The sequence below is a fragment of the Grampus griseus genome, assembly GCF_964374135.1.
Source record: "Grampus griseus genome assembly, chromosome: 4".
NCBI classification, from domain to species: Eukaryota; Metazoa; Chordata; class Mammalia; order Artiodactyla; family Delphinidae; genus Grampus; species Grampus griseus.
The window spans coordinates 107,422,785-107,999,500 of record NC_138997.1 but is presented as its reverse complement, the minus strand read 5'-3'; the positions used below and the strand labels follow the sequence as shown (position 1 = coordinate 107,999,500).

At 44.4% G+C, this 576,716-nt stretch overlaps 4 protein-coding genes across 8 annotated transcripts in view; 2 read left to right on the top strand and 2 right to left on the bottom strand.

The window, feature by feature from the left end:
• Window positions 1-6,810, bottom strand: part of EVC (EvC ciliary complex subunit 1) — an 86,270-nt gene extending 79,460 nt beyond the window's left edge. For all 3 annotated transcript variants that reach the window (XM_082653542.1, XM_082653543.1, XM_082653544.1), the window contains exon 1: window positions 6,527-6,810. In XM_082653542.1, the coding sequence (XP_082509668.1) occupies window positions 6,527-6,706 (180 nt within the window). In that variant the 5' untranslated portion in view covers window positions 6,707-6,810. The remainder of the gene's footprint in view (window positions 1-6,526) is intronic.
• Window positions 6,811-9,389: 2,579 nt separating this feature from the next.
• EVC2 (EvC ciliary complex subunit 2) lies at window positions 9,390-149,193 on the top strand (the record flags this gene model as incomplete). The annotated part of the gene is made up of 22 exons (XM_082653556.1): window positions 9,390-9,590; window positions 16,615-16,669; window positions 19,792-19,958; window positions 23,021-23,089; window positions 25,068-25,254; window positions 30,746-30,855; window positions 35,478-35,531; window positions 50,065-50,199; window positions 53,022-53,161; window positions 82,828-83,152; window positions 89,522-89,761; window positions 91,974-92,149; window positions 94,890-95,049; window positions 100,176-100,630; window positions 105,800-106,004; window positions 109,579-109,701; window positions 123,930-124,157; window positions 132,815-133,032; window positions 135,754-135,841; window positions 143,651-143,847; window positions 146,560-146,661; window positions 148,926-149,193. The coding sequence occupies 22 exons, from the start codon at window positions 9,390-9,392 to the stop codon at window positions 149,191-149,193; spliced, it is 3,903 nt and encodes a 1,300-aa protein (XP_082509682.1).
• A 40,819-nt stretch (window positions 149,194-190,012) lies between these two features.
• On the bottom strand, window positions 190,013-533,727 carry STK32B (serine/threonine kinase 32B; the record flags this gene model as incomplete). Of its 3 annotated transcripts, XM_082653127.1 has the most annotated exons (12): window positions 533,605-533,727; window positions 439,359-439,414; window positions 413,092-413,243; window positions 312,576-312,749; window positions 258,471-258,508; window positions 241,492-241,581; window positions 223,900-224,003; window positions 214,524-214,640; window positions 212,291-212,416; window positions 209,659-209,790; window positions 207,540-207,604; window positions 190,013-190,151 (listed from the first exon to the last, which is right to left on the bottom strand). In XM_082653127.1, the coding sequence occupies exons 1-12, from the start codon at window positions 533,654-533,656 to the stop codon at window positions 190,013-190,015; spliced, it is 1,245 nt and encodes a 414-aa protein (XP_082509253.1). In that variant the 5' UTR covers window positions 533,657-533,727. The 3 variants fall into 3 exon arrangements, with proteins under 3 accessions (XP_082509253.1, XP_082509254.1, XP_082509255.1); XM_082653128.1 differs by lacking the exon at window positions 241,492-241,581; XM_082653129.1 differs by lacking the exons at window positions 190,013-190,151; window positions 207,540-207,604; window positions 209,659-209,790; ... (1 more) ...; window positions 214,524-214,640; window positions 223,900-224,003 and adding an exon at window positions 238,920-239,023.
• Window positions 533,728-565,257: 31,530 nt separating this feature from the next.
• Window positions 565,258-569,395, top strand: CYTL1 (cytokine like 1). Its single transcript, XM_082652894.1, has 4 exons — window positions 565,258-565,411; window positions 567,236-567,280; window positions 567,421-567,549; window positions 568,742-569,395. The coding sequence occupies exons 1-4, from the start codon at window positions 565,262-565,264 to the stop codon at window positions 568,823-568,825; spliced, it is 408 nt and encodes a 135-aa protein (XP_082509020.1). The 5' UTR covers window positions 565,258-565,261; the 3' UTR covers window positions 568,826-569,395.
• Window positions 569,396-576,716: the final 7,321 nt, after the last annotated feature.

The following is a 576,716-nucleotide window of genomic DNA, read 5'->3' as shown; positions in this document are numbered from 1 at the left end:
TTTGAAGTTTCATTAGGTCCCATTTGTTTATTTTTGTTTTTATTTCCATTACTCTAGGAGGTGGGTCAGAAAGGATCTTGCTGTGATTTATGTCATAGAGTGTTCTGCCTATGTTTTCCTCTAAGAGTTTGGCATTCCTATATACTAATGATGAAAAATCTGAAAGTGAAATCAAGAAAACACTCCCATTTACCATTGCAACAAAAAGAATAAAATACCTAGGAATAAACCTACCTAAGGAGACAAAAGACCTGTATGCAGAAAATTATAAGACACTGATGAAAGAAATTAAAGATGATATAAATAGATGGAGAGATATACCATGTTCTTGGATTGGAAGAATCGACATTGTGAAAATGACTCTACTACCCAAAGCAATCTATAGATTCAATGCAATCCCTATCAAACTACCACTGGCATTTTTCACAGAACTAGAACAAAAAATTTCACAATTTGTATGGAAACACAAAAGACCCCGAATAGCCAAAGCAATCTTGAGAACGAAAGAAGGAACTGGAGGAATCAGGCTCCCTGACTTCAGACTATACTACAAAGCTACAGTCATCAAGACGGTATGGTACTGGCACAAAAACAGAAAGATAGATCAATGGAACAGGATAGAAAGCCCAGAGATAAACCCATGCACATATGCACACCTTATCTTTGATAAAGGTGGCAGTAATGTACAATGGAGAAAGGACAGCCTCTTCAATAAGTGGTGCTGGGAAAACTGGACAGGTACATGTAAAAGTATGAGATTAGATCACTCCCTAACACCATACACAAAAATAAGCTCAAAATGGATTAAAGACCTAAATGTAAGGCCAGAAACTATCAAACCCTTAGTGATTGGATAATTTTTAAGACAATATCTTAGGTAACCTTAAACTACAGAATGGTTTCTGTTGTGAGCTACAGTTTATGCTCATTATTTGTGGATTCTGTATTTGCAAATTTGCCTACTTGGTAAATTTATTTGTAATCCCCCAAACCGACACTTGGGGCGCATTTGCGGTCCTTCCTGGACACGAGCAGAAATGTGAAAAATGTGAATTGCCCGATGTGCGGTTTCCAAATGAGATTGAACAAGGCCACACTCTACTTTCTGTCTGAGCTCATACTGCAAACAAGTGTCCTTTCTATGTTCTATTTAGTACCGTTCTTTTTTAGCATTTTTGTTGGTGATTTTGTTGAAAATGACCCCTAAGTGCTGTCTAGTGTTTCTAAGGACAAGAAGACTGTGATGTGCCTTATGGAGAAAATGTATGTATGAGATTCCCTTTGTTCAGGCATGAGTTATAGTGCTATCGGCTGTGAGTTCAAGGTTAATGAATCAGCCATGTTAAATGAGGCATCTTTAAACAGAAACACACATAAACACACGTATTGATTGGTTAATGAAAATATTGTGACCAGGATCTTGTAGAAACAAAATCCTGCATCTCCCCTGGGAGCAATGCTTCAGTATTTGCTAATCCTACGTTTGCACTGATTTTATAGAACATAATTATCTACTGTATTGAAAATCCTATTATGCCAGAGACACTTATCAAGCCTCTCTTTGACCACTGGCTGCTCATAGATATAATCTTGAACCGAGGATATATCACCAGTTTGTCATTGAGTTAGTAACCAACTATTATAGAGCATCTACTCAGTGACAAGCCTTAATCTAGTCACTGGGGATAGAGTAATGAACAAAACAAACAAAGCTGCTGCCTTCATGGAGTTTACATTCTAGTGACAAAAGAGAGACATAAGCAAACAAAGAAATAAATATATAGTGTGTTGGAGGCGTAAGTGCTATAGGGAAAATCAATGGAGGATGGGGGAATGGTGAGTGATGGGAGGGGAAGGCCTCTTGGACAAAGTGGCATTTGAAAAGAAACTTGATGGAAGTGAGAGAGCAAGCCATTCAGATATCACAGGGACAAGCATTTCAGGGTAAGGGCACAGCAAGTGCAAAGGCCCTGAGGCACAAGCGTGCTCAGCATGCCCAGGGAAGCCCATGTGTCTGGAGCAGTTGGGGGTGGGGTAGGCAAGGTTAGATGAAGCCAGAGATTTGGGGGTTGTTTGTTTAGCAGCCATAGCTGACCAGCACAAGGCTTCTGCAGGGAAGAACCCGGTCCAATCACTGTACAGTAAAGACTCCAGGAGAAAAACCTCAGTCACCCAAGAAAGAGTATCAGATTTTTTGCTCCCCAATTAAAAATGGCCTGGGGATCAAGGGTCACCAGCCATTTCAGGACAGATTCTAATATGAAAGACAAACCCCAAAACAAACAAAAGGAAAAAGCAGGCAGGAAATAGACACTGCATGGGGAAAAGAAAACTAAAAACAAACACTTATAATATCCTCAGAGAGATAAGAGAAGATTTTACAGTCACAAAATAAGAACAGGCTAGTAAAAACATAGAATATTCTGAGGACAAAAAGAACTCTTGAAAACTAAGAATATGAAAAACTCAGTACAAGTATAAAGTTGAGAAAAGTCTCCCAAAAAACAGCATAAAGAGATCAAAAATAGGAGAGAAGGAAGATAATTAGAGGCCCGATTTAATCAAAAACTGATAGGAGTTCCTGAAAGAAGCAACAGAACATAGAGGAAGAAAAGAGTCATTAAAGACATCAAGAAAATGAGTTTCTAGATTGAAAGGGCCTTCTGAAAGCACAGCACAATAAGTAGCATTCGATTTCCACCAAGACCCATCCTGGTGCATTTCACATACTGGGAGTAAAGAAAAGATCCTTTAAGATTCTATTGAGGAACAGAAGGAAAAAGAGAGATACCATGCAAAATATCAAGGATCAGAATACAACCTGATTTCTCAACATCACCAATGGAAATTGAAAGACAAATGGAGAAAATGCCTTCAAAATTCTGGGGGAAAATTATTTCCAAGCTGGAATTCTATCACTTAACTACTCTAACCAAATTAAGTATAAAGATAGAAAAAAGATATTTTCAGACATAGAAATTCTCAAAAGAACTTCCACCTATCCTTTTCTCAGAAAGTTACTGGAAGATGTGCTCCACCCAAATGAGGAAATTAGCCAATAAAGACAGTGCAGGAGATCCTGAAAGAGGGTCCAACCCAGGAGAGAGGTGAAGAAGTTCCAGCATGATGGCCCCAAGAGGTGCCAATGGTGACAGCAAAAGCCTACAGCAGATGTTTCTCGAACTTTCAGAATAAAGAGACCATGGGAGGGCTTGTTAAACACAGCTTGCTGGACCCACCTCCAGAGATTCTCATCGGTGAATCTGGGGTGGGGCCCAAGAACTGGCATTTCTAACAAGCTCCCAGGTGACGCTGATGAGATTGCTCTGGTTCACTATGAGAGCAGCAACGGTCTAGAGGCAACCGGCTCATATTGGAGAGTTCAGAAGCTTTCTGGGAGAGAAGTTTTCCTAGAAGATAAAACTGATCAAATACCTAATGTATTCAAATGTCTTAAAAGAAAATGTAGACAAATGGGGGAAAGTTTACTGTTAAACAGATGATAAGTACACAGAGTCTAAGCAAATGAAAAAAACGGGTAATTATTCATTTCAGGGAAAACAAAGTATTGTGCAAAAAAGGAAAGTAATCCTAAGTACAGCGGATCCTTGGTTGACAGTGAATTATGTTTACAGAATTGTAATAGCGAAAACACCAAATACTGATTTCACCAAAATTACCCCATAACCACATAGGGAGGTGGTGACGGTGGATGGGGAGGGTGGAAATAGGAAGGAGGGGAGAAGAGAGTTAAATCACTGCGCACTTCCTAGTGGGAAGTCGAGCAGCCATGTCAGCAGGTTATTTAGAAGTAAATGACCAAGATGGCCAGCTGAACAAGAGTCGAATATGATGGCTTCTGAAAAGTGGGAAATGGTTGCAAACGAACATTTTAAATTATGTGAATGTGTAACTTTGATGCAAAAAAAAAAGTTTTAATGATGAAATAAATAAAACTAATAAACAAAATAAAACAGAAACCACAAAGGGAAAGGGGTGCAAGACAGAATTATGAGCTGGGTGACCTGGACCACAGGAGAAGAACAGAGTAGCCGGGACCCAAGAGGGAGGAAGTGTCTGATCCAGCCTGAGGTTGGGAACACTTCCCTACATGGTTTTCTTTCTGGGTCCTGAAGGATGGGTGGGACAAGAGGCAAGGAACAGATGTGCAGAAGTGCAGCGACATCTGGGAATCAAGGGGATTCTGGGTGGCTGGATGCATGGGCGCCCATGTCCCAGGGAAGGTCAGTCACCTTATATACCATGCGAGGAAACTGGACGTGATCTTGTTCAGGTAACCAGGAGCCACTGGAGGTTTTTAACTAGGACAGTCATATTGCTTCTATTTTAGAAATAGAAACTAGAGGCGGGAGACGGAGGAAAGGAGGACACTTAGAAAGGAGTGCTACAAAGGTCACATCCAAACCATCAGAAAATCCAATCAGCCCTACCCTTGAGCCAGAGCCCCCTCCATAGCTACAAACCTGGTCTGAGCCACGACCACCCTCAACTGGACTAGTGCAGCTGTGACCGACCAGCTGTGGAAACCCAGACAGCTTGGTGAGTCTCTGTCAGCCTCGGCTTACTCAGCTGCGAAATGGGCTGCTCTATGGTCTGAATGCTTGTGTCCCTTTCCCTCTCAGTTAATGTGTTGAAATTCTAACCCCCAAGGTGATGGTATTTGGAGGTGGGGCCTTTGGGAGGTAATTAGGTCATGAGGGTGGAGCCCCCCCGAATGGGATTAGTGCCCTGATAAAAGAGGCCCCAGCAGCTCCCCTGTCCCTTCTGCTCTATGAGGACACAGCGAGAAGTCAGTCATCTGCAACCTGGAAGAGGACCTTAGCCAGAACCCAACCATGCTGGCACCCTGATCTTGGACTCTCGGCCTCCAGAACTGTGAGAAATAAGTTTGTGTTGTTTATCAGCTACCCAGCTGATGGTATTTATGTTATAGCAGCCCAGACTAAGACAGATACCAACTGCCACCTTACCAGGTAGCAGATGACTAAACACTCTGACTTAGGGGTTCAGACAGACTGCAGTTGAAGTCCAGCCACTGTTTATTCATCATGTGACCCTAGACAGAGAACAACCTTGCAGAGCCTAGATGTCCTCACCTGGAAAGTGAGGCTGACAGTCCCCCCCCACTCAAAGGCTTGGAGTGAGAATATAGAAACAAATGCCCGCAAACTCCTGGCAAGGGGCCCGGCACCCAGGAAAGGCTCTGACGTGTTATTTCCCTCTTCACACAAGGAGCCAGTGTCTCTTAATCACCAGCGGGATGTGACAATCTCAAACTTACCTACGAGCATCTTGCACTATGTTAATTTCAACTTTTATCACCACTTTGCAGCACGACACGCCCCTGAATTGCCCTGCCATGTGAGATGCTTACATCTGCTGGATGCATCCCCTTCTTGTGTGGGCCAGGAATGGGGGAACAAAACCACACCACCTTATCTCAGATCCCACCAGATTTCATCCCTCAAAGAGGTCAAAGCTGCAGGAACCTAAGACAGCGATCATACCACCAGTGATGGAATCCCTGCTGCATGCCCGATACCTCCACACAACATCCGTAACATCCATAACAACTGCCATATGAAGCATCCGTGAATCCCTTTCAGGCAGCCACCTGTGACCAATCCCATCCACCTCCTATACAGTGGCTTTGGGGTTAGACACACACGCCTGTCATTTGGCAAGTTATTTTAACCCTCTGTGCCTCGGTTTTCTCATCTGCAAAATGGGGCCATTAATGGAACAAGCTCACAAGCTGTTTTGCAGAGTCAATGAGATCATTTTCAGGTAGAAAGTGTAGCTCAACACCCAGCATACAGCCAGAATTCAATAAATCCTAGCATTTTCATTCCTCCATCACACAACTCATTGATGAGGCTGTGTTATAATCAAGTGTTTACTTGTAATCTGTCCATCCAGAGGCTGTGAACCTCCAGGGGCAGGATCAGGGTTTATCCTGTACATTGATGTGGTCTCTAAGCCCCTAGGCCATGCTTGGCAGTAGAAGGTGCTCAGCAAACTCTTGCTGTGTGATCGAATGTTGAATGCATGCTGATGTAGCAGCTGGGACTCAAGAGGAGTTAACTGGGTAATGCACACAGCAAGGAAGCAGAACGGACATCCAGGGGCGGGGAAATCCCCTGCCCTCCTGTCCACCACGCTGAGCTCCGCCCATAAGTCCAAACGCTTAGTGCTACAGATGAGGAGACTGAGGCCTGCAGGCCTTCATCAGCTAAGGTCACACAGCGTTGTCAGATGGAGCAGACACTTCGGGGCAACTCCAAGCCAGAGCCCTTCTGTCACTTGGCCGGCTCCCCCTGAAATCACTGTCTCCAGCCGCCTCCCGCAGCTGAAGGGGAATCCCCCAGGGCAAGACCTTTTGCAAGCGATGCCCAAGATCACGCTCAAATGGGCTCAGAGAAGGGGGATGGAAACCCGTACCACAGAGCCGAGGAAGACCGCGTCCCCGCGCCCCACACCCCGGTTGCACGCTCGGCCGACCCACCTGGTGCGGCGGACGCGGGCGGGCGGCGCGGCAGCCGAGCCAGAGGCCAAGGCCGAGGCCGAGGCCGAGCGCGGTGCCCAGCAGCACGGCGGGGACCAGCAGCGCGGGCGCCGGCCGCACCGCGTCCCGGCCCAGCTGCAGCCGCGCGTCGCTCCCGCAGGTCGCCGCGCCACGGGCCATCGGGGGTGCTCAGGCGGCCGGCCCGCCGCATCCCACCCGCTGCCGCGCGCTGCCCACTCCCGCCGCTCGGAGCTCCATCTCCGCCGGGTCCTCCGTGGACCTGGTCCCCGGCGGGCCAGGGGCGCGGCGCGCTCCGCCGACTCCTCCGGCCTGTGCAGCCTCCTTCCTCCAGCTCCCCTTCCAGCTTCCCGGCGCTGCCCAGCCAGAGGGAGGAGCCTGGACCCTCCGCCCAAAACTTTGAACCACCCCCGCCTCCAGCCCTGCCTTTGCACTGAGCATGCCCGGCCAGAGGCGTGCTTCTCAGCCAGGAGGACCTTTTGAGAGGAGTCTTGTTTTGCACGGGCCTCTTGACTTCCAGAGGGGGAGGGGACCACAGCCAGGGAGGAGGGTGTTGCTCGGTTGTTTACTGAGTGCTTAGAATTTGTTAAGCATTTAGCCTGATGATCCGAGTAACTTTCTTAACAACCTTCGGAGATGGGCACTATTTTTTTTTTTAATTTTTAACATCTTTATTGGAGTATGATTGCTTTACAATGGTGTGTTAGTTTCTGGAGATGAGCACTATTAACGCGTCCTTCCTCCTGAGAGGCTCAGGGTCAGCACCAAATGATACATTGCGAGTCTGACTCAGCCTTGCTCCTGACCTCTACCAATTGGCCCCCTTTGGACCGCACAGTCCGGCCTTGCCTCTGAACTTGTTTGCCTGCAGACTCCTGTTTTAATACTATCTTCTTCCAGGATGGTCAATGCTTTCCTCTAAGACTACGTGTAGGGAGATGGTTACCCTCAGCCCCTGCTAGCCAGGAGATGCTGCGTGGTCATTCATTCACTCAGCATTTCCAGAGACCCTGCTGTTTGAACCAGCACCAGGGCAGCCACCAACCAGACAAGGTCCACCAGTGAGGATTTCACAGCTATGTGGGGAGATAGGCAGAAGAATTCAGCAACTGTTTTCTTTAAGCAACATTTACTGATGCTAGCTCTCTTTCTGGGTGCTGGGGTACACACACACACACACACACACACACACACACACACACACGTGCATGCGCGCACGAATGCACTCACACCCCTACCCTTTGGAGCTTAATTCCCTGTGAGGGCCAGAGCAGGGGTACCATGGGGATCTCTGGGGATCCAGAGAGGGGTTTTTTGTCCTTGACCTGGACGTCCAGCTCAAGTTTCTGGCTTTTTAACTCATTTCCTCTTCACTCCTTCCAAGTTGTCAAGATGGGAACTATTACCTAGATTTACTTTTTATAGATGAATAAACTGACAGCCAGACAGGAGAAGTGGCTCATTCAAGGTCTTGCGATAGGAAACTGGGCACATATGTTCACACCCGTGTCTGTCTGGTTTCAGGACTCACACTCTCTGCCATGCGGTGCTTCTTAAATGTTTGCTTAGGAGCAGCTCCAAGGCTCCTGGGAACATGGATGAGGGCAACCAGAAGTTCTTGCTTTATGCTGGCTATTCCCTTGGAAACTCAGGCTTTCATTTCTTAAAATGTAGTGTTCTTTGCATGTTTACTATAAAATTGGTTGCATATCGAAATCATCCTTTACATTTCTCACTAATAGAATGAATGCTCCAGCAATATGCTAGCATTTAGTCTTTGGCCTTGTCTCACTCCTGGACACGCTGCGTACCCCCCAAGGACAGTGTACCCTGTGTGGAAAGCTAGGCTAATAAACTCTCAGATTCCCAAACCCCACTGTCTTGTCCCTGTCAAGTCAGGAAAGGACGGTCCTCGGAGGGGCAGGGTAAGAAGGAGCACAGGTGCCAGGTTTCCTGGCCTGAGGCTGCAGACAGCATGACAGGCTGCCCTGCAGGAAGGCTGCAGGAGGGTGAAGAGGTGTAAGCTGTCGCTGGGGGCCCAGGGTAGTAACAGCCCTCCTGCCATGGAGAGTTCTGGGAGTTTGCTCAGCTGCTGCCTCCTGGCTCCAGACACCAGCTCCCCTATTTTTGGTTCCCCAGAGAGGTCCCTCAGTGGCTGTCCTGACCACCTGCCCACCCCTGCCTCCTGGGGGAATGTGAGGGTGGCTTCTTGGACATGTTCAAGGGCTCATCCACAGCAAGGGTTCACACAGTGGGAGCCTCACTGGGTTGAACAGAACCCAACAGGACATGAACAGCGGCCTTCCTCTCTAGCCTCTGAGCTGCCTTTTCCCTCCCAGCCCCACTCCTTGCTGTCCTGTGTCCCCATGACCCTGCCTCTCCAAAAGTCTCACAGTTCTCTAATAGGGGGCTGGTGGGCCTGGGCAGACTCCAGATTCAGCGCGGTGTGTGTGTGTCAGGGAAGCCTTGCTGGAGCAGGTGAGTCTGAGCTGAGACTTAGAGAACGGAGGAGGCATTAATGGAGGGGCACTTGGAACCCCTGAAATCTTTGGAAGCAGGGGTCACCCAATCTGATTTTGGTAGAGACCCCGTCTGGGGCGCGATTAAACTCAAGTGTGGCCGCCCAGCGCTCGCCGCGCCAGCCTGGCTCCCTCCCTCCCTCGCCAGTCTTGGTCCTCAGCCTCCTCCGGTCCCGCCAAGCCCCAGATGCCTGTGTCTGTTCCAGGAAACTTTCCGCGGAGGCTCTCACTGAGCATGCTCGGCGGCGGGGCGGGCCTGGGGTCCGGAAGCTGCTCCAACTCGGCCTTCCCCAGCCACGTCTGGGGTCTCGCGTCCCTGGCTGGCGATGGGCTCGGCGGGCGCCCGGGGGCGCGCCACGTGGGTGCTGGCCGGGGGCCTCCTGGCTGCCGCCCTGGCGCTGCCTGCGGGGTCCGGAGACCGAGGCCGGCTCCCCGCGGACCCGGGGCCCCTCCGGCGCCCCCTCGGTGCCCAGCCTCCCCAGGATCCCCGCTCCGCTCCCGGGGTGGGGCCCGAGCAGACCGCGGAGGTAAGGAGGGCCCGCCTCCAGTCTCGGGACTGAGTTGGGAAGTTTGGCTTCACTCTATACCCGCGGCAGGGAGGCCCCTTCGGGTTAGGGAAATTACCCTAAAGGGAGGGCGGGATCTGAGTAGGATGCAACCCGTGTTCCTTAACGCTTGTGGCCAGAAAACTCCCTGGAAAGGTGGAGACAGAGGTGTGGCTGGTGGCTGTGGGTTTGGACCTTGCCAGAGGCCGGGTCGACCCCCCTCAGCAACCTAAGAGCTCTGTGACCTAGGGCAGGTAGCTTCCCTTCTCGTGCCTCGGTCTCCTGATCTGTAACTGTTGCAGGGTCCACCCCAGAGGGTCGATGTGAGAGTTTAGATGAGCTCAGGAATGCAGGTAGCGCATCTCACACAGGTGAGCGCTTCGGGAGAGTGTAGCAGTTGATAAAAAGCACTATTGTTGGGGTTTCCTGTGACTGCAAATTTAGCTATTTTCTACTTGACCCTGCCCCTTCCTGTGTGGTCCCTAACTTGGGAGGGCACAGAGCTCTGGCTGTCACCTTAGATTTCCCCTCTCCCTCCGCCAAATCTGGTCACCAGTCCCCCTGCCTTTTCCTCCTAATCAGTTCTGATGTCTACTCCCCACTCCCTTGCTCACCCGGCTGCATCCACTAGGTTCAGTCCCCACCCGTCAGCCTCTGGCCTTTGATGGTTGTTTCCTCTGGGTCACCCTCACCCCCTAATTTCCCGTCCATTCCTCCCCCCACCTCTAGGTGACCTGTCCATGGTTAGACACCTGACCACTCTGCCCCGCCCCCCACTCACCACTTATATCCCCTTTCCACCCTGACCCCTGTTGCAAATCCAGGCTTCTGTTCCCAGGAATGTCTGTCCAGTGGTCTGGCCCATCGCTGCCCTGTGGTCCTCCCAGCCCTCCCCCAGGGCCCGGCTCCTCTTGTCCTTTTGAGTTTTCTCCCTGTAGACCCCAGGGCGCCTGCTACACTTGCTACAGAGTTTTAGGTCCCTTAAATGAGATTCCCTTCACTGTCTATGATTAGTTCTTAGGTTTTCACTAGAGAAGACAAAGTAATAATGCTGTGTCAATTTACTGAGCTTTTATAAAGCTCATGATGAACATTTTCACAAGGTCCTTTCACTTGCTCCTGTCTGGTGTGGTGGGAAGTATCTGGCCCATTTTGCTGATGAGAAAACCAAGGCCCAGGGAGCCAAACCCCCAGGCCTGTCCTGTGCTCTCACAATGGCTCTCCCGTTCAGAGCTCACTCACCTGTCCTCACCTGATCTTTCCTTTGGGAAGCCAATGCCAGAACATTTACATGGATGCTAGGCTCTGCAAAAGAGTGCTTTGAAAACTGGAACCCAAATGCTCACATTAACTTATTGTCTCTCCCCTCCTGCAAAGGGCAAGCTAACAGCCAGTTTACAACTGTTTCCCAGTTGTTCTAAAACTGCTGTGCCCAGTACATTGGCTCCGGCCACACTGTGGCTGTTTGAATTTAAACGTTTCAGGTGCCCGATGGCTCCATGTGCTAGTGGCTCCCATATCGGACAGCCCAGACCATAGAGCATTTCCATCATCCCAGAAAGTGCTATTGGAAGTTTGTCAGAAGGAGAGAAACAGTGAAGGCTTGAGTGGACAAGAGGCTTCTGAGTGTTTATGGAAGGGCCTTTAGGTGCCAGACTGTTCTGGGTGCCTGAGATACAAGGGGACAAGACAGTCTCTGCTCTTAGACCTGCATTCTTGGGGCAGGAGAAAGACACTAAATGGTGTTAATCTATAGTGTGGCAGTTGGTGGTCAGGCTGTAGAGAGAACAACAGTGGGCAAAGTGGACTGGCAGAGATGACCTTGAGAGCCGTGGTCAGGGTGGAAGGCCCTTTTAGGAGATGACAGTTGAGCAGAGCCTTGGATGGAATGAGGGAGGGGCATGGGTGCTTCTGGAGAAAAACTTTCCAGAGTGAGATCATAGTGAGGACAAAGACCAGAGGTGGGAAGTGCTTAGTGTGGCCCAGGACCAGTAAGGAGGCTGGTGTGGCCTGAGTAGGGGTCGGGGGAGAAGGGAGGAGGGGGACGAGGTGAAGCTAGAGAGTGAGGAGGGGCCAGATCAGGAAAGGCCGTGTGGCCCATGGTTAAGACTGGCTGTTATTTTGAGTTAGATGGAAGCCATGGGTGAGTTTTGAGCAGAAAAGTGGCTTGCTCTGACTCGTCCTTTTTTTTTTTTATGAGGTACGCGGGCCTCTCACTGTTGTGGCCTCTCCCGCTGCGGAGCACAGGCTCCGGACGCGCAGGCTCAGCGGCCATGGCTCACGGGCCCAGCTGCTCCGCGGCACGTGGGATCTTCCCGGACAGGGGCACGAACCCGCGTCCCCTGCATCGGCAGGCGGACTCTCAACCACTGCGCCACCAGGGAAGCCCTGACTCGTCTTTTTAAAGCATCCCCATGGCAGGTGTGGGAGTAGAGGATAGAGGGCAGAGGTGGAAAGAAAAACCAAGAGAGGAGGCATGTGGGAGACCAGGCAGACGATGGAGGTGAAATGGACCAGGGAGGTTAGTGGAGGGCTGCTGAGAAGTTGTGGATTGGGGATATACTTTGAAAGTAGAGCCAGGGGATTTGCTGGGATTGGATGTGTGTTGAGAGAGAGGAAGAGGAGTCAAGGATGAAACCAAGGACTTGGGCCTGAGCAGATGAGAGACTAGAGATACCATTAGCTAATATGCAGAAACCTTGGAGGCAGTCAGGAATTCTGATTTGGTCTTGTTGAGTTTGACGTACCTATGAGGCATCCAGGTGGAGATGTACAGGAGAGTGGGGGATGGGTGAGTCTTGATCTGGGGGAGAAATCTGAGCTGGAGATCTATATCAAGGAGTGGACAGTGTACACAGGCCTTTAACCCCACAGGGCCTGGCTGAGTTCCCCTTGGGAGTAAGTATGGTTTGGTTTGAGAAGAGTGAGGCCTTAGGGCAGAGGCCTGGAGCAACACCAGGGTCAGGCATCCAGCAAAGGAGATAAGACCAAGACTGTGACCCACAGGTCAAGGGAGGAAAGTATTTCAGAGGGAGAGAGGGCTCCCCAAAGATGTTCACATACTGGTCCCTGGAACCTGTGAGCGTATTACATCACATGGCCAAGGGAGATTAACATTGCAGGTGGTGTTCAGGTCGCTAATCAGCTGACCTTATAAAGGGAGGTTATCTTGGAACATCCCGGTGGTCCCAGGGTAATCCCAAGGGTCCTTAAAAATGGAAGAGGGAGGCAGGAGAGAGTCAGAAGATGTAACATTGGAAGGTCAGAGGGATGCACTGGGAGGCCTCAACCCACCGCTGCTGGCTTTGAAGATGGAGGAAGGGGCCGTGAGCTAAGGAGTGTGGGCTGCCTCTAGAGGCTGGAAGAGGCTTACCCAGAGCCTCCAGAAAAGAATGCAGCCCTGCAGACACTTTGATTTTAGCTCAGTGAGACCCGTGTCAGATTCCTAACCTACAGAACTGTACAGTAATAAGCATGTGTTTGTTTTAAGCCACTCAGTTCGTGATGATTTGTTACATAGGATGCTAATACACTCACATACCAAATGTGATGACTTGTTACAGCAGCCATAGGATGCTAATACACTCACATACCAAATGCTGCTGGTGAGTTGTGTGCAATAAGGATGGAGAGCTGGCTGTGAGCTGAGGCCTTGTAGAGGTCCTGGTGACCTTGTCAGGAGCTGTGTCATCTCGGAGAAGGGGATCACCAGGGAGGGGAAGGCTGGATATTGAAGGTGGGTATCGACTGGCAGTTGGTGTGGTGTCTGTGAGAGCAGGCTGCTCACGGTGGCCAAGGAACCCCCAGAGAGTCACCCCTAGGCTAGTGAGACCCAGGATCCGGCGAGACCTCAGGGAGCCACAGCCAAGGATCCCCAAGGGTCCCTGGCACTTGAGGGCTTCCTGAGTCATTTGCTACCTGGGATCCTGCCCCTCCCCCTCAAGCGGAAGCATCTGTTGGGAAGGGGACCTCTGTCCGTCGGTGAGGTCAGGGACCTGCCACAGAGCCTGCCGAGTGGCAAAGGCTGGGTGAAAGAATGGATGGAAAGTTCCAGGGGCAGGGGTCGTATAGGCAGTCGTGTCGGAGTTGGGTGCCCCGTAGCACCACTGTTTGCCCCAGAGACCTCACGAATGAATTCTAGTCTTCTCTGGTTAACAGACTTTAGTTTTTAGAACAGTTTTTGATTTTAGAAAAATTGTACACATGGTAAAGAAAATTCATATATATCCCGCCAATACACAGTTTCCCCCACTATTAGTGTCTTACATTAGTAAGATACATTTATTACAGTTAATGGTCTAACCTTGCTATGCTATTGTAAAAGTCCATAGTTTATTCGGATTTCCTTAGCTTTTGTGCCCAATGTCCTTTTCTGTCCCAGGACACCACTTTACGTGTAGCTGTCACTTTCCTTGTCTTGAGGACCTCAGCAGTTTAGAGAGGACTGGGCAGGTACTTTGCAGGGTGCCCTCTGTTGGGATTCATCTTGGCGCATCTAGTAACATGATTTATTGCTATTGGCGTTTTTTTTTTTTTTCATTTGTTTGTTTTCAGATTTCACTATAGTTTATAACAGTGAAAAAACACCCACATGGTCCTAAGGGCATATTCAATTTATGAGCATCAAAGGAAGACAGACTTAGATACATTAAACTGTTGTTTCTATGTTTATAATGATATGCAGCCACATAAAAAATAATGTACAGAACACCTTGTCCTACAAAACAGCTTTGGGGAATTTTCTCTGACTAGAAATTATCCCAGTTTGGGAACATTAGATTAGACATGAACATAAATTCAAGATATTATTAATTGATTTGACAGAGTTGAACATTTAAGAAGGCTGTTTCTACCAGTGGAAACAAAGATGGAAAACTGTCAAATAATTGTGAGTTGCTTGGAATTCTTCCTGGCTTCCAGGAATTAAATTGGGAAAAGACATCTGCTCACACAGTAAAAATGATCATATTAGTAAATGTTTCCTTAAATGAAACACACAATGACAAAAATGATTCTTTAGTGGATTCCCAGTCAAAGGGAAAGAAATATTAAATAAGTTGGAAACTATGCCATGGTCTTCAATTTCAGAAGTAGAGATTAGCCATTAAGAGGAAGTTTTCTGGGATGTTTCGCTGTCGGTGTTGACCTTGAACTCCCGGCTGGACCAGCGCTGGCCAGGTTGCTCCACTGTGATATTACCCCCTCCCCCTGCACCGTACTTGTTAGAAGGAGGTCACTATGCGCAGGCTGGATATGCTCTTAGGAGATTTTTTTTTCCTGCCAGATGGCAGCAAAGACTTATTCCATCCACATCAGTGTCTGGCACACGGCATTCTTCTTCTGAGGAACTGGCATCTCTTTCCACCTTGTGGAAGGCACGTTATGGATTAGTGGTTGTCCTGGCCACACACACCTGTCCGAGGGGGTGGGGGGCCTGGAAGACCCTGAAGGAACAGGCGTAGTTCCCATCACTCAGTCTATGTTCTCCTTATTGCTGTTGTTGCAATGACACATGGGCACACGCTCCTCTTACAAGAAATGAAACAATATAGGTGGCGTGGAAACAAGGGATTCTCCCCTCTACTGTGCACAGACTTGGTCCCCAAGACCCAAAGTCTAAGATTTCAGCATACTCCTTTCTAGGCTTTTAAAAATAATGCGTGGTTATGATATTATATATTGTTAAAACGTGTAATTATATATTAAATGTATAAATAATTCGTATTAAGTATATCGTTAAATATCTACATATATATAGATATACTTTCAAGTTATTAAATATGTAAGTAAATATGTAAATATATACTAGTAAACTAACGGTAATTTATATAAAACTAAAGATAATATAAATACATAAATGTAATTATTAAATATATAGTAATGTCTTAAGCATACAAAAATGCCATTTTTATTAAATGAAACCATATTATTCATAATTTTATGATCTAGGGATCTTACTTGATATATATTAGAGTTCTTTCTAGGTGATCACAGATCTGCTTTATTTATTTCTTTGTTTATATTTGTAATTGTTGCACGAGACACATAACGAAATTTACCCTCTTAACAGTTCAGCGATGTTAAATACATTCACACTCTTGTGCTTCCATCTCCAGAACTCTTTTCATCTTGTGAAACCGAAATTCTGTCCCCATTAATCAACAACCCCCCCATTCTTTTGTCCCCCAGCCCCTGGCCACCACCATTCTACTTTCTGTCTATGAATTTGACATACCTCCTATAAGTAGAATTGTATGCATGGACCACTTTTACTTATCCATCCATCAGTGGACACTGGGTTGCTTCCACCTTTTGGCTACTGTGAATAATGCTGCTGCGAACAGACTGGGCTTGGCCCACTTCAATGGCTGTAGCCAGGGCACTATAATAACAGTAATTATTATCATTATTTTATAGTGGTGGGGTCTGGGCCTTTCCAAGACTCAGTATTTTACAAAAGTAGAGTGGAGGGGTTGGCTGGGCCCCATTTAGACAAATTTTCATCACTGAACGAGGTGAAGCAAGCTGGAAGGATGCTTTGAGGTCCACAGTTTTCAGAGGAGGAATCTGAGGCTCAGAGAGGCTGAGAGACTTGGCCAAGGACACACAGCGAGTAAATGGTCCAGTTCGAATCCAGTTCTCCGGACTCCCGGGCTAGTGTTTTATGTGCCACTCTGTGAAAACTGGCAGGATCTTGGGAGTTCAGAGATTTGAGGCTCTCCCAGCGTCACGGGGTTTGTGAAAAGCAGAGATGGGATTTGAACCCAGGTCTGTCCAACTATATAAAATTTCCCCTACACTCTGCTGTCTCCCTAGACAGCTCCCAGAACTGCAGTTACATCATCCTATATTCAAAAGCTGGTGGGATGATCGACTTAGAAAGATTTACATCAGACTTCTGGATAAAAGTGCAGCTCCTCTCCACATGAGCCATTTACAAAAATGGCTTTCAGCCACTCCTAGTATGTCCTTCGTTAATGTCTTTGTGCCTTTTGACTCTTTTTAGGACTTGCCCCATGGGATTTGGCCCAGTGTGGAAAACTCTCACTTTCTGACTGCAGGTAAGTTTTTCTTTTGGTTGATTTTTTATTGATTTGACCACGAGAGAGAACCAGACCCTAAAGCCATAGCCCTCCTACTTCTGCTCCCTTCCCCCTGCTCACCAGCGTGCCTTACAGAGCAAGGCAGTGTGTCACCTGCTACAGCAGCACGTTGGAGTTTGGGTGCACAGCCCAGAATTCAGGGTGAGGTGGTCTGTCTTCATTCCCCCCGAAGGCATCTGATAAAGAAAATGCAGAATGTTTGTATTAGCCAAGTGTATGAGTTTCTTTTTGCTGCTGTAACAAGTTATTACACATTTAGTGGTGAAAACAGCACAAAGATATTCCCTTATGGTTCTGGAGGGCAGAAGTCCAAAATCAGTCTAACTGGTCTGAGTCAAGGTGTCAGCAGGGCCTCACGCCCTCTGAGGCCCTAGGAAGAAGGCCTTTCCTTCTCCAGGATCTGGAGCTGTATTCCTTGCATTCTGCAGGTCATGGCCCCTTCCTCCAGCCTCCAGGCCAGCAGACTAGCATCTTGCCTCAGCGGGCATATGGCCTTCTCTTCTGCCTCTCAGATCTCTCTCTACCTCCCTCTTTAAGGACACCTGGGATTACATTTATGGGCCCCTGGGTAATCCAGGTTACTTCCCCATCACAAGGCCCATAATTTAATCACATCTGCAGAGTCCCTGTTGCCATATAAGGTAACATATTCACAGGTTCCTGGGATTAGGACCTGGGTATCTTTGGGGACTGTCATTCAGCCTACCACACTGGGTGACGGAAATTCAACTGAAACTAACTTAAGCAAAGAGGAATTTGTTGGTCCCTATAACTGGGCCTCGCAGGCCCTCGGCACTGCTGGACGCGGGAGTGGTGTTCTCAGGACTCTGCCTTTCTCTCTCTCTCTCTCTTTTTTTTTTTTTAATTGGGGTATAGTTGCTTTACAATGTTGTGTTAGTTTCTGCTGTACAATGAAGTGAATCAGCTGTATGTATGCATATATCCCCTCCCTCTTGGACCTCCCTCCCACCTGCCCCCCATCCCACCCATCTAGGTCATCACAGAGCGCCAAGCTGAGCTCCCTGAGCATACAGCAGGTTCCCACTAGCTATCTGTTTCACACATGGTAGTGTATATATGTCAGGGCTCTGCCTTTCTCTTTTCATCACGGCCCCTGCTTTCCTCTGGTGAGTGTGATTTTCAGGAACATTCTTTCCACGTGGTGGGAAAGACAACCACTGGCAGCCCTGGACTTCCAGGAGTCTGACTGCTGCCACTTGCAGAAAGGAAGAGACTTCCCAGTAGCTCAGCAAAAGTTCAGGAAAGACCAGTGAGTGCAGCCTGGGTCCCATGCCAGTCCCTGACTCTGTCACTGGGGCTTGTGGGGAGAGTGTTCTGGGTTCTGTGCCTAATTCTGGCCTCCTGGGGACCAGGATGGGCTGGGATCCAGGTTTTTCTATATAGACTAAGAATCTTACTGACCAGTGTGTGTGTGTGTGGGGGGGGCTACCATGAAGGCAGGGGTACTGGGCAGGCAGAATAGTTTTTTTGTCCAGAATCTTCTCGGCACAGATTATGAATACACCTCTTTGTTTTATACCAGGGATAAACATATTTCATTTCCTGGGGGAGTTAAAAGTACTTTTTATATCTTTTATTACTCTCTGCAGTCTTTACATTTTACAAAATCCAATGTTTTCATTTGCATAAAATAGGTTGAGGTGATATCACAGAAATCACAGAGACCTTTTAGCCACTGATTAAGCAGACTTGTCTGTCAAAGGGAGTGCAGTGCACTAAGGACTGTGGTTGTAGTGAGAGCAGGGGGTGGAGGACTAAGGCCACTGGGAGGGCTTCAGGGAGGGCTTCCTGGAGGAGGTGCTGCTCAACTGAATCCTGAGGAGTGGTAGTTAGCAGGACAAGGGGATGGAGGGAGAGGCTTCCAGGCCTGTGGCAGCTCAGAGGCGAGGGAGTAAGGGTGCATCCAAACACCTGCACAAATAGTACAGGTGACCCACGTGACAGTGGCACTAGTGGGGAGGCTCTGGGCAATGATGCAGTGGGTGGTGATGGTCACTTCGGAGCTTGACTTCCTTCTATACTGTCTGTGGACAGTAGCAGTGGCTGCCTCATTCAGGTCCTCATCAGAGCCTGCGGCTGGGCCTTCTGAAGGCCTGGAGGAGCAGGGGGCACCTGCAGGATGCCTGCACCAGAGATAAAGCCCAGAGTGGCCTTAGGATTTTACATCCAGCAAGTCTCCTGGGAAAGCATTTGTTCTTAGCCCGAGGGGCTGGGCTGCGGTCCAGAGGTGGGTGTCCTGTCCCACTTGTGTGATTGGCTCAAACAATCCCGACTGAGCAGCCAGCCTGGGAGAGCTCCTGCCTCTTTCCGTGTGAGGGCTGTCAATTCCCCGATGCTCACCTTCGTTGCCATTCCAGCATCATGAACTGAATCAACCACAGATACTATTCTAGAAAAAAAGATATTGATTTTATCTAGGATTCCAGTTCCACGTCCTTTTTTTTTTAATTTTAATTTTTCCTACATATATTTAGAAATTCTATTAAAAAAGCGTTCAAAAGCACTTCTAAAGACCTTGCTATCAATACTCTGTGTAAGAAAGACTGAATAACAGGACTCGTTCTCAGTCAGTATAAGTTTATATCTGGATAGAAGATAAATGTTGAAAAGGCACAACTCCACAATTCAGGTCACTTCAAAATATAAATTTACACAGTGGTCAGATGAGTTTCCCAAGGACACAGCTGGTGAGTGACAGAGCCAGGATTCGAACACAGGGCGTGTCTGATGCCGGGTGTGTAAGAATCACCTATGGCTCCTCCCTTGCCTAGTGGTTCTGACTCAGTAGGTCTGGGGCAGGGCCCAGGAATGTACATTTCAGCCTACAGCCCAGGTAAGGAGCACAGACTTCGAGAAACACTGTCCTTAAGCTCTGTGCCTCCCAATGAGAATGCCTCATCTTCTTGGCAAAGAGATGGTAAGCCATTCATTCATTCACTCATTTATTCACTTACTCAGCAAAGATTTTCCAAGTGCCTTCACGTACCACGTGGTTTGCCTCTGGAGTTTAACCGCTACCTTTCTGTATCATGTAATGCATGTGCGTTGTTATTTTGCAGTAGAAGCACCATTTAGAATGAAATTCAGTAAGAAAACGGAAGCCTTTAACCCACCCCCGACTTCTGCAGCCTCTAGTGGGCCATGGATTCATTCCATATTTGCTTTTATACCCTCGTGGCCCAAGAAGACCTTGTTTAAAAGAGAGTCTGCTGTAACACACCACTTGGTAAGTAACATGTTCAGTTCTTTAAAAGACATATCAGAAGTTGTAAAGAAGCCAATTTTGGACCATATGTGTAGAAAATATCACAGGCTTTTGTTCCTCCAAAAAACCTATTCTTCCTCTTTCACTGAATATAGTTATCATTAGGAAGCAAATCCCTCTTACTTTCCAGAGAGCTGCTGCTTCCGTACAATATACAGTATTTAGATGAACAGGATGTGTGAATCTGAGCATTGGGCCCCCGCGTCAGCTGGTTCTAAAGCGGGGGAGGGGGTCCTGTTTTAACCAGACTGATTCACTTGCCCCTGTTATAAAAATGCTGCTACCGACAATAGGGCTAGGTGTTTAACAAATATTTTCTATTTGCCAGGCATGAGGCTTAGCACTGTCTATGCATAATCTCACTGGGGCCTCATTACGAGTTTCTTAAATAGGTACTGTTTTAATTCCCATTTTACAGAGAGGAAATGAGGATTGGAGAGATTAAGAGGCTTGTTCAGGGTCCCACAGGCCGAAGTGGCAGAGCCAGGATTTGGAGCCCCTGCTCTTAACCACTGCCCCTGCCCTGCTGTCCTTCATATTCTGTGTAATGTGTTGGCTTCACATAGCGCTGACTTTCACCTAAGCTTTCATGACTTAAAATGCCTTGAGGACCACTGCGTTCGGCCAACAGGCTACCATGACCACAAGCCCCTTCTTGGCCCCCGGCTACATGTTTGTATTAGTTTCCTAGACTGTGTAACAAATTTCCACCAACGTGGTGGCTTAAAACAATGACATTTATTCTCTCCCTATTCTGGAGGTGGGAAGTCAAGGTGTCAGCAGAGGCGTGCTGTCCCTGGGGGCTTGTAGGAGAAGACCCATCCTTGTTTCTTCCAGCTTCTGATAGCTTTCCTTGGTTTGTGGCTGCCTCACTCCAATCTCTATATTAGGATTCCCTGGAGAAACAAAACTGGTAGAAACAAAACAGGTAGGACACATGTGAGCGAGAGAGGGGGGGGGATTTATTTTAAGGAATTGCTCATGTGATTGTGGGAACTGGCAAGTCCACACTCTGCAGGGCAGGCTGGAGACCCAGGGAAGAGCTGGTGCTCAAGTTGGAAAGGTGTCTGCCACAGAATTCCCTTTTCCTTAGGGAAAACCTCAGTCTTTTCCATGAAGGCCTCACCTGATTGGGCGAGGCCCACCCACCTCATGGAGGGTCAGCGGCTTTATTCAGAGTCCATTGACCTAAACATTACTCTCATCTAAAATACCTTCACAGTGACATCTGGACGTGTTTGACTAAATATCTGGGTACCATGGCTGGGTACCATGGCCCAGCAGTTGACGTGTAACCTTTACTGTCACTCTGTTTCCACCTTCTTGTGGCCTCTTCTCTGTGGGTGTGTATTCTCCTTTTCTGTCACTGATAAGGACACTTGTCATTGGATTTAGGGCCTAGCTAAATCCAATCCACCTAAATCCAGAATGATCTCATCCTGAGAGCCTTGGCTCAATTACATCTTCAAAGACCCCTTTTCCAAATAGCGTGACATTCCCAGCTTCTGGGCTTTAGGACGTGGAGCCACATTCAACCCACCATGCTGGTCATCGTCTTTCCAACCCTCTCCAGTGACAGGTGACTCAGCCCCTCTTTCGGCAGCACCTCCATCCCCCCTCCTGTGTGTCTTTGCCCAACAAGCTATGTTTGTTCAATTGTCGTTTGCAAGATGCTGTGTGGGGATCAGAAGAGTAGAAAGCCAGGCGTCTGCCCTCAAGGACTCACTGTGGGCTGGCACATCAGAGCACGAGGGTGGGGTCGTGGACAGAGACTCAACTGGAATCGGAGGCCTGGTCAGCTTATGCTGCTGCATGTGGTCAGCGTGTTCTCAGGAACATCACTTCCCCTTTCTGTGTCTTTGTTCGCTTCTGTACAATGAGAGGGTCACGCTCTGGAGAGGGGTGTGTGGTGTGGGAGGATCATAGGATACAGAGCACACAGCCTGGGGTGGAGTCCAAGCTTCCTGCCTATACAGCCTTGGGCAAGTGCGTTAACCCTCGTGAGGCTTAGTTTCCTCCTCTGTAAAATGGGAGTAATAGAATTCATGTGTGTACAGTGATGGGCATATGCCTGGCACTTGGGAAAGAGTAGCCATTGTTATGATCGTTGGTATCACTGAGAGCTGCCGTGGTCTGTGATTGAGAGTATGGCCCCACCCACTGCAGATGGAGGGGGGCAGGGCAGACAGCGGGGAGGCATGGCCTGGGGTCACGGGGCATTTAGCAAGGGCGGAAATGAGCAGGGACCGGTTGTGATTACCAGGGGCAGCGGGGCTGGCATCTGGTGGGCGAGCTCTGGCTTTCCACTGGTGTCCTTCCAGGGGAGCCATCGTGGGGCTGGAGGAGCCCAATCCCGGGTTGATTCTCTCCCTGTTGATGATGCATCCAGCTCATGGGAGGTGCCCCACCATGCTGTGGTCCACGTTCACTCAGTCCCTGCTGTGTGGCTGGTGTACCCCACACAGGACATGCGTGCAGTCCTTAAAGGACTTTTCCATAGCTCTTCTCACATTCCTCCTGCTGAAGTGTCAACCCTGGTTTGCTGAGTCCCTGTGATAATGGTGTCATTGACACGCACCCCAGACCAGGACATAGCCCCATGTGATCCACGTCCACGTTCTTCTTCCCTCATAGGTTTTAAGTTCCAGTCCTGTAATACTCCTTTTAAAAAAATCTTCAGGATTGATGGGAGTTACTACACCAGCAGAAGTAACCCCTCTGCCTGGCCCTTTTAAAAGTTCATCTTGGGCTTCCCTGGTGGCGCAGTGGTTGGGAGTCTGCCTGCCGATGCAGGGGACGCGGGTTCGTGCCCCGGTCCGGGAAGATCCCACGTGCCGCGGAGCGGCTGGGCTCGTGAGCCATGGCCGCTGAGCCTGCGCATCCGGAGCCTGTGCTCCACAACAGTGAGAGGCCCACGTACAGCAAAAAAAAAAAAAAAAAAAAAAGTTCATCTTGTACTTTTACTTGACAAATGTAGCACGAAATATTTTTCATTTTCTAATGATTTCTATATTTTATTGTAGTATGGAGACATTTCAAGAGACATTCAAGGAACTTCTGAGAATGGAGTAATTTTTCAGAAATGTGCAGTGGTGAGTATTCATAGGTAGTTTATACTTAAAGAGAAAATAATTGAATTTGCCCAAATCGTATATTAGCAGAGTTATGAATTTAAAGAACTGGCAAATCACGTGGTTATCTACCCACGTCTGGACACCGGTGATGATGCGACCCACAGGGATCTTATATTTTATATGGCAGCACCAGGACTAAGATTTTTTGGTAACAATAAAATTATTGGCAGTGAAAATCCTCTGTGATCATTTAAAATGAGAAAGTATATATTTTCTCTCAGATTTTAACATTGATATGATGCCCGACAGTTTAAAAACTCACTTAATGTCTTTTAGGTCTTTGACCCTTACTAATCTCATGAGATGGCTTTCACATGATCCTGTGTTGAGGGTCCCCGAGACCACCCTCAGGTTCAACGCTTCCCTAGAAGGACTCACAGAACTCAGAAAATCGGTTCTACACACAGTTACAGTTTATAGCAGCAAAATGATATAGATTATAGTCAGCAAAGCAAAAGGCACATAGGACAGAGTTCTGGGGAGACCAGGCCCAAGACAGCCAGTCTTCTCCTGGTGGAGTTGAAGGAATGGCGTTTAATTTGCCCAGCGATGATGTGTGGCAGCAACCAGGGATGCTCACCCAAGCCATGGAATCCAGGACTTTTATTAAGGATCCACCACGTAGGCATGGAGCACCCATGTCGCTGACCTCCGTTATTCAGGTCACCTGAGCATAGCTTGGCCCAAGGCCCTCACCGTGAACCACATTGTTTGCAGAGACTACCTGGGGCGGCCCAAAGCCGTAGGATATAAAGACACTCTTATCAGGCAGGATATGCCAAGGGCTTTAGAGGTTAGTCTCCCAGGAGCTGGTCCTCTCTTTGGGATGTGCAAGGTTTGGACAATCCAAGCCTGCTGAGCTGACCATGTACTGCACAGCCCTCATTTCAGCCCAGGCCCTCAGCTGTCTAGCTCCCCTTCCTGGATAAAATTGGTACTACCAGTTTCTCCTGTGTCCTTCTAAAGATGTTTCCTGCCACATGCACTCAGTTATGAGTGTGTGTGTGTGTCTGTGCGTATGCACGTAGGTACATACACACACCTTCCTTCTTCCCCTTTTTACGTTGGTGCCAGTATTCCATACCCGAAGTTTTACAACTTGCTTTTTTCATTTATTATGTTCCAGAGCTCACTCTTCTTGGGACATACATGGCTGCCCTCTCTTTTCTCAGCTCCTGTGTCTCTTTCAGCAGAGCTGGGATGAAGGAAGGGCAGGAGTGGTGGGAGATAGGGTTCGAGAGAGGGAGCAGGGCAACGTCGCAGAGGCCAGGTGGGGAGCCAGGCTGCTGGTGGGCCATTGGCTTTGAATAGCTGAGCTATTCATTTAACTTTTTTTTTTTCTGGCCTCACCACATGGCTTGGGGGATCTCAGTTCCCGGGCTAGGAATTGAACCTAGGCCACAGCAGTGAAAGCCTGGAATCCTAACCACTAGGCCACCAGGGAACTCCCTAGCCCTGAGCTATTCAAACACATGGGCAGGCAGAACCCTGAAGGGGGCGACTGGCCAGGAGACAGGAGACCAGCTTGGGGCAAACCTGGAGATCAGATGGCAGTCAGAGGCCCTGGACTGGCTGGGGCTGAATCTTCAAACTAGTAGAGAAGGAAAGAGCCACTGTTTGCTTTTCCTGGGGACACCAGTTGTCACAATCTCCCCAGCCTGACTGTGGTCCTGTGCGTGGCTGTTTTTCTTCTAAGTTTCTCTGTGGGCATCACTTCACTGCATTTCAGGGTCCCGGTTTCTTTGAAATGATCTCTGAGCAACAACTTGGCAAGCGGGAGTCAAAATTCTCCTGGGGCCTTTGAAATCAAACCTGATAAATTCTAGAACTTCTGTGAGACCTTAATCCCCTCCCACGGGCACAGGTTGAGCTGGGGCCTCGTTTTGGGAAGTCGGGTTTGCCAGCAAGCCCATCCTCACTTTGCCTCCTGTCCTAGGTGTCCGTGCAGAGCGAGTGGCCGACAGCTCACGTGCGACTGTCTGTGAACAACACCAGGACGCCTGCGGCTGCCAACCTCTCTGACCTGCTTTTACTGGACAACATCACAGGCCTCACCGTTAGGGAGTCGGCTGGAAACCAGACCTCCAGAGGGTTCCAGGCTTTCAGGAAGAAGTTTCTGCAAGGTAATAGCCATGTGTATGAAGTCAGGGGTGGAAAATGATGAAAATACGTACAGATACTCACAGAGCACGGGATGTGCAGCAGGCATCTTCTTAGACACGTGACATGTGTTCCTGCAGCTGGTCCTCACAACAGATTGTACTATCAGGGCATCAGAGGAGGAGGCCACTGCTCAGTATCTGCAGCCAGGTAGCTGGCTTGTCACTTAGGTTGAGAGAGGTGGGATTTGGGGAAAGAGTTTTTGAAATATATATATATTCAACATTTATTATGAAAAATTTCAAACATGCACAGAGATTAGAGTGAACCCCAGTATATCCATCACCCAGATGACCAAAATGACCATCACTCAGTAAAATGAAGAGCTTGTTTTGGGGAGTGCTGGACAGACATGGGCGTGGTCTGACATCAGCCCTGGAGGCATGCTCTTGACATGTTCAAGCGTGTTCAGGCGTGTTCACGGGAGTAACTCCGCTACTGATTGGTCAAGGTATGACACCGTCACTCATTGGCTTTCAGAGATGTGTTTCCTGAGGCGAGTTGTCATTGGTTAATTAAGGAGATTTAAAACCAATTCTGGATGCAGTTGTTACTATGACTTCAGAATTGTCAGTTTTCCTAGGAAGGTGAGATTTCTTTTATTCTGAGTACGTGCTCTGTCTTCAGATAAAGAGACTAAGGTGGTTAGGAACTTGCCCAAGGCCATAGGACTGGCACTCAAGGCTGAGATTCAAACTCAGAAAGTCTGGATTCCTCCATCCACCCCGTACCCAGGATGCTCTAGTGCCTCTCACACGCCTGGGACTCTTACCAACCTCTCCACTTCCATACACATGGCCCACGTTGCTCATCAATCCACCACTCTTTCTCTCTGAGTCTAGATGAAGCCTCAGAATCCTTCTTAACACCATATTATTGACAGAAGCCACCAGTGGAGTTGGCCCACAAGTAATGACCTCTTTGCTGGCTCTGGTTTAAGCAGTGTCATAAAAACTGTATGATACATCCCAGCTAAGTGCCTTTCTTCAATGATGTAAAAATAAATCCCCCCAATTCTTAAACTGGTGCTCAGAGAAAAGAACGTGGGGCTGTAAGCAGAGCACAGACTCGGTCTCAGACGGACCTAGCTTGACTCCTAACTTAGCCATTTTGGAGCTGTGTGGCCCCTGTAAATCACCGTCTCTGAACTCCAGATGTGGCATGCGGATAACAGCCTCGTAGAGCTGTTGCAGAGGCGAGACGAGGTGATGTGGCCTGGCGCTCTGCCTGCTCCAGTGTGGCTTGCCTCTCTTGTCTTGTTGCTCCAGTGGTATTTTGTAGTCCATGCTCCTGCGGACCGAACTTGTCACTTTTCTCCCATGGCTCGGCATCAGCTCCTGCTCTTGTGTCCGTCTGGAGGGTCCTTCTCTCCTTCCCTGCATCTCATTCACCTGCCCCTCCTGCATTTCACCTGCTTGGAGCCTGGACCACCCAGGCACTTCATGCATGAACTCACTGACTTCCACCCCAGCACATGAGCTCTGCACACCCTTGAACCTCAGCCTCTGCTCCTGTGAACTGTGGGTGCTGGTGACACACTTCAGGGAGTCCTTCTAAGGAGAAGCTAGTTCGTTCATGAAAAGCAACACAGCCTGGCCCGTGGGAAGTGCTCCCAAGTCCATGGCTATTTTGTTGTGATTATCTTTATTTTTTATTTTTGTGTTTGGTAAAAAACACATAAGATCTGCCCCCTTAACAAGCTTTTAAGTGTACAGTACAGTACTGTTAACTGTTGTACAGCGGATCTGTAGAACATTTTCATCCTGCATGACTGAAACTCTATCCCCATTGAATAGCATCTCCATTGCCCCCCACCTCCCAGCCGCTGCCAACTATGTTTACTCTTGTGACTGTATATTATTGTATGTATGCCCTCGCCTTACCTCTGCCTACTAGAATCTACATGCCCTGAGAGTAATATCCAAATTATGTTTGTCTGTAACTTACCGCAATCTCAAGGGATATGACATTGGTTTTCAACTTAGTGGCATGAAACTTTTTTCCCAAAGAATAAGTATAGAACTACAGAATCAAATGACCCATCCGACCCCAGCTCATTGATGCTCTGACAATATCAATATCATTTTCATCATCATCATTTGCTGCTCTAAAAGAGCTACAAGTCCAAGAGGGAGGGGTGGCTTCCTACTTATTAACTGGGTGACCCTAAACGAGTCACTTCATCTCCGTCAGTCTCAGTTTTCTCTTCTGTCTGCAACAGGAAGTATTGTACTTTCCATCTGTCTCAGGACACCATTTGGGGATCAACTGGTTGATGTCCTGCAGACATTTTGAGGGTGATAAAATCACTGCCAGGTCTGATTATAATGACCTTCACCGGTATTATCATTTTAATTAGCAATTTAATCTTTATCACCTTATCTTTATGATCTAACTTTTATCATTATACACAAATAAAGTAAAAATGTTGAAGATTTTTAAAACAAAAATCCTAGGGATTCCACAGGCTCAGTGCTAATTTCTCCTCTTTTCTTTACATCTTTTTGAGGTCTCAGTACATTGAGAGATGAAGCACATTATAGCGTATTAGGGATAAAATATCACCCCTGATACAGGTACAGACAGAGTCAGAGGACAAGTGTAGGTGAGATCAGGTGGGCTGGCTGGCTGACCAGCAGAGTTGGACAGGCTTTGTCACCCACTGGACATGTTGGGATGGCTCCCCCATCCTGACAAACAAGCAAGCTGAGTCTTGCTTTCTGCCAGTAGCCCACTCCCACGAGTAAGATAGGCTGACTGGCAATGCATACGCAAACTTTCCATCGGATGGTGTGCATTGCTCAGTGAGAGAGGGGCAGGGAGAGGCCAGCCCTGTTTCAGGTGGGGCACCCATGCTCAGGGACAGAAACCTCAAGGGTGATGGGTATGTGCTTCCCTTGCCGATCTCCGTCGTTTTGTTCTCCAAACCCAGTGGGCTTCTGGTTAATCTGAGGATTGCCAGGGATGTGACTAGTGCCCTGGGGAAGGAGAACAGCTGTTGGTCGGGACTCAGGACAGCCCTGCTCCCCCAAACCCCCATTCGTTGCCCCTGTGTGTGTCCCTCTGGGACTGCTGGTTGGTGGAAGAAATCTTTTTTCCTGCCCCATGAAGGTTTTGGAAATGACTCGAGTGTTACATTATTGAAATAAACTCAAAGGATACTCCAGGCCCAAGGCGGGAAATTCTCCCTAATTCTAAAACCCATTCAGATCACATCCTGCTACGCTATTAAACAAAGTATGTCAGGGGGTTTGCAGTGTGATTCAAGGACAACCCTGAGTTCATTCTCATCAAGATCCTCCAACAGTGACCTGCCAGCACCTCCCTTTTGCAAATTCTCCCGGAGAAATGAAAAGTTCAGGAATGAATCCCTGACGGATAGAAATCCAAATATATTCAAGTCCAAAAGGAATTAAAATCTGAGATCAAAATTTTTGCCCTTGTAAGTTTTGAAGTCCACAGTCAAAATTCTTAAATTAAGCTTCCCCAGACCATCTTCCCATTGTTTTATTCTGTCCAGACTCCCCCTGATGGTTGTTGCTGCTGGGAGGAGTTGGGGTTCCTTCAGCAGAAGGGTGCAGCTCCTTGACTCAGAAGCTGAAATTCATTGAACCCCAATTTTTTCATATGTTTCACTTTTAAAAATTTCCATGGAGGTAAGGGACATGAGAGTATCATATAAACAAAATGTGGTCTATCCATACGGTGGGATATTACTCAGCAATAGAAAGGAATGAAGTATTGGTGCACGCTACGACATGCATGAACCTCAAGAAAAAGAGGTTTGCTCGGGGAAAGAAACCTGACACAAAGAACACAGCTTGTATGATTTCATTTCTATGAGATGTCCAAAAAGGCCAATTAGTCCCCAAAAAGTAGATCAGTGGTTGCCTAGGGCTGGGGGTGGCAATGGAGAGTAACTGCCATTGGGCACCAGGCTACTTTTTAGGGTGATAAGGATGTTCTGAAATCAGACTGTGGTGATGGCTGTACAACTCTGTAAGTATACAAAATTCTCTAAATCTCACGCTTAGAACAGGTGAATTGGGTGATGTATAAATTTTATCTCAAAGCTGTTTTTTTTTTATTAAAAAAGTATCACAATCTCGGGCTTCCCTGGTGGCGCAGTGGTTGAGAGTCCGCCTGCCGATGCGGGGGACACGGGTTCGTGCCCCGGTCCGGGAAGATCCCACGTGCCGCAGAGCGGCTGGGCCCGTGAGCCACGGCCGCTGAACCTGCGCGTCCGGAGCCTGTGCTCCGCAACGGGAGAGGCCACAGCAGTGAGAGGGCCGCGTACCGGAAAAAAAAAAAAAAAAAAGTATCACAATCTCATTTCCACATCCACCCTATTCAGACAACCAGCCGCCAGTCTGAGCCTCTGGACAGACACGGCCGTGTCCCCAAAGCAGCACTCAGCATCCTCCCCAGGCCATGGCTGGGGCTCAGAGGCATCCGTCAGAAAGAGCAAGGACAGAGATGTTGCTTTAGTTCACAGGTGCCTTCGGTTTCTGCTGGATATCTGGAGCCCACCTGAGAACGTCAGCTCAGTGGGAGAACTCCGCCTTTAGTAGTTACGGTGGGCACAGTCTATTTCCAACATCAGACAGAAGGGTCCCCAGGGCACGCCGGCTCTACCTCCAGAAGATGGGGCTGAGACATCCCTGCCTCCTACAAAACTGGAAACCTGCAGTGGTGGCCACCCTGTCACCCGCTTTCTTTTGGGGTCCCTCTTCTTCCACCCATGCTTCCAGAGCCTGCTTGTTCACCTGGGGGTGTGACTGAGTGTGGCCCCTCCCGATAGCAGAGCCATCTTCTTCTAACCAGTCCTGGCTTCTGACTAAGGGGAGCTTTGAGTCAGAAACCCCGTCTCCTAGGAAGCTTCTCTGTGTAACTAAGCCGTCGAAGGCCAGCCAGAGACCATGAGGTTGGAGGAGACCCTACGTGAGCCTGAGTAACCTTCTCCACTGCCCCCTCCCGGGCCCAGTCTGGCACTGCTTCCCTGTGCTGTGTTCTGGGCTTTCAGAACCAGCTGGAGGTGTCAAAGCGGCAGCTAGTGTCACCCAAAAGTCCTATAAAAACTCTGTCCCATCATTGTGTGGATGGGATCATTGGGAACAAATAGGTCCCTACCTGGATTCAGAACAAAACAAAAAGGTCCTGGATTTCCTAAGTGTATGACATCCTGAATTAGGAGGACTGGCTGCCCAGCCCCAGGATGGAGTGGAAGCCAGGTAAAGCTCCTTGTAAGGGTGCTGACAGCCCTTCCAAGTGAAAAAAGAGGGGGTCCAAGAGCATACCTGCCCAGTTTCTTCTCCCTGATAAAAAGTACGTGAGATCAAAGGGGCTCTTGCTGCCGCTGTCAGCTGTGATGCCAGCCACCTCTAGATGCTTGGCTGTGTCTGGGGTGTGGCAGGGGCCCCGTTCTTAACCCACATGTGCCTTCTCTCTGAGCAGTTGGAGACTCCTTCTCCGTCAGCTACACAGCATCGCTCGAGGCCAGAGACGTTGGGAGTGGAGAGGTCCTGATGCTTCCTGCCCAGCTCTCCTTCCAGAGTTCATCACCGGTATTGTCTTTGTTACTTTGATTTCTTTCTTGTCACTGTTGTTTTAGAAACCCTGGACACAACATCTGTTAGTTCATTCTTTTCTTCGTTCCATCCTTCATTTGTTCAGTGATACCCAATTCTGGATGAATGCGCAGGCCCTGGAATCTCACGCACTTGACCATGAATCAGGCTCCCTCGAAGCTCCTTGTGACCTTAATTACTTTAACTTCTGTGGACCTGATTATCAAGATATGTAAACGATAGATGTTAATTTCTCATCGCTGTGTCTTGGGCGTAGTAAGCACTCAACCAAATATCTCCCATTTGTATTGGTTTGCTAGAGCTGCTGTGAAAAAGTACCACAGACCAGATGGCTCAAAAACAACAGAAATTTGTTTGTTCACAGTCCTGGAGGCTGGAAGTCCAGAAGCTGGAAGGTGTGGGCAGGGTTGGTTCCTTTTGAGGCCTCTGTCCTTGGCTTGTAGATGGCTGTCTTCTCCCTGTGTTCTCACATGGTCGCGCCTCTCTGTGTGTCTGTGTCCTAGTGTCCTCTTCTTTTAAGGACACTTTTCAGGTGAGATCAGAGTTCACCTTGGTGGTCTCATTTTACCTTAATCACGTCTGTAAAGGTTGTCTCCAAATACAGACACATTCTGAAATACTGGGGATTAGGGCTTCAACATATGGGTTTTGGGGGGACGTGATTTAACCTGTAAGCCCATTACTATTAGCACCTTCATTTTCCATTCACTTTTTTGTTAATCCACGTAGGCAGTGAATGTGGTTGGTTGCATGACCCGTGGTACATGCTGTACACTCATGGGAATACAGAGGAGGAGATCTGTGCTCTGCTCGAGGCCAGAGATATTGGGAGTGGAGAGGTTCCGATGCTTCCTGCCCAGCTCTCCTTCCAGAGTTCATCACCGGTATTGTCTGTGTTGTCAAGACAGTATTATCAAGATCTCCGGCCTCGAGATCAAGGAGCTCGTGCTCTAGTTACTCTGGTCATTTTGTTCTGATTTCAGTCCCTGGAGAAAGTACCTTTTATAATAGACTTAGAAAATGAGGCTCCAAGGGTGACTGCCCCAGGTCACGTGGCAGAATCAATATCGGACCCCACAGCTGCCGGATCCTTCCATCCAAGGCTGGGGAGCCTGTGTGCAGTGTTTCTACTGCAATAAGAAAAATAGTCCTGGATAAAATTAAATAAAATGAAAGATTCCCAAAAGGTAAAGACCAGATATGAGAAAACTGTATAAAACTGTCAGAAAAGACAGATGTCTCCAAACACAATTAAGTGCAAAGTCAAGAACAGAGGACAAAGGATACAAAAATGGAGATAAAATGGCCCAGAAGAAATACCATCCGAATTTCAAAGGAGAGGAAACTAAATATGTTAAAATCAAAATTTAAGATAAGGCAACAGTCAGAAACCAACAGTGAGAAACTCAGGAACCCAGTGAAATTGGAATCCTCCCCCTCCTCGTGTAGGGAAGGGACGTTAGGCCAGGGTGGCTTCACCTCCCAGAAGAGCCTGGGGAGGCTGGTGGGGCAGCAGGAGGCATGAGGTCTGGGGCCTCTCACCCCAGGGCGACCTCCTTGGCTGTCACCCCCTGACGGGTCCTGTCCATTGCTTTGCTTGGTGCCTGTCTGTGTCATGTCAACCCCATCCCCCCAGTAAACCCCCATCCGCCACTAGGATGTCACTCCATGAGACCAGGGACCCCATTGGCCCTATTCCCAGGTGTGTTCTCAGTGCCAAAAATAGAGCCCCACCCACACTAGTTGCTCAGTAAATATTTGTTGAGTGAACGAATGAATAGATCAGTGAACTAATGGTTCTTGGGCAGGTGTGGTTGTTTTCTTTTTTAACTTCTCTGAGCCTCTAGTTTCTCATCAGTAAAAGGGAGATTGTTCTATAGTCTCCAGTCTCTTGTGTGGATAAAAGAGGTGATTTTATATTTGCACGTGGCCTGCAGTTTCTTTCCGTCCCCTTCCAAGCCTTCAGGTGCTCTCTGGGCAGTTCTGTAGACAGAGCGGAGAGCCCCCCTGCCCACCTGGAGATTCCATGTGTTGTAGGTTTCTGCCTGCGTTAGACTGTCAGCATCACCCTTCCTGGCCCTGCCTTAGAAAAGGCCCGTGGAAGGCCGGCATTTGCTGAGTGGATGAGTGTTGATAATGGTGAGCGACTCCTATGCCTTGTTCTCCAATCGGTTCACCCATTTGGACTTCACAGTTTCTTTGGGTGACTCCTGGGCCTTCCTGCGGGATGGCAAGAAGGTCCAGTGTATTTGGGGCTGAACATGATCAAAGTTTGAGTGAGACTCACGACAACTCCCCAAGAGAACATTGATCTACTCTGCTTGTCAGCCATAAAGAGGCTGGCACTACAAATGGGAGAATAAAGGAGTTATTAAAAAATGCAGGTGCCCGACTTGAAATGCTTCAAGTTAGTGTGGAGCCAGTGTCTGGTATTTCAGAGGTGGGAACGCTGTCCTCGCTGTGTTTTCAGAACAGTTCGGTGTCTCTGAGTTTCAGTTTTCCTACCTGAGAAATGAGAGGGGTAGGAAGACTCCCCGCAATCTCTTCTAGTTCTGACATTTTCACATGGTATGAGAGCAGTGGAGAGGGTAATAAAAATAGTTACCACTTACTAATCCTCACAGCATGAGGTAGGTACTCTCAGAAATGCATTATGTTTAGATCTGGAAACTACTTTCTCAAACACGCACACACACAGATGTGCACACATAATGCACATGGATACACACACACATGCACGTGGATATGCACACATGCACACGGATGCACACATGTGCATGTGGATATATGCACATGGACGCACATGTGCACACGTGCACATGAAAATGCACACATACATGCACGTGGACACACATGCATACATGTGCATGTGGATGTGCCCACATACACGCATGCACATGGATACACACATGCATGTGGATATGCACACATACACACATGCACCTCAAATTCATACAAGGGTAGATGAGACAGGACCTAGATGAAGGGAGGTCAAAGGGGAAAATCTAGAACCTTCATCTCCAGTTCCTTACCATTTATTGTATAAACATGCTGCCCACCTTATAAAACCATCACTGGATCTCACGTGGTCCATGTTTCCTGACTTCAGGCTGTGATCTAAAACATGTTTCTCAAGCCTTGAAGTTTATGTAGGCGCGGGGCTGAGGATTCATGTTTTGCAAAGAGATGCAGTACACTTTCAGCCCCTTTCTGCTGAGACTTTGAGTGTCAGGAAACACAGGGAAGAGGGACCCAGAGGGAGTGAAGACAGAGGAAACTGGCCTTTGAACCCACTAGTTCAGGAGACCCTGAAACTCACAGGGCACCATGAATATTCCAAAGCACAGACAACTCAGGAACAGAAAGGGCCAAGTTATTGCTTCATAGGTGTCTCTTCTTTAAAGACTTGTTTGTTTATTTGTTTGTTTCTTAAAATTTCCATTTCCCTCCTGAAAAGGAAAGCTTGTGGCATTTCGACTTCCCTTGGAAGCCTCCATCAGCTTGTCCTGCTGGCCCATGATGCATTTGGGTTGCCCCAGTGCTCCCAGTGTGGCTGCTGTAACAACTGTAGGGCATGGATCAGGAGGTTTCCTACCTCAGGTGGACCATCACTCAGGTCAAGGGAAAATGCCTCCAAGTGGCCGTGATAGGATTACACAGGGGTTGCCTAGCTCACTGGACTTCGGGCTCCAAGTCTCTAGGCCAGGTTACCTACATTGATACAACCACCCATCACCACCTGCTACACCCAAGAGCAGTAATACTTTCACAGCACTCCTCCCTATGTGCCAGGCACTCTTCTAATTAATCCTCACGGCAACCCTCCGAGTTGAATATAATTCCCATTGTACAGATGAGGAAACTGAGGCACAGAGAGGTCAATAACTTGTCCAACACCAGAGTGCTGGAGAGTGATAGAGCCAGGCATGAACTGGGGTAGTCTGGTTCCCTCCAGACTACCCTGCACTGCCTTTCAGTTGCAAGATATTCTGACTCTACCCTCAGGGAGAAGTATGATCTCATGTTGAGTCTCCTCAGATACTACATGGCTGGACAGATAGCAGTCATAACGCTCACCCTTCATTTTTCCATTTCCTGTGTTTTCTAAGCAGAGGAGTATTAGAAGGTATTGGGAGGAGACACATAGGGAGTTGGGGTTTAGGGGTGTTGGGGGCATTGGAAAGAGAGCTGACAATTGGAGCAATGCCATCAGAGCCTGTGATTCTCTCCCCCTTCCTGAAGGGTACAGACTAGATCCCAGAGGGCGAAAGCGGCTGCTCCAGGTCACAGGGTCATCCCTCACCCCAGCCCGACCTGACCGTAACCCCAAGTGTTTCACCACCAGGGCACACTGCCTGGGTTTCCCTGGCAATTAGGGAAACTGGTGTTTGGATTTCATACACGCCTCTAGGAGAGAAGGAGGCATCACGGTTTCATAGACCTTTCCCCCAAAGGGACTTGAAGACCTCCACAAGCCTCTACCCACAAAGTCAAGGGCCCAGGCGCGGTGGGTCGGTGGGTCAGAAACACGAAATGTTACCCCGTGTCTCAGATGTCAAAATCTATTTACTGAAGTGCTTTCTTTTTCCTTTTTCTAGAACAGAGCCCAGCTAAAAGCCCTTTTCACCGTAACAACAGAAGAAAAGATCACGGTAGGAGAAAATCTTTGACCTGGACACCCGCTTTATGCCCCCAGTGTGTCTTTTTATGTCTTTGGTGTGTGGTCTCTTGCTGTCCTCAGAGCCAAGGGTAGGAGCCTACCGCTGGCCTTAGCCTCCCAGACACGAGCCAAGGCTGGGGACTCTGTGCAGTCTGGGGTCCCCCAGTGTGGCCCGAGGCTGTCTGGCTAGTTTCCCGGATGACCCTTTCATCTGGGCAAGACGGATCGGTCACTGCCTGGACAGGCTGGGGCCTCACCCACCCATCAGCCGGCTGGTACCCGCCCTGCAGTGTTCACCCCACGGCTAGTGGGTGGTCATGTTTTGTCTTCCCAGAGCTGCCCAGGGCCCTGCAGGCCAGCTTCTGCTGTTCACCATTAACATTTCTCCATTTTTGTTCATTATTCAATCACCCACAGCTCATGCATTCACTCATTCACATGTTCATCAAGTGTTTATTCACTATATAACCACGCTCCACATTTCTTAAGCACCTACTAGGTGCCAGGCATCCTAAGCAGTCTTCATTTGCTGAATTGTGACATCTTCACCATAATCTGAGGGAAGAGATTGTATTTTAAATCACCTCCATTTCATAGATGGAGAAACTGAGGCACACTTAGGTCAAGTCATTTGCCCAACGTCACATGGCTAGGGTATCAGTGTTCCCAAGACCACTCCCAGGTGCAGTGATTCCCTAGGAGGGCTCACAGGACCGCACACATAGTCTTACTCAGGCTGATTTATGACAGAGAAAGGGTGCAAAGCAGAATCAGCAAAGGGAACAGGGACTCAGGGCGAGGTCTGGAGGACACCAGGTGCAGGCTTCCGGGGTCCTCTCCCAGTGGAGACCCGTAGGACATGCTTAATGCCTCTGCATCAGGTTGTGACAGCACATGTGAAGTGCTGTCTACCAAGGAAGCTCATTAGAGACCCAGTGCCAGGGTTTGTACTGGGAGCTGGGCACGGGGCACCCTCTGCCTGGTACCTCCCAGGAGGACAGCATGTATTCAGTGTACACCACATCCTTTGCCCAACAGTTTAGGCCCTGTGAGCCCCTCCTATCAGGAGATGGTGGGAACCCTCTGAAACCTGAGTTCCCAGACACCAGCCAAGGCCCAGCACCTTAAGCAGGCCTCCCAGAGGATGGAAGTCTCAGACCTGCTGTGTGAACGCCATTCCGCACAGGTAGTGTTAGAATAAGATATGAACCGAGGCCCTTTGGCTCCAGAGCCCTGCTGCTGGGCAGTGGGCCACACTGCCTCCTAGTGAGCCGAATGGCTGCACAGATGAGGCCGGCACAAAACCCAAGTCAGGCACACAGGTGCAGACAGTTCTCTGGGCGGCACCATGTCTGATTCCTTCCTGCATCCCGCACGGTGCCTTACATTGTGGGTGGCACTCAACAGGTAAATATCCCGTGACTGAGCTGATTGCTGTCAATGCTGCGTGATTGCAATAAAGGTCAGAGGACATTCATTTAATCAGTATTTATGAGCCCTTTCTCCGTGGCCCAGACCTCCTCACATAGATGGAGACGAGCCATACCCAGGTCTTTAGGGCTGTCTCCAGCTCATTGCCTTCAGGAGAAACAGGCATAGGTGGCCCCCCTGGGCTGCAGTCCCATGGGTGCAAGGCTTGGCAGTGGAGCAATGGGTTGGATTTCAGCCCCACTGGCCCCTGGGCCAGGTGACCTCTGCCTGTGGATCATGTTCAAGGAGGTCATTATCGAGTGGGGAGATGAGACATATGCAGGTGATGGCCCTAGAGTGTTGTGGGAACAACGGGCCCTGCACCAGAGGCCGGGACTTGCATCCCTGTTTTTCCACAGATTGTATGTGACCTTGGGAACATTACTTACCTCCCTGGACCTCAGTATCCTGGTTGTAAAATGAGAATAATAATAGTACCCGCTTCATAGGGTGGTCGTCAAAGTAAACGGATTGATGCAGGCAAAGCGCTCGGCACAGTGCCTTGCATCCTGTAAGCGCTCAATAAACATCATCAGTATCATTACACATGGAAATAACGCTGCTGTGCAAGTGTTCTGTGTTAATTGCGAAAAGAATGTTATGTATCAGGGTCTCAAGCTTAAATTCCCACGAGGGCCGCGCCGGTGCTGTAAGTGTGTGAGTCAGGCCCACGCAAGATTCTAGGGCGCAGAGGAGTCTGAGGCAGCCTGGAGATTCCGATCGACCATCACCCACCATCCCTTCCCCACACTGAGGCATTAAACAAGGGCAAAAAGCCAAACAAACCACGTACATCAGCTGTGACTGAACTTGTGAGGTTGTGACCCAACGTACAGATCATAGGTGCTGGGGGTACTGACAAGGGAGAAAGGGTGGGCTGGGCGGGCTGGGTGGATGGCAGGCCTCTTGGAGGAGGTAAGAATTCACTTGGATCTTGAAGGAGTTAATTAAGGGTGGAGGAGAGGTTTCTAAAATATGTATCTGAAGATCTGACGTCAAGGTTAAGCCTGTTTGACTGTCGCTTGGACGTGAACCAAGGTTTACTGGGCTCGAGCACAGGGCCTGGCACCTTTTAGGTATACGTAAGGAGGAGGCTCAGCCCTTGCCAGCTGCAGCGTGTGTTCTAGCATGGTTGACTTGGGCACCTGCAGAGATAACGTCGTTTTACTAGGAAAGTGTGACAGTGATGAACAGGAGGAACTCAGCAGTGAGGTATAAGCTCCTCTGACATTTTTATCAAGCAGTTAAAAACTACAAAGCAAAGACATTGAGTAACCCATTGTGTAAATTGGGAACTGCAACACTTGGAAGAGACACCATCACCTCCTTAATTTCTTATTAATTTCCTGAGGGTGAAACTGATAGATGTCAACTAAGACCCCAAGAAGTCTTCTTACCCTTTCTGCCTCCTGGATGAATAGAGAGGAAAAGAATCCCTCCACCCTGTGCCGGACATTGAGTGCAGGTGTTCTTTTTTTAAAAAATTGTATTGAAGTATAGTTGATTTACAGTTTACAATGTTGTGTTAATTTCTGCTGTACAGCGGAGTAACTCAGTTATACATATACTTTTTCGTATTCTTTTCCATTGTAGTTTATCACAGGATACTGAGTATAGTTTCCAGTGCTATACAGTAGGACCTTGTTTATCCTATGTATAGTAGTTGAGTGGAGGTGTTCTGATTGAGCTGGACTTCACGCCAGCTTCTTGTAATTTGGGGGGCAACTGACAGGCTCTTTTGGAAGAAAAATGAAGATGAATTCCCTCAACAGATTTAAATCTAAATGGATAAAACAATTTTTAAAGAGTAAATATCGGTTAATATGCTATGAAAAAAACCATGGGGCAAAACCATGGGTCTGAGTACACAAAATAGTTGAAAACTTTACATTTAAAAACAGTATTAAAAAAGGTCAGGGGTAAACTTGGGAAAGTATTTGCAGCATACATTAAAAAGGATTAATGTCTTTATAATATATTATAAAGAGCTCCTATTCATTAATGAGGTAAAGAATGCCTCAGTAGATAGCTATGTACGATATGAGAATTTCTCAAACACAAAGATTTACAGTGTGTGCCCTTGAGCACAGTGGAGGGAACGTGTAACTCCACTGGCAAAACCATTTGGCTTTGGGTTTAACTCAGAGGGCTGGAAGCATGCAGTCGCATATCATCACGTCTGCCTTCTCTGGATCACTTCTTTGGATGACTTACCAGCCTTCTGCCTGTTCAGTCCTGCTCCCCTCCAGCCCATCATCCTGAAACACAAGCCTGCTCACTTTCTATTCTGGAGGGGCTCCCCATTGCCTGCTGGATAAAGCCCAATTCCCTTAAGTTAGGATTCAGGCTCCATCAGGAAAGGTGACCTCTGCTAGCTCCCTGTGCCGTGGGGTTCCTGTGTTTTCCACATCGCTCCGGTTTTACACATGCTGATCCTTTCCTTCCTGTCCTCTGGCAGCTCATAAACATCCTGCAGGACCCTGACCAACTTTCTCCACCTCTGTGATTCCTTCACATCCCCCAAGCAGGCTGGTGGTACCCCTTGCTGGGATCTAGTGGCATTGGGACATCTGATAAACCTTGTCACTCTGTGACATTGAGACTATTCCCCTGGTTGGCACTTAATACATTTTTGTTGACATCGGAATAGAATTTTTGCCCAGGGGGAGACTTTAAAGATTATCTAGTTTTACTTCCTCATTTAAGAGTGAAAAAAACTCAGGTCCTGAGCGGCTTTGGGAACTGGCCAAGGTCCTGAAGCTTGATACAACATTGAGGAATGGAATCGTGCTGTGCAGTTTCTTCTGTAGTCCAAGCCTTATTCACTGGATTGTAACAGAGTTTCTGCCCTCAGAGCTGCCCCTCAAGGGCTGTGGGACAAGGACCAGCAAGTCACTGACTCCTCTGCTTCTTCAAGCAGTTGAAGGATTTCAACTAAATTACTCCTAAAATGTCTTTCAGAGAAATCACTCTGTATGCTCTCCCCTTCAAACTTTTCCTGGTTTGGGGAGGGGGTGGGATTTAATATATGTCTATTATGGACACTTTAAACAAAAAACCCTTCCACACACACAGACACACACACACACACACACACACACACACACACACACACACACACACACACACAGACAGACACAAGGAGAAAGTTAGAAGAATAAGATAACATTTCTTCATATCCCCGCCACCAGAGATAACCATTGCTAGCATGGTAGTTTCTTGCCTTCTGCAAGTCTATAAATATATTTATTACATAATTGAAGTCAAATTGTATAAACAATCTTTCCTCATGCTCTTGTAACTTGTTATCGGATTTTAAGCATTTAAAGCATTTCTTTTGAAAATCTTTTTTTGTCTGGCATTGCTCTTCATAAATGCAGTGGTGGAACGCATCAAAGGAATCTGCTACCAGCTAATGTGTGATTAAAGTGGTGATAATAACGGATCCTTTTCCAGAGACAAGAAGGAAAGTTAGTGCGGGCTCTGGGGGTGAGACAGCTGGGATCACTGAGCCACCTCTTTTTCTTTATTCTTAGATAATGAAGTTTAAGGTAGATAGGCTCTTTGAAATTCTGTACTTACAATGATTATCAGTGGAATTTTTCTGCAAGATTTTTGCCCTCATTTTACAGATGGGGAAACTGCAGCTCAGGGAGGGAAAGGCTCAGGGTCCCACAGTGTGGTAGGGGAGGAGCTGAGAGTTGAGCCCGCAATGAGGGCCCAAGTCCATGGTCTTTACGAGTATGTTCTGCTGCTTCCCATAGCAGTTCGTGGTTTCTCCATTGGCTGTGTCATCCAGGTTCACCCTCCTCCAGGCCTTCTCTTTCTAAAATACTGATATGACCATGTTACTTTCTGGCTTAAAACCCTGCAGGGAGCCCCCTAAGCCTGTAGGATGATGTCACAAATCCCTAACCTTCTCTTGAAGGCCCTCTGGGACCTGGGCTGTGTCTCTTGCCATCTGCAAGTCCTGCCCATGTTGTTCCCTCTGCCTGGCTCACCCTCCTCCTGGCATGGTTCATTGTCCTCTCCCCACGGGTCACCTCTTGGAAGGTCTTCTTTGTCCTTTGAGCTGGGTTAGGGACTGCCCCTCTTCTCTCCTTGCCCTAGTCACACATGTTGCCCCAGCCTGTGTGCCTGGCCATTCCTCTATAGGATGCTGAGCTCCTCGGAGCAGGGCCTGGGTCTCTTTCCTCCTTGTCTTTCCTTGTCAAGAAAGGTTACCACCACATCTAAACATTGAGTCAAATCTGGCAGTAATTGTGATGTAGCCACTTAATAGAAATTTTCAGGGAAATGGAATTATAGCAAAGCTTGGTTTTTGCAGCCATGAAGTGTGAATTCTGTATTTAAAGCATTGTTCTAAAGATTTCAAAGGAATTACTTGGCCTCTGATGAAAGTTCAATAAAGATATTGATAGTTAAGTGTAGTTTTGAAGGGATGGCTTTTAGCCAGAGACTCAGGAATTCTAAAATTCTGCCCTGCTAGTCACTTACTGCAAAAGGGTGAGCTGTATACTCAGAGGGAGTCAAAGTGTTCACAGCGGCACAAGCCCCTGATGACTCAATGCAGGGCTCCTGGTAAAAGGCCAGGCTGGAGCCTGAGTCCTGGAGAGGCAGCTGCGGTCTGAAGACTACTGCCTAGACCATGGGGTGTGAATCCTGGGTCTGTTACTTGTTAGCTCTGTGACCTTGGGCCATTTATTTAACTTATTTATACTTTGGCATTGTAATCTGTAAAATATGGATTAAAATAGTGCCCACTTTATACTATTGCCATGGGGAGTGAATGGATAAAACATGTAAAGCACTTGGAACTATCCTTGGCACTCAGTATCTGCTCAATAGGTATTAGCTATAATGATGGTGGTGATGATGGTGATAATGATGGTATTGATGGTGATATTATGGTAAGGATGATGATGGTGATGGTGGTGATGGTGTTGTTGATGGTGATGATGATGGTGGTGGTGATGGTGATGGTGATGGTGATGATGATGATGATGACGATGATGGTGATATGAGCGATTATGGGGATTTTCCTTCCCATAAAGCTAAATCTTGAGATTCAGTCTTCTTTGGCCATTTATATGGAGGAGGGAAGTTGAAGACTAGAGGTGTTGTGGACAGGTCAGGGGATCAGGACCTAGCTTAAGTTAGTAACAGAGGTAAATGAAGAAGGTTGAAAAGAAGAAAGTGGGACTTGTGAGTGGGCTTGCCCCAAGTAGGCAGTCTTTACCTAGGTTTGCTTATCACCTGGTATTGGAAAGTAGGAATTGCAAGATCTCAACGTGGAGATTCAGAGAAGGTGGAGGTGGGAAGAGGAGGAGTGAGGTGGCTTGTCTTGGCTGTTCTACTTCCTAAAGCAGGAAAGGGAGGAAGGGAGGGAGACTTTGAGAGAATAAGTTAGTTTTGTTCCTGATTTTTTTAGTACGTGGACACTGCCTGCCTGTAATTCTGTCCCAATATCTGTTTCTGGTTCTCATCCATCAGACAAGTAACTTCTACCACGGTGTGGGAGGTTGAGACTAAAAATGTGTTTAGAAAACCACACAGCCCCCTGGACGGCAAGTAGTGTAATGTACCGGGGAGAACACAGACTTTGGAATTAAGCAGAGCTGGTCTGTCCCTCTTTAACTATGGACTTTGATTAACTACCTGATCTCTTTGCATCTCCATTTATCTCTCAGTGGAATGGGAATAATACATCCCCTGCAGGATTGCTGAAGATTGAGTGAGATAAAGCAATACCACACTTTTTCAGTTTCCTAGGGCTGACATAACAAATTATCACAAAGCTTAGAACAACAGAAATTTATTCTCTCACCGTTCTGGAGGTTCGAAGACTGAAATCAAGGTGTCGGCAGGGTCACGCTCCCTTTGAAGACTCTAGGGAAGAATCCTTCCTTGCTTCTTCCCGGCTTCAAGTGGCTCCTGGAAATGCTTCCTTGGTTGTAGCTACATCACTCCAATCTCTGCCTCCATGGTCACGTAGTCTTTTCTCTGTGTGTGTCTGTCTCCAAATCTCCCTCTCCTTATAAGGATACAGTCACTGGATTTAGGACCCACCCTAATCCAGTATGACCTCATCTTAACTTGACTATGTGTGCAAAGACCTCATTTCCAAATGAGGTCACACGCATAGGTACTGAGGGTTAAGATTTCAGCATAGCTTTTTGGAGGACACAGTTCAACCCCCTACATGCATCTAGCCCAGGGAGTGGCATATTGTAGGTGATCAAATGTCATTCATTCCCTTACCTCTCCATTCTTCTCCCTAAGGCTGTAAAATTAGAAGTGTTTGCCTTCTGTCAGTAGCGAACTTTGAAGACAAATCGCTGATCTATAGCCTTTTGTTCTCTTTAGACACAGATGTTTTGTCTCCTTTCCATCAGTATTTTAATGTAACCTGTTTGCACTGCTTTTCATAGTTACCCAGTTTATTGATTTTCTTCTTATCTGATAGGTTCACAAATCAGAGCTTAGAAGGCTATTTCCAGTGCAAATGGAGAACTTGTGTTTCAATTAGGTGCTAATGAAAATGTAAGATTTAGAATCAGGATGTTTGAGTCTGAAAACAGAATTGGCTTCCTGACCACCTCTGATAACAGCCTCTATGGACAGAGGCTGATTCATCATAGGTGAGTCATATGTGGCAACACACTTTGATTCAGGTTCCAGTAATTGTCTGGACCGAAGCTCCTGTTCCCAACCTAACTTGGCTTTGACTGTTTGGAAGGTCAGGTTGGCTTTGTTGGTCTGTCAGAAAAATTTAACCTTAACTACAGTGTGCATTGTGACCACAGTAATGAGGAATGGGTTAGTTGTCTTCCAGCTCCTACGTAATGCATTAAATGTTCCCGTAATCTGCAGCCACTTTTTTACTGAAGTATAGTTGATTTACAATGTTGCGTAAGTTTCAGGTGTACAGAAAAGTGATTCAGTTATACGTATATATATTCTTATTCATATTCTTTTCCTTTGTAAGTTATTAAAAAATATTGAGTATGGTTCCCTGTGCTATACAGTAAGATCTTGTTGGTTATTTTAAATATAGTAGTGTATATATGTTAATCCCAAACTCTTAATTTATCCCTCCTCCCAACCTGTCCCCTTTGGTAACCATGAGTTTGTTTCCTATGTCTGTGGGTTTATTTCTATTTTGTATATAAGTTCATTTATATCATATTTTTAGATTCCACATATAAGTGATATCTTAGGATATTTGTCTTTCTGTCTGGTTTAATTCACTTAGTATGATCATCTCTAGGTCCATCCATGTTGCTGCAAATGGTATTATTTCATTCTTTTTTATGGCTGAGTAATATTCCATTGTATATAGGTACCACGTCTTCTTCATCCACTCATCTGTTGATGGATATTTAGGTTGCTTCCATGTCTTGACTATTATAAATAGTGCTGCAATGAACATTGGGGCCTGCAACCATTTTGAATTAAACTTGTCACAGGTTGGCTTCTCTGGAAGCAGATGCCAAGACAGAGTTGGGGTATAACATGGTAACCAGTGTGCAGAAAAGTTGACATAGCTGGCCTGAGACTGCTATCCTTAGAAAGCCCTACTTACAAGGTTAGCCCTTGGCTGGCATCTGGGAACTTGGATTTCAGGATGATTCTCACCATTTACTGAATTATGGGTGGCTCACCCACCTAAACTGTTTTTATAAAGAATATATTTTATGTTGAACACCTCATTTCCGTCTGGAGTCTGGGATTTTGGTACATGCCAGGCAGAGGGTGCCTAAGTGACTAGTCCTGAATAAAAACCCTGGATACCGAGTCTCAAATGAGCTTCACTGGTGGACAGCGTTTATGCTCATTGCTGCAGGAATTAAGTGTGCCCTTTGTAGCTCCACTGAGAGAGGACCTTAGAAGCTTGCTCCTGGTTTCCCCGGACTTTGCCCCACATGCCTTTTCCTTTTGCTGAGTTTTCTTTGTATCCTTTCACTGTAATCATAGCTGTGAGAATGATTATATGCTGAGTACTTTGTGATTATATATGAGTCTTAGTGAATCATCTAACCTGGGGGTGGTCGTGGGGCTCCCCCAACACAATCAGATCACCTGCGAAGGGGAGGAGGAGGAAGCAGGTTTGGGCAGAGAAAGAAGTCAAGTGTGATCCAGGCTGACAAAGCTTCACCTTGCAGAGAGCTGTGGGGCAAGTGTTGTCACCTGTCTGAGCGTACCTCATCAGGCTAAATGGCTGGCCATTATGCCTCTGCCTTGTTCTGTTACCAGATGTCGGCATGACCTAGGTGAGGTGGCTCTCTGCAGCTGATCTAGACCATGAAGTGGGAGGTCTACTGACCACACTGCCCATAGCTGGACACCTAGTCCTTCCCTGAAGGGAGATCTGGGTGGTGCATCTCCTTGTCTACCAAACTTACCTTTAGAACTCATTATTATCATTTTTTTGTCTCCTGATTATACAAGTAATACATGCCCATTATAGAAAACACAGAAACATAAAGAGAAAATTCATCAAGTAATTACGCTCAACAAAATCCTGGAATATTTTCTTCAAAGGTTCCATATGTATATGGGTGTATATGTATTATTTTAATGTAATTGGAATTTTTATGTATATACAGCTTTGTGTCTTCTTTTAAAATATTATGCTAGCATATAGACATTTTTTATATTACTAAAAATTCAGCACGCAGAAGTCAGTTGCTTTTATATACATACACAATGAACAATCCAAAAAGGAAATTAAGAAAACAATTTAATTTACAGTAGCATCAAAAAGAATAAAACACTTAGGAATAAGCTTAACCAAGAGGTAAAAGACTTGTACACTGAAAGCTACAAAACACTGCCAAGAGAAAATTAAAGACCAGTAAGTGGAAAATCATCCCTTGTCCATAGACTGGAAGACTTCATATTGCTGTGATCTACAGATGCAGTGCAATCTCTGTCAAAATTCCAATGACATTTTTTTTGTAGAAATAGAAAGAAAACCCATCCTAACATTCATATGAAATCTCAAAGGAACCCAAATAGCCAAGACAATCTTGAAAAAGAACAAAGTTAGAAGTCTCACGCTTCCTGATTTCAAAACTTATTACAGAGCTGCAATAATCAAAGCAGTGTGGTAATGTCATGAAGACAGACATAAAGACCAATGAAAAGAATAGAGAGCCCAGGAAAAAAAAAACCCTCACATCTATAATAAAATGATTTTCAACAAGAGTGCCAAGACTATTCTGTGGGGAAAGGATAGTCATTTCAGTAAATGATGTTGGGGAAACTGGATATCCAAAATAAAGTTGGGGTCCAAAATAAAGTTGGACCCCTACCTTATACCATGTACAAAAATTAACTCATTAATTTTTGTTAATTTTGTTAATTTTAATCAAAGACTTAAATGTAAGACCTAAAACTATAAAGCTCTTAGAAGCAAACATGTGGGAAAGCTTCATAACATTGCATTTGGCACTGATTTATTGGATATGACCCAAGAGCACAGGTAACAAAAGAAAAAAAAAAAAACAGATAAATTGGACTACACCAAAATTAATAACTTCTGTGCACCAAAGGACACAATCAACAGAGTGAAGGGCAGCTCACAGAATGGGGGGAAGTATTTGCAAATCATTTATATGATAAAAGGTTAATATCTATACCACATAAAGAAATCCTATGTCTTAGTCTGGGCCGCTATAACAAAGTGTCATAGACTGAATGGCTTATACAACCCACATTTATTTCTCACAGTTCTTTAGGCTGGGAAGTTCAAGGTCAAAGTAGATACGCCAGTAGATATGGTATCTGCTGAGAACCCATTTCCTGGTTTGTAGATGGCCATCTTCTCATTGAATCCGCCTTTGGCAGAGAGCAGAAAGAGCTCTGGTCCATTTGTCTCTTTATAAGGACACCATTTACCTCCCAAAGGCCCCATCTCCTAATACCATCACAAGGGCGGTTAGAATTTCAACATATGAATTTTGGGAATACACACAAACATTCAGTCCCTAATGTCCTACAATTCAATAACAATAATAACCAAACAACCAGATTAAAAAATTGGTAACAGACTTGAATAGGCATTTCTCCAAAGAAGATATACAAACTGTTTCATTTTTTTAAAGTTAGACAAAGGTAGCTAACTGAATATAACCATTGAAATTGGGAGAAAGTGTAGGGAGGGTTATTTGTAGGTAACAATCCTTCAAAATTTGGGGGTAAAAATTCGTGAGCTAAAATCCACATCTGTCATAGCAGGAATTCATAAGTAATGTTGACATATCAAGGAATAAAGATGTCTGCATAATTTTTAGAGTATTTAAGTTAACTAACCATTCTGGTTCACTAAACCATAGAAACTGAAACCAGTATCTCTTTAAGATAGTTGCCTCTGGGAAGTGGGGTTAGAAGAGGATGCAGAAGGACACACAGGATATTTGCTTCTCTTTTTAAACCCTTGGTTTCTGTTAAACACCTTTTTTTTTCCCTAGCAGGCATGCATTATTCTGCTTCTCAAAACTTGTAAAATGACTGCATGATTGGCCGTTATGGATAGAATAACTCATAGAAGCTTAAAATATTTAACCCTTCTTTGTGTTGTGCAGCATTTAGGATACGTCCCATTTGTGTTATTTTATATGATGTTCTTAAAAGCAGCCTTATATATAAATAAATCTTCATGCATATTTCTGGATCAAACCAACCTGTGTATAAGCTTTTATGCCTATTTTTATATTATCTCCTGAGGAGTGAATCCTGGATATGAAATCACTAGGTTAAAGGGGTGAACATTTTAAAGCCCCTTGTTATGGACACAGACATTTTTTCCCTTTCATTTTTGAGTATAGACATTTTGGTGAGAGCACTCCAAAGGATGGAAGTATCATAAAAATCTTAGTCTCTTTTTGTCCAGGCCTGTTTTCGAGGTCACGTTCTGAAGAAATGACTGGGTAACGGTCACCACGTAGCATCTCCCTTTCTATACCAGTAGAGTGGCCTTGGGTCACCCAACCCACAAAGGAAGGCAGGGCCAGAATCACTTACATTTAGTCAGTGAGTGCCATGGGTTAGGCCCTCTTCTAGTGACTTCATTGGACTCTGTTCATGTCTCATGTTTAATCCTCAGTACAACCTTTGGAAGGCTCTTGTCTCTGTCTTACAAGGGAAGAGCAAAGGCAAGGAGAGATGAAGTTACTTGCCCCAATGCCACACGGCCAGTAAGTAGCAGAGATGGGTCCCACACCCAGGGGTCTGAGTCTAGAGCCCAAACTTCACTCTCTGTGCTGTTACAGGCCCTTATCTGTGAGAAGCAAGTAGGCTGGGTCAGCCCCGGTCAGTGTCCACAGGAAGAGTGTAATCACACGAGGGGAGAACGCATCAGCATCTTCTTAGTTTCTAGCATATTGCCTGGTACACAGGGGACACCCAGTACCTATTTGTCGACTAAATAGATAAGCCAGACTTTACACCAAACTCCTCTACATTATTATTTTGTTTAATCTTCATGCTGTGAGGTATTTTTATCCCCATGTTACAGATGAGAGAACTGAGGTTTCCAGAGGTCAAGTCACTTGCCCAAAGTATAGAGCTGTTTCGATAGAGGAGGCATTGTAATTCAGGCCTGTAGGATTTTTTTTTTTTTTTTTTTTTTGGCTCTGTTGGGTCTTCATTGCTGCACGTGGGCTTTCTCTAGTTGCAGCGAGCGGAGGCTACTCTTGGTTGCGGTGTGCAGGTTTCTCGTTGCGGTGGCTTCTCTCTTGTTGCAGAGCACGGGCGCTAGGCTGCTGGCTAGAGTAGTTGTGGCACGTGGGCGCAGTCGTTGTGGCTTGCGGGCTCTAGAGCGCAGGCTCAGTAGTTGTGGCGCACGGGCTTAGTTGCTCCACGGCATGTGGGATCTTCCCGGACCGGGGCTCAAACCCGTGTCCCCTGCATTGGCAGGCAGATTCCTATCCACTGCGCCACCAGGGATGCCCCAGGCCTGTAGGATTTGAAACCAGAGCTGTTTTTATTTTGCTCAGAGTGTCTTTGGGAGAATTCAAGAAGTTAATTCTTGTGAAACCCTTAGCCTAGGGGTTCTCAAAGGGTGGGAGCTTCCCCTGGGAGCTTGCTAGAAATGCCTCTTCTCGGTTCCTGCCCAGGTCTAGTGACTCAGAATCCCCGAGGGAGGGGCCCAGCAATTTGTTTGCACAGACCCTGCAGGTGATTCTGATGTGAGCTCCGACGTAGGAGCACAGCCTTAGCCCCAAGCCTGCCCCATGCTGAGTGCAGCAGCAGCTGCTGCTGTCTTTGGCATCACGTTCTAGATCCCAAAGAAATGGTGGAGGGAGGGGAGGAATGTGGGGTGTCTAGAACTTACTGCTTTTCACAGTTGTTACTTGGTGCCAGCCCCTTCTGGCCCATCAGTGGACTCACACTGGTCCCAGGATGTCGCTGACTGGAGCCCGGAGGAAGCCTTTGAGGAGGGAGAAGTACGCTGAGCACATTAAGTGAAGCTCACGTGAACTCTCGAGCTCCCCCTGGCGGGTCATTTACTGGATTGCCTGGCAGCTGGTCTGCCTCCCGCTGTGTGATGCCTCCCCAGCCACGTGCATCCTCCAGGGTGATCCTGAAGTCCAGAGTGGGCTGCACCCCTAATGGGACGTGTTCCCAGGGCGGGGAGAGCGGACAGCTTTGAGGGAAGTTGAGGGCACCCTGGATTCTTCCTCTGCCCTCTGCAAAATTCTGCCCGACTCAAAACATTTCACAGATCCTTACTGCTGCCTTAGGTTTGTTACATATTTGATTTGAGAATTTAACATTCCTGAGCACTGTGATGTGCCAGGCTTGGGGTGGTTGGTCCTACTGTGTGCAAGCCTCCATGCTCAGCTCCTTGAAGTGCTTGCCCCGTTTAACTTGGGCCCGGAGAGGTCCAGCAATGGTCTCAAGGCAACCAGCTAATAGGTGGCAGAGCTTGGTCTAAACCCAGGTCGGTTTCACTAACTCTGCGCTTGTTCTGCTTTAACGCAGTTGTAACTTGACTTGAAAAATGTAAAGTGTGGCCACAAACAAATCTCTCTCTCTTATCCCCATAGGTTCTACCAAACCACGGCCTCCACGCAGCAGGGTTCTTCGTGGCCTTCATCCTCTCCCTGGTGCTGACCTGGGCTGTGCTTTTCTTCATGGTTCGATATCAGTGTCTGAAGGGAAGCATGCTTACCAGACATCAGGTGGGAGTCCACGTGCATCCTCTCCCTGGAGGGTAGTTGGTTGGTGGTAGATGTGAGGTTGAAGTTGATCCTTCAGTTCAGTCAGTCTCAACTCTGTATCGATGTCAGGACCCCCAGGGAACCGTGAGGCATGCTCATACCCAGGCCCTCCTGCACAGACTCTGACTGCTTTGTCCCGGGAGCCATGCCCAATCATTAGTGGTTTTTAAAAGCTCCCTGGATGATTCTAACAAACGACCAGGATTGGGAACCCCTGCAGTCTGACTGAATAACTGAGCGCCCACCTGTATGGCCAGCTGTGCACTCATGCCACACCCTGACTCAGGTCCTGATCTACACTTCCCTCTGAAAAGTCTTTGAAGACTTACTTTGTTTGACCTCAGGGTGAAGCTCGGATGCCTTAGCATGGCTTATAAAGAAAGTCCCCTGTGGTCCAGCTTCACACCTCAACTTCCGGCTCTACCCAGTGACTGCTGAGCTCTCCACACTCACCTGGATGCCTTTATAATCTCTCTCCGCTCTTCAATGAGCAGAACTCTGACGCATCCTTTAAGACTCATCTCGGGCCTTGCCTCTCCTTGGAAGTCATCCCTGGCCACTTCCTGGCTAAGTTGGGGACTCTCTCTCTGGGTTCCTGCACTAGCTTTTGGACCCCACCCAGCATTTATCCCCACCTGTGAACTCCTCAATCTCTGTTTTCCTGTCTTGGTCTGGGTTCCCACAGAAGCACATCCTGAGACTAGGACCCAAATGCAAACAGTTTATATGGGAAGTGATCCCAGGAAGTAATGGTAGGAGGTGGGGAAGTGAGGCGGGAAGGGAAGGCAGTCAGTCAAGCTTCCACTGTGGGCACCTGGGGCTTTATCCCACCCAGGATAAAGCCTGAGGGGAGAAGGAGCCAGGGTATTTAGCCATCAAATCCCATTGGTCATTGGTTGACGACAAGGGGGTGAGGGGGCAGGACAAAGGGTAACGTTATTTCCCTGGCATAGGCTCTGAAAGCCAGCAGGAGCCTTCAGGGGAGGAAGCAGCATAGGTGTTGGCCGGTGGACCTTGGGCTAAAAGGCACTGAACGGCAAGGGCGAGGGGACATGCATGAAGCATGGATGCTGGCTGCTGTAATCCCCATTGCCTTGTACAGAGCCTGGCGCTTAGAAGGCACTCAGTAAACGTGTGAAGGAATGAATGAGCCCCCAGCCAGAGGATGGGCAGACAGAGGAAGGAAAGCAGGGCACAGTCCTAGGGTGAGAAGGCACTGCTGGGACTGAGCACCCTGGTAGGTTGTTTGTTCCTTCAGGGCCATGGAGGCTGCAGCTGCTGTGACTCTGTCACCCAGAGGTCCAGCAGCTTGAAAGGAACATCGATCATCTTTCTCCCTCACCGTACAGTGAGGAAACTGAGGCCCGTGAAGCTCAACAACCTGCTTCACGTGGCCGAGTGTAGGCTGGACCTGGCTTCCGAGGACCACCCTGCCGCCCTCTCTGGAGGCTGGCAGTCCTGTGCCATTGTTCATTTTGTTTCTGCTTCCTGGAGAAGAGAGTTGTTATTTCAAAGTGAGGTCAGCCCACAGTCTCCTTGGCAGGCAGAAGTGAGGAAAAGAAAAATGGCCCATCTAAAAAGACATTCCACTTACTCTCCAAAAAAGACATTCCACTTACTCTCCCAAAGCTGTTATCAATCACAGAACAGAACTCACCCTGCTACTTCGATGAAGGAGCAGGATTCATTTCTTGGAGATTAAAGCCTGATTGTTACAACCGTGGGAGGAAAGCACAGTGTGAATTTGACTTAAGATCTGAAGCCTCTTATAGAATTTTTTTTTTCCCGGCATCACAAAACGATCTCTCTTCACGTTAAAAAAATTTTTTTCCATCGTGGTAGTAACCAAGGAGACAACATGCTGTAAACAGACGGCAGCCTTTAGAGTTAGATAGACTTTGGGTCAAAAACCAAGCAGGCTCTTTATGAGCTGTGTGAACTCAGATAATGTCATTTCATCTCTCTGAGCTGCAGTTCCATATACGTGAAGTGGGGGCATCAACACTCACTTGGTGTGACGGTTTCATGGTATGACACATACAGGCACAGGGACAGGAATTCTTAAATGTTATAATTATCATGCATTTCTACAGAAATAATGATAGTGAGCAAAACAGATATATCATCTACCCAATCGGAGGGTGAGCTTAATTATCTCTGATGTCACTTCCATGTGACAACTCTATAGTATGATTAGAAACCAGCCAGATCCATGATGTTGACGTCCATCTGCCAACTGTAATTTTCCTCTGCATGATGGTGATGATGATGGTGATGGTGATGATGTTGGTGATAATGGTGATGATGATGATGGGGATGGTGATGATGATGGTGATGGTGATGATGTTGGTGGTGATGATGATGGTGATGGTGATGATGTTGGTGATAATGGTGATGATGATGGTGATGGTGATGATGATGGGGATGGTGACGATGTTGGTGATAATGGTGATGATGATGATGGGGATGGTGATGATGATGGTGGTGATGATGATGGTGAAGTATTTTTATTACATCTTTATAGTTATAAAGGTCTTTCCATCCATTGCTCTGCTTTATCCACACAACAAGCCTGTGCAGGGCTACCAGAATTATTATCCCACTTCTTTGATGAGAAAATGAGGCTCAAGGAAGTGCAATGTCTTGCCTGAGTCTTACCAGCTCACAAGTGGGTGGGGCCAGCTAGGTTCTCTGACTGCAGATCCCCACCTACCCTCATGACTTTTCCAGCTTGTGACGTTCACAAGGCCTCCTCAATTGTGGTTTCTGAAATTCTCCTGAAGGTTCAGCATCACGAGAGCAAGCTGGAGCGCTCCCAGTTCACCTCAGCTGATGGTATGAATGAAGATCTCATGCTAAATGACCAAATGATAGACATTCTGTCTTCAGAGGACCCCGGGAGCATGCTTCAAGCCTTAGAAGAGTAAGAATTCTAAGTCACATTATACTTCCATGGATATGATGAATGTTTTACCTATAGCAGCATGAGAGCAAACACTGAGTGTATTTCATTCATTAATTCATCCTATTAATCATTAATTTGTCATTCAGTAGTCATAATTGAACAACTGCCATGCCCTGAACACTGTGCTTGGTATTTGAGAAAAGAGATAAGACATAGGTTGAGCTGTGAGGCAGTCTGACCTAGTGGGAAGACAAACACAGAAACAGAAGTGACCATAAAAGTTTGATGAGTACCATGCTAAGATCGGGGCTAGCTGAGCCCAGGAGAAAAAGTAATTACCTCTGAGCAGGCCATGGAGATGCTTCCCAGAGGAAGAGATATTTTAACTAATTTTTGAAGCACGGGCAGAAGTTTTTCAAGTAGATGAAGGGAGGAGAGGCTTTTCAGGCAGAGGAAAGACAGGACAGATGCCAAGATAGGAAGTGACCAAGATGTGTACATTTGGTGAAGTGTAAGGAGCTCAGTATGATTGATGTGTGGACTGGAGTATTGAGCAGTGTATTGAAGGAGAGGAAGTAACACCTTGAGAGAGAGGCCAGACCAGGTGATGTGATTGTTAGCTAAACTGAATTCAGTTCTTTTTATTTTTTATTTTATTTAAAATTTTTGTCTATTTATCTATCTATAATTTACTTTTAAGGACAGGACCTGAGTATCTTTATTTTATTTTATTACTTATTGAGGTAACGTTGGTTTATAACATTATATATTTCACGTGTACAACATTAAATATTTCTACTTCTGTATACCCTGCAGTATGTTCACCACCAAAAATTTAGTCTTCATCCATCACCATACAGTTGATCCCCTTTACCCATTTTGCCCTCCCCCACCATTCCTCTGTGGTAACCACTGTTCTGATCTCTGTATATACATGTTTGATTTTGTTCATTTATTTTGTGTTTTTGTTTGTTTATTTTCTATATTCCACATATGACTGAAATCATATGATATTTTCTTTCTCCACCTGACTTATTTCACTTACATAATACCCTCAAGGTCCATCTATGTTGTTGCAAATGGCAAGATTTCATCTTTTTATGGCTGAGTAATATTCCACACACATATCACATCTTTATCCATTCATCTGTTAATGGGCACTTAGGTTGCTTCCATATTTTGGCAGTTGTAGTGATGCAGTGAGCATAGGAGTGAATGTATTTTTTTCAAATTAATGTTTTCATATTCTTTGGATAAATACCCAGAAGTGGGATAGCTGGATTATATAGTGGTTCTGTTCTTATTTTTTTTGAGGAATCTCGATACTGTTTTCCATAATGGCTGCACCAATTTACATTCCCACCAACACTTGTTATTTCTTGCCTTTTTGATAATAGTCATTCCAACAGGTGTGAGGTGATATCGCATTGTGGTTTTAATTTGCATTTCCCTAATAATTCGTGCTATTGTTTTCATGTGCCTGTTGGCCATCTGTATGTCTTCTTTGAAAAAATGTCTATTCAGCTCCACCCATTTTTCAATTGGGTTGTTTTGTTGTTGAGTTGTATCTGTTCTTCATATATTTTGGATATTACTACTTATCAGATATATTGTTTACAAATATCTTCTCCCATCCGGTAGGTTGTCTTTTGGTTTTGCTGATAGTTTCGTTTCCTTTGCTGTGCAGAATCTTTTTAGTTTGATGTAGTCCCATTTGTTTATTTTTGCTTTAGATTCCTTTGCCTGAGGAGACATATCTGGAAAGATATTGTTAAGACCCATGACCAAGATCATACCACCTATGTTTTCTTCTAGGAGTTTTATGGTTTCAGGTTTTACATTTAAGTCTTCAATCCATTTTGAATTGACTTTGGTGTATGATATGGGATAGTGATCTAGTTTCATTTTTTTTTTGCATGTGGTTGTCCAGCTTTCCCAACACCATTTATTGAAGAGACTGTCCTTCATCCATTGTATGTTCTTTGCTTCTTTGTTGTAAATTAATTGTCCATATATGCATGGGTTTATTTCTGGGCTGTCAATTCTGTTCCATTGATCTATGTATCTGTTTTTGTGCCAGTACCACACCATTTTGATTACTATGGCTTTGTAATATAGTTTGAAATCAGGGCGTGTGATACCTCCAACTTTGTTCTTTTTTCTCAGGATTGCTTTGGCTATTCAGGGCCTTTTGTGGTTCCACATAGATTTTAGAATTTTTGTTCTATTTCCGTGTAAAATGTCCTTGAGATTTTGACAGAGATTGCATTGAATCTGTGGATTACTTTAGGTAATATGGATGCTTTAACAATGTCATTCTTCCAATCCACTAGCATGGAATATCTTTCCATTTATCTGTGCCTCCTTCAGTTTCTTTCAACAGTGTTTTATAAGTTTCAGTGTACATATTTTCAGTTCTTTGGTTAAATTTATTCTTAGTTATTTTATATTTTTTGCTGTGATTGTAAATGGGATTTTTTTTCTTAATTTCTCTTTCTGGTAGCTCATTGTTAGCATATAGAAATGCAACAGATTTTTGTATGTTGATTTTGTACCCTGAAATTTTATGTGTTTGTTTATTATTTCTTTTAGTTTTTTGGTGGAGTCTTTAGGGTTTTCTATGTATAAAATTAGGTCATCTGCAAATAGTGACAGCTTTACTTCTTTCTTTCCAATTTGGATAACTTTAGTTTTTTTCTTCCCTAATTATTCTGGCTAGGACTTCCAATACTGTGTGAAATAATTTCTCCCTTTAGGTCTGTTAATAATTTTTATATATTTTGGTGCTCCTATGTTAGGTGCATATACATTAATAACTGTTATGTCTTCTTAGTGAATTTTCCCCTTTATAATTATATACTGTTCATTTTTGTCTCTTGTTACCTTTTGGGCTTGAAGTCTATTTTGTCTGATATGAGTATGGCTACACCCCCTTTTTTGGCTGTCATTTGCTTGAAGTATCATCTTCCATCCCTTCACTTTGAACATGTGTTTGTCTTTAGAGCTGAGATGGGTCTCCTGGAGGTAGCATGTAGTTGGGTCTTGTCTTTTAATCCATCCAACCACTCCATGTCTTTTGATGGGTGAATTCAGACCATTTACATTTAAGGTTATTATTGATAGATGAGGACTTAGTACTGCCATTTTACCTTTTGTTTCTGGTTGCTCTGTCTCTCCACTGTTTTCTTTCCCCCTATGTTTCTGTCTGCCATTTTGATTTGGTGGTTTTCTCTGATGTTTTTCTCAGTTTCCTCTTTTTATTTTCCATGTCTCTGCCCTAGATTTATGTTTTGTGGTTTGTGTAATACTTTTCATAGATAAAATAGTCCTTTTTATGCTGATGGCATCTTATCTTCGTTCAACTCTATGGGTTCCATCTTTTTCCTCTTCCCCTTTTATGTTTTTGTTTTCTCAAATTATCCATTTTTATGTTGTGAGTTACCAAACTGAAGTAGTTATCATTATTTTTTCTGCTTTTTCCCCCTCCTTTAACCTTTATGCTATGATAAAATACTGTAAAACCTATTCTGGGAAAGAGTAACAATTTTCTGATTCTGTTTATCACCTTACTCAAACCTTGGGGTACTTTGCCTTTTTGTTTCTGATCAAAGGGCTCCTTTCAACATTTCTTGTAAGACAGGTCTAGTGGTGATGAACTCCCTCAGCTGTTGTTGTCTGGGAAAACCTTTATTTCTCCTTCATATCTGAATGATAACTTTGCTGGATAGAATATTATTGGGTGACAGTTTTTATCTTTCAGTATTTTGAGAATGTCATTCTGCTCCCTCCTGGCCCATAAAGCTTCTGTGGAGAAATCTGGTGATAGCCTAATGGTGATTCCTTTGTAGGAACCTTTTTCTCTGGCTGCCTTTAAAATTCTTTCCTTGTCATTGACTTTTGACAATTTTAGTATAGTGTGTCTTGGAGAGGGTCTTTTTGCCTTGAGGTAATTAGGTGTTCTCTTAGCTTCACAGACTTGTTTATCCAGTTCCTTTCCCAACTTTGTGAATTCTCAGTTATCATTTCTTTAAATAAACTCTGTTCTTTTCTCCCTCTCTTCCCTGGAATACTCATTACCTTAATGTTACCCTTCCTAAATGAGTTGAATAGCTCTCATAGAATTTCCCTGTTTTTTTAACATCTGATTTCTCTTTCCTCTTCTACTTGTATCTTTCTAGATTTCTATTTTTGAGCTCACTAATTCTCTCCTCCATATGGGCTGCTCTATTTCCAAAACATTCTAATGCATTATTTACCTTGTTTATGAGTTCTTCAGCTCTAGAATTTCTGTTTGATTCTTGTTTTGAGTTTCAATTTCTTTGGTAAAGCATTCCTTCTATTCATTCATTTTATTTCTCAGCCCATTGAGCTGCTTTTCTGAGTTTTCTTATAGCTCACTGAGTTTCTTCATGACAGCTATTTTGACTTCTTTATATGTTAGATCCCGGTATTCCGTGACTTTAAGTTTGTTTTCTGGAGATTGTCATTTTCTTTTTGTGGTGCAGTGTTACTGTGGTTCTTCATGGTGCTTGATGAGTTGTTCCCCTGCCAGTGCATCTGAAGTAGCAAACACCTTTGTGCTTGATTCTGAGCTGCCTCTAGTTAGATCTGAGAGTTGGCACTTTTCATCCTCCACTGCCTCTGTCAGAGGTGTGGCTCCATGTCTTCCTTATCATTTCTTGTGTCTCCGGGTTTGTGGGTGCCTTGCTGTTGCCACGGTCACTGGCATTGCTACCTGGGGCACCAGGAGGAAAGGCTTTTCTGCTGCGTCTGGGAATCCTTGAGTTGCAGGCTCTGCCACCACAAGGGGTAGTGGAGGGGAGCTGGATTCATACAGGCACTTCTGCCTTGTCCAGTGTTGCACAGTTCATGAGCTCTGCTGCTGGGGGCTAGGGGGTTGAGGGGTCAGAGTCATGGGTGCCTCAGTGGCTGGAGGGACGGGGTCCCAGACCCCACTGCCACTGCTGCCCACTTACCTATGGCCATGGGCGCTGCTGCGGCCAGGATGTCAGTCTTGTGTGCTTCTTCCCCCTGCTGCTACTGGGATCTCTGGGGCTGTGGGTTCATCTGCCATGGCTTGGGGGGCCAGGACTGCAGGCACCAGTCCTGCTGTTCCCCCAGTTCTGCCCGCTCTGTGTGTTCCAGTCTGCTCACCTTTAGATGTACAAATGTGTGGAATTCTCTGGCATCCTGTCGGGCAGAGGCACCTTTGTTGCATTGTGGGTGCTTTACTGGTTACTGATTGAAGGGGAGACAAAGAGAGTGTCTCACTCCACCATGATGCTGATGTCCTCCAGTCCACCCATTTATTTTTATTTATTTAACAAATACTTATAATGTTCTATGTATGAGTAATAGAACGTAGAGCCAGACTTGGTTCTAAGAACTTTGCAAATACGTATAATCCTCTCAACAACCCTAGGAAGCAGGCATTGATGTTTTTACCATCTTACAGGTGAGGACTTAAGGTTAAAAACTTGCCCTAGGGCACACACTAGTAAATGAGAGGGGCAGGTTTCAAACCCACTTGCTGTGGCTCCAAGGTACATGCCCTTAATCAGGGTGCTGCACTGACCACGATTTCTCCTGGCCAGGCAATGGACACAGTCTGCTGGCTGACTGTAACTCAGTAAGTTTCATCAATTTGGCCTTTCCTTTTTTTACTTCACAGATATTGGCAGGTGACTTCTTTATATGTTCCCTTTTTTCAGTTGTTGCTAAGATTCTCAGTCTTATCTTTTATTTCCTGAAGATATTAAGTATAATTATTAAGTCTCTGTCTGAAAACTTCATTATCTTTACCCCTGTCCTGTGTCTATTACCTCTTGTTCCTCTTAGTTTATGATCCTATTTTCCTGTCTCCTTGTATGCCTAGGTAGTTTTGATTGTGTGCCAGACATTGTAAATGAAAATGGAGAAGACAGTTTGAGGACTAGGATGATGTTATCTTCCTCCAGGCAACTAAGGGTTTTATTATGGATTACCTCAATCTCATCAGAAATTGAGTTCATTCGAAGCTGGGCTTCATTTCCTCCAAGGGCTGATCTGTTTCAGGTGTCCTTTACTACTAAGGTATGAATACTAAACAAAAGCCTAAGGGATTTTATCATGGTGACATCTCCTCAGCAGTCTTTGGACTCCAGTTTTCATCATCAGAAATTCTGCTCAGCTTTTCAGCCCCTGGGCTGCCTCTTCTAGAACCACAAGATGCTCTTAGGAACACAGTGACCCCAAATATGGGACTGCCATCTCTGAGCTTCCTTATTCTCCTAGATCTTAGCCTCATATTTACTCACTGCCTTGTTAGCTCTCAGATGCTTTCAAACAGATTTTGTTTTTGTCCAACTTTTCTAACTGTTTTCAGTGGGATACTTTGTCAAAATTACCTAGACCACCGTTAATAGGAACAGAATCCTTCTTTGTGTAAATCATACTCTCCACAATGAACCAGATACAGTCCCTGTTATCAGTGGCAGCCTAGGAGGGAGATTGGTGTGGAAACAGACAAGGCTCAAAATAGCATAGAGCAATAGGACTATTGAGTGCATCGGTTAAGACCATGGTCCCTGGAGGTAGGTCAGGTTTAAATCTGGGCTGTATCCCCATATGGCCTTGGTTTACTTGCTTAAGTGATGGCTTAGGATGGAGAAGAGGAGCTGGGTCACAGAGATCTCTGGATGTCAGGGCTCCAGAGTAGGCATTGGAGACCCAGGCAATGGTTTATTAACACGGGTAGATTTTGTTTTAAAAGACTACTCTGAATGCAGATGGCCAATGGCTTAGAGGGGAGAGTGAAGGACTTTGCAGGAGATGTTGAGGTGTGATGTTGGGTGGGAACGGTAGACTTGAGGAGGAGAGGGTCAAGTGAGAAGAGGCTACAGAACTGGGTAACTCGTTGTTACCTTACTGTGTGTGTATGCACAGGGTGGGTGCAGTTTGGACATTGAAGGGGAGGGAACATTTTTGGATGACTCCCCAGGGTTCTGGGTTTTGTTTGTTAGTTTATTTATGTATTTGTGTTTGAGGCGGGGGGGACCACCCAACGGTTCCAGCTGCTCAGTAGATCCAGAGGCTGCAGAAGTGTCCAGGAGGTTGGAGGAAGGAGAGGGGTTCACTTTCAGGACAGTAGTTAGATGCTGAATCTGGGGCAGAGGTCTTTGGAAGATCTATGTATGCCAAATATACCATCTGAAGAGATTGGATTCTCATTTGGTTTTATCAGCTTTTTATTTTTTCTTTCTTTGCTTTCTTGTTCATTTTTGACTGCTGATTATTAATACTGGGACCATGTGGGAACTCTTCAAACTGGATTCCATGTACAGCAACCTTTTTCTGAGTCTAGAGTCAAGAGGCATAGCTTCATCTGCCCATTTTCCACTGGGGAGTAATTTCGATGAATTTTGAGTCATTACCATACTGATAAGTTATAATGCCTTATATTCTTGTATAATAACTCATATTTGGGTAGTGTATAAACATGTACAGTCTCTCTCCCAGGCCTTAGTTAATTTGGTCCTCATCCTGATGCTCTTTAGGGCATCTTATTTTTAGTAGTTGATAGTTGAAGAACCTGATGCATGGCTAAGTAAAGAGGTTTATCCATAGTCACACATCTAGTAAGTGACAGAACAGGTCTCGAGCTCTCTCAGAATTTAATATTGAGCACATGATACTTTACAAATATTCCCTGAGCCTCAGTTTCCTCATCTGTCATCTGGAGAAACCATAACCTGCTGCCCTGGGATACTGTGAAGTGTACTGATATGAAAGATACATGATGGTAGAGTTTTCACTGCGATGTTGCCTCTAAGCCTGGATCTCAGTTCAAGGGAGATTAGCAGATGCTGAAGAGAAATGTTCAAGATGATCAGCACTTTCTTGAGTCTTTCTCAAGAACATTGCAGATAGAACCAAAAATGGAAGAGCTTGTCACCAAACCAAACTGGGGTCCACTCCCCTGTTTGCAGTAAAGCCAATCTGCTGACACCTGCTTGTGGTGAAGGAAAGTACAGCTTGATTGCAGGGCGCCAAGCAAGGAGTTCAGGGCAGCTGGAGCTTAAAACCCCGAACTCCCGGGTATGTTTCATCAAAGAATTCTTTAAATTTTATTTTATTGAAGTATAGTTGATTTACAGTGTTGTGTTAATTTCTACCGTACATCAGAGTGATTCAGTTATACATATATACATTCTTTTCCATATTCTTTTTCATTATGGTTTATCGCTAGATACTGAATATAGTTCCCTGTGCTATACAGTAGGACCTTGTTGTTCATCCATTCTATATATAATAGTTTTCAGCAAAGCATTTTAAAAAAATTTTTATTGGAGTATAGTTGCTTCACAATGTTGTATTAGTTTCTGCTGTACAGCAATGTGAATCAGTTATACATATATATATATATCCATTCTTATTTAGATTTCCTTCCCCCTTAGGTCACCACAGGGCACTGAGTCCATCAGCAAGGCATTTTTAAAGGCCAGGTGAGAGAGGAGTGTCCCAGGGTATGTGATCAGCTCCTGCACTGTTCTCTGATTGGTTGATGGTGAGGTAACAGGGTGGAGTCACAAGAGTTAACGTTATCAGTCCTCAGGCACCAGTAGGTGGGGGGGGGGGGCTACATGCTCAAGTAGTTTATTTCTTCCATTTGGTAGGCGTTTTAGCATCTGTAAAACAGCTCAAGAAATGTGCATCCGATACTGTTATCTAGGTCCTTCGGAGAGGAGCTACAGCAGAGGATATGGGGGAGGGGTCTGTCCCAGGAAGGCCCCATAGGGTCCTGCTCTGTTACAAGCTCAGAGGCAAAACTGAGCATCTGTGTGATCCTCTCTCCATGGAACCTGATGGTGAATAGACATGGACCCAAGATAGAATCAGAAACAGAGAGTGTGGCCTCCTCGTCTATAGAGGGACTGCTTATCGGCCCGAGAGGAGAACTCTGTTGCGTCTGACTCACAGCACTTTGTGGGCTGAGGGTATTCTAAGCAGAGAGGGGCTTTCCTCCTGCTTGAAAGGCAGCTCCTTCCCAGCTGAGTGAGTGCCTCGGTGCAGGGCCAGGCCATCAGCTTCGTGAGTGCTGGGCTGACCTGGCACCCAGCTGGGAATTGGGCCTGTTAATCCATTGCTGGGTGTCATGGTCGTGCAGCCATTCAGTTGTGAGCCTTCATTTTAGCTGAATTCCCTCATCAGAATGCCAAGGGCGACAAATTAAAATCCTCCACACTGTCTGAGAGAGCGGAGGGAGGACAGGCAGTGGGGAGAAGGAGGGTGGTTATGGCAGTGATTCGTAAATATCTCTAATTATATTAAGTGGTACGAGCAGGTGATTATCAATGTATTTTGTAACTAAAAGTCTGTTTTCTTCCAAAACTTGAAAATGAGTAGAGTAAAATGATTTGGCTTGTGTGATCAGCACTTAGATGTTTCATTTTGCGAGTAGATCAGACTCTGTCACCTTCTGACCTAATTAATGAAGCCAAATCCAGTTTTTGTACGCTGACACCAAATTAAATCTTGGAGACAGAGTTGTGGGTGAAGTAGAAAAGAATAGCTTTATTTCTTTGCCAGGCAAAGGGGGCCACAGTGGGATATTGCCCTCAAAACTGTGTGTGCCAACCTGGAGCGGGTAGGGAGAAGTTTTATAGTAATAGTTCAAACAGGGCGTGATCAGCTCATGGACATTCTTCTGATTGGTTGGTGGTGAGGTAAGCGGGAGTCAGCATCACCAACCTTCTGGTTCCAACCGGCCTGGGGTCTACGGGCTTGTGGGCAGCACACAGTTAATTTCTCCCACCTGGTGGGGGTCTCAGTATCTGCAGAACTGTTATGTGTATCCCTTGAGGGGGAACCGGCACCCTGCCCCAAGGCTGCACTATTTCTTGACTGTTCCTCCCTTGTTTAGTATCCTCTCCTTTCCCTAATTAACATCTGTTTGAACCTGCCCTTTGGTACCCAGGGAAGGTCATAGAGGCTGAATGAAACCTATTTCCTGTGATCAAGAAATGGGGGACACAGAAAGGCTTTTTGCCCAGGAGCACCATAGGGTCTTGCTCGGTGTCATTAGTACTATAAAATAGGAAAGTATTGATCATGTCGGTTTTGTTTTAGATTCAAGAAGTGTTAGCCTATGAAAAGCTAACACTAAATATAGGGATAAAGTCTTCCTTTATCCCTATATTTTATGAGATTATTCTCAGCTGCTGCAATTTGCTGATCCTGGTGTGTGAATGCAATAGGGATATTGGGGTTCACCAAGATTTTATTCTTGTAAATTACTTAGTAGCTCTGGACTTTTATATTTATTTCTCCTTGGGAACTGATCTTATTTTGTCTGAGGAGTGTTTAACATTGATTATCAAGCATGACCTGAAAATCCTCACCTAGAGAACTAAATTTTCTCCTCGCTTCCTCTCCCATCTCTCTGCCCTCCCTCCCCATCCTGACACTCAATATTTACTGCATGCCAGGTCTGTTTAAAGCACTGTGATTGGACGCTCATTTTGGGACCTGGTGATTATTTTAAAAATCGTAACATTGCCAATTACTTTTAATCTTTCCATCTTGATTTATGTCAGGCTTAGAAACTCCCAGAAAGAAATATGTCACTCAGAATGTCAGGGGATTAATATGCATGGGAATCTGTGATAGTCTCCCCACTAAAAATAGAGTTTTTCTCCAGCAAATCATTTATCCCATTTGTAATTCTTACCTGAGGTTTAGCTGGGATTCTAAATAGGCCTGTGATTTGATTGCCACCTCATTTCCGAGACCCATCAGAGCCATAACTTTGCCCTATATTGCTGATTTATTTTTGACAAAGAGCATTTCCTTGGTTTGCTTGGTTGTTTATCTTTTACATTGTTTATTCATAGGCTGCCTCTTACACAGAGCATTTGAGGAAGGAATATTTCCTTTGATATTAATCAGGCTCCCCAGCTATGGTTATAATGGAGGTGGCTCAGCCCCAGTCATGCTGGGACAGGAGAAAGGAGGAAATGACCACGACTTGCTGGTCCTGGAAGCTTCTGGAAGCATAGTGTGCCCACAGGGTTTTAGCTCCAGCCTTGCTCTGGCTCTGACCACCACCAAGCATCTCACACCCATGCCCTTACTTCATCCTCATAGCAACTCTAACAAAGGAAACTGACGTTCGGGAAGGTTTATTGGTTTTGCCTGAGGTCACACAAGTGGTGATAGATTTTGTCCAGGCCTGAGTGCTTTCAAATCCACCGTTCTATTGACAGAAGAGCTTTTTAAAGACTGAGCTTAGGTTTTTCTAGAGAGGCAAAGAAAAATAGGAGTAGCTAGTAAGTCCAGGTCTGTGTTTATTTCCTTTGTTATTAAAAGGAAGCTTACTGTTATCTTTCGATGCTACCGACATTACCTTCTAAACTGCCTCAGAATCATGTTTTGTACTGAAATCGAGCAAGACCCTGTGGGGCTCCTGGCACAGAAGTCTTTATGTCCCATTTCTTGACTCTAACCTCCATGACCTTCCCTGAGCTCCAAAGGGCAGATTCGAACAGTTGCTAATCCACAAAGGGAAGGGATGCGAAGACAAGGGAGGGGCAGCCAAGAAACAGTAGTGCAGCCTTGGGGCAGGGTCCTGGTTCCAACTCAAGGGATACACATAGCAGTGCCTTTAAGCTCTTTAAGATGTCCACGTTCTTCATAGGAGAAGGACCACCTGAGGCTACATTAAAGGAACCAGAGAAGCTCATCGAGAAGATTACCTGAGACCAGATTAGAGGTGCAAGCCAAGCATACATCCTAATCTTATCAGCAACCCCACCCTTGAACCGTTGCTATAAAACTCCCCATCAAATCCTCTTGGGTTGGGACACATAGTTTTCAAGGTCAGGGACCTGCAAATCCTCCTGGGTTGGGACACATAGTTTTCAAGGTCAGGGACCTGCAGTGTTCCCCTTTGCCTGGCAAAACAATAAAGCTATTCTTTTCTACTTCACCCAAAACTCTGTTTCCAAGACTTGATTCGACACCTGTGCTGAGGGGCTGAGCTTTTGGCATCAGTACCAAGTGGGTGTTCAGAGTATTTGTAAAACTGAGGCCTTTAAACATGTGTCTAGGCATACCTGGGAGATACTGCAGGTTCTGTTCCAGGCCACCGCAGTAAAGCGAGTTCCATGAATTTTTTGGTTTCCCAGTGCGTGTAAAAGTTATGTTCACATTATACTGTAGTCTATTAAATGTACAATAGCATTATGTCTAAGAAAACAATGCACATACCTTAATTTAAAAATACTTTATTGCCAAAAAATGCTTTTGATTTAAAGTGAGAGATGTGTAACTTCCTTTCACTTGAACTCTTAGAGGCCATTGTGGGGCTGTTACGGAGTCCAAGCTCGCTCTGCTCGCTGTACAACAGGTCAATAAATTGGAGACGAGGTGTTGAGGCAAGGAGCATGACTGTATTCGGAAAACCGGCAGACCGAGATGATGGTGGACTAGGGTCCCCCAAAAAACCATTTCGTAGGGGTCTGGATGCCAGTTTCTTTTATAGAATCAAAGAGGGAGGTAAAGTAAAAGGGCAGAATAGAGAGGGAGAGGTGGAGAGGAAGTAAAGTAAAAAGGGCCATCAGTCTTGCAAAATGTCTCCTGGAATGGCCAGCCTAGGGGAGGGGGGAGGGGATGTGTTAATTTCTTTCTTGCAGCCATCCACGGGTGGGTAGGGTTCCCTGAAGCAGGCCATTATGTATGATTATAATAACAAAAGCAACAAAAAGCAAAGGCTAAAGTCAAAGAAAAGGATCCAACGTGGAGTCAAAATTGGCTCTTCCCTGTTACAGGTTATTAATTGGCCTCATTTCAATATTGTTGTGTCTCAGGGAATAAGGAGGACCGAAGAGAGAGAGATTAGGGAATGGCCAGTCTGTGGAGCAGTCAGAACACACACGGTATTGGTTAAGTTTGCCATCTTGTATGGGCGCCGTTCGTGGCGCCCCAAAACAATTACAATAGTATCATCAGAGATCACTGATCACAGGTCACCTTAACAAGCATAATAATGATGAAAAAATCGGACATATTGTGAGAATGCCAAAATGCGACACAGAGACAGGAAGTGAGCAAATGATGTTAGAAAAATAGCACCGATAGACTTGCTCAGCACAGGGTTGCCACAAACCTTCAATTTGTAAAAAGTACTGTAGCTGTGAAGTTCAGTAAAGCAGAGCCCAATAAAACAAGGTCTGCCGGCACTGAGTAGTTTTTTATGTACCAACCATATGATGCTTTTTACAATCACTGTTGGTTAATTTGATGGCAAAGGTTAGAAGGTGCAAGGCTACTCAAACTAGAACCCCTAGGATGTAGGTCTGTCCGATGTCCATCCTACAGGTTCCATATATACTCGTGGAATTGAGGAATGGTGAGGGAGACTCAGCAGGACCTGATGATGGATTGAGGATGGGGTTTGAGGGAGAAAGAGCCATCAAGGATGATGCCGAAGTTTCAGGCTGACAAACTGGGAGAATGTGGTGCTACTTCCTAAGATGAGGAAGGAGAGGGCAGGATTGCATTTTGAGGAAAAGATTGGAAGTCAGTTTTGGACATGGTGACTGAAAGATGCCTTTGAGACACCCAGATGGAGGCGTCAGGTGGGCAGTCAGCTGTGTAGGTCTGTTATTGGCTGAAAGTCTGGATGGAGGTGCTAGGTAGAGATGGGGGTTGATGGGGGAACTTATGGGAGAGGACAGGGAAGGAAGGGAACCAGGACGATCCCCTAAGGAATGCCAGCATTTAGAAGTGAGAAAAGTAAGAGGAACCCAGGAGAACAAGGAGGTCTGGAAAGTCAAGAGAAAAGGGGTCCTAGAAAAAAGGGGTGACTGACCATGTCTGATATTGCCTGGAGTTCAGTCAAGTGTCTTGCTTTCAGCTACTGGGATACCATTGAAGATCAGAGCAGCTCTCGGGGAGAGGCAGGGGCAGAAAACCAGAATAGAGTGAGTAGAATGCTGACAAGAAGTATGGGCAGCTCCTTCAAGGTGCTTTGCTATGAAGGGGAGCAGAGAAACGGAGCCGAAGCTTAAGGAGAACATGGGCCCATGAGAGGGAAATGCTTAAAGCACTCTGGGTGGATGCAGAGACAGCTGGAGGTTGGTTGTAGAGCCCAGGGTTTAGGAACTCAGGCTGAGAAACCAGGCCTCCTGGTTGGGGTCCGAGTTCTGCCACTTGCCGTTGTGTGACTCTGGTTGCCTTTTCTATAAAATGGGGATAACTGTGCCTGCCTCAGAGAGTGCTAGGACAGTGGCTGGTCCCCTGCTCTGCACAGAAAGGGCTTTTCCAGGTGAGCAGGAGAGGGACGAGGGGAGTGTGGTATTCTCCTGTGGCTGCTTTAACAAAGCACTATAAACGATGGCTTCAAGCAGCAGAAACTTCTTGTCCCACAGTTCTGGAGACCGGAAGTCGAAGGTCGGTTTCACCGGGCTGAAGTCAAGGTGTTGAAGGGTTGCATTCCCTGCAGATATTCCTGGGGAGAGTCCTTCCTGCCTCTTCCAGCATCAGGGGGCAGCCAGCAGTCCTTCACTTGTGGCCGTATCACTCCAATCTCTCCCCCTCGTGACCTCCTCCTCTTCTGTATGTATCCAATCCCTCTGCCTCTTCCTAGGAAGACACTCGTGATTGGATTGAGTGCTCATCAGATAATCCAGGATGGTCTCCCCAGTCGTGATTATTCACTTACATCTGCAAAGATCCTTTTTTCAAATAAGGCCACATTTACAGATTCCAGGGATTAGGACCCGATATCTTTGGGTGGCCATTATTCCAGCAAATGATCATGAAATCTCAAAAGAATGAGGACGGGAGTGGAGACTTGAGGGGTCTCATGAAGAAGTGAGAGGAGGGGGTCTGTGGGTTGGGGGTTTCAACATTGTTTCTGGAATGTTCCTGAGGGTTCTCTTCAGACAAGCATTGTTGGAAACGGTCTTCTCTCTATTAAGAAGTAGTTGGTCCAGGGCTCAAATGTGACTCTTCGGACACCAAGGCTGGGTACCCTCTAGTGCTTCCTATTGTCTACAAAGCATTTGATGGAGTCTTCTCAAAATAAGCAAAAGGAGACTTCCCAGGAGGCAAAAGGGTCCTGATCCAGGTGGGGGCAGCCTTCCCCCTCATGGTACAGCTTCCCCACTTCCCTCAGTGGGATTGGGATAGAAGTGGCAGCTTGCAGGTGGCAGGGGTTCAGAAAATACTTATGGCCTTGAAGAATCGCACCTCGTCGCCTGGGGCCGGATGTCCCACTGGAGACTAGTGGGGTCGTGGTGGGTTTTAGGAGGCCAGTAAATAACTCCCTCCTCTTTTCTTCCCAAATTCTAAATGACTTTGAGGATACCTCTTTCCCTTCCCTCTCCTCCCCTCCCCCCTCCCTTCCTCTCCTTCCCCCCTCCCTTCCTTCTTTCCTTTTTCTTCCTTCATTTTTTTTTTCTTCGTGTATTGATTAAGCATCTAGTATGTGTCAGATACCGTGCCACATGGTGGGGACACAAACAAGAGTCACCCGTGCTCCCACCCCTGGGCCCCCGTCTGGCCCTCACCACATGGTTTTGTGATGCCCAGATTGTGTGTCTGTTTCCACATTAGACCCTGAGCCCTCGGAGGGAACCAGTCTGGTGGTACTAGGTAAGCATCAGCCATCGTCTTGTGAATGAATGAGTGGGTGAAATTCGCACTGGATGTTGAAGGGTCATTGAGACATTGTCAGGAAGTGAATGGGCTCTTAAGAAAATAACCCAAGCCTAGGCCGTTCCTGGCTTTCTGGAAGGAGCAAGTTCACCTAGAGCATCAAATGGCCAAGCATCTTGCTACACAGGCCGACTGAGGCAGAAAGCAGCCCTGTCTTCACACCTGTGCCTTGCCCGGGTCCCACCAGTGCCCGACCAGCCAGAGGGGGATTTTCATGGGGACATAATGAGACTGCTGCTGAGCAGAGCAGCAGCAGTGCCACTCTGGTTTCCATGGTGACCCTCACTCGTCTTTGCAGCCAAGTGTTTGTCGGAGAAGTTCTGTGTCCCATAGACACCTTCTTTCGGCAAGTGTTTACCGAGGTCCCGCTGAGTGCTTGGCGCAGAGCTGGGTGAGGTGCTGGAGAGGAAGCCAGACCAAGTGAGGACCCAACATGCAGCCGTCTACGGGGAGAATCAACCCAGACGACTAAATGCAGTGCAGGGAGATGCGGTGCAGGCTGGGATGATCGTCGACTAGCACCCTCACCCCCACTGCAGCCCCTCCGCTGTGTGCCAAGGAGTTACAAATGGTCCATTTAACAACTGCAGGCTGTGATGGGTGTGCTGTCTGACTCAGCATCTCCCCTTCCTCACAACACCCCTTCCAAATCACAAGGTTCGTGCATCCTCTTAGGAGTTTCTTAGACATAACAGGAATCATCTCAACAGTTGGGCGTGTCTGAGGGGTCAGTAAACAGCTCCCATCTCCCACCGCCTTGAGTTCTGAGCCAATTGGGAGATGAGACATACATCAGGCATGTTGTCCAGTCCAGCCAGAAAAATCACCCATCACTTTTATTGCTTAGAAGAGCTAGGCTGGAGGATGCGGCTTTTATCTGGAAGCATAGCCAGCCCCACTGCAGGCCTCTCCCTAAAACTGACTGCAGGGGATTCCTGCTTCGGTCCTCCGTCACTTCCACTCCCAGATCTTCTCCACGTGGAAGGGCCGTAAGCAGGGGGAAAAGGCACATGGCCCCTCCCCAGCACAGGCCATCAGTCAGCTGCAGTGATGGACACTAGTTCATGGAAGTTTGTGTGTGCTGGCAGGTAGGGCTGGGTGCTCTGGGTGTGGTGGTGCTTCTAGCCGACTTCTGAGGCCCTGGCCTGGGCCACCATCTTGACATCACTACCCACATTGGTCTGGCACCAGCCACAGAGAGCGGCCAGAAGAGAGGTTGTCAGAAGCGACCCAGAAATTCATTCTGTCCTGCAGGGACATGTAGTCCCTGACTCTGATAACACCCATGTTTGCTTTTTTTCTGTTTCTGTACTCAGTTTTTTGAATAGTAACTAATGAACATGGCCAAGAACTAGAATGACAGAAGAGGCCATACTGTAAAAACCAAATTGTCTTCTCATCACCTGCACTCTGGTTGTCATCCCTAGAGGCAAAGGCAGTCTATTACCCATGTCATGTACCCTTTGGAGATCATTGATGACTATATGTATATTTACACATATACTCCTTTATTAAAATACAAAATAATCACATACTTTACCCACTGTTTTGCTCCCTTTTCTCCCACTTTGCAGCAGTCTTGGAGATCTATACCTACACAGCGACCTTGCTCTTTTAAGTGGCTGCATAATATTCCAATAACAGTAATCATAACTGAATTTTTGGAGAATTTAATACGAATGAGACACTGATCTGGTTTTTTTATTGACATTGACATTAACATATTTACCCTTCAGAGCAGCCTCTGAGCTAAGTACTGTTTACAGATGAGGAAACTAAAGCCCAGAGAGTTTAAGTCACTTTCCAGAGGTCACAAGGCAAGTAGGAGGTGTGGTCAGGACATGCGTCCGGTACGCGGGCCTATCACTGCTGTGGCCTCTCCCATTGCGGAGCACGGGCTCTGGACACGCAGGCTCAGCGGCCATGGCTCATGGGCCCAGCCGCTCCGCGGCATGTGGGATCCTCCCGGACCGGGGCACGAACCCGTGTCCCCTGCATCGGCAGGCGGACTCTCAACCACTGCGCCACCAGGGAAGCCCCCAGAGCCTACCATCTTAACCACACCCTCCCACAGTGCTGCGGTGCCTGTCCGGCACAGACGTCTTGATGCACGTGTGCAAGGTCATCTGTAGCATGAATTCTTCAAAGTCAAGTTGCTGCATTAGTGTGTATTTTTAAAAATAGGTATTGCCCACCATAGAGACCAGACCCGTTTGCCACCCCCAGTGTTTGAGATCCTCTCTTTCCCACACCCTAGTCATAGGGGCAGCTGATCTTTCTACCTGTGTCGGTCTGATAGGAAACCATTGCACCTCCCTGGAGCTCTAATTTTTCACTTTTCTTATAATGTGTGAGGTTGGACAACTTTTCATACGTTGAAGGTGTAGTTGTGTTTTCTTGTCTGGTTAGCAGAGGAGGTCGCCTGGGCTTAGCGCAGGACTGCTTGAGTTGCAAGGTTCTTCCCCACTCCTGGCTCCGCCATTTAATCATTTAATGACCTTGACCACAACCCATAACCTTCCTGTGTGTCAGTGTCCTCATCTGAACACGGGGATGGTGAAGGTTTAATGAGCTCCCACACACCCAGACCTGAGCGTGGCGATGCCTGGCTCACAGTAAGTGATTCACCTGTTTCCAGTCATTTTAGCTCTTGGCTCTATTCTGCCCACTGAACCCCATGGTTTCTTTCTATGGCTCAGTTTCATGGATTTTGCAAAAATGGCCAGCATTTCCTCGGTGACTCCTGACTCCTTATTCCACTGCCCACGCATGAGTCGTTCAGTCTACAGTAGGTGGCAAGGGGCTGGAAATGCAAGGGTGAGCTCAACAGGCAGGGTCCTGGCCCTCGGGGCTTATAGTCTACTGAGGGAGACAGACAATCAGCAGAGGACCACATGGAAAAATATATGATTCCACACCGTGCTGGGCACCGGGAAGCTTTATCTCCTTGTCCTTAGCACGTGTCTGCCCTGTAATCAGCACCAGTCCCGAGAAGTGGACAAGTCACCCCGAGTGCTCAGTAAATGCTGGTGAACGAGTGAACAAGAATAGGATTAATGCTGTGATCGTGTCCAGTGCACGTAAAGTGAAAAATCGTTAACTCTGTGCAAGTGCGACAATAAAAAGCCCAGAAATTCGTTCACCTCCTGAAACAGTGGTGGCTGAGCTCATGAGGGGCTGCCAGGATGGCACACCTTGGAGGTGGTTGTCATGATATGTTGGGATGTGGTGAAGGTTAAATGAGCAACAAAGGGCACATTTTATATGTATGCATCAGTGAGTGGGAAAATAAGCTTTTCTTGGTTATGTAAGAGTACACCCTTATAAACTAGTGAAAGGATAGATGTGGTATGAAAACCATTTTCACAAATTGCTGATCATCTGTTAGCTAACATCAAATATAAAGTGATTTTTACTTTCCTGGGAGGATAGAGTCTTAGAGTTTTGATGCTGCAAAGGATCTTAGAGGCCATCTGGTCTAAATTCTTGGCCAGGGAAAAAGTATTCTTGTTACCAAAAGTTAGGTTGGCTACTCGCTGCTTGAAAGCCAATACTCGAGAGGCAAGGTTGGTGGAAAGGAAAGTTTCGTTTATTTTGGAGGCCAGCAACTGGGGGAGAAGGCAGACTCGTGTCCAAAGGCCAACTCTCCCCTGATAATCAGTGGACAAGAGCTTTTGAAGGGAATTTTCAGGGGTGTGTAGGTGGAGGGAGGGGGCTACGTGCAGAAGCAGCACAGTCAGCTCTGACAGTCATCTGGAAATTGGTCATGCAGTGGTCTGATCAGCGTCATCTTGATTGTTTTAAGTACAGTTAATCTTCAGTTTCTGGGTCAGTTTGTTCCCATTTCTTTGAGGCTAGTTCTCAGAATTGTGGCGGCTTATGTCATGGCTACAGTCTGATTACCATGTAGTTAACTTCTTCCACCTGGCGGGGGTTTCAGTATCTACAGAACAGCTCAGAGGATATGGCCATGGCTCAGAATATTATCTATAGCCCTTGAAGAAGAACTAAAAGTCCTTGACTTTGCTTAATGACTGAACTATTGTTATTTGGTCGTGTTTGACTGTTTTCCTTTGCTTCTGCATTTTCTCACTCTCTGATTAATTTTTGTTTGTTTGTTTGTTTGTTTTTGCGGTACGCGGGCCACTCACTGTCGTGGCCTCTCCTGTTGTGGAGCACAGGCTCTGGACGCGCAGGCTCAGCGGCCATGACTCACGGGCCCAGCCACTCCGCGGCACATGGGATCTTCCCGTACTGGGGCACGAACCCGTGTCCCCTGCATCGGCAGGCGGACTCTCAATCACTGTGCCACCAGGGAAGCCCTCTCTGATTAATTTTATTCTTTGGCTAAACTTTTTCTATAGCCAAGAGGCAGGTAGAGGGCAAGGACCATGGGGTCCTTCTCCATTCCATTGTCTCTAGTACACCCAACAGATGGTCAACCCATTTCTACTTGGATATCTCATTGACAGTGAGGGGCTTCCATTCTTGGGAGGCTGCTGTTAGAGCTTGAATTGTGTCCTTGCAAAAAGATATATTGAAGTCCTAAACCCCAGCACCAGTGAATATGACTTTATTTGGAAATAGAATCTTTACAGATACAATTAAGATGCCAGTATGACTGGTGTCCTTATAAGAGGGAAATTTGGACACAGAAACAGAAAGGAGGAACATCATGTGAAGACAGAGGTAAAGACTAGTGATGTCTCTACAAGCCAAGAAATGCCAAAGATTGCTGGCAACACCAGAAGCTGGGAGAGAGGTATGGGGCAGATTCTCCTTCATGGTCCTCAGAAGCAACCAACCCCGTGGACACCTTGCCTTTAGTCTCTGGCCTCCAGAAGTGGGAGAGAATACATTTCTGTTCTTTGAAGCCACCTGGTTTGTGGTACTTTGTTAATGAGGCAGTCCTAGGAAACCAATACAGCACCTTAATCCATTTGTTCGGAATCAGAATCTGAGAGTAGTGCTGGGAATCTGCATCTTAACATGACTTGAAGTCATTCTGGTCCTTCTGATGCCTAATAGTTCGAGAGCTTCTGCTGGAGACCCGTGTGCCCAAACTGTGCATCCTCTAGTTGGTTCTAGAGTCCCAAGGTTCCCCGTGTAAAACTGCAAACCCTCCAGCCCTCTGTCTCTCTTACCCTGGACCATTCATCTGCAACTCCGAGCCCTCACTGCCTGAAGGATGCTCCTGAGGGTCTTAACCCCCCTGCATGGCTTCCCACCTCTTGATCCAGACTTCTTCTGTGACACAAGGCGTTTCTGTTGTCCTGAGCCACCTGGTTTGTGAGACTCTGTTACAACAGCTCCAGGGAACCAATAAGTCGTCCATCTCAGTGTAGGCAGCTTGTAGTCCTTGAAAGGCCCTCCTCATCTTTAACCAGGAGTCCCCATTCAAGGTTCCACGTGAGCAAGCAAACAGCCTGGTGAACTGTGGGCGTCATCCCGACACGGTCTCTCCTTGGGGCCCCTCACCTCTCTCTCCCAGACCTCTCCCCTCTTTCCGTCTCACCTTCACCACCCGATTCCTGGTCATTGCCATGCCTTCACCGGCCACCTGCACTCACCTCACGTCCATCCCGGACCCTCAATCCATTCTTTTCAGTGACCCTGGCTTTGCCAGCCTCCTGTTGCTCTTGGTAAACCCGTGTCGTCTGCCCCAACTGGAAGTAGTGTACACGTGGTCACCATTGCCAGATACCTCTGAAATCATCAAGAAGATGGTGGAACCTGGAACAACAATAGACATTTTGGGGAGGTGGCTTCTAGTGGATTACAAAGAAGACCATTCTGACTGTCTGAGCTCTCCCACGATGGAAAGCCCGCCCGGAGAGGCAGTTAGCACCCCTCACCATGCGTGTGCAGAGTGGTGGCTGGGGGACTTCTGCAGGAAAGATAATGAGGACACCTGGGCGTTGGTTGGAAAGATGACTTAGCTGATGTCCAAGGTTGATCTCATTTCTAAAGCCGTCTTTAAATGTTCCACCTTATATTTTCTTTCCCATCACTGTCATCTAATCTCCAGGTAGAGCAAGATCCAGCTATACAAATAAGAATTTCAAATGTAATCTATTTATGTAACATTCATCTCTCCACTTCTCCATCCATCTATCCATCTGTTTATGTTCCCTTCAAATTTTCTTTTCTTTGCCATAAAGAATGACACCAAGGAAGACTCTGATGGCCATAACCACAGCAACAACAGTGTGAAGTAACATTTTCCAGCATCTGTTTTGTGCCGGGCACCAGCTAAGTGCTTTGTGCGTGTCAGTGTGAGGCAGTGGGGCAGAGTATAGAGCCAGGACTCTGGAGACATGTCATGCCTTCAAATCCCAGTTCTGCCACCTAATAGCATTGTGACTTTCAACAAGGTAATTTTTCTGTGTCTCAGTTTCTTCACCTACCTTATAAGATCATCATGGGGATTAAATGGCTTGATATCCATCAAGCTATTAAAACAAAGCCTGTGCATAAAAGGCACTATTAATCCTCTCAATGACCTTCATTTTAAAAAAAATGTATTTTATTGAAGTATAGTTGATTTACAATGTTAATTTCTGCTGTACAGCAAAGTGATTCAGTTATACATAAATATCTTCTTTTTCATATTCTTTTCCATTATGATTTATTACAGGATATCGACTATAGTTCCCAGGGCTATACAGTAGAACCTTGTTGTTTATCTATCCTATATATAATAATTTGCATCTGCTAATCCCAAACTCCCAATCCTCCCCTCCCCCAACCCCCTTGCCCTTGGCAACCACAGGTCTGGTCTCTACGTCTGTGAGTCTGTTTCTGTTTTGTAGATAAGTTCATGTGCATCTCAGTGGCCTTCATTTGACATGGGTGATAATATTCTTACTAACCAACTAGGGATCTAGGATCAGAGACACCAAATAACTCACCTGAGTCACCCGGCGCCTAAGAGGGGGAGCTGAGATTGGAAGCTAAGTTGGCGTGACTCCCGAGCTCATGATGTTTTCAGACGTAGTGAAACACCATCTCTTGGGAAACGGCCAAGTGGAGAGAGGAACTCTCCCTTACATTTTTCGCCTGTTCCAGAGCTGTCCCGTCAGGTCTGGCCACCGAGGGGTTGGGGAGTGAGCAGTGATGTGGAAACGCCAGGATAGAAGGAGTTAACGAGCCTCTGCTTCAAGCTTGGAGAGGGAGGGCCCAAGCTGACTTCTAAACCAAGAGATCTTTAAGAGGAAAAAGTCAAAGACAAGGATGCTGACCCTGGATCTGACAATCTATTTGAGTTTATACCAAACTAAAAAATTTAGGGTTTATCATAACTTCAACCAGTGTTTCACTCACACACAGTAGTTAGTCTTACTCTGATTTAACCTGCCATTACAGTTTTGACAGTGAGGATACCCAGGAGATATTTTCCCCTGAATTCTTATTGTCCAGGCCCTCAAATCGATTGGATATAAATATGATTTATGGTCTCTACATGGAATCTTGCTGCAGTGAGATGCCATGGAAATTGGCTCCTATGAGGAAAATTTTGGTTTCACTAATACTCAGTTGTTTTTTGTGGGTCTGTTGTGGTTACATCAGCCAACGTGGAGATTTGTATTATAAAAGTGGCCATGGCCATTTCATTTTCACTCTGAATGAGTTACCCTCCACGTTAATGAGCCCTCTTTCTCATTCAGGAGAACACCTACTGCCTTCTGTAGCAAATCCTACTGTAGTTTCTTTCTGACACCTTGCTTGCCATTTGGTGAGAAGTTGATTCATTTTTATACAAAATAAATAAGGAAAAAGACACCTATGTCTTTGTTTCTTTTGTATCGTCCGTAGCTATGCAAAGTATTAATCAGTTCTGGGATAAGTTAAGCTGTACCATTTCTTTTGCAAAGATGTTGTCATGGGAAAAAGCCACTAATACATCTTAATGGCTTATATTTATGAAGCGCTCCCTCTGTGCTGGTCATTGTTCTAACTCCCATGGGAAATCACTCATTTATAAGAGGGCTGTTGCTTGTACAGGATGTATATGCAGCAAACCTGGCCAGAGTAAGTACATTCCTCTCTAAAGTACAGTGACAAAAGCTGACACTTCTGTGACCTGAAAAAATTAGATGTTCTCTAGGAAAGAAGCGTTTGAATCTTGCTAACTTTGCCAACTTGTTGAAGTAGTAAAGAAGATGAAGAATCCCAGTCCAGCCTGTGCAACTCAAAATGTCTTTGTTTCATGGAGGCATTAGGGACTTTTGGAGGGGGCGGGGAGTGGGAAAATATGTGTATTTCATTGTTGTCTAAATAATTAAAAGTACCATAGGGGGTGATGAGAATTGTACCAGTGGAGACAATCCTGTATGCAAACTATGCATTCTTAATATGCATTTAGTTCTTCTGTGGCTGGTTGGGAAATTAACAGATGACACCTTCATTAATTGCATGCTATTTTAATTGGTTTAAAGGGACATTTTTCTTTCTTTTGTGGCTTTGGAACACCCTGACAGTTTTATTGTTACTTCTGAGAGTATATCCATGGTGATTAACATTAATACTATTAAAACAGAAAGTGTCTGTGAGCTTGTGTTCCCAGGGGATCGGGAAGGGTGAGCTGTGAGGACCGACTCTCTCCTGCCACCAATTTCCTGGGAGAGAGAATAGAAAAGAATAAGGAAACTACTGTATTTAGAAACAACAAAATGCCGGACTCCGCACCATGTATTTTCTATAGCTTATCTCTTTTAGCCCTGAACAACGACCTATGAGGATGGTCCCCATTGTGCGGTGGGGAAGCCAAGTCCTTTACCCAGCTCGCTTAAGCTAGGAAGCGATTTAACAGCAGAGAACTTATGGAAATGTCCTCCTGTTCATTTCAATCCCCATGTACCTGGCAAAGCACTTGCAGTTTACCCGATAGGCAGCCACCCATTTTCTAATACAAGTTAATAAATGAATGAATGAATGGATGATGGATGGAGTGAGTCAGATAAGGTGTATGAGTTTCATATGCCGCTGTAACAAGTGACCACAAACTTGGTGGCTTCAAACAACACAAATGTATTATCTTACAGTTCTGGACATCGAAGTCCAACATGGGCCTCGCTAGGAAAACTCAAGATGTCAACTGTAGGGGAGAATCCATTTCGTTGCCTTATCCATCCTCTTGAAGCTGCCTACATTCCGAGGCTCGTGACCCCTTCCTCCATCTTCAAAGCTGATGATTCCATCACTCCTACCCCCCTACCCCCGCTTCCTTCATCGAATCTCCCTCTGATTCCCATTCCTCTTCTACCTCCCTCTTCCACTTTTAAAGACCTTGTTATCAATCTCTGATTAGCAGCCTTAGTTCCATCTGCAACCTTATTTCTCCTTCACCGTGTCACCTAACAGATTCACAGCCTCTGGGGATTAGGACATGAACATCTTTGCCGGGGGCATTATTTTGTCTACCACAAAAAGCTTCATTAAACGTGTGAAATCTATTTTGTCTGTCTCAGTAGAGAAGTAATTCTTTTCTGAGACTGTGGAACATGGTTTGTTTGGTTCCTTGGATATTTAACCATGCACGCACCACCTGGAAGCATCTCTTTGCTTTTTCCTTGCTTTGTAACCTGCAAACTCTCTCCGCACATGCCAGGTTCAGTAAGTACCCGTTGAGGAAATGAAAGAATGAAATGAATGAGCTGTTGTTTAAAACTATATTAATTTGGTCTAAAGGACACGGGAGACATTTTGATCTAAGATGGTAAAATTTGAGCATTAAAAAGAATAATGGCTGTAGTCGATTGAAACCCACCAAATATATACAATTTCATAGTGATTCTACGCAGAGGCATGGGGTCTTCCTAGATTCAGCTCAACATTTGCACTCTTCAGACTCCCATAGGCCACACTTGACCCCTTCTATGTAACTCGAGGGCAGGAACACAGTGTACGTGTCCACTGTGAGGGCAGCATTAGACAGTCTTCTGTGGGTGCCCTTGCCTCAGGTCACACTGCAACCTATAGCTGTCCAGGAGGTATTTTCTCCCCAAGTCACACAGCTCTAGTGCAAGGAGGTTCAGTCTACATCAGGCAGCTATGGGAGCCTTCCTGGCTTAAACGCTTCATACCCCAGAGTTGCCAGCATCTTTTGTAATAACTCGCGGGCATGGCTTCCAGCGTTTCCACAAGGGACATGCCCAGGTCCAAGAATGACCTCACTCGGGAAAGTTCAAAGCACAGTGTCTGCTTCCCTGTTAGGGATTTATGGTTCATTTACAGGTCCTCCCATCCAGATGTAATTTACCAATCAGGTTTCATTTTTTATGACATTTGATGTTCTTGTCCTTCTGAGGTTTTCAGGTAAAAGCCAAAGCTCAGATTCTCAGGAATTTGGAAAAAGTTTTATTAACCTTTTGCTCTCACACCTAAACAAGCAAATAAACCAACGAACAAACAGACCCCAACTCATTTGTCACCATGGGAGGTTGCGATGACACCAGCTCTTTAACTAGCAAAGAATCAAACATCTATCATAATTATAAGCTTTATGTCAGAGTAACTGCATTATTGAGGAGAGAAAGTTCTTTGTGAAGAATTCCAGCTTAAAAAAGTACAGAAGAAATGATAGAATTAGAAAGTGTGATTTTTCAACCCCTGGTGATATCATGGATCTAGGTAACAATTACAGTGTATACTAAAACCATTAGGTGAAAGGTAGATAGGGAATTTCATAATATAGGGATCATGCTGGAACCACTTGAACTTGTGATCCATCTTAGTATTTACCCATTGTATGATCCTACAGGAAGCACACGGTATTACTTATGGTACATTTAAAAAAAACAAATTTAATCTGACTCTAATCAAGACCTTAGATCTAACTAGTGGTTTGTGGAAATACAAGGGATAGAGGAACAATGACACCCTTTGGAAGCAATCAGCCAAGTCCAGAATGTGGGACGTTCTGCAGGATGAACGACCATGTTTCCCCAGCAAATCATGGAAGGGAAAATGGAAGGGCAGAGGGCTTCCCTGGTGGCGCAGTGGTTGAGAGTCCGCCTGCCGATGCAGGGGACATGGGTTCGTGCCCCGGTCTGGGAGGATCCCACATGCCGTGGAGTGGCTAGGCCCGTGAGCCATGACCAATGAGCCTGCGCGTCCGGAGCCTGTGCTCCGCAACGGGAGAGGCCACAACAGGGTGAGGCCCGCGTACCGCAAAAAAAAAAAAAAAAAAGGAAGGGCAGAATGATATAGAATAAAGTGGACTTAGTCAACATTGTGGGATTTTGTTTGGTTCTTGAATTAAAGTTTCAACTGTAAAAATTATTTTGGGACACTTGAGGTAGTTTGAATAATGACTGATATTAATTATTGGAATTATTGTTTGACACTTTAAATATGATACAGTTAAATGGTATTGAATATGATAATGACATCAAGGTTAGGCAAAACTGATATACATAAACACATATATACACATATATAGACATACATATGCACGTGTGTGTGTGTGTGTGTGTGTGTGTGTGTGTGTGTATATATATATACAGTTGACAGTTAATGATGCATACTGAGGAAATTAAAGGTAAAATGAAAAATCTGGGGTTTGCTTTAAAATGCTAAGCAAACTTTTTTTTTTTTTTTTTGCGGTACACGGATCTCTCACTGTTGTGGCCTCTCCCGTTGCGGAGCACAGGCTCCGGACGCGCAGGATCAGCGGCCATGGCTCACAGGCCCAGCCGCTCCGCGGCATGTGGGATCTTCCCAGACCAGGGCACGAACCCGTGTCCCCTGCATCGGCAGGCGGACTCTCAACCACTGCGCCACCAGGGAAGCCCAGCTAAGCAAACTTTGAAGGGAGTAACTAAAACAAGATTGGCAAATATTGACAGTTTTCCAAGTTGAGTAATGATTACATTGGGAGTCTGATTATTCTACCTACTTTAAGTGCCTGAAAATTTCCATAATAAAGTTTTCTTTTTTTTTCTTATAAGTTTTTAAATTTTTATTTATTTATTTTTGGCTGCATTGGGTCTTTGTTGCTGTGCATGAGCTTTCTCTAGTTGCAGTGAGCAGGGGCTACTCTTTGTTGCAGTGCGCAGGCTTCTCATTGCAGTGGCTTCTCTTGTTGCAGAGCATGGGCTCTAGGTGCACGGGCTTCAGTAGTTGTGGCACACGGGCTCAGTAGTTGTGGCTCACGTGCTCTAGAGCGCAGGCTAAGTAGTTGTGGCCTATGGGCTTAGTTGCTCCATGGCATGTGGGATCTTCCTGGACCAGGGCTTGAACACATGTCCCCTGCATTGGCAGGCGGATTCTTAACCACTGTGCCACCAGGGAAGCCCCATAATAAGGTTTTCTTAAAACCCTTATATTTTTACAGTCAGATGCCATTTTCTCCTATCAAATTATTAAATATATTTAAACATTTTACAGGGAGGGGTGAAATAAGGATCCTACTGCATTGCTGGGGAACTTCTGGAAAGCAGTTTGGCAGGATGCCCTAAGAGACTTAAAATATTGCTAGCATTTGACCCAGTGATTCCCTTTGTAGAAATCATACTGAAAAATTCATTGTGAATATCAAAAACTCTTTACAAAGATGTTCACTTCAGGTTATCTTAGACTTTGAATTTTGCAAGTAACCCAAATGTGCACCACTAGACGAATGGTTAATTGAATCATGGTACACCACATCATGACGTATTTTGCAGCCATCATAAAGGAAACTTTTACAGTGTTTAAATACAACTGGAAGATGCCTGTTACAACATTAATTGAAAACAGGACAAAACTATACTTGCATCTATGTAAACAATATACATCCATGGGGAAAATATGTGTAGACAAAAAAAAAAACTGGAGGGCTTCCCTGGTGGCGCAGTGGTTGAGAGTCCGCCTGCCGATGCAGCGGACACGGGTTCGTGCCCCGGACCGGGAAGATCCCACATGCCGCGCAGCGGCTGGGCCCGTGAGCCATGGCCGCTGAGCCTGCGCGTCCGGAGCCTGTGCTCCGCAACAGGAGGGGCCACAACAGTGAGAGGCCCGCGTACCACAAAAAAAAAAAAAAAAAAAAAAAAAAAAAACTGGAAGCAAATACAACAAATACCTCCATTGGTTCTGACTGGGTGATAGGCCTACTGTGAATGAAGTCTTTTTCTGTGTTTATTTTCCAGATTTTTCTATCATAGACATAGTTTTGTCCTGTGCATCTTGCAGTAGTTTTATAAAGGTATAACAAGCAAACCATAAAATTCACCCACATTAAGAGTACAGTCTGATATATATGTGTAAGTATATATAGCTGTACAACCACCATTACAACATTACAATCAAGTTTTAGAACCTGTGACTCTGTGAAGTATCTCACAAATATTTCTTGAGTAGACTTCATTTTTAGAGCAGTTTTAGATTTACAGAACAATTGAGAAGATAGTACAGAGAGTTCCTACATACCCTGTACATAGTTTCCCCTGTTATTAAAATCTTCTATTGCTGTGGTATATTTGTTAAAATTAATGACCCAATACTGATACATTATTATTAACTAAAGTCCATACTCATTCAGATTTCCCTAGTTTTTACTTAATGTCCTTTTTCTGTTCCAGGATTCAATCCAGGGTATTACATTACATTTACTTGACATATCTATAAATTAATTTTCAATTGGAAAAAAGTAAAATGAACCTAATTTTTCAAATCCTCCAAATATTTAACCATTTTTCTCCTGGTCTTCTTGTTTTTGTTGACTTGTTGCTTGTTGACAAAGACCATGTCTTATATTAATTATATTCCTTGTAGTTTCCAACATGGTACCCTGCAAATTTACTAAATAATATTCTGCTAATTTAGTCACTGTCCTTCAATAACTGGATGGAGCAGAAGAGAGGGAGAAAAGGAAGAGAAGGAAGGAAAAGGAAAAAAGAAAGACCTTACTTTACAAATAAGTTGAAACCTCAGAGCTCTGAGGGACCTTTGGTTTCTGCTGTGATTTTATGTAATGGAATTCTCTTGACCTTTGTGTTTCCCAGGCTGGAAATTGCAACCCTGAATCGGGCAGACTCAGATCTGGAAGCTTGTCGAACCCAAATCAGCAAAGATATCATTGCTCTTCTACTGAAAAATCTGACCAGCAGTGGCCATCTCTCCCCTCAGGTAGAGAGGAGGATGGGTGCTGTTTTCAAAAAGCAGTTTCTGTTGCTGGAGAAAGAAATTCAAGATGAGTATGATCGGAAGATGGTGGCCTTGACAGCTGAGTGTGACCTAGAAACCAGAAAGAAGACAGAAAGCCAGTACCAGAGGGAGATGGCAGCAATGGAGGAAGCAGAAGAGATGCTGAAACGTGTTAGTGAGAGGGTAAGGCAACTTTGAAAGGAAGGCTTTCATTTGCCTCCCTCCTTCATCATTTATCCATCCATCCATCCATACATACATCTACCTGCCCATTCATCCATCCACCCACCCATCCATCCATTCTCCCCACCTACCACCCTTCCATCTATCTGTCCGTGTACTCATCCATCCATCCATTTATTCACTCACCACCCATCCATGCATCCATTCATCCAAACTCCAACCCATCCATCCATCCGCCTACCACCCTTCTATCCACCTGCCCATCTACACTTCCATCCATCCATCCAGAATTCATTTAGAAAGCATTTACTGATCACTACTGTCTAGGCAGTGAAGGTACAGAGAGCACTGAGACATGGTTCTTGCATTTGAGAAGTTCACAGTCTAATGAAGGATTCTCGCATATAACACATGTGAATTCATTCAGCCGTGTTTTAATAGAGGTACGTTCACAGTGCTGTGGGGTGTCATGGGACAGGTAGAATGGCTTCATTCACAGAAAAGCATGTCCACAAGAGCACAGCTCAGGGGAGTTGTGGTGTCAGTGCACACGTGTGTCCGTCTGGACTGCACCACACTAAGTTCTCTCCAGCACGGGCTCTGGAGTCAGACAAACCTGGACTCATATTCTAGTACACTCCAGCTCAGCTCCGGAAGGCCTTAACTAGCCTCTGTAAGTCTGTGAGTCAAGGCCGAGCGCGCCCCCCTCTCAGAGCGGCTGGAAGAAGTAATGCAGGAAAGGAGCCCCGGGTGTGGGCTGCAGTAGGCTCTCGTGCCCAGTGCCCAGTTCTGGGAGTTCTGACCTCTCGGCCTTCCCAGGGCTGGTCTCTGTTGATCGGAGATCAGCTCTCATTTTCCTAAGAGAGTGTCAGTTTCCGTCTTGAAAGGAATCACGCCAGAGTTTTTTCCCGGGCGCACCAAATCCAGTCTGATTTCTACCTTCCTCCATGGAAGAGATGGCTGGTTCCCTCTGGTGACTTGAGCCCACATAACCTGTTCTGAAAATTTATCAACCTAGGGAGGTCTAACATCTTAGGAACGAGCTTCTGAACTCCTAACCTCCATTCTGCAGACTGGCAGCCGTGCACAGAAATCCTCTGGGAGAGAGTAGAGAGCTCTCAGGGTGACAGCGCCTGGCTCTCAGATGGTCTGTCACCTGTGGTCAGACTACGGGCTGGGCACTTAAGCAGAGAGGTGCGATTCACGCTGTCTCACCCCCAGCCACTCCTCTGCAGCTGGGGTCCCCTCGCCTCAACACACATCTCATTTTAGGGTGTGGCTTATTTTCTGTTTGGCTCCTGTATGGATTTCCTGTAGCTGCTGTAACAAATGACCACAGACTTCGTGGCTTAAAACAACAGAAATTTATTCTCTCACAGTTCTGGAGGCCAGAAGTCCAAAATCAAGGTGTCAGCCAGGCATGGCCCTTCTGAAATCTCTTGGGGAGAATCCTTCCTTGCCTCTGCCAGCTTCTGGTGGCTCCAAGCATTCCTTAGCTTGTGGCTGCATCCCTCCAATCTTTTTTTTTTTTTCAGTACGCGGGCTTCTCACTGTTGTGGCCTCTCCCGTTGCGGAGCACAGGCTCCGGACGCACAGGCTCAGCGGCCATGGCTCACAGGCCCAGCCGCTCCGCGGCATGTGGGATCTTCCCGGACCGGGGCACGAACCCGCGTCCCCTGCATCGGCAGGCGGACTCTCAACCACTGCGCCACCAGGGATGCCCCATCCCTCCAATCTTGACCTTGGTCTTCACATGGCCCCATGACCCTGTCACATCCACTTCTGTCTCTTTTAAGGACACTCATCTTTTGATTTAGGACCTAGCTAAATGATCCTGTATTATTATCTGCAAAGACCCTTATTCCGAATAAGGTCATGTTCATAGGTTCTGGGATTACGCTGTGGATGTATCTTTTTGGAGAGGGGGCAGCGTTCAGCCCACCACTGTTCCCCTGGCTGACCGTGCTCTCTGATCTCCATCCATGATTGCACAGGTCGGCACTGTGTTTCCGTGAGTCCAGCACTTTAAAAGAATGTGTTAAACACACTGTTCACTGCTTCAGCCCCAAACAGTCTCATTCTCTCTCTCTCTCTTATTTCCTCAATTTGTTATATATTTTTTTCTGATAAAAATAATACGCATTCAATGAGGGAGACTTGGAAGGTACTTAGAAGCAGAGGTCAGCAAACTGGGACCCATGAGTCCAATCCTGCCCAGCCTGTTTTTTCTGGCCCTTGAGTTGAGAATGGTTTTTACATTTTTAAAGGATTGTAAAAAGTAAAAACAAAAAAAGAATATGTGACAGAACCCTGATGTGTCCTGGAAAGCCTAAAATATTTATCTGGCCTTTACTGAAAGTCTGCCAACTCCAGCTCCAAAGCATAAAAGGAAAAACCCAGAAAAAAATTGAAACACATTCCACCAGTCAACAGTAGACAAACATTCGTTCAGCCTGTTTGTTGAGTTCCTGCTGTGTGTCTGAGCCTGGAGACACCACTATGCTAAGGGGACCCCACTCCTGTCCTCGAATTTCAGCACAAACCTTTTGCTTTATTTTACATTTTTTTTTTTTACAGAGTAAGGTTTATGCGGTTCATTGAACCTTCTGTCATGGTTGTTTCCACTTACCATCACAGATGTCATTAAACGCTCTCACACTTAGCATATCACCTGGCCTTCACTGAAGGCCAGGAGTTTTTCAGAGCACATCACCTGGACCTTCTCTTCAAATATTCACACCCACTCGGTGAAGTGGGAATTGATAGGCTCCCACGTTTACAGGTGAGGAAACAGATAGGAGAAGGTCACCTGCCTGAGGACACGTGGGTGGACCAAGACACACACCCAGGCAGCTCTCCCCGAGCATCAAGGCTCACAGCCACCCTCACGCAACAGTGCATCGTAATCCTGGTGGGCTTCTGCCTTTGCAATGCTTTTGTTGCAAAGACTGCCCGTGGCAGCGCAGTTTTAAGTGTTTGCTCATTGTTTCCACTGGTTGTTGGGGGCACGGAGAAGGGGTGACACACAGTGTTCTCCTGCTCGCTCTGTGCAGGGCTCAGGGTGGGCGGCACCATCACTATGGATCCCCCAGGCCACCCTGTCCAGAGACAAGTCTCCTTATTTGAGCAAATCCACTTCCAAAAATAGCATAAAACTGCAAAAGTTAATAGAGCTATTTCCCTCCCAGTCTGTGCAAGTCATTCCATCTTAGAATGACTTTGTCATCTATTCATTTATTGTAGTATTCTTTAAATAAAATGCATGAAAATATTTTGGCCATATTATTCCTCCAAGAATTAGTTTTTTGTTTTGTTTTTTTAAAAAAAAGCTAAATGAGTATCAGTTTTTTTGAGTAAAGTTTAGGAATTCCAGTAATTAGTATAGCGATGAAATCTGTTCACATTTAAACATCTATATGATCCCTTACAGTCTGTAAAGCGTTTCTGCATGGAGAAGCTCTTAAGGGTAGTGGCAAATATAGACTCTGAAGGCAGGTGGCTTCGGTTTAGATCTCACTTTCTTCCTCCAGAAGGTGCCTTGTTCAGGCTCCTTGGGTCTCGGTTTCCCCATCCTTAAACTGGGGAGAATAATGATGCCTGTCATATAGGACTGTCAATACTTGTGTAGTCCTTAGACCGATGCTTGGCAGTGTCAGCCCTGTTCTATCCAGTTTCATTATTTAGTGTAATCTTTAAAGAAGCCCATGACATGAAACAGTCAGGATGTGAAATCTTTCCAGTTCAAGTTGGAGAAACAGAAGCCCAGAGGGGAAGTGTCTTGCCCAGCTTCCTGCAAGCAGCCACTGGCCGTTCAGCGTGTGTACTTTGTAGGGGGACCCTCTTCCAGGTCCACGTGCTTCCCAGCTACTTGGAGAAGAGGCAGCAGCAGCGCATCCTGCCCTGAGCTGCCGGAGGTTTCCTAACTCCTTTGAGTGTGTCTTAAAGGAAAAGATGCCTTAAGGGCAAGAACTCTTAACACTGGAACCATCTCTGGGGGTTTTATTTCTATAAAACATTTTCACAATTTGTCCAGCTTGCTAAATTGAGTACAGGGAGTGTCATTCAGTACAGTCATAATTTCCTGACGCGATTTCACATTTTTGATGGCCTAGAGTCAGCGCAAAGAGCAGTTGTCAGAACAGCCTGGCACAGGCCTGCGATTCTCGAGCCAGGATCGAAGTACCCTATCCTGATCCAGGCCTCCCAATCTCTCCATGCAACTTGCTTTTTTAGGCCTTTTAAGCCGAAGGATAAACATGCCTCATTTCTCTGAGAAGTCTATTTTAGTGGAAAGTTCAATAGGGAGTTGGGGGTGAGTGACCATTGTTTTAATGTACCTTTAAAAAGGCACATTTGTTGCCAATATTTAAAATATAAAATTTTGGATAGAAAATCCAGACTTTCAGCTTCTCTTAAAAAAAAATGGAAAGATATGGCCACACCAGGTGCACAGTCCTGCAGCGCCCCCTTTGGTGGGCTGAGCAGTGGCTGACCCCGTAAGCAGGGCTTGCTCTCTCTACTTTACCCCAGTCCCCGATGCCCCCTAGTACAGTGCTTCCCAGGCTACCTCACATGACCTCCCCTGCTTGGCAGGCCTCCGTGGTGTCCCCTGTTTTAGGATTTAGTCTTCTCCTCTGTGCCACAGAAGGATTGAATTAGAGCAGGGGATGAACACATTTCTGTGGGTCTCTGGACCCCCTTAGGAGGGCAGTATACATGGAAATGGGGGGGACTCCCACCAAAAGTTATTTTAAGGAGCATTTCACTATGACACAAACACATTTCCTCATGCCTTATTCTTCAGAAATACTATTCTAAGCAAGGACAGATAATTACGTTTTAGGATTTGCACGCGCGCACTCAAGCACGTGTGTATGCGTGTGTGTGTGTGCGCGTGCACGTGTGCTGTGTGCTTGCTTTTTGTCCTGGCTGTGAGGAGTTAAATGGATTTCACCCCTGTTTCATTCCTATTAATTAAAATAAATTGAGGTTTGGAGCTTGTCAAATTGCATACTGTCAAAATAGAAGGTCACTTTCATGGATGAATGGACCTACCTGGGCACCAGCTACTCCCCTGGTAGCAGAGCATCCCTGTGCTGCCCAGAGCCAGGGGCCCAACACCCTCATTGTGGGTGACTTGCTTTCTGTAATTTAGATCAAGTCAGCTGTGAATAACTACTTCTCTCCAGAAGAGAAGACCCCTTCAGCTTTGCCACATAATAATCTGACCATTGGAGTGACAGTCCCATCATATTCAAAGTTTATGTCCACACTCAGAGGGAGGGGATTTCTGTGACGTCTTACACCGGGGGCCAGGAATCTTGGGGGCTTCTTAGAATTCCGCCTCTGCACGTGGAATGACTAAGACACCCTCCTGCGGCATGAGTCTTTTGAGGTAATGGGAGTGCAGATGCATCAGGAACTTAGTGAAGGCGTGTCACCCCCCTGCTGCCCTCCTTCTGGACCACATAAAGTGGAGGCATCCCAGGAGCCACTTCCTACCTCCCCTTTGCCTCCCTTTTAACACAAATGTTATCAGCTTGGGCCTGATTGCTCGTATTTTTTTCTTCATCTAAGTTAAGGATGAAAGATGATGGAAATAAGCTTGAGAGCCTAACAGCACAGTCCATTGATGTTTCCATTTTGCGGGTTATTTTCAGGCAGTTTGATTTGAAAATTTCCACTCTTGTGAATTTTTTTCTTTGAGATGGTTCTGGAAAACGTTAAGATAACAGGGAGGACAGGTTACAACAGCATTTCCCAGAGTTTAGCAGCTTCCTCATGGCAAATTTGGGATTCAGTGTGTGTGTATGCCTGTGTGTATACATGTGTGTGTTCCATGTGGGTGTGCACACACATGCTTGTGTGTGCATGTGCACATGCATGCACTGTATTTGTATTGCTGTGTGTGCCTGTATCTTTGTGCATGTGTGCGCACTGTTTGTTGCTGTGCGCGTTTATATGCACTGTGCATGTGTATGTGTGCACATGTGTGTTGGTGCATGTCTGTGTGCTGAGCGTATGTGTATGTGCCTGTACACGTGCATGCATGTGTGTGTGTATGTGCATTACTGCTGTGTGCATTGATATGCACTGTGCGTGTGTGTATGTCGATGGTGCATGTATGTGTCCCCTGTACATGTGTGTTTGCATGTGCACATGCATGTACGTGTGCCTGTATGTGCATTGTTGCTGGGTGCATTTATATGCACTGTGCACATGTGTGTTGGTGCATGCATGTGTGCTGTGTGTGCGTGCATGTATGAACATGTGCACGTGCATGCATGTGTGTGCTCACATGTTGTACACATGTGTCTGTGCATGCCTGACCAGTGTGTCACCTCCCACGTGCCCCGCTCTTTTCCACAGTCCGCTATCGAATGCAGCAGCCTCCTGCGGACCCTCCATGGCCTAGAACAGGAGCACCTGAGGAGGTCCCTTGCTCTGCAGCAGGAGGAAGACTTTGCCAAGGCCCACAGGCAGCTGGCCATTTTCCAGAGGAATGAACTGCACAGTATCTTTTTTACCCAGATAAAAAGTGCTATTTTCAAAGGGGAACTGAAGCCAGAGGCAGCGAAAATGCTGCTGCAAGATTACTCTAAAATACAGGTAATGCCTCAAATGAGGCTCTCTCTGATGGAGGAGTCATTTTCCTGAACTGTTTCAGTAAATTTCTCCTCTTTCTGAGCTAAGTCCTGTCTCTTTTGTGCTGGGTTCCAGTGAACTAATGCTGTCTTCCTTCGACCTCTTGATGCGGCGGCTGAGTTTCCAATAAGCAGGGCAAATGGGGGCTTGAAGCACAGGCCTTAGACTCAAGCTCACCTGGACTTGCAGTCCAGTTCCACTACCCATCAGCTCTGTGAATTTAAGCAAATTGCCTAACTTCTCTGAGACTCAGTTGCCTCACCTGTAAAATGAGGGTAATAGAGTCCCCACACTAAAAGGGGCATGATGGAGAGTTCATGATCTAATTCATGGAAAGCCAGTGCTTGGCACAATATATGTTTAATATATATAGTGGTTAAAAATATACATATATATGTGCATACACGTATGTATGGCGATGTATGCCTAGGGTTTATGTTCTCTGTCTCGATATTCTTGGGTGAATTTGTGGGTGTTTTTGCATGTAAGCTTGAGTGTCAGTGTCATTAACCCAGACTGAATAAATTCTCAGATGACTGTGAAAATAGCTTATGAGACTGTCACTATTTTTATGAGGCCTGCCTGAGGCATTTTACCTGTGCCTGTCCACACAGTGCATCACTGGTGTGCAATAATGCACCAGATTTCTGGTCCTGGCACAGGCCTCGTGAGTGAGAGCTGCAACAGATCAGGGCTGTCCCACGAGGAGACCAGGCGGCTCTCATGAGCCTTTTGGAAAGAGAAGACCACTGTCAGAAAGCACTGGGCATCTTGGCGTGAAGAGAGCCGGCCAGCCTCTCCGTTTTGCTCTTGGTTTTTCCCAGTAAAACTTTAGGAGAGTAAATAAAGTCCTGGGTAGGTATTCAGACCCCACAGCATCACTTAGGGATTAACAGATTTTGCTGTCGTTTTGCCCGCTCCTCGTGATAAGCTGTGGCTGACTCTCCATGTTGGAAAGAACACGTGTTATTGTTAATAATACCGGGGACAAAAAAGTAACAGCCCTGGTGACAGTCCCAAGGCACAGACAGATTAGGATTTGAGGATCCCGACTCTGAGCTTCCCGACGGCAAGGGCTCAGGTCAGCTGACTCACGTGATCCAGCTCCGTAGAGGGTAGAAATGTCACCACAGTGTTCCTGCTGTATTGATTCTGCTGCCAGGAGCTCTCAGAGAGAAGCTGGCATTTGGCCACATCCCACCGACCATTCTGCTTTTCACTGTCAGGAGAATGCAAATCCTCAGGTGTTGGACCTGGAGAGGTTATAGCTTTTGTGTGGAAAGAAAAACATCATATGTTTCTTATTGAACAAAATGTTGAACTTTCCGGTAACCCACTGCATGGACAGTATTTCCCCAGATGGAAAAAAGACAGCAGAGCCAGTCAGTGGGATAGTACACTGAGGCTGATGTTTTAATTACCGTGGGTTTAATTACTGCTGGTCTGATTATTATGCTACTGGTTGAAGCTGGATTTGGGAGACAGCCTATTATGAAGTTAAAACACAGGCCCTGGAATTAGATGGCTGAGTTCAAATCCCTGCTCAGTCATTTACCAGCTGTGTGATATGGACTCAGTTTCCTCATCTGTGAAATGGGAATAATAGTATCCTGTCCCTAAATTAAGTTACAAAAGATGAGAAATGCTCTGGGTCCAATGCCAGGCCCAGCAAAAACACCCAGTATATGCAAGGCTATTATTACTCTCTTGTGTTGCTTGGGTTCTTATGCATTTTGTACATTATAAGAACTTTGTGCTACTCCGTGACCAGGCTCATCTCATGTCCTCCATGAGAGTGGGAGTTCTGGGGTCAGAGCCGGTGGCTAATTTATCCCAGAACTTCAGCACCTGTCCTGGTGCTGTGTTTGGGGAGCGCCACAGGTGTGACTGTGCGCTTGGGTGAAGGATGCCTGAGAGAAATTTATATTCCATTTCTAAGGAAGCAAAGTTAGTTGTTTTGATAACTCTTTACCATCTGGGTCTCAAATGCACTTTTCAAAGCCCTCATTTCTTCTGAGCCTTTGTTCGAGGCAGGGACGTTTAAGGTGTTAATCCCAGGGCTTCTATCGCCGTGTATTTTCTTCAGAAAGGAAATGTAATATTTTAACTGACTAGAAAGAATTTTCTTTAAATTTTATTTAAGCATGCTTTCTTGATTTTTTTTTTTTTTAAACAGGACAATGTAGAAGAGCTAATGGACTTTTTCCAGGCTAGTAAGAGATACCATCTCAGTAAAAGATTTGGCCACAGGGAGTATCTGGTCCAGAACATACAGTCATCAGAGACCCGTGTGCAGGGCCTGCTTAGCACTGCTTCTGCTCAGCTGACCCTCCTTATCCAGAAACACGAGAGGTAAAACCCCCAAACCACCCAAAATGATGCAGACAAACAGCCTTGCCCCAACGTTCCTCATCAAAGACCATCTACTTCTGTTCATTCAGCGCATGCACTGGCTGCTCCTGACTTATTTCTTAAGAATTCTCTAGTTGGAAGAATCCTTTGCATTACAGAATTTTTAAAACATACCCCATAGTCGAGACAACCATACAGTGGGCCGACGTGTGCCCATCATCAGCTTCAGTAGGTACCAGCTTGTGGGCAATCTTGATGTAGCTATACATCCCTGCCCTGAGTTATTTTAAAGCAAATCCCCAACATTTCATAGAGAAATCAGTGGTGGAGGCTTTCATGAACTGTGTGATGGGATAGCCCACTTCTCCTTGAGCTCTAGGACACCGCTGGCTCTTGCATTCACCTTTGTTTGTCTTTTTTTGGGGGGGTGGAGTTTGTTTTTATTTTTGTATTTTTTTTAATTGAAGTATAGTTGACTTAGTTTCAGGTGTACAGCACAGTGATTCAGTTATACATACATATATATATCTACTCTTTATCACATTCTTTTCCCTTATAAGTTATTACAAAATATTCAGTATAGTTCCCTGTGCTATACAGTAGGTCCTGGTTGGTTATCTATTTTATATATAGTAGTGTATATCTGCTAATCCCAAATTCCTAATTTATCCCACCATGCCTTTCCCCTTTGGCAACCGTAAGTTTGTTTTCTACGTCTGTGAGTCTGTTTTGTAAATAAGTTCATTTGTATCATATTTTAGCTTCCACATATAAGTGACATCATATGGTATTTGTCTTTCTCTGTCTGACTTACTTCACTTAGTATGATAATCTCTAGGTCCATCCATGTTGCTGCAAATGGCATTATTTCATTCCTTTTTATGGCTGAGTAATATTCCATTACATATATGTGTATATATATATATATATATATATACGCCACATCTTCTTCATTCATTCATCTGTCAATGGACATTTAGGTTGCCTCCATGTCTTGGCCTTTGGAATTAAGTATAAATACACAGATGCTTATCTTGGACTCTGAGTATCTTTTCTCAGCAGCACTGGGGTACCATGCAGCCAGGTAAATGGTGCTGTTCGCTGCAGCCTCTAGCCCTTCGGCAGCGTTCCTTCTCAGCTAGTCTGTGAGACGCATAATTGTCAACAATGAAATTTATTCTTTGTAGGTTACAAGCTTTAAAATGAGTAGGGCCATGACGATAAGGTTGGCTTTCTTAGGACAAGCCGTGCTTTTATGAATTGATTCTACTACCTGAGTAATTGTACTAGAACTTGGCAGCTCTCTTGCCCTCTTTATTTATTTTTTATTTTTTATTTTTATTTTTTGCGGTACGCGGGCCTCTCACTGTTGTGGCCTCTCCCGTTGTGGAGCACAGACTCCGGACGCGCAGGCTCAGCGGCCGTGGCTCACTGGCCCAGCCGCTCCGCGGCATGTGGGACCCTCCCGGACCAGGGCACGAACCCGTGTCCCCTGCATCGGCAGGCGGACTCTCAACCACTGAGCCACCAGGGAAGCCGTCTCTTGTCCTCTTTAATGAGGATTCAGTAAGGTGCAAGTTATGTGAACACTTCCCACCCAAAGATGCTAATGAATTTGTCCCTGCAGTCAACTTGACATTCCTGATTCATTTGCACTCGAGTGAAAGAAACAGCTCCTTGCCTTGAATGGAAGCACCCAACAGCTGGGTATACCATGGGCAGCAGTTACCAGGGAAGTGATCTGTACCTCTGATTTTTAAATCCTATTTTAATAGGTTGGCACAGACTTATATTTCTGAAATGCATATCTGCCATTTGCTCAGTCACCTATTCATTCCTTCAGGAAGCTTCCATGGGGAATCTACGGTATGCCAAGCAGGGGGCCCAGCCCAAGGATGCAGACAGACTGGGAATGGTAGTGGTGATAGTGGCAGCAACAGAAAAACAGAACCAGTAAGATATGTATGAGGAATTGTGTCGTGTGACTGTGGAGGCTGAGAAGACCCAAAATCTGCCGTCTGCAAGCTGGAGGCCCAGGAAAGCCAGTGGTGTAATTCAGTCCAGAGGCCTGAGAACCAGGGGAATCCCAGCCCTAGAGCAGGAGAGGATGAGATGAAATGTCCCAGCTCAACAGTGAGGCAGGAAAAAAAAAGTGAATTCCTTACTCCTCCACCTTTTATTCTGTTCAGGCCCTCAGTGGACTGGGTGCCCACCCACATTGGGGAGGGTCCTCTGCTTTACTGAGCCCACCCATTCAAATGTTAGTCTCACCTGGAAACCCCTGCACAGACACACTCAGAAGTGATCTTTAGTCTGGGCACCCTGGCCAGTCAAGTTGATAAACAGAATTAACCCTCACAGCAAGTTTTCCCTGCATTTTACCTCTTGGACTTTACTTGTGCCATTCCTGTCACTAGGACTTCCTTATCTACCATCTCCTCTTGGAAGATTCTATCTGTTCCACAGTGGTCCCCTTGAATGTTGCTGCCTCCAAGAACTCTTGCCCAATTGTAATTTCTCTCGGGATGTGAGCTTTCTCTGCACGTCTCTGAAAAAGCTGACCTTACCCTTCCTGCATTTTCGTAACGTCTTAGCTGCCTGTTCTCCTGCTCCTTCTGATGGTAGAGATTTCTCTGATTCAAACCGAACTAATATGGAGATAAACATTCAGCGACAGCACAGCCAAGCTGCAGGTGAGTTTGGATAGTGTGTTAACTAACCCTGCATCTTTTTCATCTAGAGCAGGCTACTTGGATGAAGATCAGATGCGGGTGCTCTTGGAGCGGGCTCAGACAGAAGTCTTTTCTATAAAACAGAAGTTGGACAATGACTTAAAGCAGGAAAAGAAAAAACTCCACCAAAAATTAATAATTAAGAGAAGACGAGAGATGCTGCAAAAGGTATATAAGGAATTATGCTCTTGATTCTTTACATAACCATTGTGAACCCCCACCAAGTGCCGGGTTCCATGCCAGGCACTGCCATCAGAGGGCTAGGATCCGAAGGGCAGCTGGGCAGGCATCCTGATGTGCCATCTACAGTTGATTGGTAGTGACTTTTTGGAATGCTGCGTCAAGATCTCTACAGGTCCTAGCAAAGCTGAGGGTTGCGGTAGGTTAGTAATGTCTGCCAGGGCAAGGCAATAGGAGTGCTGGTTCCAGTGAATAATGACTGATGGGTGCTACAACATTTATGGAGTGTTTAATTGGCACTGTGCTAAGTGTATTATGTATTTTATTTAATCCTTACATTAACCCTATGAGGTAGATGCTACTGTTTTCTGTTTTTGTTTTTTTTTTTTTTTGTGGTACGCGGGGCTCTCACTGTTGTGGCCTCTCCCGTTGCGGAGCACAGGCTCCGGACGCGCAGGCTCAGTGGCCATGGCTCACGGGCCCAGCCGCTCCGCGGCATGTGGGAGCTTCCCGGACCGGGACACGAACCCGTGTCCCCTGCATCGGCAGGCGGACTCTCAACCACTGCGCCAGCAGGGATGCCCTGTTTTCTCTTTTTTTAATGAAGACTTTGAGGCTGACAGGGCTTAAGTATTGTGGTCTATTTGCGTTGCTATAACGAAGTACCAGACTGGGTGGCTTATAAGGAACCACAATTTATATCTCACGGTTCTGGAGGCTGGGAGTCCAAGGTCAGGGTGCCGGCAAGGTCGGGTTCTGGTGAAGGCCCTCTTCTGGCTGCAGACAGCTGACTTCTTGCTGGTAGAAGAAGTCAGAAGGGTGGAAAGGGGGAGGAAGCTTGGTGGGTGAGTGTGGGGCCTCTTTTATAAGGGCACTAATCCCATTCAGGGGGCTCCACCCTCATGACCTAAGCACCTCCCCAAGGCCCCCTCTCCTAACACCACCATGTCCCATGTTAGGTTTCAACATATGGATGTTGGGGGAACACAAGCATTCAGATCACAGTATTAAGTAATGAGGTCAAGGTCACATGTTTAGTGAGTGGCAGATGTGGAATTGAGCCCAGGCCTGTCTGACTTAGAGCCTCAGTCTTGTCCTTGATACTGACCTGCTCGGCTGTTTGTGAACCTCGAGAAGGGAGAGACCAACCGGCAACCACAGAAAGGCATCATGTGCTCCCTACATGCTCTGGTAGCACAGAGAGGAAGTCACCGTCTCCTGGGGTACCCGAGTTCTGGGGGACAGATGAGCATCTGATGCGAGCAAGGCAGGAAGGACACTGCAGGGGATGGGGAGGCGTCTTGTTCAAAGGTGAAGCACTCAGGCGAGGGTGCCCCGCTGTGCGTGGAGCTCCGAGAACTTGAGAGCTGGGAGGGCAGAGGGCGGGGGCTGGAGGAGGCACTCCCAGGAAGCAGCACCTCGTCAATGAGGGCAGTGTGCCGGGCTGGCAGTGTTAGACCTGCGCGGTCTCCTAGGAGTTTCGACTCGCCCAGGAAACAACAAGAGTCGGAAGCCGATGCAAAACGCAAGAGGTTTATTGAAGGCCGGTGCACCGGGGTTCCTTGGTCCTCACGTAGGAGGTCGAAGCAGGAACCCTTTTGGGCGCGAATAGGTCAGTTTTATAGGTTCCCACTTCCCCGTATGTAAATTATAGATTTGGTTGTGTTCTCCTGCTGATTGGTCCCGGCTTAGGCTCGGACCAGAGAGGGAACTTGTCCCCAGCTGCCTGATTGGTCTTTGACAGACACCTTTTTTACATTTTGTTATCTCCCTCCTTCTCCCCAGCTGCCTGATTGGTCTTTGACAGACACCTTTTTTACATTTTGTTATCTCCCTCCTTCTCGGAAGGGGGCCGGACATCCTGGAAATTCACCCATTGTCTAAGAAGCCCCTATTGTCTGGAGAGTTCTTAATCATTAGCTGGAACAATGTCCCTCGAGTCCCACAGCAGCTGACCTTCATTCGAGGACAGTGGGGAACACTGAAGGGTTTTCAGGAGAAGTGATGCCAAAATCTCGGCCTCTGTGCACCAGTGCTGAATCAAATCTTGGAGACAGAGTTTTGGGTGAAGTAGAAAAGAACAGCTTTATTGCTTTGTCAGGCAAAGAAGGACGCAGTGGGCTCGTGCCCTGAAAAACTGTGTGTCCCAACCGGGGAGGATTTGGTGATGAGTTTTGTAGCAGTGGTTCAAGGGCGGAGTTGCTGCTAAGGGTCAGGGTGTGTGCAGTGCCCGCAGTTCCTTAATCTGGCCTCAGGTGGTCTCCTGAAGGTCATTACCTTCTCTGGAATGAAGAATGCTAATATCTTCCATTTGTCGGGGGTTTTAGTTCTGTAAAAGAGCTCAAAGATACTGTTATGTGTATCCCTTGAGGCGGAACCGGGACCCCGCCCCAAGGCTGCACTATTGTTTCTTGGCTGCCCCTCCCTTGTCTCTGCCTCCCCTCCCTTCCCTGATTAGCAGCTGTTCAAAAGGCTCCCATGCCCAGGAGCCCCACAGGTCCTGCTCAGTTTCAGAAGGAAGATCAGATTTGGGATTTAGGAAGCTCCTGAGAGCAGCCTGCGATAGAGTTGGAGGAGCCCCAGGCTGTAGACCTTGAGCAGGTCTACAATGGGACCAATGGGAGGCTGTAGACCTTGACCAGGTCAAAACGGATGAGAGCATGTCCTGAGCACGGGAAAAAGGACAGATTCAGAGGAGATACTAGATACATGGGATAACACAGGGGGTGGTCTGATGCCATTCGGGAGGGAAAGGGAAACAATAACTTAATTTGGTTGATAAAAACTCTGCTTTTATTATCAAGTGTTGGGCCCAGCATTCTCACCTGGACCGTTGAACTCCACCCCATCTTTAGCATCACCTCATCCATCTCCATTGGCTCAAGGATCAAAGCAATGAGGCCCAAGAACACACTTCTCTGATGGTCTGGCCTGGTTCCAGGCTAGGGTCTGGAAGGGTGGAAGACCTGCAGATACTGCAGCAGTTTTCCATGAGTACTGTTTCTTACAGCTGCTTTTGATAAATCTTGTGAGTGGTACAGAGTGAGAACATAGCTCCACAAAGGCAAAGGTTTGTGTCATATCCTCAGCTCTGAGGACACATTGTAGGTGCTCAACCGATATTGTAGAAGGAAGGAATTGACACTCTCTGGTCACCCGGACCCATGAACAAGACATATTTGCACAAAATAGAACCCGGACTGTCCACAGATGCACTATTGTTAATAACACCGTGATGTACATCTCTATGCGTGTCAGCTTTTTCCCAGCACAGGGCCTTTATGCCTACTGCTCTTTCTCCCAGGAATATCCTTTCTCCCATCTTAACCCAGCTGAGATATGACCTCATCCCTCAGGTCTCCCTTGGGTCTCCTTCTTTTTTTTTTTTTTTTTTTTAAAGAAGAAGATGTTGGGGGTAGGAGTTTATTAATTAATTTATTTATTTTTGCTGTGTTGGGTCTTCGTTTCTGTGCGAGGGCTTTCTCTAGTTGTGGCAAGCGGGGGCCACTCTTCATCACGGTGCGCGGGCCTCTCACTATCGCGGCCTCTCTTGTTGCGGAGCACAGGCTCCAGACGCGCAGCCTCAGTAGTTGTGGCCCACGGGCCCAGTCGCTCCGCGACATGTGGGATCCTCCCAGACCAGGGCTCGAACCCGTGTCCCCAGCATTAGCAGGCAGACTCCCAACCACTGTGCCACCAGGGAAGCCTGTGTCTCCTTCTTTATTTTTTTAACTTTTTAAAATTAGTAGTAGCATATTATTACTGTAATTACTCTTGGTGGTGATTAGCCTTTGTTGTCTGTTTTTCTTTTTCCATTATGTTTTACTACAGGATATTGAATATAGTTCCCCGTGCTGTACAATAGGACCTTGTTGTTTATCCATTTGGGTCTCCTTCTTTAAAAGGCCTTCTGTGACCTCCTCATTTAAATTGTCTCTCACGGATCTCAGGGGGGGTTTTCTCTTAGGGTATCTCAATTTTCAGTTCCTATGTGCCTGGGACTTGGTAATAATAATAGCAGACATTCATTGATGCCAATTCTGCACCAGGCCCTCCTCTAAGAGTTACACATGTCTTCAGCAACTCATTGCATCCTCACAACTACTCTGTGAAGTAGATCCTATTATTATCCCCATTTTACAGATTAGGCAGTAGAGGCCCAGACAGGGCCAGACACTCGTTTTGGGTGGCTCAGCTTGTAAGTGGAGAAGCCAGGATAGGAGCCCAGGTGGTCTGCCTCTTGGGTTTTACTACTCAATAGATACGTGTTCAATAAATGTTGAACAAATGAAGTTTTCACTACATGTTGGCTTATTTTCTAAAGAATAATTTTGTTTTTTTGGGAGGGGGGAACAACGATCAACTTTATTGATTCATTTAAAAACGATGCAACCTCAGACAAAGGAGGTACTGCTAAAAGCTCAGTTGGGTGAGGCAGCTTAAGCCTTTTGCTTAAATCTTCACCCTAAATCTTTGAATTATGAAATTTGCCACCCCTTGCCTCTGGAATACTGTGATTAACATAGACAGAGGCAGGTTTTGTCTAGTCCAGAAGAAGAGAGCAAGATAGAGAGAATAGAGAGAATATTATATCTGAGTGAAGGAAGAGAAAAAAAGATGTCCTGGATCCTTCTTTGAAACAAATGAGTAAAAGGTGGTCACATTTTGCTAAAAATCAACCAGGTTATGCACTCTTCTCCTTTGGGGAGGATGTGTTAAGAAGGTAAAAACCTTAATAGAAATTTCCTCTCTTGTTGTCTAAGACTTGACTATGGGGAGAAATCAAGAGTCCTTCCAGTTCTGAACACGCTCGTGCAGTATTTCTGTCCTATTAGCCTACTTGCATAAAAATCTTAGTAGGTTTTAGAAGAGCAAAGCATTTATTCAAAGTTTCCATTTCGTGGCTCAATTCTCCTCTGCTGCTACTTTGGCAATCTCCATTGGTCTTTCTATTATGTTACTTTTTTTGTTTTCAAGAATAATTTGCTGAATGTGAGGTGATTGGGGAAAGAGATGTTGACATTCGGTGCTTCCTGCAACCAGAGTGTTTTCCCCAAGAGCTGTACAACCGAGTCCCGCCCCCTGTTAATTGTCTGTTCTGGAACTCCTGCCAGCACAAGGAGCAGCGGAGGGAGCGGCTGTCCATCGCTGAAGCCTTCGGGGCGGCCGAGGATGCTCGCCAGTACATGGGCCAGTGGCGGAGCCTGGTGGCTGAGCACAGCGCCACCCTGGAGGAGCTGCAGGAGCGCCTGGACCAGGCTGCCCTGGACGAGCTCAGGGCCCTGACCCTCTCACTGTCCGAGAAAGCCACAGAGCAGCTGCGGCGGCTGCAGAACTCGGTGATGACCCAGGAGCTGCTCAAGCGCGGGGTCCCCTGGCTCTTCCTGCAGCAGATCCTGGAGGAGCACAGCAGGGACCTGGCCGCCCGGGCCGAGCGGCTCGAGGGCGAGGAGAGGGACAGAGGCCAGGAGGGCATTCAGAGCGTGAGGCAGAGACTGAAGGACGATGCTCTGGAGGCCTCCACGGAGGAGCAGGCGGAGCTGAGACACTGGGAGCACTTGATCTTCACGTGAGTTTTAATCCCTGTGTGTTTTCATCACCTCCTCTCCTCCCACTAGTGGGGGAGGGATTCCACCGCCTGGTTACGGGGATGGCCAGACACGTGCCATCTGACGCTGGACAGCAGTGTATTAGTTACTTATACCCACAGCCCAGGGAAGACGGGCAGTGCATGTCACCCCCCAGGCCACTCAGGGGTTGCAGAGCAAACAACCAGGGCTCGTGGGAGGCAGGTTTTGTATTTGGGTTGGCCAAAAAGTTCCGGTTTTTCATGTGAGCGGGGAAACAAACAAATTTTTTGGCCAACGCAAGAGCAACAGGAGGGTGAGGTGCCCCCTGGTTCCCGTGGGAGGATGTGATGGGCTTGTTTGGACAATTACAGGCTGGCAGGGCACTGAAACCCACTGCTCATGAGTAAGCAGGAATTGCACCTGGTCCCCTTGATGAGAAGTGTTGTGTGAAGAGGGGAGCTTGTCCACAGGAGCAGGATGGGGAGGGGAACTTATAGTTAAGCCACATGAGGCCCTCCCTGTGTCAGCAGATGTCAGGGAGCACATGGTAGTGGGCCTTCATTCCAGGCCTTACGGCCCGCTGCACCATCTCTTTATGGGTCCCCTTCATTCATTGAATTCAAGAACCATGGAATGACATCCACTTCTGACTAGGATGCTGTAAGCCATTGCCCGCCAGCAATCCTGGTGTAATAATTATAAAATAATGGATAATTTGCACCACTCATGTTTTCAAAGCCACTGGAGAGCTATGGAAGCAATGAGAACAAGTTAAAATCAAATTCCAGAGGGACCACTGTTGACAGTCCTTCACTTCCCTGCAGCATTCGCCAGCTCTTTGTGCAGACTGAGATTTGACGTGGCCCAGAAGGGGCCATCAGCTGTGTGATAGACACAGCTATCTGGCAACTGTTTAGGGCTGGCACGCAGATTGGAAACTGGAGGAGCCTCGAACACGGCCCACATGGGGCTACAGAGAGGAATGAAAGGTGGGCAGTGTAGACCAAAAACCTGGGTTTAAATCCCAGCACTGCCACCAACTGTCTGAGTGTAGGCAAGTTACTTAACTTCTCTGAGCCTCATCTTTCTTGCCTGTAGAATGGGATGACAATGATAAATCATTTACGGTGCTTTCAGCAGCACATGATACTATTGGGTTGTTAGAAGGTGAAGAAAGCATTTTATAAGAAGTCGGGGAGTAAATTTTCTAGTTTTGATTCCATGACCCAATGATACTATCAAGGATCCAGCCCTCAACATCCTTCTGCTCCACTATACTCAGTGTGCTGCTTTGGTCTTTGGGCTCAGCCCCACATGGTTTCAGGATGGCTGCTGCAGCTCCAGGTGTCACATACATCATCTCTTTTTTTTTTTTTGCGGTACACGGGGCTCTCACTGTTGTGGCCTCTCCCGTTGCGGAGCACAGGCTCCGGACGCGCAGGCTCAGCGGCCATGGCTCACGGGCCCAGCCGCTCCGCGGCATGTGGGATCTTCCCGGACCAGGGCGCGAAACCGTGTCCCCTGTATCGGCAGGCGGACTCTCAACCACTGCGCCACCAGGGAAGCCCTATGTCAGTCTTTTAACACAACCCTTGGTCTGCAATAAGTGGATGATAAGAGGTAGCTGCTATCATCACCACCATCATTCCTGTGCTGGAAGAACTCAGATTATCAGGAGGAAAACAGACACATAAATAGATGATTGTGGTACACAAAGCAGGAGTAATTAACCAGGTACCAAGCTCTGAAGAAGGTACATGTTGGGCGCCGGCCACTGACCTGGTACTGGGAGCCGGAGACAAGGGGACACTGCCCACTGTTGCCTTGCTGAGGCGGGGCAAGACCAGGCGGTGGAACAGCTGGGTGGGTCCTTATCTGGGTGTGAAGAGGGGAGACCAGTCTCACCGCATGAAAGACAGAATCAAACCCCCCAGCAACAGCAGCGCAGTGAAGATAAACAGTAACCACCACCTTCCCAGTCTGTTTATTTAGAGTAGTGTAGACTGTTTACACATAGGGCGTAACGGTGCCCGTTTGGCTATAACATAGCGCTTTTGTCCTTTTAACCAACGGACCCACCCATCAATGTTCCTTAAAGGAACCAACCAACCCAGAAAACACTATTGAAGCGAATAAACAAAACCAAAGCCCTTTGACTATTCTTTCCTCGGTATGGCCACTCCACAGTTCAGTTTGGATCTTAGCCACAATTTCAATTCTGAATTGAATTGAAGCCCTTTTGATTAGAAAAGGTTGCATCAACATAGGATTGTGGATTGTGGAGGGGGTGTTGGGGGTGGGCGTTGGGGGAGGGTAGGGGAAGGCGCCCTTCTCAGTCTGTCTGCTCGGTCCCTCTGTCCCCCTCCTCTACTGATCCTGCATGCTGCTCGCTGGACGTCGGTGGTCCTCCCCATCTGCACCGAGGCCTGAGCTCTCCTTGAACCCTTTTAGGGATACCAAATAGCAGAGCATCGTTCTGCAGTGCCCATCCTTCCTCGGTGGCAGTGACATTCCATGGAACAAGGTCTTCCTGGCCTCAAGGATGCAGTGTCTCCTCCTTAAGTGCTCATTCCCAGGGACTGAACTTGCTGCCAGGGAGGAGAGGTCCCAGGTGTTTGCAGAGGGTGAGATTGTCTTGGTTTAGATGAAGTGACCTCTCCCCTCCTTCTCATCTCTCTTTCTTTATGGTTCTGTCCTTGTTTAGTTCGCCATCTCTGTTCGTTTTTGTTTTCTTGAACAAACAAGATGCTGTCTTCTCCAAGCCCATACACGTCAGATGCTTCAATGCCACTTCTTATTCCCACCAATTGTTCTCAGCAGTAATTATTCAGCTCAATCTACATTCGACCAAAGTCTCTTTGCTCCATCCAGCCTGCTTTGGGCTCTTCAAAGTGTGTGATTGGACGTGACATTCCCATTATTGGATGGTCATCTTCTTTGATTCATGTGGTTCCATTTTGCAGGGAGTATTATTAAAGCGGCCGCCGATTGAGTCGTTCAACAGGAAAAGAGAGATCTCACTTTGGTATCAGAAAACTCTTTATGATTTTCCTAAGGGTTAAAGGGGGTCAACTAACAATACACACAATCTGAGTCTGCTTATATACTTTGCTTATTTAAGACCCTAAAAGGTTGTAGCCTTTATTTCTGAGGCATTAAGTAGAAATGGCTTTGCACAATAGTTTTGAAACATATTTTTATAAGCTTCTCAATTTCAAGCAAGAGAGAGTTGCTGTCAACCTGGTCCTATAAAATAAGAATTAATAAGGATGCATGTTTTGCCAGGGAAAGTGTCTTTGAGAGCTTTTTGCTAAACTCCTGCCTGGATTTTAAATTCCTTCAGGGCAAAGACCCTATCTCCTATATTTCTGTATTATCTTAGTGCCTACCTAGTGGAGGATTAAAGCCAGACCACCCTGGGCCAATCTGGTTTGAAGATGGGCAAGAATAAAAACTCAGATTCATTTCAGAGTTGCTCTCACCTTGGAGTCCACGTAAGCAGCAAACACGTGGGGCAAAGATTCTCCACGAGGGAAAGTACAAAGGAACAGCTGCAGTTTCCTAAAGTACTTCAGAAAAATTGGTGAGTCCCAGGGAACCCAAGACATGGGCTTGGGGCCTTCAGACTGCTTCTGTCTGGAGGCCCAAGTCAGCCCTTTCCGTCTTATTCTGCTTCCACGAGAGAACTTTCTAGGTGAGCTGAAGTCCCACAGGCCCACATGAAGATTTTTTGAGTGATCAATGAACAGACACACGTTGCCCAAAGCAGGACAGAAGAGATGGCCTCCCCCCAGATGCTGTCTCCTGGGTCAGGGAGGACGTTCTGTCCAGAAGTCCCAGCCGACCTCCTCTTCCATCTCGTTGGCCAGACTGGATCCCCAGAGGTGGGAAAGAGAGCCTGTGGCCATTCTCCCCTGTAGAGTGGCTGTAGGCCTTGCCTGGGAGGAAGAGGGGGACATTCCTTAATTTCCTCATTTGTGGGCTTCCCTGGTGGCGCAGTGGTTGAGAGTCCGCCTGCTGATGCAGGGGACACGGGTTCATGTCCCGGTCCGGGAAGATCCCACATGCCGCGGAGCGGCTGGGCCCGTGAGCCATGGCCGCTGAGCCTGCACGTCCAGAGCCTGTGCTCCGCAACGGGAGAGGCCACAACAGTGAGAGGCCCGCGTACCAAAAAAAAAAAAAAATTTCCTTATTTGTAAATTGAGGATTGAGTTGCCAAAGGATCGGTGAGGATGCAGGTAAATGTTTCCTGGGGCTGGCATAATAAAGCACCACAGACCAGGGGCTTTAAAACAACAAAAATGTATTGGCTCCCAGTTCTAGAGGCCAGAAGTCCAAATCCAGGTGTTGGCAGGGTCATGCTCTGTCTGAAGGTTCCAGGGAGAATCTGATCCCCGCCTTTCTCTTAGCTTCTGCTGTTGCTACAATCCTCAGCACTTGTTGGCTCGTAGACCCTCATCGCATGGCCTTCTTGTGTGTGTGTCTTCTCTTCTTTGAAGGACACCAGTCATATTGGATTAAGGGTCCACCCTATTGCAACATGACCCCATCTTAACTTACTTCTAAACTGCCTCTGCAAAGACCCTGTTTCCAAATATCACATTCAGAGGTACCAGGGGTTGGGACTTGAACATATCTTTTGGGAGGACACAGTCAGCCCCTAATGGTAAATCACCCTGCATGGTTTCCAGCATGGAATAGGTTTTCCCTAAATGAGAGCTGTCACTCATCATCCTAGAAAGACCCAGCACAAGGCCCCCCCTTCCCCATGACCTGCCGAGTTGGGCATCTCTCCTCCGGGCTGCTGGTCCCTACTTACAGTCTGCTGCTGGCCAGGCTCGGTGGACAGTTCTTTGTCTTCATGTCTGTTCTAAACAGAGACAGGTTCTCTTCAAGGTCGTGAGTGCCGGGACACCTGTTGTCTGCTCACAGGCTTGTCTCATTCAACTCTGAATTCCTAGCCCCGATATGATGTTGTGTCCATCATGACACACATTAGATGCTCAAGAAATCCTTGTGGAATGAATGCCCGATTAAGCAGATGGCGTTTTTTTTTCCAGACGTGGATTTGACTAGTGGAGTTTGAGCCTTGAATTTACACTTTCCCCCCAGCACAACCCGCACTGTCTTCTCTCCACTAAAACATATCACTGTTCTTGCTTTTCCAGAAAGCTCTGGTCCTCTGCCTTCTCCCTGTCCGAAGAGGAGCTGCTCGGGATGAGGCAGGAAGTTCACGGCTGCTTCGCTCAGATGGACAGGAGCTTGGCCCTTCCCAAAATCCGGGCCCGAGTCCTGCTGCAGCAATTTCAAACCGCATGGCGAGAAGCAGAGTTCCTGAAATTGGACCAGGCGCTGGCCGCCCCTGAGCTGCAGGTAGGATGGGCATCTCGGGGCCTCGTGGGTGCAGAAGCGGGGCCTCCTCCGGCGGTTGATACTGTAGGATCTCGCTCTGCCACCCACCCTCAGCTCATCTCCCACCCTCTCCTCTCTGGCCCTGTTGGCGTCAGCTGTTCCTGGAAGCACCTTAAGTTCTGTAGTGGACACACTGGTACCTGGACTTTGCACTGTCCACCAGTGGCCCTGAGTCTCTGCCACTCACGGCTCACAGCTGCGCCCCTCTCCTGAGCTTTCCCCTCAGTGATGGGAGCCACCTGCCCTGAAAGGTGACTCTTCCTCCTGCCCCCTCCCTTGGCCACAGCCAGTGACCCACTCAGAGTACTTCTGTAAGTGGCACAAGGAGGATGCTCAGCTCAGGTGGAAAAGGGCATCTTTCACCCTGGGCCTCGGAGGGTGATGATTGACAGATGCCTGTGGTGAGCACGTGTTATGGGCCACAGACGAGGCAACTCTTGGGTGCAGGGTTTACTCTGGAGCCCCTTATGGACCAGTCAAGGCCAGATGCTACCTGAGACCTCCACCGTGCGTGGCCCTTTCCCCCTCCTGTCCTGGTTCCCTCACCCCCTACGCCTTGCTCAGAGGTCCTCTCTCCGGAAACTGCGTGCACCCCAGTCCCTGTCTCTGGCTCTGCCTCTGGGGAATCCCACCAGAGACAAAGCCTTTGAATTTGCTGTTTCCTTTGCCGAGAACATCACAGGGCCAGCTCTTTATGGTCTCTTCACATCTCAGTTCAAATGTGTCACCTGCACAGTGGTCTTCCCTGCCCACTATCCAAGATCACCACTTTCCCAGCCATCCTTTATCCCATGCTGCGTTCCCACGTCTTCAGAGAATTGATTGCTATCTGCAATGTCCTGGTTTCTCGACTTAACTCACGGTCTGTGCTCCCACTGCCAACAAGCTCCCTGTTTGTAGTTCCAGTTCACCACTCCATCCCAGCACCTAGAAGGTGCCTGGTGCATAACAGGTGTGCAATAAACTTTATTGACTCAACCAACCAACCACCGGATGTGGGCGGAATGCGGGGACTTCCCTTGAGTTGATATTATGTTGAGATTGAAAACATTTCGAATCACTTACACTTCCAGTCGCTCATCTGTGGTTCACAGCAGGGCCAGGAGGTAGATATTTTGTCCCCATTCTACAAATGAAAGCACCAACCAGCAGAGGTAAAGTGATTGACCGACGTAGGAGGAAGTAGAAGGACTCATCTTGGAGCTGGTGCTTTCTGACTTTAAACCTACTGCTTCTCCTTGAGGAGAAAACAGAATTCAGGCACATCCTTGGTGCTCTCTGCCCAGCTATAAGTTCTACCATGATCTCAAGACCCCCTGTGGTCTGACCCCTGATCAGTCACGCGCTGGTAAACTGACTCTCATTGGGGGTTCAGAGTTCCTGACTTGTAGCATTTGCCTATTTCCCTGGTGTAAATACTCCTTCCAAGGCCAATTTCAGGCTACCGACTTGACATCACTGTGCGTGGGGCTGGGAGGGATGCACACGGTCTGCCCCACCCCCGCCCCACTCTGGCTTCCCCCGCTTCCAGTGCCAGTCCTTGCTCTGGGCTTCAGGGTCTTACCCACCAGCCTAGCTCTGTTCCTAAGAGGGGTTGACCCCCAATTTCCTCTTTTTGGTATTATCACCATTAGATCAGGAGATAAAAACTATAGTTCACTCATGGGATTAGCTGAGCCCAGCCCGAGTTTTTAAAGGCATTGGGTGCAGGAGTCAGGAAGCTCACCGTCTAGTTCTTAGGGCTCCCATGATGTGGCTGAGGCCACCGATTCTGTTCTGGCCTCAGTCTCCTCCTCTGTCACATGGGGGTCTCTGAACTCAGTGAATTGCTGTGTACGTGCTTGCTTCCTCTGAGTGCGCTGGGGCCGGCCCTGAGGACATGGGGGTCTTCTCTTGCATTAACACCACGGCCATAGGCGCCGGGTCAGAGTCTGGTGGGCAGGCCTGAGTCCAGGTCCAGAGCAGGCTCTGGGAGATCGTGCCAGTGAAAGAGTAGAGGAAGGGTGGGTATGTGAGCCGGGAAGGGAGGAGGACTGGCCCTCATGGGGAGTGACCAGCGGCCACGTACTGCACCAAGCATCTTAGATGTGGTGCGTGTTGTGTTGGTCATGCTACATTATGCCCTACTGCATGCTGTTTTGTTTTGCTATGTGATGTCATGTCCTATTGTTATATTCTCATTTAGGCTACATTCTAAGCATGTTGTTATGTTCTATCGTGTTGTGTTACAGTATGCTGTGTTGTTATATTTTTCTGTTTATTATGTTAGATTATGTTCCATTTATGTTCCATTGTGTTATGTTCTTGCGGTAATCCTATGAGGTAGGTATCATTAGCTCCATTTTACAGGTCTGGAAACTGAGGCTCAGAGAGGGTAGCATCTTCTACACTCATTCATTCATTCGCTGAATATCAATTTACTGAGCACCCACAACCTCTTCTCTTTTTAAATTATTTATTTTATTTATTTCTTTGCTTTCTTTTTTTTTTCCTCTGGCTGTGTTGGGTCTTCGTTATGGAAGCGCGGGCTTCTCTTTGTGGTGTGCGGGCTCCGGGCAGGCTCCAGAGCGCGTACGTGGGCTCTGTAGTTTTTGCGGTACATGAACTCTCTCATTGAGGCGTGCAAGCTCAGTAGTTGTGTTACGCAGGCTTCGTTGCCCCGCCACGTGTGGGATCTTAGTTCCCTGACCAGGGATCGAATCTAGGTCCCCTGCGTTGGAAGGCAGATTCTTTACCACTGGACCACCAGGGAAGTCCCACACAACCTCTTCTTCGACCCCTCTCACCCTTGCTCTGGGCTTCAGGTCTTCAGGGTCTGGAACCTTCTATTCCCACATTTTCACACTCCTGACACCTTGTCATGCGGGGCCCAGCTGCAATGTCACTTCTTTACATTTGTGAGAAGCTGGTATGTGTGTGTAGGTTGTGCAGCTGTTATTCTAGGAGGATGGTATGTGTGAAAGCCCACGCATAATGCCTCCTTGAATGCATGCATACGGATGTCCTCAGCAGCCGTTCACCTCTGCAGACGTGTCCCCGTCCGCCTAATGTAAGATAATACCCAGAGAATATCTGTCTCCTTGTCTTCATGGCACTCACCAACCCTCTGAGAGTGTCTTGGTCGGTTATTTGTTTTCACGTGTACTGATTTTTTCCTCCGCTCTTCTGTAAGCTTCCCAAGGACAAGCACCTCTTCCGTCCTGTGCCTGCTCACAGAGGCTGACGGGTTGAGGTCCCCCACTGGAGAGGAGGTGGACGCAGGTGGGGCCGCTATCTGTCTGACTGCAAAGCTCCGGCTCTGCCCATGAGCATCCCTCTCCTCCCTTTGGCGGGACAAGCTCCCAAAGTATGCCAAGACCGAAGGCCCATGAACGGAGTTCATTCCAGGAGAGTGTTCATCTCTCCTCCCCTCTCTGGCTAAGACAGCTGTGCGGTGCCAAGAGCTGCAGGAGCCTCTCTGGGCTTGGGGAGACCAGGGGCTGCACCAACCTACTGGTGATCACTTTCTCGCCCATGTTTTCTCCCCTCTCTCCAGCCACAGTCCAAGGCAAGGAAGCCACGCTCCAAGAGCAAAAGCAAGACAGACCTTTTGAAGAAGTGCACTGAAGATAAAATTCAGCTCTTTGAGGAACAGGCCCCCGAAGACCTGGTTGAAAAGGTCAGTGTTCGATCTGTCACTCCTCATAGCACATGGCAGGGCTGGCAGCCGCCCAGTTTAAGGGCACACAGAGCCCTTGGGGGCTGTGACTGTCCATCTCCACCCAGCACCTGTTTTTTTCTTTTTCCATCTTTATTGGAGTATAATTGCTTTACGATGGTGTGTTAGTTTCTGCTGTATAACAAAGTGAATCAGTTATACATATACATATGTCTCCATATCCCCTCCCTCTTGCGTCTCCCTCCCACCCTCCCTATCCCACCCCTCTAGGTGGTCACAGAGCACGGAGCTGATCTCCTTGTGCTATGCGGCTGCTTCCCACTAGCTATCTATTTTGCATTTGGTAGTGTATGTATGTCCATGCCACTCTCTCACTTCGCCCCAGCTTACCCTTCCCCCTCCCCGCAGCACCTGGTTTTTACCTTGTGTTCCTGCAGGTGGGACCCACCCCACCCCCACCCCCGCCCCTTTTCACCTGGTCCTTCTGCCTGGAACCCTCTTCCTCCACTTCTCCCCCAGGAGGTCTCTCTCTGGTCCATTCTTCTGGCCTCATCTCTGGTGCTGCCTCCGTGGCCTGTGGTTGCCACCATCCTTGTGCCTGGCTCTGTGCTGAGGGGTTCACTTGTGCTGCTTCACTTCTATCTCTGCATTTATCTTGCACACCCTCCTCTGTGCGCCACAAGCAGCCCAGCCTCCCTCACCAGCCCCCTTTTGTTACACTTCTGTTTCTGCGTGTACTGCGTATGACCACGTGCTGCTTACCCGTGCCCTTCCCTCTTCTTGGATTTACCTTTCCACCTCTTTTTACCTAACAAGTGGACTTTGTCCTCAGCTGTCCTAAGGCACAACTCTGTCCTCAGGTGCCCCCTCTTCCAAGAAGCCTTCCCGGAACACCCAGTTCTCCCACTTACCCCTCCCCCTGCCAACTTCCTTTCCTGTCCTAGCATATCTCACGCTGTTCCTTCATTCCTCTGGGATGCTGAGGAGGCAGCAATGTCCCAGGCATCGTGTTCACGAGCGCTGGGGTGGTCCCAGCTCTCAGAAATGCACATTCTAGACAAAGAGCACTTAAAATGATAGATCATGATCAGTGCCGATAAAGAAATGAACAAGACGGTATGATAGTGACGGGGTGGGGGGATGGCGAGGGGGAAGTGGGATCCACTGTAGGTGGGAGAGTCAGGTGAGATGTCTCTGAGGAGGTGACATTTAAGAGTCGACACCGTGTTGTCACTGCCGGGGGCCCGCTGCCTTCCCCAGCAAAGGGCAGACTCCCAGAGGACTGTCAGTGAGTGGATGCACAGACCATATTCTAGAGCTGCTCGTCTTGTTCCTACCTTCTGTCCCTCGGGTCCTTTACCTAGTTATTTTAAATTTTTTTTTTTAATGTAAGTGTATTTCTCAGAACACAAATGCGTAATCCAGCAAAGAACCATAGAACCTGCTCCAGGCAAGGTCATGGCTCCTTCCAGGTGTGTACAGGTTGTTGATGTCTTAAGGGACACAGAAGTAGCACCCTATTCCCACTTGTGTTCTATATAAAATTGAGACACAAGACAAAGACTAAGGCAGGTACAGGTGGAAATATCATCTGTCTTACAGTTAAAGGCTAATTCAGAAGATAGAAATTAGTATGAGAGCCAGATGGGCTTGCTAAACATCCCAGAATTAGACAGACTCAGTCACACGATCACAGGTGTCCCTGGGGGGGTCCTGGCAGCAGCCTACCTGGAGGAGCAGAAGTGGGGCTCCCAGAGCAGAGCTGAGCCAAGCCTGCCCAGTGGGGTGGATTCCCGGTTCACCCAGGAGGGGACGAGGAGAGGGGTGGAGTGAGGCAGGGACTACATGGAGGAACTAGCCGCATGGGGGGTGGGGCAGGGCATTTCCTCCAGTGCACGCTGGTTTGTGACCCATTGTCACACTTAAGGTAGATATTGTCAGAGAAGGAAAAGTGAGGATTTGATTTGGTGGAAGGAATGGGTGGCCTGAGCCGTGGCCAAGGACACAATGCAGGTTCAGGGGAGCCCAGAGTCTGCAGCCCCGTGAAAAGGCTGCTTTGCTGGGGTGCTGGGTCTCCCGAGGGGATGGGGGAACAGACCTGGGGTGGAGGGTCTCAAGTGCCTGTCTGGGAAGATGGGCCGAGTCTCACCAGCGCTGTAGAAGGAGGAGAGGGACAGGATGAAGGATGGGTTGAGAAGGTCCCGAGGTTTCCTGAGCCGAACTCAGCAGCCCAGCCACCGTGAGTTCACCTGACCGCACATGCTTCCCGCATTCTAGCCTGTCTCTTTCATTCCATTACGTGCTGTACCCCTCCCGACTTCCTTAAGAAGTAGGAACGGTCCATATTCCTATACAGATGTGGAAACTGAGTCTCCACAGTGAGTTCATCCAGGTTTCTGCAGCCAGGCGGTGGTGGATCCAGCACTTCAAACTAAAACTCTATCTCTTCTTCATCTTTGACAGGGAATATTCTCACGGAACATGGTTATTTCCCACGGTTGTGTAATGTGAGATGAACGTGCCTTGGCTCCCACATCCGTAAAATCAGGATTGAGACAATGATAACCCACTAGTCACTGGATTTGTGAGGAACAAATGGATTGGAAGGTGCTTTTTAACTTTGGAGTGGGCTCCAGTGCCCATTTCCCCAATAATGGAGCAACTCATAGGCTACCTAATTCCGGCCTCATGGAGAAAGGCAGCCAAGAGTCATTTGTCAGCCGTGACCTTTTCATGACAGGCCATCTTCACAAATGGCTATCTCACTGTGGCAAGTGCCAATACAATAGGCACTCCCCAGTCAGCGGCTTTGATGTTCCTCCTGAAGTCGGTCGACTGCATCTCTTAGCATCCGAGTAGCAATTGTTCAGATTTTTTATTTGCAGGGTAATTGCACAGAAATGACAGCCCTTGGGGGGATGCCAGCAGCACTGGGAACCCCTTCCAAGCTCATGTAGCTATCAAGATGGAGCAGGGACCTAATGGCCACTGTCCCAAGACCCACTGTCAAGCCACTGCCTGGCTGGCAGCATGCTGTCCCCAAAGGGACTGTGGCTTCACAGCTGGGGTTTGCAGAGCATGCTGGAAGCACCTGCCAGGTGCCCCCTTTCTTTACTAGAATCTGCAACCCTCAGCCCCAGGTTGATATGTCCCTGGTCTGGACTCTGCCATCTGGAGAGGTCGGCAGAATTGCCCAAGGTCACGCCATCAGTGAGTGGTTGAGCTGGGGCTCCCACAAGGCACGTCTGCTTCCATCATCCATGCCCTTTCCATCATGGTGCTGGGTCCGCAGTGACAGCGAGAAGGCTTCAGCCTCCCAGCAGGGCTGTTTGTCCTCTTCCCCACGTCCCCTCCCTTTCTTCCACCTCTTTCCTTTTCCTTGCCGTGCTCAGCTTTCCCCTTTCCCTCATTCTCCTTCACTTCCTCCTTTAGAACATTTTGTAGCCTGTTCTCTGGGCCGGGCACTCTTGCAGGATCCTGCACTTGAGATGTTCACGGTTTTAGATGAGCAACAAGTTTGTACATCGACCGTTTATAAGTTTGCCTCCTGCTTTCACATAGAAGCCACCTGACTATGCTGAGCTCCGCCTTGAATGAGTGGTACGTGACTCATTCAGAAAGACTTGTACGACTGATTCAGGGAGGAAAAGAGAGACAGGCAGAGGGATGAAAGTGGACTTCCTGCCTGCCCACCTTTTCTGTCCAGCTGATGGGTTACCAGCTCCGGTCAGAGGCAGCCATCCTGAGTGGCTGTTGTGCACCTGTGACACTCCACAGACATCCCAGTCCTTCTGATAGGCTCCTTACAAATGCACAGATGCATGATTTTCAACCTGGAGGACTCTGGAGGGCAGGTACATTTGAGAATAAGTTAATCAAGTTCCAAGATAAATTTCTGTTGGATTGAACTAAAATTACAGGTTAATTTGAGAATTGTCTTCCCCTCCAAAAAGGTGGAATGTTTCTTATTTTATGTGGATCTTCTTTTAAGATCTTTAATAGATTTTATATTTGCTTCCATTAAGTCGATATGCTTGGGACAGTCCCAGTCTCCCCTGTCATCCCCACGTCCCTTCCTGTTAGCTCTTCCTTTTACTCTCAACTTGGGCGAGAAATCATAGGGTCACCTTATGGGTAAGCTATACATATACATAAGGTCTTGTGTATTCTTTTTGATGATTCCCAGATACATGATAGGTTTAGTTGCAATTGTGAGTTATTACCTATTTTCAGTTATGTTTTGGGCTTATTTGATACTGATGTAAAGAAATGTTACTAATTTTTATAAGTCTTTCCAGACTCCCTTATTCTATCTCTGGAGCCAGACTGCTGGGTCCAAAGTCCCTATCTCTGTCACTTATAGCCCTGTGACCTTGAGCAAGTCACTTAACCACTCTATGCCCTAGCGTACTCATCTTTCAAGTGTGCGTGATAGGTACACCTACCTCTTAAGATTCTTGTGAGAATGTGTCTGTTGATTTTTTGCATTTGGTCATAATGTCTACAAATAATCACAGCTTCGTAGCCTCCTTTCTGATTCTTACGCCTCATTTCTTTTTCTTAGCAGTGTGTCAACGTCCTTGTCTGCTTATTCCATCATCTCTCTCATTTCCATTCGTTGAATTTTCCCTGGATTATGGATAGTTTCCTTCTTCTTTGCATGCATGGTAATTTTTGATTGGATGGTAGGCATTGTAGATTTTACATGTTGGGTACTGGATTTTGTATTTTCTTTAATAGTGGAGTTTTGACATGTAGGTATGTTCTTTTGGATTCATTTTATCCTTTCAAGATTTGCTTTTTTTTTAAACATCTTTATTGGGGTATAATTGCTTTACAATGGTGTGTTAGTTTCTGCTTTATAACAAAGTGAATCAGTTATACATACACATATGTTCCCATATCTCTTCCCTCTTGCATCTCCCTGCCTCCCACCCTCCCTATCCCACTCCTCCAGGTGGTCGCAAAGCACCGAGCTCATCTCCCTGTGTTATGCGGCTGCTTCCCACTAGCTATCTATTTTACATTTGGCAGTGTATATATGTCCATGTCTCTCTCTCGCTTTGTCACAGCTCACCTCAAGGGTTGCTTTTAAGCTTTGTTAGGTTGGGTCAAGAGCTGCCTTTAGTCGAGGACTAACGTATCCCCGCTGCTGAGGCTACACACTTCTGAGGACTCTACCTGATACCTTGTGTGTCGTGGGATCTTTTCACTCTGGGTCGTGGGAACACAAGCTCTTCCCAGCTCTCTCTCTCTCTCTCTCTCTCTCTCTCTCTCTCTCTCTCTCTCTCTCTCTCTCCCTCTCTCAGCAGCTCCCTCCTCTTTAGGACTCTGCCCCACAAATTCTAGGCACAGTACTGAGCCTGCTGGTCTCTCCCTGGGTTCCCCAACACATCCTTTTGTGTACTAGGAACTGCATTCAGGCTGTAAGCTGGGGCAACCGTGGGGCTCACCTTGTCTATTTCCCTTCTCTCAAGTATCCCAGTTCTGTGCTGCCTGTTGTCCAGTGTCTGAAAACCATTGCATCATGTGATTTGTCTAGTTTTCTAGCTGTGAGAAAGCAAATCTGGTTACAGAGTAAATTTGTTCCCTGTTCCTGTATCATGGCCAGAAGCAGAACTTTCTAACCTATCCCTTTTTGATTGATTTTTACTTCTAACAGATCCTTAAAAAGAAAAAAAAACCTATCCTTCTGTTATTGATTTCTACTTTTAGTATGTTTTAGATAGAGAACAAAGTGTATATGATAGCAAGTCTTTGGAATTTATTGAGGCTTACCTTGTGGCTTTATTTGTCCTCAAAAAGGCTGAGTATTTTCTGTTAGATATGGAGACAGGAGCAGTAGAGGCAGGGAGGACCCAGGTCATGAGAGTCCTGACAGCTACACTGAGAAGCTCAGACCTTTTGAGGGAACATTGACAAGATTTAGGCACTTCGTAGAGAGTATCTCTCAGGATATATTCATTAGTAGTTCTAGAAGTCAGTCTCTGTTGGCCAGTCCTCCTCTCCTGACCTCTGTTCTCGTTGGTTCTAGGGGTTGGGGGCCGTGTCTTAGTCTGACCTGTTCTCTTCCTTCTACTTGTCAGTGTGAGATGGAGGTTAAGGTTGCAATCCCAGCCCCCATCAAGAGCTGGACTGGTTTCTGGGGAGTGAGGGGCCCTGACGCCAGACACTTCAGCAAGGATAAGGTTCCAGTCTCTTGATGCCCACCTCTGTGTTCTGTTAGCAGAATTTTAATTGATGGATCCAGAAACGAAGGCAATACTTCAGTTCATCTTTGGTGCGTTCTCTTGCTGGTTTTGCACAAAGTATATATAAATTTCTCATAAATTTTCTCTAGGAGCACTTCAATATAAATGAAAGTGACATGACCGTATTTTCTGCTCACCCACGATTTCTGGTACTATTTTAATGATGTTGCTTCCATCTGGGTGGTGTGTCTACCACATAACCGTTCACCCATCCATTATTCACTCACTATTTCTGGGTTTCACGAGATGCCATGCTTGCATACTTCATTAGCAACCCCTCCATCAGGAGTGGGACTCTTGCAGTGCAATCAGCCACGCATCCTAGTGTGTTTCTGCAGCAGCCTCGGCAATTATGCAGAGGTGGCTGGCGCTTCTGTCAGGAACAGCTCTTCACACACCTGTCATTTCAGAAGTGGCTAGAGCTTAAGCATGAGAATAATGTGCTCATTTTCAGATGACATGACAAGAGAGAAAACTGATGGTACAGGTCTTTATAAAGCTTAGAAAAGAAGGCATATTGGAAGGGAATGCATTTTAGGAAGAGGCGAGAAAATCCCTTCATCCACCTACCAAGCCTCCAGACGGTTCTCTTCATGTCTACTCTTGCCCCTGTTTTATCCCTTGAGGCAGACTCTGTCAAAGTCATCTCCCTGAAACACCATTTTAAGGAAAGTTTCTTCCTTTTTTTTAAATTTTTATCTAATATTGGAGCATAGTTGATTAACAATGTTGTGTTAGTTTCAGGTGTACAGCAAAGTGATTCAGTTATACATATACATATCTATTCTTTTTCGAATTCTTTTCCCATTTAGGTTATTACAGAATATTGAGCAGAGTTCCTAAGGGAAGCTTCATAGTTTCCCACTGCTCCCAAAGCAGCCCACTGACATTTTTCATTTCTAATTTTTCAAGAGTTTTTTCTCTCTGAATGCTCTCTACGAAATAACATTGTCTTGTTGCTTTAAGGCTACAATAACTCTTGTATCTCTCTGAGAACATAAAGTTTTTCAAAAAATTCCTGCATATTTATTATTGCCTCTACATTCATTAGAGGCTTTCCCAGGTATGTGGCCATCCTTGGCGGTCTGCTCATATTTAAGAGTGGAGTACTTGGGCTTCCCTGGTGGCACAGTGGTTGAGAGTCCGCCTGCCGATGCAGGGGACACGGGTTCGTGCCCCGGTCCGGGAAGATCCCACATGCCGCGGAGCGGCTGGGCCCGTGAGCCATGGCCGCTGAGCCTGTGCGTCCGGAGCCTGTGCTCCACAACGGGAGAGGCCACACAGTGAGAGGCCCGCGTACCCCCCCCCCAAAAAAAAAAAAAAGAGTCGAGTACTTAAAAGTTACTTGGAGGCTCTGACCTGTAAGTAGGGCTTGCAGACTGTGACCTTCACGCTGCTGTGACTAGACTGGACCACTCACTTGGTGAATTCCCAATGTCTGTAACTTTAGAGCTTTCTTGAAATCTGGTCAGAGTGCCCAGAGAAGACCAGTCTCCTGCCTGAATGGTAAAGGCCTTGCTGCCCATATGTCAGGAGCCAAATGAGGGAATGTAGAGTTTTACTTGAGTCCTTCTGCCTTAAAGAGAGCAGTAGATGCATTTTATAAATCTACTGTCTTTCTCCAGGAATCTCAGTTGTTAATATTTTTCTACATTGTGCATGTTTTTTTATAATTAGAAATGAAAAAACTTTTTAAAGGAGGAAAAAAAACTCTCAATATTATAAACTAGTGTTTTATCTTTTTCCTGCAACCCAAAGGAGGCTCTATTTAACTAATTATAGTAATGATACCAAAATAATACTAGTGGTAAGAATACAGCAGCTACTATTTATTAGGGGCTCATTAGGTACCACAGACTGTACAGGCATTGTTCCCTGTCATTTTATTGTTTGCTTTTCAGAGATAAAACTGAGACTCAGAGAGGTTAAGCAGCTTGTCCAGGTCACACAGCTAGTTAGGTGGTAAGTTTTTACGTAGGAGATAACAGATCAGCCATAAACACAAGAAATAAAACTATGCTGACTAGTTTAAGGCAGTGCTCTTACTTTGTTTGAGATTTTTGCACTTTAATTATGCAGATGATGGGTTGAGTGGCAATGTCTTTCCAGGCATAGAAATCAAGTTTTCTATCTTAAATTTAAGCACTAATGATGTTTATTTAGCCGGGTGTTATTTCATTCAATAAACATTAACCCAACACACCTTTACTGAGTCCACTCCCCTCCTGATGCAAGATAAAGGAGAGAGTCTTAAATTTTGAACCCATCCTGCAAAGCATGGTTTAAACTGACCTGCTTTTTGAGAGGGCCAGCCACTAGAATACAAGTACATTCTAATATTTAAATAGTGTTTCATCAGCATCTCCTCCCAGCATTTGGATGTGAGATTCCTAATGTGACTCCTTTCTGACCCCTCTCTTTCCACATGGAGGGACTTTGCTAGTGACATCCTGGCCTCTCTGCATTCCTTGCCCACTTCTCTCCAAGGAGAGTGTTACCTGATTGGCGAGATTAAAGTAGGAACTGAGCATGCTCAGTGCAACTCCCTCCTCTCTTTGGAAGCCAGCCTGCCTTCAGGAAGCCCCCATTTTCTGACTACAATGTGATGAGCTAGGGGGGAGGCCTGCTGTTTGGAGGACTGTCCACTCCTTTGCAAACACATCTGAGCCGCATTCTCCAGTCTAGTTTCCATCAATATTAGAGCTGACATTTGGTGTCTGTCTGGCTCACCCATGCAGCCAGTTGTATATGTTTCCAAACTTGTGCAAGGAGGAGGGGTGTGAGGTCTTGAACTTCTTAGAACCTCAGTAATTCTCTGATGATTGACAGGTTGATTTTATTTTGTGTTTAAAGGACATCCCAATGAATAGAAGAAACTGCTCCTTCAAAACTGCACGTTCTACCAGGGAAACCAGTTAGGAAGTTGTTTGAACTTCACATCTAAAATAAGAGTATTTAGCAGCATATTGTTTTGCAAATGAATTTTTATTAATTTAGGTAGCTTGAATATTTAATTAAGCCTGTCATTAATACCTCATAGAAATGCAAATCTGTATCTTTTCCCAGGAGTTCTTTTAAACAAGGATGAAAGCCCTCTTCAGAGACGTATTCTCATAGGGCTAGAATTAAGAAATTAAGCTTTCCGAAGAAGAAAGAGGATGTTAGAGAAGCTTTCTTTTGTTAATTTCACTGTGCAAGTTGTTCTCGAAGTACATGCAAAAGGCTTTACGCTTATCCCACATTTTAGGAATGACTTTGCATAAGTAAAATGAGATATCCCTCATGGCCACCTTGCTCTGCCCTGCATCTCTGCAGGGGACTAGGCCTTACAGGGTATTTGGGCCACTACCTGTCCAGTGGTGGGGAAGATTGAAACCACATGGAGGAAATGTGGAAATATGAGCTCATGCAGGTGTGTAAGGAGGGGACCTCTCATCCATTTCTTGTTCACCTGCCTGTCACTCATGTTTTTCCTTTTTAGTAACTTTAACAGGCTTGCCAAAGCCCTTTCTGTTGCCTCTGGAGAAAGGCTACCTACCTCCCCTTAGCAGTGACGGTCTCTGTAATGTGGTTTCTGTCTGACCTCTAGGTCCTTATCTTCCACTTTTCCTTTCAGCTTTGGTCTAATTCACCCTCTCACTAACCCCATAGAGACCCCATTCACTCCTGCCTCAGTGCCTTTGGTTGTGCTGTTCCCTCTTCCTTAATGCCTGGATCCTTCAATATCCAGTTCAAAAGCTGATATCTTCACAACCTTCCCTGACCCCTCCCCCTCTTCCATCCTCTAAAATATCATAGTGCTATATATGGACCTCCTTTATGCCACCAACCATGTTCTACCTTTAATAATAAAATTGATACTAACAATAAACAGGGCTTCCCTGGTGGTGCAGTGGTTGAGAGTCCGCCTGCCGATGCAGGGGACACAGGTTTGTGCCCTGGTCCGGGAAGATCCCACATGCCGCGGAGCGGCTGGGCCCGTGAGCCATGGCCGCTGAGCCTGTGCTTCCGGAGCCTGTGCTCCGCAACCAGAGAGGCCACAACAGTGAGAGGCCCGCGTACTGCCAAAAAAAAAAAAAACAATAAACAACAACAGCTAGCCATCATTCAACACTTCAGTGTGTCAGGCACTGTTACAGTCAATGAAAAGTAGTAGATTATTTATTTATTTATTTTCTTTCAAGTATTTGTTTTTGGGTTTTTTTTTGTTTTTTAACATCTTTATTGGGGTATAATTGCTTTACAATGGTGTGTCAGTTTCTGCTTTATAACAAAGTGAATCAGTTATACATATACGTATGTTCCCGTATCTCTTCCCTGTTGCACCTCCCTCCCTCCCACCCTCCCTATCCCACCCCTCTAGGTGGTCACAAAGCACCGAGCTGATCTCCCTGTGCTATGCGGCTGCTTCCCACTAGCTATCTATTTTACGTTTGGTAGTGTATATATGTCCATGCCACTCTCTCACTTTGTCCCAGCTTACCCTTCCCCCTCCCCATATCCTCAAGTCCATTCTCTAGTAGGTCTGTGTCTTTATTCCTGTCTTGCCCCTAGGTTCTTCATGACCTTTTTTTTTTTTTTAGTTTCCATGTATATGTATTAGCATATGGTATTTGTTTTTCTCTCTCTGACTTACTTCACTCTGTATGACAGACTCTAGGTCCATCCACCTCACTACAAATAACTCAATTTTGTTTCTTTTCATGGCCGAGTAGTATTCCATTGTATATATGTGCCACATCTTCTTTATCCATTCATCTGTCGATGGGCACTTAGGTTGCTTCCACGTCCTGCCTATTGTAAATAGAGCTGCAGTGAACATTTTGGTACATGACTCTTTTTGAATTATGGTTTTCTCAAAGTAGTAGATTATTTAATAATCAAAATAACCTTACTGGGGACTTATTTTGCTTCTGGCCATAACGGAATTGAAGCATCAGATTATCCCCTCACCTAAAACGAAACAAAACAAAACAAAAACAATGAACATAATGTATGAAATAATGTGTTTTTTAAAACACTGGACAACAGTCAAAAGTGATCCCTGAGAAACAGGGAGCAAATGAGTTGAGCCCTGTGACTGTCCTGGGTACGGCCCTGAAAGAGCTTCCAGGCCATGGCGCAGGGGAAGGAAACCAGGCAGAACCTGGTGGACTCCTCGAGTGAAGAAGACAAAGCTAGGAATTCAGAGAAGCTAAGTCATGTGCATGACTAAATAAACATAACCCCCGGCTAAATAAACATCATTAGTGCTTAAATTTAAGATAGAAAAATTGATTTCTATGCCTGGAAAGACATTGCCACCCACCGCATCATCTAGATAATTAAAGTGCAAAAATATCAAACAAATTTAGAGTACTGGCTCTGGAGCCTGTGCCTTTCACCATGGTGCCTACTTCCCTCCTCAATTCTGAGCTCTTTCAGGATTAGATACGTGTCTGGTGACGCACCCGTCCCCATTCCCTGGGTGCGTCACACATTCCTTTATATTATACATATTTGGTGCTCATTAAATTTTTTTGGATGAATGCACAAAGATGTAAATATATTTTCTGATTGTGAACTTACTGTGAAAAAAATAACGGTGGGAAAAAAGTTTGCTGGAAGACTGTTAGGATCTGTAAAGCACTTCAGAGACTCAGTTTCCAAGTGTCCCCATGAGGAAGTAATCAGACAGCGCTCTTGGGGCCCCATTCTCACAGGGCATCGCCCAGTCTTGCAAGGACATTGGACCACCTCCACGAGCTGTGCAGGCTCCTCCGCACAAGCTGAGTATAGCTGCTGGCCCTCGAAGAAAGCCCACCTGGAAGGCGCAGAACAGTGATCCGTAATTACCGTGGAAACAGATCACCGGACTGTCACAAGCGGCTGTCACCTGGTGCTCCAAACTAGGGAAAGACTGGGGTCTGGTAGCATCCTTTTGATAACAAGACTTCATGTTTCCTTTCAAGCAGGGAAATGAAGTGTCTTCTTCCAGAGAAGCTGTTTTCATGCCGTAGTTCTGTGTGTTATTGCCTCTGATCCCTGTTGCTAGTGGGCTGCTGTGATCCAAATATGCAGGTCCCCACAGCGTGTCTTTGAAGAACTAGTTTCACTTGTTGTCTTCCTTCTCCATGGCCTGTGGTAAGCACCACCTCTCCAAGAAGCCTTTGCAGGTCCCCCAGCAGAGTTTTCTTTTCCAGCCAATAATACCCAAAGGGGGCTATTTGCTTCTTTGGGGCACGTTTTCCTCCTTCCTGCAGCAGAGTTTTTCCTGAAGGACAGATCACACAGGTGAAATCTGATCTCTTTAAACTGGGATTTGCCTTCCTCTGAAGGACACACAATGGGCACAGGAAAATTGCACAGCCCTGGGAGAACCCGGGCCACCATCTTCTGCCAGCCTCTGTGCCGTGTAAATATTTTCCCTTGGGCCAGCTACTTTATAGCCTCTGAATATAAACATACAAATCTTAAAAATAGGTTATGTAGAAGCAAACAAAATTCCATTTTTTTTATTGTGGTAAAATACACATAACATGAAATGTACCACCTTAACCATTTTTTCAGGATCCAGTTCAGTGGCATTAAGTACATTCATGTTGTATGCAGCTGTCACCACCATCCATCTCCAGAACTTTTAATCTTCCCAAACTGACACCCTGTCCCCATGAAGCACTAACTCCCACCCCCTCCTCTCCCCAGCCCTTGGCAACCACCATCCTACTTTCTGGCTCTATGAATTTGACTACTGTAGGAAACTCATATAAGTGGAATCATACGGGATTTGTCCTTTTGTGACTGGTTGATTTCTCTCGGCATAATGTCATCCATGTTGTAGCATGTGCTAGAATTTCCTTCCTTTTTAAGGCTGCATAATATTCCACTGTATAGATAGACCCCATTTTGTTTATCTGTACATCTGTTGAGGGGGTCCTTGGGTTGCTTTGACTTTGGCTACTGTGAATATATTCCACAAACCTTTAAAGATGAAGTGAAAGGCTTCATCGAGATACGATGCTTGTGTAGGCTACTTTTGGGGTTGTACTTTAGCTTCCTGTGCAGGGGAGAGGCATGCACTTACAGGGACCTGCTTTTAGGGGCTCGGGTGGTGAAATCAGAGAAGCAGTAGACTATGTTGTTCCCTGTAACAAGTTTCCTAGAGAAAGTGTAAGAGGTAGTGATAGCAGAGAAAAAATGTAGAGAAGCTGGAATGAACTACTTAGTTGAGTGAATGAGTATAATGAATGGATTCTCTCATCTAGAGGCTGCTGGGCCCCTTGGGTGTTGGGCCCTCCCCTGCAAGAGCTCTGTCCTGGTGGGGTAAACAGTGTGGTACCAGCTGGGGAGAGGAGCTTGAGAGACGAAAGAAACACAAGGAGGGCGACAGATGTGCAGAGTGAGGATGCTTCAGAGTGGCTCCTTGGGAACCAGAGACGCAAAGGCCAAGTAGGAGGATTTTCAGGAGGACAAAGATGAGGGATGTTTGAATCATAGCGAAGAGCTCGGATGATAGACACAAAGAGCATGGTGTGCAAGGCCCTGAACTGTCAGGAGCAATGGAAGTCCCACGTATGTGGGTGGGGGTGGCAGAACAGACCAGACCTTTCCAGCTGTACCTTCGCTGGGATCGGGGAGGGGAGGGCCTTAGGGGCTGTGTTAGGAAGACTGAATTTTCATCCTTTAAGATGGGAGGCTTGAAGGAATTTGCCCTGGAAGCAACACAGTTCGATTTACCTCCGAGAGTGATACATGTGGAATGAACAGCTGGACTCTGAAAGCCCCGCAGCATCTTTATAAGCAGAGAGGCCCTTGCTGTCTTAAACTGCGCACTGAGATTCCAACGCTGCTGCCTTGAGACCTTCTTCAGAATCCCGAATCGATGACCGGCTGCCTGCCTGCACGAATATAAATACACCGGCTTTTGTCAGCCGCGTGCTCTGTCCTCCGCCGTCCCTCCACTTACCGTTCTCTGGTTCTCTGGCCGGCCCCTCCCAGGTCCGAGGAGAGTTGCTTCGCGAGAGGGTGCAGCAGCTGGAGGCCCAGGAGGGACGCTTTGCCGAGTCCCTCGTCTCCCTGCAGTTCCAGAAGGCGGCCAGGATGGCCAAGACCCTGTGGGCGTACACTGCGCTCCTGACCATCCAGGACCTGCTCCTGGAGGAGCTGAGCGCGTCAGAGACCCTGACCAAGGCAGCCTGCACGCAGATCCTGGAGTCGCACAGCCCGGTGAGTGACAGACCTGGGAAGGAAGGCGCAGGGGGGCCGCACCACATACTTTGGTGTTTCGTTCTGGTGGCCACCTCCACTTCTCCCACCATTAGGTGGGTGGTCCACTGTCCTGTGCCCACTGCAGCGTCCTGGAGAGGGTTGAGTGAGGAAACTCCCATGGGAGCGTGGTGCACCCTTGCAGCCCAAGGCTGCTCTATTTCATTACCTCCAAGGAAGCAAACCTTTTGAATTTTAACGTTTTTAAAATCTGGGAAACTGGGATGCCTCTTGCAGCCAACAGCGGTATTGTATCTTTCATACTACTATGAAAAATAGCTGTGTCGCTTTCAATGAATGGCGCCTTAGATGCTGTGAAATAACGGATTATTTTTTATTTTCAAAATTCTAATTATTCCTACATGCTGCATTTTTTCCAAGGCGTGGGAGATATACTCGTAAAACAAAAGCTACCGACGTAATGGTTTTGAGGACTAATTTTAGTCCCTGTATGTATAATTTTAGAATTTCATGTATTATTATAATAGTTACAGTGAGGAAAGGGAACTCACATTTATCGCGTGTCACGTGTGTGGCAGGCAAGCACTAATGGGCTGTGAAATGGGTGTACTCTCATTTAAGCATTAACAATTCATTACTTAATTGTGCGTCTTAAGATGATCATTTAAGCATGATTATTAATAAGTTGCGATTTTATGCCGCTTTGCAGTTACGCGCTTTGTCAGGCATTATGCCAATTAATCATCGAGCCATGCCATGAAGTCGGTACCTTTTCTGTGCTCAGTTCTCAAGTAAAGAAATGAGATTCGGGCAGGTGGCAGGTCAAGTTCTTTCCGAGGTCCACAGAGCTACTGAGTGACAGGAGCCAGAAATGTATCCCTTTCTCACTTCAGACCCCTGGGTCATGTTCATGGACTAGTTGATCTTGCTAATGGGGGTTCCCGTCATTTCTTTACAGAAGTCATAAATAACATGAGACCCTGAAGAGGCCAAGCTATTTTTCCAGCAAACATAGTGCACCCTGCACTGTGACGCCTGTTTGTAGGGATAGGAAAGAAGGGGAAGCTTTGCTGATATCCCAGCACAAAACATCCAAACGCTGGGTAAATAAAAATAAACATACTTTTTAATACTTTGTGACTTTGCAAGAGAATGAGGAAAATCCCCAAGGGCTAAGGATAGCCTGGAGAAGCTGAACTCATAGAGGGAGATAGAAGCAAATCCAGAGGCTGAAATCTAGGGGCAAAGGGTGAAACGCAGAACGCCCAGGGATAGGGGATTAATGTGAAGGACTAGGAGATGGGGCTGTGGGATGTCCTGAGGAGACAGAATGCCCAGTGAGGCGGGAGGAGAAAGCCACCTGTGGTCAAAGCAGCCACCAGGGTAACCTGTCCATCTTCAGCCCTGCTGGTGGCAGGGGGTGAGGGGGGCAGGGTGTGAGTCTCCTCTGAATTTGTCACCAAAGGCTTCTTCTAATGTGACGAAGGAATCCAAAAATACTTTAGCCATTCAGTCGGGAAATCTCCAAGGTGATAAATTAAATTTAAATAGGTCCAGGTGGGATGCCTGCCCTGGTGCATGGCTAAAGCTAAGGCAGATCCTGTCCATAGGAAAATATTCTCAATCCGGGCACCTCAGGATTTCTATGAGTTCTCAATTAAAATTTAAAGAGTAACTGAACACATAAAGATGCAAGACAAGAGGACCTGTGGATAAGAAAAACAAAACACCAGCGGATTAAAATCCCCAACGACTGTAGATGTCTGAATTATCAGTATAGAGTATAAAAGAATGATTTATGAAATTATTTAAAAAGTTAAAGATAATTCCAAAATGATTTAAAAGTGTCATTCACCCAGAGAGCAGAGAGATTCTCAACTTGCATGTATGTGGTAAAAGACCCAAAACAACAAAAAGAAAAATCGACCAAACAGGGAGAAATTGAGAGATCTCTCATCATGGTGGGAACTTTCAGCACAGCTCCTTCTGTGGTTGAACATTGATCAGATGAAACACCAGTGAAGATACAGATGGACTGAATCACACATTTAACAACCTGTATTTAATGCACACATGCAAAATCTCACAGCTAACGGTTAACGAACATACGTTTTTCTTCAGCACATATTAGGACAGTTAAAAAGTAATTGACCACGCATTACCCTGTTGACCACCTTTTTGAAAAAGGACAATTAAGTTTAAATCCGTTTTTTTAAGAGATTAAAACTTCCATACTTTGGAAGTATTAAACATACTTCTTAATAATTCATGGATCAAAGAAATCAAATTTTCAAAGAAATGGAAATTTTCAAATCAAAAGAATGGAAATTTTCAAATCAAAGAAATGGAAATTTTAAAATTCAAAGAACAGAAAAATAATGTAGATACGACGTTTCTAACTGCTTTTTTTTCTCTCTAAAAAAGCAGTTGTTAGAGAGAAATTTATGCCCTTAACTTATATTGAAAAAGAAGAAAGGCTCACAATTGAAATCATATAAAAAGTTAGTGGGGGGCTTCCCTGGTGGCGCAGTCGTTGAGAGTCCGCCTGCCGATGCAGGGGACACGGGTTCGTGCCCTGGTCCGGGAAGATCCCACATGCCGCAGAGCGGCTGGGCCTGTGAGCCATGGCCGCTGAGCCTGCGCGTCCAGAGCCTGTGCTCCGCGGCAGGAGAGGCCAGAACAGTGAGAGGCCCATGTACCGCAAAAAAACCCCCAAAAAACAAAACAAAACAAAAAGTTAGGGGGATAACAACCACAAATGAACCTGTAGAAAGTAGAGGGAAGGAAGAGAGAATAAATAAAATTAAAAACAAAACTACAGTAGAGAGAATCGATAAAGTGAAATGTTGAATTTTTTGAGAAAAGTCTAATAAATATACAAATATCCAGAAAGACTGACCATTTAAAAAAGAGATAAGGGACAAGTAATATCAGAAGTACAAAAATCAACATAACAATAGATGCCCTAGAGTTTTAAAAAATAAGAGAATTCTGTGAACAATAATTTTATGTAGATGACTTTAGACATTGCAAAGAAAGAAAATTTTCTAAAAAATTATAGATCACCAAGATTGGTTCAACTAGAAAAAAAATCTGTATAGTTCCATTACCACGAAAGAAATTGATTCAGTAGTTTTGAAATCTTCTGACACACATGCAAAGATATCTTACCTTGATAGTTTTACAGGTGAGCTCCACCAAACCTTAAGGTAGCAAGTTTTTCCAATCTCATATAAGGATTATTTCTGATGTTAAAAAAAATAGGGACTATTCCTCATTTCATGAAGCTCAGATAACCCTGACACCGAAAGCAGACATGAATAGTACGAGAAAGAACAATTACAGTTGTCTTACTTTGAGCATAGATGTACAATTCATAAACAAAATATTGACCTAATCCAGCCGTCTGTAAAAAGGATTTAATACAGCATGACCGGACTGAGTTTTTCTCAGGAATGTAGGGTTGGTTTAACATTAAAACATTCATGTACAAAATTCATTAGATTAACAGATTAAAGAAATGACTCCTATGATCATTTCAGTATATACAGAACAAGTATTTTATTGAATTCAGCACCCATTCAACTTAAGACTCCTTAGCAAATTAATAATAGGAGGAAATACCTGTAGGATGTTTACCCAAAACCCACAGTAAGTATCGCTGCCGTGTGATTGGCATGGAGGTGGACATTGCCAGGAATTATAGGTGAAGCAGGTGAGGCCTTCAGAGGAAGGGCAGGTCCAAGGTCATGTATCAAACAAATTAGGAACAAAATAAGACACTAGGAACCTCTGGCTTTCAGTTCCCGGTTCATCTCTTCATCATAAATGCTCTGAGAAGCACCTCAGTTAAGCCCTAAGACACTGCACGGCCCTTTCCACTTGCAACGACCCTTATTCCCATTAGTAACTGGGCAGCACAACACTTACATTTTCAATTTTATCTTAAAGCCCTTTTGAGTAACATCAAAGCTTTCTTATTCTCAAGCGTGTTTAGAATAGAAGAGTTAATGTGTCCTGAATTGGAAGCAACTGATGATAAATCAGAGGATGCTGCATGATTAAATTCCTGGTACAGCGATGGATACGATGCCGGGGTTTTTTGCAGCGAAGATTTGCATTTGGAGGGAAGACAAACCTGTCATTTTGCTCCTGGTATTAGACTTTCATTCTGCAATCTGATCATTCTGGGAAAACCACTTTCCCATTGGGAACGGGCTTTTAAGCTGTTTCACATTCAGGAGAATTTAAAAAAGCATGAAATGAAATGCTTTGGAAGCAATGACTCCTAAGAAAACTATATCAAGTTCCCCTCACTTGATGAAAGATTTAGACTCATTTTGTGAAATTGGGACATAGGCAAAGGCATAACTGAATCATGGGCAAATTTAAATGGGATGGACTTACTCATACAGATAATGTGACCCCAGACTAACTGTACCCACTGTATTTGCATTTCAATTTCAGTGGCTGCATATCCACTTTTCCAAGCCTGGACTGGACATCTTTCTCTTCTCCCCTCTGCCTTACTGCCCACTTGCTGCCAGTCACCCAGTCTGTCGATCCTGCTGGAATTTTCTCACTTCTGACCTTTGCCGCCCAGCTTCACTCTTCAGACAAATCTGAAAACCAAAAATCGCACCAAGAGTAGCTTGCACTCGTTGAGCTCTCTCGTTAAGCCCAAGGCATCGTGTTAAGTGTGTAAACTTTCTGTCAACCCCAGGATGATTTTACTCCCATTCTACAGATGGAGTCGAGGCTTAGGACAGTTAACGCATTTCACCACGGTCCCACAGCTGGAAAGCAGAGCACACCTCCTGCCTGCAAAGCCTGGCTCCTGTCCTGACATTGATTTCCACCCGCCTTCCTCCTTCCCTCTGCAGTCTCCTCCACACTGCAGCCAGAGGAGCCTTTCTGAAAAATAAAAATGATCAGTGACAGCCCCATTCCCAGCTCCATATTTTAATATTTATCCTCTACCCCTCCCTCCCTCGGACTCTGAGTTTTAGCCCCTGCAGCTTCCTGAACACTTGAGACACATTCAGGCCTCCATTCCTTGGAAGGACCTCTGCCTAGAATGCTTCTGCTGCCCACGTACAAACTCCTCTCCATATTCTTAGACAAGCCAAATGTTGCCTCCTCTGTGAAGCCATCCGTGATTCCCTTGGACAGAGTTGGTTTTTCCCAGCTCTGTACTCAAATAACTCTCCATCGCGATTCCCAGAGACGGGCTGTTACCTGTCACTGTTACTGTGTTTGAACAACTGTCTCCCACGCTAAACCGTGAGTTTCCAGAGTCTAGGGGCCATGTCTCATTCACCCCAGCATCCCTTGTGCCCAATAAAAGGCCTGGAACTGTCTCTCTATCTGCCTGTCTGTCTGTCTTCATCATCATCATTTGTCCATCTGTCCAACCATCCATTCATTCAAAAGATGCCTACATAATGCTTTCCAGAGACAATAGAAGCGAGAGATGGGGCCCAGAGTCAGAGAAATTAAAATCACTCCGCTTGGGTTCTTGGGACTTTAGGAAATTTCCTTACGCTGTCTGCGCCTGAGCTACCTTATCGATAAAATGGGACTACCTTGTGCTGTTTTGTGAAGATTAAATAAATTAATTCATGTAAAGATAGCGTGAATCAAATCTAGCGCAAGGTGGGCATTCGGTATGTGCTAATTGCTGTTATTATTACTATTAGTAAGATGTTGCTGGTTACTGTGACTCCTTCCACAAGCCAGGTGCCTGCTTCCTGCTGGGGAGAAGGATGAACAAGACAGTCCCAGAGCCCCTACCTGAGCATCTAAACTCTAGTGAAGAGAGCAGGCATTAAGGAAGACAGTTCTAGAACCGAATCTTGGATTCCAGTTGTGCTAAGTGGCAGGGGTTTGGAGGAGAACTGACCTCTGGGAGAACCTCCCATCAGCATCTTAGAACCTGCAGGATACCAGGTTCCCACCTTGTTTCCTGTTCCTAACCAGGGCTAACCCGGTCTCGGAAAACCAAAGTGTGACTCGCCAGCTCTCTGTGCTCTGCCTGTTTTGGGGACACTGGCAGGCGTGGGTCTGTCCTTTCCTTCCCCACACTGTGGGCTGGGGGCTGCCTCAGTGGAAGCCTGGTCCGTGACCAGGCTCCGGGCATGCTGACAGAACACGCTGAGGGAAACTCATTAGTGCTGTTGGAAATGCTGTGTTTGGTTATGTTTCCAATTTGGGACGCAGCAACGAGAAGGATGGTCATAACTGGAAATCTCAGTGTGATGGTAGCCCACGCTCAGAGCATTCCAAAGCTTCCACGGCCCTGACGGCACAACCCGGCACTCTCCACACTACGACTTCAGTTTACCTCTCTGGCCATTTTCTCTTCTGCCTTGGTTTCTGAGCCTCTGGGGGCCTTTGAGACCCTTCTGAGCGCTTGATGCAAGCTTTGGCCCCTCTGCAGACAGGCAGACGGTTTTGCACAAAATTTAGGAGGACCAAGGGCCACCATCTCCTGATGACACCTAACCGAGACCTCTTACGATTGAGCCCCATCCTCACTCCACCCCACATAGAACACTGGCCAGTTGGTGAATAATAGGTTCGGTGTGTGTGCATTTTACAAGGCTTGGGACCTTCCTGCCCGCCCTCTCTTACCCATCTAAGCAGGCTGTGGACAGTCTCTTGTACCCAGATTCTCTGACTCTGGTGGCCTCAGAATGCAGATTTCTTCTGTCTGGCCAGTGAGAGACAGTATAGCCTGGGGGTTAAGGACACAAACCCTGGAGCCGGCTGGCCTGGCCCCGTATTCTGGTTCTGCCACTTAAGAATTGCATGGCCTGGAAAATTACTTTGTCTCCCTGCCTCAGTTGCATCATTTGTAACAGGGAAAATAAGTATATATTCCTTACAGTTGTTATAAGGATTCAATGAGATGAATAAACACAGAGCACTTAGAGTGGGTCAGGCTTGACCTGTGTACTGTCAGTGTTAGGTGTTATCCATGGTTGCTGGTCCAGCACAGCTTTCGCCACGTAGGTTACGTGCTGATAACCCATGTGTTTTAACTTTTTTTTTTTTTTTGCGGTACGCGGGCCTCTCACTGCTGTGGCCTCTCCCGTTGCGGAGCACAGGCTCTGGACGCGCAGGCGCAGCGGCCATGGCCCACCCGGACCGAGGCACGAACCCGCGTCCCCCGCATCGGCAGGCGGACTCCCAACCACTGCGCCACCAGGGAAGCCCAACCCATGTGTTTTAGAAACAGGTGGGAGCTGCCAGGGAGCTGCTATGTGCTGCAGGTTGGGGGATGGAAATGCAGCCCTGCCCCCCAGGAGCTCACACTCTAGCAGAAAGTGGAGCATTGTCCTAATCTGCTCGTGCTGCTGTATCCAAATACCATAGACTGCAGGGCTTAGATAACAAACATTTATTTTCTCACAGTTTTGGAGACTGGGAAGTCTAAGATCAAAGTGCTGGCTGATTCTGTTTCTGTTGCGAAGAATCCTTCCTGGCTTGCAGACGGCTGCCTTCTCACTGTGTCCTCACATGGCAGAGAGAGGGAGCTCTGGTCTCTTCCTCGTTCTATAAGGGGACTAATCCCATCTTGGGGGCCCCATCCTTGTAACTTTATCTAAACCTAATTACCCCCAAAGGCCACACCTCCAAGCCCCATCCCGCTGGGGATTAGGGATCCAGCATGTGGATTTTGAGGGACCACAAATATTCATTCAGTCTGTGATGGGAAAATACGAAGGATGGTGAGTGGACAGTGGAGGAGGGGGAGTCTGCATCTCCCAGGGGACTTAGGGAGCCGTTAGTAAGTGCCTGACAATTAGCTTTTTTGCTTGTAATATAAGTGCCTGACATTCAGCTTTTGATTGTCGAGGCATCCGTTTCAAAGACATCGTCTGAAAATAAACAGGTTGCCAACTAAACAACTAGATAAAAGTCAGGCTGCCCCACCCGTGAATTTCCCTTTTTTTGAAAGCTCTGGTTGACCTACATACCTGACCTCTTGAGTGACCCTGCTTTGCCCTCCCTGCGCCTCAATTCCTGCTCTTATGATTTAAGTTCACCAACAAAGAGTGAACCAGTGAAACACTAGGCACCCCATCCTTGACCATCCAAGGGCCATGCTGTCTCTCTCTTTGCGACCCTGCTGTGTGGCCTGGGTGTGCCGTGTACCCTCCAGGGCCTGTGAGGAATAAACCTTGTTTTTTCAAGGTCCCTGATGGTTGTTGCTGAGGTTGAGTCTTGCAATCATAAGAACCACAAGGGCCAGTTCAACCTTGACATCAGCCCATCAGGAAAATGCCTGTGGGCGCTGCCCCAGGGAGTGTGGACCCCCAGGCATCTCCAGCTAGTACTGTCACAGTCCACAGGCTGAGACCAACACAGAACAGAGCTCTTTCCTGAGGAGGTTCTTCTGAAGCCAGTCCTTGAAAGAAGACTCAGAGTTGGCCAGGCAAACGGGGAAAGGCCCTGCAGGTGGGTGTACAGTGTGTGCAAAGGCACGGAGGGGTGAGAGACCCAGATGCAGTCTCTTCATGCTGTTTGGCACGGCCAGATCCGGGAGGCAGCAAAAGGAGGTGGTGCTAGGCTTGCAGCGCCGTGCCAAGCGGGGCGGATTTTATCCTGCGGTCCACCTGCCTTGGGCTCATCACCTGCCCCTCTGTGTGCAGGAGCTCCAGGAACTGGAGAGGAAGCTGGAGGACCAGCTGGCGCACCAAGAGGCGGCCCAGCTGCAGCGGGCCCTGGAGAGTCGGCAGCAGTGGGCAGGTGAGGGGCCTGGGCTTCTGCACGAGCCGGAGGAGGAGACAGATTCTGAAAGGCAGGTTTCGGCTGTCCTGCGACGGGCCCTGAGCAAGGGTCAGAAGTTACTGGAGCATCACCAGCAGAGGTGAGCCAAGGGCCCAAGGGCAGTGTGTAGGCTCAGTCCCCGCAGGCCAGGGGGGCACCTGGCCTCTCAGACTCAGCGGGATAAGGCCCACCTGGGCTGTCGTGCTGCCGTCTGAGAGGTCCTCCCAGCACTCAGGCACGAGCTGTTAACTTTGTAACAGGCTTCTTCCCTGACATCTTTTTATACTTCATTTTTTGAGTCTTTTAATATTTAATTTCTGTTGAATATTTAATATTGAGGTTTTACTGAAGGTAATATTTTTCAGCTTTTTATTTTGAAATAATTATAGACTCACAAGAAGTTGAAAAAAATAGTGCAGAGGTTCCATGGCCCATCACCCAGCTTCCCCCAATGGCAACATCTCACAGGATAACAACACATTATCCAGACCAGGAATTGACATTTGCACGATGCAGTGAATACAGGCCTTACTCAGGCCTCACCATAAACATAATATTTATATCCTGCTTTTGTAAAATTATAAAACAGACAGAACCCCCTGATCTTCTTTTTTGTTGTTGTTTTTTGCATTCTTTTTCAATTAATTAGACAATTAGCCTTTGCCCATGGCATTAAGAACTGTTGAAAAAAATACTTTTTCCCTTACAGAGTCTAGGTATTTTATTTTATTTTTGAGTTACAATTAACATACAAGATTATATTAGTTTCAGGTGTACAACATAGTGATTCAATATTTTTATACATTATGAAATGATCACTGCAGTAAAACCAGTTACCATCCATCACCATACAAAGTTGTTACAGTATTACTGACTATATCCCCTATGTGTATATTACATCCCCATAACTTATTTATTTTATAGTTGGAAGTTTGTATCTCTTAATCCCCTTCACCTATTTTGACTTTCCTCCCACCCCCTTCCCCTCAACCCAACCCAGCAACCACCAGTTTGTTCTCTGTATCCATGAGTCTGTTTCTGTCTTGTTTGTTCATTTGTTTTGTTTTTTACATTCCATATATGTAAGTGAAACCATACGGTATTTGTTTGTCTCTGTCTGACTTATTTCACCTAGCATAATACCCTCCAGGTCTATCCATGTTGCTCCAAACGCAAGATTTCATCCGTTTTTTACAGCTGAATAATATTCCACTGTGTATATATACCACATCTTCTCTGTCCATTCATCTATGGATGGACACTTAGGTTGCTTCCATATCTTAGCTATTGTAAATAGTGTTGCAGTGAACATAGAGCTACATATATCTTCTGGAAAACATAATTTTTAACAGCTTCATAATTTTCCATTGTGAATATAATGTTGACATGTGAAGGACAGGGTAAAAACTATATATACAGCATGATTTCATTTTTGAAAACATACACACAAATTAACTGAAGCAAATAGGCCAAATTGTAATAGATGTGATTTCTGTGTGGTGAGATTACAGGTTATTTTAATGTATTTGATTACGCTTTTCTGTGTAAACACAACATCAAAGTGCAGTTCTGTTTTCCATTGAAATAATTGCATAAAAGACTGAATCTGTTTGATCAGAGGAAAATGCTCAGAGATGTTGACTTTATTTAGACTTGATTTAGGATTTTAGTAACGTATTCCATGCTTCATGGTGGAAAATGCTGATGATCGAGCTTTTGGTATGAAGTGTACCTGCAGATTGGGTTTGGATTGTATTAACCAGCAGGAATGCAGGATGGATAACCCAAAATGCCAACTTTGATTGGCTGAGGGATAGGCTGGGGGGACCTCCTTGTGGGGAAGTCAAGACGCCTGATAGAGACCTTGTGTGATAAGGTGCCACCCAGCCTCTGTGGTCAGAGTCAGGTCCATCCTTGGGAGATGGTTCTGGGCCCGCTTCAACACAAGGTCACATGGTAATTGAAGACTCCAGATCTTGGTGTTCTTGAGCACAAGCATGACAACTAATACTGAGAGTTTTCAACTTAGGATCACGGTTGGAGGTCAGAGGGAACGAAAAGTGCCCACCGAACTGAGCAGGCATCTGGAGACCGAAAAACAAGGCAGGCAGCTCCACATAACCAATGGATCTGTTTATCTAGGGTAACATCCTCACAAGGTGGGGTCAAGCAGACAATAATCCAGAAGCCTTCACAGCTGCATTCCGCACCACCAAGGGGCCATTGGGACAATTTGATAGTTAACCTAAGGTATGGGGATAGCTTGGAACTAGGACGTGCATTCCTAAGTGAAGATTTATGAACGGGTACCTAGTCTCGTGGGTGCCAGGAATACTTCAGGGAAGGTTTTCATCCTTGTCTGGGGACGAACAAAGCATAGAGGCTACCTGGTCCTAATGGTTATTAAACAATATCTATTAACTACAAAGCCCTGATGACAGAGAAGTGATTCACTGCACAGTCCTAGGTGGGTCAGCAGAAGGACAGGAGAGACTGTAAGGGCCCAAGATGGCATCAGTTACGCTAATAGCCATGCAGATCACAGATTACCCTGCAAAGCCACAGAAAAGTCTCCATATGGCTCCCACAAAACTTCTTGCTTCGAGGAGCTCTCCCTCCTGGTGAGCCCTCCCTGGTACATTATTTGCAAGGTAATCTAGCTAAAAACCAGCAAGCTTCTTCTGGCCACTTCTTTGGATGGATTTTTTTTTTTTAAATCATGTTGATTAGATTTGTGATCCCTTGTTGTTTAAATAACTAGGATTTAAATAACTAGCTTTATAACAAAACTGGACTCATATAGATTTTGTTTTCACTCTAGTTTGAGAGAAGAGCAAGAGAACAGTGTCATGCTTGAAGATTTGCTGGAGAATATGGAGACGGACACCTTTGTGACCCTGTACAGCCAGGTGAGAACAAGTTTGCCATGTCCTGGGTCCATCCCTTGCCAGGTCGTCACTTCACCCTTTTCTCAGTGTCCACGATTCCTCACCCTCAAGATGGGGATGATAACTCGAACCTTGGGAGCTGCCAAGCAGATCTGTGAAAACCCCTGGCCCAGGGCCAGCACATAGAGGACATTTGATCGGGGGTCACGGCAGCAGCAATGACAATAGTAATCATTGCCCTGGTCAGTTTCTGTAATTAGACAGGCACCCAAACCTTCTTCTTCTCAGTCTTAAGTAAGTTTAATATATACATTTAATATATCCATTTTTCAAATAGAGGAACCATGCCCAGATTTTGTGGCGTGAGGGCTCCAGGGCTCACTGCCGCTCCTTGGAGCTCAGGATTCAGCCTGGGGTAGGTGACTACACGGTGTGCTCTTTCTGCTCAGTTTCCCTGCAGAGCACATGATGCCCCTGGCCTGGGTCTCTGGGGGAACTGAGCCATCTCCACACTCACTCTGATTGCCCGCCCACCCCCTTTCTTCTTTGTAACTAAGAGAATTGACAGACGGCCAAAGTGTCACATGTGGAATTTCATCCAGATTCATTTCTGATTTGTTGGCTCTTTTAAACTGTGAACTCTGCTAAAGAATTGGCCCTATAGTCAGGGCGTGGTTTTTCTCTGCCCCCAACCCTGTGCCTTGTAGAGTCCCCTCAGCAAAGTCTACTCAACTGATTTGTTTCTTTTCCAGGCCCTGTGTATTAGTGAGGATTTTTCAGAGAAACAGAACCACAAAGACTTGGGGTGGGGGGAGAGAAGGAGAGAGAGACTTACTTTATGGAATTAGCTCATGTGATTATGGAGACTGGCAAGTCCAAGTAGGCTGGCAGGATAGACCACCAGGCTAGAGACCCAGGGAAGAGCTGATGTTAACAGTTCAAGTCCAAAGTCCCACTACTGGCAGAATTCACTGTGGCTCAGAGGTCAGTCTTTTTTCTGTTTGGGCCTTCACCTGCTTAGATGGGGCCCACCCACATCAAAGCAATCTGCTTTAAGTCCACTGACTTAAATGTTAATCTCATCCAAAAGCTCCTTCAAAGAAATATCCAGAATGATGTTTGTCCAAATATCTTGACACTGTGGCCCAGACAAGATGACCTGTAAAGTTAACCATCACTCCCTGTTTAGTGGCCTCCTGTATTTCACCTGTTTCTTCTCTGTACCAGGCAAGATGATAACGAAGGAGGCCCAGGTCTCCCTCCCTGTCTCCCTGTTCTTCCTCCTACTCTACTCCTCCTCCCCTCCTCCTCTTCCTCCTTCTCCTCCTTTTTCTTCTTCTTTCTCTTGTGATCTCTCTGTCTCTGTCTCTCTCTCTCTCTTCTGTTTTCTTTCCTCATGGTTACACTGCCTTAGGGACAGCATAGTTTGAATTCCCAAATTTGCATGAAGGATAGTTTCCATAAGAGCACCCATGTTTTCATGTTTATGCAACTTTGCCAACTCCTCCTTTTTTGCATGTTTATGACAATATCAAAATAATACTCTCGAATGCCTGCTCTGTGCTAGACACATCACACATCATCCCAGTTCATGCTCACCATTGCTCTGGGGACACTGGCAGTGGGAAGAGCCTCCCCAGGGCACTGCTGCAAATCCATCAGCCCTTCTGTGATGGTGATGATACAAACAGCAGCTGATATCAGCCCAGCGTTGAGGAGAGGCATGGAGAGGATCATCACCTGACAGATGAAGAAACTGAGGGTCAGAGAGGTGACGTGACTTAGCCGGGGTCCCATAGCCAGTCAGTGGGGGCTGGTTTAAAATCAGGGTTTTTATCCCTTTAAAGGCTCTACTCATTCCATTTCATGCTACTGCACAATTCCCTTTAAAGCAAAGTATTTCTTAATTGCTTCATGAATAAAACAGGAAGGGGGTGCTCATTTAAAAATGAATGGTACTAACCTCACAAGGCAGGAAGTTTCCCTGTGCTGTGGGGAGAGGCTGGGACCTCATCTGTGGTCCTCACTGAATTCGCCTCCTTTCTCCCCTGGGGCTCCAGCATGACTGCAACCACTGTAGACAACAGAGTGGCATTCTTTTCTAACCACATAAAGGATGACTTAGATTCAGCTTAAGATCTTCTAAACGGGCTTTGTCCTTGAATAATATTGACTGTGCTCCTAGTAAGTGGCAAGTGCTATCCTAGGCACTGGGATTTTAGCAGCAAACAAAACAGATAGGGCTTCCCTGGTGGCACAGTGGTTGAGAGTCCGCCTGCCGATGCAGGGGACGCAGGTTCGTGCCCCGGTCCGGGAGGATCCCACATGCCGCGGAGCGGCTGGGCCCGTGAGCCATGGCCGCTGAGCCTGCACGTCCGGAGCCTGCGCTCCGCAACAGGAGAGGCCACAGCAGTGAGAGGCCCGCGTACTGCAAAAAAAAAAAAAAAAAACAGTTAAAGCCCATGCTCTCAGGAGCTGATATTCTGGTGGGGAAAGCAGGCAATTAACAAAATAAATACATGAACCAAATAGTATTTTATGTGGATTATGATCTCATTTTTATAGTCATGTCCATCCATGCATCTGGCCGTCACTCCATCTGTCTATCCATCCATCCATTCACTTGTCCATTTGTCTACCCGTCCATCCATCCACCCATCTATCCATCAGTCCATCCATCCATCCCCCCACCCACCATCCATCCATCCATCTATCCATCTGTCCATTTGGCCACTCGTCCATCTAGCCACCGAGCCACCCAGCCATCCAACCACCCACTATCCATCATCCATCTATCCATTCACCCATCTGTCCATCCGTATACCCACCCATCCATCCATCCATCTATCCATCTGTCCATTTGGCCACTCGTCCATCTAGCCACCGAGCCACCCAGCCATCCAACCACCCACTATCCATCATCCATCTATCCATTCACCCATCTGTCCATCCGTATACCCACCCATCCATCCATCCATCTATCCATCTGTCCATTTGGCCACTCGTCCATCTAGCCACCGAGCCACCCAGCCATCCAACCACCCACTATCCATCCTCCATCTATCCATTCACCCATCTGTCCATCCGTATACCCACCCATCCATCCATCCATCTATCCATCTGTCCATTTGGCCACTCGTCCATCTAGCCACCGAGCCACCCAGCCATCCAACCACCCACTATCCATCCTCCATCTATCCATTCACCCATCTGTCCATCCGTATACCCACCCATCCATCCATCCATCTATCCATCTGTCCATTTGGCCACTCGTCCATCTAGCCACCGAGCCACCCAGCCATCCAACCACCCACTATCCATCCTCCATCTATCCATTCACCCATCTGTCCATCCGTATACCCACCCATCCATCCATCCATCTATCCATCTGTCCATTTGGCCACTCGTCCATCTAGCCACCGAGCCACCCAGCCATCCAACCACCCACTATCCATCCTCCATCTATCCATTCACCCATCTGTCCATCCGTATACCCACCCATCCATCCATCCCTCCATTCATCTACTTATGTATATGCCTAAAAATATTCCTGGAACGTGGTTTGCCTAATGGTACTGATAACTATTTCTGGATAGTGGCATTTGGAATAATTACTTTAACATTTTTATGCTTTTCTACATTGTTTGATTCCTTTAAATTAGCAGTATTTCTTAAAGATCAAGGCAAGGATGAAATATGCCAAGATACACCCAAACAATGGAAATCCGCGCCAGGTCCAGTGGCGGTGAAGCAGAACAGGAGAGAGGGACAGGCAGGGCCTGCTGTTAAGCCTGGTCTTTCTGCCGCCGTCTTCTGCATGAACAGCTGGTCCCCACATTGCTTTGTGATTCATTTCAGTCTCTAGAAGTGACCCACACAGATGCTTTTTGTGTCACCACCTTCAGGAAGACTCGACCCAGTTAATTGACCTTTGTTAAGGATTATTTTATTGATCAGAAAGCTTCAGAGCTGGGAGAGCCATGGCAGTGGGCCGGTGGGTCCCCATATTCACCAGTGGGGATCCCGGTGATGAAGGGTTACTCCTCTGCCTCAGGAAGAAGTGAGTCTACAGGGTGTTGATGGAGTTTATCCTTCATTTATTCGACCCACGTCTGTTGATGTTTTTCTCTGTGCTGGGAACCGGGTTAAATGCTGGAGGTAGAGACGCATATGATGCTGACCCCATCCTAAAACCTCCCTGCAGAGACACATGAGAAATTGGACAACTGAATTTTATACAAGAATTGGACAGAAGAGAGTTCATTAACACCAGAGAAAAGCAGAGGAGAGGCATCTGTCCCAGAATGTGGGGTCAGGAAAGGCTTCCAGGAGCCCCACACGGGTGTAGAAACCAAAAGAATGAGTTGAGGAGAGCCAGACAGAGAGCACGTTGGGGAAGAGAGTACTACAGGCAGAAGGAAGCATACGGGTTGCAAGGAAAGAGCTTGGTATTTATAATAACACTTTTCCCCATCACTGCACTGAAAGCATTGGTCAGAGTAGTAAGCAGCCCCATGTTTCCAAATCCAGTGGTCAAGTCCATGTCTTCGTCCTTCTTGACCTCTCTGTGGCACTTGATCCACTGCCCTTTTCTTGAATATGTTCCCTCCTTGGCTTCCAAACCCTGGACACCTGGTTCTCTCCCAGCCCTCTGGCTACCTGTGGTCAAGCCCCTGTGTTGGATGCATCGTGGCCTTTGGACGTTGGGAGCCTGAGGACTCGGTCGTTGGACCTCATTCCCTCTCATCTACATTCACTCCCTTGCTGATGTCATCACCACACTGATTACCATCTAATCTTAGCTCCAGACCCCTGCCCTGAACTTGAGACTTGACATCGCCATTAGTGACTTAACCTGTCCAAACAGAACTCCGAGTGACTGACAGTCCCCTGTCCCAGGCTTGCTCCACACTGGGTAACACCAGTTACCCAGCAGCCCAAGTGAAAGATGGTGGAGTCATCCTTTATTCTTGTCTTTCAACGAACCTTGTTGGCTCTACCATCAAAGAGTCTCCCGCGTCCCACCACTTCTCACCACCTCCCCTCCACCACTCTGGCTCACACAGCTACCATCTCTTGCCTGAGATGCCGCCCCTCTGCTACCTCACTTGTTGCAGATGGTTCATGGCCCCTGTGTCATCCAAAGTCATCTTTAAAAAATGAGAATCAGCTCATGCCATTCCCACTGCTTAAATTCCTGCAGTGACTCCCCAGCTCACCATGAAGACAAGTCAAAATTCTCCCTACGATGAAAAGGTCCGTATGAGCTGATCCCCCGCCATTTGTCCCAACTTAACTGTTGTCACTCTCCTTCTCACACGGTCCATGCCAGCCACACTGGCCTCCTTCGCTCTCCATGAAACGTGCCAAGGATATCCCCACCTCAGGGTCTTTGCCCTTGCCTTCCCTCTGCCTGGAAAGCTCTTCCCTTCCATGTGCCCGTGGTTCACTTCCGCACTTCATTCAGGTCCCTGCTCAGACGTCACCTCCTCGGAGAAGCCTTCCCTGACTACCTGTCTCATATATCAGCCACCCCCGCCCCTCACCCTCTGTCTCTTTATCCTGCCTTGTTTTGCATCCTGGCACCTACACTGCCTGATACGGTGTTTCTTTGTAGGCTTACCATCTGTCTCTTTGACTGACTGTGAGCCTCATGAAGGCAGAGACTTTGTCTGTGCTACTTACTGCTCTGCCTCCAGTGCCTGGAACAGGGTCTGGCGCCCAGTAGGACTCCATCGTGGTGTTGGTTGAATGAATAAGTGTACTAATAATCTGGCACAATGGCCCACCAAACATGTCTAAGTCCTAATTCCCAGAACCTGTGAATATGACCTTCTATGGCAAAGGGGATTTTACAGATGTGATTAAGGATTTTAAGATGGGGGTGTTATCCTCGATTATCCCAGTGGGCCCTAAATGTAATCACAAGTGTCCTTACAAGCTTGAAGAGAAGGCCATGTGAGAATGACAGAAGCAGGGATTGGAGGATGAACTTTGAAGGTGGAGGAAGGGGCCATACGCCAAAGAATGCAGGCAGCAGCTGACACTAGGGAAGGCCAGGGAAGGGATTCTCCCGGGAGCCTCCAGAAGGAGCCAGCCTGGGTGACCTTGACTTTAGCCCAGTGACACTGATTTCAGACTTCTGGCCTCCAGAACCGTAAGAGAATAAATGTGTGTTGTTTTAAGCCCAAGTTTGGGGTGATCTGTTACAGCTGCAATAGGAAACTCATACAAATACTGTAACAACAGCAACGACCAACACTCACTGAATGACCTTGATTTGTCAAGCACGGCACTTAGATGTCTTGTAAAGTCAGAGTTCTTTTTAGGTGAAGGTAACAGAAATTCATTTCAAACTAGTTTGAGTGTAAACGAAATGTATTAATACCCTGACTGTCCCCTCCAAGAGCAGAGCTGAGCTCTGGGGCCTCAATTGGCAAAGGACTCTTTGTGGTTCTCTCTCCTTCTCTGTCTCTCTCCCCTGTTTCTTTGTGTCCACTAATAAGCTTATTCCACACAGGAAGGGACATGAAAGCTGACAGCCCTGAGCTGATGGCCTTTCAGCATCCAGCTCTCCTGGTTTTGCTGTATAAAGTGCTTTTTTTCTCCTGGGTTTGCTGTGTAAAATCCCAGGGAAGGTTTCTGGTTGGCCAGGTGGCCAGGCATGCCCATGCTGTTGCTAGGAAAGGGAGTTTGCCTTCTTAACACAGACCAGTTTTACACATCACAGCTCATTTTGTCCTCACAAAGCCTTTTGACATAGGTATTACTGTTAACTCATTTTACAGTATGAGGGAGCTGGGGCCCGAAGAGAAATAAAGACACTTCCCAAGGACACACAGTTCTGTGCAGTGGGGCTGGAAGCCAACACAGGTTTGGGGGAGTGCAGAGCCTGCCTGTACTCTCTCTTTCTCCTTTTCAAACCTTTTCTGAAATACTTTTAGGTTCACAAGACGTTGCAAAGCTAGTATGGAGAGTTCCAGTGCCCTGACCCCTGTTTCACGGTTCCCCCCCCATGGTTGCATCTTACAGGACCCTAGGACAATATCAAAAGCAGAAAGTTGACATGCATATACAATGCATGTGTAGTTCTGTGTCATTTTACCACATGTAGTTTAGCATGACACCGCATTTAAGATGTCGAACTGTTTGGTCACCACGAAGACCTGTTTGTGCTATGCTTTCATAGTTATATCCACTTCCCCTCCACACCCCCAACCCCGGCCGCTAAGCTCTGTTCCCCATCTCTAAACTTTGTCACCTCTGGAATGTTATTCACGTGGAAGTACAGCGGGGCCTGGCTCTTTTTTTTTTTTTTTTTTTTTAACATCTTTATTGGGGTATAATTGCTTTACAGGGGCCTGGCTCTTTTTACGCAGCGAAACGCCCTAGGGATCCATCCAGTTCTTTCCTTTCCCTGCAGACTGGTATTCCGTGGCACGGCCATAGCACAGTTTCTTTAACCGTCCACGGATTTAGGCACATTTCAGTCGTTTCCAGTCTGTGCTGTTCCCTCTGAGCCCTATCGCCTCATCGAACATGAGCAGAAGGAGAAATGACTCATGGGCCCAGGCTGCAGCTGTGAAGAGTGAGTGGCGAGAAGTTGGAAGGGATGGATGAAGGCTTGGGGAATGTCATGGCAAGCCAAGGCTGCTGACCAAATAGATTTTTCTTGACAGCTCTGTGACTTTGGGAACACGGTTTCAAGACTGAGGTACTAAAATATTTATCTCCCTGGGACAAAAAGTCCTGAGACTGTGATCCGTTAAAACGTGCTGCTCGTCAAGGTTAGAGCCGTGAGGCCCTGAGTCCCTGCGTTCACTCCTCTAGGAGCTGAGACTGGCGTCCTACCTGTCGAAGCTGGCGATGCTGCCGGGGAGCACGCTGCGTTGGCTCCTGAGCGTGGCTGCGCCTGCAGCCTTGCAGCCCGAGCTGCTCTCCGTGCTGGATCCCGTGGGCCAGAGGCATCAGTCCCACACGGCGGAGAGTGACGGCGGCGGGGTGCAGACTGACCTGGGCAGGAGGGGGTGAGTACAGGGTGGGAAAACGAGGTCCCTGTAGAGAGAACGGATGGGAGAGGGGAGCGGGACCACGGGGCACAAGCACACCCGCCTTCCCAGGGGAATTTCTTTGCTCAAGAAACAGACAGAATCCCGGAGAGTCGCTATGCATCCTCTGTGTAAGTCACGGCAGACCCAAGTATTTTGTCCACAGCTTCTCTTTTCATCACCAATTCATTTCCCCAGTAGGATCTTAAGAGAATAAGTTGCCTTGGGCTGTAAATATGCCATATATGCATATTTACAGCCCAAGGAATAAATAATAAAGGAAATAAATAAATACATAAAGAAAAAGAAGAAAAATATATCCATGGTTCTATCAGCTGGAGAAAATGGCTGTTAGCGTTTTGCTACCATTCTTCCTCCAGAACATGTTTCCTCTGCTGGGTTTTATGAGTGTGTGTGTGTGTGTGTGTGTATAGGAATCCCAGTATATACAACCTTGTGTCGTGCTTTTCAGAACCTTATATCAGAGGCAAGTTTGCTTATTACCTTTTGACTCTTGTCCACGTGCAGACGGCTTTCTAATCATCACACTATTTTGACGCTATTTCTGCTGTTTTTATTAACAAATTAAAATTCATACTCTTCCCAGTGATTGAAACATCTCCATAGATACTATTTTTAACAGCTGCCTGTTGTTCCACTGCGGTGTGTAGCATAGGGTATGTAACTGTTATCCTCTTACTGGACATTTAGTTTGTGTCCATTTCTCCTCAATTATGGGTAATGCTGCAGAGCTACTTTTTTAGGGTCAAGTTCAGGTGTGCATTTGATCAGTTAAGGGTCTTTATAAGTCAAGACATGAAGTGTGGCTGTGGATAGGGTGGGTTTGGGGCAGCCAGTGGTGCCACCTGAGAGCAGAATTTGCTGGGGGTGAGGCTGCAAGGAAAGCCGCGAGCAGACCTGAAGGTGTTGAAGGCCAGGCAGTGAAGCCGAGGTCCTCAACCAGGACCCACAGGAGGCTGGGGACGGGTGTCTCGGAGCCCATGAGTCTTCCAAAATGGCATGATTGTGTGGAAAGGTGTGTATGTACATTATTTTTCCTGACGCGTAAAGGGGGTCCCTGACTCAGCTGAGGGCTGAGTAGGGTTAGGGTGAAAGGAAGGATAGGAGCCTGAGAACAACAGCTGTTGAGCAGGGGTGGGAGTCCACAGGGGCTGGGACGAGCCTTCCTAGAGTTGGTGGGGCCCACCACGAGGGCTGGATGTGAGTGTGGTCACAGGAGCTGGGGTGTGGGTGGGGTCAGGGCTGGTGTGGGCGTGGTCAGAGAGCTGGGTGCGGTCAGAGAGTTGCATGTCTCAGCCTGGTTTCTCTCAGTGCCCAGTCAGGCAAGAGCATGAAGGTGGCAGATGTCGGTGGTGACGCTGGAGCAGGAATGTGCAGGGTCACAGCGATGTCACCTCTGCCTGAGTGCTGCCCACGAGGACCTTATTTACGGGCTCCCCTTCGGCCAGTTTAGTTTGGGAGGCTGGTAAGCCGGCATGGGCAGGTGGATGTGGGACAAAGCAGGAGCGCCCAGGTGGCTTGGCACCAGGAGTGTGGAGCATGTGCATGCCCTTGTGTAGCCCGACCTCATGGCCAAGTAGACTGGATGACGTCTGGAGTCAAAAGCCACTCACCATAGCCTCTGAGGGCAGGGCAGTCACTACTCCTGTGTCCCAAGCGACTGGTACCTGGGCACACCGTCAGTTCAGAGTCTTGGGTTTCAAGCAGCAGAAACTGACTGATGAATCTAAGCAAGAAAGGGTGTGTGAGGGACCTGTCAGAATCCAGGAAGAGCTGTACGCCGGGTCCCTGTATGGGCAGGACAAGGAGAGCACGGAGACCATCCTCTCTGGGTGCTCCCTTCAGAGGACCAGCCTTCTCTGCCCAAGAGCTAGACTCCTGGGACAGAGAGCCTGGCCCGGCGTGGGCAAGGGTCCTTCACCCCACCAGCTGGGCAGTGTGAACCAGCTGAGGCAGAGTATGAACTTGGCCAGAGGCAGGCATAGACAGGACTCTCTGCTACACTGATCTTTACTGACTTGACTTGAGCCCAAGCCTGCGAACACCTCCCCACCCTCTATTCCTTATACACTGTCCCTTCTTCGGTCGAGAATCACACTCCTTCACGTGGCATGAGGACTCCCTGCCTCACCCACCTTCCAAGCTTCCACTGTGCCTTCTCGACCTTCTTATTCATATATTCATGAACACTCACTGAGATCCTATATGTCGACTGTCTTAGGCACTGGTGCACGTGGGAGAGTAAGGGGCAGTCCTGCTGCATGGGGTGTCAGCTCCAGTGGGGGAGGTGGACTGCACACAGGCCAAGGCAGAGAGCCCATTCCTTCTCGAATGTACCATGCGTTCCCTGCTGGGCTACCAAGATCCATCTCAAGTGTCCCGCATCTCGGCAGCCTTCCTTTATCTGACCGATGTCACCTGGGACCTGTCTGTGACCCGTGGATTGGGGACCCCTTGCGGCAGAGACCGTGTCTTGACTCGGCCAGAAAAGATCCTTGATCGGTGTTCACAGAGTGAGTGAGAGAACAAACGTGAAAACTCTCAGGGTTTCTCATGTCAGCCAAAGGTCACGCTGAGGGAAGGAGTCCCCATAGTGCTTTTTAAGATTTTGCATCGCTTGAAGATTCTGTTCTTTTTGAAACTATAAGAACGCTCCCTTCTTGCCCTCAGGAAACATCAGGGCTGGTGGCAAGCCTTTGAGAGCAAACTTCGAGGAGAACTGATAAGCAGAGGATTAGAAAAGATGCTCTGGGCTCACAAGAGGAAGGAGAGGTAATGAGGGCATCTGCTCAGGTGGGCTGAGGAGGGCAGCCAGGCTGCCTGTGAGCTGGGAAGGGGAGGCGGAGGGGACCACAAAGGGAGGGTTACTGCAAACATGTCAACATTCCTTCCCTAAAGACCGCAGTCTTTATTCAAAGTGGGCTTAGTTTGAAGTGAAGTAAGCAGAGAAAGACAGATATCATATGATACCACTTATATGTGGAATTTTAAAAGTCATACAGATGAACTTATTTACGAAACAGAAATAGACTCACAGACATAGAATACCAACTTACGGTTACCAAAGGGGATAGCGGGGGCAGGGTGGGGAGGGATAAATTAGGAGTATGGGATTAACAGATACAAACTACTAGATATAAAATAGATAAGCAACAAGGATTTACTGTATAGCACGGGGAACTATATTCAATAGCTTGTAATAACCTAAAATGGAAAAGGTGCGCTTTGCTGTACACCTGACACGAACACAATATTGTAAATCAACTATACTTCAATTGAAAAAAATATGCAAAGTGCACTTAGTTATGAGCTGAAGATAGCCACCAGCTATCAGTTGGGAGAATGTTGTCACTTATTAGCATTTTAATTGCAGTATTTATTTTAACTAATGGCTCTTTTTAAATGGAATCTCATTAGAAGGAGAATAAGTCCTTATAAATGTTCAGACTTTATAGTTTACAAAGCCCTCTCTCGCCTTGCTGCACTGAGCCTCCCCACTTTCTGGAAAGTGAGGGAAATGCCACGGCCACGCCTCACCAGCTCAGGGAGGTCAGAGGAAGAGATCCCATGCCTCCAGCTGTTAAAAGTGACCGTGGGATTTAGGGTCCCTTTATTTCCCTGAACTTCCGGGCCAGCGCTCTTCTCACTCTTGAGTGCCTTCTCTTTCAGCTGTGGTGATTGCACACCTGGAGAGCAGAGGCAAGTTAGAGGCAGCGCGGTTTTAGGGTGCTACAAACAACAGACCAAGGGTCTCGCGTGTTTCCCACTAGAAATTCGGAAAAAGGGTAACATGAGTCACAAGAGTTACATTAGACCGTTTAACATAAAAGGTTAAAATGTGATAACCAAAGTGTGCTCTGGAAACAGAGGATGTCCAAGAGAAGTGTCCTGCCCCTTCCATAATTTCTCAGGGCTCCGGTGAAGCCGCAGAGACAAGCTTCCCAAATAGTCCATGAATAAAACTCTGGGAGCCATTGATAATGGGCCAGGTATCAGAATTTAGTCCCAGAGAAATTAGAACCGGATACTGAGCCCAAACCAAGAAAATTAAATTCAAGCTGTATACTGTGAAGCGCTCCACAAAGGAACGGAAGTCCGTTGTCCTAGATTAGCATGGGGATGGGGCCGCTGAATGCCTTCCTGGGCTGCACTGACACAGGTGGGCGAGTACAGATCAGGAGAACCCTGGCGCCACTGTCTCGGATCACTGTACTCGCCTTTTTGCCTTGAGATGCTGTGTACGATGGTGGGAGGAGGAGAGACTGTGAATCAGTCCGAGTTGCCTTTGAGTCCTTGCTCAGATCATGCAGCTGCCAGGGCAGGAGTTCGTGCTGAGGGGGATGGAGCCTCATTGGCCATGCCTGTTCAGGAAGGGCCCACGAGCCTACCAGTGGCCTCCAGTAGGTCTACCCCCAGTGACATGGCCTCGTCCTGCACCGCTTGGGCACAGGACCCTGTGGCTTTCAGGTTGTAGAGCGCTCTCAGGAGGAGTCAGAACCATTATCAAGAGACTGGACTGCTTATGGGCAGGATTCCAGCCGTCCTTTTACAGGATATTCTCAAAGTGTGTTGCTCTGTCCTATTTCAAACACATTTTACCTAACTTCTAACTGTTGCTTTATAATCAGGTTTTATCAGCCTGCTTTTAGTGTGAAGCCCACAGGCAGGGGTGTCCTAGGAAATGTCTCACAATTGTTCCGGGGGGAGATGGGAGCTCTGATTTGTAGCACTTAGTTTCCGTGGTGTGAAACACTCCCACCATGGCTGATTCCGTGCTGACAATATGATGACCACAGGCTCACAAAACTCCACAAAAGTGAACAGTCATGAGTTGGTGAGAGCTGTCTGCAGCCACCGCTGCCACAGGCTTCAGCTAATCTCAGGGGCAACCTGGCAACCACAGGGAAAAACCTTTCTTTAAAAGACACTTGATTGGGGCCCTAGGGACAAAAGGGGGTTTTCCTAGAGAACTCTTTCAGGACACGGGAGAGTCAGTTGCCAAAAACGTCGTATCTGATCTTCTGTTCTTTCTTTAGCATATTAAAGAAGACGTGTCCCCCTCTCAGAGAGAGGGTGATATTCTCTGGAAAAGGAAGTTGGCCACACCTGTCACTGGAGTCCATTGGTGAACTGGCCCCGGTGCCCATTGTAGGGGCAGAAACCATTGATTTATTAAACACTGGCGAAAAGCTCTTTATCTTCAGAAATCCAAAGGAGCCGGAGATCTCACTGCACCTTCCTCCCAGGAAAAAGAAGAACTTTCTGAACGCCAAAAAGGCCACTTGGGCCTTGGGCATGAACTAGCCCAAAGGAAAGCTCCAGGGAGTCTGAAGACAGAAAGATTTGTTTTCTCCTGCCCACATGAGTGTGTGTATGTGTTTATAATGTACAACTTGCAGGTGTTAATTGCACTTGCAGAGGACAGATACATCCACTCTCCCTCCCTCACCACGACTTTCATGGGCTCAGTTTAATCTGGTCCCATGAATTCCCAGATGGCCCATTTCCCTTCAGCATCGCAAAGGACATGAAGAGACGGGGGACCAGCCCGTGAACCCTCGTTGCTTTCAGTCCCACCTTGCTGAAGGTCTGGAGCTGGGACCCTAATTCACATCCCCGCAACACCTGGCTGAAGAGTGGGCTGTATGTTGAAGGCAAGGCTCTCTCTTCTCTCACATTGTGTGTTTGTTACATATGCTATTTTTATCAAGGGAGCTTTTGAAAGAAGAGCATTTTCCCTAAAGCTCTTCTCAAGGGAACTCGTCTTTGCTTTCTGTAGGAACATTTATTTTTAATCCCTTCTTGGGTTTTGGCCGTCGTGATGTTCAATGGAAATTTGCCCTCCATCTTTCCAGGGGCCAGAAGATGCGCCAGCCACTGGGCGATACCATATCCAACTCAAATCAGGAAACTCAGGCTTAAGAAGGTGAGGGGATTTAGGCAAGATGATAAAGCCACTAAGTAACCAAGTCAGGACTCACTGAACTCTTTACGGCCCCAAACCCCTGTCCCTTCTCCTGGACTTGGTAAATGGACACATACCTGCCCTCAGGTGTTTGCCAGCAAACTGACTGCGCACAGGTCCTCGTGTTGCACAAAGTGCTTTCCTGTGCCCTGACCCTCTCCATCCTCACAGTGTGGTTGGATCATTATATGAGCTTTTCTGAGAACCAGGCAAAGAATACAATTATAATGGGTCTTTCCTAAGCGTGGGAAATGATTAGGCAGGGAATCCTGTCACCAACGAGAAGAAAAGGGATTCTGATGAAGCATCTCTTACATGAGAGTTGCTTCTAGACCCTTACAGCTACTTGAACCCACTTTTTTTTATGTATACAGCAGGTTCTTATTAGTTATCTATTTTATACATATTAGTGTACATACGTCAATCCCAATCTCCCAATTCATCACACCACCACCACCGCCGCCACTTTCCCCCCTTGGTGTCCATACGTTTGTTCTCTACATCTGTGTCTCAATTTCTGCCCTGCAAACCAATTCATCTGTACCATGTTTCTAGGTTCCACATATATGTGTTAATATACGATATTTGTTTTTCTCATTCTGACTTACTTCACTCTGTATGACAGACTCTAGATCCATCCACGTCTCTACAAATGACCCAACTTCGTTCCTTTTTATTGAACCCACTTCTTAATCCTTGACAATACCCAGCAGATGAGGATCACTACTCCCGTTTTACAGCCAAGGAAACTGAGACTCAGAAAGTTTAAGTAACTCGCCTGTGATCACACCATGTGTAAGGGAGGAATCCTCACTTTGAACCCAAGTCTCCTAGCTTTCAAACCCTTACCTGCCATGAGACATCGCATTGCCTTTGGCAACCTGAAGGTCAAGTCTTATTTGCAGTTTCCCATCAGCATGCGTGCAGCGTGGTGATCAGGGATCTTTGCCTGGAGTTGCACTTCTTCCGGGGGCAGCTGTGTACCATCATAGTGGCTGCCAGTTGGCCATATCTCTGCATTAGCAGATATGCACAAGTAAGCAGTTAAAATGCAGGAGAGAAGAGTGGATGGGGTCAGTTTTCCCATCAGAAGCTCAAGTGAGAAGAGAGAGGAGAGAAAGAACAGTGATTTTCACACAGGATAGTGGAGTGGAAAATGCATGGTCTTTGATGTAAGCTTACTTAAGTTCAGATCCTGCTCTGCTGCTCGTGAGCTGTGTGTCCTGTGGAACTCACCTGACCTTTCAGAGCCTCATATTCTTCATCAACAAAAGGATGATGAGAATCCCTTGTTATGAGGATTAGATGAAACTGGATCAGTAAAGTGTTTGGTGGTGGTGTGCACCTGCCACATCTATGTCCTTCTGTATTCCTTGAAGGTGACCCATCTGCCTTTCTAATAATTTCCTGATTCTAGGACTCTGCTAGAATTATGCATGGTTGAAAATAGATTGCACATAAGGATTCGAAAAAATAGGTCAAAATTATGGGCTGAAGGCTGATTGAATATATTATTAGCAACAACAGGAGGTGCTCAAACTATTCAAAATACAGCATTTGAACCTAATAATAACTCGTTATGTTAATAGACAAAGACTAGCTATTGATTTAATTTCTCTAAACTCACTGCATGAGAAACACGAAGATGTGATAGGGAAATCTTGTGCTCCTGGAATCTGGTAGCTCAGGTTTAAATCCTGGCTCTACAACTTTTAAGCAAGTCACTTTACCACTCTGAACCTTAGTCTCCTCATCTGTGAAACAGGGGTCCTAATACCTACCTTAGGGTAGGGATGTCACAAAGAGTGAAGATATTGGATATTATATAAAATGTTGGTGTTCAATAAAATGTTGATATGCAATAAATGTAGCTTATTTATTATGTTTTTACATACAACATTGAGCTTTGCGGTTCCTTTCATTCCTGTTTTCACCCAACATGAAGACAGTGACCCTTCTAGAAGGGCTGTACCTGCCACAATACATGGAAGCCTATTCATAAGAGAGAAGCTCCAGGGAACTTGAATTGAGAGGACTTGATTTCAAGATGGGGCTCCATTACTTACAAGTTGGGAGAATTTGAGAAAATTGCTAACCTCTCTGAGGCTCAGTGTCCCATGGATCATGTCTTCTAAGAGTTCAGTCTAGTTAAGTTGACAGACACAAAAATCAATCATCATTAAGCGCAAGGGATAAAACAGAGTTCTGAAAACCATGCTGTGGGAGTTTGGGAGTGAGATGCAGCCTGACTGGGGATATTTGAGAACAGCTTTAAGCTTTTGACCCCAAATCTTTATCTCCAGACTGGACTTCCTCTTGGGCTCCAGACACATTTGTCACAGATGCCTGTCCAGCCCTGAACCCATTGGCTTCCTATAAAACCTGTTCCACTATGGGATGTCCCATCTCTGAGTAGATGGTACCAAGTCAGAAACCTACAGGTCATCCTAGACATCTTCCTGTTTTCAACCCCCAAATATGATGACTACGTCTTGCTGATTGGACTACTGCATTAACCTTCACATTGATGCCCTCTTCCTCCCCTCCACTCCTTCCCAGGCCATGTCTCTCCTGGATGGTGCCAGCAGCGTCCATTCTCTCTAGGTTGGCTCAAGCCAATTTGGTCTATGGTAGCCATATCTGAGTCACTCCCTTGCTGAAAGACCTCCAAAAACTTTTCAATGCCTACAAGACCTCCATGAATTGTCCGCTAATAACCTTCCTACCCGCGTCTCTAGGGGAAGCCTCTACTTTCCACGGAGCCATTGATTGACAATGAGACACAAAGAAGAAGGTGGATCTGGGTTTGCCTCCTGGATCTGCCATTTACTCTGTGGCCCTAGAGAAGCTACCTAATTTCTGTGAACCTCTGTTTCCCTCACCTGTTTTATAGGATTAATGAAGTGATACTGTAATGTGTCTGCTACAGGGAACACACAATAAATGCTAGCTATTATTGTTGTCTTAGAAAGTTTGTAAACAGAGGAGTGACATGATATGATTTGTTTTAGAAAGGAACTCTAAAGGTCTTATGGAGGATGGTCCAGGAGTAGAAGCAGTTACTTGGGCTTTTTATTGGCTTCTGTCTTCCAATACACAGCTACAGGTAGGGAGTGCGGAGATAATTCTGTTTCTGCTTTGTATGCATCCTTGCTTGTCTGGCCTTTGTTTGCCAAGATTACCAGCAACCACTCCACCACCAACAACAACACTAACACCATTACTCGTGAGTTTGCTTTCTCTGGATCAGGCACATCACTTGAAGATTTATCTAAATTTTTCCTAATCCTCAAGGAGACCAGGTAGAGGAGATGTTACTAATCTTATTTGACAGATAACCTACTATGAAATGACCTTACTCATCATTAATGTATATGGGAACGACCATTTCTCACCCACCTGAGAGTACTTCCTCCCTGATTTTACTGCACCCCTACTTCATTTGTGTGGTAACATGTTCAGAGGAAGGGGATTCCTCCGCCAGCCCCAGGAGATGAACCATCACTGACTCCCAGAGTTTCCTTACAGGCTGTGGGGGTGATGCTAAAGATCTCTGCCTTTTATTTAACGGGGGTGTTTAGACCATTATATTTAATGTATTTGTTGATATTTGTTGTGTTTGCATTTTAATCTACCAAATTGCTCTTTCGTTTTCTATTCTTTGATATGTTATTTGTTCTCTTTTCCCTCCATTCCTGCCTTTTTGGTATTGAGTATCTTTTATGATGCAGTTTTATTTTCTCTGTTGGATTATTATCATACTTCTTTTTTTAACTTTATTTATTTATTTTTGGCTGCTTGGGTCTTCACTGCTGCACGTGTGCTTTCTCTAGTTGCTGTGAGTGGGGGCTACTCTTCGTTGCGGTGCATGGGTTTCTCATTGCAGTGGCTTCTCTTGTTGCAGAGTGGGGGCTCTAGGCACATGGGCTTCAGTAGTTGTGGCGCACGGGCTTAGTTGCTCTGCAGCATGTGGAATCTTCCCAGACCAGGGCTTGAACCCATGTTCCCTGCATTAGCAGGTGGATTCTTAACCACTGCACCACCAGGGAAATCCTATCATATCTTTTTTTTAGAGGCTGTCCTAGGTTTTACAATATACGTTTTTTACTTATATTCCATCTTCAAATAGTATTATGTACCTTCACATATAGTGTAAGAATCTTGCGACAATACACTTCCATTTCCCTGCTCTATCCTCTCTGCTATTGTTAACCACATTTTTGCTTCTATCTGTGTTAAACTCCCATGTACGTTGATGATATTCTACTTTTTACATGCAGTTATCTTTTAAAGACTTAAAATTAGAAGAATATGTTTTTACAAATATTTGCACCTTCTGGTGCTCATTTTTCTTTTATGTAGATCCATATTTCCATCTTGTATCACTTACCTTCTTCATAAAAAATGTCCCATAATATTTCTTCTAGTGCAAGTTTTCTGGTGATGAGTCTTCTCACACTTTGTGTCAAAAATCTCTCTATTGCCTTCATTCTCAAAAGCTGTTTTTACTGAGTGTAGAGTTCTAGGTTTCCAGTGTTTAAATTTTTTTCTTTCACTACTTTAAAGATGTCACTCTTATTGGATTTGATTTGCTAATGTTTTGTTGAGGATTTTTGCATCTGCATTTATGAAAGATATTGGTTTGTTGTTTTCCTTTCTTATAATATCTTTATCTGATATTAAGGTAGTGCTGGTCCCATAGAATGATTTAGGAAGTGTTTCCTCTGCTTCTACTATCTGGGAGAGATTGTAGAGAATTGGTATCACTTCTTCCTTGAATAATAATAATTATCATATGGAATAGTTTCACCAGTGAATCCATCTGGGCCTAGTGCTTTCTGTTTTGGAAGGGTATTAATTATTGATTCAGTTACCTTAATAGATATAAGCCTATTTAGATTGTCTGTTACTTCTTGTGTGAGTTTTGGTAGCATGTGTCTCTTGAGAAATTGGTCTATTTCATATAAGTTATCAAATGTGCAAGCATAAAGTTTTGGAAAATATTCCTTTGTTTTCCTTTTAACGTCCAAGAGAATAGTTGTGATGACCACTCTTCCATTTCCAATATGTAATGAGCTTATTCTCTTTTTCTCTCCCTTGATTAACATGGCTACACGTATATTGATTTTATTGATCTTTTCCAAGAACTGGTTTTATGTTTTCTTGATTTGTTTCTATTGTCCTATTTTCAGTTTCTTTGACTTGTGATACAACAAATTTTAGTATTTCTTTTTTTCTATTTAAGATTAAAGTACAGTCTCTTACAGCCCCCTGTAGTCCCCTGACCACTACTCCTTACCTTTAATTTCTTCTTTTCCAGGAGCAACTAATTTCAACTGTTTAGCTGTTTCTTGTGGCATCAAGATTTATACTATTAGGAACATAGTGCAACTTCTCAGTGCTGTATCATTCATAACATATATTGACCTTCTATTACAGCAGATGAGAATTTAGCTTTCTTATACACATGTAAACACACACACCCTTCCTCTCCAGTTATCTAATGCAATTAAAGTACAATTTTCACTAAATATTCAGCATTTATGTTATTATAACTAATAAAATTTTATTTGAAGCTGATCCATGTAGTGCATTTTAATTACATTTCCTTTTTGGTGTAACTTTTCATTTTCCCTAGAGTTAACAATTGGCTAGGAATAATTGATAGTTATGGTAAAAAAAAAAAAAGACTCATCTTTTGGAGAAACATACTGAAATATTTATGGGCGAAATTATATGTTGTTAGAGATTCACTTCAACATAACATGAAAGGACATCTGGCCATGATAGAGTAACACAGACTGAATTTAAACTTCCAACTTAAACAACTAGAGAACTAGCCAAAATACAGGAAAGAACTATTTTCAGACATTGAGCAATAGGCAGCATGGGACCGTGATATCTAAAAAAAGGGAAATAAATGAAGGGAGCCCTATGACTGCCCTAGCTTAGTTCCTGGAGGCAGTTTTAAGGCTGCAGATCAGGGAGGGAAAACCCAAACAGAGCCCAGCAGTCTCCCTGAGTTGAGGAGACAGAGAGCGGAATTCAGGGAGGCTGAGGCAACTGGGATTTACGAGGCAGAATATAGAGGAGAGACACAGAGAGGGAGAGAGAAAGAGAAAGAGGGAGGGCACATTCGTATCAATAAAAGGACCCCCTTGAGTCTTTGTCTGAATACTGAGCCATGTGTACATGAGGGTGAACTGTCAGCGGGGAGAAAGAACCACCAGAAAGACGTAGTTTCCAAACAATTCCCAAAGCTCACCAAGGACTGGGAATATTTCCCATTCCCACCAGCCAGCGTGTGATGCATCAGCTGGTCTTCTGGTGGATCTTGCCTTGGTAATGGGAATAAATTCACAGTTCTGGATTCACCATAGCAAAGCTTAAAAGCAAGTCTCAACAAATCTATAAAGACAGAAAGTAGTTGCCTGGAATCATGAGGGTTGGGCAGGAGCATGGGGATTGTGGAGAGTGATGGCTGATGGGTACATTTTGAGGTAACGCAAATTTTATAAAATTAGATTATAGCTATGATTGCACAACTCTGTAAATATACAAAAAACACAGGGAACTGTACACTTCAAGTGGGTGAACTTTATGGTATGTAAATTCTATCTTGATAAAACCATTAAAAAAAAAAAAAAAGAAGAAAACAAGACTCAATTTAAACTGATCTCAAGTGACTTCACAGCATGCCAAAACAAAGTCCGAAGCCACTTACAGGAATACAAGATAATCCAGTGCCCCCGAAACATAAAATCACCTATGCCTGGAGCCAATCCAAACTTACCAGGCAAATAAAAAAGACCAAAATAATGCCACTTGCAGCAACATGGATGGACCTAGAGATTGTCATACTGAGTGAAGTAAGTCAGACATAGAAAGACAAATATATGATATCACTTACATATGGAATCTAAAAAAAATGGTACAAATGAACCTATTTACAAAACAGAAATTGAGTCACAGATGTAGAAAACAAACTTATGGTTACCAAGAGGGGGAGATAAATTGGGAGATTGAGATTGATATATACACACTACTATAACTAAAAGATAACTAATAAAAACCTACTGTATAGCACAGGGAACTCTATTCGGTGCTCTGTAATGACTTATATGGGAATGGAGTCTAGAAGAGAGGATACATGTATATACATGGCTGATTCACTTTCTGTACAGCAGAAACTAACACAACATTGTAAATCAACTATACTCCAATAAAAAATTTTAAAATTACCAGGCAAGCAAAGAAGCAAGAATATAAGATTCATAAGTATGAAAAAAAAACACCTGGTCACAAAACTGACTTAGAAATGACAGATATGAAAATATTAACATATGTTCACATTAAATCAGCTATTATACATTCCCCATATGTTCAAAATGAAGGAGAAAACATAAACATGATGGGAGAAACAGAAGATATAAAAAGAGTTCACACCACTTCTGGTTTCAGCTCTGACATGTTCAGCTTAGAAGTCAGAACTTCTGTCTTTCCAACAAGAAGAAAAGCTGAAAAAACTGAAAACCAATGTCTTTTCTGGATCCTATCAGAGAACTGAAGTCACAGGGCAAACTTCCCCCCTAAAATCTGGAGGGATGGGCCAATCAGGAGAGTCACAGCCAAGACCCAAGACTCAGACAGATTCTATGTAAAGGGATGGAGACAGACATTCCATGCATACCAACACTAACCAAAAAGAGAAAGAAAAGTCTGGATTTATACAGTGAGGCAAATCAGACTTCAGAACAAAGGGAATTATCATGGATAAAGAAGACATTACCTATTAATAAATGAGTCAGTTCTCCAGGAAGACATAGCAATTCTAAATATGTTTGCACCTAACAATTGTGTATCAAAATACATGAGGCAAAAACTGATAGAACTACAAGGAGAAATACTCCATCTAACAGCAGGTAAATATGCATTCTTCTCAAGTTCACACACAAAATTCGCAAAGATAAACCACATTCTGGGCCATAAAACACAACTAAAAAAAATCTAAAAGAATAGAACTTATGCAAAGTATGTTATCAGATCACAGTGTAATTAAACTAGAAATCAAAAACAGAGAGATAGCTGGAAAATCACACAAGCATTTGGTATTAAACAACACACGTCCAAAGAACATATGGATCCTCCAAAAGTAGTCTCGAGAAAATTTTAAAAAAATTTTTGAGTTGAAGGAAAATGAAAATACAACCTAACAAAATGTATGGATGCAGCCAAAGAAGTATGTATGGGGAAATGTATACCATCAGATGCGTGTAGTAGAAAAGACAAAAGATCTAAAATCAATAATCTAAGTTTCTGCATTATGAAGCTGGAGAAAGAAGAACATTGCATGAGACAGACCCAAACTTGAGGCTCTGTTTTGCCCCCTGACGAGCCGTGGGACTCTGGAAGAGTTTCTCAACCTCTATACTAATTTTATTCACCTGTACAGTGAGGATATGAAATAGTACCCATCTTATGGTTGTTGAGAGGATGAAAAGAAAAAGCAAACTCCCAATGCCCAGCACATATTAAGGGCTTAACAAATGTTGGCTGATTGTGTTGTTATGGATTTTTTATGGTAGTATAACATAATATAAATATTCTATATTTTATTCAGTTTTATTGTTGCTATTCAGTTGTTTAGTGGTGTTCATGAATATTTAATGATATAGGAGAGCTTTAACAAATACAAATAAGTAAAAAAAAGCAGACTTATGAGAGATAACAATGTTTAGCATTTAATCAATGTCTGTTCAGTAAATGAATTAATAAAACAGGAAAGGAGGGAGGGAGGGAGGAAGAAAAGAAGAGAGGAAGGAAGGAAGGAAGGAAGGGAGGGAGGAAGGAAAGAAGGAACCTTGTTTTTCAAGTGATTATGTAGAATAAAAAAAGAACTTGAAGAAAGTAGAGTAAAATGTTAACATTACTTGCCCCTGGAGAATTGATTACAGATGATTTTCTTTTACTTTTCCTTTGTGCTTCTAAGTAGCTTCTAAATTTGTTAAAATGAATCTCTATTGCCTTTGTAATCAGATAAGAGCACAAAATGGTATCTAAAATCAGAAATTTGGTATAAAGAAAATAATTTTCATAATTTACCTTCTAATCATATTCCTCGTTTAGGAGTATCTAAAACCTACTTCACATAACAATAATAAAACTTAAAATCAACTTTTCTTACCAGTTTTTCTATTGTGCTATGATTGGGTAGATTTGTGTGATCAGCAGACACTCGTAGTTTCAGTTACAGATTGAGTTCTGCTGCATGTAACAGAAAAAAAAAGTAATAGTGATGTAAATAAGATAGGAGTTTAATTTTCTCTCACATGACACACAATCTAGAAGTGACATCCAGGCTGGGACAGAAGTTCCACAATGTCACCAGTGCCATCTTTCTGCTCAGCCATCCTAGGTGCATGGCTTCCATCCTCCCGGTTATCTCATGGTCCCAAGATGGCTGCTGCAACTCCAATCATAACATCTTCATTCTAGGCTGAGGGCAAGAGGAAGGAGAAGAGCAAAATATACCAGATGTGGCAATCCCCTTTAAAGAGCTTTACTAGAAACCCCACTTCATAAGGTCTGCTTGCAAATTATTGGCCGGAACTAAATCACATGACAACCCCAAGTGCAAGGGAGGATGCGAAACGTCATTTGGAAATGGCATCGCCCAAACTGGGGTTCTCTAGTAAAATAGAAGTGGAATAAAGGGTACGGGTGGGCAACTCAAAATCTCTGCTGAATTCTCATGTGGCCAGTGGGAGACCGGAAATGGTTGAGACTTTTTTATTAGGGGAAGAGGAAGCTAGGGCTTCTGTGTGCTGTTTCTTCTGTGGACATTCTCATTTACTCCTCAGAACTCTTTTTTTTTTTTTGCGGTACGCGGGCCTCTCACTGCTGTGGCCTCTCCCGTTGCGCAGCACAGGCTCCAGACGCGCAGGCTCAGCGGCCATGGCTCACGGGTCCAGCCGTTCCGCGGCATGTGGGACCTTCGCGGACCGGGGCACGAACCCGCATCCCCTGCATCGGCAGGCGGACTCTCAACCACTGCGCCACCCGGGAAGCCCAACTCCTCAGAACTCTTTAGACTCAGAAGTGGATATTACTATTCCCATTTACCTCTGGAAAGTGGGCTTCAGATAGAGTAAATATCTCCCTAAGAGCCACCAGCTTTGCAAATTCCAGAGCTGGGTTTCTAACTCAGGTCTGTCTGACTCCAAAGCCCATCTCTTTCTACTGCACCGTCCTGACGCCCCTGGTCTGCAAATGCAGGCATCATTTACTTTTTCTTTCAGCCATTGATAAGTGCATTGTGGATTGGCAGGTAGTAGATACTTAGTGAATATTGGTCCAATGAATGAATGAATGAATGAGTGACTAAATGCCTGCCTTGTGGGGAGGAGCTCACTGTCTTCCTGGTGAGGGACATCAATCAGGGCCACACAGCGCCATCTACAGGATGCTGTGACCCCCTATTTCTGAGGAGCACCCAGGAAAATGTCACCAAGGATACTGGGTGCGCACCTGAGCCGGGAGGACCGAGCAGGGTGTGCAGACAGGAAGGGAACTCGGGCTTGAAGGGATCACAGTGCAGGTGGGAAGATGAGGTGAGGATGTTCCAGAGCAGGAGGGTCGGGGTGAAACAGGGCAGGTCCTGGAGACCAAGGGCTGGACTCTATCTCAAAGGCTCAAATGCCCTGTGTCCCTGGGGCGGAACAGGCCATGGAGCTCAGTCTGGGCATCTGTTGGTGGCCCCTTTTGTCTTTACCAGTGTTTGTAGCCCCTCACCTCCACTCTTCTTGTTTCCTTCTCAGCAGCTAAGTTTTGGGAATTTACGAAGTGAGCACCCAGCGTGATGGGCAGGAGACTCTGGTGGTGTGTCCTGAAGCTCCAATTTCAGTTTTCGAATTATGTGAGTTGACTCTTCCCTGTTGGTGAAAAGGGGGGATTCAGTGGCCAAGGGCTTTCTGTGGACTCACCCTCAGGTCTCCAGCTCCTGGGACAGAGTCGGCTGTGCTTGTTTTCAAGGTTAATGTACTTTCCCTAGAGTTGCACCTCTTGAAACTAAGAAGGCGGGCGTGTATGGCGGGGTGGGTAGGAATGATGGATGGTAGGATTGCGTTCTTTCCAGAGGAAATAAATATAAATCTCAGGTGGCTCCGTGAAAGCAAGGGTTAATCTCATTCCTCCTCCAGTGGGTCGAACACTTGACAACTTAGAGACATAGGCTGCAAACATATAGGCTGCAAACAGAGAGTTTTCTCTTTTACTGTAATGACTTAATTTCCATTTCTAGCCAGCATTTTCTGCTGTAGAAAAACTTGACCAAGTCACGGCCAGGTAAGCCCCAGCAAAATCAGTGATTTCTTAGTTTTAGTTTAAACTCAGATGATTTCAGCGTTTCTCCCTCCCCGCTTCTCCCACCGCTGCCATTTTGGTTTCCAGGAGAGGGAGGCACCCATGGTTCTGGTCCAGAGTTCCCCCTGATGAGCATCTTGAGGTGTATATGACCAGCCTGCTGAGGTCTTGTTGTCAGTTTCCACCTCAGCTTGTGGCCAGGACACCCACACTGTCACCTGTGGTTGTGTCCCCTCATCACAGCCCTGCAGGCTCCAGGTCCCCTCACTCAGCTAGGACCTGCACCCTTTTCTTGTCTCCCTGTGCCATGCAGGCATGGAGGTGAATTCCCTGAAGCCGCCCTCCAGTCTACCACCTGGACCCCACTCTTCCAACCCGACTCCAGCACCATGATGGCAATGCACCTTTTCCTTGAGTGTTGTTGCCCTCCTGGAGCCCCAGAAAGGAAGCAGGTGCAAGTTCCCTGCAGACACTCCTCATGTAACTGAGGTTTCTAACATTCTTCTCACCCCACCTCCAGGGTTGCAACCCGGAGAAGGGGGAATAGTGTGGAATTCCTTCTAAAAGACACTCTCTCAGCCTCTTCCCCTCTTTTCTTCTCTCTCCCTCCTTCCCTCATAGCCTCACCTCCTGTTGGGTTAGAAAACTTGTTTTTATTCTTAACATATTTCTTGCCATCTCTACTGTGTGTGATCCAATCTTTAGACCAGAATCCTCCCAACTCCCAGATTTGGGAAACACTTCTGAGTCTCTCAAAGCTTGCCTCTTGCTGTTGAAAATCTGGGTTTCAAACCTGTGTCTTCTATGATTTTCAAGAGATTATTTTGGAAGTCAACAGCTTCCACTGTAATCTGATTTCTGCCAGGTCATTCCAAGGAGAGGACCATGTGTGTTGACTGTCGCTGCTTGTTTGGGGTGGATGGGAAATGGGTACAAGGAAATGGGTGGTGATGGTGGGGGGAACCTTGGTTAGCCCAGAATTTTCTCTTGCTCCACGTCCAGGTATCTGGTAGGGACCTCACAGATGTTTGTTAAGTGGGTGGATTTATGAAATGTAAGAAGCACATTTCTACATGATTTTAGACTAAGCATTCCAATCATCAGAACCTCCGTTCCTGTAATTATAAGTTGGTTAAATAAGGAATTCTTGCCTATCTGCCTCACTTAAGCAATGTGGTCAGGGGGAGTGGAGGAACTGTTTCCACGGCAGGGCAGAGAAAACCATTCATTGCTGATACTGTTGAGGTTGGGAGTGGACCCAGGAAAACCAAGGAAGGGACTGGGACAGCTGTTGTGGTTCCCATGAGCAGGCTATGCATGAACTTTCCCTGCCATGATGAGTGGTCCTTTTGTCCAGAAGGACTTGGAGGGGCCAATCATGAGAGCTTGCTGTGTGACCAACGACTAGCCCCTCATGTACAATAACACGCTTATGTCTCACAACAACTCTGCAAGATAAATACTAATATAATACCCATTTTACAGATAGGAAAACTGGGGTGCAACAGTTAATGCACACAGAAGCAGAAACTTGTAGGTGAGGGAGCCAGGATTAGAACCTAGGCAGTCTACGTCTGGAGCCTACATCACCATCAGATGACAAGGATGAGTGGTGGCCCCAGAGGGGTAAAGGTGTTGGTTCTTTTAGGAGGTCCCCATAAAAGCTGTGGGCATTGGAAAATGAGGGCTCCTTACAGGAAGCTGAGATACACATCATGGGTATAAATATTGGGGATTTCCCAGGCACAGGTCACTTTCGCATGGCATGTCCAAGCCAGATCCACCCAGAAGCTGGTCTCCTGTAGGAATCGGTCAGCTTTTGTTGAACTGATTGAAAACAAGGTGTTATTAATATCACTTCTCCCAGGGCTTGTTTTCTCATCTGGAAAATGCACACAAGAATCTCTACTGTCAAACCTGCGTGTGTGTAGGTTAAATGCAATAACAGAACCTGAGATTACTAGAGGGGTGACGGGACAGTGACAGTGTCCTGCACCCTGATGGTGGCTCAGAGCTCTAGGAAGGAAAGACAGGAAGTCCCATGTATCGTGCATCTAAGGGAGGGAGCATCTTCTTCTCAGGCGGTCGCATTTGACTCTGTGACCTTGTGAGATGAACATTCTGCTCCATCAACGCTGATCCTGGCTTTCCCCTCAATTCCTTGAAAAGCATCAGCGTCTGTGCTGCCTCAGGGTTCTTTACACCTGATCTGTTCCTGCTTCCTGGTATGTTTCCCTTCCTTGCAACACACACATGTGTACAGGCGCGCACACACACACACACACGCACACACACACACATACTATCCTTCTTCTTCTGCCTGGCTAACTTCTTTAGGTCTCATTTAAATTCCTTTTTGGGAAGCGTTCTCTGATGTCCAGACCTAGCCTGGTCCTCTCTTTATGCCCCGTGGCCCCTACATGTCTTGCTGGAATTGTGCATCACCCTGGGTCTTTGCACGCGTCAGCATGCCTGGCTGGATACAGACCCGTGAAGGCTGTGACTTTGTCTTACCCACCAGCAACCTCAGCACCCGGCACTGGGCCGGGCACTTACTAACTGCTCGATTCACATTTGTTGGGTGAGTGCACAAATTATTTATCTTCTCCATTTTCACACGAGGAGACAAGGGCTCAGAGATATGCAGTGACCTGCTCAGGGTCACCCAGCTGGTGAGAAGGACTCTTGCCAGGCCTGGGACTCTGAGCTCACAATAAAACATCAACAGGCCTTGAAAAGACTTCAGAGCTCTGGGGAAAGGTGCAGAGGCTGAGAAGAAAGGGCATGAAATCCCTCTGGCACTCCAAACATGTACAAATGGGGAAGAAAAGTAAACTCATGCTGGAAAAGGAGCTTGTTTTCAACCCTTCCAAATCATCGTATCCCAACACGTTCTCTCTCTCCAGGTGTTACCTTTCACGGTGACCCACCTGACCCCTCTCTTTCAAATGACAACTCCCTCCGAGCTCCTCTCTTCCCCATCTCTGCACCTATTTTTCTCCATACACCGCCTGACACATACCTATGTATCTGACGGGTTGTGTATGGTCTGCATGGCGGCACTGGTGTGTCAGTTCTGTGGGAGTAGGGATGCTGTCAGGTTTGTTCACAGCTATATCTCCAGTGCCTAAAACAGTGCCTGACACCTAGTAGGCATTCAATTAAAAGTTGTAGAAATTTATAAAAAAGGAAGAAATGAGTAAGTGAAAAAAAATTGCATCTCACTCATATGCTGATTCCTCTCTTAAGAATCTATATTCTCACCGAGCAATCTTACTACGACAGTTGACTGAAACTCCGCTGTTTGGAAAGGTCAGAGACAGCTGGAATAGCAAAAATTAGATTTTAAAAATTCATTAGCATGGATGAGTGTGTAGTGATGGGGAACATTCAGACAATGAGGGTGGGAGTGGAAATTGAATGAGCTTCTCTCAGAAACCTGCTTCCCTACAACCTTGCTAGCAGTATATGTTGTCCAAATGTTAGAATTTTGCCAATTTGATAGGGGAGAAACTGCATATTAAGGTAGTTTAAAAAAAACTGTACTGAGGTATAACTGACGTGTAATAAATTTCACATGTTTAAAATGCACAAGTTGACGCATTTTGAAGTTTGGATACAGCTGTTACACCATCACCAAAATCAAGATAAAAAACATATCCGTCCCCCATGAAAGTTTCCTTGTGCTCCTTTGTAAACCCCACTCTAAAGGCACCTCCCACGTCATCCCCAGGCAACCACTGACCTGCTCAGACCTTATAAATTGGTTTGAATTTTAAAGCATTTTGTATAAATGGAACCAAACAGCCTGTATCCTTCTTTGATTTCTTTCACTCAGCATAATGATTTCGGTTCATCCATGTCATTGCAGTGTACCAAATTTATTCTTTTTATCGCATAGCAGTACTCAGTTGTACAGATATACCACAAAGTGTCTATTCACTTACCTTTTTTTTCCTTTTCTTTTTCTTATTTTTTTGCGGTACGCGGGCCTCTCACTGCTGTGGCCTCTCCCGTTGCGGAGCACAGGCTCCGGATGCGCAGGCTCAGCGGCCATGGCTCACGGGCCCAGCCGCTCCGCGGCATGTGGGATCTTCCCGGACCGGGGCACGAACCCGTGTCCCCTGCATCGGCAGGCGGACTCTCAACCATTGCGCCACCAGGGAAGCCCTTCACTCACTGTTTGATGGACATATGAGTTGTTCCCGGCTTTGGCTATTACATATAAAGCTCTGTTAGTGGGCTTTCATGTCTCTTAGATACATATCTATGAGCGAATGGCTAGATCTTAGGATAAGCATATGTTTTTTGTTGTTGTGGTTGTTGTTTTTACATCTTTATTGGAGTATAATTGCTTTACAATGGTGTGCTAGTTTCTGCTTTATAACAAAGTGAATCAGTTATACATATACATATGTTCCCATATCTCTTCCCTCTTGCGTCTCCCTGCCTCCCACCCTCCCTATCCCACCCCTCCAGGTGGTCACAAAGCACTGAGCTGATCTCCCTGTGCTATGCGGCTGCTTCCCACTAGCTATCTACCTTACGTTTGGTAGTGTATATATGTCCATGCCTCTCTCTCGCTTTGTCACAGCTTACCCTTCCCCCTCCCCATATCCTCAAGTCCATTCTCTAGTAGGACTGTGTCTTTATTCCTGTCTTACCCCAAGGTTCTTCATGACATTCTTTTTTCTTAAATTCCATATATATGTGTTGGCATACCGTATTTGTCTTTCTCTTTCTGACTTACCAACTTAAGTGTCCATCATCGGATGAATGGATAAAGAAGATGTGGCACATATATACAATGGACTATTACTCAGCCATAAAAATAAACGAAATCGAGCTATTTGTAATGAGGTGGATGGACCTAGAGTGAAGGATAAGCATATGTTAAACTTTGTAAGAATCTGTCAAGCTGTTTTCCACAGTGGTTGTTCCGCTTTACATTCCCACTGAGAATTCCAGGCGCCTCCACGCCCTCACCTAAATGCGTACGGCCATTCTTTTTACTTTAGCCATTCGAATAGGTGAGTAGTGATTTCTCACTGCAGTTTTAAGTAGGATTTTATATGTTTACTTGCCAACCGCATATCTTCTTTGGTGAAGCATCTGGTTAAATCTTCTACCCATTTTCAATTAGGTGGCTTGTTTCATTTTCGGGGGTATAAAGAGCTTATTTATATTCTGGAGACAAATTCCTTATCAAATGTATGGTTTGCAAACATCTTCTCTCTTATCTTTTCATTCTTTTACCAGCATCTTTCAAAGAGCTGAAATCATTAATTTTGAAGTCCAAATTGTCAATTTTTTCTTATATGGATTGTGCTTTTGTTATCTAAGAAATAAATATTTGCTCAACCCAAGGTCATGAAGGGTTTTTCCTATATTTTTTCCTAGAAGTTTTATATACGTATATTATATATGTATGTAATATATACTATATATGTATATATGGACATACACATGTGTATGCATGTACTATATATGTACACATATACAACAATATGGATACATGTATATACATACATGTATACATATATAGTTTCATCGCTTTACATGTACATCTATGATCCATTCTGAAGCTTTTTGGTATATAGGGCAAGCTATGGATCGAAGTTTGGTTTTTTTTTGCACATGCATATCCAATTGTTGTTACAGCATCATTTTTTTTGAAAAGGCTCTCCTTTCTCCACTGAATTGCCTTTACAGCTTTGTCAGTTATGCACAATGAGTCAGTCTGTTTCTGTATTCTTTATTCTTGTCCACTAATCACTTTGTTTATTTTGACCCCAATAGCACAGTTTCTTAATTACTATATCTTTATTGTCTTAGATCAGGTAGTATTAGATAAATAATTTGTTGTCCTTTTAAAAGGTCGTTTTGGCTATAAGAGGTTCTTTGTATTTCCGTACAAATTTCAGAATTATTTGGTTTTTAAAAAAATATTTATTTGTTTATTAATTAGTTATTAATTAATTAATCAATTAATTAATTATGGCTGCGCCGGGTCTTAGTTGCAGCACATGGGATCTTCGTTGCGGCATGTGGACTCTTAGTTGCAGCATGCATGCATGTGGGATCTAGTTCCCTAACCAGGGATGGACCCCAGGCCCCCTGCATTGGGAGCGTGGAGTCTTACCCACTGGACCACCAGGGAAGTCCACAGAATTACTTGTTAATTTCTACCAAGAATCCTGATTTTGATTCAGATTGTTTTGAATCTACAGATCAGTTTAAGCAGGATTTACATCTTAAAAAGACTGAGCCTTCTGACCCACAAATATAGTAATGAATTATTTTTAATACTATTGTAAATCATATTGCTTTTTAAACTTTTCAATTTTTGGCTTTTTTTGAGTCTTCTGCCCATCATTATTACTTTATTGAGTGACAGTCATTGTAACTTGTTAGGGGCTAGATATTTTTGTATTCCTATAAATATCCTTGAGCTTTGTTCTGGGATGCAGTTAAGCACTTGGAGGTGTTTTGATCTTTTGAGTCTAGTTTTTAAGATTTATTAGGTGGGACCAGGGCAGTGTTTAGTCTATGGCTAATTATTCCCCACTATTGAGATATGCTTTTTCTGAGTACTCTACAGAATGGTCCCAGAATCAAAAGATCGTCAGGTCTGGGAAGAGCACTGTTCCCAGCCCTGTGTGAGCCCTGAATACTATTCCCTCTAATCCTTTTCTGTGTTTCTTTCCCTGGTCTCAAGTAGTTTTCTCACATGCATGTTCTGACTGTACTCCGCTGAATAGTTGAGGGTGACCCTTTGAAGTTCTCTGAAGTTCTCTCCTCTCTAGTACTCTGCCCAGAATCTCTGGCCACCTTGAACTCTCTGGACTTGAGCTCTGCCTCCTTAACTCAAGGAGCCCTTGGACTCCACCTGAGTCCCCTTCCCTGCAGGGATGCCTAGAATGTCTTTCAAGGCAGAAAGTGGGGCCATCATAGGGCTCAGTTCATTTATTTCCTGTCTCTCAGGGTGACTGTCCTTCATTGCCTGATGTCCGATATCTTGAAAACTATTGTTTTGTATCTTAGTCTATGAAAAACCTTTTTTTGTCTAGTGGAAGGATAAATCTGGTCCTTGTTACTACATCTTGGTCACAGGCTCTAGACTAACGTAGCTTTAGTTATTTTTTCTCATATCAGTTATGCATCTTTTCATACACCTTAGATTCTTATCCTGTAAATTGTCTATTTGTTTCTTGGCTCATTTTTCACCGGGGTTTTTCTTCCTCCTATAATTTTGGAAAACTCTATAGAGATTTATATATTAGGGATACTGATACTTTGTTGTTCTTGTGATTTAAATTCCAAATATTTTCCTAGAATAATATTTGTCATTTTAATTTTTATATTTTTGTCATGCAAATGCTTTTAATTTTTATATAAAAGTATTTTCCCTTATTGCTTCAAAATTATTAAATGGGGCTTCCCTGGTGGCGCAGTGGTTGACAGTCCGCCTGCTGATGCAGAGGACATGGGTTCGTGCCCCGGTCCGGGAAGATCCCACATGCCGCAGAGCGGCTGGGCCCGTGAGCCATGGCCGCTGAGCCTGCACGTCCGGAGCCTGTGCTCCGCAACGGGAGAGGCCACAACAGTGAGAGGCCCGCGTACCGGAAAAAATATGTATATATATTAAATGTATTTCTTAAAAACAAGCAATATAAGTAAGCACATTAGGGGGAAAAAAGCATTCAGATAAACTCTTTAAACATCCCTTGGGTGAGGGACACTAAGGTTCTGATGTAACAGCTAGACTGTCAGTATCCAGATTTTTTTTAGAGAATAATGTCTTTGAAATATGTTTGTGTTGAATATTTGCATGAACCTGTGCTACGAATCTGTTGCTAAAGTTGTATGAGGTAAACCTCTGAATATTGAATTCAGTTGTTCTTCCTTTCAAAGCTCTGGTTATAGGGAAAGGATCCCTGGGAAGAAATTCCAAGCACAGGAACCCAAGCAGGAAGACTCACATTTAGGGATGGGCAGAGTCTAAACAGGGAAGCACGGCTAGGGAAAAGCAGTACCATCATTCACTGAGCATATACCATGTGGTGACCCTGTAGAAGAAGATAGTTGTATAAGAGAAAGGCTGCAGTGGGTGTAGTCCTGTTTGTGGCTGCCTAGTCTGTGGAATACCCTTCCTAACTTTGGAAACTTATCCTCCTTATGATGCCTGCATCCCTGAAGCAGAAATCAGTAACTCACTTTCCCAGCCTCTCTTGCAATTCAGGGCAGGCATGTGACTCAGTCTTCACCAATCAGATGCGCTGACCTGAGACTTTGATTTGCAAAAGAGAAATGATTGGATGAGGCAAGTGCCTCTGGAAATGCACTTTCTCGGGAGAATTACGGCAGAGGTTACTCCAGAGAGGGACAGGCAGGACTGGATTTCTGGGGTCCAGCCTCCCAGGCAGCCTAGTAAGATAAGATGTCCAAGCTCCATGGGAGTGCCAGTGACTGAACTTCACTGGAGGTGACAAGCAGGGAGATTTGGACATCGTTCCTGGATATTGTAGCCATCAAACCTGATCCTCAGACCCTTCGGTAGGGGTGTCTGGGAGGTCCCTCACATCTTTAAACTGGTGCTGGGGAAACCTCTGGCTATTGCCCAGTATTTAAGTCTTGTCAGTAAAAAGTTGCATTTGAAACTTGCAGCTTCTTCCCAAATAACGGGTAAAAAAGAGGGAGACAAATAAGAAAAAAATTCTCCCTGTTTTCTTTAGAAATTAGAGATGAAAGTAAAACCATTGCATTATCGCCACCAACGATTCTCTTTGTTCATTTGAAAAAGAGTCTAGCATTTTCTATATACCAGATGCTGTGCCGGAAAATAATTCTGCACAGGCTGCGCAGTGTGAGATGTTTGAAGTTACTGAACATGAAGCCCAGACATGTTAATTTGAGAAATTAGCGGGAGGTTATTCCACCCCCCTTCCCAAGAATATCATAGGAAATTTGTTAGCACAGAATGACAATACTCCAAGGAAGAAAAATCCCCAGAATTGTTCATTAAGCCTTTAGTTCCCGTTGCTATAAGTTAGGTTCTCTTGAGAAAGCCTTTAAACTCTTCCAAATTTATTTTATTGAAGTATAGTTGATTTACAATGTTGTATTGATTTCTACTGTACAGCAAAGTGATACAATTAAACACATATATATATATTTTTTAATATTCTCTTCCATTATGGTTTATCCCAGGATATTGAATATAGTTCCCTGTGCTACACAATAAGACCCTGTTGTTTATCCATCCTATATATAATAGTTTGCATCTACGAACCCCAAATCCCAATCCATCCCTCACGCCCCTTCCCCCTTGGCAACCACGAGTCTGTTCTCTATGTCTGTGAGTCTGTTTCTGTTTCATGTGGATAAGTTCATCTGTGTTATATTTTAGATTCCACATATAACTGATACTATATGGCATTTGTCTTTCTCTTTCTGATTTACTTCACTTAATATGATAATCTGTATGTCCATCCATGTTGCTGCAAATGGCATTATTGCCTTATTTTTTTATGGCTGACTAATATTCCATTGTATACATGTACCACATCTTCTTTATCCATTCATCTGTTAGTGGACATTTAGGTTGTTTCCATGTCTTGGGAAAACCTTAAACTTTGATGATCAATGCAAAACCCCCAGCCTCTCACCTTTATGTCGTGCTTCACAATTTTCAAAGCATATTCCTTCCTTCCTTCCTTCCTTCCTTTCTTCATTTATTCAACCAGTAATTAACGGAGGATCTACCATATGCCAGGCACTGTTCTAGAATGAGCGCACAGCAGTGAACACTACTTGCAAATTCCTCCCCTCCGTGGAATTAACACCCTAACTTTGGAAACTTATCCAAACCATTCTTATAGAATCGTATCCACCCCTTCTCCCATAGCACGGTGAACAGCTCTCTTGGATTAGGATCACTTTCCATATGGAAACCTGAGATTCAGATTATGCAGCCTGTAAGCCCCTCCCCAGTCTGTTTTCCATGGAGCAGCCAGACTGATCTTTTAAAACAATGCAAATCACTCCCTGCTGAAAATCCTCCAGTGGTTCGTCATCACTCATAAGAAGGAAATCCAAATTCCTTACCATGGCCTGCAAGGCTTTGAGGGATCTGGTCTGCTTTGATCTCATCTTGCACCTCTCTCTCCCTTGCTCACTGTAATTGAGCCACATTTGTCTTCTCTCTATCCTTCCAATACACCAAGCTGCATCCCGCCTCAGGGCCTTTGCACCATCTATTCCTGAACATGCTACTCTCCATGTATTTCCCTGCTACCATTCAGGTTTTGGTTCAAGTATCATCTCTTCAGGGAGGCCTTCCAAGACTTGTCTACCTTACCTAAATTATCACACACTCACCCATCTTCCCCCAACACCTGTCGTATTTTTCACATAATGCTATCAGTCAGCTTTCTTAGTCACGAGAACTGGAAAGGGACTCCGGCTGATGTAGTGATGGTGAAAGGGAATAACAGCCTTCACACTTTGACACACTGGCCTGTCCTTCTATCCCGTACCAGCTGTGTGGTCTGAGACAAGATTCTTAATGTCTTTGATCCTATAAAGATGGTAAGTCAAGCCATACGCTTCCTTTGCACAAAGCCTTCTAAGGGTTTCCGTCTCAGACAGAGAAAAGGTCAGGCTCTTTTCTCAGCCCTGTAAGGCCCAACCTACTGGACCATTACGTGCCTGACCTCTTCACCCGCTCCTTCCCCTCTCGCTCTGCTCCAGCCACTTTGGTCCTTGCTATACCTCGAGCAGCTAGACATGCTGCTCCCTCAGGGCCTTTGCACTTGCTGATTGCTCTCTCCGCAGTACTCTTCTCTCACCATCCACAGGGCTTGCTTCTTCACTTCTTTTCAGCTTTCATTCAGACGTTGCCCTCTCAGTGAGACCTTCCCTGGTTGAAAGCTGCAGCCCCGTCTCTCCCTCCCCACGCCTCTCCCCCTCCCCTCATTTCCTGCTCTGTTTTCCTCCATAGCACTCATCAGCTTGTAACACACTGTGTCGTTCACTTGTTTATATTCTGTCTCCCTTCACTGCAGTGACCGCTCCATGAGAAAGGATGCTTCCAAGCACTAAGAATCCAAGCACATCGTAGGCAGATCTGCTGAGCAAATGAATGAACCAGATCAGCTTCCTTTCCTCCTCACCTGTGCAGTGGGTGGTTAGAATCCCTCCTGACATGAGGGTGGTGAGGACAAAATGAGGTTACGTCCTTAGAGTGTCTGGTGTGCTGCCCGCAGGTACAAATCTCAGGTCCCCTCCTGTCCAGCTTGCAGGCCCGGCTTCTCACCCAACACAAACAGTCCAGGGCACAGATCTGATTAACACCCTTCACCTCAAGCACCCTGAGTGCCATGTTTGAAGAAGGCACGTAAATAACTGTCAGCAGCTAAACTCCTGTCTGCCAGAGGTTCAGCCCAGAGGTGGCCACACTCAGGTGGTCACTGGGGAGAGGGGACAAGGATGCTCAGCTTTAGAAGGAATCAGGACACCATCGATCCTGCAGATGGGGTGGTAGCAGGGGACGCTCAGTATGCGCTATCAGCCTGAAGGACGCACGGTCTAGCTGGGTTCACTCACGTATCTCATGGTATAGACAACGGAATGCAAGTAAGTAATGAGCTGCTACAGAGATTCACAGGTGGGAAGGGAAGATACCTTTAAAAAGGTGACAATTCAATCGAATTATATTGCGAGGAATTTGTGGGTATCTTGGAGGCAAAATAACACCCAACTTTGAACCAATTAAGACCAGGAGCACAACAGGTGGAGACGAGAATACCATCTTTAAAGGTTGAACTGGAAGATGGTTCTTTGGGACACGAATCTACCACCTTTTTGATCTGCTGGCTTTCAGAAGAAAAGGCTGGACTGGTCCCTGTACCTGAGCTGAGTGGCCACATGGATTTCCTTCTACTTTACCACTACCTCATGCGTTAGGTAGGTTTTCTCCCCACCATCACAGTGGTTCATACATACAAGATGAGTTCAGATTTAACCCAGACCCAGTCAATGGTGCTGTCCAGTGGTGCACAGCAGGCAGCTCTCTGAGAAGGGGTTCTGAGACGACCATGCCCAACTCAGTGATGAGACAGAGAGAAACTCAGACTCTCCCTCCTGGAGAGTGGGATGCAAATACTCTTGCCTTTATGGAAATACCAGGAGTAGGGAAGAAATTTCTCCTTGCAAAGCTGGCCAATCATGGCCGGCTGAAGTTTAGGTTGATTTGGAAAACTAACAGAAGCAATGAATTCAGGCAGGTATATTAACACGGCCCTCATCATCAACAGGTCAACAACAACAACAATAATAGTAACAGCAGCATCTCAGCAACAGCAACGGCAGCACTGCCCCCTCTTGTGCTAGGGAGTAGCACAGTGTGTTTACTTAACATGTATCATCTCATTTAACCCTCACAGGATTTGCCTGAAAAGGTGAAATGGGGAGAGACTGTGGATGAAATTGTACCCCTAAGATATCTGTCATCCAGTGAAAAAGAACTCAGTTTTGGAGGTAGACCAGTCTGGGTTCTAACCCAGCTTCATTTGTTACGTGAACAACCTCAAGCAAGTTCCACAACCTTCCTGAATTTCAGTTTTTAATCTCTCACGGGGAGCTTAAAAAATGAATTCTAGCTTTGCTGTGAGGACTGAGTAAGGTAATGTGTGAGGTGCAGAGCACCCTCCCAGTGGGGTCACCTGGAAGGCGTCTTGTCAAATCAGATTCGAAGAGAAACAACTCGGGGTTGAGGTCTCCCTCCTACCCACCCTCTCTCTTCTCTGGGGTCCTTTATCTTTCATCATTTAGCGTCCTATCAGCTGGGAGCTGTCAGAAAATCTCAGACGGGTGGGAGAAGACACCTTGGATCCCCTACGCTTGTCATCTTCAGCTTCTCACTGATGCTCAGTTCTGTTTTCTCAGGAAACATTAAAAGAAAAACCCTTCACAAACAGAAAAACACCCAAAACAGCCCTACTTCTTCAAGGCAGACTCTCCGAAGACAGAGAGAATTGAACCTCTATCCATCGGAGGACCTTGTTTGCGTTCTGCATGTCTGTTCCTAAGAGAATTGGCACAAAGGCCAGGATGCTCAGGGGACCCTGGGCTTCCACTGAACAACAACACATTTTCTTCAAGCCCCACATCTGAAGGCAGCACGGTGAAGCACATGTGCTCTGAGAAGCGGGGGTGGGAATGGTCCATGCAGAATGTGCATCTGCGGAAGAGGGCTGAAGCAGTCCCCACCTTCGGCCAACAGAATTCATCCCTGACTATAGGCACTCACGCTCCTTGGCCTGCCGTGGTCAGCACCCACCGACAAAGCTATCATTCTTCTTCGCCATTGGCTTCCTGAGCTCAGGGGCTGCGCTGTTCTGTTTGCCACTCTCTTCCTCATGACTATTTTCCCCCCTTGGGTCAGATTCTGATCTCCGGCAGAACTCCAGCCTCAGCCCCAGGGTGAGCGGTGCCGCTGAAGCAGAGATTACATCTCAGAATTTGTCCTGCCCCAGGCGAAGGTGCAGGCTTTTGTATTCCCATACTGGCCATCATTGGCTATGGGGTGGGGGGATGGGAAGGACCCTGGGAGAGTTCTTCTAGCAATCTGTACCAGCAAAGAAGGCTCCAGTGCCCAGGGGCAAGCCTGGGAAGGTTGCAGGGGCACACCCTTGGCAGCAAAGCACACAGGGCCCAGGGGTGGAGGCATAGAGCTGGTGAGAGGTTTCTAAGGAGGTCTGGGTTGGGCCTGCTGTGCTTTCCTTCAACCAAAGGTTTGGGGAATAGATCAGTGTATATACAATGGAATATCACTCAGCCATAAAAAGAAACGAAATTGAGTTATTTGTAGTAACTAGGTGGATGGACCTAGAATCTGTTACACAGAGTGAAGTAAGTCAGAAGGAGAAAAACAAATACCGTATGCTAACACATATAATATGGAATCTAAAAAAAAAAATGGTTATGAAGAACCCAGGGGCAGGACAGGAATAAAGATGCAGACGTAGAGAATGGACTTGAGGACACGGGGAGGGGGAAGGGAAAGCTGGGATGAAGTGAGAGAGTGGCATGGACATATATACACTACCAAATGTAAAATAGATAGCTAGTGGGAAGCAGCCTCATAGCACAGGGAGATCAGCTCGGTGCTTTGTGACCACCTAGAGGGATGGGATAGGAAGGGTGGGAGGGAGACAAGAGAGGGAGGGGATATGGGGATATATGTATACGTATAGCTGATTCACTTTGTTATACAGCAGAAACTAACACACCATTGTAAAGCAATTATACTCCAATAAAGATGTTAAAAAAAAGGGTAGGCCTGCTTGGTGTTGCTCACACGGTCCCCATGATGTGGGTAGAAGGAGACCTTCACTGCCACAGTCAGATATGGTCATCCTGGGGTTTGAGGCCGTAACCCCCGCTGGCAGCAGAATGTCTCCTGCATGGCCCTCCCCACCTGTTCAGAATTCCCACGTGTGCAGGTGGCCATGAGGGAGGGGCCTGGTGTGCCCAGGGCTCTGGCACAAGGCTCCTGTATAATTATAAAAGCAGTCTATTAAAATGAAAACAGAATACAAGCGTCCTGAATGGGTACCCCACCTCCAGATGAGTCCTGCTACAGAAATAATGTTTAAACTTTTCTGCTTTTATTTTTTCTGATTGTGTATCCCCCAATTTTATGTGCACGTATGTACGTTTTTGTGGTTTTTTATGTTATAGGTAGTATTTATTGAGTCACTAAGATAATCACGTTTCAAGCATTATGCCACTTAATATTGAAAACAATTTCAGGAGGCAGATCCTGTTTTCAGTTTTATTTTACAAATAAAGAAATAAATTCTTGAAGGTTGATGAACCTACCAAAATATATACATAAAGAATCCAGAAGTTTGAACCCAGATCTTTCGTATGATAAATGCATGTTCTTTATCACTAAATTTAATGTTTTTTTAAATTGAAGTATGTGTGTGTGTTTATAATTACACATAATCAAATTTTTTGAGATTATATATTCTTTACATTGAATAATAAGGAATCTAGTGTATTTGCTCTATTATCCACTTCCTCTTCCCTCCCTCTACATGTTCTAAGTTTTCTTGAAGTTTGGTGTCATCTGTCGATTAGAGGTAGAATGACTGTAAATTTTAGATAGTTTAAGCTTTGGGTGCCTCAGTTTCTCAGGTTCCTTCCAAAGCCTTGGATCTAATTTTGAATTTGAAAGATTGTGTTCATTTTCTTTTTTTTTTTTTTTTTTTTTTTTACTTTTTGCCGTACGCGGGCCTCTCACTGCTGTGGCCTCTCCCGTTGCGGAGCACAGGCCCCGGACGCGCAGGCTCAGCGGCCATGGCTCACGGGTCCAGCCGCTCCGCGGCATGTGGGATCTTCCCGGACCGGGGCACGAACCCGTGTCCCCTGCATCGGCAGGTGGACTCTCAACCACTGCGCCACCAGGGAAGCCCTGTGCTCATTTTCTTAAGGAAAGTCCACAAATTGCACAAGCTTCAGACCCTCAAAATCCGGATCTACTCCGTTAACTTTATAATGTCAAAGTTGTCACATATGTATGCAGTATAGGTATATAATATATAACTCTACTAGCATGCTGTAATCACCATGCTATAATGAGGATGATAATAAGCTCTATTTCTTATTTCATCAATTGAAATTGTGCCTGTGGACTCCCATCGTGAAAAAATGAGTTGCTTAGCACCTGGAGGATTCTCTCCATCTCTTCACCCCTCCATCTTCTGACTTCTATCAGCTAAATCACAGTCACATTCCCTTTATTAAATATAAGGAAAACATCTTTGCTCGGTCCATGGTTTGATTCTACAATTTTACACCAGCAGAAGCATTTGCAATACTATGTTATGTTTCCTTGGATATAAATTTCTACCAAGCCAAGGGGTTTGCTTAGTTCTAAGAAGACGCAGCCACCATGCAAGAAGCAGAGGAGGAAAGAGATTCAGGCCTGGATTTGGGGACTGGCTCTTTCCTTCGCTAAATGTGTGACTTTCACAAGTCATTCCTCATCGCTGGGCCTTGGTTTCCTCATCTGTGAAATCGAGATCCTAACTGAGTTGATCTCATCGGGCTGTGAAAGTTCCGTGTATGTGCATGCAAGGTAGACAGCTTAGCATGTAGTAAGCACTCAGTATACCTTCGTGTTATTATTACAAATACTGATCTCATGTGTCTCAACCTCTCCATCAGATTTCATGGATGGAATATTCTCTTTACTCATATTCTCTTTACTCTCAGTTCTATGACATTTCTTCCCCTTGCTTCTCCAGCCCTTTTATTGCATTTTTTATTGGGGCCATAATTTTTAATTTCCAGGAACTCTTTCATATTCTTCCCTTTTTTTCAGAACAGCTTGTTCTGTTATTTTATGGCTGCAATATCTTCTCAAATCTCTCTGAGGATATGAATTCAATCTTTCAGAGTTCTCTTCTCTTCCCTGATTCGACTATTTCCTTTGGGGAGAGCTGTTCTGTGTTTATCCTGGCTTCCTTCTCCTGTGATCTGCTGTTCCCCAAGGTCTGCTTATCCTGGCCTGTTCTTATGGTTTGTCAATAAAGGACCAAGCTGATGGTCAAGGTGGCTCCATGGGTTTCTGCCAGGCCTGTGTGACCATGTTTGATCCCTCGACTTCCCCATGAAGGAAGGTTGACGTGGGCTTTCCCCGTGGGTGGGGTCTGTCAGAGCGTGGCTTGACTTCAGTCTGTAGGGCTGGTACAGACAGACAGACAGAGTGCCCCTCCTCCAAGCATAAGCTCTACCCTGAGCACTAGGACCTGCAATTAGGTTAGCCCTCCTCAGGGACCTTTCCGATTCTTTGGAAAGTAAGACTCCAATTTCAGTCTTGGAAAAAATGAAGTTTTGCTGGGGTGTGGGTGGAGGAAACAGTGTTGGGAGGGCTGATGGCCAGCTCTTTTGCAGACATATTTTTTAAAAATCTTTTTTAAGATACATGCACCCCAATGTTCATAGCAGCATTATTTATAATTGCCAAGGTGTGGAAGCAGCCTGTGTGTCCACCAATAGATTAATGGATAAAGAAGATGTGGTATAGATATACAATGGAATACTACTCAGCCATAAAAAAGAAGGAAAATTTGCCAGTTGTAGCAACATGGATGGACTTGGAGGGCATTATGCTAAGTGAAATAAGTCAGGCAGAGAAAGACAAACACTGTATGATATCACTTATATGTGGAATTTAAAAACTACAACAAACCAGTGAATAAAAAGAAACAGACTCACAGATATAGAGAACAAACCTAGTGGCTACCAGAGGGGAGAGGGAAGGCGGAGGGGGGAGTATAGGGATAGGGGATTTAAAAAAAAGGTTATTATAGGATTACATGAAATCATGTGTGTGAAACTTTTGAAAATTGTAAAATACTATAGAATTTAAAAAAATAAAAAGAGAATCAAAAAACGTTTTTATTTTATAATAATTTAGATTTACAGAAGAGCTTCAAAGACAGCATGATTTACCTCTCCCAGTGTCGACATCTCACATACCCACAGTACATGTGTCAAAGTTAAGAAATGAACATTGGTACGTTACCATTAACCAAATTCTGGACTTCTTTGGGATCTCACCAGTTATTCCACTAATGCCCTCTCTCTGCTCCACAAGGCCATCAGGCTACCTCATTCATTTAATTGTCTTATCTCCTTAGTCCCTTATAATTTGTGATATTATTCAGTCTTCCTTGTCTTTCATGGTTCTGATACTTTGGTGAGTGGTGGTCAGGAATTTTCAGTTGAGGTTTGTCTGATGTTTTCTCATGAATCCACTGGGGTTATGGATTTTGGGGGAGCACACCGCAGAGATGAAGTGCCCTTCTCATCAAATCTAACTCGGGGTACATGATATCAATGTGACTTTTTCCTGGTGATGTTATCTTCGATCACCTGGGTTACGTGGTGTCTGTCAGTTTTCTCCACTATAACATACTTTCCTCCTCTTTCCATATGGTATCTGTTAGAAGCGAGTCAGTAAGCCCTGCCCACAGGTCCCAGGATAACTGCCATGCTCTCCCATGACCCGCCTCCCTTGCCACTCTTGAGAGCGAGATATGGGAATGTACTGTTTCTTCTCCTTCCCCTGAATGTGCCTCTATCTGGATAGGATGTGCACGACGGAGGCCACCATTTAATGACCAAGAGGGTCAACATCCTGAAGACAATACAGACACATCAGGGATATCAGTGCAGAAGGATGAACAGAACACGGGCTCCTGGTGATGCTGTCGATCTGTGAACAAATATTTAATGAACAAATGAACATAATTGGAAGAGCTCTCTATTTATTGCCCAGCTATTTCACAAAGGTTTTGGGGTGGCTCATAAGGAAGAAACCTAATAAGATTCTGTGCCAGGGATTTTCCCTCCCATGGACTTGCTGTTAAGTGGGATAATACATTTTCTCGTATAAGATGGTTAGAGTTGGGTTTCTTCTTGCTTATAGCAGAAAGAAAACGGATACAGTACACTTTTAGAAAAATCCTCCTGCAAACAAGCAACGTTTTTGAAATACCTCTCTGGAGACTCTTACAGAGATGTCCTTTAAACACGGCTGATGTTTTTATCTGAGAGAGAAAGTGTGTGTGTATTTGTGTGTAAAGGGAGCAGGACATAGAGTGTTGAGCAGAGGAGCAACCAGCTAAGAGAAGCAGGCGGGAGAAAGAGCTCAACTGAAGGCATCGGGTGCCTACTGTTCCCACAAGAGGGATAAAGGAGAGGAGAGGACAGTTTTCACTCAGTGTGTATTGCATGTCAGGCAATAGGAGCTCTAAATACATGATTTTATTGACTCCCCATGATGGGCTTAGAGATTTAAAGTGGCTTAAAATCTGACTCCAAAGTCCTGCCACTTTCCTTTACCACCCCAATCCAATCCTTAGACAAGTCCTCTGGAAATGTCCCCAGTCCATCCACTTTTCTCCATCTCCGGCGTTACCACCCTGATCCAAGCCCCATCATCCCTTTCCCGGTGTGCGGCATCTCCCATCTAACTGGTGTCTCAACTGCCACCCTCACCCTTACTGCCTATTGTCTGTTGTCTGCTCTGTCTATTGGTCGCTCCTCTTTCCAGAATGATTCAAGGACATCTCAGTGTGCAAATCCAAACTCTTTCCTGTGGTCCCTTCGGATCTCCATGATCTGGTCCTGCTTGTCTCTGCAGCCTCATCTTGTCCATTTTTCACTCCACTCCCCAAGCTCCAGCTTCCTTGGCTTCCTTACTGTTCTTCCAGGTAATTCCTAACTTAGGGCCTTTGCCCATTTGTCCTCTTTGCCTGGGATGCAACATCATCCACCATTTCTTTGCATGGCTGATGGTTTTCAACCTGCAGGTCCTGACACAGGAGGCTTTCATTGAGCACACCAGGGTAGCTCCTCTCTGTGTGTCACCCAGGGTACTCCCTTTATTACCTTCATCTCAACTTGAGTTATTTTTATTTCTCAGTTACTCTCCTTGACTGACTCCCCTGTTTAGAATATTGGCTCCATGAAGGCTAGGACCTTCTCACCACTGAGCCTCCAGCACTCAGAACAATGTTTAGCACATGGTAGGTGCCCAGATTTCTTTTTTATCTTCGGGACTTTGCAAAATATGGTCTTACCCTCCTCCTAATCTTCATCCCCTAATTAACTCCTTCTTTCTTTCACTTTTCCTTATGGACTGAGGGACTGTCACCTTTCCCAGGAAGTCTACTCTGATCCTTTAAAGCTGGGCTAGGATCCCTGCTCTGTGTTCCTATAACTCCCCCTCCCCCTTGCAATGTCGTCTACCTGAATGATAGATGTTTACGGTTCAAATTGTCAGGTGGATATCCTGACAGTGTAAAAACCTTAGTAATACCCAGAGTCTTACAAGATATGGGACTAATTCTTTCAGAGGCATAGATGTGAAATGTAATACAAAAGAGCATGTCTATCATGCTCTTTTGCTGTGACTTCAAAGAGTGGCGGATAGGTGAGGGTGGAGAAACTCTATGGAAGGAGATGTAGAGGAGGCAAGTAAATAAATCCTGGGCTTATTCGATTTTGGTTTCTCTGATAGACAAGGACTCTCCTACAGCTTCATAGTTAAGAGAAAAGGGGAATTTTCACACATTTTGCTTTGCCAGGCATGTCTGTGATCAATCCTTCCCCATTTCTCTCAAAATAAAGGAGGAATTTGATCTCATTATTTAGAGCCTAACTGATAGTAGCCATTGATGGGCCACTATTACTAATGGGTGGAACTGCCATGCCTGGCACCCTTGAGGTTGCTGGATCCTAGGTCAGATTTTGAGAAGAGTAGGGGGCCTTGCTAAAGCTTTGATCCTGGGCTTCTTACTTCAACTTGAACTTCCCACAGGGCTGGCTCGGCATTGGGGTTTCAACATTGAGAAGGTCAGTTGTTCGCTGATTCCTATTATGTTCTTGTATGCTGAGCTCCCTTGAGAACCTGTTGTGAGGGGAGCCGGGGAGCTGGGGAGGGGCTGATCAGCAAAACAGGATTCAGGTTTTTCTCATCCTGGCCAGAACACCATCCAGGACACCCCCATTCTCACCCTTAATTGTTAAGTTGACTAAACATGACATGTGAAATGAATTCCTATTTAGAAGATGCCATTGAATTGAGCATAGAAGGTGGTTGTACAAATAGATTCTTAGAATGAAGACAAGGCCAGGATGCAGTCTCTACGCTTGCAAAGGGTCTGAGTGTAACTTGCCATCCTCCCTGCAGAGAGGAAATAATTAGCAAGTGTGTGTTTGGGGGGGGATGGAGAATAAACATGAAGTGCAGAGACACTGATTAATGTATTTGAGGGGGAAATACATTAATCATGTTTGTCTGTGATTACCCAGGAAGAAGCACCTGCTTGTTCCTTGTGACAGTTAGTAATTAAACATGAGAGAGGCCTAGCCGTGATTTCATGTTTGAGATCAGAAGAGGAAATGGGACAGACAGTGAATGGTGAGAGGCACAGTGTGTGAGCTGAATCGTCCAAGTGATAGGCATTTGCTAAATGTGGCCCAAGCTCGGTGCCAAGGTGGGAGTGTCTGCACTTCTTTCATGTCCTTTGAGAGATGGCTTTAAGGCAGCTCTGTGCTGGGGGGCCAACTATACACAATCTGTGAACCCTGATGGAGTTCACAGCCTGGAGTGGGGTGTGTGGGACACATAACCATCATTGTGTTATACCAAACTCAGGTTCAGCTGCTCACTGCTCAAAAGCCAATAATTCGAGAGGCAAGTGCCAGTAGAAAGGAAGGTGCTTTAATCAGAAAAGCCGGCAACCTGGGGAGAAGGCGGACTCACGTCCAGAGACAAACTCTGAAGATTCTGCTCAGCCATGACAGTTTTTTAAGGGGAAGAATCTCAGTGAATCATTGAGGCAGGAGGTTGGGTTCTGCATCATTCTTCATTGAATGCAGACTGGCTGACCCGCTCTCTTCAGATGTTACCTTGCCCGTGTGATCTGCCTGCAGGATTCCTTAGGGGGTTGTTGGGGCGTAGAGAGCTAATCATTCCTTAACTACTGGATTCTTTATTCTTCTTTTTATCTAGGAAAAGGATCAACAGGTTAGACAAGGCGTGGTGTGCATTCAGGAAAGCATAATTCAGGAGTTAGTTTCAATTGCTTAGTGATCTCATTCCTTTAATTTGGTTTTTAAAGTTAGAGGGGGACAGAAATGGGTAAACAGGAAAGGGGCAAAAGAGCTACTTTCAATTGGTGCAGTGTGGTAATTGCTGCCAAAATTAAACTGCAGGGCTTCCCTGGTGGCGCAGTGGTTGAGAGTCCGCCTGCCGATGCGGGGGGTGCGGGTTCGTGCCCCGGTCCGCGAAGATCCCACATGCCACGGAGCGGCTGGGCCCGTGAGCCATGGCCGCTGAGCCTGTGCGTCCGGAGCCTGTGCTCCGCAACGGGAGAGGCCACAACAATGAGAGGCCCACGTACCGCAAAAAAAAATAAACTGCAAAAGGAGAGACGCTACACAGAGGGCTGCTGGCGGGACTTGCTGGCACGGGGAGGAAGAAGAGAGAAAGAGAGTGACTTTCAATACTCAACTGGGAAGGGTGTCACTGACAAGCGTCCACAGTTGGGAAAAGGCCCAACAGTCAACCCATGAAGACAAAATGGACTGTGGATTTCTCTGCAAATTCTTCGCCATGGGGAACTTGTGGAGCTGAATTGCCGGTGAGCAAGCCAAAAGTGCATTCTCAATCTGCCCATCTAATGTCCCAGATGTGCCTCCTGGACCAGAGGTCAGCAAACTTTTTCCCTAAAGGGCCAGATGATAAATATTTTCAGCCTTGCAGGCCATCTGATCCCTGTTGTAATCAATTCTGCAGTTGTAGTCTGAATGCAGCTGTAGACACATGGAAGAAAATGGGTGCGGCCAGGTTGGCCTGAGGACAGAAGGGACTAGATCTTTGTTACTCCAAGTGTGGTCCCTGGTCCATTATCATCAGCATGCTCTGAAAGCTTGTTAGAAATACAGAATCTCAGGCCCCACTTGGGGCCCATTGAATTAGAATCTGCTGCTCATAAGGATGGTTCCTGAGGCCTCCACATACGTCACTACCATATATAGTGCTTGCACTTTTGTCACCTGTAAAATGGAGATGATTCCTGTACCCCGCAGGCGGGGTGGTGTGAGAATCCTAACTGTTCAGTTTGACAACGCTGGGAGACAACTCTCCATGGATATCTTGTGTCAGTGTATGTCTTATAAGTGAGACTGATGGCCTTTCTGCTCTAGAAGATCTTCTCAGGGATGTCTGTGCAGCAGACAAACCTGGCTGATGGAGACTGTGTCTCCCTGGGAGCAAAGGGCTAGTGTGCTCACTGCCTGTTATAAAACATCCGGGTTCCCTGAGCTCAGGGTGCCTTTTGTGTAATGCATCCCACGGCATGTGCATATCTGCTGGCCTGCTCCACAGCATCTTGAGGGAAATGGGGCCCAAAAGGCAGCACAAGCACTTGCTGATGCTATGATACTGCTGTTGTTATTAGTAATAAAGCCCTCTGATGACTTAGGAGTCTCTTGGCACACCTCCCTTCCCTGAAGAGAAGGAAGTTTCCTGGATGGCTCAAAGTCAAGGAACCTGTCAAGGTAAAGGGTTCCAGGCAACTTCTCCCAGCAACTCCTTGTGCTTTTAATTCCACAAGAAAGGAAGAAGGGGTAGTATTTACCTTTCCTTGGACTCCATGCTTGGCTGGTCCCTGGGAAGCTTCTGTAGGATGCTCGAGGTCAGAAGTGCTAGGACCGGGTCCTGATTCAGAGATTCCATCCCCTGACCACCCTCCTTCTCCCTCCTAGAGCAAGGGGCCACAAACAACCCATGTACTGGGAAGCGTTTTAAACCTGGTTCACAGCAGCGTGGAAATGGTAAGGAGCATCACATCAGAGCTGGAAGCTGGGTGCTGTCCCCCCTGAGAAGGTTCTCTTCCAAATGTGGTTCCTGGTAGAGGACAGAGTCTCCTTGTAGTGACAAGTGGCAGGGTGGCTCCAGGATCTCTATAGAGCAGGGACTCAGGGCACCATTCTGGAGGGATGGGGGAGGATTTGCCTTAGGACCGCTTTTGTTTAGCATGCACCTTGTGCTTAGCTAAAGAGCACCTTTATGGGGTGGCTTTGTGATACTAAGAGAGATTGGGAAGGGCACCCCCAAGCCAACCCTGTGGGGTCTCCACAATGTAATAGAAAGTTCGTGAAGTTTGGATACTGGCAGACAGTTCAAATCTTGACTTTACCACCAAGTAGCTGGGTGGCCTCAGACAAATTATAGGTCCTCTGAAGAGTTTGTTTTGTTCATCTCTAAAATGCACATACTCCATAGAATTAAAATCATGTGAAGTTCCTGGCAGAGAATGGGCATGGAATAAGGGTGTATTCCCACCTCTTGATCCTTCTAAGCTCTGGCCTCTCTTGGGACTCCTGGGGGAGGAACAGGCTGGGGCACTGCCTACTGGGCTCCCTTCATGCCTGGTCTTTGTAGTGGCTTCTGGGAAGGTCAGTGGTAGCTATTTGACCCGAAGCCTGAAGTAGGCTGCATGGGAAGGGACAGAGATGGAGGGCTTACGAAGGGGGTGGGTGGTGGAGACCGCTGTCTGCAGAGATCAACTTGGACAATGTGTGGGAAGAGCTTCATGAAGTGGGAAGCGATGCCCTGCATGGTGAGGACTTCAGCTTTACACGGCACTCCACGAGTTAACACGTGCGCCCGCTTAGAGCCCTGAAGTTGACCTTCATAACTGCTGTATGAAGAAGGCAGAGCAGGGGCTTCCCTGGTGGCGCAGTGGTTGAGAGTCCGCCTGCCGATGCAGGGGACACGGGTTCGTGCCCCAGTCCAGGAGGATCCCGCGTGTCGCAGAGCGGCTGTGCCCATGAGCCATGGCCACTGAGCCTGCGTGTCCGGAGCCTGTGCTCCACAATGGGAGAGGCCACAACAGTGAGAGGCCCGCGTACCGCAAAAAAAAAAAAAAAAAAAAAAAAAAAGGCAGAGCAGGAATTACCAGGCCCTGCTCATGGGTGCAGAATCTGACACTCAGAGATGTGTCTGAGAGCCTCCCAGTGGGGCCACACAGTGAATGGTGGAGCCACGATTTGAAGCCAAATCTCCCACTGCAGAGCCAGCTCTCGCTGGGCCAGTATCAGACTGGGTGGGCTCATGCCCACCCCAGAGAGGACCAGTGTGTCCAGTGGGGAGCAGCCTCCCAGCCATCGCTGGAGACTTCAGCACATGGAAGCTGCTGCCTGCCTCAAGACCTGATTTCTGTGTGGGCCGAGGACCTCGGAAAGGGAAGCGGACCAACCCTTGACGGGAGCGGAGATGAGTCTGATGGACAGGGGTCCCTGAAGAAAGCTGAGAGATAAGCCCTGGCAAGGGGGCCAGGGAGCACCCGGAGGCAGGGACCCCAGGGTCAGTGTGTCCCTGCACAGGACCGTCCCAGGACCAGCCACATCATGTATTCTGAGAAGGTGAGGGGAGGAGGCATAAAGGCAAGCACTGAGTTGCCTACAGCTAAAGAGCTTTGCGTTGGAACCAGCATTAGAAGAGCTGATTTTAAGAAGTCCAGGCTGTGTCTCTAGAGGCTGGAGAGAAAGAAAAGGGATGCAGCTGGTGTTCTGGCAGAAGCCTGTAGGTGAGGGTCACGGCTCATGGTGGCCAGGAACCAGGATGGTCCACACAGCAGAATGACAACAGCCGTAGGCACTGAGGATTCATAGGGGATCCCCTTTTCCCCAGTGGTGGGGAGGGGGCCCTTCTGGCTAACAGGAAATTATGCTGTGGTCACTCAGGCAAATTTGGGGAGGATTTCGGACAATATACTGTACTTTCTGCCAGTAAGTGGGAAGGGACTCAGAGCATGCAGCTTGGCGTTACTATTACTATAAACGTGACCTATTTTTACTTACTGTCACGAGAAGCCCAAGTTATATCTCAGTGGAGGTGGGAAAGCCCTGTCAGTGTTACCAATTTACAGCTTGTCCCTCTGTGCCTGAATCCCAAATCATAAGGTGATTCCTAATGCGAATTCTTGCTTGGATACATGTTTCTCTGATCGGACTGCTTTCCCAACAACTGGCATGGGGCTCTGTACTCTGGGAATGGGGGTTTGGATGAGGGAGAAGGGAAAACTCATTTGGAACTTGAGACTGAGGAGATATGCTCTTAGGGGGATTGGGGGTGGGGACTGGGTACCTCATTGGTGGTTCAGGGGGAGGCAGCCTCTGGGAAACCACTGGGACCAAGAGAGAAAAAAAAAGCAGGGGAGGTGGCAGTGGGACCAGACAGGAGGCTGCCAAAAAGCAAGCTTCACCCACTTGGAGAGTTTGTGTTGGGCTTGCATTTATCGCATTCATTCCAAATTATTGATTACCTCCCGTGAAACAGGCGCTGTTAGGACCGGAAGATGGAGGGTGAGAGGAGATAGGCACAAGAATCAGACCTCTCATAGGAGCTTGAGGATGAGCCATGGGTGAAAGTAACCCTGTTGTGCAGCTGGCAGCAATCAGAGCTGCGAGAAAGTCACAGAAAATGCGTGAGAGGGTGTGTGGAGGAGATTACACCTGGCTTGGGTTAGGGTTGCCATGAGACCCAGAAGGCATCATGGGAAAGGTGGAATTGGCCCATGAGAGGCACGTATTTTAACACGTAGAGATGGGAGTTGAAAGGCATCCTGGGTAGGGAAGGCAGGGTGGGCAAAAGCAGGGAGGCGGCAAGTTAAGTTAGAATCTGTACAGTAGAGCAGTTACTGTTCATTTGCATCCATGTGTGTGCTATATAAAGGTTCGAGCAGTAATTTGAGGAGATTTTAAGAGTGTTTTTCTTTAGGTGGAGAATCTTCTGTATTTTTTTAAATAATGATAAGGACGGCAATGATGATGGTGATGAGGATGATGGTGATGATGGTGATGATGATGGTTATGATGATGATGGTGATGAGGATGATGGTGATGATGATGATGCTGATGATGATGGTGATGCTGATGATGATGGTGATGATGGTGATGATGATGGTGATGGTGATAATGATGATGGTGATGATTATGGTGATGATGATGGTTATAATGATGATGGTGATGATGATGATGGTGATGATGGTGATGATGATGGTGATGATGATGATGGTGATGATGATGGTGATGATGATGATGCTGATGATGATGGTGATGATGATGCTGATGATGATGGTGATGATGATGGTGATGGTGATGATGATGATGGTGATGATGGTGATGATGGTGATGATGCTGCTGCTGCTGCTGATGGTGATGATGATAACATGAATTGTAATCAAGTTGGTTGAGCCTTGAATTGCCAAGTTTGGTTTTATTCTGTGAGCAAAGTAAACACATCACTGACTTGAAATCCTTCCCACCTCCCCACCCCCAGTCTCTATGTTCCTCATTAAACTTGTCTTTGAGGGGACATTGCCCATCCAACCCAACCCTGAATAAGAACAAAGTTGTAGGAAGGAATGGCCAAGAAATAGTTTATTCTGAACAACGAACAAGGCTAACTTGAACAGAGCCAGGAAATCCAGCATCTTGAGCTACTGCCAGCTCCCGCCCCTAATTCATGAACTCAACCCAGTGAGGGGCCCTAAGTGCTGCCAGGGTCACAGTGAAGAGAGAAGCAGCCCCGTTATTTCCTGGAGGGGACAGGATGGTGCCAACGGGAATCAACGAATGAAAAGTGTGCAAGACAAGTGGACACGTGGGCAACATCATCTAGAAATAGCCTGGGTTTGAAGGAGGAAAACAATAATCATTTCTTTCCTTTTTTCAAATAAAAATATAAAACCACATAATACATTAAAATGTCTCTTAAGAAATCTAAGAGGTGGCATTGACAGTCCCAAGGATTGATTTATGAGGTAAAAAGTTAAAGTTGGATGCAAAATAAAAACACAATTGAACTTTCAGAGGAATGTACAGATATCAGAGACTCCAGGATGAAAAGTTCAAAGGATCTTAAACACCAGGCTTGTTTCTACAGAGAACTGACTGCCAAATGAATGAAACAGGAAAGTTTCTTTAAGTGATGCAGATGAGAATGCAGACCCAAACCAGCTACCATTCACAGAGTACTGTGTGCTGGGTATATCACACACAGGATCTTTATTTAACCCGAGGGTTAGTTTTATTATCCTCGTTTTAAAACGAGGAAACTGACACTCAAGGGATTACGCGATTTGCCTGAGGTCTTCCGGTTAGTAAACAGCAGGGCTGGATTCTGGACACAGTCCTGGTTCCAAGTCCAAGCTGTATCCCCTATCCTACAGCATCTCCCACTTCAAAGACAAAATGCTCCCGGAACAGATCATAAAGTAGTTTGCTCTTTGTGTGAGCCCACCGTCCTCCTACACTTTCTGACCACCTGTGCTTCCTAATTTATCAGTGTGGAGCAGCCTCCTGGATGGCAGTTGGAGACCCTCTTTAAGACAACGCCGATGAGATGACATAACCCCTTTTCAGGAAAGAAAACTTGGAAGGGGACGGACACTCAGAGTTCTGCTGTGAGACTGGGTTTTGGGAGGAACTCTGCTGATACTCTATAGGAGAGACTGACGGTCAGTGACTTGACCTTCTGAATGGGCATCTACGGGCGGGCCATCCCAGCACCAGGGGTGGGGTGGGAGTGGAGCCCTACTGAAATTAAAGGTGGAGATGGTGGAGAGCCATCTTAGAAGGTCAGAAAGACTGGCCTGACAGAGAAGGCAAAAGAAGACACTTCTGGCTTAGCTCCAGGATTCGGGAATGGTGTTTCCATAGGCTGGGCTAACACATCAGATGTTTGAGGGCTGCATTTTTGAAGGTACTGTCTTAAGAGTCAGGATGGACCGAATTGCAAAGTTGTGTTCGTCTAATTGCTTTGGGGGAGGGGAGTGCACTTCAAATATTAAGGTTTTATTTTGCCCATGTGAACAACTTTATAAAGGTTTTGCATGTCCGCTACCCAATTGGATTCTTTGAATAACCTTGTAATTAGAGGTGGGGCAGAGAGCTGTTTAACCCCTTTGGCAGATGTGGAAAACTGAGGCACAGAAAGGGCAAGGTTTGTCCACAGTCAAGCAGGTATCAGCCGGGCAGCTGGGACCAGAACCCAGGCTCCCCAGCTCCGAGCCCAGGGTTCCTTCTCTGCATCTGATGTTATTAGAGGTGAGGCAGGGACCATCGTGGCACAGAGAGGGGCTTTTGGTGGGCAGGGCAGAGGTGTGTGCAGTCCCGCTGGAAGCCACAGGTGGTGGCTTAGCTGCTGCAGCCATGGGAACAGGCGTGAGCCAGAATGTTGTTGTTACACCCGTCCTGGAGCTTGCTCTGGGCCTGGCTCCCGGCTCGGCCTTCTGTGTCCAAGAGCTGGCCGCTCTGCCCTTGCTGCTTCCTCAGCCTGCAGACAAGCACAGCAGAGACCCAAGTTAGTGATGTGGAGCGGGGGATGTCCAGGGACACGGCTGGGGAAGCAGGGCGACCGAGGAGCCTGCATGTCGCGCTGGCCTGGGGAAGCACAACCCCTGAGGGGGCGAGAATGCTGTGTCTGGAGCCTGGCAGGCTGGGATCCACACCCAGCTCATGTGTGGATCTGAAGAGTTACTCAACACCCAGAACCTCGGTTTCTCTATCTGTAAAATGGAGATAGTAATACCTACATCACGGCTCCTTGTGAAGTCCACAGGAGATCATGTGCCTAAGTTCACACAGTAGGTAAAGGGGCGTGTCCCACACATTATTCACGCATGTATGTGTAGTGAATGCCCACTGATGGACCAGTCACCATGCCAGGGAGCAGAGGAAACCCTGGCGAGCAAAGCAGTCAGGTTCTCTGTCCTCATCTAGCTTATCACCTGATGGGGAAGAGGGACAGTGATCAAATTGTCCCACAAAGAAATATCTGAACAGATGAGCACCCAGACTTACAAACCACCCTATGACAAACTGTGTTAAGGGAGCACAATTTTTTTTTTATGCTAACACATATATATAGAATTTAAGGGAAAAAAATGTCATGAAGAACCTAGGGGTAAGACAGGAATAAAGACACAGACCTACTAGAGAATGGACTTGAGGATATGGGGGGGGGAAGGGTAAGCTGTGACAAAGTGAGAGAGTGGCATGGACATATATACACTACCAAACGTAAAATAGATAGCTAGTGGGAAGCAGCCGCATAGCACAGGGAGATCAGCTCGGTGCTTTGTGACCACCTGGAGGGGTGGGATAGGGAGGGTGGGAGGGAGGGAGACGCAAGAGGGAAGACATATGGGAACATATGTATATGTATAACTGATTCATTTTGTTGTAAAGCAGAAACTAACACACCATTGTAAAGCAATTATACTCCAATAAAGATGTTAAAAAAATTTTTTTTCTTGAAGTATAGTTGACTTACAATGTTGTGTTAGTTTCAGGTGTACAGCAGTGACTCAGCTATATGTCTATATGTATCTCTATCTATCTACCTATCTACTCTTTACATATTCTTTTCCATTATGGTTTATTACAGGATATGGAATATAGTTCCCTGTGCTATACAGTAGGACCTTGTTGTTTATTTTATTTATAGTAGTTTACAACTGCTAATCCCAAACTCCTAGTTTATTCCTCCTCCCTCCCTTCACCCTTTGGTAACCATAAATTTGTCTTCTATGTCTGTGGGCCTGTCTCTGTTTTGTAAATTAGTTCATTTGTATCATATATTTTTTAAAAATTTATTTATTTAATTAATTTATTTTTGGCTGCGTTGGGTCTTCGTTGCTGTGCGCGGGCTTTCTCTAGTTGCGGCGAGTGGGGGCTACTCTTCATTGCGGTGCATGGACTTCTCATTGCGGTGGCTTCTCTCGTTGCGGAGCATGGGCTCTAGGCGCACGGGCTTCAGTAGTTGTGGCTCGCGGGCTCTAGAGCGCAGGCTCAGTAGTTGCGGTGCACGGGCTTAGTTGCTCCGTGGCATGTGGCATCTTCCCGGACCAGGGCTTGAACCTGCATCTCCTGCATTGGCAGGTGGACTCCCAACCACTACACCACCAGGGAAGCCCCTGTATCATATTGTAGATTTTGCATATAAGTGATATCGTATGGTATTTGTCTTTCTCTGACTTACTTCACTAAGTATGATAATCTCTAGGTTCATCCATGTTGTTGCAAATGGCATTATTTCATTCTCTTTTATAGCTGAGTAATATTCCATTGTATATATATGTACCACACCTTCTTTATCCATTCATCTGTTGATGGACATTTAGGTTGCTTCCATGTCTTGGCTATTGTTAATAGTGCTGCACAAACATGGGGGTGCGTGTATCTTTTCGAATTAGAGTTTTCCCCAGATATATGCCCAGGAGTGGGATTGCTGTATCACATAGCAACACCATTTTTAGTTTTCTTTTTTTTGCGGTACGCAGGCCTCTCACTGTTCTGGCCTCTCCCGTTGCAGAGCACAGGCTCCGGACGCACAGGCTCAGCGGCCATGGCCCACGGGCCCAGCCGCTCCGCGGGATGTGGGATCTTCCCGGACTGGGGCACAAACCCGTGTCCCCTGCATCGGCAGGCGGGCTCTCAACCACTGCGCCACCAGGGAAGCCCCCATTTTTAGGTTTTTAAGGAACCTCCATACTGTTTTCCATAATGGCTACACCAATTTACATTGAGGAAGCAGGACTATGTACACTGCATCTCCTAACAGCTGGTCATCTGGTCACCTTCCACATGATTGAAGACGTCAACACACTTCTCGTTCTGATCTTCAATTGCAGGTTCATGCACTACCCCACATCTGTCACTCCATGTGGACCGTGCAGGCAAAAAATGAAACCAAGACATTTAAGGAAGCAATGAGAAGTTTGAGAATAGGGAAGAACTCAGCTCAAACCCTGGATCTCAACATCAGCCACTTGGATCAAAGGGTCAAGCTGCTTATCTTCTGAGCCTCAGTTTTCCTATCACTGGGGACTATATCACTCCCTTGGCAGGTGGCTAAGGGGAACCAGAGAGAATGTGTGTGAAATATCTAGTACAGGGCTGGAAATAATATAACTACAGTTCTACCTTGTTCGGAAAGACACAGGTTTCAGCTGAAATGTACCTTGTACATTAGTATGTTCTGTCAAACAGAGTGCAGACCTATTGCCTGATTTAAATGAAAGAGTTGTTTCACCCAACAAACATCTGTACATACTTGTCAGGTGCAGGGCACTGTGGGTGATCCTCGGATGAATACAACACAGCCGTGGCCTCGGATGGATCACAGCTGTGTGTGTGTGTATGGTGGGGACGTCATGTGTGCGTATGTGTGTTGTGTGTGTGCACAAGGTAGGGATGCCTTGTATATGTGTGTGCATGGTGGGAATGCTGTGTGTGTGTGTGTGGTGGGGATGCCTTCTGTGTGTGTGTGTGTTCGGCAGAGATGCCTAGTGTTTGGAACCATGCCAGTATTTGAGCAAGTCCTTCAGGCAATGTGAAATACCAGCAGCAACAAAGTCGTTTATAAGACAGTGAACTTGGAGCTACTGCCTCCTGTCCTTTTTTTTTTTTTTTTTTTTCGGTACGCGGGCCTCTTGCTGTTGTGGCCTCTCCCGTTGCGGAGCACAGGCTCCGGATGTGCAGGCTCAGCGGCCATGGCTCATGGGCCCAGCCGCTCTGCGGCATGTGGGATCTTCCCGGACCGGGGCACGAACCCGTGTCCCCTGCATCGGCAGGCGGACTCTCAACCACTGCGCCACCAGGGAAGCCCAACCTCCTGTCCTTTGTCTACTTGCAGGGACTAGGACCAGGTGCCCAGTGCCTCTGTCTCTGAGGCTTGCAGCCCTCCAGATAGGACAACTGGGAAAGGTAGTCAGGATAAAATACATCATCCTAGTGGAGGAGGGCTCAGGGCCCAGAGGCCCAGAGGCACTGTATCTAGAGGCCAAAGTGAGCAGGGAGGGGAGAGCCTAGGATGAGGAAGGGAGGTGGTCAGACTTCCTCAGCAACGCTGGGATTGCCTGGCAATCTTGCTCCCCTGGCCCTTTATTCCCTCTCCTACATTCAGAGACTCTCAGACACCTCTGGAGAGAAAATCAGATCGGAACTAGGGAACACTCAAGTGACTAAGAAATCTATGAGAGTGAAAGGGAAATGCTTTTACTCCAAAGTAGGACATTGCTGTTTGGTTCACAATCTGTGAAGCCCCACAATTCTCTGGGTAAATTGCAAGATAAAGATGAATGCCATTAAGATTTTCTTTTAAATGCCTAAACATAGCATAGAAAGCATTACTATCTCTAGATTTCTGAATTTCCCTTATTATAACGCAAAATAAAGCTTCAAAGACTGCATAATAAAGAGTGGAGCAAAGGGATGAGACAGCCCTGATGAGGGAGAGATGGATTCTGAAATCTTGTGTAGATCAAGGAAGGCTTCCTGCAGGAGGCAGCCTTTGAGCTGGGCTTTAAGGATTGGTCTGGAATGTGTGAAGCTGGAGGGAGGGAGGGAGGAGATTTGAAATGAAGGGACACCAGTGAGGTAAGTCACGGAAAGTAAAAACAATACTGCATGGTGGACCAGAGTCCTTTCTGGAGCTGGATAGTTTCAGCCACTTCATCTCCTCCTTCTGGCCAGAGCTATTTCAAAGAGTAGAACCAGGGATTCTACCAGAGTAGAATCCACCTGCCAATGCAGGAGACACGGGTTCAAACTCTAGTCCGGGAAGATCCCACATGCCGTGGAGCAACTAAGCCCATGAGCCACAACTACTGAAGCCTGTGCACCTACAGCCCGTGCTCTGCAACAAGAGAAGCCACCACAGTAAGAACCCCGCGCACCACAATGAAGAGTAGCCCCCGCTCACACCGCAACTAGAGAAAGCCTGCGCACAGCTACGAAGACCCAACACGGCCAAAATAAAGGAATAAAATATTTTTTTAAAAAAAGAGTAGAACCAGCTGTTTCAAGTCTCCCCTCCTCTATGGAGGGTCATAAGTGTTCATAAGAATACTATGACCATGGGTACTGGAGGCTTAGAGTGGCGTCTAAATGAGGTGTGAGTCATGTGCCTCGCAACTTACCACCAGGTGCAGTGTGAGACGAGAAGGCAGAATCCAGAAGGATGGACCCCTCTCTAGACATCCACCCATCCATCCACGGGCTTACACAACTGGATTCGAATCTAGTTTTGGGAGGCTCCAAAGCCTGCATTCTTCCCACTACATCTGCATTCCCACCTACTACCAACCATTTAGCATCCAGCCACCATCCACCCACCCATTCACTTTCTATCCACCCATTCACTTTCTATCCACCCATTCACTTTCTATCCACCCATTCACTTTCTATCCACCCATTCACTTTCTATCCACCCATTCACTTTCTATCCACCCATTCACTTTCTATCCACCCATTCACTTTCTATCCACCCATTCACTTTCTATCCACCCATTCACTTTCTATCCACCCATTCACTTTCTATCCACCCATTCACTTTCTATCCACCCATTCACTTTCTATCCACCCATTCACTTTCTATCCACCCATTCACTTTCTATCCACCTATTATCCATATATTCGTTCATTTGCTTACCCTATTCATCTACCCCATCCATCCAACCATCATCCGTCCATATGTCCACCCCATCCCCACCTGTCCACCCCTACTCACCTAACTGACCTCCCCTTACTCACTTACTTATTCACCTACCCACCCATGTACCTCTATACAGATACCTATTTACCTCAACCATTCATTATCCATCCATCCATCAATACATCCCTCCATCTACCCTTCTACTCATCATCCAAGTATCCACTTACCATCCATTTCACCTATTCACTATCCAGCCATCCATTGATTCCCCCCATAGACCCCCTATTTACCCATCCACCCACACAGCTACCTCACATCACCTGTTCATCTGGTATCCATCCACCCGTCTATCCATCCATCCACCACCCTTCTGCCCATCCAGTCATCCATCTACTCCCATATTTCCATTCATCACTGCCACCCTCCCATCTGCTCAATGCCCACCCACCCATTCACTCCCCTATCCTTCCACTCATCCTTTTTACCAGCACTATCCGTGTGCCAGGTTCTATGTTCCAGGCTCACAGTTGAAGGGGCTGGGGAGCAGGACAGAGAGCAAACAGTGAACATTCACTGTGATGAAGTCTTTGCTGGAAGGAAGCAGTATGGCTTGGCATTCAAGGCCTGGGTTTGGAGCCAGGCTGTCTGGTTCTATCCCTGGGTCTGCCACTTACTAGCCGTGTAACTTTGGGAGGCTAGATTCAAACCCAGGGCTGTCTGTCTCCAAGACCCCTGCCCTTTCCACTGACTCTTATGCCTTTCGATCTGGATATGGAAGGAAGGTAGCATGGAATGATTTTTCCACACTCTGAAGGAATTAGAAAGTCTCAGTTTGCTCAAGTAGGAACCCACGAACCAAGGCAATGATATAAAACCATATGGTTGGCCCCGAGAGCTCACTTCCGTGACTAGCCCTGAGCCTAGTTATCTATAATTCAGGAGGAAACGAAAAAGGATTTTACATATCTTACTAGACATAGCCCAAGTCTACGGACGCAGATTGACTAGTTATCTCCATGATGGCAGGAACATTTCATTTTCTCAGCCACTTTATCAAATTAACTGTCAGCTTTGTGACCAGAAGTCTGAGTGATGGATGCGAATGCTCTCAACGTTCCAAACTCAAGCATTAGATTCCAGAAGGAAGTGCTCTGTGGCGGAGACCCTTGATTAACAAGAACAGAACACATTAAAATTTGTAATAATTTGGGCTGGAGGCATTTTTCAAAGGCAAAGCACTACATAGGACTAAAATAAAACAGTTAGCAATCAAACAATTTCAAATCAAGCTATTTCACACCCTGAGGATGGAGTCAGTTTCGTACCAACATTGATCTGCAGCATCAAACCCTAGGCCTCCCGTTCCAGGGTGATGACCAGCTTTCCTTTGTGCTGTGTGCTTTAAAAATGGGAAATCTTTCAAGCGCCGTCACACCTATTCACGTCATTTCACTGGTTATATGTCTCCTGGACTGTGTGGAATCGTGGAGTGGCAGTGTGGCACGGTGGGAGAGGCAGGATTTGGAGCTGTACAGAATTGGATCAGGATCCCACCTTTGCCGTGACTGGCTGAGGGGCCTGGGGGAACTTACCCAGCTTCCTGAAGCCCCTGTTTCCTTACCTGTGATATGGCCACAGCACCACCTCTTTAAAGGAGAAGATGAACTAACGCGTAGTATCCGTCTGCCCTGTAACAGGCACTTTAAAAAGGGCAGCGATTTTTATGATGATGATGGCAGTGTGGGGACACCCCCATTTTACAGATGGAGAAACTGAGGATCAGTAAGTAAAGCTTAACTTCCTGCCACAGTTCTGATGAATGTCTCCCAGCAAGGAGGCCCCCACAGATGGTTCTGCAGGCCTCGTTCTGGGGGATCAAGGCTGAAGACCTGGAGAACAGGAGGGTACTGGAAGGGGGTACACACACAGTGGCTGAGAGTCAGGACCCAGAAATGGGTGAAACAGGACAATAGGCTCATGGGGAGGGAATCCAGCCCCACAAGTCATGGTGGGGTCCAGAGGGGCCTATAAACCAGGGAAGGCTGGGCATGGAAATGGCAACCGGAACTGGGTCTCCGGCCTGGTTACTGGTCTCCCCTCCTCTGGGCAAGGGACACCGAAAGCCATCTGTGGCTGCACGGCAGCCGGCACAGCGACCAGCCTGGGGCTGGTGCACAGTCAATGTGTGTTGGAAGGCCGGGCGGGTGAATGCAGGGATAAATGCCCAGCCAGGTTGCCACCCCTCATCAGCAGCCTGTTTGCACAGGTTGGCAGGCTCTGTCTCAACACACCGAGGGGGGAAGGATGCCAGTCCCAATTAAATGGAGTAAAAGGATGTCTTAGCTGGACAAAAATTGGATGACCATTAGAACTGGCGAGCTCACAGCCCTCGTGGACAACAATTTGCATGAGTCAGCATGCATGGAGCTGTTTCTCTTGTGGCCAAGGGAGTTGATAGGTTGTTATTTTGTGTGTATGCGTAAGAGTTCGTTAAAGAATTAAGGCAAAATGATGTTTGACATGGCACTTAATTGATACAGTACTGTATTGGTCTGATAATTCTGTGCAAAATTAATATTACTAGCAAACACTTGGGCAGTGCTGACTGATTGTGTAGGGGGGCTGTTAAGTGCTTAACATCTGTTAACTCACTGGTCTTTAAAACAATCCTTCATATGGAGTAGGTTTTAATACCCCATCTTACAGATGAGGAAACTGAGGCAGTAGTGTGAGGCCCAAGGTCACAAAGCTAGCATGGATCAGGATTCAAAACCAGGCAGTCTGATTCCAGAGGCTGTGCTTGTAGCTGTTATGTACACTGCTTCTCTATGGTTAATAAAAACCAGAGTCGAAGTTACCAGAAAGTTCTGAAAGGGAACACTCCAAATTGAAGAATGGTTGTCTGTTTGGGGACAGGGGGTGGATACTGAAGAGAAGAAAGCAAACAGTCACCTGGTCTAATTGTTTGTACACTGCAAGAATCCTGCCTCTAGCATCCCTAGCAGAGAGCCAGCCAGTCTTAACCCAAACCCCACTGCCCACCTCTCAAGATAGGCCATTTCATGTGGGAACTGCTTAAATCCTTAGAAACTTTTCCTTCATATAGAATTTCAACTGAGAAATCTGCTGCCTGAGAGCTCCTCCCTGTTGGCCTTTGTTGTGCTTCCCGGAATTATTCAGCTGATTCTAATTTCTCGCTCATGGGACACTCCTTCAATTCTTAGAGGCCCCCTGGACCTCCATCATCCATCTTCCATCGTACCCCAGGTCCACCCTGCCCCACTCCCCGCCTGCTCTCCAGCTTGGGAGTCCGACTTGTAGGAATTGTATCAAAAGCCCCCAAGCTCTTTGGGCTTCCAGCTGGGATTGGCCCATGGGGAGCCCCGGCAGAAATCAGGAGTAAGGGCAGTCAAGTTTGGGCATCAGGTCCCCAGCCCCTTTCCTGCACTGTCACCTGGGGCTGCTGGGAACATTGGAAGGTCGCTGCTCCAATCAAGGTAGCCTTCTCCCTGGACGACCTCCCTCTCCTCCTCTCTGTCACCCACCGGGTGGGAACACCTTGCCTTCTCCGAAGCCCCAGTTCACTGCACAAGCTTCTATGACGCCCTTACAGCCACACCTTTGTAAAGTGTCCTTTGAAAATAAATTATCCTTGGAGTGTTTCCTCTGCAACTCTGACTGATACATGTTTCTGCTCTCCCATGAGGTGTCTCTTCCTTAAGTAAAAACTCAGTATAACTGGCTGTTCCGCTTTCAAACCTCATCGCTTATTGGGAAGACCACCTTGTATACAATACTTATCTCACAAATTCAGTAACAGCCTTTGGCCAGAAGCATTACAATTCTGTCTATTTTATCGGCTTTGCCTGAAGCAAAACCTATTTGAGGGAGCCTTAGGATGGCGTCAGCTGTGGCATGGGTGTGATATAGCAAATTGTAGGGGATTATTTTACTGAGCATCCTCTCTATATACCCCTTTGCAAATGGATGAGCTCTAGGAAAATTGAAGGGATGGCAGCCCTGGTTTCTGAGTGATAGGGGTTGAGATTTGATGAGTTCATCCTCACTCAGCACCTCCTCATTTAATACCTACACCCACCCTTCCAGATAAGAATTAACAGCACCCATTCTGAGGGTGAGAAAAGGATGAGAGAGGATGAGGAACTGGTGGTAGGGCACACAGCTTTTCAGAGGGGAGCCCCGGCTCCTTCCCAGCTAAGTGCTCCTCCCTATGCACTGGCACTAGTACATTTCTCTCTAGATTTAGAGGTGGGGCTGACCTTTTACGTCTGAGCTGGCTTAAGGATGAGACTTGCTGGGTCCTCACTTCTGTGGGTTGGGGGCCTGATGGACAGGTAGCCACTAACGGTGTTCACCAAACATTCTGATTTGCCCTTCTCGGCACGTAGCAAGATTGCACCTCCTGGCTCCTCTGGGGCTGGGTTCGGCCATGTGACCAGTTCTGGCCCATGAGTGTGAGTAGAAACGCTACCATCAGGCTGGAGCATTGCCGATGCAAGACCCTCCCGAAGTCTCTTTCCCTCTGTCAGTCTCACGGCCATGTTCCAGAGATGCTCCTTCAGTCTGCGTCCTGGAATGCTGGCGATGGTGACATGGCAGCAGCACCCCCCAGCTAACCTGCCATGAACAGGAAACAGACCTTTGCTGTTGTAGGGAGTTTGGTCTCTTTAGGTTCAGAGAGGGGTTCTGGAGATTCAGACACTGGTCTGTGGGTGAATAATGGCCTCAGTCCAATTCTGGGCCAGAGAGTAACCATGGGAAAACCCTGGGGCTGCAGATTGAGATGAACTCTTTGACGGCCAAGGGACCTGAAATGGTGTCCACTTTGGGGCTGGTACTTCCATGCCTGGGCAGCCAGCTCTCCCTGTCCCCTATTCCCCCGTCCTATCCATGTACAGTTACCACGTTCTACCTGCCCAGAGGAAGGGAGGAGGTCAGACAGAAAGCCAAGAGGGACCACCTGCCATTTCTTTATTAACCTTCCCCAGACCTCAACGTCTGTCACTCCCTATTCTTTCCTCTCCTGGGCTCCATTTACCCTACGCTATCGTCCTTACTTTCCAAGTGGAGTGGACCACCATCATTTTGCCTTTCTAGTGACTTTATAAATCTTACCTCCCTCTCACAGCTATTGATTGGCCTAAGGGCAGACACATGACCCAATCAGCACCAGTCAGAGTTCTCCAATGGCCAGATTTGATTGGTCCAGGGACTAGCACCTGACCAATCAGAGTCATTCCCTGGGGTACTCGAATTTGAGATCAGGAAAGCATTCTCCTTCTTGACTTTCCTCAACTCCCTGTTTTATCTACTTTCTTGAGTTTGGTGGCAGAGCTGGGAGACTCTGGAGCTCAGTGTGTAGAAAGAACTGGTTTACAGTAAAAGAAAATGACTTTGATGTGCAGAGAAAAACAAATCACTGGAAGAAGGAAGGAGTGAGTTCAGGCAAGGTTCCTGGCCCCCGTCCCAGTTACTTTGGGATCACATTGCATTCCAGCACTTCCTGTGGCTACATGAGTCCTGCAGTAAGTTTCCATTTCACTGAAGCTGTTTTCTTTTTGTTTTCATCCCTTGTAGCCATGGTAGTCTCAGAGAATTCACCATTTATGCTGGTATCTTCCTCTCTAGACTCCTAGAGCCACGATTTGTGTAGGTTAAGCCATGGGACTTAGGTATGTGTTTTTTAATATATATATACACACACATATAAACATATATACACATACATATATATATACATACACAAACACACACATATATATACACATCCCAATAAACCCCTTTTAAGTCGAAAATATCCTAAAAGTCAAAAATGCATTTAACATACCTAACCTACCGAACATCATCTTCCTACCTTAAACGTGCTCAGAGCTCAACATCATTAATCATTAGAGAAATGCAAATCAAAACTACAATGAGATGTCATCTCATACCGGTCAGAATGGACATCATCAAAAAATCTACAAACAACAAATGCTGGAGAGGGTGTGGAGAAAAGGTAGCCCTCTTACACTGTTGGTGGGAATGTCACCACCACCACCACCACCACCACCACCACCACCACCACCATCATTTATTCTAAAACAGAACATTAGGTCCTATTTATAATTTTCAAGTTTACACACAGTCTCATTTCACGTAAGGCCGATAAATATTCACATAACAAATTAGGGCACCTTTATATTAACAGCCTTTAATAAAGCCATTTAAAATTTGAAAAAAAAGAAAAATTAGGGTACCTCTTTTTTACTAGAGAAAACCGATTGAAGGGAAAGTAAAGATGGGTCTTTAAATGAGCTAAGTCTGAGCAGACCAGTAAGAGCACGTGCTTTACTGCTCAGGGCAACGGGCTTGTATACACTCGGGGCGATCTGTCAGGGTCTGCGTGTCTCCCTTGGCTGACTGAAAACCAACGCTCCTATCTTTTATTGGTTGAGACTGATATGTCAGTATCCGTCACCCTTTTCCACCTGGCTGAAATTTCCTTTGATGGAGAACCAAGTGAAATGGACAGAGGGCCCTGATTCCCGTGGGATTGCTTGATTTCGAGTTTTCATGAAATTTGAGTTTTCGAAAGAGCCCAGAATCCAGTGGATGGAAGAAGAGAGTTCAAGTCCTTCATCTTCCAATTAAGAGCTGCAAGAGCTTGGGAATAATAATAATAATAATAATAATAATAATAAGTACCTCAGGAAAATGTGATGAGCAAGGATTAGAGCAATGGTTCTCCACTGGGGGTGATCTGTTTGCCAGGGAACATGTGGCAATGCCCGGGGTCATTTCTGGCGTCACAGCTATGGAGGTGCTACTGATATCTAATGAATAAAGGTCACAGATTCTGCTAAACATACTACAATGCACAGGACTGTCCCCACATCAAAGAATTGAGGTCAATAGTCATCAAGTGTCAACAGAGCTGAGGTTGAGAAGCCCTGGATTAAAGGAACAGGATCTAAAATCATAAAATCATGTACAGTTACTGTTAATAATATTATTAAACATAACATGTGCAGTGTTCGATGTTTAAAATGTAATGTTTTCAAGGGCTCCAAAGGTAGCTTAAATGTGCTGTTAAATGTTTTTATTTCTTTAAGAGAGGAAGCAGATAGAAAATTCACCTCCTCAAACTCCTTTCGCACCAGGGGCTTTTTATCCTGCAAAACTTTGTCAAATGCTATTGAAAAGACCTTTTGGAAAAATCACCCCTGCTCGGATCTTTGGCCAAAATAGGACAAGCCCCACAGTGCACTTCTCAAACTAATGGAAGCTCAGCTGCCCAGGCCCTGGAAGCCCCGACCAGTCCCTGGAAGCAGATGCTCCACCTGGCTCAGTGGCCTTTTGCCAGCTGAGACCATTAACCAATAATAGCTGCATTTCCAGAAAATTAGGCAGTGCTAATTTTAATCTTGTTCTCTGTTTAGAAACTGAAGTCCAGAGAGGTCAGACCTAGGGCATCTCCTCCACGTTTTCACAGCGGCCTAAGAATGTCTGCATCCCGCCATCTCCCCTGCAGGCTTCAAGCATCCTGAGGACATGGTCCTGCTAGATCCACTTCCATGACCCCAAGTCTCAGGTCAGGATTATAATATATCTGTCAAAGGGCTGAATGAGAACCTTCTATGGGAGCTGCCACAGCAGATGCCCGGCCCGTGTCCCCTTGGCACTTCATGCCTATGACAGCTTCCTCATCCCACGGAGGGAGGGGAGCTTTTTCTCTGTCCAAGAGTTTTTTCTAGTTGAGGAAGCATACTTGGCCCATGCAAGAGGTAGGTAGTTATGCTGGGGCGGTTAGAGCCTTCAGCAGTATTCTTCCACCCACGAGGGCTCGAAGTTGCAGGTGAATGATCCAGCGCAAAGGAGAAAGAGGGCTGGAAGGTTTGCAGTGTGTTTGGCTGTTAGCATAACTGACGCCATCTTGGGCCTGTTCATTTCCCCCTGTCCTTCCACTGACCCTACCTAGGACTGTACTGTGTAGTAAATCTCTTCTCTGTCGTCAGTGGATTTGTAATTAATAGATATTGTTTAATGACCATGAGGTCCAGGTAGTCTCCAAATAATGATAAAGACCTTCGCTGACATATTCCTGGCACCCACCCATCATAAATCAGATAAGGCCTTGACTTGGAATGCAATCCCCGTCTCCAGGCACTTACCCCCATACCCTAGGTTAACTATAAAATGGTGATGGTCCCTCGGACGTGCGGAGTGCAGCTGCCGATGCCTCCAGACTGCCATACGCCCCATCCAATCCGCACGTAAGTTACCCGCAATAAACGTCACAACTGTACTTTATGGAGCTGACTGCCTCGTTGTTTGGTCTCAAGATACCTTCTCAGTTCATTGGGCACTTTTCATTCCCTCTGTCCTCGGAGACAGTTTTAGATGGGGAATTCTCATGACTCAGTCCAGAACCAACTGGAGGATGCACGGCGTGGGCACTCTGGTCTCCTGCAGAAATTCTCATCAGAACGACTGGAAGAACATGGTACAGTGCAGATCCCCAGGCCCATTCTCTCAGCTTCTGATTCAGAAGTATGCCGTGTTGGTTTCCCGGGCGCGGGGCTGGGGAGCTGTAACACGGTACCTCCAGCTGGGTGGCTTATAGTAACAGAAATGTACTATCTCACAGTCTGGAGGCCAGAAATCTGAAACTAAGGTGTTGGCAGGGTTTGTTCCTTCTGGAGGCTTTGAGGGAGAATCTGTTCCAGGCCCCTCTCCTGGCTTCTGTTGGCTGTGGGCCACCCTTGGCTTTCCTAGGTTTGCACATGGGTCACTCCAGTCCCTGACGCCATTTTCACAGTCTTCTCCCTGAGTCTGTGTCTCTTTTCTTATTAGGACACCAGTCATATTAGGACACCAGGCAAGGGTCCCCTGCCCCAGTATGACCTCATCTCAACTAATTATATCTGCAACAACACTATTTCCAAATAAGGTCGCCTTCTAAGGTCCTGGTGGCTGGAACTTCAGCATATCTATTTTGGTGGGGGGAGACACAGTTCAACCTGTAACAGATGCAGCAATTCTAAACGCTAACAACCGCCCGGGAGATTCCGACATGACCCCCTGTGACTGTGGCACTTCCGTCTGGTTCTTCTTTACAGAGCCTTCTGCAGAGACAAGGCCTGTAACAACGGTACATGGAGCAGGACCGGTCTGTTGCACTTTGACAGCCGGGCGTGCAGAGAATGAAAGGAAACAGAACTGCTGGAGGGAGGCAGCGAGGGGCAGCATGGTCCCAGCGGAGCATGAAGGGAAGCCTGGCTCGGCGTCTTGGCGTCCCCTACTGTCACCCCACTGGCCACATGTCTGAGGTCGGAAAGAAGGTACTTGACTTAATTTTCCAGCTACTCAAACGCCAACACAGCGGGTGCTTCAAAAACAGGATTGCAGAAAGAAGTGCAGGATGAATAGCGCCGACTTTTTTTCTTGGTTTAAAAGGAAATCTCTTGCTTTGGGGCAGATCATGCCTCATGAATTGACTTCTCACAGGCACTTTTGTAGATGAGAAACCGCAGCAGAGAGGGTTATGGGTAGATGCAGTGTGGCTCCCTTCCCACGTACTTTGTGGAGCAGGGATGGGGTCTGACATGGACGGGTCGACGTGATGCTCAGACAGCATCCAGACACCAAGCCGTCCACCTGGATAGTTTTATATGGTGGGTGGGGAGAGGCTGGGGGAAAGGCACTGCTCCCAGCACACCTGCTCTGACAGGTAGCCTATAGCCTCAGAGCCACGGGGGAGCACCTGAGGTGAACAGAGAGGCAGGGATGAAAGAGCAGGAACCTCGGTGAAACCCATGCACATCTCCCCTTACGGGCCATCTTCTTTCCTGCCTCCTGCTTTTGCATATGCTGGTCCTTGACCCCGCAGCCTCCATTGGAAAATGACTTCCACCCTCCCTCTGTTAACGGTGCCAGCCTCACTTCAAATCCATGACCACAACTCTCAAAGGGGTTCTCAGCACGGCTGGGCGATCCTACTACATTTCCCTATCCATTCACTCTTTTTTTTTTTTTTTTGCGGTACGCGGGCCTCTCACTGTTGTGGCCTCTCCCATTGCAGAGCACAGGCTCCGGATGCGCAGGCTCAGCGGCCATGGCTCACGGGCCCAGCTGCTCCGCGGCATGTGGGATCTTCCCGGACCGGGGCACGAACCCGCGTCCCCTGCATCGGCAGGTGGACGGTCAACCACTGCGCCACCAGGGAAGCCCTATCCATTCACTTTTCCGTGTGAGAAAGAGCACCTAATTGGTCGAAGCCACTAAATAGTTAGCTTTCTGCTAAAGGCAGCCAGAGGCAACCCCTAACAACACAAGGACGGATATCTCATGTTCATCTTCTTTTAAAGGGAAACAACTTGGATTCTTCGGATTCTAGATTGAAGCATCTTCTGGCACGCGGCACAATACGCAATGTGATTGCTCTCCGCTCGGGTCCGTCACCCCTCTGCCTTTTCACAGGCTCACATTTGCCATCCAGGCACTCTCTCTCTGAGGACCCTTCAGACATGCCTGAACTGATAAAGGACCCGAGGCAAGGTTGCCTGGAGCCCACCATCACTTTGGCCCAAAGTGCCCAAGCTGGTTTGAGCGGAAGTTCCCAGGACTGGGTGTCTACCGCTGGGAGGGACCATGAGCCTCAGAGCAGGCAGGACCACAGGGAAATTGTGATGAGCTCTGAAACCGCTCACCACGTCAGCACCGCCCCCCCGCCCCGCCCCGTCCCAAGTCTGACGCGCTGTGTTGCAGAGGCACTTCCCGTTCTGCTGGGACCAAGGACGTAGTCCCGCAGTGGGTGAGACTTGCTGCCCAGCTTGGTGTGTGTGTCTGGGCTAACCTGGGCATCCACCAGCCCTAGAGCTTTAGCTGACCAGGATAAATGACAGGCTGCAGTCTCCTTCACCTCCCCCAGTGCCCACTGGGAATGGGGCCCCGCCCTGCCCCCGACCCAAACAACTCTGCCCCGGGGCCCTCACCTCGTGCTGCTCCACCCTCCGTGCACGCTTAGGGAATACAAACTTCTTCAACAGCCGCTGGTCCCTGTGTCTGCCAGGCCGTCTCGTTCTCTGGGCACTGTCCTGACTCCTGGAACTCCACGCCTTGCCCTCCTCGCCCGTGAGGACTCAGCCGGGCATGCTGGCTCCAGAAGCTTCCCTGACACCCAGGCTGAGCCCGGCACCTGCTGTCGGAGCCACGCCTGGGCTGCCGTTTTCCATATCATGCATCCCCAGTGCTGCTGTCACCTGCTATAAGCTGAAAATGGTGGAACGCTGGTGAACGCCTAAGGGCCAGCCTGGCATGTGTCCATCTGGCCCTCCTGGAGGTAGGGAAGCGCATCCCATCATCTCCGCAAGCCCAAGGCCTAGTTGAGTGTTGGCCAAATGGGGCTGATGTGCTGTCAGTCTTGCCTACAGGGCTTCAGCTCCTGCTGCATGAGCCCACGGCTGCCCAAGCCTCTGCTCTGACTCATCAGGCACAGGTGGATGAACCCCCAGATAGTAACGTCAGCTGGGACCAAGCCTGAGCCTCTGCTTCCTTGACTGCTGTAAGGGCAGTCATGCGGCCAGGTCCGACCCCAGCTTCGCCCCTCCCAACTCAGCATCATCCTATCTCCTGCCAGCCAATGATGCTGGGGTCCTAGCACAGTCCACACCACCTCACCCCATCAAATAATAACAAGAACAATGACAATAACAACAACAACAATAATAGTAATCCTTTTCATGAGGGCTCCTACCATGCCAGGTATTGTAGGAACAGCCTCATTTAACCTTGCAACAAACACACTGCAAGGGAGTGATTTCCACTTTGTCACTGCTGAAAATGAGGCTCAGTGACGTTAAGTGACTTGCCTTAGGTCACTCTGGCAGCGGAAGAGCCAGGACTTGATCCCGGGCAAGTTTGCTCCAGAGCTTGGGCACGTAACCATCTGTAGGCCTGCCCCTCTGCGCCAGCATCCTGTGTGCCGGCTTGGTCCTCCTGTGGCCACCCCACTTCATATGAACACCCTGAGGCCCAGAGAGGTGAAGTTAGTGCCTTGCTCAGGCCACATGGCAGAGGCAGGATTAGAACAACGGCGTCCACCTGCTGCTTCCCTTCCAGTGTCGTGGCTGGCTTCATGGGGGGCCAGGGACCCCGATTCCCCCAGGGAGACTTTCTGCCCTTGGAAGGGCTCTGCCCAGCAGATGCTGGTGGTGGACTTACTTCTCTCTGTTGAATATGATGAATTCTTTCCGCACTGTCTCCAGGCACTGCTGGAGGTGTCCATTCTGTCAAAGAGCACAGAGAGGGGACTGTAAGTGATGAAGCATCATCCGGGGAGTGAGGATGAGCAGAGACTGATCTAAATGGGGCCACGGATGCTTGGGGCTGGGGACAATCAAAGCGGCTGGAGCAGTCCTGATTGTAGCGGCCGCTGTGCCACCGGGGGTGGGGAGGGGGGCTGGCAGACAGAGATGCTTTTCTCCATTTGAAGCCATTAAATCCAATTTAAAAGCCATGTTAAACCGGAATAGGAATTGAAAATCATGACCTTGGTTTCCTGATCACTTGAATGTTCGTTAGTCCTAATTAAGAAGCGTGGTGGGGAGAGGGAGAGATTTAAGGCCATCGTGCAAAGGTGCTCAGTCTCTTCAGGAACAGGTGCCCAGGACCACCCGTCCCACGGATGCTCTGTAATACACGTGTCAGAGGCTGCCTGGATGCAGAATGTACACTGCATGCCTGTGCAGGAACCCCACACCCTTGTGTGCCCTTACGTACACACACCCAGCCCTTCCCAGGCCAACTTCTGCATTAGGCTCTGCAGGCACTGGCCTAGGCTCCGCGATACTCTTAGGGGCTACAAAGATGTTTTAATTTCTTTTCAAATAAGCTGAAAAAAATGAATTTTTAAATTTGAAAGTTACATTCATCTTCCTACCAATGTAATCATGCACTACAATTTTTAATATATTTTGATGGAGGAAGGGGCCGTTGTGGGTTGAATTGTGTCCTCCAAAAAGGTATGTTGTGGAATGGATAAAGAAGATTTGTATATATACAATGAAATACTACTCAGCCATGAAAAAGAACGAAATAATGCCATCTGCAGCAACATGGATGGACCTGGAGATTATCATACTAAGTGAAGTAAGTCAGAAAGAGAAAGACAAATACTGTATGTTATCACTTACATGTGGAATCTAAAAGATGACACAAATGAACCTATCTACAAAGCTGGAATAGACTCACAGGCATAGAGAACAGACTTGTGGTTGCCAAGGGGGAGGAGGGGGTGGGGAAGGGAAGGAGTGGGAGTTTGGGATTAGCAGATGCAAACTATTATATATAGAATGGATAAGCAACAAGGTCCTACTGTATAGCACAGGGAAATATATTCAATATCCTGTGATAAACCATAATGGAAAAGAATATGAAAAAGAATGTATATATGCGTATAACTGAATCACTTTGCTGTACAGCAGAAATTAACACAACATTGTAAATCAACCATACTTCAATAAAAAATAAAAAATAATATTTAAAAAGATATGTTGAAGTCCTAACCCCCTAGACTGGTGAATGTGAGCTTATTTGGAAACAGGGTCTTTGTAGATGGAACTGGTTAGGCTGAAGTCACCCTGGAGCGGGGTGGGCTCTACATTTAACAACGGGTGTCCCTAAAAGAGGGCCGTGTGAAGACACAGAGAGGAAAACGCCACGTGAAGACGGAGGGAGAGATGGAAGTGATGGAGCCGCGAGCCAAGGGATGTGAAGGGCTGCTGGCCACCGCCAGAAGCTGCAAGAGGCAAGGAGGGACCCTCCCCATAGCCTTTGGAGAGAGCAAAGCTCTGTCGATACCTGGTTTTGAACTTCTGGCCTCTAGAATTGTGTGAACACATTTCAGTTGTTTTAAGACACCAAGTGTGTGATACTTTGTGTTGGCAACCTAGAAAATGAATGCAGTGGCCCACAGAGTGTGGCCCTGGGTGCCTCCACAGTATAAAACCTCTGCGGAGGGTGCTGGGGGCTACTCGGAACAGCGCTGGTGTCGCTCAACATCATTTCTTCTGCTCTTGCTAACAGATACGGAGGTTCCTGCGCTAGGAACAGTGCTAATGTGAATGACGAGAGCACGGATATGTCCCTCTACAGGGATGATTTCACAGGGTCCTGCTATGAAAGACCACTCGTTCGATGGAGGCATTTTATTGACTGCAAATGAACGTATTTGGTGGGGCAAAGTGACAAGCCCCCCATCTGGCTAAGAAGCAGCTCAACCATATTCACTGGAGTATAGGATTCCTCTCTGCCTGGGGTCTGCTCCTGAGACGGCACTCACCAGAGGACAGCTGTCCTTCGTGCCATCTTTGGACCTGTTCTTTGCCAACCTCTTCTTCTTTTTGTGAAGTGGTTTGGATTCAAGAATCATTTCTTCAAGTTCAAATGTGGGATCACAGTTCAGTCTCCCTTTCTGAAAGGAAATGGAAAAGAAAACACGGTTTGTCTTTGTTCCGTGCCATTGAATTGTATTTTCATTCATCCATTCATTCAATCAATCATTCATTCATTCAACAAGGAACAATGAACTACTCCTATGGGATACATCAGCTACACTTTCTTCCTGACAATGAACAGTGACACACCCTCGCTGCACACGTCATTCATTTATCCCCATAATCCCGCCCACCTTGCACACCCCACTTATTAACATCCACAGGTTCCCTTGATCTTACGTATGTTCATTTCGTGAGATTGAGTTCAGTTTTCCAATCTGTTCTTTTCACTTATTTTCTCATACTCTCCTTCTCATGTCCTTACTACCTTTTCTATAAATATCATTTTTAACAATTCCATTTAAAAATACCTTTTCTGGCCAAAATCTACCCAGTTCCCCATCCTGGCTCCCTGTTCTCCTGCAGCTAGAGCCAGCTGACCCTCAGGCCTGGCTCTGCCCTAGGCTGGGCTCCTGCCACTTTGGTCAGGAGCAATATTGGTCTCCCTGACTTATCCCAGGTGGCTCTTTTCCATCCTGAGACCCAGCCCAGGATGCTGGCCCTCTCAGGCAGCACAGGCTGGTGGTTATAACATCAATGGCTCTGAAGGTGCTCAGAAAAAACAACAACCCAGTTCTGCTGCTTTCTGACCTTGAACTTCTTTGGGACTCAGTTCATTATCTGTAAAGTCTGGATAAGCATTCCTCCCTCATGCAAGATTAAACAAGTTAATAAAGTTCTTCATGTAGGGCCAAGTGAGAAGTGAGTCCTTGAGTAGGTGTCCCTGTTCCTGATTGGATGGGGGCCAGGGAGGGGAGGGACCATGCACAATGGGGCAGGGGCTGCCAGCCTTGCCACTGAGTCGTACAGCCTCACCTTTCACCTGCGTGTCTTTGAGGGAGACATATAACCTCTCTCTGCCTCAGTTTCCTCATCTGTGTAAAATGCAGCAGGCTCATGGGTTGATGAGGATTAACTGAGATAGTGCTTGCAAATCTTCTAGAATGGGTCCTTCCTGATCCATGGCAGGCCTGCAGTGACTGACCACTCCCTCTGCTGCCCTGCAGTCCCAGCCGCCTCCCATGGGAGCCCTGGCCTTAAACCCCAACTTATAAGCGAGGGTCTTGCTACCTGCCATCAAACTTGCCTTGGCCAGGCTGCCTCACCCCTCAATGTCAGCCAGTGCCCTGCCATGGCCAGGGCAGGAGGAGGAACCAGGGCTTTGCAGATAGAACTGGGGCAAGGCCTGGCTTTTCCACTCATTAGCAAGTCCCTCAACCTCTCTGGCCCTGTTTCCATAACTGTAAAATGAGGGTAAGTGCTCCGAACTTGTGAGGCTGGGGAGCAGTACTACGTTCTTTTCCCTTTCCCTTCTCCATCCTGGAGAGAGGTCCCAGTGGAACAGTCCCCGCTGGGATTGTCTGTACTGACAGCTCTCCCCCACCTGCCCCTGCCAGGATCCTCACGCCGCCAACTGCTACGGCTCCACTAATAGTCCCCCTTCCCTTGGTGGTACATCTGTCCCCCACCACTCTCCCTCTCCCAGTGAGCAGGTCAGATTCCAGGCCCAAGTCTTTCCTGGCCTGATCTATCTTCCCTCCCTCCCTCCCTCCCTCCCTTCCTTCCTTCAATGGAGGCTCTGGATCCAGACTGCCTGAGGTCAAGTCCTGGCTTTGCCAATTTCTCACTGAGTAGTTGTGGGCAGTTTGCTTAACCTGAGACTATTCACTTAAGCTGAGACTACTAACAGGGCCGCCTTCCCTGTTGTGAAGCTTACGTGACATAATGTACGTGAAGCTTTAGAACACGCTTAACCCTATTGGCTGTTATCGTTAACCGATTCATACTCATGTGACAAGCACATATCGAGGTCTTCTAGCAGCTTCTGGGGTCACCCATTGCTCTGGGATCTCTCTCAGGCGAAGGTCAGCCAACCCACCCTCTGAAGCTCTCGGGCAATGGCGGATGCATGCGACAGAACGTTATTGACCGCTAACGCAGACCTAGGCACCTGTCCAGTGGGGAACCTGGGAGGGTGAGATCCACTCCAGGTAAGGGGATGGAGAGGCTGGCTGGGAAAACGTCCCAGAGGAGGCAATGACTGAGTTTCCTCCTTATCCAGAAGGCAGTTACCAAGACCCTCCAGTGGACCACTTGCTGCATTTTACGCTGAGTCTGGAGGGAGGGGGAGGAGATTTCCAAGCTGACAAGAAAGGCACTCCTGGAAGAGGAAGCAGTGTGTTCACAGGTATGGAGCTAAGGAACAGTGTGGCCAGAGGGGACAACTGCAGGCATCTGCGTGTGGACCTCGGAAAACAGGTACAAATCCACCCTGAATCTCAGTGAAACGTGATTCCTCTGGTGCTCAGGTGACCGTGGCCAGCAGGGCCCCCACTGGACAGCTTCTGGCGTCTTCCTGCCCGCCCAGGTGGGGGACCCTGCACAGGGCGGAATGCCGTCGAACAGGACCTCACTCACATTGGGTACGAAGCCGGGCATCAGGGCCTTCTCCCACACCGCGTCCCAGTTCATGTCGGCCAAGTAGGGTGCGCTCTGGACGTCACCGAGGCTGGACAGGCGGCTCTTGGGGTCCTTGGTCAGGAGCTGCAGGCAAAGGGCAAACGTGCTCGCTTGGGCAGTGCACCCCACCGAGGTTTGTGGGGGAATCCGAAGGCGGAGTCTTGGGAAAAGGAAGGTGCCCCGCTTTCTGCGTTCCATGAGTGTCCTGCCCTGTTTGGGCTGCTGTGTTGGAAGCATCACCTACACTCATCTCTTTATAGCCAGGGAGGAACTGAGGGGTCAGGCTGCTGGAAGGTCATCCAGCAATGGGCTCTTTGGACAGCGACTAGATTTTCGCCCGCCCTGCTCCCCTTGGGAACTCGCACCCTGTGACATGCCACCTCTCAATGAGGTCTGCAGAGGCTTCCAATTAAAAATAAAAAGAATTAGCCACCTTGTTTTAGGACTTTCAGCTTGGTAATGGGATGCACAAAAGCATAATAAAATTTCTCCCTGGACAGCTATGAGGTGACCTCTGCAGTCTGATGGAATGGCCTCATTTGTAGCCAAGGGGTCAACTTTTAGCTTCCCTTCAAATGGAGTTTCTGCTAATAAGGGGTGATGCAGTAAAAGAAAAAAAATAGCCGTGCATTACCTTGCATCCAGAGGGGTTTTCAGCTTTCAAAACACTAGCTTATCTGGTGCAAGGACACTGAGGCTAAAAATGAAAGACGGGGCCCAGCCCTGGGAGGGCCACTCGGTAGCAGCGTGGCCCCGGCTGAGCTGCTGACTGTGCTGTGCATGTTTCCTCCTCCGAAAGTAGGAAGGATAATGGTAACTCTTCCACTTCTGGCTCATGATTCAGATGAGACCCATAGGGGATGGATGAGGACCTGGGACACACCAAGGCAGGATGCCACCCCCAGCTGCTGGCAGGTGGGAGCTGGAATCAGGACGCCCCGCCAGTCGGCTCCCACCTGCCACTGCAGCGAGTGGGCTACAGTCACACCATGGGAGGGGCACCTGGCAGGGTCTCACCTGCTGATCACGGTGGCCTCTCTCTAGGAACTGTCCCCAGAATGACGGGTACAGATTTAAACAGAGATGCTGCTTCAATGCCCGGGGCATTGGAAGGGGGTGGTCACCGTTTAGAGCAGCAGTTAGTTCTCTGACTCCATGGGTGGGTGGGAGGTGGAGGTGTTGGCAGGTGGGTAGAGCTTCCAGGTGATTCCAATCAGCAGTTGGTTAAGGACCACTGATGTCTAAAACCCAGGGGGTGAATCTCCCCTAAAGCAATTTAACTAATGAGTAATTCCCTAAGTCATCTACAGAGTTTGGAGGGATTAAGAGCTGACATCTGGAGTTCAGAGAACTTGGATTTAAATCCTCCTCTGCCTCTAACAGCCCTGTGGCAGTGAGCGAATGATCTGCTTTCCCGAGCCTCAGTTTTCCCATCTCTACTATGGGGGCACTAACACGACTCCTCTCACAGGGCATGTAAGGACTAAATGAGCAGAGCCCCCATATAACATTCCCCCAACCAGTGCTGGCTGCCGTCATCATAATTCCTTCATTAAAGGTGACTGGCGCTGACCACATGCAAGGCTCGACTCTGTGTCTCGGAGGATTCCGAGTGAGTTTAGCTGAATGCCAGCCTCAGAAGGAGGGCGCCACGACCCACTGCCCATGCTGAACTCGAGCTTATCAGAACACAAACAACAGGGCCTGCCCCTCCATTTCTGATTCAGCAGGTCTGCGGGTGGAGCCTGAGAATCCGCATTTCCAACAAGTTCCCGGGGGATGCTGGTCCAGGAACCACCTTGGAGAACCACTGCTTTATTCTACTAGCTCCCAGGAAAAGTCAGGAGACGCCCAATGTCTTAAAGGTCAGTGAGTTAAAAGATGATTCGTAAAATTTTTAAAGAGCTATATGCATTAAATATTTCTAATTACTAGAAGCTTGTTGTGGAGTGAAAAGAGCCTGTGGGCTTTGTTGTCACAGACGTGACTAAAAGCCACCCTGTCCAGCGGCTTTGTGATCTTGCTGAAGGATGGTGAGAGTGTTTACGATGAGGCATTAGAGCACCGCTGACTTTACTATTTCCACCACTGTCCCGCCATTCGTTTTCTCATTCCTTAATCTGCTGGTCTGCCTGTTACTGCACTGAGTGCCCAGCTCCCTGGCCAGGTGGGCTGGCGGCTGCCCCCTTACCTTCTTCAGCAGGGCGACCATGCCCTTGCACCACGTGGAGGAGTAGTGGACACGCTCCACCTTGAAGATGTTGAGGATCTCATCGATGGGGGTGGCCGAGTGGATTTCATATGGCCTCTGCAACCAAAGGACAACAGGTGGCATCAGAGAGAGAGACCCCACGTGGTTAAAACAGACATAGAGAACACACTTGTGGTTGCCAAGAGGGAGGGGGAGGGGGAGGGATGGAGTGGGAGTTTGGGGGTGGTGGGATGAATTAGGAGATTGGGATTGACATATATACATTATTGATACCATGTATTAAATAGATAACTAATGAGAACCTACTGTACAACACAGGGAACTCTACTCAGTGCTCTGTGGTGACCTAAATGGGAAGGAAATCCAAAAAAGAGGGGATATATATGTATGTATAGCTGATTCACTTTGCTGTACAGTAGAAACTAGCACAACATTGTAACGCAATTATACTCCAATAAATATTTTTAAAAAATAATAAAATAAAGTCAGCTCTGTGCCTTTAAGCTCCAGGCTTAGCCTTAATCTGTTTGTGTGGTTGTGGAGAAACCCAGGTCCTTCGACAAGAATACTGGCACATATTAAGATCCGTATTCCATCTGCGTCAGGTAAAGAGTTCTACTGATGCTCGGTTCTCACTCACTGGCCTTAGGATGTCTTGACTCAGAAAACCAAGTGGTCTTTATAAGGTAAAGTAATTAGATGTTCTGCTGGTGAAAGTGATTTTGGCAGCAGGGCACTGGATATACTCATTATAGAGTGGAGGTGCATCTCTATTCCAGGAAACTCAGTTTACAAAGATGGCCAATGTACCGAGAAATGGAAGAAACAGGAAAAGAACTGTGGTAGACCTGTTATTTTATTTTAAAAAATTTTTTATGTCTTTATTGGAGTATAATTGCTTTACAATGGTGTGTTAGTTTCTGTTTATAACAAAGTGAATCAGTTATACATATGTTCCCATATCTCCTCCCTCTTGCGTCTCCCTCTCTCCCACCCTCCCTATCCCACCCATCCAGGTGGTCACAAAGCACCGAGCTGATCTCCCTGTGCTATGCGGCTGCTTCCCACTAGCTATCTATTTTACGTTTGGTAGTGTATATATGTCCATGTCACTCTCTCACTTTGTCACAGCTTACCCTTCCCCCTCCCCGTATCCTCAAGTCCATTTTCTAGTAGGTCTATGTTTTCATTCCTGTCTTACCCCTAGGTTCTTCATGACATTTATTTTTCTTAGATTCCATATATATGTGTTACCATATGGTATTTGTCTTTATCTTTCACTCTGTATGACAGACTCTAGGTCCATCCACCTCACTACAAATAACTCAATTTTGTTTCTTTTTATGGCTGAGTAATATTCCTTGTATATATGTGGTACAGCTTCTTTATCCATTCATCCAATGATGGACACTTAGGTTGTTTCCATCTCCTGGCTATTGTAAATAGAGCTGCAATGAACATTTTGGTACATGACTCTTTTTGAATTATGGTTTTCTCAGGGTATATGCCCAGTAGTGGGATTGCTGGGTCATATGGTAGTTCTTTTTGTAGTTTTTTAAGGAACCTCCATACTGTTCTCCACAGTGGCTGTACCAATTCACATTCCGACCAGCAGTGCAAGAGTGTTCCCTTTTCTCCACACCCTCTCCAGCATTTATTGTTTCTAGATTTTTTGATGATGGCCATTCTGACCGGTGTGAGATGATATCTGATTGTAGTTTTGATTTGCATTTCTCTAATGATTAATGATGTTGAGCATTCTTTCATGTGTTTGTTGGCAATCTGTATATCTTCTTTGGAGAAATGTCTATTTAGGTCTTCTGCCCATTTTTGGATTGAGTTGTTTGTTTTTTTGTTATTGAGCTGCATGAGCTGCTTGTACATTTTGGAGATTAATCTTTTGTCAGCTGCTTCATTTGAAAATATTTTCTCCCATCCTGAGGGTTGTCTTTTGGTCTTGTTTATGGTTTCCTTTGCTGTGCAAAAGCTTTGAAGTTTCATTAGGTGCCATTTGTTTATTTTTGTTTTTATTTCCATTTCTCTAGGAGGTGGGTCAAAAAGGATCTTGCTGTGATTTATGTCATAGAGTGTTCTGCCTATGTTTTCCTCTAAGAGTTTGATAGCTTCTGGCCTTATATTTAGGTCTTTAGTCCATTTTGAGATTAATTTTGTGTATGGTGTTAGGGAGTGATCTAATCTCATACTTTTACATGTACTTGTCCAGTTTTCCCAGCACCACTTATTGAATAGGCTGTCCTTTCTCCACTGTACATTCCTGCCTCCTTTATCAAAGATAAGGTGACCATATGTGCATGGGTTTATCTCTGGGCTTTCTATCCTGTTCCATTGATCTATATTTCTGCTTTTGTGCCAGTACCATACTGTCTTGATTACTGTAGCTTTGTAGTATAGTCTGAAGTCAGGGAGCCTCATTCTTCCAGCTCCGTTTTTCGTTCTCAAGATTGCTTTGGCTATTCGGGGTCTTTTGTGTTTCCATACAAATTGTGAAATTTTTTGTTCTAGTTCTGTGAAAAATGCCAGTGGTAGTTTGATCGGGATTGCATTGAATCTGTAAATTGCTTTGGGTAGTAGAGTCATTTTCACAATGTTGATTCTTCCAATCCAAGAACATGGTATATCTCTCCATCTATTTGTATCATCTTTAATTTCATTCATCAGTGTCTTATAATTTTCTGCATACAGGTCTTTTGTCTCCTTAGGTAGGTTTATTCCTAGGTATTTTATTCTTTTTGTTGCAATGGTAAATGGGAGTGTTTTCTTGATTTCACTTTCAGATTTTTTTATCATTAGTGTATAGGAATGCCAGAGATCTCTGCTTTAATTTTGTATCCTGCTACTTTACCAAATACATTGAGTAGCTCTAGTAGTTTTCTGGTAGCATCTTTAGGATTCTCTATGTATAGTATCATGTCACCTGCAAACAGTGACAGCTTTACTTCTTCTTTTCCGATTTGGATTCCTTTTATTTCCTTTTCCTCTCGGATTGCTGTGGCTAAAACTTCCAAAACTATGTTGAATAAGAGTGGTGAGAGTGGGCAACCTTGTCTTGTTCCTGATCTTAGTGGAAATGCTTTCTGTTTTTCACCATTGAGGATGATGTTGGCTGTGGGTTTGTCATATATGGCCTTTATTATGTTGAGGAAAGTTCCCTCTATGCCTACTTTCTGCAGGGTTTTTACCATAAATTGGTGTTGAATTTTGTCAAAAGCTTTCTCTGCATCTATTGAGATGATCATATGGGTTTTCTCCTTCAATTTGTTAATATGGTGTATCACGATGATTGATTTCCGTATATTGAAGAATCCTTGCATTCCTGGAATAAACCCCACTTGATCATGGTGTATGATCCTTTTAATGTGCTGTTGGATTCTGTTTGCTCATATTTTGTTGAGGATTTTTGCATCTATGTTCATCAGTGATATTGGCCTGTAGTATTCTTTCTTTGTGACATCTTTGTCTGGTTTTGCTATCAGGGTGATGGTGGCCTCGTAGAATGAGTTTGGGAATGTTCCTCCCTCTGCTATATTTTGGAAGAGTTTGAGAAGGATAGGTGTTAGCTCTTCTCTAAATGTTTGATAGAATTTGCCTGTGAAGCCATCTGGTCCTGGGCTTTTGTTTGTTGGAAGATTTTTTTTTTTTTTTTTTTTTTGCGGTACGCAGGCCTCTCACTGTTGTGGCCTCTCCCGTTGCAGAGCACAGGCTCTGGACGCAGAGGCCCAGCGGCCGTGGCTCACGGGCCTAGCCGCTCTGCGGCATGTGGGATCCTCCCGGACCAGGGCACGAACCCATGTCCCCTGCATCAGCAGGCGGACTCTCAACCACTGCGCCACCAGGGAAGCCCTTGTTGGAAGATTTTTAATCACAGTTTCAATTTCAGTGCTTGTGATTGGTTTGTTCATATTTTCTATTTCTTCCTGATTCAGTCTTGGCAGGTTGTGCGTTTCTAAGAATTTGTCCATTTCTTCCAGGTTTTCTATTTAATTGGCATAGAGTTGCTTGTAGTACTCTCTCATGATCTTTTGTATTTCTGCAGTGTCAGTTGTTACTTCTCCTTTTTCATTTCTAATTCTATTGATTTGAGTCTTCTCCCTTTTTTCTTGATGAGTCTGGCTAATGGTTTATCAATTTTGTTTATCTTCTCAAAGAACTAGCTTTTAGTTTTATTGATCTTTGCTATCGTTTCCTTCATTTCTTTTTCATTTATTTCTGATCTGATCTTTATGATTTCTTTCCTTCTGCTAACTTTGGGGTTTTTTTGTTCTTCTTTCTCTAATTGCTTTAGGTGCAAGGTTAGGTTGTTTATTCGAGATGTTTCCTGTTTAAGGTAGGATTGTATTGCTATAAACTTCCCTCTTAGAACTGCTTTTGCTGCATCCCATAGGTTTTGGGTTGTCGTGTCTCCACTGTAATTTGTTTCTAGGTATTTTTTGATTTCCTCTTTGATTTCTTCAGTAATCACTTCGTCATTAAGTAGTGTATTGTTTAGCCTCCATGTGTTTGTATTTTTTTACAGATCTTTTCCTGTAATTGATATCTAGTCTCATAGTGTGGTCGGAAAAGATACTTGATACAATTTCAATTTTCTTAAATTACCAAGGCTTGATTTGTGACCCAAGATATGATCTATCCTTGAGAATGTTCCATGAGCACTTGAGAAAAATGTGTATTCTGTTGTTTTTGGATGGAATGTCCTATAAATATCAATTAAGTCTATCTTGTTTAATGTATCATTTAAAGCTTGTGTTTATTTATTTCCATTTTGGATGATCTGTCGATTGGTGAAAGTGGTGTGTTAAAGTCCCCTACTATGAATGTGTTACTGTCGATTTCCCCTTTTATGGCTGTTAGTATTTGCCTTATGTATTGAGGTGCTCCTATGTTGGGTGCATAAATATTTACAATTGTTATATATTCTTGGATTGATCCCTTGATCATTATGTAGTGTCCTTCTTTGTCTCTTCTAATAGTGTTTATTTTAAAGTCTATTTTGTCTGATATGAGAATTGCTACTCCAGCTTTCTTTTGATTTCCATTTGCATGGAATATCTTTTTCCATCCCCTCACTTTCAGTCAGTATGTGTCCCTAGGTCTGAAGTGGGTCTCTTGTAGACAGCATATATATGGGTCTTGTTTTTGTATCCATTCAGCCAGTCTGTGTCTTTTGGTGGGAGCATTTAATCCATTTACATTTAAGGTAATTATCGATATGTATGTTCCTATTCCCATTTTCTTAATTGTTTTGGGTTTGTTATTGTAGGTCTTTTCCTTCTCTTGTGTTTCTTGCCTAGAGAAGTTCCTTTAGCATTTGTTGTAAAGCTGGTTTGGTGGTGCTGAACTCTCTCAGCTTTTGCTTGTCTGTAAAGGTTTTAATTTCTCCATCAAATCTGAATGAGATCCTTGCTGGGTAGAGTAATCTTGGTTGTAGGTTTTTCTCCTTCATCACTTTAAATATGTCCTGCCAGTCCCTTCTGGCTTTAAGAGTTTCTGTTGAAAGATCAGCTGTTAACCTTATGGGGATTCTCTTGTGTGTTATTTGTTGTTTTTCCCTTGCTGCTTTTAATATGTTTTCTTTGTATTTAATTTTTTACAGTTTTATTAATATGCGTCTTGGCATGTTTCTCCTTGGCTTTATCCTGTATGGGACTCTCTGTGCTTCCTGGGCTTGATTAACTATTTCCTTTCCCATATTAGAGAAGTTTTCAACTATAATCTCGTCAAATATTTTTTCAGTCCCTTTCTTTTTCCTTCTTCTTCTGGGACCCCTATAATTCGAATGTTAGACAGCCCCCAGACTGTCTTTCTGACTGCTGGTCAGTCTAAGATGTTTGCTGTGTCAGCCTCAGCTGCCCTTCCCGGTCTCTGCTCACACGGTTTCCCAAGCAACTCATATATGATCCCCCTTAACGCTTCCTCCCTCAGAAATTCTTCCCTGCTCCCCTAAGAGCAGTCATCAGCATTGTCTCTGCAGCTACCTGTCTCAGAATCATCACCGCGTGCACATTTATGTAGCAGTCAGCATCCCTCCTGTGTGCTGGACGCCGCGTGTGCTCCGCCTACATTTGCTCCTGGAATCCCCATGGTGACCCCGCAGGCCGGCCTCATCATCCCCATTTCATGAAGGAGGAAGCCAGGGCTCAGATGAGTTAAGTGACTAAGGCAGAATCATAGCATCAAGGCACACGGGGTGTGGATGGGAGCCCGGACCTCTGCCCACCGGGCCAGGGACCTCCCCACTAACCGTCAGCAGCCACATGTGACTCAGCTCCTCTCCCAGGGCCTGTCTCCACCTTGAGAGGTGCTAAGTTGGAAAGGATGCAGACCTGCCAGCAGGCCCCCCGCATGGGAATCAGAGAGACCAGGGGAGGGGAGCTGACATTGACCGAGTGCCGACCCTTTATCGGTCACAGAGCTGGGTAATTTGCATCGTCAGAATCACTTAATATTCACAGCCACCCTGTTGGGTAGGTGTTACTATTATTATTATTTTTTCAGTTAACAGATGAGGATTCTGAGCATTTGGTCTGTCTATTGGCCTTGGTTAAGATCACAGACAAGGTGCCTGGTAGAGCCAGGGTTTGAACCTGTGAATTCTTCTAAGATCCTCTTTCTGTGTTACGAGGAGGCAGCTTTCAGTTGAGTAAGAGGAAAATCTTTCTAGCCATTAGGGCTTTTAAAAAAATGAAACACGTTCTTTCTGGATATAAGAGCCCTGTGCATGCGGAGGAAAACCAGTGGCCAGGTGGGTGACACCGCCAGGGAAACCACCAAGGAGCCTGGTAGGTGGGGAAACAGGCGCTGGTCTAAGACCTTTAAGTCCCTTCTCTGGGTCAGTGGATGAGAAACCTCCCTCTCCTCTCTGTTCCCATGGGGTTCTCTCCAGGGGGTGTGGTCACAGTCCCTGAGACAACTGTGCTCAAAAGGGAACTCTCCAGGTGGTGCTTTCTTTCTTTCTTTTTTTTTTTTACATCTTTATTGGAGTATAATTGCTTTACAATGGTGTGCTACTTTCTGCTTTATAACAAAGTGAATCAGTTATACATATACATATGTTCCCATCTCTCTTCCCTCTTGCGTCTCCTTCCCTCCCACCCTCCCTATCCCACCCCTCTAGGTGGTCACAAAGCACCGAGCTGATCTCCCTGTGCTATGCAGCTGCGTGGTGCTTCTTGAGTCTTTTTTTTTTTTTTACTTAGCAGGTCTCAGGGTGAGAACTGAGATTCTTGTTTGGGCTCATAGGAAAGTTGGGTACAAGTTACTCCCCTCGTCTGGGCTACAGGATCCAAGCAGGCTCACAGAATTCTCTGCATTGAAATTTCAAGCCCACTGATGACACTCCACTCCTCTGCTCTCCTGATAGAGCATTTCGGGAGAGATGTCTCTTTCTGCTCTAAGACTAGAGCATGCCTGGGTCCCTGGCTAACATACCATATTAATACCTTCAATCTCCCACCTTTCATTTCTAACGCTTTCCAACTCTATGATCTTACAATATGTGTTAGAAAATTCCCATCATGACTTTCATCTTTTGGAGGTAAGGAGGCCCCTGGATCCTGAGGGAATCAAGGAACAGGGGGGTGATCACCTATCAGGGATGCTGTCACTGACATGATGGAGGAATTTCAATGAGGAAGGATAACTTCTAAATTCACACAGTCCATGGAAAAATATGAGTGTTTTTCAGTATAGCTTTTGGACTAAATGTGATCGTTTCCAGGATTAAAAAAACAGAATCAACTATTTGCATAAACCCATTGTGTTTCAAGTCAAAGATGAACAGACCAAGATATCTGGGAGACAGTCACACCAACCCATAACAGGCATTCTTGTTCACTCTGTCCCCACACCAAAGCCCCGATCCCACCATGGGACCCTCCCTCTTCTATTAAAAGTGGCATTTGGATCCCTAAGCAGAAAACTCAGATACACTGAAAATGAAACGTTTTATTTTGAAGCCCTTGGGGCTTTCTGCCAAGTCATCATCTCTGACTGTTCTGACTTGTGTTCCGGCAGAGAATGCACTTTCTGCTGGCAAACGACAAATCATGCTTAGGTCAACTGCTTGCCAAGGTCATTCGTATGATTGATTCCGTGATAAACATCATCTGGTGATGTCTGTGTTCTCTGGTTCATACAAATATCATGGGGACCCTCATGTCCCCTCCTGGAGCATGTATATTAAAGAACCAGTACACGACAAAGGAACCAACCAGGGAGGTGGGGAGGGATGAATTGTTTTCATTCAGTGCCCGAGAAAACTCACAAGTTCATATATATATTTTTTGCTTTCTAACAACATCATGTACTGTAGTATGTTTTTGAGGAATTCAGGGGAAATCACTGAGATCAAGAGAGACCCCAGTTGCTTGAACCACACGGTGATAACTAATGACACTCACATAGCTTGTATGGTTTTCACACAGCTGCCATCATTCATTCCCACCAGTTATCACTGTGCACTGGGGGCTCCTGCCCTCAAGGGGCACCGTCTACCCGCCTTAATATGCATATATGCAGATGACCGTGAGACACTGTTAAAGCAGCATCCAGTGGGAGGAACTGACTCTCTACGCTGTGTGCTGGGTGCTGGAGCTATAAGGTGGGTAATACGCAAACTGAGTGTCCCAGTCTAGGGGTGCATCGATCCCAGGATAACTTCAGCACCACAGAATAGACTAAAAGGATGTTCCTATCCCCATTGTATGAAGGGGAAACCATGGTCCTGAGAGGTTAAATGGCGTCATTTTCAAATGATACTTGTGTAAAAAAAAAAGCCTCGAAATTCGTTTGTCATAATTCTTTCTGCTAAAATAAAACTGAGTTATTAGTTGCCAAATAGCTCCATTAGCCATCTTCAGCTTTTAAATTTAAAAGAAATAAAACAAAAATACGTACTGAATGCCCCATTTTTATAGGACACTGAGCTAAGTATTCGGGGAAGGTTGGAACTAAAATAACAACAACAAAAAACCAAGCTGGAAAGCTGGGCACGGGCGTATCATGTTGTGGGTTGAAAGACGACAGCGTTTGAAATCATGACACCAAGATGCTTTGGGTGTTTGAGCTGCCACGGATCAGCTGCTGAGCTTCACACAAGACCCTGCCCCTCTGGACATCCCTGTCCCCATGAGTAGAATGAGGGGCTGGACCAGAAGCTTGTTAAGAGCTTTCTAATGCTCAGGACCTTGGAGTTGGCACACGGGCAATCAGGACTGACACCCAGGACCGGCATGGTGCACATCCAGCGGCAGGGCCATTCCACCCCACCCAAGCCTGGTAGAAGCTGAGCCCCCCACTTCCACAGCCCTCGCGTTCACCACACAGGCGCACATCTTACCCAGCCCCGCAGCAGCTCGTAGGCCGTGACACCCAGGGACCACCAGTCAACGGGGTAGGAGTACCCAGGGCCTCCGTCCACATACACCTGGAACACTTCCGGGGCTGCCAAAGACAGGACAAAAGAACATTACTGCGCATCTCACTTTACACTCATTGCCTCTTACAGAGAGGACACGGGGCCAGGAACCCAGCTTTTTGGATGGCAAAGCCAGTACTCCATCTGCTATGCCACGTGGTTTCTGCACTCCGTAAGTCACGAGGTGGCTAGAGAACAAGGTGCAGGCATCACAGGAAACACCGGTGTGACACCTGGGACAGAATACAAATGGGGCAACCCAAGTGCGCTGTGGAGGGCGGTCTGTCGCGGAGGGTCAGGGAAAGTCTGGGGAGGAGGAGGGTTTGCTGGAGCATGAATCACGGTCACAGCCCGGGGATTAAAGTCTGAGTTAAGAAGAAGAAACTGCACCCCAAGGGGCTAAGAACCTTGCTAAATGTCATTCCGCTCTGGCCCCAACACCAGGTCAGGTGTCCCAGTAACTAGGATGCTCAGAGCCCCTTGTGCCTGGTGCCTGTCTCAGGTACGGTTTTATTTTAGCGTAGGTGGGATCGCATATGAAATATCCAGGATAAGTAAATGCACAGGGACAGAAGACAGATTGTGCGTTGCCAGGGGCCGGGAGGGGGGATGGGGAGAAACTGCTCACTGGGTTTCCTCTGCGGTGATGAATGTTCTGGAACTAGACAGAGGTGGTGGTTACACAGCATTGTGAATGTACTAAATGCCACTGTTTGAAAACAGTTCATTTTACGTTATGTGAATTTCACCTCAATAAATAAACAAGTGGAGGGTGGAGGCCCGCGGGTGATGGATCCTCACTCCTCAGGGAGCTGCAGCTGTTCCAGGGTCCCCCGGCCCTGCTGCTTCCTAAGCTAATGGGCGGTGGGTTCATCATTGCCTCACCCCCAACTCATCAGGCCAGGAGTTGCATCTCCAGCTCTAATTGTTCATATTGGCTTCCAGGAAAGTCTTGGGAAATGTGGATCATTTCTAGCAAATTAATTTGTAGATATAATTCCATTTTACAGGTGTCAGAGCAGCCAAACTCTCTCGCAGGGAACCAGGACATGCTGTGTTTAAAGACATCTCGACTCAATTTTCAGACTGGCATTCAGACGGCGTGGGATTGGGGAGGGCCAGATGAGGCAGATGAGGGCAGACATGGACGCTCGAATCTGGGCTCTGGATCGGCAGCTGGACCACTGAACCTGACCAGCGGGCAGATCTCAGCTGCCCTCTAGAGACCCTCTCCATTTACTTTGTATTTTCTAGCACTTTCACCCGAGGATTCTCCTTTCCTCTTCACAACAACCCTCAGGGCCGTGTTATCATTTGACACATTTTACCGAAGAGGTTCAGAGAGGGACAGCGGTGCACAGGAAGTTACACAGCAGGGAGGTTCAGAGCTGAGGTGCGCCTTATACACTGGTCGAATCCCAGTTTGAAATAAGGTTCGTATCAACATTTGAGTACAGAAACATACCCAGTCTACGTTGGGGAAGATGTGATTGGGAGTTTGAGGAAATGTCCCTTTGGGTAATTTGAGCTTCCCAAAGGAAGCAACATGGTGTAATGGGAAACAGGAAGAAGGTCAGTGGGGCTGGAGCTGAATTAACAAGTTCTATTTGCCTCAGTTTTGTAAAACATGAACAAGAATCAACAGTGTGTTCATAGGGTTCTTATGAGGATTAAGGAACAACGCAGGCTGAGAGCTAAGCCGGATGCCTGGCTGGTCTATTGTGAGTGTTCTGGGAATCTTGGGCATGGTTTTTATTACTAGAATTGTCATTCAAACCTCCTCTTCTGACCGTGCTCAGCCTCGCCACGGTCCACGCAGTCAGCCTGGGAGGCGTGCTAAACTTCATCGTCCTCAGCCTCATGACTACCAGTCTACAGACCCGCTGAGTTTGGCATTTCCAGTATCTTTCTGTCTGCCCCTTCCTATCGATCCTAGATCAACCTGAATGCAAAGGTGGCAATCATACCTGTTCATTAAACATCTAGTGAGAAAATATTTGATTTCCTAGCAGCTCCAGGCACTGAGCTGTGCTATTCTGCATCCCACTGGGAGCCTGAGGCTGAGCTCCAACCCAGAGGGGCTTCCTTCCCTGCACCCCAGTCTGTGTACTTGTCCTTCTTCCCTCCGTGCTGAGGGTTCCAGGACAGAAGGAGCCACATCATGCTGGTCTGTGCATGTGTAGATGTAATTCTACAGAACCAGGGCCTCGACAGCTGCTGGCCCAGCCCATGTGCTCAGTGAGGGAGGCAGGGACACGCCCAGGAGTGCAGGCGAGGCTGCGTGCCCAGGTGTCCCCATAAATCCTTGTGGTGCCTGGCAGCCCCATGCCCATCTGGAATTCAGGGTAGAAGCAGCAGCTGACCAATTCTGTCCTGGCTGTTGTGACCAACCAAGTGACAAACGTCTGCAGCCTGTGACCCCACTCCCAGAGAAGGTGACAGTCTCTCCTCCCTTGCACAGCTGGGGCTGAGAGAACATAAACAACCTTTATGTCACAATCCATATGCCACCAGAACGGCTGCTTTAGTGGGCTGGATCAGTGCTTAGAGGCGAGGGCATCATATAGGATTAGAGCTTGAAGGACAGGTACAAGACACAGACCTGTCACCATCATTTCATCATGAATGAATGAGTATGGAAACTAGTTTGCCAGGTGCTTTGTTAAGGATTTTACACGTACTCCTTCTCTTCATCCTCCCAACCGCCCAATAAAACAAGCCTACAATGATCTCCACGTTCCAGATGAAGAGGCAGAGACATGAAGGGGTGTAGTTGGGTGAAGTGTCCCCAAAAGATATGTCCACGTACCTGTGAACGGGGCCTTATTTGGAAATAGGGACTTTGCAGATGTCATTAATACAGACGTCAGGATAAAGCCATCCCGGATTCAGGGTGGACCCTTCCTAGATTCAATGGCTGATGCCTTTCTAAGAGAAAGAAGAGGTGGATTTGAGAGAAAGAGAGAAAGCCGTGGGAGGAGGCAGAGCCTGGAGGGATGCGGCCACAAGCCAAGGAAGCCCTGGAGCCCCCGGAAGCTGGAAGAGCCTCTCCTACACCTCCGAGGGAGCACGGCTCTGCAGACACCTTGATATTGAACTACTGGCTTCCAGAACTGTGAGTGAATGAACTTCTGTTGCTCCAAGCCACCACATTTGTGGGACTTTGTTGTGCAGCCCTAGGAAACTAGTAAGAGGGGCTGGGAACTTGCTCCAGGTCAGCCAGCTGGGATGGCAGAGCTGGGATTAGCCTCTCTCAGTATCTGATTCCAAAGTCCTTTCTCCTATACTGAGGTGGCTTCCAGGGGTGATGGACTTACCTGAGGATGGGTCCTGATGAAAGCTGCTACCTTCCTTCCCTCTGTCCCAGAGCCTGGCACTCAGCCAAGTACATGGTAGGCACTTAATCAATGCATGTCAATTTCACCCTAGGGCCATACAGCTGGTCCAGCACATTGCTTGCCTGCTTCAGAAGTAGAGACAGCTCACAGCCTAGGACCGTCAGCACAGCAGAGGTGCAGGGTCCCTTGGAAACCGTCTTGTCATCGTCCCCTCTGTGTTAGAATTGGCCACCGGGCTTGAGAGGCGAGAGTGGCTTGCCTCGGCCACAACTCACCAACTCAGGGCTCAAGTCAGAACTCCTGGTCCTGACTTCCAGGTTCAGGGAGTTCCCATTATTGGAACAGTTAAATTCAGCCATCAATGCCGGATGACTCTCCCTCCTCAGCTCCTGTATCCCCTTCCTCCTCTCCGCCAACACATGGCCCTTGTTCAGATCCCCATTCCTTCCTCCTGGTCTCCTGCACTAGCTTCTCCACCCGTCCTCTGGCTTCCAGAGTCTCCTTCTCCAGTCCGTCCTTGCTTCTGGGGGAGTTAGCTTTCTGATATGCAACTCAGACCACGGCAGTACCCTGCCTCAAGGTCTTCCTATCACGATGGCTGTTTCACAATCTGTATTCCCAGGAATGCCACCAGCCATGTTAGGCTCATAGATTTTGGAGGAGAAATGATTCTGAGGTCAAACATGTCTGGGAAATGACGAGGTTCAATTGCGTTCTTTCTTGTAGACTTCTTAGCGCCTTTAATGACTCAATAGCAAGCATGGTTTGGAAATTTATTAGACTTGATCCTGGAATCTTTTTGATTTTTCAGTGGAACAGTACAAAGTACTAGGGCTGGAAACCCATGTGGCCTAGAGGGTGGTTTAAATTCTGTAGCCCCTCAGCTCCTACCTGTAGATCTTCTAAGCTGTATTATGGCCCAAGAGTTGCCCATGGCCACCTTGGGCTCCAGCTGCACACGCTGCTTGCCGTTCCTAGAACACCCTGTCTGTCTATCTGTCTCTTTTCCTCTCCCCTAATCCACCAGGTTCTCTCACAAAGGGTGCAGCTTCAGAGTTACCACTTCTAGGAACCGAATACGTACCATTCTGCAGGCTTCTTTACATCTGTCATGTATTCCTCAAAATACATCTCTGCTATTATCATTTTCTTATCATTCCCCTCCCTCCAGACTAGATTACAGCTTCCTCTTTATCCTCACCTCCCCCAGGCATCTCTTGATCTTTACATTCCGGCTGCATTTTTGCTTATTTGTTTGCTTCTTGCTAGACTTTAAGCTCCCTGAGGGCAGGGACGGTCATGTTCTCCCTGGCTCCCCAAGTCTTGCCTGGCATGAAGAAGACATGTGGGCAAGGTTTGTTGACTGACTAAATAAATGAATGATCGTATAAAAAAAAAAGCAAACAACACCAGTACAGCCCTCGCTATGTGTCAAGCCCTGTTCTAAGTTCTTGACACACTGCTAATAAAAATAGCTCATCTCTCTGGAGCATCTGTCATGCACCAAACTTTGTTTTAAGAGTTTAGCATTAAACTCATTTAATTTATTTAATCTAATTTAATTTAGTTAATTTACTAATTTAATTTACTTATTTAATTTACTAATTTATTTACTAATATAATTTAGTAATAAATTATAGTAGTAAAATAAATTTACTAATTTATTTAATTTACTAATTTAATTTAGTTTAGCATTTAACTCATTTAATCTTCACAATGACGTGCCATTTGGCTAGCTGCAGCTGAGTCTCACTGAGGAAAGGACCAGGAGGTTCTGGGCTGATGCTGGCAAGGCCAGGACTGGGGGTTCCCTGGAGCAGAGTGAGTGATGAAGGAACCCTGAAGGGGGAGCCCAGGACAGCAAACGACAAACCAAGCAGATAGCTGAAGTTGGCTATGGCCTCGCCCAGAAAGGATGTCCAGGGTTCAAGGTCTGGGTACACCTGCAGGGGTGATGGATAAATGAAATTTCCCAAGGTCTTCCAGAAAGAAAAACAACTAAAACTTCTTGCAATGCCCTGGTGGGGTAAGGGCCAACCCCGAATCTATTTTGAGCCATTGAAAATGCTCACTGTAACCATCATCGTCACGCACAAAACAGTCACGCAGAGCTTTCTCGGGCACAAAGGTTCCTTCATAATTACCCACACCCGTGCACAAAGCACCCTAAGCCCCAGATGAAGAAACAGATGCACAGAGAGGTAAAGGGGCGAGTTCAGGGCCGTGGAGACAGTAAGTGGAAGAGCGTGGACTGGAAAGCTGCTCTTACCACTTTCAAGGGGCGCTCAATACAGCTGTTCCATTATTATCACGAGCAGTGGTTTTCTTTACAACACCAAGAGCTGCATTATTAATGGGGCCATTTGTTGAGCATCTACCATGTGCTAGAAGCTCTTCAAGTTTCTTTACATATGTTATTTACTCCTCAGGAAAGCTAACATTTATGGAACACTTTCTATAGTTTCACATGCATTATCTCATTTTATCCTCAGAAGGAACTTGAGAGGCGAGTACGATCATGATCTCCATCTGAGAAAGCCAGGCTTGGAGAGGTGACACAGCTACCGTGGCTCTGAGCCTCATTTGAACCCAGGCCTCCCCCATTCTCTGGGGTCATCCAGAATGACGACCAGACCTTGCCCTGTCTCCTTCACACTCCAGACATTACACCATCTTTATGTATATGCTGAAAATGAAAATGATGTATCATAAAACAGATATACATATACACACAATATATATACTCTATATGTTCTATACGCCAAACTCTCCATGGTCAATGCATTAAATCTGTGAATTCAATTGGAACGAAAATCAAGAGTATTTACGAAGGTCCGGGTATTCTAAAATTAGGAAATTAAGGTTTCAACATAGTCCAAAAGAAAAAAAAAAACATGTGGTTCGCCATTAACATGCACATTAATAAAAGCGGCTGTTGAATCGCATTCCCCAGCAACACCTGTTTCCTTCTCGCTACATCCCCAGGATCTTTCACGGTGTGCATGCATGTTGCACGGTCCATGGATAGCTGTGAGCCCACGAATGAATACACTGGGGGGAAATCGGGCTGCACGGAAGCTGCTTCCCCAGCACGGCCCAGTGGCATGGATAGATCAGCCCCACTTCCCACTAACCTTTTCTACCAGTAGCCGAGCAATTCTGTCAGTGCAGGTTTTAAATGGAAAGTGAGTCTGGATTCACAGAGAATTGGCCTTCCAGAAAAGCAAGAACAGGGGGTGTCGTCTGAAAGAGATCACCCCGAGGCAATGTAAATATGCATGTGGTGGGCTTCGCCCCCTATCCTCACCACACAGAGTTTACTTCCTCATTAGACTAAAAATATGGAGAAAAACCACAGAAACCACCTAAGTTATAATTATTGGTCTGATGCGTTAGCGCTATGAATATTCCTGAAGGCTCTGATTGCTGCAGCGGAGTGTGACAATGCTATTCAATGTCTAGCTTACAAGCTGACTGGCTTCCAGGATCGGTTTCTACAGGTAATTGCATCCTTCTGGACTGGGAACATAGAATTACCGCATTTCAGCCTAGAGGGGACCTTCAAGGTAATTTCCTTCCTCCCCTACCTTTTGTAGGTGAGGAAGCCGAAGCTTATTGGAGGAGTTCCATGGCTTCCAGCCCAGCTGGGACCAGAGTCCAGTTCTCCTGTCCACTGAGCCTTTCTGTGGCTCACACATCCCGGCTGGCAGGATGTGCCAGATCTGGACACCTCTACCTAGAAGCCCCACAGGCATGGCACATTCAATCTGTCCAAGCCAAACTCTCCCTCTCCAACTGCCCCTTCTCCTGCATTCTCAGTCTCTGTTGATGGGCTGCTCAGTTGTGCAAGTCAGAAACGTGGGAGTCTCATGGACCCTGCCCCTCGTCCAGCCTATGTTTTGGATCATGTGATTAATTCTCAAGACTCATCATTTTTCCCTTCCAGAATCTTCCTCTCTTCTCTGGTCCTTTTTCACTTCTGCTTGGACTCATGACAGCTCCTCCCCTACCCCAGCCTGGGGCCCTGTAATCCCACTACACTTACTCCTCAAACACCTTTCTAAGTCAGTAGAATCAGTGGAACGGAGAGACGGAAGGTGTGAGTGTAGTGATTATTCAACCTGAACCTGAACCCCAGCTCCCAGGCTTACTGCCACAGTGGCCTCAGGCAAAATGCCTAACGTCTTATTTGTATCTTGGTTTTCCTCATCTGTAAAAAGGAATAATGATGTCTGCTACATCAAGTTATTGAGAAGAGAAAAGGAAGTTCTGTATGTATTTATTGAGCACAAAGTAAGTGCTCAATAAATGCAATCTAACATTGTTGTCATTGTATTATCATTCACATGTTCAAATCACTTAATTAAAATCTTTCCAAATTTTTCTATTTACTGTAGAATAATGGTCAAACTCCTTAGCATGAAAAATTCCTAAAAATAGGTTCCAACCTCCTCATATTTTGGCCACTATCTTTATTATACCCATTGGGCCAATTTCAAAGAATAGGACACACTTTATGTTTAATCTTCTATGACTTGCCTGGTAATCTTTACCCTATTTTTTATACTCATGAACTCCTACTCATACTTCAAAACCCAGACCAAATTTTACACCTTCTGTGGAGTGTTCTTCAAGTCCCTTCCTGTTTCTCAGTTCCCTTCTTTTCCCCTCTCTTGGCCAAGTACATCAGTGTTCTGGATTCTCACCAAACCCTTGTTGGTTCCTCCCTTGCAGCACTGATCATGCCGTACTGCAATTAAGGATATACATGTCCACCGTTCTCACTGGACTGTGAGCTCTTTGAATAGGGGTATGACTAAGTCAGGGCCAAAACGTCAGGGATTAGCACAAAGCTATATGTGAGTCATTTAGAACAAGGACTGACACAAAGCAAGTTCCAAATAGATGTGAGCTAGTTATTATTATATCAATTCATTATTGAATGGGAAATGAAATGCACACATAAATGAAAGACCAACTCACAAATGTACATGTTGTACATGTTCCCCAAATGATTCAAGAGCTCCATCATCATTCTTTGATTAGAGTGTGTGGAAAAGCTTTGGAAAGCAGAGATGAGCAGGGTGCCTGGCCTCTGTCTGGATCCCTTGGGGGCAATTCATGTTTCTTTGGCTTTTTATCTTGGCAAATGAACTCAGATATTAATTTGAGATGAAATGAATCTGCTGCATCAGTCTGATAATTTCTTTCTATCTGGTGATGCTAGTAGTGTTAATAGTAACAGAAGAGTCGTTTCATTAAGGTATGTAAGACGCTGCTCAGGTGTGGACCAGTAGGACCTCACCTGTCTGCATGAGAAAAGGAACAGCAGGGAAAGTTTAACTGGCTGAGAAGCTCTGATGAGGTACAGAAATTCATGACGCACCAGTACCAGAAAACTACTTCATGTTAAATGTGTCAGATTAAATTAGTAAATTAAAAAAAGAAGACCCTTGGAAAGTTTTCAGAGAGAATGATGGAAAGTGCTAACTGAAAGCACAGGGTTCTAACCCTGTGCATTTTACACAGTTAATATGTGAAATGGGTGATAAACATCTAAACAGCATGTTAGGCTGATGGAAAAGTTCATTTAGATAGTGCTACTCTCTTAAAGGATTCCAAGATCTCTGTTTATCTAAGGCCCATAATGTTCATTAAAATTTCCCACTGTCAAAAGCTTTGGTGGGTACACAAGTACCACGTGATCTGGCCCCGCCATGTCTCCAGGCTCACTCTCCTTGCCTACTTTGTTCAGGTCAATCTAGCTTCCTTATGGTTCTTTTGATGTGACAAGCTCCCTTTTGCCTCAGGGTCTAGGCAAAAAGTTGCTGTCTCCTGCAGTGCTTTGCCACCTGTTGTGCTGAACAACACCTACTCGTCCTTTAGAACCTAGCTGAAAAGTCACTTCCTCAGCAAAGTTATCCTGACCCCTCCAATCTAATCATCTATCCCATCAGCATCTCTCTTTTTCCACCATAATCCTTACAAAGACCTCAAACAATTCTACTCTGTTTAAAATATAGGAGTTGGAAAAAGTGTCACTCCCAGCCTAACAGTGAGAAAAAGCTAGATCATCTATGAAACCATAACTTTTCTTGAACTCAACTAGTCTGAAATTTAAGGAAAGACGGGTACCTTCAAGAAGGTTTGGGATGTGAATACTGGCTTACCTTGGGAAGAGCATGGGAAGAAAACAGGGCTGCCATAGAAGAGAGTAAGGAGACTTAAATTAAGATGCCTAATTTAACTGAATTGCTGAAGGTTGTATAAGAACTTAAGTGAGAGAATAGAACTATTGTTTGTCCAGATACAAGAGGAATTTGCATTACTCACAGACTCCTCTCTACATACCCTCACTGGGTACTCATGGCAAAGACTGGGCACAAAGCCTTTTCCTTATATGAAAAGGCAAAGGATAGAAAAGCCAAAATAATTTTGAAAAGAAGAAAAAAGTTGAAGGATTCTCACTACCTGATCTGAGTATTATTATGAAGTGAAAGCAAAAGTATGAGATTAGTCAAAGCATAAACAAGTAGATCAATGGAACAGAATAGAATCCAGAAACAGACCCATGCATTTATGGTCAACTGAGTTTTGATGAAGTTGCAAAGCCAGTGCAATAGAGAAAGAATCGTCTTTTCGACAAATGCTGGATGTAACAATTGGACAGCCCTTGTAAATCAATGAAAATTCACAACACATTCCAAAGTGAACTCAAAATGGCCTATAGTTCTAAATGTAAAACCCAAAAGTATAAAACTTCTACAAGAAAACAAGCAGAAAATCTTTGTGACCTCATGTGAGGGAGGAAAAGGTGTTTAGAATGACACCCCGTACATGATCAATAAATGAAAAATAAAAAATTGGACTTCATTTGAATTTAAAACATCTGCTTTTAAAAAGATGCTATTAAGGCAACAGAAAGACAAGCCACTGACTGGTGAAAATATTTGCAAATATATCTGGCAAAAGACTTATAACCAGAATATATAAAGAATTATGAGAACTTAATAATAAAAAAACAGATGACCCAATAAATTAATGGGCAATGATTTGAACAGATACTTCACAGAGAAGGTATGTGGATGGCAAATAAGCCAATGAAACTATATTCAAGAGTTTGTCAGTTTCTTAAAAAGTTAAACGTACATTTACATATGACCCAACAATCCCACTTCTATGTAATTATTCTAGAGAAGTAGAAACTTAAGTTTATATATAAACCTGTACGCAAATAGTTTATTTACAATTGTGTAAAACTGGAAACAACTCAAATGCCGTACAACTGGTGAATGGATAAACCAAACGTGTATATCCATCCAAAGGATTTCTACTCAGAAATCAAAAGGAAAGCTACTGATCCACACAACATGGCAAAACCTCAAATGCATTATTCTAAGTAAAAAAAGCCAGATTCAAAAGTTTGTAGAAATATGACTCTGTTTTTGTGACTTTCTGGAATAGTCAAAACGATAGGGATAGAAAACTGATCACTGGTTGCCAGGAACTGGGATGAGGGAATCTTGGAGGTGATGGAACTGTTTCTCCGTCTTCATTATGGTGGATTAATTTACTGGATTACATTAAAAGATTGCATTTTACCGCATGAAAGTTGTTCCTCAAAAATAAGCATCTCGAACTATATATTTATCAGTTCGATGATTTGCAAAGTGATTGTCTCCCTCACAAACAGCCCAACTGATGAGGGCAGGAATATTGCCTATTTGTTCACAGACGTGTTTTCAGCCCATAGAACACTGTCTGGCAGGTGGAAGGTGCTCAATAAATCTCTGCTGGATGGATGAATAGATGGATGGATGGATGGATGGATGGATGGATGGATGGATGGATTGCCAGGTTCTCAGGAAAGATATTGGGCCCTGGAGCCTCACTGGCCTGGGTCTGAATGCTGGCTCTGTCACTTTCTCTGGCACAGGGGTAGCAAACTTTACTTCCCTTAGCCTCCATCATTTCTACAAGGAAAGTACAAGCATGGCCATGGTGCCTCCACAGCCACCTGTGTTTGCTCACTGGGGAAAGGAACTCACATATGGTGAGTACTGACAGGGCACCGGCCCAATGATCTCCCAGGGCACCCACCCCCCCCCCAGCCGACCCAGCTCCTATCATGAATTAGGATTTGGTTGGGGTCTCTTTCCCCGATTAGACGGCAAACTCCATAAGGCAAGGGAATGTCAGATTTGGGTCTGGGCTCCCAGGACTTAACATATACTAAATAGTCTGAATAATGATAACAGCAACAATAATAGTATCAGTTACCAGTCTGATGCATCTACACTTGACTTTACGTTATGTACTTTCCATAGTTACATCATGAAATCCTCACAAACAATCTACTAAGGCAGATTGCATAACCATTAATCCCATTTCTCAGATGAGGACGCTGTCGGGTCCCGTGGTTTGACCTTCACCATGCTGGGCAGTTTAAGTGTATTACGTTGGCTAATGGGATTTGCCTAAGTTCACCCAGCCTCTAAGTGGAAGACACCCAAATCACCCCACGCTGAAGCCCACACTTCATCGAGACCCATTTCTGGCAAGCCCGATTGCCCATTTTCTTCTCCAAGGCCACCCATGAGGCCAATCCCGTGAGTCTCCAGCATTGGCCTTTCCACTGGTTCCGTGGCCCTTATCATGGCATTCAAGACCCTGGTACTTTGGCTTGTTTCGTCTCTCCCTCTCACCTCCTCTTGTTCTACAAGCTATAAAAAAATGGGAGTGCTAGGGTCTCCCAGCCCACCATGCTGCGTCACTCCTCTATGCCTTTGCTCGGACTGAAATGACCTTTCCTTATCCTCGCCTGGCAGGTGAGCTCTGAGCACACTCTGAGATTTTGACTCCTCAGATGGTCCCATTCTGGGGAATCCATCTTGACAGGGACCTGCTTAAATCCAGGCCTGCACAGCTCTCTGCCCCACAGATGTTGAGCCCCTTTGGCTCCGGAGAGCATGACTCACCCCTGTGCCCCAGTGCCTAACTCTGAGCCTCACACCTCTGAAACACTGTATTTGCTGAAAGAACACTCAGCTCTTCATTTCACCTCAGATGAATAAACTCTGAAGCCCCGGGAGGCTGCTGGAACATTTCTGACTTCTAATTTGGCACGTTTCAGAGAGTTTTTTTTTTCCCTCTGTTGGTGAATTCCATCTGCTCTTTTAATGAATGAAAATTCAGTACTATGCAAATATTTCTTCTGGGATCATCCTTCGTGAGCAACCTTTGGGAGCTTACTCATCAGCCCATTCCCTGAATCCATGTTTGGAACATTCTGGGAACTTGTTATTGGGCCTTTGAACTGAACAGCTCAAGTGAACGAAATCAACAAACCTGCCACTTGATAGCAGGAATTTATAGCCCTGGGAACTGCAGGATGTGACCTGAATGAGAGAGTTTCCCTCTCACCCCCATTTTCTCCACCAACCTCCCACTGCTTTGCACTGCCAACCCCTACAGTCTCTGAAAATATATCCATTTGGTCAATCAGCTGTGCTCTCTAAATCCCATAAAAATCTCTCCTGTGCATTCGTTCACTAATTCAGGACTGAAGCTCCTTTAATTAGAAGGACACCAGAAGCCCTGAATCCTAGGTACAGCTGGGACAATACACTTTTTTCTTGTCTGAGAAATGTGACTTTCTGATACAAGAACTCAGTGTCAAAAAGGCAGCTTGGTACAGTGGCAAAAGCATGGACTTCAAAAGCAATGTAAGTGCCCATCAACAGATGAATGGATAAAGAAGATGTGGTACATATACATGATGGAATACTATTCAGCCATGAAAACAAATGAAATAATGCCATTTGCAGCAACATGGATGGACCTAGAGATTGTCATACTGAGTGAAGTTAGCCAGACAAATATCACATGATATCACTTATACATGAAATCTAAAAAAATGATACAAATGAAGTTATTCACAAAACAGAAGTAGACTCACAGACATAGAAAACAAACTATGGTTACCAAAGGGGAGGGGGGGAAGGGATAAGTTAGGAGTTTGGGATTAAGATATACACGCTACTACATATAAAATAGATAACCAACAAGGACCTATTATATAGTACAGGGAACTCTCCTCAATATCTTGTAATAACCTATAATGGAAGAGAATGTAAAAGAAGAATATATATATTTATACATATATATACATACACATATACACACGTATATATAAAATGAATCACTTTGCTGTACACCTGAAACTAACCCAATGACAGTAAATCAACTCTATTTCAAGAAAAATTTTTTTAAAAAGCATGGACTTCGGACCCAAATAGACATGGCTTCAAATTCTGGCTCCATCACTTGCTAGCTGTGTGACTCTGGGCAGGTTAGCTAACCTCTATGGGCCTCAGGTTACTCATATATAAAATGAAAGAGATGCAGAATTCTCATGTGGATCTTCTGGGGATTAAATGTAATGACAGACATCTGGTAGGGTCAAAATACATGTTGGTTTTCTTCTCCTTTTTGACAGTGGGGCCTCTGGGTCAACCTTGGTCTGCTTTCCCAGAGGCTGAGAGCCAGGACAGAGCTGCGTCAGAGATGAGTGGGAAGCCAGGGCATGAGGCTGAGGTAGCCCAGGAAAGTCTGCTATGAACAGTGGCAAAGCAGGGGCAGAAAGGTCAGGGTTGGGAGAACATTGTCTTGAATTTCTCCAGTGGTCCAGAATCTACTTTCCTAGAGATCAATTTGCTTTTTGGAAATAGCCTCAAGGCAGTGGGAACTAATTCATAGGATTACAGAGGTGGCTCCAACTGGGAGATTCTTCTCTTATGTCACCTCTCTCCTCCATCCTCCCTCTGGAGATGATGACTCCTCTGGCCTCTACCTGCCCCTTCTGGCAAAATGCTCCTGGGCTTAGAATTGGTGTTCTTCTCTCCCGTGTCCTCCCTGGGGGATCCTGTCACTGCCGTGGCTTTGCTGCATCTCCGTGACGGTAACTCTCCATGCACAGATGGAGTTCACATCACTCTCCAGTTGCTTGGAGTACATCTGAATGTCTTGAAGTACATCTGAATGTCTTGAAGTTCCTACAGACCTCACTTTCAAATTCATCCTTCCCACCGTCCCCCACACCTGCTCCTCCTGCGGTGTTCCCTGCACAGTGATCATCACTGTAATCCCCTCTACTGCTTGATTCGGAGGCCTGGAGGCAGCCTTATCCTCTCCTTCACTGCCATTCTCCATCTCCATGTCTGATCTCTGTTGAATCTTAAAGCAAGGACCTCCTTGGATAGAACTGCCCCAGCTCTGGATCCTTCTGGAATGGGATTTCAGAAAGGTCGTCAACAGTGAAAGCCTTATTAAGGTCTGTATTCAGCATCCCAAGGGGATTCTGTGAAATGGACAGACCCACTCATTGTATACCCTCTGGTGTTCACACTGACTTGGGTCTGCTCTCACCACCAAGGTCAACTTGGGTAGGTCCCCCGACCTCTCTCAGCCCATTTCCTCAACTCTAAAATGGGAATAAATAATTGCACCTACTTCATGTTTGTGAGGATTAAATAAGGTTATGGATGGAATGCCTGGCACATACATAGTAAATACTAAAAAGTATTGTTTTTACCATTATTTATTGCCAAACTTCATTTATGTAATCTATTTAGTAAGTTAAAGATGAAGGACACAAGGAGTCCATTCTGGGGAGACGATGACATAGTTTTTGAATCTCCACAATCCACCTATAAACAATGGCAGAGCAGATAAATAGCTAAACCAAAAACCATGGGCAATATTTACTACAAAGCTAAGTTGTCCCCCCAGACCCCAAACTATAAGCAGGTGGGAACAAACCAGCAACAGTGACAAGCCCTCCATGGCAGTGATTTCTGTACAGAAGGAAACAAAGAAAATAATAACACGGCCTATGATGGACCAGAGCACAGGGGACTTCAAAATAGTGAGCAGACATTGACTGGGAGGCACAGCTGACCAGTCTGAGAATAGCAGATGAAACTGGGAGGGACTTGTCCAGACCCATCTCAGGTGAGTGAAAAGGGCCCTTGGTAAGTTTTGCAGGAGCTGGAGAGTCTGGGACACAAAATCGCTTTAATCAATCCAGCCAGAGCTCCCATCTAGGAAAGATCCCAGGGAGAAACTGTTGGGAATGAAATCAAAACTGAGCAGGAAGGGGGCCCCTCAGACCAAAGAAAGAGGAGGTCCAGATAGAAGTGGGCAAGTGGCAGTGGGCAAGGAAATCCCAGGTAGCAAGCTGCCTTGGGATGTGACATGTCACTTAAACAACAGAAGAGGCAAGTCTGTTAGAAAAGCTACCCTGAGCCACACCATATAAACACCACACCATATAAAGGTTCAGGAAAACTAATATTACGTGAAAATGAGCAACAGAAAAGTATCAAAGTCAAATTCCATGTCAAGTTATAAGAGAAAGGACAATAAAGAGCAGAACAACATTGTACAAGGAAAGCACCTCAGAAAAGACAGTGTGGTGGATTGTTTCATAAATGGCTCCCCAATGAATCAGGCTGCCTGGTATCCATGACCAGTGCAGTTCCCTCCCATGTGGTCCCTGGTCTTCATCACGTGACTTGCTTCGCCCAGTTGGACACCAGGAAATGTGAAGCAAGCAGAGCCTTGATAGGCACGTGGGAGTTGGGTTCTCCTTCTTGAAACCACTGCCACCACGTGAGCAAGCTCTCTCTAGTCCCCTTGATATGAAAGACCACCCAGAGAGAGGGGCCCATTTATCTCAGCTGTCCTGGCTGACCCAGCAGCTGAATGAGTGACCACAAGAAAAAACAGCAGAAGAACCACTCAATCAAGTGGCAGATAAAAAGGAACAAAACTGAGTTATTTGTAGTGAGGTGGATGGACCTAGAGTCTGTCATACAGAGTGAAGTAAGTCAGAAAGAGAAGAACAAATACTGTATGCTAACACATATATATGGAATCTAAAAAAAAAAATGGTTCTGATGAACCTAGGGGCAAGATGGAAATAAAGATGGAGATCTACTAGAGAATGGACTTGCAGATACAGGGAGGGGGAAGGGTAAGATGGGACAAAGTGAGAGATTGGCATGGACATATATACACTACCAAAAGTAAAATAGATAGCTAGTGAGAGGCAGCCGCAAAGCACAGGGAGATCAGCTCGGTGCTTTGTGACCACCTAGAGGGGTGGGATAGGGAGGGTGGGAGGGAGGGAGATGCAAGAGGGAAGAGATATGGGGACATATGTATATGTGTGACTGATTCACCTTGTTATAAAGCAGAGGCTGACACACCATTGTAAAGCAATTATACTCCAATAAAGATGTTAAAAAAAAATCAAGTGGCAGAATTGTAATAATACAATTGTTATCGTTCTAAGCCACTAGGTTTTGACATGGTTTGTCATATAACAATTGACAACTAATATAGACATTAAGGATTAATAACTAATATGGACATTTAAAAATTATGCAAGACATGAAAGAACACATAAATTATAATTTAAATACTCAGAAATCTGGCAAAAGAACTCAGGAAAAAAAATAGAAACAAAGGGAAATTATTTCAGAAATAAATACTTCACTAGAAAGTACACAAAGCAAATAAACACAACAGAGAATGCTTTAAAGTAAAGAGAAAGAAAAAAATGAGAAAAAATTTAAACATAGGATGAAAGAGATAAGAAAGGTTTGAAAATGGCAAATATTGAAGACTGACAAAGAAGACCCAACATTCAGATAATAGGCATCCTTAACAAAGAAAAAGTAAAGGAAAAGAATGTGTACTAAAAAAATGACATTTCCATGAAAAGTCCTAAAGAAAAACCAACCTGAAACCACAATGCAAGAGCACTGTGTACCTGAGAATATAGATCCAAAATGACCAACACCAAAATTGTATTCTGGCAACACTACTGGACTTTAAGGAAAAAGAAGAAGGGTTTGTTGTTTACTTGTTTGTTTGTTTTTCCCTAAGCTGAAGCCAACCTTTCTGGCTGAGTAGGAGTTCTCTAGAAAACACAGGAGGAGATGGTCTTCCTGGCAGGGGAGACAGCTTAGGTAAGGGACAAAGGTGTGACAGAGCACGGCACATACTGGGCATGGTTTGGGGTCTGGTGAGGGGATGGGAGGTGGGTGAGGGAGGGGTGAGATGAAGCAGGAGAGGAATGCTGAGGCCTGCGGGGATCTGGAATACTCACCCATGTAGGGTTTGGTCCCGGCCATGGAGGAAGCCTTTTCTGTGCCTTTCACAACCGTCGCTATGTTGAAGTCTGTGATGTGAACATGTCCTGGAGATAGAGAATCAGAAACCACAGTTAGCAAGAGCTGCAGGCAGCTGGGTTATTTCCTTGTCTGATTTAAAGTTGTGGTTTGCAAAGCGGTGGGTGGGGCAGGAAGAAAATATTAGAACTTTTATTTACATTAGTATTTTAACTGATACTTTAGAAGTGCCTATTTTGGGCAGTATCATTTACAGTAGCCAAGCTATGGAAACAACCAAAGTGTCCATCAGCAGTCAAATGGATCAAGGTGTGGTATGTGTATACAGTGGAATTTATTCAGCCCTGAGAAAGAAGGACATCCTGCCATTTGGGACAATAAGGATGGATCTTGAGGGCATTATGTTAATTGAGAAGTCAGACAGAGAAGGACAAATACTGCATGATCTCACTTGTATGTGGAATCTAAAAAAAAAAGTCAAACTCATAGAAACAAAGAGTAGAAAAGTGGTTGCTAGGGGTTTGGGGGGGGAATAGGGAAAGGCTGGTAAAAGGATACAACCTTCAGCTCTAAGAAGAATAAGGTTTGAGGATAATGCAAAACATGGTGACTATAGTTGATAACACTGTATTGTATGATTAAGATTTGCTAAGATAGTAGAACTCAAATATGCTCATCCTCCAAAAAACAGATACATATACATATATAAATATGTGAGGTGAAAAAAAAGTCTATTTTATACGCAGGTTTTATAATGTGAATTTTGGTGGTACATGCATATTATTTATAAATAAACAAATATGTTGAAGACATAATGAAATTTTTATGGATTAAAGTTTAGCAGCACTGGTCCAGAGAGTGAAAGCTCCTGATAAATAAATGAGACAGGAGAGTCCAGACTCTCTCTCTCAGGAAAACAGTGGGTTGGGAGAGGGTGCATGGAGAGAGGATTCTCATGCCCTGAAGACACCCTTGTTCTGCTGTCTGTCTGCTCTGGTCAGCAGGGGTCTTAGTACTGTACCTGATGAATTGAGTAGGGAGGGGGCTTGGGGGTTGAGACCAACCTTCCATCCAGCCTAAAGTAACGACAGCAGATGGGACGTGGGTGTTGAAGAACCCTGAGAGGGAAGGAAGAGGGACAGAAAAGGAAGGAGACAAGGAGATGTGGGGATAAAGGGGAAAAGAAAGAAAGTGACAGAAAGAGGGTGAGAGGTGAGAAGGAGGAAAATCCAAAATAGTGAGTACTGGCTCTCTGGGGATTTAGAACATAAAATAAAACTAGCTCTGTCCATCAATGGATGAAAGGATAGAGAAGAGGTACAATGGGTGTAGATATACAATGGGATAGTACTCAGCCATAAAAAAGAATGAAATTTTGCCATTTGCAGCAACATGGATGGACTTGGAGGGCATTATGCTAAATGAAGTAAGTCAGACAGAGAAAGACAAAAACGTTATGATATCACTAATATGTGGGACCTAAAAAATACAACAAGCTAGTGAACAAAACAAAAAAGCAGCCGACTCACAGATGTAGAGAATAAACTAGTGGTCACCAGCGGGGAGAGGGAAGGGGTAGGGGATTAAAAAAAGGGTTATTATGGGATTATAGGAAATCATGTGTGTGAAACTTTTGAAAACTGTAAAGCACTACAGAATTTTAAAAACACATAAAATAAAATAAAACCAGCTCTGAGACCCTTGAATACCTGATATAAATGCAATCACATTTCTTTCTGTTTGTCATCACATCATTTTGTGAAAATGGTTGGATTTTCACCAAATCTGAGAGCTGCGTTTGGGATGGTGGGGCTTAAATACATAGGTGGGTGGCATACAAAAAACTGGGACATTGGGAGAGCCTGGAGGGCACCTCCAAGAGATGGACAGACCCCCCGACTACAGCAGGTGCAAAGAGGCCTGCTGAGAGGTTCATGAGAGAGGCGTGCCTGATGTGATCAGCCTCGGTGGACGGAAGAAGCACCAGTGGTGTCACATGCAAATCCCAAATCTCAGGCTCAACAGCCAGCACCGATGTGTGACTAAGCTGCTCTGCCAGGCGCTCTGTCCAGTGCCCCCGGGTGAGATGCAGCAGGAGGTACTCAGTGATGATCTGTAGTACCCTTCAGCTGCTTGTGGATGAAGCTTAGGTCACCCAGCCAGGCCTTTGCTGGGAACCCTTTCTGGCCAGACACACAGTGTCCCCACCCAGGTAGCATCTCTAGAACATATCCAGTCTGCTCCAGCCTCTGGGGCTCGGATGAGCATCCCTCCCATTCAGCTATCCATGGTCCTATCTGCAGAGTAGTTGGGTGGACAGACTCTGAGACAGGCTGCCTTGGTTTGGGTCTCAGCTTTGTTGTGACCAGCTGTGTGACCTTGGGCAAATAATCTCCCTGAGCCTTGGTTTTCTCATCTGTAAGATGCGGATGATGATAACAAAATATCCATCTCAGAGGGCTGTTGGGAGAAGTCAGGGAGTTAATACATATGAAATGGTTAGAGCATACTGACACACATGAAGTAGGGAATTTCGTATAAGCATTTACTCTTAGCAGTACTGCATGCCAAGGCGTGGCTCCAATCCCCTCTCCAGCTAGGGCCAGTCCACTCCTGCATCCTCTATTGCCTCAATTCTAATACTAACAAACAAGTAAATTCACAGTCCTGTTTTCCACTGTGAGGTATGTGAAAGTAGGTGGACGTCTGAGTCATTTCTGCACCCCACACCTGAACAGTTCCAAGCACAGTAGCACTGCTGGGAGGGAATTCTGGAATCTTCAAATATAGTTTTTATTTGGTTTTCTTTCATTTCTCCTCCTCTTAAAATTTTTTAATATTTTCATTATGAAAGTAAAGCCAGCTCATTATAATAAATCACAGAATACAAACATGTGTTTGAATCTCTCCTTTCCCTGCCATATAACCACCCTGATTCATACAGCTCCTCCATTATTTCTCCCTTCACTTATGCAGATGTATATCCACATACATTAGGACTTTGGCTTTGTTCTTACAATAAAGAGCTCAATACTCCATGTGTCATTCTAAGAGTCACTTTTGCATTTAACCATGTATTGTGGACATATTTCCAAATCAATATATGTAGGTCTACCTATGAGATCCACAGTCCCTACCTCCATTCGAAATCCATTGTTTTGTTTTGTTTTGTTGTTTTTAAATTCATTTAGTGATAAAATCTGACCTGGAAGTCGTCTTCATAGTTTTTTAAATTTATTTTTAAAAATAAATTATTTTATTTTATTTTATTTATTTTTGCTGCGTTGGGTCTTCATTGCTGTGCGTGGGCTTTCTCTAGTTGTGGCGAGCGGTGGCTTCTCTTGTTGTGGAGCACGGGCTCTAGGCACGTGGGCTTCAGTAGTTGCAGCGGGTAGGCGCAGTAGTTGTGGCACGCGGGATCTAGAGTGCAGGCTCAGTAGTTGTGGTGCATGGGCTTAGTTGCTCCACGGCATGTGGGATCTTCCTGGACGAGGGCTCGAACCTGTGTCCCCTGCATCAGCAGGCAGATTCTTAACAACTGCGCCACCAGGGAAGCCCTTCATAGTTTTATTTATTCTACTTAGGGTGAAAAGTTATGTTTTGCTACAGAAATATTTATATATTTGATTACGAGCTGCTCTCCAAGCCTTGCTACATAGTATACAGTACTATGTATATAACATAATATATAGCATATATTTTAAAATATTATTATATGTTATGTTAGACACTATTTTCATATTATTATATATATTATTTAATACAAGTATATATTTAAGTCTGAAAATATCTGAGTTATGAAACCATGTCTGGCTCCAATAATTTCAGATAAGAAATTGTGGACCTGTATTTGCAGAGTATTCCATATATGGTTATACCATATTTTATTCAACAGTTCTCCTATTATGGCACTCAGGTTGTTTCCAGTTTTGTTTGCTTAATTGTTTGTCTTGTTCTTATAAAATATGCAGCAGTAGTATTCTTGAACTTATCTTTACATATTGCTGCTTTTATTTTGACTGGATAAATTCCCAGAAGTGGAAGCGTGTAGTTAAAGGGTATGCATTTTATGTTCCCAAAACTTACAATTTATGGTACTATAAACAGAATATGAGTGTGTATTTCTCTGCACTTTTACTAGCACTCACTGTTATCAATAATTTTACTTATTGGCTATTATCAGATGATGAGAAATGTTATTTCAGTGCTGATGCGGCTGCATAGTTTTCATGTGACCAGTATCCCTGCGAACTGCCCATCTAGAATATTGGTCAATTTTCAGTCAGAGCTCCTTGACTATTCAATACATTTACCCTCTTCTCTGGTCCATCAACTGCAAATATCTTCTTCTAGATTATTGCTTTTTTTTGACTTTATAGTATCTCTTCCATATGAAAGTTTAAAGAATTCAAACAATATATTATTTTTATAGTTTCTGAGTATTATTTTTCTTATAACTTTCCAGTTTCCAGAAACCTATTCTACCCCCAAGATTTTACATATTCCTCAATATTTTCTTATAAGACACATATATATAATTTAAATTTTGTATCAATATTTAAATCTCCCAACCATATGGATTATATTTTTCTATATGGTATGATATAGTTTCTGATTTTATTTCTTCCAAATAGATAGCTATTTGTTTCAACATTTCTTGAAAATTTCATCCTTTCCCAGTAACTTGTAATGTGACCTTCATTTTACATCAAGTCACACATATATGTGGATTTGCATATGGATTCTCTCTTCTGTTGTACTGACCTATTGTTTATTGCTGGACCAGAACTATACTCATTTCATTACAATAGATTTGTAGCCCATTGTAAAATTAGATGAGAGTGGTCACCCTCATGATTGTTTCTTTTCCATGTTTTCTTGGAAACATAGAAAAGAATATTTATTCTCAAATGTTTATTTTTGGAGATGAATTAGGAGATACTCCCATTAAGATTTTGATAGGAATTACACTAAGTTATGCATTCATGTGAGAAGTGTGGACATGTAATCCACCCAAGGTCATGCTCTGTCTTTCATTCAGCTTTATTCCTTCAGTGTATGTTTAGTGTTCTCTTCATTTAGACCTTGTAACTCCCTGGATAAATTTATTCCTAGATATTATATAGTTTTGGTCACTATTCTGAATGAAAATATTTTCCTTTTCTTTTTATACTTAGTTGTTTTTAGTACAATAAAAAGCTCTTAAGTTTTGCTTATTTATCTCCTATTTGGCTACTCTATTAATCATCCATAGTATAAGATATTATCTGCCAATATCCCATCTCCCCTTCTAGGTAGTAATAGAATTTTTAACTGAGTTCATGCTCACCCAGTTAAAGACTATATTTCCCAGACTCCCTTGCAGCTGGCTGTGGTCATGTGACAAGGTTCTGACCAATGGGATATGAACAGAATGATATTTGCAACTTTCAGGATAGTTCCTTAAAGGGAATGAGAATTCCCTCCTTCCCTCCACTACCCCCCAATTCTGTCACCTGTTATGTGGACTTGGGGGGTTATTTTGGGCCACACAGATGAGGAGCAACAAAGTAGAAGCAGCTGGGGTCACAGTAAACATCACTGGAGGAGAGATTAGACTTTTACCAAAGAGAAAACTACTTCTGTTTCGTTAAAAAATTTTTGTGAGTCTTTGAAAAGCAATTATGTCTCTCTTAAATTTCACAACCCGCTATTAATTTTGATAATTTTTCTAGTGAGCCTTTTGGTGTTTCTAGGCATAGAAGCACATCATCTGCATACAATGATGGTGTCCTTTCCCTGGTTGAAGGGCTTAGAGCACTGTGGTTAAGAACACAGTCTTTGGAGTCAGACTGCTCAAGAACAAACAGCTGTGCTCCTGTGTGGGACATCTGCTGTTTGTGGCCACTCACATCCCCTTATCTCAGCAATTACTCATCCCTGCACATCTGGCTGTGGAATGGGGCATGTGGCTCCAGCTGCAGCCAGCCAGGCTAACCTCACCCTTTGGCTCTAACAGTCGGCTCAGGGTTGGGCATATGAACCAATTGGGGCCAATGAAAACTGGGGAGATGATTTTCTAGGGATTCAGGAAATGAAGAGTTTTCTTTCTTTTTTTTCAGGAGCTACCTAAAGAGATATTCTCTGCCTTTGGCCAGTGTGATGTGGGGATATAACCACCCCCCTGACCCCCCAGGAACTGTAGAAGCCATTGGCTTCCACAAAGAAAGACAAGCTAAAGATGAAGCCTATCCTTGGAGAAGGTAGAGCTGCAAGAGTGGCAGAGAAATGGTGCCAAAGCCTGAGCGAATCCTGCCTGAAGCCACATTCCACTGGGCTTCAGTTATACAAGCTAAAAAAACCCCTTTATTGTTTAGGACTATTTGAGTTGGGCTTCCTGTTCTTTGCCACACACTGCTGGTGTCCTAATTGATGCAGACACTTACCATGAGATTTGGGCAGGTTATTCCACTCTATAAGCCTCTGATTCTTCTAATACTAATAAGTACCTTGTAGGGTAGTTGTAAGCATTAAACAGGGTGGATAGGGACTGAGAATGTGACCTTTGAGCAAAGACCCAAAGAAGAGAGGCAGCAAGCCATTGGACTTCTGGGGGAGGAGTGTGATGGCAGAGGGAATGGGCAGCACAAAGGCCCTGCAAGGGACCAGCGAGGGGGCCAGAGAGAGAAAGTGGGAAAGGGGCTCAGATGGCTTTTACTCCAAGTGAGAGGGTTTTGAGAAAGAGAGATACAATCCAACTCACTTTAGAATCACTTTGGCTTGTGTATGGATTGTAGGGGCAATAGTCAAAGCAGGGAAACTGATAAAGAGGGAGAAAAACAAGGTATCCCCCATCTATTTAAGCTGCTGTCGTTTAGGGTTGCATAACTGGTACATAATTGGTGCTGAAGCGCATTTAATCCTTAAGTACTCTTAACAGGGGGGTATGGCTACCCTGTTTTTTACAGAAGAGTAGCCTGAAGCTCCAGAGACCAGTGACTCATCCACGGTCAGCAGCTGATACGTGGGAAGCTGTTGTCTCCAGCCTCTTCCGGGGCGGGCATTTCCCTCCGCCCCACGCTGCCCCCTTCAGAGCTGAGTCTCACAGCCCAGCCCTTACTTCCTTCCGGCCCTCTGGGGTGGAGGATCTGGGGCAGCTCTGAAGCCGACCAGTCTACAGGGAATTCACGTCCAACAGGAGCGCCAGACAGCAGAATTCCACTTCTGGTTTCTGTACCGCGTGAGTTGATGAGCTGTAACTTCCCGGTGTGTCTCCTTTAACAGTTGAGTCAAGATGTGGGAAAGTGAAAATTAGTGCCATATGAGGTCTCCGAGTTCCTTCTAAGGAGGATGGAAATTTACTACAAAATGTGCAAATATGAACTGACTTTTCAGCTATTTGTTTTCTGTAAATTAAAAACATTCAAAATTCAGGGAGAGAAGGAGCCCAGGATACTGTGTGAGATCTGTTAGTACAAGTTTTAATGAGAGAATCAATAATCAATAATCATCCTCCCAGCCCTGTTTATGAATCCTGAACTCTAGCCCTGCTTCTCTCCTTTCTCTGAACTCATGGAAATTCATCACACCTCCAAGACTCTGACACCATTTGGAATGCTTTTTCCTCCCCTCTGCCTCGCAGATTTCCATTCATTCTTCAAAACCTGGCTGGAGAGTTATATTACTGCTGGATGCACATCTAGCCTTTGCTTGCTTGCTTCCACTAACAGGAGACTCACTACCATGAGGGGTGTGTGTGTCTTAGTTGGCTTGGGCTGCTAAAACAGATTACCACAGACTGAGTGGTGTAAACAGCAAGCATTTATTCTTCACAGTCCTGGAAGCCGGAAGTCCAAGATCAGGGTGCCAGCATGGTAGGGTTCTTGGTGAAGGTCTTCTTCCTAGTTTACATGACAGCTTTCTTGCTGTATCCTCACATGGTGGAGAGAGAGAGAGCTCTGGTCCCTTCATCCCCTTATAGGGCGCAAATCCCATCATGGGGGCTCCAACCCTATGACTTCTTCCAAACCCAATTACTTCCTAAAGGCCTCAACTCCAAGTACCATCACACTGGGGGTTAAGGCTTCAACATGAATTTTGGTGGAGACACATTTAATCCATGGCAGACTGACTAGTTTAGGCTTCTCCTCTGGGCCCCGACCTGTACCTCCACAGTCCCCTCCATTGTCACTCCCATGCTAGCATTCACCATGTTGTATCTGTCACTTTGTCCATCTCCTTGAGGCCAGGAATCCTCCCTCATTCATTTCTATGTCCCCAGTACCTTAGCACTGGCCTGACCTGGAAAATGTACTTATCAAATGTTTGTTGACTGGCTGATCGACTGACCAAACAAAAGACTGAATGAAGGAAATGTGGTAGGCAATCCTATCACCTTTCTTCATTCTTTACTTCTTAAGGCTATCATGGTATTTACAGGAGTTGACAACACTCCATTTCAATTTTTGACTTTTAAAACTGTAGCAACGTCACTTTTTCAGCTGGACCTCAGCTGATGGGACTCAGCCACCCTCTCCACGGTTTTTGTAATCACTGGTGCCAGTGTCAGGATTGGCACCACGAGGACCTGTAACTTGGGCTATTTTCCGAGTACAAAAATACTTGACATCCATGTGACTTGGAAAAATTCTCACTCATTTCTTCATTCACTTAGCAATCATTTAATGAGCACCTCCTACTTGTGCATATGGGTGGTGGGGGCTTGGAACTGCAGACACTAAGGATGTGCCAGTTACCTGTGTCATGGAACTGGGGGATGGGATGATGGAGATTACACGGGGCTAAAGTCCCATCCACAGTCCCCTCATTGCGGTATAACTGGCAATGCAGAGAATCTTCTCAGTATTACCAGTAACAGGGACTCCTACTTCGAAGACTGATTCCTGCATCTTCCCTGTATATTCCAGGAGAAAACATCCAAAGCCTTCCTGAATTTTGCTGACTTTTCATCTGTTTCGTCTGCAGCTACATTGCACAAGTGTCTATTCCTGCTCCACCATGCCACCCCCCTTCCCTTCTCCCCTCTCAGCCCCTGTAATGAAGTAACCCCAAACTCGCGTGGGTATTTACCAAATGAGTGAGGGCAGTGCAGTGCTCTCACTGGGACCGACAAGGCCACAATCCAGGAAAAGATGGGGTCTGCTTGGGAGGGGATAGTCAACCGAACGTCAGGCTTTGTTTACTGCAGAGTGAGTTCTCTCTAGATCTATCCTCAGGAAGCCAAGATTGGATTCGTGGCTGTGAATTCCTGGGAGTGAGTGCTAAGGTAGTGCCCACCAGAGGGCACTAGATTGGGAGCTAGGCTGACAGGGGGTCCATATGTAAGAGATGATCTCCTCTCACATTATTTTCTGCCTTGTTTCCCTGGAATTTGGAGTAAAGCCTCGTGGGAACATCTATCCCCACCTTAGCTGGTTTACAGGGTCTACATCATGCCTAAGCCAGAGGTCACAGTGGTGCTGCTGAAAAGACACAGCTGGATGCCCAAGAGGATGAGAACCTTGCTGTAGACTCAACTGCCCTGCCCATGACAGGCTCACATGCTCACTGCTAATAATATCTATACCTCCAAGATGTCAGTGTGATGCTACCCTGGCTGTGATACTTCCCTCAGGATCACACATCCTGGGCACTGTTTCCTGTTGCCTTCATGGAGATGACAGTGAATGTACTGCAGGACAGTGGCAGAAAGAGAGAGGGGGTGAGGAGAGGGAAAAGGAAGGAAGGAAGGAAGAAGAAAAGAAAGAAAGAAAGAAACCAAATCAAATTCCAAGGCACCAGCTTATCCAGTCTTCATTTGGCTTTACCTCAACCAAAGATTGACTCTGTTTCGGGGCACACCTTTGCCTGACGTAGAATGAATGACCCTCTGATTTTCTTCTGTTCTATTTGATTTGACCTCCTCCCCTATCTTGGACATGGGATGGGAAAGAAGGACTTTCAAAACAATCTGTGTGGGACTTCCCTGGTTGTCCAGTGTCCCCCTTCCAATGCAGGGGATGCTGGTTCGATCCCTGATCAGGGAACTAAGATCCTACAGGCCGCAGGGCAACTAAGCCCGCGTGCGCCTCAACTACTGAACTCGCGGGCCTCAACTAGAGAGCCCGTGTGCTGCAAACCACAGGGCCCACGTGCTCTGGACCCCGCGCACCACAGCTACAGAGCCCACACACCCTGGAGCCTGTGCACCACAACTAGAGAAGAGAAAACCCGCATGCCACAACCAGAGAGAAGCCCGCGCACCACAATGAAGATCCTGCGTGCCGCAACTAAGACCGATGCAGCCAAAACTAAATAAAATAAGTAAATAATAAATAAATAAATCTTCAAAAAACCAAAAAAATCTGTGTGCTCCCTGCTCCCCCTGTGCGGGGGTGAACAAGCAATAGCAGGGTACAAGAAATGCAACACGTGTGGGATTTCTTGAGCTCCTAGGCTGAGATTCGGGGGAACTCCCACCCAAGACGAGTTTCAACGCCTTCCCCCCGGATATATTGTGATCTCGTAAAACCCGCCCAGCCTTCACACCCTATTTTATATGATGCTGCTTGGAAACCGTCTCCCCCAAGGCTTTTGAGAGGGCTCAACAGTTCTGAGTTTCTTTCCCCTTTTCTCTACTTCTGTGGCTTTTAAGGTTAAGTCACGAGATTTTGGGTTTATTAGTTACTGCAGCATAGCCATGGCTCCCTGATCAATCATTTCCCTTCCACGTCTCTGTGTTGGCATGTAATTTTATGCAATCATACTAATCACAGTGAATTAGGTTGACAGGGAGGTTTTTATAAACTTTCTCAGCCATGATCTGCTCTTTGCAATGACTGAGAGGCACGGGGTTAGAGACTATATTTTGATACCTAGCATCCTTTTCCACTCCATTCTTTCCTGCCTCCTGTATTATAAGGACCAGAAAGAGAGAAAAACCACATGTCCTGACCCTCTTGCAGCTAGGGTTCTGGACAAGATTGAGCTTCTGCCTTTCAAATGCACTCAGGCAAGGTTTGGAAGCAGAAAGGAAGCAGAAGGAGAATGCCATTTGAAGTCTGGAGTTACACGGTCTCAAGTCAAAGAAGTATGCGTGTCTCCAAACCAGAGCTGGCAGACAGACATGACACACACCCTTCCCTGTCACCTTCAGAGGGAGCACAGCCCTGCGGACACCTTGACCTCGGGTTCCTAGTCTCCAGGACTGAGAGACAATACATCTCTGCTGTTTATTGCCTCTCAATCTGTGGGACTTTGTTCCAGCACCCCTAGGAAACTAATACAGGGGGCTATTTATTGGGGGTCCTCAGAGATTCCTGCTCTGGGTCTTCAGGACTTTAAGACATCACACTGTGCTAGACACTTCCATTCCCAGCAGTCTTCAGAAAGAATCTCATTACCAACCTCCCAAGGACTCCAGGCTAGCTTTAAGCCACATTCCTAAGCTCTATCCTTAAACTCGTCTAGAATAATGACACGCACTGTTGGCCCCTCTGACTTAGCAGAAACACCTCTGCCCACCCCCCCAATTTGCCTGGGTGGCTTTTCCCACTTCCATCTCAGCTGCTCCAATCCCTGCATCTGAGGCTTCAGAATCAACACGCGCCTGATTTGTTAATTTCCTGGAGTCTCGTGAGGGGGATGTCACAGCACATACAGTGTTTTGACAAGTGATAAGGGGGTGTTGCTGCTGGCCACTGCCGTTTTGGGGAACACTTGCCGACAAATATGTCAGCAACAGATGGAGAGGAAATTCTTTGAAATAAGTCCAGTGAATGAGTGCTCTGAAATAGAGCCTGTTAATAGAAAATTAGAAGTGAAGTCCGCAGATTAGGAGACAATTGCCATTGAAAAGATAGTTTGTTATTCACAGTTCCTAAGAGGACGGGTCACATCACACCATGTGGGTCCCCCCAGGGAAGTACTAGCGTTAGTCATGAGACAGAGGGAGAAGGGAGGAAATGTGGCCAAGAGCCTTTCTGGTGGTTTCTGTGGGAAGGAACAGGCAAGGCAGGGCAAGCAGGCTTAGGACTGGCTAGGCTGAATGATTTCAGGGGTTCTGGGGCACAGGAGCTGTCCCTGGCTGTCTGGATCCTGGCACTGGGGTGTTTAGGGATACAATGAGGAAACAGATTCATTCTGCTGGCATGGCTGCTGTGTCACCTGTTACTAAACATCCAGGTGAGGTTTCTGATCCCCAAGCGCCCATCCCGAGGTCCCTGAGAAAAGAATGAGTTCTACGCCTCACAGCCTGCTGTCCTCTGGCCAGTGGAGCTTTCTCCTTTGCCCTCTGGAATGCTCTGCTCCCAAATGCTCTGGTGCCCACACTCTGGAGGGAGGATCCAGAAAGCCCTCCCTCCCCCTCCCCCTCCCCCAGCTTCACTGCCCTTCTGCTCCGGCACAGCCTCACCCCTGCCCCTCCCAGCACTGACCCTGCTGGGTCAGAATCACCTGTTTACTTTTCTGTCCCTCCCTCAGCCCTGGCTACACCTTAAAGCTACCACCTGGTAGCTTTAACCCCACGTTCACCCCCCCCCCACACACGCCGCCCAGCACTTTCTCCTGCGAGATGAGTCAAGTGAGTGCCTCTGCGGGTGGGACCTTGGCATCGGCACCTTTTACGGTTCCTGGGTGACGTGCAGCCGTGGCTGAGAAGCGCCACCCTAGACCACGATGTCCTCGGCCACAGGGGGTCTGTGTGCTTGGGTCGCCTGTCACAACACCTGGCTTATGGCAGGTCTGCAAAAGTGAAGGAATTACTTTCTTGCATACAGAAGAGGACAGAGCTACAGTTGTCCCTCAGTACCTGCAGGGGATTGGTTCCAGGACCCCCATTGATACCCAAATCTTTGGATGCTCAAGTCCCACATATAAAATGGTGTACAATTTACATATAACCTGGGCACACCCTTCCATATACTTTTTTTTTTTTTTTACTTATCAATACCTCGTACAATGTAAATGCTATGTAAATAGTTGTAAGTACAATGCGTATGTTATGTAAATAGTTGTCAGCTAGCAGCAAATTCAAGTTTTGCTTTTTGGAACTTTCCGGAGTTGTTTTCCTGAATGTTTGCCATCTGAGGTTGGTTCAATTCGAGAATGTGAAACCTCAGATAAGAAAGCTGACAGTATATGGTCAGTACATTTTGACCAAGGGTCCTCAGTAGACACTCAGGGCAAAACGCAGGCACTGCCCTTCTGTCTCTGACTCCCGGCTCTTTGCTCATTTGGGGGAAAGTCAAGCTCCCACGTGTTAAAGACCAGCCCCCCACCTGCCCATCTGCTGGATGACTGCATTAATCTCCGCAGTTCCTCCTCCTCCGTATCCTTCCTTTCGCCATGTCATTTGGCAGTGCTCAACCCGGACCCGGTTGGGTCTTGTGAGTTGCTTTGCCCACTGGGATGGCAGCAAATGTGATGCAGGTGGTGGCTTAAGTGACTGGGCTTTCCCTGCCTCTGTTTCTGCTATGGCCACGCGAGGTCACACAGGGCTGGCCTGCCAGAAGGTGAGCCATGAGGAGCTGGGCCGAGTTGCCCAGTCAATGAGCCAAGGTCACGGTGTGCCAGCTGGCAGCCAGGCGACCCCCAGACATGGGAGTGAGCACAGCCAACGTCACCGTAGCTGCCTGGCTGACCCTGCAGGACCTCAGTCTTAGGAGCAAGCCCTGTCTACAAGAGCGTAACCCCACAGGCCTGTGAGCTAACTGGATGCTTCTTGTTTATGCCATTAAATTCATGTGGTTATTCATCACCCAGCATTATTGTACCAACAGAAAATGAATGCAATCCCTTCCTCTTCCCTCTACAGTTTTAAATTCCCCATTTCCTAGAGCACTTTGCCCTCAGCCCTAAAGCACTCTCAACTCTTCCTCTCACACTGTGCTATGATGCTGCATCCTCCTTCAACTTCATTTTACCTCCAGGTACGGTCTCCCTCTGCTTTTGCTGCTAGCCAAGAGACCCCAAATCTCGGAGTAGAATTAGTGCCCATTCTAGGAGATAAAACCAGCCTGCAAGATCAGGAAGCAGAGCAGACACCGGGGGAGCAGAGACGCTTCTGTGAGAGCCTTGGATTTTGTATAACCAGCAGATCTTGAACATTTTGAATAAAATATGAATGCATTTATTTAATTATGCTTATGACTCACTGTAAACACAGCAACCAACTTGTTCTCTGAGAAAACACTTAATGAGATCAATCAGCAAACTCTTTAAATAGAAATAGTTATCTGTTTTGTAAGCTGTTTTTTTTTTTAAAATGCATTTAACAACAGGGTAAGGAGATCTAATGTACAGCATGGTGACAGTAGTTAATAATACTGTGGTGTGTGGTTGAAATTTGCTAAGAGGGTAGATCTTAAATGTTCTCACCACTCACACAATAAGAACGGAACCTTAAGAGGTGCTGGATACGTTCATTACCTTGTGTTGTTAATTTCACAATGTATATGTGTATTAAATCATCATGTTGTACACCTTTAAAAAATCACATTGTACAACCTAAACATATACAGTTTTTATTTGCCAATCACACCTCAATAAAGCTGGAGGGGGAAAAAAGGCAACAATGACTAAGTAAGAAAAAAAGAAAGAAAAGCTGATGAGCATCTATCTCCTGTCATAAATCAGGGGAAGGAAAAACAGCCACAGTCTCCTCTCTTGCCCTTCTCTCCTAGGGGAGAAGATTTGTGTTTTTTGAGAATCCTCTGCTCCTGATTTTCCTTCTGCACTGCCCAAAAAGGCACTCACTGGATGCTAAAGCTGATGGAGGGGAGGGCATCAGCCATTCACATCTTAGTACGAAATAGTGTTCAGTGCTCTGTCTCGACAGCAAGCTTGATGAAAAAGGAGCTTAGAGAAGAGACAGGAGGGTTCGAATCCTTGGGGAGTGTGTGGGATGCTGCAAAGCCAGAGGGCAGGGTCAGGACACTGTGTAAGGCATGCGGGAGGTGGGGAAGGATGGGGAGATCTGGGAGGAAAGTGGGAAAGGGCTGAGGCGGAGAGGTGAGGACGAGCACAGAAGGGGAGGTAGGAAGGGATGGACGGAGATCCAGGAGCCCAGGAACGAGGGAACCCGGAGAAGGCTGTGTGAGCTCTGACCCGAGGCTGTAGCATCGGGCAGGAACTACGGCGTCAGGCAGGTCCTGGTTAACCCTACAGGTTTGCTGAGTCTCATTTCATCCTAGAGGAACAGCTGAATTATTCCTACTGCTTGGCGTTCCTGCCTTGATTTTGCTTCTGGAAAGCTGCCCAGGGCCTGAAAGGTCTTTGTCCAAAAGTCTCTCTCAAGTCTCTAGGCTGGAGCCGTGAGGATCCCAGCCAGAACCCTGCCCTCCACACCCCTGGTTTCCAGGACAGCCCTGCCAGGGGTCCTGCGTCACCCAGCCTGTGCCTCTTCTCCTTCCACCTCACCTGCTTCTGTGATCTGAGCAGAGAAGGGACAGGAGAGGCTGAGAGCTATAAGCTAATACAAGCCCTCCCGAGCACCTTTATGTCCTGGTGCTGGGACAGTGGCTCATCCTCCCCATCTTGTCTTAGACCTCTGCCACCCTGCAAGGCGGTATTACTTGTTTTGCAACTTGCCTGAAGACACACAGCTAGTTGGGGGACCAGCTGAGACCCAGGTCTGGGGTTCCTGCCTTTTAGATACAAACTGGGGACCTTGATTTGCAGCCTCAGCTCTGCTCAGTTTCCCCCTGGCAACCTAAGGTCATCCTTGACCTTCCATTCGGGAGCACAGGGATTTCACCTCTCTGCCCCAAAGCACTTGGGCTGGTTTCAGCCTCTGGCAGGAGACTGGAGCCCAGATGGTCCCATCCACCACTCCCACTCTGTCTCCCAGTACCAAGGGGCTTATACAACGAGGCAGGATTCCCTGAGACACACTGGTGACACACACAAGTCCTAGAGGGGCTTCGGGCTGGAGACACAGCCTCAGCCTGCGGGAGGGAGTGGGGGAGGTAGGTCAGAGGAGCCATGTAGATGAGGCGGCAGACTCGTCCCTGAAAGATTCGGCAGCACAGCAGAAAAATCCCCGTCTGCTCACTCCAGCTCACAGCCCCGAAAGCCCTCGGGAGATGAGTTTCTGAAGCAACATCGGGGAATTTAGTCTCCAAGACTGCCATGATGGTTGGCTGCAAAGCTGCCTTTGGCGTGGACTGCAGTAGACTGTCAGTCATTGCTGGGCTGTGCCCTGGACTTGTCCTGACTTGACTGGGCACCACATCCCTGGGACTGACTCAGAACACAGAGGCCCAGGCTCTCTAAACAGGACTGGGTCTGGCCTCTGATGCTTACCAAATCCCCCAGGGGATTCCGATAAGACCAGAGTTGGAGAGCCGCTGACATGGAGCCTTCTCCATGGACCTGCAGTGTCAGCCTCAACTGGGAGCTGTTATAAATGCAGAATCCCAGGTCCACCTCACTCCACTGAATCAGTTTAAGAAGATGCGCACACTCCGTACACACATAAAAGCTTGAGAAGCCTGGATGAGGGAAGGCTTAGAGGATTACTGATTACTGATTCCTAGCTTGCCAAGCACACCCTATCACATTTGATCCCCATGACAATCTGGAAGGTGGGTATCATTTTCCCCATTTTACTGAAGATGACATTGAGGCTTAGAGAGGTGAGTGACATTTCTGAAGCCCCGGGTTCACAGGTCGGAGAGCAGGGCTGGGAGGCTCAGAGCTTTCCAACCTTGTATCCCATTCCCATTTCTGCTCTGTTGTCCTCACACCAGGATGTGAATGGTGATGTCTTTAGATATGAAACCATCAAATACATTGGACTTAACTCACCGCAGCAGGACACAGACCAGAAATTTACACAGCTGTTCATTCACCAGGATTGAAACAAAAGAAGGCTTTCTAGTCAACCCTAAAATCCAACTCACCAGGACCAGGACCAAATTCCCAGAGCCTCAAAGTTCCCACTGAAATAGTCTCTAGAAAGCGTTCATAACAGGCTTACCGTGTTCATCCAGCAGTATGTTGTCTGGCTTGATGTCTCTGTAAGAGAAAACAAAGAAGCTGAAAATGTGATTTCTGGAGCCTACGGAGGAGCACGTGACAAACACGACAACTGGGGATAGATGCCTGACAACACCTAGAGTGCTTGTCTCTCCCCGGCATGAGGGCTCAGACAGGGAGCAGAAGAGTGATTGTTATGATAGTGGAGCCCCGTGTTCTCGCTTCCTTCCCTTTTCTTTTCCTGGAACTGCAAGTGGATTATTGTGTGAATATTTTTCTCCTCAATATTCTTAACCATTTCTGGCCTCTTGAGGCCCAGGAATGACTGCTCACTGAGCACAGGGTCTCTACTGGTGAGTACAGACACTTACCCTTCCTGATGGAATTTAGCCCTCCCACCTTGCTAGGTACTAAACCTCCCAGGTGTAATGGTCTCTGCTCTATAGACCTGGGAACTGAGGCTCTGGGAGGTTCAGTAACTTGTCCTCGTCATCCTCGTCCACAGCCTATGCCAGTTTTTGTACAATCTCAGAAGATTTGACATTTATTATAAAGAAGTGAATGGGGCTTGAATTTCTAAAATCTGTGATTTTTACATGGAGCTCTGGAAAGTGTATGCACGTTCATGATGACTAAATCAGGGTTGAAGATGTCAATTCAGTTTCTTAAAAGATCACACCCAGCAATCAGCTGGTTTTTGTATAGTCTGTGAGCTAAGAAGGGCTTTTATACTTTTAAAAGATTGTAAAAAACAAAACAAGACACACACACACACATGCACAAAGCAAAAATGAAAAGAAATGTACAACACAGACTGATGTGACCCTCAAAGCCTAAAATATTTATTATCTGGTCCTTCAGAAGTTTGCTGATCCCTTTTGCACACAGCGGGCCATGTGCAGCGAAATCTCGGCTGGGGAGTTTCTGGAAAATTCTGCTCTATGTCATCATTATAGCAAAGGGCTCCCAACTCCAAGCTGTGCATTTCAAAGGCAGGGGTTTTTCTTTCTTCACTTCTGCACCCCTAGCATGGCGTCTGTCACCAGCAGACACAGTCAAAGAAAAACCAGGACAGTAGTTAAAGCAGTAAAGACAGATTTTATTCAGTTGCAATCACCAAAGGGGAAAAGACACCTCAGCATAGAACTGGGCTCAATTCTGAACACAAGGGGGACAAGTGGGGATTTGTAGCCGAGGAGCAGGTGGGGATCGGCGGATGGAAAGTTACTAAGAGGAGACATCAGAGGTGAGAGGGGTTCAGGATTCCTGCTGATGGCAGGCCAGGGGGATCAAACCACCCGGGGGATGAGCAACCTGATCAGAAGATGATCAGGTCGGGAGGATGGGGGATTCTGGCTAAACCAACTTAGCAGGTCCTTGCTAAGACCGGACGATGCAGAGACAACGCAGAAGTACAAAAGACAAGGTTGGGTTTCAGAAGAACTCATCAGAAGACCCTGAGTGGAGTTTTAGGGGGAAAAGAACCTTTGTCAACACACAGGAAACACGGAAGAATGAATGTGAGAGAAACACAGCCTTGGAGAAACTCAGTGGACAGCTTCAGCTCTGATTTACCCATCATTAACATGCATACACTTTCCAAAGCTTTGTATTAAAGCCATGGGTTTTAGAAATGCAAGCCCCACTCACTCATTTAGAGTAAATGTCAAATCTTTTGAGACTAATGACAGCTTTCTTCGAAATAAAAAGCAATTGCCCCTGAGTTTATCAAATAGCAATTCTACCTGAAAACACACCATGGTTATTTGTAACAATATGAGGTAATGCCTACGGCTTTGGGGGAGAAAGATACACTCATACCATAGCTTTAAATTTTCATTTGCATTGTGACTTGTGAATACTGATGAGCATTAAGCCAATGGAACCCCAGCTGCCAAGTTCACAGCCACAGGTCCCTGGTGAACAGAGATTGGTCGTTAGGGCAGTCCCCAGGGGGAGGATGAACTAGAGAGCTCACACAATTAAAACAAAAGACGGAAGACCTGGAGTCAAGTGTTTGTGGCTCAAATCAGCAAACACTTGGCCCCTGTCTAGGGCCTCTCCCAGGAGGGTTTCTCCAGAAAAGGTGAGAGAAGGGAAAATAAATACTTGTCAAGAATGAAAACACAGCAGCAAATATTCAAGAGCATTTCTTTCCTGTTGCGGAGCACAGGCTCCGGGCGCGCAGGCTCAGCGGCCATGGCTCACAGGCCCAGCCACTCCGCGGCATGTGGGATCCTCCCGGACCGGGGCACGAACCCGCGTCCCCTGCATCAGCAGGTGGACTCTCAACCACTGCGCCACCAGGGAAGCCCAAGAGCATCCTTTCTTTAAGGTGTCACTAGAACTGCGATGACCTTGTTTGGGGTGTGCGGATTTCAGAGGAGCTGGCCGTGGACCAAGACCATGAGCCCCAAAGGCCTGCAAGGTCCTTGGCCTGAGCTGCCGCCTCCGCTGATGCTGAAATTGCCCTGTTTTGGGGTTTTCTGCCCACCCCGCTCCTTTTCTTCCTCCTTCATCCCTCACTCCCTCCTCTGACTTCTTCCTTTTCCTTCCAGGGCATTCCTGGGATAGCCCTCAAATGCTTCCTCCTGGCAGGTCTGGGCAGAGAGCTGGGGACACAGTCCCTCCCCTCTGGAAGCTCAGAATCAGCGGGAGAGGGAGACACGCAGGTGGGGTGGCACAGAAGCCACGGTGCAGGGAGACTGCTCTGGAGCCTGGGGGAGATGGAACTGGGGCAGCTGGAGAGGGAACGGCCGGCCAGGAAATCACACGGACCAGTGGGGACCAGGGTGTCAGAGCCAAGAAAAGATGGGGCAGTGGTGGCCGACCTAAGGAGAGGTGACCTTGTGTAGTAGGGTGAAGAGTGTCCCCCCAGAATTCACGTCTACTTAGGACCCCAGAAAGTGATATTATTTTGAAACAGGGCTTTTGCAGGTTCAAGGAAAGATGAAATCATCCTGGGTTTGGGGGGGGTCCTAATGCCTGCCATCTTAGAAAAGAGATGGAGGTTTGGACACAGACACAAAGCAGAGAAGAGGCCATGTCAAGACAGGGGCAGAGACCACAAGCCAAGGAGAACCAGGACCCCCAGAAGCTGAAAGAGGAAGGAAAGGACTCTCCCCCGGAGCCTCTGGAGAAGGCTGACCCCACTGGCACCTTAATTTCAGTCCTGGCCAGAACCGTGAGGTCACGAATTTGCGTTTTTTTTAAGCCACCAATTCTGTGATAATTTGCTGTAGCAGCCCACAGGAGGCTACACATCTGGCAGAGAAGAAAGAGAGCTAATGAAGGAGGTGGGTACATGTCAAGTGGCAGCCGGCTTCCCCCACTGACCACGGTGTGACCTTGGATAGGCCCACCATCCATCAGAGCCCACATTCTGAAAGGCCTCCATTCATGGTCTCTCATATCATGAGGACCAAACAGGGGCACAGATATCAGTGGCTTGGTAAACTAGACCCCATGGCTCCAAGGAAAGAGGGTGTCCTGCCCAGGCGAATCCTGCTTGGGAGCAGACTGTCTGACACCCCGGCGCCTCTCCTGCTATTGGGGTGACCTCCCTGTGCCTCGGCTTCTTAAATGTCTGACACATGCCTCTGTGTCAGCTCTTAGCACGGAGGGGAGTCAATGGTCCTCAAGCATCTTGGGGGCATCCCTTCCATGGTCACTGGGGCTGCAACAGTGAACAAGGCAGACCCAGCAAATGGAACTCGCTTCTAGGAGGCTGACAGGGGTGAATAAGTGACACGACCCCAAGTTGAGACAAGTGCTCTGAAGAGAACAAATCAGGGTCTAGAAAAGAGACCTGCTTTTGGTAGGTGGCCAGGGAAGGACTTTCAGAAGACGTGACGTTAGGTTGACATGTGAATGACAAGAAACAGTCAGTTAGACACTACCTGGGAGCAAGCTCTCATCTTGCGGATGAGTCCACGGAAAGCTGGGAGGTTGAATGGTTTAACCTGTGACATCTGTCCAGCCTAGGGAACAGGACAAAGGTGGTGGGGTCATTCCCATGATTACAGGCTATCAGACTGAGTCCTGGCGGCCTGGAGTGGGAGTGGCCACATGGCAGGGACCTGCGGGCACCTCTAGGAGCTGAGCGCCAGCAAGGAAACAGGGGGACTTCATTCCTGTAGCCACAAGGGACTGAATTCTGCCAACAACCAGGAGAGCCTGGGAAAGATCCAGAAAGATCCAGAAAGGAGTGTAGCCCAGTGGACACCGGGGTCGAAGCTTTGTGACACCCTGAGCAGAAGAGCCAGCTAAGCTGTGGCCAGACTCCTGACCTGTGGAAACTCTGAGAAAATAACATAGATACAAGTTTGTGTTTGTTTTAAGCCGCTCATTTAGTGGAAATCTGTTCCGCAGCGACAGAAAACTGGTATGATAGCTGTATGGTCTTGGGCAACGTACTCTGAGCCACACTCTCCTCATCTGGAAAATGGGAATGACGGTCCCTATCTGACAGTTGCTGGGCGTATACACGGAGGTGCTATCACACAAGGCTTAGCAGGGCTCCCAGTGCGTAAGAAGTGCTGAAATAAATAACGATGAGGGTCCTATCTCTGCTCTTTAAAAGGAGCTAGGGAGCCCTCAGGGGTGGATTCTTGAACTTTTAGCAAAGTGAATTAGATCTCTTTCAGAAGAGACTCACCAGGCAGACTCCTGAAAAGCGTCACGTAGGAGACGGGAGCCTGATTCATTCGGGATTTAATAAGAATAACATTTTATGGGCAAAGCATCTTATCAGAGCCTCTAGGTTAGTGGGTTCCAGGACCATTTCCTCTGGTTCCACTTTTCACATTGATCATATCTCAGCCCAAGCACGTCATCCTGCTGAAAATGGGCCTGTGTGTTCAGAAAGGGCATTAGAAGCATTGCGAGGACGGGCAAGTCTGCGACAATGTTTTCCGAGGACAGGTCCATAATTTCAGAGCTGGGCAAAATGATACTTTGATAGAAAGTGTGCATGCGAGGCTATAAAACCTGGTTCTGCTTTTGAATTATCCCCTGATCCCCAAATAAAGCATAAAATGTCAGTTGGGCTATTTAAAAAAAAAAAAAGGGAGGGGGCTTCCCTGGTGGTGCAGTGGTTGAGAGTCCACCTGCCGATGCAGGGGTCGTGGGTTCGTGCCCCGGTCCGGGAAGATCGCACATGCCGTGGAGCGGCTGTGCCCGTGAGCCATAGCCGCTGAGCCTGCGCGTTCGGAGCCTGTGCTCCGCAGCGGGAGAGGCCACAACAGTGAGAGGCCCGCGTACCGCAAAAATAAATAAATAAAGCACAGAAATGGCTCTGATCCAGACTGCAAAAATGGGCCGTGGGGCCATTTCTGCACATGTGCCTTTGCTGGGGGTCTCTGAGTGTTATATGTCCATGATCTTATGCAGCAATAAAGACAAATAAAAACCTGGTGGAAAAAGAGTCGCATCTGTGAAATGAAATTCTGTGGGTATTTTACCCCTAGAGAAAGAAGATGCTGTTGGCATCACAGAAGTGATGCGGGAGGAGGTGGACACACAGCGGTCCCATTCCAGTCCCGACTTTGCTGGCCCTGAGGTCCTGGCACAATGCCCAGGGCGAGCCTCAGTTTCCTCAGCTGTAAACTGGAAAACAACACATACTCCACGTGCTTACGGTGAGGATTTGTTTGTTTTAGTCGTTCTTTTTGCCCATTGTTAAAGCACCTAAACCTACATCCTATCTAGTACAGGAGCTTATCTTTATCGTGTTCTGAAATGCAAATTCGATAGTTTCAGTCGTGTCATCCAGAAACTTCTGTAGTTCCTCACTGCTGTCCAAGGAGTTACATGTAAGGCATTACAGGCAGGACTGGGGACAGGAGGAAGGATGGCCAGCTCTGAGGCTGGAGAAGACTGGTCGTGCCGGAGTGGTGGGTTAGAGGTTGGTGGGTAGAGGGAGATGGGTTTAGACAGGTGGGTTGAGGCCACTTATGAGGGGCTTTATTTGATTATGGAGCCAACTTCAGGTTGTTAGACTTAGGAGGCAATACCTGGGATTTTCCTCCAGGCTGGCTGGGTACTAGATGATTCCGTTTGATGTAGGTGGGGTTTTATGAGAGCAGCCAGCCAAGGGCCAGGCCTGTAGGATGCACGCCTGTTGTTAGTAACAGAAGGAGCAAAGACATTTCAGTCTTGGGGATGAGCTACCAGAACGGGCACTGGGGAGGGAGGCTGGATGCAGTGACAGAGCCAGGGTTGAATGGGTGGGATTCACCTTGGCCGTGGACCTCTGTGGCCAGCTGGCACCCATCCAGCAGCAAGCCGATGGGGGGCAGGAGGCTGATGAACTTGGTTCTCACGTTTTGGAATCTCTCACCACATTGGTGTGGACTGTCCGTCCAGAAACTGGGTACCGATTCTGAAACCGCATATTGTTGCTACTGGTTAGGTTTCACTTCTTTCTCCTGTCTCTCTCCTGCCTCCTGTGGAGGGCAGGGACCATGTACGGCCCCCAGCCCCCAACACGATGCCTCCACATTACCAGAAGTCCTGATACGACTCACAGCTGCACTTCCTGCACCACGTGGGCAGGTCACGTGGGTTTCACAAGGAGTGGGTTTCACAAGGAGTGTGGCTTCTCTGAATCAGGGGCTGTGGCATCACCTTCTGTGTCACCCCGCTCAATTCTGACACAGCTCTAGAGGCAGGTATCACTCACTACTCCTATTTTATTGATGAAGAAAGAAGTATATACAGAGGGTCAAAGGTCACACGTCAGCAGACAAGACCCATTCTCAACTTGCCTCTAGATCAATGTTCTCTACCTGGGGGAAATACTCAAGAAAAAAATGAATCTCATAATTCCAGGAGCATGGCTATAATACCTATGATATTTGGTCAGCAAAATTATGTTACTTGGATTTCAGGATATGTTTCTTTATTACAACACCCACATACAAGGTTGTATTTCTTTTTTAATATGACCCGAATGGCTTTACAAAACATACATCTGTCCCTTCTTACACAAATTCCCTTAATTGCCCTCTGGTACCCACAGTGCTGGTGGCCGGTGTCTGGGATTCCATATTCTAACATAATCTCAAAAATAAAAAGTGAATGCTGAGATGTGGCTGTCAACTTTGAAAACCATCAAGGGCATCAAAGCAGACTAGCAACCACTACCACTGTACTTGTACAAAAAGAGGGAAAGAGGAGCCCGGAAGAGTCATGAGGACACAATTTCAGAATAAGGCACAGCTGTCACAGGCCTCAGGCCCATTCCTGGAAAAGTGTTTATTATTTTTAAAAATTTATTGTATTGAAGTATAGTTGATTTACAATGTTGTGTTAATTTCTGCTGTACATACAGATAGGGATGACCATGTGAGGACACAGGGAGAAGGTGGTGGTCTACAAGAAGAGAGGCCTCAGAAGAAACCCTGTTAACACACTGACTTTGAACTTCCTGCCCCCAGAATTATAAGCAAATAAACTTCTGTTGTTTAAGCTACCGAGTCTGTGGTACTTTGTATGCAGCCCAGGAAAACTAACACAGGTAGGTAATATTATTATCCTCATTTTACTGGACAACAAGACTGTAGCTGAGAGCAGTTAAACATTTTCTCCAGGTCATAGAGTTCATGGTAGAGCCTGGATGTACCAGTCAGAGACCCAGGTCTTGATTTAAAGGTATGGAAACAATTTTTTAAATGCACACACAGCCTGGTGAGTCAGTTCTTTCTTACATCTGGCTTAAAACCTCTTGTTGCAACTCAAATCACTTTCCTCTCCCTTTATCCTTCGGGAGAGAAAGGCATCTTGTCAAGCCATGCTCGGGGTTTGTTGGTTTTTCTTTCATCCTGCAAAGAACAAGCATCGGCATGGTTGACATTGATTCATTACATTCAAACGGCTATGCCACTCCACGGGGCCTGGGTGTAAATTGCATTCAGCTAATTGCCAAGTATACCTCATGGAGAATTCAAGAGTTTCAGGATTTACAAACAGGTTCAGGGATGCACTGGGCTCAATTAATTCCTTCATGGATGGGTGAGGCCAACAACACGCTGCCCTAGACACCATGAGGGCGTCGCCTTCCCAGGCAGGTCAGGAAGGGTCCGTGAAGCCCATGCAGACCCACCTAGCCCAGATTTATTTCTTTCTAGTTGCTCTAGGAACACTAAATTACAAAGGTCTGTCCATGAGTCAGTCTGTGAATTCCTCAAGTTAAGCGCCACTGCACAGCATATGGAAAACAATAAAAGTGTATAAGAAGGATAGGGTGCTTGCCCACGCCCTGCAGGGACCGCAGGACAGCCTGTGATGATAGATAAAGCTTTAAAGCCCTTCACACATGAACTCTACGCCTGCCTGGGTCTCAGTTTTCCTCATCTGTAAAATGGGGATGAAACGAAATAATGAATGTAAAGGACCTAGCTCAGTTCCTAGCACAGAGTAGGTGCTCCAAAAATGGTGACCCTTTCCCCCACTTTGACCCACCCCTACTTAGCAGGGAGTTTAGAGGGAACAGTATGGGGCAGAAACCGACCCTGAAAATGATTATGACCATCCTTCACACGTACACAGTTGTACAGTTCACAAAACCCCTTCCCATACTGTAATTCATTTAACCCACATGAATGCTCTGCAGAACAAGCATTATCTTCTTTTCATGGACAAGGAAGCTGAAGCCATAGAGAGGTGAAGTGACTTCCCATGGTCAGAGTTAAAAGTGGCAGCAGAGGGATATGAACCCAGCTCTCCTGATGCCCAAAGCTCTTTCCATTTCCTGGGTGGGGCAGACACCCAGTCCTCGTGTCCGTGCGCACGCTGTTCCCTGGCCTGGAGCTCTCCAATCGCCTCCTGGTCAGCCCCTTGCATCTGGTTGCCCTTGCTCAGCCGCCACTGCCTCTGAGAAGCTCTCCTTGAAGTCCTGGATGGTCCCGGTCCCTGTCCTGCATTTTCTTGTTCCCTGAACTTCGCGGGCTGTGACCACAGCCAGTGTGTATGTGTGTGTGATTATCTGAATGATGTTCTTCTTTCCCAAGAGGCTCTGAGTTCCATCGAAGCAGGGCCCACCTCTAGATCAGCAACCTGGCACGGTGCTGAGCACAGACTGGGCTTTTGACAACTATTGATTAAGTTTCTACATCTATAAACTTGTCCCAAGGCAGTGGGTAAATGTTGGCCAGAACCCTAACGTCTGAGTCCAAAGGTCCCGAGGGAGAACCAGGCCAATTAGTGTCAGGTCCTGGCAGGGCGTGGTCCAGGCAGGGGATCCCCCCAACTCTCCCGGCTTCCCCAGAGACCACGGCTTAGCTCTCGCTTTATTTCACTCAATTCCTGCAGCTTGCAAACTGCCACAGTCATTCGGTCCTGCATTCCCCCCTTGGATTCAGTAATCGGGTGGGTTCCACGTGGCGGAGCCTAAGAAGTGCTGTGACTCTTCAGGAGCTCCGTGATCCCTCCCACAGCTCCCAGTTCTTTGCTTTTCCATTAAGATGCTCAGACATAGGCCTCATGTTCTTAATCCTACTTTCTGAGGAAAACACTGGAAAGAGACTCCATGTCAAGGTCTTCTTCTATTCATGTGATTCCTACTGGAATCTAAGAACACTGGGCAGGAGGACGCCTGACCACCCTCAGGAATAACCTGTCATTTTCCAGACCAACAGACTGACGTTCAGGAGAGGTGAGTCATTTCCTTGGGTCAATGGGTAAGTTAGCCTCAGGGCTGGGGTGTGAATTATGCTTTCCTGACTATTGTAACCTTCTTAACTGCCTGGATCTTCCTGAGTCAGTGAGAAAGGTATTGAATAGCTAAAAAGGAGCTAGGAAATAATTTTGTTTCTCCCTCCCTTTTTACAGACGAGGCAAATGAGTCTCGGAAAGGTTCAATGACTTGCGCTAAATTACAAATACGTCCTTACAAATCTGCGATCAGGTCTGGCTTGATCTTTCGCCATGGCCAGTGCCCTTTCTATCGCCAAGAATTTGTTTTCCCGCTTCTACTACCTTCCTCCTACCCCCTCTCTCCAGACCACTGTTTACCTCCCCCTCGGCTTCCTCACCACCTGACATTTTACGTACTGACTTGTTTTCGTGGTCTCCGTCTCCAGACTGGGCTATAAACCCCATGACGGCAGGGATGATTCCCCCCCATCGCTGTACCACCAGGACCTAGAACGCTATCTGCCATAAAGAACACACTCAGTAAACAGTTGTTTGGATACTTGAGTGGGTGAAGGCCCAGCATTCAGGACTGCCTGCCCCCATGATTCCTCTTCATCTGTTTCTCAGGGTTGGTCCACAGTCTTCCAGCTCCAGAAACTAGGGTTCTTTGAGTAATACAGCAACTCAGGCCCCACCCTAGACCAGCCACAGCCTCAGATTCTGTGAACCAGGCCTGGGAACCTGCATTTTGACAAGCTCCAGTGGGATTTTGATGCCTCTTGGCGTTTGAGAGGCCTGCTCTGCTTAAGGGGCAAGACAGATATCTGAGCTGGTTCACAATGGGAGGCTGAATTCAGGAGAGGAATTGCCCAGAATTCTTAGTCTCCAATCCCTGGCGTGTAGGTGTCTTTCACTAAAACATGGGGTCCAGGTAACGGGCTCTGATTCCTTTGGGAATAAGTTAGGAGGATTGTGTTATAGCTGCTGAGTCCCGTGGCCCCCTTAGGGGCAGGCCTGCTCAGTTTGATTGGTGTGATGGGGGGATGGAGAGAGGGGAGAATCACCTTTTGACTCACAGCGTGGATCTGTGTGCCGAAGTGAGCAGAGCAGGCTCTATTTTAGTGGGTTCTAAAGCAACCAGACATGGCAGGTACTGATCAGCCGGCAAAGGAGAGAAGAAAACAGCCCCTCACACCCACCCACCCGAGGCTGAAGGCAGGGCCCAGATTGGAACCACAGAAGGAGGGATTTCCCTTCTCTGATTTTTCTAGGAATGAGGGAGGCCTGGTTAGAAAGTAGAGTCTATGTGAAGCATTACAGTGAATTAATATTTTAAAGAGTTGCTATTTTTAGGGCCCGATCTCTCTGATATTTCATCCAAGGGAGCACGCTGCCAAAATGTGTAAGAGTCACCGAGTCCCAGCCTGGGACCTTAAGTGTATCTGAAACAAACTAGCCCTGGGTCTTGTAACCTTGCTGAGACTCAGTTTCCTTATCTGTAAAGTGGGATAATCATCACGTCCACCTCCAAGGGTTGTTCTGAGGATTCAGTGCAATGATGTAAACAAAAGAATTAGCCTAGGCTTGTTGTGAAGTCTCAGTTAATACGTCAAAAAATTTTAATTGCTTAATTATAAATAAATCTTGGTTTGGAGAAGGGAAGTGACACGGAAAGCAGCAGAACTGAGACCAGGATGGAAAGCTGGGGTCTTTTTGCTGCAAGTTGTTGAGAATTAACATCTTGGGGCAGCCTTAGGAGGAGGACCACGGACAGGAACTGAGGGGCCCTCTGTCACATCTCCCTCTGTTCCTTCCACCCGAGGGAAAGCAAGACACAGCTGAGAGGGAAGCTTAATAAGATCTGAACGGTGGGAGGGGGGGGCCCTGCATGTTCATTTTGTACTGGACCCCTCTAATTATGTAGCTAGTCCTGCTTTTACCTCTAATCATGTAATTCTTAGCTTATTCTGCAGACTCAGAGAAGTCAAGCAGCCTGCTCATGGTACAAAGGTCGTTGTGTCATCATCACCGTCATCATCACCATTGTCGTCATCGTCACCAGCACCACTGTCACCACCACTGATGTCACCATCACCATCATCATCACCATCATCATCCCCACTAGCCTACCCTGCCCCCCAGCTCTCTGTCCCGTCACCCAGGATACATCTGCACAACAATAACACAATGTGAATGACTACATGTGTCACCTGTTTGCTTTTCACTCCTTGTCTCTCCCTATTGGAGCGTAATCTCCAAGAGAGTTAAGAACCTGCCTGAGTTTTGTCCACCCTGTTTCAAGGAGAGAGCAGTGCCTGGCACATAGTAAGCTCCGAATACACTGTGGAAGGAACGGATGATTTCCCAAGTTTCCATGGCCAGAAACTGCCGTTACTTTACATCCTTTATCTTAATTAATCTTTCCAACTACCCCTCTGGAAGGACAATTATTCCCATTTGATGGACGAGGAAGCTAAAACAGAGAGTTTAAGTCCCTGTATATATACACAGAGAGGGAGAGGGGCTGGGACAGGATTCCTGTGAAGTCATCCTCATCTTAAACATGAGGCTTTTCTCTACATAACATCTATTCACAAAATTAGACAGAGCATTAGGACAGTTCCTGTACGTCTCCCAAGCAACACCCTTTTATTTCATAGCGTAATTTCAGCACAGAAGTTTGGCCTTTTGTGTTTCTCTGGGTAGCGTTGGAGAAGTTTGGGAGTGGGGCTGGGAGGGAAGCGAGGACCCTGGATTAAAAGTAAGGGGTTGCTCTGATGCAGCCCACTGTGTTCCATTTTCTTTTTTATCTGTTGAGCGAAGAGATAATGAAATAGCTCTCAGCCAGCTGCGGGATAGGTCTGGTTAGGGGCAGCTTCGCCAGAATAATAAACATATTAAATCGTCCCCAGGACAGAAGCAGTGGGCTTGGCAGGTGCCCTGTGCACTGGATGTGGCCCTGAGATTCCGGCGGCCTCACGTGTGCATGCTTTCATCACGTCCTGTCTCAGACAATGGCGGCTCCAGCTGTAATCCTGGCAATACTGATGCCAGCAGCCCCTGGGCCACGATCCTCACTGTTCTTAGTAACGGAGTCCCCTCCACTAAGATCCTAATTCATCACGTGCACAAGGAGGAGAATACCTGCGCCCTGCCTCCTTGGAGGAAATGACCTCAGGTAGCTGGCTTTAGGCGGGGCTGGGATCTAGGGGTTGTACTTGCTTGAGGCCCCAAGGATGCACCAGAGGGACCGTTGGCCCTCAGTATAGTCTGCTTGGGCTGCCATAACAACATACCACAGATGGGGCAGGGAGGATGGAGGGCTTAAAAATCAGAAATTTATTTTCTCATATTCCTGGGGGCTAAAAGTCCAAGATCAAGGAGCGCTATGAAGCCTAATGTGATAACATGAAAACAGGACACCCAATGCCGCAGGAAGACAAAGGAGGCATCGAAGCTGAGAGGACTGGGGGTGAAGGGTCCTGGGGAGACTTGGTTGGGGGGTGTCAGGACACACTCCAGCCAAGCTGAGGGCCTTCGGTCTAGTCTAATTGCAGTGTGAGGGTCCTGCAGGGGTGTAACAGAGGACAAACCTGACTCCACGTTGGATCTATTCCTTTAGCTCTAACCCCTGTGCTCTGTTGCCGGTGCTTAGTCACGCTGGCTCTGCCCCTTTATAAAAGAATGTTGCCTATAGCCTGAAATATACACGATAGCCCATTCTCAAAGCTCTGAACGTTAAAGGTTTAACACTTTCCCATTCATATAGAGATAAAAAGTTGCAGAACAGAGAATAACATTTGTCTTGCAGGCTTAGAGGAACCTTGTGACCAGACGTATGTGGACAGCTGCGAGAACAAAGGATTCCAGCACCAAGAAGTTGCAACAAACAGCCATACGCCCTCCCCTTTCGGTATAAAAGAAGCCTGAATTCTAACTTGGGGAAGATGATTCTTTCGAACGCTAGTCCACCGTCTTCTTGGTCTGCTGGCTTTCTGAATAAAGTCACTATTCTTTTCCCCAACAACTCATCTCTTGATTTATTGGCCTGTCCTGCAGCGAGCAGTATGAGCTTGGACTTGGTTACAGGGGTTTCCACTGAGGGAGTGACATGGTCTGATTTACGTTTGTAGAAGATGGTTTAACATTTTCCAGTAAACATGGGGAATTGACAAGATGCATTTGGACCACTAGAACGCAAGCTCCAGGTGGACAAGGACGGCTGTGTTTCTGCTCATTACGTTGGAAGAGTGCCTGGCACAGGGTAAGGGATCAGCAAGTATTTATTCAGTGACTGAATGAGTCCCCCGGCAAGACAAGGAATAAAACCAGTATGAACCCACTGGGACAAAGAGATCAGGACAATTTATACCAAAGGATGAGCTGTCATCACATGTTTAAAAAGCAAAGCAGACGGAGGAGCCAATCGAATGGGCTGGAGGACGCTCTGATGTCCGGGCTCCCATAGGGGAGCCCAGCAAGCCGGTCACTCACAGAACCTTGGAGGATCTCCAGCCGTAGAAGGACCGGGAGCCATTGAAGATGGGCTGTGCTGGGGGCTGGATAGCTGACACTCTGCCCCTAGGGTGTTGAACCCACAAATCCACTCCCAGCCCCATGATGCTGGGTCACTCACAGGGAAGGGTGGACGTGAGCACAGGGCTGAAACAGGGAGGGTAATAAACAAAAGTCTGATTCATAAATGGTGTCCTGTCCTGCAGCCACAACCTCAGCAGCCAGGCCAGGGTCAACACCATTCATGAGACTGAGGGGGCCCCAGGGCTACTGCCTGGGCATCCTGTGGAGGAAGCTCTCCACCAGCTCTCACTGTATGAAGCTCCACTGTGGGGCCCTCCATGCCCAAGACCCACCAACCAGCTTTTAACTGCCTCCTTCTTCAATATCAGTGAACAGTTATGCATGACCAGTGGCCATTTGAGAGAAATCTTCAAAATGAAAAGCAGAGATAAAATAAAAATATCAAAGGACCTCAGAGGAAACAGAAATAAATTCAGGGAAGAGGAAACTTCAAAATAACTATTATTAATATCCTCAGAGAGGTAGGAGGAGATACTGTGCCCATAAAACACAACAGGGCACAATGAAAAAGGAACCGTCAGAGGAGGAGAAAGAGCTCTGGGAAATCGAATATCTGACAACTAAAAAAAAAAAAAGAATCAATAGACAGGTTTGGAGGATGAAGCCAGGGAAATTTCTCAGAAACTAGAATGAAAAGTCTCACAGATGGAGAATAAGAAAAAAAAAATTAAAACACAGGGGATCATTCTAGCAAGTCCAACATCCAAATAATTTAGGAGCACAGGAAGGTCCCATGTGAGCGGAGGGAGTGTGGCCAATGAGGCTGGGCCAGCAGGTGGAGGAGGTGGCAGGGTATGAAAAGTAGGCTGCGGGGTGGTGGGGGGGAGCCTGGAGTTTCAGGAAGTGTGGTTGCGAGGACCATAGTGGGTGGGCGGTAGTTTTAGTACACACTCAGCCTCATTCTGTCGCACTGGAGCACAGAATGAGAAATTCTCCTTCAGTCCTTCTAATTAGGTCAAAGAGGTGTCTTGGTTTGATTCTTTTATCTCTTTAACATCAGCCACTTGCTAATATCCCTTTTCACAAAGAGAAAGCAGATGGCAGGATGAGCACCTTGGACAATGGGATCTAGCGAGCCCTTAATAACATCATTTTGATTTCACTATGTTTGTTTTCATGGCCACCTATATTTACAACAAACAGCACCGTTTCCTCTTTCAAGGACTAACGTAGAGTGTCTTTCTGAAACAAATTTATCTTAGCAAAAGCGAATTGAGTTTGAATGCTATTTAAACAATAGTATAGGTAGGATGCAGATACGGCGAAAATCATAAAGGTAGAGTATGTGTTTCCTAGGGCTGCTGTAACAAATCATCACAAGCTGAATGATTTAAAACAACAGAAATTTATTCTCTCACAGTTCTGGAGCCAGAAGTCCAAAATCAAGGTGTCAGCAGGGCCAGGCTCCCTCTTGAGGCTCTAGGGAAGGGTCCTTTCTTGTCTCTAGTTTCTAGTGGCTCCAGTGTTCCCTGGCTTCTGCATCACTCCAGTTCCTGCCTCTGTCTTCATGGCTTTCTCTCCTCTGTGTCTCTGTGTGTCCTTTTCTGTGTCGTAGGACACAGTCTTTGGATTTAGGGAATTTAATGGTTAATTTTATGTGTTAACTTGACTGAGCCATGAGGTGCCCAGATATTCGGTTAAACATTATTTCTAAGTGTTTCTGTGAGGGTGTTTCTGGATGAGAGTAACATTTATTGTTGTTTTTTTTCAGTTTTTGTGTTTTTTTGGCTGCACCACATGGCATGCGGAACTTCCCTCCTGTGAACGGATCGAACCTGTGCCCCCTGCAGTGGAAGCATGGAATCTTAACCACTGGATCACCAGGGAAGTCGAGAATAACATTTAAATTGGTGGACTGAGTAAGGCAGATTGCCCTCTGCAGAGTGGGTGAGCCTGATCTAATCGGTCGAAGGCCTGACTAGGACAAAGAGTAACCTCCCCTAAGCAAGGGGGAATGCTGCCGGCAAGACGATCTTCACACTTGGATTGTAAGGTCAGCTCTTTCCTGGTCTCCAACCTGACAGCACACGCAGCAAATTTTGCACTTGCCAACCTCCGTAATTGCATGAGCCAATTCCTTAAAATAAAGCTCTCTGTCTTAGAGAGAGAGACAGAGAAGGGAGGGAAGGGTATATACAGATGTAGATATAGATGTGTAGATATATCTTACTGATTCTGTTTCTCTGAAGAGCCCTAATAGTGGAGGAAATGGATAGATCTGGGATGTTCTTTCAACTTTGGGGGTTTGGGATGTTGGTGAATTGGAAAGCTCTTGGATATCTGGCTTGAGCACTTGCCACTGTCCACCACCTTCTTGAAGCTCCTTCCCATGAGTGTTGGTGTGTGCTGGCTGAGTTCTCTCACCTCTGTTCTTCTCATTCCTTTGCTACTTCTCTTCCGGCTGCTCTCAAAGTGTGGGAATTTGGGTAAAGTCTTGCCCTGGCCCTCTGAGTTTCTTTTTAAACGTTTTCTCTACCATTCCATGAATCTTGTTTTCTCTTATGGTCTTGAACTTTCAACCTCCAAAGTTTAACTCTTATTAACTTATTAAATCATTAAATTAATCTATGGCATCTCAGAGCAGACGTCTGCTAAACAGCACATATCCTTCACATCTGGAGTGTGAGAACTTTGAGGAATAAAATAAGAGTAAAGCTAGAGACCAACATGCTATCTTTATTACTGGTAGAGCTTAAGCTGGAGGATGAGGCTTAGCAGGAGGGCCCAAAGGGCCTGGGAATCAGAATATTTGCCCACTCAGTCTTGGGTAACTCAACCAAGGAAGGTCCCTCCACATGGAGAAGATCTGCTCAGTTAAACGTGTAGCACAGAGAACAGAACACGTGCTCTGTGGGCAGAGCTGAGCAGGCCCTGGCCAGTAAGTCTTTCCAAGTTACTAATCAGATGAGTCACTCTACATTAGCACTGAGGGGCTCAGAGAGGCCAAGAGTTACAATGAGTGCCCTTCAGAGGCAGAACATCAGGAGTGAGGAAAGACCATGTCCACCAATGCCTCTGATGCCAGTCATCTGTCCAGACTGACATGGTTGTCCCTGCCTGCCCAGCTGCTGTCTCCAACAATCTCAGCTGGCATTGGTTAAAATTCCAGATCCATCCATAGAACAGCCACCCTAGTGGGAATTGTGAATGGATGGTGTGATGGTAACTCTACTGCATCAATTTGACTGAGCCACAGGGTGCCCAGATGTTTGGTCAAACGTTATTCTGGGTGTATCTGTGAGGATTCTTTGGATGCGATTAACATTTGAATCAGTAGACTGAGTAAAGCAGATTGCCCTCCCCAGTTTGGGTGGGCCTCATCCATCAGTTTAAGGCCTGAGTAGAACAAAAAGTCTGACCCTTCCCCTTGGAGGAGAGAATTGTTTCCCGCTTGCCTTTGACCTTGAAGTGAAATATCAGCTCCTCCTGGGTCTCGAGCCACCTGGCCCTTGGACTGGAACTACCATCGGCTCTCCCGGGTCTTCACCTTGAGGACTCACCTGTGGATCTTGGCACTTGTTCACCTCTGTAATGTAGTGAGCCAGTTCCATAGGCAGATGGTCCCTTGCTTATGATGGTTCAACTTAATGATTTTTCGACTTTACAACAGTGCAAAAGCAATTTGCATTCAGTAGAAAGCATACTTCGAATTTTGAATTTTCATCTTTTCCCAGCCGCATAATATGCAGTGTCATGATGCAGTGGCTGCAGATCCGTCAGTCACATGATCACGAGGGTGAACAACTGATATACTTACAACCATTCCGTACCCAGACAACCATTCTGTTTTTCACTTCAGTACACTATTCAATAAATTACTTGAGACAGTCAACACTTAACTATAAAGTAAGCTTTGTGTTGGGTGATTTTGCCCAATGGCAGGTTAATGTAAGTGTTCTGAGCATGTTTAAGGCAGGCTAGGCTAAGCTATAATGTTTGGTAGGTTAGGCGTATTAAATGCTTTTTTTTTTTTTTTTTTTTTGTGGTATGCGGGCCTCTCACTGTTGTGGCCTCTCCCGTTGCGGAGCACAGGCTCCGGACGCGTAGGCTCAGCGGCCATGGCTCATGGGCCCAGCTGCTCCGCGGCATGTGGGATCTTCCCAGACCGGGGCACGAACCCGTGTCCCCTGCATCGGCAGGCGGACTCTCAACCACTGCGCCACCAGGGAAGCCCTAAACGCATTTTTGACTTACAATATTTTTAACTTACAATGGGTTTATCAGGAAGTAACCCCCCTGTAAGTCGAGGGAAATATGTATATCTATCCCGTTGGTTCTATTTCTCTGGAGAACCCTAACAAATATGGATGTGCAAGCTATATCCATGAGGACTCATCTTGTTTCTGTTTTCTGAGTGACTCCTACTCATGCTTTAAGTCACAGCTGCAAAGTTGTCTCCCTCTAGAAAGCTCTTCCTGGCTCCACAGGCTGACCCCGCTGCTGCTGCACTCACATCTTTCAGTTGGCGTGAACAAAATGCTTGACTCCTAGACAGCATCCAGTTAATCCTTGTCGACCTCAAGCAAGCAACATGAGGATTCACCACTAGGTCCATGGGTCTTGTGTCTTGACGCGCCTCCACCGTTGCAGAACCCAATCTTAAACTTTACTGGGCTTATGGCAGAAAACTCAGCTTCCATGCTCTGTAGCATGAAATGCCTTGCAAAAATCAATCTGAATTCAGGAAAAAAGTACACATGTGTGTTGGAGAGGAAGAGCTGGGAATATTAGTTTGGTAGAATCCCCTTTCTCCTGCTGAGGCCTTGAGCTCAAAGTGTGTAGATGCAGTTATTATTGTAAAGGTAGGGATTAAGCTGAAATCTTAATCTTAAATAGTCCACTGACCCAGAAAAAGATGAAAGCTGTCATCTTCTCCTTTTTAAACACTCTGAATTTTTTGGTCAACTATAGGACAATTGCCTCGGTAGGATGCCAATACAGAATAGCAATGACGATGTCTAGAATGCAGAACGAAAGCTAAGGGGTGTTGGATACCACGAGTCCTGGCCCAATGGAAGCTTCAAGGCTCCAGCAGAAAGAATGGATGGCATCATGGTGTCTTCAGTAAATTAACAAGTCCATGCACAACCCGGCTAGGCAGGGGAGGCAGGAACCAGGGAGTACCAGGGCTGTGGCACCCTCTGCTTCCACATTTTCTGTTCTCTTGCTGGTTACCCTGGTCCCCAATCCTTTGTCTGTATTTCCTCAGATGTAAGCCCTTCTCACTACTGGTGCTCATCTCTCTGTCATGGGGTTAGTCAACTATTGGCTAATTTTCTTGTGCTCTCATTCTGGACCATCTGCTTTATCTGTATTATTTGCCTGTCTGCAGGGATGAGTAGGGTCAACTCAAGTGCAGCCCACATCCTGACCTGTTGCCAGGGGTGGAGAGAAGTGGCTTCTGCCTCCAGCAGGACATCTCTGTGACCATCTGGGTGTGTCCTGCACCGGGGGGGCTCTCATTCCCACCGTGCCACCTCCTGCGACACTGCCCCTCCCTGGTCTCCCTGCCCCAAGTTCCATAGGCTGGAATCTTGGACAGTCGCGCAAGAGAATATATTTATTTATATCCACTTTATTCCAAAAAGGTTTATAAAGTGGCTTACACAACACATATATTACCACTGGGTTTTAAAATAAATAATAACTGATAATGTGAGGGAAACAGAATTCAAGCCCTATGAAAACTGCACCATTGGTCTATACAGTACTCTTGTATGAATTGGAAAAAGACACCCCCTCTAGACAGAGGTCAACCTATGTCTCAGGCACAAATCTTGTTTTGGTAAATAAAGTTTTATTGGAATGCAGTCACCCCCATTCATTGGTGCATTGTCTATTTTTGCTTTCACACTGTGATGGCGGAGCTGAGCAATGAGACAAAGACCTTATGACCCACAAGCGTAAAATATTCACTCACTGGCCCTGTAGGTAAAACGTATGCACAGTGAGCTGAGCACAGCCAGGGCTGGATTCCAGCTCCCCTCTCTCCTCTGCTGCCCTACCTTGTTGTTGTCTTCATAATAACCTTGCAAGGGACTTAAGACAAGAGACAGACTCAAGAATGACAAAAGCTTAGCTAAACCCCGGACAGGTTCCTCTGAACCCCCTTTCTGATCAGACCTCATCTTGGGGTCTTGTCTTTGGCCTGCCAAGTTTGATTTTAGGAAGAACACTGCTGCTACATCAGTTTAGTGAGAATTCCCCTATTCTTGATGTCTCCTTCTAGTAAGTTTTCATCTGCTGAACTTCCATTCTGCTCCTTGGCTAGAAATCTCCACTTGTCTTTGCTGTGTTTGGACCTGAGCCTGATCTGTCTTCTCTATGGCAACGGGCTTGACCCCTTTGCAGTAGTCCTGAGTAAAGTCTTCCTTACCATTTTAGCGAGTGTCAGGATAATCTTTTCTTTAACAGAAGTGACTATCTCGCCTGAAGTGCCACGGTCAGTCAGTGATGGCATCAGGGCTCCAGTCCAGGCTCTGTGGCAGCCAGTCCAGCAACTCTGGTCTGTGGCCCCTGCCTCTCCAACTAGGCATCCAAGCTCAGACGCTGCTTGCACACGCTGAACTCTGGATTTGAGCTTGGGGACCCTTTTGCTTGAATAAAACATTTCTCACCCCGGAAGTATAAACAAACCTCTGATTCATAGTCTTGATCACCATCTTTACCCACTGATGCCATTAGTCACTCTTCAGGATTAAACTCTCTCAAAAGGGCTGTCAAAGAGTTCATTCATTCACTGGTTTGTTCATTCAAAAATATGGCGCTCCTGCAACATGGCAGGCACTGAGTCAGCCAGTGAGAATCCCACAGCGAACACGAAGACATCCACAAGAGCCTTACCACTGGTGAACTGCTTAAATCAACTCTGTTCAATGTACTTGCTCATAGCTTCATAGACCATCTTGGTCCACATCTGGGAAATGCACCTAACAGGATCACGATTGAGATATTCATGTTGCCTGAGAACTGGCCACCAGGTCCAAGAAGTGGATGCAAAGAGTTGACACAGTTGGTCCATCCTTCAGCTGCCACTGCACCCCAAACCCTCATATAAGACGACTGGTGAGGGTAGAGAGTGAGAATCATTGGGCATGACTTGCCAGCTTGGAGAAGGAAGCGCATGAACACGGAAGAGTTGCACCCACCCAAGAGAGGGGGTAAGAGACCCACAGCAGTGATCAGAGCTGCCTGCAAGACCTGATGAATGGCATTTTATCCACTGTCTGCTCAGGCAGCGAGCCTGCTGCTTGCCCTTGTGCTGACCTGAACAGTGGAAGAAAGAATGAGAGTGAGAGATATAGACTGATTAGCTGGATTTAGGTTCGGCCCCTAGATAACTGTGGCTTGACAAAAGAAAGAAGTTTATTTCTCCCCCATGTGGAAATCTAGAGGTAGGCACCTGAGAGCTGGCACAGCAGCTGGGTACCACCAAGTCTTTGGGGAACCAGGTTGTTTCCACCACCCCACTCTAACATCACTGGGGTGTGGATTCTCACCCCCTAGGATGGAGCTCCAGGCACCATGTCTCCATCCAAACAGCCAGATGGAAAAAGGGTGGAGGAAGAGGCAAAGAATAAGTATCAACCTGCTCATCAGAAGGTTCCTGGAAGTTGCCTTTGGAATTTCTGCTCGCATCTCATAGGCTAGCACCCGGTCCCACAATCATAGCTAATGCAAGGGAGGCAGGCAACATGGTGTCTATTCTGGACAGCATGCCCAGATACAATTTAATACTATGGGCCAGAATTTAATACTATGGGAAGAACACCTACTGGGGACAATTTACCATTTTGCCACAGCAGGAAAGAGGAAGAGAATAGCAGGAGGGCAGCCCTCTCCCTTCCAGCATCTGACACAGCAAGGATGCGTGAGTCTCCTGTGCAGAGTCCCCAGGCAAGGGGACACCAGCAGCGTCCCCTTTGGGGGTGTCCTTCAGAGGATAGGAATTGAAGGGGGATGGAAAAAGGAAGGTCTGCTCTGAAACTCCCATGTCAGGGGGTCCCTGCCAGGCCCACTTAAGAATGCACTCATGCCCATGAGAGACGAGGCCATGTGCCACCAGGACCGCCTGGGTTCACCTCCTATTTGACCTCTGGATTTGAGCTTGGGGACCCCTTTGCTTGAATAAAACATTTCTCACCCCAGAAGTATAAACAAACCTCTGATTCATAGTCTTGATCACCATCTTTACCCACTGATGCCATTAGTCACTCTTCAGGATTAAACTCTCTCAAAAGGGCTGTCAAAGAGTTCATTCATTCACTGGTTTGTTCATTCAAAAACATGGCGCTCCTGCAACATGGCAGGCACTGAGTCAGCCAGTGAGAATCCCACAGCGAACATGAAGACATCCACAAGAGCCTTACCACTGGTGAACTGCTTAAATCAACTCTGTTCAATGTACTTGCTCATAGCTTCATAGACCATCTTGGCCCACAGCTGGGAAATGCACCTAATGGCCCACATCTGGGAAATGCACGCTGTACCTCTCTGCCTGTTTCCTCATTTATAAATTGGGAATAATAATAGGCCTAATTCAGGACATTGTTGTGAGCATTAAGTGAGTTATTGAATGCAAACACCTTAGAACCAGACCCAGCAAGTGGTAAGTTTGCTGTGGTTTTATTCAGACATCTCCATGTAGAGAGCGTCCATGGCTGGTCAGCCAACAGCAAAAGGACTAACATGGCTGGTTATTCAAGTCCCTTTTTAATCTTTCTCTTCTTTGACCTGACACACCAGAGAAGTGAGAGACCCAGAAAAGGGGGGACTTGGGGGTGGGTATCTCCACACTCACATGCCAAGGGGAGAAACGGAAAAGGAAGAAGGCAGATAAGCACCTCCCCACCTCAGCGTCTGTAGCCACACCTGGACAGTGACTGGGGAGGGGGAAGCTCTGGATCTTATATGAGATTAGGGTTTCCAAGTGGACTAGATTGGACTTTTGATTAACAAAGTTTCCTGGGATGTGATGGAACCTACCCCAAATGGGATCCGCTATCCAACAGAGAGAGAACATTCACCACTGTACAACTGAACCAGAATTAGAGAAAAATAAAGACGATTTGATTTAAATAGCCCAACAAGCAGAAATAACATAATAAACTGGTTATGTTCGCATTTCCTTCCTACAAGTTGACTTGTACTTGGCCAAGCACAACAGCCCCATGGGTGGTTCAAGGGTGTTGCTATAGACAAGCCCGAGGAAGTTTCAGTGTTGGTGCAGGGGAGCTGCTAGCCCCCTGGCCTGGTGCTCTGTCCCTGTATGCGTCCTCTCTCCAGCATCCTGTTCAGTGGTCCTCCATTGAAATGGGCTCAGGGAAAGGCAACTACTCACTGCCTGGTGAGGCTGTTGGCCACAGGCTGGACAGCTCCAAATCCTTTATGTGATGGAGAATCCAACCAGCCTCCCCATCACATCTGCCCCTTTGTGCCAATTCTGCCCTCTGGGGCCACACAACTTAAGTATCTTTCCTCTTCCATTTGACAAATCAAAAGGCATAAAGAGCTACCCCAGAGCTGCCCCAGAGCATTTCTGCATCATGGTGGGGTGAAGAGCCTTTCACTGGGCATTGACAAAGGAATCGTCAATGTCTTATTAAAAAAAAAAAAAAAAAACACCCATGTGTCACATTTCTCTTTTTGCTTAGTTCTAGGGAGAAATATGAGTTCTTTCCATGTGATAAGGGTGTTTTCTTCTGAAGTTAAAAGCTAAACGTAGACTGGAGGAAAAGGGCAGGGACACTGAGATCTGCAGTTGCGGGTTTAAATGCCTTCCACCAATTCCTGTCCTCAAAATCTCCCACAGGCTATTTAACCTTTCTGGGCCTCAATGTTCATAGCCGCAAAATGGGAGGCGGGTGTTCATAATGTCCAACAGACACGATGGTTGTGAGGATTAAATGAGATAGTGCATGTAATGCGCCTAGTGGAACCCTATAACGCATTAGGCATGCAGTAAATGGCAGCGATCCTCAGGGCCACAATGGGTATTATTCACTCCAATTTGCCTTCTATACTTAGCAGTGTAGGAATCTGACACCAACTTCAACCAAGACAAGGTCAGGATTTGGACCCAAGTCTTTCTATGTGAAATGTCTGGTGTTTCTGCTCAATGCAAAACATTACAAAGAGGCCACCAAGAATCCAGGTACATCTGATGCCACTTGCGTCATCACCTGGGACAGGTGACTGGGCCATTCACGCCTCTTGCCCTGCTCGGTAGAACTGATGTGCATGTTTCCTTTTCGCACACGTGCTTTGGTACCTCCCTGGCACTGAGCATCTTCTTCTGAGTGACATACACACTCACCTCATTTTAAAGATGAAGGAAATGAGGAATCAAAGCGATTGATCAGCTTGTTCCTGGGACTCAGAGAGCAAATGGCAGCCTCCAAACTCAGTTTTTGTAAATAAATATTTCACTCTGTTTTAATGTACCTTCCTTGTCAAACCCTTTGGGAAGGTAAGAGATGGGGAGATGTGACAAGTTGAGCAAGTGACTGTGACAAGACACATCCAGGTCTTTGCCCTCTGGCACATTACCTCTTTAATCCTCACAGGACCCCTGTGGTTTTCATCACCATCCCCATTCTGGAGGACGAGAAGTAGACCAAGGCTCAGGGGACTGAAGCAACTTTCCACAGAGAGCACAGCTAGGGATTCGGCCTCGGAACCTGGAATCTCTGCTTGTTGCCTTTCATGCTCTCCTTCCATTTATGTCACCCCGGGTTCTTTTGGAAGTAGGTTCGGGGGATGCACACCTCTTACAGAAATAAATACTAGGGAGGAGGATCTGTCCAGCACCTGCACAACTGTGAGTTCTCCATACATTTTTCATGCACATCTGTAAACATGGATGAGCACAGCGGTGTGGAGTCCCAAGTTCTAAATCAGGTCCTGGAACACTGCCCTTTAAAATCCCAAGCCCTCAGCAGTCTGATTCTTGGCAGCACACCTTTGCAGGATACACACACACACACACACACACACAACACACACACTCACTCAACTCTTGATAACATCCTCTTCCCAGTGACTCACTAATCAGTCTCTTTTGAAAAATGAGTAATATCAACATTGAAGGCAAGCTCCCAAGTTAACTTTTCAACATTCCACAGGAAAATGTGTGTTGCAACATCAGGAATATCGCCTGCTGCCAAACGCAATAGAAATTCTCTGCATTTTCATGCAACTGGTGAGGTTGAAGGTTTTTAAACGTGAAAGTCTCTTCTCCAGCCCAGAATCTAATTTCACTGCTATAAAACCAAATGTGACTTGAGATGCAGCTTCTGAAGTATGCAGATAAACAAGATGAATGGAAAAAACATGTAAGGAACTTTACAATGGGAATGAAACGGTATATTTAGGTTTAATATAGAGAAAACTGAGAAGTTTCTTATTGATCACCTTATTCACTGCTTCTAGATATATCTAGAACCTACTGTGTGCTAGGCACTGTATTAAACCCCAAAGGGAGCAAGATGCGTAAAAAGATTCAAGGAGGGGGGAAAGCTACATGTTTAGAAGAATTTGGGAAGCCTTCTCAAAGGAGGAAGTATTTTTTTTTCCAGGAAGAGTTGATAGAAGAGGGGCATTCAGCCTGTGAACACACGGAGACCTAAAAGGATACTGTGGGTGTGGACTGGAGTAGCAAGTTCTTTTTCAGCTTAACATAGTTTCCTGCCTCTTCTTCTGGTTCCTTTCGGTAACCCCTCTCCCCTCATGGTGGTCCCAGAGGGGCTTGGAGGGGGGGGTACATGGTTCAAGTATCTAAATTATAATATTCCATCATCCTGCCTACAGGGATTCAGTCAGGGATAGTCACGTGACTCGAGTAGAACCAATCAGAGGCTTTTCTGGGATAGTCATGTGACTCAGAAGACTCAATCATGCTTCTCTGGTGAAAGAGAAGATCAGCTCCCTCTGTGATGGTCCAGCTGGGGACATGGCAGCAGTGGGGTTGCGAGCAGCCATGCTGCTGGCCCGCTGGAGAGCTTATTTGCCAAATGAAGTTAGCAGACAGCTACAAAGCAAGAGCTCTCTCTCTCTCCCTGCGCCTCCCCCCGCTCACACACCCCACGCGAGACTGGGCTTCAACAATATCAGATATGCTAACTTCCAAATTTTTAAAATAAAATTTCCTTTTTTCTTAAACTGGTTTGAGTGTCTATCACTCTGAATTTATTAAAACAACTATGACAAGTTGCTGTACCCTAGTAGCATAAAGTGAAGAGTGGGCAAAATGAGAATTAAGGGTCTGATTATGAACAACAGGGCTAAGACACTCAGACTTCATTCTGTGGGCAATGGGGAGTCAGTGAGCATTTTTAAGAAGCAAAGTAACATGGTTCAGTTTTGTTTTAGAAAGATGTCTCCAGCAGGGGAATGAGTCAGGAGATCTTTCATTCATTGGTTCATGCAAATATTGTGAGAGTTTCCACTTACTCAGTGAGGGTGGAGAGAGAAGGATGCATATTTTGAAACTGATAATTTCATCTGAATATGCCAGGAGGCAGTTTTCTCTTTTAGTAACTAAGACTATTCAATTAGCAATGAATATTGAATTTTTCTGTGTTCAGTAATGGAGTAAACACTTCACAGGAACATCTCTCATACAGCCAAAGCCCCATAGGTAACAGGACATGTGTCACAATTAGCAAACACATCAATGAATAAAGGAAACAAAGGAACAGTCACAATAGGGAGGCTGGCCAAACACATTTCTCCACATCTAATTCTTTGGTTAGAGCAGCTCTGCTCTGGATAACATCTTTTTCATAACCCTGAACTAGAAGTCATTCTGTTTTGGTCTAAAAGCTTCAACTTTTGACTATCCTTATAATATCTAAAAGAAGCAATGCCAGGCATAGTAACTGAGCAAAGGCCACAGAGCTAGCATCAAGGCTGGAGTCTGCCTTTAATGTGCAAAGGTTGCCCAGAACCCACAGGTGACACATCACCCAGGCCTTGGACTCTGATCCAGAACATGAGCAGCAGGACCTGCTTCCAGCCCTGACTAACCCTGCAGCCTTGACAAGTCATAGCCTCTCTCTGAACCTCCATTTTCTCCATCTATAAAATAAGCGAAATCATAAGATATAGCCCAAGCTAAAGAATTGTTGCGTGAATTATATGAAATAATACAAGACTCTCTAAAGTTAAACTGTTTGAATTTCAAAATATTTATGTGAAAGATGTATTTATATAAAAGGTGTATAATCTTGTTTACAGGCATTCCATGGTCACCCGTCAAACATTCTTGATAGGTACTCTGTTAGGCATTGGGTCTGTACTGATGATGAGAATATGGTTCCAAGCTTGTAGGGACTGAAACCAAACGGGAAAAATAGACTAAGACCACAGGGATGGTCACTATGATAGTGGGGGTCTGTATGAGGTACTTTGGTAGCAGGGAAGCATGGAACTGCAATGTGTTTCCCTTTGAAGTCATGGTAGCCATCATGGAGGGGACAATACTGGAGTTGGTAGTGACATCACACCAACAAAGTTCTAGGGAAATCACCCAGGAAGTATGGAGGCTGAATTGATGGAAAGCCAAAGTATAACCAGCTAGACCAGGAGGTTGTGCTGGTCATGGGCCAGCACATGGTTTGATCCATTTCCTGTTCTTTTCTATATCACAGGGACCACATTTCCTGGGGATACTTGTCTTCTGGTTTCCAATTGGTTTTGCCCTATGGCGGAAGACTGGAGAGTGGGAGTTGGGGAGAAGCTAGGGTGTTTCTTTGGGCAGCACCCCTGGCAGGGCTGCATCTTCTCCATGCTGTTGTTCCAGCTTGTATCACACAGTCCCTGCCTCTGTGGTACTTCTCAGCTCCAGCTCTCACGGACCAGATCCTCTGAGGGTCTAGCTCCACTGCAGAAACCTGGCTCCAGGGATCCAGGACACCACCCTCCCCATCCCCCGACCCCTGTGTCCCTCCAGGGTATGTAGCAGCTGCCTGCTCTGGCTAATCTCTTTTGTTGCCTCATCAACCCCTGTTTGTTCCTCAATCCAGAAGACATACATCAATGTCACCAATTCCTTGTACTAAGTTCCCTCTGTTTGAAATACTAAGGGTGATTTCTATATTCTGCCAGCATCCTGACCTATATACAAAGGCCAATGAATTAGTCCAAGAGAGATGATGATGGATGGAGGCAGAGAGGTGAACCCGGAGGATTGGGAACTTCTGTGCACGTGGGAATAAGAGAGAGGAGAGCTGAGGGATGGTTCCCGAGATGACAGGACCTGGCAATTTTCAAATAGATCAGGAGTGCATAAGGGTTTAAATTTCTTCCTTCCATTCCTGAGGTTTAGCTGACTGTCTGTGATTTGTTTGTGTCTTCATATCTGCAATTCCAAGCTGAAGTCAAGGAACAGATGTAAAATTTCTACTTTCAGCACTAAGGAGAGCTCCTCCCACAATACGCAATTTTTATTGCCTTTTCAAACAAATAAATAACAGTGCTCTATATATCTTGATGGAGATGAACTCTCTCACATTAAAGAAGGCTTGTTTACTTTTGCAGAGAGAAATCTTGTTTCTGCACCAAAACATTCAGAATTTGCAAATGCCTCCCATGATGGTGGAAAGGAAGCAATCTCAATTACTGTGAGTGCTAGAAGTTAATTCTAATGTCTAAGTTAATTCTAATATCCTCAGAACTGAAATACTGATTTCAATCTTTCCTTTTACATTAGTACGCCATGACATTAACATTTGTAGCCATCTCCTCATTGGCTGCCTTGGCCTAAACCTCTCTCTTAGAATGCTTGCTCTGTGTGGTTGCCAGGAAGACTAGAGTACACTGTTCATCTCCCCATGGTCTACAGAACCAAGTCTGAATTCTTTAGTCCAGCAGTTGAAGTTCTTCAATATAAAACTCTAGCACAGGCAGCTTCTCCAAAAATTAAAAATAGAATTCCCATGTGATCCAGCAATTCCACTTCTAAGTATACGCCTCAAAGAATTGTTTACAACAGCACTAATCACAATTTCCAAAAGGTGGAAGCAAACCAAATGTCTATAAACAGATGAATGGATAAACAAAATGTGGTATATACATACAATGGAATATCATTCAACTTTAAAAATGAAGGCAATTCTGACACATGCTACAAATGGATGAACCTTGGACATGATGCTGAGTGAAAAAAGCCAGTCACAACAAGACAAACACGGTAGAAGTCCACTGATATGAAATCCCTAGAGTTAAATTCAGATACAGAAAGTACAACAGTGGATGCCAAGGGCCGGAGGGAGCGGGGATGGGGCACTGGTGTTTAATGGGTTTATTCTGAGCTTCAGGTTGGGAAGATGGAAGAATTCTGGCTGCACGACAATGTGAATGTACTTAACATTACTGAACTGTACACCTAAAAATAGTTACGATGGTAAATTTTATGTTATGTGTATTTCACCACAATAAAAAATAAACAACTCTAGCTCAGCTTCATCCTCTCTGCCAGCTGCGAGGCTATCTAGGTAATGCCCACCTCACACACCTGAGCCTCTTGCACATAGGATCACGCCATGCCCTGCATCAGTTATGCCCTCCCACACAATAGCTCCAACAATCAGAAAATGGCCAGCCCCTCACAGCAGAGCACACACCCCTCCTAAAGCATCAAAGGGTCACCTAATCTCGCCTGGCACCCCCTTCCCTGGGCGGGCTTACAATGACATTGCCCCTGACTTATGGCTTTACCTCTCCAAGAATGTGGGGCTCTCTGACCTGTTTTATTGTAGTTTGTGAGCATCTCTGATCTTCCCCCCCACTGGGCATGGAGTGCTCTGAAGATTGGCATGGTTCCAGCCCAATTCTGTCACCCCAGAATGTAGTGTTGGATCGGGCACCTCACAGCCGAATGTGTCAAACGAACAACAAATGGTCTTTGTGTCTCTCTTTCCTGGTAACTGAACTGTGGTTGGTTTGGCCACATGAGGTATTAGGGCAGGATATCTGACCTTCTATCGAAATGTTTCTCTGCTCTCCAGCAAAAGCCATGCCTTCTCTTCATCCGTAGGGAGGGGAGGCTGCTCCCCGCTCCTCCTGACTACAGTCCATCTTCAACACAGCAGCCAGAATGACCCTGTGAGAAGCAGCCGGCATGCACTTCTACTGAAGCCATAGATCAAATCATGTCACTCCTCTGCTGAAAATGGGTGCTAGCTTTTCACTCTGTTAGGGTAGAAGCCCAAGCCAATGACTAATCCCCTCTATCTCACCTCTCCCCTGGCCTCACCTCCACCACTCTCCCTGATGCTCCAGCCACACTGCTCTGTTCGCTGTTCCCGACACACGCCAAGCACACTCCCATCTTGGCACCTCTACACCTGCACCTGGAAGATTGCCACAATCCCAACCCTCACAACCTCCAGCCCATGCTCACATGGCCCTGTATGAGGTCTTTTTCTGACCACTCTCCTCCATAAAGCATCAGCAAGCCAGACCCCTGCTTGCGGTCCTCCCTATGTTGCCATAGAATTTAACAGCACTTATCATCTCCTGACATATTACATACACATTTGTTTGTCTGCCTCCCTCCACAAGAACATATGCACCAAACAGGCAGAAACTTGATCAGCTGTTCACTGCTGCAGCCTTAGCCTGACATGATGTGGGTACCTGGTAAGTCACTGTTTAGTGGACGGATGCATGGATGGATACATGGATGGATGCATGCATGATTGGATGGACGAATGGACAAACAACTGAAGGAACAAATGAATCAATGAATCAATGAATGAATGAGTACCTGTGAAGACTGCACAGGTTGTTGGGTCCAGCCCAAGGGAGAAAATGCAGACTGGCACAGTAGGTATCACCAACCTGTAACTATGGAAAATCTACACCAACCTCCTCTCTTCTCTCTTTTTTTTAAAATTAATTTTTTATTCTTTTTGAACATCTTTATTGGAGTATAATTGCTTTACAATGGTGTGTTAGTTTCTGCTTTATAACAAAGTGAATCAGCTATACATATACCTATAACCCCATTATCTCCTCCCTCTTGCATCTCCCTCGCACCCTCCCTATCCCACCCCTCTAGGTGGACACAAAGCACTGAGCTGATCTCCTTGTGCTATGTGGCTGCTTCCCACTAGCTATCTATTTTACATTTGGTAGTGTATATAAGTCCATGCCACTCTCTCACTTTGTCCCAGCTTATCCTTCCCCCTCCCTGTATCCTCAAGTCCATTCTCTACATTGGTGTCTTTATTCCTGTCCTGCCCCTAGGTTCTTCAGAACTTTTTTTTTTATTCCATATATGTGTTAGCATACGGTATTTGTTTTTCTCTTTCTAACATACTTCACTCTGTATGACAGTCTCTAGGTCCATCCACCTCACTACAAATAACTCAATTTCCTTTCTTTTTATGGCTGAGTAATATTCCATTGTATATAGGTGCAACATCTTCTTTATCCATTCATGTGTTGATAGGCACTTAGGTTGTTTCCATGTCCTGGCTATTGTAAATAGTGCTGCAATGAACATTGTGGTACATGACACTTTTTGAATTATGGTTTTCTCAGGGTATATGCCCATAGTGGGATTGCTATGGGCAATCCCACTATGGGCAATTGCTATGGGCATCATAGTGGGATTGCTATGGGAACTATCGTATGGTAGTTCTATTTTTAGTTTTTTAAGGAACCTCTGTACTGTTTTCCATAGTGGCGGTATCAATTTACATTCCCACCAACAGTGCAAGAAGGTTCCCTTTTCTCCACACCCTCTCCAGCATTTGTTGTTTGTAGATTTTTTAATGATGGCCATTCTGACCCATGTGAGGTGATACCTCATTGTAGTTTTGATTTGCATTTCTCTAATGATTAGTGATGGTGAGCATCCTTTCATGTGTTTGCTGGCAATCTGTATGTCTTCTTTGGAGAAATGTCTATTTAGGTCTTCTGCCCATTTTTGGATTGGCTTGTTTGTTTTTTTCATATTGAGCTGCTTGTATATTTTGAAGATTAATTCTTTGACAGTTGCTTCGTTTGCAAATATTTTCTCCCATTCTGAGGACTGTCTTTTCGTCTTGTTTATGGTTTTCTTTGCTGTGCAAAACCTTTTAAGTTTCATTAGGTCCCATTTGTTTATTTTTGTTTTTATTTCTATTTCTCTAGGAGGTGGGTAAAAAAGGATCTTGCTGTGATTTATGTCATAGAGTGCTCTGCCTATGTTTTCCTCTAAGAGTTTTACAGTGTCTGGCCTTACATTTAGGTCTTTAGTCCATTTTGAGTTTATTTTTGTTTATGGTGTTAGGAAGTGTTCTAATTTCATTATTTTAAATGTAGCTTGCCAATTTTCCCAGCACCACATATTGAGGAGGCTGTCTTTTCTCCATTGTATATTATTGCCTCCTTTGTCAAAGATAAGGTGAACATATGTGCGTGAGTTTATCTCTGGGCTTTCTATCCTGTTCCATTGATGTATATTTCTGTTTTTGTGCCAGTACCATACTGTCTTGATTATTGTAGCTTTGTTGTATAGTCTGAAGTTAGGAAGCCTGATTCCTCTAGCTCTGTTTTTCTTTCATTGCTTTGGCTATTTGGGGCAGTTTGTGTTTCCATACAAATTGTGAAATTTTTTGTTCTAGTTCTGTGAAAAATGCCATTGGTAGTTTGATAGGGATTGCATTGAATCTGTAAATTGCTTTGGGTAGTAGAGTCATTTTCACAATGTTGATTCTTCCAAGCCAAGAACATGGTATATCTCTCCATCTATTTGTACCATCTTTAATTCCATTCATCAGTGTCTTATAATTTTCTGCATACAGGTCTTTTGCCTCCTTAGGTAGGTTTATTCCAAGATATTTTATTCTTTTTGTTGCAGTGGTAAATGGGAGTGTTTTCTTGATTTCACTTTCAGATTTTTTATCATTAGTGTATAGGAATGCCAGAGATTTCTGTGCATTAATTTTGTATCCTGCTACTTTACCAAATCCATTGATTAGCTCTAGTAGTTTTCTGGTAGCATCTTTAGGATTCTCTATGTATAGTATCATGTCACCTGCAAACAGTGACAGCTTTACTTCTTCTTTTCCGATTTGGATTCCTTTTATTTCCTTTTCCTCTCGGATTGCTGTGGCTAAAACTTCCAAAACTATGTTGAATAAGAGTGGTGAGAGTGGGCAACCTTGTCTTGTTCCTGATCTTAGTGGAAATGGTTTCAGTTATTCACCATTGAGAACGATGTTTGCTGTGGGTTTGTCATATATGGCCTTTATTATGTTGAGGTAGGTTCCCTTTGTGCCTACTTTCTCAAGGGTTTTTATCATAAATGTGTGTTGAATTTTGTCGAAAGCTTTTTCTGCATCTATTGAGATGATCATATGGGTTTTCTCCTTCAATTTCTTAATATGGTGTACCACATTGATTGATTTGTGTATATTGAAGAATCCTGGCATTCCTGGGATAAACCCCACTTGATCATGGTGTATGATCCTTTTAATGTGCTGTTGGATTCTGTTTGCTAGTATTTTGTTGAGAATTTTTGCACCTATGTTCATCAGTAATATTGGCCTGTAGTATCCTTTCTTTGTGACATCTTTGTCTGGTTTTGCTGTCAGGGTGATGGTGGCCTCGTAGAATGAGTTTGGGAGTGTTCCTCCCTCTGCTATATTTTGGAAGAGTTGGAGAAGGATAGGTGTTAGCTCTTCTCTAAATGTTTGATAGAATCCCCCTCTGAGGCCATCTGGTCCTGGGGTTTTGTTTGTTGGAATATTTTTAATCACAGTTTCAATTTCAGTGCTTGTGATTGGTCTGTTTATATTTTCTATTTTTTCCTGGTTCAGTATCAGAAGGTTGTGCTTTTCTAAGAATTTGTCCATTTCTTCCACGTGGCCCATTTTATTGGCATATAGTTGCTTGTAGTAATCTCTCATGATCCTTTGTATTTCTGTGGTGTGTTGTTACTTCTCCTTTTTCATTTCTAATTTTGTTGATTTGAGTTCTCCCTTTTTTTCTTGATGAATCTGGCTAACGATTTATCAATTTTGTTTATCTTCTCAAAAAACCAGCTTGTAGTTTTATTGATCTTTGCTATTGTTTCCTTCATTTCTTTTCCATTTATTCCTGATCTGATCTTTATGATTTCTTTCCTTCTGCTAAATTTGGGTTTTTGTTGTTGTTGTTGTTCTTCTTCTTTCTGTAACTGCTTTAGGTGTAAGCTTAGGTTGTTTATTTGAGATGCTTCTTGTTTCTTGAGGTAGGATTGCATTGCTATAAACTTCCCTCTTAGAACTGCTCTTGCTGCATCCCATAGGTTTTGGTCATTGTGTTTTCATTGTCATTTGTTTCTAGGTATTTTTTGATTTCCTCTCTGATTTCTTCAGTGATCTCTTGGTTATATAGTAGTGTATTGTTTAGCCTCCATGTGTTTGTATTTTTTACAGATCTTTTTTCTGTAACTGATATCTAGTCTCATAGCATTGTGGTCGGAAAAGATACTTGATACAATATCAATTTTCTTAAATTTACTAAGGGTTGATTTGTGATCCAGGATATGTTCTATCCTGGAGATCCATGAGCACTTGAGAAGAAAGTGCATTCTGTTGTTTTTGGATGGAATGTCATATAAATATCAGTTAAGTCCATCTTGTTAAATGTGTCATTTAAAGCTTGTGTTTCCTTATTTATTTTCATTTTGGATGATTTGTCCATTGGTGAAAGTGGGGTGTTTCAGTCCCCTACTATGAATGTGTTACTGTCAATTTCCCCTTTTACGGCTGTTAGCATTTACCTTATGTACTGAGGTGTTCCTATGTTGGGTGCATAAATATTTACAATTGTTATATCTTCTTGTTGGATTGATCCCTTCATCATTATGTAGTGTCCTTCTCTGTCTCTTATAATAGTCTTTATTTTAAAGTCTATTTTGTCTGATATGAGAACTGCTACTCCAGCTTTCTTTTGGTTTCCATTTGCATGGAATATCTTTTTCCATCCCCTCACTTTCAGTCTGTATGTGTCCCTAGGTATGAAGTGGGTCTCTTGTACACAGCATGCATATGGGTCTTGTTTTTGTATCCATTCAGCTAGTCTATGTCTTTTGGTTGGAGCATTTTATCCATTTACATTTAAGGTAGTTATCGATATGTATATTCCTATTACCATTTTCTTAATCATTTTGGGTTTGTTATTATAGATCTTTTCCTTGTCTTATGTTTCCTGCCTAGAAAAATTCCTTTAGCATTTGTTGTAAAGCTGGTTTGGTGGTGCTGAATTCTCTTAACTTTTGCTTGTCTGTAAAGGTTTTAATTTCTCCATCAAATCTGAATGAGATCCTTGCTGGGTAGAGTAATCTTGGTTGTAGGTTTTCCCCTTTCATCATTTTAAATATGTCCTGCCAGTCCCTTCTGGCTTGCAGAGTTTCTGCTGAAAGATCAGCTGTTAATCTTCTGGGGATTGTCTTATATGTTATTTGTTGCTTTTCCCTTGCTGCTTTTTATATGTTTTATTTAATTTTTGACAGTTTGATTAATATGTGTCTTGGCATGTTTCTCCTTGGATTTATCCTGTATGGGACTCTCTATGCTTCCTGGACTTGACTATTTCCTTTCCCATATTAGGGAAGTTTTCAACTATAACCTTCAAATATTTTCTCAGTCCCCTTTTTTTCTTTTCTTCTTCTGGGACCCCTATAATTCGTATGTTGGTGCGTTTAATATTGTTCCAGAAGTCTCTGAGACTGTCCTCAATTCTTTTCATTCTTTTTTCTTTATTCTGCTCTGCGGTAGTTATTTCCACTATTTTATCTTCCTGGTCACTTATCCGTTCTTCTGCCTCAGTTATTCTGCTCTTGATTCCTTCTAGGGAATTTTAAACTTCATTTATTGTGTTTTTCATCATTGTCGGTTTTCTCTTCAGTTCTTCTAGGTCCTTGTTAAACGTTTCTTGTATTTTTTCCATTCTATTTCCAAGATTTTTTTTATCATCTTTACTATCATTATTCTGAATTCTTTTTCAGGTAGACTGCCTATTTCCTCTTCATTTGTTTGGTCCGGTGGGTTTTTACCTTGCTCCTTCATCTGCTGTATATTTCTCTGTCTTCTCATTTTGCTTAACTTACTGTGTTTGGGGTCTCCTTTTTGCAGGCTGCAGGTTCGTAGTTCCCATTGTTTTTGGTGTCTTCTACCAGTGGGTCAGGTTGGTTCAGTGGGTTGGGTAGCATTCTTGGTGGAGGAAACTGGTGCCTGTGCTCTTGTGGATGAGGCTGGATCTTGTCTTTCCAGTGGGCAGGACCAAGTCCAGTCGTGTGTTTTGGGGTGTCTGTGAACTTATTATGATTTTAGGCTGCCTCTCTGCTAATTGGTAGGGTTGTGTTCCTGTCTTGCTAGTTATTTGACATAGGGTGTCCAGCACTGTAGATTGCTGGCCATTGAGTGGAGGTGGTCTTAGTGTTGAGATGGAGATCTGTGGGAGAGCTTTCGCCGTTTGATATTATGTGGGGCTGGGAGTTCAGGACTAATGTCCTGAACTGGGCTCTCCCACCTCAGAGGCTCAGGCCTGGCACCTGGCCAGAGCAGCAAGACCCTGTCAGCCACACGCTCAGAAGAAAAGGGAGAAAAAGAAAGAAAGAAAAATAATAAAATAAAGTTATTAAAATAAGAAATATTATTAAAAATAAGAAAATTTAAAAGTAATCAAAAGAAAGAAGGAGGAGAGCAACCACACCAAAAAACAAATTCACCAATGATAACAAGCACTAAAAACTATACTAAAAATCAAAGCAAAACAAAACAAAACAAAAAAGGACAGAGAGAACCCTAGGACAAATGGCAAAAGCAAAGCTATACAGACAAAATCATACAAAGAAGCATACACATACACACTCACAAAAAGAGAAAAAAGAATATATATATATATTTATATAAAAAACAAGGAAGAGAGCAACCAAATCAATAAAGAAATCTACCAATGATAATAAGGTCTAAATACTAAACTAAGATAAACATAAAACCAGAAACAAATTAGATGCAGACTACAGTTGCTCCCAAAGTCCACCGCCTCAATTTTGGGATGATTCATTGTCTATTCAGGTATTCCAGAGATGCAGGGTACATCAAGTTGACTGTGGAGATTTAATCTGCTGCTCCTGGGGCTGCTGGGAGAAATTTCCCTTCTTTGTTCGCACAGCTCCTGGGGTTCAGCTTTGGATTTGACCCCACCTCTGTGTGTAGGTCTCCTGAGGGCATCTTTTGGGAAGTCTGAGGTCTTCTGCCAGCAATCAGTAAGTGTTCTGTAGGAGTTGTTCCACATGTAGATGTAGTTTTGAGGTATTTGTGGGGAGGAAGGTGATCTCCATGTCTTACTCCTCCGCCATCTTCAAGGCACCTCCTCTGACTCTTTTTCATGAGTTAGACTTCACATTAGGGCACTAGTGGCCTTCCGTACACGGTGTTGGTGCTAGTCCACAGGGTGCCAATCAGCAATCTACTCATTTAAGTGAAAGATCATTTTTTGCAGGTCATTTTCTCATCTTCCAAGCTCTGTGCTCCTCAGGAACAATCTCTTCTGTTTGAAAAGCAGTGCAATATAAATAGATTGTGACTTCTAATTTTTTAAAAAAGCCTGTTGACTTCCAATTGTTCTATTTTTTTTTTTTTTTTTTTTGGTATGCGGGCCTCTCACTGCTGTGGCCTCTCCCGCTGTGGAGCACAGGCTCCGGAAGCACAGGCCCAGAGGCCACAGCTCACGGGCCCAGCCGCTCCGCGGCATGCAGGATCCTCCTGGCCCAGGGCACGAACCCGCGTCCCCTGCATCAGCAGGTGGACTCTCAACCACTGCACCACAGGGAAGCCCTGTTCTACTTTTTATTCATGTATTCTCTTTTCTTTCCAGAACTTCCATATGTTCACCAACCAGATGCTCTCCGAACCCTGTACTTCAGGGATTTTTATGGAGGCTTCATTATGTAGGCATGGTTGATTAAATCATTGGCCGCTGGGGAGTCCTCTCTTCTTTCTTTATCTCAATCTTCATCTGACTTGAAGGATTATTTCAACAATCCTTATGGCAACTGTCACAAGATAAAGTCCATATTTAATAACCTTGTACTCAAGGTCCTGCACAAGAAGACCTAAAGTAAGCCAACCCCTTTCTTGTGTCAATTCCTCCTCCTGAAAAAATGTTCTCCACCATCTGTGCCTGTTAAAATGCTATTCAGACTTCAAAGTACAGCTCCTCCAGAAGCCCAGGCAAGGTATACAATGTATGTGATCTCTCACTTCTTGGAACTGTCAGAATATTTTGTCTTCACCTACCCCCTCTCATGATTCATATCCTTTCTAGCCCTGTATTTTCTTCACTTGTTAAAAGGGGGTGGGGAGGCTACAATGAATCATCATAATATATATATGATATGTATAATAAGATATGTATAAGATATATATATTGTAGTAAGGTATATATCTGTAACTGTGTGTGTATATGTATATGGTTATATAGAGCACCATATATGGTAGCTAATATTATTAATAACCAATGTGCTCCTCCCACAAGGATTGAGGCTTCCTAAGGGTAGTTTTGCTTTCTTAATGCATCTCTCCTTAATGCCCAAGCTTTGAAACTTGTCCATTATTGTTTATTGAATGACTGCATGAATGAATGAAGGCTTCTACTTGGGAAAGGGATTCAGAGCCATAGGGAACAGCATGGGAACAAAGTTCAGAAATCTTTGTGTTCTCACTGCATGCTGACGCTTCCAAAAATGCTGACCTGATTTCCTGACACTGCATTCATTGTCTTGCTTTTGAACATCTTCTGTAAAACAGCCTCTAATTTATTGGATTCTTTCAGAGGTTTATTCTCTGCTTTCAAATTCTGCTCCCAGATTTCATTCCAGTTTCTTTGACATTAAATTGAGACCCAGCTCCTTATTTCTAAAATTTATTATCTAACATAAATGCTTGCCACCTAATTGCAGGAGCAATTTATACCCCCAGAGACGGAGCAATCCCTTTAAGGAATAAATTGGATTCTCTTATATCTCATTTTTTTTTTATCATCACAAAGTCGTAAATTCTCAAAATGCTGGCCTATAACAGAAGGGAAACCAAGCTTTGTGCTTAGAAATAACAGAGTTACTCCTGAAATTGAATTGGAATTTCCATCCTAAATGACACTTCTGCATGTCTTCAATTTTTTTTCCCATCTCAAAATTTCTTTCTCGTTGCTCTGACCCTCGTCCCACAGGAGAGTGAAGAAGAATTGATGAAGTGTTTCTTCTTTAATCTGATGAGAATTGGCAGTTTATTTTCGGCACAGTGTTGCCAGAGGGGCTGGGGAGGATATTTAGGATACAAAAATAGGTCATATCGGTTTTATTCTGTGCTTATTAATTATTATTTTACTATGGATCTCACTGAAGGCTCAGTATGTGTGAAGCAGGCATTATGCTTTGAGAATTCATGGATAATTTCGTCCCATTCTCACATGAGCCCATTTTAAGGATGACAAAACTGAGGGATGATGAGATGAACTTTTCTGAGCTCTCACATTTGGCTTAAGCAGTGGTGTTAGGATTCCAATCCAGGTATTCCAATCTCAAGCTCATGTTTGATAGACTAATTGTAAGTCTAAGTGTAAAGCACCAAAATTTAGGAGGATGTTAAAGTGATTTCAACAGCTCTGAATTTTTATCAAATGTATTTGCTTTTCTAAGGTACTCACCTCCCCACCCCAATTGTGTAGTTTTCAGTAAGGATCTAGAAAAAATATATAAGGGAAACATAAGATGATTTAATTGGTACTAAAATACGCTAATTTCTGTAGAAAAATACTAAACTATGTATCTGAATATACATATGATTACTGATGCAGCCATAAATAAAACATTGCTATTATAAAAAATAAAAATTAACAAAAAACAAAGTTCATGTTTGATAAACACCTTCCTTTTAGAAAGAAAGCTATGCTTTGATTTTCTTCATTAAAAGGATGACATGCTTATTAAAGAAAATTTCAAAATAAGAAAAAGAAAGAAAGAAAAATCTCCCTTCAATCTAATGCATTGGAAAGCTGAGGGATTTTTTGTTTGTTTAATAAGCAGACATTTCTTTACATAGTCATGTAAAGACTATGTAAAGAATTTTACATAGTCTATATAATTTTATAAGCTATAATTTTCTTTCAAGATCATAAAAACAACCCCTTTTAATATTGCAGGATTTTCATAGTAAGCCCTATATATGTGGGTGTATCATAGTCTCAAGTCTCTCAACAGTAGGTATACAGTTTACTAAGCTGATTTCTTTCCCTTGGGTTATTTCAAAATTATTGATTAACACAAGCAATGTTGTAATAAAGATCCTCACACTTAGAACTTTTTAGGCAGGCCAGACTGGAGCCTTATAATATATTCCAAGATGTGAAATCAGTGGGTCAAAGTGTATAAATATTTTTTAAAGTACTTGATTCTTATTGCCAAATATCTTTTCAAAAGGGTTGTAACAATTTCTATTGCCACCAGCAAATACATATTCAGACTGCCCAGAAATTATTTTTCTAGAATGCTTTGTCTTAGGAAGCACTCCCTTCTCCCCCGAAAGTAAAATCCAACCTAGATGCCATCATCTCCCCAAAGCCTGAATGATCCTTGAAGCCAAATTTTATCCTGGCTCCTCTGTGTTCTGTAGCACTTTGAATGTGCTTGAACCAAGCATTTCCCACCCCAGCTGAGATGGCCATAACATGTCTGTCTCCCTAGGCCGACTGTGAGCCCAGTGGTAGGCACACAGTAGGTGCTCAATGCATACTTAAGAAGACTTTGGGTTTTGAAGAAAGGGACCAAGCATTTATGTATCAGGGTTTCTGCTGTGCTGTCTGGCACACAGTAAGTGCCAGTTAAACACTTACAAACTGAATGAATGTGATCCTGAGATTTGGTTTACTTCACAGCCTGCCAGGGCAGAAATATCTCACTACCTGGACAAATCCTTTCTATTTATTAGGCCTCAATCATTCATTTAAGGCATAAACATTTACTTTTTTTCTTTTTTAAAAATTATTTTCCATTACGGTTAACCATAGGATATTGAATATAGTTCCCTGTGCTATACAGTACGACCTTGTTGTTTATCCATTCTATATATAATAATTTGCATCTGCTCGTCCCAAACTCCCAATCCAACCCTCCCCTGCCCCCCACTTCCCCTTGGCAACCACAAGTCTGTTCTCTAGGTCTGTGAGTCTGTTTCTGTTTTGTAGATAATTTCATTTGTGTCATATTTTAGATTCCACATATAAGTGACACCATATATTTGTCTTTCTCTGTCTGGCTTACTTCCCTTAGTATGATAATCTCTAGGTCCATCCATGTTGCTGCAAATAGCATTACTTCATTCTTTTTTATGGCTGAGTAATATTCCATTGTATATACGTGCTACATCTACTTTATCCATTCATCTGTCGATGGACATGTAGGTGGTGTCCATGTCTTGGCTATTGTAGAAAGTGCTGGTAAGGCATAAACATTTATTAAACTTACTATGTGCCAGGACCTAAAATAGGTAACCAGGAGATAGATAATTCTGAAAGCATCCTCTGGAGGAGCGTATAGTTTTGGAGGTGAACACAATAAACAAGTGGAGGGAAGTGCTCCTTGAAGTGTGAAGAGGATGCCCAAAGGAGGAACCACCCAGTTCCTTGGAGCAGTCGGGAGTCTTCACACAGGAGTGACCTTGGAGCTGGAACACGATCGTAGTGAGTTACACTGTGTCCTCCAAAAAATATGTCTAAATCCTAACCCTCCATGTCTGTGAATGTGACCTTATTTGGGAATAGGGTCTTTGAAGATATAATGAAATTAAGTATCTAGAGATGAGCTCATCCTGATTTAAGGTGGGCCCTAAATCCTAGTACTGGTGTCCTTTAAAGGGAAAGGAGAGGGGGATTTGAGACATAGAGGGGCAGGGACGAAAAGGTCACATGAAGATGGAGGCGGAGATTGGAGTGATGCTGCTAAAAGCCAAGGAATGCCAGGAGCCATCAGAAGAAACTATCAGCAGATAAGGAAGGATCCTCCCCTAGAGACTTCAGAGAGAACCTGACCCTGCTGACACCTTGATTGTGGACTTCTAGCCTCCAGAACCGGGAGAGAATAAATCTCTGTTGCTTTAGGCCTCCAAGCTTTTCGTACTTTGCTGCGGCAGCCACAGGAAACGAATGTGATGATGTAGAAGATGCTCAACACCAATTCCTTATATCCCTCTTTTCCTCACTTCTCCTCAGACCATTATTCTGAGAGGTTGGATTCCAGGTATGGGTTAGGGCCTCTTCTCTTAGGTGCTGGGCCACTGTGTGCTGAAAGGTGAGTGCAGGGGTGGGGCTCACTCCCTCTTGTTTCTCTCTTCCTTGTGGTCAGAGATGAAGCCCTACAGATGACCTCTTCGCTGACTGACCACCTCTTCCCATCCAGGGGTGAGGCCGGTCCGGGCCCATGTGGGGTGTGAGTCTGCTCAGCACTTGCCACGGATCCAACCATCCCTATTGCCCACCTATCTCTGAGGCATCCTCCTGGGCACTAGGGAGATGCAGCCACCTGGCCTCTGGTTTGAAGGTGCTGAGTCCTAATTAGCTCAGTGGGATGATGCTCCACAGCGTCCGGCTCTGCCCCTAGAAATGCCTTATTTTGAGGTTTGGGGCCCAAGCCCAGCTATAAATAAAGTGGTACTCAGGTTTTCCATAGGGTTGCATTCTTCAGGGAAGCCGTGTGTTTGCAAAGCTGTTGGTTTGGGGCAGGGCTCAAGGATGATATCCCCTAATGCAGTAATTCTCATCCAGGGATGATGTTGTCTTCCAAGGCACATTTGACAATGTCTGGGGACATTTTTGATTGTCATAACTTGGCGGGGAAGGAGAGGTAGGGCTCTAGGCATTTAGCAGGTAGAAGACAGGGATGCAGCTAAATACAGTACACAGGACAGTTCCCACCACAAAGAATTATCTGGACCAAAATATCAACAGTGTTGATATGCAGAAACCCTTCCCTGTGGCTTTCAGAATTCCATTGTGAGTTCTGACAGATGGGAATAAGCTCAACAGGTGGATAGGGTAAGTAAAAGCATTTCTTAAAGAGAGATCATCATGCAAAGGAAAAACAGAGGTGGAAGACAGCATGAACTTGGGAGAAAAGCAGAGTCTGGGACAAGTGGACTGCAAAGGTCTATGGGCGGAACCAGAGGAAGGGGATGCAAGAGATGAGGCTGGAGAGATGGGCAATAGTAAGGCCCTCAAATATCATCATCATCTTCTTCATCTTCATCATGACCTTCATCAACATACCATCATCATCACCATCACCATCATCAATATCATCACCACCATCATCATCATCACCATCACCAGTAACCTTTGTCACAGAAGATCACATTTATTGAACACTTACTAGGTACTAAATTTAAACATGCAACACACATTATTTCAGTTTGTTCTTTCAACACCCCAGGGTAGTAGAGTATTGGTTTCCTGCAGCTGCTGTAACAAACGACCACAAACTTAGTGACTTAAAATCACAAAATTTATTACCTTATATTTTGTATGCCAGTCAGAGGTCTGATGCAAAGTCAAGGTTTCAGCAGGGCTGCTTTCCTTCTGGAGGCTGTTGGGGAGAATCTGTTTCCTTCCTTTTCCCAGCTTCTAGAGGCCGCCTGCCTTTCCTCGCTCATGGCCCCTTTCCCCATCATCAAGGCCAGAAAAGAATGTATTGAGGGTTGAGTCCTTCTCACACTGCATCCCTCTGACCTCTTCTTGTGCCTGCTCTTCCACTTTTAAAGAACCTTGTGATTCCACTGGACCACCTGGACAATCCAGGGCAATCTTTCCATCTCAGGGACAGCAGATGAGCAACCTTCATCCACTGGCACCCTTAATTCCCCTTTGCCATGGAACATAACATGTTCACAGGGTTCAGTAATTAGGATGTGGACATCTTGTGGGGAGGACATTTTTCTGTCCACCACCATTTTTGTCTACAGGTGATAAACCAGAGCTTCAGAGCAATCAGATGCTGCGCCTGAGCTCACAGCATGGAAGCCTCCTCTATCTTAGCAGAATCCAGGTTTTTCACCACTGTGCTTTCCTGCTCTTTGCTCCCGAAAACAAGGAGCTACACTTGCTGAATACTTCATGTGTGCCTGACACTCCACCTGCATCACGACATTCTGTTGGCGATCGCTCCTCTTGTTAACAGAGAAGCAGACTCAAGTCAGAGATGTAATGGACTTACTAAGGTCTCCTGAGGCTGGACCACAATGTCAGAACTCTCAGCACTACTCCTTACAATGGGAGCAGTGGGCCAGGACCCTGCCTACATGCAGGAGATGCCCTTGACCCCTCCCCTACGGTCAGGTACGAAGTCTGGTTTCTCCTCTTCACAATCTCATTCCCTGTGTCCCACCACTGTGGTCAGAGGTTGGGATTGTTTGTTTACAAATTCCACTGGTCATCAAATGGGACCCAAACTGGGAGCCAGAGACAGCAGGCTACTGCGAAGACTCAGCCAAAGCCACTGAAGCCACAGGTTAGGAAATTGTTCACTTCCACTGCCATTACATGAGGGACAAGCCTTTGCCAAAGATGACATAGGATTAGCAGCCCGGTCATATTTCACCCCTTGGCACAATCCCTGTCCCTACAGCTTAGAGGCATTTGATTTTCCAATAAACTGATTTCGGCCACTGAAAACCAACACCCCACCTCACTCTGCACACAGCTCCCTGGGAAATGCATGTAGGCCATGTTGCCAGATTATCAAGAATTAAGACAGTTTCTCTTTCCAGAGTTCAGGAGGCACAAGCATAAGGAAGTGAGTCTATTTACCAAAAGAAAAAAAAAATCATAAACACACAAGCATTCCAAAGTAAGGACAGGAATGCTAGCCCCATCAGTTCGTACAACCCAAGCTGAAAACTGGTGCTGCCCCACAAGAAAATGAGCAACTCATCTGGCAATGCCAAGGGCTTCAGGGACAGAGGAGGTTGAATATTGCCACAAAAAATAGAGCTATATTTGTATGTGAACACAACAACAAAAGGTATCACCTTTTCCTGAGAGTCAGTCACATGATTTTTCCTTCACAAAAGCCTGGGTAATAGAAAGATTCTATGTGTAAATATGATGAGAGAACTTGACTGCCAATTATTATCAGTATAGAGACAGTAAGAGCTTGGTGACTTGAGGCGTCCACTTAGTGTTTGCTCCCAGGCAAGTTATTTATTCCCTATGAGACTCAATGTTCCCACCTGTAAAATGGGGCTGATAATGGGCCCCACCTCTGTTGGCTGGTGTTGGGATTAGGTGAGATCATACCTGCAAAGTACTTAAAACAGAGCCTGGCACAAGCAAAGTGCTCAGCAAATTTTTATCTCCATCATGGGTGTAGCATCTTACAAACAATGATTTCTATTTTGTTACCTACCATTCCCAGGTTTCAAATATGGGGATGATCCACTGCATTTAAATTCTTACTGTACATAAATATGAACAAAGCTCAGTTCCAAGCCCTGCCCCAGTGAGTAATCTCCTTCTCATACTATTCGCACCCAAAGACACACAATGCCAAAAATCTCGTGTGTGTGCGTGCGTATGCACATGCTTCATTTACTTTTTACCTGTTAATATTTTTAGATTAAGTTGTCCACAGGGAATAGGAATGGTGAATTCAAAGTGGAAGTTTGAAGCATATGCTGTAAATAAGTGAAAATCCTCAAAATAATGGGAGAATTATTTTTCACTTGCACACTTTTTAATCTTTTGAACTTTATAACACGTACACATACTCTCTATTAAAAAATGAGGCCTGGACTTAACGCTAACAAAACCCATAGCAAAAAAAAATTTTTACTTCTTTATTTTCTCGGTTTATTCAATAAAGTGACAAAAAATTGTAATAGGGAAGAACTTTGTATTCTACTACAGGTTACTCACTAAAGGGATGTTAAAGTATGCATAATGGTCCATCTCTGGGAACCCTGCCTCCCAGGTAGTGGGCATTAAGCTAAAATACCTTTGTTTAGCTCACAGGAAACATCCTGACCAGGCCCACCTATGAATGACAGCAGCAAGGAGAAAATGAACACATCCCCTCCAGAGGCTGACCAGAACCAGGAAATGCTTGGCTTTATTCCCTCCCCTTTTAGTGTAAAAGAAGCCTGAATTCTAACTCAGGCAAGATGGTTCTTTGGGACACGAGTCCACCATCTTCTCGGTCTGCTGGTTTTCCTAATAAAGTCACTCTTCCTTGCCTCCACAACTCATCTCTTGATTTATTGGTCTGTTGTGTGGTGAGCAGTATGCGCTTGAACTCGGTAACAAAATGATAAACTTTATATAACTTAGCATTTGTATACTTATTTTCTAGACAATTTGTAGAACTGAGAAGTGGCTTTGAAAAGCTTGTTCATCTCAAAGATAATGCTAGTTTAAAGAAAGGTGCTTGCTAGTGTTCCAGGATTGAACTATTATTTTTCCTAAAGATAAAAAGGAAAAGAAAAAGATTTCTGACAAAGCCCATAAAGAAGCCCTCAATAAAATTTATAATTAGCTTTAATGATAGAGAGGGCTTCACAAATATTTGACTCATTAAGCAGATATCTTCTCAAGGCTGAATACTTTCAATAAACAACTCCAGAGGCTTCCCTGGTGGCGTAGTGGTTGACAGTCCACCTGCTGATGCAGGGGACACGGGTTCGTGCCCCGGTCCGGGAAGATCCCACATGCCGTGGAGCGGCTGGGCCCGTGAGCCATGGCCGCTGAGCCTGTGCATCCCGGAGCCTGTGCTCCGCAATGGGAGAGGCCACAACAGTGAGAGGCCCGCGTACCACACACACACACACAAAACAACTCCAAGGCGAAGCTGAAGATGCTTCTCATGTATCTGATGAGATTTCTGCCCTGGAAAGGAAGACTGTGAGTCCGATGAAGTGAAGGACCACTGGGATTACAAACCTTTGAGACTGTGAGTTAATTTTCATGTGATGCAGGTTCAGGGCTGGAAGCAAAATAAAATGCACTATATAAATAATCAGACTTCATCGAGAGATTTTCCTAAGGGAGTAAAGAACACTGCCCTAGGACTTTCAGGAATTTTTAGACCACAGTTTGGTAGAAGTAACCTCACTGGTGAAAAGTTTTCTTCAAAAGGAGTTTGAAAATGTTGCCCCAAACCCACTTTGATTAGCATTTAGATCACTGCTCTGTTCAAAACAGTGAACAAGCTTGCTGTTTACGGGCTCGTATTTATGAGTGGATTGGATCTAAAAATAAAAGACAAGGGAGAGAATTACTGGTGCCGTGAACCTCACCTGAACCATGAGCTCTCTTCAAATCTGCTCATTTCTCCCAAATTGATAGATAATGCAACAGCACCTGCCACTGACCAAGGAGACTCCAAGAAGCCTTTATTGTTCATTTCCTTTATTTTTCTGATGAGATGTAGTTCTTCAAAGCACTACTTTATGTATCAAAAGAATTATGATTACATATTGCAGTGGAACTTGGAGAAATTTTTAACATCAAACATGAGATTTCAAAGGAATTTCATGCTTGTGCATGGCTACTTTGGGCCCCACCAGAAATTTTCAAAAGGCTGACTCCTCAGATATCAAGGGATATTTGGGCAGAAAAGTTACAGGAAGCACTGCAAGATTTGGGTAGTGACTTATTGAATTTGAACTTGTATTTTCAAGTAATTTCAAGTAAGGCGTGTCTTTCATTTCTTTCTTTAGTATTTCTTCATTGATTCAATACGTAGTTATGGAGCACTTCCTCTGTGCCGGGCAGTGAGTCAGGGGTGACCTCAGGCTAGGGGCATCACCACCAGAATCCTCTCTTGCTTCATGGGCACTGCTGGAAGAGCCTTCCTCAGGGGCGCTTGGGAGGAGTCGATGAGATCCATCCATGCATATTTTTATGTTCAGATGTGCAAGCACCCTCACTCATATAAGGGTTTTATAAACAGTTCAATGCAGAAAGCCAGGATAGCATGTGCTCATCAGCATGGGATCTGGGGTCAGAGTGTCTTGGTTTGAAACCTGGTTCCATGACCTGCCAGCTGTGTGCCAGAGTGCAAATCACCCAATTGCTCTGAAAAATTAGGATAATCCTAGTACCTAGCTCATTTGATTGATGTGAGAATTAAATGAGATATTTGTATGTATATGAACATACACACATATGCATATATATGCACACACATATGTAAACACACACAAACACATGCGTGTGTGTGTGTGTGTGTGTGTGTGTGTGTATATATATATATATATAGTTTAAGGTAGTGCTGACACACAGGAGCTTAACAAACTTGATTCACTGTCACTGTTGTTAGTCATCTGCTCTTCTGCATGACCTGGCCCTTCTGGGTAGCTAGTCCAGTAACCAGCTCTGGCTGAAGAGCACCCCCGGGGAGGTGCCTTCGGTGAACGTCATTCTCGATTACCAGTTGGACCACATCACTCCCAAGCTTCAACCCATCAATGACTGACACCAGCCGGAGCCTCAGGAAGTGCTCCCTGCCGAGCTGACCAGCTCAGCCTCTGCCCACCCAGGCCTCTCAGTAGGAGCCTGTCTGCCCAGTGCCTCCAGCGTTCCTCTTCTCTGGGCTAATGCCTATTTGTCCCACAAATCATATTTGCGTGTCCCAGAGGAAGCCTTGCCAGCCTCCTCTGTGTCCCCTGCTCTGCCCCCCACCTCAGTCTGGGCTGGGTGCCCTCCTCAGAGGTTCCGCCCGCCACTGTGTGGTGTCCTGTCCTGGGTCCCCTCTCCCCCTCGGACTGCAGTAATTTGGCCCCTAGAGTGGTTGTCTCTTCCGCCCAGGGAATCTGCGCAGGTGCAGGCAAAGGGTCCCACCCACCATTTTCTTCCCGGGGCTGGCACACTTCTTGGCCCAGAGTGTTTTGAAAGAACGAAGGGCCAACTCAAGTGCTCTAAAAAGTAAAACTTCTAATTGTTTTAAGACAATGATTTATTTTGAACCCACAATGGTGTTTTCCTGCTTATGCACTTTCAAGCTCACTGGGTTATACTCTGAAATACCTTTTATTTTCTACAGATCTACATCATCCTCAAAGGATGGAGATCTGTCACCACTAAGTATAAATGAGCACCTGGTTTCAAAATCAATTCCCTCAGATGAAAGAAAGAGGAATGAGGCACCTAAAAGGTCCCAGGCACAGTTAAATCCTTTATGAACTTTTTCTCATGGAATTTGCATCTCATGGAATTTGTGAAGTAGGTGTCATCAGGCCCATTTTACAGATTAGGAAATGGAAGTCCATAAAGCTAAGTCACACGTCCAAGTCCACCAAGATGGAAGATAGAAATTCTTGGCAATTCAACTCAGGCTTGCATTTGTGGAATGATTCTGCCACTTGCAAGTGTGGCTACTTGGAAAGAAGCAACATTCATCAGTCTGTATAAAATATGGCATTGACAGTGCCTTGTACATATGCAGTAGGGGACTTACATATTCAGCTGTTGAATGAATACAAAACATTGCACAACATTATCTTATATCCCTATGCACAATGTGTACAGACACACATAATTTCAAGTCTGTACATACATACACGATGAAAAAGAGATTTATTGAACCATATGGGAGGGGGGAAAAAAACCCTGACTCAAATTTCTGCCAAGTCTGTAAGTTTAGAAATGGTAAGGTAATTCCATTTACCATATGGGAGGGGGAAAAAAACCCTGACTGAAATTTCTGTCAAGTCTGTAAGTTTAGAAATGGTAAGGTAATTCCATTTACTTTTAGTGGATTGTTAAAAATTTCCTTACATTGTTGGATAGCTCCTTTTCTCTCAGGTAGATCTGGAATCTGAGGGCAGATGACCCCACATAGAGCAACATAAAAACATTTGTTGAAATACAATGAAATGGTTCCGAACCACCATGCTCTTATGTGACAGCTCCATTTTCCGCCTGGTCTACCGTCAGCTCTGCTCTGGGATGTTGGCATCTGTCTCACCAAGGTCCACATGACTCAGTGTGTGGGGGGATGCAGGCAAATAGATCATCTATTACACACTAGCGGAGGAAGGACTGTGATAATGGGTGAATGACACTTGTACAATAGGTTGGTAAAGAACTCGCTCCTTTCATTGCCTTCAAAGAAGCCCAGCCAGCCCACAGAGGCTACTCTGGTATAGGGTGACCTTCCTTAACAAATATAGCACAGTGCTTATAAACCCAGATTCCACAGCCGGAATGCCTGCGGGCAAAAGCTAGTCAATGACTGTGTGAATGAACAATGGACCTCAGTAAATACTCTGCATCACACTGAACAGTCCCTTTACTCCTGTTCGACCAGGGCTGCTGCTGCTACTATTACTACTACTACTGTTACGACTGGGACTACTACACTTCCTCCTCCTTCCCCCTTCCTCCTCTTTCTACCTCTCCTCTCCCTCCTTCCTCGTCTTCATTTGCATTTTGTTACGTTTGTTACTATTTGTGTCAAAATGATACAGAGGAATAGTTCCAAGAATCAAATTGTGCTGAAAGTTTTGTTACAATATAGCGACAATCCCTATCACTTTCTCCTTGATTTCTCCCTCTCCGTCCATTTATCTCTCCCAGGCTATAATTTTGGTATTTAGCTCCTTATCTTGAAATGACTGATGTACAGGACTCCTTGACTTTTCAATTTCCGGCTCTATCTGCTGGCTTCCCACTATGGAAGATGAGTATGTAGCAGTCTTTCCTTCGTGTGTCCCCACAAGACACACTCATCTTCCCATTTCCTCACTTCCCCTAATGCGGTATTATTGTATTTTTGGTTAGGTCAATTTTTAGGGGTTAGGTGATTATGATTAAGCATGCTACGCAGAGATGATTCATGTAGTAAATTGTATGATATGCAATGTCCTGTCCAACACTTTCATTCCCTGGAGTTAAAAATTATCTTCTATTTATTGCTGAGTTTTTTCCCTGAACTTCTCATTTATTCAACTTCAGATTCTTTGCCAAATAAATATTTCAAGGCAGCCAGATGTCTTAGGAATTCTATCAGCTCGCTCTTCCTGAAGAAGTCTCTCCCAGGGACTTCTGATCTGACTCCAATCAGAACTGGTCATGGTCTACAGCACAGGCACAGCTGACATCCTTGACCCACCCATCATCCGGAAGATTTCCTTTGCCTCTCTCTTCTTTGCTGGAGCTCCAGCTTTCCGTATTCCATTTGTTCCTCCTTGATTTAGTCATTCAGTTTAGTGGAGTCCATGTCATTTTCTAATAGCTACTTGAGAAAAGGTATATGAGAAGTATATTTTTTGAGACCTTGAACTTGTGAAAACGTACATCTCACATTTGATCGATAAGCATGTTTCCACTGCCTTCTGGTGTTTGATAATCCCAAACTATTGTTCTACAGTGCAAGCTTATTGGATCCAAAGTTTGTTTTGATGTATGTCTGTTTCTAGTCACTGTATCCTTGGTGGACCCTTCAGTCTGGAAATTCATATATTTCAGGTCCAGGAGATTTTCTTTACTTCATTGATGATTTCTTCCCCTATGTTTCTGTTTTCTCACTTTTCTTTCTTCCCTCCCTCCCTCCCTCCCTCTCTCCCTCCCTCCCTTCCTTCCTTCCTTCCTTCCTTCCTTCCTTCCTTCCTTCCTTTCTGTCTCTCTCTCCCTCTTCCTTCCTTCTCTCTCTCTCTGATACTGAACTTACTGTACTGGTCCTCTAATTTTCTTATATTTTCTTTTTGTCTTTTTATTTCTACTGTGCACAGGATATCTTCAAGCTTTATCTTCTAACACCTTTATCTTTTGAATTTTTCATTTCTACATTAATATTTTTAATTTATAAGAGCTCTGATCTGATGTTTGTCCTTTGAATTTTAAATACACATAGTACTTCTTATTTTACGATTGCAAAACTCTTTTCATCCCGCTGAAAATACTGATCATAGCTCTTTTGATAGTGTCTTGTCCTGGCAGAGTCTCTGTTTATTCCAAGCTTTTTTTCTTTTTCCATTTGACTGCGTGGCTCTCACTCTTCATGTTAGAAGATTTCTCTGGATGTCTGATAATCTTTAGCTGTCACTAACTTAGTTGGGAGCTTATAACAAATGAGCAGGGCTTGCTGACCCTGAACTACACTCCAAGGGTCTTGGGGAACTTCTGATGTCTAAATCTCTTTCCTCTTGGCTCAGCCAAACCCCCACTGAAATCATTCAGGTGTCCATTCAGGAGGAGGAAGGCCTGAGCCCAGCTGGAAGTGGGGAGCGTGTGTTATCTGAGCATCTGGTATGGATCTGTCTACGTAGTGGTGCTATTTTCAGTACCATATCCCAACTCAAGAGGCTTGATGTCTTTCAGTCCAGACACTCTCTATTTTACTCTCCTGAGGGAACAAACCTTCAGTCTTCTGCTTGGAAGAGGAAGGGACAGCCATCCAGTTATTCAGGATGGGTAAGCAGATTGGGGGTTCTCAGTACATCTTAAAAGGCTTTCAAACAATGAACCTCATTTTAGCCTCTCTTTTACCCCTTCTTCCACCTTCCATCTATACTGATGACTCCCCATTCCTGAGCCTTGCGGGGGATTCTTTAGTGCCTATCAATTCATGGTTCTTCCCAGGGACAACTCAAACTTCAGTTTCTGGCGTCCTAAGCCATTTACTACTCCATCTTCTTTCTAATCCCCCTCCCCACCATGTTTTGCTATAGTCTCCTCTTTAGTTGTCCCCATCCTTGTGAATTTGCCATTTTTCAAACCCTCCTTACTGTCACTTTATGGAGACTTTAGAAAGGAGAAACTGTAAGTGTGTGTGTGCACGTGTGTGTGTGCACGTGTGTGTGTGCACGTGTGTGTGTGCACGTGTGTGTGTGCACGTGTGTGTGCTTCATCTACCGTCTTTACTCTCAAGCTCAAGTTCTTGTCTTTCCCAAGTCCTCCAAAACTGTATAAGTTAGAAGAAGACCCACTAGGCACCGTGCAAGACGATGGGTGAACAGATTCGGAGCTACTCACGCTGGCCCCCTCCTCTGTGGTCAGAGATAGGACTTTATTAATGAAACCATTGCTTTCTTTCTTTCTTTCTTTTTTTTTTTTTTTGCGGTACGCGGGCCTCTCACTGTTGTGGCCTCTCCCGTTGCGGAGCACAGGCTCCGGACGCGCAGGCTCAGCGGCCATGGCTCACGGGCCCAGCCACCCCGCGGCATGTGAGATCCTCCTGGACCGGGGCACGAACCCGTGTCCCCTGCATCGGCAGGTGGACTCTCAACCACTACACCACCAGGGAAGCCCAAACCATTGCTTTCTGAAGCCTCTCGCTGGCCTCCTGCCTCTGCAGTCAAACTTGCCTTGCTCACCAGGTTGGATGTGGTGGTGCTGTGCACAGGCAGGGAGAAGCAAAGGCCCTGAGGAAGCAGCAGAAACTCAGAGCTTATATCCAAAGCCCAGAGCCAGCACTGAAGCTTCCCAAGAGGAAGAAATCCTCCATGATACACAGCACTGATTTCAAAGTAAGGAAAGGAATAGAGGAGAATCCCTCACATTCCCATCTCATGCCACTGTGACTCTTCTAACCTGACGCTAGAGGGACAGAACATTCCAGCCTCCCAAAGACACACCAGAATGGAGAAGCAAAGGCCGACCACCAGCCACGTCTCTAAGCAGTGGGGTACCAAGAGAGGAGGTTACACAGGCAGTGGGAGTGTTCCACCTCGATGCACGTGACAAGGGAGTAGGTAGAGAAGGTAAAAGCAATAAAGCTGTTCTGCTTTTTATGATCTCCATGTGCTGCCACTTCTAAAGAATGTCAGTGAGAAAATACTCTCGATGGCTGCAGACTCCTCCCATCACACCCCACCCCCCAGCATCCCTCCAGCAGCCTGGTTACCTGTGGATGATGTGATACCTCTGCAGATACTCCAGGGCCAGGGCCAGCTCGCAGATGTAGAGCTTCACGGCCCCCTCTGTGAAATGTACATTCTGTTGCAGGTGATAACGTAGATCCCCTCCCAGCAGCAGGTCCACCACCATGAACATGTCCTCCTCGTCCTGGAAGGAGTACCTAGGAGCACCGAGGGGCAGAGAAAGTTAGGGATGGAGATGACTCCGATGCCCTCAAGACCGATGCCCCCATTTTACAGAAGAGCAAACTGAGGCTCAGAGAGAGGCACTGATGCTGCCCAAGTTACAGTGTTCTATGACAGAGCACCAGTCCTCTGGCTGACAAATGGCACTTGAACCAACACTGGACTCCAACAGGTTACTTTGTTTTTAGTATATGTTTTAATTAGATGTTGTCAGGACTTAAGTAGCTGGTCTCCAAAGCTGCAGCCCCTTCTCCATTCATTCCCCTGTCCTCCCCACACATGCTGCTCCCCACAAGGATCTTGTTTCTGCAGCCCTTGAAGGCAGTGATGCTCTGGTAAGACACATCCAGGCTTTAAAGGAACTGGCGGTTTCTACTCACGTTGCTTCTCAGAACCTGGCCAGAGCCTAAGCCCTATGGAGAGGCCATGAGAAGGAAAACAAAGGCGCTCTGTTCAAGAGCCCCAGCTGAGCACTCAGTGACAGCCCGCGCCAACCAGTAGCCGTGAGAGTGAACCACCTTGGGAATTTGGATATTCTGCTGCAGTCCCAGCTGACATCACATGGAGCAGAAGAGCCGCCCCGATAAGCCCAGTCAACTTACAGAACGTGAGATAATGAGATGGTTGTATTTTGAGCCACTAAGATTTTGAGTGTATTTTTCCCCCAAAGCAACAGAAGTTGCACTTAGGCCTTTTAAGGGCTGAAGCACCAACATAAAAACCCTGAGAACGGCGTTAAACAATTGTACACTAGAATCACGTCATAAAATGTCATCACGTTCCATACAGAACCATGAACTGTAATAAGGGCATCACAGAATGACAGGATGTTGTCTTGGAGGCTTAGATCTGTGTCTCAGATCCTCGACTATTAGACCTGGGCCACCCAGGCCATTCCCCTCGTTCGACAGAAGAGGGAAGAAGGGCCTCAGTGAGCCACCGTCAGCGTGAAAATAAGACTCAGAACCCCCACTCCCATCGAGCTCTTACAACCACACACTGCTGAGATGCTGCTGTAACATGTACTTGCTGTGTTTCCCTGACCTGGGCATGCAGCCCTGAGGAGGGAGCCCGACTCGGCCACAGGAGAGGTGACAGACCATGTGCTTACGGAATGAGGGATTCCAGGGGTGGAAGGAACCTTAAATGCCATCTAGCCCCACCCACCCTGTATTACAGAGACTGGGATCCAGAGACAGAAGAAATGGCTGCCCGAGTGTCACAGTTCTCCTTGTATGTCTCACCTGCTGTTTATACGGGTCGGGATCAAAGCAAGGAGGAGGGGGGTGATATATTGTGACCCCTAACTGTAAATTTACCAGATGTTTACAGAGTACCTGTCCTGTGACAGGCATTGGGTGGTGTGCTGGGGACACTGGGACGAAGTAATTGTCCTCACTCTGAAGGGGCACACAGTCCCCTAGGAGAGAAGGGCTAAGTCAACAGTCAGTGGTCATGCAGGGGGACAGGGGCTCTAGAAATCTCTCTGGGATGCAGTGGGCATGTGGAGGGAGGAAGTCAGCTCTCCAGCAACTGAGGTGGGTGGAAAGGTCTTTGCAGATGAAGGGTACCCTGGGTCTGGGACACACAGGGACTGTGACCCAGACAGAAGGACAGCATGAACCTTCTGGTGCTGGGAGTCCAGGACTCTGTAGGGTCTTGGGGACAGCACCTCCCATCTCCCCAGTTTCAGCATCTTAGCCACTGACAACCCAAGGGTGATGATGCAGACCAGCCTCTTCCATTCTCTTTCAGGCTCACTTCAGGGCTGGAGCAGTGGCTGCTTGCCCAGTCAGGAAAGAGGTGGTCCAGGGGCTTGTGGGGGTGCCCAGGGCCACCTGGAGGGCACCAGCTGGACTTTATATTTGCTTCAGGACAAGTATAAGCTGTCTAGTGCGTGATCACTGCCCCAATTGATGCACTGCAGGAGTTGGATGCTCGAGAAGAGGTTAAAAAATAAAGCTTGCCCAGGAGCCTTGCCCAAGGTAGGCTCCCAGCCTGGAGGCACTGGCCTTTTCCAGACACTATTTTTTCTGGGTGGACTATCTGGGCCCATGCGAGGATGGAGAGAATCAAACAAAGATGCACTTGACACGCTGGAGCATGGAGCAGGTAACCAAGGGCCTCTTTAGCGAACTCTGTAAAAGCCACGCTTCAATCTGTCTTTCAACATGGTCATAGCCATCTGTATTAACCTTTTCTCTTTCATGGGAATTTTAAAATAAATGTATCTTGTTTCTTGAAAAACTCTGACTTTTGTTGGAATTATGTTTAATTTACAAATTAAAGAGGATTAGCATTTTTACGATGCTGGAACTTTCCAACCTTTCCATGAACATGAAATATCTATTTATTCTGGTCTTCTTTTTATGTTTGTCAATTAAATTTTATAATTTTATACTTAAGGACCTGGCATGTATGCATTTTTTTATGACTTTAACTTTTTATTCTATATTGGAGCATAGCTGATTAACAACGTCGTGATAGTTTCAGGTGCACAGCAAAGCGACTCAGCCATACACGTACATGTACCCATTCCCCCCCAGACTCCCTTCCCATCCAGGCTGCCACATAACATTGAGCAGAGTTCTGATATTTTAAAATATTCTGATATTTTAAAATAAATTTTATTGCTATTGTGAAGATAATCTTTTAAAGTAAGGTGCACTAAATGGTCATTGCTAGGGGAAAATACACTCCGGAATTGCTAATGTTTATCTTAAATCTAGCAGCTTGGCTGACATCTTAGTTATTAGTTCTAATACCTTTCATATATTTTTTCCACTTATTATATGAAGATGATTATGTATTCTACAAAAAACTCCCATGTTTATACTCTTGCGATCCTTATGCTGTTTACTTTTTCTTGTTTTATTTTACTACCCAGGACCTCCAGTAAAACATTGATTATAAGAGGTGATGCTGGGCATTTTTATCTTGTTCTGGAATTTAGTAAACTGTTTCTCCATTAAGTAAATTGTTTGCTGTAGATATTTGATGGATATCATTTATCCAGTTAAGAAAGTTGCTTTCTAGACTGCTAAGAATTTTTTATCGGATGGGTTCAAAGGTTTTATTTTATTTTTTTTTACATTAAACTGTCTTTGCATTTCTAGTCTAAACCTTACTTGATAAACACACATATATATATGTATATCTATATACATATATATGTGTATCTGTGTATTATATATAACATATATAATAATAAATAAATATATAAGTATATATTTATAATATATATTTTAATTTATAACATATAATATATATAATATAATGTATAATAAATATATATAAGTATATTATATATAACATATACTATATATATATATATATTTTTTTTTTTTACTGGGTTCAGGTTTATTCATTTAGGATTTTTGCATCAAACGTTCCAAGTGACACTGGCCTATATTTTCCTACCTTTGTCCTGACCCTGTTTTGGTATCATGGTAATACTGGCTTTGTATGATGAAGTGATTTTGTTTTGTCTATGTTCAAGAAGAGTGGGGCTTCCCTGGTGGCGCAGTGGTTGCGAATCTGCCTGCCAATGCAGGGGACACGGGTTCGAGCCCTGGTCTGGGAGGATCCCACATGCCGCGGAGCAACTGGGCCCGTGAGCCACAACTACTGAGCCTGCGCGTCTGGAGCCTGTGCTCCATGACAAGAGAGGCCGCCATAGTGAAAGGCCCGCGCACCGCGATGAAGAGCGGCCCCCTCTCGCCTCAACTAGAGATAGCCCTCACACAGAAACGAAAACCCAACACAGCCAAAATTAATTAATTAATTAATAAACTCCTACCCCCAACATCTTCTTTTAAAAAAAAAAAAAAAGAAGTGTACAAGAGACATCATTTGCTTGTAGCAAGTCTGGTGTCAAAACGCCCTCCATTCCCCCACTTACGATTCACCTGGGACTCTCCCCTCTCACTTAAGGCACACCTGCTGCAGCCGTCTAATGATTCCTGCTCCCCCCTCAACAAAAGATGACAACGTGACTAGAAAGTTTACGCGCGTCCTCTGGCCCCCTCAGAGTCCTCTGGCCCCTCTGGTGTTGGTTCATCAGGCCCCCTCAGAGTGCTCCTGGGGTCAGTGTGTGGATTAGGACCTTGCTCTAGGTGTGCTCGGCTAGAAGCTGTAACTGAGGCTGTCTAGATTCTGTGGCCCAAAATGAAGATAAGACCCATCTGTAGAGTGAAGCTGCAGAGAGTCAAGCAGGGCTGAAGGGCTGAAAACAGAGAGAGGCCCTGCTGGAGGTGAGGGCTCCAGCCTGGGCGGAAGAGCGGTCTGTCCCTGGACTTCCTATTTACATGGGCAATGACTGTACTTTTTGATTTAAGCTACTTAACACTGTGTTTCTGTCACTTGGAATTGAAAGAGTCATCTGATGCATCTTTCCACGTATTTGCTACTGGAGATAAGGGTTTAGATGCTCAGAAAGAAATGACAGGAATCAGCTGTAATACGCTCCTACAGACGCTCAGCTTGTATTCTAATAGTTGATGGACTATTGAAACGCTGTGTTAATGACCAGTGAGTTCTTGCACCCTCAATCCACAGCTAAACTGTCAAAGGGAATCTCATTCAGTATTCCATCAGAACTTTTTGGAGGAGCAACATGAATTTTCAGGGGAGAAACTTGCAGACCAGAATGAATTCTAAAGAGAAAATCCCAAATGCAAAGACAGCGATAATTTAGGCAATAACTCAGATTATGGATTTTTCTCACTGCAGATCCATCGTCACCCTGGGCCACGGACCCTATATTCTCCAGGAGACTCAATGTCATTATCAGAGAACAGAGAATGACCTTGCATTGATCTCTCTGTAGTTTTGTGCCGTTCCACAGCTCTGTGCCATTGCCTCTTTTGCTTCTTATTGGACTGGAATTATAATTATGTTCTCATGATGCCGTTGCATATTATCATGGAAATGATGGAGATCACAAATGAAAAACCTGCACTTGATTGCAGTAATGCTGACCATGGAGAAATCTGGATAATTAGGCTCAATATGCAAGATCAAAGAAGGTCAGGAGCTGGGATGGCATCAGTCCTGGCCTGGACATTGACATACGCCAACATGAAGAATCCAACATCCTTTGGGTTTTTAAAAAAATGTATTAATTTCCTACCTTATTCCAAAACGGACTAAAAGTGACTTGCAAAATACATAACAAAGTACAATTAAAAATAAGTAAGCCACAGACCAAGTCAAAGAATAATAAAGGAATACAAGAAAATGGTTGCAGGCAAAAATGCCCAAAGAACTTGCCTGCTTGCCTGAAGTAGGCCATCAATGCATTTCTAACCTTCCCAGCAACCAGAGCAAAGTGTATGTTTCATTGTTTATTGCTGGTGCAGAAGCCAGAGGGAACTCTCTCCCACTGGATTCTTATAAAGACGACATTCTGTAACGTGGTGATCAATGAGCTATCTAAAATAGCTCTGAACAGAGTTGCAAGTTTAACGGGATTTTTGTATGATGTTCCTCAAGATAGACTGAATGCATCCAAGTCCAATTCCGTTAAAGCAGTGCTACATGGGGCAACAGCAAAGTGGTCTGGGCGTCATGCTCACAGGTGAGCTTTCTTAATAAAAGAGATGCTGGTGAATGGCCCCAGGGACTACTTCACAAATATGAGCTCATGCACACACCAACAAACACCCAGTAGGCTTCTACTACGCATCCAGCCCTGTGCCAGAAGCTGGGATTCAGTGGGAGGAGTTGCCCCAATAGGTCGCCTGAGTTTGCGATAATCATAAGGGGTCTGGAGTTTGATGTCCTGTGCCAGGACAAGTGCTCCCTGATGATCCATTGCTTCATTTCCATTTTTTGCCCTTGGCCATGGACTTAACAGTCCCAAAGACACTCATTGTTGTCACTCTCTCATCCCTACCTGCTCCCTCACAATGCTCCCTAATCCCACCTCTCTACTCTTATCCATCATCCCCTTGCCAGTTTAGAGCAGTGATTTCCAACCAGGGTTCCAGTGGGGACATCTGATGACATCCGGAGACATTTCTGGTTGTCACACTGGAAGGGATGCTACTGGCATCTAGTGATTAGAGGCCAAGGATGCTGCTAAACATCCTGCAATGAACAGGATGGCCCCATGACAAAGAGTGATCTGCCTCGAATGTCCAGTTAGAGCATCTCCAGCGCTCCCTCTCACTTCATCTCACCTTGCCCAGTACCTGGTCTCTTCAACCAACCGTGTGTTATTAATGGCTGGGGAGGCATGGAAAGGAAAGGGACCTACTGCAGGAAATCCTAAACCTTCTTAGTCTTCCAGCAGCGCAATGCCACCTGACCACTGGAAACAAATGCCTTTCTCTACTTTTCCTGAGGCAAAAGGAGTCAACTGCCCAGAGAGGACTCCGTGGGATGGTCATTCTGGAAGCCCTGGCAGCAGCACAAGCCACGTGTCTCCAACATTCATCTCCTCTGTCCTTAATCTGTCCACCCACAGGGACGAGGAGCCGAGCATCTCCTAAGACCATTTTCTGTCCAATTTGATCTTCAAGGGGGAGCAGATAGAGAGGGGGGCTCACCCACCATGCTCACTTCCAGCGATTCTCAGAGACTTAATATCCAGCAAGAGAGGAGCTAGAAATACCCTCTAGACTAAGAAATCGAATAATGGGATGCTGGGCCTTCCGTTAGCTCATACAGACAAATAAAAAGGAGCTTATCAAACCTGAACTGTGCTTGATACATATGCCTTTAATAACATTCACAGTAATAAGCTGTTTTAAAAATTTTTAATTTGACTTCAGCCACAAAAGTCATCAAGCCATTCAAACACGCTAGCCCTCACTGTTCTCACACTAGGCTGATTCTGGCCCTGTCTCTGTCCCAGGAGATTACTGGTTAGTTTCCATCTGCTGCCTGTTAGCCAAGTGCCATGAAGGGGAGACTCTCAAATGCCATCCACTCCCCGGGCCAAGGTAGTTTAGGGCAGGAGAAATTGTGGGATGATGCAAAGGCAAGATGCAAGTCCACGGCCCTCCCCACCTGCCAGCTACACAGTGGGATTTGCAGACCCTCAAGTGTCATCTCTTTGTGTCAGTGCAGGACACTGTTCTTGTGGCTTAATGGTTTAATTTATAGATTAAATCTGTGCTCGCTTCTGCTTACTTCTAAAAGTTTTGCGGTGTCTAACGAAGTAAGACTGATGGATGCGATGGAGAGGAAAAATGTGGAACAAGGGAGAGGCGAATGTTTTGTTCCCATGGACAAGCTGATTGTGAGCATGGTTCAACCTCCTTCACAGGACAGAGCAACAAAGGCAATGCATAACAGACAACCCACTCTCACTGTCTGATTGAATGAGATGAAGCCAAACATCTCCCTTGGGCTAAATTCCAAAAGAAATGTATAATTTGCATTCTTTACAAAGAGGAGGCATGGAGTAAGAAATAGGAAGCAAATAATGGTAACTCACACTTGTGGAGTGTTTCCTATGCACACTCCAATATTCATGAGAGATACTGGTCTGTAGTTTTCTTTCACTGCACTGTCTTTTAAAAAATTATTTATTTATACAGTAGGTCTTTGTTGGTTATCTGTTTTAAATATAGCAGTGTGTACATGTCAACCCCAAACTGCCAATCTATCCCTCCCTTCCACCCTTCCCCCCGGTAACCATAAATTCATCCTCTAAGTCTGTGAGTCTGTTTTTCTTTTGTAAATAAGGTCACTTGTATCATCATATTTTTTTTAGATTCCTCATATAAGTGATATCATATGGTATTTGCCTTTGTCTGACTTACTTCACTTAGTATGATAATATCCAGGTCCATCCATGCTGCTGCAAATGGCATTATTTCATTCTTTTTAATGGCTGAGTAATAGTCCATTGTATGTATGTACCACATCTTGGTGGACATTTAGGTTGCTTCCATGTCTTGGCTATTGTAAACAGTGCTGCAATGAATACTGGAGAGCATGTATCCTTTTGAACCATGTTTTTCTCTCTATATATGCTCAGGAGTGGGATTGCTGGATCATATGGTAGCTCTATTTTTAGTTTTTGAGGACCCTCCATATTATTCTCCATAGTGGCTGTATCAGTTTACATTCCCATCAACAATGTAGGAGGGTTTCCTTTTCTCCACACCCTCTTCAGCATTTATTTTTTGTAGACTTTTTAATGATGGCCATTCTGACTGGTGTGAGGTGATATCTCATTGTAGTTTTGATTTGCATTTCTCTAATAATTAGCGATGTTGAGCATCTTTTCATGTGCCCCTTGGCCATCTGTATATCTTCTTTGGAAAAATGTCTGTTCAGGTTTTCTGCCAATTTTTTGATTGGGTTCCTTTGTTTTTGGATATTGAGCCACATGAGCTGGTTGTAAATTTTGGAGACTAATCCCTTGTTGGTCGCATTGTTTGCAAATATTTTCTCCCATTCTGTGGGCTGTCTGCAAATCCATCAGTGTGATACACCACATCAACATATTGAAGAATAAAAACCATTTGTTCATCTCAATAGAGGCAGAAAAACCTTTTGACAAAATTCAATACCCATTTATGATAGAAACTCTCCAGACAGTGGGCATAGAGGGAACATATCTCAACATAATAAAGATATATGACAAACCTACAGCTAACATCATACTCAATGGTGAAAAGCTGAAAGGATTTCCTCTAAGATCAAGAACAAGACAAGGATTTCCACTTTTGTCATTTTTATTCAACATAGTTTTGGAAGTCTTAGCCACAGCAATCAGAGAAAAAAAAAAGAAATGAATCCAAATTGGAAAAGAAGAAGTAAAACTGTCACTGTCTGCAGATGACATGATACTATACATAGAGAATCCTAAAGATGCTACCAGAAAACTATTGGAGCTCACCAATGAATTTGGTAAAGTTGCAGGATACAAAATTAATACACAGAAATCTGTTGCATTTCTATACACTAACAAAGAAAGATCAGAAAGAGAAATTAAAGAAACAACCCCATTTACCATCACATCAAGAAGAACAAAATAACTAGGAATAAATTTAACTAAGGAGACAAAAGACCTGTACTCCAAAAACTATAAGACGCTGATGAAAGAAATTGAAGACAACACAAACAGTTGGAAAGATATACCATGTTCTTGGATTGGAAGAATCAATATTGTTAAAATGACTATTCTACCCAAGGTAATTTACAGATTCAGTACAATCCCTATCAAATTACCAATGGCATTTCTCACAGAACTAGATCAAAAAATCTTAAAATTTGTATGGAGACACAAAAGACCTCGAATAGCCAAAGCAATCTTTTTTTTTTTTTTTTAATACATTTATTTATTTATTTTTGGCTGTGTTGGGTCTTCGTCACTGCGTGCGGGGTTTCTCTAGTTGCGGGGAGCAGGGGCTACTCTTTGTTGCAGTGCACGGGCTTCTCATTGTGGTGGCTTCTCTTGTTGCGGATCACGGGCTCTAAGTGCGTGGGCTTCAGTAGTTGTGCCACATGAGCTCAGCAGTTGTAGCTCATGGGCTCTGTAGAGTGCAGGGTCAGCAGTTGTGGCACATGGGCTTAGCTATTCCGTGGCATGTGGGATTTTCCTGGAGTAGGGCTCAAAACCGTGTCCCCTGCATTGGCAGGTGGATTCTTAACCACTGCACCACCAGGGAAATCCCCCAAAGCAATCTTGAGAAAGCAAAATGGAGCTGGAGGAATCAGGCTCCCTGACTTCAGACTATACTACAAAGCTACAGTAATCAAAACAGTATGGAGGTGGGTCAAAAATGATCTTGCTGTGATTTATGTCATAGAGTGTTCTGCCTATGTTTTCCTCTAAGATCCTTTTTGACCCATCTCCTAGAGAAACGAAAATAAAAACAAAAATAAACAAATGGAACCTAATGAAACTTAAAAGCTTTTGCACAGCAAAGGAAACCATAAACAAGACCAAAAGACAACCCTCAGAATGGGAGAAAATATTTGCAAATGAAGCAACTGACAAAGGCTTAATCTCAAAAATTTACAAGCAGCTCATGCAGCTCAATAACAAAAAAACAAACAACCCAATCCAAAAATGGGCAGAAGACCTAAATAGACATTGAGTTTTGTTTTATGAACCAGGAGCCAGGTAAATCTTTGTGACTATTCCATGGAAACTTGAAAAAAAAAAAGTACTTTCTGTGTTATTTGGTGAAATGTTCTGTAAATGTCAGTTAGGTACTCTTGGTTATGGTGGTGTTCATTCTTTTACATCTTTGCTGACTTACTGTCTAGAAGTTCCATCAATTGCTAAGAAGTCCCCAACTATAATTGTGGGTTTTTCTATGTCTCCTTTCAGCACTATCAAATTTTGTTTCATGTATTTGGAAACTATGATGATTGACCCATTTATAACGCATTATTTGAATCATTTTAATATAGTATACTATATCATATTACCATGTATATATTTTATATTTATAAAGTTTATTTATCTATTTCTTACTGAGAGATAAATTTCAGCACAATTGTTTTTACTTTTCCCTTGTTACAAGTGATGCTGCAATGAGGCTATTTACATATTTCTTCTTGTGCTCACATGCACAAGATAATTTATTAAACAAGCATGTATTGAGCATCAACCATATGTTGGACACTGGTCTAGGTGCTTTGGATATGTAAGTAAACAACAGAAATCATGTCCCTCTCTATGTGGGATTACGTAAAGTGAACTAAGCAACTAGCACAGTGGGTAGCACATAGGAGGCCTTAGGGGGAGCTGGTTATAAGAATGAGTGGCTAAATGAATAAAGCTAACATCCTGATGTTAAACATACTGAGTGATAAACGTGTATCACATCCTTACTCTTATAATCCTTACAGTAACTACAGAGAAATACACAATTATACCTATTTTACTAAGGTCCAAACAGGCACCTTGAGAGTGTAGCTTACTTAACATCATACACTTGATTTATTTTTTAAAAGGAAGAGGGACATTTTAACCAGTGGCAAATGGAAAGTTCTTCAGTAAATGTTTCTGCATCAGTTGTATATCTATGTGGAGAAAAATGAATTCTGACAAAGACCACATATCATACACATCTATCAATTTAAGATGGATTGTAGATCTCAATGTGTAATGTAAACTGAAACTTCTAGAAAAAAACATGGGAGAAGATCTTCATGACTTTAGGATAGAAAGAGACTTCTAAACAGGATATTAAAAGCACTGATAAAAAGAATGCATTGATAAATTGGATTTGATTAAAATCAAGAACTTCAGTTCTCAAAAAACACATGGAATAAAAATGGGGCATAATGTTAACAACTGGGGATATGTTTAAAGCATATAAGTATCTTGGTAATTTGCAATTTTTGTAATTTTGAAATTATATCAAAATAAAACTTGCCAACACACACACACACACCCCGACATCCAAATGAGATTGTTTTAACTTAAAATATTAATTGTTATCCTCAGGGCAACAAGTAAGAAAATAACTCAAAGATATGTTAAAAGAAACAAGGAAATTAAAAGAGTATGCCAGAAAATATTTGTTTTACACAAAGGACAGCAGTAGTGGAGGAATAGAAGGGAAAAAACATAAGACATATAGAAAAAAATAGGAAAGTGGTACATGTAAAATACCACCTTATCGAAAATTACATTAATGTAAACACTCTAAACAATACAATTAAATTGCAGAGATTGTATTGTTTTTAAAAAATGATCCAATTATATGCTATTTACAAGAGACACATTTTAGATTCAAAGAAATAATTAGGCTTAAAGTAAAATAAACATACAAACAGTAATCAAAAGATAGCTGTAATGACTATACCATATCAGACAAAATAAACTTTAAGATAAAAACTCTTTCTAGAGACAAAGAAGCATATTTTAAAATGATAAAGAGTCAGTCATTCAGGCAGATAGATAGATAGATAGATACACACAGACACACATATATATCTTGTTACATATATATCATTATATATATAACATTATAAATTATAATATATCTTCTTATATATGTATGTATAGGTATATACATATATATACACACATAACAAGTTTTTATATATATAACAATTATGGTAGAATTGTAATGTTGGCTTAATATACAAAAATCAATGTTAATACCATATGAATGGAGTAAAAGACAAAACCTACATGATCAGGTCAATAGCTGCAGAAGAAGAATTTGACAATATTTAGTGCCCTTTCATGATAAAAACAGTCAACAAACTAGGAAGAAAAGGGAAATTCCTCAACCTGATTAGGGTCATTTATGAAAAAAACACAGTCAAATCAGGCTTAATAGGGAAAGACTGAACGCTTTCTCCTTAAGATCAGGAATATGACAACGATCAGCTCTCACCACTGCAACTGAATGTTGTCCTGGAAGCTCTAGTCAGGACAATTAGGAAAGAAAAAGAAATAAAGGTAACTAGATTAGAAAGGAAGTAAAACTATCTCCATTCAAAAATTACCTGATATTGTATATAGAAAATTTTAAGAAATCTATTAAAAAAAACTTTTTAGAACTAATAAATACATTCAGAAAGGTCACAGGAAGGAGAATCAATAGACCAAAAAAAAAAATCATATGTATTTCTGTATATACTAGCAACAAACAACCTGAAAATGAAGTTAAGAATACAATTCCATTTAAAATAAAAATTATTAAAACATTTAGGGATAAACTTAACAAAATAAGTACAAGACTTTTACACAGAATACTACAAAACATCAGTGAAAGAAATTAAACAAGACATAAAGAAGTGAAAATGTTCATGGATCAAAAAACTAAATAGCAATATTCCCCAAGTTCATCTACAAATTCAACGCAATCCCTATCAATATTCCAACTGCAGCTTTTGCAGAAATTGCAAGCTGACACTAAAATTCACATGGAAACAAAAAACACGTAATAACCAAAACAATCTTTAAAAAGAAGAACAAAGTGAGGGGATTTACTCTAACATTTTCAAACTTATTACAAAGCTATAGTAACCAAGACAGTACAGTACTGGCATAAGGAGAGACACATAGATCAATGTAACAGAACTGAGAGTCCAGAAATAAATCTTTACTTTTATGATCAGTTGATTTTGATAAGAATGCTAAGATAATTCAATAGGGGAAAGAAGTCTTTTCAACAAATGGTGCTGGAACAACTGAATATCCGCATGCAAAAGAATGAGGCTGAACCCTTACCTGCCATCACACACAAAAATTAACTCAAAATAGATCAAAGACCTAAGTGTAAAGCTAAAAATTTTAAACTCATGAAAAATAACATAGGTGTAGAGCTCCATAGCTTGATTATTGAATTAGGCAAAGATTTCTTAGATATTACACCAAAAGCACAAGTAACAAGAACAACAACAACAACAAAATAGATAAATTGGATGTCATGAAAATTAAAAACTCCAAAGCACACTGTCAAGAAAGTGAAAAGACAGCCCACAGAATAGAAATTATTTGCAAATCATGTATATTATAAAGAACATTTATTTAGAATAAAGAACTCTTTCAACTCAACAATAAAAAGACAATCCAATTTGAAACTGGGCAAAATATTTGAATAGACATATCTCCTATAAGAAGATATATACAAATGGCCAATAAGTAGACGAAATGACGTTCAACATCATTAGTTATTGGGGCATTTAAATCAAAATCACAGCAAGATACAATTTCATGCTCTTTAGAGTGGCTCAAAAAAAGATGGACAATAGCACGTACTGACAAGGATATGGAGAACCTTCATACGTTGCTGCTGGGAATGCAAAATGGTATATCCACTGGGAATAACAGTCTGGCAGTTCTTCAAAATATTAAATAAAGAATAATCATATAACCCAGCACTTCCACTCCTAGATATATACCCAAGAGAACTGAAAACATATGTCCGTCCACACAGAAACTTGTGCACGAATGTTCATAGTAGCATTATTTATGATAGGCAAAAACTGAAACAACCGGAACGTTCAGCAGCGGATGAATGGATAAACTAAATGCAGTAAATCTACACAACGGAAGATTAATCAGCCATCAAAAGGAATGAAGTACTGATACATGTTACAATATGGGTGAAACTTGACGTATTACGCTATATGAAAGAAATTAGTCACAAAGGCCATACATTGCATGGATTCCATTTTTACAGAATAGGCAAGTCCACAGAGACAAAAAGTAGATTAGTAGTTTCTAGGGACTGGGGAGTATAGGAAATAAAGACTGACTGCTAATGTGTATAAGATTTCTTTGAGGGGTGATGGAAATGTCCTAAAATTAGATGGTGGTGATGGTCATACAACTCTGTGAATGAATTAAAAACTACTTAATTGTGCATTTAAAAAGGGTGACTTTTATAGCATGTGAATTTATATCTCAATGAAACTGTTACCAAAAATAGCAATATACACAACCTAAAGTAATTATACCCCAATAAAGATGTTAAAAAAAAAATACACAACCATGTTTAGTGTACTAAACCATTTGTGTAAAAAGTGGAAGAACATTTTATAAATAACACATATATTTTCATAAAATATATGTGTTATTATACACATTTAAAAGATTCTGGAATTATATTTATAAGACTGACAACTGTGATCTGGGCAGGATCACTAGATGGCCTGGTTTCAGAACTAGAAGAGGGAATTTTCACTATATACTCTTTTGTATTATGAATCATATGAATATACCTATTCATTAGATTAAGTTCATCCATTTAAAGTGAAAGAAAAATGTGCAAGCGATTTGAAGAGGTGCTTCAACAAAAGGGGGGATATACAACTGGTATATATACAAAATATACAAAGAGTTCAGCGTCATTAGAGAAGTGCAAATCAAAATGAAAATGTGGTTTCTCATCACACTCAACAAAGTGGCTAAAATAAGAACTACGGACAATACCATGAGTTGCTGGCTGTGTATCAGCCCTGACTCTCATACACTACTGATGGGAGTGTAAACTGGCCAAACACTTTGGAAAACTATTTGGTAGTATCTACACAGGCTGAACATAATCCAGCAATTTCTTTCCTCTGTATATACCCAGCAAAAATGTTCACCTATATACACCAAAATACATGCACCAAAATGTTCCTACCAACAGTATTTGATTGAGTGTGTTAGTTTTCAGGGATACCATGACAAATTTACTCTCTGACAATTCAGCAGGGTTGGAAGTCTGAGATCAAAGTGTCGACCTGAGGCCCCTCTCTCTTGGGCTTGAAGATGGCTGTCTTCCCCATGTGTCCTCACATGATTGTCCCTCTGTGTGTGTCTGTGTCCAAATTTCTTCTTCTTATAAGGACATCAGTCAGATGGATTAGGGTCCACACTGATGACCTCATTTAACTTTAATTACTTCTTCAAAGACCCTATCTTCAAATACAGTCACATGCTGAGGCTCTGGGAGCTTCAACACATTAATTTTGAGTGGACACAATTCAGCCCAAACAATGAGTCTGATATTTAACCACAGATTCATTTGCCACTTGGGCCTTCTCCTCTATGCACTGCCTGTTGTTGTTCATCGTCCATTTATCTATATGGCTGTTTGATCTTTCATTAGTTATTTGTAGACACTGTTTACATATTGGAGACTAACCTTTTGACATGTGTCTATGCTGACAATACCTTCTCTCAGCCAGTGCTCTGACTGTTCACTTTGTTTCCTGCTATTTCTATGCATTAGCTTAAACTTATTAATTGTGTCTTACTAACTGTTCCTTTGATCTATCTCCCCATGAGACAGGTGAGTTAAAAGTCTCTCACCAAATATTTGACTTCTTATTTTTCCTTACGATTCCAGCAATTTTGGCTTCACATACTTTTCAGTTTTATATCAGCCTACAAGTTAAGAGATGTGAATTTTCCTTCTCATCATTTTGTAGTTTATCCTCATTATCCTGAAAAAGAAAAGGTTTTTTTGCTGTGACATCAATTTTGACCTATATTCTTTTCCTGGCCTATCTTTTTCCATCTCATTATGTACAGTTTTTCACTACCTTCATGTTTTTTGCTGTGACTCTTGTAAATAGGCCATGCATAGATTTTTAAAATATCCGAACTGAGAGTTTGTTTAGTGAGTTCAGTATGTTTATATTTATTATAGTGACTGACTTTTTGAATTACAGTTACCTTTGTGTTTAGTGCTTTCTGTCTACCATACTTTTTTCTTACTTTTCTCCCCTTCATATCTGCCTTCAAGTTCATTGACTGAGTTTCTTTAGTTCCCCTCTTGGCTATGTACCCTATTTCTAAACGTTTAGCGCTTACATTTAAATTTTAGTGTCTGGACCTTACTTAACATGGTATTGAATTAAACAATATTTCTACTTTCTTTTTAAAAAACATACAAGTAATATGTTTTACTATGATCACCTCTTCTTCCATATCTGTTATGTTACTGTCACCTAGTCTTCTTTAAACCTAGTTTTTAGAATTAAATTTTATTTATCTTAACCTTGTTCTATTTTTGGTCACTTAAAAGTATTTCAGACAAAGAATATATATATGTATATTTATATATATGTATAAAACACGTGTACCTGTGGTTTGTAAATAAGAATTAAATAAACTCTATAGCTTAATAAACAGACCTGATTCTGGGAAGATGGTGGAGAAGGAAGCACCAGGAATCTCTATTCCCACCTTGACAACAATTGCACTGGTAGAATCTGTGTGATGTAATTATCTTGGAACTCTGGAGTCTGATGAAGGTTTGCAACTTTTAGGGAAAGGCTTGGATTGAAGTTAATTATGGTCAATTTCAGCTCTTAGTAGGGTAGTAGCTACCCATCCCTCACCTCCAAGCCCCAGAGCAGGCAGCTGTGCATGTATTCCAGGAGCAGCTTGCACACAGCTTGCAGAAGCCTGGGTGGGTGAAGAGGACCCTGTTCTTCAAATATTGGAGATCTGTGACCTGACTGCTAATTGTTGCTTCTGATCACAGAAGTGCAGACAAAGAGGTGGGTGACCATTGTTGTTGCACCTCCCCCCATTGTTGTGAACCCTGCCCCCACTGGCCGAAGTGACTTTCAGGAGACTTAAAGGGCTTGTGCCCTTTCCACCCCACTTTCGTTTCACTCTTTTTCTCTTTGGGGAACTAGATATTAATGACTAGTACATTTAAAACCACATATATGGGAAAAATTAGAAATTCACCATGCATGCACAGGGAAAAGCACAGGCTCAGAAAAAAATTGAGAAGATCTAAAGTTTACACCTCAGACTGATCCTTGGCACAGACACAATATACAACAATCAAAAACAAAAGCAAAGGGGCTTCCCTGGTGGCACAGTGGTTGAGAGTCCCTGGCGATGCAGGGGACACGGGTTCATGCCCTGGTCTGGGAAGATCCCACATGCCGCGGAGTGGCTGCACCCGTGAGCCATGGCCGCTGAGCCTGCACGTCCGGAGCCTGTGCTCCGCAACAGGAGAGGCCACAACAGTGAGAGGGCTGTGTACCGCAAAAAAAAAAAAAAAAAAAAAAAAAGCAAAAACAAAAAAATCCCGAGGAAGGGAAAGAATCTGATTCCTGAGTTACCAAATTATTAGATTCAAATGTCCAGTTTTCAACAAAAAGGCCACAAGCCATAAAAAGAAATGGGATAGTATGGCCCGTTTGAAGGAAAAAATAAACCAACAGAAACTGTCCCTGTAACAAGATCTGGTGACAGATTTACTAAACAAAGACATTGAAATAATGGTTCTAAAGATGCTCAAAGAAGTAAAGGAAGCTGTGGAGACAGTCAAGAAAATGATACACAAATAGCATGGAAATATCAAAAAAGAGATAGAAAACTTAAAAGAAACCAAAACGAAATTCTGGAGATGAAAAGTATAGTAACTAAAATGAAAAATCACTAGAGGGATTTAAAGGCAGATTTCAATGAGCAGAAGAAAGAATCAACAAACTTGAAGATAGGACAATGGAAATTATTGAGGCTGAGGAACAGAAGAAAAGAGATTGAAGAAAAGCAAACAGTGCATAAAGGTCCTATGAGACACCATCAAGTGGACCAACATACACATCGTAGGAGTCCTAAGAGGAAAAGTGGGAAAGAGGCAGAGAAAATATATGAAGATATAATGGCTGAAAACTTCCCAAATTTGAGAAAACACAGTAATATAAACATCTAAGAAGCTCAACGAACTCCAATAGGATCAACTCAGAAAGACCCACACTGAGACACATTGTAAACTGTGGAAAACCAAAGACAAAATCTTGAAAGCAGTAAGAGAGAGGCAACATGCCACATACAAGGGAACCTCAATAAGATTATCTGCAGATTTCTCATCAGACTTTGGAGGCCAGAAGTCAGGAGGCTGATATGTCCAAAGTCCTCAAAAAAACCCTGTCAACCAAGAATCCTATATCCAGCAAACAGTCCTTCAAAAGTGAGGGAGAAAATAAGACATCCCCAAATAAGCAAAAGCTGAGGAAGTTCATTACCCCTAGACCTGCCCTGTAAGAAATTCTCAGGGGAGTGCTGCAGGCTGAAACAAAAGGACACTAGACAGTAACTTGAAGCCACAGGAAGAAATAAAGGTCTCAATGAAGGTAAATACATGGGCAAGTATAAAAGCTATGGTACCAACAGCTTGTAACCCCACTTTTCATCTTCTCCTGATTTAAGAGATTAATACTTTTTAAAAAAGCAATTATTAGTCTAAAAGTTAGCATTATTATAACTTTAGTTTGTAACCCCATATTTTATTTTCTACATAATTTAAGAGACTGATGTATTTTTAAAAATATTAGTTTATGTTTTTAGATGCACAATGTTTAAAGATGTAATTTTGGGACATCAAGCACTGAAAGGAGTGGGGATGGAGGTGTAAAGGAGCAGAGTTTGTGTATGTTATTTAAGTTAAACTAGTGTAAATCCAAATTAGAATGTTATAATCTTAGGACGTTAAATTTAACCCCCATGGTAACCACAAAGAAAATAGATATAGAATATACACAAAAGGAAAGAGATGGGAGCTTGAACATTTTACTACAAAAAAAAAAAAAAAAAACTAAACACAAAAGAAGACAATAATGAAGGAAACGAGAGGCAAAAAGCTACAAGGTATACAAAAAGCAAATAGCAAAGTGACAGAATGAAATACCACCTTGTTAGTCAGCCTTAAAATGGAAAGAAATTCTGACATGCTACAACATAGATGAACCCTGAAGACATCATGCTAAGTGAAATAAACCAGTTACCAGAAGTCAAATACTATATGATTCTACTTTTATGAGATACTTAGAGTAGTCAAAATCATAGAGACAGAAAGAAGAATGGTGGTTCCAGGGACGGGGGAGCTGGTAATGGGGAGTTATTATTTAATGGGTATAGATTTTCAGTTTTGCAGGACAAAGAGTTCTGGAGATGGATGGGGGTGATGACTGCACAACAATACGAGTGTACTTAACACCACTGAACTGTACACTTAAAATGGTTACAATGGCAAATTTTATATATGTATTCTGCCAGAATAAAAAAATAAAACAAAAAATAGAATCTGACTGATAGCACCTAAGTCTTTGCAGACGTCTCTTCAATTACATCTTCCTCTATCTCCCAGATGGAACTACTTAATCTTTTTAAAAAATTTATCCTTGTCTTACTATTTTATAGATATACGCTGTACATGTATCTAAAATGTGTTGCTTGGTTCAGCATAATTTAAAATGTATACAATGATATTTATTATACAGCAGTACTTCTCTGTAATAACAAAGGAAATATATATTCAAGCTCTGGTACTTGTGAGGTGTACACTTGGGGTCTCACATTCACATGTGAAATAATTTTTTTCTTTCCAGAGCCCATTAGAGACTTCCTGGTTCTCTCCTTTGCTGATGAACATTGTTCCTGGTTGACTTTTCAATGAAGGCACAGCCTTCGGAAGGTTCCCAGTTTACGTGGAGGTCTCAGTTCATACTCTCTGTCTTACATTCGCCCAAGGTCTAATCTTCTACCTCTTGGGTGCTGAACCCTAAGTGCCAGTGTAACTGAGATCAGCACCCTCACCTGTTCCTGGGCAGCTATAGTGTCAGCTCACATCCTTCATGCTCTGGTTTTTGGTGGCTGCCTTACTTTTGGCACATGAAGATTTTCCTTTCTTTCAAGCTAAGTTTTGTACTTAAAGTAATTTTTAAAAATACGTTTTGTCCCATGTGTCTTGGTGTTCTTACTGGGAGGCTTTTCATGTCCTATACTAGAGCGCTGCTTTGCCGGAAGTAGAAACTGCCATGCAATCTTGAACGGCAGCTCTTTTATTCAAGCCTCACCACCCCTGGGACTCTTCATCAATCACTCCATTCACCTCGCCGCTGGCCAGCAGCTAAGGGCACAGCAGAGTATGGCTTCTTGATCAATCGCTCTCACTTAGGGCATCTTAAAGATGGTGGATATGCGGTAGAGTGTCACATCAAGCATTAGAAACAGTTCCTAGGATGCTCACTTATTAATTCATTGCACAAATAATTAAAGAATACCTGCTGAGTGATAGGCAAGGCTTAGTATAGCCAGAAATATTTTTATTGATGGCCAAAGAAATGTTTAAAAGATCCAGATTACAGGTTGTCAGTAACATACAATCTTTATACATTTAAAAAAAAAATCTGTGTATCCTTTTCAAATATGAAAGGAAAAATACTATTTAAAGGCTCCGGAAAATGTTGGCCATCCGAACACTAAAAAGACCATATATGGGTGAGCCACGGAGATATAAACTTTGAGGTGCAGCTCTTTATAACATCTTTTTTTTCTTTGAGTAAAACACCTCCCGTTAATTTTCACATCACAGCCAGGTAGGCAGGTGAAAACGGATTTATCCACTTGTTATAAATGGAGAAAAAATGGGTCTGAGAGTGTACTCATAAGCAAACGAAGCTTCATGCTTCAATTTCTTGACTTCTGCGTTAGCTGATCCATAGGCACCCCACTAAAATTGCTACTGATTGTAATGTTCTAAGGTGTCTAAGGTAATTTAAAAACAGAATGAATTGGCTGGGTAAAAAAATAATACTCCAGACAGCTTTCTTGTCCCAGAAATGACCTGTTCTCTAATAGTTCTTCCATCGCCCTGTACTGAAAATTAAAAGTGAGATACACACTTGCACAAACAATGGTTCAAACTAAGCATATTCAAGTCAATCCTGGAATGGGCATTGATTCTCTCTGCACTCTACCATCTACAACACAACCATCCTACAATGCCAAATGGAATATGCTTGCTATACTCGATCGTAAAAAAAACCCCACAATAAACAGGAACAAAAACAAACAAACCTGTTTGGCTTTCAAAGGCTCCATGTTTATCACAAGGATTTGGAGTTGGAGAGAACAAACTCAGTGAGACAAAAGATCATCTGGAGCCATCCGTCTTGGTTCCAAAGTCTGGCTCATATTTAGTGGGAACTAGTCCAAATGAATGGCAATTAAACAAGTATTTACAGAGTGCCCTCTATACGAGTCAGTCAGTGAGTGAGGAAATTGGAAAACCCCGCAGGCTCCTGTTCTCACTGTGAGGCAATTTGGTGCTGCAGAAAAGCACCAGAGCTGGGCATTTGGACAGCGCAGGGGTGGAGACCATGTATTACCATTTGCCAGCTGTGCCTCTCTGGGCAAGTATCTCAAGTCATTGAGCTGCATTTCCTTTCTTTCTAATATGATTATTGTAAAAATAATAAAATCATGGGTTGTTATGAGAAACACATGAGAAGACGCATGGGGAAGCAGTTTGAAAAATAGATGTAATTACTATTCCATTAAAATAATAAATGAAAGAAAAAGAATCTGCTTGTGTTTTAAGTCCTTTGGTTTTCTTCTCAGCCAAGAAGTTGCTACATGATGTACAACAACCCTTTCAGTGAATTTCTTCAAGATTAGATATCGGAGACTCTGGAAACATCAAATTCTCTATCTTCACTCAGCAGCCTGGGGGGAAGAGCTTGGAATGGAACCTTTGCATGGCAAGGATGGCATAATAAGAGAGGGCTCCTGAACTCCCAGAAGTAGGATGTGCGTTCTAATAAGTCTGTATATTTTTTAAAAGCATCAAAACTTGATAAAATTTCCTTTAGAATGTGGGCTGTGTTCTCACTTTGTTCTTAGGTGAAATGAGGTGCTTTGGGGCATCTACAACAGAAGACAGAAGCGATGTGCTGGAGCACCTAGAAGAGTTGGGGTGACTGATGTGTGGCTGAAAAACTGGTTCTGTTTAAAATGCTAAAAAGTCCTCATGAGGCTCCTCTTGACTTCTCAAATGTGGGCCCTGCCTTTACTTCGAGCCCACCATCCTCCTCACCCCACCAGTGACCTGGGCCCCAGCCATACTCAATGTGAATGACTCAGTGGTGGTTCTTCCTACAGGGGACCCTCCCAGAACATCTCAACTCAGCCCTAAAGGCCCATTCATCCCTCCATCTATTCATCCAATGTTTCCAAAGCACCCACTGGACACCAGCCATTGCAGAAATTGATGGGGATACAATGGTGACAGTCATGGATACAACATCAGAGCTACAATGTGAAGGGTGGACATGAGATAGCAAGCAAAGGATTCATGGGGGTTCAGAGGTATGGCAAAAGGGTAAAGCAATCCTGGAAGACACTGTACCTCCTCTGAGAAGCCTTCTTCTTATTCCCCTCACAAACTGGGTGAGAGAGCAACCAGACATGAACCACAGTAAGATGTTTGCATTGAAATTGATTTGTGGCAGTTTTAAATAAAACAGAAACAACAGACTCTTGGAATCATGACTGAAAAATAATTGTTTACTATAAAATATGATGACAAATTGGAACAGAATCAACTCATTCACATTGTGATAATGAAAGAACATGAAGGCTAGATAGGCAGTGACTAAGTTGAAACTACATCACTGCTTAATATTATATAATTGGTTCACTTGTTTTATCTGAATATAGTCTGTGCCCCCCATTAGAAGGGGACTGTCCTTAGAGGACAGAGGCCTTGTCAAAACTCAATTGACCATATATTTGTGGATCTATCCCTGGACTCTCTATTCTGTTCCATTGATCTGTCTGTGTTGATACCAATACAATACTGTCTTGATTACTGTATATTTATAAGTCTTGAAATTAGTTTTGTAACTACATTCTTAATTTTTAAAGTTGTTTTGGCTATTCTAGGTGCTTTCCATTTCCACATATATTTTAGAACCCGTTTGTCAATTTCTACATAAGAGCCTGCTGGGATTTTGACTGAGATTGTCCTGAATCTGTGGATCAATTTGGGGAGAATTGACATCACAGCAATATTGAATTTTAAGACCCATGAGCAAGGGATATCTCACCATTTATTCACGTCTTCTCTCAACAGTGTTTTGTAGTATTCCATGTACAGGTCTTATACGTGTTTATTCAGATTCGTCTCTAAGTATTTCATATTTTTATGTTACTATAAATCGTATTTTTAAAAAATTCAATTTCCAAATGTTTATTGCTAATACACAGAAATACGATAAATTTTTTATATATTGACCTTGTCTGGAACCCTACTAAGTTTGCTTATTAGTTCTAATATTTTTTATGAAGATTCTATCAGATTTTCTATATAAACAACATCATCATATCATTTGCAAATAAAGAGGGTTGTATCCATCCTTTCCAATCTGAATGCTTTTTTTTTCTTCTTTCATTGCCTTATTGCACTGGCTAAAACCTCCACTATAATGTTTAATGGAAGTAGTGAGAGTGGATATTCTTGTCTTGTTCCAGATTTTAGGGGGAAAGCTTTCAATTATTCTCCATTAAATATAATGATATCTACAGGTTTTCTGTAGATATCCTTTATTGGGTCGAGGAAGTTCCTTTCTACTCCAAGTTTGTTAAAAGTTTTTACCAGGAATGGATGTTGGATTTTGTCAAATGATGTTTTTGCACTGATGGAAATGATCATGTTTCTTCTTTTTTAGCATGTTTATATGGTGAATTACATTGATTGCTTTTCAAATGTTAAACCAATTTTGAATTTCTGGAATAAATTTCACTTGGAAATGATGTATTATCCTTTTTATATATTATTATATTTGATTTTCTAGAATTTTGTGAATAATTTTTGAATCAATGTTCCTGAGGGTTATTAGTCTGCAGGTTTCTTTTCTTGTAATGCCTTTGTCTGGTTTTCATAACAGGGTAATGTTAGACTCAAAGAATAAACTAGGGAGTATTCCCTCTATTGGTATGTCTTCAAGTTCACTAACCATTTCTCCTGCAATGTTTAACCTGCTATTGATCCCATCCAGTATATCTTCAACACAAACATTTAGTTTTCAACTCTAGAAGTTCAATTTAGGTCTTTTTTATATCTTCCATGTTTCTACTTAACTTTTTGAACTTATGAAATACAGTCATAATAACTTTTAATGTCCTGTATGTTTCATACAATTTTTCCCTTCTTTGGTTGTTTCAGGAGGGAGGATAAATCTGGTCTCCCTTTCTCCACCTTGGTCAGAAGTGGAAGCCCTTCGCCTATATTCTGCTACAGAGTAGATTTTGCAAAAGAAATGCTGATGGAATTAATGACTATGGAATGTTCTAGGTGCCAAGAATGCACAGTGAACAGGACAAAAAGACCTCTGCGCTCATGAGCTTACAGTCTAGTGGAGGATGACAGTCAACTAACATAATGGAAAAAATAAATATATAAACGAGACAATTTTAGATAGCGTTAGGCAAGTGAGGGTGATCACTAGGGACTGGAAGACAGCGGGAAAACAACCTTATAGATATTGGTCGGGAATGCATCTCTGAGGAGGAGGTGACCACGTAGCAGTCACGGGGAAGGGTACTGCAGGTAGAGAGATCCACAGGTACAAAAGTCATGAGTGGGAAGTGAGCTCAGCACACTGCAGTGCAGAATGAGGGCTAGAGTGGCTGTCATGTAGTGAGAGAGAGAAGTGGAAGGCAGGGGCCAGATCTGATAGGGTCTTACACATCAGGGGTAAGGTGTGGAGCAGAGTGGGAAAACTGCACTCAAACACACAAAGAAATATTAAAGTGAAACTTTCTTTACATCCCTCCCTCTAGAAGGATGAACAACAAACATCAGAGAAATTGGTTCACCTTTCCTTGTATCTGCAGAGTGTGTTCAGCCCACAGGCTGCTGGCAATCAGGATGGAATGGTTCCTAAACCTACTGCTGTCCTGCACCTCATCCAAGGCATCCTCCCACAGCACCACCCTAAGCATTGCTGGCAAACAATTCCCGCGGAGCCCATAGCCATCCTCCTCACTCCCTGGCCCCAAAAAGGAAACAACAGAGCTGCAAGTTGTTTGGCAGCTGCCACATTTCCTTCCAGACATGATAGAGCATAGAAATGGATGAAGTATTCAAGTGTTCTCTTTGCATGAGAAAAAGTGGTACAAACAGTATCTCTTTAGAGTGGGTTGCCATTTACAATAATAAGCGGAACCATTTTTCAGATTCCTTCCCCCACATTCTGGTATAATTTGTTCTCTCCATATGTGGCTTCGAGAAATACATAACCAGAATATCTGAAAAACTTGATTTATGTCCCAGCTGTGTGACTTACTCACTGTGTGACCTTGGGCAAGTCATTTAATCTCCCTGAGATTTTGTTTCCTTTCCTGAGATATGAGGATGCTCCCATCTTCCCATCCTCTCCCAGGGGAGCTGCTATTAACCATATTAATGATACAGGAGTCCTTCCCTACCCAGACATGGGGTTTAGCCACACACAATCCCCCAAGTAAGAAGAGAATTTGGCACTAAGCTGAGAAACCTAGGGGAAATGGGGAGAGGGAAAGAATCAAGATCACAGTCTGTAATAAATACTTCTACTCAATTTTAAAAATTAAAGACTGAACTGAGTTTAAGAGAATGTCAATGGCGTTGCACCCATTGACTCAGCCATAATGAACAGCTATTTACCACTCATTGCTCGCTGGGAATCTTTCAGATCTTCTTTACTCAAAGTTTCAACAAGGTGATCTAAAATGTGGTTTGCTCTTTGCAAACAAAACAAATTTTCCGTGTAAAGTCCTCCATCCAAGCATTCTACGTCGTCTTGGGTTCATGGTTCAGAACCTATCTCCTGGGTCCCATCTTGGTCCTATGGACCCCAAAGAGTTTGGGTGTTTGAGATGGGGAGCCCTTTGCTTGGCCTTTATTTAATTTTCTCTGCTGTGGGCAAAATATATTTAAAAGTAGAAAATCAAAGTTCATGCAAAAGATTCCGGGGGTTGAAAAGGAATTACAAGTAAAGTAACTTTAGAGCTGATCAAGCAGTTTCACCTTCTTCCTGTTATTTTACTTTGCAAAGTCAGCATAACTATTATCCCCCATGTATAGACAGAAACCTGAACCCCAGAGAGATCAAGGGGAATTGGTGACGATCACAAAGATGGAGGAAAGGAACTCACACCCAAATTGCCTATCCAAACTCAAGGCTCCTGAGAAGCATCTAAGTCATGCTAGAAGAGAGCTATGACTGGGGCAAAATACTATTAATATGAGACCAAATAATTTTGATTCAGACTACTGCAAATTTTCACTTTCATTCTGCGTTCCTTGGCGATTGCAACAGAGTTTTTTATCTAATTTCTTCACCTTTTCCCAGAGTTCACACCACCTCCCAACTGAGACCCATCTGTGAATTTAATTAACCAGCTGCTGTCTTGGTCTTTCAGATCATTAATTAAAATTTTCTTTGAAACCAGACCTAACCCTTTTACCCTCAGACACTCCCTGGAGACTTTCATTTGGCTCTGAAGATAACTGTTTATTTTAATCTCACATTATATGCTCAGTTTGCAAAGAGAGTTTTATAACTGTACTATCTCAAAAAGTTAATTTCTCCAGGGACAGATTGTGAGCCAGCTCTGAATATGTTTTGTCAAAATCCATACACAATAAACTGCTTCCAAATGTTGTTGATGCTTTTGTTATTATTAATGTTAGGTAATCAGAAAAAAATATTGATAAAATTCACCGTAGCATCTTTGGTTTAAATCCCAAACCTACTGAATGCATACGTGTTATCAGGGGACTACATGTATATCAGCAGACTAGAAATACCCATCCATTTATCCCTTTCATGCAGGAATCCAAGACTTAGGAAGTTGCCTTAAAGAACTAAATTAATATAAGAAAAAAATGTTTATGTATAAAGATGCTCATCATTTCATATATTACCGAACACTGGAGTTGATCTTATTATCTAACAATAAAAGAACGGGTAAGTACATTTTGGTACCATATTATGGGATATTACACTGTTACTAAAATCAATACTATGTAATTACAGGGAAGGCACTTGGGATATAACAACATCAAGTGGAAAATAAAGAAGACAAATATGCAAAATCTATAATTACTTTATATAGAAGTAAGTCTGTATGGGCAAACACTGAAATGACCAGGAGTGAAAATTAAGAACAGTCAATTTGGAGTGACAAGATTGTGGAAAGTTTTATTTGCATGTTTATTTTTAAGTTAATATGTATGCAACAAATAAAAGTTAGACTGACCTAACTCAAAATATCTTAGAAACATCTCAGTGATCATGGTGCGATTCAGGATGTTTGCACTATAGTTCTCTACAGCAAATGTGTCAAAGCCCGCCCATACACTTTGGACCCTACCATTTCAATTAGCCATGAAGTGCTCCTAACTGCCAGTATCTGTATTTCTATACCCAAGGACGTTTACCTGGACCTGCAGGAGGCTATGTATACAGCAGATTAGAAGATCCAAAGAATTAACACTTTCTTAGAAGGAGCCTTCAACTATTCTTAGGAGTCAAACAAACACCCAACATTCCCACTTTTCAGGTGGTATAATTCTGAGATGGCTGTTTTGCATCATTTCCCAGATTCTAACAAAGGACCAAAAAGTCACTGGAGAAAGGAAAGTTTTTCTAACATTTAGGACTAGAAAAACTGGTCATCTGTATGGGATAAAAGAAATAGCAATCACTACCTCACACCATACACAAAATATAACTTGGGACAGATAACAGATCTACAAGTTGAATATATTTTCTAGAAGAAACACAGAAAACTCTCTTTGTGTTCTGGGGTAAGTAAGAATTCTTAGGGGATAAAAAGCAATGAACCTAAAGAAGATCGATCAACTCCCCTGGCAGTCCAGTGTTTAAGACTCAGCACTTCCAATGCAAGGGGTGTGGGTTTGATCCCTGGTTAGGGAACAAATACCCTGCATACTGCACGGTGTGGCCAAAAGAAAAAAAAGTAAAACCACCACAAGGAAAAAATGAAGCCATACAGATGATAAGAAGATTGATCAATTGCAGTTCATCCAAACTAAAATCTTACTCATCAACGATATCACAAAGAAAATGGAAAGCAATTCACGGACTGTGATACAATATCCACAGTGTATAACTGACCAAGAACTTTCATCCGGAATTTATAAAGGACATCTATAGTTCAATAATTTTTTTTAAAAAAACTAATTTTAAAAATACAAAAGACTTGGGCAGGCACTTCACAGAAAAGATATATAAATGCTAATAAAAAGTTCCTAACATCATTAGTTATCAGAGAAAAGGAAATTAAAAGCACAGAGAAATGCCTGTACACACTGATTAGAATGGCTATAAGTAACAAGTCTGATGGCTCCGAATGCTGAGAACAACATGGAACAAGCAGAATTCTCATAAGCTGCCATAAGTGAGCATCAAATTTTATGATAACTTTGGAAAATTCTTTGGCAGTTTCTTATAAAGTTGAACAATTCAACTCTTTCCTAAATGTTTACGCAATAGAAACGAAAGCAAATTGTTCACAAAAAGACCTATACAAGAATATTCACAGTAGCCTTACTCATAATAGTCCCAAACTGGAAAGAGCAAACGTCTATCAACAGGAGAACGGATAATCAAGTGGGGTATTTTTCATACAGTAGAACACTACACAATAAGAAAAAGGAAGGAACTACATACACACAATGAATGATATGACTGAATCTCAAAAACATGTTGCTTGAAAGAAACCAGGCACAAATTTTCCATTCATATGAAATTCTAATAGGCAAAATGAAACTATGGTGAAGGAGATAAGAACAGTGATTTCCTGGAACGCAGCGATGGAGACTGACAAGGAAGGTGCAGAAAAGAAATCTGGTGTCTCTATGTCTTGATGAGAGCTCTGTGTCCGGTGAGAGCCAAAACCAAGTCTGAGATACTCCCTGATGATATATACAAAATATATGAGCCTGTATTGATCCAAATGGACTGTCCCCCAGTGAGACATCCCTCTTTCTCCACCACCTTAGTGAATACCAGTTCACACCAGCAAATATTTTCTGAGCCCCTAATGGTGCTGACACTGCCCTTCAGGAGCTCACGGTCTAGTAGAAAGAGCTCCACAAACCAATTTAATAAAATAAAGTGCTAAAATGGAGGGGTGGGTAGGAGATCGTCAACTCTTTGGGGCAGGTGGGGAGTGAGTGGTCAGGGAAGGTTTCAGAGTGGAGCTGATATTTGTGCTAAGTCTTCACAAGGGAGTAACTCAATGGCTTTACTCTGATTATTAAAGTAATAGAGGTTCGTTGTGAAAAAAAATTAGAAAAGCACTGAGGATTAAGTAACCTCAGTCTACATCCTATTATTCAGAGATAAGCTCTGTCAGTATTATGACTGTGTCTTTCCTGCCAGACCTTTCCATGCTAAGTGCTCTTCATTTCTTTAACATGAAGATGGGATCTTATTATACATGTTGTTTTATAGGCCGTTTTCTTTAATACTTCACCATATATTGTTGCTAGCTCTTCATGCCTGTATGAGGCCACGTAGCCATTTTTAATGGCTGTGTAGAATTCTACCCCAAAAGCTGTGCCCTGCATTTAACCAACCTTTTCTGGATCATCCACAATGGTTTTCAGTTGTTTACAATTGTTACAAGTGTTTAACTAGGTCTTAGAGAGGGAGGAGCTTCCATGAAGAGGTGGGAGGGGAAAAGGAAGAGATGACTACAGACATGAAGCCAAAACCATGGAAAGGGGCATGGAGAATTTGGAGAATGCAAGCCATTCTGTGAGGCTGGGGCACAGGCTGTGTGTGGAGCCAAGATGGGAGAGGGGAATATGGTCAAACAGAAAGGGTCTTAATGGCCAGTCTAAGGATTTGCACCTGAGTCCAAAAGTCTGGGGGAGCAAATCAAAAGTCTGAATCAACAGAGTGACACCAGCAGATCTGTGTTTTTGAAAGGCCACTCTTTTCTTCCTGAGCACTTTGTTGCCTTATGCATTACAATCTTGGGTATCTATTCTAATCAGTTCAGGAAATAACCCCCCAACCCTCTAGACCATAGGGACTGAATATAAGCCAGAGGCAGCCAATAATTCCTTTCATTGAGTTTTTATCCCTGTGGATACTTCGGCCTTGAATAGCTATCCTTTGAGGTTGGCTCAGGCTAATTCTTCTCTCAGGTCTGAGCACGTGGCTTCTGGATGGATTACCTGACTTAGGGACACGTTGAAGGTTTGGACATATGTGGTTTTGGCTGACACTCTCTAGTTAAGGGGACAAGAGGCTCCAGTAAGAAGTATATCAATAGGAAGAGAGTCGGGACACAGAGGTGAAGTGGGGTGAACGCTCTCCCACTCCAAGGGTATGGACATTCTGAATAAAAGATAACCAAAAGATCTAAATAATCTGTTCAAGGTCAAGAGTGAGAAAGTTAAAGAAGGCAGATGCAGAGACCAGGTGGTATCTCTAAGTCAGAGAGGTGAGATGAAGTCAAACACTCACAAAGTCAGAAACAGGCCTTAAAGGTGGGGAAGAGTCAGCCCATGTGGGGAAAGGAGATGGGGGTTGGGCCCAAGATAATTGGGAGAAAAGAGAATTGAGGGCTCAATGAAGCAGGGAGCATTGAAGGGCTACATGATCAGTGGAAAATACACTTAAAACACCTCCTGCACAACCAGGGAAATACAAGAAAACCTTGCCATCCACTCTGGGAAATGGTGGGAAAAATCACCTGCAAGAAATAAAAATTGCAAGTCTGCATCAAATGTGGTTGGAAGGTGAAATTCATACCACTGATCTGGTAGGCATTTAACATAAAAACTGGCCTTGAACTAGTGGAAACTGAGACCCCAGCAGAAGAAAATGTGAAACACTTCTGCAACCAATGCAACACAGATAATTGGCTGAAGATGAATTCTCTGACAAAAACTTTAACCACACATCAGATTTTTTGAAAAGAATTAACCTCTCAATAAACGGACTTAAAGGAACAATCTGAAAGGGAGCTGTAGATAAGTATTTTCAAATTATTTAAAGAAAAAAATAAGGAATAGAAGCCATGAGTCAAAAATAAGAACTTGAGAACAACAACCAAAAAAAAAAAAAAAAAAGGAAAATTGAAAAATAATGAAATAGTCCAAACTATGTGCTGGTCACAGTTCTGGATGATGGGAATATATCATTAAGGAAAATGGACAAAACCCTGTCTTCCGGAGCCTTCATTCAGGAGGGGGAGACCGCAAATAAATAAACATAGAAGATAATCTCAGCAGTGATCAGTGCCATCAGATTGTGTCAAGACCAAGTGAACACATACACTGACCAAACATATAATGAACAAAGTGATGCATGTATAGCTCATGAAAGAAAGAAGAGAGGACATTTGGTGTCATGGGTATGACACAGGGCAGTTGTATTAAATAGGCATGAAAAAAAAGTGCTCATTTCACCATAATTTCATTAAGACTAAGAAGGATTTAAGATATAATCAGACTTCCTTAAGTAAAGCTCAGTCCTTGATGTCCCAACCTCCAAATCTTCTGAATTCATATAGCTCTTCCTCAATACAATACAAACCCAGAAGGAGTCTTCTCCAGAGAATTCCATTTCTATCATTAGTTGACTTCTGCCATTTTTAATTGAAAGTTTTATTGAAATAATTTGACTTACATGAAGTTCTAAGGAATAATTCAGAGAGATCCCATGTACCCTTAACCCAGTTTCCCCCAAATAGCAATATTTTGCAAAACTATAGTACAATATTACAACCTGGTATTGACACTGTTGCAAGCCACCCATCTTATTCATATTTCCCCAGCTTTACTTTTACTCAAAGGTGTGTGCATTCAGTTCTACACAATTTTATCGCATGGGTGGGTTCCTGCAACCACCACCATGGTCAAGATACTGATCAGTTCCATCATTGCTAGGAGACGTGGCATTGTCCTTTAAAGATCACACTCACCTCCATCTTCCTTTGCTCCCCCATTATGCAGCCCCCCTGGCTAACCTTTGTCATTCACTAATCTGCTCCCCACTTCTAAAAATTTGTTATTTCAAAAAAGTTATATAAATGGAATCATAATGCAAACTTTTGGGACTGGCTTTTCTCATTCCCCATAATTCTACAGAGATTTATCCAAGTTGTATACATCAATAGTTCCTTTTGATTGCTGAGTAATATTCTATGGTATGGACGTACAACAGTTTATTTAACCATTCACCCATTGAAGGATACCATTCACCCACTGAAGGATATCCTTCACCCACTGAAGGATGCTTTTTTTTGTATCAATAGATATGATCAACAACCGGGCTGTTTTTTAGCATTTGGCTATTACCAATTAAGTTGTTATGATTAGGTTTTGTGTGAACATTAAGTTTTCATTTCTCTGGGATACATTCCAGAGAGTGCAATTGCTGGGTCATATGGTAGTTCAATGTTTAGTTTTATCAGAAACTATAATACTGCAAAAGTTTTACAGAGCAGCTGTATCATTTCACATTCCCACCAGCAAAGAATGAATGATCCAATTTCTCCACATTCTCACCAGCATTTGGTGTTGTCACAGTTTTTAAAATCTTAGCCATTCTGATAGATGTAGAGTGATTTGTCATTGCAGTTTTATTTTGCATTTCCCTCATGGTTAACAGTGTTGAACAACTTTTCATGTGCTTATTTGCCATCTGTGTATCCTCTTCAGTGAAATGACTACTCTTGTCTCTTGCTCATTTTTTAACTGGCTTTTTTTCACTGTTCTTTATCTATTCTAGATACTTGTTCTTTGTCAAATGTGTGAGTTGCAAATACTTTCTCCTACTCTGTAGCCTGTATTTTCATAGGAGTTTTTGCATAACAAACATTTCAAATCTCAGTGAAGTCTATTTTACCAAATGTTTTGATCATGCTTTTGATATCAAGTCTAGGAATACTCACTAAGCCCTTGATCCCCAAGATTTTCTCCTACATATTTTTTCCTATAAATTTTATAGTTTTACATTTAAATCCATGATCCATTTTCAGTTAGTTTTCATATAAGGTGTAAGGTTTAGGTGTTTTTTTTTTTCTTTTGCCTATGAATGTCCAATTGCTCGCACTATTTGTTGAAAAGTCTATCTTTCTTCCACTGAAATGCCTTTTGATCTTTGTCAAAAACCAGTGAGCACACACATTTGTGGTTCTATTTCTGGGGGTTTCATTCTGTTTCATTGATTTACAGTTCTACCCTTCTGCCAATACCGTGTGGTCTTGATAAGCATAACTGAAGAATAAGCTTTATTATCAGGTAGAATAAGAACTTATTTTTTCTTTTTCAGGATTGTTTTAGCTAATTTAAGGCCTGTGCCTTCCATATAAATTTTAGAATAGTCTTGTTCAGGTCAACAAAATTCCTTGCTGGGATTATGCTAGGGATTGTTTTAAACCCATAGGTCAATTGGCAAGAATTGACATATTTGCTATGTTGAGTTTACCAGTTCATGAAGTGGGTATGCTGCTCCATGTACTTAGGTCTTTCTTGACTTTCTTCATCAGCACTTGCAATTTTCAGGACACAGAGCCTGTAAATGTTTTGTTATGTGTACACTTACGTATTTCATTATCTTTAGAGTGATTATAAATGATACTGTGTTTTTAATTTTGGTTTCTGCATGTTCATTGTTAGAATATGGAAATGAAATGGAGTTTGGTGTGATGGTTTTGTATTCTGCAACCTTGCTGAACTCATTTATTAGTTACAGGAATTTTTTCTGGTAAATTCTTTTAGGTTTTTTATATAGACAAACATGATATCTGCAAATAGAATAGTTTCATTTCTCTTTCCACTACATATACATTTTTATTTTCTTTACTTGCCTTATTACATTGACTAGAACTTCTAGTACTACGTTGAATAAAAATGGTGAACGTGAATATTCTTGCTTTGTTCCCAATCTTAGGGGAAAAAAGTTCAGTCTTTCATCATAAGTATGATCTTAGCTGTTGGTTTTTGTAAATGGTCTTATCAAGTTGAGTGGTTTCCCTCTATTCCTAACTTGTTGATAGTTTTTATTATGAATGAGTATGGGATTTTATCAGATGTTCTTTTTTGTATCAATAGATATGATCATATGATTTTTTTTCTCTAGATTGTGTATATGGTAGATTACATTGACTAACAATGCTGAAGGCTGAACTTGGCATAGCTGGGATAAATCCTACTTGCTCATGGTGTATGACTCTTTCTGTACATTGTTGGATTCAATTTGCTAATATTTTGTTGTGGATTTTCAAATGTATGTTCATGAAAGATATTTGTCTATAGTTTTTTGGGTGCAGGTTGGTACTATCTTTGTCTGGTTTGGGTATCAGGTAATAATGGCTTTATAAGATGAGTTGGGAATGTTCTACCCTCTTCTGTTTTCTGGGAGAGATTATATAAAGTTGGTGTTAATTCTTCTTTAAATTTTGGTAGAATTCTCCAATAAAACTCTCTGGCATGAAGATTTCTTTTTCAAGAGCATTTAAATTACAAATTCCATTTCTTTAATGGTTGTAGGAATATTCAGATAATCTATATCATATTAGTTACGTTTTGATGGTTTGTGGTCTTCAAGGAATTGTTCCATATCTTCTAAGATATTGAATTTATTTTGACTGTAAACTTGACTGAAATATTCCCTTATTAACCTCTTAATGCTGCAAGATCTGTACTAACAGCCTCTGTTTTATTCCTGATATTCATGGTTTGTATCTTCTCTCTTTTTGTCTTTGTCAGTCTTTCTGGAGGTTCTTCCATTTTATTGATCACGTCAAAAAATCAGCTTAAAATTTTTTTTCTACTGTTTTCTTTTTTTTTCCCCCCTCTGGCTGTGCCATGCAGCTTGCTGGACCTTAGTTTCCAGACTAGGAATTGAACCTGAGCCATGGAAGTGAAAGCGCTGAATCCTAACCACTAGACCACCAGGGAACTCCCTCTACTGTTTTCTTAGTTTCAATATTGTTGATTTCTATACTTACCTCTATTATTTCCTTCCTCTGTTTGTTTTGGGTTTAGTTTGCTTTTCTTTTTCTAGTTTCTTGAAGTAGGTACTTAGATTATTAATTTGAGTTTTTTCTTGTTTCTAATGTAAGCATTTAATGCTATAAATTTACCTCTCAACACTGTTTTGTTTCCCACATATTTTGATGTATTGTATTTTCACTTCCATTCAGTTGAACGTATTTTAAATTTTTTTGATACCTCTCAATTGATCCTGTATTATATAGGAGTTTGTTGTTTCAGTTCCAAGTGTCTGAACATCTTTCTGATATTGATTTCTGGTTTTGATTCCATTACAGTCAGATTATACTCCGAATGATTGTAACTCTTTAATATTTGTTGAGGCTTGTTTTATTTTTATTTTAATCTTTTTCAGGCTGTGACTCCTGACAATTTAGTCATCAGCCACTTGGGAGCAATTATGAACTCCATCCAGCTCTTTTAGGCCTCAGCTTCTTCATGTAAAATTGTTGTGGGTTCAGGCAGACTTACTGAGAGTCTGCTCTGTGCCAAGCACTGTTCTGAGTGTTTTATGCACAGTGCTAGTCCTCATAGCAGCCTTGCAACAAAGATACAGTTGATTCTCACTGCTCGTGGTAGCTTTGTTGGATGAAGTTGCTATGAACGCTGGATTAGTGAATAGCAAACCAGGGCTAGGCTCCCAAGAGCCTCTGGTCCCAACGTTTTACCAACCAATCAATATACAACCTTGCTTTGTGTGTGTTTCTGTTTAAAGACAGCTTATTTGATGTATATTACTGATTAGTTAACAGTGAACTCACAGCCAACAGCCCTATAATTCATGCCTGAATGAAACTTACCTAAGTACACGTATTTTCTCCATAAGGTGCATCACAGCCTTGAGATTAGGAACACTAGACAGCACTTCAGCACTAGGCTTGGGGACCACTTAAAACACCAACAGCAACCACAAAAAGCATAAAAATGCAAATAGGACACTTGTCACAATATGAGAGCTGAAACAAGGCAGACTTGTCCAACCTCAGCTGGAAACATGCACATCTGGTGACTCAATTTTTTTTTGCTGCTCTGTGCATGTCCACAAATGACCATGAAAGTGCCACAAGTATTGATTTGGGGGTTTCAAATAAATTTTAGTGAGTAGGCAAATTTGCAAATATGGGATCCACAAATAGTGAGGATTGACTGTATTCTTATCTACACTTTCTAGATGCAAGAACTGAGGCTCAAAGAGGTGATGGCATCATCCAGTAAGAGGCTGAGTGTGTTCCTTCCACAATACAAGCTCAGTTTAACACCTTCCCCCAGACTTTCTTTTGCTCTTCCTGAACTCGGTAACTCCCAGGGCAGAAGTGCAGCCTGTCCCTCCTCTGAGTTCCAAGAGCAGAGATAAAGATGTGACCACAGCTCACATTCCCCAAGCATCTGCCGTGTGTGCTGTGTACTGGGCTAAGTGCTTTGCGAGAACCGATTCGTCTTCACAACCACCTTTGTGAGTCTGTGTTAATATTATCACTGTAAAAATGCACAGAGCAGTCAGGTGATGTGGCCACTGTCACCCAGCTTGTAAGAGGAGGATCGAGGATGCAATTGCAGGCAGCCCAAACCCTTGGCAGGTGCACTGCACACATGGCCCTGGAACGAACCCTAACCTCTACTGCACACACAGCATGCTGTGTGGAAATTATCTATTTGCTTCTCTGTTTTTCTCCAAAAGATTGTGAGTTCCCAAAGGACATCAGCCTTGTTTTATTCCTCTCCACCTCCTAACTGCCTGGCCCAGATGCTGACATGCAGCAGGGGGTCAGCAAATGATTGGCAGATAAATAAATGAAGGCGTGAACCAATGCACCTCTGTCCTCCTGGTGCCTGGCACAGGGCCTGGCACACAGTGGCTGCTTAGTAAGTGTTTGCTGGAGAAGATGATTAACACTTTCCATGAGCAGCATCATCTGTCAGCAAAAGAGAGAGGACACAAAGTTCTCTGATGGCTCCTGCCCACTGGCCCCGGGCAGCCTGTGAAGCTAGCTCCTTCTCTGAGCCACAACTAGATGCATCCTGGCTCCGAGAGAGTCCAGCTAATTAGACTCTTGTCTGCCAACAGAGAGCGTGGACAAACATGGAGAGGAAATTGTTAGCAGCAAAGAGAAGGGAAAGGCGGGAGGGGAAAGGCGAGGCATCAGCAATTTGTTAGAGGCGATGAAATGGAGCAAGTTACGCCTCCCACTAAATTACCATGTGTGCTAACTGCACATGCACCAGGCACTGCTGGCTTCGGCTCATTTACATTTGATTATTATATTTGCTGTTTTTAATTGCATTTGAATATGTCTGCCCCTAATACTGTCAAGATCATCATAGCTGTCAGCAATCCTCAGTGCTTTTTCTGCTAATAAAATGCAGATCTGCTACGCGGGCCTGCATTTTATCCAGAAAATGATGGCAATAGGCGTGATAAGTAATACTAATGGCAACTGGTGCTCTGAGCACCCACTGTGTTTCAGAAGCTGTCCTAAGTGCAGAAGTTTAAGTTTGATAAAATTGGGTTTCATTCCTGGCTCTGTTCTTTACCACTGTGTGATTTTAGGCAAGTTATTTAACTTCTCTGATCCTCAACTTTATTCTGTGTAAAAATGCATACTTTGCATAACTGTTGTGAAGGTTGATAACATTAGGTTAAAGGGCCCGCTGTGGGGCAGGGGCTTAATACATGATGACTGTCATTACTCTCATTTACCCAGAAATCTTACACGGCCCCACTGCCACTATCTTTGCTAAGGGCCTCATCACCACTCACCTGGACTGAAGCAATAACTTCCCCCACGGGTCCCTCTCCCTCCCTCCCCTCTCCTCCAGTGCTGCACATATATACACATCTGAATACACATCTTCTCCTTGTGCAGAGACTGTTGATGACTCTTTGCAGCCTGCAGGACAAGTTCCAAGCCTCAAAAAGACACACAAATCTTCATGTAGAGGGTCAGGCTGCCGTGATGGAGGCTGCGAGCCACCCCCTAGACCCTTAATAAGATGGCAGGCTTGTCACCCAGCTGCTGGGAGAGCTGAGGGTAAACAGCCCTCAGACATCAGCTGCTTTTAGAACTGCCTCAGCTTAAGAGAGCTGCCTTAGCCAAGGTCACTCGCGCCTTCCTGGGGCACCCCACAGCCACTGCTTGGCCACCCTGGGGGTAGAAAAAGCCTGGCCCTGTCACCCTGACTCAGGATAACTCGGAAGAGCTGGCCAGTTTCAGAACGCCCCATGGGGTCATCCGAGGCTTCACTGAAACCCCACCAGGACCAACCGCTCCCCTGCTCAACCCTGTCTCCCCCCTTCTCCTCCTTCCCCAGATGCTGATACCCAGGGCACTCCCTAATTAGACGCTCCCTACCAATCCCCTGCTTGATCATTTCCACCTCAGAATCTGCTGCCCAGGAAACCAACTTGCAACCCAGGCAACCTCTCTAGATGGGTGACCCACCTCTCACACGTGTCACATGTGTCACATGTGCTAGCTGTCTCTCCTTCCCACTGGCCACTCACTGTCCCGCCTTCCTACTGTTACCCACACTTTTCTCTCTTTCTAGAAGGACCTTTCAAACCTAGCAGCCTAGAGAGCCCCTTCTCCTCCAGCAGGTGCAGATTGAATGGTATCTCCTCCAGGAAGCCTCTCTGAATGTCCAGGCAGAATTCAGGTGTGGGTCCTCTGGGCCCTGAGAGGTCTGATTTTCTCTGTAAAGTACGGGTTGCTCAAAACCTACAAGGTGCGAACTAAGATTCTCCCACTGCACTACGGGGAAGCTGAGACTTAGAAAGGTTCTATCACCTGCCCAAAGTCACACAGCTCGTCAGGACTTGAGCCCAGCATTGTATGCAGCCTGCACTTTTACCCCAGTGCTGTGTCACTTTACAATACCGTCACCATTTTTGTTTCTATTCTCTGATTTGATCCTCACCACACTATACTGACCTTATTCAGTCCTGACTATGCTCCGGCACTGTCCTTAGTGCTTCTTATGAACTGACTCACTCAGTATTCTCCACAAACCCATCAGTAGGCACAGAGAGGTGAAGCAACGGAACAGAGTCATGTAGCCAATACCGAGGAGCCGGGATTTGGACTCAAGAAGTCTGACCCCATGGCCCACACTCTTCCCCACTGTAGTGTTTAAATGAGACGAGAGTCACTGAAGGATTCTGAGCAGAGTGACATGATAAGAGGTCAAAGAGTCCCCCTGACTGTTGTGTTGTGAAGAGACTGCAGGGGGCCAAGGATGGGAGGAAGAGACCACTAAGGGTTGAGACCCTGGTGGTCAGAGAAGGGTTATGGTGAAGTGGAGAGGAGCTGCCATGTTCTGGGCAGAAGTCTGCATTCATCCGCCCATTCATTCATTCACTCATTCATTCATTTACTTATTCCTGGGGTGCCTGCTTTGCACTATTCATAGCTCCATCCTCCCCTTGTGAGGCCCTGTGCGAGGTGCCAAGGACAGTGGGCTCGAGGCGGACACAATCGCCACCCTCACAGAGCTCAGAACCTCACCAGGAAAGGAGACAGGAAGCACATGACTGCACAAGGCATTCTAGAAGGTCAGGGCTCCACGGGGCATGTAGGGCTCATCTCAGAGGAGCTGATCCATTGTGAGCCAAGGCCGAGTTGAGCTCATACAAAGCTGCAGAAACCCAACAAGAGAGTCAGTCTCTCCGGGCACAGGATGTCTGACCTGGGCCTTAAAGTTAGAAAAGTAGTTAAAGGGTGCTCAGACACTACAGAGAGAAAAGCTGAAGCACAAGCTTGGCTAAGCATTCAGAGAACAGAGGTGCTCTAAGTCTGTACCGAAGGATACAGCTGGGTTATTCCATGGGGAGGCGGGAAAGGGCTGGGAGGGCTGGGGCTGGGGAGGGAGGGCCTTTGAAGGATGCTCACCTTGGGTCTGCTCTTTTATGTATACCAAACTCCACCCCGCTCTGTGCTCCTGTCCCTTAGAAAACCTCAAGTCCTCCTCCTGAGATTCCAGGCTTGGACACCCTGTCAATACGCCTACACTCTGTCTATGACAGAACGTTCTGTCAACTGAATTTCACACATGTGTATGAAAGACAGTCTCTGGCTTAAAAGACATTAAGTTTGGGGGCTTCCCTGGTGGCGCAGTGGTTGAGAGTCCGCCTGCCGATGCAGGGGACATGGGTTCGTGCCCCGGTCCGGGAAGATCCCACATGCCACGGAGCGGCTGGGTCCGTGAGCCATGGCCGCTGAGCCTGCGCGTCCGGAGCCTGTGCTCCGCAGTGGGAGAGGCCACAACAGTGAGAGGCCCGTGTACAGCAAAAAACAAACAAAAAGAAGACATTAAGTTTGTGAGATGAACCATCTGTAAATTCCAGGTGTGGTCCCAGGAATGTCACGTCTTCCCTTTGGGTTCAGTGTCTGCATCTATAACAGATGGGAAGGCCCGATGAGATCAAACATCAACTCTAGAGCACAAAGCCCACAATTTCCTTCTTCTAAATTCAGAATAATAAATAACCAAAGCAACTACTTACACGCAGTATGGCACTGGGACTTGCAATATCCTTGCACCTACTATATACTTTGCATATTATACTTCCTTCAACAATACTCCATGAGGTGTAAATTGCCCAAGAGACATGAGTACATATGTTCACCATGGACAAGAAAATTCACAGCAGACTTATTAATAACAGCCTCAAATTATAAGCAACCCAATTGTCCATCAGTAGGAAAATGATTAAATAAACTATAGTAAATTCATATCGCAGAATAGTATACAGCAGTGAAAAAGAACTTCCAAGATACAACACACGAATCTCAAAGACATCGTTCAGTGAGAGAAGCCAAACGTGAAAGAGTATTTATTTCATTATTCCACTCATATAAGGTAGAAAGAGACCACATAATCCTCTAGAGATAGAGACTGGAAGGGCAGTAACCTCTTAGTAGGGGTACTGACCAGGAAGGAACATGAGGGAATCTTCCAGGATGCTGACAAAGTTCCACATCTTGATTCAGATCATTGTCAACTAAGGTACATACATATGTAAAAATTTGTTTAACTGTATAGCTAAGATTAATGCACTTTGTAAATGTGTGTTATATCTCATTTAAAAAATATATTTTAAAAATTCTGGGAATTCCCTGGTGGTTCAGTGGTTAGGTCTCTGCGCTATCACTGCCAAAGGCATGGGTTTGATCCCTGGTAGGGGAACTAAGATCCCGCAAGCCGCATGGTATGCCCAAAAAAAAGAAAAAATCCTATGAGATAAGTATTAATTAACAGAAGGAGAAAGTCAGATGGCTGAGTATTAATTAACAAAAGGGGAAAGTCAGATGGCTGTGATGCTCTCAAAATAATACAAGAACGTTGCGATGTTAGGCACCAAACCCTATTAGTTTTTCTACAACTTGGTGTGTGAATAATAGACCTGCCCCTCTCCAACCCTGAACAGGCAAGATTCCTTAAGTATATGGTCTCAGAGAACGTGTTCATTTTCCTCAGAACACTTATTTCAGTTTAAAATAACACATTATTACACTGATTATTTGATTAATGTCAGTCTGGCCAATTGGGCTGTGAAATCTGGGATGCTGTCTGATTTTTCTCGCTGTGGAATCTCCAACATTTAGCTAAATGCTTAGTGTGAAAAAGGTTCTCAATAAATATTTTTTTAGTGAATGATGGCTGCTAGTAATAAACTAAGAGTTTTATGTATGGAATGTTTATTGAGGCTTGAGGATAATTCAAAAGAAGACCCAAGATCATAACATCCACTTCATCTCATGATTTTTTTCCTTTACCTTTATTTTTGGTATCTTTAAAAAAAAGTATGGGCAAAATTTGAAGAACTGCATCTAAGAACATAGCACATGTGAGGTCAGAAAGCAAAACCTGACAGAAGATTACATTCTGGTTACAGTTCAATTAAGCTAGATCTTAATAACAAAATGTTAATTAGAAAATCTCCAGATGTTTGGAAATTAAAAATACACTTCTCAACAACGAATAAGTCAAAGCAAAAATTACCATTGAAATTAGAAAATAATTCAAAATGAATGATAATGAAAATATGATATACTAAACTCGTGAGATTCAGATACAGCAATGCTTTGAAGAAAATTACAGCCTTAAGTGCACTGTTAGACAGAAAAAATAATGCTGAAAATTAACGATGCATGTATACATCTAAAGAAATTAGAAAAAAATTAAAAGTTGCAAGCTAGGATATAATTTTTTAAAAGTGCATAATCAATGAAATAGAAACAAATGTACAGTTAGAAGACCAAAAGTTACTTCTTGGAACCCACTAATAAAATTAATAAACCCCTGGTAACATGGATGAAGAAAATAAGGAAAAGACACAAACACCATCAGGTGTGAAGAAAGAGGCATCATTCTGGATCCTAGAGACATTAAAAACATAAGAGGTATGGTAAATTAATTTATGACTATAAATTTGAAAATTTAGATGAAATGAAAATCTCTAGAAAGACATAGCTTACTAAAACTAGCACATGAAGAAATAGAAAATCTGAGTGGTCCTGTATCTATGAAATAAATTATAAACACTTGCCAGGTTCTGGGGATTCCAGATGAATAAGCCATCACCCTTGCCCCAGAGAAACACTCAGTCTCAAAAATATATCTAGTTGGAGGAGCAGGCTTGGTTTTATATAGGCTTTCTTTAGGCAGAGGTGGAGGGGAGCTCCCTCTAGGCAGAGAGAACAACATAACTACCCAAGAAACAACAGGGCAAGTGGATGAACCCTGTGCTACTGGATGGAGTGCTGTAACCCCCAGGGGCTTTCCAGGAAGCAGCTTTGGAAAGGGATGATAAGGCCAAATTATCATCCTGAAAAGCCAGAGAGAAGAGTTGTTCTGGTAGGTGTTCAGAAGCCAATGAGAAGAACAAGGATACGTCCTTGGGAAGCCAAATGTGGCAGTGGTGGTAGAAGGATTAAAAGGGACAAATAATTAGAGAGAGTAGAGAAATGGTGATCAGTTACAGGTTACAACCAATCCTGATGAGAGAGGAAGAAGTTCACATTTACTCAGCCCTTAGTGAATGCCAAGCAATGCACCAGGCACTTTATAAGTCATTGCATGTAGCTCTGACACTGATTCGATGATTTTACTGTCTTTGTTTTGCAGATGGGGAAACCAAGGCATGGGCTAAATAGTCTGCCTCAGATCACACAGGTTAGAAGTGGTACTGCTGGGATTTATATCCAGGTGTGACTCCAGCTCCAGTTCTTTCTCTTCACTCTTTTCTCTCCTAAAAATGAGTGACAATGACAGCCTAAAGTAGAGGGAATAGGTAAGTGTAATAGAGTGGACAGGATAGCTAAAGGGCAAGGGACAAAGGATAACACAGGGCTGAAGAAGATGTACCGATGGGGCTGCTCATCATCTACCCACCCAGCATCACTCTCTGAGATGAGGTACTGTAGCACAGGTGGTCGTTATCATGGATACGGAAGATGTTTCAGCTTCTTCCACTGCCCACGAGCTTCAGTTTTATTTCCTATAAAATGGGGATACTGAAACTGATGTCATAGTATTGTTGTAAGAATTAGAGATTCTTTATCCAGTGCATGCAGCACAGGTCCTGGCACTGGCACATACTCACGAAATGGTTCTCTTACGGTCAATCGTAGTAAATGTCCGACAGGAATTTATGCGAGGGGGTGGAGATAGAAAGAAGTGGCTTTGAGTATAGAAAAGGTATCTCATCACAGAAACTCCTCCTTTCCCACTTTTTTCCTGGAAGTGCCTCAATTAAGTCCCCTGGCTGGGTTTTGCCATAGACTAACCCTTCTGGGTTAGAGAAGTTCAAAGAATATGAACTTCATAATGTAAGCCTCACACATACCCATTTATAACTTGTACCTTCTCAGGGAGCTTTCATAAACATCATCCAATTTCTACATAACTCACTGAGAAGCAGCGAGGGTAGCATTATCAGTCATATATCTCAGATAAGGAAACTGGTGCCCACACAGGGTCTGACATCTTATCAAATGTCACAAAACGAGTTAGGGGAAGAGCGAGCCTGAGAACTTCGCCATTCACACCTTGGGAAAAAAGGCTTTTAACCTACCTCTATGCTTGATATCTAGATCAGGGAAGAGGGAAACCATTGGGGAGAAAATTATTTTAATAAACATTAAACCTATGTTTTATTATGAATTTTATGTGCTTTGGGCCTTTGCTAGCCCTTGAAGATACATATAGATAAATATACTTCCCCTTACTTCAGTAGATCCATTGTTGTCTTAGCTCCTCACAATTGTGTAATTTAAGTTTTTATTTCTTTCCCCCCACTATGCTGTAAACTCCTTAAGAGCAAAATCACATTTAATTGGATACCACTGTGTCTCTGATGCTCAACATACTGTCTGGCACAGAGTAGCCAATGAAAGGAAAGGGGGGAAGGGAGGGGAGACAAAGGGAGGAAGGAAGGAAGGAAGGAAGGGAGGGAGGGAGGGAGGGAGGGAGGGAGGAAGGAAGGAAGGAAGGAAGGAAGGAAGGAAGGAAGGAAGGAAGGAAGGAAGGAAGGAAGGAAGGAAAGTTGGAGAAATGGAGGGAGGAAAGAATGGAGGGAGGGAAGAAGATGGAAAGTGGAGAGAGAGCTTGGGCTCTAGAATCAGAACACCTGAGTCTGGATCCCATCTCTCACCAATGGGAACTTCGGGCAAGTCACTTAACCTGCTTAAACAATCCAGACACCAGGGACCAATCTCCAACAGCACTGTGCATGTGCTCTACTGAGCTCACTTTGCAGATGAAGACACAGGCTCATGGCTTTAGTGACTTGCTGAGGTTTCATGGTGAGGAAGTGATGCAGCCTGGCTCCAAAGCCTAAACTGCCCCCCCATCTCAGCCCACAGCCTCCCCAATCGTAGGAGAAAACAGAGACCCTTTCCCTCTTAATGGCACTTAGGGCAGCAGGGCTTTCCCTGCATGGTGACTGACCCTCCAGTGAGCGGAGCCAAGCTCAGAATATTTGGCATGCTGTGAAGGCACCACACATTTCAACATGAGAGGCTCCAGTGACTCATTTTAGCTAAGAAGGCAAAGCGCTTCCTTCTATCAGGTGGGATTAGGACAAGGAATCAGAGTAGGACAGTGCACAGAAAATGAGTGACTTTATTCCTGACCATGAACAGAAACACAGCACTATTTCAGATTTGCCCTTTGAAATCTGGTAATGAGGCTGAGGGAGTCTTCAGTCATGACAATGCCACTTGCTTCTTCCACCCCGTTCCATCAACATACAAAGGGCTCGTACAAATCAACAGAAGCTAAAGACAACTTCACAAGTCATGATAGAATGCTAAGTAAAACAGCAACAACAAAGTTTCACACTATCAGACAGCCAAAAATTTAAAATTTGACAATATCATGTGTTGGCAAGAATATGGAGCAACAGGAACTATCAGCATCTTAGAAGTGATACAAACTGATAAAACCACTTTGGGGGACAACTGACTTTATCTGGTTGCCGTATCATGTGACCCAGCAATCTTACTACCCGTCATAAACATGGAGAAACACTAACATAAACACGGACAAACATACAGCATGTATAAGAAGGCACGTAATGGCATTATTTGTAATAATAGAAAATTGGAAACACAAATATTCTCCAGCAGAAGAATGGATAAATATGTTGTGATAGTTTCCTATGACAAAATCTTTATAGCAGTAAAAATGAACGAACTTCCAAACACAAAACAACAACTAAGCAAGTTGGATAACTTTCATATATGGTATCATTTATAACATGATAACATTTACAAACATGCAAACAATATCACATGTTGCTTATTGATACATCCATATGGAGAAAAGTAATGTAAACTTTACCATTGGGTAGTGTCTGTGGTCGCGTTTTACTGTACTTTCACTCCTCAATGGTTTCTTAAGAAACGTGATGGGTACACTGGTGTATTTTTTTTTTGTAAGTCTGCATTGGAATAAGGATACATTTCTTGCAGTATTTGTTTTTAAGTTTAAGTGACAGAGTATATGAAAAAGCACATGGCACACATAAAAGTCAATAAATACTTGTTGATTTAGTAATTGAGTTCTCAGAAATAACTAAAAATTCAGACTTTCAGGATAAACGTTTCTGCAATCCATCTTTTAATAAGGTTAATATGTTAAAATCTATGATAAATATTAAAAAGATGGATTGCTTACTTAAGAGAGATAAAATCACAAGGTAGGAATTAATGGGATTATTTGGTCCAGGAGATGTTTAATAGCTAGGCAAAATTTCTCCACTTCATTTTTCTATGTTTCTTGATGGATATAGTTACAAATTCACTTTTCTTGATCTCATTATTTGTAAACCTCAATCAAGTGTCATCCCCACAAATTATAACCCAATTTCAGGCTTGACTCATTTCTGAATAGCATAGAGAATTTACAGTTAAAATGGAAGTTGGCAGTCTTGCTAACCAGCCTCCCACTCAAGGCATAAATTCACTGTCTGAGTGAGGGTCATCCAGCCCAGAGTTACATTCTCCAGATAAGAGCACCCACTCCCACCCCAAGCAGGCTATCCCTTCCCTAAGCGGAGGTACCTGTGAGAAGGTTCTTTCTTAATCTGAGACCAAAGATGCCTCCTGATATCAGAATGCCATTATTGTTTTTAGTTTTATTTATTCAATTATATCCTTACTTGCTCACTCCCTCATTCACCCACATATTCAAAAACATTTACTGAGAGCTTAGGTTTGAATCACTGCTTCAGTCACAAAAGTAAGTCAGTCACGGTCCCAGTCTCCAGCCAACTTCTAGTCTAGGGGGTTACAGAGAAGTAGACGACATCAATTTCATCTGCTAAGTGCTGTGATGGAGAGAAGCACAGATCAAGATGGGAGCACAACTCAAATGTCTAGGGCAGCCTGGGGTGTCAGGGAAAGCAAGCTTCCAGGAGGAAGCAAGAATGGGTAGGAGTTAACCTGGCAGAAGATGGGGTGTCCAGGCACAGGCAACAGCCAAGAAAAAGGTATGGGGGTATGAAAGAGAATGATTCATTTGTAGCAAATCATGTTGTTCATATTGCCGGGAACAGACGTGCTGTTGGGGAATGAAGTTGGAGGCAAAAAGAGACCACAGTCTAACCTTCAACATCATTCAGATAAAAGAAAAAGCTTCATTTTATTTAATATAGCCATAATAATAATTACAGCTGATAGTCAACACTCATCTGTTTATCTTGCCTTTGAGTCTTTTAAGCACCTGCCTCAACCCTCTGGACTTCCTGAGAATGGGCGCCACCTGCAGGCTCAGCCCTGTCTGGCACCTGAGCGGGCAGGAAGTCCCCGTCCACGCGCAGCACTTCCATGTGCATGCGCAGCACCTCCATCTGGGGAGCACTAAGATCAGTTTCACTCTTCAGACCTCGCATCTCTGGCATGGTCAGCGGGACTCAGAGCCTGATTCTTCACTCTGGCCACCCCTCCCCACAGGGGCTGAGTCCCGTTACCCGAACCATCCCCCTCAACCCCAGGCCACGAGCCCAGTTCTGCCTGTATGGGACACATCATCTGGAAAGATGTGATCCTGCCTTCCTCCCTCCAGTTCTGCTGGTCACTTGACATCTGTCCCCCAGCAACCTCACTCCTTAACCCCAACCCACTCCAATTCATTGTTCACCCAGCAGCTAGAGAAATCTTTTTAAAAGAAAATATGATCTGTTTGCTAGTTAAAACACCTCACCGACTTCCTGGAATAACACCCAGACACCGGCCCCGCTCACCTCTCCCATCTCTGCCTCTGTCTTCATGCCTTCGGTGCTTGGCTCCAGTAACATCAGCGCTTCACTGTGCTCTCACGCTGGGTCTTCCACATGCTGCTCTTGCAGCTTGGAAACCTCCCCCAGCCCAAAAATGCTTCCTTTGATTAATCCCATTTTTCATCTTCAAGATTTAGGATAAACATCATCCCTTCTAGACACCACCAAAGTCTCTTCAAAAGCATTAAGCACTCCCTGCTCTAATTTCCATAGTATCTTGCTCATTCTCTGTTACAGCACTGAGTTTATTGCCTTGTAATTATCTACTCATCCATATTCCCCACCAGGATTTGAACTCCTTGAGATCAGGGTTGTTGGAATGTGCTTATCTGCGTCCCATGATGCCGGCACAGTCCTTGGCATACGTTTGATGCTGAGCACGCAACTACTGAGTGGATGAATGAATTAATAATTTATCATGGCCCGCCTTCTAGATACTACCTTCTCCACTTGCCTAAATCATGCTTGAATCCGTGTCATCCAGTGGACACTCGTCGGGCACCACCAGGACCAATGCCAAACATGGGTCCATTCACCCAGGCATGCCTTCTTCCCCTCGCACTGCTCTAAGAGGTTCCCGTTCCCACACATCAGGTGGTCTGGTCATCTCCATCCCATTATGACCCTATACTGACTCACCTTGGTCTTGTCTTATTGAAAGAGAGGTTTAAATTTCTCATATATAATTTGTACCCCTCATCACCTTTTAGTCTCCTCTTAGTGCAATGTGCTGACGTGAGGCTCCCTGGAGTTGACCCCATTACCACCATGATGGTCTGTACAGAGCCGAACCCTGTAGGGTAGTCACTGACTGTGATCTGTTCACCACTCCCCATCCTCTTCCCCAGGAGGACGGATGCCTGCCTCCTCTGTGCACAGATGTGAACCCTTACAAAGCCTCCTACAAACATCAACTGCAAATGTAGGCTGACTTGTCTGTATCTACTACTAGACTAGGCTCCATAATTCAATATTCAGTTAACAAACCTTGTTGAATGCTTCCCCCTACAATGGCAGGCAAGAACCACATGTAATTCCCTCTTCTTTGACACAAGCAGATACCAGAACACATTTACTCAATGACTAAGTGGATAAGCACCTACTCACAATGATGGTATGTGCCACTTTTTTGGTCAAATTAAATGTTTTATGAACTACTGCCAAGTCAAGTCTTCCCACCATTTTCTGGGTAATTAATTGTTTGATTCTAAATGCTGAACTTTATATTTATCAGAATTAAATTTCAAATTGCCAGGTTTGAACCCAGGATGTAAGCCAAAACATGCACAAGTGAATCTAGATTCTTTTGCCCTCCACAGTTTGAACAATCCCTTCAAAAAGGATGCCACTTACAACTGCTATAAGGGGCTGAATTATGGTTCCCCAAAAGACTTGCCCACCAAGAATCTGTGAGTGTGAATTTATTTGTGAAGAAGAGCCTCTGCAGATGTAATTAAGTTAAGGATCTCAAGGTGAGATCATCCGGAATTAGGGTGGGCTTAAAATCCAATGAAGTATCCTCACAAGAGACAGAAAAAGAAAAAAGAAACAGAGAGAGGGCCACGTGAAGACGGAGGCAGAGACTGGAGTGATGCAGCCACAAGCTCAGGAACGGTTGCAGCCACCAGAAGATGGAGGAGGCAAGGGAGGATTCTCCTTCTAGAGCCTTCAGAGGGAGCATGGCCCTTCGGACACCTTGATTTGGGACTTCTGGCATCCAGAACTGTGAGTGAATAAATTTCTGTTGTTTTAAGATATCCGGTTTCGGGTACTTTGTCGTGGTAGCCATAGGAAACAAATCCAACTTTTGACGCCTCCTTCTATATTTTCATCAAAGAATCACACAACCATAGACTGTGAGCTTAAAACAACCTTGTATATTTTTAAGCTCCTTTTTTTAAAATAAGAAAACTAAGACCTAGAAAAAGGAATTTGTTGGGCGGAAAGAGGCCTCGACCTCTGATTTGGACCATGTATTCTGATTCTCTTTCCATCTTATCATCCAATTAAATGTTGAAAAATATTAGTGAGAGAGGACAAAGGAAAGAGTCCAGTGGTCCTTTACCGGAAAGCTCACTTTAACTCTCCAACGTCATCAAACACATCACATGGCAGTAGAGACATCCAATGCAGATTTCACCTTGACATACTCCTCTCTGGGGAAAAGGGCGACATTGGCATCACATATCCTGGGTGATAACGTGCTGCTGCTTCTCTCCTTGGTCACACACCACCCTTCCCATGATCCACTCTCATTAAGGCTCACATTTGTTTCTAGCTCACATTTCCTTTCTCTTTTTAATAATTCCTTTCCCTCATCCTGTTAGATTCATTGTCTCAGTCTTTCTGGTAAGGCCTCAGAGAAAACATCTGCAAGTTCTTCACTCCCCAACAATTAAATCCAGCTGGGCTTACAGACCTCACTGACAGAAGCTGGGTTCTTTCTTATTAATCTGTCGAGTGGGAAAACTCTTCACAATAAAGGATGAAATGGATGCAGGACATTAATAACTAACATCTGCAGATGTTCGCACAGCATTTTCACATCCAGTTCTTCATGTGATGCTCCCAGCGGTCCCTCCAGACAGTGTGAAGCAGGTGGTGAAATGCAGGAGCACCCTGGCTCTCAGATGCCCCAGTGGCTGTGACAGGAACGGTCCGCCTGTCAGGGTATAGTCGCCTATTCGCCTTTGGCTAGCTGCCCATGCAGAGGAGCTGTCAATCACAGTGTCCCACCCTGGCAGAGCACTAGGGAGCCTGAGTGACAGCCAGGCTGGCCAATCAGATGGTCCCATTGCCCTGGTCACAGGGAGGGGCTCAGGCACGAGACAAAGCCAGACCAGAACACCTTTTGGCGGCGGGGGTTCGGGGTTGCAGAATTTAACCTTAATTTAGGCTGATGATTCCTGGAGGTTCTGGACAATCCTTTTTCTTCTTCTTAGTTATGTATTCCACTTCTACAAACTAAGTTCATCAGAGAGCTTCCTATGCAGCACAATCAGTAACACATGGTGTAAGAGGAGACGGTGTTGGTATAGCTGCTTTCGCAAACTGTTTGACTCTACCTGTTCAAACTGGATATGAAAACATTCCACCTATGTGCCGTGACCCAGTCATTCCACATCAAGGTATATATCCAGCAGAAATGTGCATGTTTGCACTCAAAGCCTTGTAGGAGAATGTTCATAGCAACACTATTTGTTAGAATCCCAAAGTAGAAATAACTCAAAAGCCCATCAACAGTAGAACGGATAAATAAATTGTGGTATATTCACACAATGAAATACTACACGGCAATGAGAACAAGTGACCTACAATTGCCTAGGAAGGTACAGATGAACCTCAAATCACAATGTTGAACACAGTAATCCAGAGAAAGAGGCTCTGGTCCCATGCTGTGTGCACTTTATCTACGTCTCATAACTACTGTCGGATGACATTTATATAAAATACAAACACAGGCAAGACCAATCTATACTGTTCCAAGTCAGGATAGTGGCTACTTTGGGGGGATAGAGATCGAAGGGGATCTTGGGGTACCTATGTTCTGATTCTTGTTCTGGGTGCTGGGTGAGTACAGTTCTGGAAAATTCTCTGAGCTGTACCACTTATTACATGTGCGCTTTTCTGTATGTGTTGAATTTTTCTTAAAGCTAAACGATTTTAAAGAAAGAACAAAGGCTATTCATCTAGGAAAAGAGAAGACTTGGGTAGGAGGCACAACTGTAGATCTTTATGTATCTGAGAGAGTGCCAGGTAGAAGCAGGTGTGAAGTTCAGAAGATTGAACCTGAAACAGGAGGGGAATGACCAGGAGACACTACAACTGAGTTGTAAAGGTGACCTTTTTGAGAATGAGAACTTCCCCTTGAATCTTCGCCTTTGGAAGGTGGTCAAAAGGTACAAACTTCCAGTTATGAAATAAGTCTTGGGGATGTCGTGTACAGCCTGGTGTCTATAGTTAATAATACTGTATTGTATATTTAAAAGTTGTTAAGATAGTAGATCTTAAAAGTTCTCATCACAAGAAAAAAAATTGTAATGTGTGTGTGGTGATGGATGTCAACTAGACTTACTGTGGTGATCATTTCACAATATATAAAAATATCCAATCATTATGTTGTACATCTGAAACTAATATAGTGGTGTATTTCAGTTGTATCTCAATATAAAAGGCCATGTGGCAGGACTTCCCTGGAGGTGGAGTGGATAAGACTCCGTGCTCCCAATGCAGGGGACCCAGGTTCGATCCCTGGTCAGGGAACTGGATCCCACATGCATGATGCAACTAAGAGATCGCATGCCACAACTAAGGAGCCCACCTGCCGCAACTAAGGAGCCCACCTGCCACAACTAAGACCTGGCACAACCAAAAAAAAAAAAAAAAAGGCCATGTGGCTGTTTCATAGAGAGGTAGAAGATAAAAGTGGAGAGGTACGCAGGGACTAAGTTTTCCGTGGCTTTATGGGTCATGTTAAGGATTTTATGCTATCTTCTAAGAGTAATGAGAAGACCCTGGACTATGTTAACCCAGAGATGTTAATGTGGTCTTATAAGGACTGCATTTGAAGCATTTTACCATGTTGGCAGTGGAGAAAATGAACAGAAAAGGGGTTAAGAATGGGCACAACAAAATCACTTTATGGCGATGCTGTGGATGTTCAGTTGACAGATGATGATAACTTGGACTTAGGCAGTGGTAATGGATATGGAGGAAAGTGGAACGACTAGAAGTATGTTTTCTAGTAGAACAGTAGGACTTAGTGACAGACTGGATGTGAAAAGGAAAAGATGTGAAAGATCAGTGAGGGTGGTCATGACCTGCCTAGTCATCAATGCCTTCCTGACATCTAGTTCCTAACACATCACAGGCAGACAATAGGTATTTGTTGAATGAACAAGTGTGTAAATGGACTAAGGTGCTGTCCTTTGACTGATCTGGGAAATATGGCAGAAGAAACAGAATTGGAGGTTAATACCACGAATCCAGTTTTAGACATAGGGAGTTTGAGATGCCCCTCTCATTCATGGAAGAAGAACTGTAGGCACTGATATGCAGCAACATGGATGGACCTAGAGAGTATCACACTAAGCAAAGTAAGTCAGAAAGAGAAAGACAAATACCATATGATATCACTTATATGTGGAATCTAAAGTATGACACAAATGAACTTATCTACGAAACAGAAACAGACTCACAGACATAGAGAACAGCCTTGTGGTTGCCAAGGTGGGTGGGGACTGGGGGAAGGACTGGGAGTGTGGGATGAGTAGATGCAAACTAGTATATATAGGATGGATAAACAACAAGGTCCTACTGTAGAGCACAGGGAACTATAGTTAACATCCTATGATAAACCATAATGGAAAAGAATATGAAAAAGAATGTATGTATATCTATATATATGTATAACTGAGTCACTATGCTGTACAGCAGAAATTAACATAACATTGTAAATCAACTATACTTCAATAAAATTTTTTTAAAAAACAACTGTAGGCACTGAAAAGATGAGTCCGCAACTCAGAAGATGAGATCTGGCCTGGAGATCCTCATGTGGGCACTGCTGGCATATGAAGCAGGTAATGGAAGCAGGTTCAAAAAGGAATTAGAATGAGAGGGAAGAAGACCCAGAAACTCAGCTCTGAGGGACACTAACATTTAAAATTGGGAGACTGGGACTGACATATACACACTACTATACATAAAATAGATAACTGGGCTTCCCTGGTGGCGCAGTGGTTGAGAATCTGCCTGCCAATGCAGGGGACACAGGTTCGAGCCCTGGTCTGGGAAGATCCCACATGCCGCGGAGCAACTGGGCTCATGAGCCACAACTACTGAGCCTGCGCATCTGGAGCCTGTGCTCCGCAACGGGAGAGGCCGCGACAGTGAGAGGCCCGCGCACTGCGATGAAGAGTGGCCCCTGCTCGCCGGAAGCAGAGAAAGCCCTTGCACAGAAACGAAGACCCAATGCAGCCAAATAAATAAATAAATAAAATGAATTTAAAATAGATAACTAATAAGAAACTGCTGTATAGCACAGGGAACTCTACTCAATACTTTTTAATGACCTATATGGGAAAAGAATCTAAAAGGAGAGTGGATATATGTATATGTATAACTGATTCACTTTGCTGTACACGTGAAACTAACACAATATTGTAAATCAACTATACTCCAATAAAAAATAAAATAAAAATAATAAAACTCAGGCGGAAGAATCTGCCTCCTGTTTCCAGCAAATTTTTCTAACAGTGAATTAGTGTGACACACTGGCTATCTCAAAACCTTAAAATTGAAGAATATTTTTGTGTCATTAATGAACATTTATTGACAATCTTCCTGGGACTTCCCTGGTGGTCCAGCTGTTAAGATTCTGCACTCTCAAAGCAGGGGATCCAAGTTCGATCCCTGGTCAGGGAACTAGATCTCGCATGATGCAACTAAGAGCCCGTATGCTGTAACTAAGACCTGGTGCAGCCAAATAAGTAAATAAATATTTTTAAAAAAGAAATAAAGAGGGCTTTCCTGGTGGCGCAGTGCTTGAGAGTCCACCTGCCGATGCAGGGGACACGGGTTCGTGCCCCGGTCCGGGAAGATCCCACATGTCGCGGAGCGGCTGGGCCCGTGAGCCATGGCTGCTGAGCCTGCGCATCCGGAGCCTGTGCTCCACAACGGGAGAGGCCACAACAGTGAGAGGCCCACGTACCACAAAAAAAAAAAAAAAAAAACAAAAGAAAGAAAATCTTTTTTCCTATATAAGCTGTTAGGTGCTGGAGATACAAACCTAAGGCATATTCTCTGCCCCAAAGAAATCAGTGACCTAACCAGCCATGTGATAATGTCCTGAATTGCTCCACACCCTACGATACCCAAGAGGAAGTAACTAAGATTACGCATTTTGTCTTCATCATAAGGAGTGCTCTGGGCTTGGCTACAGAAAAATAAAATTTTATTTCTGCGGGCCAAAAAAAAAAGAACTTTCCCAATACAACCTAGCTTGAGAGGCGGCTCTGACCACCAACACACCACAGCTGATGGTCAGTAAGTGTCCAGATGCTCCCACAAATGGATCCCATAGTTACCCCACCCACCCCTGTTTTCCTGGAGTCTTATTCTGCTCCTGTCCCCTTCTGCAGGTCTCTCAGTGTTAGATGCTCAGTTCCCCTTGTTTGTTGAAGAGCTGGTAAGTGACAAGGACCAGACTCCAGCCCACGTCTGCCAGCTGATAGCTCATCTCCCCTCCTTCTGCATCTGGTACCTCCATCTTCACTTCTGCAGACTCGCTCTTAGGAGGAGGAAGTTATACCAGGACGTGATGTTATTAGCCTTGTTAAGAATCTGAAGTGCTGTTGGGTTCAAAGGTTCAAATTGAAGATTCTATTTTTAGCCAAATAAGACAGGAGCCAACTGTTCTCAACAGATTCTCTTCCTCAGTGACAAAGACTTTATTTAGTCAAAATAACAAGTTATGTTATAACTTGGATTTAGTAAGTTGCGATGCCAACCTTTCAAGTGTAGGCAAATTTCTGTATATTTGGCTAAGGTATAACCTTCTATTTATCTTCAATTCTCTTCATACGGACAAGCTCTTGGATAAAGTTGCTGGATTGAGTCTGACATGCAATCTAGGATGAATAATCTAAAGAGGAAGTGTTCTTTCTGTAAAACTTTAAAACTCTTTAAAACTCTTACTACCCTTCAAATGGTCCAAAAAAAACACACCATTTACAGCGTTGCAGTGAAACCTTTCAAAGGAGAGGGGAAGGCATGAGAAGAATAGCAGCAGCTACTTACAGAGCAGCGTCCACATGCCCAGCGCTGTTCTAAGCTCTCGCCACATCCCACCTCATTCCACCTTCCCCATAACACTAAGAGGGACACACACTGTCATTCCCTTTCCAAGGAGAGAAAACCAAGGCACAGGGAGATTAGGTAACTTACCCCAGGTCCCACAACCAGTAAATGGTGGAGCTGGGATTCAAAATCAAGTATTCAGGTCCCAGGGAACGTCTTCTTGTCCACCAGGCTGGCTATCCAGCACCCGCCGCGTGCTAGGCATCGTACACAGCACCCTGCATGACAATCTCGTGCAGGAGGCAGCCAAGAACCCATTCTATAGATGACAAATCTGCAGTTTTTTTCAGATTGAGCTTCTTTCATATTCTCACGAGTGTGTAGTGGAGTTTTCCAAAGCCACATGACATGTTATGATGTCAAATTTAAATGGAATGCATGCTTGTATATTCTTGTGTTTTCTAGACCTTTCTAAGGTAAGAAGTTTGAGGTATACATATGTTCATTTTTCAAAGATTATCTCAGTTTGGTCTCAGAATTTCCACTGTGTTCTTATTAGCCATCTTTGGTTATATCTGCTTAATATCTGTAACCTCATTATCATCTAATAAATTGTTCATTTGAAATCCTGAAGTTCTCCTTATACTTACTTAGAAACATACAAACTATCCTATGTTGTCCCATTTTGTAATAACATTTAGAAAATAATTTCTAGAAAATAAAAATATGAAAATTTAAATCTTATCTAAAACCTTTGTTATTTTATAACTCAGTAATATTTTACTTGAAAATAAATGAACATTTATAAAATATTTTTCTTCTGCTTAAGAATAGGTCATTAGCTTAAAATAATTTAGACGATTCACCTCCTCAACCCATAGCTGAATCATCTGTAACTAAAATTGCTGAGAAAGATGAAACAGACGTATCAGACCATTCTGACTCATGGAAGAAAGCAATCTACTCCAAAGAAATTAGGTAAAAATACAAACAAAACTACAATGAAAAACAAAATGACTTTAGTTCCCTCAACTTCACAGATGTTAATCATTTATCTTACTGTGTTCTATGGAACAGACCATTTTAGAATACTACTGTGGCGCCAGTTCATTCCGAATTTAGAGAAAAAGGAACTAAATATATTAAACATAGACAAAATAAGTTCCTTAAAAGCCAAAAAGGTTGTTTATTACAGTTTTGCACAGTTTAAATGAAAAAGCCACTCAACCATGTTACAGGATAAGTTATCGCATTTCATTGGCTGGGGAAGCACAGATGATAGCTCAGAGGCTAATAACGCCTTATACCCTTGACATTACTGAATGTTTGACGAATAAGTCCGCAAAAGAAACCATGGCATTGACAGTTTCCAAAAACACAGTAACCTTTTGAGTTAAAGAGTTAGTTGCAAACATAAAGACTGAGTCAACCAATCAAATGTGGAACTGTACTTTTGTCTTACAAATCGACAGACATGGCAGGACTTGCAGTTTTGCTGGTATTCTTCTGGTATCAGCATCTGCTAATCATCAAAGAAGATTTTGCAACAGGGGTGCTGAAGTATTCAAAGTGCTGACTATCTTATGAATCTTGGAATGTGTTTTCACTGACAGCACAAATGCAATGATGGGTGAAGTGGATGGCCCCTTTGCACAAATTAAAGGAATGGCACCAAACTGTACCAATAGTCATTGTGTTTCTCGCTGCCACACACTCATAAATAAAAGCCAATTCACTTAAGAATGGCATTGATGAAGCAGGAAAAAAACTGTATAAACTTATATCCTTTCTTTTTAATAGTCTGAGTGACGAAATGGGAAATTTGTATAAAGCACTTCTCTCCAGGAAAAAAAAAAAAAAAAAAAAAAACCCTTTTGCAGTTAAGTCATAAACTGAACCAGACACTTTTTTCATGGGATGCCATTTTTAATTCAGAGATTGACTGACTGACAAACCTGAAGATGAATGAAGTCAGCCTGTCATTTCAAGAAAAAATCATCTAATTGGGGCTTCCCTGGTGGCGCAGTGGTTGAGAGTCCACCTGCCGATGCAGGGAACGTGGGTTCGTGCCCGGTCCAGGAGGATCCCACGTGCCGCGGAGGGCTGAGCCCGTGAGCCATGGCCGCTGAGCCTGCGCGTCCGGAGCCTGTGCTCCGCAACGGGAGAGGCGACAACGGTGAGAGGCCCGCGTACCACAAACAACAACAACAACAAAACATCTAATTGTATTTGTTGCTGATACTAAAATTTAAGTTTTCAACTAAAAAGTAGACTTTTAGGAAACTTGTGTCTGTCATAGGAGTTTGACAGCTTTCTGACACTTAAAGTTCTGATAAGTTTGGTAGTCATATTAACAAGTGTGATTTTTAAATGGTGTATAATGGAGTATGCCAACACTGAGAAGCTCTGAATAAATCATTGACTATTTTCCAAAGTACTGATGTATTATGTTACAAAATAATGCATGAGTAAAGGGTCCATTTAAATTTCAAGACAGACTAAAGGATTTTAAGGTAATAGAATATGAAAAGTTCATTGACATGGTTTCAGATATCATACCACAACTGATCTTTAAGGAGATGCCACTCATTGGGTTTTGAAATAATATGAAAGAAGAATATCTGAAATTATCTGAAAAAAGGCCATCAAAATACTCCACCCTCCACCAACAATATATGTGTGTGATGCTGGGTTTTCTTTTTTTTTTTTTTTTTTGCGGTACACGGGCCTCTCACTGCTGTGGCCTCTCCCGTTGCGGAGCACAGGCTCCGGACGCACAGGCTCAGCGGCCATGGCTCACAGGCCCAGCCGCTCCGCGGCATGTGGGATCTTCCCGGACCGGGGCAGGAACCCATGTCCCCTGCATCGGCAGGCGGACTCTCAACCACTGCGCCACCAGGGAAGCCCCTGGGTTTTCTTTATATACTTCAGTGAAAGCATCACATTGCAACAGATTGAATGTGGAAGCAGATATAAGGATACTGCTTTCAGTAAAACCAGATATTAAAGAGATTTGAGAAAATGTAAAACAATGGCATTTTCTCACTATATTTTTGTTTGGAAAAATAGGAATTTTAATAAAAATGTTATTTATGTTAACACGTAGGGGATTTATTATTGTCACTTAAAAATACATTTATAAATAAATCCTTTTTAATTCCTTAGTTTTCATTCTTAAAATTGTAAATATTAATAGATACAACCCATATAAACAAAATCTCTTTGAGGTCCTCAGTAATTTTCAAGAGTGTAAAAGGGCACCTGAGACAAAACATTTTGAAAACCACTGATCTAAATTGTCTATTTGATGTCCACGGACACCTGAAATAAACATTTCTAAAAATCTCAGCTTAAAGAAAAAGTAGCTAACAGTTCTTGAACGTTGACTATGAGCCAATCATTGCAGTAAAGTCCTTATAAGCGTTATTTAATCCTCACAGCTCTATGATACAGGTATTATTAATTACTGCTCCCAGTCTTTGTCTTGGTTCTCCAATAACAGGTCCTGAGATGAGGATTTGTCTGAAAGCAGTTTACTAGTAAGGGTTTCTAGGAAAACCAGTCAGGGAGTAGAGAAGTGGGACCCAGCATGAAAAGAGGCCAAGGAAAAATGTGACATCTATACCCAGGAGGGTTCTAAGGGGGAGCTCTGGAGACAATGAGAACCACTCCTGAGATGTCCCTGATTGAGGTTAAAGGGAGCTGGAGGGTTTACACATCTGCACCCAGGTATCTCCAGGAGGATATAAATTCCTGGGCAGTTCCAGCAATACATGCATCAGGGAGAGAAGGCTCTGGAAGGCTGAGAGCAGCCCAACAACAAAGACATGTGGGTGCTGGCAAGCTGGAGGGAAGCACGCTGGGATCCAACAAGTGGTAAAGTGATCCAAGCAGGCAAGGGCATGGCCAGAGCACCGACAGCATCTGCTACATGCCCATTTCACAGGTGAGGTAAGTTATTCCGCCTCCCACCCAAACATGTCTTCCTTCGTCTGTATTATTCATCTCAGTAAACAATACTATCCTTCCAAGCCTGAATCGCAGGTATTACTAAGATTCCTCCTCTTCCCTTATCTCCTATCTCCTATAGGAATCAGGTCATCAAGCCCTGCCAATGTTACTTCCTTAACATCTCAGGAATGCATGCCCGTTAGAAATACTGGATGCATTTTATTGCTGTAAAGTTGGGTGAAGAATACAGCTTATTCTACTGGTGGAAGTAGAGATACCACTGATTGCTTCCTTCCAACAGCAGACTCTGGAACTTCAACATTCAAAGAGTTGGATCTATAGAGCAGATCCTTAACCCACCATCCTGGTGGGCGGGGCAGTAACAAAGAGAAGGACATGAACTGCTTCCAGGCAGGCCATCTCTAAGGAACAGAGAGGGCCAGGCACCCTCATAGGGACACTCACCTTCAATATGCCAATTACTTTCAATAGAGAAAGAAGATTTAAGTGATATTATATATCCAATTACTCAGAAATCCAATAAGTTATAAGAAGCACGAAGAAATGACAGCAGCTTATTCTCCAATAATTTTCTTAGAAGATGGATTGGATTTTTTAGTAGAAATTCCTATTTGGGGTGTCAACTTGATAAAGAGGAGAGAGCAGAGATGGTTCTCACTGCCACTCTTTTAGTTGATTACTGCAACAGGGACCTCACTCAGCTCCCGCCTCTGTTCTTTCTGCCTCCAGTCACTGCCACACTCCCATGGAGATGCAGCCAAGGTATAAATCATTTCATACCCTCACTTCCTAGTTAAAACCCTCTGTGCCCCCTCACTGTCTCCAGATGAAATCTAAATTTCTAAGCCTAGCATATGAGGTTCTTGGTGATCTGCTCTCTGCCTTTTCAGCCTCAGCTCTAGTTGTTTGACGTTTTGCATTTTATGTTTCTGTATTTTATGTTACCGTAACCTGCTTATACATGAAATGCCTTCTCTCTGCCTCACACTAACCTGCAACCTCTCACTCACTATTCAGTATTCAGCTCAGAGATCATCTTCACCAGAAAGCCTTATCTGACCTCAGCAGGCTGACCTATACTCAACATTCATCACCCTGTCTCTGGGATTTCTTACATACTTGCTAATCCTTACAAAAGGACTGTGTGCTCATTTGTGAAAGCTGGAACCCTGTCCTGTTGGTCTTAACATTCCCAAACCTTATCACAGTGCCTGGCACAAAGCCAGAGGCCCTTGGATGGATGAACAGCTGAGAAATGCTTCAGGACCCTGGACAGTTCCCAAGGAGCGCTTTTGCTCTGATGGTTCCTGAAGCCATAATGAGTGAGGGGTCTGGGGTTAATCCCATCTTCTCTTTGGGATTCTTTGTTAAGAATTCTTCACATATTGTAGGCTGGCCTTTGTAGTTCTTACCCATGAGGCCCAATCCTTTATCTGGCTCTACATTTAAAATGTATCTCAAATTCATCTACTTTCCATTTACAAGCCTAATTCAAGACACTATTATCTTTTTCCTGGGCCACGAAAGCCTCCTAAATAGGCTGTTTTGCTTTTGCACCCCAATCTATCTTCCCCACAGAAATCAGCGTGAGCTTTTAAACATACAAATCAGCGTGGTGGATTAAAAGTGGACACCAAATTCTTCGCCACTGCTCCCATCAAAAGGTATAATCTACTTACAGTCCCTTTGAGTCTGGGCTGGCCCAGTGGCTTGTATTAACTAGCAGTGCAGCAGAAGTGTCTCTGTGCAACTCCTAGGGCTGGGTCTTGAATAACAGCAGTATAGATTTAAGCCGTTTATAGAGCCCTGATAGGTTGATAACGAGGTACACCCACTTCACCTGGTTTAAAACCCCATAGGATTTTAAGTGCTTCCCATTTACCTTGGGATAAAAAATAGACATCTTAAGCTAGTTCAGAAAGCACCTCCACCTCCTCCAGCCTTCCCTTTACTTTCTGCACAGCCATCACATCGGCTGTATCTATGCATCTTGTATTTATGTGCCATCCATCCTCGTCCAACCTGTGCCCACGCATAGAACTTGTCTTTCTCACTGCTCCGTCCTCCTTCTTCAGTCTGACAAACTCCAATCTATATTTCAGGTCACAGCTCAAAAATCACTTCTGCAAGGAGGCCTCCCTGACTCTGACCCATTGACCAGATGAGGTCCCCTACTGTATACTCTCAGAGTTTCTCAACATTTCCCTGTCATGACAAACACCTTTCTTTGCTGTTTGTATCTCCAGTAAGTTCTCTTGGACCATAAGTTCCATGAGGATACATGCTGTGCCCATTTTGTCCATTGCTGTATCCTTGGCAGACAACAAATGCCTAGCACCTACTTAAATGGATGTTACTTGTCTTTAGCAGAAGTTCTCAAAGTGTGGTCCCCAGACCAGCAGCATGAGATCCCCTGGAGACTTAGAGATGCAAATTCTCTGGTCCCATTCCAGACTTACAGAATCAGAAACTCTAAGGTAGGGCCAGAAGATCGTGCTTTAGCAAGCTCTCCAAGTGATTCTGATGTGCACAAAAGTTTGAGAACCACTGGTCTTTTTAAAATTAATTAACTAATTAAAGTATAGTTGATTTACAATATCGTGTTAGTTGCAGGTGTACAGCCCAATGATTCAGTTATATATATTTTTATATATATATTCTTTTTCAGATTCTTTTCCCTTATAGGTTATTACAAAATATTGAGTGTAGTTCCCTGTGCTATACAGTAGATCTTTGTTAGCTATCTATTTACCTCTAGACAGCACCAAGAACCACTGATCTTTAACACTAAGGCACTCACACTGTAACAGGCAAGACTTAACACTGCTCAACCACAAAAGGCAAGACTAGAACCAATGGGTGGATGTTCTTTGCAGGCTGATTTTGGATAAGGGATAGGAGGCATTTTCTCACAATCAGGAAAGTTCCATAACAGAATGCACTTGAGAAAGTGATCAGGGCATACCAGGCACCTAGCTGTGCAGGTACATTTTCTGGCTTAGAGTTACCACTCAATAAATGGTGACTTGAACGGTGGAGAAGAGATCCCTGAGTCAGGTAAGACCAGCTGCTATGTTCCCATTCATCTCGAAGACTGTTGGAGACACCACAATTGTGCCTACTCTGAAGATTTAAAGGAGCGTAATGAAGCTTAGAGTGGCTTACGTAAAACAACCTCTAATGTTGAATAAATATAGCAGAAGCCATGAACAGTCTCTACCTGACTCCAGGAGAAGCTAAGTAATAAAGATTTTATAAGTGGCTCTAAATTTAAAAAAAAAATTAAATCTAAGTGGGAAGCTGTTTGACTGATCAAAGAAGGTCCAACTTCAGGAAACCTGAACAGGAGAAGCTGCCAGTATCGGAAATCAAACGACGTGTGTTCCCTGTGAAAGGTGCTCTGCGTTTACACACTGTCTACTAATTGGAGCTGACTGAATAGGTAATCATTTGGAGAGGAAATGTTGTCGAAAGTCCTGCAGTCAAATTAGAGAAAGATGTAAAAAGTGATTGAAGTGACTAAGATCTTTAAACACCTCCCAACAACAATCAACACATCAGTTCCCTATTTAAAACTGCAGTTCACACAATCGCCACACAAATTGCAAGATGGTTCTCTTTCGACTTAGAACTTAGTTAACACGCTATGTTCTCCAGACTCTGTTCTCTAGACTCTGAAAGGGTCACGATTGACACTGCTGAAGGGAAAGGATTCCACATATTTTTGTGTCACTGTTTGCTCCTGAAATAAATAGTTCAGTGATGATCCCATATAGCAAATACCTTGCTTCCATCTAAAGACCTTCAGAAATGATGGTTAGACTTTTAATACATTCATCATTCCCAGATGTCTTCATGTCACAGTTTTGAATGGATGATCCAGCCCTTTCCATATATTGTTACCATTCATTTATCAACAAGAAAAGAACTATGTTAAGTAAGTAGTTTAGAGCCACAATATCTTTCTCGATTTCTCCCAAGAGGAAATGCTTTCTTGCTTCCTCTTAAAACTTTAACGCTTTTGTTCATATCTTTCTCATAATAAAAACACAAATTTGGAGGATTTGCCAATATGCATCTAAATATAGGAAAAAATGAAAATTTCTTCCTTATAAGGAAAAAAATGAAAATTCAAACCTGTAGGAATTACAGATGTTAAGGAAAAATTAAAATTATGTTACGGAAAAGTGAAAATTCATATCTGTATATACAGTCTCCCCTGGATGTACAAAAATAGGCATAAGCAAAAGACTAAGAGGAAATGCCAAAGAAACTGAGACAGTCTTTTTGTTTTTGTAAATTTATTTTATTTTATTTTATTTTTGGCTGCATTGGGTCTTCGTTGCTGCACGCGGGCTTTTCTCTGGTTGTGGCGAGCGGGGGCTACTCTTTGTTGTGGTGCGCAGGCTTCTCATTGTGGTGGCTTCTCTTGTTGCAGAGCACAGGCTCTAGGCGCGTGGGCTTCAGTAGTTGTGGCACGTAGGCTCAGTAGTTGTGGCTCGCAGGCTCTAGAGCGCAGGCTCAGTAGTTGTGGTGCACGGGCTTAGTTGCTCCGCGGCATGTGGGATCTTCCCGGATCAGGGCTCGAACCCGTGTCTCCTGCATTGGCAGGTGGATTTTTAACCACCGCACCACCAGGGAAGCTCCGACAGAGATAGTCTTTAGCTGATGGGATCATGAGAGATTTAAAATCTCTTTTTAATTTTCTCTTATTATTATCAGGTTATAACAATTCATACAGTGTGACAGTAGTGCAGGGTTGGACAAGTAGACCATAGGAACAGAAAGACAACCCAGAAACAAACCCAGAGGTATAATAAAATGATATATAACACTGCAGGTCACTGGAGAAAGGGGGGACATTGTATCCATGAGGGACTATAATAAGTGGTGCTGAAATAGTGGGTTTTCTAAAAGGAACAAAAGAAAACTGCACCTAAATATCACCATATACAAAAATCAACATCTCACACCATATACAGAAACCTTTTGGATTTAAGCATCAAATGTGAAAAGCCAAACTTCAAACTGTTAGAAGAAAATATAGGGAAATCTCACTGTGACCTGGAGATTGAGAAAGCTTTTTCAAAGCAGACAAAATATACTAACTTTAAAAAGAAAAGATTGGTAATTTAATTCCATTAAAACGGAGATCATTTTTATCAAAAGTCACCATAACATGTGAATACAAGCTACAAATTGCAAGAAGATATCCAACATATATAAATCCTCCCACAAATCAATAAGGAAAAAGACAATCTTGTTAAAAATGAGCAAATGGCATGACTATAGATGGGAGAGGGACTGTCTGAAACAGGGGACAGAGAAGGCTTCCCCGCGAAGGCAACATTTGTGATTTTAATGAGGCAGGCTTCTATACGGCAGGAGAAAGTTCAATTAAGGGGAGTATTGAAGTCCGCTCATTAGGCAGAGCCAAGCTCTGTTCTTGGACAACCTCTGTATCAGTAATAAACATGATATTTGCATGTTTATCGGCCTCACTTCTGGGTTCATTTCTCAACTGGTTCTAAGCCGGGCGGGTAAAAGAGAGGGAAAGGTATTATTTATCAGACTCAGATCCCAACAGGAAAGAACCTGAATTTTATTCTGGATGGTTTTGAACAAGTATGACATGACGTGACTTCAGTTTTTTTGAAGTTTATCCTGGCGGCTGTATGGAGAATAGACTCAGGGGCAGAGATGAAAGCTAAAAGATCATTAGTCCACTTTCACCAAACCCAGGGCAGGCATGAGGGTGGTCTGGTGACGGGAGTGGAGGGATAATAAGCCGTCAGAGCCAACGGGGTGTGTACTGTATTGAATGGGAGAGGTGGGGGAGGGGAGAGACGGGACCAAGGATGAGCCCTAGAATTAAATCAAATGTAAAGAATAGTGGATATGACGTGTCTTGAAGATAGAGGTGCTAATTCACAATGGCTCTTCAAATAAATAGAATATTTATTATATATTATTATATATTGTACTAATATATAAAGGGGATATTCATATATGTGCATTTTTAATGAATGAATGCTGATCAGGTTTTATCTGATGTTTAGAGCAGGAAGATGGAGAGAATCTATTTTGTAGTGATGCAGTAAGAAAATGCAGAGGGCGGACACTTGCTTTTAAGAGAACAATGCCAACTTCCTTCCTGCAGTAATTGATTTCTCTTTGCCTGGGTCATCAGAAGCTGCTTTCTTCTCACTCACCAAGATCTCCAGTAAGTCTGCTCATCTCTCATGAACATTTTATCCTTACAGCCAGCAGCCTCAACCTAGTGCAAAAATGACATTTATGCCCAAATTGAATGTGCATAAAATGTCATCCTACCCTCAGACCAGCACAGCAACTTCCAATTATATCATGCTTTAAGGGATGATGACAAATGCAGGAGAGATGGCCTAGTGGCCTTTGTTAAGGTAACAAAATTGGAATGTTTGGATTAAATCACAGTGTGTTGAGGGCATTCTGACTTCAGGGCTGCCAGCTGACTTTGATTAAGCAACCACTGGGTGCTTCCTCAGAGGGACCATGGGGGGCTGGGGGTTCACCCACATCTTTTGTACCTTTCATGGTCCACACAGTCCCTGTATTCAGAAAATCATGAATTATGTCCCGAGAGCTCTTTATTAGGCTGATAGCAAGGCCACAGGCTATAGGGAAGGGACAGTTGTTTCATGAGGTGTCACATCCAAGCGTTACTTGGGCAAGTAACCCTGACCACCTGAGGCTGGATCCTGGTCAGCCACAGGCAGCTGCACCACTTTGGACAAGTTTTTTTGAATCTGTGCTTCAGTTTCTCCATCTGTTAAATGTGAACACTAATCCCATCTGCTTCCCTACTCATCGTGAGGATTAAAAAAGGATGACCTGTATAAAATGCTATGTCTTCGTCAGCTGGGGATGCTGTAACAAAACATCACAGACCAGAGGGCTTAAACAACAAAAACAACAAACTTTTATTTCTCTCTCTTATGGAGACTGGAAGTCTAAGCTCAGGCTGCTAACAGATTTGGTGTCTGGTTCATAGACTGTCTTCTTGCTGTGTCCTCACATAGTGGAAAGGGCAAGGGAGCTCTCTGGAGTCCTCAAGACCTAATCACCTCTTAAAGGCTCCACCTCCAAATACCAGCCTATTGGGGGTTAGGTTTCAACATGTGAATTTTGGGGGTCACAAACATTCAGTGTACGGCACACCAGAAGAGTGCCTAATGCACAATGGATGTTCAACAAAGACTAGCAGGTAATATTATCTTTAAATACGACCACCTGCAACAATACTCTATTACTGTACACAGCACGTGATAGGGGCCAAATAACCATTTGTTGCAAGGATGTTGAATGAATTATCAACACTCTCCCATCTTCAGTCTCCTCACTGGTAAAAGAGGACAGTAAAATCAACTCCCAAGGTTGTCACAAACATGAAATAATATGGCAGATGTCAAATAAATGGTGGTTCATCAGGGACCAAAAAGAAAATACAACCTACGGAATGGGAGAAAATATTCACAAATGAAGTGACCGACTAGGATTTAATTTCCAAAACATACAAACAGCTCATACAACTCAATAACAAAAGAAACAAACAACACAACCAAAAAATGGGCAGAGACCTAAACAGACATTTTTCCAAAGAAGACATACAGATGGCCAACAGGCACATGAAGAGCTGCTCAACATTGCTAATTATCAGAGAAATGCAAATCAAAACTACAATGAGATATCACCTCACACCCGTCAGAATGGCCATCATTAAAATGTCTACAAATAACAAATGCTAGAGAGGGTGTGGAGAAGAGTACCCTCCTACACTCTTGGTGGGAATGATAATTGGTGCAGCCACTATGAAAACAGTATGGAGGTTCCTTAAAAAACTAAAAATAGAGTTGCCATGTGATCCAGCAATCCCACTCCTGGGCATATATCCAGATAAAACCCTAATTTGAAAAGATACATGCACCCCCAGTGTTCACAGCAGCACTATTTACAATAGCCAAGACAAGGAATGTCTCGTATATATGTGTATAAATATGTATATATATATGTGTGTGTATATATATACACACACATATGTATACACACAATGGAATATTAACCATAAAAAAGAATGAAATAATGTCATTTGCAGCAACATGGATGGACCCAGAGATTATCATACTAGGTGAAGTGAATCAGAAAGACAAAGAAAAATACCATATGGTATCACTTATACGTGGAATCTAAAATATGATACAAATGAACTATTTACAAAACAGAAACAGACTCATAGACACAGAAAACAAACTTATGTTTACCAAAGGGGAAAGGGGGTGGGGGAGGGATAAATTAGGAGTTTGGGATTAGCAGATACAAACTATTATACATAAAATAGATAAACAACAGGGTCCTACTGTATACTACAGGGAACTATATTCAATATCTTGTAATAAACCATAATGGAAAAGAATATTTGTGTGTGTGTGTGTGTGTGTGTGTGTGTGTAACTGAATCACTTTGCTGTACACCAGAAACTAACACAGCATTGTAAATCAACTATACATCAAGGAAAAATAAAAATAAAAAATTTTTTTTAAAAATCAGGAAGACTTGCCACTTGCTTGTTTTGATTCACAGTTTAAAATGCAAGTTTGTTTATTTTTCAAATGAACAGACTGCATTTTAAACTGTGAAACAAGATTGTTTGGTTTTGTTTGTTTATTTCTCTCTGGGAGGGAATGATGCCTACCTCATAGGGTCATTATGCAGAGTGAGTGAATTAACACAAGGGAAGCCTGGCGTGTAGGAGATGCTGGATGGAGTATTCCCTTCCCCGAAAAAACGAACAAATAACATTCATTAGTTGTTATGAACAACATATCCAGCAAGGAATCAGAGCCATCCATCTCCATCTCCATCTCCCTCCCTCTTCTGCCTGAATCCCATGAGCCAATGGACACATGGCCTGGTTTGAGCTCTGTCACTGGAGGGGAGGTAGGTCTTCAGGTCATCCCACTGCTGGTGAGGCCACTTCCAGTGGCTGTTGATGCTAACCTTGCTCCCCACATGGCAGCTCTACATTCAGGAAGTTGGAGTCTGCGGGGGAAGAAGCTCTGTTTCTCTCCACCAGAGTTACAAATCGTTTCCATTAGCATTGGATCAGAAAAGCTTTCTCTTCTTAATTTCTTACAACATATGCAGGGAAGAGGTGTGAGGAGTAATGGGTATTTGTGGAAGGGAGGGGGGGTCTAATGGGCAAATAAGTTTACTGGGTTATAAAATGAAAATGGGTTTCTCAGAGCCTTTGCACACCACTATTCATATGACTCTTCAGGCGTGAGGATATAAGAAGAATTTCTAAAGCTGACTTAACCACAGTACAGTCTTGCACACTGTGGTATGTGTAACCGTGTTCAAAGGAACAGATTTAAGACTGTATTAAGTGCCCATTTATCTGCTGCTGAATGCCCGCCAGTGGCTACCGCAGGGCTGGGCACATGACGGTGAACTCCACGCTCCATCTCTGCTGTCACGGAGTTTGAACTCTAACCAGGGAATGACTGACAAGTTCAATACACCCTCAAGTCGAGTGCATAATACACACCACTAACGATGCAAAAGCACAGCAGGTTAAGTTTGAGGAGAGGGCAAGAAAAAGTCTCCATGGAAAAGGAAGGATTTGTGATTTTGATGAAAGACTGGCTAAGGTTTGACTGTGCAGAGATGGGTAGAGCAGAAAGAACAGCAGGGACCAGGGCAAGGCTGGAGTACACAGGCCCAGGCTGTCATGCAGGTGCGAGGAGGGGCGAGATGGAAGCAGGATATGCACAATGGGTCAGGGCATCCTGGGGAAAGCCTTGATGATGATGAGGATGATGAGAATGATGCGGGGGAGGAGGAGGAAGGGGAGAGAAGCAGCTGTTTGGTTGTCGTCCACAATCATAATGATAAAGTATCAATACTTCTACTACCATGTTTGAACACCCACTTCATTCTTGCCCCGTAACTGCTGTTTGACATTTCAGATATTGTTTAGACCTCCCAAGAACACTCTGAGGTAGGGAATCCAACCGTTATGGCTTAGTGAGGTGGTTAAGAGCACGGGCTTTGGAAGCAGAAAGACCTAGACTAAGCCTGGCTCCACCACCTACTGGCTGTGTGGCACTGGGCAATTTGCTTAACCTCTCTGAACTTCAGTCTCCTTATCTGTAAAGGCGGGCTCTGTAATCTAGCTCCCAGGATTGTTGAGGCCTGACAGATAATATATGAAAAGTGCTGAGCAGCCCACCTAACACTTAGAAAGTACTAGATAAAAACACATTGAAGAAACAGAGGTTGAGGGAGCATAAAGGGCTTGCCTGAGGCCACACAGCTAATAAGTGATAGGGCGGGCATTTGATCTGCAGGCTGCCGGACACCAAAGTCAATGATCACCCCTTAGTGAATTTGCTGCATTGGAATGAAGATGATTATTAATATATAATTAATATTCACTGAGGGCTGGCTCACTACCCTGAGCACTTTACATGTATTCATTTATCTAACCTCTGCAACAATCCAATGAAGTAGGTACAATTACTATATCCATTTAATAGATGAGGAAACTGAGGTCCAGGATGGTGAGATGACTTGAATAGATCAGAGGCGCTCACCATCCTGAAAGGAAGGAAACGGCTTATTGCAGAGAGATCCAGGGGGCACCCCCATATTCATCTTTACTGAGCTGCAGTGCTGAATCAGGTCCTTTTCATCGATGCCACATGCCTGGAGCTATGGAAGGGGGGATGTCTCAGCCCTCCAGCCATTGGCCCTGACCAGACTCTTCACTCCTCTCCTCAAATGCACTTAGAGAAACCGCATTTGCATACGTAGGCTGGAGATTCAGTCTGCGACATTATGCCTTTGTAACAAGATGCTATTTTCAAGGAAATGGCTGCTAGATTACGTATGTGCTGAGCTATGGGCGTGTGTTTGACATTTTAACTTTCCAATGGAAGTGCTTCAATGATGCATAATTTAAGTCTTCTAGGAATTGTGCTGTTACATCCAAACCAGGCAGTCAGCCTCTAAAAATTCACATATTTGACCAAAATCCCTTGTGTCGGCAACATGAAACACATTGTCCTTGGAGAAGTAACGGCGTAGATGAAATGGTCTGGGTTTTGGAAGTAGACAGTTGGGGGTGGTGCACATCCTGATTCTGTTTCTTTTAGCCTTGCAATTCTGGACGGCTCTTTAAAGTTTCTGAATAATTTTCTCCTGTGTAGAATGAGGATATTATAAATGCTTCCTAGGGGTTTATGATAATTAGGTAAGATAATGTAGACAAGGGATCTAGCATGGAGACCAGCCATGGTAGGTGTTCAATGTAAACTATGGCTACTATGATTACTATATCATCATTAGCCATCCAGTTCCGTTCAATAACTATTTACTGAGTGACATGGTGAACTATGTGTCATGCAGTCAGTTCTCTAAAAAGTCAAATAGACAAGAGACAAGGGGAAGTAAAGGTTGGTCCTTGCCTCCTTGGAACACAGGAATGAGTCATGAGAAAGCAAGTTCATGAGATTATTCTCTTGCCCACTGTTATTCCCCTCACTGTCTTTAGAGTTTTGACTGTTGGTTACCTCAGTCAAGAAATGTAAACCTGAATTTCTCATACTTAGTCTCCTAATCTCTCTCTCCCTCCATCCATCCTACTGTCAGTGTCTTAGTCCAGACATTCATCTTGTCTGCCCTGAACCTCTCTATCTACAGAAGGACTGAGGGATGGAAGCTGGGAGAAAGATAGAGAACACTGAATAAGGAGGAGGGGTCACTGGACAGGACTTTGGAAATCAGTCAAAGACATTTGGGCTTTCTCCTGAAGGCAAAGGGTGGCAGGGCAGGGGGTGGGGGGGAGTGGGGGGAGGTCATGAACAATCTCACAGAGGGGAGGAAGTGGTTTCTGAAAATGGAATTTTTAAATTTATTTTTATTTTTGGCTGTGTTGGGTCTTCGTTGCTGCGCGCAGGCTTTCTCTAGTTGCGGTGAGCAGGGGCTACTCTTCGTGGCGGTGCGCGGGCTTCTCATTGTGGTGGCTTCTCTTATTGTGGAGCACGGGCTCTAGGAGTGCGGGCTTCAGTAGTTGTGGCATGGGGCTTCAGTAGTTGTGCCACGTGGGCTCAGTAGTTGTGGTTTGCGGGCTCTAGAGCACAGGCTCAGTAGTTGTGGCGTACGGGCTTAGTTGTTCTGCAGCATGTGGGGTCTTCCTGGACTAGGGATCAAACCCATGTTCCCTGCATTGGCAGGCAGATTCTTAACCACTGTGCCACCAGGGAAGTCGCTGAAAATGGAATTTACTGAAGATTGCTTATGAGGCATTACAATAATTTGTCAGACTTTGGACAAAATGATCATATTTGCCAGATGGGATTGATTTGGACAACTCAAGCCAAGATAAGGCTCTCTCCTCTCTTTCCTACCCACCACGGGGCGATCAACGAGTGGTTAAATGGATCTTCCCTCCTGCCCCACTTCAAAGACCAGTGGCTGAAGTCACAGATGGGAATCCAAAGCCAGAGTTTGAGCAGGGAAACTGGGGGCACTTGTAGCATGACACACAGGGCTCTTTCTTTGACGCGAGAATTATACCCATAAGTCCCACCAGCTGAGTGACTTTAATCAAGTCATGTAGTCTTGCTGGGACTCAGTTTTCTCACCTGTAAGTGGGGAAATTTCTCATGACTCATGTGAAGATCAAATGTCATAACACCTACAAAACGTTGTGTATACAGTAAGAACTCAATAAATCACATATAAGACTTGGTTCTCCTCCAGAGCACAAATTGTGATTTGTTCTTATTTATCTCTACATCACCAGTGTTTGATTATCATTCATTCTACTCAGCAATACCTGGTTCTCCTTCCTTTCTAGGCATGTGGTAGAAATACCTTTCCTGACCCCTCTGTGGTGGACAGAGCCCTGTACCTAATTCTGAGTTGTGAGCAGAAATGGGTATCTGTCATTTTGGGGCTGAGCTCCTTTTCCCTCTGGCCTGGCATGGATGGTGCTCAAGATGTATCATCAACTTATAGGCCTGGATCCCTGTGAAAAATGGGGCCCTCTGTCAGGCCAGGCTGCACATACTGTAGCAAGAACAACAAATAGATCTTTGCTGTTTTAAGCTCTTGAGAACTGAGGGCTGTTTTTTACCGCAGTGTAGCTTAGCCCATCTTGACCAACATAGCAGTGCCTGAAACATCATAGGAACTCAGATAATGTTTTCTTTTTGAATAAATGTACATAAAAGGAATTGAGGATTAAAAAGTGAGGGGTGGGGCTTCCCTGGTGGCGCAGTGGTTGAGGGTCCGCCTGCCAATGCAGGGGACACGGGTTCGTGCCCCGGTCCGGGAAGATCCCACATGCCGCGGAGCGGCTGGGCCCGTGAGCTATAGCCGCTGAGCCTGTGCGTCCAGAGCCTGTGCTCCACAACGGGAGAGGCCACAACAGTGAAAGGCCCATGTACCGCAAAAAAAAAAAAAAAAAGTGAGGGGCAAGGGGAGAAAAAGGAAAGGAATGAGAGTATCCAGATGAGGGACAACAAATGTATGACAAATCCCACATGGCTCCCTTTTGGTCACATGGCTAGAAAAATAAAAGATCTTTTCCCCTCCTGGGTCTGCTCTCTCTAGCCTGGGCTGTGGGGTAAGTGGTTGGATCAGCCTGGGAAAAATCGAAAAGGCTTTAGTTCTCCAGGAAGTTGGAGAAGATGGAGACAGAGTGAGGGATGACAGGGGTCAGGATAGGTGCTGTGGGGTCAATGTTTTAGGCTTTGTGGGACATATAGCTACTCGGCTCTGCTTTGGTCATGTGATAGCAGCCATACACGATACTTAAAGAAATGAGCATGGCTGTGTTCCAATAAAACTTTATTTACAAAAACAGTAGGCACACCAAATTTGGTCCATGAGGCATAGTTTGCCAACCCATCGAGACTGAAAACCAGAACCATCTAAAGCAGTTTAGAATCAAGTGGGTCAAGAATGGGTTGAGTCTGCAATGGCACTTTGTAGTAGTTAGCCAGGGTGGAAAGAACGATATAAAGGGACTTAAGGAGAAAAGAATGGAAGAATTTGTGGAAGCAGAAGAGAAGGGAGAGAAGACAGCCAATGAAAACTCAAAGATGAAGGCACCCCAAGCCCAACTCCTAACCTCCTCCTCTCCCCGTCCCCTGGCTCAGGCTCCTCCTTGTATGTGTCCCTGTCTTCATGGGTGCAGAATGGTTCTGGCGGATGCTGTCTTGTTTCCGCAGAAACAGATCTAGGTTTATGGAAAGGCTCCACAGACGGGACTTCCACCTCCCCCTCCACAGCTGTTCCCACTCTGCTCGAGTGTGCATGACTCACCCGCAGTCACTTCAATTACTGAGGCCTCCGTTTGCTAGCCCCTCCCTCTGCCAGGGCTCTTCCTCCTGAGGACACCAGCCACCACCCCCGAGAAGTGATGACGCTGTTGTCAGCTCAGGACTAGAGAACTGTAATGATCTCTCCAAGCAATAACCACCATCAACTATTGACCACATTACTGTTTCCAAGAAGTATGGCAGCTCTGTGGAGGAGCAGCCGGAAACAGGGGCTACGGAAAGTGACTATATAGTAGGATATTGCTGCAAATCCACTTACATGGAAGCCATTCCCTGCCCTACTGCTAGAGCCATCCCCGGTTGAAGGAAAGGCAGGAGTCAGAAGGAAGTTCTGATGAATTACCACAAGAGAAGAAAGTCATAGCTTTTATTGGAATATAAGGGGGTTGGTTTGTTGGATGTTTTGTTTTTCTGCTAGGCATTATGACCTGGGGAGGTATTTGACCAGAACTTATAACTAGCCTCTACCCCTGTCACAGACTTGAGAAGGAAATAGCAAAGGTGACACTCTAGACTAAAGCAGTTGGTTGAACACTATAAAGCTTTTCAATCAAACCCTCAGTTGGGAAGTCTTGGCCCCTCTTGGACTGGACTGGCTGGGCGCCCTGGTGCTAAGAATATTCCTTCTGACCTAAGTAGAGACAACCCAGGTGGCCTGAATTAAAGCCAGCTCCTGTTGCCTTTTCCATTCCTTTGCCCCAAGGCCCCATCCTAAACTTGTGTCCCAATATCTTCTGATGGAGAGAGGAAGGGAGGTGAGACTAAGCAGGAAAGAATTCCTCTAAGGCAGGATGGATTCTCCCCAAGGCCCAGAGTAGAGGATGAAGGCTCTACACAATCCTAGGCTTTCCCAGTTTGAGCTGCCCAGACACACACAGTCCACCATCACCCCCACTGTGTCACTTTCCCCTCCAAGCCCGAACCTCTGAAATGACACCTCAACTAAGAGGAAAAACTGCCTCTGACATCAGCAGAGCCCTCAGAGGTACAGAGTAGCCATCCAGAGAGGCCCTCAGGGCTCCAGCCACCACCAACATAGTCTAGTCCAGTCCAGTTAGGCTCATGGGCAACACCCTTTCTTCTCCATGTCTCCATGTGCCCTGGACGCTGCCTTGTCTTTGGAGAGAGTGAGGGAGAAGAGGTAAAGAAGTAGAAGCCTCAAGAGCCCCAGCCCTACTTACAGCCACCAGAGGTCCACGAAGGAGAAGAAAGAAATAGGGTCAAGGACTATATTTTGCACAAGAAGCAAAAGACTTGGGTTCTTGTCCTGTCAGTACCACTCATGTGCTCTGTGGCCCACGTCCCCTCTCTAGGCCTCAGTTTTCCCATCTGAAGCCCATCACAGTCCCACCACAGAGCACATATTCAATAAAATGCCCACTGAAATGAATTATGGGAATCTCACTTGTTAACCTCTAGGACTCTGTCCAGCTCTAAAGTTCTACAATTCAGTTATCACCATTTTTCTATGAGCACAGGTTCAGATATCAGAACCAGAAGTTCCAGAGACCATGTTCATTCCACTCCCCAAACTGTCTGTTTCCGAGTTCTATAATTCTACCATTTCAGATATGCACCTTTCTTAGTTGGGTTTTTCTGGACGCAGACCCTGGGGTGAGGATTTATCAGCAAGTGATTCATTAAGGAGTGCTCCCTGGGTGACCAGCGGGGTAGGAAGCAAGGGTGTGACATCAGGCAAATACAGCCTCAGCCTGATCCTGCAGGGAGCTCTGGAGGGCACATACCTCAGTACAAGAGAGTTGGCCTCTCACAGTCCTGGGACCATCATTCAATGGCTACAGGGTCACCTGGAAGGAGTGCAGACTCCCAGGCAGGCACTTCTGGCTCTGCAGCAAGTTGCCATTGTAAGTAGTTTTGTTTTCTTAATTTGTTTTTCAGATAGTTTGTTGTTATTGTATAGAAACACATCTAATTTTTCTATGCTGATTTTGTATCCTGTGACTCTACTGAATTCATTTATTAGTTCTAACAGTTTTTTGGTGAGTCTTTAGGATTTTCTATATATAGGATCAAGTCATCTGCAAACAGAGACACTTTTACTTTTTCCATTCTAATTTGGATGCCTTTTGTTTCTCTTTCCTGCCTAATTGCCCAGTTTAGGGTTTCCAGTAGAATGTTGAATAGAAGTGGTGAGAATGGATATCCTTGTCTTGTTCCTAAACTTAGAGGAAAAGCTTTCAGTTTTTCACCTTTGAGGATAAATTTAGCTGTGGGCTTGTCATATATGGCCTTTATTATTTTGAAGTGCATTCCTTCTATACCAAATTTGTTAAGAGTCCTTATTGTGAAAGATACTAAATTTTGTCAAATGCTTTTTCTGCATCTATTGAGATGATCATATGACTTCTACCTTTCATTATGTTAATGTGGTATGTCACATTTACTGATTCATGTATGTTGAACCCTCCTTGCATCCCAGGGATAAATATCACTTGATCGTAGTGTATGGTCCTTTTAATGTGCTGTTGAATTCCATTTGCTGATATGTTGTTGAGAATATTTGCATCTATTATATTCATTAGGGATACTGGCCTGTAATTTTCTTCTCTTATCTGGGTCCTTATCTGGGTTTGGAATCATAGTAATGCTGGCCTTGTGAAATGAGTTTGGAAGTAGTCCCTCCTCTTCAATTTTTTTGGAAGAGTCTGAGTAGGTTTGGCATAATTTTTAAATTTTCGGTATAATTCACCAATGAAGCCATCTGGTCTTGGACTTCTCTTTTTTGGGAGGTTTTTTTCTTCTTAATATATTTTTATTTATTTATTTTTGGCTGTCTTGGGTCTGCATTGCTGCGCGTGGGCTTTCTTTAGTTGCGGCGAGTGGGGGTTACTCTTTGTTGCAGTGCTCCGGCTTCTCATTGCGGTGGCTTCTCTTGTTGCGGAGCATGGGCTCTAGCCGGGCGGGCTTCAGTAGGTGTGGCAACTGGGCTCAGTAGTTGTGGCTCGTGGGCTCTAGAGCACAGGCTCAGTAGTTGTGGTGCACGGGCTTAGTTGCTCCGCAGCATGTGGGATCTTCCCAGACCAGGGCTTGAACATGTGTCCCCTGCATTGGCAGGTGGATTCTTAACCACTGCGCCACCAAGGAAGCCCTTTTGGGAGGTTTTTGATTACTAATTCAATCTCCTTGCTCATTACTGATCTGTCCAGATGTTTATCTTCATGATTCAGTTTTGGAGGGTTGTATGTTTCAATTCATTTATTCATTTCTTCTAGATTATCTGTTGGGACATAATAGTTCATAGTAGTCTCTGTGTTATCAGTTTAATATCTCCTCTTTCATCTATGATTTTATTTATTTGAGTTTTTTCTTAGTCTAGTTAAAGGTTTTTCAACTTTTGTAATCCTTTGTATTTCTGTGTTATCCTTCGTATCTCTGTGTTATCAGTTGTAATATCGCCTCTTTCATCTATAAGGTATTTATTTGAGTTTTTTCTTAGTCTAGCTAAAAGTTTTTCAATTTTACTTATCTTTTAAAAAATCAACTCAGTTTCTTGGATCTTTTCTACAGTTGCTCTAATCTCTGTTTAAATACTTCTGCTCTAATCTTTATTAGTTCCTTCCTTCTACTAACTTTGTGTTTAGTTTGTTTCTTTTTCCTAGTTCTCTGAGACGTAAAATTAGGTTGTTTATTTGAGATCTTTCTTTTTCTTAATGTAGACATTTATCAGTATAAACATACTTCTTAAAACTGCTTTTGCCACGTCACATAACTTTTGGTATATTGTGTTTCCATTTTCATTTGTCTCAAGACAGTTTTTGATTTCCTTTTTAAATTTCTTCTTTGACCTATTAGTTGTTCAGAAGTATGCTGTTCAATTTTTACATATTTGCAAATTTTCTAACTTTCTTCTTGTTTTTGATTCCTAATTTCATACCATTGTGGATGATAAAGATACTTGATTTGATTTTAATCTTCTTAAACTTCTTAAGACTTGTTTGGTGACCTAACATATGATTTTCCTGGAGAATGTTCCATGTGTTTGCTTCAGAAGAATAAATAAACCAGTTCTGTAAGAGCCACAGAGCTGGAAATGCGAGTCAACATCAGCCAAGTTAATTTGGCCCCAAGCTCGGTTGTCCTTTCCCAGGGTAAACATTAATAGGTGAATCTTAACTAAAGTACCCAGAGGACACTCCTGAAATTACTGCTCCATTGGGAGTAGACGGAACAGTCAAGAGCTAGGGCTGAAGTGCAGGTACTATGCCTTGCAGGTCACTCCATTCCAGGGTGCAAGCCCCACATCTAGGGCCAGCTCTGTGTTTCTTGCTGATCAGCTTAAGCAATGCAAGAATAGGAGCATCCACACTACCTTTTCCCCAAAGGTGCCCTGCATTGGACAACTCTGCTTTCTTTCCTCCCCTCCCCATATTTTAAGACTGGGGTACAATTGACTTTGGGGAATACAATTGGCACCTCAATCACTGAGCAGTGTGTGAACATCAAACAACTTTTCCTAAAACGAAACACCTGGCTGACAGCTTCCTCAGTGGAAACCCACAGAGCTGGGGGTCTTCCAAGGCTAGATGGGGTGCAGGAATGCTCACTGCATCCTCAGACTCAGGTGCAGGGACAGGAGCGCAGGGATCTCCCATGAGCAATGTTGCCTTTTTGGACAGGAGGGAGCTGCTGCCCCTCCCACTCCAGAATGTTGCTGAGAACACTGTTGGTCTCTCACTTCCCCATTGACTCACATCTCCCTAGTATAGGAGGAGAGTTTCACCCAATTGATCAGACCCTGCTGAGCCTCAAAAAGCAAGCCTGTGCATATTTCCCTGCCAGCTATTCCTCCACCCACAGGGTCCCAGGAAGGGTCTGGCCTCTGCTTCCTGCACCCCTTTCATTCACACCTCCTAGGGCTGAGGCATTCAGCAGCTCAGTAGTTTCAACACTAGCTGCACCTTAGACTCAACTGAGAAGCTTTCAAACCACTGATGCCTGGGCTTTGGTCTCAGCTCAATCACATCCCACTGAGTGGGGTCCCAGCACCCATCATTGGCAAAGTCACCCCAATGATCTGATGCTCAGTAAAGGCTGAACCACCAAGAGGCTATTTGGTTAATTACATTCAGGGTCTGCTGGTCACAACTTTTCTTAGTTCTGCAGCCCCATCGGGGTTTGTGGATCCCCACCTCTAGCTTTTTTTTCTTTTTCTTTTTTAACATCTTTATTGGAGTATAATTGCTTTACAATGTCGTTTTAGTTTCTGCTGTATAACAAAGTGAATCAGGTATATGTATAGATATATCCCCATATCCTCTCCCTCTTGCATCTCCCTCCCACCCTCCCTATCCCACCCCTCTGGGTGGAGACAAAGCACCGAGCTGATCTCCCTGTGCTATGCAGCTGCTTCCCACTAGCTATCTGTTTTACATTTGGTAGTGTACATATGTCCATGCTACTCTCTCACTTCATCCCAGCTTACCCTTCCCCCTCCCCGTGTCCTCAAGTGCATTCTCTATGTCTGCATCTTTTTTCCTGTCCTGCCCCTAGGTTCATCAGAACCATTTTTTTTTTTTTAGATTCCATATATATGTGTTAGCATACAGTATTTGTTTTTCTCTTTCTGACTTCACTCTGTATGACAGACTCTAGGTCCATCCACCTCACTAAAAATAGTTCAATTTCGTTAGTTTTTATGGCTGAGTAATATTCCATTGTATACATGTGCCACATCTTCTTTATCCATTCATCTGTCGATGGACACTTAGGTTGCTTCCATGTCCTGGCTATTGTAAACAGAGCTACAATGAAAATTGTTGTACCTGACTCTTTTTGAATTATGGTTTTCTCAGGGTATATGCCCAGTAGTGGGATTGCTGGGTCGTATGGTAGTTCTATTTTTTGTTTTTTAAGGAACCTCCATACTGTTCTCCACAGTGACTGTATCAATTTACATCCCCACCAACAGTGCAAGAGGGTTCCCTTTTCTCCACACCCTCTCGGGCATTTCTTGTTTGTAGATTTTTTGACGATGGCCATTCTGACTGCTGTGAGGAGGTACCTCATTGTGGTTTTGATTTGCATTTCTCTAATGATTAGTGATGTTGAGCATCCTTTCATGTGTTTGTTGGCAATCTGTATATCTACTTTGGAGAAATGTCTACTATGTAGGTCAACTGCCCATTTTTGGATTGGGTTGCATGAGCTGCTCGTGTATTTTGGAGATTAATCCTTTGTCAGTTGCTTCATTTACAAATATTTTCTCCCATTCTGAGGGTTGTCTTTTCATCTTGTTTATGGTTTTCTTTTCTTTTTTTTTGTGGTACGCAGGCCTCTCACTGTTGTGGCCTCTCCCGTTGCAGAGCACAGGCTCCAGACGCGCAGGCTCAGCGGCCATGGCTCACGGGCCCAGCCTCTCCGCGGCATGTGGGATCTTCCCGGACCGGGGCACAAACCCATGTCCCCTGCATGAGGCGCGCTGTGTGTTCTCCTGGGGAAGTTATCCCTGGATCACGGGACCCTGGCAGTGGTGGGCTGCACAAGCTCCCGGGAGGGGAGGTGTGGATAGTGACCTGTGCTTGCACACGGGCTTCTTGGGGGCTGCAGCAGCAGCATTAGGGTTTCATGCCTGTCTCTGGTGTCCGAGCTGATAGCCGCAGCTCGTGCCTGTCTCTGGAGCTCATTTAGGCGGTGTTCTGCCTTCTGTGGGCAGACAGGGAAGGAATCCTCTCTCCTCACACACCCCGAAACAATGGTCTCTTGCCTCTTCGGCAGTTCCAGACTTTTTCCTGCACTCCCTCCCAGCGCACTCGCCCCCTTCAGGCTGTCTTCACGCAGCCAACCCTGTCCTCTCCCCGGGATCTGACCTCCGAAGCCCGAGCCTCAGCTCCCAGCCCCGACCCGTCCCGGCAGGTGAGCAGACAAGCCTCTCAGGGTGGTGAGTGCTGGTTGGCACCGATCCTCTATGCAGGGATCTCTATGCTTTGCCCTCTGCACCCCTGTTGCTGTGCTCTCCTCCGTGGCTCCGAAGCTTCCCCCTGCCACCCCCTGTCTCTGCCAGTGAAGGGGCTTTCTAGTGTGCGGAAGCTTTTCCTCCTTCACAGATCCCTCCCGTGGTGCAGGTCCCATCCGTATTCTTTTGTCTCTGTTTTTCCTTTTTTCTTTTGTCCTACCCAGGTACGTGGGGATTTTCTTGCCTTTTGGGAGGTCTGAGGTCTTCTGCCAGTGTTCAGTAGGTGTTCTGTAGGAGTTGTTCCACATGTAGATGTATTTGTGGGGAGGAGGGTGATCTCCACGTTTTACTCCTCTGCTGTCTTGAAGGTCCCCCCCACCTCTAGCTTTGAGCTGAAGGAAGAAGTTTCTGTTTCGACCTCAAGTCCAAGCAGAGCTTTCCAAACCTGCTTTTTGCAGAACCGTGTAGGACGTATGGGGATATTGCCAATATATTAGTAAGGCAGCGCTCACACATCTGGCTCTGTATCCCTGTGGGTCTGTTCCATCGCCCCAACCCTATAGGAGAAAAGCAGTGTGGCAGGACCTGGGTGCCATGACTCCCTTACACACTATATGGGAAGGTTTCAACCACTTTAAAAATAGAACGGCTTATTTCAGTGTGTTTTGGCCAGTCCCACAAGTGACTTTAGGTGGCTTACAACATAAACATAGAAAACAAAATGATGATAAAAATAGAAAGAGAGGGGCTTCCCTGGTGGCGCAGTGGTTGAGAGTCCGCCTGCCGATGCAGGGGACGCAGGTTCGTGCCCCGGTCTGGGAAGATCCCACATGCCGCTGAGCGGCTGGGCCCGTGAGCCATGGCCGCTGAGCCTGTGCGTCCGGAGCCTGTGCTCTGCAATGGGAGAGGCCACAACAGTGAGAGGCCTGTATACCGCAAAAAAAAAAAAAAAAAAAAAAAAAATAGAAAGAGAAGAGGGACCAAGGAATTTTAATGTCAAGTAGAGAACAAAGCAATAAAAAAAGAAAAGCAGAGAAATGCAGATCAAAATGAGGCAGGAAATGAAGATATAAATGCACATGGAAGAATGAACGTCCTTCAACGTGTGAAGAACTCAGGCACTGTGACATTTAATAATATACATTTAAAACTTAAGCACTAGGGCTTCCCTGGTGGCGCAGTGGTTGAGAGTCCGCCTGCCAATGCAGGGGACACGGGTTCGTGCCCCGGTCTGGGAAGATCCCACATGCGGCGGAGCGGCTGGGCCCGTGAGCCATGGCCGCTGAGCCTGCGCGTCCGGAGCCTGTGCTCCACAACGGGAGAGGCCACAACAGTGAGAGGCCCACATACCGCAAAAAAAAAAAAGTAAGCACTAGACATTAGTTCCACTTTACAGATGATGAAACTGAGTCTCAATAGATCATCCCAAGTCCTGCAGCCAGTGACCTGAGACTCAAATTCAGGCCTGCTTGTCTGAGGGTTTTCGCTTCTTAAGGCACCCTGTAACCTCTCTAATGTGGTTTAGCTCTGAGCTTCCTTTCAATCACAGGGGAGAGGATGACACAGCCAGATACACAATTTTCATTATCAGAATGAAGATGTTTTCTAGTTCCTCGGGGAAATCAAACTTTTTTCCCAAACACTGACTTCAAGAAAGGCACCACTCACATAGCAGCACTATTCACAACAGCCAAGACATGGAAACAACCTAAATGCCCATCAACAGATGAACGGATAAAGAAGATGTGAGATATATATATATATATATATATATATATATATATATATACACACACACACACACACACACACACACATAATGGAATATTACTCAACCATAAAAAAAGAATGAAATAATGCCTTTGCAACAACATGGATGGATCTAGAGATTATCTTAGTAAGTGAAGTAAGTCAGAATGAGAAAGACAAATCCCATATGATATCACTTATATGTGGAATCTAAAATATGACACAAATGAACTTATCTACAAAGCAGAAAGAGACTAACAGACATGGAGAACAGACCTGTGGCTGCCACAGGGGAGTGGGATAGGGGAGGGATAGATTGGGAGTTTGGGATTAGCAGATGCAAACTATTATTAAAGAATGAATAAACAACAAGGTCCTACTGTATAGCACAAGGAATTATATTCAGTACCCTGTGATAAACCATAATGGAAAAGAATATGAAAAAGAATGTGTGTGTGTGTGTGTGTGTGTGTGTGTGTATATATATAAAACTGAGTCACTTTGCTGTACAGCAGAAATTAACACAACACTGTAAATCAACTATACTTCAAAAAAATACATTTTAAAAAAGAAAGAAAGAAAGGCATCCCTCAGATGGGATCAGAGAAAGCTTCACAGATAAGCACTGGGCAGGGTTTTGTGGTGCAAATAGTAGCTCATCAGGTGAACAGGGTTGGGAGAAAATTCAGGAAAATGGAACATCCCATGCAAAGACCTGGACAAGTGTCTGAAACCACTTGGTGTTGATGCTTGGCTCCCAGGAGTCCAGTACTTGTGGAGCTCAATGTGAGGTTAACTAATTTAATCACAATTTTAAGTTTAGTCAAGTTGGAAAACCAAGGAGAAGTGAAGAGAACATTTAATTTAGAGATGGATAATAAAATCTTATTAAGGTGGGCTCCACTAATTTGGGAATATGGAGCAACTCAGATAGGTAAAACGAAGCATTTGAGGAACTGATTTATAATATAAGCAAGATCAGATGCATTAATTCCAAACCACACAGGCTACTAATAGGTTTTCAAATATTCAGGAGTACATGGTCACATAGCAACAAAGATATGCTAATGACAAACACTTAATACATTCATTAAAATAGTTCCCCATGGTACCGCTCCTGTGTACACCTTATTAGACTTTCTACTTCCCACACCGTGTTGATGTGCGTGGGCCTGCCTCACTTTGAGCTGCTTTTGCACAAATCACCATCACGCATCCTTAATTAAAATGACATTCACTGCACACCAGATGTTCCCCAGACTTGTGGTTGAGAAGGGCAGCTGAGGCCACCCATCTGAATTTTAACATCCCATAAAGGATCTCCGTAAGGCCTGAGACTCCTTTGAGTTTCCCATCCAGACGTGAAACCCGAGACTGGCTCAGGGTTCATCAGAAATCTCATTACTCCCAGTACAGATCTCAAGGGTGCGAATAAAATGGAAATTGTCAGAGTGGTTTAGACTGATTTTCCCTCTCACTGCACCTCATACAAAAGCGCAGAATTCGGAGGGAAAGACAGGATTAGCCACCTCCGTATAAACGCTGTGCACAGCAGGAATTCTAAACCAGCCTGACACCAAGATCTGCCATTGTGGGAATTCCCTGGCGGTCCAGTGGTTAGGGCTCCGCGCTTTCACTCCCGAGGGCCTGGGTTCAATCTCGCAAGCCCCACAGTCCGGCCAAGGAAGAAAAAAAGAAAGAAAATTAGGATTACCATTGTGTCTCCCACAATGTATATTTTAAGCAAATGATCAGGGAAGCAGATAAAGTTTTATAATCATAATAATAGCTGAGTTTGAGATTTAACCATTGTTGGGCACCATGCCCTCATTTTACATAGATTTTATGAAGTTCCTACTCTGTGAAGTAGGAGTACTCCATCACAGGAAGTGGTTAGGATGACACGGGATAACACATTTTAAAGTGAAACTGACATGCAAAAAGAATGCAGTGCATTTTAGATGTTGCTATTATTGTCATTGTTATTTGCTGAAAAAACAACAACACGTGTTCTACCATGAAACATAATAGTGAGATTTACTCCAGGTGGCATGAGGCACTGTTGATAAATTTAATAATATAATTAATCAGACTTCGAGATCAAAGAAACCAAACACCTAAGCATCTTGATGATTCTTCAAAAGGCATCTGATAAAATTCAAAGTCAACTCCAAAGATAAAAAAACTCTTAGGAAAACAAGAATTAAAGGATAACATCCACAAGGTTATCCATGCACTCAAACAAGGGAACTAGTTAAGAGGTAGAACTGTTGGAAAAGTATTCATTCATTTTACCAATATTTCTGGTGTGAATTCTTTGTGATCAAGTGCTGGTGGCCCAGAAATGATGCGTTCATTCTGAAGGAGGAAGTAAATAAACTACTAAACGAATTTAATTTAATTTCTGATGGTGACATATGCTCTGAGGAAAATGATCCAGAGTATTGACAAACAGATAGAAGGGCTGCAGTCATAAGAATCTTCCCGTCACACATGTCCCTCACTGCCTGCAGCAACTAAAGGGATGGCATAGAGTTCAGCCTGAAACCCACCCACCACCTTGCCACATAGCAAAGTGAGACCAAGAGGATGCCAAATGATGAGAGACGGTCAGCCCCAGACAGTGGGTGACCTACAGAGCTGGGAGCCTCCTCTCAGCTCCGCCCACAAACCCCGCCCTGCATCACCCCCACAGGCTGATGATGTGCTAAGGCCACAATCTCTGCTGGCCACAATTCTTACTTTTTTCTTCATTTGTTACCTGTCTGCCCCTGCAGGCAACTGAGCCTGTGAGTCCTAATTTGACATGGCTCCTGGTCCCAAGGGCCTGAGGGTAAGGGTCATTTCTCAAGCCCACCTGCTCATAGAAAGAAGCCAACTGAGGTCCTGGCAGATTGAGTCCCTGCTGCTTCTAAAGAGGTTTGAGTGGGGGTAAGGGGATTCATGTCTGCCATGGCGTCTACCATCACTGATCCAGGGCAGTGGAGCTATGTGCTTATCTGAACTCGGACTGATTCCTCACGACATTTTCATTGCCTACATTCCCCACATTAGTTCTTCCTTTTGTTTTCTCGCTTAGTAATATCTTATCTTGAATTTTAAAACATTTGTGTGAGTGGCTTTAAGTAATTTTGGGGCAAAACAATAGGGTAGAAAAGGAATAGAAAGAAAAAGAGAGGGGGAAAAAGAAAGAGTAAGAGAACCCTGCAGAGTGGTACCTGGCTCACAGCAGGTATCAGCACCCAGTATCATTGAGGATGTGGGCCATGTATCGCAAGTGCTACCAATAAGATGATCCCAGGTGCCTTTGGTGTGGCACTGAATGCCATCTAATGCAGAGCAAAGGGCTGCTCACTCCAATTCCAATTGCATTTCCATCCTGATTATATCAAGGGGAAGGTCTGGGTTTGATGCCAGCCTCTCTTCAACACTCTCCTACTACCTGTCAATCTCCATTTCAAACAATGAAAAGACCTGATCTCAGGTTCACCATCTCGGCAGGCAACAGTATTTAGTTAGAATCTAATGATACTATATATGTTTCATGGTATAAATTCTTAGTGTTGCTTTCTATTTAAGAAAACAGAGAATAGTTTTTTACTCATGGGGTAATACCAAGCTTTTAAGATCAAGTTAATCTAAATAAAAAAGTGAGCTGATATAAAAATGTTAAGTCCATAATATGCAGGTGGTTCTTAGATACGAAGACGATGTACATATCATCATGAGGGACCACTATGGAGTCTCTCCAACCTCCTTCTCCAGGAAGTCACAGAATCAATTTATCACCTGGAAAGTGGATAATCACTTTTCAAGGTCATTTCAACTTTTTTTTTTTTTTTTTTTTTTTGCTGGTTGAAATGTGCCTGGGGAATGTCAGGTTGCTAGCATTAGCAGGGCATGGAGGAAGGAGAGGTAGCAGCAAAAAAGGCTGGAGTAAACGTGAATCTTACAGAAATATATTTTACAAATGCCTCATTCCCCCACTTCAATGTGAGCCAACAGCCTTAGACCTGTTGTAAAGAACACATTGGCGAATCAAAGGTACGTGCCCTGCCAATCAAAAAGAAAACGCACTTCTGTTATGAATTATGGAGAACATAATTAAAAATGAAAGAAATAAAAGGATTTTTGAGATCGAGAAGCATTTAAGTGCATTGTTCTGTTGCTGGGGCACATATGTTTGCATATTAAACTCAGCATGTTATGGGGCTAATTTATCATCCATGCAAAGCGTGTTCTCCTGTGCTAGAAGCCAGGGGTACAGACATGAAAAGGCATGGTCCCCGCCCCCAGGGACCCACTGGGAGAACAGTGGCCCATTTCTTCCCAAACATCCCTCCCTTTTCTCTCCCATCCATTGAGAGACTACTACGTCCCAAGCCATGGATTGGGTGCAAACATCCAACAAATGGATTATCAAGTGCCCACCTGTGCCAGATCCCGTTTTAGGTACTGGAAACACAGCACATGAGATACACAGGACCCTGGCCTCAGGGAGCTCATATTTATTCTGGGAAAAGTCTGTAAAGTAATGAGCAAACACCAGAGGCAGAAAGGAGCTGAGCTTTCTACATAAAACAGGGTGACATGACAGAGAAAGCCCAGGAGCTGGATGAAGCCAATGGTCCAGGACGGCCTCTTGTGAATGAACGAGCCATGACCCTCTTTCGAGATTCTCGGATGGAACGGTCACAGGGCGGACTCTGAGAAGGACCACACGAGAGCACTAGCCGCGTGCTGCGGGGACCCAGAGGAGGGAGCAAGGATTTCTGCTCTGCACGGAGGTGCTGATCAGGGATCTCTGGAGGATAAGGGTTTCTGACTGTGGTGGCCTTTGTAGGTTTCCAGTTCAACGTGTCAACAATCCAGCAAACACATTTGGCTTCTAAGTCCATAAACATCCTGAAATCTCTTCTTGCACGTGTGTCGGGAACACTGCTCCTCCCGTCACCACCTTTTCAGGATATTTCTCCCAGTTTCACGCGTGACTGATAATGTGGCTGGAAATAAAAAACCCAGTGTCACCTGTGAAGAAGTCGCCCCTGGGAGCCGTGGGTGGGTTCTTGCAGGGCAGGGGCCCCAGGTGAGGGCACCGACCCCTTGGAATACAGAAACGCAGCCAGAAGAGGGACTCACAGAGAAGCAACATGTCCACTTATGATTCCCGATGAGCATCTGCACCAGCTGGACGGCGGCCGAGGCTTCCACGGAGCGTGCGAGGCCGGGAAAGTGGTGGGAGATGCTCAGGCTTTGGAGTGAGACAGACGGGTTACAATACTGACTCCCCAGCTTAATGGTCCGATGATGCTGGGGAAATGGCTCCACCTTACCAGATCTGGGTCTTTTCATCTACAGATGGAGCTAATGATGCTCACTGCATGCCCTCCCCTCTCCTTGCACAGGAAGAAGGCCCATGATCCACTGGGGGCAAGGGGCTGAGAGGTGGAAAGGAGTGAATGAAGTCTAGTCTTGCAGAGGCAAAGTCTTACAGCAGAGAGGAGGGGTCAACACATTGTCAGGGTCACATTCAGACAGGGCATCAGGAGTCATGGAGGACAGTGATGGTCCACAGAGCTCTCAGGGGTAGCCAGGAAGGCCCTGGCGACCAGGCTACCATGTTGCAGGAGACTGTGAGGCTGTGATGGTCCCCTGGGAGTTGTGCACGGCACAGGTATCCCTGGGGATTCAACAGCAGGAAGAGTGGCCCTCGAGGTCCCTTGTGATGGGTTTTCTAAGAAAATATCACCATTCTGGACTGAGGACCTTGCAAATCTCCACTCTGCCCTTCATGAGCAATGTGGTCTTCCACTGTCATTTCCCATCGCCTCTCAAACAGTTCTCAGGGCAAAAGCACAAGTGGCCATTTATCAACGAAGCACGCATTCCTGAGAGTCAACAACGACTCTATTATATTCTCTGTGCATCTCTACTGTCCAGACATAATTCCTGACTCCCGAGGCCCTGTGAGGCTCCTGGTTCTGTGGGAGCCGCATGCGGCTGGGGGAGCACGTTCAGGCATCCTTTCCTGCCCCCCGTGGTATCTGTCACTGGCCTGGGCACAGCAGTTACCCTGAGTGTGGAACAGAACTCTTTTCTTTAACCATGAATGTGCGGCCTCTAGTGTTACATGGTGAGATGTATTTTCATTAAGCCCGTAATTCTTTGGATTTGATCACACAGTCTGGGTCATTCTGCTCTGCTTCTCAGAGCTGGCTCTGCTTGGGCCCAGTTTTCAGCCCACAGGGCAGGCTGCAGTGGTCCAATCTCACACTCACAGAGCAGGAGAGACAATTCAGGCTACTGGCTGTCATAATGGTTAAGCAGCAAAAAGTCTTCCTTAAATGAAACCAAATGTAGAACATTACGAAACAGGAATGCAGAATGAGGCAGGACAGAGGCCTGGTCCCTACACATTCAGCCCCATCAGCCCCAAGTAACCTCTAAGGAAGTTCCTGGGTCCCCCAGGGCTCCAGGGAAACCAGTGGAGAGAGTCTAAGGCCTTCAGGCCACGGAGGAGAAAACTGTATCCAGAGAAGGAAGGTATCAAATTTCAAGTGAGTGGATAAGAGCCCAATGGCAGGTCTCAGTTTTCCCTCTGAAATTCCCACACAATTTCCAAAAACTCTTATCGCATCAGCTTGAAAAATGGAGGTGGTGGAAAGTATAAGTTCTGGGTGAATCCCGGCTCTATCCTGTTAACTGTGGGGCCCTATACAATCAATCACTCAGCTTCTCTGAGCCTCAGTTTCCCCGTGTGTAATAACCCCTGCCATGGTGACTTGCTGTGAGCATTGGGTGCCGTGAAATCCCCAAGGTGCCACTTGGTCAGGGAGTCTCCCCGATGCCACAAAGGATGCCAAGTTTCCTCTTCCTCTACAATGTCAGTTTCCTGTGCACGTGCACTCCCTTCCCAGCACTTGCCAGAATCTCGAATTGTCCATGTTTTTATAAAGTTATTGGATTTTTGCCTGTCTCCTGTCCAGACTGGAAAAGGGGATGCTCCGCGCATGTGAGGTCACGCCTATTTTGCTCTGCGCATATCACCAGCACTTAGGACCACGCCCAGCACGCGTAACAGGCGCTGAATGAACGAACTCGTGAACCCAAAGGCAGAGGGCGCTGGTGCAGAGCGCTAGTCCAATGCACGGTCTGCTTATTTACAGCCCCGAACCCCTCTGAGCCTCAACTGTCTCTCTGCAAGACGGAGAGGCACAGTGGCTCTCGACAAGGCCGAGGGAACAATGAACGGGATGACTCACGTGGAACCCTCAGCACAAGCCAGGTACCCAGCAAGTGCTTAATAAAGGTTCGCTATTAGAACTGCTTCCATCATTACCCATCAGAATATAAAAGGTCACTTTCCTTCCTCAGCTTCACAGACTTACTCTGGATCAGAGGGAGGGGTGGAAACACCATTTGTTCAGATTAGCAAAATCATTTCTATTGGGTTCAGAAGACTAGAGGTTTCGATCTTGGTTTTAGTTTCCAGGTCAGTGTGGGTCGGTGGGAGTGAAGAACCAAGGTGGCTGCCATATATGGCTCCCTGAATACCACGTGTTGGGGAGGCAGGACATTTATTCATTCAATCCTTCATTCAGCAGGTACTCACTGAGCATCTCTCTGATGCCAAGACATGTTTCTGAGCGCTGGGAAGGAGCAGTGAAAATGCAGACGAGTCTGCCCTCCTGGAGCCCTTCCTTCGTGTGTGTGGTGGGGGTGTGTGTGTGTGTAGGAGACATAGAAAAATAAACAAGTTGAATAAGTAAAATGTATCACGTGTTATAGGATGAAAAGTACCATAGCATATAAAGCAAGGAAGAGGGTTAGTGGGTTAGGGGGGCTGCCAGCCAGGGTGGGGAGGAGCTTATGATTTTAAACTGGGTGGTCAGCGAAAGAGCTCAGATAGGAGGTAACATTTGAGAAAGATCTGCAGGAAGTGAAGGTGTGAGCCCTGCAGGTGTCTAGAGGAAGTGGTCCCAAGCAGAGGAAACACCGGTGCAAAGACCAGGAGTAGGGGTGGAAGCGAGGAGTGGGGACTGGGGGGGGGGGGGGGCGTGCCCAGCTGTTGGAAGAACATGGGGAGCTGCCACGTGACTTTCAAAAACTTGAGGAACAAGGGCGCCACAGTCTCCAATTTAATTAAGCTCACTACAGAGGGTAAATGCTTCCTAAATGTATTACGTTCTAATGCAATTTTTGTATTGCTTTGGGATATGAACTTAGCATAAAATTGCTCCTCACTGAGCATCCCTCGTCTTTATCTGCAGTCCTTACATGTATAACCGCATTCACTGCCTTCCACTGGCAATTTCATGCATACAAACTGTGCATGAGATTTACAGGCTATTACCCATCCTTCAGTTTTTCTCAGAAGGAAGTATATTAATGTATATCTCGCTAACAAATTATCAATTCCATAGGGCTTTCATTCACTGGTCCTCATGTGATTTGGACTTCACAAAGTCCAAGGAAGGGAGGGAGGTATTATCCCCATTTTAAAGATGAGGAAACTGAGACTTTCCAAGAATACCATCCTAGGAAGGGGAAGGACCATTTTTTGTCCTGTATCCAACTGCTGTATTTCTTCTTTTTAATTCCTCTCAAGGTATCTCCTTCATTGCTTATTCATCTTAGGTTCATGAGGCTTATCCCCGGGCCTGGCTCCCAGAAGTTGGTTTAGGAAGAGCAAAAGCTTTGGTGTTAGATCTGGGTCTATCAGAGTTGTGCTGGAGCTGGCTCATACTGGCTCATGAGAACTGCTGAATTTTCAGAAATTTTATAAGCTGGTCAACATGCTGTTAGCTTGAAATCAACCATGTCTTAGTCTGTTTGTGCCGCTATAATAGAATACTATAGACTGGGTGGCTTATAAACAACAGAAATTCCCTTCTCACAATTCTGGAGGCTGGAAGTCCAAGATCAAGGTGCGGACAGATTCGGTGTCTGGTGAGCATCAGCCTTCTGGCTCATAGATGGTTGTCTTCTTGCTGTGTCCTCACATGGCAGAAGGGGAAGGAGTGAGGGAGCTCTCTGGGGCCTCTTGGAGGGGCACTAATCCCATTCATGAAGGCCCCACCCTCATGACCTAATCATCTCCCAAAGGCCCCCATCTCCAGATACCATGCCATTGAGGGGCTAGGGCTTCAACATACAAATTTTGGGAAGACACATACATTAAGTCTATAGCAGGCCATGATGGGACTCTTTGCACCACGGAAATCAGCTGACTCTACAAATCGGGACTTGCTTTTTGTCCTCTTGGACAGCTGTTAAGCATTTCCTGGTACATCGTTGCCTCTAATCCCAGTGCTGCCTCTTGTCAGCTACATAATCTTACACAAGTTATTTAACCCACCAGTCCTCTGCTTCCCCAACTGTACACTGGGGATAAGAACATCCATCTTGTAAGATGATTCTGAAGATTAACCAGGATAAAATAGGAAAAGAGCCATGTACCATAGATGATCCACAAAGGATAGTGTTACCAATATTTTAGGCCTTGATGAAGTGTGGGAAGACTTTAATGATTCCCCAAGGACCAAGTAGAGTCTTTTTTTTTTTTTTTTAAGACGTTGGAGGTAGGAGTTTATTAATTAATTTATTTATTTTTGCTGTGTTGCGTCTTCGTTTCTGTGCGCGGGCTTTCTCTAGTTGTGGCAAGCGGGGGCCACTCTTCATCGCGGTGTGTGGGCCTCTCACTATGGCGGCCTCTCTTGTTGCGGAGCACAGGCTCCAGATGCACAGGCTCAGTAGTTGTGGCTCACGGGCCCAGTTGCTCCACGGCATGTGGGATCCTCCCAGACCAGGGCTCGAACCCGTGTCCCCTGCATTAGCAGGCAGATTCTCAAGCACTGCGCCACCAGGGAAGCCCAGGAGAGTCTTAATTACAGAAAAACATGTGGGAAGCATGAGGAGCAGTCAGAGAAATGGGCACAAGAAGGTGCCATGTGGGGACAGAAGGTGGGGAATCAGAGGGCCCCAAAGACCACTGGTGGGTCCAAGTGAGTCCTGGCTTTCCCTCTGACCTTGGGCAAACTTCATGCCCTTCCTGATTGATTGCTGGATCGACCCCCTTCACCCACAGGAATTGTCTGATACACCAGGGCCCAACTCCACCCTCCTCGAGCCCCGGAGTTACACAGCATGACCCCTGGCTCCTCATGCATCCCTTTCCACGGTTCAGCGCTGACCCCCTGGATGTCAGAACGCAGCTGGGACATCTTGTAATCCATACTCACCTCCTTCAGAATAACAAACCTAAGAAATCTGCCATCTTGAAAGCACAAACTGAAGTTACCAGTGATGTTAACAAATCTTGGAATAGAAAAGGATGAGAAAAGGACCCTGGATGAGTCAGCATCACCTCTTGTGCCCTTTTATTAAGGGAGTTACCATGCTGATGGAGACTAAAGAAGATGATACTAATTGGAATTGGGAAAAAGCCCATGAGCATTTCCCATCTATGACCTCCAGGACATGGTGGACATTTGTAACCTCTATATTTTTTAAGTTACCCAGGACCCCAAAGGACAGTGACTACTTAAGATGGAAGGAAGAGAGCAGGGGAGCAGGGCCAACTGTTGGTTTAAGGTCTGTCCTCTCACATCTGTAAGCTCTGTAAAGAAGGAGAGTGACTGTCTCGCTCATTGTTCTATCACTGATGCCAACACAGGGTTTGGCATGTTGTAGGTCCTTAACAAACACTGAGTGAATTAATTTATTGAACATTGGATGCTAGGAATACAGAGGTGAATAAAGCATGGTCCCATTCCCCAAGTGGCTCACTGCTAATGGAAGAAACAGATGTACAGATGGATAAATGTGATTGAGCTGCTTGGTACTGCAACAGAGTGCAGATGAAAGCACTGCCAGTTGAGGCCTGGGTGGCAATCCTGAGGCAGCTCGATAGAGGAATTGGTGCCTGACCTATAGACTTTAAGAGGTGGTAGTCATAAGGATTCTCTTCTTCTCTGGATCCTTAAAAATTAAGACAGTGCCTGGTACCCAGTAAGAGTCCAATAAATATCCATTTAATGAATGAATACTTGTGGGGGCAGAAGTTCTCAAAGAGAACAAAGGGGAGACAGTGTTCCAGGCAGAAGGAACAGCATGTGCAAAGGCCCGGAGGGCTGATGACAGCAAGATGAATTACAGGTGCCACTAATCAGTTAGTATGGCTGGGACAAAAATGCACCAAGATGGTAGCAGGGGTGGGTGTCAGGAGGAGAGATTGACATAATGTCAAGAGGCCAGGGCATGGAGAGACATCTATTCTGTGGGCTTTGGGGAGTCATCACAGAATTCTAATCAGAGAGTGGGCTCGGATTTGCACTTTGGTAAGACTTGCCCTGTGCTATAGACTGTGCTTATGTCCCCTCCCCCAATTCATATGTTGAAACTCCAGTCTCCAGTGTGATGGAGATAGAGCTTTCGGGGTAATTAGGTCATGAGGGTGGAACCCTCATGATGGGATTAGTGCCCTTACAAGAAGAGGCAAGAGAGAGCTCTCTCTCTCTCTCTCCCCCAGGTGAAGGCACAGCAGGAAGACAGCCATCTCTACACCAGGAAAAGGGTATTCATCAGAACTTGACCATGTTGGCACCCTGATCTCAGACGTCTCAGCCTGCAGAACTGTGAGAAATAAATGTCTTTTAAGGCCCCCAGTCTATGGTAGTCTGTTACTGTGACCTGAGCTGACCAAGACACCCTGTGTGGGGAAAACTGGTGATGGCTGAGTGTTGAAATGCTGGTTGGGAGGTTGTAGCAATATTCAAGGCCAAAGATAATTAGTTTTATGGAAATGAAGCTGCTCAGTGACTGGTGATTATTTGTAAAGGGCTTCTATCCTTCATCAAAGGTCCCTGAGGGACCTTCTGTCTCTATCCTCCCCCCAACCTCCTTTCCTGCCCACTTGCTTCAGACAGATCAGCTTCACCTTTAAAAACCTTACACAGTTTTACTCTAATCAAAGGTCTCAATGCTTAAGAAAAACTAGCCACTAATTTAAGTGATTCTTTCTTGCCTGAGAGTGGCTCATGGAGACCTATGTCTCGACTCAGCCTTTCGCTACTCAGAGAAGGTTCCAGAAACACTTGCTATGAGAACAGTTTAAACTGATTGCAGGTATCTGTTCTCATCCTATCCTGCTAGGTATCCGTCCTCACAGTTAATCCAGCAGCAAACAGGGCAGGGGAGGCGCTGCCTAATTATAAACAGAACATTTTAACAGTATAGTAAATATAGTCAATCTGGTAAGCAGAATTGGATTTTGAAAATACAGTCTGAAAACACAGTGAACTACCTACCCACCACAATGTAATCAGGATAAAAATCTAGTACCGGAATCTCAAGACTCATCTTCCAACAGTCAGCATGTCCTCATGTTCCCCGCTGGAAGAGGAGAGAACTGGTCCAGCCAGCCCCAGACTAACCTGAAAGACGGGTGCTAATCATATCAACAGCAGTGGAGGTCCCTGGCCCAGCGGTCACCTCATGCCTGGGACCATGTGGATGCTTGTTATGTATTCCCCCATTTGGTCCTTATAGCAACTCTATCATGTGGTCATCTTTTCACTTCCATTTTCCAAATAAGGAAACTGAGACACAGGGGGGAGAATCAAATCACTCTCGAGCCCCCGTATTAGTCTGCTCAGGTTGCCATAACAAAATACCACTGCCTGGGAGGCTGATGCACTGGAAGTTAGTGTATTCTCACACAGTTCTGAGACTGGAAGTCCAAGATCAGGGTCTGGGCGTGGTCGTGTTCCAGTGAGGGTTCTCTTCCTGGTTTGCAGACAGCCACCTTCTTGCTATGTCCTCACATGGCAGAGACTCGCTCTCTCTCCATCTTCTTACAAGGCCACCATCCTTTTGGATTAGGGTTCCACCCTAATGACCGCGTATAACCTTAACAGCCACCTAAAGATCCTGTCTCCAGATATAGTCATATTGGGGGTTAGTCATATTGTGGGGCGGGAAGGGGGCGGGGAGGCCACACAGTTCCAGAGTAGCCGCTTTGCCTACAAGAGGCAGAGCTGTCATTAGAACCTGGGAGATCGGACCTCAGAGCCCGAGTGTTGAAACTCTCCCCGCCATCTCTCCCCTCCCCGCCATCTCTCCCCTCCCCACCATCTCTCCCCTCCCCACCTCTCCAGGGCTCCCGCTAGTGCACAGCCCTCTTCTCTGGGGTGTGATTTTTCATTGCCTTTTTCCTTTGCCCCAGTTGTCTTAAGCCCCAGAGAGCAAAACAGCTTTGCTTCAGAACAGGTGAAAATATTGCACTTGACAACTCCACCTGGATCGTCCCGGGCTTGGGAGCACCCATCATTCGTTCTTTAGAGGGCAAATTGTCGTGAAAACTAATCAGTGCCCGGCCTTTGCCTTTGCCTTTGCCTTTGCCAGTTATAGAGCATGTCAGCAAAAGAGAAGAAGGACAAGGGGCGTAGTCAGGCTTTCCAAGTCTGCGATAATTCACCCTCCGTGTAATGAGATGAAAAGCTGATGTATAATTAATTTAAAGCAGTGGTGTCCTTATGAACCTGATGAGCAATCCCACGCCATGCTCCCTCCTAGCAGGGTAAGGGAGGCAGCAAACAGAAGCCCAGCAGGAGGGGCTCCATGCAGGGAGGAAGGGGGTGTGGTGGGCTAAGGAGGGTAGGGTCAGGGCCTTCTCACAGCAGCCATGGCAGAAGGGTTGTGAATGTGGGCCATGATGCCAGACAGCCTGGGTTCAAGTCCCATCTCCTCCATTTATTAGTGGTGTGACTCAGTTACCCCATCTGTAAAATGGGGACAATAATAATAGGATGATAGCAGGAAACTAAAGAGGCCGTTAGGAGGATTAATAGCAGTTAAAGAAGACACTTATCAAGTACCTAATAAACGTTAGTGGTATTTGCCTACAAGAACTGGAAACCTCGGGGCACACTGGATGATCTTGAGTTTGAATCGCAATTCCGTTGATTCAGGTAAGATCATGAACTGCGTTGAGCCCTGCTTTACTTCTTTGACAAATGGGGCCCAAACCCCTTGTCCCACAGGGCTGTTATGAAGACTCCAGCACAAGGATGTAATGTCTGGGTGGCAGGTGCCAATCACGTGGTGGGCACAGTCACTACTGTTTTCTGGAAACAGCTCCCAACCTCCCTCTGCAGATTCCTAAGACTCAGGTGGGACCAACCTCCTGGCCCCTTCCCCACTGCTTTAGGAAGGAGCACATGACCAGGTCAATCACGCCCGTGACCTTCAGCCTCTGCTGTGGCTGTTCAGCTAGTAGAAGTAGGAAAACCATCAGTCAGCATGAGTCGTGGCTCTGAAACACAGCCAGCACAGGGGAAAGCAGGAGATAGAGACCGAAGTCAGCTAGAATTCTAGACTTTTTAGGTATAAAATCCAAGAAATTCCCTTTGGTGTTGAAGCAAGTTTAAGTTTCTGCCCCCTGAGCCACACAGTATGTAAAGTACTCAGTACTGCCCAGTGAATTAAGGACCCTCTCCTTTTCACTTATAGCTGGAAGGAGCATTCCTCTCTCTCTCTCTCTCTCTGTATCATCCATCTATTATCATATGTAGGTATACACATGCACACACACATATATACATAACCTCTTACAGTAAACAATATTTTCACTTACAGAAAATATACTGTCATATCTTTTCCTATCAGTTAACTCTCAAAACAGTGCTAGCAGTAAACAAGGTATTATTTTCACCATTAGCAGGTGAAAAATTGAGGCCAAAGAGTTGGAGACTCCAAAATCAAGCAGCAGGTTCTATCCTTTCTTGCTTATGATGGGAATCCAATGCCCTAAGAGGCCAACGTGCACAGGGAGCTTTCCCATTGACCCAGCGCTTACATGGAATTAAAGGGGGTCTGTCATTAATCTGTTGGCATCTTGGAGACCATGAACAGAGCATCGAAAAACGGTCCTAAAAAGGGAGGATGCCGACACATCCTCCCTCCTTCAACACACATCACAGTCCAGATGTACATCCCATGCCCTTACTCGGTCTGAGGAGTCTCCCCTGAAACAGTTCAAGCTCAGAGATCTTCATCTCAGCATTATTTACATTGGCAAGATAATTAGAAACAGCCCTAAATAACCTATACGACAGGTTAGCGGTTAGATGTCTTATTGAACTTCTCCACAGTGGAAGGTTATGTAGCCATTAGAAGTGATTTACAGAAAGTTTGTAGTAAGGAGATAGTGCTCCTACTAGACAATTAATTTGAAAAAACAAAACCCAACATTGTTATGCATGGTTTTATATCAATGACATTTACAGTCATATTGATATGAGAAAAGAAGTATAAAAAGAATTACACACCGAAATGTAATCTGGTGGTGGTAGGATTCTGGATAATTGTTGCCTTCTTATGTATGTCATTTTCTGTATTTTGCAATGAACCTATGTTGCTTTTCTGATTAGAAATGATGCAGCCACAGTGGAAAATAGTACGAAGATTCCTCAAAAAATTAAGACTATAAGTACCATGTGAGCCAGCTGTCCCAATTCTGGGTATTTATCCAAAGAATACAAACACATTAATTTGAAAAGATATTTGCACTCCCATGCTCCTTGCAGTGCTATGTATGTATAATAGTGAAGATATGGTAAACACCTAAGTGCCCATCAACGGACAAATGGATAAAGAAGATGTGGTATATATATACAACTGATTACTATTCTGCCATAAAAATATAGATGAAATCTTGCCATTTGAAACAACATGGATAGAATTTGACGGTTATTATGCTAAGGTAAATACGTCAGATGGAGAAAGACAAATATTGTATGATTTTACTCATATGTGGAACATAAAAAGCCAACAAACAAAAAATAAAGGAACAAATCAGATCAATCAAAAACAAACACGTACATACATACTGAGAATAGAGGAGTGGTTACCGGAAGGAAAGGGATGGGCTGGGGGAAGGGGAGTGAAATGGGTAAAGGGAATCAACTGTATGGTGATGAACGGAAGCTTAATTTTTGGTGATGCGCACACTGTAGGGTATATGGAAGTAGAAATATAATGTTGTACACATGAAACTTATGCAATGTTATAAACCAAATGTCACCGCAATAAAAAATAAATTTAAAACATTTCCTCGTACCGCAATCAAAACACAAAGAGGTTTATTGCCCCCAAATAACTGAAGTGTTTGGGTGGCTGGAGACATGACAAATGCACACTTGTTACCCAGATTCTAGTGTATGACACACAGTATGGCGTTTGCCCACAGAAATGCCCAAGTCTGAGGCATCTGCTGGGCAGACTTGGATTTTCTCAAACAGGACAACTGATGTCCCTCCTTGTCCTATCACCCAGTGTTCAGAGTGCTTCTATATATGAAGGGCAAGAGAAATAATTGGTGATATTAGGGATTCAGGCTAGGCTAGACTTTCCCATCAGAAAGGATGCTCTGAAGATCAAAAGATGCAGAATGCAACTGTCAGATTTTGTTTCCTAGAATAGCCTGTCCTCTCCCCTTCAACAAAATCCAGCTCAGGAAACATTGATTAAGTGCCCCCAACATGTCTGAGGCTGTATTAGACTCCCAGAAACAAAGAACCAGGAAACAGTCTTTGTTCTCAAGGAGCAAGTGATTTCTTAGTAAGGACAGATAAATAAACAATAATTTGGGTTCAAGGTGATGCAGGCTATGTTGGGTCAAGCACAGGTCAAGGTGGAGACATGAGGAGTGTTCACCCAGCCTGTGGGGCAGCGAAGGCTCCTCGCCTACGTACCTCGAAAGCTGAACCAAAGGAATGAACGGCATTTGGTCAGAGGAAGCTGGGGAGACAGGAAGGCGGAAGTTTCAGGAAGAGGAGACTTCACATGCAAAGACACAGAGGCAGGGAAACAACCAGCAAAGGGGCAAATCTAGGACACAAATTAAAGCAGAGATGATAGCCAGGGGTGGGAGGGAGAGAAAGTTCCAGAACATGGCCCCTAGCAGGCCTCATCGGCCAGATTCAAAACCTGGAATTTAGCATGTCCACACCGGGCAGCCATCCTAAGTGGAGTAAAACGTCAGCTCCTCATGTTCATGGCAAGTCCTGCTTGCCACGAACACTGTGGGTGTAATTTTCTAAAAAAGTTAAATTCCCCTTAGAAGGCTCCATTTGGCATCCTCTTATCACATTCTACATGTGTTCTCGAACATACAAAAACCTTCTCTTCTAAACCGATTTCAATTCTGATTCACCAGGTAAGAGGACCGAATGAAAATTAAGCCTATGTTTAATGATTTCATCAGAAAATGTACTCTACTGATTAGTCATCAGAAAGTGTACCCAACGAAATATTCATAAGAATATCTGAACCCAGAAAATTTCATTTCTTTCTCTCTACAGTACAGAAGCTTCCTTCTAGCAGAGCCGGATTTGCATTTGGCTCCATAATGAGGATTTCACCGGAGCCCTGGATGGAATCACTCACCACAGATTGACCAAGAAAGGATGCTCCAGCCCCTGCATGATCTGGAGCTCCCGGAAGACGTTCCGGACTTCGTCCCTCTCGATGCACTTCTGCTTGTTCATGTATTTCATCGCGTACATTTTCTTAGTGTCTCGCTTCTGCACGATGCAGACCTAAGTGACAGCCAAAAGGGAGAACATTCAGGCCAACGTTTCAAAGGAACAAAAAGGCAGCCCCTCACGGCATCCCTACTCCTGGGTTCAAGTCTTGGTTTTGAAATCTTGCTAGTGGAGCAGTGCTGGCTACGCCACAACCTCTCCAATATTTGCAAAATGGAAGAGCTGGACCAGATTCACCTGTTGATCAGGTATTTACACTAAGAAAGTGCTGAAAAAGCAGCTGCAGAAACAGAGGGGGAAGAGGCAGCCCTGCACTCAAGGAACTCATAGCCTGGGAGGAAAACAGACAGATGCACCAGTATCTACGATGCTGAGATACACGTATCTGTGCCTCCCGTGGCCCCCGCCCTCCCCACTTCTGCTCACACCTCCATCGCCAGCCCCGCTTCTCTTTGACCGACGATTCTGTCTGCCAGCAGAGCCCACGTTGCTGTAACAGACTGGCGATGCCGAAGAGTGAAGGTCCACAGAAGCAACACTCGGCCCATGCAGGCAGCTGGGGCATCTACACCCCAGACCCCTTGTCCATCCCACGGCTCCCGGAGTTTGAGAGTTTGCCCACAGGGCTAACTGGCTTGACGGCACACCCTTACCAGCAGCCTCCTGCCTTTCCTTCCCTGACTTATTTCCCAACTCACTACCTGTGCCTGCTTCCTCTCCAGGGCCCTTGGGGAGACCCAAACTAAGGGCGCAGGGGCCCTGGGGGAGCAAAGGAGAAGTGGTGACAGCAATGGTGGCAGCTCCTGTACTGAGCACTCTCCTTTGGGAGACTGAGCAAACTGTCTCCTTGATTATCTCACGTAATCCCCACCAGAACCCTGCGAATAAAGGCTCCACCTTCCCTTGAGCACGAGGAAGCTGCAGCCCCGTGTGCACTAGTTAACTTGTCCAGAGTTCAACAAGCCCCTCGGTGTCAGGACGGTGATTCAAACCCACAACAGTCTGATTTTTGAGTGACGCCCTTACTCACAAGGGGCAGCGCTGGGAGGGGGGACATGCTGTCAGAGAAGGCTCTCTCGAGGCACTAATGCCAGAGGGTGGGCATGAAAGGATGGAAAGATGGCAAAGGCAAACGAAGAGGCTTTTAGGGGAAAGGGAAGATATAAAGGAGAACATAGAGCCTTAGGACACCCGGCAAGGAGTATGGTGTGGCTGGAAAAAAGTAGCAGGGTGAACACGTCCTGTATTCCCAACATCCTGATGGGGAATCGTATTCATTTCCTCGGGCTGCCATAACAAAGTACCACAAACTGGGGGCTCAAAATAGCAGAAATTTACCGTCTCACAGTTCTGAGCCAGAAGCTCCAAATTAAGGTGTTGCCAGGGCCGCGTCCCCTCTGCAGGCTCTCGGGGAGGGTCCTTCTTTGCCTCTTCTAATTTCTGGGGGTTGTTATCAATCCTTGATGCCCCTTGCTAGCAGCTACATCACATGAATTTGGGGACGGATACTATTCAACCCCGTACAGTAAGTAGTTTTATTACCCTCCCTTGACAGATAAAGGAAGAGAAGCACAGAAAGGTTTTAGACCTTCCTCACGCCTCAGGACTCAAACCCAGGCTCTCTGCCTTCCCAGGACACACCAATGATGCATCCTCCCTGGGAACAGGTCTGTGATAGAGAACACGAGGGATATGGTTACGGGCCTGGGAATTCGGTGTTTTCTCTGGGCGTCCCAAGTTGGTCTTCTATTGGAAATTGGACCCCTTTTGCTCCGATGTGCTATGAATCTGAGGCAGATACAAGACGGTAGGGAAAAGCCTGAATTCCAATTCCCACTCTGGTTCTTGCTGCCTTTCTGAGCTTCTGTCTCAGCATCTGTCTGAACAGAGTTATCAAAGCCCACCCTGCCCCACTGGGGTGAAACTAAATGAGACCAAGGAAGTGGGAGTGCCCGGCTGTGTCTGATAAATGTCACCCGAATCTCAATGTCTTAAGAAGCACATTTCATGAAATCTCCAAAAGAATGCTTTTCCAGGCAGTACGATTAGTGGCATGAGGTTGAAGGCCCAAGAACTTTACCAGTGAACTTGAAAATATAAAACCACAGAAGGCAAAGGTGTGCTGGACAACAGCCCCTTGGGTCCCTGGTTCGCAGGAATCTGAAGAGAGACTTCCAGAGCCCTGAGACCCACGTCCACAGGCAGACACACAGGGGGCAGATCATTCCACTAATGAGGGTTTCTCATCTCTCTCACTCCTCATTTGCCTTCTCAGAAGAGATGTGGAGTAGACACGGTCTCTGCCAGGGCTGGGAGCCCTGAAATCCAGTTGGCTGCATCATCTCGAAAAGCTGAGTCTGGGCAATGCCCCCGTCAGAGGAAGACCCCTCCCAGCCCCAGCTCTTGTTGGTATGACTGACGAGGGGCAAAGGTGCTGAGAGATGGTTCTCACCTCCCGGGGCAGGATAGGGGGGTGGGCGGGAAGGAGGAGGGTGACACTCATAGCAGCTCGGAGACAGCTCAGGAACTAGCAGAGACTCTTCAAAATGGGATTAGAATTCTGGCTTTCAAAGCAGAGCTCAGGATTTGAATAGGGTTTGGAGGTCTGACTTTGGGTACCAGATAAGGAAGAGAGGTTGGTACAGGACGTTGCCTGGAGCTTGAAGGCTTGGATTTACAAGTCAAAGAAGAGGTTGAGGCCTGGGGTCTTGGCCAGCTCCATGCTGATGAAAAGGTGTGGCTGGCAATCTGTACATCTTCTTTGGAGAAATGTCTATTTAGGTCTTCTGCCCATTTCTGGATTGGGCTGTTTGTTTTTTTGATATTGAGCTGCATGAGCTGCTTGTATATTTTGGAGATGAATCCTTTATCAGTTGCTTTGTTTGCAAATATTTTCTCCCATTCTGAGGGTTGTCTTTTCATCTCGTTTATGGTTTCCATTCCTGTGCAAAAGCTTCTAAGCTTCATTAGGTCCCATTTGTTTATTTTTGTTTTTACTTCCATTTCTCTAGGAGGTGGGTCAAAAAGGATCTTGCTGTGATTTATGTCATAGAGTGTTTTGCCTATGTTTTCCTCTAAGAGTTAAAGGATGCTCAACATCATTCATCATTAGAGAAATGCAAATCAAAATCACAATGAGGTATCACCTCACACGGGTCAGAATGGCCATCATCAAAAAATCTACAAACAAGAAATGCCCGAGAGGGTGTGGAGAAAAGGGACCCCTCTTGCACTGTTGGTGGGAATGTAAATTGATACAGTCACTGTGGAGAACAGTATGGAGGCTCCTTAAAAAACTACATATAGAACTACCATATGACCCAGCAATCCCAATACTGGGCATATACCCTGAGAAAACCATAATTCAAAAAGAGTCATGTACCACAATGTTCATTGCAACACTATTTACAATAGCAAGGACACGGAAGCAACCTAAGTGTCTATCGACAGATGAGTGGATAAAGAAGATGTGGCACATATATACAATGGAATATTACTCAGCCACAAAAATAACGAAACTGAACTATTTGTAGTGAGGTGGATGGATCTACAGTCTGTCATACAGACTGAAGTAAGTAAGAAAGAGAAAAACAAATACCATATGCTAACACATATATATGGAATCTAAAAAAAAAAAAGGTTCTGATGACCCTAAGGCCAGGACAGGAATAAAGATGCAGACGTAGAGAATGCACTTGAGGACACGGCGGGGGGGGGGGGCGGGGGGGGGAAGGGTAAGCTGGGACGAAGTGAGAGAGTAGCATTGACATGTATACACTACCACATGTAAAACAGATAGCTAGTGGGAAGCAGCTGCATAGCACAGGGAGATCAGCTCGGTGCTTTGTGACCACCTAGAGGGGTGGGATAGGGAGGGTGGGAGGGAGACGCAAGAGGGAGGGGATGTGGGGATATAGGTATGCATATGGCTGATTCACTTTGTTATACAGCAGAAACTAACACACCATTGTAAAGCAATTATACTCCAATAAAGATGTTAAAAAACAAAACAACAAACAAAAGTAAAAAGACAAAAAATAAAAGAAAAGGTGTGGCTGGGATCCCTTAACTTCCTCCTCTATAAACTGAGGGCTTGAATCTATTTTCTAAGGCATCTTAGAAACACTCTATGTTTCTCAGGAACACAGAGCTGGACGCGGGGTCTGGAGAGCTGGGCTCTGCTCATGGCCCTCTTGCACGTATCCCTGGCTCCTCTGCCCTTGCTTCTTCACTGGCCAAGCAAGGCAGGTAGCAATGGCTGACTCAACCTGACCAGGGGACAGAGAGGCTAAAATGAAAAAAAGACCGAAGACAAGTCTAAGGCACTGAGTAGAGACAAAGGTCTGCCGGCAAGTCTCAGAGACACAGAAAGAGTTTGGGTTCTCGGGTCACTCTGAGCGGGGCTTATATTCCAGTTCTTTGCTGTGCAACCACCCTCTCTGAGCCTCAGTCTACTCATCAGTAAAATGGGGGTGGTTTGTTCTTACTCCAAGGGCTGTTGTGAGGACATGGGAGGGGATGCTGTGAAGGGCGTGGTGTGGTGCTGTCATGTTGGAGGTACCGAATGGAGGTGAGTTTTCTTTACTTCCCGTAGGGTTATGGACATTTAATGCTCCCGGGACAGAGGCCTCTCAGCAAATGCAGTTATTATTGTGATTACTGGTACTGTCATCACAACCATCATTAAGGACTTATCTGAAGGCAGGGCAGGGTGCTGGGAGGGAGGCATGCTTCCCAGGACACAGGGTCCCATGGCTGGAGCTTGGGGTGACATTTCCTACTGGCTTGCCAGGGTGGCTTGAGCCAATCCCTTCACGTTGCAGACCCAAGGAAGCTGGGACAGGTGGGACCAGCCCTCAGGCTCTCTGTCAGGCAGGATGACTGTGGCACAGGGAATGCAATGCACAAAACCAAATAGGAGGGGACAGGCAGGCTGTAGTCCTGGTTGAACAGTTCTGACCCCCTCAGCTTGTGACGGAGACTTTATTTGGCTAAAAGGTCTTTGCAGATATAATTAAGGCTCTCAAGATGTGTCATCTAGGATTAGAGCGGGCCCCACATCAACCAGTGTCTTTATAATAAGAGAAAAGAAGGCAGAGATTGGAGAGATGATGCATCTTTAAGGCAAGGAAGGCCTAGGATAGCCGCAACCCCAGTAGCCAAGAGACAGGCCCGGGACAGATCCTTCCCAGAGCTTCCGGAACAGTGGAGAATAAACCTCTGCCGTTTTAAATCACCCCGTGTATTAAAGCAGCCACAGGAAACTAAGACAGTCTGTAAATGTCCATCACGGCCATCGACTTCTGGCTGACCAACTCGGCCAGGCACCTCTGTGATCCTTCCTGTGCAGTGCGTTTCATGTGAGCCCCGCAGGTCTACAGTCAGGTGTCCACAGAGCCCAGCAGAGCGTGTGGCCCACACAGGTGCCCAGGAAACATGGGCAGGTGGGGAGCTGAGCACTGCTGAGCCTGGGACCCAACCCTGAGCCCTGCGTGCATTAACTCCCAAATCAGCGCCCGGGACTCCACATGCCAGCCCGATCCCCTGGCCTGTGTCCTCTCCCCCTGAGTCCCTGTGACCAGAGTGACTGCCGGTACTTAGAGTTAGTGCCTGAGATTTCAGAGGCGGGGACATTTCACCGTAATAGCTTCGTCACCAGCAGCGTCTCCTCGGCTCTGGCCTCTGCACATGCCCTTCTGCCCAGTGGGAACTTCCCCCAAATGAAAGACTTGAAGCCCTGCAGGGGCTTTCTTTCACCTTCAGGAAGTGTTCAAGGTCTGTGTCTTGTCATTCAAAGTCCTCCGCGCCTCCGTCACCTCTGACAGCAAGTGCGTGCTCACACCACACAGAGACATACGTACCACACACATACACATACATACACACACCACACACACATATATACACATACGCACAAATACACACACATACACATACACACACCACACACGCACACATCCCCTTCATGCCAGCTACTCACCCCCCTTAGAATTTCTTTAAAGAGTTTCTCCACCACCACTGCTTTCTCCCCTTCTCACTTCCTCCCGGGCCCATGACCCCCTCCCTCCCGCTCACCCACCAGCGCTGTCTCTGCTCATTCGTTACTTTCTGTAGGAGGTTCCCTTTTATTTCGGGGGGGCTGCCTCAACAGCCTTCCCAGTGGGCTCCCACAGCCCCTGTTTCTACTGGGCTGCTTCCTACACTGGATCTGCCCTGTTTACTGACTGACAGGCAGACCCCAGGCACCAGGAAGGCAGGAGCCATGCTGCCTGGTGCCCTACGGAACCCCGAGCTTCCAGAGGCTCAGGCATGTGAACTTGTCACCTTGGCCCCTGACCCCCAGCACGAGCATGTTCTGTTCCCTCTGCTTAGAATACCCTTCCTACAGGCCGTCCCCTGCCTCACCCCTTGCGGGCATCACCATCTCTTGACCTGAGGGCCACCCTGACCTCCAGGCCTGAGCGGGAGTCCACAGAGGCGCTGGAATTTCAGTTAAGACAAGGCCCACCAGGCCCTGTGTGCTCGAGGGAGGTGGGGTCCTCGATGCCTGGACTCACAGCAGGAGGGCCTGCCGGTCCTCCCAGCTCTGAAGCCCAAGGCGACCCCGTGACGCAGGGGATCTGCTAAAACTAAAGCAGCATCTCAGCCTCCTGGGCTCAGGACAGGTGTTCTAGAGGCAACGTCAGCCCTCCTCACCAACAGGCAGCTCTGCCCACATCCTGGGAGCCTTCAAAACAGAAGAGGCGGGTCCCACGTGGCCCCAGGGCTCCTAAGCAGGTCAGCACAGAGCGCTTTCCACTAGACATCACAGGTAATGAGTCAAGGGATGAGCAATTTGGCCAAAGCCACCCAAGCTGCTGACAGGCAAGCCCCCAGTTAACACTCCTCATTAGTCTAATTCAATAAGGACGCCTGATGTTATCATTATTAATTACAATTTATTGGCACAGATAAATAAATGCTAGCGAGCATGGATTTCAGGCGATTTGCCGTGAGAATGGCACGTGTCAAGCACACTGTGCATCAGGAATTTGGGAACTGACCCCAATTCAGCAGAGAAGGGGTAGGGATGCGTGCTGAGAACCTCCATCACACCAGCACCTGGTGGTCCTCAGCCGGACCTTACCTTCAAAGCACTGATGGCCTCGGTTCTGTGGCACCCCCAGAGGTCTGCGAGGGTCCTGGGATGTTGTATTTTGTAAAAACTCCCTGGGGGGAGTCTGATAAGCAGGCTAGTTGAGAATCACTTCGCTGGATTCTTCAGGAAAGTCCTTGTCTGCCTGCATCTTCGGTGACCTTGATGGTCGGGACTGTAACTCTCACTTTTCAGCTCAGGCAAGCCAAGCTCTGGGGGGACAGGTCACCCAGAATCAGAGAAGCCAGAGCTGTGCTGGTAACCCATAACTGTGCGGGTGCAAAGGCTGGCTCTGCCCTTCCATGGACCAGCCTGGATGCCCTTTCTCACCTGACTCAGTTGACCTTCTCTGTGCTGTCCACCCCAACCTCAGCTTGAGGACACTTAGCAGATGCTGTTGACTGATGCACAGCTATAGGGCGACATTAACGGACACTGGTTATGCTCACAGGAGCAAGATTCTGGGAAACAACCAATTTGGGGAAAAGCAAAAAAAAAATTAAGATTAAATAAGGTCACTAAAAAAGAGTGATCATGCTAGGTACTGCTGTTCAAATATCCTTATCTGACAAGAAGACTGTCTTTGGCAGACAATGATTGTTAACTACCCAAATGCATCCTCCCTCTTCTTCCTTTTGAATAGGACAATTTTCTTCAAGGAGGCAGTATGATCCATTAAATACTCATTTGCAGCCGGAAGTAGCCATAGTTCTTGCCAATGAAATATTAGTCTGCTATTGGCTTCTAAGAAAAGTCTTGCTTTCTGAATAAAAGGGAATAGCTACAGATGGTTCCACTTCTCTCCCCTTGGCCACTATTCTTCTCCTTTCTACCTTGAGCACATATGTAATGTCTGGAGCTGCAGCAGCCCCTTGTGACCATGAAGCTACGAAGGTCTCAGAGTTACTGAACCTGTTATCATAGCGCCACCTACCTTCAGACTTCTTGTTATGTGAGAAAATAAACCCTCTTTGTTTAAGACACTATAAGGCAGATTTTCTGTTTCTCACTCCTGAGAACATCTCCATCTGATACACAAACTATACGATGATGTTTCATGGCACAGAAAGTCCATGTGGGCTGTGACCAATGGTGGCCTCACTAGAGTGATCAAAAGTTAGCTTCAAGAAAAATACTCATTTGGATGACTATTTCACTCAATAAACATGTGTGAAATGCCTGTCATGGTCCTGGCATTATGCTAGCCATGAAGATATGACACTGCTCTAGGAACTCAAGGTTCAATGGGATAAACAAACAACACTCAAGAGTGAAAGACAAAGTCGCTCACTTCAGGTCACTGGGCCCTACCTGGCATGGCCCCAAGTCTCCTCTAATTCCATCTGTTACTCTCCTCCCTGCTCACTTCCCACCATGGCCCTTGTGCCATTCCTGTGTCTGCCATGCTCTTCCCCAGGTGTCCAGTCTTGGGTCCTCACCTCCTTCAGGCTCTACCCATGAATCACCTTATCCTATAAGCCATCCCTGTCCTCCATGTGTGAATGAGCTAATCCCTCCTCAGTCCCCATCCTCCCTCCCTGTTTCCTCCATCACCCTGGCCAGGTTCCATAACAGCACATGATTCTTGGTTTGTTTGTTTTCCCTTTGTCTGTCTCGCCCACTGTGGTGTAAACCCCATAATGATAGGGATTTTCCTATTATTCACTGCTCCCTCCTCAGTGACTAGAACAGTGCCTGGAACATCTAGTTGACATCTGTGGCTGGCTGGCTGGAGAAATGGATAATTACTACTTAGGAAAGAACAGTGCTATAGGATAGGTGAGCACATGGGACTAAGGGACCTGAGAAGAGGGATCCTAACCAGGATATGGGATTAGGGAAAGACATTCTGGAAGAGGCTGCATTTGAACTGTTTCTCAGTCATCAAGGGTTGGCTTCATGAGGATGGAGGTGTAGGAAGAGGGGGAAGGAAGTGCATTACCAGGAGAGTGCACAGCCCCTCTCTAAGTACAGAGAGGTGGAACATGCATGGTGCATTTTAGCATGTGTTAGTAGCATTCTCAACTTCCCTATCTGTAAAATGGGGGTAGCAGTGTACTTATCTTAGTGGGTGGTTGTGAGGGTTACATGGTAAGCACTTACTAAATTATTGATTATTATTGTGATTATGATCATCATTCACACATGTACTGAAGGTAAGACCAGAGAACGTTGTAGAGATGTGCAGAAGTGGCCCAAGAAGGAGCTCAGGAACAATTTCACAGTTATTTGGTGTGATGGTTGATTTTATGTGCCAGCTTGGCTGGGCTATGGTGCCCAGACATGTGGTCAGACATGATTCCGTATGTTTCCGTGAAGGTGCTTTTAGATAAAATTAATTTGTGATGAATTTTAAAAGGTGGACTTTGAGTAAGCAGACTGCCCTCCATGTGGGTGGGCCTCATCCAATCAGTTGAAGGTCTGAATAGAACAAAAGACTGATCTCCCCCAAGAAAGAGGGAATTCTGCAGCAGATGACCTTTGGCCTTTTACAGCAACATCAGCAACTTCCTGGGTCTCTAGCCTGACAGCCTATCCTGCAGATTTTTAGACTTGCCAGCCTCCATCATCATGTGAGCCAATTACTTAAATAAATCTATCTATATCTATATCCACACACCTCTTTTTAGTTCTGTTTCCCTGGAGAACATTGACTAATACATGTGGCAATGAGCTAGCCAGGATCAGAAGTCAGCACCTGATTTCAACTTCTCATGGACCCAAGGAGTCACTTAGGCCACCAGTGCTGGGCATTTGGAAGCACAGGAAGCTCAAACTGCTTGGTACTTGATTCTAAACTGTCTGTCCCCAGTCAGCATAAAAAGAGACAGCAGCATGGGGAGACATGCCTTGATTGGGGCACAGCCCCATGGTGTGTCCAGCTACGCTCTAAGCCAAGCCAGTCTCCTTCAGATGCTAAGAAACAGTGCGCCTGTCCCGCGGACACTTCATCTGTGAGTTCTGACCTGTATCAGGTGATACTCCCTGGTGTCCACCCTGAGACAGTGCATGACAGACATCATGGAGATCATGGCAAAAGATGAGGTGACAAAGGTGAGTGAGGAGCAGGTGACAGATGGCTTTGAATGACATGATTAAAGGTCAGTGATGCAGGTTGAATGTGTTTCCCCAAATCTGTATGTTGAAGCCCTGACCCCCAGTACCTCAGAATGTGATGCATTTGTCGATAGGACTTTTTTTTTTTTTTTTGGCGGTACGTGGACCTCTCACTGTTGTGGCCTCTCCTGTTGCGGAGCACAGCCTCCGGACATGCAGGCTCAGCGGCCATGGCTTATGGGCCCAGCCGCTCCGCGGCATGTGGGATCCTCCTGGACCGGGGCACGAACCCGTGTCCCCTGCATCGGCAGGCGGACTCTCAACCACTGCAACACCAGGGAAGCCCCGGCGATAGGACTTTTAAAGAGGTAACTGAGTTAAAATGGGGTCATGAGGGCAACCCAATTGGGTTGGTGTCCTCTGGCCTCCAGAACTGTGAGACAATCACTCCTGTGGTTTAAGGCCCCCAGCCTGTGGGATTTTGTCACATCAGCACCAGCAGAACAATACAGTTGGCTTTTGTCCTGAGGGCACTGGGGAGATACAGAAGGGTTTAAAAAGTGGATCCTAGGTATACAATTGCAAATGAATGAATAAAGGAAAGAACATACAAACAAACAACATGGAAAATGTGGGTTTTGAGGGGGAGGGGAGTTCTTTCTGGCAACAGGGTGGAGGAGAGTTTGGAGGTAATTCCAAGAGGTGATCGTGTGTTTTATAAATAATGCCACTGCTTACGCACACAGTTTCCGTCTGGAGTCATAAGGGACATCACTTTGTCAGGAAACACCAAAAAGTAGTCATGGGGGCAAGGGTCCAGGACCAACGTTGGTGCTGTCTGACACCCTTAGTGCTGGAAATGTATCTTTTAGGGTGAAGCAAGGTTGGGACCACTTTACAGATGTAAAAAGGCCTGGGAAGGCTCATCCAGAATATGAAATGAGACGTCATTGTTGGAAAATGCGAAATGCAAACGAGCAATGACGTCTGTTAAATTGGTCAGTAATGGATCATTTGCTCTGGCCTATGCTTGAAAGCCATTCGCGAATGAGCTTGCATTTCCTGTGATATTTAGCTCTTAATAAAGTGATCCCTGGGAGCCAGCAAATTCCTCCAACCTATGCTTCAAGCCAAACATGGACTAATTAATATGAAAGGAATAAATATTCATTAAAAAGAAATGGATTCCACCGCTTATAAAAGATGTCTGCATGGACCTCCTGGAGAACGGACTTGAGGTTATGGGGAGGGGGAAGGGTGAGCTGTGACAGGGCGAGAGAGAGTCATGGGCATATACACACTAACAAACGCAGTAAGGTAGATAGCTAGTGGGAAGCAGCCGCATGGCACAGGGATATTGGCTCGGTGCTTTGTGACAGCCTGGAGGGGTGGGATGGGGAGGGTGGGAGGGAGGGAGACGCAACAGGGAAGACATATGGGAACATATGTTTATGTATGACTGATTCACTTTGTTATAAAGCAGAAACTAACACACCATTGTAAAGCAATTATACCCCAATAAAGATGTTAAAAAAAAAAAAAAAAAAATAAAAAAAAAAATAAAAGATGTCTGCATGAACAGTAAAAGCTTCTAGTAAAAGTATCATGTTTAAGAATTCTAAAAATGATTCTTACATAAGAATAACAGCTCACTTTGGAAACACAGAGAAGTTAGGTAACTTGCCCAGAGTCATCTGGTTGACCAGAATTCCAACTCAGCTCTGTCAGACTTGGAGGCAAAGCTCTCTAACCATTTTGCTATAAACTGATTAACTCTTGCATTGTCCTGAAAAGAGCAAACATATATTCCAAGTCCCTGCTTGTAGCAGACACAATGTTGGCTGGGCATCTTACACACATTTGCTGCCATGGCCCCATTACTAAGTCTGTCCCTGCCACAAGACCTTTGCATCTGCTGCCCCTTTTGTATGTGATGCGCTACCCCCTGGATCTCCACATGGTCTGTTTCCTTCTTAGCAGTTAGGCCTTGGCTTAAATGTCTCCTTCTCAGCAAAGCCTTCTCTGTTGCCCTCTCCTCCAAGGAAAGCAGGCCTACCCTCCCAGGTCATTGCACTATGCATTTTCTGCAGAGCAACTCTCATTATTGAAATCGCGGTTGGATATTGTTTGTGTATTTGTCTCCCTTACTAAACTGTCAGCTCTATGGCATCAGGGACCTCGTCCATCTTGTTTGCCACACCATCACAAGTACCTAGACTAATGCTGGGACAGAACAGTTGGCATAAACGTTTACTGTCTGACTCAAAATCCTGCTATGCTTTCCACCATGCTACCCTTATCTTAAAAGATGAACAAGATTTCCAAAGACTACATTTTTAAAGGAAAAAAACACTAAGTCAAATGTTTCTGAACATTCAAACTTATAAACATATATATAAAATCGAATCTCCACTTAATTCCAAAATGGATTTGTTGCAGTCTGGGCACTAAATTGGTTAGTCCGCTATTAATCAAAATTTTTTTTTCACACTATGAATTCACATGCAGATGTGAAAATCTGGAATGTGGAATGAGACAGCTAATAATATGCTTGCATGTAGAAATGATCATCATTGCATAATAAGAGTGTGGAGTCTGGAATTATCAGCTGTGCAACTCTTGCTGAATTTTACCCAGACTCTTCCTTTGAGGGACATAAAGAGCTATTATCATATAAATCTGTGCCACTTTTTGCTGTTTTATGTGCAGACTGCCTCTGGCTATTCCATGAATTTTAATTAACTCTCTGTTTATTTTGCTTCAACCCTATGACTCTCTAAGCACGGGGCCCATTTACTAATCCAAGAAACACACTTTGGAAGCAAACTTCTCAGAAAGTTCTCCCAAAGGTATCTTCCTCCTTCCCTTGAAAATAATTAAGCCCTGTTGACTTCAAAGTTGACTCAGAGCAGGACACTCCAGTCTGGACTCTCTCTGCTGGTGCAGGAGCAAAATGTCCAATGGCTCAACGAACGAAGGGGTCAAGAGCAACCTGTGGGAGGTGGAGAGTGAGTCAGGAGAGAGGTGGAAATTGAAGGGGCATTTGTGAAAAATTAGAGTTTGCAGCAGGGGAGATAGAGAAATTCTCCTCAGGATTCTAACCCCAGTCAGTATAAACCAGTCAACTAACTCTTAGCAGTTGATTGGTTAATTGTCAAGTTTTTCATTCATTTACATAATATGTATTCATTCAGTTAATTATATAGAGCATATATGTCATATGTATCATATGCACATGTATATGTAAGTATATATCATATATGAATATAAATATACACACTGCTTAGTGGATATGTATATATGCATGTATTTGTATGTATATACATGCATATATATGTGTGTAGATATACATACATACTGCTTTGTGGGCTTACATATATATGTATACATATATGAGTGTGTATATGTATCTATATAATATATGGTGGGTATCTGTATATCTGCCTATATATAAACTGTTTAGTGGGTGTATATATATATATGTATATACGTATATTTACTGCTTATATGCATATACATTTACATGTGTTTATAAATACTATATGTATGTGTATATACATACATGTAGATGTGTGTGTATATATATGCATGTGTCTATGTATACAGCTTACTAGGTGTGTATATATGCATATTCATATGTGTGCTAATATGTATATATACACTGCTTAATGTGTGTATACGTATATCTATATGCTGATTAGTGTGTGTATGTATGTGCATTAGACATATATGTATGTGTAAATATACATATGTGTGTATATGTATTATACTTTATACATATATATTTGCTTAGTAGGTACTGGAGATACAACTGTGGACAGTGAGGGAACATTGCTGCCCTCAGAGAGAGCTTCTGTTCTGGTGCATGAGACCAACAACTAAGAGGACAAATTAATAAGCATGCAGTGGAATTACAGGTAATGACGGGTGCACTGAAGAAAAGGGGACCAGAAAGGGTACATGGATATGAACTGCTTGGGGTGGAGTCAAGTGGGGTGGATATTCAGAGAGGGCCCCCATTGAGGGGACATTTGAGCAGAATTCTGTATGGTATGAGTGATCCTTGCAGAGTTCTGGGGGAAAGTGATCAAGGCTGAGGGCACAGCAAGTGTAAAGGTTCCGAGTTAGAAATAAGTTCAGCATGTTCGAGAGATGAGAAGATGGGCTGAGCGGAATGAGTAGGAAGATGGAGGGGGTAGAGAGAGGTGTCAGCAAACTAGGCACAAGTCAGATTGCTGGGCCTTGGGGGCCAGCAGAAGAGGTTGGCATTCATTCTGAAAGCAGCAAGCATGTGATCCAATCCATGCTTTATCACATCACTGGCTGCTACGTAGACCAGGGCTTTCCCTCTTCTTTCTCTCTCCCCCTCATCCATTCTCTAGGTAGCATTTATTGAGCCTTTACCACCTGCTGAGCACTAAGCCAGGTGCTGATGGGACTGGGCAGGTGAATATGACCAATCTCAAGCTTTCAGGAATCTCACACTCTGATGGCAGAGGCAGCTGAGCAAGCTGAAGACCATCCCTTGGCAAGATGTGCTGTGACAGATGGAAAGAGGAAGCTAAGAGAGCCAGGTCTTCCCCTGACGCACCCCTTCAGGTGGTTACCTAAAACTTTCCAGAACCCACCACATCACCCAGGGCCAAGAAGACAGGAAAGGCATTTTAAAAATGCCAACCATATGTCAGGTCTGATGTTGGAGGCTGCATGGTCTCTGCCCCTTATTTTCCCAGTAAGATCACTCAGGGCATTCTTTATAAGTCTTTATTTGCCTTCATTGTACAAAGGTATTTTTGTTCTCTTTTATCACTAGAAAGATATCGCTCCATTGTCTTTGGGTTTACATAGTTTCCATTTCCTAACACGATGTGTCCTTTTGTTCTCTGGTTGATTTTAAGATTTTCTCTTAATGGTTTTAAACTATTTATTAATTGATTATGATGATCATTGATGATGTTTTCCTTGTGTTTCTCTTGCTTGGAGTCAGTTGAACTTCTTGGATTTGATTTTATCATTTTCATCAATTAAAAAAAAATTCAGCCACAATTTCTGCAAATATATTTTATATGCCCATCCCTCCTTCTGGGACTCCAATTACACATATGTTAAACTATTGCATTTTGTTCCATAAGTCACTGAGGATCTGTTAATTTTTTTTCCTCTATGCTTCATCATGTATAGTTTCTATTGCTATATCTTCAAGTTCGTTAACCTTTTCTTCTGCACTGCCTAATCTGCTGTTAATCCCAACCAATGAATACTTCATTTCGTATATTGTAGATCTCATTTCTCTAGGTTCTATTTGAGTGGTTACCAGAGGAAAGAGGGGTGGGGGGAAGGGAAAGAGATGGGAAGGGAATTAAGAGGTACAAACTACTAGGTATAAAATAGATACAAGGATATAATGTATGGCACAGGGAATATAACCAATACTTTATAATAACTTTAAACGTAGTATAATCTATGAACATATCAAATCACTATTTTGTACATCTGAAACTAACTTAACATTGTAAATCAATAAAAACATATAAATAAATAAAGTAAAATTGCAATGTCCAGTGTCCAAAAAAATTACTAGACATGCAAAGAAGCAGGAAAATATGACTCACAAGCAGGAGGAAATCTAATAAAGACAAACAAACCCAGGAATGGCGCCAGTGATGAAATTAGTAAATAAGCATTAGTGATCAAATTATTTAAACAATTTTAAACAAAATTTAAAAGAGCTATTATTAATATGTTCTGTATGCTCAAGGATTTTAAGGAAAATGTGAACATAATAAGGATAGAAATGGGCATTCTTGTTTTTCAGAAGAGGAAACATAGGTTTGAAGAAGCTTTATGACTGGTCCAAGTTCACATGGCTAGAAACAGTGGGACCAGAATCTGAGCCTAGGCCTCCCCATCTAGAAAGCCCATGATCTTTCCTCTATGTTATGTTACTTCCCAAACCAAATGTCCAGTGTTTTTGGACACTGATGGACACTATCCCCCTGACCCCCATGGTCTCCTGCTGATACACATGTGACTAAAGCTATAGTTTCAACCTAACTTCTGTATTTGGGAGGAACACGTGGAAACAAAACAGGCTGTGTGCGACAGTGGGGTCCTCTCCAGGCTTCCGATTCATCATATGTAAATGGGGATAATAATGCCCAGCATACTGGGCTTTTAGGGCAACAAGGATGGTAAGAGGGGTCCAGTTCCTAGGACAATGACTGTGAGTTTCTGATTGGTCAGGACTCTACTCCACGTTGCAAATACTGGGAACCCAACATGATCTTGCATAATCAAAACAGGATGCCAGCTCCTGTAGCTGGTAAGGACACTGGATAAGGCTCACAGGACTGGAAGAGCACAAAGGCGGAGGCACTGATGGTACCTGCCCATGTTCCCTCTCCTGCACCTCCACACACCTCAGGATGCTTACTGTGGACACCTGTGACTCTCTGCTGGGGACCTTCTTCTGCCCTGGATGGGATAAGCCAAAAAGTGCAGGAGAGGTAATGCTGCTTAAAGCAGCCCTCCATCAATGATGAACAGGGAACTGTGCATAAAAACATCAGCTTCTCTGACCTTCGGCTGCCTCAAGGCACCCTCGGCATTGAGTTCCAGAATGGACGTGAGTCCAAGGGCCTCAGTGGTGAGTGCTTTCACCAAATGCCCATCCTTGGCTGCCTTGCCTTCTGGGTCTCACTCCCCTTATTTTTCAGGTGTTTCCTGGGATCACCTCCCCCCCAAAAAACTGCTTGCACTCAATTCTCTGTCTCAGTGTCAGCTCCTGGAGGAACTCAAGCTCAGACAGTGCCCAGCAGGGCCAGGACTGGGGTCCAGCAAGTGAGGGGGCAAAATGTTAGGAAGCAATGTCGACCTGCATTTGGAGGACCCTGGGAGCAATGCCTCCTTAAATTTTCACTCCTCGTGCCTTGCTCGCTCGCCCCAGTCCTGACCCTACTCAACAGGAGTCCATCTCTCCACCTGCCTCTTACATCTGTTTGTTTCTTCACTTTGGGCCTCATTCTTTCCTTTTGCAGAGAGACTTTCACCTTCACCAGTTGCTGAGAAAGATGGTCACCAACTCATGCAGACCTGTTTTCTTACAGAACATCATCAGTGAGAGGATGAGAACAAGCCTTTCACCTCTGACTCCATGGAAGGATTATGAATGGCTGGGCTTGGGTCACACAGCCACTCCTTGGACCAAGCACCAGTCTAGCTGAATATGGCCCAAGTGGTTGGCCCAGCCAGGTCACATGCCCATCTCAGAAGGTGAGTGAGGAACCATAATAATTGACAGTCCACATGGGGTGGGGGAGGTGTTTTCCAAAGGAAAGAGATGTTACTGTGATAAGAAAGGGGACCAAAAAGCATGCTGAACAGTCAAAAACAACAGCTACTACAGTCCACTATGATTCTCCATTCCCTTTCCTTTTTACAGATGAGTAAAACTAAGCTTCAGGGTGGCTAATTCACTTTCCCAGGTAGCCACAACTAGTACATATCAGTCAGTCTGCTTCCCAAATCTAAAGTGTCTCCACTGAGATATGTAGAAAAGAATCTGCTGTGCCTCAACTGTCCTAAAATTCAGTCATAAATGGGTTATAAAAATTTTCAGTGAATTCTTGCTAAAATCAATGGATTGCCTGCAGCTGTTTACTTTGGTGCTACACTGGGGAAGCACAACTTCCTCCAGAATGAAAGTAAAATGGGATTTCTGGGAATTCACATGTGCTTTTTCCTGATAACCAAGGCTACTGTCATACTTTAACAATGAAATGTCTTTCTTGAAAACTCTTAATAAATGTCAGATATCAAAACCTGCCAAAGGCAGATAGCAAAGCCAAAATATCCCTTCAATATGAGGAGGGTGGTTTTCTTCATCTTAGTCCAGCCCAGTTCCACCTTGAGTCTCATAATAGTCACATAGACTCATCTACACTTACCATGAAAGGCAGCGATTATTTGGTATTTTGACCACAACAAAGCTACGTTCGATTGCCTTGAAGTAAACTAACCTCGTCCTGAATACTGGATGTCTGTGTACATTTTACATGAATTTGGGTGTCATCAAGAAATTGCTACAACCTAAAGAGGGACTTAAAACTAGATCCTCTATAAAGCTTGCATGTTTTTCAGAACATCCACTATAACCACAGCTTTAATACATTTATGCTCTGGAATACAGGTTCTGAGAGCCAAGCCAGTAGGCAAAGAGCAGCACAGATGTAGGCAGAAAAGGAAAAACCTTTAAGGATGGTGACAGGATATAATCCATTGATGATTCATGAGGGCACATGCTAACAGATTTGGTAGTATGACAGGAAGGGGTGCAAGGAGCTCAGGACCAAAATCATCACTGACATGAGGGTAAAAGTGATATGCGTCTATGTGGCGCCGATTGTGCTGTGGATTTAACAAGTTGCTTCCATGTTCCTTCATCCATGAAATCCTCGACATAAGGGACAACAGAAAGTAAAGATTTAACAGAATTTTAAAATCTTTTGTTGTTGTTGAAGTTCAGCTACTATCCATAGAGACTAGAGGCAAACTTCCTAAATTCTCTGGGCCACAACTCCTCTCTCTGAAAAATCCAGAGAGGGGGAATCTCAAACGTGGCACATAAACTCTGCCCAAATCTCTGGCTGACCCCTAAGGGCTATAAGGGGCAGACTATAAGCAATACAGTGAAGAAGAAAAGACTACGCTTCGTGTGCCTGTCCAAGAGGCAGAGTATGCAGTGTAAATCCAACCAAGTTAATTGCTCATTAAAACTATATTTTCAAAGAAATACAATGCAATCCGAAGTCTATACAACATAGCACTGGCAATATCCAGGATGCAATCCAAAACTATTCAACGTATAAAGAACCAGGAAAATGGAACCCATCCTCAATGGAGGTGAATCTTAAAATGACCCAGATGTTGGAATTAGCATAAAGGACATGAAAACAGCTCTTATGACTATGAATATGCTGCATGATATAAAGGGCAATATGACAGAAATAAATGAAAATATAGGAAATCTAAGCAAAGGGAGAGAAAATATTTTCTTTTAATCCAGAATTTCCACCTAGGCACAACATAGTCAAATTGCTGAAAGTCAAAGATGAAAGGAAAATCTTGAAAGGAGAGAGACGAAAGTGACACATTACTATCAGATAATAATGATTCAAGTCTAATGACGTCTCATCAGAAAGCATGGAGGTCAGTTGACAATGGTACAAAATCTTTAAAGCAGCGAAGAAAAAACTGTCAACCCAATAACCTGTATCCAGTCAAAATACTCTTTAAGAAAGAAGGTGAAATAAATACATTTCAGAGAAAATAAAATTAAGAGAATGCGTTGACAGGAGACTTGCACCACAGAAAATACTAAAGAAAATTCTTCAGGATGAATGGAAAGGACACCAGAGGGAAATTCAGACCTTCACGAAAGGTATGGGTAAATATCAAGAACTACTTTCCTCCTAATTTTTTAAAAGCGAAAAAACTACACATACTTTAAAATAGATATATATTTTACACATATATTATATATTCATATATTTCTATACATTTAAAGCAAAAAACTATAATATTGTATTGGAGACATGATTTAAGAAGCTGTAATACATATGACAACTATAGTATAATGGTTGACAGGAGTCGTAAATAGACCTATATGGTTGCCAGGTTTTTATATTTTATGTGAAGTATAAAATATTAACTCTAAGCAGACTGTGAAATAAACTGAAGATGTGTATTATAATCCCTAGAGCAACAATTTTAAAACATAACACAAGGAAGTGTAGCTATAAAGTCAGCAGATAAATTAAATGGAGATTCTAAATATTCAATTAATCCAAAGCAAAACAGGAAAAGAGAAACAGAAGAACAAAAGAGAAAGAGAACAAGAACAAATAAAGGACTAAAAGAGATTGCCAGGTGGATTTAAAGAGAAGCAAGACCTGACTATATGCTATCCTCAAGAGATTTATGTCAGATATAAAAACACAGATAGAATGAAAGAAAAGACATGGAAAAATATATGCCATGTAGGTTGGAATGACTATATTAATCTCAGAAAAAATAGGCTTCAAAAAAGATTATTAGCAGAGATAGAAAAGTTTATTTCACAATGATAATAAGGTCAATTCATCATGAGGCCATAACAACCATAAAACTGTATGCACCTAACAACAGATCTTCCAAGCATAAGAAGCAAAACTGACAGAATTAGGGCTTCCCGGGTGGTGCAGTGGTTGAGAGTCCGCCTGCCGATGCAGGGGACACGGGTTCGTGCCCCAGTCCAGGAGGATCCCACATGCCGCGGAGTGGCTGGGCCCGTGAGCCATGGCTGCTGAGCCTGCGCGTCCGGAACCTGTGCTCCGCAACGGGAGAGGCCACAACCGCGAGAGGCCCGTGTACCGCAAAAAAACAAACAAACAAACAAAAAAAAACCTGACAGAATTAAAGGAAGAAGAAGCAACTCCACAATCAGAGCTGGAGATTGTATACGACCATCTCAGAAATGGATAAAACAACTAGATTGTTAAAATCAGTAAAGACAGAGATTGAGGAAGGAGGCGGTTCAAGATGGCGATGTAGGAAGATCCTGAACTCACCTCCTTCTATGGGCACAACAAATTTACAGCTACCTATGGAAAAATTCCCTATGAAAAGGATATGAAAACTAGCTGAACAGCTCCTCCACAACAAAGGATACAAGAGCCACATCAAGATGGGAAGGAGAAGCAGAGATGTGATCTTGCCCGCACCCCACGCTCAGTGTGGTGACCTGAAATTGGGAGGGGTCTCACAAATAAAAAACTTCTCCCTGAGGAGCCAGGGGTTTGTGCTCTCATCTGTCATCCCAACCCTTGGGACGTGCACTGGTAAGAAGAGCTCCCAAAATGCCTGGCTTTGAAAACCAGCAGGACTTACATCCAGAAGAACCACAGGGCTGTAGGGAACAGGGAACGCACTCTGAAAGGGCTCGCACACAGACTCACTCGCCCTGGGACCCAGCACGAAAGCAACAGTATGAAAAGGTCTAGACCATAGGTGAAGGAGATTTATTTACTAATCTTAAAGCATCTGTGGGAGGGGCAGGAATCTGTTGGGACTCTTCCTGGAGACAGAAGCTGGCAGGTGCCATTTTTGTGCTCTCTCTCCACCTTGTTAGTCCCACTGTACGTGCCCCATCCTCATGCCACTTCTGCATCCCTGCCAAAGCCAGTTGACACATGCAGTGTGCCTCTTGAACACCTGGCTCAGGTGTCCAGGGGGGATTGTGTTTTGGGACCCCATGAGTCTGAAACAATCAGAGAGACTATTCTTGGCAGGCTACCGCACTCCAGTTACTACACAGACAGCTGACTGTGATGCACCCCCAGTCTTCCTGTGAAAAAGCCCTATTTACCTGTCTTGAAGCTTAAGCCTGATGGACAGGCTTCCAGTTTTCCATACGTCTAGAGGCTATGGAAGGTCTAGGGGATATCACCTTTGTGCTCTCCCTTGACCTCACTACAGCTCACTGGTACCTCCCAGAAATGAAATCAAACACTCACCTGGAGCCCCGATTTTTGCAACTTCACTAATGGGACACCTGTAGATCACCTGGTGCGGAGGCCAGCAAGGTTTACAATTGCATTTTCACAGTACTGTGTATACTTGCATACCTTAAAAGCTGCCGCTTAGTTTCTAATCAGCCTGAAATTAAGGGCTAACTGAGATCCCACCCTCTGGAACACTCACAAGTCTTCAACAACTGGGAATTACCAAGAATAAATCAGGGTGCTACGACAATCACAATGGTTCAAAATATAACCAAGAGCTAGGGCAAGGTTAAACAAGAAGGTTCATCTCCTTCACAAGGCCACTACTTCAAGACTGGGAAAGACAGCTGTTTTGCCTAATACATAGAAACACACAGAGAGTCAAACAAAATGAGGAGAGAAAGGAATTTGTTCCAAACACAAGGAAAAGATAAAACCACAGGTTTTAAAAAAAAAAAAAATCTTAATGAAATGGAGATAAGTAATTTAGCTGAAACAGAGTTCAAAATGTTAGTCATAAAGATGCTCACTGAACTTGGGAGAAGACTAGATGAACACAGAGAGAACTTAAACAGAGATAGAAAATATAAGTAAGTACTAAATAAAAGTCACAAAGATGAAATATACAATAACTGAACTGAAAAATACACTAGAGGGGTTCAATAGCAGACTACAAGAAGCAGAGGAAGAATCAGTGGTCTGGAATAGAGGTCACTGGAACTCATTCAAATAGAGCAGCAAAAAGAAAAAAAAAATTCAAAAAGTGGAGATAGCTTAAGGGACCTATGAGACAACATCAAGCAGAATGACATTTGCATTATATGGGTCCAGAGGGAGAAGAGAGAGAAATAGGCAGACAACTTATTTAAGGGAATAATGGCTGAAAACTTCCCTAATCTGGAAAAGGAAACAGACATCCAGATTCAGGAAGCCCAGAGAGTTCCAAACAAAATGAACCCAAATAGACCCACACCGAGACACATTACAGTTAAAATGTCAAAAGCTGAAGCTAAATCATAAAGGCAGCAAGAGAAAAACTTGTTACAAACAAGGGAACCCCCATAATACTATCAGCAGATTTTTTTTGCAGAAACTTTGAAGGCCAGCACTTTCAAAGGGCTGAAAGGAAAAAACTTCCAACCAAGAATAATCTACACAGCAAGGTTACTATCTAGAATTGAAGGAGAGATAAAGAGCTTTCCAGACAAACAAAAGCTAAAGGAGTTCATCACCACTAACCCAGACCTGCAATAAATGTTAAAGGGACTTCTTTAAGCTAAAAAGAAAGGGCACTAATTAGTAACAAGAAAACATATGAAAGTAAAAATCTCACTGGTAAAGGTAAATATATAGTAAAGGTAGTGTATTGATCACTTACAAAGCTATTATGAAGTTTAAAAAATAAAAGTAATAAAAATAATAATTTAGTTAAATGATACATGAAATTTAAAAAATGTAAAACGTGAAATCAAAAACATAAAACGTGAAGGGGAGTTCAAAATGTAGAGTTCTAGAATGCATTCAAACTTAACTATCAGTTTTAAATAGATGATTTTATATATACACTTACATATATATTTATGTGTCTGTGTATATATATATAAGCTGTTACATGTGAGCCACATGGTAACCACAAAGCAAAAGCCTATAGTAGATACACAAAAGATAGTGATAAAGGAATCTAAGCATAACCCTATAGAATGTCATCAAACCAAAAGGGAAGAATGCAAGAGAAGAAGAAAGAAACATAGAGGAACTACAAAACAGCCAGAAAACAATTATCAAAATGGCAATAAGTACATAGTTATCACTACTTACTATAAATGTAAATGGACTAAATTCTCCAAACAAAACACATAGAATGGCTGAACAGATAAACACCAAGACCCATATATATGCTGCCCACCACAGACTCATTTCAGATGTAAGGACACACACAAACTGAAAGTGAAAGGATGGAAAAAAATGTGTCATGCAAATAGAAACCAAAAGAGAGCTTGGGTAGATATACTTATATCAGATAAAATAGACTTTAAAACAAAGACTAATAAAAGGCAAAGATGAGCATTACATAATGATAAAGTCATCTCCAGCAAGAAGATATAACATTTGTAAATATTTATGCACCCAACATAAGAGCACCGAAATATATAAAATAAATATTAACAGACCTAAAAGGAGAAATTGACAGCAATACAATAATGGTAGGGAACTTATAACACTTATAACAATGGAAAATTATCCAGACAGAAAATCAACATGGAAACATCAGCCTTAAACCACAGTTTAAACAAGATGGACTTAATACATACATATTGAACATTCCATCCAAAGGCAGCAGAATACATGTTCTTCTCAAGTGGACGTGTAACATCATCCAAGATAGATCATATGTTAGGCTACAAAGTAGTCTCAATAAATATAAGAAGATCAAAATCATGTCAAGTATCTTTTCTGACTACAATGGTATGAAACTAGAAATCATTTACAAGAAGAAAACTGGAAAAACACGAATACGTGGAGACAAACAACATGCCACTGAACAACCAATGGGTCAAAGAAGAAATCAAAGGAGAAATTTTAAAAAATACCTTGAGACAAATGAAAATGGAAACACAACATATCAAAATCTGTGGAATGCAGCAAAAGCAGCTCAAAAAGGGAAGTTTATAGTGATAGAGGCCTACCTCAAGAAACAAGAAAAACCTCAAATAAACAACCTAACGATAAAGCTAAAGTAACTAGGAAAAGAAGAATAAATGAAGCCCAAAGTTACCAGAAGGAAGGAAACAATAAAAGTCAGAATAGAAATTAATGAAATAGAGACTGAAAAGATCAATGAAACTAAGAGCTGGTTCTTTGAAAAGATAAACAAAATTGACAAGTCTTTAGCTATACTCACTATGAAAAAAAGAGAGAGGGCTCAAATACATAAAATCAGAAATGAAAGCGATAAAATTACAACTAATACCAAAGAAATACAAAGGATCGTAAGACACTACTATGAACCATTATATGCCAACAAATTGGACAACCTAGAAGAAATGTTTAAATTCCTAGAAACATGCAGTCTTCCAAGACTGAATAATGAAGAAAGAGAAAATTATGAATAAACATAATTACTAGTAAGGAGATTAAAAACTCTCAACAAACAAAATCCAGGGTCAGACAGCTTCACTGGTGAATTCTACCAAACACCCAAATGTTTAATACCTATATTTCTCAAACTCTTCCTGTGGAGGAGGGAACACTTCCAAACTAATTTTACAAGGTCAGCATTACCCTGATACCAAAACCAAACAAGGGCACCACAAAAAAAGGAAATTACAGGCCAATGTACCTGATGAACATAGAAGCAAAAATCCTCAACAAAATATTAGCAAACTGAATTCAACAATACATTAAAAGGATCATCTACACAATTCAAAGTGACATTTATTCCATGGCTGCAAGGACGATTCAACCTCCACAAATCAATCAACATGATGTACCACATAAACAAAATGAAGGATAAAAATCACACGATCATCTCAATAGATGCAGAAAAGGCTTTTGACAAAATTCAACATCCACTTATGATAAAAACTCTCAACAAAATGAGTACAGAAGAAACCTCAACATAATAAAAGGCCATATATGACAAGCCCACAACTAGCATCATACTCAACAGTGTAAAGCTGAATGCTTTTCCCTTTAGTTCAGGAACAAGACAAGAAGGCCCATTCTCACCACTTTTGTTCAACATGTGTAAATCTTGAGGACCGTATGCCAAGTGAAATGAGCCAGTTACAGAAAGATAAATACTGCATGATTCCATGTACAGGAGGTATCTAAAATATTCAAATTCATAGAACCAAAGGCCGGTTGCCAGGGCTTGAGGGGATGGGGACACAGGGAATTACTAACTAATGGGCATAAAGCTTCAGCCAAGCAAGATGAGTCAGCTCTAGAGATCTGCTCTACAGTGTTCTCTGTATAGGCAACAACGATACATAGATTGTACACTTAGAAATTTAAGCTGGCAGATCTCATGTTAAATCTTCTTTCCACAGTAATTTTTTAAAGTACCTCCATCGCAGGAAAGAGCTACTGCTGGCCATCACATAAATTTGTGGGGTTTTTCCACTTTCCTTATTTACATCCTCAAGGACGAAATAGCATTAGCAATCTTGAAATAATTACCATAGTAATTCACCTAAAGCAGGACTGCTGTAATTTAATTTTCAGAATGAAATGACAGCATATCCAAAGGAAACTATTCAGACTTCCTTTCACATTTCAAATTTAGCAAATTCAAATCTTTCTGTCCAACAGGAAATTCCCAGTGCCCAGCAATCAACAAAGAAACAAACACACAAACAGGCACATAGGCATAAGCCCAGTGGTCGGAACTTTCCTATTTTACTGATGAAATTTGTTAAAATCCATCATTCTTACCTTCCCAAAACTCCCTTTACCAATGGCCCGTAGGATCTGAAAATGGTCAAAGTTGACTGTAAAAGAAAAAAGAGAAAAACAGGAATAAGTCAGATTTGGCAAACCTTGTTTTGGTTCTTAAATGTCCTTCCCTGCACACCTACCCATGTATTTCAAACGGCTCCTGGTTTACTGCATCATGTTTGTCATGGCAGCACTCCACCACTGAATGGATACTTCTCGGCATATTCCATTTCCCCTCCCAGCACATATATTTGGCAGTTAACACCTCACCATATACCTAGACACCCACAACCATATACACCTATATGGTATATAGGAGGAGAGACATCATTTGGGCCAGAGGGAAGGCAGCACAGAGAAAAACCTGGATGCTTGGATTATCAAATTCTTGTACCTGCTAATCCCTTTGCCAGGATGACCCTTCCCTACTTCTAGTTCCTGTCTTGTCCATCAAGCACTCTTACCTTACATACTCAGACATCAGCTCACCTGCCTCAGTATCCAAGGAGTTAATCCCACCTCCATTATGGAACCTCTGGACCCCCAAGTTTCATGGCCACATCATGGTCCTTCCCTGCTTGGGTGTCTGTCTAAGCACTGATATCACGAGCCAAGAGGATGAGGATGATGATCCCACACCTTCCTCCTGGTATTGCCCTGTCTCATGCCTCCCTTTCATCACATTTCTTGATGGCGCTCCCCATTCCTGCTATCTCTACTGCCTTGCTCCAGTATGGCTTATACCCCATCCCCATAGCACAACAGGCCAACAACGTATGGCTATGCCACTCGAGCCAATGACAACTTACTGTGCCCCTTCTATTTGGCCACTCTCTCAAAACACCTGCATAGCTTCAATGGAAGCGCACCCTCTTGATTTTCCATTTCATGTATCAACCCTTTTGCACACACATCTTTGTCCTCCTGGCCATTAATTACTGGACTCCATCAAGCCTCCATCCTACAAGCTTCCTCTCTTCACTGGCTCCAAAGGCTTCAGTCACCACCTAATGGCCCATGACTTTCCAGGCTGTGTGTACTGATTGATCCTACCACACAGAAACTCCTGAAGGCTTTGGAGCCACCTTGAACTCAATGGGTCCAAAATGGAACTTAGGAGAGGGTGTGGAGAAAAGGGAATTCTCCTCCACCATTGATGGGAATGTAAATTGATGCAGCCACTATGGAGAACAGTATGGAGGGTCCCTAAAAGACTAAAAATAGAACTATCATATGATCCACCAATCCCACTCCTGGGCATATATCCAGAAAACATGAAAACTCTAATTCAAAAAGACACATGCACCCCAATGTTCACAGCAGCACTATTCACAATAGCCAAGACATGGAAGCAACTAAATGTCCATCGACAGATGAATGGATAAAGGAGAAGTGTTACATATATACAATGGCATACTACTCAGCCATAAAAAGAATGAAATAATGCCATTTGCAGCAACATGGATAAACCTAGAGATTATCATACCAAGTGAAGTAAGTCAGACAGAGAAAGACAACTATCATATGATATCACTTATATGTGGAATCTAACAAAATGATACAAATGAACTTATTTACAAAACAGAAACAGACTCACAGACATAGAAAAGAAACTTATGGTTATGAAAGGGGAAAGGGGAAGGCAGGAAGGATAAATTAGGAGTTTGGGATTAACAGATACACACTACTATATATAAAACAGATAATCAACAAGGACCTACTGTATAGCACAGGGAACTATATTCAATATCTTGTAATAACCTATAATGGAAAATAACACATATATATGTATATATAGGTATATACACATACATAGGTATATACACACACACATATATACAGGCTGGTGGTTGCCAAAGGGGAGGCGGGGGGGAGAGGGATGGTTTGGGAGTTTGGGATGAGCAGATGCAAACTAGTATATATAGGATGGATAAACAACAAGGTCCTACTGTATAGCCCAGGGAATTATATTCAACATCCTGTGATAAACCGTAATGGAAAAGAATATGAAAAAGAATATATATATATATATATATATATATAACTGAATATACAACTGAATCACTTTGCTGTACACCTGAAACTAACACAACATTGTAGATCAACTGTACATCAATTAAAAAAGAAAAGAAAAGAAACACGGCCTAGGATGAGTGGTTCAACATTCATTCGACCTCACAAGCTCAAAGCCCGGAACTCATCGTGGACTCCTCTCTCTCCCAACCCCACAGCTAATCCTTCACTAAGTTAGGTCCATTTCACCTCTTCACTGTCTCTCCCATCCATCCACCCTGCGGCCACCCTCTGGTCTAACCCACATCGTCTCTCGCTTGGACAACCACAGTGGTCTTCCAACCACCTCTCTCAGGAGGGGGTTCTTCTTGCTCGTCCTCTGCTTACACCCCTCCAATGGCCCTTCCATTGCTTTCAGGGAAAAGAGGAAATCCCTCCCCATGGCCATGAGGCTACACCATTGTGCCCCTGCTACTTCTCCTGTTTCACCTCCTACCATGCTCCAGACACCCACTGAGCTTCAGACTTGCAAGCTTTCTTTCTGTGCTTTGAGCAGCCATTCCCCACACCTTTAATGCTCTTTTCTTGGCCCCACACTTGTTAACTCTGCTTCCTCTTCATTCTTCTGCAAGCAGAGAAGGCTGCTCTGACCCTTCAGCCTAAGTCTGCTCCCCCTATTATATACTCTCACAGCACCCTGGGACTTTGCTCCAAAAGACATTATTCTGTGTTATTTTACATGCATTTGATTAAGATCATTGATCCTCCACTAGACTCTAAGCTCCCTGAGGTCAAAGGCCATGTTTGTTTTTCTACTGTAACCCTACAGCTAGTACGGCGTCGGCACACAGTCGTATTTGACAAATATTCATCAACTAAAGGAATGATTGAAAGCAGATCCCCATATTCATGGTGCCAGACACACTTCCTGGTACATAATGGGTATTCGGTAAATATTTCTGAATTAGATTGAATTACGGCCAGTTTCTACTAACTAGGAAAGACATGCTATTTACAAAAGATGAAGTGAACTGATTAGTTTACTACATTATGGGGGCAAGGATAGGGGGAGGTGAATGAATACAATTAGTTCCTTGTGCATTCAACTCACCACCATGGAGGATAATTATGTTGAACTGTGTCCCTGCCAAACCAACGTCAGAATCCAGTGCGCCATCTAACACCTAACGTGCTTAGAATAGAGAGACAGGGTTAACGGTTAACTTAGCAAAACCTTGACCTAGATTGGTTTCCTTTGCACATAACTTGCCAGGAAAAGAAACTGGGAAGAGAGAAAGCAGTGGGCTGGGACTGCACTTGTGATGTGACCAGCAACGAGCTAGGAAATGCACGTATCCTATCCCAAGCCCCCAAGGTCCCGGGAGGCAGGCACCACTGTTGGCATTTGACACCTGCCCTCCCCACCAACTAGCAAGAAACATCCCCACTTCCCTGAAGGCTCCATGCTCCCTGTGCTGTTATTTCACCTGCTTGGAAAGTCATTCCTCCGACACTCTTTATTTCAGGGAAAACTCCTACCTGCCCTTTGACACACGGCTCACATGTTCTTTTCACTCATGAAGCTTTCCCCCACTTTCAACAAATCACTTTCTCCTTAGTGCAATAGCAGGACCTTCTGCAGACATCGGTCCAGGGATCAGGAGACCCCAGCCTGGAGTCAAACTGCTTCGGTCCATAACCCACCTCTGCCACAGTAACGTTGGATGAGTCACTGAGCCTCTATGTGCGTCACGTACCCCGTCTGTAAAATGGGAACAATGGTGCCTACCTTCCAGAAGAGCATAGAATGGTGCCTGGCACACAACACATTTTCAAAAAGCATTAGCTATTTGTGTTGGGGATGGGGAGCCATCCTCCCCCTTCTCTGGGTTCTAGGAGGGATACTTCAGTGAACATCTGTGGCCTCTTGCCCCATCAAATGTTGTGGGAGTTGTCCAAGTGGTGAGCTGGAAAAGGAACTGCACTGGTGTATTTCTGCTTGTCCTGCTCTCTCTCTGGAATCTGTCTGTCTTCAGGGAGCAAGCTTTTCCTCTGCTCCCTCTTGCCAGAAGCTTTTCAGGGCCAGGCACTGTGTGGAGAGGTCTACGGGGTCCAGAGTCGTTGCTGAACAGGTGGGTGAGCCTGGCTAATTCTGGGCTTCAGAATCACGGGGCCCATTGCTGCTGCCCTCCTGGGTCCCACTCCTCAACCCCACCTAGATCCCTTCTAGGGGTAAGGCTTGGTTCTCCACTGGCCTCCGCTTTTGTCTTGTCTCATAACTGGAAGGGGTTTTAATTAATGAGCAACTTGGCAAGTGCCTAAAGCTATTACTGTTTTAATAATTAGCATTATAATATTGTAAATAATCTCACACATCCTCTACAGAAATGTGTGTTCATGGGGGTGGGTGTCTAACACAACATACGAGGTTAATAGGTATTTATTTAACGTTTATTTGCTTACTGGACTAGATTGGATTTAAGTGATTGAGTGTATGGCCTGGGTTTTTCATTTATTTCGCATCCCCCTGACCTGGTGTACTGAGACTTACATAATAGTGCCTCCATGAATACACTGTGAATAAGGGAAGGGTTTACACTTGATTGATAAGCAGATTGAAATGACTTCAGTTAATGAGAGTCCCAGGCCAAAGACGGCTCCTAGAAATCGCACTGTCACCTAGGGCTGTTGGCCCAGAGCAAGAGGAGTTGGCTGGGGGGTATAGGAGGGGTGGTTAGTGGGTTTCTTAGGGTGACCATCGGGTCATGGTTTGCCCGGGACCTTCCTGGTCTTAGCATTAAAGGTCCTGCAACCCTGGAACCCCACAGTTCTGGGAAAACTGGGACAACTGGTCACCTGTAGGTTTCTAGACCATCAGCTGTCCCACCTGAAGTCACAAGCACTGACAGAGCTGGCCGGGGGACGGGAAGGTGAATTCTTGAAAAGCAGTGTTTGTTCAGACCACCAGACACTAGGGTTGCCAAGGGTGACACTGTGATAAGTACACTGTTAAAGTAGAAACAGGCAGCACATTGCCAGCCAGAAGCGAAGCCAAGGGGGTGCCAGTGACCTCACTCAAAGGCTCCACAACAATGACGCCCGCCTGGAGGGCAGGCCAGGCCCAACTCGCCCTTCATCCTTGATCAGGAAACCTCAGATCCATCAGGGAGCAGTGTGGCCGGCCCCAGACAATGAGTCACAATTGACCAAATCCAGTGAGTTCATCAGAATCCCCTGGAGGCTTGCTAAGACAGATCGTGGGTCCCCTCCTGCGTTTCTGAGGAGGGGCCAGAGAACTTGCATTTCCCAGGTTGCAAGTTTCCAGGTGATACTGATTATCCACTGGACAATTCTGTTCTCCACTGTCACAGACAGTCATGCAGTTGGCAGTGACCTCATGACATAGGTCTAGTCAATGAGATCTAAGCAGGAGATTAATGGGGGTATTTCTGGGAAAGCATATTTTCCTGATGAAAAGGGACAGTTACAGCTGGACTGGCTCTTGAACCCTCCCACCTCTTCCTGCCATAAATGAGGATGTGATGTCTGGAGCTGCAGCAGCCATTTTGTGACTATGAAACAACAAACACAAGCAAAATGCTAAGATTTATGGGCACAGAAGCCAATACCTGTTGTTGAGCCTCTGAAGCTATGCCAGCAACCACCTACCTCTGGACTTTTATTATACTAGAAAAAAGAACAAAGTCTTACTTATTTAAGTCACTGTGGGTCAGATTTGCTACTACAAGAAGCCAGAAGCATTCCTCTCTGATACACAAAGACAGTCACATAGTAAGAGCTTAGTAAATGCTAACTATTTTATTGTTGAATTTCCAGCCTCATCGTGATTTTACTGAAAGGCAGAAGAACAACGTTGTTTGGGGTGTAAACACAGGGGCCACACTGCTTGGATTTGAATTCTGGCTCTACCACGTACCGGCTGGGTGACTTTGGGGAAGTCACTTAACCTCTCTGTGCCTCAGTCTCTTCACTTATAAAATGGGTAAACTAAAATACCCATCTATGGTTGTCATGAATATTAAGTGAATCAATATAGGTAAAGTATTTAGAATAATCCTGAGTCTGAAGTAATGCCTACCAATATTAGGTATGATTATCATTATTATTCTGTCTGAGTAGCTTTTCCCCACTTTTCACCTTTATGACACAACACTAATCTGATTAAATCATGACCAAACATTGCTTGAGTGATAAAGTGAGAACTGTATTAGTGCCTATTAACTACTGATGGTAATTATCACACTAGGTAAATCTGGTTGTTCTACCTTGTGAGCTACTGGGCTCTTTTCTCATTTCCAACAGGCCAATTATTTCTAAGGAATTTCATAGCACTCTTTCAACATGCAATATTCAGGAAGCAGCTTATTCAGAGAGCCAAGTGTGAATTTTCAAGATGGCTAGTTACTCTTTAAACAATCTGTAATAGAAAGTAAAACCCAATCAATATCCTATAAAAATACAACAAGCAAAGACAGCAAGCAAATGTCCCCTTTTCCATTTCCCTAAAAAGCTGAAACCTGGAGTTCATTCCTTGTACCACTGCACTTGGGCTGGTCGTGCGCGTATAGGAAATTTCACCTCAAAATACTGATTTTTGCCATCATTTCAAAAATTGGAAGATCTGCCATAACTGGCCCTATGATGCCCCCTGACAACAGGACAATAGTCTTCTCTGAGTCACCACTATCCATGCCTGCCCAGTTCATGCATCTGTTTCCTGCCTGATCCCATAAGTATTTGAGGTTTTGGTCATTGGACTGCAGTGGGAAAAGACCTATCATATGGGGAGGTGGTAAGGGGCAGAGGTGGAAGGGAGAGCTTGGTGTTCTGCACAGGTAGCTTTAAACCTAACCCCACCATTTTGTCCTTGTGAACCTGAGGAAATAAATTAACTTCCCCAGCCTCAATTTTCCCATCAGTAAAATGGGAGTAGTGATGCCTACCTCCCCAAGTCAGGGCGAGGGCCACAGGCTATGACAGAGCAGAAGGTTGATTCTGCAAACGGAAGCCACCCTGAAAAGTATCAACTCAAATCCCTGCTGCAGCTGTGGACCCTCAGCCTGGTCACTTAGCATCTCACAATCTGTTTGCTCATCTCTCAAATGGGGTCACACTCATCCGGTGGAATTTTTCTCGGGATAAGACGATTCCATAATCAGCACATAATGCTGGTGATTATTTGGTTTTGGTTTTGTCTCTCATTAGCATAGAGATAATGCATGTACCCAGGTGACTCACTGAGAATGGGGCTGAGCCCTGTTCATCCTTGACTCCCAGATACGTGACAGGTAGCACAGAGGAAGTACTCAGTTGAGATAACCAAACACAGGCATGAATACATGAGCTGTGCAGTGAGGCAGGAGATCAGGAAGGGGCTCTCCAGGGACTGGGCTCTCCAGGGACTGGGACTGGGAAAGACAGTGGTGTCTTTATAGGACACAACTGACCTCCATACAGAAAGGAGGGACGACCCAGGTGCATCAGGCATCACCGTGAAATGCTTCTATCAGTCACTTATTCAACAAGTATTTATTGGTTGAAAAAATAAAGGTCTACTGAGTGGATACATATACTTGTTGAAGTGACAACAAGTGTGTGCTGTGTGTCAGGCCCTGTTCTAGGTACTGGGACCCAGCAGTGAACAGAACACAAAATGACTCTCCATCCATGGAGCTGACCTTCTGGTGCAAGGAGGCAACTAATCCATCAGTGTATAACTCATTGGTATGAAGTGGTGAATTCTACGAAGAAAACAATAAATCCACGTGTATTCGTTTCCTAGTGCTGCTCTAGCAAATTCAGGCACAAACACAGGGGCGTAAATAATACAAATATATTATCTTATGGCCCTGGACGTCAGAAGTCTGACACAGTTCTCACCGGACTAAAATCAAGGTGTCAGCAGGCTGAGTTCCCCCTGGAGGCTCTAGGGAATGATCCATTTTGTGGCCTTTTCCAGGTGTCCAGGTTCTCGAGGTCACCTGCATTGCTTGGCCGATGGCCCCATATCACTCCAACCTCTGCTTCCAATGTCACGTCTCCTTCTCTGCCCCTCTTTTCTCCCTCTTTCCCTTATAAGGATCCTTGTGATTACATTGTGCCCACAGGATAATCCAGGATAACCTCCCCATCTCAAGATTTTAACTTTAGTCACATCTGCAAAGTCCCTTTTGCCGTGTAATGCAGTGTATATGCAGTTCTAGGATTGAGATGTGGCCATCTCTGGGGGGGCCATTATTCTGCCGACCCCACCAGGGACAGGCATAAACAGTGACTATGTTGGGAGTAGAATAGGGTGGTCAGGGCAGGCCTTTCTAAGGAGAGGACAATTGGGCAGATCCTTGAAAAAGGCCATGCAAATATCTGGGGGATGGTAACGGCAGGCAGAGGGGAACATGCCTGATGGTCTGCAGGAAGAGCAGGCAGGCAAGGATAGCTGGAGTGCAACTCGAGAGGGTGAGAAAGTAGGAGAGATGAGGTCAGAAGGGTGGTCAGGAGCTGGCCATACAGGGCTGGGGTAAGGGCTTTAGGAGATTTTTCTAAACATGGTGGGAAAGTACTAGAGGGTCCTGACGAGGGAAAATAAAACTATGGTTTGGTGTTGTTGGTTTAAGCTATTTGGAAATAAGCAAATTTAGCTGTAATCTCAGGGAAACCGAACTGCCACATGATGGGAATTAAAGACGTGGAATCCCAGCAATGATGTTACAGTCTGCTAAATAAATTTATCTGAAAAGATAAAGTGGGCATGGAGGACTTCTAGGGCCGTAAAAAGACTCTGCACGATACCATAATGATGGGTCCATGTCATGATACATTTGTCCAAACCCACAGAATGCACAACACCAAGACTGAACCCTAATGTAGACTATGGACTTTGGGTGATAATGATGTGTCAGTTTCATCGGTTCACTGATTGTAACAGAGGTACCACTGTGGTAGGGGAGGTGATAATGGGGGAGGCTGTGCATGGGTGGTGGCCAGAGTATATGGGAAGTCTCTGTGCCTTCCCCTCAATTTTGCTATGAACCTTGAAGTGTTCTAAAAAAGTCATTAAAAAAAGAAAAAAAGATGGAGTGGTGATCAGCCAGGAGCCCAGGAAAGGGAGAAGCAAAGCAAGAACGTAGCTGTCTTGGTTCAGCCTGTGCCTATGTGGAAGCGGGGACGAGACATTCTCATTACTAGATTTAGGTCCATCCTCACATCTTCCGTGTCTACGGTGTGCTGATCCCAATGAGAGAAGGGGGCTTCGAAAGTGACAGGGCTCTGCTCACAAAGAGCTGGCAGCCTAGCAGGGGACACACTGGGCCCTGCAGGGTGCTGATTGCCGTAGCGACTAGGACCAAGGTCATAGAGAGGGATCTACTCCATCCTTCGGGGACAGTCAGGGAAAGTTTTGAAAGCACAAGACCCTGAGTGTGGGTTTGAGGAATAATAAGAGTTCTCCAGGGGGTGAGGAGAAGAAGTAATGATTCCAAGGAAAGCTACAAGGAAAACAAGCACCCAGTGGCACGAAACAGCAGGATGGGTTCCTGGAACAGCAGGACAGGGATATGAGTGGAAAGGAGTGAGTAGGGTGGGGTTGGGGGGTGGTTAACCCATCAGAAAGATCACTAGACATTTCTTCAGGGCAAGGACACGTCCAGCCTCTGCAAGAGCTTTTTGGGAAAAGTACTGCCCAAGAGGATCCTCTCCCCTTATTTACCAAGCCACCAAGTCCCCGGGAATCAGCCTCGCAGGGACTCGGGGTTTCAGTAAGGGGTTATCTTGGACAGCAGGTGGGACCATTGCAATTCTTAGAAAGGCACCAATTCACCTATTGACCCCAGGGTCTGAGTGTGTTCTCACGTCCAAGAAGAAGAGTCCTCTCTTCCCTCCTTTGCCCACCATCCCAAGAGCCTACAACTCAAGTACTATTCAGATTCATTCGTCAGTAGTGTCCGGTTGCACAGGTAATACAATCATACTCTTCACCATGACCTGGAAGGACCCGTCCTCCCCTCCCTCCCAGCCTCCCCATGCATGCTCCTTTCCCTTGGCATCCATCAGCCTCCAAGGCCTCCCAGCTGTTGCCCAAATGCCCAGGCACTCTCCTGCTGTTCCCCCGCCTGGAATGCTTGACTCCTGGTTTACCCCTGTGCCAGCTTCTTCCCATCCTTGGGTCTCTCTTCCCTGCATAAGTGAGAGGTCTTCCCTGATCGTCCTGCTTGGGTGACCTCCCCCTCAGTCCTCCCTACCTCATCACCATCCTATTTCCATCCTAGTCATTCTCACAAGCTGAAATATCTGTTGCTCTCTTGTCAACCTGCTCGTTGTCTCCACCCCCATATTGAATGCCGACTCCCTGAAGGCTGGGATGTTTGCCTGTTTTGTTCACTGCTGTATCCCTGGAGCCTAGAACAGTGCCTGGCATATAGTAAGTGCTCAATAAATACCTACATACATCATACATCATACCTGGCCATGAAAGGGAGAAGTCCAAGAGAGTGCTGAGCACATTAAGGATGGCAGCCTCACTTCTGACTGGGGTTAGAGATAGCTTCAAGGAGGAGGGGGCCCTCCACGTCTCAGCATCTCACGCTAGTCATCTGTGAAATGGGCACAATGATGCCAACCTCATGGGGTTGTCAGGATGATGAATGGGATAAGGCAGTAAAGGTTTCAGGACACAAGAAGACATCTGTCAGTTCCTCTCAAATTCATGCTCACATTTATATAATCATAATCGAGGTTGTTTCCCAAAACTGGCAAAATCATTCTTAAGAATAAGTGAGAATAGGGTAAAATGTTCTACCAAATAAGTTTTGAAGAGAAAAGTCTTATCCTACCAGATATAAGAGTAATAGTTTATTTACTCATTCAACGGTCACTGCATGTGATAAGATGCCTGTGGTGAACAAAAAAGACATAATCCCGAGTGAAGTGTGATTCTTCTGGGAAACTGAGTTACAAAAATATCCACCAGAGATTCAGGATGGAGCAGAGGAAGGAACACTGCTTTGCAGGTTGACAAGCTCAGGCTGAACTCCAGCAGAGAAGAGAAGAGCTATTTGGTAAGTAGGGCTGGGAAAACTGGTTAGTTCTTGGGACAAAAACCAAATCAAATCAGTACCTCTCTCTGTTCACTAGACTCCAAAATCAATTTGAGTGGATCAGAGTTCAGTGTAACAACATCAAAACCACAAAGCTCAGTGCCTTCCAAGAAGCATTCAACAAATACCAGTCTCTTCCTTCCCCATGACTGATGGAGACAACCATCTTCTAGGTGTGTAACCTCCTCCCTCACCAGGTAGCCTACTTACTCAGAGGCCACAGACTCATGGGCTACGCGGGACTGGAACTGACACCTTCCCACCCAGGAAGAGTGGCTGCACAGGGGAGCCACGTGTATATATTCACTCCCCATGCTGAAGGCTATGAGTCCATGCGCAAGTCTATGCTAGTAGCACTCAGGGCTCTGGAGGGAGCCATCTTTGCACAGCCTCCCTCGCTCATCCACGGTTCCTCTGCCCTAAGGTGTAGATTTCATCCATGGTCACATCAGGGGCTGATATTCAGCTGGAGACTCTGATCCAGCTCCTTGGCCAGCATCCATTCTGGCTGGTCGGGGCCAGAGTTGGACCAGTTATTCCGTCCAGACTTCTTACGTACAGAGTAGAAAAACAGTGTTTGCTAAACTGAGCTGCTTCTTCTATCCTCATTAAAAACTGTTTTGTATTCTAGTTGATAAATGTGTTTCATAAAGACCAAAAGCCTTTTTTTTTCTCACTCTATACCCTTATCAGCAAAAACACTGAATCTATAAGCATTTAGGAAATCATATGCCCAATTCATATAGGAAAATATTATATGGCAATAATCTCGGGACAGAAGCTAATTTGGATGCTCTTTGACAGGCGGAATCTATGATAATGAAAGTATCAAACACATGAGAGAGAGAGAGACTAACAATTCCTCAAAGCAAAGACTCTCTCAGATACATCTGCTTCCTCTGTGCCCAGTATATTCATTTCCTGGGGCTGCCGTAACCAAGAACCACAAACTGGGTGGCTTAAAACCACAGAAATATATTCTCTCCCAGTTCTGGAAGCCAGAAGTCTGAACTCAAGGCGCCAGCAGGGCCAGGCTCCCTCCAGACAGTCTAGGGAAGCATCTTTCCCTGCCTATTCCAGCTTCTGGGGCTGTCGCCAGCCATCCTTACTGCTCCTCGGCTGTGGCCACATCACTGCAATCCCTGCCTCTATCCTCACGTGGCCGTCTCCCCTCTGTGTCTGTCTCTGCGTCTCTTCTCTTCTAATAAGGACACCAGTCATTAGATTAGGGCCCTAATCCAGAATGACCTCATCTTAACTAATTACATCTGCAAAGACCCTCCTTCCAAGTAAGGTCACATTCTGAGGTTCCAGGTGGACATGAATCTGGGGGGACACTATTCAACCCAGAACACCCAGAACGACATCTGGCCCAGAGGAGAGGCTGAGTAAAGGATGACCAAGCAGATGCACGAATGACCAAATGACCACATTCGTGGCTGTATGCACCTGTGTGTATACTTATAGCTGTCTAGCTGTAGAAACAAAAAGATACTTTAGAAACAAAATGGCATCACTTGGTTCCTCATTCTGGTAGAGTGGAACCAGCTCTGGGAGAGGCAGGCTTTCGTTATTTCCAGCTGTGCAACCTTGGACAAAATGTGCTGTCCCGGCCAGCTCTCAACACAATGATTGAAAGAGAAACTCTGTGTGACTTAGAGCATGACCGTTTTTCCTAGAAACCAAGCTACCGATTTCCTGATTTTTGACAAAAGTACAAAAACAATTCAACGGAAGAAGGCCAGCCTTTCAATAAATGGTGCTGGAACAACTGAACATCCATGGACATCCCTCGACCTAAGTCAAGGCCAGAGTCTTTGGCGGGGGGGCAGGGTCAGATCACCAATCAATTTGCTGGGACGGGAACAGGAGACAGCCCTGCTGTGAGGTCCGAGGAAGAGCTTGGGCAGCCTGGAGGCAGATCTGTAGACACTGTGAAGTTGGTGTAAGGGGCTGCCATTTTCACTGTGAAAGAGAAATCAGACTCCTTGATGAAGGCAAATGGGGAGCGTGGAAGCAGAGGTCCGGGGAAGGTAAGAGAGAAAGCCAGGGATGGGTGCCCTGGATGGCCCCGAGCCCAAACATGCCCACGTGACCCAACAGCTTCAGAAAAGCCACCCTGGGTCAGGGGGTAGGATGGCCAACTCGGTGTCCTCTCCCCCAGTACCTGCCCTGGCCCCAGGCCTGCCCACTACTCTTTCCCACCATCAAGTGCTGCTACGGCAGCCCCCCAGTGACATTTGCCTTCAGCTAAGGTCCTCCAGCCTGAACTCTGGATTCTCACATTTGACCATGAGCACCTGGGGGCAGAGGCCTGCCCCAGGAATCTCCATGTCCCTGGTTCCTGGCCCAGGTCCTGTCCTACACACAGAGGAAGGACCTGTATTGGTTTCCTATGCTGTGTAACAAATATCACACATTTAGCAGCTTAAAATAACACCCACTGATTAGCCCACAGCTCTGTAGTTCAGAAATCTGAGTGGAAGCAAGTGGGTTCTCTGCTTAGGGTCTCACAAAGCCAAAATCAAGGTGTTGGCCGGGCTGCTCTTACTGGAAATGCTGGGGAAGAATCAGCTTCCTACCTTATCGAGGTTGTTGGCAGGATTCAGTTCCTTGTGGTTGTAGGATGGTGGTGCCTGTCTCTTTCCTGGCTGTGAAGTGGGAGTTTTCTAAGCATCTGGAAGCTCCTAATAGTACAGCAAATGCTTCTCATGCTTCCAATCTCTCTCCTACTGTCCTTTCTGTAACTACTCTGATAAATCTCTCTGTTTTTGGAGGGCTCCTGTGATTAGATATGATCCACCTAGATAATCTCCTTTTTGCAATATAATGTGACATAATCACAGGAGTGGAGTGGGAGACCGGATGCTCATGGGGGCCATCTTAAAATTCTGCCACCTACAGGGCCAAATAAATGATGAATTTTTGTTATGAACCACTAGAGATTAGGGATGGCCCCTAAAACACACACACATGCACACAGGCAGGCACACACATGGGCACACATGCACAATGTAATTCCCTTACTAGCCTAACGCAAACCAGAATAATAAGATAAGCCTCATTGAAATGCTTTATATCCGTGGCCTGTGGTGTCCCTTTGGGGTTAGAAGATCTGTTTATTTTGTATTTCCTTCCTGACCTTCACGGAAATATGATTCTATTTCAGGCCCTGGGGCAGAAACAAACCAAACTTGGTCCCAGCCATATCCAGCGTGTGCCCGTCAAGAGGGTTAGCAGCACCCACAAAGGCTAGGATGGAGGAAAGCTCCGGAGGCTTTGGGTGGACGCAGAGGGGGGACTGGCCACCCCCTCTGACGGTTTCAGGAGGCTCCAGAGCCCAAAAATTGCTGCTCACTTTTAAGTAGAGGTGGGATTATATAGCTCTTGACAATCACAGTGAAATCCTTTGCTGCTTAGACATCTGATGAACTCAAAAGATTTCAGGACTTTTTCTCTGTGAGAGAGCCAGATTCTATAATTCAAAGAAGGCTGTGATTTCTAAGTGGATGGGCTACGTAGCAGCTCCCCTGGTCCACAAACTGGAGGGATGATGACATTTTGGCAGAAGCAGGGCATGAGAGAACATCTCCTTGAAGAGGCAAAGTGGGGGTTTACCTCACCTCTCTCCTCCCCATTCCTGTGAAAATTAAATGAGATCACACGTGGAAAGGTTTACACCAGAGCCCAACACATACCAGGTGATCAATAAATGTGTGTGGTGGGGAGCAGTGACGGGGATGATGACAATGGTGACATGATTGATGATGATGGTTACGGGCTGAACTGTGTCCCCCAGAATTCACATGCTAAAGTCCCCAGAACCTTAGATGGGACTTATTTGGAGAAATGGAGTTGAAAGAGGTGATTAAGGTAAAATGAGGTCACTAGAGTGGGCCTTAATCCAATATGACTGGTGTCCTTATAAGAAGAAGAAATTAGGACACAGACATGCACAGAAGGATGACCATGTGAGGACACAGGGAGAGGGCGGCCGTCTACAAGCCAAGGAGAGAGGCCTCAGTAGGAACCAACCCTGCTGAATCCTTGATCTCAGACTTTTAGCCTCCAGGACTGTGAGGAAATAAATTACCACTGTTTAAGCCCCTCAGTCTATGGTACTTTGTTATGGTGGCCCAAGCAGACTCAGACAATAATGATGATGCTATTGATGTTACTGGAAAAGCACAGGACTAGGGGACATGAGGGACCCTGGGTTATAGAGGGAAAACTCTGTATTCAATCATCACCCATGCCCACCACAGTGTGGATCCAGGGAAGAGAGGTCAGGAGACATGTAGAATCCAGACAAGGGGGTCAGAGAGTCTGAACCAGAGCCAGGACAGGAGGAGAGAAAAGGACACAGATCAGCAAGAACGCTGGAAGTGGCCACAGAGGAAGCGAGGAGTGGACTCTGAAGATTCTGGGTCCCCAGCACAGGTGACTGATTAGATATGGAGGGTGAAGGCCCCAGCAGAGGCAAAGACCAAAGGAGAAACAAGGACAATTTGTAGGGAAAGATGGAGAGTTTGGCTCAGGGCCTGTGAGCTTGAGGGGCCCGTGGTGAAAAAGAGACAGCAGGAGGACCCAGAGAGTTGTAAGGAGGGGGTGCTGGCTCTGGACTCAGCAGCCAGCGTGGGAGGGGTGGATGAACTGGTCCAGGTGGGGCACACCAGTCAAGAATAGGGGCTGAGGAAAGAAGCCTGGGGACACCTGCAGCTAAAGGCAGGCAACACGGGACACAGGAGGGGACACTGCTTGGAGACAGGGGAGAGAACCCGAGAATATCACGAAACTGGTCTCAGTCAGCTCGGGCTGGTGTAACCAATACCATAGACTGAGGGGCTGAAACAAACAGGCATTTATGTTTCACGGTCTGGAGGCTGGACGTCCAAGAACAAGGTGCCAGCAGATTCAGTTCTGGTAACGCCCCTCTTCCTGGTTCAGAGACAGCTGCCTTCTTGCTGTGTCCTCACATGATGGAGAGGGAGAGCTCTCTTCTCTCTTCTTTTTCTTACAAGGACACTAATCCCATCATGGGGCCCCACCCTCGTGACCTCATCTAAACCTAAGTATCTCCCAAAGGCCCACCTCCAGATACCATCACCCTGGGGTGTGAATTCAGGGGGACATAAACATTCAGTCCATAAGAGAACCCAAGGAGGAGAGTCCACGGAGGGGTCCACTGGGTCAAATGTCACAGGTATGGGTGTGGTCAGTATCCCCAGTGGAGCCAAGGCCTGCACACAGTAGGCCCTCAAAGCACTGGCAAATGGACAACTGAATGAATGAATGAGTGAATGGGTGGACACAGTGAACACTCAGCCATTCTTCCCCATTCTGTGGACATTTATCCCTTCTCCACTGGCCCAGGAGACCTGCATGGACAGGCCTGGGCTATGTTTTTCCTAGGCTTCCTGGCCTCTCAATGTGGCTGGCTGCCAAGTGGTGGCCAGGAGAAGTTTCCTAAACAGACGTCTGTCCCTCCCCCTCATCAGGGACAGCAATCTTCTCAGTTCTCACGGCGAGACCCAACAGAGACTTGGATGCAGGCCCAACTGCATCCTCTCCACACCAGCACTGTGTGACCTGAGGCTGTCTTAACCTTTCTGGGGCTTTGCTTCCATATCTGCAAAATGGGAACAGGAATTTCACTACCTTTGAAAGTCACTGTGAAAATTAGAGATGATTTACAGAAAACATCCAGCATTCTACCTGATAGATCTGACCTGCTTTGTTCTTAGTGTTACCGCCATCTAGGCCATTACTACTGGCAGCTGTTGATATTGTTGTTATTGTAATGACATCACTACATACACAGAACCTGAAGCTGGTTCTTCCCCTTACAAGCTGTGGGACCTGCTTCCTCCTCTGTAATAGGAAAGTAATAATAACAGCTACATAATAGGATGGCTGTAGGATCAAATTATTTAATATTTGTAAAGTGCTCAGAACAAAGCACGGCACCAGGCAGGTTCCTGATCACTGTCACTAAGTCATTTAGTTGTTTTTACACTAACAGACAGATCTCAAAAATTCTCATGATTTCACACATGATCTGCAAAATTACGATCATTCATTCAAAAAGTGTCCAGTGAGTCCTGGATCTCTATGTGTAGGGATTAAAAACTGACTGGATATTGAAATAAATGTGGAGGAAAAAGAAATCATTAAAACTTTAAGGACATAATAGAGTCTATGCAAACAAAAGCAACTTCTGTAGCTCAAGTCACCACATTAGTCTCAGAACATACAAACATGCTATTTGAAATTTGTGAGTTCATATGTGAACTCACATTTATAAGCTGAGTGCACTCTTTCAGAACTGAGACTGTCCTTATCTAATTTATTTTGAAAATGGAACATTTGGTAACAGAATCATACAGTCATAACACAAATTGCTCAGTCACTGAGCATATGCTTGGGTTTTGTCAGATTCTTGGAAGGAGATAAAACCTTGGGAACAGAAGTCTGAAAAAATTGACAATATTTGAGAGAAAAAGAAAAGGAAATGAAAGCTTTCTGGAAATCTCATGCTTCCAACAGTCCAGCCCAGCTCCAAAGCACTCCTTGTCAGATATTTGCTAAGAAAAAGGCCAAACCATTTCCTTTTCTGTCCATTTAGAAATGGAAACTGTTCCAGCCCGGTATGAAATCTTCCTAACGCCCCAGTGGTTACACATGCTCCTGCCCCTTCCGTGAGCTTTCCCAGCTAACAGAATATCAAACTTCCCATTTCTAACGTTGACAAAACTTCGCACACAGGACAAGGCACAGAAAGAATTTACTAAACTGTGGGAATGACACCAAACTCAGAGCCTGCCTGAGGGGCAGAAGCTCGCCACCATCAGGACTGCCCACAGCATGCAATCCTGCAAGAAGGGGGAAACTGGTTCTGGGGGCAAAATTATCTTAGTCTTTTAAGTGCAAAGCACAGGGACACAGAGACGGTGTGCACAGGTATACAGTATACCTGAGCTATCAAAATCCCATGGCAGGTGGGGAGTGGGGGAGATGCTCAGGAAAACAATGTCTCAAAAGGCTCCTGGGACGGGCGTGGGAAGGTGATGATGCAAGAGAGGTTGAGAAGCTCTGGCCTGCAGTGACCAGCCAAGCATGGGGAACGTGCCATTTGGCCAGGTGTTTGTAACAGTCATCCTAGTTATTCGTGCACGAGTACTCGGCACAGGGAACAGCACATGCAAAGGTCCTGGGGCAGGAACAAGTTTGGTGTTTCTGAGCACCTGACAAAAGGCCGTGTGTCTGAAGTGGTGAGTGATGGGAAAGGCAGGTGGGAGTGAGCTGAAGTCAGAGAGGTAGGTGGGCCCCTCAGGCCACTGTTTACAGAGCTTGGAGTGAATTTAAATGCAGGGGGTACTGTGGAGGGGTCCCAAGCAGGGACAGTATATGACCTGACTTAGATTTTCAGATGATCCCTTTTGCTGCCTGTCACAAGTGATGGGTTGGGAGCAAACTCAGAAAGGAGGTGTGGGTTAAGAGGCTGCTGTAGCCACGTCGATTGCCTGATGTTTCAGACGATTCGGGGCCAGGCCTAGCTCTCAGTCTTCACAGTGAGGAGCTCACACCCACTCTCTCCGCTCTCCATACGAGGAAGCTGAGACCCAGACAAGCCAGGAAACTTGCCATTGGGTCAGAGGCGCGGAGGGGCAGGCCGAGGACTTGAACACTGGCCATTCCAGCTCTAGAGCCTGAGCCTGAGACCACTGGGTCCACAGCACTGTGCAGGAGGATGTGCACTGGTGCAGGCGGCCATGGCAGCATGAAGATGAAGAGATCAGAGGCCAGTGGGAGTCACAGAGACAGAAGAATGAAAGTCAAAGACGCAGCAAGCACCGGCCACACCAGGATACCCCCATCACATGTCCCCTTCGCCCAGAAGCAGGCGGAAGCCCCCCGTCTCTGGGGGTCTCAGGCAGGCAGCAACATGCAGACACCAGAGTAAGTAAGACAGCCCTCTCTGCTTTCCTGAGAAAAGAAAGAGACTCTGGGAGGAAGTTGAGCTTCCAGCTCTAAAGGTCTCTTCTCTTCCTCCTGCAATGTGCTGGCCGGTCACACGTGTAGACAGGACAGGACCAGCTGTCGAACTTGCAGGGCTCAGTGTAAAGTGAAAACGCACGATCCCTTATTCAAATATTATTAAACATTTCAAGATGGTGATAGAGCATCAAACCAAATGTGGGGCCTCTCGCAGGGTACAGCCCTAGGCGACTGCCCAGGTCCCATGCACGGAGCTGGCCTTGCTTGCAGGTAATGTAGGAGAATACAGTGTGGGGTGTGTGTGTGTATATGTGTGTGTGTGTGTGTGTGTGTGTGTGTGTGTGTGTGTGTGTGTGTGTGTAACATGTGTGTGAGTATGTAGAGCATTCCATGTATGTACAGTGTTAAAAAGAATAGATAAATGTTCAGAGCAGAACATTTATGTCATTATGATTTGAATCCACTCCATTTCAATCTGAGGGTCTGTCCCTCTTGCTTAATGAGAGAGGGCCAGAGAGGGAGAGGATTAAGATCAGACAAGTCCTGCCACCAATCGGACGATCTACATTCTTACAAAAACCCTATGACGTTGTTATCATGCCCGATGTTACAGTTAAGGTAACTGAAGCTCAGAGAGATTAATTAGCACCATCAGTTTCTTATAGATAATAACGCCTCATGCTTGTATGGTTCTTTCTGGTTCAAAAAAGCATTTCCACCCTTTTCTGACCTTCACGGCACCCTGGGAGGGGAACAGAGCAGAGATGCTTGTCCTTGATGTAATGGGAGCCAAGTGACTTGGCCAAGTTCCTGCAACCAGCAGAGTCTCAGTGCCAAGGAGAGGGCCAACCCTCCTGACAGCTTGTCCAGGGCCGCCCCTCAGGGCCAGGAGTCCTCGTGCAGCTCCTCAGCACCAGGCCTGGTTTCTCTGTACAGACCTGTGAAATGGGTTACTGCCTTGACTACACTTTTCGAATTGGCCACGAGGAAGCTCAGATCTGCATGGGGGCTTTGAAGGTACACATTTCCAGCTTCCCTCTGGCACTGTTTCTGCCCCATCCCTGTTTTTCTTCCTTGTTTTCACTCACATTTTCATTTGTGCCACCCTTATACGTCCAGTGCCTGCTAAGACAACTGCATCTTTCCTGGAACACAGTAGGAAAGCAATTTTTCAAGCTCACACACGTGTCTCCCTCACTATGATCCTTTTCAGGGCCAGTGCAATCTGGGAAGCCTGGTGGCCCAGGGATTGGAACTGGGTTGGGCTCAATCAGCCAGTTATGTGCAAATCCGCACGTGAGGCCCTGGAGGCACCAGAAGCCTCCCAAGGACCAGGAGATGGGAGTCTCCCTTTTGGACGATAAAGCAACTTGGCAAAGCTAACCAATGACACAGGACAGCCTGAGATGTGACACTTACAAGAGAACCACCCTTGAGCATCTCCCAAATCCCTGTACTTCTAACCAAATTAAATCATAATTTCACTATGATCTTTGAAAACTGATGATGGAATTTCAGGGAAGGTCTCCAGCTACCCCCTCCCATGTAGGGTAGGTTCCCTGCAACCTGTGACCTCACAAAGTGGTGGGAACAGTTGCCCTCTCTTTAACTTGGGTCATTAATATGGGGTTAGGGGTTGGGAAGAGCTGGGGCTGCTGAGTAATCCCAAACAAATGCCGGGCTCCAACCTGGGAGGTGCATCACACCTCCACCCACAGAATAAGGAGCCCCCGCTGCTCCCAATTAAAGCATCACATCTCCCCTGCTGCCCGCCATGCAGGAGGCACAGTGTGTTCTGGAGGAGATGTGTTTCCTTGGTTCTCCTGTCTCTCTTTTTATTGGAAGACAGGAGGGAGTTCTTTGAAAAGACTGGAACTCACAAAAGTGAGTCCTATGTCTCTATGCAGGACTCCTTTTAAGAGAAAATCTGACTTTTAATAAAAGCACTCTGGTGGAAAGATGTCAGAAAGATCTGTTATTTATTCATTGGCTACGTATTTACAGGGAGCTTATTCTTTGACTTTGTTGGTGTTGTGTGCTGAGACACCAGAACAAATAAGACGGGCATCTCTGTCTTCCAGGAACCTAAAATCTAATAGGAACCTGCCATTCAACAGGAATTTTACCTGTAATTGGCAGAAGTGCTGAAGGCTACAAAAAGACATGTCATGGGAAGAAAGACACCTGGGGGCAGGGAAGGCTCCTTTGAGGGAGTGAACTTGACACTGTGACCACAGGATGCACAGGAGTTGGGCAGTGTTGGGAGGAAGGGCAGGAGGGGTGGAAGTGGGGAGAGTATGAGAGATTATTCCAAGCAGAAGAAAGAGCAAGTTCAAAGACGCTGAAATGCGGTGGAGGGGTGTGTAGAAGTGAGAGATGATACTGAAGAGGTGGCAAGAGCAGGCCATGCTGGGCTTCTGAGGTTGCATAAAGATGTTATTCCTTATCCTGAGGGCAATGGGGAGCATACAGGGTTCTGAGTGGTAGAGGAGTGTGTGTGTGTGTGTGTGTGTGTGTGTGTGTGTGTGTGTGTGTGTATTAAAATGATGGGGTGAGGGCTTCCGTGGTGGCGCAGTGGTTGAGAGTTCGCCTGCTGATGCAGGGGACATGGGTTCGTGCCCCAGTCTGGGAAGATCCCACATGCCATGGAGCGGCTGGACCCGTGAGCCATGGCCGCTAAGCCTGTGCGTCCGGAGCCTGTGCTCCGCAACGGGAGAGGCCACAACAGTGAGAGGCCCGCATATCTCAAAAAAAAAAAAAAAAAAAAAGGATGGGGTGATATGATCTGTTTTGCCATTTAGCAAGATGGTTCATCAATCAGTATGGGCTAGGTTATGCTGTGTAACAAGTAAACCCAAAATCTTGATGGGTTGTAATAATGAATGTTTGTTTTGTCACTTGTACTACTTGTCCACGCAGATCAGCCGATGGCTCCATCTACTGCACTCACTCAGGGACTAGGGCTGACAGAGGCTCCATCTGACCTACTATGTATTTTACTCCTTTGGTTGTTGTCTATCTCTCTCCTTAAGAACTGGCATATTTGTCTGATTTGTTCACTCCCTTCTCCCCAGTGCCTGGTACATAGGAGGCATTGAATCACATCTATTGAATAAATGAATGCTGTTCACTTTGGTCAGTCACAGTCATCTGTTAACCCTGAGAGCCAGCCAATCTCCTCCCTTCCCTACTCCAGGACTCTTCTTCCCCAGCTCTTTGTGAACCCCACCCATGGTTCATTTTTCCAATCTTAGACCTCTGCTCCACAGAGAAACTTTCTTGGACTACCTTTGTGATGGTCAACTTTATGTTTCAACTTGACTGGGTATGAAATGCCTAGATATTTGGTCCAATATTATTCTGAGTGTGCAAGGGTGTTTTGGATGAAAGTAACATTTAAATTGGTAGTATGAGTAAAGCAGATTGCCCTACCCAATGTGGGTGGGCCTCATCCAATCAGTTGAGGGCCAGACTAGAACAAAAAGCTAACCCTTTTGAGGAGTACGAGAACACGCCAATTGACTCCCTAGAGCTGGGAAATCAGTCTTTCTGCCTTCGGGCTTGAACTGAAACATTGGCTCTTTTTAGATCTCGAGCCTGCGAGCTTTCAGACTGAAACTTACACTATTGGCTCTCCTGGGCTTCCAGCCTTCTGACAGCAGATCTTTGGACTTCTCAGCCTCCATAGTTGCATAAGCCAATTATTTATAACAAACCTCTTTATCTATCCATCCATCTACCCATCCAATAGCATCCCTATTGCTTCTGTTTCTCTGGATTCCCTGACTAATACTACCCTGAAGCTGACATTGTTGGTACACCACTCATCTTCTGTCCTTACCACCTCAATGCACACACTGCAAACACCTGCATCTCTCTGATGGAGGGCTTTCCCTGGTGATGGGACTCTGCTCTGCCCTGCACAGCAGCTGGTAAATGCCCAGAATTGCAAGTACCCTGGGGGAGCCTTCAACCAGTGACTGGTGGGCATGGGTGAATCAACATCCCACATCCCTTGAACATAGGGGTGGGATGACCCTGAGGCATGTTCTACACGACTGCCCAAAGTCTGCAGGTGCCCACAGTGGTAACCTGCTTGATAACCCAAGCTTTAATGACTGTCTCCCCTTCCTTGCCTCATTTGCCCTCCCTCTGTCTTTCTTGGGATCGCCTTTTAAGCAAACTGCTTGCACGTAGAACCTTATCTCAGGGTTTACTTCTAGAGAAACTGAACTAAGACAAACCCCATCAAGGAGGTCCACGCACATCATTTTCTATCATAGGACCCTGTATATTTCCTTCCTGGCATATATCATATTCTCCCATTTTGTATGTATTAATTTATTATCTCACTGTCTGTCTGTAACTAGGGCACTTTTCTATCTTTATTTCCATTGTGCCAGGTGTGAAGTAGTTGTTCAATAAATATTTGATAAACATCTGTCGAGTAAATGGATGAAGGAAGGATCTAACCCTGGACTTGTGCCTTCTTCCCGGACCTCGGCTCCCTCACTAGGAAAATGAGGCTGTTGTGCATGGCACCTGGAAGGCTACTTCTGGCTTTCACATCCTGAGATTCTGAGACATCAGTGGCCCGGCGGGATAATGAAGCACATGGTTTTGTTGCCGGACAAAGCTCTGGGTAAGAACGTGGCTTCTGTCTGCATTAATTTGACAAGGAAGCTGGCGAGAGCATGGCAATTAGGAGGGAAGAAAAAGGGAGAGGGAAAAAAATCCTCCTTAGAGCTGGTCTTTGGCAAGCTAATGATGGTGTGCAGCCTGACGCAGAAAGAACATTGGAAGTGTTTGCATATAAATTGCCTTTTAAGGTTTCCATTCTTTGAGACTAATGAGTGTTTCAGATTTAAACATAACTGTTCTCTCCTAATTACTGTTTTAGTCACTCTTCTGTTTTTCCTCCTGATTTCTACTTGTGATTCTAGGAGGTAGAAAGATGAGCCCACTTCCTAAAGTCAATGACCCTCAGCATCGGCAGATTTAAGGTCTGCAGGTGACCCTGAAGCACACTGTGGTGGAGTAGAAGTATAATATGGTACATGTCAAAAATAATAATAAAGTTTTATTTAAAAAAAGAAAAAACTGCAGCTCAAAGAAGTGGAGCATTGTTCCCCAGATCATACAGCTAGAACTGGTAGGTTTGGACTTTGAATCCAGGTGTGTGGGGGTTTATGTATTTTCCATCACCAGATCAGCTAACTACTTAAGAAACAGTCATAATTCCCAGAAGTAGAAATATTTTAAATTGTAAGCCACTGATTCACAATAGCAAGAAATGGAAATAAAGAAATGAAATCAAAGGCCACTATAAAAAGCAACTTAAATAATGTTTAAAGAAATATACATGATAACTAAATGTAATATGTGATCTTGAATTGGCTCCTGAACTGTGAAAATTTTTTCCTTATGTTATGAAAGACACTAGTGGAATGACTGATAAAGTGTGAATAAAATCCATTGACTTAAAAAAAATGTGTAATGCCAAATGAACCTGAACTTGAACATGAGCTTGATTCTCTCACTCTGCAAGTTGCCTGACTGGTTGACAGATAAAAAACTCAATAGAAAATGTGAATAGTCCTGTATCTCTCAGGAAGTAGAATCTACAATTAACTATATTATCACAAATAAGTCTTTAGGTCCAGATGGCCTCTTCCATTATAGTAGGAAAGAACACCAAAATTATGTAAACTCTTCCAGAGAACAGAAAAAGGGGGAACGTTTCCCAATGTGTTTTATGAGACTGCCTCATCTTGATACCAAAACATGAGAAAAACATTATAAGAAAGGAAAATTACAGGTCAATCTGACTCATGAACATGGATGCAAAAATCCTAAATAAAATGTTAGCAGACTGAATCCTGCTATAAGAAGGTTACTACAACATGACCAGAGTCAGTTTATCCCAGAAATGTAAGATTGATGACATAAAAGATAGAAAAAAAAAAAGGCATCTGAAATAATTTTAATTGCTGCATTAAAAGTATTTGATAAAATCCAATACAAATTCATGATAAAACACAGTATATTTAGGAGTAGACGGAGTTTCTTTAATCTGATAGAGTATTTACCAAAAAAATTTTAAAAATTAAAAAAAAACCTAATGGTTAAATATTTAAAGAAATTAGGAAACAAGCAAAATGCTTGTTATCACTATTTGTATTCAACCTCTAGTAGGTCCTAGAAAATTTCTCAGGCACAAAAAGAAATTAAAGGTATGAGGTTTGGAAAAGAAAATATAAAACACCCTTGTTCACAGAAGACACAATTACATATGTAGAAAGTCAAAGATAATCTACAGAAAAACTAATGTACTTAATAAATAATTTTAGAAAGGACACCAGATACAAGATCAATATACAAAAAAGCAATTGTATTTCTATGTATCATTTTAAAGATAACTCAAATAGCATCATACAATTAAACATCTATAATGTTTAATTGTATGCAGACTTTTTCATATCTAAAAAATGTACAAGAGCTCAAGTTTTACTGAGAGAAATAGAATGACTATAAATAGAGGGATATACTATGCTCATGGATTAGAAGACTCAGTATTTTGAAGTTGTTAATGGTCCTCCAATTTATCTATTTAGTTAACACAATTCCAGCCATTTTTTAAAGAAAATTGACTACCTGTTCCTATGATTATATGGAAATACAAAGGGCCAAGAGTAGCCAAGGCAATCTCACAGAAGAATAACAAAGTAAGAGAAGTTAAAATGCCGTATCTAAAATTACAAAGTTAGGGGAATTAAGGAAATATGTTACTAGCATATGGACTGACAAGTAGAACCATGAAATAAAGGGTCCAAAACTAAAAACAGACCGACACACGTACAGTCAATTCCTTTGAGACAAGGGTGATATTGTAGTGCCATGGGGACAGCATGGTTTGAGCAGATTATTGCAGAATGGACCCCAATATGTCCACACTACCCTATATCCATGACATGGGGAAGTCCCCTCTCAAAGTCTGGGGTTGAACACTGGCCTTCCTCTGGCCAAAGGGATGATAGCAAATGTGATATAAATGGAGATTGAAAAGTGCTTTCACATTATGACATTCTCTTCTCTCTTAGAACCTAGCCGCTATGTGAACCAGCCAGGTAATCTTGCTGTAAGGTGACAAACCATATGGAAAGGTGCCCCAGTCAACCCAGAGGCAGGTTGCAGATGTATAAGTGAGCCTCAGCCCAAATTGCTGACATGCAGAATTGTGACCAAAATAAATGGTAGTTGTTTCAAGTGACTAAATTGTTTTTGATAGTTTTTGTTACACGGTGATAGCAAACTGTCACAAGGGCCTTTTCGATTCACAGTACTGGGTAAACTGGAAATAAATACTGTCCCCTCCTCCCCTCACCCCATAAAGAAAATCAACTCCGGATGGATGGAAAATCATTAATGCAAGGTAAAAATGTAAACCTTCAAAAGGTTACACAGGAAAAAAATATTGGGGACTTATAAGTAGCAAAGATTTTTTAAATAGGAAACAAAATATGTCTTAACTATTACAAAGGACAAACTTGTTATGTTGGGTACATTCACATAACAATTTCTGTTACTAAAAGATACAATTAAGAGAATGAAAAAGCCAGAGTGTGAGAAAGTATATGCAGTGTATATAACAGACAAATGTTTCTTTTTCAAAACACATCAAGAACACCTAAAAATCAGTAAGAAGAGAGAGAAACCAATTTGACAAATAATTGGTAGAAGACCTGAACAGATATTTCATAAAATGACCAATATGCAGATGAAAATGCACTCAATCTCGTCAGGCATCAAGGCAATATAAACTGAAATCACAATGGACTGTCACTGCACATACACCAGAATTTCTAAAATTATTAAGAATGACAGTACCAAGTGTTGGCAAAGATGAGGGAAAACTAGAATTCTCATATATCACAGTGCAAGCGTAAATTGGTAAAAACACTTTGGAAAACGATTTGACAGTGCCAATCAGAACTAAGCATTTGCATATGACCTAGCAATTCCATTCCAAAGTACACATCCAAAAAAATTACAGGTACACCAAAAAAAAAAAATGTGCAAGACATATACAAGATTTGTTCCAGCCCCAAATGGAAACAACCCAAATTCCATCAAGCCAAAAGAACAGACTGCAATATAATCAAACACTGAAATACAGGCACAAGCTAGAATAAACAATCTACAACTACATGAAACAAGTGATCCTCAGAAACATAATGTGGAATGAAAGAGCCTCATACAAGAGAAGATACACCACAGGTCTACATTTATTTAAAGTTCCAAACCTGGAAAAAAACTAAATGAGGTTGACTAAGTCAGGGCAATGGTTATCTTTAGGAGGAGATGAGTGGCAGAGAGCCTGGGGTGGAGGAGAGAGGGGCTGCGGTTCTTGAGGTCAGTAATTTCTTTCTTTCCTTCTTCTTACTGCTCTTTTTTTTGTCTGCAAGAGACTCTGTTTATTTTTATTTGCTTTATTTTATTTTATGGTGAGAACACTTAACATGATATTTATTCTCTGAAACTCTTAACAAATTTTTAAGTGTACAATGTATTATTCACTATAGGTACAATATTGTACAGCAAATCTCTAGAGATTATTTATCTTGCTTAACTGAAACTTTATGCCCATTGATTGATAGCTCCCCATTTCCATCTCCCTCCAGCCCCGGCAACCACCATTTCACTCTTTGGTTCTATGAATGTGAGTATTTTAGATAACTCATGTAAGAGGAATCATGCAATATTTATCTTTCTGTGACTGGCCTATTTCACTTAGCATAATGTCCTCAAGGTACATCCAAGCTATATATATTTCAGAATTTCCTTCCTTTTTAAGGCAAAATAGAATTCCAATGTATGTCTATATATATATGTGAATATATGTGTGTGTGTATATATATGTAGCGCACCTTTCTTATTCTATTCATCTATCAATGGACATTTAGGTTGTTACCACATCTTGGCTACTCTATATAGAGTTACAATGAACATAGGAGTGCTAATATCTCTTTGAGATTTGGATTTCAATTCTTTTGGAGAAATACCCAGAAGTGGGATTGCTGGATCATATGGTGGTTCAATCTGTAATTTTTTGAGGAACCTCCATACTGTTTTCCACAGCACCTGCACTGTTTTCCATTACCACCAACAGTGTGCAAGGGCTCCAGTTTCTCTTGTTGCCTTTTGTTTTTTTGATAATGGCAATCCTGACAGGTATGAGTGGCATCTCGCTGTGGTTTTTGACTTGCATTTCCCTGCAAATCAAAAGAACATTAGTGCCTTTGAACACTTTTTTTCCTATATCTACCTGTTGGCCATTTGTTATGTCATCTCTGGAGAAATGTCTATTTAAGTCCTTAGCCCATTTCTAATTGGGTTGTTGGTTGTTTTTACTGTTGAGGTGTAGGAGTTTCTGTTGTAGGTGTAGGAGGTGTTGGAGTCTGACCCCTTATCTGATACATGGCTTGCAGTATGTTCTCCCATCCTGTAGGTTGCCTTTTCACTGTGTTGATTGTTTCCTTTGCTGTGAGGAAGCTTTTTAGCTTGGCAACAGTCCCACTTGTGTATTTTTGTTGTTGTTGTTACTTGTGCTTTTGCTGTCATATCCATGAGATCATTGCCAAGATCAACAGAATAAAGATTTCCCCCTATGCTTTCTTCTAGGAGTTTTACAGTTTCAGGTCTCGTATTCAAGTCTGTAATCCATTTTGAGTTGATTTTTGTGTGTGGTGTGAGATAAGGGTCCAATTTCATTTTTCACAAGTGGCTATTTAGTTTTCCCAATACCATTGTTGAAAAGACTATCCTTTCCCCGTGTGTCTCCTTTGCACTCTTGTCAGAGATCAGTTGACCTTATATGCCTGAATTTATTTCTGGCCTCTCTATTCATTTCCATTGGTTTGTATGTTTGTCTTTATGCCCGTATAATACTATTTGGATCACTGTAGCTCTGTAATATATTTTGAAATCAGGAAGCGTGAGGCCTTCAGCTTTGTTCTTTCTCAAGATTGATTTGGCTATTTGTGGTCTTTTGTGGTTCCATATAAACTTTAGAATTGTTTTTCTATTTCTGTAAAAAAAAAGTCTTTGGGATCTTGGTAGGGATGGCATTGGATCTGTATTGTAGATTGCTTTGGACAGCATGGACATTTTAACATTATTAAGTCTTCCAATATGTGAATACAGGAAGACTTTTCATTTTGTATCTCTTGATATGAGCAGTGGTCATATAGGTATCACCTTATGAAAACCACCTCAAGCTGTACATTAACCGTTCATACGATCATCTATACGTATATTATGCTTCAATAGAAATACTCATACAAATTAGACTGTAATTTACTAAAATACATGGAATATATGGAAAACAATGAGTTAATGATTAGCCTCAATAAAAAAGGAGAGAGAAACAAAACTCACTGGATGGATGACGCTGGGTCTTGCGAAGACACCAGCTCCTCTGAAATTTGATATAAAAAGGGAAAGAGTTATGCATTTATTCTGCCACTCTAACATGAATGTAATCAAATATCAAAGAGGATAAAGTTCTTTCGCTTACTAAATACTGAAGGAATGGGAGAATTAAACTTTACCATTTCACAATTCCTCAGTTAATAACTGACTCAGACAATGGTCATTGATGGATGGTAAAATTATTAGGTGGAAGGTTGATGAGAGATTTTACAAGAAAGGAGTGAAACTGTCACTAGCTAACCCACTTATCAATCTAAGCACCACTAAACATGACAACCCAAAATTGGACATGAGGTAAAGCACCACCAGTGAAGAATCCGTAACAAAAATAAAGTTAAACCTAATGCACACTTTACATCTAACTGAAGATCTGTAAGACACATAAGGGCCAGGGGAACAAATTAAATGACACCACAAAGAAGAAATAATAAAACCCATTACCTAAAACATCTTTCAGGACAACTCACCTCCTTCACAAGTAAGTAGCATGAAAAAGTAATGTTTAAAGAAAACCCTTGTTTGGATGTCAATTTCAACAATCTACAAAAGGCATATTTTAGGCACTGGAGGGAATTTGAATATGGACTGAAAGATAATGACATAACTACTGTTAATTTTATTAAGTCTGCTAAAGACCTCTCTCTTCCACCTTACACAGAAAATCTTATTACAAGTAGGTTGTAGATCTGAGTATGAATGGCAAAATCGTAAGTTCTCTAAAAGAAAACTGGGAATATAGTAACTTTCCTTAATGTGGTAATAGGTAACAATCAAAAAATTTAAACAAACATAATTTTTAAGGTTAAAACTTGAGAAGCATCTCCACTGAAGTCAGGAATAAGACAAGGATGCCCTCTCTTACTGATGCTATTCAACAATTCAACCTGTTCGAAAAAAAATGGGCAAAGGATACAATGGGCAATACCCTTTCCCATTTTGGAAATCTGAATGAACAATAAATATTTCAAAGAGGCTGAACTTCGCTGGTATCAGAATATGCAATTTTAAAAACTTGGGCTTCCCTGGTGGTTGAGAGTCCGCCTGCCGATGCAGGGGACACAGGTTCGTGCCCCGGTCTGGGAAGATCCCACATGCCGCAGAGCGGCTGGGCCCGTGAGCCATGGCCGCTGAGCCTGAGCGTCCGGAGCCTGTGCTCCGCAACGGGAGAGGCCACAACAGTGAGAGGTCCGCGTACCGAAAAACAAACAAACAAACGAAAAAAAAACTCACCATACTGGCAAAAATTTGAAGTTTCATAATCCCAAGTGTTGGCTAGGCCTGGACAAGTAGGAACTATCAAAACTGCAGGTGCAAATGCAAAGTACTCTTCTGGGGAGTAATTTGTCCCAATCTCGTAAATTCCAAGATGGCAAATCCTACGACCCAGCAAGACCACCCTTTTCTCCATATGCATCCTGTAAAATGTGCCCTACAGAACTTCCCAGAAATGTACACAAGGAAACCCAAACAAGAATGTTCACATCTACATCAATATGGAAATAAGTTAATAAACTGTGGCATAATCCCAGGGAACACTGTAGAGCAGTTACAATAAATGAATTGCATCCTATGAATAAACATTAAAAAGGAATGGGGAGTGAGAAAAGCAAGTTGCAGAATGATGTAATCTCATTTTGGTAGAGTTTAAGAATAGGATCTATTGCTTTGGGTTACAAAACATTAGGCAAAAGAATAGAAGAAACCATGGAAATGTTTGTGGTAATCTCTGGGGAGGGAAAACGATTACAGCGTGCTAGACAAGAGGCTTCAACTGTATGTACGATGCTTCATTTCTTACACTGGGGGAAGGATATGCTGGTGGGCATTATATTATTTCTGTACTTGTCTGTGTTGGACATATTTCACTTTAAAAAAATCATTAACGCAAGAGTGATCCTATTCACGAATCCTCAAATCCGTGAAGGACTCTAAACATATCTCTTGCAAATGACAAGTGTCAGTTGCATGTGGTTATGCCCGAGATGTCATAATTTCCCCACAAGTACAGAAAAAGCCAGTGGCAGACTTGGACATCTCTCCTTCTGTGAGTTGGTCAATGTAGTTAGCCAATCGCTGGATGCACAGCAGGAAACAGAAGACTGAAATGGTTAAGGTACACGAGGTAGCAGCTGTATGTCTAAGAACTCCAGATCTGTGGTTCACTTGAAGCCAGTTTTTTTTTCTTTTCTCCTGCAGCTGTTCCAGTGGTATCACTTGCCTCTGGAAAACAACGATTTGCATCTTTCTCCCTCAAAACATGCTTTCGGAGCCTCATCTCCTCTTTGTCACACTGGCACACTGATTTGGAGTCATGATAAGTGAATGGGCTGGAATGGAGCTCCGAGGATGTCCACATCTAAGATAAGGGAGTGTACCAGCCCCCAGGAACTGCAGCCAAGTGAAGGGACACGTCCTCACCAGTGCAAATGCTTCTGCTCACCCAGCAACACCTGCCTGGACACCGTGGCCTCTGGGAAGGCCTGTCGGTATCTGGGGAATGCTGTAACAAAGTACCACAGACTGCATGGCTTAAGCAACAGAAATTTATTCTCTCCTAAGTCTGATATTAAGGTGTTAGTGAAATGAGTTCCTTCTGAGGCTGTGAGGGAGGATCTGTTCCAGGGCTCTCTCCCAGCTTCCGGTGGCTTGCTGGCCATCCTTGGTGTTTCTTGGCTTGTGGAAGCGTCACCCCAGTCTCTGCCTTCATCATCACAATGTGTTCTCCCTGTGTGCATGTCTGTGTCCAAATTTCCCCTTTTTATAAGGACACCAGTCATATTGGATTAGGGCCCATCTTGATGACCTCGATTACCTCTGTAAAGACCCTGCTCGAAATAAGATCACGCTCTGAGGTCCTGAAGGTTAGGACTTCAGTATATGAATTTTGAGACGGCACAATTAGCCTACCCTGAAAGGCCTCTTTACCCCTCTAACTAAACCAGAGACCCGCCTTTACGGGGGCCTCAGCTGCACCACAGCGATCTCAGGCCATGTTAACCAGGGTTTACCTCAGTTACCAGGGAGTCCCCAGAACCCTGCCGAGAGCCTAGGTTAGGTAGGAAACATGTAAATTACTTGTTAAATAAACGAACGAATAAAAAATGCCTTTGGATTCTCTGTCACCGTTTGTGTGTGCTCCTTTCTCCTTCACTGGTCCACAGCTTACCTTAGTGTGCTCTCGTCTGCTACACACACACTGGACCAGGCACAGTCCCTCCATTCAGGAGAAATACTAACAATGATAACTAGCATGTAACCAGCTCTCTCTCTGTGCCAGGGGCTCTGCTACAAATTTTGCATGGAATGGATCATCTAATTTTTCACAACCACCTCACTAAGTAGATACAACCAGGTGTGCTCTACAGATGAGGAAACTGAGGCACAGAGACGTTAAGTAACTTGCCGTGGGTCACAAAGCTATGAGGTGGTTATTTAAGGAAAGGGCAGGGATGTGTCTGCCCCATTCAGTACCTGTTCCCCCTGGGCTGAGAGCAGTGCCTGGTGCAGAGTAAACACCCAAGATGAGCATGACCATATACTTTAGTGTTAGAACCAGGACAATTTTGAGAATAAAAGGAGACACTAAATTGAGGAGACTCTGGAAAAACAGTGCAGTCGTGGACAGACTGGGAGGAAAGGTTACTTTATTAACAAATAACTATTGAATGAATGAATGCAGACCCTTCCTACTTGAGGGCCAGGATCTTAATCACCACATAACACTGTGCAAGACATATCTGCGAAACTGAATTGTACTTACCTGGGGCATTTGCTGAAAAAGCAGGCACCTCAATGTAAACCTACAGCAATTCCCATCAGACAGGAATTTCAGTTGCAGTTTTATCATTGCACAGCCTGTTATTCAAACCCAGAGGTTAAAAATGCAAATTAAAGAAATGCTTTGTATTTTAAAAAACTCTTTCTAAAGACTAAGTCATTATAGTCTGTAACTGGGGTACAAGATGGGATAAAATTTCTATTCTATCAGAGATGATGATGAAGGAATCATTTCTATCGTTCCGTTCTTGAAAATAAAAAGAGTTTCCAATGAACTTTCATATCATTAATGATCTTAATTATCCATCCCCTTTTTGTGAGCCAAATGCCTTTTCTCTCAACATAAACAAAAGAGGTAATTTTGGTTTTTCTTTTCTTCTGTTTTTTTTTTCTTCTCCTTCTTTCCTCTCTCCCTCCCTCCCTCCTTCTCCTCCCCACCCACCCCCCACCTCTCTCTTTCAGAGAAACAACTGCAGGACATAAATTCCTGAATCAATGTTCCAGATCTCATGCTGCGGAACAGTGCAGACCCTCCTGGGAAGCCACATGACGTGTCCCAAATCTTCCTGGAATGACAGCATCTCAGGGTTGAAAGAAATCTTGTCCTCTTGCACTAATACTCTTACAAGGCCATCTTACTGATCAGTAGCCATCTTCTCCTGACTTGAACACCTCCTGTGGTCCATGACAGCTGTCTATCCACCTCTCCAGAGGTTACTCACGATGGCTGAGTAATTTGGAGCATGTTATCAAGAACCCAGGGATCACTGACTATGCTGGCTTTGTCATTTCACAGCCGTGTGGCCTTGGGCAAATAACTCAATCTCTCTGTGCCTCACATCAGAAGTTACAGCTGGAAGCCCTCTGATTTCCATTTGGCCTATTCAGTGTGGTGGTTTTTTTTTAATTTATTTAATTTATTTATTTTTGGCTGCATTGGGTCTTGGTTGCTGTGCACGTGGGCTTTCCCTAGTTGCAGCGAGCGGGGCTACTCTTCGTTGTGGTGCGCGGGCTTATTGCAGTGGTTTCTCCTGTTGCAGAGCACAGGCTCTAGGCGCGCATGCTTCAGTAGTTGTGGCTCTTGGGCTCTAGAGTGCAGGCTCAGTAGTTGTGGTACACGGGCTTAGCTGCTCTGCGGCATGTGGGATCTTCCCGGACCAGGGCTCAAACCCATGTCCCCTGCATTGGCAGGGGGATTCTCAACCACTGCGCCACCAGGGAAGCCCCCAGTGTGGGGTTTTAGAACTGAATTACACACTCACTTTTAAAACCTAAGTATTTCGCATAAAAATCCAGATTTCAGGCTTCTTTAGAAAAGCAACAATCTGGCCACAACAACCCAGGTTTATGCATGGCAACAATATGCTGGAGCTCAGTGGTGGCTGCCCACTCTGGCTGGGACCCACCCCTCCTGAAAACCCAGGAGCCAGCAAGGGGGAAGGAGGCTCCTCTCTCCCCTGTGACTGTTGCCCCCTGAAGGCAGCTAAGCTGGGGACCACGACATACACACCTCTAGCAGGACACTCATCCTGTGTTTCTGGGCCATTCCCTTTGCTTAGGATGTTCTCCCAACCAACTTTACCCTTTGAAATTCTATCTATCATTCAGCACTAAGTTCACTGACCACCTCCTGCAAAAAGCCTTTCTATATCCCCTCAACTCCCCAATCTGAAGCAATACCCCTCCTCTCACTTCCTCTACCTCCTAGACTTAACCCTGCCATGTCCCTTTTTACATCCTGCCTTTTACTCCACTTAGCTGTGAACAAACACAGACACACACACACACACACACACACACACACACCCCAGACTGTAAACTTCTTGAGGGTAGAGGCCCTAATTCATCTGTTCCCCATTTAGCAGAATCTCTCTATGGTGGGCAGAATAATACCTCCCCCAAAGGTGTCCACGTTCTAATCCCCGGAGCCTACAAATGTTACATTACATGGCAGAAGGGGATTAAGGGAGCAGACGGAACCGAGGTTGCTAAGCAGATGACCTGTAGATGGGGAGATTTTCCTGGATTATCCAGGTGGGCCCAATATAATCACAAGGGCCCTTAAATGCAGAAGAGGGAAGCAGAAATGTCAGAGTCACAGTGATGCGAGAAGGTCTCAACTGGCCATTGCTGGCTCTGAAAACAGAAGGATGCTACGAGCCAAGGATGCAGGCAACCCACAGAAGCCGGAAAAGGCAAGGAATAGATTCTCCCCTGAGAGCCTCCAGAAGAAAGCAGCCCCACGGACACCTTGATATTAGCCCAGTAAAACCCATTCCGAACTTCTGACCTCTAGAACTGTAAGAGAATAAATCTGTGTTGTTTTAAGCCAGTGGTGATGGTAATTTGTTAGGGCAGAAATAAGAAACTAATACACCATCTTTTCATATAGTTGGTGCTCAATATAAGCCTGTAGATACTGAATCTGACCACATATTCCTTATCTGCATCCCAGAATCACATAAGGACAAAGATTCACTGTCTCTCATTCCATGCTGCTGAGTCACCAGGATACACAATTAACGCCTAATGAGAAATCAGCTTTAACAGAGAGAAGATGGGAAGAGTGCAGGGCTTTGGCCTCGGAAGATGGAGGCTGGAATCCTGGCCCACCACATAGTAGCTATGGTAACTAAGTTATTTCACTTTGATGAGTCTCAGTCTCTGCACCTGTAAAATGGGGCAAGCAGTCCCTCCTTACAGAATTACTGTAATAAGTAACTGGCACACACAGGAGATTTATTTTAAACGTTTAGAACATACATACATATATGCCCCACATATTCATTATAAACTCCTAGGATGACATTTCAACTCACTCTCTGCTACTGACACTGGGTTTTGTAACCTGGGAAAGAGTTCTGGTTCTCAGCCAGGAAATACTGGGGTGGTATGTTAACTAACCCCAAGGGTGTACTTGTTCCCTGGGTCCTTCTGTTACATGAATAATACATATAGATCTTTTTTTATATATCTTTATTGGAGTATGATTGCTTTATAATGTTGTGCTAGTTTCTGTTGTACAACAAAGTGAATCAGCTATGTGTATACATATGCCCCCATATCCCCTCTCTCTTGAGCCTCCCTCCCATCTTCCCTGTCCCACCCCTCTAGGTCATCATCACAAAGTATCAAGCTGATCTCCCTGTGCTATGCAGCAACTTGCCACTTGTCATCCATTTTACATTTGGTACTGTATATATGCCAATGCTACTCCCTCACTTCATCCCAGCTTCTCCTCCCGCCCCCCGCACCATGTCCTCAAGTCTGTTCTCTACGTCTGCGTCTTTCTTCCTAGCCTGCCACTAGGTTCATCAGTACCGTTTTTTTAGATTCCATATATGTGCGTTACCATACGGTATTTGTTTTTCTCTTTCTGACTTACTTCACTCTGTATGACAGACTCTAGGTCCATCTACCTCATTACAAATAACTCAATTTCGTTTCTTTTTATGGCTGAGTAATATTCCATTGTATATATGTGCCACTCCTTCTTTATCCATTCATCTGTTGATGGACATTTAGGTTGTTTCCGTGTCCTGACAATTGTAAATAGTGCTGCAATGAACATTGTGGTACATGTATCTTTTTGAATTATGGTTTTTCAGGGTATATGCCCAGTAGTAGGATTGCTGGGTCATATGGTAGTTCTATTTTTAATTTTTTAAGGAACCTCCATACTGTTCTCCATAGTCGCTGTATCAATTTACATTCCCACCAACAGTGCAGGAGGGTTCCCTTTTCTCCACACCCTCTCCAGCATTTATTGTTTGTAGATTTTTTGATGATGGCCATTCTGACAGTGTGAGGTGACACCTCACTGTGGTTTTGATTTGCATTTCTCTAATGATTAGTGATGTTGAGCATCCTTTCATGTGTATGTTGGCAATCTGTATGTCTTCTTTGCAGAAATGTATATTTAGGTCTTCCGCCCATTATTGGATTGGGTTGTTTGTTTTTTTGATATTGAGCTGCATGAACTGCTTGTATATTTTGGAGATTAATCCTTTCTCAGTTGCTTCATTTGCAAATATTTTCTCCCATTCTGAGGGTTGTTTTTTTGCATTTCCTCTAAGATCAGGAACAAGACAAGGTTGCCCACTCTCACCACTATTATTCAACATAGTTTTAGAAGTTTTAGCCACGGCAATCAGAGAAGAAAAAGAAATAAAAGGAATCCAAATTGGAAAAGAAGAAGTAAAATTGTCACTGCAGATGACATGATACTATACATAGAGAATCCTAAAGATGCCAACAGAAAACTACCAGAGCTAATCAATGAATTTTTTAAAATAGCAGGACACAAAATTAATGCACAGAAATCTCTTGCATTCCTATATGCTAACAACAAAAAATCAGAAAGAGAAATCAAGGAAGCACTCACATTTACCACTGCAACAAAAAGAATAAAATACCTAGGAACAAACCTACCTAAGGAGGGAAAAGACCTGTATGCACAAAACTATAAGACACTGAGGAAAGAAATCAAAGACGATACAAACAGATGGAAAGATATACCATGTGCTTGGATTGGAAGAATCAACATTGTGAAAATGACCCAAAGCAATTGACAGATTCACTGCAATCCCTATCAAATTACCAATGGCATTTTTCACAGAACTAGAAAAAAATTTTTACAATTTGTATGTAAACACAAAAGACCCCAAATAGCCAAAGCAATCTTGAGGGAAAAAAAAATGGAGCTGGAGGAATCAGGTTCCCTGACTTCAGACTATACTACAAAGCTACAGTAATCAAGACAGTATGGTACTGGCACAAAAACAAATATAGATCAATGGAACAGGATAGAAAGCCCAGAGATAAACCTGTGCATATATGGTCACCTTATCTTTGACAAAGGAGGCAAGAATACACAGTGGAGAAAAGACAGCCTCTTCAATAAGTGGTGCTGGGAAAACTGGACAGCTACATGTAAAAGAATGAAATTAGGACACTTCCTAACACCATACACAAAAATAAACCCAAAACGGATTAAAGACCTAAATGTAAGGCCAGACACTATAAAACTTTTACAGGAAAACATAAGCAGAACACTCTGATATAAATCACAGCAAGATTTTTTTGACCCACCTCCTAGAGTAATGGAAATAAAATCAAAAATAAACAAATGTGACCTAATGAAACTTAAAAGCTTTTGCACAGCAAAGGAAGCCATACATATAGATCTTAACATCCCATTTCCTCCGCTGCTCTACTATGAAGATAACAACTCTCTCTGCTCTAAGTCACTGACTTTAACACCCAGTTTTTCACCCATCTTCATATCACACCCTTTGCACTACAACTTTCTGGCATCTTCCATCAAGATATGGAGTCTATTTCCCCAGTCATCACATCTGGGCTGGCTTGGAGATTTGATTTAGCCAAACAAATGTGGTGGGAAGGATGGTGTGCCAGTTCTAACCCTAGGTCTCGAGAGGCTTTGCACAATTACATCCTTTCTCTTGGAACCCTGCCACCATCTATGAACAAGGTGATTTGTTATGCAGCAATAGCTAACTGATATATATCCTTTTGTTACTCGTTAGTGACTGTAGAAACCTGTGAATCACATATGCAGATGACCAATGAGTGAGTGACCAGGGTGCTGTTTGAGTATCAATCTAAGTCCTTTCGAAACTGTAAAACTGACTCCTCTGAAAAGACTCTGATCAGTCACAGTCATGAAAAGAGTCCCAGTTCTTAGATTTTCCTTCTTGGCTGCACTTCAATGCCTGGAGGATAGAGCAGCAATGACCACACAGGATTGGCAAGAAAAAGGGATGCTTGGCAAGACCCTAACACTCTGTTGAGGAGCAGGCAGGGACTCTTTCTTTGTAGATGTGTAGACATTCCTAATGAAACAGCAGGTTCTAGGAGCTAGGATTTCCTATTCTAACATCTTGCTGACATCATTCTACCAGTTTGTGGAGTTTTAAAAATACCATGCAACTCCTCCCTTGCTCAAGAGGACACATTAGCTTCAGTTAGAAGGGGCTTCCTTCTGGGGAGGGAAACAGTTGAATTATGTATTCAATACACGAACTTTTCCAGTGATCCCCAAAGAACTGGCATCTGACTTTCCAGTCTTGAAGCCCTGACAGGTATGATACAGTCTACCTTCCAGGGAAAGGACAGAGATGGTGGTTTGGACTGGTAGACACCATAGTTTTCCACTCACTGACTCAGCATAGAGCAAGCAGACAAAAACACAGCTGCATGTTTTTTCCTGGGGAGGTGAATTGGTAGAGGCCCCAAGATTATCTGGCCCAGCTTATTGGTGGGGTTTTCTCCTGTATGAGACCAGTTGGCAAATACTGGGAGAGGTGTCTCCTTTGTACAATGTGCAGACACCAACAAAGAGAATCAAGGAAAATGAAGAATCAAGCAAAGATGTTCCAAACAAAAGAACAAGATAAATCTCCAGAAACTAACCATAATGAAGAAGAGCTATATGATTTACCTGACAGAGAATTCAAAATAATTGTCATAAAGATATTCACTGAGGTCAAGAGACCAATGCATGAACAATGTGAGAATTGTAACAAAGATAGAATACATTTTAAGAACCAAACAGAAATCAAGGAGCTCAAGAACATAGTAACTGCACTGAAAATTTCAACTGAAAGGTATAATAGTAATTAGATAAAGCAGAAGAAAAGATTTTCATGTGAACACGAAGACAGGTTATTGGAAATAATTCAGTCAGAGAAGCAAAAGGAAAAAAGAATTAAAAAGAGTAAAGAAATGTTTAGGAACTTATGGGATACCCCCCAAATGATTAACATACACGCGATGGAAAGCCCAGAAGAGGAGAGAGAAAGGAAGGACCAGAAAGCTTATTCAAAGAAATAATGGCTGAAAACTCCCAAAATCTGAGGAAAGAAATGAATGTCCAGATCCAAGAACCCCAAAATGCACCACATAAGAACTGCCCAAAGGAATCCACACTGACACATATTATAATCAAATTGTCAAAAGTCAAAGATAAAGATATAATTTGGAAGAAGCAAAAGAAAAGTGACTTGTCACATACAAGGGAACTCCTGTAAGACTCTCAGCAGATTTTTCAACAAAAAGCTTGCAGGTCAGAAGGGAGTGGGATGATATATTCAAAGTGCCCAAAAAAATTGCCAACCAAGAATACTACATTTGGCAAAACAACTATCCTTCAAAATGAAGAAAAAATAAAGACTTTCCCAACAAACAAAAGCTTAAGGGGTTTGTCACCACTAGAACTCCTTACAAGAAATAATTAAAAAGTTCTTCGGGATGAAACAAAGGGACACTCAAGAGTATGCCATGTCATAAAAAAGTCTGAAACATGATGGTAAAGGTAAATACCTAGACAAATACAGAATAATGCATTCCTGTAATAGTAGTGGGTAAATCACTTTTAATTCCAGTACAAAAGTTAAAAGACAAAAGTATTAAAAATATAGCAAAAAAATGTTAAAAGATAAGCAGTATGAATAGATATGAATTGTGACAATAATAATAAAAAGAGTGGAGAGGAAGAAGTTAAAGTACAGTGTTTGGTATGCAATTGAACTTAAGTTGTTATTAGCTTAAAATTATGTTAAAATTATAAAAATATTTTACTTAGGCCTCAGAGTAACCACACATGCAAAAAAATACCTATAGAAGTACATAAAAGAAAACAAGAGGTGAATAAAGGCATATCAATACAAAAAATCAACAGAACACAAGGAAGGACAGCAAGAGAGAAAAAGGCAGACAAAAGAACTAGAAGACTGACAGAAAACTAAAAAAATGTCTAGTAAATCCTTCCCTATCAGCAATTACTTCAAGTGTACATGCGTTAAACTCTCCAATCAAAAGACAAAGAGTGGCTGAATGAATTAAAAAAGAAAACCAATTATATGCTGTCTACAAGAAACTCACTTTAGATTTAAGAATACACTTTGGCTGACAGCAAAGGGAAAGAAAAATATATTCCATGCACACAGCAACCAAAAGAAATCAGAAGTGGCTGTACTTGTATCAGACAAAATAAACTTTAAGTCAAAGACTGTCACAAGAGATGAAGAAGGACATCATATAATGATAAAAGATCACTCCATCAGGAAGATATAACAATTGTAAGTATCTATGCACCCAACATCAGAGCACCTAAACATATAAAGCAAACATTGACAGAATTGACGGAAGAATCTGATAGCAATACAATTAATTGTAGAAGATTTCAATGCCCTAATGGACAGAAAATCCAGACTGAAGATCAATAAAGAAATAGAAGACTTGAATAACACTACATACCATGTGAACCTAACACATATATAGAACATTCCAACCAAGAGTATCAAAGTATACATTCTTCTCAAGCACACACAGGTCTTTCTCAAGGACAGATCATATGTTAGATCACAAAGCAAGTCCTAACAAATTTAAGAAGACTGAAAGCAAACTAAGTTTTTTTTTTTCTGACAACTAAGGAAAACTAGAAATCAATAGCAGAAGGAAAACTGGAAATTCACAAATACAGGAAATTCAACAACATTCTTGAACAGTCATTGGATCAAAGAAGAAAACAAAAGCGTAACTTAAAAAGTACCTTGAGATAAAGGAAAATGGAAGCACACATACCAAAACTTATAGGATGCAGCAAAAATAGTACTAAGAGTGAAATTCACAGCGATAAACACCTACATTAAAAAGGAAGAAAGCTCCCAAATAAAAATCTAACTTTACACCTCAAGGAGCTAGGCAAAGAAGAGCAAACTAAGCCCAAAATTACAGAAGGAAGGAAATAAGTATTAGAGCAGAAATAAATGAAATTTTAAAAACAGAAAAACAACAGAACAAACAATGAAACTAAAGTTTGTTTTTTGAAAACACATACAAAATTGACAAACCCTTATCTAGACTAAGAAAAAAAAGAAAAAAGACTCAAACAGGCAGAAATAGAAGAAGAGACGTTACAACTGATGCTACAGAAATAAAAAGATCATAAAAGACTTCTGTGAACAATTATATACCAACAAACTGGATAACTTAGAAGAAACAGATATATTCCTAGAAACATACAACCTTCCAAGACTAAATCATGAATAACAGAAAGTCTAAATAGGGCTTTAACCAATGTAGAGATTGAATCAGTAATCAAAAACCTCCAAACAAAGAAAACTCCAGGACCAGATGACTTCACTGGTCAATTCTATGAAACATTTAAAGAATGATTAATACCAATCTTTCTCAAACTCTTCCAAATAATTGAAAAAAAAGAAACACTTCCAAACTCATTTTGTGAAGCCAGCATTACCCTGATACCATAGCCAGACAAAGGCATGACAAAAACAAACAAACAAACAAAAAAATACTGGCCAATATCCCTGATGAAAATGGATGCAAAAAATCCTCAACAAAATACCAGCAAATCAAATCCAGTAGCACATTAAAGGAATCATATACAATGATCAAGTAGTTTCTTCCTGGGATGTAAGGATGGATTAACATAAACAAATCTATTAATATGATATTTCACATCAACAAAATAAAAGATAATAATCACATGATTATTTCAACAGACACAGAAAAAAAGTTTGACAAAATTCAACAGCATCTCATGATAAAAACTCTCAATAAAATATGAATAGAAGGAAATTTTACCTCAAAATATAAAAGCCATTTATGACAAGCCCACAGCTAACATCATACGCAATGGTAAAAACTGAAAGTTTTTCCTCCAAGATCAAGAACAAGTCAAAGAGGCTCCTCTTACCACTTCTATTCAACATGGTACTAGAAATTCTAGCCAAAGTGATTAGGCAAGGAAAAGAAATAAAGGCATCCAAACTGAAAGGAAGAAGTAAAACTCCCAGTTGGCAGATAACACAATCTTATATAGAAAATCCCAAAGATTTATATTTTAATGTTTTATGTAACTATACTTTTATGGTTATAGAGTTAAAAATAACTATTAGAACTAATAAAGAAATTCAGTAAAGTTGCAAGATACAAAATTAACATACAAAAATCAGTTGTGTTTCTATAAATAATGAACTATCTGAAAAATAATTAGAGAAACAATCCCATTTACAACAGCAGAATAAAAGAATACAATATGCAGGGATAAAATTAACTAAGGAGGTAAAAGCCTTGTATACTGAAAACTACAAAACATTGAATGAAAGAAAGTAAACAAAACACAAACAAGTGGAGAGGCATCCATTTCATGGGGTGAAAGATAATATTATCAAAATGTCTGTACTACCCAAGGCAATCTACAGATTCACTGCAATCCCTATCAAAATCCCAATAGCATTTTTTACATAAATAGAAAAAATAATTCTGAAATTCAAAAGAAACCACAAAATACCATGAACAACCAAATCAATCTTGAGAAAGAAGAACAAAGCTGGAGGCATACTTCCTGTTTTCAAAATATATTACAAAGCTATAGTAATTGAAACATAGTTTACTGGCATACAGACAGACATATAGACCAATGGAACATAATAGAGAACTTATAAATAAATCCACACGTATGGGCAATTTATTTTTGTCTAAAGAGCCAAGAATACACAATGGGGAAAAGAGAGTTTCTTCAATAAATAGTGTTGGGAAAACAGGATATCCACATGGAAAAGAATGGAATTGGCCCCTAATCTCACACCATACACAAAAATCAACCCCAAATGGATTAAAGACACAAATATAAGGTTGTTTATGTCTTTAATCCATAAACTGAAAAACTCCTAGAAGAAAACATAGGGGGAAAACTGCATGACATTGATCTCGGCAATGATTTTTTGGATATGACACCAAAAGCATAGGTAACAAAAATAAAAGTAAACAAGTGGGAGTACATCAAACTAAAAAGCTTCTACACAGAAAAGGAAACAACCAGTAGAGTAAAAAAAAACTTACAGGATGGGAAAAAATATTGCAAGCCGTATATCTGATAAGGGGTTAATCTCCAAAGTATATAAGGAACTCCTACACCTCAATAGTTTAAAAAAAAAAAACTAATAACCAAATTTTAAAATGGATTAAGTACTTGAATAGACATTTCTCCAGAAAAGACATAACAAATGGCCAACAGGTATAGGAAAAAAATACTCAATATCAGTAAGCATCAGGGAAAAGCAAATCAAAACCACAATGAGATATCATCTTACAACTGTCAGGATGGCTATTATATATATACATATATATATATATATGTATATATATATAAAGGACAACCAGTATTGGCAAGGATGTAGAGAAATTAGAATCCTTGCACACTGTTGGTGGTAATGTAAAAAGATGAAGTTGCTATGGAAAACAATATGGAGCTTCCTCAAAATATTACAAAGAGAACTACCATATGATATAGCAATCCCACTTCTGAGTGTTTAACTCCCAAAACTGAAATCAGGCTCAAAGAGGTATTAGCACTTGTGTGTTCATTGCAGCACTATTCACAATAGCCAAGGTGTGGAAGCAACCTAAATGTCCATGGACAGATGAATACATAGAGAAAATGTGGTACCTATGTACAGTGGAATAGTATTCAGCCTTAAAAAGGAAGGAAATTCTGTATTATGCAACAACATGGATGAACCCTGAGGGAATTATGTTAAGTGAAATAAGTCAGTCACAGAAAGTTAAATATTGCGTGATTCCACTTATACGGTATCTAAAATAGTCAAATTCATAAAATAAAGAGTGGAATGGTGGTTGGCCAGGGCTGGGGGTGGGGAGAATGGGGAGTTAGTAATCAATGGGCATAAAATTTTAGTTAAGCAAGATAAATAAGCTCTATAGATCTGCTGTACAACATTGCACCTACAGTCAACAGCAATGTATTGTATTTAAAAATTTGTTAAGAAGGTAGATCTCATGTTAAGTGTCCTCATAACAATAAAATTAAATAGGTAAACACATACATACATACATACATAGGAGTATAACAAAAAGCAGCATTTATACCATTTTTAAGGCACATGCATATCATTCATTCATTCAACAAACACTGGTGGAGTGTGACCACATCCACTTACTGCAGAAATTAGTCAGGCTTCCCTTGTTAGTATAATAATGGTTTTCATGTTCCCTTTTCCTGCCCACAATAAAAGTACCATGGGCAAGAAAGCCAATCTGATTAAATGAGACTTCATATACGTAAAGCGCAGTCAGGACAAGAAGAAGAAACAAGGTCTTTAGAACTGGAACGACTGAGGTGCATATCTCAACTCTGTCACTTACAAGCTGGATAAGTTCCTTACTTTCTCAGCTTCAATTTCATCTTCTCCAGAATGGGAATAAAAACACTTAACTCCTAGGGTCACTGAGATGGTTCAGTGAGCTTCCACATGGAGTGCGCCTGGCACTTAGCAGGAGCTCAATAAATGTTAGTCCTTTCCCTCTTCACAAATGGCCAACATCATGAAAGTAAATCTTGGTTGCTATGAGTGTTAATATTTGTTCCTATTTTTCTGCCCATTGGTAATCATCCAGGCTCCTTATGTGGCAACACAGAAGTGCCCATCTCCAAAGGGCGTTTGGGCTTTTGAACATGGGCTGACATACTCTACCCTCCCCTTTCCCATCATCTCAGGTAAACCACAGGGTGTCCCCAAATGGATTCGGCAGTCGCCGTAGGCCCCAAGTTTCTAAAAGCCACCAGACAATAAAACACCACTAATGCTTACAGCCTGATAAAAAGCACTCCTCAAGTTCAAAGGGAGGATTTAAAAATAAAGAAGCCCCTCCAAAAGATCCAGGGTAAGGCGAGGGAGTCTAATTGAGCTGGATGTGCACTGTGACTGTGTGAATGTTTTATCTCTGTTGTCAAAATGCCATCTGGGGTGAAAGACACCTGGAGATCAATTTTCTTGGATTACATGGTCACTCCCAGCAGTGGGTGTGCAGAAATGCTGATCGCCTGCTGGCTCCTCCAGCACCACAAGCAGCTAACCGTGCTGAGACAGAAGTGGGTGTTTTATTATTATATTTAATAGGAAAGTACAAAAATTCTAAAGTGCTAAGACAGTACTCTCTTTATCCCTCATACCAGCTGTCTGAAAAGTCTAAAAAGATATTTTGGTGTAGACCTGAATGTTTAGCTCTTTTAGGAGTTTTCTTAAGGCATATTAAAGAATTTTTTACTATGTTAAAGCACATGCTCGTTGTAGAAAATATTTCCCTGCTTAGAAAATGTAGAAAAGTAGAGAGAATACAATGAGAATCACTTATAATTTTACCACCCGATGAAATATAATTCCCAGCAGTAATTTTTTCAGTTCATATTTGCAACCTGCTTTTTTAAATCTTAAACATCAACCATCAAAATTACCAACAAACGTTACTTTGAATGATTAATAACATTTCATCATATTATGTCCTCTAATTACTTAGCCATTCTGTTAAGATTGAACACTGAAATTATAGGTGTTCTCCATTATAAATCATGCTGCCACGAAGACTTCTAATCACACAATCGAAGGGCCACATGAGCAGTGACGATACCTCTTTTAATCACCAACATTTCTCCCAAACCAAGTGCAGGGCCTGGAACAATGTATATAGTTTTATTGAATGAACCCTGTTATATTTTTAGAATGTAATTTCTATTAATATTTTTAAAGCCATATCTCCAAGCTTAGCATTAAGTCACTGTCCAAACCCCAGCCTGGCAACTGAGGTTGGCCTGATCTCTTCACAGAGTGCCCTCGGCCACCTCTGCCTGGACCCCAACCACACCAATGTATGCCCTCCGACCGTCCCCTCCTAGTGAAAATGTCCCTAGCCCTCATTCTCACAGCTCAAGCACCTGTCCTCAGTAGCATTAGATCCACCTTACCTCTGTCTCACCTGCCAGGCTGTGGCCTCCTCAAGGGGGAGCCTGAGTCTCATTCCTCTCTGTACTCCTGGTACCCAGCTCAGGGCTGGCAGCTACTGGGTGTGCAGTAAATGCAGCCTGGATGAACGAATTACTTGCAGGACTTGACCTAAGACTGCACTACGGATTCTGAAATAACTCGGGGCTGAAAGTAAGTATATGGTTTTTGCTAATTTTTTTCCTTTGCTCTGGCTGTATTAATCAGGGTTCACCAGAGAAACAGAACCTACAGGATTTATATCTATAACTACGTAATTTATTATAAGATACTGGTTTATGAAACCATGGAGACTAAGAAGTCTCACAATCTGCCCTCTGTAAGCTGGGGACCCAGGAAGACCATATAGTTGGAAGGCAAGAGAGCTAGTAAGCGTAGATTCTAGTCCGTGTCTGAAGGTCTGATCACCTAGAACACCCGGGGTCAGGAGAAGATTGATGTCCCACTGTAGTAGTCAAGCAGAGAGAAAGGAAATCCTCCTAACCACCATCATTTTATGCTAGTCAGGTCCTCAATGGATTGGATGATGCCCACCCACACTGGGGAGGGCAGTGGGCTTTACTCAGCCTACTGCTTCAAATGCTAATCTCTCCTGGAATCATTGACACAGACACCCCCAGAAATAACTGTTTACCCAGATATCTGCTCATCCCATGATCCAGTCAAGTTGACACAAAATTAACTATCATATTTGCTTTATTTTTTTACAATATTTTTATTGAGATATAGTTCACATAACAAATTCACCCATCTTAAGGTGTATAATTCATGATTTAAGTATACTCACAATATTGTGCAACCATACCTCTATCTAAATCCAGGAAATTTTATCACCCCAAAAAGAGTCTGGGACTGGTTGGCAGTCACTCCCAATCCTCCCCTGTTGCCTACCACCACGTTTCCAATCCCTAGGCAAGCAATCATCTGCTTTCTGTCTGCATGGATTTGCTTATTCTGGACAGTTCAACTCAATGGAATCATACAAGATGTGGCTTTTTGTGACTGATTTCTTTCATTTAGCATAATGTTTTCAAAGGTCATCCATGTTCTAGCATGTGACAGTGCTCCATTCTTTTCATGCCTGAATAATATTCCATTGTATGGACAGACCACATTTTGTATATCTATTCATCAGCTGATGAACATTTGGGTTGTTTCTACTTTTTGGCTGTTATGAACATTGATGTACACATTTTTGTGCACACATGTGTTTTCAATTCTCTTCTTATAAACCTAGGAGTTGAACTGCTAGGTAATATTTTAACTCTATGTTTAAGTTTTTGAGGAACGACCAAACTGTTCTGGATAGCACATGCACCACTTTACACTCCCACAAGCAATGTATGAAGTTTCCAATTCTCCACATTCTTGTCAACATTTATTATTTTCCATTTTTTAAAAATTATTGCTATACATATCCTAGTAGGTATGAAATACTATCTCATTGTGGTTTTGAGTTACATTTCCCTAATAATTAATGATCTTGAGCATCTTTGCATGTGCTTTTTCACCATCTGAACATCTTCTTTGGAGCAATGTCTATTCAAATCCTTTGCCCATTTTTTAATTGAGTTATCTTTTTAATTTTGAATTGCAAGAATTCTTTATATATCCTGTATACTAGATCTTATCAAATATATGGTTTGTAAATGCTTTATCCCATTCTTTGGGCTGTCTTTACACATTGATGCTAGTGTCCTTTGAAGCACAAAAGTATTGAATTTTGATGAAGTCCAACTTATTTATTTTTTATTTAGTTGCTTGTATTTTGCAGTCATATAAAAGAAGCCATTGCCTAATTAAGTTTATGAAGATTGACACCTATGTTTCCAAGAGTTTTAAAGTTTTAGCTTTTACATTTAGGTCCTTAGTTCATTTTGAGGTCATTTTTGCATATGCTGTGAGATGGGGGGGGATGCAAATTCATTCTTTTACATATGCATACCCAGTGGTCCCAGCACCATTTATTGAGACAAGTATTCTTTCCCCATTGCATGATATTGGCACACTTTTCAACAATGAATTTACCATAGATGTTTATTTCTGGACTCTCAGTTCTATTATATTGACCTATATGTCTATCCTTATGCCAGTACCAAACTTTCTTGATTACTGTAGTTTTGTACTAAGTTTTAAAATGATGAAGTGTGATTCTTCCAACTTTGTTATTCTTTTTCAAGATTATTTTGGCTATTTCAAGTCCCTTTCATTTCCACTAAGTTTTAGGATCTGTTTCTCAATTTCTGCCAAAGAAGCAGCTGGTTTTTTTTTTTAATAGGGGTTGCATTTAACCTGTATATTGATTTGGAAGCTATTGCCATCTTTATAATATTGTGTTCCAATCCATAAACATGGGATGTCTTTCTATTTATTTAGGTTTCTTTCAGTTTAGTTTTTTTTGATGTGGACCACTTTTAAAGTATTTTATGGAATGTGTTACAATATTGCTTGTTTTATGTTTTGGTTTTTTTGGCCACGAGGCATGTGGGATCTTAGCTCCCCGACCAAGGATTAAGCCTGCACCCCCTGCATTGGAAGGCAAAGTCTTAAACCACTGGACCACCAGGGAAGTCCCAGGTTTCTTTTAGTATTTTCCAACAGTGTTTTGTATAGTTTTCAGTATAAAAGTCTTACACTTTATTCTTAAGTATTTTAATATTTTTGATGCAATTCTTAATGGAACTGTTTTCTTAATTTCATTTTCAGAATGTTCATTGCTAGTGTATATAAGTACTGATTTTTTATGGATTTTATACAATATAACTATGCTGAACTTTTTTATTAGCTGTTAGAGTTTTTTTGTGGATTCTTTGGGTGTTTCTGGATATGAGATCATATCATCTGCAAAGAGAGAAAATTTTACTTCTTCCTTTCCAATCTAGATGCCATTTATTTATCAATCATTTATTTATTTATTTGTTGCTTGCCTAACTGCCCTGACTAGAATCACCAGAAAAAGCTGAATAGGAAAGGTGAGAGCAGGCATCATTTTCCATTCCTGATCTTAAAAAGAAAACACCCAGTCTTTCATCATTAAGTATAATGTTAGCTGTGGGTTTTTCACAGATGCCCTTTAACAGACTGAGAAAGTTCTTGTCTACTGTATGCTGAATGCTTTGTACCATAAGCAGCTGCTGAATTTTGTCAAATGATTTTTCTGTGTCTATTGAGACAGTTATGTGACTTTTTTCTTTATTCTATTAATATGGTATATTACATTGATTTTGTTACATTGAACCAAAATTGCATTCTTTGGGCAAATCCCACTTGTTTGTGGTATATAATTCTTTCTAAATGGGTTCAGTTTTTGGTGCTCTGTTGCGGATTTTTGCATCAATGTTCCTAAGTGGTACTGGTCTGTATTTTGATTTTCTGGTGACATCTTTGTCTGGTTTTAATAGCAGAGTAATATGGGCTCCCCAGAGATGAGTTGGGAAGTGTTTTCTCCTCTCATACTTTTCAGAGTTTGAGAAGGATTGGTGTAAATTCTTCTTCAAATATTTGGTAGAATTCACCAGTGAAACTATTTGGTCCTGAAATTTTTATCTGTTGGAAGGTTTTGATATTTTATTATTATCAAATGCTCTTTACTTGGTATAAGTCTGTCTAGATTTTCTGTTTGTTCTTCGCTCAGTTTTGCAGTTTGTGTGTTTCTAGGAATTTGTCTATTTCATCAAGATTATCTAGTTTGTTGGCATACAATTGTTCATAGCATTGCCCTGTAATCATTTTTATTTCTATAAGGTCAGTAGTAATGTCCTCATTTTCATTCCTGACTTTAGTATTGTAATTTTCTTCTCTCTCTCTCGTTGTCAGTCTAGCTAAAGTCTTGACCACTTTCTTGATCTTTTCAAAGAACAAATTTTTTGTTTTGTTGATTTTCTGTATTATTTTTCTATTCTCCATTTCATTTATTTCCATTCTGTTTGCATGTGTTCAGTTTGCTATTCTTTGTATATTTTTTTAAAGAAAGGTGAGGCTATTGATTTGAGATTTTTCTTTTTCTAATGTAGACATTTACTATAAATTTCCCTCTGAGCACTGTTTTCACTTCATCCCATAAATTGTGGTATGCTGTGCTGTCATTTTCATTCATCTCAAACTATTTTCTAATGTTGGTTAGTTAGGGATGTGTCATTAATTTCCATATATTTGTGAACTTTCCAAATTTATTTTTGTTGTTAATTTCTAACTTTATTCTGTTGTGGTCACAGAACATATTTTGTATGACAAATATTTTTAAGCTTATTGAGACTTGTTTTGTTTCTGCATATATAGTCTATCCTGGAAAATGTTCCACAGTGCATGAGAAAAATATGTATTCTTCCATTGTTGGGTGAAATGTTTTCTATATGTCTGTTAGGTATAGTTGCTTTATAGTGTTCAAGTCTTCAGTTTACTTTTGATCTTCTGTACAGTTGTTCTACCCATTATTGAAAGTGGAGTATTGAAGTTTTCAACTATTATTGCTCAATTGTCTATTTCTCCCTTCAATTATGCCAGTTTTTGCTTCATGTATCTTGGGGTTCTGTTTTTAGTGAATGTTTGTTATGGTTTCTTGATGGATTGACTCTTTTACTTTCAACCTATTTGTGTCTCTGAATCTAAAGTATTGATAGGTCTCTAGTAGGCAGTAGATAGTTGGAATCATATTTTTTATCCACTCTGCCAATATCTGTCTTTTAATTGGAGAGTTTAATCTATTTCTATTTAATATAATTACTGACAGTGTAGGAATGACTTCCACCATTTTGATGTTTGTTTTCTATTTCTTATATCTTTTTTATTCCTCAATTCCTCCATTACTGTCTTCTTTTTGTTAAAGAAGCTTTTCTAGTGTACCTTAATTAATTCCCTGATCTTTCCTTTTTCTGTATAGTTTTCAGTTATTTTCTTAGTGGTTGCCCTGGGTACTATAATTAATGTCTTAATTTATAATGGTCTAGTTTAGATTAATACCAATTTAATATAGAAAAACGTTGCTCACATATATCTCCATTCACCTCCTTTATGCTGTTATTGCCACAAATTATTTTTTAAACATTGTATGCCTATCAACAAAGATTTATAATTGCTTTATGTGCTCATCTTTTAGTACAGATAGAATAAAAAGAGTTACAAAGAAAAATACACTTATTCTGTCCTCTGTATTTACTTGTGTAGGTACCTTTACCTTTACTGGTTTTCTTTATTTCTTCACGTGGATTTGAGTCACTATCTAGTGTCCTTGACTTCATCCTGAATGACTCTCTTTAGCATTTCCTGCAGGGTAGGTCTGCTAGCAACAAACTCTCTCAATTTTTGTTTATCTGAGAATGTCTTAATTTCTCCTTCATCTTTTAAGGGTAGTCTTGCTGGATACAGAGTATTTGTTCAACAGTATATTTTTTAGCACTTTGAATATGTCATCTCACTGCCTTCTGGCATCCATGATTTCTGAGGAGAAATCAGCTGTTAATATTACTGAAGAACCCTTGCATATGATGAGTCACTTTTCTTTTCTCAAGATTCTCTTCATCTTTAACCTTTGACAGTCAGATTAATCTAAGGAGGTGTGTATCTTGTTGAGTTTATCCTATCTGGAGTTTGTTAAGCTTCTTGTAGGTATGGATTAACATTTTTAGCAAATTTGGAACATTTTTGGCCATTATATCTCCAAATACTCTTTCTGCCCTTTTCCCTCTTTCCTCTCCTTCAGAGGCTCCCATTATATGTGTGTGTTGATATGCCTGATGACACCCCACAGGTCCCTGAGGCTTTGTTCATTTTTCTTCATTCTCTTCTCTTTCTGTTCCTCAGACTAGATAATCTTAATTGACCTATCTCCATGTTCATTTTTTTGTTCTACCTAGTTAAATCTGATGTTGAGCGCCTTTAGTTAATTTTTCATTTTAGTTCTTTATACTTTTCAACTCTGGTATTTATATTTGGTATAACTTTTATCTATTTATCAATATTCTACTTGGTGAGACATGGTTCTCATACTTTCCTTTAGTTCTTTAGGTGTGGTTCTCTTTGGCTCTTTGAACGTGTTTTAAATGCTTGATTGAAAGTCTTTACCTAGAAAGTCCAATCTCTTGGCTTCCTCAGGGAGAGTTTGCATTGATTGCTTTTTTATTTTCCTGTGTAGCAACTACACATTCTTGTTTTGTTTTGTTTTGTTTTGCTTTGTTTTGTTTTTTGCAGTACACGGGCCTCTCACTGCTGTGGCCTCTCCCACTGTGGAGCACAGGCTCCGGACGCGCAGGCTCAGCGGCCATGGCGCATGGGCCCAGCCGCTCTGCGGCATGTGGGATTCTCCCGGACCGGGGCACAAACACATGTCCCCCGCATCAGCAGGCAGACTCCCAACCACTGCACCACCAGGGAAGCCCCAACTATACATTCTTGCTTCTTTGTAATCCTTGCAATTTTTTGTTGAAAACTGGACACTGAATATTACATTGTGGCAACTCTGGAAATCAGATTCTTCCCCCTTCTCAGGGTTTGCTGTTGTTGCTGTTTGTTGTAGTTGCTGTTTTTTTATCTCATGGCTTTTCTGAACTAATTCTGTAAAGTCTGTATTCTTTGTCATGTGTGTCCACTGAAGACTTGGTCCCATTAGCTTAGTGGTCAGCTAATGATTGGAAAGAGATTTCCTTACAGTCCTGGGCAGAAAAAAACCTCCCATCTTTGCAGAGGGGCTCTGTGAGTATGTTGGAGCATACCTTCAGCACTCAGCTGTGCAGCTGACAACAATACCTTAGTCTTCACTTCCTTCTGGTACAGACCCCCAAGGTCAGTCAAAGGTGAGATCTTAGGGCCTTCTCAGGTCTTTCATGAGCATGTTCAAGCCCTGGAAATACATGTGACCTTCTAGATTCCCACGAATATGCTAGGACTATTCAAAGCCCTTATTATCCAAAGCATCTCATTCTCCAGCCTTTCCACCCAAGATTTTTGATTAGTCCATTACTCACTCCAACTGTTATCCATTGTCTCATGTAGCCATGACTAAAACATTTGCCTGTAAATAGTTTTTACCAACACCCCCCAGATAGCAGTGGGCAAGTTCCAAGTCAGATGAAATAAAGATAAGCCTTCCCAGCCAGTCTTCTTCCAGGGAGCCAACAGACAGATCTAGTAATGATTATTCTTTGTGAATGAGGTCTGGACTGTTCCCCCTTGTACTAAGAATATGAGCTATTATTTTCAAGGCTACTGCTGAGGTACAAAGTGGGAAATGGGACTAGGGTGAGTTAAAATACCACAAAGCCTTGCTGTTCTTACTGAGATTCAGCTGTTTTTCTTGAATAAGTGCTCCTTGGGTTTCTATAAACCTTTGGTTAATTTCCTGAGCTCCAAAAAGTTAATTCTGACAGTTTTTTTTCAGAATTTCAGAGTTTCTTGCTCTGCCACTTTCACTAATGTCCCCTTGATGTTTGTTTTGAACATGACTAAGGGTGCACTTGAATTTTACAGTTTATTCCCTTAGAATTATCCTGAGCTATGTTTCCAATGTGTGTTCCCCAGAATACTAGTTCCATGGGGAAACAACTGGTACTATATTCTGTGGTGAAATAAGTTTGGGATCCGCATGTTAAATTTAAACGTATTTCCTTACAATAGATTTCTCAGAATCCATAATTTGCTATCCTAAAGATGCTGCACACTTTCAAGGGAAATATACTATATAAAATAAAATAACAGCAGGTAACTTGCAGGCCAGAAAATGGTGCTAGATACTTCTATCTATTATCTCATTTAATTCATACCACCATATAATATTATTCCCATTTCACAGGCAAGGAAACTGAGGTATAGAAAGTTTAAGTAAATTATCCCAACTAGTAATTGCCAGAGTTGGGAATTTAATGAAAGTACTTTCCAGCCTTTGCTCTAAGTCAATACACCATACTGCAGGATTTCCCTAACTTAATTTGGCCAACAGAAACATTTGTTCACAGAGAATCTTGGAGAGTTAATGTGTCTCAGAATACATTCTGGAAAATGCTGAGCTAAAACACCATAACTCAGAAACCTATTTGTGCTTTTCTCGACACTTTTGCTGTCATAAATCATGCAACAGACACTTGCTACAACATTAAATATCGATTGAAGAATGGAATGTGGAGCTCGTCTGCCTATAGATTATCCATACGTAGAAGCTTCTGAATTTTAGTGTCTCCTTGGGGGTAGGCATTAAAGGCTATCTTAACAAACACAAAAACAAAACCAAAAGATTCTACCCTGAGGCAGAATTTACAAATATAATTTTAATTTATGAAGTTGTAGAAGAACTAAGTGAACGGGTTCCACCTTAAAGATTCGTTTTCTTCAATATTTTGCACAAGCTATTTTTTCCAGTGAAGAAGGCAAATTTGTTCTCAGTGCAGGAAAATTTGAAAAGAAAACAAAAATATTTAAAGGAACAGAAATACAAAACTTAATTCCTTCCACTCAGAAGTAATTTCTGTCAGCATAGCTCTTTCTAGCGTTTTGAGGACCTTGTTTTCTTTTCATCCTTGGAATCTTGCCATACATATAATTTTTATTACTAGAATTCTTTTTTCATGCTATTAAAACCCTTCATAAACATCATTTTTTTGGTATACCTTCAAAATATTCCATTCCAGGGAAGTATCATAATTTATAGAATCTTTCCACTCATGTTGACTTGTTATCCGTCTTTTCACTGTTTTAAATAATTCTGTGATAAACAGCTCTGGATGATCACGAAATGCCAGTGTCCATCTTTTACACAGAAGTTGGTGCAGGCAGAAGGTACACAGCGAAATACACACACAGCAGTGCCAACTGACAAGATACAGTCTCCAGCCATAGCGAAGTGAAGAGAGGATAAATGTGACATAGGGATAGACTCGTGGAAATGAATCCACAAATTCAGCAAAGAAAATTATATCTAAAATATGAAACATCCAATAAAACCACAAGGATTTAAAAATAGAAGTTTGAGGAGCAGCTGTTACTGAAAAGCATGGTCTTGTAGAGAGGAACAGACATGGAAAGTTCAACAAACCAGGTAACAGAAGAGGAGCAGTCTGTAGCTAAGGAACCAAAACAGAGGCTATCACTTCCTTCTGCTATTTAAATACATGATTGTTCTAAGGATTATTTCTGTATGTAGTGGACACTGGAGATAATTCTAGTCCTTAATCATTTGAAATAGTAGTGGTGCCAACGTCCACTCACTGAGCATGTTCTGTATGCCAGTGTCCGTGAAAGGGGCTATAGGTACTCCATCTCATTTAATCCTTATCACAAAGCAGGTATAATTATTTGCAATTGACTAAAGCAGAAAATGAGGCTCAAAAGTTAGGTAACTCGCCCCAAGTCTTCTAGCAATGAGTAACTGATCCAGAGCTGAAAACACATCTGAGCCCAGAGTCTGTTACCTTCCACAGTACCAAGTGACCCCTCTTCAACAAATGCCATGAACAGAAACGAAAACATCTCAAAAAGCATTTGAAGCCAACAGAATACAGATTTCTAAATATATTTTGAAAGGGAATTATTAATTGAAGCTGAATTTTAGCCATCTCTGGGACTCTCCAAGCAAAGTCTTAAGTTGAAAAACTGTTACACCTTAAAACTATTCATAAACATTTTTTAACTTTGGAAAATCTAGTCCAAGAAAATGATCTGAAAGGCAGAAAAGGTGATATGTACTAGGATGTTCATCACAGCACTATTTATAACAGTAAATAAAATGAAAGTAATACAAAGAGCCAATGATAGGAACTAAGGAAAATAAAGTAAGTTCATTTAGTGTAATATTTTGAAATCACTAAAACTGTTATGTAGAAATTATCATTACATGAAAAATACAAACAACTCATAATGAATAGTGCAAAAGTTGGATATAAAATTTCACTGCACAAAGAATACATTTAAAAAGTACTTAAGCAGAGAGGGGAAAAAATTGTCCCAGGAAATAAAGCAAAATTTAACATTGGTTTCAACTCAAAGTTAGGACAACAGCAGTGATTTCTGAACTCTTCCCAATTTTTATCCTTTATTAGTTTTATGATAGAAAAAAATTAGTGAGGATCCCAAACAAATAAATGCCAAAGGATTGGGACAGACAATACACATGTATTCATTCATGCACATGTTAGAGCTGCTATGATCTTCCCAACAGGCACTGATGCTGGGAATATAGGGGTGAATCAGAAAGACAGAAACCCCTGCCTTGCTGTAGCTTAATTTTAGTGGAGATGCAAACAACAATTAAGATTTAAAAAGCAGATTGTAAGATGGGAAAAAACAAGATGGCAGAGGAGTAGGAGGACATGGAGTTCATCTCTCTCCACAAGTGCATCAAGAATACATCTAGAGATGGAACAATTCTCACAGAACACCAGCTGAACACTAGCAGAAGACCTCAGACACCGGAAAGGACAAGACAGATCCCCACATAACCGGTTTGCATTCTGCTTTTGTTGTTTTGTTTTTATTTTTGTTAGTTTTATTTTTAATTGTTTCCTTTCCTTTTGGGATTCTTTTCTTTGTCTCCTTCTCTTGTGTTTTGTTTTCTCTGTGTTTCTTATTTTGTATGTGTGTGTGTTTCTATTTTGTTTGTTTCATTTTGCTTTTACCATTTGTCTGGGGTTTTCTTTGTCTTGTTCGTTTGTTTGTTTCTTTTTAATTGTTGCTGTTGCTGTTTACTTGTTTTTGTCTTACTATTTATCTTGGGTTTTGTTTGCCTGTTTGTTTTCATTTGTTTTCTTCCCACCCTTTTTCTTCTCTTTTCTTTTTTTCCCCTGTTTTGTGGAGCTGTGTGGCTTGCAGGGTCTCAGTTCCCAGGCCTGGGGTCAGGCCTGAGCCTCTGGGGTGGGAGTGCTGAGTCCAGAACACTGGAACACCAGAGAATTCCCGGCCCCAGGGAATATTTATCAGCAAGAGCTCTCCTGGAGGTCTCCATCTCAACTCCAAGACAAGGCTCCACCCAACTGCCTGCAAGCTCCAGGGCTGAACACTCCACTCCAAACAACAAGCAAGACAGGAACACAAACCCATCCACCAGCAGATAGGCTGCCTAAAGTCATACTAAGCCCACAGACACCCCAAAACACACCACCTGATGAGGCCCTGCCCATCAGAGGGAAAGATGGAGCTCCACCCACCAGAACATAGGCACCAGTCCCTTCCACCAGGAACCCTACACAAGGCACTGGACCAACCTCACCCACTGGAGGGAGACACCAGAAGCAAGAGAAACTATGACTCTGCAGCCTGTGGAAAGGAGACCTCAAACATAGTAAGTTAGACAAAATGAGAAGACAGAGAAATACATTGCAGATGAAGAAGCAAGGTAAAAAGCAAAAGACCAAATAAATGAAGAGGAAACAGACAATCTACCTGAAAAATAATTCAGAGTAATGATAGCAAAGATGATCCAAAATCTTGGAAATAGAATAGAGAAAATATAAGAAACATTTAATAAGAACCTAGAAGAACTAAAGAACAAACAAACAGTGATGAACAACACAAAAACTGAAATTAAAAATACACTAGGGGCTTCCCTGGTGGCGCAGTGGTTGAGAGTCCACCTGCTGATGCAGGGGACGCGGGTTCGTGCCCTGGTCTGGGAGGATCCCACATGCCGCGGAGCAGCTAGGCCCGTGAGCCATGGCCGCTGAGCCTGCGCATCTGGAGCCTGTGGTCCGCAACAGGAGAGGCCATAATAGTGAGACGCCCGCGTAGCGCAAAAAAAAAAAAAAAAAAAAAAAAAAACTAGAAGGAATCAATAGCAGAATACCTGAGGCAGAAGAACAGATAAGTGAGCTGGAAGATAAAATAGTAGAAATAACTGCCGCAGAGCAGAATAAAGAAAAAAGAATGAAAAGAATTGAGGGCAGTCTCAAGAGACCTCTGGGACAACAATTAAACACAACAACATTCAAATTATAGGGGTCCCAGAAGAAGAGAAAGAGAAAGGGTCTGAGAAAATATTTGAAGAGATTATAGTCAAAAACTTCCCTAACATGGGAAAGGAAATAGCCACCAAGTCCAGGAAGCACAGAGAGTCCCATACAGAATAAATCCAAGGAGAAACACACTGAGACACATGTTGATCAAACTAACAAAAATTAAATACAAAGAAAAAATATTAAAAGCAGCAAGGGAAAAGTAACAAATAACATACAAGGGAATTCCCATAATGTTATCAGCTGATCTTTCAGCACAAACTCTGCAGGTCAAAAGGGAGTGGCAGGATATATTTAAAGTGATGAAAGGGAAAAACTTACAACCCAGATTACTCTACCTATCAAGGCTTCATTCAGATATGATGGAGAAATCAAAAGCTTTCAGACAAGGAAAAGCTAAGAGAATTCAGCACTACCAGACCAGCTATGCAACAAATGCTAAAAGAATTTCTGTAGGCAGGAAACACAACAGAAGAAAAACACCTACAAAAACAAACCCAGAATAATTAAGAAAATGGTAATAGGAATGTAAATATCAATAATTACCTTAAATGTAAATGGATTAAATGCTCCAACAAAAAGACACAAACTGGTTGAATGGATACAAAAACAAGACCCATATGTATGTTGTCTAAAAGAAACCTACTTCAGACCTAGAGACAGACACAGACTGAAAGTGAGTTGATGGAAAAAAATATTCCATGCAAATGGAAATCAAAAGAAAGCTGGAGTAGCAATACTCATAGCAGAAAAAATAGACTTTAAAATAAAGACCATCACAAGAGACAAGGAAGGACACTACATAATCATCAAGGGATCAATCCAAGAAGAAGATATAACAATTGTAAATATTTATGCACCTCATACAAGAGGTCTCAATATATAAGGCAAATGCTAACAGCCATAAAAGGGGAAATCGACAGTAACACAATACTAGTGGGGAATTTTAACACTCTACTTACACCAATGGATAGATCATCCAGACAGAAAATTAATAAGGAAACACAAGCCTTAAATGACACATTAGACCAGACTGACTTAACTGATATTTACAGGACATTCGACCCAAAAGCAGCAGAATACACTTTCTTTTCAAGTACACATGGAACATTATCCTGGATAGATCACATCTTGGGTCACAAATCAAGCCTTGGTAAATTTAAGAAAACTGAAATCATATCAAAATGAAAATTGAATCATATCATATTTTCTGACCACAATGCTATGAGATTAGAAATTACTGGAAAAAAACTGTAAAAACCACAAACACATGGAGGCTAAACAATACGCTACTAAATAACCAAGAGATCACGGGAGAAATCAAAGGGGAAATCAAAAAATACCTAGAGACAAATGACAATGAAAACAAGATGACCCAAAACCTACGGGATGCAGCAAAAGGAGTTCTAAGAGGGAAGTTCATAACAATACAATCCTACCTCAAGAAACAAAAAAAATCTTAAATAAACAACCTCTCCTTATACCTAAAGCAACTAGAGAAAGAACAAACAAAACCCAAAGTTAGTGGAAGGAAAGAAATCATAAAGATCAGAGCAGAAATAAATGAAAAAAACAATAGCAAAGATCAATAAAATTAAAAGCTGGTTCTTTGAGAAGGTAAACAAAATTGATAAATCTTTAGCCAGACTCATCAAGAAAAAAAGGGAGAGGACTCAAATCAATAAAATTAGAAATGAAAAAGAAGAAGTTACAATGGACACCACAGAAATACAAAGGATCATAAGAGACTACTACAAGCAACTCTACGCCAATAAAATGGACAACCTGGAAGAAATGGACAAATTCTAAGAAAGGTAAAACCCTTCCAAGACTGAACCAGGAAGAAACAGAAAATATGAACAGACCAATCACAAGTAATGAAATTAAAACTCTGATTAAAAATCCTCCAACAGGGCTTCCCTGGTGGCGCAGTGGTTGAGAGTCCACCTGCCGATGCAGGGGACACGGATTCGTGCCCCGGTCCGGGAAGATCCCACATGCCACAGAGCGGCTAGGCCCATAAGCCATGGCCGCTGAGCCAGCACGTCCGGAGCCTGTGCTCTGCAACGAGAGAGGCCACGACAGTAAGAGGCCCACATAACGCAAAAAAAAAAAAAAAAAAAAAAAAAAAATCCTCCAACAAACAAAAGTCCAGGACCAGATGGCTTCACAGATGAATTCTATCAAACATTTAGAGGAGAGTTAACACCTATCCATATCAAAGTCTTTCAAAAAATTGCAGAGGGAGGAACACTCCCAAACTCATTCTATGAGGCCACCATCATTCTGACACCAAAACCAGACAAAGATATCATAAAAAAAGAAAATTACAGGCCAATATCACTGATGAACATAGACGCAAAAATCCTCAACAGAATACTAGCAAACTGAATCCAACAGCACATTAAAAGGATCATACACCACGATCAAGTGGGATTTATTCCAGGGCTGCAAGGATTCTTCAATATATGCAAATCAATCAATGTGATACACCGTATTAACAAATTGAAAAATAAAAACCATATGATCATCTCAATAGATTCATAAAAAGCTTTTGCCAAATTCAACACTGATTTATGATTAAAAACTCTCCAGAAAGTGGGAATAGAGGGAACCTACCTCAACATAATAAAGGCCATATATGACAAACCCACAACAAATATTATTCTCAATGGTGAGAAACTGAAAGCATTTCCTCTAAAATCAGAAACAAGACAAGGGTGCCCATTCTCACCACTATTATTCAACATAGTTTTGGAAGTCTTAGCCACAGCAATCTGAGAAGAAAAAGAAATAAAAGGAATCCAAACTGGAAAAGGAGTAAAGCTGTCACTGTTTGCAGATGACATGATACTATACATAGAAAATCCTAAAGGTGCCACCAGAAAACTACTAGAGCCAATTAATGAATTTAGTTAAGGTGCAAGATACAAAATTAATGCACAGAAATCTCTTTCATTCCTATACACTAACAACAAAAAATCAGAAAGAGAAATCAAGGAAACACTCCCATTTATGACTGCAACAAAAAGAATAAAGTACCTAGGAATAAACCTACCTAAGGAGGCAAAAGACCTATATGCAGAAAACTAGAAGATACTGATGAATGAAATCAAAGATGACACAAACAGATGGAGAGATATACCATGTTCTTGGATTGGAAGAATCAATATTGTGAATATGACTATACTACCCAAAGCAATCTACATATTCAATGCAATTCCTATCAAATTACCAATGGCATTTTTCACAGAACTAGAACAAAAAATCTTAAAATTTGTATGGAAACACAAAAGACCCCAAATAGCCAAAGCAATCTTGAGGAAAAAAAAAAAATGGAGCTGGAGGAATCAGGTTCTCTGACTTCAGACTATACTACAAAGCTACAGTAATCAAGACAGTATGGTACTGGCACAAAAACAGAAATATTGATCAATGGTATAGGATAGAAAGCCCAGAGATAAACCCATACACCTATGGTCACCTAATCTATGACAAAGGAGGCTAGAATATACAATGGAGCAAAGACAGCCTCTTCAATAAGTGGTGCTGGGAAAATTTGACAGTTTCATGTAAAAGAATGAAATTAGAACACTCCCTAACACCATACACAAAAATAAACTCAAAATGGATTAAAGACCTAAATTTAAGGCCAGACACTGTAAGACTCTTAGAGGAAAACATAGGCAGAACACTCTTTGACATGTATCACAGCAAGACTTTTTTTAACTCACCTCCTAGAGAAATGGAAATAAAAACAAAAATAAACAAATGGGACCTAATTAAACTTAAAAGCTTTTGCACATCAAAGGAAACCATATATAAGATGAAAAGACAACCCTCAGAATGGGAGAAAATATTTGCTAGTGAAGCAACTGACAAAGGACTGATCTCCAAAATACACAAACAGCTCATGCAGCTCAATATCAAGAAAAAAACAAACAACCCAGTCAAAAAATGGGCAGAAGAACTAAATAGACATTTCTCCAAAGAAGGCATACAGATGGCCAACAAACACATGAAAAGATGCTCAACATCACTAATTATTAGAGAAATGCAAATCAAAACTACAATGAGGTATCACCTCACACTGGTCAGAATGGCCATCATCATAAAATCTACAAACAGTAAATGCTGGCGAGGGTGTGGAGTAAAGGAAACCCTCTTGCACTGTTGGTGGGAATGTAAATTGATACAGCCACTAAGGAAAACAGTATGGAGATTCCTTAAAAAACTAAAAATAGAACTACTGTGATCCAGCAATCCCATTACTGGGCATATACCCAGAGAAAACCATAATTCAAAAAGATATATGTACCACAGTGTTCACTGCAGCACTATTTGCAATAGCCAGGACATGGAAGCAACCTAAATGTCTATCAACAGATGAATGGATAAAGAAGATGTGGCACATATGTACGATGGAATATTACTCAGCCATAAAAAGGAACGAAACTGGGTCATTTGTAAAGACGTGGATGGACCTACAGTCTGTCATACAGTGTGAAGTAAGTCAGAAAGAGCAAAACAAATACCATATGTTAAAGCATATATGTGGAATCTGAAAAAACTGGTATGGATGATCTTATTTACAAAGCAGAAATAGAGACACAGATGTACAGAACAAACGTATGGATATCAAGGGGGAAAGGTGAGTGGGATGAATTGGGAGATTGGGATTGACATATATACACTATGGACACTATGTATAAAATAGACAACTAATGAGAGCCTACTGTATAGCCCAGGGAACTCTACTCAGTGCTCTGTGGTGACCTAAATGGGAAGGAAATCCCCAAAAGAGGGGATATATGTATACATGTAGCTGATTCACTTTGCTGTACAGTAGAAACTAACACAACATTGTAAAGCAATTATATTCCAATAAAAATTTTTTAAAAAAGGATTTAAATAGTAACCCATATAGTAGCTAGATAGTCATAAGGGCAAGGTGAAATGTAGAGAGGGATGGAAGGTTTAAAAAGAACAGAGAAGACCTCGCTGACAAAAGCTATTTCAGAAAAGACCTAAAGGAAGAAAGGAAGCTGGCCATGCAGGTATCTGGGGAAAGAGCATTTCAGAGAGCTGGAACAGCAAGTATAAAGGTCCTGAGGCCACGCTGGAGTGTTCATGGAAGAGCAAGACAGCAAAGTGTGGCAGGAGCAGACAGTTAAGAGCAATGGTGCTGAGGCAGGCATGGCCTTGGGATATTCAAGTGTCACTGGAGATCGATGGGAAAGCAGAAGAAGATAGTGTCTGAGAGGTAACAGGAGATCTGATCATGAACGGCCCTGTAGAGTTTGAACTTCTGGCTTTTTTGCTGACTGCAATAGGGAACCACAGAGGGCTCTGTGCACTAGACTAACGTTGAGCTACGGTTTAACGGGATGACCCTTGCTGTTGTGCTAAGACCTGGCTGTAGGGCAAACAATCAGGAGGCTGCTGCAGTGATTCGGAGAAGACACCTGGGAGGAGCAGTGGGGGTGGTGCAGGAGGGTTTGCTGCAGACAGGGTGAGGGATACGAGGTGGGAGAGAAACAGGAAAGTCAGGGATGACACCAAAATTTTGACCTGAGCATCTAGAAGAATAGGTTATCCATGAGTCGCTGCCAGGAGCTGTTCGGAGGGGAAAATCAAGATTTCAATTTTAGACACATAGCTAACAACCACGTGTAAAAAATATTCCACCTCACTAAGCAATAACAATTCCAATGTAAATAATAAGGTTAAGTATTTGCTTTTTTAATGAGCAAAGATGTAAAATATTAGAACTTTCTTTGTTGGCTAGGATGCACTGGCATACATTTTCTGAGAAATAATTTGGGGATAAAAATCAAGACTCTTTGCCATGCTCATAAATTTCACCTTGTTAATTTCCCTTCAAGTAATCTGTTCTAGGAAAATAGAAAAATGTACAAAGATTTATGTATGCAGTTACATTCTTATTTCTAAAAATAAAAAATTGGCAAGAGCCCAACACTCAACAATAGAGATACAGTTAAAATACTATTGTGTACCCACCCACATAATAGAATATTGTGCAGCCATTAAAATTTTTTATGAATTGTTAAAACATAGCTTCTAAAGGAAATGGCAATACAAAATGTAATACAGTGTAATATGGTGTAAAAAAAAAACAATGAATAGTAACAAAAACGTCTGGCAAGGAATCACTAAAGCATCACAGTTGTCTCTGGATGCTAAGAATATTTTTTTCTTCTAACTGAAGTTTTTTCAACATTATAATTTTAATATTATGAGGAAAAACAATCTTTTTTTAAAATATTTATTTATTTTGGCTGCATTGGGTCTCCGTTGCTGTGTGCAGGCTTTCTCTAGTTACGGTGAGTGGGGGCTACTCTTGGTTGTGGTGCAGTGGCTTCTCTTGTTGCAGAGCACAGGCTCTAGTTACACGGGCTTCAGTAGTTGTAGCACGTGGGCTCAGTAGTTGTGGCTCACGGGCTCTAGAGCACAGGCTCAGTAGTTGTGGCGCATGGGCTTAGTTGCTCCGTGGCACGTGGGATCTTCCCGGATCAGGGCTCGAACCCGTGTCCCCTGCACTGGGGAAGCCCCAACAATCTTATTTTTAATGGAGATGGTTATTCTACTCTCACAGGTAGTGATATAAAATGAAATACACTTAAACCTGTGCTAACACCAAGCCCATTATAATGCTCCCTGCTTTGTGCTGGCCCCTCCTCTCAAAGACAGAGAGAGTTGGATCATCTGGGATAAGTGGGTGGTGGGGATAGTTAAAGGGGACTGAGGCCAGGCAGCGCAATGCTGGCCACCTTGACATGAGAAGATGGGAGGTGGAGGATCGTTCCCCAAATCCCCAGTAGTCCCCATGGATCTGACATCAGGAGGTTTCCCAGGTGATATTTAAGTCAGAGTGGACAAAAGCTACCAGGAGGTGCCAAATGGCATCTGGAGCTTGGATATATTCAGACCTAGGGGTAGGACCTCCAGAATTCCAGACCCCCAGACTCTCCCACTAGATGGCTAGTGGGAAAGGCTTACCCTACAAATATCATTAACTTCATCGTAATGTGGTCTTGCATTTTACATGGTTTAAATTTAGCCTCCACTTTTCACACCATGGCAGGTATTTTGTTGGGTGTTTTGTTTTTTGTTTTTTTAGGCTGTAGCAGATACTACAGTTTGTCTACCCTAAAGCCATTCTATCTTCTCCCTGGCTGAAAGTTCCTGTTTTCTTTGGCCAGTCCTGGCGAGTGAATCCTTGTTGATCCAGGACAAATATGGCATTCCAGTTATTTTTGGCCAGTGATTGGTGGAGGATGAGGACGTGTGACCTAGTTATGACTAATGAGTGGCAAAGGGAATTCTGCAAATAACTTCCAGGAAGTACAGCTGACCCTTGAACAACATGGGTTTGAACTGCATGTGTCCAATTATACACGGATTTTTTTCAATAAATACATACTACAATACGACACGATCCCCAGTTGCTTGCATCCAGGACGCAGAAACAAGGATATGGAGGGCCGACTGCAACGTTATACAGGGATTTTTAACTGCACAGGGGTCAGTGCCCCTAACCCCTCATTGTTCAAGGGCCAACTGTATTGCCCTCCCTGTAAGAGAGGCAAGAGAAGAAAAAGCCCTCTCTCCTCCTTCACTCCCCACCCCACCCCATCTTCAGACACTCTCACGAGGGGAGATGCTGAAGCTGTGGCAGCCATCCTGAGACCTTGAGAGATGAGCCTGAGGGGGAAAGCCAGTAAGGGGAGAAGGGTGGAGCGGCGGAACAAAAACAGCCAGGGTCTTCAATGCCATCATTGCTCCCCCGCCATTCCTGGTCCACGCCCTTCTGTACTTCTGGTTAATTACACAGCAATGTCCTTACGGTTCAAGTTACTATTTCTTGAGTTTTCCATTACCTGAAGCCAAAAGCATCCTACTGAATATTCAAAAAGATCCTCTCCTGGGCTTCCCTGGTGGCGCAGTGGTTGAGAGTCCGCCTGCAAATGCAGGGGACACGGGTTCGTGCCCCGGTCCGGGAAGATCCCACATGCCGTGGAGCGGCTGGGCCCGTGAGCCATGGCCACTGAGCCTGTGCATCCGGAGCAAAAACAAACAAACAACAACAAAAAGATCCTCTCCTTAGCCAAACTCTACTCAGCCTCCTCTGAACTTTTCAACTAGGCCTGACTTTTGAGCCTCCATGTTTGCTTATCTCTGCATTGTCCAATTTTAGCAGGAATCCTGGAAGTTAGTTTAGCTAAAATCCCCCATTCTCCATATCTGATTACCCTCAATATCTAATTGGGTTCCTCATCCTCCACCATCCTCCAGGTGATGTGTGATCACCCTGGCCTGCCATCAGCAAGAATTCTGTTAGTTCAGTTTATTCAGAATATCCTCCCTTAATCCTAATGTTCCTCCAAGACATTTTCCATCCTCCGACCCCCGCCATTCTCCATGGCTATAAATTCCCACTTGCCCATGCTATATCAGAGGTGAGTCCAAGCTCTCTCCCTCACCACAAGACTCCATTGCAGTGGTCCCTACACCTTTCAAGATGCACCCCCCACCTTGAATAGAGTCTTCCTTCCCACACTTTAGCAAGTGTCATTGAATAATTGTTTTCTTTAACCACACAACCTCCTGACACAGAGTCTGTCTTAGTGTAGGCTTGAAACTGTTACAATGGTGTGGGTCCTCCAGGGATCCTGATGTTAGGGAACCCTATTTCCTACCTTCCTAGCAGCATCTGTGCTAAGGATTACACAGAACTTGGGTTGTTGTACAAAACTACGCAATGTGTCTTAGGCTTGGCAATAGGCAAGAGGTATTTTGATCATTTAACCTTGGGGGAAAGGGAGAAGAGGTCTTGGAAAGAAGGATGGGAGGTGCACCCAGAGGAAGGCTGAACAACGGGTCAACCGGGGAGAGGCTTTACCTCCAATGCCTGCCCTGGTCATTGGAGAAAAGCTGCTGGGCGTGCCTTGGGGGGATTCTGAAGCTGATCTGAGCTCAGTGGGTGTGGTACCATGATTTAGTTAGTAGTGTCTGGCCTCACAGCTGACTGGAGAAACCGGCATATAGCAATGACATCTTAGTGGCTGGGGTGAGATTGGGGGATAAGGAGGGATTAACAAGAGGTCTAGACTGTAAAAGGATGTGACTGTGTGCAGCAGGGAGGTGGACAGGGTAGTGAGACATAATATTTTTGTTAGATTCTGCTTATTCTCATTGTCATGACATTTTCATGTTGTTGGTAACTTGACATGGGGGAAACCATACTCAACGTAACAAACACTAAGAGCCTCATTTATTCTTTCAACAAATATACGACGGGGACTTCTGAATATTGCGTCATGCAGTGTTCTAGTTGCTGAGTGTATAGAGAGAAACATGGTCCACAAAGTCCACACAAGTGGAGTCGACAGCCCAGGGATGCAGCTCGGAAACCCAGGAGTCCTTCAGCAAGACAGAGCATCTCATCCTGAGGGCATCAGTGCAGATGGCGAGATGTGAGCAAGGAAGCACCCCTGTCTCTCTTCTCCTTGCCCTTCTTCCCCCAGTGACCTAGCCCTTCCACAACAATTCAAAGAAAGAAAAACCACTGCCCAGGGAAATTTTACAATGAAGGAATAAGGATTTCCCTTCTGACCCACACCTAGTTATAAAAAAGGTCCAAGTACCCTATGATATCGATATCTCTTCCCATAATTGTGGTCACTGTAACCATGGTAAAGATTTACACATGCAGAGTTTATCATCATTACCATCTTGCAACCTGTAATTACCATGTACACAGTTCACCAACTTAAAATTCAACATCTTTTTAGCACATTTTTCCACGGCATTAGCCGATAAGATACAAAATGCAGATTATGTCAGTACAGATCAGCTTTGTGAATATGCAGTATTTACTAGTGTAGTGTCAACCCTGACAGTTGTTTTGGGTTTTTTTTTTTGTAATGCAAGTGCCTGACTTAAGCTTTGTCTGCTGAGGTATCCATTTCAGAGAGGCATCCACTTCAAAGACGGCTATCTCAACAAACACATTGCCAGCCACATGGCAAGATAAAGAGCCAGGCTCCCTCACTTGACTGAGGTTCCTTTGTTTTAGAAATCTTGGTTGACTCTGATAACTGACTATTTGGGCTGCATGCTTCATTTTTTTCTCTTCCCGCACTTTAAATTCCTGCTTTTATGTTCGAAATTCACCAATAAAGAGCGAACCAACAAATCTCTAGGCCCCCACCCTCAGTAAAAGCAGAACCCCAGGTGAACGTCCCTCTACCTGTGACCTTGCTGTGCGGCCCCACGTGTGCTCTGTGATTTCCAGGTCTAAGTAATAAATGAGCATTATTAACTATAAAAAAATAATTAAAATAGCTCACTAGAACTGAATTTGGTTATCAATTTATCCAATGATAATCTTAAAAAGAGGAGAAGATAAAATTGGACACAAGAGTTAATCGCCAAAATGAATTAAGAGCCTAGTTAGATATATTTTTTAATCAAAAACACACAGAAAAAAAATAGGCAAACATATAAAAAGGCAATTTTCAGAGAGGACACATAATAATGAATAAAGACCTGAAAAAAGGGTTCATCCTTCTCAGGAATTGCTATCATGAACATTAATAAAACCCTCAAGTTCCACATCAAACCTAGTTAATCAAGAAAACAGATTTAACAATGCTAACACTTTTTGGAGAGAAGTTCTTGAAGAATTGTTATACTTAAGCTGTACTGGTGGCAACAAAACTTAAGAAAAATGTTTTGGAATGCCAGTGTTTTACAAGTTATAAAGTTATAGAGACATATAGATTCTTTATTTCAATAATCACACCATTGAAATTTATACTAAAGAAATAACTCAGCAGGACACAATTGATTTTAATGCGCCAAGATGTGCATACAAATTCCCCTTGGAATCCTTAGTTGACTCCTGAAATGGGCATGAGTTGGGTGAGACTCCAAGGAGTCCAGTGAAACAAGTGAAAAATTGAAAGAGAGGAGCGGAAATTTCAGCAACTTTGCAGTGTATTCAACAACAGAGTTTGGAGTTCAAGTTAAACCCAGCAAGAGTAAGTATCAAGTCCCAGAAGCAAAGCCTAAAATCAAGACTCTAAAGATCAAAGTAAACAGACAGTAATTTATTTTCTTAGTGGAACAGAACTCACACTCTTCAGAGGAAGAAAGCAACCAAGTGGAAAACCTATAACTGAAAAATACAATATCTGAAATAAAAAGTTTATTGGATAAAATGGTGTAGTATTCATAAAACATTCTAAAGAGATAATTCTAGCTAATATTTATTGTGCCAAGGATAAGTTTAGTGCCATCCTCTACACTGTACCATCTACAACGTCTAGCATATAAAGAAAATTACTAGATATGTGAAGCAACAAGAGAACGTGTCCCATGGTCTAGAAAACAACATCCATAGAAAGAGACACACATTAAGATGCTGAAATTAGAAGAACAGTTAAAGAAGTTATGGGAAAAAAATTGAATATATTGGACAAATAAGCACATGAAGAATTTCAGGGGAGACATGGAAAATCTGAAAAAGCAAATGAAGACCGAAGAACTGAAAAATATGTCTTAAATTTTTAAATTCATTTAATAGAAAGAGCAGACTGAACAATACAGAAGAGTCTTGAAGACACAGATCAACAGAAAGATACTCAAACTGAAGCAAAGTGAGAAAATATATTTAACACACAAATAGAAAAAAATGGAACAGACACTCCAATATTCTATGGAATGCTATCAAGTGGTCTGACATACATGTTATTAGAGTTCCATAAGGAGAGAGGGAGACAGAGAGAAGGAAAAAGAAAAAATATTGGTCCAAAGTTTCCCAAATTTTATTTAAAACATCAATCCACAATCCAAGAAGCTCTGTGTACCCTAAGCAGAATAAATACAAAGAAAATTACATCTTGATGCATAAGATGCAAGCTATAAGAGTCAAAGATAAAGAAAAATCCTCAAAGCAACTGGAGATAAAAAGACACATTACTTACAGGAGGACAATGATTTGGATGATGGCTGACTTCTCATCAGAAATAACAGAGTCAAGAAGATAATGGAAAGTGCTAAAAAACAAATGTCAAATTAGAATTTGTGTCCAATGAAAACACATTTCAAAAATGAAGGTGAAATACAGATATTTAGTTAAAAAAAACCTTAAGTGATTTGTTATCAGCAAAACTGTGTTACCAAAGGGGTAAAGGCAATTTTTCATGCAAAAAGGAAATGATATGAGATAAAATTTTGAATCTATAGTAAGTAATTAAGCACATTGGAAATTGTATGCATGTAGGTAAATATAAAACTTTTTTCTTAAAGACAACTGATAAAGAAAAAATAATAACAAAGTACCATGGGTTTTATATCCTACATAGAAATAAATATATTTGACAAAAAAGGACAAAAATTGGAGAATGAAATTACACTACAGTATTATAAGAGTCTACCATTATACATGAAGTGGTATAATACTAATTCAAGGTAGACTGTGATAAACTAAGAACACATATTATAATCCCTACAGCAACTTTTAAAAAATATAAAGAGGTTTAGCTAAAAAGCCAATAGTCAAAATAAAATGGAATATTAAAACATATTAGATTTATAAAAATTCAAAAAGGGAATAAAAAAGGAGCAAAGAGCACAGGGAACAAATAAACAAAGAGCAAAGTCAGACAGAGGCAGAATTAAACCCAACCACATCAAAATATATTAAACATAAATGAACTAATTACTCCAACTAAAAGGCAGAGGTTTTCAGACAAAACAAAAAAAGGAAGATCCAACTACATGCTGTTTAAAGTGATGCTTAAATTCAAAGACACAGTAAATGAAAGTGAAAAAAAGGAAAATGATTTCCCATGCACACACTAAGCATTAAAAAGCTGGCATGGGCTTCCCTGGTGGCGCAGTGGTTGAGAGTCCGCCTACCGATGCAGGGGATGCGGGTTCGTGCCCCGGTCCGGGAGGATCCCACATGCCGCAGAGCGGCTGGGCCCGTGAGCCATGGCCGCTGAGCCTGCGCGTCCGGAGTCTGTGCTCCGCAGCGGGAGAGGCCACAGCAGTGAGAGGCCCGCGTACCACAAAAAAAAAAAAAAAAAAAAGCTGGCATGACTATATTAATAGCAGCCATGTAGAATTCAAAACAGCATTACTTTCAGAGATAAAGAAGATGATTTCATAATGATAAAAGTGTCAATTCATCAAGAAGACAAAATAATCCTAAATGTGCATATAACTATTAACATATTTCAAAATACATACATATTGACAAAACTAAAAAGAATAGAAAAATTCACAAACATACATACAGATGCTGAAACTACTCTCTCAGTAACCAATTTTTTAAAAAAGCAGCAAAACTCATTAAGGACACAGGAGATTTGAACATCCCTAAGTGACATTTATAGAACACTACACCAATCACTACGGGATACCTATTCTTTACAAGAGGCTATGGCAAGTTGACCAAATGCCAAGACATAAGCCTCAATAAACTCCAGAAGACTGAAAATAAACAGAACTGGGAGTGGGAGTGGAAGACAATTGAGAGAGATGAGTCTTTTTCAACTCCTGCTCCAAATTTCTCAGTGTCTTGGTATTGAAATGGTGGGTGTGAAAGGCAGGAGTACAGGACAGGAATGGGAGGACTACAGGAAAGAGGGTAGGTGCCATACGAAAGTCAAGGATGACTCCAAAGTTCTGGCCTTCATCACTGGAAGAATGGAACTGCTATTTGTTAAAATAGGGAAGATGGGAAGGATCAGATTTAGGGATGGGGCAGAGAAGCAAGAGTTCAATTGAGGGGCACTAAGAGCGAGATTCCTACCAGATACCCATGTAAAACCTTTGGGTTGGCAACTAAAAATTTAAGCCTGCAGGGCATAAGTTGTGCCTACAAAAACAAATGATGGGGTTGTCGGCAAATAATGTTCTAGTGGTTTGTTTGCTTTTTATAAATTTATTTATTTATTTATTTATTTTTGGCTGCATTGGGTCTTCGTTGCTGTGCGCAGGCTTTCTCTAGTTGCAGCGAGTAGGGGCTACTCTTTTTTTTTTTGCGGTACGCGGGCCTCTCACTCTTGTGGCCTCTCCCATTGCGAAGCACAGGCTCCGGACGCGCAGTCTCAGCGGCCATGGCTCACGGGCCCAGACACTCCGCGGCATGTGGGATCTTCCCGGACTGGGGCACGAACCTGTGTCCCCTGCATTGGTAGGCGGACTCTCAACCACTGCGCCACCAGGGAAGCCCGGGGGCTACTCTTTTGTTGCAGTGTGCAGGCTTCTCATTGCGGTGGCTTCTCTTGTTGCGGAGCATGGGCTCTAGGCGCACAGGCTTCAGTAGTTGTGGCATACGGGCTTAGTAGTTGTGGCTCACAGGCTCTAGAGCGCAGGCTCAGTAGTTGTGGCGCACAGTCTTAGTTGCTCCGCAGCATGTGGGATCTGCCCGGACCAGGGCTCAAACCCATGTCCCCTGCATTGGCAGGCGGATTCTTAACCACTGCACCACCAGGGAAGCCCACTAGTGGTTTTTTAAACAGCTATTTCATCTCAAACCAATATCATATTTAAGACCCTCTGCCCTATTGGCCTCAGCCAGAAATCTATATCCAAATCTAACACAGTGTTCCCATTATTTACAAACAGATAAACACTTCCAGAAAGATGGGGAGTAGGTACACCTCCCCCAGGGGCAACTCAGAAGCATAAGCCAAAACACAAACCAAATTGCCAACCTGCATACCAGGGCCTGATCTTGTGTCTTATCTGCTGGCTAAGAAAGAAGAAGAGTCATAAATTATAGCTTTGTTTCTCTCCCTACCTGTCACATCACAGAAATTAAAGGAATTGGTAAACAGAAGCTCTGAAAGATTTATAGCCTCAGTTTAAGACCAAGATACCTCAGGAAGATCAGAAACATTTGTTATGTTCTGGAAGAAGTAAAATGCCAATGCAAATAACTTTCCAATGCAACTCCAAAGCAAGCACAATTCTGGTTAATGCATGAAAGGTGTGTTCTACTAAGCTCCCTCTGATTCTCCAGGAAGACTGATGGAGTAATTATACTCTGGAGAGGAGGGTTAAGAAACTATGTTAGAACTTATTAAATATGACATGCAGTGACTTTTCAATTTTTTTTAAAAAGTGTGCTTAAAATTAATTACATTTTAAATGGAATTTATAAACATATTATACCACCTAAGTGAACTGTAGAAAATTCTGCTGTGCCATGATTTTGCTTAATTTGATAAGCTATATTGCCTGTAAGTGGGAGCTCACTGGCACTATCCACAGGGTGAAGGGGCTAGATTCGTAAAAAAACACCTGTAGGAGTATTTGTGTTTTCCTGTACATCAATATATAGTGATACAGGTAACTGTGTACACATATGCCAACATATCCAATTATGGGGATTTACAACCCTCCTCCCTTTCTTATGGATTTTTTTATACTGTCTTCCTGGCCACCAATTTCTCCCCCTGCCAACCCATCCTTCAGTCTGCAGGTATCGTGATCATTCTAAAACGGAAACTGGTCACATCACTCCCCAGGTTAAAACTATTAATGTCTCCTCATCTTCTACTAAGAGGACCAGCTTTGTGGGCATGCAATAATACAGAGCTCCGAGCTCAGGGCCCTACACTTGGTTGAACACTATGGAGTTGCTGTCTTTCACCTTGGAAATGTAGCTTTGTAAGGCATTCCACTGGGGCGTGCTCATGAGCAGAGGCTTTACACTCAATGTGCATGTCCCTCATTCCCATATGGCATTTGTAATGCTCCGTGAGCACAGAATTCTGGTGGATCCATGAAGTGTGGAGGTTCAGCAAGACCCAGGTAAGTGTGTTTTGTCTATACCTGAGTAAGCAGGGGCACTGACGGCCCGCAGAGACCAAGTATTCTGTCCAACTAGAACTAACTTACTCCAAATGCGAAAAGAAGCACAGGTGTCCTAAGAGACTGCAAGGACCAAAGAACCTTGGTCATATCCTTTCCTTCCTGTGTTACTTCCCTGTGTTAGCGAATCACTGAGGCTGAAGTGATGACACAGATGGAAAGGAAAATATGAGACAACCATAGTTCCTCTTCCCTTCCATCTCTCCTCACTCATCAGTCAGCTGAAGGTAGGCAGCGTTGGTAGAAAGCGCACGTTATCAAGGAGGGAAATAAAAAGAGTTAATTTTCTGCAGTGTTTCCACTGTTCTGGTCAGAACGAAATATATGTTCATATATGTACCTCGATGTATGAATTGGGTAATTTCTGTGATTCCGCACGAGAGTTCAATGCTTTTGTATTTGCATTTAAAACTGGCATTGCACAATTCAGAGATGAATGGTAAAATGCTCACTGATAACTCAAAATTTTAAATGTTATTTAGCGAGATTGCTATTAAATAGCAGATAAAAAACACCATGACAAACCAAGAGAAAGAGGGAGACCATGAAAGAAAGGAAAAAGCTTTATATCTTAGTACCTTTAACAGCATGTTTCCAATTTTGGAATGAGGGACCCCACCTTTTTATTTTGCACTGAGTCTCACAGATAACAGAGTCAGTTCTGCCAACTAAGAATAAAAATCAAATTCCTTAGCATATGGAGATGTGCACATTTGTGTCCCCCCAAAATTGTTATGCTGAAACCCTAACCCCCAATGAGATGACGGTATTTGGAGATGGGGCCTTTGAGAGATAATGAGTTTAGATGAGGTCATGAGGGTGGGGACCCATGATGGGATTAGTGCCCTTAGAGAGAGAGTAATCACTGTCCTTACAGAGAGAGAGACTAGCACTCTCTCCCTCTCCACCAGGTGAAGGTACAAAGAGAAGACAGCTGTCTGCAAACCAGAAGGAAGGTCTCATCAGCACCTTGATCTTGGACTTCCCAGGGTCCAGAATTGTAAGAAATAAATGTCTGTTGTTCAAGCCACCCAGTCTGTGGTATTTGTTGTGGCAACCCAAGCCAACCAAGACACATAGCATGACACTCCAGGCCCTTTAATGCATGGCTCTGGCCTAAGTCTCCAGCCCCATCTCTATGGCTTCCCTCCCCCATGCCCCCTCCCCCACCATACCCACTCCCCATTAACTCTAAACACCTCCCTGTTCCTTCCACCCATTCACCTCTGCACATGCTGCTCTCCTAGCCTTAAAGGGCCTCCCCAGCCCCACCTTCTCAGCTCTTTCCTTCCTCCCCACATCACCTCCCCCTCAATGCTTCCTGTTCCTACCTCAGGATTGACTCAGAAATTGCCTTTTCTGGGGACATCCCTGGCAGTCCAGTGGTTAAGACTTTGCCTTCCAATGCAGGGGGTGTGGGTTCAATTCCTGGTCTGGGAGCTGCTAAGATCCCACATGCCTCGAGGCCAAAAAACCAAAACATAAAACAGAAACAATATTGTAACAAATTCAATAAAGGCTTTAAAAAAATGGTCTACATAAAAGAAAAATCTTAAAAAAAAAAAAAAAAAAAAGAAATTACCTTTTCTGGAAACACTTCCCAGACCTGATTTGTGGCTTCCTCTAGAACGTCACATTGAAGTTACTACATAATGGTAAAACAAGGTGAAATCGTGTCCTAGGGACACCATAACAAAGTACCACAAACTGGGTGGCTTAAAACAATAGAAATTTATTTTCTCACAGCTCTGGAGGCTGAAAGTCCAACACTGAGGTATCAGCAGGGATGGTTTCTTCTGAGGCAGTGAGGGAGAATCTGTTCCGTGCCTCTCTCCCAGTGTCTGGTGGATTGCCCAGTTTTTGGTGTGCCTCGGCTTGTGGTCATATTACCCCACCTGTGCCTCCATGTGTGCATGGCACTCTCCCTGTGTGTGTGTCTGTCTTTGTGTTCCAATTTCTTGTTTTTATGAGATTCCGGCCCACGCTAATGACTTCTTTTTAACTTAACTACATCTGTGTCCCCAAATAAGGTCATATCCTGAGGTACTGGGGGTTAGGGTTCAACATACTCATTTTGGGGGACTCAACTCAATCCACAATACCAGACATCCAGAAGTCTTTTTCTTTTTTTCCTTTAAGCACCTAAGATGGACATTTTCTAAAAGACGGGGGCCCGATATCTAATCCTCCCTAAAATCCCCCTCCACTCCCAAGCCCTCCATAGGGGCCGCCAAGAGATTTAGCAAAAAGACTCAAAAGTCGGCTGGATCCATGTCAGTAGCATCGACCACCAACAAGAGGACGGCTATCCCTGATCGCCTGTTCCACACAACTTGCCAGAGTCGGGCTTCTTGAAAATAGGCCTTGGCCTTCCTGACAGATGTGATGAGGACTCGGACAAGGAAGCTTGTCTGAACAGGCTGTTTCCTAGGAGAATGGAAATGAGGAATCCCTCCTGACGATAGGGGTTGAAGGCAGGAGGGAGTCAGAACAACTTCTTTCTTCAGGCTGAAAGGAACAGCAGGCCTCACCTGACCTCTCTCTTTGTACATATATCATGCTGCCAGGTGTTGGGCCAAGTGCCCTCCTAAGCACTGTTCACTGTAAGAAGCATCACCTCACTCCATTCCCATGGCAACTGTATCAGATCGCATCCCATTGTCCAGAGGAGGAAACTGAGGCTTGGGAAGGTTAAGGCACTGCTCCACAGTTAGACAATCCGTAGAAGAATCAGGATTTAAACCTGTGTAACCCCCAAAACCTGTCCTTTTAACCTCTGTGCATGGCCTTCTTCAGTCACAAAACTTAATCTAATTTAATAAAACTTACATAGCACATATTATGTGCCAGACTATTTAGTAAGCATTTTACATGTAGTAACTCATTTACTCCTCAGAAGAGTTTATGAAGTAAGTACCACTGAATCCCCATTTTACAGATGAGGAAACTGAGGATCAGGGAGGAGAAGAAACTTACTTGACGTTGCTCAGCTAGTAAGTAGCAGAGCCAGCATGGAACTCCAGGCAGTCTGACTCCACGGTCTGTGCTCTTAACCACTGTGTTGTGGACGGGGCTTCCCTGCTGGAAGATTCCAGGGTGTACCTGGCAGGGCGCCTGCTGTGTACCAGAGACACATAAGCCCAGAGGCCAATATACTATGTCTAAGCAGGGCTGGAAGCTGCAGTGTGATTGAAAGAGCATCAAGCCGCAGCTCTGATGTTGGGAACAAAGTGTGGGACTCACTTCCCTTCAGGGACCTACCCCTGCCTTCGAGCTAACATGCAAACACCTACCCTGCAGACCCCCCCAGGGCCCAACCCTGCATCTACCCAGCTGCCGCCCAGGTCTGCTGGGAGTTCAGTGATTACAAATCCACTCCAAAAAATATCCACTGAGCAAGTCACAAAGGAAGGGTGTACAAAAGGTTAATAAGGGCTTCCCGGGTGGCGCAGTGGTTGAGAGTCTGCCTGCCAATGCAGGGGACACGGGTTCATACCCTGGACCGGGAAGATCCCACGTGCCGTGGAGCGGCTGCGCCCGTGAGCCATGGCCGCTGAGCCTGTGCTTCCAGAGCCTGTGCTCTGCAACGGGAGAGGCCACAGCAGTGAGAGGCCCGCATACCACAAAAAAACAAACAAACAAAAAAAAAAACAAAACAAAAAGGTTAAAAATATCTTGCTACACTGAATATCATTGTTTTTTATCTACCGTACTTTATCTTGACTTTATCTTTCTTCCCAGTTATAGAAGTCTTAATCCATTTAAGCGCCTTTTTAAAAAGTTCTAGTAAAGTAAAATCAGTCAAGATAGAAAAAAGTATTAAGTAAATAACAGTACAGGTAATACATGGCTGTGGTAAAAAATAATTCTGCAGGTGGGACACAAACAGCTGAATATTGGGAAAGACTGTCATGCGGGAAAGAGCGCTCCAGGTATACAGAAAGAAGTGAGACCAAGCACCACAATTTTATCACCTAAGACAACTTAGTCAACTTCTCCAAACCCCAACATCCTTGGGTATAAAATGAAGCCAAAGTTACCACTCTTACTCTGCAGTGTTATTCTAAAGACCACATGAAATCGTGTATGAACAATGTTTGGCCCATACAAGGTGCTTCTTAAATATAATTCAGTTTTCCCTTTCCCTAGACTGCCTCCTTCAGATACAAGGAGGGAAGCTGTTACCTTTCATAGGTTACACAGTGATGTTTCTTTGTCTTTCCTGGCAGACGGTCAAGGACCAGCAGTTACAATGACAGACACTTTGTAAAAGCAGTGGAACCCACACTAGACACTACAAGAGTCACAGGCCCTGTCCTCATAGAGACTTCGGTCTCAGGGGGGAGACAGACATTAATGAAGGATTCACACAAATAAGCAAAGAACTGCAAATGTGATAAACGCAACGAAAGGGCACATGGTAATTTGAGGGGGGTTCCCTGGGGGTCATGACGCAGTCTGGGAATAAGATAAGGCACCTTGAAGAAAGATAAGTGGGAGATAACTAAACCAAGTGGGGTGGAGGTGGGTGGGAGAGCATTTCAGGCAGAGAGAACAAGTGATAAGGCCCTGGGGCAGTAGTGGGCATGGAACTTACATGAAACTGAAAGAATGCTCCCATGGCCGAAGAGTATAAATAACAGCATTGATTACAGGAAGAATGAGAGGAGTAGCTAACTCCATGGGACAGTGCCCACGTGCCAGGTACTCTAACAACTTTGCACTGAGCAGTTTAACTCAGGCAGTGAACTGAACTCACGTGAGATGAGACAGGATGGGAGAGTTGGGCAGGTTCCGGACCATACAACCTTGGAGGCCATATTACATTCCTAATCTTCGTCCTGAGAGCAATGAAGCCACTAAGGACCGCTGAGCAGGACCAGCTTGGTCATATTCATGACTTAAAACTGTGATTCTGGTGGTTGGATGGAGGATGTGCTGAAAGGGCAAGAGGGAGCACGGAGACCAGTCAGGAGGCAGCACAGGGGTCCCATGAGGGGCGATGTTGAATGGAGATGGTAGTGGTGTGGCTGGAAAGAAAGGGCAGATTTGGGAGGTAAACTCAACACAGCCAGGTGCCTAATTGGATTCACGGGGGTGAGGGAGATGGAAGGATCAAGGAAAACCTCAGAGATGTTGGCTCCTGCAACTGGGTAGATGATGGTACTGCGCACTAAGCTCGGAAACTCTGAAAAATACATGAGTTTGATTGAGGTCATTTTGAATTTGAGGTATTAAATCTTCTGAGACATCCAAGTGGAAATACAGGCACACAGACTGGGAGCCCAGAGGAGAAATGTGAATTAAGGAAATAAATTACTGAGTCATGGTTTTAGAGGAATAGGCACCAGTTACGCATGTGCTGTCTCTGAGCTCCAAATCCACTGCTTTGTGACACTGGACAGGACCCTGGGGATGTTTATTTCCAGCTGGCTTCATGTTCGGCATGGCCAATAGAGGGCACAACAGAGACACTGCCGGTCCAGAGTGGGAGGAAGGGGCGTCCCTTTTTCTTCCAGTGTGCTGCTTTCCACGTGCTGCACTAGGCTGAGGTGCAGGGGACCTGGTAGCCCTTATCTCAGCGGCCCTCTTGCGCAAGCTGCAGCCAGCATCCTCCCACAAGCTTCTGTGCCACCCAGTAGGATGCCTGTTCCTCTGACAACCAGGCCCTCCCAATGAGATCTGAAACAGCCTAGATGGAGAGGGAAGCCCTCTTCTAGGTTTCTGAGCTCTTTCCTTGTTAACTCACCCTCAGCCCTAGCGGCAGCAGCTGTTTTCCTGAAATTGCTCCTTCTGGATCTCCTAGAGTCCTGACTCGTTTTCGAAGTCAACCTTTTGACTAGATGACAGTCCTTTGTACTACATTTTCCCTTTTTGACATTGCTTTGGTCTCCTGACTGCACTCAGACTGGTACAGAGTGACTGAACACGTAGGGGTTGGCAATCTCACCTGGAGAGACAGTACAGAGAGCTAAGGAAGAGGTACCAGGGCTCAGTATTGAGGAACTCCAAGATTTACTGCAAGGGGGAGGAGGCTGAACTTGCAAAGAAGATGGAGAAGGAACAGCCAATGAACATCATAAAGGACTTAAAAAGGGAAATCAAAAAATAGGAGACAATATTTGCAACACATATAACTGACAAAGAGGAGTTATCTAGAATATGTAAGGAACAAATCAATCCAAAAAGGCAGACTCTTCTAGAAGAAAAACTAACAAAGCTATGAACAGGCACTTCACAAAAGTGGGAACGAAATATATAAAGAAACCTCAACCTGTTAGTGAGGAAATGCAATTTAAAACAATAAGATACCACTTCATGCTCATTCGATTGGCAAATATGAAAAAGCCCATAACTAAATATTGGCAAGGAAGGAAAGGTGTGTGGTCCTACAGGGTAGCCACGAGCCACATGTGGCTTTTGAACACTTTAAATGTAGTTAATCCAAATTGAGACATGCTGTTACTGTAAAATACATACCCAATTTCAAAGATTTAGTATGAATAAAAGGATGTAAAATATCTCAATAATTTTGACATTGAAATTAGTTATGTTAGGGTAAATAAAGTATATTATTAAGTTCACCTAATCCTTTTTACCTTTATAATGTCACTAGTAGAGATTTTCTAATTACAAATATGGCTTGCACTTGGCGACCTCTGATGCAGAGCAATGGAAGCGTCTATACGTGGCTAATCAGAGCGTAAACTGGTACAACTACTTTGTAAAACAATTTGCCATTATCTAACAAAGTTGAACATACACCTATTCTATGACCCAGCCATTTTCCTAACGGTATACGTTCTAGAGAAACTCTTATGTATGCGCACCAGGAGATATATACAAAATTGTTCATAGCAGCATTGTTCATAATAGTCAAAAACTAGAAAGAGTACAAATGTCCACTGTCAGTAGGAAGGATAAAGTTCACGGTGCAGTCACATGACGGAACGTTACACATTGGTGAAAATGAAGAGAGTACAGCTATACACAGCATGGGTGAATCTTAGAAACTCAATCTTGAGCAAAAACTGCAAAGTACAGAAGAATACATAAAACGTGGTACTATTTTTATAAATTTCATAAAGCAATAACAATTAAACACTGTATGGTTAGCAATGAGAAAGTGTGGGAAAGAGGATGGAGTCAGGGAGAAGCCCAGGGAGCTTCAAAAGTACAGGACAGGCTCTACTCTTCAGTTGGATCATGAGTTTATGCATGAGCTCATTTTCTTATTTCCAAGAAAGAAAAGACTTACAATCATATGCTAGTTTTAAGAACCAAATGATCATGACTCTACTCAGAGCTATTTCACTGAAATGATGAAGCCAACGTAGTGAGTTAAGGACCAAGTTATCATGAGAAAGTGAGGACACCAAGAGAAGACTGTTTTGGGGGCAAGTATGGTTGTGAAAGTGAGGCGTGTTGGGTGGTAGACCTAAGGTGACACGGGTACCAGGGAGAGCTTATTATTAAACTAGAAGGCATTACGCACACATAAACACTGAGGAGAGGACTTCTGCTTCCAGTCGACTAGAGTGTTTCTGGTCAACCTTCCTGCTAATAAGAACTATGATAACTGTACAAAATATATATTTTAAAATCTATTTGAAGGACTCATAGAGCTCTCAAAGGAGTAAGGAGCTGCAGGTTGAATACCGATGAAAAAGAAAAGCCCAAAGAGATGGGTCCAGCACTGAGATCACTCTTCCTCAAGAGGTTATCTGCCAAATCTGAAAACAGCTTTCAGGAGGCTAAGAAGTCACACAGGGTTTGCAAGACCTCACAGGCTTTAGGGACAGGACACACACTAAAAATCAGAGTCTACCAAAAAGGAAGAGGCTTGGTAAACTCTGCGCTTCCCGTAAGGATGCCAAAGGGCTTTGTTCCAGCAATGAGTATGAAATGGATGAGAAAACAAAAGATGTCTAAAAGGAAACAATTGACAATAAAACTAGAAGGTTATGGGCTTCCCTGGTCGCGCAGTGGTTGAGAGTCTGCCTGCCAACACAGGGGACACGGGTTCGTGCCCCGGTCCGGGAAGATCCCACGTGCCGCGGAGCGGCTGGGCCCGTGAGCCATGGCCGCTGAGCCTGCGCATCCGGAGCCTGTGCTCCACAACGGGAGAGGCCACAACAGTGAGAGGCCCGCATACCGCAAAAAAAAAAAAAAAAAAAAAACAGAAGGTTACCAAATAATGGAGTTATCAAACATGTCTTCTAAGTAAACGTGATTGTTAGGTTTAAATAATTAAAAAGCAAGTTTTGAGAATTTCAGCAGAGGTGAAAGCCATAAAAGAGAACCAAATGGTGATTCTAGAACTGAAAAGTGCAACAATGAATATTAAGAACTTGAAAGTTATACTTCATAGCAGATAGGGAGACCTGAAGTGATTACAAAAGAAATAGGGTAGAAGAAAATATTCGGACTAAAAACAAAGAGAAAGAAAAGAGTTTTTTTAAAATACGGAAATATTGTCAGAGCCATACAAGGCATAGTGATAAGGCCTAATATCTGTGCAATTTGAGTTTGATAATGTGAGGAGAAAGAAAATGTCAGATGTGATATTAGAAGACAAAATAAGAATCCCGCAAAAATAGCAATGCCCCTCAAGCACAGATACAAGAAGCAAGAGCCACAGGACGTAATGGCCAGAATGCCAGACCTATGCAAACCGTAATGAAATTTCTGATTTAATTTCTGATTTAAATTTTATAGCAAAATATAAAATTCTTAAAAGCAGCAAGACAAAACGTCAGCTGAAAAGGAGCAAAAAATAGTACTGACAGTCGTCTTTTCATCAGAAACAATAAAAACCCCAAGACAATAGAATCGTATCTTCAAAATGCTGAAGGAAAAAGATGCCGATACAGATTTGATATCCAGAAAAATAATAATTCATAAACAAAGTTTAAATGAAGACATTTTCAGACAAATAAAAAGTGAGACTTGTCACCAGAAGTCATACTCTAAAGGGAATGCTAAAGAAAATATTTCAGGCAAAATGAAGATAATTCCAATGGAAACTTCCAAGTGAAGGAAGAAATAATGAGCAGAATATGTGAGTAAATATAATCAATGATCAAAGAAGATTCTGTCTCAAAAATCTAGAAAAAGAACAGTAAGTTAAACCAAAATGTATGTAGGAGAAAATTAAAATGAGAACATAAACCAGTAAATCATTAGCAAACAAATAATAATTAAGAAAGCCAAGGGTATTTTTAAATCTAAAAAAACTGATAAACTCAAGCAAGACCAATCAAAAAATAAATTAAGGAGGGAGAAAACACAAATTACCAAAATCAGAATTAAAAAAGAAGATATCATTACAGATCCTACAAACACTGAAAAGATTAAGAAGATATTATGAACATTTGGCCCATACATGTGCAACTTAGAAATAATAACAATCCTAAACAAACTCTTACAGGGAATTGCAAGAAATGGTATAGTTCCAAATTCTTTTAATGAGGCCAATATAACCTTGATACAAAAAATTAATAAAGATGGGCTTCCCTGGTGGCACAGTGGTTAAGAATCCACCTGCCAATGCATGGGACATGGGTTCAAGCCCTGGTCTGGGAAGATCCCACATGCCGCGGAGCAACTAAGCCCGTGCGCCACAACTACTGAGCCTGCGCTCTAGAGCCCGTGAGCCACAACTACTGAGCCCACATGCCTAGAGCCCATGCTCCGCAACAAGAGAAGCCACCACGATGAGATGCCCGTACACCGCAACAAAGAGTAGCCCCTGCTCGCCATAACTAAAGAAAGCCCGCATGCAGCAACAGACACAACACAGCCAAAAATAAATAAAATAAATAAATTTATTTTTTAAAAAACTAATAAAGACATTAAGGGGGTGGGGGAGGGAAGTACTGGGAGTTTGGGATTAGCAGATGCAAACTATTATATATAGAATGGATAAATAACAAGGTCCTACTGTAGAGCACAGGGAACTATATTCAATATCCTGTGATAAACCATAATGTAAAAGAATATGAACAAGAATAAATATATATAACTGAGTCACTTTGCTGTACAGCAGAAATTAACACATTGTAAATCAACTATACTTCAATAAAATTTTTTTTTAAAGACATTAAAAGTGTGCCCTTTCTTGCTCTTCTCTGGAAGAGTTTGCAGAAGATTATCATTATTTTTTTTAACATCGTTATTGGAGTATAATTGCTTTACAACAGTGTGTTAGTTTCTGCTTTATAGCAAAGTGAATCAGTTATACATATACATATGTTCCCATATCTCTTCCCTCTTGCATCTCCCTCCCTCCCACCCTCCCTATCCCACCCTTCCAGGCGGTCACAAAGCACCGAGCTGATCTCCCTGTGCTATGCGGCTGCTTCCTACTAGCTATCTACCTTACGTTTGACAGTGTATATATGTCCATGCCTCTCACTCGCTTTGTATCATTATTATCATTTCTACCATTTGGAAGAATTCACCTATGAAGACATCTGGGCCTAGACTTCCCTTTACAAGAAAATTTTTACTACAGGTTCAATTCCTTAATAGATATAGAATTAATCTAATATTTAAATTCTCCTTGTATTATTTTTGCTAAGTTGTGTTTTCCAAAGTAGTTATTTTATCCAAATTTCAAATGTATTGGCATACTGTTCATAATATCCTCTTATGAAAAATTTATAAACAAAATATTACCAAATCAAATCTAATAATATATCACATCATGAAAACTGGGTTTTATGCCAAGAATGAAAGGTTAATTTATTATTTAAGAATACTCTAAAAATTTGATCTTCACCTAGTCAGACAAAGAAAAAGGAGAAAAACCACATATTATCTCAACAGATGGAGAAAAAGCATTTACTTAAATTCAATCCTCATTGATAATAAAACCTCCCAGCAAATCAGGATAGAAGGAAAATAACATGATAAAGCGTATCTACAATAACAATACAGCTAACATAATAATTAACTGTAAAATAGTGAATGCTCTCTGCCTGAGGGAGAGCTGGTTTTGGTCAATGTGCCCATCAGGACAGGTTGTGTTACGCTACAGTAAGAAGCAGCCCCAAATCTCAGTGCCTTCAAAAAGCAGAAGTGTCTGTCTCACTGATGCCATGTCCCAGGTCAGGTGGCCTCCGTTCCACGTTGCACTCACTCTGGGAGGCAGGCTGAAGTAAGTTCCACCATCCAGAACATTGTGGTTGCCCAGAGCTAGAGACATACGAAGTGACACCTAGTTCATAAATACTTTTTCCAAGGTGTGACATACATTGCCTCCGCTCACAATGACCAAAGCGAGTCACATGTTCCCACAGAACTGCAACGGGACAAGGAAGGACAATTCTTTGCATGGAAATAAACAGGGACGGGATATGGGTGAACAGTGGTAAAGCCCCACATTGAGAGAATGGGGCCTATTTGTATTACTGACTTCACAGATGGAAAGAGGAACCAGAGGCCAGACTCCTCAATGAATAAGGACACTCCAAGATGGTCAGAAGAACCAAGGGCTGAAAGGAGTTAGACTGCAGGATCAGTAACAATATCGGTCTTCATTTTTTCCTTGGTTGTCTCTGGCTAATAAGCCTGATTTTCTCTTCTTGGTGGTTCTGGTGCACAATTCTCCCCTGCTATCCTAAACTGTTTGTCCCCATTGTTGTCTGCAGGAGAATATCCCTTTAGGGTGTCAGGACTCTCACTGCTCTTTGTAGAACAGTTTTTCCATCTCTGTCTGTAATAGCTCAGAGCCCAGATTTTAGATAACTGAGTATTGCTAAGAATATTTTGTTCCTACCAATTCTCTCAGGAGAATGCCCAAGCTCAGTGCTAGCTTATGCTGATTGATCCTTCTAAAATATCGATCCTTCTTCTCTCAAGGCATTTAAACCCTTCCCTCAAGACATCATAAATCCTGTCGCCATCCTAACAGCCTATCCACTCCAGCTCATATCGTGAGAGCCATCTCCCCTCTCCACCCTTTTGCTGTCCCATAAAAGAGGGATTTTTGTCTTACCCAGAAAGCAGCAGGGGAAAGATCTGCCTTCTCTCTCCATTGGGAGAGAAGTGATAGCCCAAATTATGACATACAAGAGTCCAATATCCATTGATCATTACAGGTTACCATTTTTTGGAAATTTCTTGGGTTTCTCTGTGACTGGGAACCACGGTCCCAGAGCCCACCTTACAGACTCAATTCTCTGCCCAAGCAGGTCTCAAGCTTGAAATTAAGGGACAAGAATAGAAAGGCCATTCTGGACTCAAATCCAAGTCAGTTCTCCAAACCAACTTTATTAATAATACACCCGAAATGTCTTCGTTTGTTTCTCAACAGCTTCTGAACTCAGAAGAATAGAAGAAATTGGCCCCCAATAAGTTATTACTTTCATCTCTCATTCAACAAAGAGCTGTCATAGGCCTTCACTGGCCCCATTCTAGGCCTTGCAGACACCAAGGTGAAAAGGAAAGAATTGCCGCTGTTCAGAAGTCACAGTCTAGTGCAGAAGTGGATATGCAACAAAATAAACAAGGAATGTTCCATGTTTCAAGGAACACAAAAATAATCATCACTGGAATAGATGCTTCTGTTTGTGTTTACCTGCCTGACCCAGGGTCCACTTCTCTTCTTCTGTTGATACTGCAATATTCCTTGAGAAGATTCTTCACATATCTTCTTTGTCCCAATGCCTCAAGGGGAACCAACGCCACCCCCTGAATCCAAGGGTGGGCATGAGATACAGCCCGGCCAGTTACAGCCTCAGTCTCCCTGGTCACAGCCATTGGTGCAAGAATGACCCAAGACCTCATGAGAACCCATCAGAACTAACCCTGGGATGTTCTCTGCAACGATGGTGAAAAAGATACTCCCTTTTCCACACTTGGAGTTGTGAGGTTGTGAGCCTGGGGGTGGTAAGGGCCTCATGAGGAGAGAGCCTGCTTGGAGCTACACAGAGGAGAGAATCCAAGGAGGAAGATTTCTCATGATAGTATTCAGGAACTTGGTTCCAGCCACAGCTGATGAGACTCACACCTCCATTCATTCATTTATTGATTTGTCCATCAAAAATTTATTGAGCATCTATTATGTTCCAGGTGTTTTAGGGCTTGGGGACACAGCAGTGAATCAATCACACCACTTCCCTACTTCAAGGAGCTTGTAACTCCTTAGGAGGAGACCAATGCACGAAAAATGATGCCCATGTTAACAGGATCACTCTGGCTGCTGCATGGAGGTGCCACTGAAGAGGGGAAGGGTAAAAGGAAGCAGACCAGTTAAGGAAGTTATTGTAATAACCTAAGCAAGAGGGGTGACGCTGGCTTGGACCAGAATGGAAGTGATGAGAAGTGGCCGGAGCCAATTAATTCCCTTTAAAGGAGCTCATGTTGCTTTTCTGTCACTTGCAGCTGAAGGAGGCTGGCATGCTCTATTCCGTCTGCTTTCAGGTGCCATCCACATTAAATGCACTCTTACTTTATGTGCCACGAAGAAGGAAGAAATGCTGCCAATTAATCTACAATGTGATTCTTTCGCATCCCTTAAAAGAGTTCCTTTAGACCTTTCATATATCATGTTAGTACGAACAACTGTGACCATGTACAAACAATAAAATTACATCACAAGTACCACCATGACCAGCAGTGATCATAAAGCAATCCCAATTTCAGAAATGTTAAAACATGGGAAAGTGTGTGCGTCATAGTCAATGAAATCCATTAGTGTGTATACTTATGTCTGACTTTCTAGAGATGATTAGTACATGGTTTATCCTCATGAAGTCCATATTTATTTTCTAGGATGTTTGAAAGGTATAAATGCATCCTACAATTCATTTCTACTTAACCATCTCAGATCGATTTATGGTAATTTTCTTAATCCCCCATGTACAAGACAAATCAAAATGAACTTTCAAATGAGGTGTAGATCTTAAAATCTAAGCTTTACTTTCTAGACTCCTGCATTAGACACACACATGCCTGATACACATATGGACACCAAGCCCATAAGCCCACATCCCTTACATGGCCTCTCTCCAGCCTCTACTTCTGTACGTACTCTATATATAAAGAACAAAGTGCATTCAAAGCAACTCCAAACTTTCTCAGAATATGTTTGGTTTCCACCTTTTGCACAAGCCACAACTGGTACAAGGATGAAAAGCAATGTATAACATAAGTGAGCTTGCCCCAAGTTCTAAAAAAGTTGAGACAGGGCTTCCCTGGTGGCGCAGTGGTTGGGAGTCCGCCTGCTGGTTCAGGGGACACGGGTTCGTGCCCTGGTCCGGGAGGATCCCACATGCCACGGAGCGGCTGGGCCCGTGAGCCATGGCCGCTGAGCCTGCACGTCCGGAGCCTGTGCTCCGTAACGGGAGAGGTGGCAGCAGTGAGAGGCCCGCGTACCGCAAAAAAAAAAAAAAAAAAAAAAAGTTGAGACAAAGTTGGAAGTGAATTCTGCCCCATTAAGAGATTTCAGGCACTTTGTGAATCACAATGACAGGGACACCCCAGGTTCAAAAGACTGTCTCCAAGTGAAGCATGATTGCAACTTCAGGGAGTGATTTTTTAAATTGCCTTTGTTATCTGACTGTGCCCAGAGTTAAACAACTTTTGTTGTATATTTATGTTAACCAAGAAGATGCTTTCATGTTCTACGCTGCATGTGAAGTTACCTGGCCCAATAATAATACAGAAGTTACATTTCTTTTTAAATGTCCCTTTAACTCCTAACAATCGAAAATGAGAATACCCAGAGCTGTTTACAAGGTTGTGAAACTGATACCCTCAAATGTGGGTACAGGCCATAAATTGATACAACATTGATATTTAAAAAAAAAACCTTTTGGAAACATAATTTAAGAACATGTTTCTGGAGTCCTAGAAGTTATTCAATCCTTTCGATCCAATAATCTCACTCACTGCACCTCATTTTAAGGAATTCACTTAAAAGAAGAAAAATGCTTTACGTATAAAATTTTCAGGCAACTTACTTATAAAGATGAAACACTGAAAACAGCCTGCATGTCTAACAACAAGAAAACATTTAAGTTACAATAGTTCCATCAGATGGAATATTACAGCCCATTAAAATAGTAATTTTGAAGACATTATAGCAACATAAACTACTTAAAACAGGACGCTAAGAGAAAATGCAGAAATCATTTTGTGTGGCAAGTGTACCCTTATGTAAAAATGTCTAGACATAGATTAGGACAGTAAAGGGAAAAAACCTTAAAAACAATTTTGACACGAATTTGGAAAGGGAGATGATTTTGCTTTCATTCCCAGAACTTGCATTATGATATGACAGCTCAACAAAATGTTTTCTGAAGATGGTAGCTGATTATTGTAAATGATCAAGTGCTGTCAGGATGCACTGTTACTTTCTTCCTATAGACGTTTGCATAAAGAGACCTCTATCAGAGCCTGATCTCTGCGCTAGTCTCATTCTGCGTTGGTCCTACATATCTTTGAGGGATTCATTTTCCTGTAGGTCCTAAGGGGTGGCACAGGAAACAGTGTTAGGTACCAGACTCTGGAGTTAAACAGCCCTGGGGGGTTAACTCATGAGTCCCAGCTCATCCATACACAGACCATGGGACCCTGGGCAGTTTTCCAGAGGTCCTCTGTAAACTCTCTAGTAAAATGCACATTCTGAGACCTCCCTGGCTGAGTCGTGATAATGATTCCCAATTAGGTATGAAAAGGAGTCCACACAATGCATCACTAAGTTATAGTTTTTAATATTATCTGGATGCAAGTTAAATGTTTGCCATCAGAATGTAGACAGTTAGGGTACAATTACACAATGGCAAATTTTCAGCTACAGTTTAGCTTTAAATTACTCACAAATCAGATTTGTTCTGGTTGCGTAGGTATCTGCATCTTCAACCACTCAGCAACTCTGGTTTGGGACAGCATGTTCGGTCACCAGACCATGTTACTGCCCTGCTTAAAATCCTTCCGTTGACTACAGATGTCCATAAGGTCAATTCCAAATACATGGCCACTGGGCCCTTTAAGGCCACCCCAGCACTCAGGGTTCATCTCCTGTAGCTTCCAGCCTCACACACCACATTGCAGGGGTACTAAAGTCCCCACAATCTCCCCAAAGAGCCATGTTTATTCTTTACCATCTGTCTTTGCACATTCTGTTCCCTCCCTCTGAAACACCCTTCCCCTACCTACCAACCTCTCCTTCCTGGGAACTTCTACCATTTCTGCAAGACTCAGTCTAAGAGGAAGTCTTCTCTGACCCCTCCTCTCTGCCCCGGGGTTAGGGCACCTCCTGTAGGATACCACAGTTCCCTGAGCTCTCTTACACTGTCCTGGCTGTTTATCTGCTCTGCGAGCTCCCTGAGGGTTAGAACTTTGCCTTCATCTTCTCCATATTCCTGCTGCCCAGCACAGGGGTGGGTGCAGAAAAGATGACCAGTACATGCCTACGAAATAAGCGAATCAATTGGCGGCAAATAACAGTGTGTTACTTGAACAAGTATTGAGACATATGCTGGCAAAATCAAACAAGTTAATGTTTCACTGAGCTGAAAGCCAGCAAAATGAGGAGAGTCCCAACCTTGTATTTCAACCAGGCAGTTGACCTTGAGCCCGACCACTTTTGGAATGAGGAACAACAGCAGGAAAATCAAAAGCTTGGCTATGCCAGATATAACTATTTTGCCAACAGATATTTAAAGCATATTTTCTGGGATAAAGGATAGAGACAGGAAAGCAAATTTACTCTGAAAATAAAAGAGAAAGACACTAAAAAATTACCTAAACCATGACCTTTGACCCAGGCTACTACCACGAACCTCTAAAATTGGGAGTGATGCATAAGTTTGTGCTTTCTTCTGGGAAAGGAGTCCATGGCTTTCATCAAAGGATCCTGTTATGGGCCGAAATGTGTCCCCTCCAAACTTGAGATGCGGAAGCTCTACCCTCCAACATGACTATGTTTGGAGAGAGGGCTTTTAAGGAGATAATTAGCATTCAGTGAGGTCATAAGGGTGAGGCCCTAACCCTGTGGGACAGGCGATCTTATAAGAAGAGGAAGAGCCACCAGAGATCTCTATCTCCTTGAGCACACAGGTCATGTGAGGACCCAAGGAGAAGGAGGCTGTCTGCAAGCCAGGGAGAGAGCCCTCACCAGAAACCAACCCTGATGACACCTTGATCTTGGACTTCCAGCCTCCGTAACAGTGAGAAAATAAATTTCTGTTGTTTAAGCCACCACCACCACCAAATTCTTTTGTTTAAGCATCTGGGGTATCTTGTGAATGCTTTCTTTTTTTTTTTTTTTTTTGTGGCCATGTCACACAGCTTATGGGAGTTTAGTTCCCTGACCAGGGATCGAACCCAGGCCCTCGGCAGTGAGGGTGCAGAGTCCTAACCACTGGACCACCAGGGAGTTCCACATCTGGGGTATCTTGTTAGAGCAGCCTGAGCAGACTAATATAAGTCCGTTCCCCAAAACAGACAGGAAACCTTTGACTGATTGTGAACGGAAAGTTTTTGGCCCAAGTCATCCTCTCCATCTGTCAATGAGTGTATCTTCTCATAGGGTCTGAGCACCCCTGAATGTAACCTCACAGGACAGAAGTTCTCCCAAAGGGACAGGCCTGCCCCACATCCACCCCAAGCAGGATGTGTCCCTAGCAGAACACATATTTAAATACTGATTTAAGTGTCAAGATCGCTTTGACTTTCTTAGAGCAATTCAGGGTCATTATGAACTTGACTGGGGAAGAGTTCAGCTACATGGTGTCCAAATGCTTCCTGGGATACACAAGGGCCTCCCCCATCCACCTGGCTACCTCTTGTCTGTCCACTCCTGGCTCCCTATCTACCTGTGCTCCAGACTAAACAACCAGGAAGGGCTTAGCCTTCCTTGGGTCTCCAAGGCCCTGCACTGGTCCCGCTCACTGCCCTTATCACCATGGATGGTCCTCAGTGCCACTAGACTAGGAACTCCTTTAAGAAAGGACCAAATGGGCGTGACTCAATTACATTGGCTGTATTCAGGTATTCTATTCAGAGGGACTGCCGGGGTGAGCGTTTGACTACCACCCACAGCCTTGGTAGATTTAGAGATCATGACTGATGCCCACAAGCCTATTCCTGGGCACAAGAAGCACTGCCTCCAGGGCAGACTGTCCAGCCTCAAAGCCAGCTCTGACTAGGACACATCTCTTTCTTCAACTGTAAAATGGAACAACAGAAGTACCCACCTCATACGGTTGCCATGAGGCCTGAGTGAGCACATGTAAAGCCCTAGAACACTGGCTGGCACATGGACTATGCTCAGTAGACCTGGCTCTCATTTGGGGACACAGTGGAGACTGGAGAAACCAGTGCAATAGCAAACCGAGCCTTTAGAGGCAAAGTTAACACATAACACCGTGCAGAGCTCTGTAACTGATTATATTATCAAGGCACTTCTCACAGGAATTACCACTGGTTAAGCTTCAAACGACCCCCTAAGGTAGTAAGCAGCAATCGTAAGTCTCTTCTCCTAGGTGAAGAAACAAAGGTTTCAGAGAGGTTAAGGAAGTTGCCCACAGACACACAGCGCTGGAAAAGGGGTTCTGCTATTCCAAATACGAAGCTCTACCGATATGAGCCATAAGAGCCCAGTTCTGGAGTTTAGATGAGGTTGGACCGCTTACACCACTCCTCCACCTGGGAGGCTGCCAACAGCGGGACGCCTTCCGCCCAGACACAGAGTTTAATCAAGAAAAGTTTCCCTAAGCCGTTCTGGGTGAATGAGGAGGGCAGCATGGAACACACACACACACACACACACACACGCACGCACGCACGCACACACACACACACACACACACAACGCCTCCTTCAGCCTCGGGCTCTAAAGGAGACCTCGGCTTCCCCGGAGCCCAAGCAACATCCAGACTCGCCTCCGAAGTCAACTCATCCCTCCTGCTCCCCCAAGTGAAGCCTTCGGGTTCACTCTCCTCTCGGAATGGCCCGCCCGGGCTCGCGCTCGGCACCGTCCCGGCCCCTAAGGGGCACTGACGCGAGGAGTTGTTGCCTCTGTAGAAGCCCCTAGCCCGGCACGGGCCGGGCACACAGCCGACGCTCGGCCAAGGGTGCTGGAAGGAGGGATACCCGGCCTCTGCCCGAAGGGGCAGCGCGGGGCAGGCGCCCCTCGCCCTCTTACCTTCCTCATTCTCGTCAAACACCGGGGGCTTGTGGGAGTGGTTCCCGCCCATATTCCGCCGCGGCGGCTGCCGCAGCTGCCGCTACTACATGCCCGGCCGCCGGGGTGCGGGTGCGGAATGTGCCGCGAGCGCCCAGCCCAGACTGCAGCCGCGCGCCGAGCCGGAGGGGGCCGAGCGCCGCGCAGCGGCGGGAACCGCGCCCCCTCCTCCCGGGCGTCCCCCTGGCGACGCTCTCCCGCCTCGCCCGCCGCTCCCTGGCCACGCTAACTCTTCTGCCGCGCCCCTCGCCTGCGCCCGCCCTGGAACACTGGAGCTCGCGGCGCGGGGGCCACCGAGGCGCGCTCCACGCGGGAGACCGGAGGCGGCGCGGGAAAAGTAGGAGGAGCAGGAGGGGAAGGAGGGAATGGGCGGGGGCTGCGCAGAGGGGGAGAGCGGGCGAGCGCAGCCCCGGGGGCGGCCTGGAGGAGAGGGCGCGGCGGGCACAGAGGGCGAACGCAGCCCTACGGGCTGCCTGTAGGAGAGGGCGCGGGCCGCCGCCTCCCCGCTGCACCCACCGGAGCTGAGCGCCGCGTCGACCCGGAGGAGTCGGGGCGCTCCCTCCAGGCAGTAAGCGAGTCGTGAACATCTACTGTGTGCCGGGCCTCAGTCAAGGGCTTTATAAACACAATCCCATGTCACCTCTCAACAACCCAACGGTTAGAAAAAGCGTTGTTGCCCATTTTAGAGTCAGGTAGAGTTCAGGGGTAAAGGAACTCTTCGGTCAGTAGTTAGTCGGTCCTGGCTACGAAGGGAGACCCCCGGACGCGCTATTGGCCTTATTTGTCCACTCGGACTGAGACCCGGGCAGTGGTGTGTCTGCCAGTTCTGCAACACACGCTCTTTCTTCTTAATGTTTTTCTAAATGTTTAATGAGTGAAAGTAGAGTTACCCTTTTGGACTCAGTCTAACCCCTTCATTCTCCCGGGGAAACTGAGTCCGCAAAGGGGCGTGGTTTGCCCCAAATCATTCTCCCTAGGAGTGGCTCTGCGTGGGCCTCCGGAGTCCCCTGAAATTGAACTAAGGGCGGTTCGCATCTGGGTCGGTGGGGTCCTGGCGGCGGGAGCTGGGGAGCCCAGACGGGACACGGGGATACTAATGACAGGGATGCGATGGGTGTGCCCCAAAGCTCTCGTGGGGCGAGCACAGACTCTCAGAGGGCGCTTCCTGAGGGACGCGCAGGTTACCCGCGCGGTGCAGTCCTGCCCGCCCAGGCACCTGGTAGCCAGGAATCTTTGGCCACATCCTGCCATCTGCTGGGCGCCTTAAGTTACCGTCTGTGCTTTGGTGGAAAGCAGTGGTTCTTTTTATCTCCCTATCCTGTCTCCCCCACCCCCAAGCTGTCTCTGTCTCTTTGTCTGTCTCTTTCTGTGGGGGAGGAGGGAACGGAGGGAGTGTCTCTCTGTCTAACACAGCAAGAAAACTCCGAGAGACAACGGGAAGAGGTCGAGCAGACGAGCCAGCCCCATCCAGCTGAAGTTTCAGGATTGGCCTAAACTGCTAGGTCTCAGGGGTCAGACAAGCATCATTTACAGGACTGGTTCGACCACTTACAGGCTGTATGTGCCCCCCCACTTCCAGTTCTCATCTGTGAAACGGGGAGGTTGATACTAACTCCCCAGCGTTGCTATGAGAATTATATCAGATAATATGTATAAAAGCAGGTAACAGGGCCTGGCATGTAACAAATGATCAATAACTATTTCTTGCTTTTCATTCTGCCCACAAGCATTGACTGAGTGGCCAGTCTACACCAGGCAATGTACTTAACCAAGATAAAGGAGGTACAGCCCCTAGACCAAGAGGCAGGAGGAGGGATGGTGACAGGCATGAGTGCTGGGCCCTGTTCTTCCCAGATTTCATTCCACTTTGCCACTCTCTAGCAAGCTAACTTGGGTAAATTACTTAACCTCTACTGGCCTCAGTTTGTTCATCTGCAAAATGGGGGTGATAATAGTAATTTTTCCCCCTCCTTGGGTTGTTATGCAGAATAAATGAATTGATGTTGATGTCTGGAACATAATAAGCACAACACAGGTGTTAGTTATTATCCTCAGTAATTAGCTATGGTGTAAATTGTACTGTTGGCTCACAATTTTTCCTTCTCTCCCTGTCCTTGATACTGCTCACTGGAACGAGGGGGCACTTCCTACTTTCCCACCACTGAGGTGGAGCGTGCCGTAGGACTTACTTCGGCCAGTGGTCTATGGGAGGAAGTGACAGTGTGCCAGTTCAGAGTGACAGCCTTAAGATGTTGCATGTTTCAGCTCTCTTGTCCTTTCGCCATCCACCACAAGAAGATCTGGCCCTGGGTAGCCTCTGTTCCCAGAACGAGAGACCCAAGGTGTACACCTGAACCCCACGTGTATCCTGAAGCAGAACTACAAGCTCACAAGCAAGAAAAATATGTTCTTGTAAGCCAGTGAGATTTGGGGGGGGAGGGGTTGCTGAGGGGGTGGTTGTTCCACAGCATTATCACAGAAAGAACTGACAAATACATATATTCAATGAATAGTCATGCAGGCAAAGTCTCTAACTGTGATTTGTACTGTGTGGAAGGAATCCCAGGAGGCTACGGGAACACAGGAGGGACCTGTCCCAGCCCTGAGAGTCAGGGCAGGCGCAGGGTCCCCCAGAAAGGAGTCACGAGTGTTTGTTCCTTCACTTCCTCCTTTGTGGAACAAGCATTTTCTGAACACTTGCTGTGGGCCAGGCCCTGGGCTGGGTGCTGGAGGCAGACCCAGCAATGAGTAAGACAGGGTCTGCTTCCATGAAGCTGAAGTTTAAAAGGCTGGTGAAGGACAAGGGCAACACTCACAGAGCGGGTCATACTTTGATTAGGGGGAGGGGGATAAGCACAGGCTGTGAAGGCAGACGGGAGGCCCCTGAACGGTTACCGAGTCCAAGTTCATACCACGCACCCCAGGACAGGCCAGTAGAGAGACAGCTGTTGGGTAAGGACTGAGATGATGGTGGACTAGTGTCCTGAAAAACCATCTTTCCCAAGTTAGAATTCAGGCTTCTTTTATACTAAAAGGGGAGAGACTGTATTTGGTTGTTGGAAACCTCTTGATGTCAGAATTCGTTGTTCTTGCAGTTGTCCACTAGGTCAGGTCACGATGTTCCTATAACCTTCAACAAGGCAAATGTTATTCTCTGTTCTGCAACTTTTTATCTCTGTATGAATGGAAAAGTGTTATACCTCTAAAGTTCAGGGCCTTGAGAATGGGCTCTCCTGTATATTCCAGGCCAGAGGCTACAAAAGCAATAGAATATAAAAGTGAAAGAAACAGATCCAATATGGAGTCAGATTTGTTCTTCCCTGTTACAGAACCACACTCAAAGAAGCTGACAGGAGGGCGATGGCACATTAGCTGAGACCAGAAGGGCAAGGAAGAATCAGCCAGGTGGGAGAAGAGAGGGGCAACCAGGCAAAGTCCGGAGGCCAAGCGAGAAGGGCCTCAGCTGTTCCAGGTCGCTGGAGTGCGGTGACTGAGCGCAGGGGTGATCAGGATAGCAGCTGCAGCGTGCTGTAGGGGGAACTCTCTGTGTGTCAGCTCCATGCCAGCACTTTGCAGGAAGCGTGGCTCTCCAGGCAATCCCTTCCCTGACCCCCTACCCATTTATAGATATTGTGTCAGGCCTGTACTTTTCATGGATCACCCCCTTTTAATACTCACAACAAACCTGGCAGGTGGACGTGACTATCACCCCTGTACTAATAGAGAAAAAGCACAGGGAGGTTAAGGCAAGGCCGAATGGTTGCAAAGTGGTGGAGATTTAGATCCACAAATTAAACACATATATCAGATCTGAAAGAAAGGAAGTAGGGAACAGTGGCTGTTTCTGGAGTTATGAAATTCAGATCATTTTTATTTTCTTTTTAAAATTTTGTATTATTTTAATAACCAGTAAAAACAATGAGCAATATTTTCATTTTGAAAAAAATCTGTGGACACTAACACACCTGATTTTGTAAGGCATGGTTCATCACTACGTTACTGTGTGACATGAGGGGGTGCTAGGAAGATCCCTATTTTGCAGATGGAGAAAAAGAGGCTCAGAGGGTCAAATGGCTTGTCCTTAATGCCACAGTTATTGTATTATCGTTTCCTATGGCTTCTGTAGCAAGTTATCACAAACTTGGTTTAAAGCAGCAGAAATATATTTTCTCACTGTTCTGGAGGGCAGAAGTCCAAAATGAAGGTGTCTGCAGGGGGGGTTCCCTCTAGAAGCTCTGAAGGAGGGTCAGTTACAGGCCTCTTCCAGCTTCTGGTGGTTCCAGGCATTCCCTGCCTTAGGGCTGCAGAACCCCATCCCTGCTGCTATCTTCACGTGGCCTTCTGTTCTCCGTGTCACCTCCTCCTCTGTCTCTTATAAATTGGATTTAGGACCCACCTAGATAATCCAGGATGCTTTCATCTCAAGATCCCAAACACCGGCAAAGACACTTTTTCCAAATAAGATCACATTCACAGTTTCCGGCGGGGGTTAGAACTTGGATGTATCTCATTGGCGGCCGCCATGCAACCACCACAGTTACTCAGCAGCAAGGCTGTCTCCCTACAGGCATGCGTGGACCCACACCACATGGCATTGCTTCCACATTCTACCCTCTCTCCTGTTATCCGTGAGCCTCAAGGGCAGCCAGGTCTGTATACAGGGATCTTTGTGCCCCCGAGGTCTTGTTCAGTACCTGATACAGAAATGATGCTCACAAATATTCACTGACAAAATGATGAATGAGGATGGTTTCAGGTGTGTAGAAATCCAGGTTTTGCTGGGAAACATGAAAGGAACCCCAACTCCGTCACCGCCAATCAGGCGTCTGGACTTGTAAGCGGGATGGTCAGGGAAGCCTCACTGGGCAGACACCAGAGGGAAATCCGGAAGGCAGGGAGGGAGCTGGCCACATGGACACCTGGGGTGAAAACATTACAGGCAGAGGGGGCAGCCGGTGCAACAAGGATGACTAGGAGGGTGTGGCTTGAACAACCGGAAGGAGAAAGTTGACATTGACCAAGTTGGGGAAAACTGTGGGCAGGATAGGATCTGTGCATTTGTGGGGCGGGGAGGTGAGTGGCAGCAGGAGATGGGAGGGGAAGTGGGGAGATCTGGAGTCCTGTTTGGGACATGTCTCCTGTGGCTGCTTACCGGCCTCTAGACAGGTATGTCTGGGGATTAGCGGAGAAAGTGAGACTGGAAATGTAAATTTGGGAATCCTGAGCTTCTAAATGACATTTCAGGCCCTGAGATTGGAGGAGATCATCTTGGAGACGCCAAGGAAGAAGGAGATGCCAGATGTCAAACCCCAGGGCCTCTAATAAAAACAGGCTGGGGAGATGTAGAGGCAGTAACCAGCATATAAGAGGAAACCCCAAGTCTGGGATGCTCTGGGAGCTACGTGGGGGAAGGGCTTGAAGCGCAGAGATGATCTACAGCGGCAAATAGAGTACCTGCATCAGGGGCAGGTGTGAGGATTAAACTTGTTCATGTAGAGAAAGTGTGTATCACAGCCCCTGGTATGTTGGTAACAATCAAGCTGTGTTTGTGGCCAACACAAGAAGTGAACCCGATAAAAATCTGGTTAGAAATAATGTCCAAACTGCTTCTGGCAAATGGCTTCCTCACTATCATTTAGTGCTTTAGTTAACATGCCCTGAGCTTGTATTTTGTGTCAGACGCTGGGCTAGGAGCACTAAGGAGACCAGTAAGTAAAATTGCATCCCACCGCCTCGTGTGAGAAGATGCTGCCCAAGGTATCCTGGGGGCAGAGCAGAGGATTTATGACTGTTCTCTGTGGCTCGTCATCTATAAAGTCATCATTCGTTCCAAGGATTATGTGACACATATAGCTCTAGATTTATGAGAGATGTAAGTGACTCCATGTGCATAATTAAGACGAATACATGGAATATATGCTTAAAAGCTAAGTACAAGTTTATGTTTTCATTCCTCATAGAGCACTCAGTTCTTAACTCTTTCTACTTACAGCTCCATAAAATACTCTTTACAGAAAAAGATTTTGCAGGTGCTGTTGGGAAAGACTGAGATAGAGGAGACTCCAATGGACATTTGTAGTCAGAAGCCCACTGCCAAAAGGAGACAGATGAGAATTCCATTCCCCTACTGGTGTCTGGGTGAGGGCTTCTTTTGTCAAGGAGACAGAGTCACACATCTAATCTGACCCCCCCCCCCCAACCAAGACTCATTTTCAACCAGGCAGGTCTCCAGGTATGGAAAGGAGGGATGGATGACAAGGTGGTACCCTCCATCTCCCACTCTGCTCTCCCTAGCAGACAGCTGAGACTGGAAGCCTCCAGAAACCCTCGTCATGACTCTTCATGGCTGCAGGAATCGGTCACGTCCTCCTGGCACAATCTGGCTGAATTATTTTGACGTAAGTACCTTCCTCCTCTATCTCCTACACAATGTGGAGTGTCACCTAGTCCCCTAGATGAGAATGGCTGAACTTGGTATCGGCCGTGGTCAAGGCAAAGCCAGCTACAGGTCTTGCCCTCTTGCCTGGCTCACATACTGATAAGGCTTTGTGTGGTCTTCTGACTAGCTGCAAAATAAATAAATTAAATAAAAGCCATCTGCTTCTCTGCCCTGAGTGTATCTGCCTTTCCCAGGAGGTTGACTGTGGAAAGACCATGGAAGTTGCGGTCTAAGGCTTCTCGTATGAATGTGACACGAAATCGAGTATACGATTCCGTGTTACATCTCAAATCCCAAATAGAGGCACAGAAAATAAGAACTGGGATGCTTTTTCTGACTTCAATTTTCATGAGTAGATTCTTGGGGCTGCTGGACCTATCACAGAGAACATGATTAGGCATTCACCAGACTTGCATTTAGAACTATAAACTCCAGCGGCTGTAACCTTTAATTTTATGTAACACAATCGCACAGGAGAGGCTCATGTAATTCTCCGGGCAGGCTGTCTTCTGTGCCAAGCGATTTTTTTGAGTCTGCTAGATCAGATTTTGTTATCGTTTCTGTTAAGCCTATTTTATTTAAAACTTGATTCTGGTTCACTTAGAGTAAATACTGTCTGCTTGCACTTTCTTTCAATATGTTCTGTTTGGCAGTGTTGTATATTATAAAGAAAAAAATGAGAAAGGCTGTTCTGTGGCACACCAAGATAAGGAACGGTTTGCAGAGCCAGTTCATTGTTGAAAATCACCTCACTCAGATAGCAAATTATCCCTAATGATTTAAAAAATGATAATTTCAAGAGTTACCTTTTATTGTTGAGTCTTTGTGGGTAAGTGCGTGGGTGTGCATGCTTACCCAAAGGAAGGATCCATCAGTTGCTACTATTATGGCCTTTCTTCCTTTCCTGGCCTGATAAAACTTCCCTCGTTTGGAACTTGGTAGCCGAGCAATTCTGAGCTCCTCATTCTTATATTAAAACAATTTGCATAGTAGCTCCACGCTGATCTCAAATTAAGTGTTTGCGGGGAATTCTAGCTGTAACGTGAACCCAGCTGGGTCAGGAAGAAGGCTCTGTAGCTGCCAAGTACAGCATCCATGGAGTGTGTTACACTGTATTCCCACCTGGGTTGACAGAGATTCTTAGGGTCATATGGGAGGGAATACTCCAGGCTGCACCTGAACTTGTGTGTGTGTACTTATGTGTGTGTGTGCCTGCCCGTGCATGTATGTTTGAGTATTTTTATGGGGGGAGAGTGAAAGTCGTTCATAGTTCCCTGAAAAGTTCCACGAGTCTACCTCTTCCCCTAAAAAAAGGGACTAAGAACCACTGATCTGTAGAACCGTTGTGAACTAAAAATGCTGCCTGCCATATCAGTGAACAAAGGCTGTAGCAGCTATCAGCCGCTATAGCCGCTCCAGCCACCCTGGATGGTGCCGGTGAGCCCTGAGGGAACTCAGGATGGAAAACATAATACCCACCATGGAATCTGCAAAATGCAGCCACCCATTCCCCCCTGCACTCCCCTTCTCCCAACCGTACACCCTGAGGAAACTCAGGATGAGAAAACACAGGATACTGGCCCCAGATAGCTGAGGTGCATATCAAAGGAATGATTTCAATGAGCCCAGACTCTTGCATCTTCCCATAATGCGTAGAAAAGCACTAAATTCCTTAACTTGAGATGTCTGGCTTTCTTTAATGAACAGTCATCTTGTGATGTTCGGACTACCTGGTCTTTGTTGCAGAAACCCCTGTATATCCTGGCTTCCCCCTTGCCTCTTCGGAGCAGTCCTTCAGAGCTATCTGAGATGCTGTGTCCCAGGCTTAAGTGCTCAGTTTTTTCCACCGAATAAAACATAACTCTCAACTTTTAGGTTGTGCTTTTTTTTTTTCAGCACACACAATCTGTATCAGAGAGAATAAATCCTTCTCTTAGAAAGCAGAAGCCAAGTGGAGTAGGAGTAATAATAACAATTTACTAAAAGGCACCATGGGGCTTCCCTGGTGGCACAGTGGTTAAGAATCCGCCTGCCAATGCAGGGGACACGGGTTCAAGCCCTGGTCCGGGAAGATCCCACATGCCGCGGAGCAACTAAGCCTGTGCGCCACAACTACTGAGCCTGCATGCCACAACTACTGAAGCCCATGCACCTAGAGCCCGTGCTCCACAGCAAGAGAAGTCACCGCAATGGGAAGCCCACGCACCACAACGAAGAGTACCCCCTGCTCACTGCAACTAGAGAAAGCCCACGTGCAGCAATGAAGACCCAACGCAGCCAAAAATAAATAAAGTAAATAAATAAATTTTAAAAAATAAATAAATAAAAGGCACCATGTATTGAGATGGAAAGTGTATGACCTAGGAGGCGGGAGACAGGTCTTAAAAGTTCTACTGTCACTGCCTTGTTTTGCAACCTCAGACAAGCTACTTCCCCTCTCTGGGCCTAGTTTCCTTATCTGTAAACCAGAAGAATGAAGAAGTTGGGCTGTATGGCAGACTACGACTTGATCTTTGGTATTGATTTGTCCCTTCTTTCTTTTTAAAAACAGAACATGCACACACCCAGTTTTAGCTGAGCACATGGCTACCTAGCTAGAGACTACATTTCCCAGCTTCCTTTATAGAGAGGAGTGACCATGTGACTAAGTTCCAGCCAATAGGATGTGAGAAACGATGTATATAATGACCGTACCTTCCTCTGTAGGCTGTAATAGGGACATGATATTGTGAGCCAGCTTCCACCCTGCAGGAGAGAACCACAGCCTAGGGAGGAACAGGAAAATCAGATAGAAGGAGCCCAGGTCCCTGGATAACCTCACACAGCAGAATGCCCTGCTGGCCTTGGACTGCCTGCCCACCTCTGGACTGTTAAGAGAGGAAAACATACTATCATAGTTAACGATCATAGTTATCATCATTTCTTTGGTTCAGCAGTTAAGCCCATTATTTAACTACTACAGATTGGATGAATGCCAAGATCTTCATCTTCCCTTACATCCAGAACAAATACACACATAACAGATGGCCAGCAAAGTGAAAGAATGAATGAATAAATGAATGGGTTTAATGGGCATGTCAGGAATATTGTAGGGATGAACCAGACTGCCTATGGATGATATCATGTCTAAGTATTCTTCCAATACTAAAATTCTGTCCTGTTGTTTCTCAGAACTGAGGGTCACCTGGGAACACCAAGGTGACTGGTATTGTCTTAGCCAAGTGTCTTCCAAACAAAGGATGGGAAGGTGAGGTTCTAAGAGGGATCAAAGAGATGTAACACACACCCCTTCGTCCTCTCTCCTGCCCCCTTTCAGTTATTCACTCAACAAACATGTGCTTGTTACATGCCAGGCACCAGTGGGTACAGAAATGAACACATCCGCATGCTAACCTTCACAAGCCAATGAAGAAAGGGGAGCAATGGTAAATAAAAGCAGTGCGGTGGAAGCTGAAAACAGGCTGAAACATGGTGACATCTTAATCTTTGAGTCTTCAGAGTCTCCCAGAGCTGGTCTCCAGAAAAGAAGTATCTTTATCTCCACCAGCTTCAACACGATCAGGAGTTCCTGATTTGCTTTGGGGAAGTTCATCTGTCAGAGCCAGGTCTCAGAATCCTCAAGGCATCCTCACTCTATGTCCACTTCCTTTGTCTGCGGAGTAATTGAGTTTGATTAGCAATGAACCTGGGGTTCTGGAGGGGTCAAACTTCCAGCCTGGGAGTGAGAAGAGCTGGTTGTGATCTGAACCCACCATCGCTGTTGGACCACTCATTCGTTATTCAGTCATTCTGCTCAAACAAGTTTCCTTTCAATTTCTTCATTTGTAAAATGAAGATAATGTTTCCTATCTTATAGCGTTACTGTGAACTTCGAATCAAAATACCCAACAAAGTGCCCACTGCCTACCAAGGGCTCAATACATGTGAATAGATGCTGATTTGGTAGCATGAGAAATATTGCTCTAGCCCAGAAGTTCTCAATCAGGGTGATCCCCACCCAGGGGAAATTTGGCAATGTCTGGAGACATTTTTGATTGTCATGACTGGCCCTGGGGGAAAGCAGTGCTGCTGGCATCTAGTGGATAGAAACCAGGGATGCTGCTAAACATTCTATAATGCACAGGACAGCTCCCAAGAACAAAGAAACATCCCTCCCAAACGTCAATAGTGCCAGTGGTGGGAGACTGTGCTCTAGTCCATCAAAATACCAACTTCCACATGATACATTCAAACTCTTGCTAGAGATCTATAGTATGCAATTTAAAATGCTACCCTTGCCTTGGTGTTTAATAAATAATCATAAAACAGTATTTCTGTGACTGTCAACTGGAATTTTGGAAGCTTTTCCTCAAAATAGCAGCAGCACAAGTTTTAGTTCCTTCTATCCATGTATGAATTGTTGCTGGCAGAACCTGATCCGACTTGCTCAGGTCCACTTGATTACTCATCAGGAAACAGCGCCATCTTCTAGTCTGGTCTGCAATTGTGGAGTCTATTGTCTGACTTCAGAGACACCTGGATGCAATCCTCATAATCAGAACCATAAGGGGCCTGCTGTATGGAGAAGGAGTGGGATGTTGATGATGGTGATTACCAGTGTAAGCTGTGATGATCTTAGCATATTTTTCCAACCAATATTCATTGAGGACCTACTACATTCCAGGCACTAACTGCTAAGTGCTGGGTATTCGGTGGGAAATAAAACAAACGCAGCTCCCATGCTAATTGCACCTAGCTGCTTTCAGATGGCTTTAGCATATATTATTATATTTACACAAATCTTTGAAATAAGCAGGAATGGTAGTTCTTAGAGGCGAGAAAGTTACACACAAGTGCGTAATTAGGATTCTTAGCTGCAAATAGCAAAATCAGCCCTAGGTCATATACACATAAAAGGAAAGTATTAAAGGATATTCATTAGCTTACACAATCCCTGGGATGGCCAGAGAATTGAACAGGGCATGATGCAGCCAGTAGCCAAGATCATAACTCCCCATTGGACAGGCTGCAGGCATAATCCCACTGCTTCTAGACACTAGCATTGGAGATGCTGAACAGAACTTGCAACACGGCAGACAATTTCTCTCTTCTGGAGCCAAATCTCCTTTAGTTGCATCTGATTGGTGCTATCTAGGTCATGTCCTTTGTCCTAGCTGCAAGGGAAGCTAGGAAAATCGAATTCTGATTCTCCATTGCAGAGGTAAGCAGGATTCACGACGTGGAAATTTCCTTCCCTAAAATAAAAAATCCATTCAAAAGATAATGGGCAGACACCACGATGACATATGTCCAATTGCTGGGCAACCACAATGCAGAGGCCCAAATCCTATGATGAGCAAGGCATGGACCATTAGTGGATTAAGTAGGTAGATTATTGCAGTAATGGCCTCCAATCTGTTTTTGCCTTTCTGCATTCCCACCCCCACCAACCTGGAATTCTATATCTAGTGAACTTATCCTTCAAAATGAAGGAGAAATAAGACTTTCTCAAACCAAAACTGAGGAAATTCAGACCTGCCCTACAAAATATCTTGAAAGAAGATCTTCAGGAAGAAGGGAAATGTTATAGGTCAGAAACTTGGATCTACCTAAGGGAAGGGAGGGGATTAGAGAAGGAACAAATGAAGATAAATAAAATCTTTTACTTTTCTTATTCTTAATTGATCTGGAAAAGAACCATTTGTTTAAAGTAATAAGAGTAACAATATATTGGGTAATAATAGCATAGAGATAATAAGATTAGTGACAAAAATATCACAGGTATGGGACGGAGGGACTAGGAAATGGAAGAAAACAGGGTTCAGAGGTGCTACAAGCCCAAGTGCATGTAGGCAGTAAATGGGGGGATGGAGAGTCAAACCCTGAACTCTTTGATCCATATTCTGTGCCTTTTTCTCTCCATGAGAACCTTGGTTATTCCTCTGGGAATACATGGGAATGAGCTCCAGGTCTTCCCTTCTGGGCCCCATTTCCCAATTAAAATTGGGGAAACCTCAAGCTTTTCCTTTGTTGTTGGTGACATTTCTCTGAGCCCCATGTGCATGTGACAACACCTGAGCTCCACCTCTGTAAATGACAGCTCATTTATTGCAAAGCCTTAGAAATATCCGAGGCCATCTGGTAGACCCAGGGCTCTGGCCTCTCTGGCTGATCACCTCGACTCACCAATAATCCCAGCCACCATTTACTAAGTGTATAATATGTGCCAGGGCCTCGGCTAAGCATCTGACACATATTTTAGCATTTAATCCTCTTGACCTTATTTTCATCCCTGTTTAACCAAACAGGACAGTGTATCCAGAGAGGTTAGGCAACTCACCTTGATAGGTAGAACTTTGTCCTCCAAAAAGGTAGTGTTCAAGTCTTAACACCTGTAATCTGTAAATGTGACCTTATTTGGAAATAAGGTCTTTGCAGTTGTAATCAAGTTAAACTGAGGTCATACTGGATTAGAATGGGCCTAATCCAATGACTGTTCTTATAATAGAGGGAAATGCAGAGAAGAAGACACACAGGGAGAAGGCTACATGACGACAGAGGCAGAGATTTGAGTGATGCATCTGCAAAGCAGGAACACCAAGGATTGCCAAGAACTGCCTGAAGCTGAGGGATGCATGGAACAGATTCTCCCTCAGAAACCTCCAAAATGGACCAATCCTGCTGACACCTTGATTTAGACTTACTTCTGGCCTCCAGAACTGTGAGAAAATAAGACTCTGTTTTAAGCCACCTAGTTTGTGATACTTTTATGGCTACCACAGGAGATGAATATATTGCCCAAGGTCACACTAACTAGTAGGATGGGTAGACTAAACTTAGATGCATATTGTAATAGGGAAGAACAAATCTGACTCCATATTGGATCAGTTTCTTTTGCTTTAACCTTTGTGTTCTATTCCTTTTGCTACAAGTTAAGAAAGTTGCCTACAGCCTGAATTATACAGGATAGCCCATTCTCAAGGCTCTGACCTTTAAAGGTACAACACTTTTCCATTCACATAGGGATAAAGAGCTGCAGAACAGAGAAAAACATTTGTCTTGTTGGAGGTTTATAGGAACATCATGACCTGACCTAGTGGACAACGGCAAGAACAAAGGATTCTGACACCAAGAGGATTGCAACAACCAAACGCCGCTACCCCCGTATAAAAGAAGCCTGAATTCTAACTTGGGGAAGATGGTTCTTTGGGACACTAGTCCACCATCATCTTGGTCTGCTGGCTTTCTGAATAAAGTCTCTATTCGTTGCTGCAATCTCTTGATTTATCATTCTGTCTAGAATGTGTAGCTTTATGTAGTGCCTCCCCATTAGCCTAAATTCTTGAAGAGCATTTTCTTTTTCAATTCTCAAGACAGTAGAGAAGATAGTGGGGTTAATGATGGACAGACTATTATACCAAGGAGATCTTGAATGCCATGCACCTGGTTTCTAACTAAACTCTACAAAGCCATGTGATTTAGGTGAAGGAATAGGCTTTATTGGAGAAAGCAAACCTTATAAGGCCAAGGTCGGCGGGGTGGCATCCTCCCACCCTCCCCTGGAGAGGTGTGCTGGGCCAGGGTACTCTGCTGGGCGTCCAGACTAGGTCTACCATCCAGCTGAGGGACCCCACCCCTATTGCTCTCCTTTTGTGCAGGACAATCAGAATGGAAACTTTTCAAATGCAGGAATAATTTGAGCCTTTTGGCGCCAGCTCTTACAGCTGTCTGGGAAAGCCATCTGCCTGGCATCTGGGCACCTTGGAGTCGTCCATTAGAAGTAGAAGTCCCTCTGGTGGAGAAAAGGGAACTCTCCTATGCTGTTGGTGGGAATGTAAATTGGTGCAGCCACTATGGAGAACAGTATGGAGGTTCCTTACAAAACTAAAAATAGAGTTGCCATGTGATCCAGCAATCCCACTCCTGGGCATATATCTGGAGGAAACTCTAATTCAGAAAGATACATGCACCCCAATGTTCATAGCTGCACTATTTACAATAGTCAAGACGTGGAAGTAACCTAAATGTCCATCAACAGATGAATGTATAAAGAAGATGCAGTACATGTATACAGTGGAATATTACTCAGCCATAAAAAAGAATGAAATAATGCCATTTGCAGCAACATGGATGGACCTAAAGATTATGATAATAAGCAAAGTAAGTCAGAGAAATAAGTAAGTAAGTCTGAAGTAAGTTGGACAAATATATGATATCACTTATATGTAGAATCTAAAAAATAGTACAAATGAACTTATTTACAAAACAGAAACAAACAAACAAACAAAAAACAGAAACAGACTCACAGGCTTAGAAAACATACTTAGGGTTACAAAAGGGGAATGTGTGGGAGAGGGATAGTTTAGGAGTTTGGGATAAGCAGATACAAACTACTATATATAAAATAGGTAAACAACAAGGTCCTACTGTATAGCACAGGGAACTATATTCAATATACTGTAATAAACTATAATGGAAAAGAGTATGAAAAAGAATTTAAATATATATATATTTAACTGAATCACTTTGCTGTACACCAGAAACTAACACAACGTTGTAAACTAACTACACTTCAATAAAAAAATAAAAATTTACAGAAAGATATGAGATACATTGTGAGGATGGAATACACAGTAAAAAAAAAAACAAAAAGTCCCTCTGGGTCATAGGAAGTGGAGAGAAAGTACAGCCTCCATCCAGGATAGGGGACCCCCTACCCACTGCTATCTCCTTGCCCAAGCAGCCTAACAGCCCTCAGGGTCAGTTTTGTGTACCACTCTTCGTATTACACTGGCAAATGCAGTGAGTGAGTGAGTGAGTGAATGAGTGAAGGGGAGGCAAAGCAAGTCTGAGTCTATTGTAGAATCAGCTGTCCTCCGCTATGCCAGGCTATGTGTGGGCTCCTAAGTGGCCCCGACACCTTGGCATGTGGTGGGTCATCAAGGTACCTTTGTTTAGTTTTGCAGTCATTCACTGCTTATTCTTCAGGATCTTACAACATGCTGCTCAAGGCAGGGAAGAAAACAGAAAAAAATCTCCCTTTTCAGAGTTTATATTCTAAGAAGGAAAATAGGCAAGAAAGCATACTTTTTTAAAAAAAACAAAATATTTCAGGAAGTGATCAGTACTCTAAAGAATTGAAATTGCCCTTAAACTGAAATAAACTGATCTAGGATACAGAAACTACCCTCAATCAGACTCTAATACAAAAGAGTGTATCCCTCTTAGATCAAGACATGAGGGGCTCCTGCACTGGGTCCCCCACTATTAGAAGTTCTGGCAAATCATAAACACACCTGCAATTTGTTAGAACTTCTGGGGCTTCCTTCTCAGGGGAGCTGGCACAGAATGTCCCATAACCCTAAAGATGGGTCAGAAACCCGGGAACACTTCTCTGCATCTCTGGCATTATCTCCTAAAAACAAAATGTGACTGCATGCCAGTGCTTCCAAGATTTGTAAGTTGATTCACTGCTGATGTTAGAGACAGACACTGCTTCCAAGAGTAAGGAGGATTTGAGCAGCCAGAGGGTTTGGGTACCAGAAAAGACAAAGGAGTTAACACGTGGCATCCCTGCTCTAGAGCGCATGAACCGTCAGATTCCTGTATAACAGGGTATCGTTTCCCGGCAGGGCTGAGTTTCCATTTCTAGCTTCCTTTTGGCTCCAATAGATAGATCCAGAGGCACTCATGAACCACCGGGTATTGGCAAGAATTGCATGGTGTGGCTGAGGAACATTTTGCATTACTAAATATTCATTTTGTGCTTATTTCGATGTGTGTAAGTCTAGATAGAACTTGTCTGAAGTGTGACACAGATTCTTTATATTAACAACTAGATGGATGTTGAACACTGAAATCAAATCGTTTTAGTTTGTAAAAGTAGTCAATGAGATTTCATCATATTTTCAAAAGTGGTCAATGGATTTCATCATATTTCATCATATTTTCATCATATTTCATCATATTTTCAAAGTAATAAATCATTTTTGATTGGTTTAAAGAATTTTTATTTAAAATTTTCTTCTATTATAATGTATAATTATTTATATCAATTTATATTCTATATTCTTTTAGTTTAATAATTTTGAATATGATAGAAGAAAAATGTTTTTGAAAACATGCATGAAGAATAATTTTTAAAACATTTTTACAATTAATTTGTGTTTCTGATGCAAATACATTCTGTCAACTAAAAAAATGTACAACGTGAGAGTTGTGAGTTACATTTTATTTGGGGCAAAATGAGGGCTATAGCCCAGGAGACAGCATTTCAGATAGCTCTGAGAAACTGCTCCAGAGAGGTAGCGGGGAGGTCAGTACCTATGTGATTCTGGTGAAGGGGGAGTACATGTGGTCAAGCACATACTTTCTGCAGAAGGTTGCTGCTAGTCTCGTGAAGGTTACTAGTCATGAGGAGCAGAAGTCATCATGAAAGATTTTAGTGCTTTTCTAGATACGAGGAGATGCAAGAATTGGATTCATAAAATCTTCTCCTGAAAATATCTAACTATCTGAAGACCTGTTCTGCCAGTCCTTCCCAGAGCACAGAGGGCCTCATTCCTGATCTCCACCCTGAACTCCTTTCAGGGGGTGTTGAAGGTCAGCGGCTGCAGCGGCTCATGATTTGATCCTTGTAGAGGTAGATGGCAGGTGCCAATTTGTAGGTAACAATTCTAAGTTTGTTAACTTGGAATGTAAATGTTCTCAAAGATCTTTTAGCCCTCTGAGTATGAGTCCAAGTTTTTGCTGAGAATGCCCAGCCCCTCCTCCCTACATGGGGGCCCCTGACAAGCCTCTAGGGTCCAGCTGAGCCCTCTCCTCATCTGGAAATGCCCCCTGCTTACTGCTCAACCCTGACAAAGTGAAGACTTCCTCCTCTACCTTCCTGCAGCCCTTAGGACATCCCATGGTCAGGCACTATGTACATGGGAAGGGGTCGCCTGAAATATTGGGGAAGGAAACATTGTTGAATGCATTGTTCCCCTTTACAGAACTCCCTCTTCTTGTCTGCATGATATGCCAACCCCTTCAGTCCCCACAAGGACTAAAAACGTAAGTCACCATTTACCCATTTATTGAGCAATTACTATGTGCCATTTAGTATAATAAGCATGTTACAAACATTCATTTAATTAAGTCTCCTATAAAGATTATTTTTTCATTTTTAATACCTGAACAGTAAGGCTCAGAGACAGATTTATCTATTCATTTCTTTGATGAAAATGTATCAAGACCTCCTATGAAATGGTCACTGCTGGGTGCTACAAGTAAAATAAAGAAGGAAGGAAGTGTAGTGCATACAATTTAATGGCAATATGAAGGCGCGTGGTTCTGAAATGCCATCGCTGGTGAGAGATTGAGCCAAGCACATCCAGCAGAGGCTGTCAGGCTGCAAACTCCAAGCGTTCGGCCATGCGCTAAATTCCACCCCAACCCCAGTAGAGTCTGCAAATGGGAGCAGAGTTTTCCAGACATCTGTGGAACTCTGGAATGAAATTTACATCTAACCACGAAAATGCATTTTTACCATCATTCAAAGGAAGTCACTGATGGCCAGTGGGGGGAAAGCAGACATCAGCCATTAATGGAAAAGTCCATTAAGACTCTTGCTACTGACTCTTGCAGGACTTGTGTGGCAAGGCTGCCATGAAAATGCATCTAGAGCCCATGTCTGATGATGGAGCCTGAGAAAACCCAAGATGCCCCTCAAGCTACCTGACAAATTTACTCAAGTGCTGAGACCAGCTTAAGAATCAGCTGAATGAGTGGAAGGATGTGAGGATAGTTTTATTTTGCTTATTTTTGAACAGTAGTTCAAGCAGGAAAATGGGAAGATTTTTCTGGAAAACACGTGACACGTACAGATAAAGTTGTTTTTTAAGCACACGGATCAATTTGCAAAGCATCAGGCAAAACTGTCATGACGTGAATAACGATGATGACAGAGCTGTCACAGGGTGCCCTGTAGGAGTGTGGCACTTACAACAGCTATCAATAAAGTTTGCTCACTCTGCCATTCATTCATCAAATACGGGGGAGGAGGAGAGCATGTAGAATATTTCTGGAGTCAGTCACTGTGCTGGTTGCTCACGATCCAGCTGTGAGCAACATAGAAGGTGTACAGGAAAGAAGAACAGTAAACAAGCAGTGATCTGTGGCTAATGTCTGGACAGGGAAGCATGAGAATCTAGGAGAGAGAACAGAGCAGACAGCTCATCTTGCCTGGGGTGAGAAAATGCCTTGTCAGGGAAAGGACAGTCCAGACACTCAGTAGTCTGAGCCTGATTGCAGTAGGGCTGGGAGAAGGAATAGTGTTCCAGGCAGGGGAACAGCGTGGTCAGAAGCCCAGGCATCGGAGGGAAAATGACACATTTGAGGCACATTTTTAAAAAATTGAAGTATAGTTGACTTACAATATTGTGTTGGTTTCAGGTGTATAGCAAAGTGATTCAGATAGATAGATAGATAGATAGATAGATAGATAGATAGATAGATAGATAGATATAGATATGCACACACCCCTATGCATACATACATATGTATATGTTCCTTTTCAGATTCTTTTCCCTTATATGTTATTACAAAATATTGAGTATAGTTCCCTGTGCTATACAGTAGGTCCTTGTTGGTTATCTATTTTGTATATAGTAGTTTTGTATCTGTTAATCCCAAACTCCTAATTTATCCCTCTCCCCTCCTTCCCTCTTTGGTAACTCTAAGCTTGTTTTCTACGTCTGTGGGTCTATTTCTGTTTAGTATATAAGTTCATTTGTAAGGGGCACATGTTTTATAAACATGTGATGCCCGTGTATAAGAGGTTGTTATTACAGTGTATTCGTTGAGAAAGGCCAGATTGATTTCCATACGTCTTCTGGTTCGTTTTTCAAAAGACTAATTCCGTAGTTGTAAGAAGCCCAATTGCTGCTCAAGTCTCTGCTGAACAGATGGATAAGCAAATAATAAGAATCCAAAGCTCCTATATTTGAAATAGAATTAGGAAGAACTACATAACAGTGTGAAATCAGCATGACCTGTCTGGAAACATATGTGATATTCCTCCACCTGCTTTTTTGCCTTTTCTCCTTTGTTTTGAAATGTTTCAAGGATATAATTTTATACTATGTTTAGGGCCCTACATCTGCTGTGCGTCAGTGAATGCAGCTCAATTTTAAAAACACCCTGAAAGTCTGTGATAAGTAAACACAGCCCATGTGAGTGTATTTGGCGTATCTGGATACCCCCAGCCAATGAAGATGGTTTAGAGACATCCCATCCCGTGCGGAGCATCAGCTCTGGGACCCAGATCATCTAGGTTTTATTACCAGCCCATCACGTACCAGCGGCGTATTTTTGGCAAGACACATGGCCCCTTTGAACCTAAGAGCTTCAAGTGTAAAATGAGGATTTATACCCATCTCTCAGAGTGGTTGTTTGCTCAGAAAGTATTGAGAGCTACAGCCGTAAGTGCTCAGGACCTGTTTGTACCCCCTTTGCCTTCCTGATTCTGTGCCATAAGCAAGCCTCACTCAGAAACTATGGCCTCTTCATGAAGGAAAAAAGGAACTATTCAAAGAAAAAAGAAAAAAACTTGGGAGGTCACACTTAACCCGGCTCCCTGTGCCAGGAATGTGCCAGGAACATGGATGTGCAGCCAGCTTCTGAAATGGTTTCTGAAGAGGTGAGATGCTTTCCACCCAAGGTTTAAGTCCTTCTCACCAACTTCCTGCCCTGGGTGTGTGTTGGCTACGAGGCTTCCTGAAAGAATGGAGGCCAAAACACTCAAAGCGCTTCCCGAGGGAGGAAGCCTTCACCTCAGAAGCTGGAATCCACGGGACCGGGAAGATGAATGGGGGTTTCAGGGGGCCCTTGTTTATGGTGGCTGTGCTGGGGCGCTGGCTTCCCAGTGCTTCATGCTATGGGAGGAAGTGACTGGAGCATCACTGATTCGTTCATTCCACCCACGTTCTCTGTCCTTGTACCAGGCTCAAGCCCTGGGCCAGCGCCTGGGGGTGGAGATGGTGTGTCCTAGCTCCCGAGCCCCTCATCGCCCAATGTGTTGGGGAGTTGGGGGTGGGAACCGTATTTTGAGGGCTGGAAATCACATAAATAATAATAATACCAAACCCACAATGCTCTGTCTACCCCTGGCACTGGTGGTCTAAAGGCTTTGCATATCTTAACCATTTCATCCCCTCTGGCCCCGAGCATAAGGGTGACCACCACCATTGTCTCCATTTTACAGGTAAGGCAGTAGAGAAAGTCACACGGCAAGAAAATGACAGAGCTTAGATCTGTGGTTTGAGTTGAAACCTCTAAATCAAGCTGGCCCTCGAAAAGAAAATAGAATGGTAGGTGCCAGGAGCTGGGGGAGAGGAAGTGGAGGGTAGTGTTTAGGGGGTACAGAGTTTCAGCTGGGGAGGATGAAAAGGTTCTGCAGATGGATTGTGGTGACTGTTGTACAACAATGTGAATGTACTTAATGCCACTGAACTGGACATTTAAAAATGGTTTAAAATGGGACTTCCCTGGTGGCGCAGTGGTTGGAGTCCGCCTGCCGACGCAGGGGACACGGGTTCGTGCCCCGGTCCGGGAAGATCCCACATGCCACAGAGCGGCTGGGCCCATGAGCCATGGCCGCTGAGCCTGTGCATCCGGAACCTGTGCTCCGCAGCGGGAGAGGCCACAGCAGCGAGAGGCCCGCGTACTGAAAAAAAAAAAAAAAAAAGGTTTAAATATTTCAAAAACTTATCTTGTGTATATTTTATGACAATAAATTTTTTTTTCATAGGTTCAGGGGAATACAGGATAGCTCTAGAAATACTCATCACATTGCAGGAGAAATGGATCATCTTTCATTATAAAAGAAATCATTAAAGATGGAAACGGTTGTATAGATTTTTCATAGGTCAGGAGCCAAAACCAGCGACTGGTCTGAGGTTCTAAATTTAAAAGAATTCTGGTTGTATATGCGTGACACCAAAGCAACAAGCATATTTGTTCAGCTAAGTCGATTCTGTTAATTTATTGAAAAGAATCAGTTAAGTGAATCACTTAGCATCCTATAAACAAAACAAACACAACAAAAGGGAAAAAAAATCTGGGCCTCCAAATACAATCTCTAATACAACATGCTATCTGCTAACAACCAGGGAATTTTCCAGGTTCCCTGGAGACAGGGTCTGGGAAAGGAGATTACTCATAAGTGAGCATCGCCCGTTCTGCCTGAAACAAGTACCCCACTTCAATCCTCACGACCACGTCCCCATGAAGGACCTCAGGACACTGAGAACATGGAGACCAAGCACATTGCAGAATGGTGGTCCAGAGCCTGATGTGCCCGTGAGCCCACACTCAGGCCGCTGCAGCCGGTAGGGTGGTCCTGCCCAGGGCAGAGAGGACTCGCCATGCTCGTGATGGACCTCTTAAAAGCAACAAGCCACCACGTTTATAATGGAGAGAAATGCAAAACAGCACCTTAAATAGAGTCTCCCCTCATTTTCTGAGGAAATTAAAGTTCAGAGATAGGGTAGTGAGCTGCCCAGTATCACACAGCTTGTTAGCGTATAAAGAAATTATTTTTTTCCTTCTTGCCTTCTCTCCATCCCTCAACAAATTTTTATTGAGTCCTTTCTCTTAGTTGGCAGGGTAGTGGGGTGTTAGGAACTCCGATTTGAGCCAACCTGTCTGGTTTGAACCTGGGCTTCACTTTAATGAATTGTGTGACCTTGAGCAAGTTATGTAACTTCTTGCCTCATCTGTGAAGGGGGGATGTGATGGTACCAGCACCAACCTGGTAGGGTTCTTACAAGGATCGCCCTGGTTCACGGGCACAACACCCTAAGAAAAGCACCGGACCCTCAGCTCTGTATCCACATTAGCTGTTATTAGTTTCAAGGTCCCCAAACCAGGCATGATGGGATGTGGACATTTGGTGCAAAACATTCCATCAACGTCACAATTTTGCCAAGTGTCACCTCTACCTCATCTTAGAGTGTCTCTCCGGGGCCTTTGCTCAGCCCGGGGACACAGAGATGACCAGCTCAGCTCCTCCACCAGAAGATCCTGAGTCTGACACAGACATTGGCAAACAAACCACTGGAAGGCAGCCTGGGGGGTGTCACACGTGTTATTAAATTGAAAAATTATAATCCTCAAGGAATAACCTCAAGTAATAATGTATTGTTCGGTGTGTTTGTTGTCTATTGTTGTGTAATAAATTACTGTACCACAAACATGAAGGCTTAAAACAACACCCATTTGAACCCTCCTATACTGTTGGTGGGAAAGTAAATTGGTGCAGCCACTACGGAAAACAGCATAGAGGTTCCTCAAAAAACTAAAAATAGAGCTACCGTATGATCCAGCAATTCCACTCCTGGACATATATCCTGACAAACTATAATTCAAAAAGATACATGCACCCCTATGTTCATAGCAGCACTATTCACGATAACCAAGACATGGAAACAAACTAAATGTCCATCAGCAGATGAATGGATAAAGAAGATGTGGTACACACACACACACACACACACACACACACACACACACACATATATACACACAACGGAATACTACTCAGCCATAAAAAAGAACAAAATAATGCCATCTGCAGCAACATGGATGCCACTAGAGATTATCATACTTAGAGAAGTAAGTCAGAAAGAGAAAGACAAATACCATATGATATCACTTATATGTGGAATCTAAAATATGAGACAAATGAACTTATTTATGAAACAGAAACAGACTCACAGACACGGAGAACAGACTTGTGGTTGCCAAGGGGGAGGAAGAGTGGGGGAGGAGTGGATTGGGAGTTTGGGATGAGCAGATACAAACTATTATCTATAGCATGGATAAACAACAAGGTCCTACTCTATAGCACAGGGAACCATATTCAATATCCTGTGATAACCAGGATGGAAAAGAATTGAAAAAATGTGTAAATGTATAACTGAATCACTTTGCTGTACAGCAGAAATTAACGCAACATTGTAAAGCAACTCTACTTAAATAAAAAATTTTAAAAATAAAAAAAATTAACATCACTAAAGGAAAACAACAACATCCATTATCAGCTACTGGCTGTGGAGGGCAGTCGGGGTGAAACCAGCTGGGTTCTCTGCTGTGCGTCTCACTGGCCATGTCTCATATCTGGGGGCTCTGGGGAAGGATCTGCTCCCAAGCTCATTCAGGTTACTGACCGACCCAGTTCCTCGTGGTTGTATGTCTGAGGTTCCCATTTCTGTGCTGGAGGCCAGAGGGGCCACTCTGCTCCTAGAGGCTGCCCCATTCCTTCCTATGTTTCTCCCTCCACCTTCAGACCAGCAGTGTAGGTCAAATCCTTTCCACACTTGGTAGATCCCTGGGTAATCTCCCTTTTGAGTAACTCAAAGTCAAGTGATCAGTAAGCTCCAGGACATCTGCAAGATCCTTTTTGCCATATAACTAACTAAACCACAGGAATGATATCTCCTACATGGGCTCCACCCACACTCAAGGGGACGGGGTTCTACAGGGGCCTGGAGGCCGTGGTAGAATTCTACCTATCACAGTCAGGCTGGGCTAGGTTCTACTGTCATAACAAACAAGCCAGAGGTGGGCTGGGGTATAACTCTAGGTCTCCACCTCAGGGTGAGGCCAGCAGAGCCGCCACTATCTCTGACTCAGTGGTCCCATAGCAGAGAGAAGGGGAAAGTGACAACGCACGCACGGGCTCTTAAAGCTTCTGCCCAGAAGCAAAACCCATCATGTCCTCTTATGTGTCATTGCACGAAATGACTCACGTGGCCATGCAAAATTTCAAGGGAGCAGGGAAGCTCAGTGCTGGCTTGGAACCAGGAGAGAGGAGACTGGACGTATTTGATGATCAGCACCAATGATTGCCACAAATAGTGAATCATCAAAGAGAAGGCAATGGCTGCGAGCACCAGCTCTGTGCTGGGCGCCGTGCTGGGTCCTGTCTTATTCAGAGCTCTCTTATTTTTAAGAGATAGAAAAACAACTCACTGAAACCAGCTCTAGCCAAAAGGAAATACTAAGTCTATAGCTAGAAATGACCCCAGGACAGCTTACAGAGTCCAAGGAGGAATTCCAGGACTGGGCCTCTGGGAACAGAATCAGGGATGGAGCTCCATCCAGACTCTCTTCTCCATCCATCTCCCAGCTCTGCTTCTGGCCTTGCCTGCTCCTCCAGCAGAGAAGCCCACTCCAGGTCAGGAGACGTGTTGGCAACCATGTAGGGACATTGGTGGAATGAGAGAGTGACTTTCTTCCTGTACCCATCAGTTCATCCCAGGGAAGGAAGCTGATTGGTCCATCCTGGGCCACGTGCCCATCGCCATAACCATTGTGGGAAGGTTAGAACTGGCCTAAGATGGAGTGAATGAACAAGGTCCACAACCAGGAAAAAAAAATGAAAAGAAAGAAAAGATAAAGAAAATGAAAACCACAGCCCCCACAGTCACGCTGGCTATTTCATGTTTATTTCATCGTCACAAGAACTCTGGGCAATAAACGTTATAAATCCCATACATCAGAGGAAGACAAGGGGTGACAAGATTTGCACAGTCACATCATAACAGAAGTGAGATTTAAACTGAAGCCTCTATCACTCCAAAGCCTGTGTTCTTTCTGAGAAAAGCCAAGCTGGGACTCTTCTGAAAGACTTTTTCTGAGTCCTTTCTGCATAAACAGGCCCAAGGAAAATGTTTGGGAGAATTTGTCCTGCACACTGTTTCCTATTAAAATTTGAATCCATGTTTCAAGGATTATAGAGGGGTCTCTATTCTAAAACGTGGGATTATTTTCAGAATCACTGCCCCAAAGCAAAACCTGGCCTTGTTGTTTGTCTTCATTCCTTTACTCTGGAATATGTGGGCCAACTTTCCACTTGGGTTTGCCAAGAGCGCAAGTAACAAGCTCAAAACACATCACATAAACAGGGGGAGATGTGTGGCTTTTAACCAAAGGAACACTGCTGTTGACAGGACACCCTGCAGGCAACATTCCGGCTAGTTGTTCAACCTACACCCCTTGCTCAAATACCTCCTGGCTGTTACTGCTCTGTCAGGATAGCACAGGCATCACTGGCCCTGGATTCTGACCTCAAATGCAGGCAGGAAGGGGGACTCAGAGGTAGTCTCTTTGCTAGAGAACTGGCCTCTACCACCAGCCCCTGATGTCAGCATCTCAGACTCCTTGTGTGTCCAGTGTGATGTTTTCCAAGGATGGAAACTGCCACAGGGCTCTTCCGATCTCTGGCGAAAACAGCTACTGGCTGGACTTTGGGTAGCCGAGGAGATCTGAGATTGGCCATGGCCCTTTCAACCTTGGCTGTCATTGCAAACAGGCACAGGACAGGAACACAGGGAATATTCGGGGGAAAGGTGTGATTCTGAGTTTGAGCCATGTAATGAAAGAGTTCTTATTTCTTATGGTCTGCTCAGGAATTTCCCATAACCCCGTAGGGCTGGGAACAAAAAAGTGTTTCCCTGGTTACCTGCATCACTTACAGGAATGTGCCAGTCTGAATAGCCAGAAGGAAAAGTTTAAGTGATCTTTATCTAAAAATGCTAAAAAGGAGTCCCAGACTATGAAAATACGAGGTCACGAGACAGACATGGCAGGATCTGCTGGCAGCGCAAAGCTCAGGACTTCCTTCAATGGTCAGGGGATGAGATGGCATGTGTCCTCTCCAGACAGGGATGGGATAACATGTGTGCTGGACTCTACCAGCAGCCACATTGCGACCACAAGGAGACCTGGCTTTAGGATGGAGTCAGTGACATATGTGTCAGTTCAGGTTCAACCAAAGATGCAGAACCAGAAGCAGAGACATAGTAAGAGATTATTTTATTGTAAGGAATTGGCTGACACGGTCATGGAGGCCGGCATGGCCAAGAAAGTCCAAAACAGCAAGGCAGGCTGTCAGGAAGGGCAAGCTAGAACTCAGGGTGATGGGTCAAAGCTACTGCACAGGCAGAATTTCTTCTTCCTTAGGGAATTTCTTCTTCATCAGCTCTGCTCTGAACATTTTTCAACTGACTGAATCAGGCCCACCCAGAATATCTAGAATAATCTCCTGTCCTTCGAGTCAACTGGTTATGGACTTTAATCACATCTACAAATACCGTCACAGTAGCACCTAGAGTAGCATTTGATTGAATAACCAGGGACTATAGCCTGGCAGAGTTGACACATCAAAAGACCATCACAATATGGAAGAGGGAGACAGAATAAGGTGATTTCTTGGTGACTTCATCGAGCTCCTAGATCAAACCATTCCTGAGCTCCACCTACCACTACGTGTTCCAGTTGAACTTTCCAGAAAATCTGGCCATGGGTATCTCAAACCATGTTTTCTGTAACTCACAACTTTAGTCCTAACTGACACAATGGGGGCCCAAACCAAGGAGGTTAACAATTCTGACTAGACCTCTCAAGGAGGGCTGTGTTTCAATCTGGGTTCCAGCTAGTGGGAGACACATTGACACACAACAGGGATAAAGGGGCAGTCACTTCCATTCAGCAGGGAGATGTTTACTGAACACCTACTCTGTGTTGGACCTGGCCTCCATGCTGTGGACACAAAGACAAAGAGGACACTCGCTCTGCCTGTAGGGGGCAGACAAGCAAACAGACAAAGGCCAGAGTGGACAATGCCGTGTCAAAGCAGAGGAAAGTGCAGGGGCCATGGGAGCCTGCGCAGGCAGGTGGAGGGGACCCAATCCAGCAAGGCAGGCTTCCTGGAGAAAGTGACATTTCAGCTCAGTCTGGAAGGGTGAGAAGGAATGAACCAGGAACAAACAAGGTGAGGAAAAGACATTCCAAGAAGCAGGAACGGCATGTATGAAGGCCAAAGGCCACTTGGGTGTTATAACTACAAACACTAGGGATTGCTAATGCTGTGTGATTTGGAGCGAGTCACTTCACCTCTCTGTGCCTCAGTGCCCTCAGATGATGATACTAGAATGAATGCATTAAGCCTTGTACAGGGCTTGGAGCAAGGCCGCATTTCAGGGTTAGCTATCATCACCATCGTCATCATCATCACCATCATCATTGCCATTCCTTGATAAAAGTGCAGGAAAGGACAGGCAGAGATAGCTGGAGAGGTAGGCTGGGACCAGGCCACAGACCTCAGACTATCTTCCAGGCCTCAGGGAACCAGGGAAGAATGTGAAACAGGCAAGCGTGGATTTCTGCTTTAGAAACGTCTACTGGGAGGGGAAAGAATTCTGGGCAGAGAGATGGTAACCGTAATGTAATTGTGGAAAAGGATGTTGAAGCCACTTCCCATGGAAAAAGTTTCAAGAAACTGGGGTGTTTGCTCAGAAAGAGAGCCGGCTCTGTCTGGGGGGCAGGGATGAGTAGTGGTAGACAGGTTGACGGCTGAGAATCACCCAGGGCTGTTCTGTGGAAGAAGGTAACAGAGATTTAGGTCACAGGCGGTAGCTCCAGGGAGTCAGCACATCTCACCTTCACCTTGGGAAGAATTTGTATTGTTCACAGCTGCCCAGAGACTGGAGGGCAGACTTAAAGGGCAATGAGCTCCCCATCCAGGGAGGCATGCAAACAGACTCTGGATGAATGCTTGACAGGGAAGCTGTAAAAGAAGCACAAGCACCAGGCAAGTTGATGCAGATCATTTCCAAGTTCCTCACAACCACGATCTCTGTTATCCTACTGAACCCCGGAGAGATGGTGTATTAGTTTCCTGTTGCTGCTGTAACACATAACCACCGACAGAATGGCTTAAAACAACACACATTTATTCTCTCGCAGTTCTAGAGGTCAGAAGTCCACCATGAGTCTCACTGGACTAAAATCAAAGTCTTGGCGGGGCTGTGTTCCTTTCTGAAGGCTCTAGGGGAGAATCTTTTTTTTTTTTTTTTTTTTTTTTGCCTTTTTCAGCTTCTAGAGGCTTCCTGCATCTCTTGGCTTGTGGCCTCTTCCTCCACATTCAAAGGTGGCAGCATAGCAGCTTCCAAATTCTCTCTCTCCTTCATACACCGCCCCCGCCCACATCCCCATGCCCATCCCACATCCTCACAACGTTCCTCAACTTGCTGACGGAGCCATCGCCAGGGAGAGGCTCCTGCGGCACCAGGGTTCCCACTGTCATGCCACTTACCCTGTGTGTTCGATGAGTTAATTGCCCTCTTTAGTCTCCTCAGAGGACAGCATCTCTCATTCACTGTTTTATCCTTATTGTCCATCTCAGGCCTGCACACAATAGATTCTCAATAAATAAAGTGTCTGGAGAATGAATGAAGAATCCATTCAAAGAAAATGGCTGGTAGAGGCCATTCCAGCTGAGAAGCATTCACTCACTCGTTAGCTCTGGCTGCTCGGCTCTCCTGACATAATGAGGTACCATGGCTTGATGGGACCCCTGCTCTTCTCACGCACTAAGGGGGTTGGGGAAACCTTTGGAGGAAGACAGAGGCTTCAGTCTGTGTGGAAATTCCAGCCTGGATTTTTAGCATTCACGTTCCATACTGAGTAGCCTGATGCTGAAGGAGCCAGGGAAGGGGCCAGGGAAGGGAGCTATTGGGGGCGCAGGGGGACGGCAGTGCCAAAGGAGAACTTTGTGAGCCAATACACACGTGGGTCCCCCGATACCTCCTTCATCGAGGGCAGGGTCTCTCTGGCATGACTCCGGCTGTGCTCTGTGGGTTTCTTAATGGGTTTGTGCCTCGCTCTGAGTAACAAGATTAACAGCCATCAGGTTAATTCAGCAAAGCTTTCCTGAGTATCTGCTCTGCCCGGCTGGGTGCTGGGTGCTGACAAGCCCAGATGCAGAAGGCAAGCACGGTGAGTGGGAAGGCAGATGGGATCCTGTTAGCGGGATGTCTGGTGTGTAGGGTGCAGAGGAGGCTTCTGATTCGCCCAAGGAGTCCTATCAAAAACCACACACGTGTCCAGGGTGGAACAAGGCCAGATCTCCCAGCGACACATTTATCTCACCATCAAGTGCACAGAAAATCCCGCTTTTTCAGCACAGCAATGCCTCCTCGATCGGATGGTCCAAGGACTAGTTTTGCTGCTTGGGCTGGTTTTTCCTCCCTGTCCTGAATTTGAAGCTCCTTCGATGAGCACATCCAGAAACACTGGAGCATTTCAAAGGAGTCCGGAGTCCCTGACTGGGGCCGGTTTGTCTGCCAGGGAGGCCCACGCCCCAGGCACTACCACAGAAAGTGGGGAGACCCCTTGATCCAGAAGAAAAACACATCTGGGTTTGCTGCTTGCACCTCCAAACACACACAGTTCTGCCCTGCCTGAGAGGGCACCCAAAATGCGGTCCCCAGGCCATCTTGCTAAAGGTGTTTAGAGAACATGCCCTCACCTGCAAAACAGGAAGGCAAGGCTGTGATCCCTGCCCAGGGCTTGAACACAGAAAAGTAGCAAAATAGAACATCAGGGCGGGAAGAGACCTCCCGCTGCCTGGGGTGATGCTGTTCTGTTTATGGACAGGGAATGGCACCTGTCAGGAAGGGATTTTTGTGGGCAAACAGAGACAGGGAGAGGCTGGAGCTGAACTTTCATCCCTGCTGTTGATCCTCGATGCTGCTCAATATGCAGGACACCACACTCCTTTCCCTTAACCTTCTGGTCCTCCACTTTGGTTGTTTTGTTCTGGGAATGTGTGCCAGCCCGGGCCGCTCTTCTGCCCTCCCCTGCGGTGAGACAGGCTTGGGAGACAGGCAGACCCAGGTGCACAGCTCTGCCTCCCCTTATAAGCCTTGTGACCCCAGATAGTTTCATATCCCCTGAGAGCCTCAGTTTCCTCATCTGGGAAATGGGAATAACCCCACCCACTTCACTGGCTTTCTGTGAAGCTCATGGCATTTGTGACAACAGCTGTGTAGTTGTATAAATGAGCTTCACGCATTACTGCTGGAGCATATGTGATGCTTGGTGTTAAGTAAGAACCTTCCTCTCTTTCGACAGCTCCTTCGCGTTGCTTGTTCCTTGGTCTTGGGCAGCCCAAGAGCTCAAACTCATCTCTGGCTGCAAGAGTCCTGCTCTTCCCCAGTTCCACACCGCAGAACGGGAGGACGGAATGAAGACAAGGCAGAAAGCCCCACTGGACCCATTTGCCTCCAGCCTTATGACCTTGTGCAAGTTGCTGGAACTCTGTGAGTCTCAATTTTCCCACATGGAAAACTGGACTGTTTTCTGCAGGACCTGCCTCGCAGGGATGCTTGTAGGAAAGGAGACAGTGACATTAGCTCTGACTGTGATAATAGTTCAGCATCTTCTATTCCTCGCTATGCACTTATCATCCCCGTTTCACAGACAAGGAGAGGGAAGAAAGAGTTAAGAAACTTGCCCAGGGTCATCACAGAAGTGGGTGACCATGCGATGCACTGAGCCCCTAAGGGCAGAGCTTACTCTTCTAACTGGTACCCACGCTCCTGTATTTACAGGAGAGCAGCCCGCAGAGCATCATTGCTAAAAGAGACCCACATATGGAGAACCCACCCTTCCAGTGGGTCTGCTCTGTACCAGGACTTGTGCTGGGAGCTTGAAGTGGACCAGCTAGGGGAATGCTCCCACATCCCCCATCACAGGCCCTAGCACAAGCCCATCTTCCAGAGGCAGAGGCGCAGCTGCTCAGAAGGCAAGGGATTTCCCAAGGTTCCCCTGGCCAGTCAGTGGTGGGTGGATAGTGATACCCACGCTGCCTGACCCCAAACCCCCGGATCACTGGTCCTCAATCCATCACTTCTGGTCCCTTTCCCTCCCCCAGTTCTGCTCCAAGAGATCATCCAGTTTTACCAAACGGTCCCCATTCTAACTGAAGGGGCTGAATGCTCACTCCCGCCCCTCTGGCTGAACCACCATTCCTCCTGTCTCCCTCTTGTCCTCTGCCCCCCTCATCTGCCAATCCTGCCACTTCAGGAAGAGCCCCTGCCAGGAGAGAAAGTTCTATTGCAAGTTGTGTGAGAGGAAGATCCTGTTCCCTTCCAGGTGCCTGGCATCTCCCCCTCCCCGCCCCTGCCAGGAAGCACCTCCTCTCAACAAGGGGGACCGTTAGGTCTGAAAGGCTCCAGTGTCCACAGGCCAGGTGGGCGTGCTCTTGGCCTTGGCTGGGCACCACAGGAAACGGAGACGTGGAGGACCACCCCCAAGCCTCTGCTTAAAGGGGCGGCTGGCCTCAGACTGCAGTCAGGCCGCCTTTGCACCATGAGCCCCCAGCTGCTTCCCCTGCTGATGCTGCTTCTGGCCGGCCCCCCCGCCGCTCAGCCGGCTCCCCCGACCTGCTACTCCAGGATGCTGGCCCTGAGCCGAGAGATCACCGCTGACTCCCGGAGCCTGCAGGCCACGGAGCCTTCGGTGAGTGCCCTCGGCCCCCCTGAGGACTTGGGAGACCCAGCTCTCAAAAATTTGCCTTTGGACCAGGGAAAAAACGCTATTTTTCTTTTCTGGTCAATGTTAATTTCAAGGGTATTTGTGTTTTATTCCCATCCTATTAAATACCGATGGTTTGCACTTCCTTTTAAATACAAAGAAAATATAATCAAAGACATCACAATTTTTGTTTATAACTAGCAAATATCAGAGGATCTGTTTTAAAATGTAAAAAGAGAGAGAGAAAGAGAGAAAGAGAAGAGAAGAGAAGAGAAGAGAAGGGAACAGGAGAAGAGAAGCTCCCATAGAGTTTAGAGCTCCAGCTTAAGGAGGACCAAAGAGTCCTGCTTATTTCTTCTCTCCACTAGCCAGCAGGAGCTAAGGGGGCAACTCCCAGAATCAGCCCCACCCCTAACCTGCTGTAGGACCCTGAGCAAATTACTCAACCCTGAGTATCAGCATCCTCAGCTGTGAGAGGGGGTGGCTGAGCCCCTCACCGGCTTCGGGAAGCTGGAGGGTTGAAGACTTGAACGCAGACACAGCCTGCACAGAGGACAACCCAGGAGTCTGCACTGTTCTCAACACTGTGTTAAGAGGAAGACCCAGGGGCTCGGAGCCATCAGTCCCACAGGGGCCACCCAGAACTAGAATCCGGCCTCCTGACTGCTCGTCCAGTGTAGAAACAAAACAAATTAAACTTCAAAGCTCTGGTAAAATTTAAAAGTATCCCTTTACCGCTTGTGAACCCTTCAAATAAAATGCACCGTTCTCAGATGTGGGGCTTACGATACCCTATCACCTCCTTTGTATTTTCTTTTTGAAACTTAAATGATGAGTATTTTTTTCAACTTATGAAAGTCATATACTTTGAAAATGGTTGGAAAAGGCACAAAAGACAAAGAAGAAAATAAATATTACTGCAATTCTACCACCTAGAGGTGACCTGCTGCCATCACATTCAGAGGATAGGATTTCAGCTCTGGGTCTGTACATAGTTATCCAAGTGTGTGGACAAATTGGATCAAACAACACAGCAGTTCTGCAATTTACTTTTTAGCGACTCTGTCAAATAAATTAATATTTCTTTGTAACAACATTTGGTTGTATTTTTGCGCCCCAATGTATCCACAAATTCCTTGCTATTAAATAGGTAGAGCAATCATCTTTTAAAACTATATGATTTTAAAGCTTAAAATAATGCATAGGCTCAGAGCTGGAAGGAAGTGGAGGTGATGTGTTCTAACTCTCTAATCTCACAACTGGGAAACCGAGTCACAAAGAAGAAGGAGACCTACCCTACGTCACACAGGGGATAACTGGTCGGGAGGGACCAGAATCTGGGTCTTCTGACCTTCAGGCCAGCACAGAAGCAAAAGTGAAATATAGTAATATAAAAGTGTACATATATATACAGTTTTATATTACTAAAGTATATACTGTATATATTACTATGTCTAGATTACAGTTATAGAACTGTTTTAATATATATACATATATAGACACACATATTTATATGTATGTATCTCTCTCTCTATATATATATATGTATGTATATGTGTGTGTGTATATATATATATATAAAACTGTTCCCTAGCTCATAGTCAATGATAAAATGGTTGCATTCTAAAAGTCGAATTCTAGAAGAGCAGTTTACTTTGGGGGAATGTGGCATATGGTACAAGAAAGTATTGTACACGGCAGCATCAAGGAAGGCCCCAGGGATCTGGGGAGGCTGGCAGAGAGCCTTCTGTGGCCAGGCTGAGGGTGTGTCCCTGTGAGCAACACAGAAACCCGTTTCCCTTTCTGCAGGAGCCGTGTGTGAGATACCTGCCCAGGCTGTACCTGGATATACACGTAAGAGGGGTCTGCCTGCCTGCAGGAGGGCTTGGAGTGGGAGTGGGGAGAGACTGTGCAGAAGGGCCAGGAGTCCCCAGCTCCCGTGTCTCTGGCTACTGACTTCCACCTCGAGACCCGTCCCTGTTGTCCACTCACAGAATTACTGTGTGCTGGCCAAGCTGCGGGACTTTGTGGCATCGCCCCAGTGTTGGAAGGTGGCCCGGGTAGATGCCTTGAAGGACAAAGTGCGGAAACTGTACACCATCATGAACTCGTTCTGCAGGAGGGTAAGTGACGCCATTGAACATTCTTTTTCTACTTGTCATCAGCCAAGAACTTAAGAGAAGGGTTAGGAGAAGAGGGAGATGAGGAGGAGGAAAACAAAAGCTTGTGGGGTGCTTCCAGGTCACAAATCCCTTCCTCAACCCTATAGCTCTTGCTGAGGACAAGGCTCCTCCTGTCCTCCAGCTCCATCTCCAACACCCAAGACCACAGGCTGCGAGGCAAATGGGGCTGGGATTGCGGGTAGAGGACTCTGGAATTCCGAGAATTCCCAGAGCCCTGGGATCAGGAGAGACTTCCTGGGGGAGGGGCTTCTGGTGTGCTCTGTGCTGGGAGGAATCTGGCAGCAGAGGGGAGGGAGACGGGAAAAACACAGAATCAGCACTGGTTAAGATGTAGGAAGCAGAGTCGTGTGGTCCTAGGGGCACAGGCTTCAGCATCACCTCCCTGCTTCCTAAATGCCAGTGTCGCCTCCTCTCTCTGAGCCACAGTTTCCTCATTCGTGAATGATACCCATGTCAGGAGAGCATTGGGAGGATACTACTACTTACAACCTGACCCTGTGTGTGCTGGACACTGTAGTAACTCCCTCGGTCCTAAGATCTCTATCAAGGTGACTAAACATAGAATACCGAACACCAGGCCTGCCCAGGAAACTAATAATTAGCTATTAGGTTTTTTAGCTTTAAGTTTTATTAAGATTTGTTTGTTACTATGCATCAAAGATGAGACGAGCATTTTGTCCCACACCCATTCCCCTCCTCATTCCCCTCTCCCCTTGGTCATGGAGGGGAGACAAGAAGAAGACATAATACAGTCTGAAAAGTGCTGCTGTTGGCTCTAAAGTGTTTGAAGGTGAGACCTGGTGCTGTTACTCATGGTATCCCCGATGTCTGGCCCAGAGTTTTTGCTTAAAAATTGAGATTTATTCATTTATTCACTCCCTTGCCCATCTATCCATCCATCCATCTGGTCAACCAATGTACAACTGAATTCAATAGTCAAAGACTATATGAGATTCAATGGGAAGGTGAAGAAAGACGTAACCAGCTCTCCTTGGGGGAATGAAGGTTGGGAAATTTTCACACAAAGGGGAACAATTGAACAGTCTTTGAGGATAACCAGGAGTCCTATAGTTGTGCATGGGCTCTGTGGCCACCTTCAATGACATTCCTGCTCATTGCACATCTTTTCCAGGATTTGGTGTTCCTGTTGGATGACTGCAGTGCCTTGGAATACCCAATCCTAGTGACCACGGTCCTGCCAGATCATCAGAGCTAAGGCAGCTCAGACCAGAGAGAGACCCCAGGGGGACTGAAGTTATGTCAGCTGCCCAGACACAATGGGCTAAAGCCATGGCCCCCACAGGTCTCCCGGAAACTGTCATGTGTCTCTCCACCTTCTGGAAAGCAAGGCTTGTGCTCCTACCCTAGAAACGATTTTTAACATAGTTAGAAGCCTTGCTTCTCCTTCCCCTTGGTTTTGTCTTACCAGGATGGTGAGGTACACAAGCATGTTGATTTGATCACTAAGAAGAAAAGGGCAAACCAGCTTCTTTTTTATGAACAACTAGCTTGAGAACAAGCAAAATAGTATGTTTGCAGTACCACTTTAACGGAGTAGTGGTACCATTTTTCTTTCTTGATAAAAACCTGCTTTACATTTAACCAAGCTTCTATTTTATACCTTCTCTCTCTACAAATTTTCCTTACACTTATCTTTCAATTTTAAGGAAATTTCATTATCTATAAGATGTATTTGTGAGGTTCATAATTACATAGTGCTGATGGGAACCACTCTTTCATTGAAAGGTGATGAAAATCAAATAAAGACTATCATTACAGTGAGAAACACGTGTCCTGCTGTATTTGTCCAAGGTGGGTGTCAGTGTGTTTATTTCATGCTCTTTCTGCAAGTTGCTGCTTTTAGCAAGATATGTCTTTCTTCCTCTTTCCATTGAGCACCGGTGTTTCTGGGTCTGCTTCAAACCACCTGTGTGAATGTCTGTCTTTAAAGCGTTGGAAGATGCTCTAATTTATGTTTGGGGACAGACTGTATCCTGCATCGTACCCATGGCAGTGCAGTACCTGACACGTCATAAACATCAGTTCACTGAGTCACCATAACAAACCTAGAGACGGGCATCGTAGGAGGCTGAGGCTCATGTAGATTAGGTAACTTGACCAAGGTCACCAAGCTGCTAAGTGGGGAGGCTGGATTGAACTCAAAGAGCTCCAAAGCCCGCACTCTCCCCTGTGTCCCACACTGGCTCTCTACAGGTGAAGCATGCTTGTTTAATTAATTCATAAACACAATAGTAACATCTCAGTTAAGTAACTGGATTGTTGAAAAAGATTTCAAATATTGATTTTTTAAAAGTTCACATGCTACACTGTGGTCTTTTTGTTTCCTTTACTCCCTTCTGTACACGTGGGCCATACTTTCCCTCCTTGTTCTTAGGTGTCTTTGACTTAGATGATTTATGAAAATGATTTAGTAGCTTATGATTTTATATCTAGAAGCACAAGACCAGAGCATCACAGTACTGGTCTCCTAGGGCGCCATAACAGGGTACCATAAACTGGGCTTAAAGTAAGAGAAATTTATTGCCTCATAGTTCTAGAGGTTAGAAGTTCTGCAATCTAAGTGTTGTCAGGGTCATCCTCTCCCTGAAGGCTTTAGGGTAGAGGATCCTTCCTTGCATCTTCCTAGCTTCTGGTGGCTACTGGTAATCCTTGTCATTCCTTGGCTATAGACACATCGATTCAATCTCTGTCCCCATCAACACGTGGTATTTACCTGGCGTCTGTATCCCTGTGTCCAAAATTCCCTCTTCTTGAAGTAAATTATCTCTGTTTGCAGATGACATGATTTATATATAGAAAATGTTAAACACTCCACCAAAGAAAACCTGTTAGAATTAAGTAAAGTTGCAGGAGAGAAAATCAATATACAAAAATCAGTTGCATTTCTATACACTAACAACAAACGTTCAGAAAGAGAAATTAAGAAAAAATCCCATTTACAATAGTATCAGAAAGTATAAAATACATAGGAATTAATTTAACCAAGGAGATAAAATACCTGCACACTGAAAACTATAAGACACTGATGAAAGAAAATGAGGAAGACACAAATAAATGGAAAGCTATCCCCTTTTCATGGATTAGAAGAATTAATATCATTAAAATAAAAGTATTGTCCATACTGCCCAAAGTGATCTGCAGATTCAACTTAATCCCTATCAAAATTCCCCTGGCATTTTTCACAGAAACAGAAAAAAGCCATCCTAAAATTCATACGGAACCACAAAAGACCCCAAATAGCCAAAGCAATCTTGACAAAGAACAAAGCTCAAAGTATCACATCATTTCAAATTATACTAAAAGCTATAGTCAAAACAAGATGGTACTGGCACATGGATCAGAACACATAGAACAGTGGAAGAGAATGGAGAGCCCAGATATAAAAGGAGAACCCAGATATATACTCATGCATAACTTTGACATGGACCCCAAGAACACACAATAGGGAAAGGATAGTCTCTTCAATCACTGGTGCTGGGAAAATTGGTATTCACACGCAAAAGAAACTAGACCTCTGTCTTACGCCACTCACAAAACTGGATTAGACTTAAATGTAAGACTTGAAATCATACAGCTACTAGAAGAAAACATAGGGAAAAATCTCCCTAACATTGATCTTAGCAATGATTTTCTTTGTTTATTTTAAATATTTTTTGAATGGTTAAATGTATTTATTTTTATTTTTTTGGCTGTGCCCTGTGTCACGTGGTATCTTAGTTCCCCAGGGATTGAACCTGTGCCCCTGCAGTGGAAGCACGGAGTCCCAACCACCGGACTGCCAGGGAAGTCCCAGCAATGATGTTTTGGATATGACACTTAAAGCACAGGCAACAAAAGCAAAAGTAAACAAGTGGGACTACATCAAACTTAAAAGCTTCTGCACAGCAAAGGAAACCATGAAAAAAAAGGCAACTTATGAAATGTGAGAAAATATTTGCACCATGTATCTGATAAGGGGTTAATACCCAAAGTACGTAAGAAATTTTTAAAACTCATAGCAAAAAATCCCAAATCTGATTTTAAGACGGGCAACGGATCTGAATAGATGTTTTGCCAAAGAAGACATACAAATGGACAACAGGTACATGAAAATGTGCTCAATATCACTATCAGGGAAATGCAAATCAAAACCACTATGAAGGGCTTCCCTGGTGGCGCAGTGGTTGAGAGTCTGCCTGCCGTTGCAGGGGACACAGGTTCGTGCCCTGGTCCGGGAAGATCCCACATGCCGCGGAGCGCTAGGCCCGTGAGCCATGGCCGCTGAGCCTGCGCGTCCGGAGCCTGTGCTGGGCAACGGGAGAGACCACAACAGTGAGAGGCCGCGTACCGAAAAAAAAAAAAAACACCATGAAAAACCACCTCATACCTGTTAGGATGGGTTTTATAAAAAAGACAACAGGTAAGTTTTGCGGAGAAAAGGGAATCCTCGTACACTGTTGGTGGAAGTGTAAATTGGTACAGCCATTATGGAAAACAGTATGGAGGGTCTTCAAAAAATTAAAAATAGAACTACCAGGACTTCCCTGGTGGCGCAGTGGTTAAGAATCCGCCTACCAGTGCAGGGGACCGGGATTCGATCTCTAGTTCGGGAAGATTCCACATGCCGCGGAGCAATTAAGCCCATGTGCCACAACTACTGAGCCCACACACAGCAACTACTGAAGTCTGCACACCTAGATGTGTGCTCCACAAGAGAAGCCACTGCAATGAGAAGCCTGCACGCCACAACGAAGAGTAGCCCCCGCTGGCTGCAACTAGAGAAAGCCCGCTCACAGCAACAAAGACCCAACGCAGCCATAAATAAATAAATAAATAAATAAATAAATTTATTCAAAAAAAAAAAAAAGAATGTAATCAGTGTGGACCATGGTGAGGCCTGGCAGGGACACGCAGGCAGAGGGTGTCTGTCCTGACCCCAGTTGTGTAATAACCAGGGTCACATAAAGGAGAATCCTTTTCTAGGCAGAAAGACTGGGACCCAGTGGTTGGAAGTTGTCAATTCCTGAAGGGGTCCCTCTGCTTTGGATTTCAAAAATAACAAAATGAGGACACGGCTCCTCCCCTGTGAACCAGTCCATTGCCAAGCCAGACATTTGGGTACCAGCCTGGGCTTCTTCTCCTTCTTTCTCTATAGCCAACTGGTCAACCCCACCTTCTTTGCATCTCTTGACTTCACCATTTGCTCTTTACCACCTCAACATTAGTTCAGAACCTTCTCAGAACATGACATCCAACCTTTGCCCAGGACTCCTTTCTCTGATGGAGGATGGAGCTAATGGTGAGGTACTGTAATAGGATGCTTTGCAGAGACTGATGCTGGTGATGCTAAATAAGGGCTTTGTAGACCAAGGTGAGAACACTGTCCCCTTATCCTCACTCACCATTAGCTCTTTTTGTCCCAAGTGAGATTCTGACAATCACTGATCCTTCTCCCCTGAGGCTTCCACAACAGAAGGTTGTTTTCTTTTTTTTTCTCATGTGCTTGTTAATTGTTAGAGCACATGTTCTTTCTTCAACTGATTTAACCCACTTAGTGAAAGGACTTCCAAATTCACACCTCCTACTCAGACTTTCCGAGGACGCTTAGGCTAATTTTCCAACTACCTTGTTATTACATTTTCTCTTAGAGTCCCCACAAATACCTCAGAATTGACTTCTCTAAAGGTAACTCTTGCTTTTCTTGCCCATTGGCCTTTCCTGTCTCAGTAAAATTGCCCCATCATTCACAATTTGCTTCCATGAAAAACGTGGGCTTGTGTCCCCTGATTTTTTTTTTCCTCACCTTTCTCCCACCTTTGCAACTAAGAAGCAAGTCCTGTACTTTCTGCCTCCAAAGCACTTTATGTGTCAACTTCACTGGGCCAGAGAGTGTGCAGAATACTGGATTAAACATTATCCTAGTTGTGTCTGTGAGGATGTTTCCGGAAGACGTTAACATGTGAGTTAATGGACTGAGTAAAGAGATTGCCCTCCCCAATGTGGGTGGGCCTCAGCCAATCCACTGGACGCCTGAATAGAACAAAGACTGAGTAAGAGAGAAGTTGTTCTCTCTGCCTGACTGCTGAGCTGAGACGTTGGTGTTGTCCTGCCCTGGGACAGAAGCTTACACCAACGTCACTGTTAGTCCTCAGGCCTTCAGATTCAGACCAGAAATTATACCATTGACTTTCCATTTCTCAGACCTCTGGACTCAGACTGGAAACATACCATCAACTTTCTCAGGTCTCCAGCCTATAAGTGACACATCATGGGACTTCTAAGCCTCCATAACTGTGTCAGCTAATTCCTTATAACAAATCCTTTTTCAAATAAATATGATATGTTATATCTGTAAATGTATAACTATATCCAGGGTTCTGGAGAACCCTGATTAATACCTGGAACCTGTGCTCTTTTCTCCATACCTGTTATCCATATCCTGGTCAAGGTCATCATGACCTCTTACCTGGACTGCAATTGCCTCCCAGCTTTCACTCTGGCCCCCTCCCATCCAATTTCCACTCAGCAGCCAGAATCATCTACTTTAAAACATCAATTAGATCATGTCCTTCCCTTGTTGAAAAGCTTTCTACAGCTTCCCACTTTGAATGAAATTTGAAGTTCTCACCTTGGTCTACAAACCCCTTATTGACCATCACCACCATCAGTCTCTGCAAAGCATCCTATGACATTACAGTACTTGATCATATGTTCATTTGTTTATTTTCGTATTCTTTGTCTTTCCCACTAGACTGTAAGCTCCAGGAAGGCAGGGACCACGTCATTTTGTTTCATCACTTTATCCCCCCCACCTAGCACCATTCCTGACACTTAGTAGATACTCAGTAACTATGTTTTGGATATTTATGGAGACTGGATACTGGTTATTGGGAAGACCAAGAAAAGTCAGAAGTTAAGATTTGGCAATTCCAAGTGGTCCAAGCCCATTCTTTCTTCATAAAGTATATGCCACTTACAACACTGATATATTCACAGCCTTGGAGGCCTGGTTCCTATGCTTTTGTGATTCTCACTGTTTGGTCAACTTCAAAACCTCTGTAACTCTCTGTCTCTGTCTCTATCTCTGTCACACACACACACACACATACACACACACACAGAGACCCGCCTCTTGCTGACACTCATTCTCACAGGGCTCTGACCAAGGTCTTCCATAAAACATGACTGTCTGGACTGCAGCCAGCAGCAGAGACGTGAACAGAACCTTATCTTTCTTTTAATGGCCTATATGGAAAAGAACCTCAAAAAAAAAAAAAAGAGTGGATATATGTTATGTATGACTGATTCACTTTGCTGTGCATCTGAAACTAACACACGTTGTAAATCAACTATACGCTAATAAAAATTTAAAAAATAAAAAGCTTAGTCATCAGTCTCGGCTGTCTCAGAGCAATTTATTTCTTTATTGATTGACTGATTGATCAGCTGTGTTGGGTCTTAGTTACAGCATACGGGATCTTCGTTGGGGCATGTAGGATTTTTCCTTGCCGCGTGCAGGCTTCTCTCTAGTTGTGGCACGAGGGCTTAGTTGCCCCGCAGCATGTGGGATCTTATTTCCCCAACCAGGGATCGAACCCATGTCCCCTGCATTGGAAGGCAGATTCTTTACTACTGGACCACCAGGGAAGTGCTGTCTTGGAGCAATTTGCTGACATCAGCATTGCACCTTCACACCAGTTGGTTGGCGATGTCAACCAACTGAGAATTATTAGGCAAAAATCCTCATAGTTTAAGCCTCGTTGATTTGCAAAAGTGCCAATAATGTGAAATCACCTTCTGCCTTTGCAGGATATTCAGGTCTAGACATAGATCAAGAACTCACAGGATAATATGATATTACTTATATGTGGAATCTAAAATGTGACACAAATGAACTTATCTACAAAACAGACTCATAGGGAACAGACTTGTGGTTGCCAGGGGGGATGGGGGTGGGGAAGGGATGGAGTGGGAGTTTGGAATTAGCAGATGCAAACTATTATATATAGGATGGATAAACAACAATCTCTTACTGTATAGCACAGGGAACTATATTTAATATCCTGTAATAAACCGTAATAGAAAAGAACATGAAAAAGAATGTGTATGTATATATATATATAACACTGAATCACTTTTCTGTACAGCAGAAATTAACACAACATTGTGAGTCAATTATACTTGGATAAAATAAATTTAAAAAAAAAAGAACTTACAAGGTAGCGTAATGAACTGCCCTTGAAATCAATTAAGTGTTGGAGGAGAAGAAAGAACAGAAAAATAGAGCACAATGTGCAGAAAATGGCCAGGTCAGCAGTCATAACTTAGGTTTACATTCCTTCACAGTGAAAGAATCCCAGGAATTATTTAAGCATCGGATATACATTTCCAAAACGTTTGTAATCAAGTTCCTAAAATGCAAGCACCACTTATTTTTCAAGAATTTTCTGGCTGCCACCCAAAAACAAGAAAACATGCTCAAGTTATGGCTTCTTAATTCACTTCATCTTGATCCCAAGGTTCCAGAATCAACCCAGCTGAAGATGCTATAAAATTGGAAGGTGTTCCTTATTCAGAAGATGGGCTCAGATCACTGCCACTGTCACCACAATGGGCATCCTTCCTCTGGCCTACAGGTCTACAGACATCCTGAGCTTGTAAATCATTTAGCTCGAGAGGGGAAGGGTCTGGAGTTGTGCTGTAACATTGTCTATTGATTCTCTAGGATACTCTCAATTTACTGGTGATGATAACTTCTTAAGTATGTGGAAAACTTTGTAATTTACAAAATATTTTCAAATCTATTTTCCCCTCTGTTAACTTTAGTTCTTATGCCAACATTGAAGGATGGGTGGATTAGGACAAGTGATCTCCGTTTATAGATTTAAAAGCAAGTCTTCGATTAAATACCTGTTGTATCTACAAACATGCCTAAAAATTTAAAATATGACAATATCAAGTGTAGGTGAGGACATGAGGCAACTGACATACTGCTGGTGGGACAGATATTTGGAAAAACAACTTGATGTTACCTAGTAAATTTGAAGATGTGTATACCCTATGACCCAGCAATTTTAACCCTAGAATATACCCTAGAGGAATTCTTG

What these genes read in the sequence shown, in the direction of transcription:
- CYTL1 (XM_082652894.1), top strand. Translation starts at nt 565,262, where the DNA reads ATGAGCCCCCAGCTGCTTCCCCTGCTGATGCTGCTTCTGGCCGGCCCC. An exon ending in TGCAGGCCACGGAGCCTTCG is followed by an intron (nt 565,412 to 567,235) that starts GTGAGTGCCCTC and finishes CCCTTTCTGCAG; the next exon opens with GAGCCGTGTGTGAGATACCT. An exon ending in TGAACTCGTTCTGCAGGAGG is followed by an intron (nt 567,550 to 568,741) that starts GTAAGTGACGCC and finishes CATCTTTTCCAG; the next exon opens with GATTTGGTGTTCCTGTTGGA.